The sequence below is a fragment of the Lepidochelys kempii genome, chromosome 14 (assembly GCF_965140265.1).
Source record: "Lepidochelys kempii isolate rLepKem1 chromosome 14, rLepKem1.hap2, whole genome shotgun sequence".
NCBI classification, from domain to species: Eukaryota; Metazoa; Chordata; order Testudines; family Cheloniidae; genus Lepidochelys; species Lepidochelys kempii.
Window position 1 is genome coordinate 26,868,012 of NC_133269.1, and position 576,716 is coordinate 27,444,727.

The window sequence follows — 576,716 nt, forward strand, 5'->3', positions numbered from 1 at the left end:
CATGTGTAATGAGGAGACAATGAGGAAGAAAGAGCTGTAGCGCTCTACCTGCCTTGGCCGTTCCATCACACCATCCTCTTCGCCTGTGTGACACTCTCCCCATGTTACCTGTGGCCTCTGTGCACCAGCTGTGCTGCCAGACCACCTCTATGGTGAACATCCTGGGAATGGCAGCGCCCCCGACAAGGCAATGCTGGTTTAATCAGTTCTGCACCCCTCTCCTGAGAGTCTGTGCAGGCTTGTGCAGGGTGAGCTGTGACTGGGGCACTCCTGCAACCCAGTGAATCTCTGCTCTGCAACTGCTTGAAGGGGGGTGGAAAATGGGTTGGGGCACCAATCCAGGTAGCCCTCCGGCTTCTCTAACCTGTTCGTGGGGTTGATCCATCTTCTGCCAGCCACAGCATAGGAGAGGAGAAAGGGCGGGAACTGATGAGGAGCTGACAGTTCTCAGGGTGCCCAGGACTAGGAGTCACCTTGTTCTTCTCCGAGCAGATGCAGCCATGTATTCCACTTAGGGGTTTGTGTGTGTGTGTTCCCTGTGCACCAGAGCTGCAGAATTTTGCCTAGCAATACACCCAGAGCGGTGGTGCTCGTGCCTCATGGCCATAGCCCCTCCCTTGCGTATATAAGGTGGCAACCTGCCCCCAGTTCCTTCTTACTAGATGTGGCTTGAGTTGGAGCTCTGTGTGGACTTAACCTCACATGCTCTCACTACTTTAGTGGTTTTTTTGAGTTGGCTATAGCTAGTAATGCCCTGAGTGTAAGTGTTGGTTGTATTTAGTTAGGAATTCCCTGTGGTGCCCTCACCAGGGTTCAAACACTGTCCATCATATGAGAGGGAGCGAGCCCTAACAATGATCCCCACACGCGGTGCTTGTTGTGCTTGAGTGAGGCCCACGTCAAGGAGCAGCGTTGGACCTGTAGCTTGTTTGGGATTCAAGTGGCTCAGGATCTTCACCTGTCATAAATATAAAGGGAAGGGTAACCACCTTTCTGTATACAGCGCTATAAAATCCCTCCTAGCCAGAGGCAAAGTCCTTTTACTTGTAAAGGGTTAAGAAGCTCAGGTAACCTGGCTGGCACTTGACCCAAAATGACCAATGAGGGGACAAGATACTTTCAAATCTGGAGTGGGAGAAAAAGGCTTTTGTCTGTCTGTGTGATACCTTTGCTGGGAACGGATCAAGGATGCAAGCCCTCCAACTCCTGTAAAGTTAGTAAGTAATCTAGCTAGAAAATGTGTTAGGTTTTCTTTGTTTTGCCTTGTGAAATTCGCTGTGCTGGAGGAAATGTGTATTCCTGTTTTTGTGTCTTTTTGTAACTTAAGGTTTTGCCTAGAGGGATTCTCTAAGTTTTGAAACTGAGTGCCTGTAAGATTATGTTCCATTCTGATCTTACAGAGTTGTTCCCTTATCTTTTTTGGTTCTTCTAATAAAGTTCTTTTTTTTAAGAATCTGATTGGGTTTTTTGAGTCTTAAAAATCCAAGGCTGGGTTGTGCTCATCTTGTTTATTCTCAAGCCTCCCCAGGAAACGGGGTGTAAGGGCTTGGGGGGGATATTTTGGGGAAATAAGAACTCCAAGTGGACCTTTCCCTTTTCTTTGTCTAAATTCCTTGGTGGTTGCAGCATACTGTTCAAGGACAAGGCGAAATTTGTGCCTTGGGAAAGTTTTTAACCTAAGCTGATAAAAATAAGCTTAGGGGGTCTTTCATGTGGGTCCCTACATCTGTACCCTATAGTTCAGAGTGGGGAGGGAACCCTGACATCACCTAAAACAGCACCTGCTTGAACAGGTCTTGCAGCCTGCTTTGGCACTGAGGCCCTCGTCGGATTGGAGGTTGTCATCAGGTTCCAAGAATGTTATCGCCTCACGCTCTGGAGCATATAATTTAGAATGAAGGATAAAGAATAATAAGATAATAATGTAACATGTATTCAATGTATTGATGTATGATTTGACCATATCTTGCCAGCCACCCTTTTTGAGTAGCAGAAAGGAATGGCCTAATGGGCCATTGGTAGAGATGCATCAGCCAGAATCTCTTTGTGTCTGGACTGATTTCAAGGCAGTAACAGACCTTTGAGGTCACCACTTTGTTGTAGGCTTAGCATTTTAAAATAAGTAAAAGAATGCCATGATTATTTTTCTTCTGCATTGCAATTTGATGTTCCTGTTCAAAATGTTCTGTGTAAATTAATTCTGTTTTGTGTGTGAATGAGGAATGGGTGTTAAGAGATAAGTGAGAAGGCCATCGCTGAACCAGATGTTCTAGGGAGCACCAGAGACGGACGCAAGGGTGCCAGGAGGCTGCAACACGCCCCTATTGAAATATCAGAGGAGGGCAGATTGACGACTCTAAAGATGAGACAGGCACCTATCAATGGGGACAAGATAGCTGTGATCAAAACCAGCATGGGATAACTCCCTGAGAGACTTGATGAAAGAACAAGATAAAGGATAAGAGAAAAGGAAGACTTGTGGCACCTTAGAGACTAACCAATTTATTTGAGCATAAGCTTTCATGAGCTACAGCTGACTTCATCGGATGCATACTGTGGAAAATATAGAAGATGTTTTTATATACACAAACCATGAAAAAATGGGTGTTTATCACTACAAAAGGTTTTCTCTCCCCCCACGCCACTCTCCTGCTGGTAATAGCTTATCTAAAGTGATCACTCTCCTTACAATGTGTATGATAATCAAGGTGGGCCATTTCCAGCACAAATCCAGGGTTTAACAAGAACGTCTGAGGAACGGGGGTGGGGGGAGGGGGGAAGGAAAAAACAAGGGGAAATAGGTTACCTTGCATAATGACTTAGCCACTCCCAGTCTCTATTCAAGCCTAAGTTAATTGTATCCAATTTGCAAATGAATTCCAATTCAGCAGTCTCTCGCTGGAGTCTGGTTTTGAAGTTTTTCTGGTATAATATCGCAACTTTCAAGTCTGTAATCGTGTGACCAGAGAGATTGAAGTGTTCTCTGACTGGTTTATGAATGTTATAATTCCTGACATCTGATTTCTGTCCATTTATTCTTTTACGTAGAGACTGTCCAGTTTGACCAATGTACATGGCAGAGGGGCATTGCTTGCACATGATGGCATAGATCACATTGGTAGATGTGCAGGTGAACGAGCCTCTGATAGTGTGGCTGATGTTATTAGGCCCTGTGATAGTGTCCCCTGAATAGATATGTGGCCACAGTTGGCAACGGGCTTTGGTGCAAGGATAAGTTCCTGGGTTAGTGGTTCTGTTGTGTGGTATGTGGTTGCTGGTGAGTATTCGCTTCAGGTTGGGGGGCTGTCTGTAGGCAAGGACTGGCCTGTCTCCCAAGATTTGTGAGAGTGATGGGTCGTCCTTCAGGATAGGTTGTAGATCCTTGATGATGTGTTGGAGAGGTTTTAGTTGGGGGCTGAAGGTGACGGCTAGTGGCGTTCTGTTATTTTCTTTGTTAGGCTGTCCTGTAGTAGGTGACTTCTGGGAACTCTTCTGGCTCTATCAATCTGTTTCTTCACTTCTGTAGGTGGGTACTGTAGTTCTAAGAATGCTTGATAGAGATCTTCACGAAAGCTTATGCTCAAATAAATGTTAGTCTCTAAGGTGCCATAAGTACTCCTTTTCTTTTTGCGAATACAGACTAACACGGCTGCTACTCTGAAATCTAAAATTACAGAAATTGTAAGTAAGGGCAAGGAAATGCGTTAGATTGTCTTTAGTTTTAGCTTGTGAATTTTCCCTATTGTAAGAGGGAGTTTTATTCTTGTTTTTTGTAACTTTGAAGCTGAGCCTAGAGGGGAATCCTCTGTGTTTAAATCTTTGTATTACCCTGTAAAGTTACCTTCCATCCTGATTTTGCCGGTGTGATTTTTTTACTTTTTCTTTAAATAAAATTCTTCCTTTAAGAACCTGTTTGATTATCAGTGTCCTAGAGACAAAGGGTCTGGTTGGTACTCACATTATTCACAAGCCTCCCCAGGAAAGGGGGTGAAGGGGCTTGAGGAAATATTTTGCGGGAACAGGGACTCCAAGTGACTCTTTTCCTGAATTTCTGTGTAAATCCCTTGGTGGTGGCAGCAATACCGTCCAAGGACAAGGAAAGGAATTGTATCTTGGGGAAGTTTTAACCGAAGCTGGTAGAATATAAGCTTGGGGCGGGGGGGTGTCTTTCATGCGGGTCCCCACATCTGTACCCCAGAGTTCAGAGTGGGGAGGGAACCCTGACAGCTCCTAACTGACAGCTGGCCACTAGACTGATCCAGACTCTGGACTGGTAACTGTAACATCGACTGGTGGGACAGCGTGTGTGTGTGGTGTGATTGAATGCATATACTAATTGTTGTATCTTCAATAAACGCGGCATATTGCCTTTTCCCTTGAAAAAGATCCCGTGTGCTTCTTATAAGTATAATTTTTTTTGGTGGAGAATTGCAAAAGGGGGAGGGGGGGATATGCACTGGGATTGTTGAAAATACTACTAAGTACTATACCATACATATAAAGTGATTGATCATTCAGGTGCACACACCCCTGTTCGTAGAAGTGTCAGGCATAGAATCATAGAATATCAGGGTTGGAAGGAACCTCAGGATGTCATCTAGTTCAATCCCCTGCTCAAAGCAGTACCAATCCCCAGATCCCTAAATGGCCCCCTCAAGGATTGAACTCAGAACCCTGGGTTTAGCAGGCCAATGCTGAAACCACTGACCTATCCTTCCGTCAACTGAGCTATCCATATCCTCCCCCCCCCCACACCATGCAGTCACTCTCAGCCACCCCCATCTTCTAGACCCCTCTCCTCCCTCCCCCGGAGTCATTCTCAGAACCCCTGATACATCTGATTCCCCCTCCCCCCAACACACACACCGTGGTGTCACTCTTAGCCACCCCAGATACATCCCATCACCCCCCTACAGACCACAGAGTCACTCACAGCTAACCCAAACCCCTTCCCCCCACACCTTTGAGTCACAGCTATTCCCACCCTGAGACACCCCCCCCCCACATGCCGTGGTGTCACTCCCAGCCACCCCCCCTCAGCTTGGAGTCACAGCCATCTCCACCTGAGACACTCTCCACCCCCCCCATGGAGTCACTCTCAGACACCCTCAGTACATCCCTTCACCCCCCCCCCCCACAGACCATAGTCACTCACAGCTAACCCCAACATCCCCCCACACCTTGGAGTCACTCAGCACCCTGATACATCCCATCACCGCCCCTTCCCCCCCGCCGCCACACTGTGGTGTCACTCCCCCAGCCACCCCCACCCCGACACACACACACACACACACACACCTTGGAGTCACAGCCACCCCACCCGAGACACCTCCCCCACACACCATGGAGTCACTCTCAGCGCCCCTGATACAGCCCCTCCCCCCCCGTGGTGTCACTCCCAGCCACCCCCCCCTCCGAGACACCCCCCCAGCACACACACACTCTGGACTCATTGTCAGCCCCCCCCCCCGCACACACACACACTCTGGACTCATTGTCAGCCCCCCCCCCCGCGCACACACACACTCTGGACTCATTGTCAGCCCTCCCCCCCCCCGCACACACACACACACACACACACACACACACACTCTGGACTCATTGTCAGCCCCCCCCCCCCGAGCCAACCTCCCCACAGCTACCCCCGTTACATCCCATCTGCCCCCGCGGTGTCACCCTAGTCTCACCCGCCCCGACCCCCACCCGAGTCCCTGCCGCTCCCGGAGGCCGGGCCGGGCCGGGCCCGCGGCGAGGGGCGCTGCCCGCGGGCGGCGGCCGGGCGGGCTGGGGGCGCGGCCCGGGGGCGGCTCGCGCTCGCTCGCGCTCGCTCCGCACTGGCAGCGCCGGGCGGCCGGGCAGCTCCGCGGCGCAGCATGTCGGGCTCGCGCTGCCAGACGCTGTACCCCTTCTCCGGGGAGCGGCACCGGCAGGGGCTGCGCTTCGCCGCCGGGGAGCAGCTCACGCTGCTGCAGGTGCCGGACGGCGGCTGGTGGGAAGGGCAGAAGGAGGACGGGCTGCGCGGCTGGTTCCCGGCGAGCTACGTGCAGCTGCTGGAGGTAGGAGACCGGCGGCACCGAGCGCCTGGGGCGAGAGGCTCGGGCCGCGAGGCAGGGCGGGGTGGGAAGGGAGTGTAGGATTGTGGGGAAGGGGCTCAGGAGAGGAGTTGGGGGAGTGCGGGGTTTGGGGAGCGGGGGCAAGTGCAGGGGGGCTCAGGAGAGGAGTGCGGGGCGGGGGGAAGCGGCTCGGGGGGGCCCGGGAGAGGAGTTGGGGGAGTGCGCGGTGGGGGGCTCAGGAGAGGAGTGCGGGGCGGGGGGAAGCGGCTCGGGGGGGCCCGGGAGAGGAGTTGGGGGAGTGCGCGGTGGGGGGCTCAGGAGAGGAGTGCGGGGTGGGGGGAAGCGGCTCGGGGGGGGGAAGGGGCCCGGGAGAGGAGTTGGGGGAGTGCGCGGTGGGGGGGAGTGCGGGGTGAGGGGGCAAGGGGCTGGGGGGGGGGAGTGCGGGGTGAGGGGGGAAGGAGATACATGAGCATCAGACCAGGTCCTAGGAGGGAAGGATTGCACAAGTGGGGCCCTGTGATGGAGCATACATGAAAAACGCTACCTGCTGTACGAATCTGGTGGCTTCGTGCAGGTGGCTAGCTTAGGATGGAGCTGTTGCCTTCCCCAGACCCTCTGTCTGGCCATTTGCCACTGGCTCTGTTCACGCTCCCTAACCTGTGTGCAGGGCTGAGCCCTGGCAGAGCAGTGTTGCCAGCTTGTGGCCCAGGCCTTCCCAGCACTGGAGGAGAGAGGACACCTGGGGTTAAGGCTCTTGTTAAAGTTTCTAATCACCAGTTGTATCCCAACTCTACCCACACCAGTTGTGTGTTTGTTAATATCACTTTTCACAGCAAGACCTGGATAATTAAGACCTGGATGGGGTGGGGATTGAGGCAACGCGGGGGCCAAGGAAGATGGATGCAGGGCTGGGGGAGGCAGCAGAGGCCAGGTGCAATGGATGGGGGGCCCCTGCTACCGCATGGTTGGGGGGTGAGGATCGGCGGCTGGGGGTCAGCACCTGCTGCTGTGTGATCAGGGCTGGGGACCGGCACCCACTGCCATGTGGCCGGGGGTTAGCACCAAGGATTGGTGCTTGGGGTCCAGGAGCAGGAGCCTGCTGCCATGGGACTGGGGCAAGGGGTAGGCATTGGTGTCCAGGGCCAGCACCCGCTGGATCCTGGGGTTGGCGTCCACTGTCATGTGACCAGGGACAGGGATTGGTGCCTACGGCCAGCACCCGCTGGAGCCCAGGGTCGACATCCAGGAGCAGTGTCTGGTGTCAGTGGCCAGGGCTGGGGGTCGAAGTGTGTGGCCAGGGGTTGGCATGTGGGGCCAGCAGCCGCCACCAGGGGTAGCACTTGGGGTCCACACCTGCTGCCGTGCAGCCAGGGCTAGGGGTTGGGATCCAGCACTTGCTCCTGCCGGAGTCTGAGGCCGGGGATCTGCATCCAGGGCCAGCAGCCAGGGCTGGGGATCTGCACCCAGGGCCGCCAGCCGCTGGAGCCCAGGGTCAGCGACCATGGCTGGGGGTCAGAGTGTGCTGCTGTTGGACAGCACCTGGGGACAGTGACGCCATAAGTAAGAGCCAGGGATTGGAGCCTGCGGCTACACGGCCAGGGGTTGGAGCCTGAAGACCTGTGGTTGAAGGCCAGGACTGCAAGGCCAGAGCTGGGGGTCAGAGCCCCAAACCCCGTGTCCAGAGCTGGCTGTTGGCTCCTGAAGCCCCATGGCTGGAGCCCTGGTCTGCAGCCAGGCTCCTTAAGTCCCCACCGCCCAACCACACCAGGGCTAAGGTGTGAGCCCCACTAAGTCTCCCTTCCTCCCAGGTAGAGAACTCCCTTGCTCCTTCAGCATTGTTCCCCACTTGTCTCCAGAGACGATGCAGGATGGCGCATCCAGGAGCCACAGGGAGGGATGGAAAGGAGCCGATGCTTTGCCTCCCCCCCATCACCGCCCAGGAAACCCCCTGATGGCTGCATGTGAGAAATGCTCATTCCTTTAAAACCCTTTCACCTTTAGTATGTTCCACACCTTGCTGAAGTTACTAGTTGCCGTCACCGTGCAATGCAGTGATATCTCAGCACCCCAGTAATACAGTGCTGGGAGCTCACCAAGGGCATTTATTCAACTCACATCAGTAGTAAAGCTGTATGTCACTGTGCTTTGTATGAGGCCTTTCCTCCTGGGTTAGGGAGCCTCCCAGTTGCATCTGCTGCATAAGTATGTACCCCTCAGTGGTGAGCTTGTTCGCATCCAGATCCATGCCCTCAGGTCAGATCTGATTTGCCCTGGGTTCATTATTGTATTATATAAAGTCTTGGTGTCCATGTGACCTCCTGCTTGGTTAGAAACGTGTGTATCTTTCTCTGGCTAGTGCTGCATATGCTAACAATGACAACCCGCCACTAACACAAGAACTCTTTGGCAAATGGAAACACCCCCTTCATAGCAGGTATTTCCATCTTTGTCACTAACATTGACATTTGCTTCCACCACCCCAGATCCAAGCCGTCTTCAGGGCTGTCCAGTTTTAGATTTTAGTCCTGCACTGAAAACCAGCCTCAGGCACACTTCACCACCAAGCACTCATGTTATCTGATTTGCAATAGCTGAAGAGCTGCTGAGAAATTCTGAGAGTTGTGTGTCTGAGTGTGTGGTGGTGTAAGTACAGGAGCTGAGTTGTGCAGCCACATGTGACCCTGGGAAGCTCCCTCCTTACCCATGGCCCTGGTGTAGAGGGTGAGCTTAGGGCAGAAGAAGGCTTGGCCCTCAGGACCACTCTCATTTATGCCAAGGACTGTGGTGGCCCCTTTGAAGGGTGTAGAGACGACATACAGTGCTTGGGCTGTGCTATGATATGTCCCCAAGAGCTGTCACCTGTTGTGTCGGATTGTTTTCTAGGAAATATTCCCCTCAGAGCTGAATAGCGATGTGATTGGGGTATAGATTGGCTTCCGTATGAGGAGAGATTAATAAGACTGGGACTTTTCAGCTTGGAAAAGAGGCGGCTAAGGGGGGAATATGATAGAGGTCTATAAAATCATGAGTGGTATAGAGAAAGTAAATAAGGAAGTGTTATTTACTCCTTCTCATAATACAAGAACAAGGGGCCACCAAATGAAATTAACAGGTAGCAGGTTTAAAACAAACACAAGAAAGTATTTTTTCACACAGTGCACTGTCAACCTCTGGAACTCCTTGCCAGAGGGTGTTGTGAAGGCCAATACTATAATGGGGTTGAAAAGGGAGCTAGATAGATTCATGGAAGATAGGTCCATCAGTGGCTATTAGCCAGGATGGGCAGGAATGGTGTCCCTAGCCTCTGTTTGCCAGAAGCTGGGATTGGGTGACAGGGCATGGATCACTTGATGATAACCTGTCTGTTCATTCCTTTTGGGGCACCTGCCATTGGCCACTGTCAGAGGACAGGATACTGGGCTTGATGGACCTTTGGTCTGACCCAGTATGGCCGTTCTTATGTCCTTGAGGTAGCAGAGCGTGCTACTCTGAATCCTATTTGTGTGTGTTTCATACATTGGGGGAAGACATTTACACAATAGCAGTGTCTCAAGGGGGTTGTTTAAAAGTACATTTCAGTGTCTGCTCTTCTGATTTGTGTTTAGTCAGAAATCCCTTATATAAGAAGCAGCAGCAGCATATGCTAATTCTGCATCACTGAAAATTGTCAGCACTTTTTTATATCTACTGTCATCTCCCCTAGCTGCAAATCTTTGTATGGAGCAGAACGTGTCTTCCAACAATGCTGGAGATGGCTTGGGAAGCTGCCTTGGCCAGCACCCAGCTCTGGACGAAGAACTGCCCCATTATTTTGCCTTCATTGGGTGGCACTTTCACACACTGATGTAAAAAGTAATACAAGGCACTTGTAAGGCCTCTGCAACCTCTTTGTTAGCTGTCTAGTGGGGAGTAACAGCATAGAGAATTTGTGTGTGGAGTGGAAAGTGCAGTGGCTACGTGGCTCCATTCCTGCCTTATGGCACTCCATATCCATCTCATTGCCCTCTGCAGCCTCAACATAGTGGCTGAGCTGCAGGTGGCCAAGGAATAGGACGTGGGAGACAGCTTCTGCCCATGACATGTGACTTAGTTACCAACATGTTTAAGACTTATGTAGGTGCCTAAGGAACAATGTGTGCTGTGCCCGGAGTCTCTGGTGCTTTGGGGCAGCAGTAACTCTCTCATCACAGTGTTTTCAATCCAGGGGCTGAAAACACCTTACTGTCAGGGAGGCCATCCATCACAGCGCGGCTGAGGGGTTTGTGGGGGACACAGGCCAGCTGAAATGTACGGCCCTGGGCCTTGACAAGAATTGCAGTCTGTCCGTGGGCTGGCTCCAGCAGGAAGTAGAAGGGAAGAGCGCAGGACCCCACTGGTCTTTCTCCTGACCTCTTTTACCAAAGACAGAGAGAGGGTGCAGGTCTGAGGGGAATATATTCAAAAGTGCCTCGTTGACGTGGGAGCCAGACTCCCACTGGCTTCCAGTGAGTCCCAGGCTCCTAAGTACCTAAGTCATTTCTGAAAATGGGTTTTGGGCTCCCAAGTCACTCAGGTGCCTTTGAAAATGTTCCACTAAGCAGCTGTCTGCATGTGCACTGAAGCAAAGCCAGCGGCCTGGCAAAGGCAGGGCCAGCCTGCCGAGAAAGGTAATCTCAACAGAAGCAGATGTCAGGAATTCAGTCCTGTCTGCCCTGCCCTGCCAGACACAAGGCACAGTAGATTTTTCTGCTAAACCCTCCAAACCTAGCATAATCCAGGCAAAGAACCAGGGGAGAATGAGCAGCCATGCTGTGCTCCTGGGACGTGTGTGCCCACTGCTATCAGACACTACAGTTTTCTGTGTCTTTTAGCAAGAAAAATGTCGGCTAAATGTCTTTATCAGAGGTGCTTTGATATCATGATGATGGGCTCGGTATAGGAACCTAAATAGCACTGAATTGACTGGATAGTTCATACAGCAAAACTTAACCTGTTCCTTCTAAAAATTCCACATGTTAAATTTCCAAAAAATTGTTACACAATATGTGCAAACGATCCAGCCAGTGGCCCAGCTTTGGGTTTCTTAGTATATTCAAAGGTTTATAGTAAGGTTTCAAACACTTTCACACCAAATCTCTTTCCAGGATGTCTTGTCCCTCTCCACCTGGGGCCAGCCCTCACTCAACCGTCTTCAGACTAATCATTATTCCTTTATTTGGATTTCTTTAAAACACCATCCCCATCCTAAGCTGGGGCCCCCTTGAAGGACAACAAAACGTTCAGACAAAACCTGCTTTATATTCAGCAGTAGCCAACATGACCTTCTACACAAAGGAACCAATAAAGAAAAAGAATCCACCCTCCCAAAAAATCCCTCTTGAGCCCGAAGAGCCCCATGAATAAAGGCGGTCCTTCCAGCATGCTCTGCTGGCTCCAGCACCATGGGTCGATGACAGACTATGCAGGGAGAAGGCTCCAATGCTGAGGGCCCCTCATGGAGAACACCTTGTTGGCAGCTCCCTCTTCCACACTGAAGGGAATCCAGTTGGAACATTCCATTATCTTCAGCAGTGGCAGGGTGGCACGGGCGGACGTGTATCTCAGGGAAGCGGAGTGGCACGGGGAAGTGTGTGGCACGGTGACATGGGGGAGGAGTATCTCAGGGAGGGCCACCTGGCCACAGGCAGTGGCAGGAGAGACAGTCTGTTTCCTCCCCTTGCTGGCAGGCTGGGGCTGGAGGAGTGGACTGTCCCTTCCTGAGTCTCTCCTGCAGACTGAGGTTACAGACAGGCCAGTAGCTGGGCCTGGCAGTGCTGTGCTGTGCTGGCTGGCTGACTGCAGGGAGCTCCTCGTCTCTGGTCTCTGTGCGGGGCAGGAGCTGGGCTATCCCAGCTGCCCTCCTGCTGTTCCAGCATCAGGGCTGTGCAAAGGGTCAGAGAGTGCTTACAGTCTGCCTGGCTGACTTCTGCCTCTTGGTGGCTGCTGGGGTTGCTGTTTTCTCCCCTTCTCCATTGGCTGAGGGAGGAGTCTTGCTAGGATGACTGGGGGTTGCATCCCCCTCCCCTCCCGCCTGCTGCTGGGGGAAGTCAGCAGCACGGGGCTCTGTGGTAAAGCCCATGAGGCGAGTTACAGCTGCTCAAGGAGTTATTTTGGGGAAGTTCTCTGGCCTGTGCTGTGCAGGAGGTTGGACTAGTTGATCACAGTGCTCCCTTCTGGCCTTAGAGTCTATGAATGTTATTGGGTGAAGGAAAGCTCCCTCTATTGCAGTCATGAAACAGGGCTGGAGGTGAACGGAAGTACATGTAGGCTGGACTAACTACGACTAGCCTTGGCTATGCAGTGTGACTTTGGAGAATCTGGAAGACCCAGGCTTATGTGCAGTTCTGGGCAGCTGCTTTGTGTCTTGCCCTGGGCTCTGGTATTCAGCATTTTTTTTTTTACTGATCATGTGGGAAGCTAATTATCCCCTGCCAGTTTAACCTACAGAATCATAGAGGGCAGCGCACAGAAGGGGGAGTGAGGGCAGGTATATGATTGTCATTTGAACAGAACTATTATATAGAAATAAATGCAGTGACATCACTACCCATTCCAGAAGCGTTAGTTGTAGGGTTCAAGGAAATGAAAGTACTAGAAATGGAAACTCACCAGGGACTGAAATTCAGCCTGGGAATTTATGCAACAGAGATTTTCAGAATGTTGATAAAACCAAACCAAACCAAGAAAATGCTCAGCACTGGGTGATCATAGGGGAAGAGCAGTCTCTGCCCACAAAGGTGATGCTCTATGGGCTCAGAGCCTGCTGGGCTGGTTTAGTAACCAGACGGTGGCACAAGGTCAGCAGCTCCTAGGCAGCCTCAGCATAGTGATTAGCTGCTCCTGATACTACCAGCTTAAGTGAAGTTAAGCTACTTTGCTCAGTAACTGTGTGGATCTACAATTTATGTCAGATTAGAAATACTTACATTTGGATAACCAGCTCAGTACAAGGCAAAGCGAAGCATCAGCAGAGCTGAGTTCAAATCCCTGCTATGCCACCAACTTATTTCATGAATGTGTCCAAAACACTTGAACAATCTCACTTTAATTTTTCTAAATGTAAATATGGAGGGAAATGATGCTCCGCTGCCTTTGCTTCCATTGATCTCCTACGGATTTATAAACCAAGTGCTGTATTAGTAGTAATGTTGTCGTCATGTTCTCAAAACACATGCATTCCCCTTCACTTTGATAGTACTGCAGCACTCACTTCTTGTGTTAGAAGCATAGGCAAGCCAGAGCACAATATATCAGAGTAATGTGGGGGTGGCTGGGCGTGGTGAGGGTGACTCCCAGTGCTGTCAGGAATACAGCACAGCAAACCTTTGCATGATAGCATGGGTGAGGTCTAATTAGGATTTGTAAGTGGTCGGTGACAAGTCATAGGTGTTTTTGCAATGGCATTCTTGGATTTAACTGAAGATTTTATAGTATATAAATCAGAGCTATTGAAGTGTGATAGGAATACTAGCATACAACAGCATCCCAGCCATGTAGTGGGTATGCTGCAGACCCCAGGAAAATGTGCAAGGGTTTGTTTAGAGGAAGCACAGTCCACTAGGAAGCAATGCCTGTAGTTAAGATTGCACAAGCATTTCCATTGTATGGGTCTTTCCCCAATATCTTTAACTTTAATCTTTCCGTCTGAAACTTTGCACATTGATCACAAACGATTCAGAGGCTCTCATGTTCAAAGACAGTGGGAAAATGCTGTTTTGCCATTACAAAAACAGTGTTTGCTCCGTATTTTTAAGGGTCTAAGGCCCCAGTAGGACATGACAGACATGTGACACATTTCTACAGTTATGGTTCCCATGTCATAGATGTGGCTAGCACTGACCTGGTGAAAATTGGTTTGGTTTGGCTGAGTTACATTGGTTAGTTAGGTACCATGTGCATCAACACTGGCTGTTGTTACACTACAATAGAGTACTGGGCACTGACCCATTGACTTTGCGTGCATGTGCCTATGTACTCCAGGTGAACAGATCCGTGAACAAATATGAAGGGGCTTCTACATGCTGAGTGGAGGTCTCTTTGGGAGACTGCTTATTCCTTCTGTATGAGGTGAGAGCTCTGCAGGAGCCTGGGTTCGTGTGTGCAGAGCTTGTGTAGGTGACAAACTACTGCTCTGTTGCAAATAGTTGCACACGGTGGAATTTATTTCTTTATTCACTTTTGTAAACACATTAAGAAACTCCATTCAAAAACTACATGAACATTAAGATTGCAAAGTGACACACTTGAAAGTCCGGAAATGGCAAAGATCACTTCTGCAGCCTCAATTCTGCTACTTGTGTGTATGTATTAGGATTAGGGTGCAGTCTTTAAATAACTTGATCAGAGACTATTTTTTCCGACCAGATCGACCTGTCTCACTCATGTGGAGTTTGTGTTGCAGTGAGGCTGGGATCCAGAAGAATACTCCCTCATTCAGCAAGGGTCAGTGAATGAGATAAGGTTCCATTTGGCTGCTGCCTCATTCAGTGCAGTAGGCTGGTGGTATATGGTGGCTACACATTGGACAATAAGTGTACAGATAAACCTGCCTCAGTCTCTGAGCTCTGTTTCTCTTGTTCACTGAATGAGGCAGAAGAAACTAGTATGTGGTCATGCAATTCAAGACTGTATCATCACGTACATATACAAAGTGGCAAGGGCAACTCTATTGCTGGCCTGTCCTAACTTTGAGTGTCTGAAATTGCAACTTTAACAGCATTAATTGCATTTAGCTATCTATATGTGTAGCGCCACAGTCCACCCAATTACCTCCTTTAGTGCCCATCTCCTTACTGCTTTTGATGGACAGGTCTGGGTTCATCTGGATCCCACCTCGAGTTCAGCAGGGTGTAATTTCCTTATTTTCTTCCCATGTGAACATATTTGGTGATGCCTCCACCCCCGTCGCTCCTTTCTGGCAGGGTCACCGGGGCAGGTTGGAAGAAAAATTGTAATTGCAGGTTACCCCCTGCTTTCATGCCACATAGTTAAAGACTCCCAAGAAATAACACCAACACACACAATATATTCAATAGAGTAATTATAATAAATGGGTGGTAAATATAACACAACAGGGTAAAACACAAGTCTCAGGGTCACTGGTGCCCACACTGTTAAAACCCATGAATTTCCCCAGTCATGTGATCTGAGATAGCCAGAGTAAATTTCAGTGTCCCATTGATATGCATCGTTGGAGGGATCCTTGAATGACCTGTGCCAAAGATATCTTCTGTAGTAGCAATAAGCAACTTGGGTGACTTGGTTCAGTCCTGCCCAAGGACTCGCAAGTGGGATAAGAGGGTGAGCCCCTCTGCAGGTTTAATAGGCAGCAGGTAATGAAATCCCCAAACCCTTTTCTCTGGTCTGAGGATACAGGAGCAGGGGTCTCGCAAACAATTCCCCTGACTAGCTAAGTGAAAGATGGTGCACTCAAAACTCCCTGAGTGATCCTTGGGTTCAGAGATGGCTCTGGACTCTTCAGCCACTGATGATCACAGCTGGCAGGTGTCCTCTTCATTCAGGAATCAGGCTGCTTCTGTTCCCAAGGTTTCCCCTCTCCACAAAGGGGTGCAGGGCTCAGGTAGTAATGACAATAACTCTGCTAAAACTGCTCACTCCCGACTCCTACCCCAGCACTCAGCCACATGCCCGGCAGGCAGGCAGCCCTGAGCTGGCACCAGAGCAGCACTTGTCATGTGGTGATGGGTTTATCTAGGCACTGGAGGGCCACTCCCCTGGCTGGGGGGGAGTTTTCCAAACAAAACTCTGTACACTGGGTGTTACCTTGAACAGGGAAAGGACCCAGCTAACGGGTTGCTGCCCAGCACCCAGAGGCTGGTTCTCAGGGGACCCTGATGCACCCTGGGACTCACCTGCTCACCCACAGCCAGTCCTGCCCTTTCAGTGGCTGGCTCCATACCCCACAAAATGGGTATTCCTCTCTTCCAGTGCTCCTGGGGATGGGCGTCTCTTTGAGGACCTGCCTGTTGGGCAGGATAGCTCTTCTTCCCAGGCTTTTACTTGTCAATCATTCAACTCTAACCCCCCACCCAGACACTGGCCCGCCTCTGAGCAGGCAGCTGGTGACCATCCAGGCACCCTACCACGCTCCCCTGAGGTGACAGGGCCCCTGTCACTCTGACTTGCGGCTCTCCTCTGTCCCTCTTGGTTGCCCAGTAGACTGAGTCCGCTCTTGGCCCCCTGCCACCCAGTGAGAGTGGACTACCAGCACACACAGACCCCGGGAAGCTCCTTGGGAATTTGTATTTCAGGTGGTGTGTAAATAAAGCTTTAGGGAGGACGGGAGCTGCTCGGTACTGATGAATTCTGAAAGTCTGGCCACTCCTTTTTGGTGCAGTCGGTTGGAATTTGGTGGGGTTTTGCTTTCTGGAGTCCTTTGATTTATATTTTAAATAACTGGCCAATCAGCATTAATGAGATGTAGTAGTCATAAACTATACTACTGCTTTGATCCCTCCCCCGGCTGTTTGCTTAGGTGAGCATTTATTTAGTTTGCACAGCAATGACATGTTATCAGGGCCCTACTTTCCTAAGTATGCACTTATACAGGGCTTGTTTTTATTAGAGCGTGGTGCTTTGGACTGTGCTGACTGCTCTCAACTGACACTCTCGTTGAGATTGCAGAGGTAAGCTGTTCTTTTAATAGGGCAAGCTCCCATACTTGTGGTTTTAACTCTGCATTACAGCAGCATGGCATAATAACCAGTTTTTATGGGAATCTTTGGGAATTTTGCATTTGTTTTCACTGTGGACAGAATCAGGGCTGTAACTGAGTATGGTGAGGGAGTCATAGATTGTGTGTTATGGATTTCTGTACATCTGTCTGTTTGCAGTAAGGTGTGGGGCATGGGGAACACAACTGCTGAGCATGAGCTTATTCATTCAGCACTGCTGATTTGCACCTCAGGGCCAGCGGCTGTTCAGCTGCTCACTGCACCTACTTGCTGCCATTGTGGAGTAGCATACCACAGCGACATGTGTTTATCTTGAAAAATAAATGTATGATTTAATGGAGCTGGAATTTTTATGTTTTGCCACTGTGCGGCTGAGTGTAAAACATTACCTGGTAAAGGGTCATTGTGCAAGAAGGTTTGTATGTGTGAGAGACCTGGGATGATAGCTACCAGGGCAATGCTGATGGGTGTGCTTGCAGGTCCAGCTGAGGCCAGCTCTTCACTACACACTTCTGCTGGCACAGCTCTGTCAGGCGGAGAACCCCTAGTGTAGATGCAATTATAGCAACAAAACTGCCTCTTTATAGCTTGTTTTGCTCAGGGGACTGGAATAAATTTATCAGTAAAAAGCAGAGTTTTCTAGGTGTGGTGTTCTGTCCCATCTAGTGGCACCAAGACCACTTAGAGAGCAATTAATGAGTCTGCCCTACGGCTTAGCTAAGGGCCATGTGGCTTTTAGCTCATGTGGTAGAGGCTCACGCACTAAACTCCAGAGATCCCAGGTTCAATCCCTCCTGCCGACAACCAGGGTTTGTTGGAGTTATACTGGTATAAAATACAAGCACTTTGCTGGCACAGTACAGCTGTACTGGCAAAGCTCTCCTAGTAACGATAAATATATAATTTATATAAGGAAAAAAGTCCTTTGGCCAGTATAACTTATACCAGTTCCCTGAACGAAATAAGCTATGCTGGTAAGAAGACACGTCGGGTATGTCTACACTTAAAATGCTACAACGGCTCAGCTGCAGCGCCTCAGTGTACGACCTATTCTGGCTCTCCCGTCAGCTTAGGTACTCCACCTCCCCGAGAGGCGGTAGCTAGGTCAACAGAAGATTTCTTCTGTCAACCTAGTGCTGTCTACACTAGGGGTTAGGTCAGCATTAGCTGTGTCTCTCGGGGGGTGGATTTTTCACATCTCTGAGGGACGGAGCTATACTGATGTAAGCAGTGATGAGCTGCCAAAATCTTAACAACTGGTTCCCTCCTCACCCTACGAGGGGGTCGTTGCCCACCCCTGCCCCCCGGGACTCCTGCCCCATCCAACTCCCCGCGTTCCTTGATGCCCCCCCCCCGAACCCCTGCCTCATCCACCCCGTCCCCTGACTGCCCCCAGAACTGGGCAGGAGGGTCTCGTGGGCCATGGTAGTGGGTGCCCACTCTACCCCTAAGAGCCAAAGGGACCTGCAAGGGGGCGAGGTGGGGAGTCCTGGGGATGCTTACCTGGAACAGCTCCCAGAAAGCATCTGGCAGGTCCCTCTGGCTCCTAGGGGTGGAGTAGCGTAGCTAGGGGGGAGCAGGGGGAGCAGCCGCTCCCCCCACTGATCACATCAAAAGTGGTGCCTTAGGCGCCAACTCCACGGGTGCTCTGGGGCTGGAGCACCCATTGGGAAAATTTGGTGGGTGCAGAGCACCCACCGGCAGCTCCCCGCCCTGTGCCTGGCCCCAGCTCACCTCCGCTCTGCCACCTCCCCTGAATGCACCACCCCGCTCTGCTTCTCCGCCCCTCTCCCCCGGCTTCCCGTGAATCAGTTGTTCGGCGGGAAGCCTGGGAGGGCTGAGAAACAGGCGGCGGCTTCACACTCAGGCTGAGGGTGGCAGAGGTGAGCTGGGGCGGGGAGCGGTTCCCCTGCGCCGCCACCCCCCCGGGGTTACCTGCTGCAGCGCGGGCGGCCCTCCTCGCGCCCCCCCAGCCCCAGTTCACCTCCACCTCCCTGGGCCTGAGTGCGAAGCTGCCGTCTGCTTCTCAGCCTGCCCCGGCTTCCCGTGCAAACAGCTGATTCGCGGGAAGCCTGGGGGGTGGGGGTGGAGAAGCAGAGCGGGGCGGTGCGTTCAGGGGAGAAGGCAGAGGCAGAGCAGAGGCGAGCTGGGGCCGGGGGTGGGGCGGGGAGCTGCCGGTACGTGTTCTGCACCCACCAAATTTTCCCCTTGGGTGCTCCAGCCCTGGAGCACCCATGGAGTCGGCGCCTAAGGCGCCACTTTTGGCCGGTTAAATTTAGAAGCCCTTGCGGAACAACTGGTTCTAAAAGAGCTTCTAAATTTAACAACTGGTTCTAGTGAACTGGTGGGAACCGGCTCCAGCTCACACTAGATGTAAGTTCCTAGTGTAAACCAGGCCATATGCACCAGGGCTATGTCAGCAAAACCTCACCCCGCAGTGGACATAGGTATGCCAGCAAAACTTTTCTGTGGAGACCAGGCCTAAATTATACATCTTACAAAATAAAAAGCACTTGGATAAAGCAGCCTAGAATCCAAAGGCTAGACCTGGGACTGAGCACTTCAGCTAGACGATAAAGAGACCTCTGCACCTGGTTCCTCCATTGGTTGGATCATAGCTATCTTTGGTCCTAAGAGTACAGGCTTCCATTGATGATCAGAGCAGAGAACTGAACACTGATCCTAGTGGTATCTCAGATTGTTTTGTAATTTAGCATCTTGAATGCTAGATGATAACACCTAGGGGGCATAGGAGCTAGTAATCTGTATTTTGTAGCAAGACAGAGGTACATAGTGTATAGGAACAAGGGAGTATCCTTTGGAATAGTTTGTGAGCCCTCTAGTGGCCCTTGGCAAGAACTGGTAGTAATCACTGTCCATTCCCAGAAAACCATTTTTATGGCTTGGCTGCTGTAAGAAGAAGCTTTAGTCTTGTCTGAAGGCGCCCGAAGCCAGCTCATGCAGCAGTGTGTGTGTATCAAGGCCAGGCATGCTGCACACATTTAGTAAACATGGCACTTTGGGTTGCACTGTGCCCGTGCAGTTCCGTTATATCTTGTGTTGTGTACACAAGAACTGGCAATGAGGATGGGGTCCTAATAACTGAATACTGAAACAGAGAGTGACTGCAAAGGCCTAGGGAATGTAAGAAGGAAACAGCAGCTTGGAACACTGGAACCATCAGTAAACTCCTCATTTAGGAAAAATAGAAAAAGGGTTAAAACATCTGGCTGTTTGAGGGAAATGGGCTTGTTTGATAAGTCACGTATTGAGGACTGGTTTACTTCTGTCAAGAGACTGGCACCGTGTACAATCAATAACAGTATAATTGAGGAGAAAAAGATGGTGGCTTTCACTATGTGTAACGCGGGCTAAACTTTGTAACTTGCTTGTCATGCTTTCCATTGGAAGTGGCAGATAAGAGTACTGGAGTGGAACCAGAGACTGTCTGTATGACACAAACCGAAACCTTGCTAGTGACAACTGCCATGGTCCAATGTAACTGTAAAATGACCTAGTGCTGGCTCAAGACCATGACATTATGATGAATGGATGGCCTGACGCACACAAACAACTGTTTCCATCAGACGTTGCTCCAGAAGAGCAGGTAAGTGTATCTCAAGGGTGCCTGCTGTGTGTCACTAGAGTGGTTATTCCTATGTAGCTCCAGTCCCATGTTCTCCAAAAATTATACATAGGCCAGTTGGGAGTTGTAACAATGGAAGTCCTGGCCAGAGGTTTTGTGTCCTGGCCAGGGATTGGTTCACAAACAGGAATTAGCAAACACTGTTAAGGTTGTCAGCAAGTACAACACATAACTAAACAAGCTCTGTTGGATCATTAGGAGTGGCCAGGTGCTCCAGGGCAGTGAATCCACATAGATTGTGCTGGACTGTTTATGGAACAAATGTTTTTGTTTGCAATAGTTGCCTATTTTAAATGGCCTGAAATATTCTGTTTGAATTCCACTGGTTCTTTGCTGATGGCGGAAGTATTCAGACTCTTGTTTTCATGGATGAGGGTTTCTGAACAGATTGTAAGTGACAAAGGAACTAATTCACATCCACAGAGTTTCAGCTGTTTGTCAAAGGAAATGGTATTGACCATGTCACATCAGCTCCTCAACATCCTGCCACAAATGGGTTAGTAGAGGAAAGATTTATCCAAACATTCAAGCAACTGATTTGGGCAGGGTAAGGTAACTTACAACACAAGGTTATAGGAATGCAACCCATGCTACTACAAATCAGATGCCAGCTATGTTGTTTATAGGATATAATTTAGGGGTCGCTGGGACTTGTTTAAGCCTCATCTACAGAGAGACACTGGTAAGAAGCAGGGTGATTGCACAGATTTCACGAAGGAGAAAAGGTCTCAGAAAGAGATGAGCAAAATAATTAATGGCAACGTGGACTTCTGGAGTATTCTTTTTGAGATGGGATGAACAGTCCTGCACATGGGATCCAGGCAAGGCTGCACGTTGATTTATATAATGGCAGTAGGATATTGTTTGTATTGTCTCACTCGTATTTGTTATGCTTGATAACACCTTGTTTCAGGGGTGCTGGAACAATTTGTGTAATGGGGGTGCCGAGAGCCATTGAACCAAACTGTATAGCCTGTATATGATGGAAACCACTTCAAGTTGGGGTGCGGGAGCACCCCGAGTTCCAGCACCTAGGCCTTGTTTGCTCTTTGGATTGCAGCTGCACAGGTCTTTGTTGAACCATGTACAAAGATTCCCAGGTCTTTTTTTGAATTGGTATAGTTTAGAAACCCAGTAAGGTGTCTGAGTAGTTCAAGTTTTCCCTTTCATGTCCCTTTATCACGATTGAATTTAGTTTTCCATCATGTTGCCCATTCACCTAGAAGTACAGAAAAGTGGAGTTGGAAAGAGGTCATCTAGTGACCTGCTCTGGGGCAGGATTAAGTGTTCCTGGGCCATTCCTGACAGCTGTTTCTTTAACATGTTCCTAAACCCCTCCAAGGATGGTGATTCCACATAACCTCCCTAGGTAGCATGTTCCAGTGCTTAACTATCCTTAGAAGTAGAAAGTTTTTCCTAATATCCAACCTAAATCTCCCTTGTACAATTCCTGCAGTCTCTGAGGTGAAATGACGAGGGTTTGGCCTAGAAGCAGCAGCCCCAGGATTTGGCAGGACACTGGCTGCAGCGGGAGATGGAGAGAGAGGCATGTGAGGTGGTTGGGAGGGTAACAGAGCTGTGTGGTGGAGCTCACTGCGTTGCGAAATGGCAGGAGTCTCAGTGTGTTCGGTTTGTGGCAGCAGTGGGACATGCAGGAGATGTGAGACTGAACACAGGGAGAGCCGTGACTTTAAGGATGAACAAACATGTCACTAAGGAAGGAACAGCCCAAAGCTGGGCTGATGAATTCAGTGCTGTTCACTCTCCCCGAGAAAGATGTCTGGGGCTTCCAATTTTTTTTTTTTTTAAAAGTCAGTTGAAGAAATCTTTCCAGCACATGACTGGATGATTTCAAGTTTGCCAATGCAATTGACTGCCTGAGCAGCAGATTTGCTTCCCCTGCACCAGCTGTTTTATAATAGGACTAACTCATTATCTAAAGCCAAGTAATCACTTTCAATAGCAAGATTTAGATGAGAGCCCATGATTTACCCTTCTGCAGTATGTGCCACTGGCATTCACAGCGGTAATCCCACTGTCGGATTGGGTTTCTGCTCTCAGCACTGCTCAGATATACCTTTGTGAGTCTGGATAATTGCTTTGGGAAGCCACCGCTATGGCATGCATGTGCCAGGAGGGTTAGTGATAATTCTCCAGACTCTGGATGGGGGTGTAGATAATGCGGCAGATATGGCCTCTCAGGCAGCAGGCCTGGCAGGGTTCATGCAGGCACCATGCTGTAATCAATAGGTGCATGTTTAACAGCAGGGCCACAAGGAAGTGTGCTGTTCTGAGGCGCTCTGAGGAAAAGGGTGGGCTGCACATACCTGAGCAATGCCAGCCTCCAGCAAGCAGCTGTTATTCATTTGAAGGGAGGTGAGTTAATTGAGCTGAGGGGCCTTTCCTCTGAGCAGATCAGTCAGCCTTCTCTGTGTCTCCTGATCAGACTCTGGGCTCCAAAGTCTTTGAACAATAGGGCAGGCTGCCACCTGGATCTGGGTTGTTTTCTGATCCTGCGGCTTTTGTTCCAAAGGGCTTTGAACTAGTGGAAACGACTCTGTCTTTTACTAGCTTTGCCCCTGGTGTTCATATGTGTTCTCTGTGTCCTAGTGGTGCCGTGGGTACTCAAGGCACAGGCAGTGTCAGAGAGAAGGGAACAGTGGGATAGGACAGGAGCAATGGCTGTTGTTGCCATTTCCTATGGCAGCCCAGGGCCCACACCAGACTTCTACACTCATCAGCCACCCAGCCAACAGCGGCCTGTGTTCTGAAAAGTAAGCCTGGATTAAAGAATTTTGGGGCTGTGTGCACCATGGAAATCGGGGATGTTGTATTAATTTAGATGGACTAAATGGGCCCGAAGAGTCACAAGTGTTAACATGATGCTTTCACTGTCTTAACATTAAACAGTTTTAAACAAGGTTTGGGATTTGGTCTACAGAGACCTCTGCCTGCTCAGGACTGGTGAGACACCAAGTCCAGCTGCATGGGATCGGGGTGGGGGAAGACTTTTACCATGAATGCCTGGGATTCCATTGGCAAGAAATTCTTTGCTTCTGTGATTCTGATGAACAAAAGCCATCACTCCAGACAGGAATCTGCTGCAGGTTATCAAGGGGAGGTGCTAATGTTCCCACAGGCCAGACCTGGTCTGAAGAGACAGAAGAGAGACTGGGTGATCCCTCCAGTAAGGGTTCCTGAAAATGAGAGGGGCCTGTTCCCTAAAAATCTGGTTCAGATCAAATCCAATATGGATAAAGGGACTGAGGTCTTCTCCAGCATCACAGGGCAGGAGTGCAGATACCCTCCCAGAGGCATAGTTTTCATCGAGGAAGAGATGGGCTGAGTGAGGGTTGAACAGAGAAGACACAAATACTGTGACAAGCACATCCCTTGAACCTTTTACTAAATATACAGAAAAGAGGGAAAAATAGCTAAAGCCTTTGAAATGTAAAGTAAGGCTTTTATTTTAACAATCTCCCTTATTCCCTTTCCTTTTATCTGGAGAGAGCCTTTTGAAGGGACCTCCCATGTTTGACAGTCTCTTAGATTGTAATAACTGTCCTTTTGGGAAAAAGAGAAGAAGTTAGTTGAGATGGGCTGGGGCTGCTATTGCTACTGCTGTTGAAGTCCAGTCATAGAATCATAGAATCTCAGGGTTGGAAGGGACCTCAGGAGGTCATCTAGTCCAAGCCCCTGCTCAAAGCAGGACCAATCCCCAATTTTTGGCCCAGAACCCTAAATGGCCCCCTCAAGGGCCTCACAACCCTGGGTTTAGCAGGCCAATGCTCAAACCACTGAGCTATCCCTCCCCCAGTCACGTTTCCCAAAAGACAAAACCAGACAAACACACACGAAACAGGACAGAAAAGAACAGCAAAGAGAGAAAATGCAGCTTCTGTCTCTGGTGCTGACTCCCACCTGCAGCCTCACTGCTGGAAAACCACAGGCCCAGCACATGGGCTTATCAGCCACTCCCAGACCTGGCAAACTTGTTCCAGCATCTTTTAGCTGCCTCTTTCTGGTCACAGGCTTTTACAGCAGTGTTGCAAATCACACCGATTTGGACAACTAAGCCAGGTCACATCCCAGGCAGTTGTTGGGATTTAGCTGGAGCTAGTAGATGTGGTAATGTCATCTGGGCCCCTCTCTTGGCCCAGACTGATCAGCACATTTCTCAGGATCAGGATGACGAAGGCCCAATAATGTTATGGTAGATCCCAGAGTCATAGGAGGTGGCGGGAATGGCAGCCATGATGGAGAAGCTTGCTCCTTCTCCTTCTTTCAGTCAGCAATTATTGTGCTTGCTTCTGTCCATCCATAATTTCCCTCCAAAGGGAGGGCTCCAAAAGGGAGTGACAGGTGGAACAGCTCATCCCCTTGTTGTTTTGTTCACCAGGTAGGCCTAATTTTTAACACAACAATTTTTGTCCATTAATTTCTGGACCCACACTTCTCCTGTTTACCTAGAATGATCTTAACACTGGTATTGGGTTATATCAGGAGGCCTTCCATCGGGACTAATTCAGTCTTTTTGTCTCCCTTTTACACCTTCTAGTTATAGGTCACGGTGACATTTTATGAACTTTATCCACTTTTCCTCAGTTAAGCTCACAAGTGGGCTAAATTTTTAGGCCCAATTATTACAACAGGCCCCCCTCTCACCTTTGTTAAATTAGACAGAGCATGTGATGCACAAGACAGTCTCTGCCCTAGGCAAAACTTCGGTATGCTGCCTGTTAGAGAGCTTATTCCTTCACTCTCCCACTTCCCTGGTCCTTCTCGCATGAACAGAGAGCAACAATACCCGAAGTCCGAAGGTGCAAACAATTCGATGTTTATTGGGGTGAACTTCCAGAAAGCTTAAATATAAGTTCCTTTTTCCTTATTTTCGAATCCCAACTTACTTCCTGTTTGCCCCTAATTTATATAGTAATATTCTTAGCTATACCTTAACCAATCATTCTACTGAAATTTAACTAACCAATCCTAACATATTGTAACATGATTAGCTAACCAATTATATCCCACCATCTTAATTAGTTTACACCCAGCAAAATTAATTATACAGCAGACAGAAACAATCACAGAACCAGACAGAGACCATGCCAATAAACAATAGCAAAGTGGGAACTATAATGACAAAACAATACAGAAGTGAGGATTTCACAACTACATCTATAAAGACATAAGAGTTTCCCAGCTGTGTCTATTGATAAGTGAGTTCTTACCAGACAGAAAACTATCAACGTCAATTTCCTTTTACATCTTCTAGGCACTTCCCTTTCTCTGGAGGTGATAGGCACTATCAGGACAGGATTGTATTCCTAACAGCCCAATAGCACTTTTCTTTCAATGTGACTACTTTGGATTGTGAGGATGTGACCGGTCGCTTCCCAGCTTATGGCTGCCTCTGTCGCTTAGCCAAAGAACAGGGCCTCAGACTGTCACAGTAAGAGAAGGACCTTACACTGGCAGACAGTGATTTTGATTCTTTCTTTTATACCTCTAACTAGCCAAGTGATAAGAATACACCTAAATTCTTAAAGTACAGGCCTTTACAGACCGGCCTGAATATCTATATCCTAACACTGCCCCCCTCCAATTCCGTAGAACAGAGGTTTTCAACTGGTGAATGCATTAAACTTTTGGGGAGGAGCACAGCAAGCCTTCTGATGGTTATGGTAGAAGTGGAGAAGCCAAGCACCAGGTCACAGTTCCATTCACTCAGGTTTGGCTCAGCCACCCCCAAACCCATGGTCAGGACTGGGGTGCGACTGGGCCAAATTTGAGTGAGTGGCATTGTGACCTGGTGGACCACCCCAATCAATTTGTAACAATGAACAATCAATTTGTAAGCACCTAGAAAATAATAAGGTGATAAGTGACAGTCAACATGGATTTGTCAAGAACGAATTGTGTCAGTCCAACATAATATCCTTCCTTGATAGGGTAACACAGCTTGTGGATGTGGAAGCAATAGATGTGATATAGCTCAACTTTAGTAAGGCTTTTGGTATGGTCTCACATGACCTTCTCATACACAAACTAGGGAAACAAAGCCTAGACTAACCTACTATAAGGTGCTCAACTGGTTGGCAAATAGTACTCAGAGAATAGTTATCAATGGTTCACAGTCAAGCTGGAAGGGCATATTGAGTGGGGTCCTGCAGGGATCTGTCCCGGGTCCAGTTCTGTTCAGTCTTCATAAATGATTTGGATAATGGCATAGAGAGTACACTTCTAAAGTTTGCAGATGATACCAAACTGGGAGGGGTTGCAAGCGCTTTCGGGGACAGGATTAGAATTCAAAATGATATTAACTGTAGAAATGGTCTGAAATAAACAGGATGAAATTCAGTAAGGACAAATGCAAAGTACTCCACTTAGGAAGGAACAATCAGTAGCACATATACAAAAAGGAAAATGACTGCCTAGGAAGAGAGTACTGCAGAAAAGGATCTGGGGATTACAGCGGATCACAAACTAAATGTGAGCCAACAATGTAATACTGTTGCAAAACAAGCAAACATCATTATGGGATGTGTTAGCAGGAGTGGTGTAAGCAAGACACGAGAATTCTTCAGCTCTACTCAGCACTGATAAAGCATCAGCTTGTGTACTGTGTCCAGTTCTGGGTGCCACACTTCAGGAAAGATGTAGACAAATTGGAGAAAGTCCAGAGGAGAGCAACAAAAATGCTTAGAGGTGTAGAAAACATGATCTATGAGGAGAGAGTGAAAAAATGGGTCTGTTTAGTCTAGAGAAGAGAAGACTGAGGGGGACATGATAAGTCTTCAAGTACGTAAAAGGTTGTTATAAAGAGGATGGCGATAAATGTTTCTCATTAACCACCAAGAACATGATAAAAAGCAGTGGTCTTAAATTGGACCAAGGGAGATTTAGGTTAGACATTAGGAAAAACTTCTGTCAGGGTAGTTAAGCACTGGCACAAATTGCCTAGGAAGTTGTGGAATTTCTGTCATTGGAGGTTTTTAAGAACAGGTTGGACAAACACCTGTCAGGGCTGGTCTATAGAATACTTATTCCTGCCTCAGCATAGGGGCTGGACTAGATGGCCTATGGAAGTCTCTTTCCGCCTTACACTTCTATGATTCCATAGCTCTCTGAGGTCACTTTTCTGCCCACTAAGATGTCCCTCAGAAGCAGGAATGCAGGCCCTGAACCAGGTCAGCTCTGCAGCACCTCTCCTTGGTTGCTAGAGGTGACTCCGAGGGCTCTGAGCAGGCAGCCAAGATTTTCTCCTCCCCCCTCTGCTCCACGCTGTCCCTCTGCTCCCTACCTGGTTCCTCTTTTGGTCTCTCAGTGCAGCACGGGGCAGGAAAGGGAGGAGTTCAGGGCCAGTGCTGTGCTTCCTGGCCTTGAGCAGCAAGGCATTCCCTGTTCCTCCTCCCTCCGGTGGCAGCTGAGGCATGAGGGAGATTGGGAAAGGGGTGACAGAAAGTCCAGGGTAGACAAGGAGAGGGCAGAAAGAAGCCAATAGGGAGGGGTCAGGGTGCAGCAGGACAAAAGGAAAGGCTGGTGAAGGGAAGTAGCCCAGGAGAAAGAGTGGGTTTGGGGGCAGGGGAATGGATCTGAAGGGACAAGTCAGGGACGGTCATGTGGCTAATGCACAGCACTGGGGGTGCTGGACTCCTAGGTTCCATTCCCAGCTCTGCCAGCTGACTCGCTGGTTGCCGTAGGAAAGTACCATCATTTCTCTGTCTCACCTTAAAAGTCTACTTAGAATGATAGTGCAGCCTGACCTCCCAGCTAAGAGACAGCTCCTAGAGGAGCGTGGGTGCAGGTCTGTTGTAATTAAAGGGGAAAACAAGCTGAATCCAAAAAACTGCTCTCTGCACATGCTCATCTCTGCAAAGCTGTCACTCAGTGAGCTACTTGGAACCTAGCAGCAGTGGCTTAACAAAGAGGAAGTTAAGGGGTGACTTGATCACAGTCCATAAGTACCTACATGGGGAACAGATAGTGGGGATAGTCTAGCAGAGAAAGACTAACACATTCCAGTGGCTGGAAGTTGAAGCTAGACAAATTCAGACTGGAAATAAGGTTTGTTTAGCTTGTTTAGCAGTGAGGGTAATTAACCACTGGAACAATTTACCAAGGCTCCATTACTGACAATTTTAAAATCAAGATTGGAACTTTTTCTAAAAGCTCTGCTGTAGGAATTGTTTTGGGGCAGTTCTCCGGCCTGTGTCATTCATGAAGTCAGTTTAGAGATCACAACGGTCCCTTCTGGCTTTGCAATCTATGAATCTGTGGTGGTGAAGCAGCTGTTGGCTCTTGTGTGTGGATCAAGTAGAGGCCAAGAGTGCTTTCTTCTGCCTGGTGGGCAAGCAAAGCTTACCTGTGCTTCTTGGATGTAGGCGCTGTACTCCATTACCAGTGGAGAAGTGTAGCATGCTTTGCTGGGGCCACTCTGTGTGTGCAACATTGCTACAGGGGGCCCGTGACACAGAATCGGCTTCACAGCTGCCTTGCCTTCTGAGTCTGAATGAGACGTAATTCAAGGTGGGCATTTATTTGAAGTAAAGTATTTAAGTTTAGTCCATGGACGTACGAGGAATAAGGGCAGTTTAGAAATCACACCTGCTCAGCAACATGAGTGTGCTGAAGGCAGCTCTCCTGCCCAGTCAGTCCCAACTTGTTGCAGTTTTATCCTTTTGGGCTCTAGAGATTTGTAAGAGCTGCCATCAGAGCAGAGTGGAAACACTTTGAGCAGACACCTGCCAATGCCATCAAGTGATTATCACCAAGAACAAACCAGAAGCGGTCCCAGCTGTGAAACTGAATTAGCTTCTTTTTTATCAGTCCCCTGGCTTCCCCTGGGGCCCAGATTGCAGTTGCCGCTTATGCCTTCCCTGTCTGATTGTTCGGCAGAGTGACTCAGCTCTGAGTGGGTTTCCTGTTTGAAAACTGCAGGGGCAGTGTAGTGGGAGGGTGGATCTTGGCCAGGGTGCTCAGGAAGACGAGGCTTTCAAGTTAACGCTGTCCCCAGCAATATGGAATCTTTCATACACTCTGTGCCCGATGCATGAGATGGCTCCCCAGCAAGTGCAGAACTTGGAACTTCTTGACTTTTGTGCATAGAAAATCTTAGTCACCCACTGAATTTCCGTTGTGAATGTGCATAAGTGTCAGCCAGAGGGCTTTGAGCTGCAACAATCCAGCTCTTGAACAGTACTTTACACATAAGTAGCGTTATTTATTTGGGGATCTCAAAGAGCTTTACAAAGACAATTAATTATGGCTCACAGCTGTACAATTTGCAAATTGGGGCATAGAGGGGTTAAGCAACTTGTCCGAGGTTATATAGCAAGTCACTGGTATAGTGAGAAACAGAGTCCAGAAGTCCTGATACCCACCCACCTGCTCTAACCACTAGACATGCTTCTGCTCCATTACTGCTAAGCCAAGGAGTGCTCTCTATTACAGGGGAGCAGCAGCAAGCCCAGTATTACAGCTGCGTAATGCTTTCCATTAAACAGATTCTTCAAACTGTTTTTATGAAGAGCTCTGGTGCCTCCATGGTTTGCAGCAGAACTTTGCAATTTGGCCAGGGGTGGTTGGGATTCGGGGAGGTGCTTTCTGCCGCCTCTTTGAAAATCTGTGCAGATCTGGCTGAGATGAGCAAATCCCCATTTCCCATCTGTGTTTTGCTCGCGACAGGTTGTTCTTGGTCTGCCGACCATTCTGAGCCCATGCACTGTACTTCGCAGCATCCGACACACTCTGCGCCAGGACACAGGACACAGGCTGAGGGATCTGCCTCCTGTCCTGAATCCTTGCCTCAGCAAAACGCCCTCCGGCTTAGCGCAGTGCTGGCCAGCTCTTGGCCTCAAGGCCACTTGTTGCCCGAAGGCAGTGAATTGGAGCCCTTACAGGTGACTGTTGTTCAGAAAATGTTGATTTGATGATGAATTCAGAGTGTGTCTTTGAGATCCCGCCATTTTTAAACTGATGTGTGAATCCGCCCTGGCGCTCTAGGGAGAAGGAAAGCGCACGGACTCTCCCACAACCACCCTGACTGTCCTTTCCTGCTATTGCTGACCCCATGGTGCATTGCAGGGGTGGGAGGAGAGTAGCTCTGACTGCTCCATCCCCCACTTTGCTACTAGGCTGGGAATCCAAGGGACAGCCTGACAGAAGTGTGACTGGCTCTGCCTGAGCCTAGGGGACCCCCAAGCAAAGGACAACTCCCCTCTCCCACAGCCCCCCGGGCACCCAGGAGATGGGGAAAGAGGAGAAGCTAAGACACAACAGCTCTCTGCCCCATTACCCCAGGCCTGGGGACCATGTTCCCGTACCAGATGTGGACTGACTACAGATCTTGCTTATACACAGCAGGCATGTTCATCATAAGATCCTTTAAAGCTCTGCCATTTGAGGTTTGTTTAAATAAGGTAATTTACACACAGTGCTACCTAGTGGATAAACAGTAAATACAGTTTAGCATTCCATTATATCTTCCTCTCTAAGTTCTGCTTTCCTATCATTTACAATATTTATTCTATCACTCTGTCATTGAGGTTCAGTCTGTTAAGTGGCTCTGAATCATGCTGAATTTTTAATTACACATCCCAAATGCATAACAACTTGGTCATCTGGCTGTCCATTAGTTGCGATGACTGTCTGTGGTAGGTTTGGAATCCTTGAGTAGTCTTATTCTGCATCTGCAATCTGTAGAGTTTGCTCTGTTGATTGCTCTTTCTGAGGCACAAAGTGTAGATGTCAATGGTTTCTGCTGAACTCTCCACAGTTGGTCCTGATCGCATATGTTCTGAAGTCTTTTTCTTTACAAGAGCTGGAGCTGTCCATCCATTTTCTCCATCCAGTTTGACATGAACATGATCACCAGATTCTATAGCTGGCAGTTCTCTGATTGAGCAATTTCTGTTGTAAAATAGTTCATAAGCTCTTTTATCTGCTTTGCGCCGTACTTTGCTACTCTCAATGTCTGGGCACTTGTGAAATGGATTCTTTTCCGAAGTTGGAACAGTAGTTATGACTTGTCTTCCCATCAGGAACTGTGCTGGATTATGTCCAGTAGCCACAATTGGTGTTGATCTGTAACTCAGAAGAGCAAAGAATGGATCTTCCTGCTGTTGGACTTTCGTGGCTGTCTGTACAGCTCTCTGTCTCTTCGTTCACTTGTGGTTAATGTGGGCTGCCAGTAATATCACAATCCTATTTCATTCAGAAGGACTTAAATTCTGCTGCAATCCATTGTCTGCTACTAGTTGTTCTAGAATACCAAAATGAGCAAAAGTGCATGTCAGTTTCTTGATAATACTGTGTCTTGTTATGTTTTTCAAGTACATTATTTCTATATTCCTGGAAAAATAAGCATGCCGACCAGGTAATGATGTCCTCTGAATTCGCATAAATCTGCAGCTATTCTCTTCCACAGTCTCTTTGGTCGGGGTGTTATTATTAAATGTTTTTTGTGTTGTGTTGGTCTGTCAGTTCTGCAATATTCACATGCAGGTACGTTATTCTTTATGTTCTTGCTGATGCCTGGCCGCCACACTAACTGGCCCATTCACAGCATTTAGTTAATCCTTGATATCCTTCGTGGATGAGGTTTAGGATTTCTCCTCTTATGTTGTTTGGAATTACGATGCAACTGCCTTTAATCATGGGTCCATTTGACTTGCTTAATTGCAACACACCACAAAGTACTCTTTCAGTTCCTTAGTGTCCTGTATACACTTGGGGGCCAGCCACCGCTAATGTAACTTAGAACTTCCTGAAGTTGCCTGTCTGTTAAGGTTGCTTTTAGTAGCTGGAGTAGTCTCTTTTCTGATGCTGGTCTGTATGTGTCTACAGCATTCACATACGCCTTTACATGATCTTTGAGCTCTAGGTAGTTGAATGTTGGGCTCAAAGGTAAAGTGTCTGCTATTACCAGGTAGTTCCCAGGAACATATTTAGCAATGATCTGAAATCACATTAACGTTAACAATAGACGCATCCAATGAAGTGAGCTGTAGCTCACGAAAGCTTATGCTCAAATAAATTTGTTAGTTTCTAAGGTGCCACAAATACTCCTTTTCTTTTTGCGGATACAGACTAACATGGCTGCTACTCTGAAACAGATGTTTGGCATCTCAGTAGTGCTTTATCCAGGTCTTTTCCATTGGTGAGGGTTACAAGTGATTTATGGTCTGCTAGCAGTGTAACGAATCCAGTCTACATAGATATGTATAAGAGTTCTCACATGCCCACACACTTGCCAGACATTCCTTTTCAATCTGTGCATATCATTTTTCTGCTTCTGTGAGTGTGTGAGAACAAAATGCACGTGGCTTCCACTCAGAGGCATGTTGTTGCAACTATACATCATCTAGGCCACAGCTGCTTGCACCTGGGCTGACCACTGTGGGTTTGTTCACATGTAGTACTGGAAAACTAGAGCTATTGAGGTCATGTATTTTGCCTGGCTGAAGGCAATTTATTGATTTGGCCCCCATGGCCAAGATGTGTTGGACTTTAGCAGTTCATTCAGTGGTTTTGTCATTGTAGAAAGGTCAGGTAGGTATTGGGTATAGGTATTGACCAATGTGATTTCCATCCCCAGTATATGTATCAGTTCTGTATCGGGGGTAGCCGTGTTAGTCTGTATCCACAAAAACAATGAGGAGTCCAGTGGCACCTTAAAGACTAACAGCTTTATTTGGGTATAAGCTTTCATGGGTAAAAAACCCACTTCTTCAGCCATGCATCTGAAGAAGTGGGGTTTTTACCCGTGAAAGCTGATGCCCAAATAAATCTGTTAGTCTTTAAGGTGCCACCGGACTCCTCATCGTTTTTGTCTCAGTTCTGGTACATTAGTTGGTGCATTTAATTCTCGAATTGCTTTTACTTTCTCAAGGCTAGGACTGATTCCATCTTTGTTTGTCTGTCTGTCCCAAAAACTCGATTTGGGGTAGGTGGAAAACACATTTTTCCTTGTTTAACTTCAGTCTAGACTAACTGATTAGACTTAGGTCTTTGTTGAGGGTTTTGTTGTTTTCTTTAGGAACCACATATCAGAATATCATCCGTGAAAACTGCTATGCCATTTGTGTCCATTAACAGTTCTGCCCTCTTTCTTTGGAAAATTTCAGGACACTGGTAATCCCAAAAGGTAACCTTCAAGAGCAAAATCTCCCAAAGGGTGTGATAAATGAAGTCAGTTTAGCACTTTTTTGGCTAAAGGAATTTTCCAGAATCCTCTCAAGGCATCCAGCTTGGAGAACACTGTAGCTCCTTTCACTTTGGGGAGGAAGTCATCCAGTGTTTTTCTCTCACAATTGCTTCATTAAATATTTTAAAATCCACCCAGATACATATTTTTCCATTTTTCTTTATAATGCGTACCTTTGGGGCACACCATGCTGTTGGTTCAGAGATTTTCTCAATTATGCCAATCCACTCCATTCTCTTTAACTCCGTTTCCACTCTATGAAATAATGGGATAGGAATTCCGCGAGGTGTATGTGTATGGTTCAGTGTTGTCTCTTAGGGTTATTGGTACTGGATCTCCATTCAAAAGTCCAGTATCACCACATATTCCATCAGGTTCTTCCACCTGTCTCACTAGGCCCATCATAGCTGTCACACTGCAGCTGAAAAGGCTGTTGGTCTATGATCCTTTGGTCACATACATTCTGAATGCAAAGCTTTTGTCTTTGCAAGTTGATTCTGTGGTGAACTGGCCTATGCAGCTCAGAACTCCTCCAGAGCTAGACAGAGCTGTGTCAGGTGATTTAATCTATGGGAAGGGATGCAGCTGTTTGTAAATCCCTTCTGAGATGAGTGTGATATAAGCTCCTGAGTCAATTTTGAAGTGTTGCCATGAATATTCAGTTTCACTCTTCAGGCAGGCTCTATGTCATCACATATGATAGATCCCAGAAACAGTGGCTTTTGATTGTCTATAATACGAGTTAACTCCCTGACTGCTTTGGTGCGGCAAACAGCTGCAAAATGTCCATATTTCATGCATTATTACTCCGTGTGCCTCTGGCTGGACATGCATCATCTCTTGGGATATGACTTGTTCCACTCCTTGTGCACGTAGGCTGGAATTTGTCCCTCTTAGCCTGGGGATTCTTTCTCTTTGCCTCAAGGGTTTTATGATGATGACTGTTAACACTCAAATGTCTCTTTACAGTTTCTAAGCTAGTTTCACATTTTTCAAGTTTGGCAAGTTGCTCTAGGTTTTGCTGTCTCACCAGCTCAGAATGCTTTGCTCTTTGAATAGCTGTGGCTAGGGTTAAATCTCTCTTCAGTTGTTGCTGCTGTGAAAGGTTTTTATCTGTTAATCCAATAACCAGCCTGTCTCTGATATTTTCATGTTTGTGATTCCCCAAATCACAGTTTTCCACCGCTGTATGCAGAGCTCTTATAAAACATTCACCATTTTCCCATGATTCTTGAATTCTCTGGTGAAAACATGCTCTTTCACAAATATTTCTCTGATGCATATAAAGTATGCATCAAACATAGACAGAGCTCTTTCATAGTCATCTTCAGTAAAGTCAAAGGATTTAAAGAAAAGGAGTACTTGTGGCACCTTAGAGACTAACCAATTTATTTGAGCATGAGCTTTCGTGAGCTACAGCTACACTCTTTATTTCTTCCCTATAGCATACATTAAAGAAGATATCTGTATATCATCAGTTTCCTTGTGGAGATTGATAGGAATGTGAAATCTTGCAAAATATCATTTCCAGACTGTCCATTCTGCGGGTTTGTCAACGCTGAAGTTCTCTGGGGCATTGAAGAGTGGCATGTTGATGAGAGCCTGAAACCTTTGTTGCTGTTTTCCTTCTGTTTCTGTTCTTAGTTTACTCCTGATTCCATGTCATGTTCCTGTACCAGATATGGACAGGTCACAGTGTGACATTATCTAGGGTACAGTCTGGACTGATGAACAGCTGTGTCCCCTCAATTCTCCAATCTGGGGTGCTTTTTACACTGCTTCGCTGTGAGAGCAGCCACTCCTGGTCTGCTCTCACACAGCCTCCAGCATGTAAATCACTTCCAGCTATACTGTATGAGTGCTATAGCCAGCTACTCCTGAGTTATACTACAGAGAAACACCAGCAAACTCCCAGTCCCAGACTTGTCCCCAGAAATGTGTCTTGTACTGCCCAGAACCCTCCTGGATAATACAAGCTCATATAAAGTCAGTCATTTCATTAATAGAAAATGATATACACAAATCTTGTTATCTCAAATGAAGTTTCCAAAACACTTCAATCGAAACACACTGTTTTAAATAAAACAATAAAACAAGTTTATTAACTACAGGAAGATAGATTTTAAGTACTGGACTATGCCATAGAATGCATAGAAAAGCAGCATGGCCTACTGAAGTGGTCCCAAAACTTTTTACCTCACACTCCCCATTACCCCTCTCCACACCCCCTCCACACACTCTGACTTCAATAGCTCAGACATAGGTGAGGTTTTTCGCAGGAGTGGGTAGGTGAGATACTGTGGCCTGCGTTGTGCAGGAGGTCAGACTAGATGATCATAATGGTCCCTTCTGACCTTAGTATCTATGAATCTATTAAAAAGTGATCACAAGTAATGAGGCGTAAAAGTCAGAATTGTTTGCAAAGAAATAGTGAAATGTGACTAATACCTAACTTATCAAGCTACATGAATTCAAAGCAAATGTTTCTCTCACCACATGCTTAATGGCTGGATTCCTTTTAGCTAGGACCCTTCCCCCGGTTGAGTGTTACTTCTTTTTCCTTCAGGTGTTGTTGGTGCTGTGAGCAGAGAGAAAGGCAGAAGTATTTTGAGGGCATCTGTTTCCCTTTTTTAGGGTATGTCTTCACTACCAATGTTAAAGCGCTGCTGGATTTGAGACTTGTGGGTCATCACATCACCCCCTCCCCAGGAGTGCCCTCTGGGCTACTTAGGTCCAGGTTTCTCTGCGTGGCTTCGATGGAAGATCTGAATCTGGGAGGGAGCGTGAACATTCTCAGCAGGCTCCCAAATGTGTTCATTTGGGCTGTAACCTTCCCGAACAATCAATTACCATAATTTGCCCTGCTTCATCTTACAGTTGAGGACTTTTTGCAGTCTGTTCCTCCTGACCCTGTACTTGCACTGGTGGGGATGGTGATTGGGCTGTATGGGGAAATACGTTCTCAGTGTATGATTTTAGAAGTGAGACTTGGAATACAGCGTGGACTCTAAGAGAACCAGGGAGCTAGAGCTCAAAGATGGCCAAGTTGATTTGTCATCGAATCTGGTATGGACCAAGGAACTGAAAGTCTAGTTTCCAAGAGAGTCTGTCCGTATGGAGGTCCTCTGCTGAAAGGTATACCTTTTGTCCTACAGAGTGAGTAGGGCCCAGTTGTCTACGTTTGCCCATATGACTTTTGTAATGTTCCTTTGCCTCATTCAGATGTCTCTTCACCTCCTCTTGGATGCGATGGATATGTTGTATTAGTCTGAGGCAGATGGGTTGGGGGGAGGATGTGGGTAATTGTGGGTGCAATCTGGGGTGGGACCCCTAGTTGATAAAGAAAGGGCTGTGGGGGGTGGATGCGTGGTCCCCATTATTGTATGGGAACACTGCATAGAGTGACAGTGAAGACCAGTCAAAATGGTGATGGTTGATGTAGGATCTGGTTGATGTTGTTTGACTAAGAATGATAGGCAGAGAACTAGTGTGCATGGACTCCTAATAAATGTAGGCCCTCATGACAGAAGTGGGCAATAAACCATGCCGCCCCCCCCCCCCAGTCAGGAGGCCATGAAGACAAATTGTGTTGTTTATCCAGAGCTGAGCGGTTTTCTCTGTAGAGGGTAAACTCATTCAGGGAATGAAATGAGGCATCTTAGAAAAGTGATCTCTCACCATCAGAATGCTCATGAAACTATTGAATTCTGGTAGTTCCACCACAAAGTCCAAGAAAGTGGCCTACCAGGGCCAAGATGGGGTGTCCAGAGGTAAGAGGAGATTGGGGGGTCTCTGGTATGTGATCTTGGTGCAGGCACACACCTTGCAGGAATCCACAAAGTCTGTATTGTGGGGCACATTCAGAGCCACCAGAAGAAAGAGGACATTAATCGTTGAGTTTTATATCACCCTAAGTGTCCTGCCACGGTGGAGTCATAGCACAGCTGAAGACCTGTCACACTCTCAAATCCTGGGAGAACATTGTTGCGATCCCTTATGAACATGATCCTATCCATGGTATTGTGGAGTTCCCAGTTGATAATGGCCATCTTGTTGGGCAAAATTCCAGAGACAGAGGCAGAGTGGATGAGTGACAGCAGATTCTGGCAGCAAGTTGCATAAAGGTAATTATGGGACTTGAGAATGTGGGTGGGTTCTGGACTGGGCCTTTATGGGTTGGATCCATAGCTCCAGAAAAAGGTGTCAGCCTTGCCATTTCTGATTCCAAGGCGGTAGGTCAACGTGAAGTTGAACCAGGAGAATAGGGCCCATTGGAGCTGTTGTTGGTTTAGGGCAGGGGTCTCAAACACACTGCCCGAAGGGTTCTTTCGTGCGGCCCGCCAAGCTCCCTACGCCCCCCACTCCCCGCATGTCCCTCTGCCTATCCAGTGGCGTTGAGAGCCCCGTGTCGCTCCCTGAAATGGCTGGAACCATACCCCTGCAACCCCGGAGAGGGGGGAAGAGGGCTCTGCACGTTACTGTCACTTCCAGGCAGCGCCCCCCTCAGCTCCCATTGGCTGGGAACGGGGAACCATGGCCAATGGGAGCTTCGGAGGAGGTACCTGGAGGAGCAGCAAGAGCAGCACATGGAGCCGTGTGCTCCCCCCCCGAATGTGGTTCTGGCCGCTTCCTGGAGCGGAGCAGAGCGACGTGGGGCCAGGGCAGGCAGCGAGCCTGCCCTGGCCCCAGTGTGCGCCACTGCCACCCCGGAGCCGCTCTAGGTAAGTGGTGCCAGGCCGGAGCCTGCATCCCGCACCCCAATTCCCTGCCCTGAGCTCCCTGCTGCACCCTGCACACCTCCTGCACTCCCTGCCTTGAGCCCCCTGCTGCACCCTGCACACCTCCTGCACTCCCTGCCTTGAGCCCCCTGCTGCACCCCAACCCCCTCCTGCACCCCAACTCCCTGCCCTGAGCCCCCTGCCATATCCTGCACACCTCCTGCACCCCAACCCCCTGCCCTTAGCCCCCGCCACACCCCGCACCTCTCCTGCTCCCCTTGGGGGCAGGGAGGGGGCGGGGTTGGGGTGGAGACTTTGGGGAAGAGATTGGAATGGGGGCAGGGAAAGGGTGGGAAGAGGCGGGGCAGGGGCAGGGCCTCATGGAAGGGATGGAGTGCGGGTGGGGCCAGGGGCAGCAAGGGTGGGGTGTCAGTGATGCGGCCCTCGGGCCAATGCACTAGTCCTCATGTGGAGCTCGTGGTCATTTGAGTTTGAGACCCCTGGTTTAGGGCCTTGGCCCTGTGTGGGTATTCCAGGTTCTTATGGTCAGTAAACACTTGGACCAAATTGTGGGCCCCTTTTATGTAGCATCACCAGTCTTTGAAGATGGTCTTAATTGTCAGGAATTCCTTGTCCAAGATCTCGTAGTTTCACTCAGCAGGGGTGGGCTTCCTCATGTAGTAGACAACAGGGTGCAATATTTGCCCAGGTTCATATCTTTTGGAGAGGACTTCTCTGATTGCTGTACTAAAGGCAATGGCTTCCACAGTAAAAGCTTGCATCACATCTGGGTGGGCCAGTACTGGAACTGTAGTGAAGACAAGCTTCAGCTGCTCAAATGCGTGGTGGGCTTTGAGCTACCAATAGAACTGGGTGTGTTTCCAGCGAAGGGCAGTGAGGGACTTGGCTTGTTTTGAAAAATTGAAAATGAACCTCCAGTAGAAGTTTGCAAAGCCTAAAAAATATTGTAGGACATGCACATTGAGGGGGGCTACCTAGTTGCAAACTGTCTGGACCTTACATGGATGCATCTTGATTCCTTCTGGGGACACAGGATGAAATTTAGAAACTTGGTTGAGGTCTAAGTGAATATGCACTTCTCAAACTTAACATGCAGACTGCGTTGTAGTCTCTCCAGAACTGTGTGAATGTGAGTGGTTTGTTGGTCCAGATCATCTGAGAAGATCAATATATCATCTAAGTGCGCCACCACGAACTGGTCCGGTCAGTCTGATCGCACATCGTTAATGAAGTGCTGGAACATCACTGGGGCATTAGGTCAGTCCAAATGCAGAACTAAATATTCAAAGTAGCCGTAGTGGGTCCGAAAGGCTGTCTTTCATTCGTTCCCCTCTTGGATACAGACAAAACTGTAAGCTCCCAAGAGATCCAGTTTGGTGAATATGCAGGTGGCCCACATGTGGTCCAACAACTTAGGGATCAGGGCACTGGGTAACTGTTACAGATGGTGATCTGATATTCGATTTGGTAATCAACAATTCAATACAGAGGTGGAGGCTGCCATCCTTTTTTACCAAAAGGACCGGGACGCCAGCCAGTGAGGTCAACTTGCAAATGAACCCTCAGGCCAGGTTCTCTAGGAGGTATTCTTGCAACACTGCCAGTTCAGGCTCTGACATTGCGTGTATCCATCCAACCAGTATCTTTACCCTTGGCTGAAATTCTATGGAGAGTCATAGTTCCAGCATGGGGGGAGGTTTTCCACATTCTTCTTCTCAAAGATGGTCGTTCTAGTTGTAGTACTTGCGGGGAGGTTCCGTAGCTCCCCAGTGGGTGTTTCACTGCAGGTGCCTACACCTGCTTGAGCTTTGTTGGGTCTGGTGCAATGTTTGCTGATCCCTGGCCATGCTGTTGGCAAAATTCCAATGGGAAAGTGAACTACTGTTCCTACCAGTGAATGAGGAGATGCCAAGGATTATGGGAAAATGCAGGGAATTGTATTATTTCTCTGTAATTGTACAACAGCCTCTAGGAGGACAATGGGAGCTGAAGACAGTGGGGAACCATCAGTAGTTTCAATTGTGTCAGACGTGGCCTCGCGGAGCAGGGGAATCTGTCGTGCCTGAGCTGTACCTGCATCCATTAAATTGTCTGCTGCTCCCGAATTGATGAAGACCTGTTAGAGGGTAATCCGTTGAAAGTCTCCTTGTGTGTGCAGCTGGATACACACCTGCAATTATTGTGTTCAGGGTGTGCCTCAGTGAGGACTAAGGTATGGGCAAAGTTCTCCTCACTGTACCTGGATCAGCTTCTTCCCTAAGCTCCTTGGCGTTTGTACTGGACAGGCCAAGGTGGCGTCGCCAGGATCACAACAACAGAAGCACAGGTGGCATTGATGGCCCCATTCCTTTTTTCAAGAGTGAGTCGCTGACAAGTTATATCTTCTTGCATGCGTTCAGCAGGCAATGGAGAAGCTGAGGTCAGGGTACCCAGGTAGTGGGGCTTCCGGGAACCACTTTTCTCCTCCGTTCATTCTTGCAGCTGATTTATCTATGTGCAGGGTAAGGTCCACCAGGGTGTCTAGGCCCATAGGCATCCCTACCTGGACCAATTCATCTTTCATTTCTTCCTGAAAGCTATGATGGAACTGATGCAGCTGCTGTTCTTCATTCTATTCTGTAGCCACTGTGAGGTGGTGGAAGTGTGCTGCCCCTACCGGAGTCTCCTCAGGGAGCTCTAGACGATTTGACATCAATTGGAGGAAGATATCCCAGTTTGACAGCACTGGGCTATGGCCTTCCAGCAGAGGGAAGGCCCAATTTAACACATTTATTGTCAGCAGTCTGGTTACCAGGGCCACCTTGGCTGAGTCAGAGGCACAGATTTGGGGACGCATCAGAAATGGAAGGTGGCTTTGGTTTATGAAACCCCAGAACCATCAGCGGTTCCTGTCGAACCATTTGGGCAAGGGTATTACAGGCCCCTTTTCGGGGCAAGGTACTGCAGCCTGAACTGCATTGCTTGCTCCTGCAGCCACTGGTTGTCAGAGGTCAGCTGCACAGCTTGGGTCTGCAGTGATTGATTATCTGCCTGGAGGTGGGAGGCCCATTTGGGTAAATCCAGTGCTTCTGGTGGGTCCATTCTTCTCACACTAGGCTTAGTCCTGCAGGGTTATTGTCACAGCCAGTTCCTGGGCAGCCAGAACAAGGAGTCCACAGTCACGAGACAGAGTCGGCTAGATCAGTATATCGGGCGGCCAGCAGACAAACTGGAGATGAGAACCACGTGACAGGAACCAGACTCATGCTGGGTCGTGATACCAGGGGATTGGAAGGAGGAGACAAACTAGAGGTCGGGAACCACAAGTCATATGCCCTGGGACTCTGCCAATCAGACCTCCCATTGGGGCTGGGTTTCATGGGTTTCACGTAAGCTATTGCTAGCAGGCTGCCAAGTGGCAGGTTGGGGCATGGCTGCTCCAATAGGCCTGGGTTTGAGACCCATGGGCCATGACAACCCACTGGAAATACACTGGCTCACTGACGATTCCTCGTTCATAGTTACATTTTGAGACCCATCAGTTAGCCTGTTTTTAATCTATTTAATGTGTGCCATGTTGATTTCATGTATGCAGTGTAGTCGTAGCCTTGTCGGTCACAGGATATTAGAGAGACAATGTGGGTGAGGGTAATCGCTTTTATTGGACCAACTTCTGTTGGTGAGAGAGGCAAGTGTTCTCATGATAATTTTACATCTTTTTGACTTTTAATCAAAATGCCAGAAGGTACCAAGTCAAACAGCTTACAGAAGTCTAAGTAGATTACATCAGCGCTATTAACTTTACAACCAAATTTGTAATTTCACTGAAAGAAGAGATCAAGTTAGATTCACACAATCTATTTTCTGTACGTCCATGTTGATTATATTACCCGCATTTAATGCTTTATTCCTGGAGTCCCATGTCAGTCATTTCATTGTTTTACCCAGCATAGTTGCCAGGTTTATAATTACCCAGGTTGGCTTTTTCTAAGTATTGGTTTACTTTTTCTAAGTATTGGTACAAGAGTCTTCTGGGACTGCCTCAAGGTTCCATAAACTACTGAAAATCATCATGAACAGTCCTGCAATCCCCTCCGCCAGCTTTTTTTAAAATTCTCCGATGGGAGTTATCTGGTCCTGCTGATTTTAAAATGTCTAACTTTAATAACTGCTGTTTAACATCCTCCTGAGTTACTACTGGAGTGGAAATGTTCCACCATCATCATACGATATGATTACATCATTTGTTTGTTTCCCAAATACAAACCAGAATTATTTATACAATTCTTCTGAATTTTCTGCATTATTTTTCACAGTTTATTTCCATCTAGTAATTGACCAATGTCATTGTTAGAATTTTGTTGTTGTTGATGGGGTTTTTTCACCAATGCAGCCTTCTTTCTTGATTGTGGCTCTTTGAGCATCTAGGAAAATATTTACAGATAGTTCCCAATTATCATTCACATTTTTCTGTTTACATTCTCTTTACCAACTATTTGGCTTATAATTGTTTTCACCTTTGTGAAATTGGCTCTTTTAAAGCACCGAGTATATGTATTACTGGTTTGTACTTTATTCTCTTGGCAGATTATAAATATGATCTAGTCATGATCACTTGTACCTAAGCTATCATTAAATTTTAGTCCTGTGATCATTTCCTCTTTATCTGTCAAGAGGAGGTCTCATATAGAATTCTTCCACATTGGATGCAACACTTCTTTAGTTAGAAAATTGTCATCTACTGTATTATAATTAGAAATTCCAAGGATGTTTCAGTCATAGAATCATAGAATATCAGGGTTGGAAGGGACCTCAGGAGGTCATCTAGTCCAACCCCCTGCTCAAAGCAGGACCAATCCCCAATTAAATCATCCCAGCCAGGGCTTTGTCAAGCCTGACCTTAAAAACTTCAAAGGAAGGAGATTCTACCACCTCCCTAGGTAACTCATTCCAGTGTTTCACCACCCTCCTAGTGAAAAAGTTTTTCCTAATATCCAACCTAAACCTCCCCCACTGCAACTTGAGACCATTACTCCTTGTCCTGTCCTCTTCTACCACTGAGAATAGTCTAGAACCATCTTCTCTGGAACCACCTCTCAGGTAGTTGAAAGCAGCTATCAAATCCCCCCTCATTCTTCTCTTCTGCAGACTAAACAATCCCAGTTCCCTCAGCCTCTCCTCATAGGTCATGTGTTCCAGACCCCTAATCATTTTTGTTGCCCTTCGCTGGACTCTCTCCAATTTATCCACATCCTTCTTGTAGTGTGGGGCCCAAAACTGGACCCAGTACTCTAGATGAGGCCTCACCAATGTCGAATAGAGGGGGACGATCACGTCCCTCGATCTGCTTGCTATGCCCCTACTTATACATCCCAAAATGCCATTGGCCTTCTTGGCAACAAGGGCACACTGCTGACTCATATCCAGCTTCTTGTCCACTGTCACCCCTAGGTCCTTTTCCACAGAACTGCTGCCTAGCCATTCGGTCCCTAGTCTGTAGCTGTGCATTGGGTTCTTCCGTCCTAAGTGCAGGATCCTGCACTTATCCTTACTGAGCCTCATCAGATTTCTTTTGGCTCAATCCTCCAATTTGTCTAGGTCCCTCTGTATCCTATCCCTGCCCTCCAGCGTATCTACCACTCCTCCCAGTTTAGTATCATCCGCAAATTTGCTGAGAGTGCAAGCCACACCATCCTCCAGATCATTTATGAAGATATTGAACAAAACCGACCCCAGGACCGACCCCTGGGGCATTCCACTTGACACCGGCTGCCAACTAGACATGGAGCCATTGATCACTACCCGTTGAGCCCGACAATCTAGCCAACTTTCTACCCACCTTATAGTGCATCCATCCAGCCCATACTTTTTTAACTTGCTGACAAGAATACTGTGGGAGACCGTGTCAAAAGTTTTGCTAAAGTCAAGAAACAATACATCCACTGTTTTCCCTTCATCCACAGAACCAGTAATCTCATCATAGAAGGCGATTAGATTAGTCAGGCATGACCTTCCCTTGGTGAATCCATGCTGACTGTTCCTGATCACTTTCCTCTCATGTAAGTGCTTCAGGATTGATACTTTGAGGACCTGCTCCATGATTTTTTCCGGGGACTGAGGTGAGGCTGACTGGCCTGTAGTTCCCAGGATCCTCCTTCTTCCCTTTTTTAAAGATTGGTACTACATTAGCCTTTTTCCAGTCATCTGGGACTTCCCCCGTTCGCCACGAGTTTTCAAAGATAATGGCCAATGGCTCTGCAATCACAGCCGCCAATTCCTTCAGCACTCTCGGATGCAACTCGTCCGGCCCCATGGACTTGTGCATGTCCAGCTTTTCTAAATAGTCCCTTACCACCTCTATCTCCACAGAGGGCTGGCCATCTATTCCCCATGTTGTGATGCCCAGCACAGCAGTCTGGGAGCTGACCTTGTTCGTGAAGACAGAGGCAAAAAAAGCATTGAGTACATTAGCTTTTTCCACATCCTCTGTCACTAGGTTGCCTCCCTCATTCATTAAGGGGCCCACACTTTCCTTGGCTTTCTTCTTGTTGCCAACATACCTGAAGAAACCCTTCTTGTTACTCTTGACATCTCTCGCTAGCTGCAGCTCCAGGTGTGATTTGGCCCTCCTGATTTCATTCCTACATGCCCGAGCAATATTTTTATACTCTTCCTTGGTCATATGTCCAACCTTCCACTTCTTGTAAGCTTCTTTTTTATGTTTAAGATCCGCTAGGATTTCACCGTTAAGCCAAGCTGGTCGCCTGCCATATTTACTATTCTTTCGACACATCAGGATGGTTTGTCCCTGTAACCTCAACAGGGATTCCTTGAAATACAGCTAGCTCTCCTGGACTCCTTTCCCCTTCATGTTAGTCCCCCACGAGATCCTACCCATCCGTTCCCTGAGGGAGTCGAAGTCTGCTTTCCTGAAGTCCAGGGTCCATATCCTGCTGCTTACCTTTCTTCCCTGTGTCAGGATCCTGAACTCAACCAACTCATGGTCACTGCCTCCCAGATTCCCATCCACTTTTGCGTCCCCCACTAATTCTTCCTGGTTTGTGAGCAGCAGGTCAAGAAAAGAAAAGTCCTTGCAGCATGAAACCTTCAGCATATGTCACTCAGACTGAAGTCTCCCATGATCACACAGTGGTGCTGAGACTGCAGTCTCACAGACAGCTGTATAATCCACTGGCAAAGTGCGTCTAAGGGGCCCTCTCTGGGCTACTGGGCCCCAACGCTTGGTCCTTCTGTGCTTAGAGGGGAGTTATTTTAAAGCTGAAGTTTATGACTATATGCAAGTTGAATAATGTGCATAAAATGTCACACACAGAGCAGGCAAACTACCCTAGTTGCTTTCAGACTTTGGTTGTCAAGTGGGCCTGGATGGCTGAGGCAGAAGTGAAGGTGCTATCCTCATTTAGCAGAGTGTTATTCTTGGGGAGCTCTGTTCTGCCTGACCATCTCCTTCCAAGTTTTCCACTGACCTCAGTGGGTTTTGGATCAGGCCGAAAGTCTTTACAGTCAGTGGATTTTATTAAAATCCTCTAGCTTGCTGTGAATGGGCTTGTCATTGCTCCCTAGCACTCTGTCTCAACAGCCAGCCTTTTGATGAGAGTGCGGTGTGGGGCGAGCTCTGACAGGCACTGCTGGTCTGGGCTTAGCTAGCAAAGTGGCACATGCTGCACACTGTGCAAAGCAGTAGCTTCTGGGCCCCCATTCTGATGTATCAATGGCAACCATTCTTGTAGGGAACTAGGGCTGGTTCCAGCTAACAAAGTGGTTGGTTGGTCGGTAAGATGAGGAGCTCTGACAATGAGTCTTTGAGATGGCGACATGGATGTCCTAGTGCAGCTGAGGGGATGAGTGAGTATTCTGTTTCACCAGCTGTGTATGGGAGCTGGGACTGGCTGTGTTAGATGGTAAGTGTCTGGATAGAGGCTCTGAGCCCTTCCAATCCTGAGCTGCCAGCAATGAAATCAGACAGCTCCAGTACAAGGCAATTTTCATGAGACATCTAGAAACCCTGCTGTTCTGCCCATTTTTCCCATTCTCACACAGTATTCAGTGCCACCTGTGGGGCCTGAGGGTGGGCTTTTAGCTGACTTGGCAGAGGTCCAGCTCTGCTAGGACAAACACATTGCCTCATATCTTGGGCCAGGTTCTGCCCCATGCCATATTTCTCACCCATGCTCCTAGCAGGGCATCAGCAGGTTATGTATGTGCAGGTCTGATCTGGTAACGAGAGTCCCTGGCTCACTCAGCTGCCCATGTCAGATGCCCACTCACAGTTTGCAGCTGTTCGCATACCCTGCTCTCACACCTATGTTTTTAGGCTGGGAGTCTCAGATTTAGGCTTCCTGGGAACTCGTGTGGAGCTGTACCAAGGTGACATGGAAGTTAGTTTGGTAACTAAAGAGCCAGTGCATTGGGAAACTTCTTGACCTACCTCAACAGGGGGTTTGCTGCAAGGTGTTTCTGGGGAATGTCTGTCACACCTGCTGCACCCAGGCCTTTCTCCTCCAGTGTGATGGGCTGGGACTCGCCTTGCCACAGGACCTGGAGGGACAACTTCTTTCTCTGTTTTGGAGTTCTTGACCACTGCACTGATCTGCTTGTCACCTTATCTCCAGTGGGCCTCTGAGGGCTGAGTGGGTCTGGGAAGGGCTACGTGGATCTAAGGAGCTAGTTAGGCTGTGTTCCCAGAATGGACAGCCCCTCCTGGGACTCAGAGGCCAATCTTCTCCTCAGAGAGTCCAGGAAAGCCAGGCCTGCCCAGCTAGGTGCCACTGCCTACAACTGACCCCACTCTCTTCAGCATCTTCCTGCCCCCACACTGTTCAACCAAAGTCTTATCATAGGGACCATTTAAGCTACTGGTGGAAGATTAACATTTCCTTTAATTTAGGAAACACATCTTCTCTGTTGCTCAGCAGAGATGACCACACGATTAACTGTCTGTGACGCTGTTTAGTTGCTGATTTATTGCTGACTCTCGAAGCACAGAACATGTTTGAATGGTCTAATCTCACTCTTGTACTGCAAAATACTTTAAATTGTTTAGTTCCCAGCTCCGTAGCAGGGAAGTGGGAACACAACTGCAGTGGGCAAGTCTGGGATTGTGCCTTTCCCTACAGAGGAGTGGCTGCTGCTCTCACACAGTGACATCCGGATTTGCTGCCACTCGGCAGTCTGGTGCAGGTGATCACCAGGTGGCATCCCTGGAGAGCCATCTGTGCACAGAGCTCCTGTCACAAAGCTGAGGCATCGTGTGTGAAGGGAGTGGGTAACCACATAGCAGAGGGAAGACTGACAAAGCCAGATTGGCTCTAGTGCCTCTGCTGACTCTAACACACACTAAGTGTTTGTGCTAAAGGTCCAGAGGCAGAGTTGCTGAGCAGCTGCAGCTGCCGTGAGCCATAATTAAAGACCACACCAAGATTGTAAACAGTGATCAACAATTTTGGGAGCCTCATTTTTTGAGAGCTCATATAGAGACACCTTCAGATGCCGGATTTTCAGAGACCATCTGATAATCAGGCCCGGTTAGGACATCTCCAGATCACTAGTCCTTTTTGAAAATCTTGGCCCCAGGCAATTCCTGTGTCTTGCTTTGCGTGATGGAGGCATTGAGGGTGTTTTCTAGGTGATAACTTCACACATTTCCTACTGAAAATGGAAGCCCATCTTCTCCTCACCCTGCTGCTAAGGCCAGCAGGGGAATGTGCTCATCGCCACTGTGGCAGGGAGGGTACTGATGCAGTCACTGACAATATGACCTGGATGTAATAGACACTGGTGCTGCTTTGGCTCTACGCCCTGGGGTGTGGCATGCTCAGAGTTGGGTTCGTTCTGGAATCCTCGGTGCACTGGTGCTTCTCCATCATGGAAGGAAGCCCACACGTGGAGGGACAGACTTCTTCCAGCTTCCTATAGCAGCAAACACCTGTCTCTGGTGCTCCTGAAACTTTAGCGTTCTTGTATCTGAAAGGGGAAGAGTCAGGTCTGGGTATCGGGGGACTTACGAATGGTTCATGTTGCACAGATAGCTGCTGTGTTCGGACCAGTAGTTGTCCCGATCTCCCACATCTCCCACCCCACTTGCCTTGATCAGGCAACATCTGAGCATAGAACTGATTCCCAGGACCATTTCTATACATTCTTAAGACAGAGATGTTTCCCTGTCTGCCATGGGTTTCTTCCTTTGATTTATGGCTTAATATTGTTTAATTATTTCCACGTTTTAGAGTTGGGCATTCCTGCTGAGCTTACGTCTTCATGTTCTTTGAGTGATTGCTTATGTCCATTCCAAGTAGGTGTGTGTGTGCCGCTTGCACGATCGTCAGAAAGTTTTTCCCTAGCAACCCCCGTCAGGTCGGTCGTGGAGCTCCCCGAAATGGCACCTTCATGGCGGTGTATATAGGTCCCTGCTGACCTGCTGCCTCTTCAGTTCCTTCTCACCACCAGTGATGGTTGTTGGAGCAGCTCCTCTCTTGCATTAGCAAGCGATTCCTTAGTGGTCTCTTTCTTTACTCTCTGTAAATCGTTAAAAGTATAGTTAGTGATAACGTTATAGTTAGTCTAGTTGCTAAGTTTTAGTTGGGGGTTACCTCTCCCCCACTACTTTGTTCCTGTCCTGTCTCAGTCTCAGGGCTTTAAGCCATGTGGGTCGTGCCTGAAGCCCATGCCGAAGGGAGACCTACACGACTCCTGTCTTGGAGAAGGACACCAGTCCAACAGGTGTAAAATCTGCGAGGGGTTTAAGCCCAGAACTAAGAAGGAGCAGGACTTCTGCTTAAAGCTCCTTCTGACGGAGTCAGCTCTTCAACCCCAAACGCCTTAGGTGGTGTCTGACCTGGCGCTAGGTGCTTTGGTGTGCAGCGCGCCAGCCTCGCTACGGGAAGCCTTGGTACCGAGAAAGGATTCAGCCAAAATGCCATGGCACTGCCATTCCCTGACACCAAGGACCAGCTGTAGTGCAAAGCACTGCTCGCAGTCACCGGGGCTGCACAAGAAGAGGAGTGCTGACAGAGGGCTCTCCCCTGCTAGGGCAGTGGAGCAGACGAGCACTAGTGAGGCGCGTCCCATGTCAGGATACCCAGCCTAGGGTATACCTAGGTCAGGATACCTAGCCTAGGGCCCGCCTAGACCACCACTATTGACTCCGGCCTCTTGGGGAGGTCCATTGAGTCTGGCTATGGTGGACTCCTTGGTGCGGGAAGATTTGGAGGAGGACTTGGATGCTCCCTCTACGCCAAACACATTCAAGATGGCCAGGGAGATTATCATGACGGTGCAGTTTACCACTCCACTGGCAGGTGAACTGGCACCAGTTCAGGCTCCAGGTCCGGCACCGGCAACATTGTCAGCATCGATGCCGATCCCACGTGGGGCAAGCCCACTATGATGCGGCACCAATCGCCTTCGCCGCGGCACCGATCCCCAACACCATCTCAATCTGCACGGCCCTAGTCAGATTCGGACTTCTCCTCGGAGTCAGAGGCAGACTCCTGTGGTTCCAGGCGGAGCCAGCACCACTCCCGGCACCGCCCTACACAAGATGAGGGGCAGCTGGTGCCTGTAATGTCCTGGCCTCCACAATGGCAGGGAGCGATGCAGTGGCCCTTTTTGACACCATGGACCTACCACCAAATCCAGGGCCTGGGTTCCAGGTCCCCGTTGGTGGTGTCAGAGGCATGAATCCCTCCATTGGCCACGTCTGTAGCCTGGGAGCCTCCCTGGGGTAGGGATGGCCAAGCCCAGGCTGATGAGAATGTTTGCACCAGCTCTGGCACCGAAGTGGCTGTGGCACTGGGTGCTACTGCCACTTCCTGCACCTCTCAGGTGGCGCAAGAGGATCCCTGTGAGTTGGAGGGGCGAGAGAACCCAGTGCCTCTGTGGGTGTCGTCTTCGTCCTCCCCAGATGAGGCAGTAGCAGGCACCTCCACAACTCTGCCCACTATGGACACCAGGGCCCATCAAGACCTGCTCCGGAGGGTGGCCCAGAATCTGAACTTGCAGGCAGAGGAGGTCTCTGAGGACACGGATCCCAGGGTGGATATTCTGGCCCCTGAAGGGCCCTTGAGGATGGCTCTGCCCCTCATCAAAACTATATAAAATACCACCAAGGTGCTGTGGCACACACCTGCCTCTACCCTGCCAACAGCCAAGGGCGTAGAGAACAAGTACTTTGTGGTGTATGAGCATCTCTTCATCCACCCCAGCCCAGGACCCTGTTGGTGGAGGCGGCAAACCACAAAGAGTGTCAGGGGCAACCGAGGCCTACCCCCAAATCCAAGAATGCTAAGAAGCTGGATCTCTTCGGTCGGAAAATCTACTCCAGTGGAGCGCTCCAGCTTCGCATAGCGAATCAACAAGCAGTACTGAGCCGCTATGCTTATAATTCGTGGAGTTCTCTGGCCAAATTCCAGGAATTGCTTCTAGTGGATTCCCATTCGAAGTTTGGAGCGGTTCTGGAGGAGGGAAAGATGGTGGCCAGGACCTCTCTTCAGCCTGCCCTGGACTCAGCTGACTCGTCCACTCGCGCCATGGCCATGAGACGCAGCTCTTGGCTACAGGTCTCAGGGCTCCCACACGAGGTCCAGAATACAATTCTGGACCTGCCCTTCAACTGCTCTGGCCTTTTTGCGGAACAGACAGACTCAAGGCTACATAGCCTTAAGGACTCGCGGGAGACCCTCAAGTCTTTGGGGCTTCATACACCAGCCCCGTAAAGAAAGACATTCAATCCCCAGGCCACCCAATGGTTCTACCCTGCCCCTCCAAACAGGACTACAGTAGGAAGGAGGGCAGCAGTAATAGGAGGCGCCCATCTGAGTCCTCTTCCGGCCAAGGGCAGGGCTCGGCTAAGCAGCCCTCGGGCTAGAAGCCAAACTTTTGAAGGTGTGTGCCCAAGGACAGAGCACCAGTTTAATACCCGGATCCTTCCCCTCCCTTTGTGAACCACCTATCCCATTTCTACCATGCCTGAGCTCAGATAACCTCAGACTGTTGGGTCCTGAGCACGGTAGAATTGGGATATTCTCTATAATTATGTTCCCTCCCACCCTCCCACACACCTTCCCTGTCCCTCTTCAGGGACCCTTCTCACGAGCAACTTCTAGTGCAGGAGGTGCAAACGCTTCTACAGCTGGGGGAGGTAGAGGAGGTTCCCCTGGAGTTCAGGGGCAGGGGTTTCCACTCCCATTACTTCTTAATCCCCAAGGCTAAAGGTGGGCTCAGGCCCATTTTGGACCTGCAAAACCTCAGCAAATTCATGAAGAAACTGAAGTTCCGCATGGTCTCCCTGGCCTCCATCATTCCCTCTCTGGATCTGGGGAACTGGTACACCACCCTCAACTTGAAGGACACGTACTTCCATATCTCCATAATCCCTTCCCACAGATGTTTTCTGCAATTTGTGGTCAGTGGCACGCATTCTCAATTCACGGTCCTCCCCTTCGGCCTACTGGCAGCGCCTCGGGTGTTCACCAAGTGTATGGCAGTCATGGTGGCCTTGCTTTGAAAGTGTCAGGTGCAAGTCTTCCCATACCTAGATGAATGGCTCATTAAGGGCTGGTCCCGAGCCCAGGTGGAGGTACATACGACATTCCTCAGTCTCGGTCTCATCCTCAGCATGGCAAAGTCAACTCTGGCTCCCAAAGAACAGAATTAATCAAAGCTCTCTTGGACTCCACCTAGGCCAGGGCATTTCTGCCCGAGTCTCATTTTCTAGTCATGAGTGTCATCATACAGGGTCTCCACCAGTTTCCCACCATGACAGTCAGAAACTGCCTAAAATTGCTCAACCATATGGCAGCTTCAAGCTTCATCTGCAGCATACCTGGCACAGGTCCCCGTCCAGGACATCTGCAGGGCGCCGACGTGGTCATCTATTCATACCTTTACATCATGCTACGCCATCGCTCAGTAGGCTAGAGACGATGCTGTGTTTGGTAGAGCAGTGCTCCAGTCTGCAGCTCGGTGAACTCTGACTCTTCCTCTGGGGGACTGCATGGGAGTCACCTACTTGGAATTGACACGAGCAATCACTCGAAGAAAAACAGTTACCTACCTTTTGTCACTGTTGTTATTCAAGATGTGTTGCTCATGTCCATTCCAAGACCCACCCGCCTCCCTTCTGTCGGAGTATCCGGCAAGAATATAAACTGGCCATCAGGAAGTTTAGACTTGAAATTAGATGAAAGTTTCTAACCATCAGAGGAGTGAAGTTCTGGAACAGCCTTCCAAGGGAAGCAGTGGGGGCAAAAGACCTATCTGGCTTCAAGATTAAACTTGATAAGTTTATGGAGGAGATGGTATGATGAGATAACATGATTTTGGCAATTAATTGATTTTTAACTATTCATGGTAAATAGGCCCAATGGCCTGTGATGGAATGTTAGATGGGATGGGATCTGAGTTACTACAGGGAATTCTTTCCTGGGTATCTGGCTGGTGAATCTTGCCCACATGCTCAGGGTTCAGCTGATTGCCATATTTGGGGTCGGGAAGGAATTTTCCTCTAGGGCAGATTGGAAGAGGCTCTGGGGGTTTTTCGCCTTCCTCTGCAGCATGGGGCATGGGTCACTGGCTGGAGGATTCTCTGCACCTTGAAGTCTTTAAACCATGATTTGAGGATTTCAGTAGCTCAGACATAGGTGAGAGGTTTATTGCAGGAGTGGGTGGGTGAGATTCAGTGGCCTGCATTGTGCAGGAGGTCAGACTAGGTGATCATAATGGTCACTTCTGACCTTAATATCTGTGAATCTATTGGAAGGAACTGAAGAGGCAGCAGGTTGGCAGGGACCTATATACACGGCCATGAAGGTGCCACTCCAGGGGGCTCCACAGCCAACCCGCCGGGTACTGCTAGGTAAAAACCTTCCGATGATCATGCACGTGGCATGCACACACCTACTTGGAATGGACATGAGCAACACATCTTGAAGAACATCAGTTACGAAAGGTAGATAACCGGTTTTTTTTTCTTTGTCACTCACCCTCATTTCCCTTTCCGTCTGAGGTCTGCTATTCGCCAGCTTCTTTCCAGTGGGCAAGTGACAACAGTAGCCACATGCAGGACCAGCTGTAGGCACCAGCAAAGCAAGCATGTACTTGGGACGGCACAATTCCAGAGGTGGCATTCCAGCTGCTTTCTTTTTTTTTTTTTTTTTTTGCTTGTGCAGTTGCCCTCTTGGAGCTTGGGGTGGCAAAAAACCTAGAGCCGGCCCTGGCCAGGTAGCACGAAGTAGTAATGTAAGGGAGTTAAATATATCAGCCAGATGTGTGAACTGTCATTGTAAAGTTGGCTCTGAACTTAGACCTCCTGCTTTGTGACCAAAGACTTTTCTCTTTCAAGGAAGATCATAGAATAAAATGTCACATTCTTTTCTGTTGCTCACAGAATGCAAGGATAACTGCCCTCTGTTCTAGAGCCCTTCCTGGCACCCTGGAAGAAGCTAAGCCTCTGAGGAGTGAGAGGCACAAGTCACAGTGCAAGTTGAAATGATACATGCTTTTTAAACAATATTCTTTGGAGAACAATAATATTAACTGTTGCCATGGTGTAATGTGGGTGTGGCTAATTAGACAGAGTCATTGTGTTCTGGTATCCATGGCAACTATCTGGCCAAAAATACAGTAACTCAGAATAGTTTTCTCCATATAATGTAGTTCTTGTTTTCCATCACATTGTGAAACATTGCAGCTGCACTGACACGAAGTTCTAACCCTGAATCTCTGCAAACGGAGACAATTGGAATCAGCCTAGAACTTCCCCCATTCCACCTGGTGTAACAGGCATGAGATAGAACAGAGTACGTTTGCTGTCAGGAGTGCCCTACCTGAAATAGAGGTGAAAATGGAGCCCTGGGGGTGACGCTGTGTGTGTCCATGTCTGTCCCTGTACGGGAAGTGAGCCCTGCACTGTGTGTGCTCCATAGGGGAAGTGAGCCCTTCTGTATTTGTGTGTGTGTGTGTGTGTGTGAGAGAGAGAGAGAGGGAGAGGGAGATGACTGGGGGGGTGGCACAGGGGAGAGTGTACCCAAAGGCTGAGCATTAGCCACTTCTCCTTGTTCCTTAACAAGGGCCGTTTGCAGTAAAGCAAATGGCATGATACCATCCACAGTCTGAGGCTTCAGAAGAACATACATTCACAGGTTGTCAGGAAGGAATCTCTGTTATCCAAAGTGTGGAGTCTCTTGTGGGTTCCTACTGCTGCAGGGCATCCCTGAATTTCCCATCGGGTACACCATATCTGACCTGCACTGGCCATGCCCATATTGTGTTTTTTTTTTTTGGTTCAAGCAGTGAGGACCAATCCCATAGAAGGCTTGGAAATTCAGACTGTGACCTTGACCTGGACCCTGTGTTCAACAGGGAGCCAAGCCAATGCAGAAAGCATTGTACTCTGGAACAAAGAGGCTGGCCCCTAGGGCGGCATGCTGGGCAGCAGAAGCAGCTGGCTCAGAATGATGGTATTTTCAGATAACTTCAGGTGTGCATTTATGTGTTTTAATGTGATGAATTGCTGCAGAAGAATGCACTAAATGGGTAAGTGCATGTACAAATGGCCAGATCAAGGGAAGAAATAGCTGTGGTCACTGCAGAAGTTTTTCCACCACTATATGATGCTGAATGCAGCAATAGTTGTACCTAAGATGGACTACTTCCCATCTTGATGTCTGTGCCCCCCTGCCATTGTTACCAGCAGGAGAGCTGCCAGCGACCCAGGGTAGTGTATGGCTCGCTGTTTTATATCTGACCCCCAGACCACAATTTAGAGTAGAATCTGACCCTCTCTACAGAATGAAGAAAAGGAGGACTTGTGGCACCTTAGAGACTAACCAATTTATTAGAGCATAAGCTTTCGTGAGCTACAGCTCACTTCTTCAGATGCATATCATGGAAACTGCAGCAGGCTTTCCATGATATGCATCTGAAGAAGTGAGCTGTAGCTCACGAAAGCTTATGCTCTAATAAATTGGTTAGTCTCTAAGGTGCCACAAGTCCTCCTTTTCTTTTTGCGAATACAGACTAACACGGCTGTTACTCTGAAACCTGTCATCTACAGAATGAGTTTGACATCTCAGGTCTAACACAAACCTTCTAGAGCTTTGATGTGCAGATACCAAACCCAGCAGATCTTTCTCACTGTACACACCAGTATTCCCTGTGGCGAAGAGCCCAAGGGATTTCAGGTGGAATGGTGGTAGGGTGAGATTGCTTTAGGGTGCCTTTTTGAGAGAGTGCGGTCAGGAGAGTTGTGTGAGGGGGCAGTGCTCTAATCAGAGAAAGGAGCACGCAATGGAATAGAGTGGGGATGGAGGAAGGGAGTTTCCATAAGGGATCCTGGGCTGGGAGACGAAACTGTCAGCTCTGCACTTCAGCCTTTGGCAGACACTGTCTGCGGCAGGGCCCTAAGGCTCTTGGCAGAGACCACTTGGCTCAGTAGACTCTGTCCAGGTCATAGGTTTGTGAAACCCTCTGAATAATGCAGTGCAGCCTGGCTTTGGAGCTGCACCAGTGAGTCAGACTGAGTTCTCTCCAACACTCCTGGGAAATAGGAGCTTCCCTGCTTGTTTGATGACTTTATACACTGCTCTTTTAGGGGAATGTCTACACTGCAGTTAGACACTTGTGGCTGGCCCGTGCCACCTGACTCAGCCTCGTGGAGCTCAGGTTAAGGGGGTGTTTGATTGCGGTGTAGATGTTTGGGCTCAGCCTGGAGCACGTGCTCTAGGACCCTGTAGGGTGGGAGGGCCCCAGAGCTTGGGCTGCAGCCTGAGGCCCGAAGTCTACACTGCAAGAATGAAAGGGTCTGTTAGCTTGAGCCAGCTGCGGGTGTCTAATTGCGGTGTAGACATTACTGTCATTGTCTGTGAGTCCTTGCTAATGTGAGCTAAGGAAGCGCTCCCCACTCATTCCAGAAGCCTGCCCTGCTCAGAGGGGTGTTGTGCGAGTCCACACAGTCATCTGCACAGAGGTGACATATCTGAGCTCCGCAACGAGCAGGAACCCTCTAAACCATTTGGAGAATGGCCGTCTGTCCAGTGTCAAGAGAGCAGAGGTTGCTAGCGAAAGCTTACTTGCTGATTGTGGCTCATGCGACTGGGCATTAATGAGGGGTTAACGCTCTGTCGCTGCAGGCCTTAATGTTTTACCCACTACTACTGGCACTTGGCATTGCTGCGTTCACACCTGAGTCTGTTACAGCCTAGCACAAAGAGCTAGCGTGCAAAGGGTGAAACCGCAGCACAGTAAATCAGTTTCTCAGTGATAACACTACTCATGTTGCAGGAAGAAGTGTTATGTGATGACATTGTTACAGACTTTTTCATAATGCACACACCCAGATGGTAGGGTTACGGTTGCCCAGGCAACCTGAATTCTCACGTTTCCTAACTTTGTGGTGCTTGCCTTTGAAACCTGAACAACGTTCGGTTAATGTAGATGGGGGGTTGGATGATTATTTATGTAATTAGCTAATTTCTGTTTTCATATGATATGCAAGTATACCAACCCCCTTGCCCCTCAAAGGCCATTGGCCTGGTTTGAACTCAAGAGCTTTGTAGAGAACTGTACAGGAGTAACTAATAATCTCTGTTGGAAATTCCCTAGTGTAGAGCTTGTCTCTTTATCTATGTATGTACAGCAGTGGGCACAAGAGGCCCAGTCCTGATGAGCTTTGGTGTGACCACCTAATAACAAGTTCACTAGCTGGTGGTATCAGAAGGGCATTATCTTCAGTGGACCAGCCACCGGACGGGAACATGTAACACACTGGAATGATGGTTACATAAATAAGATTTCCCTTTATTATAGACAGCACAGCCAAGCATGTAGGTATGGCAGATTCCTTCTGAGAGACAGTGTGGCCAAGTCTGTCACAGCAGTGCTGTAGGCTCTCTTCCTAGCTCTGCCAGAAGCACACCCTCACTTCCTTCTCCTGTAAATTGTGTGAGTGGATTCTTGCTTCCTCCGGAGGGTAGGAGGAGTCCTGCTTCGTGCACAGAGCTATTAACGCTAGTGCGGAGAAGTGGTGAGTCTTGAACTCCTGGCACAGTGTAGATCCTCTTGGCCAAAGGGCAGGCACATGAGCAACCATTTTGTCTGTGGCCCATCTGAAGGCTCCTGCAGAGTGACTTAAGAGGGATGGGGGGCTGGGTTCATGAGCAGGACAGACAGACTGTCAGGAAAGACAGGAGGGAGCCTCTAGGGGGCACTACTGCAAATAGCAGCTTTTGTGGTTCATAACTTGGCAATGCAGCCTGATGGTCACGTGCCAGCAAAAGGCCCCTCTCAGGGGCCAGCACTATCCCCTGCAACATTTCACTTTCCTGTTCCAGACTCCTGCATGCTAGAACTCTTTATAAGCAGTGGTTAATGCTGGCAAAGTGACTGATTTCCCACCAGCCTCATCTTGGCAATATCTGCACCATCTCTGCTAAGATATCTAAAAGATCCAAGGGGAAGCAGAGGCCCAACCTGGAAAACTTCAGCTCCAGTGGTTAAAGTGTGGCAAAGTTCTAAGCACTAAAAGCGTGGGCTAGAATGGGAAATGTTAGGCAACCCCACCACAGTGGTCGCTACCAGTGTCTCCTAAATTAATAGCGTGTCTGGAGCAAGGGAGGAAGGGGAAGGAGGAGGGTGAAGTGAGAGGAAGAGCTCTGGGGAAATACGTGCCCTACAGAAAAACATCTCTGAGTAGAAAAGGGAGGGCAAGAGCATTTGCGAGGCAGCAAGCGGGATGAAGGGAAGGAAGTGACAAGTGGTCAGAGGCAGCGTTGCTGGTTCCCAGCACATCCTGAATGCCAGTATGGGGTTGAGAGAGGTAGAATACAGGCTGGGCTTGAAGAGGTGGGGCTAGGCAGGAGGGGCACATCTTTAGCCGAGGTTGGCCCTGCCAGGCGCTTGGTCCCTTGGCTCTTCCATTGGAGCTATAGCCCAGCTGTGCCCAGGATGTCACCCGTTGTTTGTCAGCTTAAGTCTGGCTTAACATGGAAATGGTGAATGGCTTGTTAAGGGCCTGGCCTGGTGTCCACAAAAGCCATCAGGTTCATTGGGCTCGGAGTCAGGCTCTAAGTGAGGGAAGGCACAGAGCGCCGGGCAGCGTCACTTCTGCATCCACGGGTGGCCAAGAGATACTGTCACTCATTCCCGTTGCATGCATCTGTAGGAGGCTAAGTGCAGTGAGATGAGTCCAGCTCCAGCGCCATTGCAGTGGGCACCAGTCCAGTCCACCTTTGTGGAGCCCAGTCGCTGCATTCCATGGGCCGGCGCAGCAGCCATGTATGCAGGGCCCCAGGAGTGAGTGTGCCTGCCGGAGCTCGTTTGCTCGCAGCAGAGAAAGGAGAAATGGCAGCTCCCTGGAGAAAGCTAGCACAGCAGGGCTTGCGGGGAATGCTAGGGTGGGACAGAAGGGGGCTTGCAGGCCTCCTCCTCACCCAGGTGGACTGCGAGGCAGGAGTTACAGTCAGAGCTGTGTCATGGCCTGGTCATGGTGGGGTTTGTCCTGGAGGAGTCCCCCACCCTCCCAACACCAAGCCAAACTGCTGCCTGTCACTCATCTGGTGTGCCTGTCCTATTTGCAGCATGACCATCACACCTGGCCATGCTCCAGAACTAGGGCAGCCCTGCATCACCTTCCCTTGGCTCCTGGGGGTGACTCCCAGGGCTCTGAGCAGGCAGCCAAGGCTCCCTTCTCCCTCCAGTCCATGCTGCCCCTTTGCTGCCTCTGTGGTGCCCCTGGGACGCTCAGCGCAGCACCAGGGCAGGAAGGGGGAGTACCTGAGGGCCAGTGCTGTGCTTCTTGGCCCTGACCAGCAGTGCAGTGCCCTCCTCCCTGGATAGGAGGTGGCCATGGTGCCACAATGGTCTGCAGAAGCTGCTACCTGTTTCCCCAAGCCTCTCAGGGTGTGTGAGAGGGGGCTGGGGTGAGGTGCAGTGTGACGGGTCCACAGGACATAGGCCAGCACAGTCAGTGCAGTGGGGGTGTGTGTGTGGGGGTCATCTTTTTGGAGCCCAGCAGCCTCTCTACTCCTTTCTCTGCTATTCTTCTTTAGCCTCTTTCTTGCAGGTCTTCCTGCTCCTCAGCAAACCCAGGCAGCCTGGGATGGGCAGGGGCAGAGCTCCCAAGGGCTGCTCTAGCACCTCTCCTGGGCATTTCACTGCGGTGTCTGATGGTGGGCTTTGGACTTTCTGTGATTATTTATGCAGGGCCCCATGCTCCTCAGCTGCAGGGTGGGGCTGGATTATAAATGCAATGATGGCGATTTCCTCCCACTGAATAGCTGTTTTGGCTGGTTTTTTTCCACAGCTGCATTTTTCCAGCCTGAATCTCATGTTGTTTCCTGCTCATATTTCTGACCTCTCCACTTTGCTGTGTGGTATGTCTGTCCTGGCTGGAGGTCATTACCCCACACTTTAGGATCATCCCATGACTCTTTCTCCCAGCCATGAACGAAGATCATTATGGCCCTCCCAAGGCACCTTCCCCTAGTTTTGCCTTTACTCTTCCCTAAAGCCAATTTGTAGGCTGTGCTCGTGTTCCCATTGGTTTGAAGCCAGCCTGAATAAATACTGTACTAAGCTCTAGACACACTGTATTATTCCTTAGGGTAGCAACTCTGTCATTTGATTTAAAAAATAAATAAAATGTATCGAGTGTAAACTTCTGCTTTCTAAACTCATCCGCAGTGTATAGTTCATGTTCCTTTTTCTTCTCGGTTGTTTACAGACCTTTCTCTTAATAGTTGTTCTGTTGTGTTTCTTGGCTTGTTCACACAGAAAGCGAAGCCATATTAATTAAAGGTGTGACTGTAAACTGCATTAGGGCAGGTCTGTACTAAAAAGTTAAGTTGACCCAGCTATGTTGCTCAGGGGTGTGAAAAATCCACATCTCTCGGTGACATAGTTAAGCCAGGCTAACCCCCCGCTGTAGGCAGCACTAGGCTGATGTAAGAATGCTTTTGTTAATTTAGCTACTGCCTCTTGGGGAGGTGGAGTACCTACAGCAATGGGAGAATGCCTCCTATTGACATAGTGAGTGTCTACACCAGTGGTTCTCAGCCTGTGGGCGGCCTATGGGACATCCTCAGGGCCATATAGGTAGTATATATATTGTGTGGATGTGGCCCACATAACACAGAGAGAGCTGCGTATGTGGCCCACAGTGGTAAATATGTTGAGAACCACTAATCTACACTGATGCAGTTCAGCAGCACATTAAAGCCCAGCAGAGCTAGAACCTTTGCCTGCCGGGCATAGGTGCTGGAACTAGCAGCACCCCCTGGCTCAAAGTGGTTTCTATTATACACACGGTTTACAGTTTGGTTCAGTGGCTCTCAGCACCCCCACTATAAAAATTGTTCCAGCACCCCTGCCTGCCACTGTAGCTACCTTGCGCCCTACTACTCATGACTATTATGGACACAAACCATGGGAAGTCCTGCTTCAAGGGGTCTGACAGGCAGCAGCCTCATGGCTCCTGATTGGCTCCCCGCCCTATGCAAACCCAAAGGGTATTTCAGGGAGCATTCCTGCTCTTGAATGGCTGGCTTGGACCTTGGCTTGATTTGGACTTTGCTGGCTGATCCAGAATCTGAAACCTGACTTGGACTCTGACCTTTGGTATTGATCCTGGCCTGGAACCTGAGTGCCAACTCCTCTGCTACTCCTAGGTCTCTGGTGTGCCCCTTGGTCCTGGATGCCCTTGTTAGGATGTGCAGTGGGACTGGTGCTGCTGTAGTGGTTTAAATGTAGACATATCCTTCGCTATGTCTACACTAGAGACCTTAAAGCCGCAGAGGTGTACTGCTGCAGCTGCACCACTGTAAGATCTCTCGTGTAGCTGCTCTGTGCTGACAGGAGAGAGTTCTCCTGCCAACATAGTTAAACCACCCTAATGGGCGGCGGTACCTAAGTTGACGGGAGAAGCTCTCTCACCGACATAGTGCTGTGCACGCTACTACTTATGCTGCAACTTACGTCACTCAGAGAAGGTGTTTTTTTCTTTATTAAACTTCTTTGTGGACAATCTCATTCAGAAGCAAAGTGGCCTTAATTTGAGATCTAATGTGTTTTAATTAATGTACTTCACATTTACACATTTTCTTAATTGGGCTTAATTTCCTATGTAGACAAGCCCTGCAGGCTGAGATCAGATTTACAAGACAGTAAATGGTAGCACTGATTTTCTCTTTAAAAGATTAGTACCATGTGTACTTTACTCTGACCCTGAATATTATTTTACTATTAAAGTGTTAACATTCCCACACAATAAACTTTGGCCTAGTCTATGCTAGAAAAAGTATGACCATATACAGGTATAGCTATACTGGCAAACCCTTAGTGGAGATGTATCTTATACTGGCAAAAAATGCTTTTGCTGGTTTAGCTTATACTAGGTCCCCCAATGAAATAAACAATGCCAGCAAAAGAACATTTTTCCAATATAACTATGCCTGCTTTAGGGCTTTTGTCAGTAGAAAAATGTTGTTCAAAAAAATCACGCCACAGCCAACACTATTATACCAGTAAAAGCTTCTAGCATTGACCTGGCCTTTCTTAAGGTTGCAAGCACACATCAGCAGTTTGAGTGCAGATTATTTTCCAAGAACTCAAGAAGTAATGAAATCAAAACACATGTCCCACCCACCCAACTGTTTGAAACCCAGGAATTTCAGAGTTAATGTTAGACTTAGAAACCCAAATCTTTGAAAGTATGGAAATTCTGATTTTAAAAATAGTCACCATTTATATATTTCCTATATTCATGATTTGGGACTAAACTCTTTTAATGTTACAAATGTTTTCTTAATTTCACACATATTCTATGAATATTTGTAGACTGTAGACCATTATTTCTGAGCTTTGGTCCTAGGCCAATGCAAGTTTCTGGTTCCTGTAATTATTTATATTGTTCTTTCAAACTATTTGTAACCATAGCAAGTTGTAAAATATTGACCTTAAAAGTATTACCTTCCTAGTTTCTCACTACCAGCGTTGCTGATTATAATCAGTATTAGGGATACTTGCTCAGTCTTGTAGTAAAAGACCAATTCTGCAGAAAAGGACCTGGGGATTACAGTGGACAAGAAGCTGGATATGAGTCAACAGAGTGCCCTTATTGCCAAGAAGGCTAACGGCATATTGGGCTGCATTAGTAGGAGCATTGCCAGCAGATCGAGGGAAGTGATTATTCCCCTGTATTTGGCACTGGTGAGGCCACATCTGGAGTATTGCATCCAGTTTGGGGCCCCTCACTACAGAAAGGATGTGGATGAATTGGAGAGAGTCCAACGGAGGGCAACGAAAATGATCAGCGGGCTGGGGCACATGACTTATGAGGAGAAGCTGAGGAAACTAGGCTTATTAAGTCTGCAGAAGAGAAGAGTGAGGGGGGATTTGATAGCAGCCTTCAACTACGTGAAGGGGGGTTCCCAAGAGGATGGAGCTAGGCTGTTCTCAGTGGTGGCAGATGACAGAACAAGGAGCAATGGTTTCAAGTTGCAGTGGGGGTGGTCTAGGTCGGATATTAGGAAAAACTATTTCACTAGGAGGGTGGTGAAGCACTGGAATGGGTTACCTAGGGAGGTGGTGGAATCTCCATCCTTAGAAGTTTTTAAGGTCAGGCTTGACAAAACCCTGGCTGGGATGATTTAGTTGGGGTTGGTCCTGCTTTGAGCAGGTGGTTGGATTAGATGACCTCCTGAGATCTCTTCCAACCCTAATCTTTTATGATTCAAGGGTGCAGAAAGGTCTACAGCCTCAAAAGTTACTTCAAACCTGAATTGCATAAGTGAACATTCCCAGACAAATCTTTGCTATAGTTAAGATTGTAAACAGACAAATGGTCATCTTTAAAACAACATTTTTACACTGCTGTGTGGCTGTTTTCAATTTTAAAAGCTAAGCAAGGTTGCAGCAGTACCCAAACCTCTGCCTTTTTGGCTCCCTGTCACCTCCACCATGTTACTCTCAACCAAAGGCAACAGAGCCTCACGCAACTTTGATTACACAGCCTGTCTCTTGGGGAGGTGGGGGGGGGGCACAGAATGTGTATGCACAATGCCTAGCATGGTGGGGCCTAGGTCTGTGACTGGGCCCTTAAGCACTACTGTAGTACAATCATACATCATAATAATAAGTATTATTTATTTATTAATTCTGGAGATCATTTCAGGCACTAGCCCATATGCTGAGAACCCACCTACTAATTAGAGGCTGGAAACCAGATTCTCCCTCCATTTTTGTCCTTGAGAGAGAAGGGCTCCTGCCCCTTGTGGTTCTCCATAAAGACAGCTGTAGGTAGGGGGAGTCAGGGGAAGAAGGGAGCTTGTTGGACACAGCTGGGGCCCTGGGAGCCTGAGTTATAACCATGCACACCTCTGGGTGCTTCTGGATCTGAACCGAGACATCTGAGACCTCAGTAATTAAGCGTCCCATTAAAATGTTGGCTAAATCTCATCCCTGTGACTATATCAGCCCAGGACTTCACGGAGGCTGCTTATGCTGTCATAGTGACCAAGGAACTCTTTTTCTGTAGCTGCCATCTTCTGCTCCAGAATCTTATTTTTAAGAAGTCTCTCACTTTTCATAGGGTAAAGAAAAACTTTAAAATGTGACCCCAGTGTAAGCATAGCTGAGTGTGCTGAGATCTTGAAGCACTAGTTCTGAGAGGTGTGAACTGCCCAGTTCACCTTGACGAAATGTTAATTCAGATGCTCAGTGTTGCTAATTTGAATGTAAACTTGAGCTGTTCTGGTATCCATCAGAGTCTGCCAGGTTGCATACACTGTCATGATCTGCATGCTCTGCTGGGAGTGGCAGCAAAGTCTGGTGCCATAAGTGGGTGGCATTTGGAAGGGGGCCCCAGTTTTTTTCCTAATTTGACCCATGAAGCCGAAAGGCCACAGGGGAAGAGAGTGAAAACAAGGGCATCTGATAGAGGAGCCAACCCCAGAGAGCACTGCATGTCTCCCAGTTCCCTCCTGACCGGCCCCGACTTTTCCCAGAACAACCAGCGCCTGGTCTGCTGTGGAGGTGGAGGTGGGGCTGGCTGTAGTAGCTGCTGCTGCTCCCTGCACGGGGGGCTCCCTGCAGACTTGGACAGCCATTGCTGCATCGCTTACACTTGTCACTTTCAAACTCTTCTTCACAACTACAAGAGCTAGAAATGTGGTTTTTTTGTTTTTTTGTTTTTTTTTAAAAGAAATGCAGCTTAGATTCTGCCACCATCAGATACCATTCTGGGAGCCTGTCATGTGCTTATTGTGCCTGTCTTATACCAGTCCTGCTCCTGGGCTTATCCAAACCACACTGCATGGAGCTGAGCCCTAGTGGCCCAGCAGAGCACATGTAAGTAATGCCATGAGCTAGCGGAGCTTGGGAGAGGGAGGAGCAGTGCTTTGTTTCTGAAGTGCTGTCTCCACCCTCCAGCTGGGATGGCCTCAGCCTCTCAGTGTTCACTCTCCTGCCCCTCCATGCCTTTCTGGGCGTGATGCTCTCACTCAAGGCTGGCCAGACACAAGACAGAGAGAAATACCTCCACATAGAGCCCCCACCCCATCACTGCCAGCATCCTGCCCCCCTCCATCAGCCAGGGCATGGATCTGAGATCAGATTGGCAGCACTGATGCCTGATCTCCTTGTGGCTATGCTCTTGCTGCTGGGCTGCTCTCCAGTGCTGGCACCATTAAGCATAGTGTCCTCTGTCTCTCCTTAGAGGTGCCAGGGGTCAGTGGGATTGTGCTGGGGTCAGTCCTTTCCCCAGGAGTCATGAATGGCAACTGATCCTCCAGCACAGGGTCCATCTCATTCAGTGTCTGTTTAAACTGATGGGGGGCGGTGATGATATAACAGCCAACAAGGTGTAAATGACATCTTGCCTCACTCAAACAACACCATCTCCTGCATATCCAAGGGCTTGACTAACCCAGCCGAGTCTTGGTAAGACGAGATGTTAGTGGGGAGAGGGAAGCATTTCCAAACCATCGTCACTATCCACTGAGGGCATCTGCCCTGAGATTAGGAAGGCAATCTGCAGCTCTCTGCGCTCCTGGATACTTAATAGCAACTGCTGCAAACGGTGCTCTTTCCATCTACAGCTGGCAAGGAAACAGTGCTCCCCTTCGGTGGATTCAGCCTTTGGCCGCAGAGATCCACATATTGGAGATCTCTAGGCTTGGTTACTGTAATTCTCTGTACCTATAGAAGGTCTGTCCAAAATGCAATGTAAGCCCAGGGTTAGTAGAACTTGAGTTAGCAGATCTTGGGTTTGTTAACCATGGGTTTGAGCATCTACACTCATTTGTAACTCCAGGTTAGGAATTGTTGAACCCTGGGCCCTAATCTGGGGCTCCAATGTCTGAACTGCATTGTGCAGGCCTGAGTCCAGCCACTCATATCCCAGACTTGCCGCTCTCGCTCTTTGTTCATGGTGCAGTGTGGGAAAACGTGATTGTCCATCAAACTTGACTGTCCAGAGGACACAGAAAGTTGGCCAGTGCATTGTGGGATATTTTTGGTGGACTCCCAGGGAATGTCTACACTGCAATAAAACGCCCATGGCTGGCCTGTGTCAGCTGACTTAGGCTGTGGGGCTATAAAATTGCAGTGTAGATACTCGGGCTGGAGCCCAGGCCCAAACATCTACAGCACAGGTTTATTCCCCTGCAGCCCAAGCCCCATGAGCCCAAGTCAGCTGACCCATACCTGCCATGGGTGTTGTACTGCAATGTAGACATTCCTTCAGAGCACGAATCCAGGGGGGCTGCATCTTCACGGCAGAGCAGTAGAGCTTGATCCCTGGGTCTGGCCTTGACTCAGGCTTTGAGCTGAATCCCCGTGGCGTCCTGGGACCAAGCCCTGGGTTAGCATGACTGGAGTGTAGACAGAAGAGAGCTTAAGGCTTGAGCCTGAGTTTGAGCCCTGGGCTTACATGACAGTGTAGATATGCCCAGCAGGACAGCTGGTTGAGGCCCCAGGAGCCTGTGTGATGAGCAGCACAGGCCATTGAGAGCCTCACGCTTGTTATGCCAGAGCCTTCCTGTCCTCCCATAACAGCTACGGAACGATGGCACTGTCTGCCGCAAGGGCGAGGCTCATTGTGCAGGAGACGGAACTTTCCTGGTGACCAGCCTGTGAATCGGGAACTCGCTCCCACAACACAGTGAGGTGCGCACAGACCTCAGAGCAAGGTGCAGAGCCCACTTCAGCTCTTGGCCATGTTGTTTTAGGCAGGGTGTGGGGCACTGCCTAAAAGGTTGCCTGCCACGTCCCATTGTAAGATCCTGTTTTCAGTTGCTTATAGCTTTGCCAAAGTAACTATTTGGACTGAAATATCCCATGCTGGGAACCTGCCTCAAGGCTGAATTTATTAGAAAACTTCAGTCAAAATGTTTCAGCTGTTTTCAAAAACAAGGATAAAACGTTGTTTTGCCCATGTTAAATTCTGCTGACCTCTTCCTTTGGAAAGCTTTAGTGTCCCCAGGCTTTGGAGAAGGGATTTGGCAGGTGGGTGGCTATTGTGTCAGGGATGTGCTTTTTGCTGGCCCTGTCGGAAAAAATGCCCATGTTTGGCCTAGTTACAAAGCTTTGAAAATCACTGTTTGTACGTGATCAGTAGAAACTTCTTAGATTTTAGATTCTGCACTGTGCATGCTCCAGCCTGAGGCTTGGCAGGATTTTCTCTCCAATTCTTGCTCTGGGCTGCTGTGGGCCGGGCTGGGTTCAGGTGCTGTAAGTGAGGCCTTGTTGGACACCGTTTGTGGAACTACCTGTACAGCAGTCTCCTGAAGTACAAACACTTGGTGAGAGGCATGGCATCCTAATGCTCCGGTCTGAAACTGGGTGTTGTGGGTTAGCTCTAGTTACAACCTTAACTCCAGCTTCTTCAATGTCCATTTCTTCCTAATATCACTCTTAAAACACTATTTTTCTTCCAAGAGATGGGAGACCTCAGATTCTCTGTATGATCACAGGAGCAGAACTCTGTAAAGAGGGGAAAACACTCACAGCTGCACATGTGCTCTGTCAGCTCCCATTCATGTATATGGGGCCGCAGAGTGAGTGCTGGTTAGCAGCAGATGCTCTCTCCAGAGACCCCACCCCCGAGGGAGGTGAAAGTGAAATGTTTGGGGGTGTGCATAGATACATATTCCACAGGCCCAGAAAGACCCACTGGATCTGAAGTCAGAAAGACCCACTACGTCAGTGGGCTCTTCAGGACAAAGATGATCCCCCCCCCCCCCCCCCCCCGCGCGCAAGCAGCTGTGTCTGGGCCTCCTGGACCCACAAGGTCACTCTGCATCTGCAGAGTGCATAAGACATATGTGAGTCTCAGGGGCTCTTTGGACAGGGGAATGTATACATTTATTTTAACTTATAAAAGCCAAAGCTGCCTCTCTGGTGCCAGATAAAGGGACACTGATAGCGTACAGATCTGTGCATTGTATCATTTTACAGCAATAAAAATTAAAATTTAAGTATCACATTTGTCTGAAAATGCTTTACCTATGAGTGGTTCAAGCCGCAACTGATTCCTCTGGCTGAGAAACCTTTGGGGGGGGGGAAATGTCCCTCTCTTTTTCCTGTTTGCTTTGTGCATTTGACAGCACTTTGTTTCCAGTCACTTTTATTGTTTCCCTGCACAGTCGTTTTCCCTCTTTGTTTGTGTGGGTCTTTTACACAGAAACAGGGGAAAGAAAATCTCATTTTAAAGTTTAAGAAAATAGAATTGTAGTACCCTGGCAGGTGTTGAACCGGAAGTTACTTTCACTATTTTTAAAAATTGTTTAGATTTCAAGTTGATGACATCCCTTCAAGATATCACATACAGCGTTTTAAAATAAAGAAAGTCAGCCCTAAAATACTGTGGGTCCTGGTAGGAGGATGAGGAAGGATTTATAGTAATTGGCTGTTGGCATGCAGAAGTCTCTGAAAGCTGTGGGCATCATGTTTGGGAAGCTGCAAAGCAGAACATGCCTACAAATAAGGCAAGACTTAGAATGTCATATTGGAATGGGCAGTGAATTTTCCCAAGCCACTGGCAATACTTGATAAAAGCCAGATCCTCTGCAAAATGGTTAGCACATAGTACCCACTGCACTATTTACACGTGGCTGTGCTGAGTTGTGCCATTCTTTTCAGAACAGTGCTAACTTGCCATCAGTGTTCTGCAGTTACCTGTTTTTTCTGGGGTAGGGTTTGGTTTTACTCTGACTCCTCTCACTTTCCTTATCCTCCTTTTTGGACTTCTAAACGGAATATTATAGCATCTCAGCCAAAAAGGCGATTTTTGGCTTGTGTACAGAATTTGGAAAGAATGTGCATAAGCCGTGAGAGCAAATGGTGCAAAATACTAGTGATTTCAATGGCAGTCACTTAAATGATGTCAGAACTCAAGTGCAAAACTGCCGGATGGTAATCAGAATGACACACATGAGTTGGAGCACAGATATTTCCTGACCCACAACTTGCTTGGGAAAGCTCCCCAAATTACGGCACCTAACCCTGATGCTTTGGGATTTAGCTGAGTTTGAAATGGGCTCTGAGCCTGGGGATTGTGGCAATACTTTTCTGGCAGGTGTCCAGGGCTGAACATAGTAAGTCCCCATGCTCAGCTGAGCATTTGTGTTCAGAGCTTCAGTCTGCCCTCATGATCCCTTCTGGAATGAGGCATTACATTAATGTGGGCAGCAAAGAGAGAATCGTAACCAGATTGAACTTTCAGGAAGGCCACAAGCTCTGTACAAGGACACTTGGCTTAATTCCTGGCCGTTTCATTTGGTCAAGACCAGCTGCAGTTGGAGACTTCACAGAGGTTAATAATGATATGTGCCACTTACCACTTCCAAAGAGGTGTACTCACAACCCCTTGGGGGCTACCTCCCTTACTGTACTTAAGTGGTGTCTTCTATATCGTCCATCAGCCCAGTATGTAAGTGCCAGAGAAAGAATAGCTTGTTTGCTCCTGGGGAAATTCTGTACCAACAAAATAAAAAATTCTGCAACAACAAATTAAAAATTCTGCAAGCAATATTTTCAAAATCTGCAAATTCTGCATATTTTATTTGTCAAAATAACAGGATATAATCACACCTGTTTCAATTTAAACACACTGGATTAGATAAAACAAGTTGAACTACAAAGAGAGAGATTTTAAGTAATGAGGCATAAAAGTCAGAAATGGTTACAAGTAAAATAATGATAAAACATGTACTGGGCCTCTTCTTCTGTTTAATGGCTGCTTCCTTTGTCCCTTCTCATACAGTGAATCAGTGGGCAGAGAGAGGAGGGGTGCCTTGGAGTGTTTGTCCCTCCTTTTTGCAGTGGCAATTTCCTCCTCATGGAAAACACTTCCAGCTGAGACGCAGGAGACGGAGTCTATAGGAAAGGATGTTCTCTCCTGTTTTTCCTCACCTGTAGAAGCATTTTTATTTCCCTTCTTGCTTGCTTGGGGACTCTGTTTACTGGTTAAATGCAGATTAAGCAGAGCACACATTCCTTTGTCTCAGACAGACCTGTTTGCCTACCTCAATTTGGAACATGTGTTTATAACACCATACAGTGGAATCTTGTAACTTCACATACAATGTTGCCTCACATATTTAAGCAAGACAATATTGACCAGCAAATTGAGTTTTCAGGTTATACCTCACAGGGCATACTTTGTACACAGATTATTACACAGCATGCAGGGTGTGTACACAGGTACATTGTGTCACACTCTCCCTAGCAAATCCTGCCATGAAGCATTGACAGGCTAAAGAGATAAGGAAGAGTGATCCTCTCCCCCCCCCCCCCCCACTGTTTTTAGGCTACCAAGGGACAGAAAGACTGCATGAGTTACCTGGGGTCACAGGATGGGGGGAGTCAAACTCAGGTCTTCTGAGTTATGGGGCACGTGTTTTAACTACAAGGCTAACCTCTTTCTCTCTCCAAGAAACTTGCCCTACCCCAACAGTAATATTTGAATACCTGATGCGTGTGTGACATTAGGGACATGTGAGGAAGTTTGCAGGAGGACGGGGGAGGGGTGTTTGGAGATGACTCATTCACCAGAAGGGGAGGTTTGAATGTGTACAAGGAAAAATATTTTTACATGTAATTATGAAATTACTAATTCAGGTTTAAATCTACTAATTTTGCAGGCACTGTGTGTGTGTGTGTGTGTGTGTGTGTGTGAGAGAGAGAGAGCTGCCAGTTGGGTCCAGTGAACACAGCAAATAGTGCTCTGGCCACAGGGAGTTTTCTTCTCCAGCACACGTATGGTACAGCACAGGCTGTGCAATGCTGGTCTGATAGCAGGCATGCCATGGTGACTTTGAACGGGTTATGGCCCTACTGGATTCCCCGCCCAAGCCCCAGGCTGTGTGTCGTACTCTAACTGCCCAAGGCGTGTCTGCTGGACTACATTAATGCACTAGAGTGCACCAACAGGGTCCACCTGGGGAAGTTAGAGCACAACACAGAGCCTGTGGGTTGGGTGAGGAACCCAACACCCCAAACCCCACTGAGAATCACCATGGCTTGGCTCCTAGCAGACCTTTGCTATGCAGTCTCCACAGGAGGAGAAGCAGGAGGGAGTGCTGGAGGAGGATTGTCCCAGGAAGGATGTCCAGGCCCAGGGCTGGCCAGACACTTCCCAGGAGGACCCAGGGTTAAGGCACCTGTCATAAATATAAAGGGAAGGGTAACCACCTTTCTATATACAGAACTATAAAATCCCTCCTGGCCAGAGGCAAAACCCTTTCACCTGTAAAGGGTTAAGAAGCTAGGATAACCTCGCTGGCACCTGACCAAAATGAGCAATGTGGAGGCAAGTTACTTTCCAAGCTGGGGTGGGGGGGATGACAAAGGGTCTGTTGGTCTGTATGATGCTTTTGCCGGGAACAGAAAAGGAATGGAGTCTTAGAACTTAGTAAGTAATCTAGCTAGATATGTGTTAGATTTCTGTTTTGTTAAATGGCTGGTAAAATAGGTTGTGCTGAATGGAATGTATATTCCTGTTTGTGTGTCTTTTTGTAACTTAAGGTTTTGCCCAGAGGGATTCTCTATGTTTTGAATCTGATTACCCTGTAAGGTATTTACCATCCTGATTTTACAGAGGTGATTCTTTTACTTTTTCTTTAATTAAAATTCTTCTTTTCAGAACCTGATTGCTTTTTCCTTGTTCTTAAGATTCAAGGATTTGGGTCTGTGTAAATTGTGTAAACTCTATGCAAATTGGTGAGGATTTTTATCAAGCCTTCCCCAGGAAAGGGTGTGTAGGGCCTGGGGGGATATTTTTGGGGGGAAGACATCTCCACGTGGGCTCTTTCCCTGTTCTTTGTTTAACATGCTTGGTGGTGGCAGCATAGTGTTCAAGGACAAGGCAAAATTTGTACCTTGAGGAAGTTTTTAACCTAAGCTGGTAAGAATAAGCTTAGGGGGTCTTTCATGCAGGTCCCCACATCTGTACCCTAGAGTACAGAGTGGGGAAGGAACCTTGACAGCACCTCACTATCACCTGTCTTTAATATGAGGAAGTCTTGTCTGTGCCCACAATGGATCAGCTCCCTGAACCACCAGCCTCTGACAACACAAGCCCAGGCCTCACTCTCTCCATAGATGTTAGTAACTGGTGTGCACCAACCTTTCAGCATCCCTCTGGAGTGCACAGTCCCTGTTCCACCCAGCACTCACAGAACTCTGAGATCCGCTATTCCCAAAGAAGTAGGGCACAGCAGCTTGTAAGATTCAGCTGAGGATTAGCCCTTTGCTTTACACACAGCACTTAAACAGGTCTATAGTGAACACAGGCATTAATTGTATTATTAAAGAACAGATTCAAATGTTAGTGAGAATATTAGAAACAAATGGTGACATATCAAACAAAATCACAACATGCTTTCTAGAGACTAAAATTAACTAATAAGTTATCCTCTGTCTAGAAAAGTTTCTCACCCAAAGCTTTCTCCAGCTTTTTCAACCAAGCCAGTTTGAGAATCTTTCATGAAGCAAACTCGCTGTCCCTTTACTTCTTAAGTGAGGGATGCCAGAGTGTCTGCTTTGCCTCCCAAATATACCGGAACAAACCTTTGATGTGCACCTCAAGATAGTTTTCCCCACCCTCCTCTGTTACCCCCTGTTACTGTCTTTCCGAAGTCCCTGCAAGCTCTTCATTAGCATTTGACTTAGAATGTTAATGGTTGCCTATTGAGAACTGGAGTATACTGTACATGTAAACAGATAAATGGATAAACATCTCGGGCCTGGAGAGAAACCTCCTTTCACTTTTCCTGGTGGCCAACCCCTGCTGTATACCCTAAGAACATATTTTCAGTCTATATACATAGCTCCTTACACAGTATCTGTACATACATTTCTCAATAATATTGATGACCAGTGTGACACCAGCTTTCTTCTTCAAATGCTTGCTCATGTCAATTCCATTCTAGGTGTGTGTGCACCCACATGCACAGTTGCCGGAGATTTTTGACTTAGCAGTATGTGAGGGGGTCTTAAAGATTGCCGAAGGCCTCTGGCAAACCCCCTCTTCAGTCCCGGTAATCTCCAAGAGGGCTGAAAAGATGTATTTCATCCCAGCCATGGGGGTCGAATATTTATACACCCACCTGCCCCTGGGGTCAGTGGTCATCTCTGTGGCCAATGAGAAAGATAGACGGGGGCAATCCAGTACTACCCCTAGAAATAAAGAGGCCAAGAGGCTGGACCTTTTTGGAAGGACAGTGCATTCCACGGCCAGCCTTCTGTTTAGGGTCGCAAACCACCACGCTCTTCTGGGGAGGTATAACTTCAATTTATGGGACTCAAGGATTCCCTGCCCTAGGACTTGGCCTAGGAGTTTAGGGCCCTTGTTGAGGAGAGTACTACAGTGGCAAGATGCACCCTCCAAATGGTGTGGGATACAGCCGAGTTGGCGGCTAGGGTGGTTGCTTCAGCAGTGGTCATGAAGCGCAGTTCCTGGCTTCAAACCACAGGCCTGTTCCAGGAGATGCAGTCCTCCATCCAGGACCTCCTGTTTGGTGGGGTTGGACTGTGCAGAGCAGACGGATGCGAGGTTGCATGGGTTGAAGGACACCCGGGCTACCCTCCACTTGCTGGGCCTCAGTCGGTGAGGAAGTAGTTCCGTACGCCCCCGCTGCCAAGATCCTGGCAGCCTTGTCAAGGGTCTGCAAGGAGAAGAGATAGGGAAATGAGTTTTAGTCATCGTCTCCCTTCCTCCTCCTGTTCACCTGTGCAACCTGGCCCAGCAAAACCTATCATGGAGGCTAGAAGTGCTCATTTTGATGATGTGCTTGAGAGCAATGCCCCAGTCTAAATCCTGGATCTGCCTCATTTTTTCTTCAACTGTCTTCATCCCTACCATGCAGCCTGTTGCTGGTCACCTCAGACGGTTGGGTGCTAGAAATTGTATCTCTAGGCTACACCTTGCAATTCTCGGCCGCACCCTCCTCCTACCCTCCTTCCCCGTCCCTCTTCAGGGACCCTTCTCACAAGCAACTCCTCGTTCAGGAGGTTGACAACCTCCTACAGCTAGGGGCAATGGAGCAGGTCCCTCTGGAAATGAGGGGGAAAGGGTTCTACTCCCACTACTTTCTGATTCCGAAAGCAAAAGGGGGCCTATGACTTTCCTGCCCAAGGTTGTTTCACATGAACCAGGACAAGTTCTTGCCTGTTTTCTTCCCAAAGCCTCATAAATCTGAGGAGGAATGTGGATTGCACTCTCTGGACATCGGGAGACCGCTAGCATTTTACATCCAAAGGACCAAGCCATTCCGCAAGTTGACACAGATTTCATCTTGGTGGCGGACAAGATGAAAAGTCGTCCAGTGTCCACCCAGAGGATTTCATCATGGATCACCACTCATAGGAACGGACATCCCCTCTACCTGGGGGGGCTCACCCCCCTCCTGCCCAGGCCCTGCCCCCACTCCACCCCTTTCCCCAAGCCGCTGCCCCACCTTTTCCCTGTGTCTTTCCGCCCCTTCCTCTGAGTGCGCCGCATCCGTGCTCCTCCTCCTCCCTCCTGGAGCCGACCTGCACACCGCAAAGCAGTTGTTCATAGAATCATAGAATATCAGAGTTGAAAGGGACCTCTGGAGGTCATCTAGTCCAACCCCCTGCCCAGAGCAGGACCAATCCCCAAATAAATCATCCCAGCCAGGGCTTTGTCAAGCCTGACCTTAAAAACTTCTAAGGAAGAGGATTCTACCACCTCCCTAGGTAACGCATTCCAGTGTTTCACCACCCTCCTAGTGAAAAAGTTTTTTCCTAATATCCAACCTAAATCTCCCCCACTGCAACTTGAGACCATTACTCCTTGTCCTGTCATCTGCTATCACTGAGAATAGTCTAGATCCATCCTCTTTGGATCCACCTTTCAGGTAGTTAAAAGCAGCTATCAAATCCCTCCTCATTCTTCTCTTCTGTAGACTAAACAATCCCAGTTCCCTCAGCCTCTCCTCATAAGTCATGTGTTCCAGACCCCTAATCATTTTTGTTGCCTTTCGCTGGACTCTCTCCAATTTTTCCACATCCTTCTTGTAGTGTAGGGCCCAAAACTGGACACAGTACTCCAGATGAGGCCTCACCAATGTCGAATAGAGGGGAACGATCACGTCCCTCAATCTGCTAGCAATGCCCCTACTTATACACCCCAAAATGCCATTGGTCTTCTTGGCAACAAGGGCACACTCTTGACTCATATCCAGCTTCTCGTCCACTGTCACCCCTAGGTCCTTCTCTGCAGATCTGCTGCTTAGCCATTCGGTCCCTAGTCTGTAGCTGTGCATTGGATTCTTCCGTCCTAAGTGCAGGACTCTGCACTTGTCCTTGTTGAACCTCATCAGATTTCTTTTGGCCCAATCCTCTAATTTGTCTAGGGCCCTCTGTATCCTATCCCTCCCCTCCAGCGTATCTACCACTCCTCCCAGTTTAGTGTCATCCGCAAACTTGCTGAGGGTGCAATCCACACCATCCTCCAGATCATTAATGAAGATATTGAACAAAACCGGCCCCAGGACCGACCCTTGGGGCACTCTGCTAGATACCGGCTGCCAACTAGACATGGAGCCATTGATCACTACCCGTTGAGCCAAACAATCTAGCCAACTTTCTACCCACCTTGTAGTGCATCCATCCAGCCCATACTTCTTTAACTTGCTGACAAGAATACTGTGGGAGACCGTGTCAAAAGCTTTGCTAAAGTCAAGGAATAACACGTCCTTCATCCACAGAACCAGTTATCTCTTCATAGAAGGCAATTAGATTAGTCAGGCATGACTTTCCCTTGGTGAATCCATGTTGACTGTTCCTGATCACTTTCCTCTCGTCTAAGTGCTTCAGAATTGATTCCTTGAGGACATGCTCCATGATTTTTCCAGGGACTAAGGTGAGGCTCACTGTCCTGTAGTTCCCAGGATCTTCCTCCTTCCCTGTTCATGATGGGCTGGAGGCGCTGGGAGGGAGGAGGAGAGGTAATCAGTGGGGGAGAGGCTCTGGGGGATGGGGACAAGATGGGGGAGCTTGGCTGCTGCTGGGTGCTGAGCACCTGCTAATTTTTCTCCATGGGTGCTCCAGCCCTGGAGCACCCACGGAGTCAGCACCTATGTCACCACTTGCATCTGGTTTTGCTACGAATAGGCGAAAGTGTCTCCACCGACAATTGTAACTGCCCACTCAACTAGGGCGCAAGCCTCAGCAGCAGCCTTTCTGGCCCAAGTGGCAATTCAGTATATCTGCAGAGCCGCTACGTGGTCGTCTGTGCATACGTTCACAGCTCACTATGCACTTACCCAGCAAGCCCGAGACGACGCTGGCTTCTGTAGAGCAGTGTTGCAAGCTGCACGTCTATGAACTCCGAGCCCACCTCCAGGGATTCTGCTTGTGAGTCACCTAGAATGGAATCGACATGAGCAAGCACTTGAAGAAGAAAAAAACAGTTACCTACCTTTAGTAACTGTTGTTCTTCAAGATGTGTTGCTCAAGTCCATTCCATTACCTGCCCTCCTGCCCCTGAGAGGACGTAGAGGTGGAGGTGCCTAATATACCGATGCATGAGCGTGGCACTTCACAGGGCGCCAGAGCGGCCCCTACAGATACCGCTAAAGCAAAAATCTCCGATAACTGTCACATGGGCACGCACACCCTTAGAATGGAATGGACATGAGCAGCACATCTCGAAGAACAACAGTTACGAAAGGTAGGTAACCGTTTTTTCTGTAGAGACCTCACATGACACTCTTGGGTGAACTAGCCTGTAAATATCAGACCCCGGTATTCTAGTAACCTTTGTGCATCCCTTATGCCCTCAGCCAGTTGGCAGCAAGAGGTCCCTGGGTCACGGTAATGAAGGGCCCTACGTGGATAGGAGGTCAGCTTTCCTAGGGCTCACACTCATCTCTCCCTGCTTGCTCCCCAACCCCCACGCCCAGTGAAGCAGGGGCCTAGGGGGTCCAGGCCCCGCAGCCATAAACAAAGATGCAAGAGGTCTTGGTCCCGCTTGGGGACGGGAGGGGAAGAGTGCATGCCAGCCAACCTCCTTAACTTTTTTCATAAGCATTGCTAAAAGTGTCAGACCAAGGGTGGCATCTCTTCAACAGCCCCCTCCCCCCCCCGCCCACCCGCCTTTAAGGATGGAGTCCTGCCCCTCAGTTCTGGCCGGCAGAGAGTAAGCGCTGCACAGAGTCCAGCTTCTCTCCTGTAGGGGGCTGCAGTGAGCGGGCCTGAGCCCTAGGAGCCAGTCATGTGGAAGGCTGGAGATAAAGGAAGCAGGGCAGTGGGGCCTGCACAGGGTGCCTGGAGGAAGAAGAACCCTGAAGGCTGGAGGAGGGTACAAAACAGAGTACCCTGGGCCCTGGGAGGCAAGGAGAGAGAGCCCCCATTGTGTGTGTGTGGGGGGATGGATACACCTGGGGCAAGGAGGGGGCAGAGCTCGAGTCCTGTGGGGAGCAATCCTGTATAGAGCCTGGGTAGACAGGGCAGAGCAGAGCACGTGTCATTCATACGACCCCCTCCCCGCACATGCAGCCCTCCCCAGGGAGAGCAGTCACCCTGGCCAGGGCACTCCCGGGTGGTGCTCCAGTACCACGGTGACGGGGCTGGTAGGAGAACCCAGACAAAACTGGGGGGCAGCACAGATCACTGGGGGGGAAGGGGAGAAGGAAGCCTCTCGGATGGAGCACAGCCCTTGGGAGACAGGAGGGACAGAGGTGATAGGGTGTGGGTAATGGAGAATGCTGGGGAAGAGCAGGGGTTAGGCTGGGCCCACATGGGTTAACAGGAGCACAACAGCAAGGGCTGATCTTGCATTGCCCGGGTGCTAAGGTGACGGGGCTGGGGCGATTGCAAAATGTAATTGAGGGCCAGTCCCCTTTGGCCAGAGGCCTGGATCTCTGAGGCCCAGGACCATGGCATCTGCAAGGACTGGTCCCGTCTCATCGTGCTCTGGGGCAATGGCAGGACTGTACGAAAGAGGGTACTCATATGCACCCATGGGGCATGTCCTGCTGCTTGTGGTGATGGAGCCAGACCCCATTCTGGCCCTGGAGTCTGTGCTCAGGAAGCAGTTTCTCTTTTCCTTGTCTTACTTTCAGCCCTAGTTCTGGCAGCTCCCCCATGTAGAGCAGCCAGCAGCCCGCCCTAGCCACAGTGATCATCTGTCCACCCACTGTGCAGCCCAGGTGTCTCCCTTCTGGCCATGCCATTCCCCTGCTGCTGGGGTGGAGGTTTGTGTCACTGTCTGCCTGGCAGCAGATCTCTGCGCCCCACGTTCAGCACAGCTCTGCAGCTGGCCTGAGCTGGGCCGTGTGCCTGCATGCATTCGGGGGTGACTCGTGCAGCACCAGGACTGCTCAACAACAGGCCTATTCTCTGCTGCAGGAGACTACAACAAAGCCCCTTAGAGAGTTCTGGCCCAAGTGCTCTGGCTTGTACCAGGTTATGATGTCAGAGACGGGAGCTGGGACCATCCCCCTGCAGTCTAGGCTTTGCAGAGCGACATCCTGGGCCAGTTTGCACCGTGGGCCCTGAGCCCGCCCAGAGTGAACACACCTGAATGGCATCCAGCTCAGAGCTGGAGTGGTGGACTCTGCCCCTCACTGGCTCTGCCACCCTCCTTCTAGAGCCTGGGGGCCTTGGCCTTCCTAGGTGAGGCTCTGAGTTCTCCGCAGGCAGCGGTGGATTCCGGCTGAGGCCTACTCGCGAGCTGCTCCATGCCATTAGCCAGTTAGCCGTTTGCAGGTGCCAGTCTAAGGCAGAGCCTGTCGTGATTGCCTGCTGGCAGCCCCAATGGCCTGCCAGTGCCGAGGCTGCTCCGTCTGTCAGACAGTTAGCAGCAGCTTTCCACTCAGTCAAATGCGGCCATGTAGCATGGCCTCCCCTGCCCCTCACTGCTCACTGTCCTGGGGATGTTCCCCTCAGCCGCACCCTCTCTCACAGCTTTCTTCACTGTGATATTTAAAAGCAGGCAGCTTAGGCGTGCCAGACACCAAGGTGGTGGGGAAGTGCGGGGCTGGTGATGTTCAGCCCTGGCCCTCTCCTGTTTCTCTGGACAAAGGCCTCGTCACTTGGCCACGTGATAAGCCAAGTGGTGGCACAGGGGGCTGGGCAGTGAATCAAGGAGCTGTCCTACCATCAGCTCATGCTGGGATCATCTGGCCCTGATCCCCAGACCCTGCTGCTCTGGGGGGGTGTGATGGGGCACAGAACAGCCTGTCCAAATCCCCCTCATTTTCCAAGAGGTGAGGAAAATGACAGTGCAGTGCAGTGCACAGGGTGCTCTCAGGGCCTCCACTGATGCATTGTACAAAACAGGTGCTAAATGACACCCATTGAGACAGGGAGAAATCCATGTTGCACGGAAGACCAGATGTATGGGAAGAAAGCGTGTCTTCTAGTTGTGTGGGGGTAAGGGACTCTGTGGAGGGGGAGAGGTTTACAGACAATTAAGGGACATAGGAAACCTCTCAGGCACCATGGGAGGGATGGCAGAGTTCCAGGATGGAACTGGACTGCACTGAGTGGGAGGACATGCATTAAAAGCCAGCTCCTTCCTCACAGGCAGGCCCAGCACTACCAGGAGGGCAAAGGAGACATTTGTCTCCTGAACAATCTTCCAGGGGGCCCAAATTACTGTCAGAAAGGCCAAAATATGTACAAAGTTACCCAGTGTTAAGCAGTGGAACAGGAGACTATATACGTTATAAATCACAGCAAAATGTTAACCCAGTAGCCAAATGTAGGTTTTTTACACTTAAAATCCAAGATTGTCAAGGGGTCTGAGTAGCTCTGGGGCTTCTGGAAGGTTGTTTTTTAAATAGCAACATCCAGGGGCTTCAGATTACCCCCTTCCCCCACCCCCCAATTGATGGGACTCTAGCCTGGGCCCTGCTCAGGGTGATTTAATTCTGTTCAAGCAGTCTCCTCCAACCTCCATTCAGCAGAGAGAGCTGCCACCCCCTCGGGCTGCGCCTCAAACTGGACAGAGCTGCAGAGGCACTGGGAGCTGCCCCAGCCTCCCCTCTGTGCCTGGGGCCCAAGTGCTGCTGCCAGCTGATCACTGTCCTTCCTGCGTGCAGTGGGTTGAAGGCGGCCAGGGAGCAGCACTGGAGCTGAGCCCATGCACACAGTGCAGTGGGCACAATGAAAATGTCTCTGCAACTGGTGGAAACTTTCCAAACCGTTTTCAGAGTAGCAGCCGTGTTAGTCTGTATCCGCAAAAAGAAAAGGAGGACTTGTGGCATCTTAGAGACTAACACATTTATTTGAGCATAAGCTTTCGTGAGCTACAGCTCACTTCATCGGATGCATGCAGTGGAAAATACAGTCCAAACCGTGCGCGCTTGTGGGAGCCCAGGCTGCTGTGAACAGCGCCTGCTGTGCGAGCTCTGGCGGCCCAGGCTGGTGCAAATGGTGCCTGCTGTGTGAGTGCTGGGGGGCCCAGGTTGGTGCGCTCTGGGGGCCCAAACTGTATTTTTCTATCCCATTAGTTCAGCTCACCTGGATCCTTCTCTAGCTCTGTCCCCCCTCCCCCCCCAGCCCACAGAGGCTCATTGGTGTGAGACTCTGTGTGCACTAGAGCTGAGCAAATCACTGAGTTTTTGGTTTAGGGGTCAAACCAAAAAATTTGGCCGGACATTTCGACCTGATGTTGAGTCCAGTTTTCTTGCTGAAATGAAAAATCCTGAATGCCTCCGATGAAGTGAGCTTATGCTCAAATAAATTGGTTAGTCTCTAAGGTGCCACAAGTACTCCTTTTCTTTTTGCGAATACAGACTAAAACGGCTGCTACTCTGAAACCAAATAATTTTGTTTGTCCACAATTTTTTTCTGCTTTTTCATTTCATTTTGTGTTGTTTTCAGGGAATTCATTTTTTTCCCAATTAGCTAAAGTTGGAAACAGAATGCCCGTTCAAAATGATAAGTCAGAGGAATTCACTTCAAACCAGCCAAGCTGAAACTGTTTGCCAGAAACAGGCCTTTTCACTGACAGTTTTTTGCCTAGATCTAGCCTGCACAGGGTTCAGCTCACTTCGTGAGCTAACATCATCCTGATTGGCCTGTGTCAACCAAACCCCTGCTGAGTAGGGTGCATGTGGCATGTAGGCTTGTATCTCAGCTCCCCATCATTTCCCAACTAAACCTCTCAAACATTCCCTCCAATTCTACACACTGACTGCTCCCCTACAGTGCTTTTTAGTGCAAACACCAGCTCATCGCTCCCCAGGCAGCCGCTGCTGTGCAGATTGTCATCACAGGAAACAGGTTTGTCCTGGAACCCTTCCAAGAGGTTTGGGATCAGATATGAGCGTAAAGGATGTTTGATTCACAGGAAGGGAAAGCAAAAAGGGGCAAATAAGCATGCTTGTTGTTTGTTTTACTGAACAGTGATTCCAACAGTGACTCTCAACCGTTCCAGACTACTGTATCCCTTTCAGGAGCCTGATTTGTCTTATGTACCCCCAATTTTTACCTCACTTCAAAACTACTAGTTTACAAAATCAGACATAAAGATACAAAAGTGTCACAGGTTTCAGAGTGGTAGCCGTGTTAGTCTGTATCAGCAAAAAGAACGAGGAGTACTTGTGGCACCTTAAAGACCAACAAATTTATTTAAGCATAAGCTTTTGTGGGCTAAAACCCACTTCATCAGATGCATGCAGTGGAAAATACAGTAGGAAGATATATATATATATACACACACACACAGAAATTGCTGACTTTCTCCTTTGTACCACATAATTATCAAATAAATCATTTGGAATATAAATATTGTACTTACATTTCAGTGTACGATATACAGAGCAGTATAAACATGTCATTGTCTGTATGAAATTTTAGTTTGTACTGACTTTGCTAGTGCTTTTTATGTAGCCTGTTAAACTAGTGGTATGTCTTCACTGCAAAGTTGTCAGCAAAACTTTTGTCTTTCACAGGTATTTAAAAAAGCCCCCACACAAAAGACAAAAGTTTTGCCGACGCAAGTGGCGGTGTGAATGCGGTTTTGTCATCAGGAGCGCTCTCCTCAACCGAGAGCCCGTACCCTCTCCTGCACCCCAGCCCTGAGCCCCCCCAAACCTGGAGCCCCCTCCTGCACCCCAGATCCCACACCCCCACCCAGAGCCCTCACCCGCTGCTCTACTCCAACCCACAGCCTCCTCCCACACTACAAATCCCTCGGCCCTAGCCTGGAGCCCACTCCTACACCCCAAACCCCTCATCCCCTGCCCACCCCAGAGCCTGCACCCCCAGCTGGAGCCCTCACCCCTTCACACACCCTAACTCCCTGCCTCAGCCCAGAGTCTCCTCCTGCACCCTAAACCCCTCGGAGCCCACACCCCCATGTAGAGTCCTCACCCCCTCCTGCATCCCAGTCTCCTGCCCCATGCCAGTGAAAGTGAGTGAGGGTGGGGGAGCGCGAGCCATCAAGGGAAGGGGAATGTAGTGAGTGAGGGGCGGGGCCTCAGGGAAGAGGCGGAACTAGGGTGTTCAGTTTTGTGTGGTTAGAAAGTTGGCAACCCTACATCCATTGCACTGTGAGCCTGGTCTGGAGTGAGGGACCGGGGCCTCCACTGCTCTGTGACCTGGGGCGAGGGTCCAGAGCCTCCATCGCTCTGTGAGCCTGGCCTGGGGCGAGGGTCCGGAGCCTCCATCGCTCTGTGAGCCTGGCCTGGGGCGAGGGTCCGGAGCCTCCATCGCTCTGTGAGCCTGGCCTGGGGCGAGGGTCCGGAGCCTCCATCGCTCTGTGAGCCTGGCCTGGAGTGAGGGACCGGAGCCTCCATTGCTCTGTGAGCCTGGCCTGGGGCGAGGGTCCGGAGCCTCCATCGCTCTGTGAGCCTGGCCTGGGGCGAGGGTCTGGAGCCTCCATCGCTCTGTGAGCCTGGCCTGGAGTGAGGGACCAGAGCCTCCATTGCTCTGTGACCTGGGGCGAGGGTCCGGAGCCTCCATCGCTCTGTGAGCCTGGCCTGGGGTGAGGGACCGGGGCCTTCATCGCTCTGTGAGCTGGGGCGAGGGACTGGAGCCTCCACTGCTCTGTGACCTGGGGCGAGGGACCGGAGGGTCTATGAGTTTGGCCTGGAGACTGAGTGGAACAGGCTTGGGGATGACCTAATGTCTAGTGTGGGAGTAGGGGCTACAATTTCTCTTCCAGAGGCTGTTGGAGGGATGGGGAGTGGAGATCGGGCAGGGGGTTTCACAGGGTTTTGCAGCACTTGAAATGTGGGTGCAGCACCAGGTCTGTCTGTGTCTCTAGCGTCTCTGACCCTGTGGTACCATGCTGCGGCCACAGCGTACCGAGGGACACAGTACCAACCCAAGAATCAGGATCTGTTAGATTCATACTAACTAGGAGTTTTGTTGGTTGCCATAACAACTGAGAGGATGTGCTATAAAGCTCACATGACCCGCTCCACTTTCTAAATATAAACCTGCTTTCACACAGTGTATCCGAGACACGGGGCCAAATATTGTGTAAGAACAAGCAGGGGGAAAGCAGAAGTGCAGAATGGAGGATAATACTGAGATAGGCACAGCTGGGACCCTGCACCAGGCTCGGTGGGTGCCCAGGACACTAGCCATGGCTGGGACCCTGCACCAGGCTCGGTGGATGCCCCAGGTCCCCCACCTCTTGCCCCATCTATTGCTTGTTGCCACAGTGAATTGCATTTTCATGTTACTCTCTGAGTGCAGGCAACAAACGTCCCAGGGCCATGTGGCCCCTGGAGTGGGCAGCAGCGACATGGCTGTTCCTTGTGTTTTTCAACCATTGAACATGTCTCCCTTTTTGGATGAGCCCTGAGCAGAGCCCGCTCCCCTGGCCACTGGCACTATCCAATTGGCACTGGCATCAGGGCTCCTGCTGAGGGGTAGAGTGCATTTGCCAGTGTTGCTAGGGCTCCTCTTCCTCCTTCCTCCCTGACCCCTTGCTCACTGTTCTGGTGAGGTGATCCACTTTTAGCTTTGCTCTGGGTCCCCCCAGGGTATCTGAACTTTCCTCACCTGCATCTATGAGTTGGCAGGATCTTGGGCTCCTATTGCATGCCTGCTGTGGGTACCAGTGTGAGTGTCTGTTTCCCTGGGACTGGGCCAGGCACCCTGCATGGGCATTGCATAGTGAAGCACCCCACCCTTCTTGAGTGTGGGACCTGAGCCTGGGATCTCAGTGTGGCTAGGCCCTGTCTGTGTGGTTGGAGGTTCCCTGCCCTTTGCTCTGCTGATGGCTGAGCGCACTGATCCCTGGGGCTGCACTTGTTGTTCTCCTATAACTTTTGCTTTGCCTGAGGGTGGGTTTCAGCAGGCCCCCCAACGGTGAGAGAAGGCGCTGGGAGTCAGGTAGTGCTGGGGCAGGGCTTGTCTGTCTCTCTCCCGCTTCCTTTGGCTCCACTACTGGGGTCTCCTCCCTCCTGCTTTCACAGCACTGCTTCCACTGCACTGGCAGTGTGAAAATACTCAGTGCCTCCAGCTGCCGACAGCCTCTGCTGCCCCAGTCCTGGCTCTGCTGCCCCTGTGCCTGCCCTCGCCTCTGCTACTGCCACCTCCACGCCCAGCTATCCCCCCACTTTTCTCTGCTTTTCCAGGGCCCCACTCCTGGCACCACCACTCCCATCTCTGCATCACTGCTGTCCTGTGTTGGCTGCTGACATCCCCGTGCTCATCTCTGCCCCTTTGTTGTCCCCACACCCACCTCTGCACCCTGGTCGCCCTCATGCCTGCCCTAGTATTCCTGCACACCCTCTGTTGTGCTATTGGCTTATGAGAACTCCAGCCACAGCGAGCAACAAGGGGACGCTCACCCTGTCTGTTGTCTGGGGACAAGGCAGGAGTGGTCCCTGCAGGACAGGATGATGTCTGGCATGTTATCCAATTCCATTTGAGTAGCCCTAGCAACTGTGATGGGGCATCTCTCCCTTTCTTGGGGCTTTCCCTTCCATGCCTATCAGCTCCAGCATGGAAGTGACGTAGCCAAGATGTCCCCTTCCCTAACTTTGCCCTGTCACTCGGCAGATGGCACAATGAGAGCTGCAGGCGTGGCTTGTGCTGCTGGCTCAGCCACGGTCGGACTATTTTGAACCAGCCAAACAACCCCCTTGAGCCTGGGAGATCGCAGGGTCCATCTACTCTGCAGCCATAGCCCTGTGGCAGCGGGCCTTGGAGCCTGGCTCAGCTGCCTGGGGCTTATGAGGCTCATGCTACAGAGCTAAAAATATCAGTGTAGACATTCCCGCTGGGTTTCAGAGCCCAGGCTCCACTAGGTAGCTGCAGTGACCTGCTCTGGGGCACTGTGAGTGGTGAGTCAAGTCCTTACAGCTCCTCAGCTGGGAGGGGCTAGGAACGCATGCCAGAGGATGGTTCTTGTTCCTCCTAGTCCTACCCCTTGTGCCCACTACACAACCCCTCTCCTTCCTGAGTTATACCTGCAGATATTTGTCCTATGCCCTAAGTTTTACATCTCCCCTTGTTAGCACACCGGGCTCTCTGGGACAATAGGAGCCAGGGACTTGGAGCTGTTTCTCCGGGCCGCTCTGCATCTGCTGCCTTGCTTGGAACTGCTCCCAGCTGGTCACTGTTTTCCCAGTGATGAGTTGCAGGTGCATTTGCACCTCAGCCCTGTACAGAGGGACGACCCTGTCTCTCTTCCCTATATGTGTTTGCATATGGAGTTCAAATATCAGTTTATGCTGGTGCCCTATCGCATTGCAAACTCACCTCTAATTGGGTCCTCGGGATCCCTGTTGCTGCCTCCTAGCTTCCTCCCTCCCATGCAGTAGGGGCGTGGGGCGTGGGGTCTGTTACCCCCAGGAGGATCATCGGCATTTGTCCAGATGGAATCTTAGAGTGACACTGCTGCTGGGGGTCACTTTGTACTGCTTCTTGGCCCCCACTGGGGGTCAGAGATGCTCCTAATTTACTGTCCTCTGCAAATGTCACGAGTGCTCTCTCCTAGCTCAGCTGTGAATATGACTTCAGCTGGCACCTAACACATGGGAGTGGGGGTTAGATGTGCTAACTCAAATTGTGTGTCTCTGGCAAAGCTCCAGCCCTGACTCTGTCAGCATGTGCTGTGAGCTACCGTGACTCTGGTGAGTTACACAGATGTTTCCTCTCTAGGATCCCTCCTTTCAATGTGGGTTTTCCTGTCGTTTGAAAATGGGAAGCAATTTTTCTCTGTTGAGCAAGCTGAACTCATTTCACAGGGTCACCCAGCTTGGAAGGGCTCAGGGGCCACGTGCAGCATGAATTTCCGCAGTCAGCCTTTGCTGTGCGAGACACCTCCACCTTGTCATGTCTGGAGAGGGCGCAGGCTGGCAGCTGGGCTGTGAAACCCTGCTGAATGCACTGAGCAATACTGGCTTCTCTGGATACTGGCGAACAACCAGGGAAGAGTAATTGCAACAGGACCCTGCAAAGAATTCCTGAGTTGGGTGGAAGTCCGAGAGGAAGGGCAAGTTCTGCAGGGAGCCTGCTGAGCCAGCTGCCCCGCATGCACACTGGCACAGCTGCAGGGCCGCCCACATACAGCGCAGCCAAAGTGCTGGGAGTGAGGGGTGGCAGCACAGGCCTCAGTGCTGCTGCTTCTGCTCTGCAAGAGATGCTCTTGTTAAAAAGGAATGACTCCGGGCCATTTCTCTGGCCTGATACACAGGAGATCAGACTACACAGTCACAGTGGTTCCTCCAGGCCTTGGAATCTATAAGACTCCGTTAGTCGTCTTCTCTTGCTGAGGTTCAGATACCGGTTTTGGGGCGGGGGAGGGGTGATGCCACTGGCAGGCTAATTGTCAGTCTGCTCTGGGAAGTTACTTGATTTCTCGTCCTGGTATATTGGCCATAATGGAATGTTTCTGCCTGGGTCTCCCCAGCTCGGAGTGTGGTCTCTGGTCATGTGGCCGTGGGAGCTCTGGCACAATGTTTCTGTGAAAGTAGTTAGCCCCTCCCCCCACCTCCTCCAGCAACTTCCAGCTTTCCCTGTCTCTCAAAGGAGCTGTGTTCAGAAACCCTGACTTCTCTGTTTCCCGCTGGGATCCCTCCTGCAGTTGCTGCCTCTTTCTCCGTGACATGCTGTGACTTTAGCCCTTGGGGTGGCAGGGGCCTGCCTACACCTCCTGACAGACAGCGCTTGGCTTGGGGGAGAGAGCTTGTCAGGGATGGTAGATCAGGCATGGGGTGATTGTCATTAGATGTCCTGGTGCCTCCCTGATCTGGCTGTGGGCATTTAGTTCCCTGCAAACTCTCCCAGGGCAGAAGCTTAGGGGCACAGGGTTGGAAGTTTCAAAAGAACTTTTTCCAGATGATACTTTAGCCCTTTTTCAGTTCTGCAAATGAAGAGGGGAGTAGGAGGAGTCCCTGCGATTACATGTCTTTCCTGCTCCTACAACTTTAAAATCCCCCATTTCTTACAATGACACGCCTCAGACAGTTAGTTCCTCAATGGGCCAATACATTCGGGTATTCCCCTGCGGGAGACAGTTGTCACTCCCATGCATGAGAGGAAGAGGCGGAGTGTCTGTTCTTCTTGCAGCTCTGCCACACTGTCATAGCCAGAGATTTTAAGGCCAGAAGGGACTCAAAACCAGACTGATCTCCTGCAGAACACAGGCCGGAGAACCTCGCCCAGTGACTCCTGCATCCAGCTAATAACTTGTGGCTGAGTCAGAGCAGAGCTGTTAGAAAGAGACAGACAGCCTTGATTTACAGACTCCAAAAGATGGAGGATCCACCAGGGCGCTGGGTAAGTTGTTCCATGGGGTTAATTACCCTCACAATCAACAGTTTGTGCCTTTGCTCCAGTCTCAAATTTCTCTAGTCTCAGCTTCCAGCCATTGGCTCTTGTTCTGCCTTTGTTGGCTAGACCGTTTTCTCCTTGTGTAGGCACTTCTAGACAGTGATTTATAATTCTCATCAATTATCCTGTCAATAATTCTCCTGCCATAGAAGAACTGGAAACCATCATAATAAAGGGGCCTTGACAAATCATACAAATGAGAGGTGGAAAAGCCATATTAGGTCAGCTGCTGCGTCTCCTCCTCCCCAGGTGCCTCAGCCAGGGTTTCAAGGTACACAACGGATAGTTTTATTGGTGTTGCAAAGCCCAGGAACAATGCTACATACTCACGAGTGCCATCTTCTGATACCTTTTCAACTAACCTACTAGTTTACATCTATCAGCTGGCTTGCTGGGTGACTTCACCTCTCCGGTCACTTCACCTCTCTGTTCCTGTCCCTAGCTTGTCTGGCTGTCTGTTTAGACTATGAATCTTCAGGGCAGGAGCTGGCTCTTACTCTGTGTTCATACAGCTTTAGTTCAGCCCTGACCCATGTGCATATGTACCAAAGCTTTACAACAGCTAGGTTGCTGGTCATGCTAACCAGCCCCATCTCATTATGTCTTGTACTCCCCGGCCAGTCTGGCTCCATCTTGTGTCTCTTGGCAGCAATCTGGGTCAGGGACCATCTTTGTGTCCTGTTTCTATGCAGCACCTATTTCAGCACATGCTACCTGACCTGGGCTCCTAAGTGCTACAGATAAATAATAATAATGAATTATGACACAGTCTTTAATGATGCGAGTTGAGATGAAGGCAATGAATGCATGAAGTGGGTGTGAATAGGACAAATAGGCAGTGTGACTGCAAATTAATGCCTATTTATGCAAATGTATGCAATTTAGAATCTACTGTTTTATGTTGGCTCTCGACCAGACTCCCCCAGGCACAAAAGTATCTGAAAGCCATTGCTGCCTTCCCCCCGCCCTCTGGAATGCACCTGTGCATGTTGCACTTCCAGGAGGTTCAACCCAGCCCCAAATTCCCCCCTCTCCTGGGAGGTGGGCTTTGTACTGACTGTGCACTGGTGTCATAGAATCATAGAATATCAGGGTTGGAAGGGACCTCTGGAGGTCATCTAGTCCAACTCCCCTGCTCAAAGCAGGACCAATCCCCAACTAAATCATCCCAGCCAGGGCTTTGTCAAGTCTGACCTTAAAAACTTCTAAGGAAGGAGATTCCACCACCTCCCTAGGTAACACATTCCAGTGCTTCACCACCCTCCTAGTGAAAAAGTTTTTCCTAATATCCAACCTAAACCTCCCCCACTGCAACTTGAGACCATTACTCCCTGTTCTGTCATCTGCTACCACTGAGAACAGCCTAGATCCATCCTCTTTGGAACCCCCTTTCAGGTAGTTGAAAGCAGCTATCAAATCCCCCCTCATTCTTCTCTTCCACAGACTAAACAATCCCAGTTCCCTCAGACTCTCCTCATAAGTCATGTGTTCCAGACCCCTAATCATTTTTGTTGCCCTTCGCTGGACTCTCTCCAATTTTTCCACATCCTTCTTGTAGTGTGGGGCCCAAAACTGGACACACTACTCCAGATGAGGCCTCACCAATGTCGAATAGAGGGGAACGATCACGTCCCTCAATCACGTCCCCCGACATGCAGAGTCAGACAGAGCAGTCAGGGCCAGGTGCTGTCAGTTGAACTCTTGTCTTTGTCCTTTATGGTCACACCCAGAATGTATGCCCAGCAGGGGAAATAATCCCCCCCTACCCTCCCCGAGTCAATCCCAGTCATTTATATGCTTTAAGCTCAGAGCTGCTTTCTAGCTTTTTTATGAGGCTGGTAGCTGTGGCCTTGTTTATGTCATTTGGCATATTTGTTTGTCTCTCTGTATTAGCGTAACCTGATTTGTTTGACTCTCCATATTAGCTTAATCTAGATGCAGGAGAAAAATTATATGCAGGGGAAGGAGAGATTGTCATTTCAATTTGTGATTCAGAAATGATCAGCAAAAAGAAAAGGAGTACTTGTGGCACCTTAGAGACTAACCAATTTATTTGAGCATAAGCTTTCGTGAGCTACAGCTCATGCATCCGATGAAGTGAGCTGTAGCTCACGAAAGCTTATGCTCAAATAAATTGGTTAGTCTCTAAGGTGCCACAAGTACTCCTTTTCTTTTTGCGAATACAGACTAACACGGCTGTTATTCTGAAACCAGAAATGATCAGGAGAGAATAATTGATAGTACTAAAAAAATTCCTCAACAAACTCTTTGTACAGAAAGACTTAAGGCTGGGAGTACACAGCAGTAATTTAGGGCGGAATTCATTTACAGGGATGATGTCATCACCCGAACACAGGTGTTTTGAACCCAGGACATTCAAAGTAAGAAACCCAAACATGGGTAAAGTCCAGAAATGCAGGTAAGGCACCCAGACTGACATAACCCTGCCCTGCTGTGACAACATGCGGTTTGGAGGGGGCAGAGGAAACATAGTACAACATGTCTTTAAAAATCAGATTAAGCTTTTCCGGGACCAGCCCCCGACATGCAGTTTCATCATTCTGTGATTGTTGCCTGGGGTCAATGCTGGGCACCTACTGAGTGAGGCTGCTTCTGTGCCTTCTCTCCTGCCTTGTGTGTCTTTGGCCTCTGGGGCTGGCTCCTCTCTGGAATTCATTCTTCCTCAATCCTGCTTGGTTTAGGGAAGGAGGGCACTGCCTGAGTCCTACTGCCCCTCTGGTGGGCTGTTTCCTTTGAGCTGAGGATAAGAAGAACAACTCCTTCTGTGCACTGAGTGGGGCAGGGTCCCGTGGAAAACTGCTCTGGGAGGAGGGCATTCTGTGCAGACACATGCATGCACACACGCCTGCAGTAAGGTGGGGTGGGCAGCTGTAAATTGGTGTTCGTTAACTTTGCAAACGTCACGGCTTTAATACATTTGATAGTGATCTGAAGAGATGAAATCTCAACCTGAGATCGTTTTGAAAGATTCCCCTCTCAGCTCAGCTTCACTGGTGTGCGCTGACTGCCACGCGCCACCGGGGAGCCGTGTAAAGCAGCCGGTGTGCACTGGCCAGTTCAACTGGATTGACTGCTGTTTGCATGGCCAGTGCATTGCGAATTGCATGGCTGCGCACCCTACTTCCTCTTCCCTCTTGTTCTTGACGTTTCCCTGCACACCCCCTGGAAATTCCCACTGACCATGCCCCCCTCCATTCTTCTGAGCACACACGTATGCACACACACATTCCTGCTTCTGTCTGCTGCATCCCCCTGCTGACCCCCTGCCTAGTCTTCCCTACCTTCCTTCCCTCCCTGTGGGGTAGATCTAGTACAAGGGGTAGTGGCTGAAAAGAAATATTTAGGATTAATGGTGATTTTTGGCCATTATTTTTCATAACAAAGTTTCTTTGTCAGCAGAGGGTGGCACATAAAATCTCCATCAGAGAAACACATGAAGAATTCCCTCTGTCAAAAGACAAGGGGTGATACAGGGCATTACAGTTCTTTAAGTGCCTATTTCACAATGAATCTTAACTCCTAAACTAATTAACAGATTAACTTTAATCCATTCTGTGCTCAGAGTAAGTGCTGCATGTTGGGGGAGGAGACACAGAGTGCTTTATACATACCCGAGAGGATGAATCCCTGCTTTGAGTGCAAAAACCAACTCATGGTAAGGGACCCTGTGGTGGACTAAGCCTTGAAGGTCTAGACCTGTAGTTCCTGTCTTCATGTATGATTTTATTATATTGTTATGGATCATCCTTGCCTCTCCCTGGACCGTTTGCAATGTTCAGGTTGTGAGAGTCTGGAATACTCCCTTGTACACAGTGCAGCCCTTGTGCATAGTACATCCAAGGCTTTAAGTTTCTTGGCTATGGGAAGCTGCAAAGCTACGACAACTTACTTCTGCCCAGCCCTTGGCGGCACTGCACTGGGTGCGCGGGTGCGCCAGTGTTGGTGGGAGGCTTGGCAGCATGAAGCAGGACAGCACATGCTGCCTGCCTGGCCCAGCCCTGCCAGCCTCCCCCTCCCCTACCCACAGCTTGTCCGTGATATGCCGCTTCCGCCTCTGCTCTGTATTTCACAAGCAGGATGTTTTAAGCAAAGTTGGTTCCTCATGCTTCCAGGCAAGAAATAACTATTCCCCTGAAATTTCTCTGGCATGTGATGTTTCCAGCATGTGGACGCCCCCATACAAAGTGGTGATTGTCTCTGACTGAAGGGATGTGTTACAGTGGGCGCCTTCGCTCTTGTCTTCTTGCCCTGCAGAAACTGTGCTGACTGCACAAGTTGTGCAATCACAATGCCATTGATTTTGAGTTCTCTCCACCAATATCACTATAGTCCTTGTGCAGCAGCCTATTACAATATCCTCTGTGCTTTAGGCACAGCAGGAGCTGAGGGGAATGGAGGTCTCCCTTCCCTGAGGCCACTGTGTGACTGGGTGCAGCTAGCCCTGTTCCCCTCTCTCTCCCCCTAGCACTTCCTTCCTGTGCCTCTTTATCTGACTTGGGCTGATGGACTATTTATCCCACCCAGCCTGGTTAGCTAATTACCCCCAATCACGTTCCTCCAAGGCACAGATTGGCAACTAAGTGATCAGGGTGCAGGCTCCCCTATTCGTTTCCTGCACTCTGTTCCAGTGGTTTGACACAGTGTGATGGGTTTTCCCAGGGTGCAACCTGATTTGGGGTACTGCTGAGCCCTCTGTCCCACCAACCTGGGCTCCCTCTTGCACTGTGATGTTGCTAAGCCACAAACTTCTGTCAGGTCCTGCATTTACACAGGCATCCACAAGCAGGGACACACCCAACTGAGTTAAATGAATGCTTCTCCCAGCCATTCATGAACCAACAATAGAGAGAGTCCAGCCAGTTGTCCCCAGCTTCCCAGCCCTGCACCCCAAAACTGTACCATTTTGCCTTGGTCAGACACCTGAGCAGTATACATTTATAACCCAGTCTGCCCCTCTCTCACTGTGGAGAGGACATGCACCAGTTTTTGTTCCTGAGCAGATTTCCCAAGCACTTCAACCAAAACACACTGTTTTACATAAAACATAAAGCAGTTTCTTCTTTGAGTGGTGTCCCTATGGGTGCTCCGCACTAGGTGTCAGTGCATCCCTGCGCTGGAGATCAGAGATTTTTCACGGGAGTACTCAGTCGAGGGAAGGGTGTGCACAGGAGCTGTCTCGTGCAATCATTGGCACCTCCTATAGTGCGCGCACCCCCGACTGTCCCCTCAGTTCTTTCTCCACCATCCTCTGCTGCAGACGGAGCTCCATGGCTGTGCTCTCTTCGATACTTTCTGGGGAAAAAAAAGTTACAAATTACATAGGAACTTCTTATTAGTCTATACTCAGTTTCCTTAGTATTAGTATATACATAGTTACATAGTTTCATTAGTTCCTCCTAGAGGTTTTTCTTCAACAACAACAAAAAATTCTTTACTTAGGTCTCCATTTGGGAATAGCTCTACGGTTTACTACTCCCACCCTCATCTATCGAGAGGAGGGGAGAGGCTTAACTGAAGTCATGCTGGGCTCAACAGGGTTTAAAAAGTGTGATTCCTGACGTGAACCGATGCCGGTCTCTGACCATGCATCCTGCATTAGCTGTCTGGGAGAAATTCATATCTCCCAGAAATGCATACATTGCAGTAACTTGAAGTGAAGAGCAACACGTGGTAGGGATCTCCATTTGAAAATGCTTCAGATGGAGAAATCCCTCCAACCTCTGCAAGAGACGTCCTCTGGGGAGTCTCATAAACCGAGATCCCTAAGCGATGATAGGCTCCGACTTCCAAAACTATCAGGAAGCGAGCCTCGACCTCTCCAATAACAGACAACCACAGAAAGAGAGCTTTGCCGGCGAGGTCTTTACCCTCAGTGTGGCACTCATCCAGAGAGGCACCGGGCTCCTCCGGCACCGTCCCACAGCGGACCTCTGCCGAGCCCCAAAGCGCGCCACTGGAGTTGAGACGTCAAGTCTCCTCCACAGCACCAACTACCCTGGTGCGGAGCGCAGCTCAGGCAGCGGCACTGTAATGAATGCGGCCGGCACCGGCACCGACTCCAGACTGGATGCTGGCTAACAAGGCGAATCCAGGACCGGTCAGCACTCCAGTGGTCGACTGCAACCCCAAGGCGGGACCAGTGCAACTCCTACACCATGCTGACATAGCCCTTCAAAGCGCTGCCCAAACCCCGCTGCTGGAGCCCCTGGGGTAGCGGCGGCTGGGCTCTGGCAGCGCTTTAAAGGGCCTGGGGCTTCGGCCGCTGTGGGGAGCCCCGGGCCCTTTAAAGCACACCCTAAGCCCCACTGCTGAACTGCTCGGAGAAAGTAAAACAGGGAGTACTAAATAGCTGTCGCCTCACCACTAGAAATACTTACCACCACAAGTGGAGAAGATTCTCCCTTTGGTGTCAGCAAAAACAGCTGGACGCGACCAAGGCGCCTCTATCTATGATCCTAGACTACCTACTAGAACTCAAGGAAACGGGGTTAGCTATAAAGTACACCTGGCTGCCATCATGGCCCTCCACAAACAGATAGAAGGGGCTTCAATATTGGCTCACCTGATTACACTGTACTTTCTCACAGGAATATAGAACATGTACCCAGACGTAAGCCTACCTACACCACCATGGGATCTCAGTGTTTTGCTCAAATGTCTCACAAGACAACCCTTTAAACCTCTACCAACCTGCTCACTCTTACATATGTCAATGAAGGTTGCATTCCTAGTAGCAATCACGTCTGCAAAATAGGAGCATTGATGACTGAACCACTGTACACGGTATTTAGCAAAGACAAATTCATGTTACATCCTCACCCAAAATTCTTGCCCAAAGTGGGTACACATTTTCATATTAACCAAATCATACACTTACCTGCCTTCTATCCCAAGCCATATAAGGATTCTGAAGAAGCAACATTACACATATTAGATGTCAGATGGGCTGTAGCCTTCTATTTGGACAGAACTAAACCATTTAGCCAGTCACCAAGACTATTTGTCTCTACAGCAGAGTGCTCCAAGGGCTCTACAGTATCGACCCAGAGATCCTCCAAATGGGTCTCTTCCTGTATTCAAACTTGCTACCCCCTACATAACAAAGAACCCCCTGTGGGCATCAGATCCCACTCAACACAAGCCATGGCGACATCAATTGCATTCTTGAACGATGCCCCCTTAATAGACATTTGTAGAGCTGCAACCTGGACATCAGAGCACACTTTCACAAAGCATTATGCTATCACCCAAGGCCTTGTCTCAGATTCTATCGTTGGCCTCACAGTGCTCTCATCACACACTATACATAACTCCGAACCCCTGCCACCCCTGGTGGGGTACTGCTCTACAAGCACCTAGAGTGGAGCACCCACAAGGATACCAGTCGAAGAAGAAGAAGTTACTCACCTTGGGCAGTAACAATGGTTCTTCGAGATGTGTGTCCCTGTGGGTGCTCCGCTACCCACCCTCCTCCCCTCTACTTCGGAGTTCACACAGCCGAGCTCTGTGGTAGAGAAGGAACAGAGAGGATGGTCGGGGGTGCACGCGCTACAGGAGGCACCAGCGGCTGCACGAGACAGCTCCTGTGTGCGCCCTTCCCCCAACCGAGTACTGTTGTGAAAAATCGCCGATCTCCAGCGCAGGGATGCACCGACTTTTAGCGTGGAGCACCCACAGGGACACACATCTCGAAGAACCATTGTTACTGCACAAGGTGAGTAACTTCTTCTTTATTAACTACAGAAAGACAGATTGTAAGTGATAGGCATAAAGGATAGAGATGGTTACCAAAGAAAATAAAAATAAGCACACAATCTAAGTTCTGTAAACTAAACAGGAATTGAATCAAGGAGTGTCTCACCCTCCTAGATAATACAAGCAATAATTAAAGATCTTCAATACACAGGCTGGAACTCTCCTTCAGTCTGGAACCACCTCCCCAGTTCAAAATCTTTGTCCTCCAGAGGTGTTTCCAGGTGTTGAGTTGTGGAGGGAGTGAGGCCAAGTGATGATGTCACTTCCCCTCTTTTATAGTTTCTTCCAGCTTGCTGGAATGATCTATGCTCATGACTTGGGGGTCCACCCACATTGTTCAAGTCTTCTCCATTGTACACATGCTATCTCTGAGAAGTCTCCATTGTATACAGATCCTGGGATAGTCCTTGGGAGTGTGGATTCCCTTTAATGGGCCATCACTGCATCTGGCTGATCCATTGTTGCTCCTGAAAGGCTGGTTGTGGGTGTTCCCAACCTCATAACTTATTTCAGTAACACACATAGAGCAAAACTTTGTAACTTCCCATACAATGATAGCACATACAATCCAACAGAATATTAATGTTCAACGGATCAAGACTTTCAGAATGATTCCTTGCAAGGCATACTTTGTACAAAAGTAACAAAACATATAATTATATGACAGTGGAGAATATGGGGGTTCCAGGGTGCTGCTTTGAGGTACAGAGTGCCACATGCAGCTCTGCCTGTAACCAGTCTGCACGGTGGCTCCTCCATGCTGGGAATGGGCCCCACAGGCCGCTGGGTGGAGTGAACATGGAACTGAGACTATTGCAGAAACTCCCAGGCAGGCAGCATAGAGAATACGAGCATTGCTTTGAGACTGGTGGCAGCAGCAGCACAGGGACTGTTGGGTGAGGGGTTCAAGCTCCAATGCAGTGCACAGAGGAACAGCCAAGCCTTGCTTGTGTGGGCCCTGAACTGCACAGCAGGAGGCTTAAAGGTCTGTAGCAGACTGTGCGTGTATTCGTACTGTATCCAGCCTTGTGATGTCTAGGGGTGTATTACAGGGATTAAGACTCCCTGCTGCTAACATACTGCAGCAGGCCAAGCCCCTTGCAGTCCTTCCATCCCCACCAGCTGTGAAGCAGATCGCACTGCAGGTACTGGGTCAAATTAAGGAAACAACTGCATCTTGCACTACTTCCTGCAGGCTGCCAAACTGCTTTGGCAAGAGGAGCCATCTGCTTTTCAGCTCCACTCCTCGCCAGAGATGGAACACCTGAGATTACACTGGGATTCCTTATCCCCATAGAACTAGTTCTTCTTGGTGTGCTGCTCAGTTTTGTTTTGTGGCTCCCTGATGCCCACAGCCTTGTCCATCCATGGACTTGTTCTGGCTGAGGTGTGAGAGGGTGCTTTGGGATCCCACTGCACAAGGTTTGCTGGACCTGTCTGAGACACACAGGTGTTGAAATGGATCTTTTAATGGCCCACAGCTGGGCAGGTGTTAACGGTACCAGTGAGAATTCGGAAGCCAATATGCTTAATGCACTGTAATTTATTTGAGAGAGAATCACACAAGCAGTTATGGTTACATAGTACACATCTTTTTCTATAAGCCTTAACTCCCCAAGCATAAATCCTCAGTAACAGTAACAGTATCCTGATTGGCAAACAAAGCAGGTATATCTACCAGTTCTAGATGGAGACTTTTTCTCTTCTCTTCTTTCCCCTCTCAGGTACTTGGTCTGTCAAGGGTCCCTCAAATCAGAGTCTTGGTTACTCCGATGACCTCTGGTTCTAAAATCTCGCAAAGGTCCCTCAAGGCAGGGTGTCGGTTACCCCGATGACTTCTGTCTCACAACCTCAAACCTCTTCAGATGTTAATTGGGGAATTCATCTGACTCATTTACTTTTCTTAGCACTTATATACCTTTTTGTTTTCAAAGGAGTCAGGATGTTCCAGAAATATGCCTCATAGGCATTTATTACTGGTTTTCTTCATAATTTTGGAAGGGATTGCAAAGCGGACACACAGACCAAAGCTCATCCATAGTTTACCCTCTCATAAATCATTCACTTAAACTCTTAGTATGAGGTTATCCAAAAAGGGTCATTTTGACCCATGTCAGCCATGTCAGAACCAAGCACTGATTGCATCATCTTAGGTGTTCTTTACTTTGTGAGCGGGTTCTCTACAGATATATTCGAAAGTTTGGGATTAAAACACACATGCCCATTGAGCTGTTATTAACCATTCTAATGCAGTTTCAGCACCTCCAGTAGTTTTCCAGATCATTCATCTAATGCTAAGAGAATTCTGCTCCCAGAATCCTGTAGCAACTTCAGACATCCAAGCCATACCAAACTCACACTTGCCACATTTATCCATATCAATGACAGCAATTCATAATAATTTGGCACTATCTCAACAGAAGGCGGGGCAGGGTGAGGTGTCCCACTCCAAGGCCTGGCAGTGGAATGCAGCTGTCAGTGCCACGCACAGTGGAATGGCACTGGGAAGCTGCTTGCCAGCCTGCAGTCTCTGGTTGGCAGCACAGGTGGTTTTGCCTTTCGGGGGATGTTCCTGCCACCAAGGCCTCTGGGGCGGTTTTGTTCAACATCTTCATTAATAATCTGGAGGATGGTGTGGATTGCACCCTCAGCAAGTTTGTGGATGACACTAAAATGGGGTGGGGGAGAGGTAGATACGCTGGAGGGTAGGGATAGGGTCCAGAGTGTCCCAGACAAATTGGAGGATCGGGCCAAAAGAAATCTGATGAGGTTCAACAAGGACAAGTGCAGAGTCCTGCACTAAGGACTGAAGAATCCTATGTACCGCTACAGGCTGGGGACTGACTGGCTAAGCAGCAGTTCTGCAGAAAAGGACCTGTGGATTACAGTGGATGAGAAGCTGGATATGAGTCATAGAATCATAGAATATCAGGGTTGGAAGGGACCCCAGAAGGTCATCTAGTCCAACCCCCTGCTCAAAGCAGGACCAATTCCCAGTTAAATCATCCCAGCCAGGGCTTTGTCAAGCCTGACCTTAAAAACCTCTAAGGAAGGAGATTCTACCACCTCCCTAGGTAACGCATTCCAGTGTTTCACCACCCTCTTAGTGAAAAAGTTTTTCCTAATATCCAATCTAAACCTCCTCCACTGCAACTTGAGACCATTACTCCTCGTTCTGTCATCTGCTACCATTGAGAACAGTCTAGAGCCATCCTCTTTGGAACCCCCTTTCAGGTAGTTGAAAGCAGCTATCAAATCCCCCCTCATTCTTCTCTTCTGCAGGCTAAACAATCCCAGCTCCCTCAGCCTCTCCTCATAACTCATGTGTTCCAGTCCCCTAATCATTTTTGTTGCCCTTCGCTGGACTCTCTCCAATTTATCCACATCCTTCTTGAAGTGTGGGGCCCAAAACTGGACACAGTACTCCAGATGAGGCCTCACCAATGTCGAATAGAGGGGAACGATCACGTCCCTCGATCTGCTCGCTATGCCCCTACTTATACATCCCAAAATGCCATTGGCCTTCTTGCTGCTGACTCATATCCAGCTTCTCGTCCACTGTCACCCCTAGGTCCTTTTCCGCAGAACTGCTGCCTAGCCATTCGGTCCCTAGTCTGTAGCTGTGCATTGGGTTCTTGCGTCCTAAGTGCAGGACCCTGCACTTATCCTTATTGAACCTCATCAGATTTCTTTTGGCCCAATCCTCCAATTTGTCTAGGTCTTCCTGTATCCTATCCCTCCCCTCCAGCGTATCTACCACTCCTCCCAGTTTAGTATCATCCGGTGTGTCCTTGTTGCCAAGAAGGCTAACGGCATATTGGGCTGCATCAGTAGGAGCATTGCCAGCAGATTGAGGGATGTGATCATTCCCCTCTATTCGGCACTGATAAGGCCACTCCTGCAGTATTGCATCCAGTTTGCGGCCCCCCACTACAGAAAGAATGTGGACAAATTGGAGAGAGTCCAGTGGAGGGCAACGAAAATGATTAGGGAGCTGGGGCACATGACTTATGAGGAGAGGCTGAGGGAACTGGGGTTATTTAGTCTGCAGAAGAGAAGAGTGAAGGGGTATTTGATAGCATCCTTCAACTACCCGAAGGGGGGTTCCAAAGAGGATGGAGCTAGGCTGTTCTCGGTGGTGACAGCTGACAGAACAAGGAGTAATGGTCTCATGTTGCAGTGTGGGAGGTGTAGGTTGGATATTAGAAAAAAGTTTCACTAGGAGGGTGGTGAAGCATTGGAATGCGTTACCTAAGGAGGTGGTAGAATCTCCTTCCTTAGAAGTCAGGCTTGACAAAGCCCTGGCAGGGATGATGTAGTTGGGGATGGTCCTGCTTTGAGCAGGGGGTTGGACTAGATGACCTCCTGAGGTCTCTTCCAACTCTAATCTTCTGTGATTCTATGACACCCTCAGGAATGAGAGCTTGACTGAATTTTAACGGATATGCCAGTTGCTCTCAGTGAAGCAGGGGAAAGGCCAAGATGCTGTTGCCTTGTGAAGGAGCAGCCATGGGGGAGCATTTCCAGCAGCACTTTCTTAACTTCCCTTCTCATGAGATGGGAGGAAGGCTGCTCGGTCACTTACTCTCTCTCTGTGCTGGTGACAGTGATCCTTCCTCTCTGTCTCTATTCAGAGTGAGAGGGGTGTGTCTGCAAAGTGCCCAGAACAAGGAATCCCTGATCTAGTGCGGGGTCTGGAAGCAGAGCTGTCACCCCGATAGCACACAGCACTTACCCCAGCCTGGCAGCAGGGAGGGCAGAGCTGCTCCAGCGGGCTCTTTTCTTTTGCAATGTTACATTCCATCAGGCAAGGCATTGTACAAGAGCCCGGGCTGAGACAGATCCCCAGCAGGACCGGAGGGGACTCAGAAGGTCATAGCGACTGACAAAGCAGCACTTGTTCGCTTGGCCTGTGCAAGGAAAGCAACTGGTCAGTGGCACAGATGTGGCCATTGTGCTGTACCACCAGCACAGCTGCTCTCAGGCTCCCAGAAGCTTTGCATCTGGGCAGTCTCGAATGAATCCTTTGGATTCTCAGCCAAGAATAAAGCAGTGCTCAGAGCTTTTCACAGGGCCCTGGAAGCAGGCCCCAGTCTTGCTTGGGGATTCAGCCAGGCCGTGGAAGCTTTCCACATCCAGAGCAAGCAGGCAATGAGCTGACTTCATCTGACAACGAGGTCCTTTGTCCTTTCCCTGCTCGGCCCCTGAGCAGTGCAGAGCTGTGGCCAGCCCCAGCTTGGAGAAGATTCACGCTGGGGAGCCGCTAGCTCCCAAATGGTAAGTGAGGGGTGGAGGTGGGTTGGCTTTAACTAGGAGGAGAGCTACTCAGACGGCCTGGGCTGTACCTGGCAGTGCTCCTCATGGCTCAGCTGGAAGTCTAAATGTATTCAGAGCATTCCGGGGGAGGGGCTGGGCAAGGAGACTCTCTCCTAGGCCTTCCACTGATCCTAAGAATCAGTGTGGGGGGATAATTCCTTGTCAGCCGGAGCTGGGGGAGCTCTTGCTGTGGCTGCCTGAAGCCCACAGCGGATGTGATTCCAGCTACAGAAACGGTGAACCTGACAGAACAGAGCCCAGCTAGTGGAGTATCTGCCAAAACAGGAATCAGCTCATGTCAAACAAGACATGCTGACCATAGTCCGTTTGGAAGCCTGTCTCCTGCAGGCTGCTCATGAGCAGCAGTGTCCTTCCAGCCACTAGACTGTAGCAAGGCCAAGCATAGGAAGGAACAGTGACGTCTCAGCATTTGAAAACCAAGATTGATAGAAAGAGGAGATGGGAAGTGGAGATGAGGAGCCCTCTCTGAGTCATGGCTGGGAAACCATTCTAGCTAGGAATAGGCGGTTTTTGTTTGGAAGATATAACACAGAGTGGCGGCTGTGGTGATGAATGAGAGAGCTGGGGAGGATGAGCATGGCTGGCGAGGGGATCCTAGGAGGAGAGTCAGCTGAGCGTACTGCTTGTCAACTGGCTCCACAGCTAGTGGTCAGAGCAAAGCAAACAGCTAAGCTCACTATGTGGAGCGCCACCAAAAGGCAGCAGCCACCTCTGGGGGTGACAACACACTGCACCAACAGTGAGGGCAAGGAAGCTTTGCCTAGGAAGCTCGGCAAACTGGGACTTGGTGGCTGTGATGAGTTAGGTCCCCCTTCTGGGATGCCACCTGATGTACTGGGGTTTCACGAGCCTCTCCTGCTCCACTAGCCTGGATTCCCTCTCCCTGTTTTGCTGAATTTGGCTCTCCAGCCTCTTGCAGCACACACACAGGTAGGGACACACCCAGGTGCAGACACAGACTGAAGCTAGCTCTGTGTGAGAGGATGCACCCAGCACTCGTGTACACCCCCTTTGGGGAATAAACCCAACATAATACTGTCTTGCGCTGTATAGAAAGATCTGTACAGCGCAAGCTCATAAAAATTCACCCTCTCCCTCAATGTGAAAAGAAATATGCACAACTTCTTGCCGCCCATTAGAAATTGCACAAACTGGGTTTAGTAATAAACAAAACAGATTTATTAACTATAAAAGGCAGGTTTTAAGTGATTATAAGGGATAGCAAACAAAACAAAGCAGATTACTGAGCAAATAAAACAAAACACACATACTAAGCTTAAGATCTTAAAGAGACTAGTTTCAAGAAGTAATTTCTCACCCTAAATGTTATTTTAGGCAAGTTGCAGAGTCTCTGTAGCTTGGTGTTCCAGTTATTTCTTCTTACAGACTGGACTCCTGTCTCAGTCTGGACTCACCTCTGCCTTTCCCCTCAGGTTAGTTCCTTTTTTCCCTCAGGTACTTTCAGCAGTCTTTCTTCTTGGGTAGGCAATGGAGGAGAGACTAGTTAGCCCCCTTCCAAGCCTTAAAAAGGATTTACCTAAGACGGGAAACCTTTGTCTGATCCCCATCCCCCTATAGAGGAAAAGTACCAGCAATGTCCAAGGTGGTATTTTGTATCAGATGATCTTATCACCTGACCTTGCAGTGTCAAAGCAACTATGAAACCAGGTTGATTTGCAATGTCCACAGGAATGAACTCCAGGCGGATGGGAGATCCACTTCTTCAAAGACTCATTGTCTTTTTCTAATGGCCCATTAAGGCTGACTGCGTACTGTCTGGTGGCCATTTCCCCAAGTACAACACAGTTGTAATGGTTACATAGTCAATATTCCTAACTTCAGGTACAGAAATGATACATGCATACAAATTGGATAATCACATTCGGTAAATCATAATCTTAGTTATGTCATATTCATATCATAACTGTATTTCTATGAAGAATATGGGGTGTAATGTCACAGTGCCAAAGCCCCTTTAATTTTTAGTGGCCACACAGTACCTCGTATTTTAAGATCCATTCAAAAGCAACTCCTTGGCATTTTTGACGGGCTCCATGATGTGTGCAGCCAGCAGACACTAGTGGTGCATGAACATGCCACCTTCCAGCCACTGATCGGTCTGCATAGATCTAGTCATCAGCTCTCCAGCCATGTGCTGCTTATCAGAGCTGCCTGAAGTGGAGATGCTCTTATTGTGCAAACAGCTGAATGCTAGACGGCTTCAAAACCTGTGCATGCTGCAATCAGGAGAGTGTCACAGCAGAGTGCCCCTCACCCTGCCCCCTTGCACAGCTGATACAATGGTGCCTCCCTTTAGGAGAAAAATCCTGGCTTGTCAGACAAATGGTATGTCATTGATTTCCTTTGAAACATCACTATTAATTATGCCAAAGAGTTTGCTGAAACTCCCAATAGGCGAGAACCTGGTGCTGCCGGTGCCTCCTGTCCAGCAGCTGAGCTTTTCTAAGTGGAAACATCATGGGCTCATTACGTTTGTCCTGCTGCCCACCGGCACTGGGAGCTCCTTGTTTCTTTTCCAGAGCACACCCATCCCCCATTTACAGTGACACTCCAGGCCAGAGTGGAGAGGGCTTGGGGACAGCAGATGTCTTGTCACTGACTGGCCCCTAGTTAATGGGAAAGGGAGGGCCAGTGCTGTGCTAACTGCACCCCAGCCAAGCTAGTGAGCCATGGCCAGAGACCTTTATTGCCCCTCAGGCTGCTCAGCAGACCTGCGGGATAATCCCATAGTCATCAATCGTCAGCCTGCTGAGAGAGGCCCGGGAACAGTATCACCAGCTAGAAAATGGTTAGAAATCAGCTGTCAGGCCCCCTAATACTGGATTAAAATATAGGGAATTTTCAGAATAATCAGTGTTGGGGGCTTTTATTCACCTCCTGGCTTTTGAGCCTTTGGGTCCTGCTTGGATCATGTTTCCTAGCTTTTCTTCACAACCACAGGGCTTAGAAATAAATGTTTTAAAATGGAAGATTCTCTTGTGGTGACCTGACTCCAGGAGCTGGGGCTTTAAGGAAAACATCAAATATCACAAGAACTGGCCCCACTGTGGGGAGCCTCAAACCTTGGTGATGTGGCAGGACTGGGACTTCCCCAGCACATTTGTTCACAAGATGTGTCCCTAGGAGCACCCCAATGCCTGAAGGCCAGGGCTTTCCGGAGCTATCAGTCAGCCTCAGCTGGCCTGACCGGCTCAGCGAACCCAAGATCACTGGTGTCATAATCTGTGTTTAGAAGGCATTGTGGAAGGTGTCATGTGTACACTGGTGACATGCTGGTCATTATTATTATTGCACGGTGCATGCACAGGTGATATGTGAAAAATTATAAACATGCCCTGGAAATATGTTCTTAAAATTTGGTTGGCACGTAGGGTTTAAGTCACCTCACCCTGGACAAATGAATGTGGTTCCACTTGCCTGGCTGTCTCTCCGGTGTAAATTCAGCAAAGAGAGAATCTACAAGTATATTTACATAAAGGGTAAATACTGTAATCAAATTAGCAAATTGCACAGGCAGCTGCTTAACTATTTGGGTGGGGAAGGGGACTGCAAAAATTTACATGGTGTCAACTCCCTGACGCCCCCAGGAGGACTGCCTGGCTTTGAAAACAAAGATAACCTTTGAGGATAACAGGCAGACAGAAAAAGGCATTTTGGCATCCTTCACTTGAGGGGACAAAGAAAGGCAGCGCTTTGGGCTCTGTGTTGGACCCTGGCTAAGGCCTGGCCAGCCATCTGGAAGAACAACTGTGGTGGCAAAATTACTTGGCTTTGTTAAGTTAGGGTTGAGTTTTAGCAGCATATTTTTACTTTTGTTTGTTTGTAATCATTTCTATCCCAATTGCTTCTACTTGGTATCCCTGAAACATCTGCTCTTTGGTAATAAACGAAACCTTGTTTTATTACACAACCATCTCAGTGCAGTTTATCAAATGGAAGGGTAAGATCCTCAGCCAAACTACCAGGTGGGTGCTGTGTCCCATCTCTTGAAAGGAGCAGAGAACTTGGGAAGGTTTTATGAGTGCTGCAGGGAGAGGGGCTGAGCAGTGCAGAGGAGACAGTTTTGGGAAGACTTGGGACTGAAGTGCTGTTGGTGGTGTCGCCCTGCGAGGAGTAACCAGGCTGGTGGAAGCCAGGGTGAGGCTGTTGTGCTGTGAACAGGCTGCTGGCATCAGGGCACTGAGCCAAAGCTGCACAGCGTAGAAGCACCCAGGGTTACAGGGAACACAAGCCCCTACTGGTCTGAATTGATCCTGCAAAGCGTCACTCCTGGTAGTGATGGGCCAGCCCAAAGGAGACCAGAATGTCTGGAAAAAAGAGGCTGAGACCCTTGGGGCTCTCTTGAGTGCTTTGACTGTTAGGTTAATTCAGACTGAAATGGTTTATTGTCTTGGTTTTTATTTCTAGTCTGCAGTAAACGTAGCACACGCGCCTCAGAACTCCAGCGTGCACTCCAGCTCGCAAGGGAACCAGGGAGCCGCCTCCTGCCCCCGCTGCCTGTCAGTCACAGCAAGGGGTTTAGGGATACAAGTGACTCCTATTGCTCCTCTTTGCCTAGCTCTGCAGGAGGGAGCTTAAAGCTGTTCCTTCAGAACTGCTGCCTGGGCCTGTCTTCCCGTGGGAGCACACAGGGGTCGTGGAGGGTTTCCAGCTGCCCTGTCCGAATGTGTCGGGGTTGGGTCTGAGCCCTCTTGGTTTCCTAGCCTTGCTTTAGTATTTGGGCTTTTCTCCTCTTCTGTCATGGGTATAAGGCTGATCAGGGCAGACTGAGAGCGATGACGCCTGTCAGATAGTCTGAGCTGTGAATAGAGACTAGGGCTGAGGCTTTCACTGCTGCAGTGAGAGTGACTCGTGGCTGCCGTTTGAAGAGAGAACTGTGCAGTGGCATGGCAGGTGCCCTTGGAGAGGAGCCTGGCTGAGCACTCCACCTGTGCACACAGCCTCATTACTGCCCTTCTGCCTGGAGCGGTCACTTCTCTGCAATTCCACGTCATTCGAAATACCACAGCTGGAGCTGCCGAGCCCTCTGCTATATGTTCAGCTCACAGTGACCTCGACCAGCAGCTCTCTGGCCCATGGAGTTACCCTGGGGGGAGATCAGATCCAGGCTTCCTGTCTTCCAGATGAGACTTCGGTATAATGCCCCCAGATCCTGACCAGCTCCTGCACAGCCATGCCAGCTCTGCCCAGCCACCCTGGCCACCACACTGCTCCCAGTACACAGCAGTGTGGCCAACTCTCTCCATTCTATCCTGAGTCTTGTGCTATTTGGTGTTTCAGTGAAGGCCCCAGCTCCTGAAATCACAGGAGCCCCTGACAATCTCAGCTTTTGTCTGAGTGCAAAGTAAGTTTCCAGCCCTCATGGTTGTGGAGAAAACTTTAAACTGTCCAACATCCACAGGCAAATAGAAACCCCACCGCTATTATTTTCAAATCTCATGGTTTTGAGGCGTGACTGATGCTTTTCAAATGCTTCGGGCTAGCAACATTACAGTGACCATGACAATGCTGAGCACTTGGCAGCCATGGCTCTCCAAGTGCATCCCAAAAGGCAGCTGGATGTACTGGCCCCATTACAGGTGGCCCAGAGAGGGGATATGATTCCCGGCACATCAGTGGCAGAGTCACAAACAGGACCCAGATCCCCTGTCCCCCAGGCCTGGACTTAGGTCTACACTTAAAACACTACAGTGGCATAGCCACAGTGCTGGAGCTGTGCATTGTACCACTTCAGTGTAGACACTCACCATAGCGATGGGAGGTGTTTTCCTGTAGCTGTAGTTAATCCACCAGTGACTAGGTTGGTGGAAGGATTCTTCTGTCTACATCAGGGGTTAGGTCGGCATAGCTACATCTCTCGGAAGCATGGATATTTCACACTCCTAAGAGATGTAGCTGGGCCAACGTAAGTTTTCAAAGTAGACCAGCCCAGAGTACCTTTCCCAGACCTGAAGAAGAGCTCTTAGTAAGCTTGAAAGCTTGTCTCTGTCACCAGCAGGAGTTGGTCCAATAAAAGCTATGACCTCACCCACCTTGTCTGTCTTATATGCTGGCACCAACATGGGTACAACAAGACTACGAACAACAATGTGGTTTTATTTCTTTAATCTCACACTGAACTTTTCTTCCATTGGAAATGAAATTAATTCAGCTCTAAGATTGTGGGTTGTTAGTTGGCCTGGAAACAAGAAGAGAGCCCTGTCGATGCATAGAGTACCCGTTGGGGTCGATGTTGCCAGTGGCAGCTCAAAAGCCTGAAAGGAGCAACGCTGCCATAGATAGGAGACTATCAAAAGCCTCTGGAAGCCAAAGCTTTTCAGTCTCCTATCTACAGCAGGATGAGTGAGACTGCAAATTGTTTTGACTGCAAATATATTGATGGACAGAAGCAAATGAGACATAAAAAGTCATGGAGATGGCAATCCTCTGACTAGTTCTTAGTCCTGTGCAGCGCAGCACTGGGTAAGGCTGCCTCAGTGAGCCCAGTGCTTAGAGTCTTTCAGGCACCTATAGACTTGTGAAATATTCCCCTGACTGTCTGGCTTTTCCCAGGCGCTCTCTCTCTCTCTCTCTGCCTGAAGAGTAAAGGTTTAAAGTCTGAGCAAAAACAGTTCAGTTTTTGTGGATGAAGTCAGTGGAACAAATGCATTTTGGCTTATAAACATTGTTTATGCCCTTTTGGTTCAATTGGTTCAAAGCGCCCATGGGGGGGAGAGTTGGAATTTGGCCTGAAGAGTGCTTGTGTTTGAGTTTTACATCATGTGTAGTAACCTAATGGCACAGGGCATGTGTGTACGTGGGGGGGCGGTTACATCATATGTAACCAAACACTGAAACCCTGCCTGCTCCCTGAATGAGGCTCCTTAGGAAGTTTGCAGAAGCCTTGTGCTCACCTGGCTCTGTGGAACTCCTGCCTCATTGGCAGCCCATCCTGGGTGGAGAGAATTGCTCCAATTCCATTTGACACATTGTGTTTGGTCTGTTCCCTCGCACCTGCGTCTTTTCTTTTCTTTTTTCTTTTCTTTTGAAGAGATAAGTACCTAGCCAAATAAATCCAGTATCGATGTCCCAAGAATGCCCAGGAGGAAGGTGACTCCATCTCGCGCCAGGCACTGCTGAGGTTGAGCCTGTGGTGCACTCTCAGCAGGCCACTTGCGTATATGCATTCCAACAGTTATTGCCCACATACTATTTCCCCAGGACCCCTGCTAGGGTTACCAACCCTCCAGGATTGACCTGGAGTCTCCAGGAATTAAAGATTAATCTTTAATTAAAGATTATGTCATGTGATGAAACCTCCAGGAATCCATCCCACCAAAATTGACAACCCTAACTCCTGCCCAAGTTCAACAGGGAACAGTGAATGAGGCAGGGACACATACGGTATTAAACAGGAGCCCAAGGGCCTGTGCCTCATTTGGGGCCAAAGTCTCTTTGCAGTTATTCCAGAATGCACCTAGAGTAAATCCAAAGACCTCGAGGGGCATCCTATGAATGAGATCAGATGTGGGGCCCAGCAGCAGAGCTTGCATCTCTGCAGGCTGGAGGATGCAGGGTCAGTGAGGCAGGTCACTGAAGAGCAAGGATTAAATAAATATTCCTTAGGCTACCTCATTCACTGGGCACTACCCAGAGGGCTTTCCTGGAGCGTGAATCAGGCCTTGAACAGGGTGTGAGTAATGTGGAGCTCTCATCACATGTAATTGAAGACTGTCTCTGGATGCCTGGGGGCTGAACAGAGGGGGCATGGCCCCCTAGCAGCCTCAGTTTTGCCAGTTTGAGTGTTTGGCTTTGGAACCTGAACCTTGTGTGAATGCAGATTTGAGACTGAACAGGTGTAGTGGCACATAGCTCTGACGTTAGCAATCCCTGGGCAGGAACACCTAAACACCATGCACCATAGCATGGGGCTGAGTCCTCTACATGCGTTGTTATGCCTGGTGATCTAGGTTATGGTACTGGCCCTCAGTAGTGCCTTGATGTGACATGCTGGCTGGCACAACCGGGACAAGGGCAGTCAGATCTAGTGGTTGGAGCAGAGGCAGGCCGAGTCAGGTACCGGCAGGTCAGGGTCTGAGACCAGCCGGAGGGCAAATGCAGAGTCAGGCAGGATCAGGTCACCAGGAGATCGGGGTCAGGCTTGGAGGCAACAATCGAAGAGCAAAGCCAAGGACAAACTAGGGCTGGAAGCCAGAGTCTAGGGTCTATTGCGAGCAGGGGCTGGAGTAGTTACTTCCTGGTTTAAGTCCTAGTATCAGCCAATCAGTGGGCTACAAGGGGCTGCCACTCAGGGCCTGCTAGGCCAAGTAGGGCCAGCTTTGGGGGTGGGCAGGCTGGGCAATGGGCCAATTCATGCCTTCCTGAGAGGGCACGTCCAGAGCAGGGGAGTCCTGTCCCTCCTGCTCCCTGCCGCTGCTCTTCAGCTGTCTGTTGCCACTGCTGCTCCTGCCCCATGCCCCTGCTTGGAGCTGCCCCATGCCAACCTGCTCCTGGGAGCCGCCTGTGTGCTGTGCAGAGGGCAGGGGGCTGATGTTGGGGTGTCCCCATCCCCCTGCCAGTGTACCCAGTCTCCACTGAGCTGGGGTGGGGAGACGGGCCCACCACTGGTTTTTATTTGCTGTGTAGACAGACCCTAGTGACCCAGGCAGGGACTTTCCCTCTCACAGCCTGGCCCACTCACTGGCTGCTTTGCACCTTGCTGTTCAGTGGGTCACATTGCTCCTCCCCAGAAAGCCTCCACCTCCCAAAGTCATATTCTCGGCACAGCATGTTGCATCAGTATAAACAGTTGATACAAGACACACAGCAGACCTTTGCACTCTGTGCCTCTCCAGGGAGCGTCTCCAGGAGATTCGGGGCGCTTCACAATCTTGTTGGAATCCAGGGCACCTTTTCCAGGCTGGGGATGGGCAGAGCGTAGTACTGGCATTTATTAGATGTGTTTGTCTGTCTCACTCCTTCCCCGAGACCTCCAGATTGGGGGCTCACTTTCCATAGCCATCTCTGTTTACACTTCGCCTTGTCTCAAAGCCAGCTTAGCAGGACTCTCTTCTTCTTCCCAGCAGAAACCCAGGAAGGTCACTCCTCAGCCAGGAGAAGATTCTCTGAATTGCCCTCTGCCCCCCGGCTGGCAGAGCTACATGTCTCCCCAGGGCCACAGGTATTATGTGAATGCCTTCACCAACGGTAAGCCCCATTCAGGCTTGTAGCAGCTTGGCTCTGCTATAATGAAGGGTCTCACAGGGCTATTTCTGGGCACTTAGAATTCACCTCTGGGCTGTTGGTGGTAGTCCACACTGGTTTTCAGGGAAACAATGCAAAGAACAAAAGCATGTGAATGGTACAAATTAATTTCATTGACAAATTCTAGTGACATCAAGAGGAACTCCAAGGAAGCACGGTTAAGCACTCACTCCGAAGTGCCAGAGTGAGGGATGTCTGTGCCACCTTAACTCTGACCCCGCAGTGTGTACTCCAAGAGGCCGTCTTTAGTTCCATGGTATTTCTCTGGTGTACAGGATTCAGACTGGTGCATGTCTGATTTCAGAAGTGGCCATTATATTTTCAAACTGAAAACTATTTTTTCCATCAGCTAATAAAAATGTCTGTGTGATTCCAAGTGCAAAGTGTTCCATCGCATAAGGTAGTGATAATGGCTGTCCATGTGTCTTGTCTCTTACAGAGCCCATGTGCTGTGGTAATTGGTGCTTTATAGGCAGAGGGATAAATATGGATGTAGAACCACTGATCGTGTGCAGTCACTTAGAGTTTGAACGTTGCAAGTTTGTTCTGATCTCCTATAAATGAAAAATGGCTGTGGGGTAAAACTTCCAAAAGTGGTTATGTGACTTAGGAGCCAAAGTCCTCTTTTTTTCAAAGGCCCTTAGGCATTTAGGAGCCAGTCTTACTGGATGTCAATGGGATTTCAGCTCCTGTGTCACTTGAGCACTTTTGAAAATTTTACCCTAATTCTTAAACTTGCAAAAAGACCCCATTTCTAACCTCACTGAGTGTGTGTCAATGCAAGGGGTCTGTGGACAGCCTGAACCAGTGGCTCTAAGGGCTGTGAAATAGCTTGGGATAAGCACAGAATACATTGACAGGAACCCATTCATCTTTTTTGGTCTGAGCCAGATCTGTCTAGATTTGAGCCACTGGCATCAGGAAGAGAATGCATTTTTCAAACATGGGGCTTAGGCCACTCAGGCTGCCGCCCCCTCCCAAGAGGGCCTGTGCTATCGACTGCTGCTTTGAGGACTGCCCTTTTCATTTCCTTTTAAAATCCAGCTTTTCTCTTCACTCTAAAATGTTTGTGCCAAGCATTCCCCCCCCTCATCTGTTCAGACTCTGTGCATGTGTAACCCACACACCGCCTGGGTGTGGTGTTAAGTCCCCTCTAGTGGCACCAAGACCAGTTAGAGAGAGAGATTAAGGAGTCTGCTCTACAGCCTTAACTAACAGCCATATGGCTTTTAGCTCATGCAGTAGAGGCTCATGTATTTAGCTCCAGAGGTCCCAGGCTCGATCCCGCCCGCCAACGACTGGGGTCTGTCGGCGTTACACATGGCCAGAGATGCTGGGAGAGAGCGAGCAAACTTTTCTCCTGCCCCATGCAGTGCTCTGGTCCTCCTAGCTGCAGGGTCAGATAATAATAATGAGAGCTGTCCCCAGAGCTGTATTTTTGCAAGGCACCATCCCAGCATTCCTGACAAGGTCTGCACAGAGCTAGGGCAGAGCCAGTGGCCTACTTTTCCAGATGGTGAAACGGTGGAAAAGTAGCTTCCCAAAGCTGTGCAGCAAGGAAGTGTCCGATGGGGTAGTGGAACCCAGGGCAGTGCTAACCCACCCCATATGTTTCAGAGTAACAGCCGTGTTAGTCTGTATTCGCAAAAAGAAAAGGAGGACTTGTGGCACCTTAGAGACTAACCAATTTATTTGAGCATAAGCTTTCGTGAGCTACAGCTCACTTCATCGGATGCATACTGTGGAAAGTGTAGAAGATCTTTTTATACACACAAAGCGTGAAAAAATACCTCCCCCCACCCCACTCTCCTGCTGGTAATAGCTTTTCTAAAGTGATCACTCTCCTTACAATGTGTATATGATAATCAAGTTGGGCCATTTCCAGCACAAATATCCAGCTGCCTGTAGTCTCTCCGCTCTTCTATGTGAACAGTCAGGCTGACACAGACTCGTGGCCAACTCTCACACAGCACATTCTCCACTGGAGATCTCAAAATGCTGACAAAGGGGAGGCACAAGTAGCCCTATTTTCCAGGCAGCATAACTAAGCATCTCTAAAGCCACTGTTTCTGAGAGGGTCTGTCAGCTGGTGTCTGAGGCACGGATCTATCGTCACATCAGAGATATGGCTCCTCGTACCTGCTCCGCCACAAGTCCCCCTACTCTCATTCATTGTTCCTCATAACCTGCCCCATCAGTTCAGGAAGAGGCGTGACATTTACAGTCCACGCGCGGCACGTGACTGGAGGATTCCCCAAGCAGCAGAGGTGAAGTGCAGAGGATTGTTAAGGCCAGTTGTCAGCATGGGTGGGAATAGAACGTGGCTTTATTTAGCCCAGGGCTCATAGGTGCTGGAACTAGGGGTGCTGGGGGTGGTGGCAGCACCCCCTGGCTTGAAGTGGTTCCATCATATAGAGAGTTTACAGTTTGGTTCAATGGCTCTCAGGCCCCCCACTATAAAAATTGTTCCAGCATCTATGCCTGGGTTCTGAGGTGCTCAGGGTGGGATGAAGAGGGCAGGGGAGAGTGGGGACCCTGTTCCCAGGCTGTGTGACTCACAGAACAGCTGAGTGCTGATGGCTGTAGGGCATTCTAGGGGTTATTTAACTGCACTCCATGTCTGCTGCTGCCAGCGCTGGTGATAAGCCATAGAACAGAGTGGCCAAACCGTGGCTCATGAGCCGCATGCAGCTCTTTTACAGTTAAAGTGAGGCTTGTGGAGGACCACTTCTCCATTCTCCACCTACCAAACTCGTAGACTCATAGATATTAAGGTCAGAAGGGACCATTATGATCATCTAGTTTGACCTCCTGCACAACGCAGGCCACAGAATCTCACCCACCCACTCCTGCAATAAACCTCTCACCTATGTCTGAGCTATTGAAGTCCTCAAATCATGGTTTAAAGACTTCAAGGTGCGAGAATCCTCCAGCAAACTGCCGGGGAGCTCGGGGCTTCTGCCCTGTGGCGAGGTGGTAGGGCTAGGGGCCATGGGCAGCGCTTGACTCCTGACCCCCTGACTTCCCCCCCCGTGGGACCCTCATCCTCCTGCCCTCCCCTGCTGCGGGGCCCTAGTCCCGCTACCCTCCTGCACCGCAGGGCCCTTTTCCTCCTCCCCTCCCCTGCCGAGGGGCCATCATCCTCCTGCCCTCCCCTGCTGCAGGGCCCTCGTCCCCCTGCCCTCCCCCGGCACAGGACCTTAATCCTCTTGCCCTTCACTGCTGTGGGGCCCTAGTCCTCCTGTCCTCCACCTCCCTGGGGCCCACATCCTTCTGCCGTCCCTGACTTGGGGCTCTCATCCCTCTGGCCTCCCGCCACAGGGCCCTCGTCTACCTGCCCTCCCCTGCCATGGGGCCCTAATCTTCCTGCTCTCTTCTGCCGTGGGGCAGTTGTCCTCCTGCCCTTTCCTGCCCCGGGGCCCTCATCCTCCTGCCCTCCCTTGCCTTTGGGCCCTAGTCCTGCTACCCTCCCTCCCCCGCCACAGGGCCCTCGTCATGCCCTCCCCTGCCATGCCACCCTCATCCTCCTGCCCTCCCCTGCTGTGGGGCCCTCGTCCTCTTGACCTCCCGTGTCACAAGGCACTTATCCTGCCTTCCCCCCTACAGGGCCCTCACCCCGCTACAGGCCCTTGTCTTCCTGCCCTCTTCCCTGCCGCAGGGCCCTCATCCATCTGTGCTCCCCTGCATTGGGACCCTTGTCCTTCTGCCCTCCCCCACCATGAGGCCCTTGTGCTCCTGCCCTCCCCTGCCATGGTGCCCTCCTCTCCCTGCCCCCCCCACCCCCCCGCAGGGCCCTTGTCTATCTGCCCTCCCCTACCATGTGACCCTCGTCCTCCTGCTCTCCCCTGCCACAGGGCCCTCATCCCTCCATGCTCCCCTGCCTTGGGACCCTCACATAGGTGCTGACTTCTCCTCTGCTCCCCGTTTACACACTGCTGGGATAGGGGCCAGTAGCTGGGCACACCAACAGTCAGGCTCTGCCGCTCTGGCATTAGAGCATAGGCCATGGTGGGCTGCCATCTGATGGGGTTCATCCAAATACAAGTACAGGCATCTCTTCTAGTGAGTATTGAATGGAGAGGGTGAGAGGTGATCTAGGGAAAGAAAGAAAAAGAAGTTAAAAACACACAAAGCCAGTCTGAAATCCTGGAGGTCAGGGAGCTGAAATCGCTTGGTCCATTGGCTGTGCTCCTTCAATGGTGCTGGCTGCCTAGATATGTTGGTATCTCTAGGGCAGACAGGAGGAGACTGCTGTTCCACTTCAGAAAATCCTACCTTCTTCTTTTGCAACATCAGCAAAAGGCTATTATGAAGGGCTGTTGTTTTACAAACTAAGGAACATGTTTGATATGCTGCAGATAAAACACAATCTTTTATTTATTCCCTTTGCAAGATTAGGAACAGAGCATTGTTTGTTGTACAAAATATGCAACATACTTGCATGATTTGTCCTTTCATGAACATGTGGAAAATTTGGCAACAGCTTGGCTCATTTTATCCAGTGCTCTGTACATTTCAGTCTAGTATGTATGGGAAACTTCAGAGAACATTGCCTTGTTGATCACAGCAGAAAACAGGCTGTATTTTCAATTAAGAAAGTCATAGACAAATTCTACGCTCCTTTCATTCTTGTAGACAATGGATTAAAAAGGTAATAAAATAGTGCAGAATTGTGGACCCATTGTATAGTATATTATATATCACCACGATCACCAGAAATCAACCCTTTTCCCTAAAAACAACAACAAAAACCAACCGTTATTTAGGTTGCAAACTCAAGCACTTGAAAGTTAGGGGATGCCAGATTTAAGATAGCTCTCAGAGCCTTCATTTGGCCCTTTATACTATGTATTTTAAAACAGTGTTTAATTACATGATCACATATTTTTTCCTCAGTGGGTTTTCAGCGGGGTTTGAATCTAGAAGCTTCGACTTCCCAGCACAGACTTCTGCTACTTCAGCTAAATGAGCAGTAGCCTGTTATCTGTGGCCACTAGAGGACACACTACATTTGCCAGTGGGTTACACAGCTATTAGAATCAGAGGTGGAGTGTTGAGTGTCCGGATTCCTGCATAGCCAAGCACAGATTTGGTGCGTTTATTCTGAAATGCAGTGTTGTGATGTTCATGAAATGTGATTTTGTCCAGTTTGGGACCTAGGTTCTTCCACCGGCAGTTATCTTGTGCTGCCTTTCAGTTACTTTATTTGTGAATTGGATGAAGGATACTCGTCTGCCTCCCAGGGAAGGGATATGGGGTCTAGGTAAGTAATGAAAGCTGGGAACAGGAACATTAACTCTGGTAAGAGAAGTGAGGGCAGAACCCATGTGTGACTGGTTGGACCCCCCTTCTGGGATGCCACCTGATATGCTGGGGTTTAACTGAGCTTCGCCTGCTCAATAAGCCTGGGTTCCCTCTACTGCTTTGCTGGAATAGGCTTTCCGGCCTCTTGCAGCACACACACGCAGGTAGGGCCATGCCGTGAGAGGGCTCCCCCAGCACGCATGTGCCCACTCCCTTTAAGCGGTACAAACCCAAAGGTTTAATGAAATTCGCCTGCTCCCTCAATGTGGAGGAAGATATGCACAACTATATGATATGACCCCCCAGTTAGAAATTACATAAACTAGGTTTTATTATGAACAAGCAATATGTTTTTTAACTACAAAAGGTGAATTTTAAGTGAATATAAGAGATAACAGACAGAACAAAGCAGATTACTGAGCAAATAAAACAAAATACTCAAGCTAAGCTCAATATACTTAAGAAATAGGATACAAAATGTAATTTATTACCCTAAATATTATTTTAGGCAGATTGCAAAGTTTCTGTGGTCCAGAATTCCAGTTATATTTCTTTTCAGACTGGACCCTTGTCTGAGTCTGGACCCCCCCCCCCCCCCCGACCTTCCCTTTGGGTGGCTTTATCAGTCTTTCTTCTTGGGCAGACAGGCCATGGAGAGGAAGAGTCCCGTTTGCCTTCCTCCCCACCCTTAAACAGGATTTACATAAGGCGGGAATCCTTTGTTTCCCAAATTTGTCCCCCCTTCCCTTCCAGAGGAAAGTTACAAGAGGTCCCAGGTAATATTTAGCACCAGGTGACAAGACCACCTGACTGTAGTGTCAGAGTTACCCGCCTCCCAGGAGAGAGAGAGAGATTAGTATATCCTCGTTGTTGTTCCTTCAGGATGGCTCATCAAATTTGATGGCCTGTGGTCTGGTGGGTGTCTTCCCAATACACATCCAGTTGTAATTGTTACATAGTCCATATTTCTAAGTTTAGATACAGAAATGATACATGCATACGAATTGGATGATCACATTCAGTAAATCATAACCTTTCCAGTGATACCTTACAAGATTTATCTTGCATAAACTATATCTCAGTTATGTCATATTCATATCATAAGCATATTTTTGTAAAGAATATGGAGTGAAATGTCACACCAGGGATTGCAGCAAAGTGCACCATTTCCAGAGTCAGAGAGTCTGTTCCGTCACATGGCAAATTGTGTGACTGAATTACCTACATCAGAGGGTTACAGAGGCTTGGGACTGAGTCTGTCTCTGTGTGTGAGAAAGTAGGGGAGTTGGGAACCCATGCGCGAGCACTGCAGTTCTGATCTGAGAGTGCAGAGGGGCTAGTTCTGTGGTTCCCTTCCCGGTAAATCCCAGCAACAAGCGTAGCCACAAGCCAGCCAGGTGTGAGAGCGTCTGCCCTGCCCATCTCTGCTTAGTGCTGCCCTTCTCCAGACACTGGGCTCTGACACAAAGTTGGTGCTAATAAACACAATGAAAAACTTGATTTCATGCCACTTCAGATTGTATCAGGACAGCCCCTCCCTGCCACCCAGAACCTTAAAAGCATGGAAATAAAGATAAAAGTCTCCAGCATTCCTTGCTCCTGGACCATCACCCCAAATGTAGTCACAGCACGCTACAGAACCTTAGCTCTGACCTCATGGAATCATAGGACTGGAAGGGTGTGATGAAGTGGGGATTTTCCCTTGTTATGTTGTATGTGAGTCTTACTGTTGAGCCTATGTGAGTTTGACTGTTTTGCATGAATACTGTGTGTGCCTCAGTTTCCCTGTATGCTGCACCAGTCAAAATCAGGGTGTGTGACTTTGGCTGAGACCTCTGGGGCAGGTGAGGCTGCTCAAGCTGCCTGTATATATGCTATGACTGGTGCCCTTCGTAACGCGAGACCCAGGATGGGGATGCGACCAGGTAACTCTTTGCTCAGAAAGTGAGACAAAGACAAGGAGGAGGAGCAATGGGGGAGGGGGGTCTGAGGTCGGGTTGCTGGGAGCTGGCAGTCTGCTTGGGGGGACTGGAAGAGGGGGAGTCCAGAGCTTCTGGCCCAGGGCTCCCCAAGATGGACTTGGCTGAAAGTCACTGATTTCTGTGATAGCAAGCTCTGTTCTGTGCTGTGTTCCTGTCAACTAATAAACCTTCTGTTTTACCGGCTGGCTGAAAGTCACATCTGACTGCGGAGCAGGGCCCTCTGGCTTCCCCAGGAGCCCTGCTCGGGCAGAATCACTGCAGGAAACACATGGTGCGGAAGGGGATGCTGAATGTTCCGAGGTCAGACGCAGGAAGGTCGAAGCTACGTAAGCTTCTTGCCCTGGCGACAGTATGCTCAGAGAGAGGAGGCATGCTCCACCAGAATCATGACTGGCTTCATATGGAGTAGTTCCAGAGCATCACTCGGTGACTCTGTGACACAGCTTCGATCTTCCTGGGCCTGACCTCGGAGCATTCAGCATCCCCTTTCACACTGAGCTGATGAAAACCAAAGACTCCCTGCCCAGAGCTCTCCTGAAAGAGAAGAACCTAGCCTCGTTGTGCAGCACAGCAGAGAAGTCCATTTTGAAATCTGGCAATGGCCAGGGTGGGAGGGCTGGTACACACTGAAGATTGGCTTATTTCATTTCAGGCAGTGAGAAAAACAGGTTTTACACTTCTACACTTAAAGCCCATGATGATGTGGTGTATGGTGCAGTATGTTACTTCCTCTGTGTGTGTTTCACCTACCACAGGGGAGGACAAACTGCAGGCCAGATCCGACCCATCAGGGCTTTCAATCCGGCCCAAGGGATTGCCAGCCCTGGGATGTAGCAGGGCTAAGGCAGGCTTCCTTCCTGCCCAGGCCCCACCCTGCTCCCGGAAGTGGCCAGTGCCACGTCCCTGCGGCCTTTGGAGGAAGGTGGGGGCAGAGGGCTCCGTGCGCTGCCCTCGCCTGCAGGCACCGTCCCCCCACAGCTCCCATTGGCCGGGAATGGGGAACCGCAGCCAATGGAAGCTTTGGGGGTGGTACCCGCAGGTGAGGGCAGCGCGTGGTGGAGCTGCCCGCCCCACCCCACCTCCAGGAGCCACTGCCAGACATGCTGGCCACCTCCAGGAACAGCGCGGGGCCAGAGCAGGCAGAGAGCCTGCCTTAACTCCACTGCCACCCTGGAGCCGCTCGAGGTAAGTGGCACCGGACCGGAGCCAGCACCCCAAACCCCTCCTGCACCCCGCACCCCAACCTCCTGCCCTGAGCCCCTTACCCTCCTGCCTTGAGCTCCCAGCCGCACCTCTTCTGTACCCCAACCCCCTGCCCTGAGTCCCTGCCACACCCCATACCCCTTGTGCACCCCAACCCCCTGCCCTGAGGCCCCTCCTGCACCCCTCCTGCACCCAAACCCTTGCCCTGAGCCCCTTCCTGCACACCGCACCCCCTCGCACACTCCGCACTCCCTCACTCACCACAACCCCCTGCCCCAGCCCTATATTCATGGCTCTGCATACAATTTCCCCACCCAGATGTGCCCTTGGGCCAAAAAGTTTGCACACCCCTGAACTATCAGCTCAGGTGGAGATGCAAGGGTGCTATCCAGGCTGCTGAGGGTATTGAGGAGGGGGCCAGAACATCCTACCTGGGCTTCTCATTGCCTCTCAGGTGAGGGAGGAGGGTCCCTGTTTGTACCGTCCAAATGTCAATTCATGCTGCCCGTCCTCTGCTTACAGTTCATTCTCTCCCCTCTCCCTGCACACGCCTGTACACACACACACGCCCATGTGCACCGCCCCCTACACATACATGCACACACACTTCACACAGAAAGAGCCCCACAGCTCAGGGAAGGCTGGCCCCTAAAAACCCCAGTCTGCCAGGCAAGAATCTGGCATGGAGCAGCTCTCTTCACCCCCTCCCCTGCTGAGCCCTGGAAGCCCCTTTCTGAGGGGCCCCTTAGCAGACCCCAGCTCCTGAATGGCCTGGCCTGACCTTATCTTTTACATTGCTCTTCTCCCTTTCTCTCATCTGAAAAGAAAGAGCGTTCTGTGGCCAATGCTGTTTGTGTGAGTGTCTGTGCCTGGCATTGCCCAGCCTCCAGCAGCGAGTTCTGCGCCTTCCAAGCTGTTTCTCTGGCCTGGCACAATGGGCACTCCCTCCATAGCTATCACGGAGAGGTGACCTCTGTGCATCTCCCTCACACATGCCGGTGGCCAGGGCTTTCCCTGACTTTCATCTAACTCCTTTCTGTCAGCACTTAGTCTCTGAGGAAATGAGAACTTGACAAAGATGTGTTGTCACTTTTGGGGAGGGTAATTGTAGTTTCAGAGGCAAATTATGGTATAGCTCTTTTCAGCCTTCAAAACATGGCAGAACCTGCCCATGGGGAGAGCGAATATTGTCCTGTCAGCCAATTCCAGCACAAACAAGGCTCCTGTTCTCACATTCAGGCTTAGCGTCCTGGCAATGTTTGTGACTGTCTGTCAGTGTTACCCATATGTCCCAGTGGCTGTGCTCTGGCAGGGGAGCGGGGGTGTCTGTGTGCTTGAGTGCTCATTGTCTGTAGCAGGGAATGTGAGGAGTCAGGCATTTAACTGGAAAGAACGAGAACTGCTACAACACATTCATATTCAGAAAAAGCTTTATGAAAAGATCTGTAATTTGCTGTAGGGATTGGAATGGCTCCTTGGGAAGGGACAGGCCCTCGTCAGGACAGCCAAACAGTCTCATAGGCATTCTCGGCGCCACCCCTCAAAGGCTGACCTGGACTAACTCCTGGATCAGATCTGTTGGGCCTTGGAACTAGGGGGCCCCATCTCACCGCCATTCTGCAGCCAGCACTCCCCCTAGGTCCTGTCTTTGCAGTGTCTGAGGACTCGTCCGATGGGACCCTGTTATGGCTCAGTTCTCCAAAGTGGAAGGCTCATTTGCTGCTGCAGCAGGAGCTGCTGTAGAGAGGATGATTCTGTACAAAGTCCAGCTACCTCGAGCTTGGTCCGACCACTCGGCATCTCCCTTGTGTGACATTTAGAGGCACCCTGATTTGTTACACCCAGTATTTCATGTGGAAGCTCAAGTGAGGGAGGAGCTGGCTAGCCATTCTGGAGGGCTTCGACAGGGCCTTGTCCTGCAGCTTCACTGGTCCTGCTGTTGGGAGGTGGAGACCACAGTGTCTGTGCCCCAGTTTGGGGTCCCACTCCATGGCCCAGCTCTTCACTTAGAACCAGGTGGCAACTGAGTGTGACTGAGAGACTGGAAGACAAAGGTACGTCTGTGGGAATGTCTGGCTGGTGTTCCTGCCATCATGGCTGTTCATTGGGCTAGAGCACTGCTTGCTTCTCCAGGCTGGGACAGCTTCCTCCAGGCTGGGACAGCTTCCAGTGTAGGGACTGGAGGAGAAAGGGGACATTAGAAAATCCCCATATATTCTGCATTGTTCACTGGGACTGCTCCCCCTACCACGTCTTTGGACAGGATTCCACCGCCCCTCCCCCTCCCACCACCATACATCATCTCTTCTTTAGCCTCCCCTGCAGAGGATGGGATGTCCTATCTCTAAACTCTATCACTACTGCTGTTGCAACAACCACACACACAAGCACACGCTCACCTCACAAAGATATAAACTTTAAGGCCAGAAGGGACCATCATGATCATTTAGTCTGACCTCCTGCACATTGCAGGCCACAGAACCTCACCCACTCACTCCTGTAAGAGACCCATAACCCTAAGCTAAGTTACTGAAGTCCTCAAATCATGATTTAAAAATATCAAGGTTACAGAGAATCCTCCATTTACTTTAGATCAAACCAGCAAGTGACTCATGCCCCATGCTGCAGAGGAAAGCAATCTGACCTGGGGGAAAATTCCTTCCTGATCCCAAATATGGTGATCAGTTAGACTCTAAGCATCAGGGTGAGACCCACCATCCAACCAGCTGGGAAAGAGTTTTCTGTAATAACTCTGAGTCCTCCTCATCTAATGGTCCATCTCCGGCCTTTGGAGATATTTGCTATAGCTGTTGTGGATGGGCCACATGCCATTGTAGGCAATCTCATCATACCATACCCTCCATAAACTTATCAAGCTCAGTCAAAACAAATTAGCTTTCTTGCCCCCACTACTGCCCTTGGAAGGCTGTTCCAGAACTTCACTCCTCTGATGGTTAGAAACCTTCATCTAATTTCAAGCCTAAACTTGTTGATGGCCAGTTTATATCCATTTGTTCTTGTGTCAGCATTGGCCCTAAAGTTAAATAACTCCTCTTGCTCCCTGGTAATTATCCCTCTGTGTTTATAGAGAGCAATCATAGCTCCCCTCAGCCTTCTTTTAGTAAGGCTAAACAAGCCAATCTCCTTAACTTCCTTCTCGTACGGTAGGTTCTCATTTCCTCAGATCCTCCTTCTCTGCACCTGTTTGAATTAATCTCTCTTGTACCTGGGAGGCCAGAATTGCACACAATATTCCAGATGAGGCCTCATTAGTGCCTTGTATAATGGCAATAACTCTTCCCTATCTCTACTGGAAATACCTTGCCTGATGCATTTTACGGCTGCCTTAGCCTTTTTCATGGCCGCATCACCTTGACAGCTCATAGTCATCTCCTATGATAGTCATCCTGTGATCAAAGTCATCCAGGGCTTTCTCCTCCTGTCACTTCCAACCGATATATCCCCAGCTTATAACATCACCTCACTCTTTCTGTGTCATTTTCGCACATATGCTTGTGCACACACACAGACACACATCTGGATCCCCCCCCCACACACACCCATGCGCACACACAAAGAGTACTTGGTGCTGAGGCTCTACAGGAGGGAGGCCATGGAACAGCCAGGGCTAAATTGAATACCAGGAAGAGGGAGGCCAGACGTGGGCAAAAAATGAAGCATTGGGCTGGAGTCCCTGACACAGTTAGGAGTAAAGGCAATAAAATGGAAAAGCTGGGCCCAGCTGGGTCAGGGAATATCTCCTGGGTGTAAACGCCATGGAGGGAGAGAGACTGTTCAGGGTGGCACATGGAGTCAGAACTAAAAGGATTGGGATGAAGAGGTGAACATAAGGGCGATACTTGGACCCATGCAATCATTCCCCCAACCCACGCTCAGTCCCCCAAGCCCTGTGCTCAGTCCCTCCCTCCCTGTGCTCACTCCCCTCAGCCTCACACTCCCTCCCTCAGTTTCCCCAGTCCCTCCCTCCCTCAGTTTCCTCAGTCCCTCCCTCCATTCTCTGTCCCACAGCCAGTCCCCACAGCCTCCACTGGAAGAGGGGCCTATATTGGGTTGCGATCTGGGCCCTCCAGTCTGCACGTTCTAGTCCTGTCTGGCTTTAGATGTTAGGTGCTGATTCTGCCCCCTCTGACACAAAGTGAAATGAGGCTTCGGGGAGCTGCTGGTTTCTTTAAGGTGCAGCCTCTCAACAAGCACTGCTGAAACTGTGAACTGGAGAAGATGTTTGACAACACCCAGGCTCACTCCCAGCTGGGAAGAGCAGAAATCCCTGCTTTTCACACCCACTCGCTCTTGGCTGACTGGCTGGCGGTCAGCCAAGTGAGGTGTAGGCTGGGGTGGTGCCTCCAGCACTGTCTGGAAGTGGACGCTGTTCAGGACTTTAGGCAGCTGTTCTGTCTCTGCGAAGTGTTGCACATGTCTGCTTCCTCCTGAGACACAAATGTATGCAGTTTGCTGTCCAGCTCGGGTTACTGGCTGCTTTTCAGCACACCAAGCAGCCTGTATATTCTCTCCAGTGTGAAGAGTCAACTAGAAACTGAGTTGTTCTGCCGGAATATCAGGAAATAAATGTCCCCAGGCCGGTTTGGATTGCAAAAGCCATGGTGTTGTGAGGCATACATAACCTGATGGAAGGAATGTGTGTGGGAAGAACATATCTGTCTGAGGCAGAAGGTGACTTGGCTGGGTGCTGACATTTGGATTCAAACTTGAGCACGTCTCTAGATACTGTGGATCTTTTGGGGGCAAATCCAGGTAAGCTGGAACCATTTCTGGTCTCTCTTTTATTTTCCTGCTACCTTGACAGTCACAGTGAAATAAGAAATAACCTGACCAGTGGATACACCATTTGGACAATCAGTGCCAAATTCCTAGCTGGCACTATCTGAGCCCAAAGCAGGGAGCATGGTACTATGCCTACCATCTTACAGGATGGGGACTCTATCCTGGAAAAGGACATGGGGCTATGGTAGATAATCAGCTGAATTTGAGCTCCCAGTGCAAAGCTGTGGCCAAAAGGGCTAAAGCAGTGCTTGGATGTATAAACTGGAATCTCGAGTAGGAGCAAAGATGTTATTTTACCTCTATGTTTGACACTGGTGCAATCACTGCTGGAATCCTGTGTCCTGCTCTGGTGCCCACAATTCAAGAAGGATAAATTGATAAATTGATAAATTGGAGAGGGGTCAGGGAAGAGCCACAAGAATGATTAAAGGACGGGAAACCATGCCTTATGGTGATTGAGCTCCTTGAGTCTATCTATTTAGTTTAACAAAGAAAAAGTTAAGGGGTGACTTGATCACAGTCTGTAAGTACCTGCCTGGAGAACAGAAATTTGGTAATAGAGGGTTCTTCAGTCTAGCAGACAAAGCTGTAATTCGATCCAATGGCTGGAAGACATTGAACAGTGAGGGTAATTAACCACTGGAACAGTTTACCAAGGGTCTTGGAGGAGTCTCCATCACTGACAATTATAAAATCAAGATTGGATGTTTTTTTCCCTAAATGCTCTAGTTCAAAGTAGGGTGTCAGCTCAGAAAAATTCTGGAGGGTGGGAGGGGGGTCAAAACTAGATGAGTAACAAAGGCGAAGGATTAAGAGCCAAGTCAGGGGAGAGCACAAAGTGGAGGACATAATAGAGCATATTGACCTATGAAAAGGTGGGGAGTGTAAGCCAAGGTCAGGGGAACAACGACCCCCTTTCCCCATAGTAAATGGCACCCATAGTTCAAAGAGCAGTTAATTCACTGTAGCCTGTGTTATGCAGGAGGTTGGCCTAGATGGCCTTTCCAGCCCTACAATCCATGAGTCTATGGAATGGGAAGGGAGGAGGGACCAGACAAGGGGATACAGCGAGGGGGCCAGGCAAGGGGGAACAGGAGGGGAGGCGGGGCCCGGCTGAGGAGGAACAGGTGAGGAGTCAGCCAAGTGACTGATGTACTGACTCCCGTGATGTACTGTGACACTGAACTGATCCTCTTAATGCAGAGAGAAGCTCTCTTGTGCTGGGTGGGGCTGTCCCATGCCAGTGTCTGAATGCTGGATGCAGAGCACTGTGAGACTGGACAAGTGCCCAGGATGTGGAAAAGGGCTCTGCTCTGTGATTGAGGTGACTTGCTCAGTGCGAGACCCTGATTCAGGACCGCCTGTAAACACGTGCTTGTGCCTGTCCCTACTCAGGAAAGCACTGAGGCTTAACTTTAAGCATATGCTTAAGTGCTTTTACAATGAATGGTGCCTTGCTCAACTGGCTGTTATGGGTGTGAGTGTGCAGTGTGTCTGCATGGTTAGGCCATCTGGGTGAGCAGTGGTGGGAAGCTGGCAGTGTTCTCCAGTTGTGTGGGTGGTGGTTTCAGCTGGAAGATGTCTGTCAGCATGTGAAGGGCTTTCCTGCTGTTGCTCTGATGTGATACAGCTGTGATACCTCTAACATTAGTCAAGGAATAACGCTTTGGAAACCTTGCCCTCCCTGTGCTGGATGAGTCCCATGTTTCTGACAAGCTGCTGTCTCCTGTTCTGGATTGAGGTAGATCAGGGGTTCTCACAAGAAATTTTTGGTGGCCTCACAGTGCGGCTACCAACTATTGCCGGTGGTCGCTCTGACATTTTTTCCTAAAATATTCAATTAACTTTAGGAAAAACAAATAAATATGCACGTATACAAGTCCAAATCATTGTAATTTATTTATGTAGGGTTTTTTTCGCAGAGTCAATAGTAAAAATAATGTACAGTCGTCTCTGTTCTTTACTGGACCTAAACAGAATAGAAACAAATAATGTGTTGTGCATGTTCTTGTCCATTTTTGTTGTTTCTTTTGCATTTTTGGTTGCTTATTTTTTTAAGACTTGCTAGCTAATAAATCTGTTTCTCTAAAAAGTGATATTTGTATTTTGTTAATATCACTTTTCACAGCAGCAGACTTGCTAGCTATCTGGGAGACAGTGAAAAGTGATAGTAATAAACATACAAATATCATTTTTCACAACAGACTTACTCAGCCCTGGCAAGCTGGGGGACAAATTAAGCCCCGGATGGGGAGGTAGGGAGCAATGTTCCCTCTAATTTTTTCCATCCGTGTGCAGAATAAATTTTGTCATGTACACCGAGGTAATGCGTGGGTGTGTGCCACCAGTAGAAAAAAACCGTTAGATATAATATATATATTTTAAAAGTTACCATAAGGATAATTACTCCAGCCAGGACAGGTAAGGCATTTTAGAACTCACTACTCAAAGAATTAAATTTAAGTGTAAGAGAGAAATAAAAATTATGAAATGAATAGACCAGTCAAATACTAAAGTAGCACACTTTGAACGAATAAAATTACAGAGAATATATGTGCAAGAAGTAACAACAACAATAATACAAGTATGTGTTGGGAGGTGAGTGTGAAAGACTCTCTCTGTGTGTGTGTGTGTGTGTGTGACACAGAGACGGTGTGTGTGCTGGCTGCTGGGAAGTTTCTGAGAGACGCTGTGCCCTGTCTCTTTAAGGCACTCATTGAAAGCTTTCCTGCTCCTGAGTCCTGTCCCCCCACCCCTCTCCGTGGAGATGGGTACATGGGCAGGGCAGGGCAGGGAGGAGTGGGAGAGATTGTGTGTGTGTGTGTGTGTGAGAGAGAGAGACAGAGATTGTGTGAACTGTCTGCTGGGGAAGTCTCTAAGAGACTGTGTGCTGTCTCTTTAAGGCACTCACTCACCATCCAGAAGGCTCCTTCAGACCTCAGCCCACAGCAGCTCTCTCCTGCTCTGAGTCCTGAGCCCTGTCCCCTCTGCCCTGGGCCGTGGAGATGGGGTACAGGGGCAGGGGAACACCCTGGCATCAGCACCTCCCTCCTCCTCTTCCCACTCTGCACAGCCAGCAAGTGGGTCCTGGGAGCAGCTGCAGGAGCAACGTGGCTGCAAAGCAGCGAGGAGGGGGCACCTGAACACAAGCTGCCAGATGTGCGCGGCTCTGCTAGTCAAGTGCGCTGCACTTGAATCACTCCTGGGCATTAATGTGACCATGCAGCTTAGAGGAAACACAGGTGGGTAGGGAGGCAGCTGGGGGTCAGGGGTGATGAGGAGGGGAGGTGAGCTTGGGGCCGGCTGTCACTGCCACACCGCTGGGGGATCGCATGGCTCCATGGCTTGGGGGTCAGAGCCCACTGCCGAGGTTGGGGGGTGGATGAGCCTGGGACCAGGGCCGGGGTGAGAGCTCAAAGCCCGTGGTCAGGGGTTGGAGCCCACCGCCACACGGCTGGAGCCTGCCGCCTGCCACCCCAGGTCTGAAGCCCAAGCCCCACTGCCTGCCTACTCCTTCAGCGTTTGTGGCTCCAGAGGGGGACAGGGCCCTGTTGAGAGCCCTGGGGGAGGGGCCACTGCTTTGCCCCCCTCCCCAACCCGGGAGGCTGTGGCCACACAAAAAGCCCCTGGTGTGGCTGCATTTGAGAAATGCCGAGTTAGATGGTGCCTCCTACTTTCTGTAGATCTGCTTGAGTAGGAAGTTATGTTATGTCTTTACCATGTGCTAGACAGCTGTATCTCTAATAGAACCTGGGAACTCTTTTTGTATGTTGCCTTGACCCTAATTAAGGTCCACGTATGTGCATCATGGCAAAGTAGACTATTAAACTGTAGCATCGGAGGGATTCCTATGGCCTGCACCATTGGACACTGGGACACAAACCTTCAGACAACCCTGAAAGGTGTGTACACAAGCAGTCATTCTCTTTGCAGTGAACCTCCACTGTCCCTGAGAGACCAGGACTTTAGGCTGCTCCTCCTGTTCTGGCCAGGTCCTGTCCACATTTTTGTCAGACATAGAAACACCACCCCATAGCCTCCTCCTGATGCTACAGGTCCGATCTTTATTCCTCTGCAGCAGAGCACTGCTCTCCTGGGCACTGTACTCTGCCCTTCTTGTTTCTCCAGCTACTGAGACGGTCATGGGCCTTTCTTCTGTAGCACCCTAGGCTTATTCTCGGAAACAGATGAACCATTTGGGCTGGAATTTTCCAAAACATTCCAGCCCGAGGTAGGCTCCCAGCATGGAAAATTACAGCCCAAATGGTTAATGTTTGACAAAGTTATAAGCAACTGAAAACAGAGTATTATAATGGGAAGAGCTGGGCAGCCTTAATAACAGGCAGCACTAGGAATTCCACTGGCAACAGTGAAAAGCCCTGAGAAGGTTGAAAGGGGACAGTCTGGCTGGGCTCCGTGGATGTTACCACAGCTATGGGGCAGCTCAGCGCAGCAAGTCACTGGGACTGACATGACCCCAGCTGGGCAGGGAGAATACCCACTCCACTGCAGGAGTCAGTGTGTGCTACACTGGCCTTAGAACTGGCCCTGACCTCTGGAGTTCACGGCTCCTATTGGTTAACAGCAGGGACCTCCTCCTCCTACAAAAGGCAGACCTCTCTAGGGCCAGTCTGGTTAATAGCACAGGAGGAAATCATCCCACTCCCTCCGAGGGGAGGGGCTGACTATGATTTAAACCAATCTCAGTGCAGGCTTCAGGTAATTTCCCTGTAACCAACCTGCCCCCTTCTATCCATCTCTCCACAGCTGCTTTTCCCATGCTCCCCTTCTTCAATTCACTGCAACCAAGGGGCCTTTAGTGAGAAGGGGAAGGGGAAACAGGATGAGAAAAACATAAACAGCACTTTGTTTCCTGGGGTCTAAGCGAGACGTGCCCTTCCTAAAGCCAGGCAGTTTCAGAACCAGCACTTTCCCTGCCAAGAAAACACCTTTACAATGATGGGCTGTTTGAGCTGACCTGGGTGCACAGCTCTCACCAGGGGCACTTGTGGGCAGGCAGCAGCATCCCTGGCTGCAAAATTGGAGAGATACAAAGTAACATTTCAGAGTAACAGCCATGTTAGTCTGTATTCGCAAAAAGAAAAGGAGTACTTGTGGCACCTTAGAGACTAACCAATTTATTTGAGCATAAGCTTTCGTGAGCTACAGCTCACTTCATCGGATGCATACCGTGGAAACTGCAGAAGACATTATATACACAGAGTAATGTTACACAAGTAACATTGAAGGCAAAGGAAGAAATCTCCTGACAAATTAACAGCCTGTGAAGATGCATAATTCCCACACGCTGCCAGCAGCATGGTCATGGGCAGAAGTGCAGGAGAGGCCTGTGCCACCCGGATGCAATACCACGCACTGTAGGAAGAAGCTCTAGGGCTCCCTATGTGGATGGTGGGTTTCATCCCCTTCAAAGGGGTGCATTGAAGAGCCATCTATTATCAAATTTCTGTTCCCCATGTAGATACTTATAGACATGATCAAGTCACCCCTTAGCCTTCTCTTTGTTAATCTAAATACACTGAGCTCCTGGAGTTGATCACTATCATGGATGTTTTCTAATCCTTGTCATATCCTATATAATTTCCGTGGCTTTTCTCTGACCCCCCTCCAATTTATCAGCATCCTTAAACTGTGGCCACCAGAGCAGGACACAGGATTCCAGCAGTGATCACACCAGTGCCAAATACTGAGGTAAAATAACCTCTCTGCTCCTACTGGAGATCCCCCTGTTTATGCATCCCAGGCTCACATTAGCCCTTTTGGCCACAGCCTCACACTGGGAGCTGTTATTCAGCTAATTATCCCCCATGATATCCAACTCCTTTTCAGAGTCACTGTTTCTGGGATAGAGGCTCCCCTCCTCTCAGGGTGGCTTGCATTCTCTTGGGGACGGGGGCTGCGGAAGGGCTCCAAGTAGTGCAGAGATCCTGAATGGTGGCTAGCCTGCCTTTCCATTATGGCAGCATTGCAGTGGGGTTGTTCTGGTTGACTAAGTCAGACTATCCATAGAGAAAAGAGGAGCAATCAGTTGGGAAAGGAGAAACAGACCATTTGGGAAGGGGGAATTGCTTGTACCTCAACTCCACATCCCACATGTCACTCAGGGTTCAGCCAAACCAGATATGGAACTGGTTCTCTCCTCTCATCTGTGAAGGTTTGGTGATGTGGTGGTAGATCTTGGGGTCCCCAGAGAAGATGGCAGCCATGATGGTGATATTTGTTTGCCCTTCCTTTTCTGTCCACCAGCTTAAATAAGCTGCCAAGTAACCCTGAGAAAAGCAGTGCCTAAAAGGTGGCAGGGTAGCTTGTGCCCCTTAAAATTATCCTTCAAAACACTGTGGTGGTTCCAGTGATGGCCCCTTCAGTTCTTAGAGCCATTTTGCTATGTGGCTCTAGTGATCTGTGCCCTCCCCAGGAGCCTTGATGCCCCAGCATAACACACCCAGTTTGTGCCAGTCTCCTTGGCTCCTTATTTCATAAGCAGTTTTCCGTAAGCAGCCCAGCTAAGCATTTGTTACCTTTTGCCCACCTGGGTACCTTGGCACACAGTTCTCTGTACAGCATGGCTTCTCCCATTTCAGCAAAGGATGCTTTTGGAGGCAGTAGCTTGCTCTTGATCTAGAGCTGGAAGTCATGTTCTCCAGCTTCCTTTGACTGACCAGACTCTCCATGCTGTCAGGCTAGCCTTGTACCTTCAGTGGCTGGTCCACAGAGAGCATCAGAGCCTATTACTGCTGTTAGTTAATGCAGTACTCTTACAGCTCAGCTGATAGAAGCCTCTCCTTTGGTATTAAAAATCTTTCAGTCAGTCCCTACTCACCACTCGTGCAGGAGGAATTACAAAGTGACAGCTTGTGTGGGGATTTCAATTCCGCTGAACCTCAGACATCTGGCATGAGTTTTCCCAGGCACATGTGTAATATCTCCCTTTTATGGCTGGTGTGTGTAGAGAAAATATAGCCTACTGCTGCTACCGGCTAGCATGTTACATGTGCTAATTGCACAACAGCTGCTTTTGGAACTTAAGCACACTCCTAACTTCATCTGCTGTACTTTGATCAGACCTAGTCTGCACTGGGAACTTTACTGTAGCAGTGTTTTTCGGCTACTATGAAGTTCTGGAATCTCCAAGTTTGTGATGGCCTGGCAAGTCATTTGGCTTCTTACTGCGTCAGACAGATGCAGAGTGAACTTTTCTCCCCGAAATGCCACGGGTATCCTCTTTTTCAGAATCCTGTGCTTCAGAAGGAAACGGTTGGCCACCTCTGTAGCTAGCCTCTTCCGATTTGTTAGCGGTGTGTGACTTGGCTTTTCTAGTAATTTCCCTCTTGCTGCACAATTGCAGTCTGCACAGGCAACTTTCCAGTCCCTGGCTGTCATTTCCAAATGTCTGCCATGTTCCCATAGTTTCAGGAGTCATTTCTGTCTTCAGTGCTCTTCTTAATGGTTCAATGGATGTTCAGGAAGCTATTATGTGTTACTTCAGTTCACTAGATAGATTGTATAATTAGCATGTTGTGGATGGTGTTTTCAGAAGACAGATATTTGTCAACTGCAGTGGTTTTCAACCTGTGGTCTGTAGGTCCATAGACTATGTCTAAGGGGTCTGTGAAAGGTTGTCATTACCATAAAACAGTGGTTTTCAACCTGTGGTCTGCGGACCCCTGGGGTCTGTAGACTATATCTAAGATTTCCAAGGGGGTCTGCACCTCCATTCAAAAATTTTTAGGGGTCCGCAAATGAAAAAAAGATTGAAAAGCACAGTTCGGCTGTATTGTGTTATAGATTTAAAGACTTGTCCTCCATCTTCTAAATTACTGTTTGGTGACAAAAACCTGAAGGTTTCACCCTAGAGATTATATGCTGGTTGTATATCCTGGTGGGTTATCATACATCTCAGGTAATTTTGGACATTCTTAATAGCAAAGAACATTTCTCATCTTTTAAATGGGTGCTCAGATTTTCCAAACACTGGTGTCAAAACTCATCTGCATTTGGTGCATGCAAATGAATGCAGGTATTAGCTGTAATATGACATTCACTTTTGCTATCTAACAATAAGCTTGTGTGCAAATGTGAAATAAAAATCTTCTTTTTCCTAGGCAGACACTTCCAGACCCGAGGGAGTCTCCGAGACTATTTCTGCTCACTTATAATATTGTCTTGTAGTCTTTAATAGCTTCCAGTAGATGGCATTTTGACAATGTATTTTTGCTGGGAGCCAATTGCTATTTAACTAGTCTGAAGTTGCATACTTCATTTGCTCATGTGTGAACAGAGGGTTGTTCAGTTGACTTTTTTTCTCTAAGCAAGTAAGGCAAACAAGGTTTAAAAATATTTTCTTGGTCACTTCAGTAATTCCCTGAAAGGAATAGGAATTTCTTTTCTTTTCTTTTCTTTTCTTTTCTTTTCTTTTCTTTTCTTTTCTTTTCTTTTCTTTTCTTTTCTTTTGTAGGATTTTGTTTGTTTCTGCTACACACTATTTCACAACTACCTCAGTTCAACAGAAGCAGAAATCCCTTACTCAAACCAGAAGGTATTTTTCCTTGTTATTGTACTTTGCTTATTTTACTATTGTCATGCAAGGGGGAGCAGGGAGTCTTCTGAGTGACTGGTTTTGTTTGTTTAGTTTACTTGGTGCTACTTCGTGTCTTCGCTAGAGCAATACCAGGTTAAAGTTATGCAGAAGTTATAGATTTAAGGCTGGAAGAGAATGCTGTCCTCATCTAGTCTGACCTGCATAACACACGCCATAACTTCTGGTTGCCTTAGAGAACGTCTTCTAGAGAGAAAGACATCCAGTCTTTGTTCCTTGTGTTCCATTAGGCTGCATTTTACCTTCATTGCTAGTAAAATCTCCAGTAGGGGATTTAGGCACTGATTTCAACACTGATTTCTTTATCTCAGTAAGCACAAACTGATGTCTTTCTTCTCATGGGGCACTGGCTTGAATGTATTGTGGCTGAGTTGATAAGAACATTCCAGTTCTAATCCCAGTGTTTCTGTCACTCATAACCTTTGGAAACTTTCATCTTTGAACTGACATTTTCTGTGTGTAACCTGCTGGTGTGGGCGCTACGGGTCCCATTATATGCTAAGCACAGAGGATATGAGCTGCTACAGAAGCTTGGCAGTTTAACTCAAGTTGTAAGAGGTGTTGCTTTTTAACTCTGAAGATCCTGGTTCTATCCCCAGTGGATAAGTCAAGAGGGCAGCCACCATATATGCTGGGTCTCTGGCCCAAGGTGCATTTTATGTATTTATTGAAAATTTGAACACAAGTGTTTGAGCTGTTGGGGAGCGTGAGGAGAGTAGGAAAAACCAGACCATGAATATCAAAACTGATCAGAACATTTTTTAAAATAGCTCTCTGACAAAAAGAGCTTAGGGGAGAAAGGTGAAATTTGCCACAGAAATAGCCTTCAGTAAGGAAAAGTGCCTTTGCTCGTCCTTGAGAAATGAATTTGATCAAGTGATGAGCCTTTGAGAGTCTCACATTGCCCATGCCCAGTCCATGGGGCACAAGTGAGGCATTCAGCTCACATAAGGCAAAGCTGAGCAAGACTGAGCTACAGAAAGAAAGAAATCTCAATACAGTTATGGTAAGAGACTTGCAGAGACTGTACCACAGAGAATAAGTATCCCTGTCTCTGCCCAAAGCCTGATGCCCTCCTCATCAGTCGGAGAGTCAGTGGGCATGGGGTGTGTGTGTGTGTGTCCTCCAGTGGACAAGTGGAGAGGGAAGGGAAGGGAATACTATTGGCAAAGCAGGGCCTGCTGGGAAATTCATACATTTTAAGGCCAGAAGGGACCATTGTGATCATCTAGCCTGCCCGCCTGCACAGCAGAGGCCATGAGACTGCTCCAAAACCCCCTAGAGCAGCTCTTTTAGGGTATGTCTGCACTACGGAATAAGGTCGAATTTATAGAAGTCGTTTTTTTAGGAATTGGTTTTATATATTCGAGTGTGTGTGTCCCCACAGAAAATGCTCTAAGTGCATTAACTCGGCGGAGTGCTTCCACAGTATCGAGGCAAGCGTTGACTTCCGGAGTGTTGCACTGTGGGTAGCTATCCCACAGTTCCCGCAGTTTCCGCTGCCTATTGGAATTCTGGGTTGAGATGCCAATGCCTGATGAGGCTAAAATATTGTCGCGGGTGGTTCTTGGGAACATATCATCAGGCCCCCGTTCCCTCCCTCCCTCCGTGAAAGCAAAGGCAGACAATCGTTTCGCGCCTTTTTTCCTGAGTTAACTGTGCAGACACCATACCACGGCAAGCATGGAGCCCGCTCTGGTAACTGTAACCGTATGTCTCCTGGGTGCTGGCAGATGCGGTACTGCATTGCTACACAGTAGCAGCAACCTATTGCCTTCTGGCAGCAGACTGTGCAATATGACTGGTAGCCGTCATCGTCATGTCCGAGGTGCTCCTGGCCACGTCGGCCAGGAGCACCTGGACAGACATGGGCGCAGGGACTAAATTTGGAGTGACTTGACCAGGTCATTCTCTTTAGTCCTGCAGTCAGTCCTATTGAACCGTCTTATGGTGAGCAGGCAGACGATACGGATTGCTAGCAGTCATATTGCACCATCTTCTGCTGAGCAGCCATGAGATGTGGATGGCATGCAGTCCTTCTGCACCATCTGCTGCCAGCCAAAGATGTAAAAGATAGATGGAGTGGATCAAAACAAGAAATAGACCAGATTTGTTTTGTACTCATTTGCTTCCCCACCCCCCTGTCTAGGGGACTCATTCTTCTAGGTCACACTGCAGTCACTCACAGAGAAGGTGCAGCGAGGTAAATCTAGCCATGTATCAATCAGAGGCCAGACTAACCTCCTTGTTCCAATAAGAACAATAACTTAGGTGCACCATTTCTTATTGGAACCCTCCGTGAAGTCCTGCCTGAAATATTCCTTGATGTAAATCCACCCCCTTTGTTGATTTTAGCTCCCTAAAGCCAACCATGTAAGCCATGCCTTTGCTCGTCCTGGAGAAATGAATTTGATCAAGTGATGAGCCTTTGAGAGTCTCACATTGCCCATGCCCAGTCCATGGGGCACAAGTGAGGCATTCAGCTCACATAAGGCAAAGCTGAGCAAGACTGAGCTACAGAAAGAAAGAAATCTCAATACAGTTATGGTAAGAGACTTGCAGAGACTGTACCACAGAAAATAAGTATCCCTGTCTCTGCCCAAAGCCTGATGCCTTCCTCATCAGTGGGAGAGTCAGTGGGCATGGGGTGTGTGTGTGTGTGTCCTCCAGTGGACAAATGGAGAGGGAGGGGAAGGGAATACTATTGGCAAAGCAGGGCCTGCTGGGAAATTCATACATTTTAAGGCCAGAAGGGACCATTGTGATCATCTAGCCTGCCCGCGTGCACAGCAGAGGCCATGAGACTGCTCCAAAACCCCCTAGAGCAGCTCTTTTAAAAAGCATCCAGAATTGCCAGTGATGGAGACTGCAGCACAACCCTTGGCAAATGGCTCCAGTCCCTGTTAAAAATGTGTGCCTTATTTCTATATTCAACTTCCAGCCATTGGCTCATTTAGACCTTTCTCTGCTAGATTGAAAAGCCCATTAGTAACTATTTGTTCCCCATGTAGATACTTACAGACTGTAATAAAATCACCCCTTAACCTTCTCTTTGTTAAGCTAAATACATTGAACTCCTTGAATCTATGTCTCTAAGGCAGGTTTTCTAATCTTCTAATCATTCCCATCTTCTTTGAGTCCGCTCCAATTTATCAGCATCCTTCTTGAATTGTGGGCACCAGAAAGGACGGGGTAGGAGAGTGACCTTATCATCTGGTTTGTGAGATTTACTCTCCCTGAAGCCACTGGCTCAGATCTAGACAGGTTTGTCTCAGACCTAGATGGGTGAATGGCGTTCCCTGCAGGTTATTCTGGGCACTTCCCCAGCCAGACCTCCCAAGCTGAAGCTGTGCATTTATATCTGTCAGTGTGAAAGGGATTTAATTTTATGAATTTGCCAGAATTGCCAGTTAGATTTTAAAGCTGAAATCTACCAAATGAGATTTGCCAAATGGATAATGTTATAGTCCAGTGGTTTTTAACCAGGGGTCCGGGGACCCTGGGGAGCCACGAGCAGGCTTCGGGGGTCCGCCAAGCAGGGCCAGCGTTAGACTCACTGGGGTCCAGGGTGGAAAGCCGAAGCCCCACCGTATGGGTCTGAAGCCCTGGGCCCTGAACCCCGTCACTCAGGGTTGAAGCCGAAGCCTGAGCAATGTAGCTTCATGGGGGCCCCCTGTGGCATGGGGTCCCAGGAAACTGCCCTGTTTGCTACCCTCGAACACTGGCCCTGGTGTTTATTTGCAGAAAAACAGTTGTTGTGGCACAGGTGGAACGTGGAGTTTTTATAGCGTGTTGTGAGCAGGCCTCAGAAAGGAAAAGGTTGAGATAGTTATAATGGACCAGGGGTACGAAGGCACTTGATCGGGTTTATTGTCAACAGGGCATGGTCCTAGCTCCCCGAATCAATTTCTACAGTTATACTAGCAGGCTATAATGGGCCAGGGGCTGCGCTCGGGCCCCCCACACCGCAGGCAGGTGGTCAGGATCAATTCCAAATTCCTTCATATCTCGCTTGCATGTGTCTTTATAGCAGAGGGGGGCAAACTACAGCCCCCAGGCCACATCCGGCCCGCGGGACCATCCTGCCTGGCCCTTGAGCTCCTGGCCGAGGAGGCTTGCCCCTGGCCCCTCCCCTGCTGTCTCCCCTCCCCTGCAGTCACGCTGCCATGTGAGCAGCAGGGCTGTGAGCTCCTGCCGCTTTGAGCAGCATGGTAAGGGGGCGGTGGTGGCATGCACGGCAGTGGAGGGGGGGTTGGGTAGGAGGTCCTGGGGGGCAGTCAGGGGACAGGGAACGCTTGGATGGGGCAGAGGTTCTGGGGCAGTCAGGGGTCGGGGAACAGGGCGGGTTGGATAGGGCGTGGGAGTCCCGAGGGGCCTGTTGGGGGGTGTGGATAGGGGCCGGGGGGCAGTCAGGGGACAGGGAGCAGGGGGGGGTTGGATGGTCAGGGGTATGATCTGTAACCGATAGAGCTGTGCCAACAAAAGCCACAAGTGTAGATGCTGTTCGACAGACAACACTGATCCATACAGCTTATTTCACTCAGGGGGGCTGGAGTCAAGTACCCCGGTGCAGAGCACAGCTTTGCCAGCCGGGCTGTGTCCACACTAGTAGTACTTGACCAGTACAATATAGCAGTACAGTTGTACCAGAAATGCACTCCTGACCTCCGACTCTGGGTGGCAGCCGCTGCTTCTCTTGGGCCATTTCCGCACCTAAATCCATGCAGTCTGGAGAGGCTCCTGGTCTTGGGGATTCCACCCCCCACAATGGCTGCACAGCCTCACTGTATTGTTCATGTGACCCACCGTCCTAGGAGGGAGCTGCTGCTAAAAGGCCTTTGTGCCACGGCCACATCCCCTGCCTGGAGTTTTGCTGCCGTCTTCCCAGGCTCCTCCTGCACGGACCCTCAGCAGTCAGAGTTTGCTGAATCCCACAATCAAGCCACTCACCTAGCAAACACTCATGAAGACAAGGGACCATGGCTGCCGTGAAGCCACAGCCACCAGTCACAGTCCTGGCTCCTTGCAATCACTGTCAGAGAGGGGCAGGACAGAGACCCTGGCTAGGGCTCCTCTCCGTACAGTAATTCCATGTTGCCAACTCCACATAGCAGGAAGTCACCAGACAAATCCTGAAAAGTCGCTAGATGTCGCTGTTTAAGCACACAAATGGACTAAAAAATGTCACTAAATAAAATTTCCAGAGAATTTTAGATATAAATCCATTCCATGCTCTTCTTACTACATTCTGTTGCATATCAACTCAATGTCATTACGTCTCAGTTGAGCATGTCCGGGGCTTCTTGGGCTGAGATTCCTGTAATCTGCAGGTGAGGAAAAGAAGTCTGTGGAGGCTAATTGAATGCTTTGCTAAAGCTAGGCGCACTTTGGTGAGAGCAGCACATTAGCCACGGCTTGTTTTTATGCAAATGTGTTCTTTCTCGCTGCTCCGTAGTAGCTGGCACACCCTGTGATGAAGGGAAAAATGGCTAATGAAGCGGGCAGGATGGGGGAGGCAGGTTAGCCGGTGAGGAGAGCTGCACAGATGGAAGGTGGGGTGGGATCTCTGTGGGAGGGTGGGGGGAAGCATCGGGCAGTGGGTGGCACTGCACTGGCCAGGAGCTGGCAGTGTGGGGCCGAGGCAGGGCGGTGGGTGACCCATTCATTCTGTGACTGTGGCACGTGGCACTGTGCCATGCTCGTAGGGCCCCGATGCACTCACTGTGCTGTTCTCTTTGAACAGAAACCACGTGGGAACGGCCGAGCAGCGTGCCTGGGACCCCCAGGAGCCCCGGGAGCCAGAAGAGTGCTGTGCCTGCAGGTACTGTTCCCTCAGCTGGGCCTGCCCTGGAGGTTTGCCCAAGCAGCCGGGAGGGGGAGGCATTTCCGGCTGAGAAAGGAGCTCAGCGTCTCCCATGCTCTGGCCTGACAGGCCCTTCTCAGCTCAGGCATGACTGGCAGGCTCCAGGGCAGTGGCTGGTGCCCCTCTCACCATGAGCGCCTTCCCAGCCCCGAGCTACAGCTGATGTGGCTCTGCCCCCTGCAGAGAACCAGCTCAGCTGCAGCTGCTGCCCCAGGTGCAGGGCAGACCCCCACAGGGGGAAGGAGCGGATGTAATACATTGCTCATTTGTTGCAATGTAGACTTCCTGCACCCCTTGTAATACAATACAAGTCTACATTGCAACAAAGCCCGTTGCCAACTGTGCCCACATATCTATTCAGGGGACACCATCACAGGGCATAATAACATCAGCCACACTATCAGAGGCTCGTTCACCTGCACATCCACCAATGTGATATATGCCATCATTTGCCAGCAATGCCCCTCTGCCATTTACATTGGTCAAACTGGACAGTCTCTACGTAAAAGAATAAATGGACACAAATCAGATGTCAAGAATTATAACATTCATAAACCAGTCGGAGAACACGTCAATCTCTCTGGTCACGCAATCACAGACATGAAGGTCGCTATCTTAAAACAAAAAAACTTCAAATCCAGACTCCAGCGAGAAACTGCTGAATTGGAATTCATTTGCAAATTGGATACTATTAATTTAGGCTTAAATAGAGACTGGGAGTGGCTAAGTCATTATGCAAGGTAGCCTATTTCCCCTTGTTTTTTCCTACCCCCCCCCCCCGCCCCCAGACGTTCTGGTTAAACTTGGATTTAAACTTGGAGAGTGGTCACTTTGGATGAGCTATTACCAGCAGGATAGTGAGTTTGTGTGTGTGTTTTTTGGATGGGGTGAGGGGGTGAGAGAACCTGGATTTGTGCAGGAAATGGCCCACCTTGATTATCATGCACATTGTGTAGAGAGTTGTCACTTTGGATGGGCTATTACCAGCAGGAGAGTGAGTTTGTGTGTGGGGGGGTGGAGGGTGAGAAAACCTGGATTTGTGCTGGAAATGGCCCAACTTGATGATCACTTTAGATAAGCTATTACCAGCAGGACAGTGGGGTGGGAGGAGGTATTGTTTTATGATCTCTGTGTGTATATAAAGTCTGCTGCAGTTTCCACGGTATGCATCCGATGAAGTGAGCTGTAGCTCACGAAAGCTCATGCTCAAATAAATTGGTTAGTCTCTAAGGTGCCACAAGTACTCCTTTTCTTCTTGGTGCTGTGTTGTAGCTTCTTTGTTCTTGGTTGTCTTGCTGCTCTTTGTTTGCTTCTTGAGGTGTTGGCTTGGAGGTTTGATGAGAATACGTTAACAGGCTGAGTTTGTGTGAGAATGAACGTAAGAGCACAAGAAAGTGTAGTTGTGTGTAACAGCATAAAACCATAATCGGAGAGGGAGTCTCTCACTTCAGAGGAATTATACTCCTCTCTTTCCATGATCTGACTGGAGGTGGAAGGGCTTGGCTGGACTCAAGTATCAGCCACTGTCACCTTTCATTGGCTCAGCACCTTCATGGGCTGATCTTCCATTCTCAGGTATGCATGTGCAGCAGGGCCGTAACTCTTCTGATTGCATTGCTTTTGTCTTTGATGTCTCAGAACATCTTTAAAGTTAGAGTTTTAGCTTTTATTCAGTCCATTTTCTGAGATATCTCATTAGTTCCATCAGGTTTTAATAGGAGTTTAAATTCTGTTTCAAATGAATACAAACATTGCTATTTCCTATATTTGAGCCCTTAACATATTTTTTTAAAACAAATTGTTCTTAAGAAGAGTCTTTAAACGTAAATGGTGATCAAATAAAATACTGTCTTCTTAACGGTCCTTGGAGAAGTTCTTGTCTTCCTGAATTTGATAAGGAGTGCTTAAGCCCTGCCAGATAACTAATTTATTTCCCAATGAATATAAATAATTTTATACTCAAGCAGCTTCTTATATTAGTTCTCAGTTCTAGCAAGGTCATTTGATTCCCTATTTGTACAGAAAACATCTCACTATTCATATAACAGTGATATCGGGCAGTTATTGTATGGAGTGATTGAATTTAGATATAAAATATTTGTAAATGAACATCTCAAACAAAGCTTATATCATCTTAAGCGTTTGAAAGACAATTCAAAGTTTCACCTTCAAGAGAAAACATGAGTTAGAAGTAATCAGTCTTCTGTAAAACATTTCTCAACCATAAATGTTCTTAAAGTTTGAAGAATGAAGGCTTTAGAAAATGTATAAAAGAAATCAGTTTCAGTGAGGATATTTCTAGAATTCTTTGTGAGGGTTTAAAACTAAAGGTTTTTCTCTTTGCAAAGAGGAAGGGTGAATAGGGTGCTTTTATGACTTGGTTTATGACTCTGCTAGCACATCTTAAGCATCACTCGTCTTTGTAATATTCTGAATAAACCAGATCTCTTTATAATATATATCTATATCTCTATATATATATCTTACAAACTTGGTTTTTTTGAGATAAAGTACACGTGTATGCCAGCCTTGTGTTTTTCACAAGGAGAGGTGTCTTATTCTCAGAGAAGACTCTCTTTGTTAGTTGTCTGTCTTTTGACCAATTGTTCCTAGATTTGCAGCCTACCATTTATAGGTAGAGCCCTATACAAATGTGTATCCGCATTCGATCCGCCAACCGCAAAAATTATCTGCGGATATTGGCATCTGCAGATTTGCTGGGTTCTACACTGAGCGCCAGGCTGAGGCTCCAAGGCATTCCCCGGCTCCCCCGCTGGAGCCCAGTCAGGGAGAGCCGCGGTGGCAGCTGTGGAGAGCTGCGGGGGACCCTCCTCCTGTCCTGGGTGGGGGGCCCAAGCAGCCCCTCGCCAAATGTCCCAGCCCCCCATGTCCAGTGTCCCTGCCCCCCAGCCCCCTGCCAAATATCCCTGCCCAGCATCCCTGCCCCCTAGCCCTCCCAGCCAGGGCATGTGGAGAGACCCAGGCTGCCACAGCGGCTCTCCTGGACCCAGCTCTGGGCGGGGGTGAGGAGGGGGGTAGCTCGGAGGCCGAGCAGCCCCAGCCCATGTCCCTGTCCCCTGCTCCACCGCCCAGGGCAGGTGGAGGATCTGTGCTGCGGTTCCTCACAGCTGCCCGTCTGGCTCTTACTGTCAGAGCCCTGCGTGGATACAAAATTTGTATCCGCATACGCGTTACTATCTGCAGAAATGGTCTGTGGATTTCCACAGATATAAAGTGAATACCCGTGGATTTGCAGGGCTCTATTTATAGGACATTTACAATTTGCAATTAAAGATTCCTATGAAAGGCACAAATCCAATAACTATCACATAAGTACCTCTTTCAAATTATAGTCTAAAGAAAATTATATAGAATGTTAAACCAAAACAGAAGCTATAAAATTGCTTTCTAGAGTTTGTGTAAACACAGCTAGAGGTAGTAAATGTGGTTTTATGGCTAAGAAGGTGAAAGTGGAAATTTCCTAGGGGTTGTTGTAATTAGCTCAAACATTTCATTTCACTTTTATTAAATAAGCAACCAAACGCATGAGCATGTGAGGTATCCATATGCTCCAAGTGTCATGTATATGAAAATAATTGTATCTCCTAAAAACAGTAAAGGCACAGGCAAGTTTGTAATAACTAAGAATTAGAATAATTTTATTAATAATCGTTTTTGCATCAAAATACTGGGATCTGTCACCACAGCAGGGATGGGCCATGAGGATCCCACTCCCACTGGGGAGTAGGAAGCTGCTGGCAGTGGGACTTCAGGTCAGGTTGCCAGCTTTTAGTTAAAAAAACATTAGGAACTCTTAGGTATTGTGCAAAAATTGTATATAAATTATTTAATCAGCTGATTTGCATATTTGCAAATAATATGCATATAATAATCCATTACAGTTTTAGAAATGTGGTATGTAAATTTAGTGCTGGTGAAGGCATCAGGCGGCAGCCCTGGTGTATGGAGCCCTCTCTTTAGCTACAAAGCAGCAGGAGCTTCCCCTGCCCACTGCCAGCATGTCTCAGCCCAGCTCTGAGGGGCTTCATCTGGGGCCCCAGGGCAGCTCAGTTCCAAAGGTCCAGGCAATTCTTGGCCTCTCTGCTGAGTTGGCCCATTAATGCAAAGAGCACTGGGGAGTTTGTGACGTGAGAACTGGAGCTGAGACCCCCCCACCCCACAAATCTCCAAAAACCCAGTAGATTGGGACAGTGTTAAATCCCTGCTGAACTGGGTTGGATGCAGGCTGGTGCCCTACCAGTGAAAGGTATATAGTGCATTAGCAGCACCCTTCAGCAGCCAGTCCCCAGTCAGTGCTTTCTTAAGAAAACGTTGATCCCTAGGAAGATAGAATCCATAGAACTCCCTTTATGTACAATGAATGGTAAGGTTGTAAAGTCAAGTACTCACAAGTTAGGAAATGCCAATATAATGTTACCTAAATTCTGTCTCCACTGTGATACCCTTTAATTACATACAGATATTTCTGATAAGGGACTTCATCGTGGTCTGAACCCAAGAGGGCCTTCATAGCCATTCCATAGACCTTGCCCACTTGAGCTGAAGGAGAAACTCATAACGTGTCCAGGCTGTTCTTTGCATGGACCAGCTTTTAGAGGCGTGTGTGACAAACATTACCCATAGATAGATAGCAGCAGAATGCTGACTATCAGGATTCCTGGGCTCTGTGCCTAGCTCTGGGAGCAGCATGTGGCTGCTGTTTAGCATAGTTGTCCCTGACAGCACAGACTTGGGCACTTTCTGAAAGGAAGCATGGCTGAGTGCTGTGACTTGGCTCTACCATATTTGGGTTCTGCCCCCGACTTTGCCAGAAGTGACCTTATCTGGAAAATGAGTATAATACTTGCCCCAGATGGGGGGACATGAAACCTTACCAAGTGTGGAGGGGTGTGCAGAAATAGTAACAGCAGTGAGTGACAGAGGTGAGACTTAAACTCATGTGCGCATGTCTCTCAGCACAGTGCAATCTGCTCCCGGGTCACAAGCTGTTTTTTATCCCAGATTGGTGAAAAATTGAGATTTGGGGCTGCCCCACAGCTCAAGTAGGGAAGGCAATCTCCAGAATTTGGAGACTGCCCCACAAGGTCAGGGGCAGGGCCTAGCCATGTGGGTCCCCAGAAGCGCCCTCCCTCTGGGGAGAGGGTGAAGCAGCTGGGGCATGGGCCTGTAGACATCTAACCTGTTTGGCTTTTGCTCTCTTGCACTGAGCTTGGAGTCCTGGGCAAAAGCCTGGCACATGGGCTGTGCTGCATGGCGGGGGCGAGGGGTGGAGAGTGCACACAAAGGTGGGGAAACACAGCTAACCAAGGCGGAGATTCTGGAGGTGTGGTGTGTATGTTTTCTGGCTAGGATGTTGTCTCTTTCCGTTGGTCTGTCTGATCTATTCAGATTGCAATCACTTTGGGGCAGGGACAGTCTGCTTCCCCATGTGTCCTATGCCCAGCACAAGGGAGTCCTGACCTCACTCCATGTGCTCCCATAATACAAACAGTGACTCATTTCTAATAGCACAGCAACAGAGAACTGCAGGTTTCTCTCTCCCAACACCCCTCCCTCTCTCCTAGGGCATTAGGCAACCCCAGTTTAGGTGCCACTCTGAGTTCCGTGGCAGCTCATACCATCAGCCTGACAGGGTAACGGCAGAACTCAAGTAGCCTTGCAGCTGCCTGACTGGAATTCAGTCCCCCAGGAGCCCTCCAACGGGTCGCGGCCCAGGGGAACAGCCATTAGTGGTAGAAATGGCTGTTTCCACAAACACCTTCTGGAGCAATCATCCTGGAGTGTGGTGGAGCCAGGAGCAGATGCTGGGGCTATGTACATGGATTCCTCCCTCACTCGAGACAGGATCAATGTCCCCATTTCTCAGCCTCTATGCAACAGGCAGCTGCAGACATCTGTCCCTTAAGGAGACATTCGGATTTGGGCGTGGACCCAAGTCAAATGCTCTGAAAAGGAGGAACCAGGATGTATGAGCCCCTGAAAACTGAGGGTGCAGAAGTCTTTTGCACTCATTATTTGTTGTCAGGACTGGTTTCTGTTTTACGCTTAGTGTGGGCCTTTCAAGGAGTAGATGTAGTATCCAGCCCCAAGCAGCCACAAGTCAGGCCTGAGAAAATCAGGGGACGGGCTTTCAAATCATGCAGTTTTAAAATATAATCAGCATTGGATTGTTGTTCTTTGCCTCTGGTTTTTGGGGTGCTGGTTTGCGGAACAGAAGGGGGACTAGTATCTGCCACATGTGGGGACTAAATGGGCTGTTGGGAATTGATTCAAGTTCTAGGGCGTCTCCCTTAGACCCTTTCTACAGCCGTCTAATTCCGCTGACTTCAGTCTTCCCTGGAGCAGTGAGAGGAGGCCTGGGCCCAGAGGCTAGATACATTTTTGGTTTCTGGGTTGGCACTGCCCCATCCAATTCTATCAAATCAGGCCCAGGCCTGTTTAGAGGTCTGTTCAGTTCAGGCACTTCTGGGGTAAGACGGCACGTAGGGAAGGCAAGTATCTTGTTGCAGGGTTCTGTGAGTTTACTTTTATGATAAATAAAGTGACCAAGAACCATTGAAAGTCTGTATTTAAGTATTTGCTGCCTAGAGCAGCCCGTTTAACCTCCTCTGTGTGTTCCTTACAGCGAATGGATATCACACCCCTGTGACCCCTATGCATCAAATGGAGCCTAGTCATATGAGTCTTCGAAAACCCAGCGGGGACCCCCAGGTAAGTTTTGGGGAACTTTCTGAGCGGGAGTGTATAGTGTTAGGGTAGTTTGTGAGCTCGCCAGTGACACTCACAGTGAGCATGCTTTAGAAGCCGCCAGAACCCAGTCAGTGTGTATGTGGCTGGGCCAGGCGTTTTTGTGTATAGGCAGCAAACAGTGGAACCCCACTGTATCGTGTGGTTTCCTCATGGTGCTTTGTTGTGAAAAGAGTGATAGACACAAGGAGGCCTTTTGATATTGAATGATACGATAGCGATGCACTGCCAGCGATCCACTAAGTCTCTCCTTTCGGGACTGTGGTACAAAAGCGAAGCTTGAAAATGCATTCAAATGGCTTTACCACCCAGCAGCCATGTGTCGAGTGAGGGCATCATTTCTATGGTTACAGTTACACCCCCCTTTTTAAACCTCAGTGAGTTACTGATAACGCATTAACCTCCCAAAAGTTTTAGTACCATCTTCAAGTGCAGGCCCCAATCCTGCAAGTATACATATGTTTAGCTTTACTCCTTGAGTAGTCTGACTGAAGCTAATGGCACTACTCATCTGCATAAAATTAAGTATGTGAATTAATACTTGTAGCACTGGGGTCTGTATCATTGTGAGTACTATAACTAGAGCTTCATCTAAACCATTATTTAAACTAGTTTTAGAATGCTGGTCCCAGTACAGAACCCTGGAAGACTCCACTTTCCCCAACCTCCACAAAGAAGACACACCTTTAACTCCAACCTTCTGCTATCTACCTACTGACCTGTTCTAAATCTTCTGTTTAGAGCAGTTTTACAATAATCCATTATATAAAACTTTGTCAAAAACATCTGAAAATCCATTTGTACAAAATCATATGGTTCTGCTCTTAGAGTAATAATTATTTCATTCTAAGACAGTAATAAAATGTCTGAAATGATTGACTTTTCATAAGCCCACAGCAATTCACATCTCACCTATCTTACTTTCCAATATAGCCTTAAACCATCTGTGAATACTTGCACATAAAACACCTCACAAATCTACCTCTCCATTCCTGACCTCTCCCTCTTGTATGGCAGACACCTTCTCCTGGATGCCCTGTAGTCCACTCAGTCTGGCAAAAACACCACTCCTCAGTTCCCCTTAAAGTCTCCTTCTTCATGTCCCGTCAGTGTCATGCTTGACTCTTCCCACTTCCATTATCACTCACAGACAGGCTACCACATTGAACCCAGCCAACAGCCTGCTGTCATTGTTGGCTCTATCTGTGTCTTGTGTCCATACAATTTGGGAACTAGTTTTCAACAGGAGCTGTGGGTGCTTCTGAAACCAGCCATGCTGAGTACTTTGTGAAGCAGCTGACCATGTGTCAATGTGGCCCCAAGGCCTGGGCGGACACAGCAATGTGTCCTTAAGCTGGTTCAGCACACTGGCTTTCTGTAGTTTGGCTGGTCCTCCTGCCTCCAAACTCTGTGCCATAGGCAACTCCGAGTTCTTTGCCCCACGTACTTTTGATGCCGTGTATGTTCGTGGAGCATAGGGGAAGGATATTGCCCAGTGTTCCCAGAATGCACTTTGACAGACATGGTTAAACAGAGTGACTATTGCAAACTAGGGCTGTTGATTAATCACAGTTAACTCACACGATTAACTAAAAAAAAATTAACCGTGATTAAAAAATTAATCGTGATTAATCGCAGTGTTAAATAATAGAATACCAGTTGAAATGTATTAAATATTTTTGGATGTTTCTCTACATTTTCAAATATATCGATTATAATTACAACACAGAATACAAAGTGTACAGTGCTCACTTTATATTATTTTTATTAGAATTATTTGCACTGTAAAAATGATAAAATAATAGTATTTTTCAGTTCAGCTCATACAATTACTGTCATGCAATCTCTTTATCATGCAGGTGCAACTTACAAATGTGGGGGGGTGTTACATAACTGCACTCAAAAACAAAACAATGTAAAACTTTACAGCCTACAGGTCCACTCAGTCCTACTTCTTGTTCAGCCAATCGCTAAGAGAAACAAGTTTGTTTACATTTACGGGAGATAATGCTGCCCACTTCTTAATTACAATGTCATCTGAAAGGGAGAACAGGAGTTTGCATGGCACTGTTGTAGCTGGCATCACAAGATATTTACATGCCAGATGCACTAAAGATTCATATGCCTTTTCATGGTTCGTCCATCGTTCCAGAGGACATGCTTCCATGCTGATGACGCTTGTTAAAAAAATAAAGTGTTATTTAAATTTGTGACTGAACTCCTTGGGGGAGAATTTTATGTCTCCTACTCTGTTTTACCCGCATTCTGCCATATATTTCATGTTATAGCAATCTCAGAAGATGACCCACCCCATATTTTTCATTTTAAGAACACTTTCACTGCAGATTTGATAAAATGCAAAGAAGATACCAATGTGAAATTTCTAAAGATAGCTACAGCACTCGACCCAAGATTTAAAAATCTGAAATACCTTCCAAAATCTGAGAGGGACGAGATGTGGAGCATGCTTTCAGAATTCTTAAAAGAGCAACATTCTGGTGTGCAAACTACAGAACTTGAACCACCAAAAAAGAAAATCAACCTTTTGGTGTCAGCTGACTCAGATGATGAAAATGAACATTCGTCGGTCTGCACTGCTTTGGATTGTTATTGAGCAGAACCCGTCATCAGCATGGACACATGTCCCCTGGAATGGTGGTTGAAGCTTGAAGAGACATATGAATCTTTAGTGCATCTGGCATGTAAATACCTTGTGACGCTGGCTACAACAGTGCCATGCAAACACCTGTTCTCACTTTCAGGTGACATTGTAAACAAGAAACAAGGAACATTATCTTCTGCAAATGTAAACAAACTTGTTTGTCTGAGCGATTGGCTGAACAAGAAGTAGGACTGATTGGACTTGTAGGCTCTAAAGTTTTACATTGTTTTATTTTTGAAGGCAGGGTTATTTTGTACATAATTCTACATTTGTAAGTTCAACTTTCATGATAAAGCGATTGCACTACAGTACTTGTAGGAGGTGAATTGAAAAAGACTTTTTTTTTACAGTGCAAATATTTTTAATCAAAAATAAATATTAAGTGAGCATTGTACACCTTGTATTCTGTGTTGTAATTGAAATCAATATATTTGAAAATGTAGAAAACATCCAAAATATTTAAATAAATGGTATTCTATTATTGTGTAACCGCATGATTAATCGCAATTAATTTTTTTAATCGCTTGACAGCCCTAATGCAACCACACAATCCTCTCACCTGACCTAGTTACAAACTGATCACAAAGCACTGTTCACTGGACTTCTTGGATGAGCGCTGGTTACAATTTCTTCTAGGACAGCACAAAACTCCCTCTCTTTCTGCTAGTCACTACTGCCGAAAAAGGGCAGCAGCTGTTGCAAAGCTGAGATATTCTAGGCCAGCACTTAGCACAGTCTGAAACTTTAGCTCTATTTAACCCCTGGTCCTTTAATTTTTTTGACTTTTCATAGTTTCATAGTGTTTAAATCCAGAAGGGACCACTAGATCAGTGGTTTTCAATCCGGGGTACATAGAGGTCTTTCAGGGGGTACATCAATTCCTCTAGATATTTGCCTAGTTTTACAACAGGCTACGTAAAAAGCACTAGCGAAGTCAGTACAAACTAAAATTTCATAAGACAATCACTTGTTTATGCTGCTCTATATACTATATATTGAAATGTAAGTACAATATTTATATCCCAATGGATTTATTTTATAATTATATGGTAAAATTGAGAAAGGAAGCAATTTTTCAGGAATAGTGTGGCTGTGACACTTTATATTTTTATGTCTGATTTTGTAAGCAAGTAGTTTTTAAGTGAGGTGGAACCTGGGGTACTCAAGACAAATCAGACTCCTGAAGGGGGTGCCGTAGCCCGTAAAGATGGAGAGTCACTGCACTAGATCATACAGTCTGACCTCCTGCATAGCACAGGCCATAACATTTCTTGCAAATACTGCTCTATGGAGCCCAATAACTAAAGCATTTCAGTCCTCAAGAAACTAAAGTGTTGTGAGTCACAGGCAGAGAGCAGGAGAGACTGCGGTGCCCCCACCACCTGAGGCCACCGAAATGGCAGGGAATTCATTAGGTGAGATATACTTCTAGGGTCCCAGCAGGCAAATTACACCCGATGCTTCAGAGAAAGAAAAAAAAATCCAATGATCTGCCAACGTGACCAAGGGAAAATTCCTTCTTGACTCAAATCTGGTGATCCCTGTGACCCTGAGCATGCGAGAAGAGCCACTAGCCAGGCATCTCGATGAAAGATTCTCACTTGAGAGCACTGATCCACCCCACCTGCTGTCCTGTCTCTAGCTGTGGCCAATTGCTGATGCCTCAGAGGAAGGCAGAAGAAAACAAACAGAAAACCAGAATACATCTGGCCAATTGTGCGTTGAGGAAATTATTCCTTCCTGACCCCTGCAGGTGCCTTCCAGAAGCCTTGAAGCATGAGATTTGAGTATAGTTGTAATAGTGCAGAGTTGCAACGGTCCTGAGCTTGTCAAGGGCAATGCAGAGCTCCCTGTTCTCTCCCTGGCCCGTGAAGGAAGAGGATGAACACGAGGATTCATGAATTCACAGACCACCATGAACCAGAGACCACCATGACCATCCAGCCCAATCCCATCCACCCAAGTTGTAAAATTTCTCCCTTAATCTAATTTTAAAAACTACAAGTGGGGGTGAACCCATCACCTACACTGCTAAGCTGTTCCAATGTTTAATCACTGTTAGGAAATTGCATCTTATTTCAAGGCTGAATTTGTCAAACTTCCATTTCCAGCCATTGAATCTGGTTAGGCCTTTGTCAGCAAGGCTGAAAACATCCCGCTCTCAGATCTCTGTTCCATGATGTGTCAGTGCCTAGACACAGTGATCACATCATCTCTCAACCTTCTCTTCAATAAGCTGAATAAATGGAGCTCCTTGAGTCTCACATAGAAAATCTTGTTTCCCAGCTCCTGGATCATTTGGTGGCCCTCCTTTGACCTTACCCCAGAACTTCCAATCCTTCCTGCAGTGTGGACACCAGCACTGGACACAGTATCCTAGTAGTGGTCCTATCAATGGTCTGTCCCCAAGGAAGATTATTTTCCTTTGATATTCCCCTTTTCATACATTAGCCCTTTTTGCAACAGCATTGCACTGAGAGCTCATGTTGAGGTGATTGTTTTCAGTGACCTCTGAGATTCTCTCTGCGTCACTGCTTTCCAAGACAGTCTCCCATCCTGTAGATATAACCTGCGTTCTTGGTTCCCAGATACATTGCCTGCATTTGGCTGTTTTAAAATATATTTTGTTGGCTTGTGACCATTTAACCAGATGATTCAGATCACTCTGTAGCAGTATCCTGCCCTCCTCATTGTTTACTATCCCACCAATCTTTGTGTCATCTGCAAACTTTACAAGCAAACATTTTATATCATCGTTTAGATGGTTGGTACAAATAGTAAATTGTGTTGGACCAAGATCTGATCCCCGGGGAACCAAACTTTGCTTGTTAATATCTCCCCATTATCAACTACATTCTGAGCTCTGTCAGTGAGCCAGGTTTTATTCCATCAAATCTGTGCCCCGTTAGTTCAATACAATGCAAGTTTTTAATCAAAATGTCATGTGGTACTAAGACAAATGCCTTGGCAAAAGCCAAGTATACGATATCAACACAGGTTTCAGAGTAGCAGCCGTGTTAGTCTGTATCCAGAAAAAGAAAAGGAGGACTTGTGGCACCTTAGAGACTAACAAATTTATTTGCTCACTTCATTGGATGCATTCAGTGGAAAATATTTTCCACTGAATGCATCCGATGAAATGAGCTGTAGCTCACGAAAGCTTATGCTCAGATAAATCTGTTGGTCTCTAAGGTGCCACAAGTCCTCCTTTTTTTATATCACCACAGTTACCTTTATCAACCAGACTTGTTATCCTGCTTAAAAAAAGACGACAAATTAGTTTGACAAAACCTACCTTCCATGAAACCACACCAACCGGGATTAATTCTTTTGTAGCTTTGTATTCTTTGAGTCCCAAATTAACCATTCCATTATTTTACTCGGGATCGACATCAGGCTAACAGATTTAGAGTTCCCTGGGTCACCCCTTTTACCCTTCTTAAATATTGGCACTATATTGGCAGGCCTCCAGTCCTTTGGAATTGCCCCAGTTTTCCAGTATTTGTTAAAAGTGAACATTAGTGGTTCAGACAGCCCCTCCTCGGCTAGTTCTTTTAAGACTTAAAACAGTTTCATTTGTGGTCAAGTTCCAGATTCAACAGCCTGATTCCAGGCAAAGACTGGTGAGGCTGGTGTGTTCTGTATCACTTAATTAACCACAGCAGCACCAGGGCAAGTGGAACAGAGTCCCAGCATAGACTCTGCCTGCGGTGGGAGATTAGTCACTGGGCCAACAGGGCCCATGCCCAGGGCCCCTGGCCAATTGGGGGCCCCCCAGAAAAATGGGCACCCCTGCACCCCGACCTGCTCCACCAGCCCGGCGCTCTTGCTGGGGAGCAGAGTCAGGGTGCGGGGGCTTCACCGGCTCCATCCGCCCACACGGCACTCCGCCCAGGGTGCAGAGTCAACCTGACCCTGCTCCCTGGCAGGAGCTCTGGGTGGGCAGGGGAAGCCCCCACACCCCGACCCCATTTCCCCAGCAGGAGCACCGGGGCAGGGGTGGGGGAGGAGAGACTGGGGTGGGGAGGGGCCCCCATTTGCTCTGGCCCAGGACCACACAAAACCGTAATCCGCCTCTGTCTGCCTGTGCAAGGTGAAATCCCCCTCCCTAGGAGCTAGTCTGGGGAGCTGAGAGCCCTCAGTCGGCAGTGAGGGTGGAAGAGGCCAAGGGCTAAAGCAGAGCTGAGTGCAGAAGAGCAGGGTCGCTCACTGATTGGACGAGTATCTTGGCAGTGCCTCATGCAAAGATCTGCTGGAGAGGATGGGTGCATGGCTGGGACTCACCTGGAACAGTTTCTGCTGCCTCTGAGTTCACAGCTTGGTAGCTGGTGTCTGTATCAGCTGGGTGCTGCTCAAGGCAGACATCAGTTTGCAGCTGACTCAGAACAACCTCCAGGCAGCCAGCAATGCCAGAGCAGTGCTAGTGTGCTGCAGGTGGCACGGAGCTGGGGGAATGTCACCCAAGCTTAGTGAAAGAGGGACAGCCCCTGATTTCAGGAGAATTCTCTGGGCAGCCCCATAAACCAGGCCTGGGGCCTCTTGGTCCTTTACAAATGGCGTCAGAACATCTAAAAAACAGGGAGGGTGTTCTGATTGCAGATTTTAAGCTCTCAGCTGTTTGGGGGCAGGGCCCGTGTTGGTACAGCACACAGCACAAGGCCCTGCTCTGGATCAGAGCCTGTGGGCGTTACTAGAATAGAGAATTAGTTGAATTCTCCAAAGTGACACATCCCCTCAGGATCAGTTCAGTACTGCAGGAATTCAGAGCTTGGTCTTGTGGGCAGTGGGTACCATGGAGCGCAAAGGGTTCAGCGGATCTGGGGGGCTGCACAGGTTAAGTACTTCAGTGCATGAGCACAGTGCTCAGTGGCTGGACGTAGGGGGTACAGTGGCAGTGGTGGCATAGTGGAGGGGCACAGCCAGGAAGGGGCCCAGGACTCAGTGGTGGGGGGTGGGGGTGCAGTGGAGCGGTGGAGGGGCTTAGTGGAGGGGCCCAGGGGGGAAGGAGCACCAGGGCTCAGTGGAGGAGGGCAGGGGCTCAGGGGCTCCTTGGTGCCCAAGGTTGCTCCTCAGCTCCTTCCCGGCCGCCCCCTCATCCCCGCATCACTCCTCTGCCCACTGCCCTCGCCTTTCTCGGCCGGACACCGATGCCTTTCAGTGATTCACTGCGCAGCTCGGGCCAATCACACTCACACACCCTCCCGCCATGGAGCACATGCTGAAGATGCCTCTCTCCTCTCTCCACAGAGTCCGGGGTCCCCGCGCGTGCCCAGGAGGCTGGCCAGGGAGAGCTCGCGGACGGTAAGTACAGCCGGGACAGCTGGCAGCGCTGCAGGTAGGGGTTGAGGCCTGGACAGTGATCACTGCCGCTGTGCTGAGGGCCAGCAGCATGTGGGCCAGCTGCTGGGGCAGGGCAGAGCAGCCTGGGATGGCAAAGAAAGCCCCTGGCGGGTGGGGTGGTCCTGGGGCAGCCAGTCAAACCAGAGGGCACGTGTCTGGGGGCTCCCTGCTCTGTTTTTAAGGAGCACTGAATCAAAAACAACTTTAACAAAACGGCCTGGGTCAAACGTGTAGCTGGTGTCAAGCCAGTTCTTAGCAAAGTGGCCACATCACAAAAATGGAATTGACACTATTTGCAACCCTATGCGTACCGCCAGCAGAGGCCCCAAGTCTCAGTGAGCACTAGACGTGGAACTGCTCGGAGCCCTAGCAGCAGAGGTGAGGAAAGTTGGTAGCGAAGCCTGTTCCACCTGTATAGAACCTGTTCTGTGAATGAATGGAAATCTTCAGTGTTCCGGGCTACCAGGCCAGCGTCTTTCACCAGCACTGAAGGTCACACCCCGAAAAACAATACAAATCAAAGTGATACAATTTCATAAGAGATATCTGTGCCCTGAAATATCATCTACATCAGTGGTTCCCAAACTTGTTCCGCCACTTGTGCAGGGAAAGGCCCTGGCGGGCCGGGCCAGTTTGTTTACCTGCCGCGTCTGCAGGTTCGGCCGATCACGACTCCCACTGGCTGCGGTTCGCTGCTCTAGGCCAATGGGAGCTGCAGGAAGCGGCGTGGGCCAAGGGACATACTTGCACCGTTTCTGCTGCTCTGGGATTTGGAAACTGATTAGTTAATCTGCTTGTTACATGGTAGCAGAAAACTGGCTGAGATCCAAAACTCTTTTTCTAAATCTGTCTTCAATAAAAAAATATAGAAAAGAAGTTTGAGCAATTAGTAAGGAATGCTGACTCTGCAAAATAACTATTGCTGATAAACAGCTGGTAAGGAAGTACGTGGGAAATGTGAATACCCACTATACAAATCAGATGTTCTGGGTGACCTGTCTAACAAGCTTACTAAACCACTACCATTTTTTTTTTGAAAACTCAGGGACAATTCAGGAGGTAATGAAATACTGAAGAAATGGAAATTTAGCACCTTATTTTCAATGAAGAATGATTCTGGCAATTACCACCCTAGAAGTGGAACTTCTCTCTTTAGCTGAAACAGGGTAATGGAAGGGCATTAGTATCTGGCAAAGCATGCAGTTGGATGGAGGTTTCTGGTAGAAAGTGCAGGGATTGCTGGTAAGATCAGTGTTAATTAACGTCTTCATTACTGAACCACAGAGAATAGTTTGCAACTTTGCATTACAGAACAGGGTGTTATTAATCCCCCTAGATGAAACTTTGTGGCCATATCTGGGCTTTAGTGTTCAGTTCTGGGCATCTCAATGCCAGAAAGATATTTAAAAGTGGAAGGAATTCAGAGAAGAACAACACAACTGCTTGGGGCTGGATGGGATTTACTTAAGAGGAAAGATTAAAAGAACCAAGTGAGCTAAGCATTGACTAAGGGAGAGAGAAGGGAGCATGCTCATAATCTATAAATATTGGAAGGGTATAAAGCCCAAGGGAGGGAGAGGAATTATTTAAAGTCATAAATTGTAGGGGTGTAACTAGGAGTAATGGGACGATCTTGAGAGAACAGTCTATTGATCTGCCCTTCCGTCAGTGAGGAGTGCTTTTGTGCCCATGTACAGATTTGTTATAGGCCATTTTGGTTGCCATTGTTGAGTCACTGAGGCTCGATGGGAGTTAATTCAGTTGTCTGAGTGCCCATATGATGCATCTCTCTGCTGTGGTAGCCCAGTCACCTCCATCAGTCCTCCCACTGCTGTCCCAGAGTGCACCAGTCATTGCAAAAGTGGCCAGTCTGGTCACCTTTCTGCCCAGCAGTCACCTAGCAGTTTACATAGCCATGCATGCTGAGTGGAGCTCACTTGTAAGCCATTTCAGAGCACTGCTGCTTGTACCACTGCTGAAGTCCACACCTTCATCTGCTTGGGGCTGCTGGGCATGCCCATTGCCAACTGGGACCGTGGCACAGGGAGGCCAGGAGGTAGCCACTGTCCACACTGGGAGTCGAGTGCGCTGAGGGGTTGACAGAAGGGAGAGGGTGTATAAACACACCTAGGACAATTAGTGAAACACCAGGAAATTCCCCCACAGTGTGTCCATTCTACTGTGAATTACACCTGGTCCTCTGCAAGTATCCCACCAGTCAGCCCCTCCTGGTGATTAACAGCCCTCACTGTTAAAAAATTGCACTTTATTTTCTGTCTGAATTTGTCATTAAACCCATACCATAATATGCAGGTGATAATTTTGAAGCCCTTCAAATTTCTCTGGTATTTAAGCAGTACTGTGGGCTCTTCTGCCACTTTAACCAAAGGTACAACCAGTGCTAAAATCTTTCATTTACAAGCCAAATCAAGGCTTCTTCCTCTTGTTGTCTATGAACTGTCAATTCTCTTGTCAACAAAGTCTGTGTGATTTAGGCTGAACTCTTTGAAACATTCAGGGTTTCTCCCAGTAGGGAAACATCTTTTTGTCTTACAAATTGTACTACTCTTAGTATAATGAGTTTCTCCAGCCTCCACATTCTCAACTGAGTTAGTGATTAGGCATGATTTCTAGAAACCTATGAAGTAAATACAAGTACATGTCATACATTTTAGTCATTCAGAGGGTTTTAACTCAGGTACATGCTTTCTGGGAAGCATTTAGCTTAACATAACCATGTTGTCACTTGGTGAAACCACACATGTATAACTAGGCTTGGCTGACTTTGAGTTTTTATATATATTTTTGACAGATAATAATGTTTATTTTAAGTAGGGTTACCATATTTCAGGTTCCCACAAAGAGGACACCGCTAGATGGGGAACTGTGGGGGAGGGGTTACAGTTGGAGGGTGTTGGAGGTGAGTGTGTGTACTGGCAGGGGTACCTGGGGGGTGCTGGAGAGGGCATTTTGGAGGGGGTGCTGGAGAAGGAGGTGCTGGAGAGGGCACTGGAGAGGGCCTCCCTGTGGGCCTCTCCCCCACCCCAGGGCTGGGAGCTGGAGCCTGGGTGGGTGGGATCCAGCAGCTGCATGGGAGGGATCAGCTGGGACATGGAGAGAGCTCTTCCTGAGCTGTAACATCTGCTGTGTAAAAATCCCAGACGTTGTCTCTTATTTGAAAAATCTGTTCGGATAGAGGGCGGAAGATCAAAAAAGAGGCCATGTCCAGGAAAACCCAGACATATGGTAACCCTAATTTTAAGCATTTTTTTTCCAGTTTTTATCAATTTAAATTTTCACAGGTGAGGGAAATTATGGAGAGTAAGACAACAGGGAGAACTCAGTAAATAATTATTTTATGACAGTAGACACTGAGTTTCAAAAAATTAAAGGTTTCAGAGTAACAGCCGTGTTAGTCTGTATTCACAAAAAGAAAAGGAGTACTTGTGGCACCTTAGAGACTAACCAATTTATTAGAGCATAAGCTTTCGTGAGCTACAGCTCACTTCATCAGATGCATATCGTGGAAACTGCAGCAGACTTTATATATACACAGAGAATATGAACCAATACCTCCTCCCACCCCACTGTCCTGCTGGTAATAGCTTATCTAAAGTGATCATCAGGTGGGCCATTTCCAGCACAAATCCAGGTTTTCTCACACTCCACCCCCCCCCAACACAAATTCACTCTCCTGCTGGTGATAGCCCATCCAAAGTGACAACTCTTTACACAATGTGCATGACAATCAAGTTGGGCTATTTCCTGCACAAACCCAGGTTTTCTCACATCCCCCCCACCCCCATACACACACAAACGAAAGCTTATGCTCTAATAAATTGGTTAGTCTCTAAGGTGCCACAAGTACTCCTTTTCTTTTTGCAAAAAATTAAAGGTTTAACTATTAAAACACAAATTGTGAACTTCCCATGTTAAAATATATCAAGTAAATATCCTTAAATCAAACCCTAGTAAGTTCTTAAGTAATTTTTCGTACATTGCCTGTCAATAAATTTCAGTTATTATTGATGGAAATATTTTTGTCAGTTTCATATATACGGTGAAATGGACATTTACTAATAAAAATCGAATCCTTCCAAGACTGTGTATTAATCATTTTGCTATTTATCAGTTAGAACTGGCCTGAAGGTGGCTTCTCCAGCTCATCTGCACAGTTGCAATGACTGGTTTCTTGAGTTAACTAGAGAGTTAATTCATTCAGGTAATTCACTCAGGGTGTTGTGATACCAAGTTCTTGTCTCTTCCAGATTTTGCAGCAGTCTCCCTAGATGGTACTTTAACAGATAAGGTTAATAGGTGCTTGTCAGTGATAGGCTTTAGTTGTTAACAGCAGGGAGTGTGTTCACTCAGCTAGGTGATGAGTCTTTCTTGTGCAGCTGGTTCTGCTGCATGGAGCACTATGCTGAACAATACAGGGCATATTATATGTGATGCAGCAAAGCACAGTCAGATAGCGACCCAGGCTTCTGCCAATGATTTGAAAAGTCCATCCAGGTTATAAGCTGTGTCGTTTCTCATCATCATGATAATAAAATACAGATGGAATAGAACTGTAAGATACAAATACATCATCTTGCTTCTCTCCAAATACAGAACAAAAAAATTGTTGAATACTTCTGCCTTTTGTGTATCGTGGTTGATAATTTTATGTCCTTATCCTATCATAATGGCACTATACCACTGCTTGGATTTCATTTGTTTTTGACACATTTAAAGAACTGCTTCTTACTGGCCATAGATTTTTCATTGATATCTTTATCAGTAGTTTGCATTTCCTAACTGTTGATAAGTAGTCATTGCTGTCAGCTTCCTCATTTTTCAATTTTGTTTGTTTACATTTTAATTTCCCTCTGAACCGGAATGATTTTTTAACCAAAGAAGCCTTCTTATATCATTGTAGCATTGTGGAGTTTGGGGGCCATGAACAGAGCATTTCTGTGAATGTTGCTGATATAGTGTGGATTATAAAGACCTGGCATATTTGCAAGATTGGGAAAGTCATTCTCAGGGGTTGAGGACTGTGGGAGGCGCTTGTGAAGATACTAGTGGTCTAAAAGTCAGTTGCGACTCTGAAGAATTTGGAAACCGCTGCATTAGAGGATTGTTGCCTGAGGGACTGTGGAGAGAAGCTGGGTTTTGGGAGATGGCAAATGGCTTGGGATACAGGACTACAGACCATGTTCTAGGTTTAAGGGGCAGTTTGGGGGCAAGCATGGAGATACTTGTGGAAGGAGTGCACAAAGAGGGAGTCAGAACTGTCCAAGCACAAGATGTGCACAGGAGAGTTGTAGGGACCTAGCAAAGAGATGCAGCTGGGCGTAGCATGGGAAAGAGGCCATGGGAAAAGAAACCTGCTCTTTCTGTTCTTTGATCAGCTCCTGGAGGCACTGGACCAGCTGCTTACTGAGCTTGCAAATTGAGTTCCTTAGAATGTCTCTCTCCACCTGTGCAAGAGTATTTAAAGCAAATTTGTCAACCTCGGCTGCTGGTTTCCTTGGCAGTAAGGACAGGAAGAGTCAGAGCAGCCTTGGGTTTCTTGGAAAATCCACATTCACAGAAGCCCATTCACAGTATGGAAGCAAGGAAGGGAAGAGGCCCGACAGGCTGGGCCAAGGAATAGAGCAATGGTAGTGGGAGCTCTCTTAACCATAGACTCACTCCTGTTCCCATTGAAGGCAAAGGTGAAACTTTTGTTGACTGAGGTGGGAGTCAGACTGAGCCCAGTGTGCAAGAGTATGTCCAAGATGAGGGGCCTGTCGGTAAGGTAAACCAAGGCAGGGTTTGTGCTCAGTTCCCTTCATGGGATTCCAGGGATGGGTGAGGTTTGGAATAGGCTTGGTTCTCAGTCTGTGGAAGCCAGGGGTCCTCCCCCATCTCTGCCTCCATGGCTCCAGTGTATGGTAGTCTCATGCTCCTGTGGGTTTCGGAGGGCCGGCGTGCTGTGTGAGTTAATGCGAACCTGGTCATTGTGGCTTCCATTCCTATAGTGCCAGGGACGTCACACTATAGAACCAGGAGCTGTAAACACTGTGACTATAGCACAAGGATGGCCAAACTGCGGCTCATGAACCGCATGCAGCTTTTACAGTTAAAGTGTGGCTTGCGAGCCCCCCCTGCCCATTCTCCACCTACCAGACTTGGGAGAGGGGGAGAGCGGCTCGGGACCTCTGCTTTTCAGCAGAGTGGTGGGGTAGGGGCTTCTGCCCAGAGGGGAGAGTGGTCTCGAGGCTTCAGCCCCACAGGTTACATCTGCCAGGGCTTGGGGTTCCAGCAGGAGTGGGCTGAAGCCCCAAGCCCCGGCAGGCGCATCCTGCGAGGCAGAAGCCCCAAGCCCCGGCTGGTGCGCCTCAGCTCTTGAACTTCTGAATATCGTTGTATGCGGCTCGGAGGGTCAGTGAGTTTGGCCACCAATGCTATGGTGTATCGCACTGGTTATCAAATTTTTTAGGTTGCACCCCTTTCCAAATAATGGAGTCTACCACGTACCCCCATCTGAGATAGCGTCATAATATACCTATGATTAGATTGCCAAGTCTTACTAAATAAAATGCATTGTCCACCGTTACAGGATTTTTCTCACATACTTCCTGACAAGAGCATGTGTACCCCCTAAGGATAAAGGTACCCATTTGAAAACCACTGGTGTATTGCAGAAAGAAAAGGAGTACTTGTGGCACCTTAGAGACTAACAAATTTATTTCAGCATAAGATTTCGTGAGCTACAGCTCACTTCATCGGATGCATTCGGAAGTATTGTGTTATGTTAGCATGTGACCATGTCATCCAAGTTGTATTTTGATAGTACATATGCACAATGGCAGAGTAGAAGGTGTGCTCACACCCTTGACACTGGTATTTCCTGACTTGTGACAACTCCCATTGTAATCACAGGGTTGCATTCATTTTGGGATTGTCATTTAATTAAATAAACATCCTCATTTTGTCCCAGAGGACGTTTCACTTGGTCACTATGCCATGCCAACCCACTAATGTCTGTCAGGAGCTCCCCAGTTCACTGCACACAGGAAGCAACACTTTCATTTTGCCTTTTGACATTTTACTGCTTTTCCCAAGTATTTTTCAAAGGTCCTTTCAGTCTAATCCACTTTGGAGATCAAAGCAAAGAGGGAAAGAAGTGCAGTGTTTTAAATCAAGTCCAAAAGAGTGTTAAACTATTCTCTATCTGCTGTAAACAGTCCAGTGTACAGGGACTGAGAGCTGCTTGCCAAATCCTCCTTTGTTCTGGGTGTAGAGGACAAAAGATGAAAGGCTTAACTTCAAGAGACTGGCCGCATTAGAGGATTGTCCTAGGATTCTCTGAAAATCCCTCCAGCTGATGATAGGATTTGATCCAACAGCAGCTCCTTGAGGTAGAGGTAAAGAAGACAGTACTTTTGCATTTCAGAGTTATTGCTGAGTCACTTGGCAGGAATTTGTCTCTGTAGAGCCCTTTAACAATTCTAAACATGGATAGACTTTCCACATTACATAAATGTAAAGAGACTGTATAGTGCCTTCCCTTAGAACAGTCACATAGCTGTGCTTCGCATAGATCACACAGAGAAGCCTTTAGAGACGCTGGAGTACTTAGGGATGGGAAAGGGAGGAACAAAAAGCCATTGCAAGAGGTAAACAGTTGTTCTCTGCAAATAGCCAAAGGTATTTACCAGGACCGTACTGTTAGACATGTACTGTATAAAACCCCTGGAGTGTGTTTTCCATTGCAGTGCTGCTCTTTAGAGAATTGTTCCCATTTCATGATATGATGCGAGAGAGACCTTTAAAATATTATTTTAAATATAAAATTTAGCCCCCTGGAATCCCTGTGATAGAGGAAAAGTTGAGTGAGGGGAAAAAGGAGAAAAAGGACAAGTTGGAAGAGATAACTGAAGAAGGGGTTGTTGGAACAGTGTTGGCACAGAGCTGGAGCCTGCAAAAGCCTATGAGCACTGAGCAGTCCCATTGATTTTGCTGGGGCTATTGGTAGATGATATACTGAGTACATATAGAACAATGTATTGTATAAATCTCTTGGATACCACAGTGATCAGCACGTCAAGACATAGATTAGAGTTTACGGCTGCAGTCTGCTTCCTTTCTGCAGCTTTGCCCCATATTTAATCTTACACTTTGTTTTGTTATTGCTCAGTAGCGGCGTGCACAGCCAAGCACTTCATTTGTTAATGTAGGTTTGCTCAGCAGTGCTATGCGCAACCCAGCACCTCATTTATTATTGTAGGGTTGCTTAGCAGTGTGCACAGCCCAGAGATTGTGATCACTAGACTGTGCATATTGGTTTTCAATTTTGGGATAATTCATCCAAGAACAATTGAACCCAGTGAATTTGGCAATATATCTGAGTATTTTCTCACCACATCTGATCGAGTCTCTACTTTCTACTGAGAGGAAGCAGTTTTCTTGTTGATGTTTTTACTGTCAAATCTTACTGCAAGAAACAAGGAAAAAGAAAAGGAGTACTTGTGGCACCTTAGAGACTAACCAATTTATTTGAGCATAAGCTTTTGTGAGCTACAGCTCACTTCATCGGATGTGAAAGTCATTCATAAGTATTAATTACTTTTTAAAACTCAGACAGCTTTAAAAGAAACCCCAGGACTCCTCCATCCTCCACAATGGCTTTGAAAACAGCACTTATAACAACAACAAAGGACTTCTTTTTCCCAGTAGCTGAAGATCTGCTTACTGTGGTACAAACCTGTTTCTCCTCCCTTTGTTTAATGGAAACTTAAACTTGGAGAGTGGTCAGTTTGGATGAGCTATTGCCAGCAGGAGAGTGAGTTTATGTGTGTGTGTGTGTGTTCCCCGGGAGGGCGGGGGAGAAGCCTGGGTCTGTGCTGGAAATGGCCCACCTTGATTACCATGCACATTGTAGGGAGAGTGGTCACTTTGGATGAGCTATTACCAGCAGGAGAGTGAGTTTGTGTGTGTATGGGGGTGGGGGGGTGAGAAAACCTGGATTTATGCTGGAAATGGCCCACCTTGATTATCATGCACATTGTAGGGAGAGTGGTCACTTTGGATAAGCTATTACCAGCAGGAGAGTGAGTTTGTGTGTGTGGTTTTTGGAGGGGGGTGAGGGGGTGAGAGAACCTGGATTTGTGCAGGAAATGGCCCACCTTGATTATCATACACATTGTAGGGAGAGTGGTCACTTTGGATAAGCTATTACCAGCAGGAGAGTGAGTTTGTGGGGGGGTGGGTACGGAGGGTGAGAAAACCTGGATTTGTGCTGGAAATGGCCCAACTTGATGATCACTTTAGATAAGCTATTACCAGCAGGACAGTGGGGTGGGAGGAGGTATTGTTTTATGATCTCTGTATGTATATAAAGTCTGCTGCAGTTTCCACGGTATGCATCCGATGAAGTGAGCTGTAGCTCACGAAAGCTCATGCTCAAATAAATTGGTTAGTCTCTAAGGTGCCACAAGTACTCCTTTTCTTTTTGCGAATACAGACTAACACGGCTGTTATTCTGAAACCTGAAATTTGTCTGGATCCTGTCTGCCTCATCTGCACGTCCAAGTGCCCATCATTGTAGCTCTGACAGCAGTGAGGAGAATCTCCCAGCAAGTTCCCTTCCGAATGAGGCCGAATCTGCACATGCGCTACAGTGACACAACTACATCACTGCAGCTAGGCCTCTGTAGCGCCACAGGGCAGACTCTTCCAAGAGCAACAGAAGGGGTTTTTCCATCCATATAGGATGTAAAGGAGTAGAGCAGCGGTAGCTAGGTCGATGGAAGAGTTCTTCTTCAGTACCACAGTGTGAAAGGGCAGAAACCCAGCAATGCATCTGCACTCAGAGGTCAGGAGTCCTGGGCAGAGTTCCAATCCAGTGGTGAGTCTTGGGTGCTCCTGGTCATCTTCGGCACCAGTAACCTTTCCCCAGCAAACTCCTCTGGTGTCCTGTTCTACCGCTCTCTGCAAAGCCACACAGAGCGACAACCTCCCCACTTAACTAGCTAACAGCGTCTCTCCTTATTCCAAATGCAAAGTCACAAGCTCCAATACTCACGGCCCCACACAGCTTGGGGCAGCAGTGATATTGGGTACAGCTCTGGTGTGTCCTTCTCAGGACATTCCTCCCTGGCAAAGTGCTCCTCTTGGTTCCTGTCCTGGGCTGTCCCTGATGGGCCGCTCTGTCCCTCCTGGGCTTTGGGCAGGTTCTCAGCTGCTTCACTCTGTGAGGGCCTGCTTGCTGCAGCCCTTCTGTCTGGAGTCTCCCTCTCTCCCTGCTTCCCCCCCCCCCCCCCAAAAAAAAAAAATCCAGCACATCCTCTGCCTGGAACAATCAGCTCTTCCCCCCTCAGGACAAAGATTTAAAGGGTCCATGCTCTCTAAACCCCAAGGGGGTTACACAAGTAAAAGGTACTTTGTACATCATCTGAAACTAGATTGAACCAAGAAGCTTCCTACCTTGTTTTTCTGGTACCATGGTTTACCTCTTATCTCTTTGTTCTGAACACATACATTTCAGGTATCAAAGAGCATGAAGGCACCTCCTAGGTTTGTACTAGGGTAGAACAATCACATCTCTTGTCCTCTTCCTTTGGGACATTGCAATTCAGGCCAGTGAGAGTAACTTCTTTTCTGTTGCTATGATAAACCAGTCCTCTGTCCTGATTTTGTCAGCTTCCCTATTTGCTCAAGCCAAAACTTACTTCAGTGAATGCAAGGGGTTATGGGATACTTAGCATAAGTGAGCAGGTTTATGTAAAAATCATAGTCCATTTAGGCTATATAACTGCTGTAATATTTGTGCTTAATGCATACTAATAACTATATGGTGTGGATAACACACACTATTAATATATGTATCTATGCTAGCCAGCATATATTAGTCAACAGATATGTACGCCCTATCACAATTTCCATCTCTGCAATTTGTAAGGCGGCCACTTGAAGCACACTACATGTCTACACTACAAAGTTAAGTCTACTTCATGTAATTCAACATTGAGCCTCCAATTTAAGCAAGTTGATCTTGTGTGTCTACACTACGCTCATTGTGTCGGCAGAGTGCATCCTCACTAGCAGGCCTTGCATCGATGCACAGAGCACTGCACTGTGGGTAGCTATCCCACAGTGCACATCGCCAAGTGGAATTTTGGGTTGGGCTTGCAATGCCTTATGGGACCAAACATTGGCGTGGGTGGTTATGGGAACATGGTGTTAGCCTCCCATGATGCACTTACCTCCCTCTCTCCCTCCCTCCATCCCTGAAATCAACTGCAGACAAACCAAGCCTTATTTGTGCCTTTTTTTGTAAGCTTGGGTTACCCACGTGGATGCCACAGCATGCTAAGCAGGGACACTGCTCAGCTGTACACCGTTGTTGTGAGCATTACAAACACCTCGCACTTTATCCTGCAGTATTTACGCAGCTGATACAGGCACTGCCACATGGAGCAATGTGATGCCATGCAAGCGCCCTGCTGGAAGACCTAGAGCGGAGCAATTCCATTGCTGGCGACAGTCATGCATCACCTTGACACAGTTGCGCGCCGTTTCTGGGCCTGGGATACAAGCTCTGACTGGTAGGATCGCATTGTTATGCAGCTATGGGATGATGAGCAGTGGTTGCAGAACTTTCGAATGTGTAAGGCCACTTTCCAGGAACTGTGTGAAGAGCTTTCCCCAGCCCTGAAGTGCAGCAATACTAAAATGAGAGCTGCTCTGACCATTGAGATGCAAGTGGGGATTGCTTTGTGGAAGCTTGCAGCGCTAGACTGCTACCGGTCAATGGGGCATCAATTTGGAGTGGGTAAATCTACTGTGGGATCTGTTGTGATCAAAGTTTGCAGGGCCATCAACAGACTTCTGCTAAGAAGGGTAGTGACACTGAGCAAGGTGCAGGACATAATCAATGGTTTTACCGTGATGGGGTTCACAACTGCAGTGGGGCAATAGGCAGAATGCATATCCCTATCTTGGCACCAGACCACCTTGCCAAAGAGTACATAAACCAAAAGGCGTACTTCTTAATGGTGTTGCCAGCGCTGGTGGATCATAGGGGCCGTTTCACCGACATCACTGTGGGATGGTCGGGGAAAGGTGCGTGACATGTGCATCGTTAGGAACACAGGTCTGTTCAGAAAGCTGCAAGCAGGCACTTTCTTTCAAGACTGCAAAATAACCATTGGTGATGTTGAAATGCCAGTCGTGATCCTGGGAGACCCAGCCTACCCCTTGTTCCCATGGCTCATGAACCCATACACAGGCAGCCTGGACAACAGTAAGAACTGGTTCAACCATAGGCTGAGCAAGTGCAGAATGGTGATGGAATGTGCCTTTAGACCTCTAAAAAGGTTGCTGGCATTGTTTGCTTACTACGTTAGACCTCAGTGAAAGTAATATCCCCGTTGTTATTGCTGCCTTCTGTGTGCTCCATAATATCTGTGAAACAAAGGGAGAAAAGTTTCTGCTGGGGTGGGGGGTTAAGGCAGATCGCCTGGCAGTCAATTTTGAGCAGCCAGACACCAGGGCAATAAGAACAGCATATCGAGGAGCTCTGCATCTCCATGAGACTTTGAAAACCAGTTTCAGCAATGAGCTAGAGTAATGTGACACTTATCTGTGTTCCTTACCAAACTGTCCCCTCCATTGCATTTTCTCCCCTGTAAACACCACCCTACCAACCACTGGCTGTTGAATGAAAAAATAGCCTTTTCTCCTCAATCCATTAAGTTTTATTATACACACAGAGACAGCAAAGAAAAGTAAGACAACCTGGGGCAAAAGCGCTGATAATACTGTGGTGGGAGAAACAAGGACAGCTGGCTTACAGATGCACTGCAATAACTATCAAAGGTCTGGGAATGGGCACCTTCTGGTCCTTGTACCCTCCCCTAGTGTTAAGTGCAAGGGATACCGAATTCCCCCTCCCCCACCTCATAGGACATTTCGAGGAGGTGGATGTAGAACTGGGCGATGATGGCAGCAGGTTCAGCATAGGCTGCAGCATCCAGCTGCCTTTCTTGAACCTCAGCCAGAGGCCTCAACATGTCTGATTGCTCCTTCATAGCATCTCTTCCTGCATGGCACACTCTTGTTCCCTGTTCTCCTGTCTTCCCTGTCCATGTCCAGGTTCTCAGACAGTGTAATCCTCCATGCTCTGAGCTCTGTCTTGTCACTCTGGAGGCATGCATTAACTCATTGAACATGTCCTCCCGAGTCTTCTTTTTTGCGCCTTCTAATCTGGGAACGTCTCTGTCCCAGTGTGCGTCAACAGACAGGTTTTTGGCTGCAAGGAATGCAGAGCACCAGGATAGCATTGACAGTGCATAGATTGTTTCTGGTGCAAGGTTAATTTTTTTCTTAAAAAAACCACCCCTCAATACACTTCACTGCAAGCCAAAATGTAATCACAACCACCGGCTACTGCAAGAGTCAGTTTGCTGCTCCAGCCATGGTGAGTAAGGCCACGAGGCATGGGCAAGAGGTCTTGTGCTGCTGCTTTTGTGAAGACATCCTTGGGATCCCTTTCCCCTAGCAACCTGAGGAGAGGCACCAGTGTAAAGCCCCCTAAATAGTTTATTTTTTACAAAAGCAGCACCGGGTTGGGGGGGGGGAAGGGAGACAAACAGGAAGCTCCCCCCCCCTTTTTTTTTTCAATGCTGCTTGCAATACACTGTGATCTCTTCCAACCACAACCATGGCACGTTTGGGAAAGCATCTTTGTGTGACCCAAATTTTACCAACAGGGTGGATTACTTGTTGAATTGTTTGCGATTTAAGGGCTAGCATTGAAAACTTCCCCCGTTTCCCCTTGGTGACCCTACGCGATTTCACTCTCCTGAGAGTAACAGAGCAAATGCTGCAAGCATCTGGGTAGAGACCTGGTCCTTATGCTACAATGCTGTGTGCTGCAATGATGCCAGCAGAGGTAATACTGGAGTGGCATGGGAAAGTGCCCTACCATGGTGGACGAAATAAGGCAGCCCTTCCCAGAAGCATCCTGCAAAAGATTGCGGAGTACCTTCATGAAAGCTTCCTAGAGATCTCCATGGAGTATTCCCGGGCCGTCCCCGTGCACATAAAGAGTCTTTTTTCGGAGAGCGCCCTCTGCACGGCTGGAGTGGCCACTGATACCCACTACACCTACTTTTTTGTTGAGATTAAACATACAGAATAGTAGCATGTAACCCCTACAGTTTGATTAGCAATGTGCACTCATCAGGCGTGTCTTCCCCAGCATCACGCTCTGCTGCCAACTAGTCCTGTGAAGGGATGGGCTCCAGGATTAAAAACAGTTCTTGGCTGTCAGGGAGAGTGGATCCTCCACTTGCCTGCCTCACATTCTCCTCCTCCTCTTTCAGCAATGTCCTCCTCGAGGTTACCCAGGGCTCCTGGGAGGTATCAACAGAGCGTTTTGGGGTAGTGATGGGGTTGCCCCCGAGAATCGCATGCAACTCCTCATAAAAGTGATGTGTCTGTGGGGCAGAACCAGAGCGACTGTTTGCCTCCCTTGTCTTCTGGTACGCTTGCCGAAGCTCCTTTATTTTCACACGGCACTGCTGCGTGTCCCTAGTGTAGCCCTTCTCCCCCATGCCCTGCACAATCTTGGCAGAGCTGTCAGCGTTTCTTCTGCTGGATCAGAGCGGTGTCTGCACAGACTCTTCTCCCCATACAGCAATAAGATCCGCCACCTCCTGTGTACTCCATGTGATTATTCCCCTCTATTAGGCACTGGTGAGGCCACATCTGGAGTATTGTGTCCAGTTTTGGGCCTCCCACTACAGAAAAGATGTGGACAAATTGGACAGAGTCCAACAGAGGGTAACAAAAATGAATAGGGGGCTGGGGCACATGACTTATGAGGAGAGGCTGAGGGAACTGGGCTTATTTAGTTGGGGATTGGTCCTGCTTTGAGCAGGGGGTTGGACTAGATGACCTCCTGAGGTCCCTTCCAACCCTGATATTCTATGATTTAGTCTGCAGAAAAGAAGCGTGAAGGGGGATTTGATAGCAGTCTTCCACTGCCTGAAGGGGGGTTCCAAAGAGGATGAACCTCGGCTGTTCTCAGTGGTGACAGATGACAGAAAAGGAGCAATGGTCTCAAATTGCAGTGGGGGAGGTCTAGGTTGGATATTAGGAAAACCTATTTCAGTAGGAGCGTGGTGAAGCACTGGAATGGGTTACCTAGGGTGGTGGTGGAATCTCCATCCTTAGAGGTTTTTAAGGCCCGGCTTGACAAAGCCCTGGCTGGGATGATTTAGTTGGGGATTGGTTCTGCTTTGAGAAGAGGATTGGACTAGATGACCTCCTGAGGTCTCTTCCAACCCTAATTTTCGATGATTCTAGATTAGGTATTCCTGAATAACTCCATGTATAGACGTTCTTAATCCGGAATAAGAGCACCTTGTTCCTGTTACACTTAATCTGCTTTCAAAGTGGATTAAACTAAAGAGGAACAAGGTGCTCTTAATAAGAGTATTTACACATGGGAATAAGAATATTCACACATGGGATTTTCCATTATAGTTATTGCATTTTGCATTTACACCCCACCTCAATCGAAATTAATTTTCAAGTGTAGACAAGTCATAAAAGACAAGCCTGCTACGTTTTATTGCTCTAACCCTTGGCCTTCCTTGCACTTTCTTAGTTGCTGTTAATTGCTGTGCAATAGCCGCTTGGAAACTGCTCTGGGTGGGCACCTACATGAAGCCTCGTTGACTTCAGAGTGGCCTGTAGAGCATTTGGCAGGACTGGGGCTTTCATTTGAATGCTCTTTGGGCACATGTAAAGCATCCTGTGCAGTAGGAATAACAAAAAAATGTGATTCTGTCAAACACCAAAGGAACCACGTGTGTCTGAGGTGATGTGCAATTTGTAAAACCCTCAGTGCTGTTGCCTGTTGCTTGTGGTTCTGTTTATTCTTTAGAAGTTTGCAGATTTCTTTGCATCTTTGTTCCATTGTTTCATTATGTCGAGGATGGCATAACTGCTTCATGTTTACTTATTCTCACCTAACAATTAGAGATACAGGTTCATTGCACTGGATGGCAGTTGCCAGAATCTGGCTGCTTTCATTTTTTTGAAAATGGGTACCATATTTGCTTTCATCCAAGCTGTCACTACCTCTTTGTCTTTCCAAATATTATTGTCTATAATTCAGCAAATTCAACAGCTACTTCTCTTGCAGTCAGATGCATGTCATCTAGACTTGCTGCTTTGGATGCGCACAAATTTCACTCACTTGCTTCTTATCAATTCACAAGCATTTAATTGTTTTTTACCTGCCCGGTCTGACAGGCCTTTTGCTTGGTTTTTGCAGATAAACTGCGTGACTTTTCCACACCCAGACACAATGCAAGAACAGCAGTTGCTGAAACCCACTGAATGGAGCTACTGTGATTATTTCTGGGTAAGTAGGCAGCCAGCCACGTGCCACACGCTGCAGCGTCTGAGTTTCAGGAAGAGCGGAACAAGTTGCTAGGTTTGTGTTAGAGAGCAAATCAGGATTCAGTGTGGCAAGGCGGTGAAAAAGACACACTGCAGCAAGGAGCAGCACCAACTCTGCTGCATTACTTCTGCAGGGCCTTTAATAAAGCACACAGCACAGCATGGTGCTCGAGGTGCTCTCCAGAACAAAGAGAAAACAAGGGAAAGGCTCAAGGGAGGGACCACAGCTCCTGCTGGGAGAGTAGAGTGTTTGTTAGCCTCAGCCCCAACAACCAGAGCAGGGTGCACTGAGGAGAGAGGGAGCAGCTAAGTGCTGATGTAACTCCGACAGACTCTGGTCATCAGCAGGCGGAATTGAACCTGGGACCTCTGGAGCTTAGTGCATGAGACTCTACCTCATGAGCTAAAAGCTGTATGGCTGTTAGCTGAGGCTGTAGAGCAGACTCATTAATCACTCTCTAAGTGGCCGCAGTGCCACTAGATGGGACAGAGCACCGCACCCAGGAGGTGTCTGGGTTACAGAGACAGTCTGAGAGGGCAGGAAAAGCTCCAGCTGGATGGGCATGTAGGGTGGGCAGAGAAAAGTCCAAACTCCGGTGAGAGGAGTCAGAGGAGTCTCAGTCAATCAGAAAACTGGATGCACGGCAGCAACAGCAAGGAGCCCCAGAAAGGAGGGAGCAAGACACACACTGCAGGCAGAGAAAATAGCTACTTTAATGGTAAAGAAACAGCAGGAAACCCCTAAAAGAATGCTTCTGTAGACGCACAGTAATTCTTGTGGCGGGAGATGGGTCAGCATCTCCTGTAACCCTTCTAATGAACTGAAACTTTGCTGATACATCAGCCTGGCCAAAGGGGATAAGCCATTTTGAGTAGTTTCATGTTGTATCAGGACTTGCTAATAATTATGATGAGCACCAGGATAGGGACTGATCCTGCAGCTGTTTCCATGCTGGCAGACTGCACCTTTGCCAAACCAGTTGCAGAACTGGGGCCATCATCTCCTCGTCTGTACTATGGGAGATGAGGCGGATCACACTCTGCTGATGTCAAGCCCAAGGCCAGAAAAGAAGAACGTGTGGAAAATACTGAAGACACTGACATCTGTTGCACAGGGGATGCTGAGCAGCCCCCCCCCCGCCCCCGAACATTACCTGGGAATCATCTGGATGTAAATCTTAGTGTACTGCAGACCTGTAGAGAACAAAGCCAGAGTCACTCCAGCTGAAGACTTGGGGACAAGAACCAAAGAATGGAAAACATGTCTAGCTTGCCATACCCTCCCTGTCTCTGTCTTCCCCCATCCCCAACAATCTTGGGAAATGGTGCCAGCCTGAGGATATGAATGCCAGAATGCAGGAGATGTACAGCTGGTCAGATAGCTTCTGTCAGAAAATGCTGGCTTAACCAAATCCAAATGTTTTCCGGTTGCGAATCAATTTCATCCTAATTTTCAGTTGGAAATTATCAAAATGTTTGATTTGATTTTATCGTTTTACTTTTATGATGGAACAGAATAGCTGAAATGATAAATGATATGTTTCAGAATATTTCATTTAATGAAAAATTCAGAGACTTCGACTTTGGGTCCCCACTTGGGGCAAAACTAAATTTCAAAGATCTCAGCATTTCCTGTGGGATGGAAATTCCATTATTTGACGTGCTCCGACAAAGAGTGTCCTTATTCACCATTATTCAGAGCTTCAAAGTGGCATATGGCATAACAGAGCTCGAGGTGATGCCCACCTGAGAGCAGCCATTGCCTGAGGACACCCATGCTCAGAACCATGTACAGAACCACAGAAAGAGATTGCCCAGCAGATTTAGTAACAGGGCTGCCAATGGCTGACAGTGGTGTAGCTCAAATGGCAAGGAGCCAGAGAAAGATACCCCTAACATGACGAATGACAGAGAGGTCTCTCCTGGTCAGTGAGAGAAGCTATCACTGGTGTCCAAATAACAGACACTGAAAGCTCTAAATAACTGAGAACTTCTTCACTTACCTTCCAGATTTGTTTCCCGGAAGTGCTAGATGCAAGTCATGTAGCTTATAGGTTAGTGTCTGACATTTGTGCACTTTACTGCACATTGCTATCACAGCAAGGCAATTTCAGCAACACACATTCAGAGCACCCTAGACACATGCCCTGCTTGAGAGGAACCTCTTCCCAAGTATTATGCGCCTGGCTGCGAAGGGAGTATAAGTATGGAAAGGGTCTGACATGGCAATACATTCTTTTATGAGCCTATGAATAAGACACAAAATGTGGTTCCTTGCTCTTCTCTTGGTGATCTCATCCACAAACACCACTTTGATGATCATCTTTACCTATCTATGGTATTTATCTGGCCTACATCACCACAGTATTTGAGTGCCTCACAATTTTTAATGTATTGATTCTCACATACTCCTGTTAGGTAGGGCAGTGCTGTTATCCCCATTATATATAGAGAGACTGAGGCCCAGAGACATTGAGGCCTGGTTTACACCTAAAATTTAGGTCAACCTAGATACATCCCTCAGGTGTGTGAAAAGTTCACACCCTGAGAAACGTAGTTTAACTTTGACATTGCTAGGTCAACACAAGAATTCTTCCATCGACCTAGCTACTGCCTTTCAATGGTATGGATTTACTACAGCGATGGAAAAACCCTTTCTGTCGCTGTAGCAAGTGTCTACATTATGGCGTACAGTGGCATAGCTGCAGTGCCATAGCTGTGCCACTGTAGCATCTGTAGTGTAGACATACCCTAAGGTTGGACATTTTAAAGGGGCCTAAGGGAGGTAGGTCCAGATTTCTAAAGCTTTCTCCAAAGATGTTTACATCGATAGGAGTTAGACACCTGGTGCTTTTGACAATTCCACAAGGTACCACTACACATCTTTAGACACCTGAACACCTTTAAGAATATGGCCGTAGGGGTCTTGCCTAAAGTCATGCGCGGAGTCTGTGGCAGAGCAGATGGGAACTCACATCTCCAGCATCCAAGGCTAGCATTCAGCGCACGTCCTCTCTTCATGCTGATGACTCACAGAGCTACTTCTCTGCTCTGGACCTAGCCAAAATGGAACTCCTGATTATCCCCCCGACAACACACACACAAGTCCTTCTGTCTTCCCCTTTTCTCTGTCATGATGGACAGCACCACTACCTTCTCTGTCATTCAAACTAGCAACCTTGCCTCTATCTTTGCTTCAGCCCTCTCTGTCGACCTACACGTCAGCCACGTCACTTGCCACTTCTTCCTGCACAGCTTCTCCAGGATCCGGCCTGTCGTCATGGCCAAAACTCTCATCCAAGTCCTGCTCATCTTGCTTTTTGATTACTGCAGTCTTTACTATATATGTGAGTACAGCATGCAGCACAGTGAGGCAAAAAGCACAGCAATTCTGAAAATATCCCCTATGCCTATGTGTCAGAGAGATGGGGGGGGGGAGTTATCACACTGGGTACATTCTGTCAGGCACTGATGGATTAGATGGTGAGCAGAGGGGAAGAAGTCATTTAATGGTCTTCCGAGATGCATTTCAAAGTGTTTTTAATGTTCTGATCAGATGCTTAGATCCCAGGAGGAGGCTCCTGCGAAGAAAAGCAGCTGTTCCCACCCCTGGAATGTCCTCTTTTGGCAGCATTGCTGTAGTTAGGATTCTAGGAGCCTTGGCATGTCTTGTGTTGTTCACGTCCTAGCTGCCATTTCTCTTCCAGGCTGATAAGAAGGATCCACAAGGGAACAACACAGTATCAGGGTTTGAAATTCTGCTCCAAAAGCAACTCAAGGGGAAACAAATGCAAAAAGAAATGGCAGAGTTTGTTCGAGAAAGGTAATTGGAAGCTTTCTGTTGAGTTTAATATTTCTTGTAATCACTTTATTTGCATGAATTGAACACATAGTCTGAACTCTGGAAGTTGTGCATATTTTATGAAACACATACAGATATTTAATTTCATCACTATCCATCCAAACTCTCCAGTCTTCAACAAAAAATGTTCTCCTTCAGTGCACCTATTAACTTTAGACTTCCCATGTCTCTTTAAGGTTTGTGAGTCACTTAACTTGGTGGAATGAGGATAATCAATGGGATGCAATAATACCAGGGTACGGAACATATAAGAATGGCAGAATGGGTTGTACTGGTGGGGGAGTGGCACTATATGTGAAAGAAAGCATAGAGTCAAATAAAGTGAAAATCTTGAATGAATCAAACTGTATCATAGAATCTCTGTGGATAGAAATTCCATGCTTGAAATATAAGACAATTAAGTGCTAAAGGAGCATTCAAGGAAGATAAGGCCATTGCAAGAAGCTAAATTAATTCTTTGCAGCAGTCTTCACTTTAGAGGATGTGGGGGAGATTCCCACACCTGGGCCATTCTTTTTAGGTGACAAATCTGAGACACTGTCCCAGATTGAGGTGTCAATCAAGTGGATTTTGGAACAAATTGATAAATTAAACAGTAATGGGTCATCAGTACCAGATAGTATTCATCGAAGAGTTGTGAAGGAACTCAAATGTGAAGTTGCAGAACTACTAACTGTGATATATAAACTATTGCTTAAATCAGCCTCTATACCATATGTCTGTAGGATAGATAATGGTAATGTCAATTTTTAAAAAGGTTGTCAGAGGCGATCCTGGCAATTATAGGTCAGTAAGCCTAACTTCTGTACCAGGCAAATTGGTTGAAACAGAACTATCAGACACACAGATAAACAGGATATGTTGGTGAAGAATAAACATGGTTATTGCAAAGGGAAATCATGCTTCACCAATCTATTCAAATTCTTTGAGGGGGTCAACAAGTACATGGACAATGGTGCTCCAGTTGATATAGTGTACTTGGACTTTTAGAAAACCTTTGACAAAGGCTCTTAAACAAAGGCTCTTAAGCAAAGTAAGTAGTCATGGGATAAGAGGGAAGGTCCTCTCATGGATCAGTAACTGGTTAAAAGATAGGAATCAACAGGTAGAAATAAATGGTCAGTTTTCACAATGGAGAGAGGTAAATAGCAGGGTCCACTAAGGACCTGTAATGGGATGAATGCTTTTGAACATATTCATAAATGATCTGGAAAAGGGGGTGAACAGCTAGGTGGCAAAATTTACAGACAATACAAAATTACTCAAGAAATTTAAGTCCAAGCTGAATGCGAAGAGATACAAAGTGCTCTTATTAAACTGGGTGGCTGGGCCACAAAATGGCAGATGAAATTAAATGCTGGTGAGTGCAAAGTAATGCACACTGGGAAAAAATATGTTACCACTCAAGAAAGAATTGGAGTCATTGTGGATAGTTCTCTGAAAACATCCACTTAATGTGCAACTGCAGTCAAAAAAAGCAAACAGAATGTTAGGAACCATTTGAAAAGTGATAGATGATAAAACAGAAGATTTTATAATGCTCCCATGCTCTGGGTGTCCCTAAACCTCTGACTGACAGAAGCTGGGACTGGACAACAGGGAATGGGATCACACAGTAATTGCCCTGTTCTGTTCATTTCCTCTGAAGCATCTGGCATTGGCCACTGTCAGAAGACAGGCTACTGGGCTAGATGGACCATTGGTCTGACCCAGTATGGCAATTCATATGTTCTTCTAATACCACTATGTAAATCCACAGTACCACACACCTTGAATACGGCACATAGTTCTGGTTGCCCTACCTCAAAAAAGATATATTAGAATTGGAAAAAGTATGGCGAAAGGCAACAAAAATTATTAGGGGTATGGAAAAACTTCCATACGAGGAGAGATTAAAAAGACTGGGACTATTCATTTTAGACTAAGGGGGGGTATGTTAGAGGTCTATAAAATCATGAATGATATGGAGAATATGAATAGAGAAGTGTTATTTAGCCCTTCCCTAATACAAGAACCTTATGAAATTAAGAGGCAACAGGTTTGAAACAAAGTACTTCTTTACACAATACACAGTCAACCTTTGGAACTCTCTGCCAGGGGATGTTTTTAATGCCAAAAGTATAATTGGGTTCAGAAAAGAATTAGATAAGTTCATGGAGCATACCTCCATCAATGGCTATGAGCCAGGATGGTCAGGGATGCAATCCCATGCTCTAGGTGTCCCTAGACCTCCAACTGTGAGAAGATGGGACTGGACAACAGGGGATGGATCACTCAGAATTGCCTCAGAAGCATGTGGCACTGTCCACTGTCAGAACATAGGATACTGGGCTAGCTGAATCATTGGTTTGCCCCAGTATGGCCATTCTTATGGGTCAACAATATCTTTCATCAGTGAGTTCCACAGGTTGATTATAATAGGAGATAAAAAGAAACATTCATGAGTAAGGCCCCACTGGAAAATCTGATGATTTACTTTGCCGTGTAGTGATTCCTTCCATATTTAATATATTTTCACTGCTGTCTGTTTTCTGTAGGATAAAGATTGAGGAAGAATATGCCAAGAACTTGTCCAAACTGTCTCAGAACTCATTGGCTGCTCAAGAAGAAGGGTAAGGAGCCTTTGCACAAAAGGCATTTCCCCTAACTTAGGCACATGCTCTTCTCTTGAGGAGAGCAATGGGTAATTCAGCCTATTATCCTGGCTCTATTGGGGCGGGGGGTAGAACCTTCTGGAGCAGTAGTCCATTGATTGACAGGATCAGTATGTTTTTAAGAGCAATTGTGCAAAATGTTAAAAATTCTAATCATTTGTGTTTAATATTATAGCTGTTCTAAACTACAGCAATACTTGGGATTCAGTACATGGCAGCGCTGCATTGCTGGAATCACAGAGGGATCTGTGCATTAAATGAAGTTGCTGATTACTGACCCTCCAGGGGCCCAGTAGCGTCAGGAGAGAGGGAGATGCAACAGTATCTTCTAATCCTGAGTTCTTTCCTCCAGTGGAGCAAAAGGAGAGACCCTCTCTCCTTTGCACTGCGTCTGCCCTGGGGAGGAGGTAGGAGGCCCAGGAGTGATATGCCGAAGAAGGCAGGGGAGGGCTCGTGTACACTGCTTTAGTTTTCCTGCACTAGCACATTTCTGTGCCATTAACAGAAATCACCGATGTGGAGGCCCCGTCACTAGACGTGTTCAAGAGAAGACTGGGAGAATCTTTTGGGAGCTAGAATATAGGGGTGCTAGGAGTTGGTTTCACGATTAATGGTCTATATTAAAAATCCTTATACTATAATTCATTTAATAAACAAAAACCATTTAAAAGGGTTTAAAGTAGGGCTGTTGATTAATCGCAGTTAACTCACATAATTAACTCAAAAAATTAATCGTAATTAAAAAATGAATCGCGATTAATCGCACTGTTAAAAAGTAGAATACCAATTGAAATTTATTAAATTTTTTGGATGTTTTTCTACATTTTCAAATATATTGATTTCAATTATAACACAGTATACAAAGTAGACAGTTCTCACTTTACGTTGTTATATTTTATTACAAATATTTGCACTGTAAAAATGGCAAGCAAAAGAAATAGTATTTTTCAATTCACCTCACACAAGTACTGTAGTGCAATCTCTTTATCATGAAAGTGCAACTTACAAATGTAGATTTTTTGTTACATAACTGCACTCAAAAACAAAACAATGTAAAACTTTAGAGCCTAAAAGTCCACTCAGTCCTACTTCTTGTTCAGCCAATCGCTAAGACAAACAAGTTTGTTTACATTTACGAGTGATGATGCTGTCTGCTTCTTATTTACAATGTCACCTGAAAGTGAGAACAGGCATTCACATGGCACTTTTGTAGCTGGCATTGCAAAGTATTTATGTGCCAGACATGCTAAACATTCGTATGGCCCTTCATGCTTCGGCCACCATTCCAGAGGACATGCTTCCATGCTGCTGATGGTCATTAAAAAACTAATGTGTTAATTAAATTTGTGACTGAACTCCTTGGTGGGGAGAATTGTGTGTCTCCTACTCTGTTTTACCTGCATTCTGCCATATATTTCATGTTGTAGCAGTCTTGGATGATGACCCAGCACATGCTCATTTTAAGAACACTTTCACAGCAGATTTGACAAAAAGCAAAGAATGTACCAATGTGAGATTTCTAAAGATAGTTACAGCACTTGATCCAAGGTTTAAGAATCTGAAGTGCCTTCCAAAACCTGAGAGGTGTGGAGCATGCTTTCAGAAGTCTTAAAAGAGCGAGTCAGATGTGGAAACTACAGAACCCGAACCACCAAAAATGAAAATCAACCTTCTGCTGGTGGCATCTGACTCAGCTGATGAGAATGAACACATGTTCATCTGCACTGCTTTGATGGTTATCGAGCAAAACTCGTTATCCAGATGGACGCATGTCCCCTGGAATGGTGGTTGAAGCATGAAGGAACATATGAATCTTTAGCACATCTGGCACATAAATATCTTGCAATGCCAGCTACAACAGCTCCATGAGAACACCTGTTCTCACTTTCAGGTAATATTGTAAACGAGAAGCGGGCAGCGTTATCTCCTGCAAATGTAAACAAACTGGTTTGTCTGAGCGATTGGCTGAACAAGAAGTAGGACTTGTAGGCTCTAAAGTTTTACATTGTTTTATTTTTGAATGCAGTTATTGTTTTGTACATAATTCTATATATGTAAGTTCAACTTTTATGATAAAAAGTTTCCACTACAGTACTTGTATTAGGTGAATTGAAAAATACTATTAGAGTACTTTTCTTTTTTTACAGTGCAAATATTTGTAATCAAAAATAAATATAAAGTGAGCACTGTACACTTTGTACTCTGTGTTGTAAGTGAAATCAGTATATTTGAAAATGTAGAAAATATCCAAAACTGTTTAAATAAATGGTATTCTATTATTGTTTAACAGTGCAATAAATCGTGCGATTAATCACGATTATTTTTTTTAATTGTGTGACTAATTGTGATTAATTTTTTTAATCGCTTGACAGCCCTTCTTTAAAGTTAGGTAAGCGTGACAGCCCCCCAGGCAAACACTTCAAAGAAAAGAAAGCCAAGTTGTGGGACATCTCTTATCTGTGTCTTAACATCACCCAGCACCTTTCTACTGTCAGTGAGAGATTCCACAGCTTCACAGAGAGCTTCCTTCTACATCCAGTGAAAGAAACACCTTTACACACCACACAGCAATCCCCTTCACTATATAAACACCACACCTTGACTACAAGCTGAGCAGGAGCTGCTCCTATTCAGCACTGCCATCTGTGTGCAGACTCAGTGTGTGGTGTGTGTTTCTGGGGGAAGTCTAAGGTTCTGTGCAGGTGGAGTTGGATTCTGTGGAGAACATTGATGAGTTCATCTACCTAGGCTGCACACAGAGTTCAAATGGCTGCAGCAAACTGGATGTTCTTTGGTGAATAGGACTTGCCACCTCCAGTATGAAGTCCATGTCTCAATTATGGATGCAAAAATGCCTTTGTACTGAGGCAGAATTCATGATCTATCAAACTTCTGTACAACTTGTATTGCTAGAAATCTGGATCCTTCTTACAGGCAGACTTGGAGCAGATAGAGGCATTCCTTAAAGGAAACATTTTTAGTTTATTTTTACTCATCTTCTGAATACTAGATTTACTTGAAATCCTCCAGAAATTCAGCCTTCACTCACAGATTAGGTGTTGTAAATTTGGGGAGGGTACACTTATCTTCATACAGAAACAAAAACAAATCCATAGATTGAATTCCTGCTTAAAATAAAAGATCAAATTCAGTGTTAAGTAAAGAGGAACTGCTGTGTCTCTCTATAGCACATTTAAGCACTGTTCATCTGTCAATCTTAAAACACTTTACAAAGGAGGGTGAGGATCTTTATCCCCATTTTACAGTTAGGGAGACTGAAACCTCTTGGCCTCTCTGTAGTTAAGGTTGTCACTGCATTTCTAATAAGGGGCTTTCAGCACTTCAGTCTCAACAAAATTCTCAGGAAATGTCCATTCAGAGCGCAGCTTGCCACATGTCAGCTGGGAGACAGGGCGTAGTTTATTCCAAACCCTGGATGAATTGACCTATTCTATTCCAAGATACAGAAAGTTGAAAAATTAGATATTTGTCCCATTTGGCAACGTCTTGTCACTACTTGTTTTTTGTTCCCATGATGTCTGAGAAATGTGAGGCCTAGAAATAATGAGGGATCATCTACAAAGGGCACTAGAGGGGTGTAAATTCTAGTGCGCACTAGCATATCTCCCACTAACTGACCTGTGTCGACCCTGCTGGCACAGACAAAAAGTTCCCTAGTGCATGTTAAAAAGTCCCATTTCAAACAGGGAACTTTTAGTGTGCACCAGCAGGGTCCACACAGGCCAGTTAGTGCACGACACACTAGTGCACTCTAGAATTTACACCCCTCATTACAGACTAATGGATCATGTAGCAAGCCCTGATTGGTGGGGAAATTACTCCGGGGGAATTAATACTATCAGAAGTATGCTTGGTCCATACATTGTGGACTGCTGAGGTCTGGCCGAGGTTTGATAAGAGTATGAATGACTCAGCAAGTTCCTCAGATCCATGATTGGCTTCCAGATTCTGGTGGAGCTTCCCAGCACAGTGTGGGGCATACTGGATATTAGGAGTAATAAATAAAGTTCTCAAACCCTCACAAGTCTGCAGAGGGATCCAGCATAGCTCATTAATCCTGTGGCACTCCTAAACCTCCCAGAGACAGAACCAGTCATATGAAAGAACTTTAAGAAATCCATAGATGAAATATGGTAGAAAACTGGTTGCAATTCTAGCAAGCAGGAGACCAAGTGCAGTGAGGCGAAGTGGCCTCCCACTGACCCAGAGGGGGAGGGACCACTCACAGAGCCCTGGTGGTAGGTGGAGTCAGGCCCTGCTCACCCCTCCCACCGGCAGTCAGGGGGCAGGACAGGAAGTATAAAAGGCAGGTCTGGGAGCTCAGTTGGGCTGCAGCTGCTGAAGGGGCCAGACACCTCCTGCCCGCTTCCGAGCTGGGAGACTGCTGCGGACCCTGTGGTGCTGAGGACTGGTCGACGTTGCCGGGACTGCCGCTGGCCTTCTACCCGATGATCCAGAGGAACTCTTATGGACCCAGGTTCACTCCTGGGGGAGATAGGAAGTAGCCCAGGAGAACTAGACAACTGTCTGGTTAAGAGCTGGCCTGCGACAAGGTCAGTGTGTTGCAGGCAGATCCCTGCTGACCCAGTGGCGGACCCGCTCTGCCACTGTTAGGGCGCTGGGCTGGGATGCAGTGGAGATGGGTGTTTTCACTGCCACCCCACCCTGGGGTGGCAGTACTCCCCCTTCTGTAAGCCAGAGGGCCTGCATCCGCCTACAGTCCGCCGAGTGAGGACACTAGGCGCTGCTCCTGCCCGAGCTCCCCTAGTCTGTGTTTGGGGTGCTCTAACTCCTTCCCAAGACCCCTAGCTTGCGGTTGGGTGCTCTACCCCATCCTGAGCCCGGAGGACTTGTTGCCCCACCCTGACTAAGGGTCTGGGCTCTGAACTATTTGTTTGCTACTCAGTCCTGAGTGTAGGCACAAGAACCAGACTCTGGAACTCCCCACCCTAAGGGCTCGGCTTACTGACTGTTTGTTTGCTGCTCGGCCCAGAGTACAGGTCCGAGCCACAGAACCCTCACTGCCCTGATTGCGGGCTAGAGACCCTAACTGCCTATCACTCTGCCCAAGCTGTCGACCAGAGCTATAGGCTGAGTGTGATTCAGCTAATTCCCCAACTGTGAGCAACGCCTGCAATGTAATGAGGCTGAGTGGCCTTCCACTGACCCAGAGGGGGAGGGGTCACTGCTAACTCACTATACCAAGATATAGTGAATAACACAGCTGTCCTCTTGAGCCCACTAGCCAGGGCCAAGAGTTCATTTTTTACAAAAGCAAAGAGAAAAACAAACAGAAAAGTTAGAAAAATACAAGTGTTTATTCACAATGAGAGATGCTGGATTCAGGTTAAGCTGAACAAGGAAAACTTTATTTAACCCTGTGTACTGCTCCGTCCAGGTGGCTTCCAGCCTAAGTCCTCCACATTGCCTGTTTCTCTGATGTCCCCTTAATAACAGCCCCCCGCAGGGAACAATGGCCCTCTGAGTCCAGTTCATGATACATCTTTTTTATTTTACAAACATTTTATATAAACATTACAAACCAACAATTGACTCCCACTCTGTGTCCCTTTGGCTGGAGGTTGCTAACCCATAACTGAGTTTGGGTATCGTCCAGACCCAGCTGGTTACACAATCTTTGATCTAGTTTGATCTCCTCAACAGGTGACCACTCCAGGAGTGATCTATTTCTGTTTCCTGGGTCCACTCACCAAGTCTAGCAAACTGTTTCTTTGTGGAGTCTCCTTGGCGGGTGGTTTTCTGACTCTCCATTCTGTGATGATCTCAGTATCTCTGCAGGCTCTCTGGGTGTTGTCTGCTGGCTCATAAGTGCCTCCTGTTCCTTCTGCCACTTGTCCCTCTTGCACAGACATCTCATATAACTTGGGTGCCATTGCATCCCTCACAAGGCCTTTAGTCCAGTTCTTCTAGTGTCTGTCTAATGGCTGATTTCTCACGGTAGATCCTTGGTGACCTGTCATACTCTAATGCCTGCTTTCTCTTATTGTTGGCCATCTCTTCTCAGCCATATCTCCATCCGTCTGGCTTCAGCATGTCTCCCCTCATTGGTAGCAAGGTTTCGGTCCTTTGTCCCATCAGTGCCTGTGATGCACTGTTTGGCACCCCTGTGATGGGGTATTCCTGTGTGCCAAAAATGCTAATGAGGAATGCTAACCAGAAGAAACCACCTTGGGTAAAAGTCTTAGCTATTTGCACAGCTGATTCCACATTACCAGTTCTCTGTGGTTATGCTGGGGAGGAGGTGTGGTTGTCAAACTCCCATTTGCCTGCAAATTCCCTGAAATTTTCTGAGGCAAATTGCGGTCTGTTAGTGAATGCAGCATCCAGAATGCCAAAGTGCCAGTCACTGACTTGCTTCTTGTATCAGGCAGGGCACTGACATCCCAAAAGTTTAAGTAGTATCCCTTGTAATCAAGTACTGCTTTTCATTGAATATGTAGTTCACTCTCACCTTTCCCATGGTGGGGCGGGCAGTTCATGTGGTAACAGTCTCTTTCGGCTGGTGGTTATGACACCCTTCTTTCAAGGAGCAGAGTTGTGTATTCATTCCTGGCTGGTAAACACACTCTTGAGTCCATCTCAGAGAGCTGTCAATGCCCGGGTGTGAGGCATGAATTTCTTGCACAGTATCCTATGTAATGAGGCAGCGACAACAGCTCTCTGGCCTCAAAATATGATTCCATCTTGCATACTCAGTTCATCGTTAATTTGAAAATATTAATCTGCTCCTACCATTACTTGGCTTTTTGCCTTCTGGGCACTCTGCTACTGTTGCTCTCTTGACTGCCTGTAATTGGAGGTCCCTTTCCATAGCCTCTTTCAATTCCATCATTTTCACTGTGGAAAGGGGATACTGTGCACTTCAGTGGTTTGCCTGGAGATGTGACAATATTTTCAGCAGCAGGTGTCTTTAAGACAGAACTGAGGGCTATGAAGCAGACACGTAGCTAAACCACTTTTGTACACAGGGTTTCAGAGGTCTGCAGGCTCAGGGATTCTAAACATTGTGGATGGTAGAAGGTTTTAATGACTATACTTTTTCCATTAGCTAATGTGAGAGAATTCTATTGGGAGGGGGCTGTCCAGGTCTTTGTGTCTGAGATGTGAGAAGTGTGAAGTGGTACTACTGTCTTCATGCTGAGGGGACAGCAGTCTTATTGATTAAGCTGTAGTAGCTGGATGGTGCATACATCAGTATGTTGAGTATGATACAATGAAGGGCTGATAACAATATACACTGCACAAACGAAAGGTTGTCTCATGAATCCTGGTGGGGGCTATGCATGGGTACAACACTCGGATCAGGGCACTGACCAGTGATGCTTTGTGTTTTTCAGCACCCTAGGAGAGGCCTGGGCCCAGCTGAAGAAAAGTCTGGCGGATGAGGCAGAGGTTCATCTCAAATTTTCCTCTAAGGTAATCTGCAAGCTCCTCTGTTCACACAGAGCATTCTCCAGGAGTTTGGTAGTGGTCTAGCCTTTGGGGGATATTAATAAGGAAAATATGAACATACATAGGTAGTCCAAATGGCAAAATCTGAGAACACTAAGGAAATCTGTGTGTTTGCCTTTGCTCTCTGCAAACACTGTTCTAACCCGTTAGACCCCACTCTGTTGCCAAAGCTGGGAACAGAACATAAGAGTCAGATGGGGGAATATTATTATTATCACCCTGTCCTACAGAGAGGGACGCTGACACCAAAAGGCAAAGGGGACCGATAGCCTCGGGGGTAGCAGCAGGATTCAAACTCACAGGCCAGTGCGTGGCCAGCTCATGTGCAGGGTTATTGGGGTGGGGGGGGGGCAAGACACCTCCTGCCTCTTGCACACCTGGTGAGAGGGCTAGAAAACACTGCAGGCCATTTGCTAAGTGGAGCACACAGCCACCTCTGTCCAAGTATGTTGACAGTATGCGATTTCCCAAAGCAAAGGGAAGGAGGCAGAGCCATAGTCCCACGCCGTCCCTCCCTCCCACTCACTGTCGTCCGAGGCCACCTGCAGTGCGGGATGCACTGACCGCCTGTGTGGTCCCCAGCTCAGTGGAGAACTCAGGGTGTGAGTGAGATGCCTGTGCTGCGCCTGGGAGAGGCAGCTTCCTGCCACCTTCGAGCTGGGGTGGGGACCGGGACAGTCTTGTGGTAAGGCACAGGAGGTTTGGGTTTAATTCCTGGTCCTGCCTGGGTCACTTGGTGTAAGTCACTCACTCATTCTGGGCCTCCGTTCCCATCAGAAAATGGGGATAACAGCACTGACCCCCCAGGGCATGGGCTGGGGAAATTCATTAACTGTGTATGAGGCACTGTGACGGTGGCTGTTACAAGTATCTCTGTAGGAGATTAAAGGTTTCAGGCTTTCTGATGAGAGAGGATAGCAAGAGCCTAAGAATCTTGTGACCTTTGAGAAATTCCTCCTACGTTCCCTTAACTGACGGGCTGGGGTGGAGGCAGCTTTGCTCCAGGCTTTCTTTGGGAAGGGAAAGATCCCTAGCCCGTTCTGCCATCATGCTGCTCAAATTGCATCTCTGGCTAAGTATGAGCACTGCATTCTCGTCCATTGTGAACAAGCCTTCCAGGAGAAACAGCTAACTGCATCCAGCCATGTTATGCTCCCGATCAGTGCTTGGCTGTTATCACTTCCCAATGCCCCTTTCTATTGTCATTCCCAGCTCCAGAGTGAGGTGGAGAAACCACTGCTCAACTTCAGAGAGAACTTTAAGAAAGACATGAAGAAATATGACCATCACATTGCAGATTTACGGAAGCAGCTGGCTAGTCGCTACACAGCAGTAGAAAAGGTAAGAACAGAGAATGAAGCAGAGTGAGCTTTGGTGGGATAATCTCCTCTGGGACACAAGAAAAAACTCATGGAATGCTTCTCTTCAGCTTCTAACTACACAGGAGAGGACTCTGCCAGAGGCGGAGTGTGATCTGCTGTGCTAAACTCCTAAAGTCTTGTTCTGTTCTGGTGATTCATAGGAAACCAGGGAAGCAGTGTCATGTCTGGAGATATTTGTGTTACATTGAATTATGTCTCTAACCCAACCCTTCTCACTCTCTAAGTTAATACATTGCTATGGCATTAGGTGAAAATATCCATCTTGATGCATCCTTTGCAGTCACATTAGCCAGACAGGGCCTGGCAGGGATGTCAATCTAACATGGGTTACCTAAGGTCACCAGCAAAGCCTCTGCCAGTTGTACACACACCTTCAGCAGACAGCTGAGGTCATGACCCGTCCCCTGTTCTGCATTCCACCCCTTCTCCTGACTGACTCTCTGACTGGAGAAAGGGCAGGAAAAGCCAGGTGCCAGCACTGTTTGTGTCCTGTATGAAGCCAAAACACAATACTGCTGAATGATCCAGGTGTTGGTTGTTAAGTCCCCACAGAGCATTCTCAGGAACCAAACTATATGCTGGAGTGCACATCACATGGCCTTCCCAGACGGCCAGGGACACAGCACATGGAAAACTGTCAGTCTGCACGGCTTACATGGAAAGCACTTTCCCCAGCTGTGCTAAGTTCTTTAGACTCCTATCTGAAGCAAACATTATCCAACCATTTATCCAGAGGGATAATTAAATCAATGGATTAGAAAACAAATGCAGAACCCCTGGGTGGCATCTGCTCAGCATGACACAGACAAAGCAGGTAGCCCTCTGCCAGGCTCCATTTCTATCAGCTTCAATGCCCTCTTATGGCCTGGCCAGCTAAGCCCAACACCAAATATTCCTCCCTCAAAATCTTTCAAAGCTGCAAAATTAACCCACCAGTAATTGCCTGTGAAGTCGATGTAGAGAGCCATTATTCCAGGGCTGGGATGTCTGTGTGTAACTCAACACATACACAAAAAGCAGCCTCCAAATTAGGTCAAAATCTCCAATATGTTACCGGAGGCAAGGGAGTGTTGGCCTGATTTTTAACTAAACAGGCAACAGCTTGTGCAAAACACGTCTACCTTGTGTGTTTAGGTAACCTCAACAACTGTGCGTACAGATAGGGTAAATGTATTCACAGGTGGCTAACATGATAATGTGTGCGTACAGTTTCCTCACCTGCATGTACAGCAGAAGTAATTACTGGTATACTCTCAAATTAGATCTGTTAACATGATGGAACCATTTAAATCAAGGTGATTGATTTAAATCATTATTTAAAGCACTTGATTATTTTTAAAAAATTGTTAATTTAAATCAGATTAAGGCTTCGGAAAAACTAATTTAAAATTTTGTTACTGCAATTTCAGATTAAAATGTTTTAAAAAAGAAAACAGAAAAAAACGCTGAAATTCTATAACAATCAGAAAACTAAAGAAAAGTTCAAGACATCCACATTCACAATTGAAGCCTATAAAATAAGAACACAGTAGAGAACAAGCACCATGCAAATAAAAAAATCTGACCAACATATTAAAAATAAGGATTTGGATTTAAAAATCAGTTTTTAATCATGATTTTTAACCACCCTGGTCTTAAATGCTTAGTCTCTGAAAATCCCTTTTCTAGAGTAGGTGAACTGAGCTCTTTTTTGCTTGCTGTCCAAGGTATACTTTTTCTTCCCTGGCTGTCTATCTTTATATTTTACCTCTACTACACAGAAACAGGCTGATATAAAGCACTCTGTAGATTAAACTAATTCTGAATTGCACTGTGAAAGCCTTTTTGTATATGAAGTCATTTGGCACATTGAATGAGCCCCATTCTCCAACAATTTTTTTTATTCCCAATGGACAGTATTGCAAGGGCCGAGTGTCTGGCTTGCTCCGTTGGTGACTGGAGATGATTCATATTTTTGGACTATCTGCACTGCTTTCATCATTGTAGTGTCAGTGCCTCACAATCATTCATGAATTTTATCCTCACAACACTGCTGTGGTGCAGGAAAATGCTATCCCTGCTTTTACAGAAGGGAACTGAAGCACAGAATAGATTGAGGAACTTGCCTAAGCTCACCCAGGAAGCCTGTGGCTGAGCCAGGAATTGAAAGCAGATTCCCTGCATCTCCGTGCAGTACCCTAGCCACTGGACCTCCCTTCCTGTAATTACTCTCACCCATTGCAAGAGGCGAGGGCATGGGCAAGAAGCTGTGGCACACACCCCAAGCCTTATACTTACATGTCACAGGAATGTAGGCATTGCCAGGCTGCATGAGACCTGAGGACCATCTAGTCCAGGATCCTGTCTCTGATAGTGGCCAGCAGCTGCCACTGCCTAGGAAAGTGCCAGAACCCTGCAGTAGCAGATGTGGGGCAATGACTCCCCATGAAAGTCTCCTCTTAGCCCCTCATACGCAGCGCCTGGTAGCAGGAGGGTTTGTATTCCTTTCAACATTCTCCATTTTTAGTATTTACTATGATAATTCTGGATATTTTTGTATTACAAAAAATGTCCAATCCCCCTTTGAATCTTGGTAAGTTCTGGGCCTTGGTGACATCCAGTGGCAGTGAGTTCCACAGGCTGATGACACATTTTGTGAAAAAGTATTTTCTTTTATCAGTTTTGAATTTCCACCTTTTAATTTCACCTGTTCTTGTGCCCCAAGACAGGAAGAACAGACCCATGGCTTCTTCCTCCCTCCTGGAGTTCCCCGTTTCCCTTCATCACAGGGAAACCCCTTGCACCCTGGGCCACCTGATTTCAGTTTGCCAGTGTGTCTGCACTATGTGGGGAGGGCAGCAGTCCTTCCTCTGATGACACTAGTGCACATCTGTCAAATTGGGGGTGGCAGTGTCCCCCCCCTTAGCAGCTGCTGGAGGTGGGGATCCCAACCAGCCACCCCCAGTAGGTAACAGGAACAAAGTGGAGAAGACTTTGTGTCCCTAACATAAGACCCCTGGGTAAGGGCGCAGCAATTAGGACTGTCAAATGAATCTGGTGTTTAATATCGCTAACCCTTATAACATGAGGCCTCACTACTTCGGACTAAAACTGAGCAATAATCAATTCTTCCGTTTGTTGGTCAAACCAAAAACCCAATCCCAGTACATTTCAGATCAACCCAAAATGAAAATTCTTTGGTTTTCTCAGTGAAACAAACATTTTGGGTCATATGAATGTATTGCTTAGATTTTAGGCATTTTAAACCACTTTTTCTATTAAAAGCAAATGAAATTTGAAATTCCATTCACAAAGCCTCTAAAGGAAGAGGTACCCCCCACTCCAGATCCTATAGCCCGGTGATTAGGGCTCTTGCTTTTAAACTGCAAGGCTTAAGGTCATAGTCCTGCTCTACATCAGCCACAGGGGACTTGAACTTGGGTTTCTAGTATTACAGCCAAGGGCCCCATCCACTGAGCTGTCCGATATTCTGAGGCTGTGGGGGTGGGCTCTCCTGCTGAAGCTGTAGCACTTTGTATAAATATTAAATATTTATTGAGCCAGAGAAAAAGCAGACGAGTGGCTCTGTAAGCCTGGTGATCTGGGGGCTATGTGGACTCCCGGTCCCTGCTGCAATAAATATTTGATTAGTTATGTAGAATGGAACAGCTTCAAGAGGAAATTGAGACACCCACCCCCCAAGGACTCAAGAGTCCAGTGCTTAGGGCACTCACCTGCAATATGTGAAACCCAATTGTTGTACTCACTAGTGTTAGGGGGCTTATTCCTTCACCCACTTACTTCCCTGGTCCTTCTCGCAAGAACAGAGAGCAACAATACCCAAAGTCCAAAGGTGCAAACAATTAGATGTTTATTGGGGTGAACTTCCAGCAAGCATGATTCTAGTTTCCTTCCTTAGTGTCCCCCTTCCCAGCTCTGACACCACAGAGCCTTACACCTGTGTCCTTGTTCCCATTCCTGCCCTTAGCCAAACATGATTCTAGTTTCCTTACCCCCATTCCCTGTTCCCATTTCCCCCTTTAGCCAAAAATGATTCCAATTTCCTTACCCCCATTCCCTGTTCCCATTTTCCCCATACACACCCACCCACTCACTTCCTGATTGACTGCAGACTATATAGTAAAACTTGAGTTCTGCTTAGCTATACCTTAACCAATCATTTTCCTGAAATTTAACTAACCAATCCTAACATATTGTAACATGATTATGTAACCAATTATATCCCACCACTTTAATTAGTTTACACCCAGCAAAATTAATTATACAGCAGACAGGAACAATCACAGAACCAGACAGAGATTATACAGACAAACAACAGCAAAGTGGGAACTATAATGACAAAATGATACAGAAGTGAGGATTTCACATCCCAGCTATTGATAAGTGAGTTCTTGCCAGACAGGATGCTATCAAACTAAGTTTCCTTTTACATTTTCTAGGCACTTCCCTTTCTCTGGAGGCGATAGGCATTATCAGGACAGAATTGTATTCCTAACAGCCCAATAGCACCTTCTTTCAATGTGACTAGTTTGGAATGTGAGGATGTGACCGGTCGCTTCCCAGCTTATGGCTGCCTCTGTTGCTTAGCCAAAGGCCTTAACTTAAGAACAGGGCCTCGGACTGTCACAGTAAGAGAAGGACCTTACACTGGCAGACAGTGATTTTGATTCTTTCTTTTATACCTCTAACTAGCCAAGTGATAAGAATACACCTAAATTCTTAGAGTAGAGGCCTTTACCGACAGGCCTGCATATCTATATCCTAACAACTAGTAGCTGCAGCTGATTTAAAACTACATTTTTGGCAAGTAAATGATTCATCCAGGAAATTTCACCCAGCGCTAATGGGTCATTAACTACAGGGTAACACCTGGGTTCTTGTAAGTTGTCATTTCTTCACATGAAATTGCCTGGCCAGGTCCCCAGTGTGGCTTGTTAAGCAGACCACAGAGCCATCAAGAGCAGACCTAAGAAGAGCTCTGTGCCGCTTGGTGCATGATCACCTGTGCAGGTTGCATTGTCATTGCCATAGAGTGTTTTCAATCTAAGTCAGGAGGGACGATTCCCTCAGCTTTTCACTTGGCTTCTTGGTTTGCAAAAGAGAGTTGTCTGTACTCAAACCTAATTACTGCTGAGACAGGCTGGCTGAAGCTGATGAGACACTTTAAAGGACACTTTGGGTGACATAAAATGTCCCCAGCATGCACATCACTACAGGGTACCTACTTGCTGTACTGGGATGATTTCATTTGGGAAGAGATGGACTCTATAGACATAATGAGGCAGCTGGAAGTTCTTCTGTAAGACATGTCTGGTGTGCTTTGTTTATTCAAGGCCCGGAAAGCCCTGACAGAGAGGCAGAAGGATCTGGAAATGAAAACCCAGCAGTTGGAGATAAAGCTCAGCAACAAGACAGAAGAGGAGATCAAGAAAGCGAGGCGGAAATCCACTCAGGCTGGTGAGTGGGTGAGGCTTGAGGTTCATATCTGGTAAACTGAATTAGGGAAGCCAGAGAGGAGTATGTTGCAGTAGATAGGGTGCAAAGGGGGCCAGAATGAGAGATGAGGCTGTCAGGATGGGAAGAAAAAGATGTTCCTGGTGAGGTGTTGAGGAAGCAGCAGCAGAATTTGCAGTATGGGGGAAGGAAAAGGGAGGAGGGCAAAGGAACCACCAGATTGTGGGTCTGAGTGGTGTGGAGGATGGGGATGTTGTCAACAATGATAGAGAAGGGGGGATCTGGTGAAGGTTTGGGAAGGAAGAGAAGGAGCTTGATTTTGGCTGTGTTAAGCTTAACGGATGACAAGACATCCAAGAGGCAATATCAACGAGACAGGCCAAACTAGGAAATTGGATGGAAGGAGAAACGTCAGTGGTGGAAAGAGAGATTTGTGAGTCAGCAGCATAGAACTGATACCTGAACCCAGTAAGCTGATGAGAGACAGGGAGTCAAGTGAGACAAGCAGGGAGCAAAGGGCACAGCATTGGGATACCCCACTGACAGGGCGGAGGAGGACCCACAGGAAGGGAAATGGAAGAAACTATCAGGGAGGCAGGAGGGAAACCAGGAGAGGATGTTATTTTGAAAAGCTGGGAGGAAAAGATCTCGGCAAGGAGAGGATGGCTGACAGAGTGAAAAGCAGCAGAGGTGGGCAAAAATGGAGTAAAGACCCTTAGGTGTGGCCAGAAAGAGGTCACTGGGGACCTCAGTGAGAGTGGTGTGGGTAGAAAGAAGAGGGCCCAACATGTCTTAGATTGGATTTACAAATCTATTGAAAGGCAATTTGGCCTATGATTTCTATCCCACTCCTTCCAATTAGTCAGTGATGGAGCTGGCAGCAAAACTCCTAGTTAAAGTTGGCCAATACTTTCTACTATAAGACCCTTATAACTTCAACAAACTTTAACTGTTCTGGGTAAAATTCCCCATGCGTGGTGTCTGCCTTATGCTGAAGTTTTTTGGAAAGTTCCAACAAAACTGGTCCAGCCATTTCCAAGAACAGGGTGTTGGGAAAATATATTGTTTTGCCAACGGTTGCCAAATGTGGTTTTTCCAACATTCCCTACTACCTTGTCACTGAGAAGCTCTAATGCCTGTGTGCTTTGCTCCCAACCTTACTGATGACCCATCTGCAGATTGATGTGTGTGAGGCTTGTGGGTTGCTGGCAGGCTGAGGTCAGAGCTCTGGACTTAAGTTGCACAGGCACAAGACACCCAGGGTCACAAGGCTGATAGTGACCGAACAACCTCCTCCAAGCAGATTTTGAATGGGACCCAATCATGCGTACCAGATCAAGCCCCACCGGTACCTTCCGGCAGGTATCTTCACCCAGTTCATGGATTGCAGTAGAACTTAGGCAGGAGACAGGCAGAAGTGGACATACCCCAGTGCAGAAATGTAGGCAGCTAGGGAACTGTTACAGCGAAAAGTTAGGTGCCAAGTGAATTTAACACCTGCAGCATTCAGTGGCAGCCAAGCAGGGGTTTAGTGGACTCAGTGGTGCCTAACACTATGACTTAGGCACCTAAATCTGAGTCTTAGGCACCTAAGTACCTTTGAGTATGTGGGCCTTGTTCTTCATAGCTTTCACAATTACTGGCCTTTACAAAACTATGAATATGTTGGTTGATTCTGTCCACTAGGTGGCAGGAGAGAGCCTTGGGATTGTCCACTTGAGACAACACATGATCTGAGAACATCATCAAAACAATGTTTTTTTTTTTATATAATAGTTTATTTTTGCCTGTCTGTAAATCAAGCAGCTCCTCTGGCTCCTGGTGGAGTTGATAAGGAGCACAGAGGCAGCAGCAGAAGCTGTCCACAGACAGCCTTGCAAGGGATGTGGCTGCATCTTCTAAAACTTCCATAAATCGCTGACTTTTGTGCTCAAAATAGCTGGCAGTGATGCAGGTACTATATGCTCCACTCTCTGCAGATTGGCCATATGTTCTGAGGGAAACACTGGGGGACTGCTATGGTGTGTAACTGGGAACTGTTTAGCTAGGGAGGTCTGTGAGAATCGGGCCCCCCCTCACACCCTTTCAACTTGTCAGAGTGACAAACAGGGGAACTGTACAGAAAAGGACAGGGTGGAGGCAAGCTGTATTCATCCCTCTGTGACCTCTCGTTGCTCTATCCTCATCCCAGTCTAGTCCTACCCACTCCCCTAAAATCTAGACCTTCCCTGTTCCCTGCCCACATCCCCTGCCTGCCAGTCCACCCTCCCCCTCATTTACAAGTGCAGATATGCCAACTCTCCTGAATTAAGTCTGAGGGACACGATTTCTAAGTAAAATTAAGCCCGACTCCTGTTCTCATGAGAGAACTCGAGGATTTTTTTTTCAGCTGCTGTCAGTTCGCCCTGGGTGGCCGAGGGCTCCCGCTGGCAGTCAGCCTGGGGGACGACAGTGGGAGCCACAGCCACCCAGGGCTGGCCTCTTCGCAGGGCCGGCTGACTGTAGCAGCCCCGCCATGCCGCAAGGAGAGCCTCCAACTGTCAGCCAGCCCTGGTCGGCTGGTGCTCCTGATGTCAGCCCCAGTCCCGTGGGGGCCAGGGCTGCCACTCTCAGCCTGGGAAGTGGGAGAGGGGATCCCACTGCAGCCCTCCTAGGCTTGGGGTGGGTGAAGAACCCTAAGGGAAGCAGAGGTGAGTCTGGAAGGGCTAAACTATGACCTGGGGGCTGAAGGGTGTGTGTGAAGTGACGAGGGTGGTGGCTGATGGGGTGGGGCCAGGGATGAGGGGCTTGGGGTGCAAGAGCGGGCTCCGGGTTGGGGTGGGGGGGTGGGGGCGGGGATGAAGGGTTTGGGGTTCAGGAGGGGGCTCAGGGCTGGGACAGGGAGTTGTGGTGGGGGGAGTGCAGGCTGTGGGAGGGAATTTTGGTGCAGAAGGGGACTCCAGGCTGCGGCAGGGAGTTGGGGTGCGGGAGGAGGTTCGGGTTGCGGGGCCCCTGCGGCGCCACCCCTACAGCTCCTATTGGTCGTGGTTCCCAGCCAATGGGAGCTGCAGAGCTGGCACTTGGGGCAGGGGCAGCATGCAGAGCCTCCCTGGTGGCCCTTATGCCTAGGGGCCGCCAGGATCTGGCAGCCACTTCTAGTAGCCACGCAGAGCCAGGGCAGGCAGGGAGCCTGCCTTAGCCCCTGGCCCCCGCTACCGACTGGACTTTTAGGGGATGCCTGGCACACCTATCTCCCCCATGCTGAGAACCCCCCACCCAACCACACCTCAGCTCTGAACCCCCCACCCAAACTCTGAATGCAGCCACACACTCACACGCTATTGCCTGCTTACACACATGCACCCACCAGGCTCGGGGCTCTTCCCCTGTTCCCTGGCACCCACCACCAGACTCCGAAGCCCCCTGCTCCTGCTGGATCTGGCAGAGTGGGAGAACAGGCCGCAAGGGACGTGTGCACATGATCTGGAGTTGCCCCACAGAAGCCTGAGGTCCCTACTCTGTGCTGTCTCTTCCTGGGATCTATGCTGCAGGGCCAGGAGCCCCGCTGGCAGCCAGCTGTGCTGCAGTGTGGCAGCCACTCCACAAGGCATGCATTGCAGCTGGCAGGGAGGGGCTAGTGAGCAGGGGCGGCTCTACCAATTTTGCTGCCCCAAGCAGTCGCCACTGAATTGCCGCCGTGCCTGGAAGAGCGGCGGAGCTGCTGCCGAATTGCCGCCGCGGGTCACGGACTGCCGTCCCATTCTCAATGCCACCCCAGGCACCTGCTTAGAAAGCTGGTGCCTGGAGCCGGCCCTGCTAGTGAGGGGGCTTCATCACAGTGACCCCCCACCCCTAATGAATAGCTTAATCCTGGAAGCAGATTTACTCTTTCAAAGAAATCCCTGGGCCTCAGCCCGTCTAACCTAACCCAGGGTTTTCCTGGTGCTCAGCCCCAAGGTGTCTGAGAGAGCCAAATCCCGAGAGGTGCTAAGTGCCTCCAGCACAGGCGGGGCTCTGCTGCCTTCGCAGAAACCGCAGTTAGTGCAAGTAAAATCCATAGTCTGGAGGTAGCTAGCTAATGGGCCCTGGAATGCTGCTCCGTTGCCAAGGCTCTAGACATTGTCTGAGACACAGCACAAGGAAAATGGAGCCTGGAATACATAGAATGCAGCTTATTCATTGCTGTGTATAATAATAACACAGTGCTCGCCCCAGGCTCTGTGTCCTTTGATGTGTCACAGCAAGAAATGAGATGGAAACTCATTTAATAACTTGTTTACGAGCTGCCCATCTTACCCTGAAAATTACAGCTACAGCTGCCTGCCAACAAGCAAAATAGCATTGCCTTTCATCAGTCTTCTCTCCAAATGCGAGGGGAAAATACATCTCTTACAGTACATGCAGAAGGCCAAAAATCCAGGCTCTTGTGGAGCAGGGGGAAGGGAATTCCAGAGGCTAGCGTATTCATAAAGAACATGCTGCCCCTGCCCTGGGAGCTCCACTGCTTACAGCCAGCAGTTTGGCACAGGGAGAGGTGGTCTTCCAGTCTCCAAACCTGAGAGTGCTTTGAAGGTCCAAATGGACACTTTGATCTGCACTTGGAACCTGCTAGGCAGACAGTGCAGCTTCCAAAGCACATTGGTAAAGGCACTGCCTAACAAGCAGGCCGCTGTATTTCTGCACAAGCCTCATCTTCCAGGCAGTCACACATGTGATGGTCCCCATGCAGAGTGTATTAGAGTAGTCTAGTCTTGCAATCTTAAAGGGGCAGGATGGTCTGGTGGTTAGGACACTAGCTGTGGGCTGGGGAGACCAGGTTCAGTTCCCTGCTGTGTCACACACTCCCTGTGTGACTTTGGGCTAGTCACCTAGCCTCTCGGGCTGCAGTTCCTGCTCTCTGAAATGGTGGGAATTGCAGTGCCCTCCCTCAGGAGAGTTGTGCAGCTACCTTCATCACAGACTGTGAGGTGCTTAGGTGCCATGCTGATAAGTGACAAAGAGGTGGATAAGTGTTGCAAGGTCTGCATGTGAAAGGAAAGAGTTGACTCACTTTAACAGGCACAGGTGGGGGGGGAGGGGGGAGCACAGTTACTGCTGTGCAAATCTTAAAACAGCAATGGCAAATCTGTCCCATAAGTACTCTGAATTGTGAACCTGTATCACACGGAACAGCTCGGCTCCCTCAGTCACTGGTCCTGATACAATTCTTACCAGTTCTTTCAGGGTGTTCCCTTAACATTGCCACAACTTGGTTCTCATGCAAACACTGGGTCACTGTACTACTGTTGGGATTGCGTCTGCTACAGACCTGGGGCTGGGTGCCAGCAAAACACTATCATCTGTATTTCTTCACTAAAACACTTAGGAAACTCCTTTCTGTATTTAAGTGGGAGTAGAGGGAGATTGCTGCAGTAGCCCGTCGTGCTTCCTATAAGGAATAGTGCAAATACTGTGGCAGTGTTACCAACTAGAAAAGGCAGCTGGGTGGTTGTATTCTAAAATGCCATCAAGGGCTTCGGTGTTTACCTGGTCTCAGTAATTTCCATGTCAAGTGTGCTCAGATCACTAGGAAAATTATCTTGAACTTCCAGGCCTGCCAACTCAATGTGTGGTGACCTTCTCACAAGTGAGCACACTCTGTGGACCAGGTTAGACCCTAAGTTCTTCTTCAAGTAGGTGCAGACGTGTATTCCACTTAGGTGTGTGTGCACCTAGCACGCCACAGCTGGAGGTTTTGCCTAGCAGTACCTGTAGAGGGGCTGTGTTTGCACCTCGTGGCTGTGGCCCCTCCCATGGCATATGGAGTGCCACCACCCCGACCCTCCTCAGTTCCTTCTTACTGCCCATGGCTGGACTCAGAGCTCTGTGTGGTTGTAGTCTCATAACCTCACAATTAGTCCTAGCCTAGTTTTATTGTAAAAAGTGAGTGAGTGTTGGTTGTTAAAGTCTGGCTCCATGGTGAGTTCAAACATTGTCCATTGTGTGGAGGAGCAATCCCTAACATCGATCTCCATTCATGGCGCTTGCTTTGTCTCAGTGAGACCCACCTTAAAGAGCGTTGTTCAATCTGCAGATATTTCAAGAAAAGGCTCGGGACCTTCACCTCAAGCGGCACCTGCTCAAACAGGCCATGTGGCCTGATCCAGTACCGAGGCCCTCATCGGGCTGAAGATTGCCCTCTGGCTCTGAGAGCACTGCCACCCATTCAGGGGCAGGCACCTCCCCGAATAGGTGGAGGAGCTGCTCCCCATTGATAGCATCAAGGAAGAGGTCTTGTAAGACCAATTGAGACTTCTCCAGGTCTCGGGCGACCCTTCTGCCTCCCCCAGGAAGATCACGGACCAGCCAGTGGCCGACGTAGGATGGCGCAGGTACCTCTGACCCTTCTCTGGTACCGAGTAGGGAGGTCAGAAACCCTGTACCCCCAACTCCAGTTCCAGCCTCCAGGCATCCATCTAGTCAGGTACTGATGCTAACAATGCCAGTACCAATTGTATCCACAGCATAAGGCGTACCAGTCAGCTGCAGACCTCCTCTGATTTTTGGTCCTGACTTCATCATTGGTCCAAGACTTTCCTAGGACTGCACCTTCGATAGCCCTTCCAACTGAGTATGCTGCTGAATCCTTCTATCTCTCAGCACTGCACCCCTCCTGGTAGTTGGGAAAAAGCCAGTACCAGAATCATGCAACCATAGAATATCAGGGTTGGAAGAGACCTCAGGAGGTCATCTAGTCCAACCCCCTGCTCAAAACAGGACCAACCCCAATTAAATCATCCCAGCCAGGGCTTTGTCAAGCCGGGCCTTGAAAACCTCTAAGGATGGAGATTCCACCACCTCCCTAGGTGACCCATTCCAGTGCTTCACCACCCTCCTGGTGAAATAGTTTTTCCTAATATCCAACCTAGACCTCCCCCACTGCAACTTGAGACCATTGCTCCTTAATCCAGGATTGACAAAGCTCTGGCTGGGATGGGGATTGGTCCTGCTTTGAGCAGGGGGTTGGACTAGATCATAGAATCATAGAATCATAGAATATCAGGGTTGGAAGGGACCCCAGAAGGTCATCTAGACCAACCCCCTGCTTGAAGCAGGACCAATTCCCAGTTAAATCATCCCAGCCAGGGCTTTGTCAAGCCTGACCTTAAAAACCTCGAAGGAAGGAGATTCTACCACCTCCCTAGGTAACGCATTCCAGTGTTTCACCACCCTCTTAGTGAAAAAGTTTTTCCTAATATCCAATCTAAACCTCCCCCACTGCAACTTGAGACCATTACTCCTCGTTCTGTCATCTGCTACCATTGAGAACAGTCTAGAGCCATCCTCTTTGGAACCCCCTTTCAGGTAGTTGAAAGCAGCTATCAAATCCCCCCTCATTCTTCTCTTCTGCAGGCTAAACAATCCCAGCTCCCTCAGCCTCTCCTCATAAGTCATGTGTTCTAGACCCCTAATCATTTTTGTTGCCCTTCGCTGGACTCTCTCCAATTTATCCACATCCTTCTTGTAGTGTGGGGCCCAAAACTGGACACAGTACTCCAGATGAGGCCTCACCAATGTCGAATAGAGGGGAACGATCACGTCCCTCGATCTGCTCGCTATGCCCCTACTTATACATCCCAAAATGCCATTGGCCTTCTTGGCAACAAGGGCACACTGCTGACTCATATCCAGCTTCTCGTCCACTGTCACCCCTAGGTCCTTTTCTGCAGAACTGCTGCCTAGCCATTCGGTCCCTAGTCTGTAGCTGTGCATTGGGTTCTTCCGTCCTAAGTGCAGGACCCTGCACTTATCCTTATTGAACCTCATCAGATTTCTTTTGGCCCATTCCTCCAATTTGTCTAGGTCCTTCTGTATCCTATCCCTCCCCTCCAGCGTATCTACCACTCCTCCCAGTTTAGTATCATCCGCAAATTTGCTGAGAGTGCAATCCACACCATCCTCCAGATCATTTATGAAGATAAGATCATTTATGAAGATGACCTCCTGAGGTCCCTTCCAACCCTGATATTCTATGATTCTATGATTCTTCTTGTTCTGTCATATGCTACCACTGAGAACAGCCTAGCTCCATCCTCTTTGGAACCCCCCTTCAGGTAGTTGAAGGCTGCTATCAAATTTCCCACCCCCCACTCTTCTCTTCTGCAGACTAAATATGCCCAGTTCCCTCAGCCTCTCCTCAGAAGTCATGAGCCCTACTCCCTCTGGTATTGTTCCACCCCTGTCAGCGAGATCCCGGGACTCTTCCACATCCATTCCACATAACTCAATGAGCACAGAGGGCTGCTAATGGACGGTTATGGCTCTCAGGATTGCCATGTGCCCCATGAGCTCCTGGCCTGGTGCCTGGTGGCTACTGATGCCATACCCATATCAGTGGCCACCTTGGACCCAGTGGGACACCGCTTGCTCGTGGAGATCTCAGTTGTTGTTCCATTCAAAGGTGAGATCACCTGCCAGATCAACAGTGATGGTTACAGATAAGCCATGAGCCCAGGCATCAGCAGATTTCCTCCCCATAGAGCCTCCGGAGTCTTTCCACCAGGATATGTCATCCCAGGAGCAAGATCCATCTTTGGCTCAATCAAGAGCCTTGTCCTCATCTCCAGATAATGCTGTGTTGCCTGGTTCATCCTCCCCTTCCATACCAGAAGACTTTATGCCACATAGCTCAGCATTCAGGCAGGGTTCCTACATAGAACACTCACAAATTGGTGGACAGTCTACAGCCATCTGTCCCTGGGAGAGTTGCCTTCCTGATCAATGACACACTCCTCGAACTGGTAAAAGCCCTCTGGAGCACACTGGCATCTGTACTGCCAGTGGGTAGGTGCATGGAGAAGCACTATTTCATTCCAGTGCAGGGATTTGAAGGGTTCTATTCCCATCTGACCCTGAATTCTCTCATTGGAATGGTGGTGAATGACAGGGCCTGACAGGTCAGATTCAAATCCACCCCCAAAGACGGAGACTCCAAGCACTTGGACCTTCTGGGAAGGAAAATCTACTCATCCTTGTCCCTACATCTGCGGATCACCAATCAACAAGCCTTGCTATCCAAATACGATTTCCTTAATTGGACAGCTCTGTGCAAATTCGTGGACCAGCTACCTGAGGCCTCAAGTGAGGTTTGGGCATTTGTCACAGAAGGCTGCTTGGTGGCCAAGACATCCCTGCTGTCTGCCCTTGATGTTGCGAACACTTCAGTCAGGATGATGGCCTCTGCAGTCACTATGAGAGAGAGAGAGAGTTTTCCTGGCTGGAAAACTCTGGAATCACTCCTGATGTCTAGCAAGCCATTGAGGACTTGCCTTTTGGCAGCCGGACCTTGTTCTGCAACCAGATCAATGACCGATTGCACTCCTTTAAGGACTCCAGAGTGACCTGGAGGTCCTTGGGGGTGTACACACCATCAACACAGAGGTGCCACTGTGGTACTCAGCAGCAGCAGTATCGCCCACAGGACTGCTTTGTGCATCCCTTCCCCCGAAACACTGGGACTACCCCAGAAAGAGGGATCTCACAAGAGGAAGCAGTTACATTTGGGGTTTGGCGAGGCCCTGCACCCTCCTGTGGTGCCCTTTACATGCCCATTTTGACTCCTTGGTCCAGAGCACTGGTCCAGTTGTTGCTCTTCCCTCTTCTTTCTCCTGCCCCTTTGGGGACAGGGTGGCTTTTACAATGCTTGGGGATCGATTATTTCTGGCAACAGGGTCCTAGACACTATCATATTATGCCATCCAGTTCCTCTCCATCCCTCCTCCCCACTCTCGCTCCCTGTGCCTCTTCAGGGACCACTTTCATGAGACACTGCTCATTGATTAGGTCAACTCTCTGCTGGCAATGGGAGCAGTGGAGGAAGTTCCACTTCACAGCTTCTACTCCCAGCACTTCCTGATGCAAAGGTGACCAAATGCAAGGGTGGGATGAGACCCATCCTCAACCTTTGCAGCCTCAATAAATTTATCAAATACGTGAGGTTCCAAATGGTCACTCTGTTGACTATCCTTCCCACATTGTCTCAGATTGGCTGGTTCACTGCTCTGAAACTTCAGGACATGTACTTGTATGTGGTGATTCTGCAGAGCCACAGGAAGCTTCTTCATTTCATTATAGGAGAATGCCACTTTCAGTATATGATTTGCCCATTCAGCCACTCTTCCGATCCCCAAATATTCACCAAATGCCTGACTGTGATTATGGGATATGTTAGGAGGAAAGGAATCCACATCTTCCCATAACTTGATGACTGGCTACTAAGGGGTGTCTCCAGAGAGGAAGTTCTTGCCCACATCAACACCACATTGCATTTGCTCAACCATCTGCGTCTTGGTTTAAACACTGGAAAGTCAACCTGGGCTCCCCCACTAGTCCTGGACTCCTTACAGTGGTGAACGTGCCCATGCAATGTTTGCGAGACTGTTGCCTTTGCTCGGCCTTCTCCAACCAAGTCAGTGGTTATTGATACTCCCCTTCTGGGTTGGGGGGGTGCAACTGGATTCGTTGAGGGTGCAGGGCCTGTGGTCGGAATAGGAACCATTGGGCTGTATCAGTGTGCTGGAGCTTTAGGCCATTCCCAAGGCATGCCATGTCTTCTGGGACCCTATCAAACACTCAGTGGCTCACATACTCACCAACAATACCACCATGATGTGCTATGTAAACAAACAAGGGGAGCACAGTCCATATTATTCCGCCTAGAGGCAATACCCTGTGGCAATTCTGCATCAACAGTTGGATAGCTGTCCACTTGCCCAGGGAGCAGAATCATTTCGTGGAGCATGTCAGTGGGATTTTCTCCATGAGTCATGAGCGGTCCCTGAAGGAGAGCATCCTCTGGGTCGTCTTCTCAGTGTGGAGCATTCCTACGATCGACCTGTTTGCAACTAGGGAAAAAAGGAAGTGTCGCCTATTCTGCTCTCAGGGGGGTCTCAGCCCGGGCTCCCTCTCCAATGTCTTCCACTGTAGCTGGCAGTCAACTCTTCCATATGCCTTCCCCTGTTAGGGGGCTTATTCCTTCACCCACTTACTTCCCTGGTCCTTCTTGCATGAACAGAGAGCAACAATACCCGAAGTCCAAAGGTGCAAACAATTCTATGTTTATTGGGGTGAACTTCCAGGAAGCATGATTCCAGTTTCCTTCCTTAGTTCCCCCTTCCTAGCTCTGACACCACAGAGGCTTACCGGTGTCCCTGTCCCCATTTCCCCCTTTAGCTAAATATGATTCCAATTTCCCCCTCCCCATTCCCTGTTCCCATTTCCCCCTTTAGCAAAACTTGATTCCAATTTCCCCACCTACACACCCACCCACTTCCTGATTGACTGCAGACTATATAGTAAAACTTGAGTTCTGCTTAGCTATACCTTAACCAATCATTTTCCTGAAATTTAAGTAACCAATCCTAATATATTGTAACATAATTATGTAACCAATTATATCCCACCACCTTAATTAGTTTACACCCAGCAAAATTAATTATAGAGCAGACAGGAACACTCACAGAACCAGACAGAGATTATAAAGACAAACAATAGCAAAGTGGTAACTATAATGACAAAATAATACAGAAGTGAGGATTTCACATTGCAGCTATTGATAAGTGAGTTCTTGCCAGACAGGATGCTATCAAACTAAGTTTCCTTTTACATCTTCTAGGCACTTCCCTTTCTCTGGAGGCGATAGGCACTATCAGGACAGGATTGTATTCCTAACAGCCCAATAGCACCTTCTTTCAATGTGACTAGGTTGGAATGTGAGGATGTGACCGTTCGCTTCCCAGCTTATGGCTGCCTCTGTTGCTTAGCCAAAGGCCTTAGCCTAAGAACAGGGCCTCAGACTGTCACAGTAAGAGAAGGACTTTACACTGGCAGACAGTGACTTTGATTCTTTCTTTTATACCTCTAACTAGCCAAGTGATAAGAATACACCTAAATTCATAGAGTATAGGCTTTTACTGACAGGCCTGAATATCTATATCCTAACATCCCCCCGTACCGATCATTCCTCAGGTCATCCTCAAGTTCAAGGCGGATTGGACCAAGCTCATCCTCATTGCTCCAGCATGGCTGAAACAGTGCTGTTTCTTGGACCTTCTTGCGCTGTTGGTTCAGCCTCCTGTACCTCTTCCTCCCTATCCCAACTTGCCCACTCAGAACCAGAGCCCCACCCTCCATCTTGTGCTCAGCTCCCTGCACTTTACGGCATGGCTGCTGCATGACTGGATGAAGAGGAAGAGCAGTGCTTGTCAGCAGTTCAGCAAGTCCTACTCAATAGTAGGAAGCCCTTTACTAGGATGGCCTATGTAACGAAGTAGAAGAGGTTTTCGGTGTGGTCCTTGGCCTGCGGGATGTAACTGATGCAATCTTCTATCCAGGACAACTTGGAGTACCTGCTATATCTTCAGAAACTGGGTCTTGTGCTCAGTTCACTGAGAGAGCCTCTGGCAGCGATATCAGAGTTTCACTCCCCTATTCAGGGAAAATCAATTTTTTATAATGCCATGGCAACAAGATTTCTAAAAGGACTTCTCCGTTTACGTTCTCCAGTCTTAGAGCCTGTTCCCTTGTGGAATCTAAACATGGTTCTGGCAGCTCTTACTAAGCCCTCCATTCAAGCCCCTGATGTCCTGTCCACTGCCCTTTTTGTCTCAGAAAACCACATTCCTGATAGCCATTATGTCTGCAAGGAGGGTGTATACGGAATTCTCACACATCTCCACCGACACAGTAACTTTATGACCACACCCAAAGTTTTTACCAGTGTGATCTCTGTTTCATTTGAACAAGGTGGTATGTTTGCCTGGGGTTTTTTTTCTAAGCCGCATTCATTCCTGGAGGAGCAGTCCTCACACATTAGATGTCAGACAATGTCTGACCTTCTACCTGGACAGGACTAAACTCTTCCATGCTTCACCTCATCTGTTTGTGTCGGATGCAGACTGTATGAAAGGACAGGCAATCTCCTCTCAGACAAATTCTTTAAGTGGAGAACTCCCTGCATCAAGACTGCATATGAAACACCTTCAGCTGTGTCCCCTCAGCAGGTCCAAGCCCATTCTGCGAGAGCACAGGCTACATCACTAGCGTTCTTAAGTGATGTCTCAATATTGGATATTTACAGGGCTGCTGCATGGTTGTTGATACAGACGTACATTTACGAACCATTATGCCATTACTGTGGCATCCAGAGTAGATGCAAACTTTGAGAAAGTGGTCCTGCAATCTGTTTAAATAGACTCTGAGCCCCACCCCTGGGGGTACTGCTTGTGAATCACCTAAATAAAATACACAGCTGCACCTACTCAAAGAAGGAGAAACCGTTACTTACTGTAATTGTATTTCTTCGAAATGTGATGCAGACATGTATTCCACGACCCACCCTCCACTACCTCTGCATCAGAGTTTTGTCTCTGGGCGTTCGGTGTGAAGGAACTGAGGGGGGTCATATCGGTGCTGCCTCATATGCCCAGGGGACAGGCTATGGCCATGAGGTACGAATGCCGCCCTTCTACAGGTATTGCTAGGTACAGTTTTCTGGCTCCAGATGCTCTGGGCGTGCACACACCTGAGTGGAATACACGGCCGTATCACATCTCGAAGAACCACAGTTACAGTAAGTAACCATTTCTTCCTGATATATTTTTAAAATTCCATGGCCATCTAGTTTCAGCACAAAACAGGGTTTATACCCCATGTTAAACCCATTTTCAAATGCAGTCTTAACTGTGGAGTTGCTACCAGGCAGGTCCAGAATTCATCGTTTTCAAGTTCTCCTAGTTTGTCATAAATTGCTGTTTTTAAACTTTTTATTGCTGCTTTCACTTTTCATCTTAACCAGGATGTATTTTTAACTGAAGTTGCCTTCTTTCATGATGGCAGAATTGTGGCTTTTTGGGCTTCTAGTAAAATGTTTTTAAAGGAGTCCCAATTATTGTTCACATTTTTATGTGTAAATCCCCTCCCCCCCATTAGTTTTTTCTAATAAATGTTTTCAGCTTTGGAAAACTGGCCAACTGGCCCTTTTCTAGCACAGAGTATATGGTGGGATTGTTTTCTGTTTGCACATAACAAATGTAATACAGATGTGCTCTAGTTCAACCAGAAATTATGGCTGTTCTATGTAGGGGGTCAAACTAGGTGACCTAATGGCCTTCAAATATATGACTATAAAAGAAAAGTAACCTGTCACTTCCTACTCCGCTCCTTTACAAGGACTAGGAGGATGACTTACTGCTATCTTGATCTTTCCAGGAGATGACCTGATGCGTTGTGTGGATCTTTATAATCAAGCCCAATCCAAGTGGTTTGAAGAAATGGTGACCAGCACTCTGGTATGTATCAGTGTGTAGCACTTTGTGTTTCTAATACTGCTCTTTTATTTATTTCTCATTGTGATGAAAGCCCTTCAAGATAATCTATTCGTGTTGATCACCCTAGTATCTCTCCATTTGCAGCCACAATACAGAAGAGATAACAGACTTTAACCTGCCACTATGTTGCTCATCCAGGAAATTAAGCATAATGTCATTTGGGGAGAAAAAAGAAAACATTTTCCTCACAGTATGAGTGTAAAGGGGCAGTAGTTTGAAGCTGCTCAGGTGTTAGGAATGGTGGAAGCAGGTCATGAAAATTGGGGTAGTGGGAAGAGGGCAGAGCAGTAAAAGATTCGTGCTAAATTGTGAATACATTTATAAATTAATAAGGTTTGCAATCATTTTTTATCCCATGGTTTTGCAATTTAGCACATAGAGTGAGATAATTGCTGGTAATTCTGCTTCTCTGAAGGCATCATATCACAGAACTGTCGTTCTTGGGGCTCATACTTCCGGGGTTACTCATGTGGGAAATGTCCTGGCATTTATGTATTTAATACTGCTGGGGGCATTCTGTGCCAAAAAAATAAAAATTCAGTACACAATATTTTAAAATTCTGCAGAACTCTGCAAATTTTATTTGTCAAAATAACACTACATAATGAGGCCAGTTTCAATTAGTTTGGTAATTTATTTCAAAATTCCTGTCAGCAAGTATGTCTGTAACAATACAGACACACAAAAATTCCCCCAGGAGTAGAGAGTTAAAGAAACCCCTATGACAACCCAGTTCCTGTTTCTCTGCCCCCTTCTCCCCTCCCGCCCGAGCCCAGCCAGGGGGGCAAACACTCACAACTCCCCTTCCCCACCCCAGAGCTGAGCCCCGGGGCCCCCCTGGCCCAGATACCCACAACCTCCCTCCAGAGCGCAGGGATCCAGAGGGAGTAACATTCTGATGCTCCATCCCAGGCTTGCACGGAGTTTCCTGTGCACCGCCCTCTCCTTCCCTCAGGGCATGCTGGGAACTGCAGCGGCCAGGAACTCTCTAGCTCCTCAGTAGTGTCTTCTGTCTGCGATCTGGGCTCTGCTGGGTCCAGCGGCCCCTAGTGGTGGCTAGCAGCACTGCAGCCCATTTCTGTGGGGGAAAGGAAAGTCTGTGCGCACAATGTTAATTTCTGTAAAATTCTGCATTGCGCAGTGGTGCATGATTCCCGAAGGAGTAATTTAAGACCTTCTGAAGCACCTGTAAGTGGGCTGCAGGGCTCTTCTCCAGTCAACCTCACAAGCTCCCTGTGGGCATGCTCCAAACAGCGGTACCTCAGGGGCTTTAAAGATTGCAGCCTGTTCCTTTTAAGAATGGGAAGTTGGAGCTCTCCTGACAGGCAATTAAAAAGTAACCCATTTTTTTCTTCAAACAAATACAAAGGAATGAGCCATTCTAGATCAGCCCTGGGCAGTTCAGAACTGCATGCCCATTGGGCAGACCCAGCATTCAACACTCAAAGTCCATTAACTCCCAGGGGAGGCAGGTGGATGAGTGAAAATCCTGAGAGGTGATCTCTTCAGAGAAGCAGAATGACTGACGGTAAGTAATTATCTGTCTCTCCTACTGTGGGGCTGGATTGATTCTTCTCTCATTTACACTGGGGCAAATCCATTGACATCCATGGCGCAATGACTCTTGCTGTGTACTGGTGTAAAGGAGCAGGATTCTCATTCCTGGGGAGTTGATAGAGCTCACAAGTCCTGCAGCAGCAGACAGAGGCCACTGCCCAACAAGCAACATGAAAGATTTGTTTTAAATCAAAGTAGGTTGAGAAATGTCCCCATAAGGCTGTATCTTCATACACATAAAGACTCTTGACCGAAATGCAGTTCAGTTCCAAATGAAACCCATACTCAGATTTTGATTTTTTTTTAAATTTTCTTTATTTAACTTCCTCAGGGAAGTTTCTGTCTAAGGGTATGCCTACATGGCAGCTGGAGATGTAATTTCCAGCTCAGATAGATGTACATGCACTATTTTTGATTGACCTAGCATACTAAAAATAGATGTGTAGTCACCACAGCTCAAGCAGCAAGATGGGCTAGCTGCACCTAGGCTCTGGGCAGAAATGTACTGGGGTGGCTAGCGAGTCCCACTGCCCGTGCTACACTGCTATTTATAGCGCACTAGCTCAATCAAAGCCAGTTTGGGTATTTCTGTCCAAGCTGGAATTTATACCTTCAGCTCCAGCTTAGAGGTTTCCTTAACTACATGCAAATCAGTCACATGATCCTCCCCACAAAGAATTGTTTGGTTCGTTTTCGAGTGATGGTCCCTATTGTTTTCCACTGAGGGTTTACACATGCACATGTGTCCGGAGCCAAAGAATTTGAAAGTAGTGTCTGTAGGTCCACACATGTGCCCTTGCTCTGCCTCATGGTTTTGTCCGAGGCGATAAAGGGCGGGGTGGACTGACCACACCCTCAGTTCCTTCTCCCCATGGACAAAGTCAGAGTTGTTAGTGTCCCCTCATCTCTCACTGACGCATTTAAAAAAGAGTTTTAGAATTGTGCATAATTTTTCTTCTTTTTACTTGTAGTTTTAGTGTTTTTAGTGTTAATTTGGGGAATTAAGAGACTTTGGGGATCCGTTTTTTTCACCAGTCTCCCCCTCCCCACCCAGCACCCACGAATGGGTACTGAATTATTCCAGAGATGCTAGAGTTCAAGATCTGTGCATCCTGCCTGCATTTGTTCTTGGTCAACAACAAGTGCCAACTCTGTCTCTAGTGTTTGGGAGAAGCCTACATTTCATCCAGGTGCAGTATCTGCCTGTCCTTCCCAAGCCGTACCCAAGAGGGCTGTGCGCTCCGTCTCAAAAAGAATTTTGTGGAGGTCTCCATGAGGCCTCAGTCAGATCCAGCCTGGGGAACCCCCCTGTATATTGGCCTGAGAAACCCAGGAGCACACCTCCACCAGGAAGATCGAGTCTCGTTCTGCCAGTACCAGTACTATGGACCCCATACCGGTGCCTAGTTGGGAGGCAAGGAAGCATGCTTATAAGCATGGCAGTAAGTCTTCTTCCAGGCCCAAGAAGAGCAATGCCCATGAGTTCCAACCTGGAGAAGTGGTATGTTCCAAGGCACAAAAGCATGATAAAAATCGCACAGGTTGGCAGATCCATCAGTACCAACCATCAAGCCACGCATGCCTTCCAAGTTGGCACCCCCTAAATCAAGGCAGCCGTTGGTTCCAAAACAGCCCTCCATTCTGGCTCCAGTTCCAGCTATGGAGCATGTCAACTACTTTAAGGGGGTTCCAAAGAGGATGGAACTAGGCTGTTCTCAGTGGTGGCAGATGACAGAACAAGGAGCAATGGTCTCAAGTTGCAGTAGGGGAGGTCTAGGTTGGATATTAGGAAACACTATTTCACTAGGAGAGTGGTGAAGCTCTGGAATGGGTTACCCAGGGAGGAGGTGATGTGAAGGCAGACACTGTTTCTTATGATGGAAGGCAGAAGTTTGCTCCTTTGCATGTCATTGTAAGAGACAGAGCTTTCTTCCTGACAGAACAGCTTTCTGGCCTGACAAGTCTTACAGGCCAAACTCTCTCAGCAGTGTCAAAAAGCAGACACGTTCAGGGGGCTTGGATACATCATCAGAATCCAAGAGACACAAGTATCAGGGGGGAGCTGTGTTAGTCTATATCCACAAAAACAACAAGGAGTCCGGTGGCACCTTAAAGACTAACAGATCTATTTGGGCATAAGCTTTGGTGGGTAAAAAACCACTTCTTCAGATGCACAGTGGCCTGAGGCTCAGCTGACCTCAGTGGGGGCAGAAAAGGATAGGCAGGGACAAAACCTTGATTGTGTCCACTGCTGGCTGAGTTATGGGAAGCTAATTTACACATAGCCATTCCCCCAGTGAATGAGCCCTCTGGGCATAAACCCATGTCGCCAGGACTCCAGAGCAGTGCTTCCAGGGTAACTTCTGGAGCTAGCAGCACAATAAGCTGGGCTGCAGCCAGGAAACAGGGCCTCGTTGTCCCTGTCCTGCCCCTGCCTCCAGAGGCAACAGCCCTCCACAGATCCTGTAGTTTCTGCCTTTCCCCATCTCTAAGGACTCTCACCTTGGGCAAGGTTCAGAATTGTTGAGGAACTGCACAAGTCTCCTTCCCTGCTGCACTGTCTCCTTACTGGTTCCCCCACCAGTGGCACTGGGCACAGGCCAGACCTGCTGTTGCTGCTCCTGCACGAAGTATACTTACTGAGACACGGTGCACACAGCCCGGCTCTGAAGCCCAGACCTGGGGTAGCTGCCCCAGCTGTCGCCAGTGGTGGGAACCTTGACCATTAGAAAACCCTATGCTGGGCCTGCATGCAGCACTCTGGGCATAGCCACTGATCAAGATAGGGGCCTATTTTTCTCTCACAGGAGCTGGAGAGGCTGGAGGTGGAGCGGGTGGAAATGATTCGGCAGCACCTTTGCCAGTACACACAGCTGCGGCACGAGACAGACATGTTCAACCAAAGCGTGAGTCTACTCTTCCTTTAGGTCCCTTTGGTCCAAGAGCTGTAGTGAGGCTCTGCTGGACTCAAGCCTGGTCTTGTACACAGTGTGCTAAATTCCACTGTCTAGTGGAGACTAAGATGTAAGTGGCGCCAGTTTGGGAGTCTGTGGTTGTGCACCTACCATGAATCTCCAGAGACATCCAGAGTCTGGGGGTGAGACAGATGGAAGAGCAGAGAAGCTGGTCAGAAGGGGCACGCCCACTGGAATGGAAAGCCCTGCGGTGAAAGCCCTGTGGTGCAGGATGTGGCTGAGAAGTGCTTGACAGGAAGGCATAAGGCAAAGCAGCCCCTTACTTTAATTTACACCTCTCCTGGATAGGTGCTTATCACTCTCCCAGCAGCACACACAGTCCTTCATTGTTGCAGGAAAGATGGTAATCACAGCAACCATTATTTCAAAATGAAAATGTAAAATCTTGTAAAACTGGCACCTGTTCAAATACTTGCATATGTGGTATGTATTCTGGTGCACGTGGTATTCAGTATATTGTGATATATTTGGAGGTATATATTCACATTACAGAAATCATATAATCATAGCCGTATACATCAGAACATATAGAGATAATTGTCATAGCGCAGGTTGCCCCAGTGCTCCGCACTGCACGCAGGCCTGGTGCCGTGGGTGAGCCCTGCCTTGGTTTCCCCTCACCCAGGCAATAAACAGTTCCAAAGCAGGCCTTTGGGAATCACAGAGCACCTTCTTCTGTGGGTCTCTTTTATGAAATAGAAAAGAACAACACAAAACATAAGCAAAATCTTCAGTCAGCTCTCCACCGGAAACCCTCTGCTTCTGGGTGTAACTAGTCTTACATCTTGGTCCTTTAGCCATGGAGCACTCGCACACTGAATTCCTTGTCTGGGGTGTGGGCCTCTGCGGGGCGTTCTGCTGGCTGCCACTCTTCCCAGACCATGCTGCTCTTTGCTGAGTAAGTCCCTAATGGCTCCCAGTTCATTCTCCTGGGCTGCTCCTGTCCTTTCCCTGGGAGAACCTTTTCTCTGGGATTGCTCCTCTCTCCATGAGCCCCTCTTTCTGAGAGCAGCTTCCCTAACCAAACTCAGGTAGCCTTTTTTATTAGCTCCAGGTGCTTGTTTACTAATTAACCACTAAGCAGCCACCTAGGACAGTGAATTACTCCTAGATAGACCAGTCTCCCCAGGATAATAATATTCAAAAGAAAATATGTTAAAAGAATGGTTGAAAAGTCAAGCATCTAAAAGTCAGGAAATACCAGAGTTACAGCTGCCGGTGCAATCTTAATTTGGATCCTTGAGCATGTGCATTACGGTACTCTCTAAGTACGTGATCACATATTTTATTCACTGGATGATCATGTAGTTTATCCTCGGCATTCAACATGTGCCTCCATTACTACAAACCATCTAAACATTACACTCAGTTTTTATTTCTTCATCGGTGTTTCTGTGGTGCTCATCACCATAGTGTCTGAGTCTCACAAACATTCATGAATTTACCTTTACAACACCTCGAAGGCAGGGAAGTATTAGTATCCCCATTTTACGAATGGGGACAGGAGGTACAGAGAAATTAAACTCAAATTGCAAAAGTCCCCAGTAATTTTGGGTGCCACAGTGATTGGGTGATCAGTTTTTCTGAGTTGTTGAGCTAGTGCAAATCAGGCCTCAGATGTCTCGGGCTGGTCACCCACAAAATAGGAACACATAATTAGTGGCCACCTCTGAAAATTTTCATTTTAAGTAGTATGCCTAATATCACATAGGAACTCTGTTGCAGAGCCGAGGAAAGAACCCAGATTTCACAAGTCCCAGGAAGACTGCTTTAAACACAAGCTCCTGTTTTCCCTTTCTGCAATTCACTACCACAGTTACTGCATACTTTCTATCTTCTGCTATGGACAGCCTCATTCACTACACAGCCCTGCCTCTTTTAACATCCATCCTGTGCACCATATGAGGCAGGTGTCCTGTGAAAATAATAGTACATGATCGTGCAATTAAAGACTTTTCCATAATGCAAACACACAAGGGGCCAAATTAAGGTTGCAAATGCAGCCTTAGTTCTGGGATTGGAGTCCTTCATTTTACAAATGTTTGACCATTCTTTTCATATAATTTTTGTTGGGAATTCCCTGGAAGGGGAAAGAGGAGGGGACTGGTCACATGTTTTAAGAAAAATGGATCAACACATGTGCAACTATTTGTTAAGCAGCAGAATGCTACAAATCGGGTTTTGTTCCTAGCTCTTGGAGGGAAGTGTGATCTACTAGTTAGATCAGCCAATTGGGAATTAGGATTTCTGTGTGCTGTTGTATAAAATGATGTGTACATTTATCAGTGAGTTTGTAGTGGTAAGCAAAGAACAGAATTTTACAGAAAGCAAGATGAAACACCTAGATGTGGAACTTCCTTTGTGAGAAGCATAGGTCAGGAATTGGGGTTCTATTCCAAGCTGTCCCAGAAGCAACTGTTCTAGTCTTCAGTGATCCTATCTGTAAAATATGGGAAATAATTCTTAACTCCCCATTCAGTACAGAGAGGAGGTGCTCCTGCCATAGACCAAAGAGTATTTTGATGTGCAGGTGCAGGGATTTTGCCTGAAACCCATATGGAAACACAGTTCCATGCAAAAGCGGCAAAGAGTCCTGTGGCACCTTATAGACTAACAGACATACTGGAGCATAAGCTTTCGTGGGTGAATACCCACTTTTTCAGATGCATGTAGTAGAAATTTCCAGAGGCAGGTATAAATATGCAAGCAAGAATCAGGATAGGGATAATGAGGTTAGTTCAATCAGGGATTCTTGCTTTCATATTTATACCTGCCTCTGGAAATTTCCACTACATGCATTTGAAGAAGTGGGTATTCACCCATGAAAGCATATGCTTCAATACGTCTGTAAGTCTATAAGGTGCCACAGGACTCTTTGCCGCTTTTACAGATCCAGACTAACATGGCTACCCCTTTGATACTTGAGTTCCATGCAATCACTCCAAAACAATACAATGTGGCAAGATTGAGCAATCATTGAAGAAGTTCAGCTGCAAATGGTGATTTTCCACATTTTAGAACTTGGCTAAATTGAGACAGATTTTTGAGGGGACAGTGTAAGACATTTTTCTGACCCTATGACTATCCCCCTGGAAATTCCAAGTTCCTGCCCCAAGCCCATGAAGATCTAGAGGTCTTCAAGCAATGGTTTGATTTTTTTTTAATTGGCAGATTTTCCCCCACTAACTTTGTTCTCACAAAACCTGAACCATTTTTGCTCAGACATTTCCAAAAACTCAACCTGTGCAAGACATTTGTCATAATAACAAGCCAGTGAAAACAGAGAGTGGAAGGATAGTCTTGTGGTTCAGGCAGTGGCCTACAACTCAGGAATTCTGGGCTAGTTCTGCCACAGATTCTCTGAGTGACCTTGGGTAAGTCACTTACTCTCCCTCTGCCTACAGTTCCCATCTGTAAAATAGGGACACTTGTGCTCCCTTTGTTCCACCCTTTGGTTGTCTTGGCTGTTCATAGTTTGTAAGCTTTTCAGGGCAGGGACTGTCTGTACAGTGCCTAGCACAGGGGCCCCTTCCAGGGTGCAGCATGGAGACAGGACAGGTAGGAATTAGCCTGCCTTAGCCCCCCCACACACTGCGCTGCTGACTGGGAGCCGACGGAGGTAAGCCTGTGCCCCAACCCTGAGGCCCAACCCCCTGCCCCAGCCTGAGCCTCCCCCAAACCCAGAATCCCCTCTTGCACCCCAAACCGCTCTGCCTCACCCCCCCAGCCTGGACCCCTCTCCAGCACCCCGGACCCCTCATACCCAGCCCCACCCCCGAGCCCGCACCCCCAGATGGAGCCCTCACCCTCTTCTGCACCCCAACCTCCAGCCCGAGCCTTCCCCGCACCCTGAACCCCTCATTTCTGGCCCCACTCTGGAGCCCACACCCCCAGTTATGGCCCTCACCCCCTCCCGCACCCCAGCCCTTTGAAAGTGAGTGAGGGTGGGGAAAAGTGAGCCACCGAGGGAGGGGAAATGTAGTGAGCGGAGGGCAGAGCCTCAGGGAAGGGGGCGTGGCCTCAGGGAAGGTGCAGGGCTAGGATGTTCAGTTTTGTGCGATTAGAAAGTTGGCAACCCTACTGTCACACCAGGAATTGGATGCAGCATACACTGGACTTGCCTCACCAATGGTATGATTCCTACTGCAAAGCCTGTATTTTGTCTGACCTCCCATTTATGGATCCAGCTAATTGAGAGGAGGCTGTTACTCCTGTGACAGTGACACAGCTGATTCAGTTGCAAGGAATTGCTGTTCTGATATGTGCTTTTGACAATTTGCTTCTCATTCTGATCTTTTTAGACAATAGAGCCTGTCGATCAGTTACTTCAAAAAGTGGAGCCTGCCAAAGACAGGGAACTGTGGGTACAAGAACACAAAACTGGAGATATCAGACCTGTGGACATGGAAATATAGACTGATCTGATTAGTGATATGTGATGGTTTCACTGGTTTAACCAGGTCAATGGGTTCTGTAAAGGGTCAGAAGAGGTACAGGACGGCAAAAGGGTTGCTCTGCTACCAGATACCTTGTATTTATTGTCTGTAGGGAGTGTCTCTGTCACATTTGATCATCACATCAGTTCCCATTGTGCTATGCCTTAAGCTCCCAACATTCCAGGGTTAAGAAGCCAGATGTCTGTTCTTCCTGTCAGAAGTTTCCAGCTGCCAGGGATGTACTGCTGCTGGGAGAAACTGAGGACCTTGCTTCCTGGTACAGAGCAAGCTCTGTTCTTCAGTGACTGTGCACTACACCCATTGCATGACTCTTTGTGTAGAATGTAAGAACAGCCATGGAAGCAGACTAGTGATTTGACCATGATGCTGGAAGCAAGGAGCTCCAGAACATGGATCCCAGCACTGCCACTGCTCAGCTGGATGGCCTTGGGCATATTACATAACTTTTCTGGTTCCTCCATTTATAATAATGGGCTCATAATACTTACCTACCTCACAGGGGTGTTGTGAGGGTACATTGATTTTGTATAATACTTTTTAGCACAACTGCCTTGCTACGGTAGTATGTCTGAGTGCAGGGAGGTATGGGCTTTTCCCTAAAGCAGTAAACAAGGCAAAAGGCTAGGAGAAACCCCCACAGAGGAAAGACACCTGTTCAAGCCCTTCCTGTTTTATAATCCCACTCAGAGACATATAGACCCTCTATCATCTCCATTTCTCTTTGAGGCTGATAGAAAGTAAGATTGAAAGGGACCTCTTGCACCATCTGTTTACCAGGAAGGACTCGGTTGTGCTGTAGCTACCTCATTTATTGTCTGGTTGACTTCGGTGGCAAAAAGACCATGGAAGAAATTAGACCTTTAAGTCCATTTCTGCCTATGCAGTGTGATGTCCTACAGCAGAGGCGGGCAAACTACGGCCCGTAGGCCACATCTGGCCCATGGGACTATCCTGCCCAGCCTCTGAGCTCCCAGCCAGGGAGGCTATTCCCCGACCCCTCCCCTGCTGTCGCCCCTCCCCTGCAGCCTCACCTCACCGCCCCACCAGCGCTCTGGCCCGCTGTTCCTGTCAGGCAGTGCGGCGGCATGGCTGGCTCCAGCATGCTAAGGGGGCGGGAAGCGGGGGGGTTGGATGAGGGACAGTCAGGGGACAGGGAGCAGGGGGCAGTTGGATGGGGCAAAGGTTCAGGGCAGGCAGGCAGGGGACGGGGAGCAGGGGAAGTTGGATGGGGGTGAGATCCCAGGGGGTGGTTAGGGGCAGGGGGTCAAGAGGCAGGGGGGGTTGGATGGGGCAGGAGTTCTGAGGGGGGCGGGAAGTGGGAATGGGTGGATGGGAGTGGGGGCCAGACTGTTTGGGGAGGCACAGCCTTCCCTACCTGCCCTTCCATACAGTTGCGCAACCCCGATGTGGCCCTCGGGCCAAAAAGTTTGCCCACCCCTGTCCTACAGTTTCTGCTTTCTGCAGGATCTTCTAACACTCCATTTGGGAGGTCCTTTCCCAGCCAAATAGATCCAAGTTTAAATTGGCCTTTGTCTAATTTCCTCGAAATAACTCCTAGATTGTGGTCTTTTGGATGCCCATGCACTCTGTCTCTCCATCTCTTTCTCGCTTTCCTTGATGTTTACACCCATCAGATGTCTGCAGATAGTTAGCAGGTCTATTCTATTCTGTATAGGTCTTCATACTGCACTCATCACTAGTATCTGATGATGCACTTTCCAGCAGTGCATTAAGCAGTGCAACTACACATCTGTCACATGTTGTTTGTTCTCTCATCCTCCCCCAGAAGGAGAAACATGAAGTGAAGTGTTTTGTTTTTAAAAAATTCTTATTTATTAAATATCCCTGTCTCTACATGTTTATATTAGAGAAAGCAAGGTCAAAGTAATGTGCCTTGCACTTGGAGCTTGAATGTGGTGAGGTTATAATGGTCATTACTTCCTGGGGGAGTTCATTCCACGGTCTTGGACTGGCCCCAGAGAAAATTCTGTCTTCTGCACAAATAAGCTTGATTCTTATTGTTGAGTGTTCCTCTGTGCCAAAAGAACATAGCTGACTATTGGGCTTCGTCATGGAGCTTTAGATGGTCTTTTAGGGCCCTGACCATGCAGTGCTTTGAAGATAAGGACCAAGACCATGAACTTGATTTGAAATTCTATGGGAAGGTCACAGTGTAGAGCAGGAGGACAGGCTCGCGATAGCCTGTGTTGCTAAGGAGACACACTGCAATGTTTTGCACTAGTTGGAGTTTCCAAACAGCTGAAGGTTTCATGCCCAGGTATATCACATTGTTGTAGTCCAGCATCGATGGAGGCACAAATAACTGAGGCCAGGTTTTCATCTGCCAGGATGGGACAGAGATTACTCACAGCTGTTGTGATGTGAGAGGTCAACATTTGCGAGGAATCCAAGAGTACTTCTAGACTACCAACTGAATTGACCCGTTGTGGATATGAACCTTCAGCTGAAGAAGACTTCATCGGGGCCGCAAACTCTTCAAAATATTTTCCTCTGCCGACCAGGTTTTCTAAGGCATCAACCACGTGCATATCCAGCTGACTGACTTTCAGTGGAGTTGAGGGTGCCCAGTACTTTTGAACATCAGGAACCTGTCCTTATAATTGTAGCCCCTTTTCCAATGTTGTTGCTATTCTCTGAATTTGTTCCTGTTTCTCACTGTCAGAACTAGGGACAGATGCCATTTGATATTCATAGCTCTTTGATGTTATACAGCTATGTAAGTTTGACATTATCTTTGAATTACAGTTTTTTCTTGTCTCCAATATTATTCCTGTTGTTAAACTTTGCAGTTAACCCTTTCTTGACATTGCACAGGACTGCAAGATCCTTTTTTAAGATTCAGCAGAAATCTTGGTTCTGGCTCTTTTGGTCCTGCCACTTGATTATCACATTGTTAACTGGAAGAGGTTTGGAGAAGGGCTATTAGGATGATCAGTGGAATGGAAAGATGATTTTAGAGGAAATTAAAAGAGCTTGGCTTGTTTAGCCCAGCAAATACCTTCACACTTTCTCCCACACCACCCCATATGCACAGGGGCTCTCTGTAAAATCCTGCAATGCTTTTACACTGTCCTCCTTCAAATGCCACCTTACAGCACTCCTCTGCCATCATGCCTACAAAGCTGGTGCACCAGCGTGCTGGGACTGCAGCTTAGTACTCTAATCAGAATCATCTCCCTGTTACCCTGAGTTGCTGGGCTTTCTGCTCCTTCCTCTCCACTCCTGAGGGGTGGGGGAGAGAGCTGCCTGCTTCCTGCAGCAGCCATGATTGGCTGCTCTTCCCCAGGAGGCAGACAAATGGGGCCAGGCAGCCAATCAGAGAGAAGTTTTCCCTAGATGGTATTAAAAATGTGTGCCCCTTAGCCACCTGTCTCACTATTTAGACACTGGCTAGACTAGAACCCAGTTCACCTGACTTGCCTTGCTGCTCTAATGAGTACATCCCATTGTGCTATCCTGACTTTCCTGCTGTTCCTCTGATCACTCCCAATCCTCATCACTTGTTTGGTTTGATTATTATTACATTGGTTTTCTGCTTTAGTGATGTGTCCTTCTGTTATCTTTACTGAGCACTTTGGGTGACAGGCACTGGAAAAGTCAATAAAATGTAAGGTAATGTTTTCAAAAGTACAATTTCCAAAAGTGACTCTGGCATTTAAGAGCCTACGTCTTACTGTAGGTCAATTTGAAAATTTTGTCTGTTAGCACAACAGTGGCTTTCTTCCAGTCCTTTGGTACTATCCCTGATTTAGTATATATCCAAGATTTAGTACAAATTAAAATCAATAATTTGGAGAGCTCTTCAGCCAACTCTTTTAAAACTTTTGTGTGCAAATTATCAGTTTTGCAGATTTTGTGTAACATCTTTCTTAGTTACTGTTGAAACAGAAAGTGTTTCAGCATAATTATATAAATAAATAACTACATAGTTCAACTTCATTCCAAATGCAGGACATAAATATTTATTGAACACTTCTGCCTTTTCTGCATCATTACTGACTATTTTAGCACTCCATCTAATAATGGAACCTACATCACTGGACATAAATAAATTACAATAATTATTTTAACCATATTGACCATAGAGTTTTTGGTAATACCTTTAGCTTCTCTTATCAATTACCTGCATTTCTTAACTTTAATTTATATTTATTATTAACAATTTCCCCTTTTTTATTCATCAGTTTCGTTTTGCCTGTTTCACATTCCTTCTTAAGCTAGTGGAGGGTTTTATGGGTATTTGGGTTTTTTGTTTGCTTTTTAACTAAACAGCCTTTTCTCATGACTGAAGAATTGTGGACTTTGGGACATATAGTAAAGCATTCTTAAATGAGTAATTATTTTAATGCATACATTTCTATTCAAGTTTTTTGTCCCCAATAAGTTTTGCTCATAATTAATTTACCTTTTGGAAACTGGCCCATTTAAAATGCTAAGTATATATACATATTACTAGTTGGGATTGTATTCTTTTTGCTAATAAATATTTCAGTCAGATCATAATAACTAGCACCTATTCGACAGTCAATCTTTTATGTCAGTAATAAATTAATCTTTGAGTGAGAATGAGGACTGCAATACTTTTTTGTGTTAGACAATTGTCATGTATAATTTAAAGAGACTCCAAAGAAGTTTTACTGTTGGCCCTAGAAGATATCCAGTTTATGATTTGTTTCCACACAAAGGACAATTAGTGAGAATTTCCCAACATTTCTCAGGATGCTGTTTGTCCCATGCCTTGTTTTTCACCCCAGAGGTGATATACTGTTCTTTTCTCTAAATCTGAAAAAAATGCAGGTATTTTGAACCACATCCTTCAGCAGTGGGTCCCCAGCCTCTTGTGTCCAGCTGACTGTCAGTCTTGGGTTTTCAGTAGCCACTTTTCTCAGCTTGATTGTCTTCGCTCCCCAAGGGTGGAATATTTATTACCATTGTCTAGGCTGAATGGCTTTGTATGCTCCCCTTCATTTCTGCCACATTGTTCAATCTCATTCACATCTACTCCTTCCATGGCCTCAAACACTTCCTTTCCCCTCACAACTGCAGTGTAATCTATCCATTTTAACTTCTTTATGTTGCCAGCAGCCTGAGCTTGTCTGAGTCCTTCACATTCTACCACAGAATGTAAAACAGTTTGCATGTCACACACAGGTAGCCTTTTCTGTCTTCATACACCAGCCTGCCATGCATTTTTGGGCAGACATTTATTGATGCACCTTAATTAAAGCAAACCATCTTTTTAAAGCTTATCTTTCTCACTCTTTGAATTCCTTCTGGAACCAACACATTTGCCATTTCCAGTTCATTGCTAGCTGGATGTGCTAAACCCTGGCTTTAACATAGGAGTCATATCTGCCTCTTCAATGACTGACAAGCCACCAGCTGTTCTCACAGACGAAGAGCTGCCAAATGAGGCTGCTGAAAGATTCCGAACCTGCTCTAAAAGCTCTCAGATCCATAACCAGCATTTTTGTGCAGCCACTCAGCACTCAGGTTGCTGTAAGCCTGTGAGACACTCACCCTTAGGAACACTGGGTCAATGACTGTGACAGCCTGGGAGCTCTGGAGGCTGCATTTTACAAGATGAGTGAGTTATTCTAAAAAAGTCATGAAGTCATGGAACAAAATCCTATAGAAATAGCTTTTTTTCTCCTACCAGAGTAATTTTCTCATATACAACTCTGCCTAAGTGCACATCTGGAGCCGCTTCCCTGGAACAGCTGTGACTTTGTTTGCAATGAGCACTAGAAGCAAACCTTCTCCACTGCAGTGTATAAAAGAGGAAAATGTTTGCTTGCTCACAGCGTTATTGTTTCATTGTGTTTCTCTTTTCTGTGCAGTTTCACACTGCTTTGTTGCTGCTTTCCATTTGCATGTTTCCTACACAACAGTGTTACCAGTGTGCTTAACCATTCTCTGGCAGAAGGTTACATTCCCAGCACACTATTTTAACAACATATCAGATATTTTCAATGGGAATTATAACTAAAGCTTTTGGAGATGGTTGGGTCAGTGGATTCAAACCAGCTCTAGTAATAACTGCTCAGACTGTCTGAGAAGGGTACTACCCAACCTCTGCATTTCAGCAAAGTTTTAAAAAATGGGAAAGTTGGACTCCTTGGTCCACATATAGAAATACATGACCTGCTCTCCAGAAGTGCTGAGCATTCACAAGTCTCTTGGAAGTAAATGGCACCTAAAAGGTGAAGAGAATCTTTGGAAATAAAACTACTGATCTAGGTGGCTAAATAAGGTCTTGGACGTAATTAAGGCTTCCATTTAAATAACAAATTGTGACCTTTCAAGTATAAATAGTGACTGAGCACTCAAAAATAAGAGCCTCAGATACCTGAGTGTGAAAGGCTCCAGCTTATTCAAAGAAAATTAACTTCACCATCTGCTGAAAGACAAGGCATTATGCTACCACACTGGGCTGGAGGGGACCCAGTTACTTGTTGGGTTTAGAAAAGTCTGTGGGCTCCTTCTAACATGGCACCTGATCTTCTCCATCAATGAAGACATACTGAGACCCAAACACCCTTTGATATTCCCGGCTGCTCCTTCTCTATACAATAGTCACAAAGCTCAACTTCCATATCCATAGTGTCCTGCAGCACTCTGAACCCAGGCTCTGCCAGACCACGATGGGGAGCCAGGAAAGTGGGAGGGGCCCACCACTCACCATGCTTTGCTGCCAGCAAGTGAAGAAAGCACAAACCGCACGGCAAACAGCAAGAGTGAACTGTTAGATCTCTGCTCCCACAGTCAGACACGGGGAGACAGACTGCTGCTCACACAGCTGGCTCCCTGACTATCGAGAACCTTACAAATCATAACCACCCCTTGAAGGTTCCCAGAGTGGGTACCTGGCTCGTGGAGCAATGTGATCACAGTGGGTCTCTCCTTTCAAGGCACCAGCTGCTGTGTTCTGCACTAGCTGAATCTACTCAGTCCTTTTCCAGGAGCTCGAGAACCCAGTGGGTCCATCAGCCTCGTAAAGCTGATCCCAGATGCAGCTAACCACCTGCACCACAAGAGCAACATCTGCCAAAAGTTTTGTTAAGAAAATACAATTCTCTGTTCAGGGGATCCAGCCATGGGACAAACTTCTAGCGATCAGGTCAATCCAGAGTCTGACCAGCTTTGGGAGTTAGAGGTAGCAGTAGCTACTAAAGCCAGGGGAGAGTATCAGCACATCACGAGCAAATGTCTTCCCACCCCAATACAAAAACACCAGTTCTGCTACTAATTTGAATTAAATTATGGCCAAAACAATGCTGGGAAGAATTCAAACGGTACAAGATCCATAATGTACCCACAGAGAAATGCCCTACTGTTGTTCCAGATCCTTTTCACCATGGCATGTGAGCTGGCTTGCCTGATACTCAGTAATACAGTGACTCCCTGGTCACTTGTCAAGGGTTCATCAGGATACTGATGTATGGCAACACCCACGTCATGTCCAAAGATTTCCCAGGTTCCTGAGAGTGTGGTCATGTCCAGAACCACACTAGGCCACTGCACGACTCAGGGTCCCACATACACAAACCCCGCCTCAGGCATCCTCCAAGACTTGGGAGCACATGCTTCTGTGACATAATGCTTTTTCATTAGCATGTCTTTTCTTTGGGGATTTCTTCTCCCCAACTGCTATCTGTGCAATGGTGAATACGTCATATTTTAAAGTAGATCTTATCCATAAAGGTACATGATTTCTGTTTCTGAATGCTCAGCTCCTAATGTTATTTTAGACACATTTCCACCAGCGCTATATCTGTTTCCAAGCATTTTGTTCTTCAGTTTAGATTTTCAGGTGTCACTGGCATGTTTATATTGCACTGATGTTCAGAACACGATGTCATGCTTCTTGGATAATTTCTGAAAGTGACTGGTACTCAAACTATGCTTCAAGCTGCTGTGGTTGGAAGTGCAATTACTCCTTTTGGGGCTATACACCATATACTCCACTAATTCTTCCTAGTCTGTTCACCAATGGGACCAATACTTGGCATAATTTGATTTCTAATTTTTAATTCCATGCACTCCACAAGGCAGAATCTTTTTGGGCCTATCTAAAGATGATTCTAACATGCGTACATTACTAAAGTCTTGTAAAGACCTTTTAAATAACATTTCAGGTCAATAGCATAAGAAACAGAGAAAATATTTAATCAAATTTGAAACAGATGTGCAAATTTAATTTCCCTCAACTTATACTAAGTTGGACTATTTTTTAGTTATGGTGTGAAAGATAAACTCAGTAGGAATGCAGAAATAGCCTACCAGTTACTGTGTTCAGATTCCCTGAACTTCCAGGAATACAATTTGAGCAAATTGGTTTCATTGCTGCAGATTTCTTAAGTAACTGAACAATGGTGTGAACCTTAACTGCGATTCCACAAAAATACAATTAGTAACTCCCCCAAATTCTAAGTGCTTATTTAAATTGTACCTGCTACAGCTACACAAGTATAAAAATGCATAGACCCACCTTATGAACTTCCACAGGAACAGCCAGTGTACAGACCTCAGAAGCTTTCTGAGTTCCCCTTTGTTGCTCCCACACGATCACTCAGTGCAGACCCAAACCCACTTGATGTTACCGCACGGATTATTAATGTCAAGTATGGACATCAGCAATGCTTGCCACTGAAATTGAGGGTATAGCGAACTTTAGCCGTGTTAAAGAGAAGGCCCACCCATTGCCCCTTCGTCTTGAACTAGCCTCTGCTTCCTTCTCCTCCGCTCTTTGTTGGGCCTATTACTTGTTTTGGGAGAGATCCTTTGAGCTTTCTAGTGCACATTCATTTCAGTGGAAGTTGAGGTCATTCAGCACTTCATAGATTCATAGATACTAAGGTCAGAAGGGACCATTATGATCATCTTAGTCTGACCTCCTGCATAACACAGGCCACAGAATCTCACCCACCCATATCTTCATAAATGATCTGGAGGATGGTGTGGATTGCACTCTCAGCAAATTTGCGGATGATACTAAACTGGGAGGAGTGGTAGATACGCTGGAGGGGAGGGATAGGATACAGAAGGACCTAGACAAATTGGAGGATTGAGCCAAAAGAAATCTGATGAGGTTCAATAAGGATAAGTGCAGGGTCCTGCACTTAGGATGGAAGAATCCAATGCACCGCTACAGACTAGGGACCAAATGGCTAGGCAGCAGTTCTGCGGAAAAGGACCTAGGGGTGACAGTGGATGAGAAGCTGGATATGAGCCAGCAGTGTGCCCTTGTTGCCAAGAAGGCCAATGGCATTTTGGGATGTATAAGTAGGGGCATAGCGAGCAGATCGAGGGACGTGATCGTTCCCCTCTATTCGACATTGGTGAGGCCTCATCTGGAGTACTGTGTCCAGTTTTGGGCCCCACACTACAAGAAGGATGTGGATAAATTGGAGAGAGTCCAGCGAAGGGCAACAAAAATGATTAGGGGTCTAGAACACATGACTTATGAGGAGAGGCTGAGGGAGCTGGGATTGTTTAGCCTGCAGAAGAGAAGAATGAGGGGGGATTTGATAGCTGCTTTCAACTACCTGAAAAGGGGTTCCAAAGAGGATGGCTCTAGACTGTTCTCAATGGTAGCAGATGACAGAACGAGGAGTAATGGTCTCAAGTTGCAGTGGGGGAGGTTTAGATTGGATATTAGGAAAAACTTTTTCACTAAGAGGGTGGTGAAACACTGGAATGCGTTACCTAGGGAGGTGGTAGAATCTCCTTCCTTAGAGGTTTTTAAGGTCAGGCTTGACAAAGCCCTGGCTGGGATGATTTAACTGGGAATTGGTCCTGCTTCAAGCAGGGGGTTGGACTAGATGACCTTCTGGGGTCCCTTCCAACCCTGATATTCTATGATTCTATGATTCCTGCGGAAAACCTCTCACCTATGTCTGAGCTATTGAAGTCCTCAAATCGTGGTTTAAAGACTTCAAGGAGTAGAGAATCCTCCAGCAAGTGATCCGTGCCCCATGCTACAGAGGAAGGCGAAAAACCTCCAGGGCCTCTTCCAATCTGCCCTGGAGGAAAATTCCTTCCCCACCCCAAATATGACGATCAACTAAACCTTGAGCATATGGGCAAGATTCACCAGCCAGTTACTGCAGAAAATTCTTTACTTCACATGACCAGGGGCTATGTCACACTTGCCTTGGAAGGGTAGAGTCATTCATGCCACACAAAGAGAAATGACCCTGTCCTAAAGGGCGTTCAGAACAACCTCCTAAGCTAATCTTACAACAAAAGGTCCTTCCATACAGGGGTGCCGTTAAAACTAGCAACAAACGTCACATAATGGGTCTGAATAAAGGCCACACTGGACCCAAGCAAATGCTGTTTTCTAATGAGGTCCCTGTAAATGAGGACTCTTCCCTCTGAGGCTGTCACTGTGGCAAAGTGACTCAGCATGTGGGTGGGGTTACCATGTGTATTGGCTGAGGATTGGGACTGGAGTTCGAAGAGTATTTCTTGGGGTGCTCAGGTTTGCAAGACGTCACTGTCTAGTCATTTAGATTTAGGAACGTTTGTCCTGAGATGTGCTACTCCTTCAGAGTAATGGGTACCGAGGCTGTGATTTTTAAAGCTGCCTTGGGGGTTTGCCCCATTTCCATTCGCTTGGTGATACACAGAGAGAACACCATCTATAAGAGCAACAGTATCGGTCTGTTCTGGACAGAGCAGGTGGTAATATCGGACAAATGGAATCTCCTCTTTTTAAACTTGTTTTCTTTGTTTTAACAGTCCAAAAGCAGGTGGGCAATCCAGTGAGGAGTTTGGTAAACGGTCTAACTGCAGTTGTTCAAAAGCAGATCAGATCAGGGGTGAGCCATGCTCTCAAGCAGGTTTCTAATAAAATGTAGTTGCCTATATGGTCCTTTTGCTAAATACTGTCTAACTATTTAAAGTGACAGTTGTCTTTTGCCAGTACTAACAACCTCTTTTTAAAATGTGTTTAATCAAAATTTTATATCTTGCCACAAATATTGTCTGAATAGACCCTTAAATAACTGATGTAACATAAGATCTGTATCTGAATAACAACAGTAAATCTTTGATCAGTGTGTAAATTGTAATGTTGTCATTGTCCCATAAAAACATACCATGGAATCATTTTGGCTGAAGAATTGAATGCTCAAAAGGTGTAAGGGCCAGCTCCTTAACTGGGTTAATTGGCATAGCTCCATTTAAGTTAATAGGGCAGTGCTGATTTACACCAGCTGTTGATCTGGTCTTTAAGTGTTGAAAGCATTTGCTATACATAATTTTTCTGTCTTATTGCAAAAAGTAAACTGTATTTTCCTGCATTATTCATGAGTGTATATGCACCTCAGTGCTTCATCTCATCCTTTGTAAAATAAACTGTACAGAGATACATCGGCCGACCCTGGTGTTATATTTACAGAATTGTTGTTTTAAATCAAAAGCACATTGTCATAACAATTACACGTGTGGCTGTATCTCCCCCACCTGCTGTTTCAATTAATTTCTGCGATAAGATCGGGCTGATCAATTGAAAGTGACAAAGGAGGAGAAAGACCTGGTTGTATTAGTTGATTATAGGATGACTATATGTGATGCAGCTGTAAAAAAGGCAAATGCAATCCTAGGATGCATCAGGCAAGGTATATCCAGTAAAAATAGACTCGCCTTGGTAAGACCTCTTCTGGATACTCTGTATAATGTTGGTCACCCATGTTCAAGAAAGATTAGTTCAAAGTGGAACAGGTGCAGAGAAGAGCTACCAGGATGATCAGGGATGGCGAATCTATCCTATGAGAAAAGGCTGGAGGCACATAAGTTGTTTAGCCTAGCAAAATGAAGGCTGAGAGGGGATCTGATTGCTGTCTATGAATACATCTGGGGAGGGGGTAAACACCACGGAGGGTAAAGGGCTATTTAAGGTAATGGACAGAGTTGGCACAAGAACAAAAGGGGATAATCTGCTTGTGAATACATTTGGGTTGAAAATTAGAAGAAGGTTTCTAATAGAGCTGGGCAAAAAAAATCGATGAGTAGTTTATTTGCTGAAATATGCAGTTCTGGTTGACCGAAAACTATTTGTGAATTTGTGTCAAGTTCACCAAATAGTTTCATGTGAATGGAAAACGTTAAATGTTTCAGTAATAGCAAAATGAATAATTTTTGTTTTGACATTACTAAAGCATTTTGATTTTTCAGACTAGAGTCAAAAAGCAGCTGGAGGAGGCAGTAGTGTTCTTATAACTTCTAGCCCAGTGGTTAGGGCACTCGTGTAGGATGTGGGGGATCCAGGTTCAGTCCCCCAAGTCAGAACTTCAGAAGAGATTTCAACATGGGTTTCCTACAGTGGAGGAGAATGCCCTAGCTATAACCTAGCTTCACAGGGGGTCTGTTTCAATCACACCTGTTGAGGCTGTTCCACTTAAAAATAATTAATGAGTCACGGAAGCAGATACTTGAACCTGGGTCTTATGGTTCGTAAGTGAATTCCCTTAACACCAGGCTAGATTCATTCTTTTTTTTTTCATCTTTGGCTGAGTGAGTATTCATCATCACTCATATTGTGCAATTCATAATGATTCATAATGAAGTTCTGTATTAGATAATCCTATACCCCAGTGGCTAGGACACTTTCCTGCAATGTGGGATACTTAAGTTCAAGTTCCTTCCCCATATCATCGAAATAGGAGTTGGCTTCAGGTCTCCCTCCTAAGAGGTAAGTGCTCCAACCAATGGGCTAAAAGCTATCAAGAAGAAACCTCCAGGCCCACCTCCTTTTCTGGCCATTCAGGGAATGTAGGCCTTCTTTTCTGTTGTTAAAAAGGCCAAAACAAAGCAATAAAAAAAAAATCGAGTCACATCCAGCTTGTCATTCAACCCATCTCAACATTTTTCTTTTTTCAAATATATTTCTGACTTTTCAATTTCCAAAAGTTTTGAAAGTTTTCATTTTAGGTTGATCCAGAATGAAACCTTTTTGAACTTGCCATCTGTGACATTCCGTGGGGTGCAACATGGCCCACTGAACTGCTGTATCCCCTTAACTCTCCAGCCTGGGATGCCTTTCAGACTCCTTTGCTGGTAAACAGCAATCTCCTGTCCTCTCACACAGCCACTAGCATGTAAAAATCACTCCCAGGTGAATATATGACTGCTCTCCCAGCCAGACATGAATTACATACAGGACAACATCTGCATATTCTTAGTTCCAGCCTTGCACCCCAGAAAGGTAAATCTTAAACTGCTCAGTAGACCCCGTGGGCAGTATAAACTCATAAATAGTCGGACATTCCAAAGGGTAATGCTTATGCAGCAGCCTTTGTTATCTCAAGTAGTGTTTTCCCAAACACTTCAATCAAACACACTGGTTTAGATAAAGTGATAGAAAGATAGATTTTAAGTGATTATAAGTGGTAAGGCATAAAAGTCAGAATTGGTGATAAAAGAAACAGAGATAAAACTAAAATCTAATTCCTAAACTTTACCAAAGTTAATAGTTAATAGTAAATGGTAAATGGTAAATAGTTAATAGTTAATAGTTCTAGAAACAAAATAAGTGTCTCACCATTAGCTGCAATACATTTCACAGGCTGCGTCGGCTTCCGTGTTCTTCAGGTGATGTCATGGAGATAGAGAGGAAAAGAGAAGTGGCCACAGGCCTTTTTTCCTCTTCTTATACTCTAACCCGTTGTACTAGAAAAGTCTTTGCTGGGTCATGGGGTCAGGCAGTTCTATTGCGTACGTGAGCTGCCAACTGTCCGTCACTTAAATTGTAAATACTTTGTTCATACCTTCCCCACCCCCTTGCTGGGGAACGTCGGATTAAGTAGATAATGGATCTTTAGCACCTGGCTGGTGTGCAAGTGTGTCTTTGTCTCTGGGAAACTGGCTTGTGTGTGTTACCCAGAATGACAACACATTTCAGTAACACTCATATTGAAAAATCTCATAATTTTTTATGCATTGTTGTTTCAACAGATTTCAACAGGATGATAATATGCAGTAGATTATGAGTTTTCAGATGATACCTCACAAGGCATACGTTGTACAAAATATATCATAACCATATGGGGTACTGGGTGTCACACCAGCAAACTGACAGATCCACTGTCCTATTGCTAGTTTCTAATAATCAGATGACTAAGGTTCTGGAGCAGCCATGCAATAGGAGTGGGGGCTGCCTGCAATAGCAGGGACTGGATTTGGTGGCTCCGGGGGTCCCTTCCAGTCCTAAGTTCCTAATGGCCAATTTGAGCACCCAAAAATGGGAAGGGGCATCTTGAGTGTCAGTCATGCTCGTCTGCTCGGTTGAGATTTTCCTGTCAGAAGCTCCATGGAAATTATGACTTAAAACACAGAAACACTAATGTCACCTTCTGGTTTTCTAAATTGCAGTCTCAGATGTTCTACAAATAAAAATAAGTTTTATAAACTGGTCCTACAGAAATATTTACACCAAAGACAAACATTGCTGCTGAACCAGCCAACATCCATGCACTCCTGTTTGCAATCAATCTATTTTCACAAGTTGCTATGGAGGGAGGCCATGAACTTTCAACTTCAGTATTATTTTCATTTCCTGATGTCTCATATAGAAAGCCAAACACTCAGCCCTTTTGAAGATACTGCATAAATTATACCCTTTTATATACAGAGCTATGACTTGTTTTAGACCCAACAAACGTATTAACACTACATCAGTTTAAACAACTTGTTTCTTTAAGACTAAACTGTCCTTTACTTGTCAGTTGTTTACATGTATCCTAGCTGACCTCTCCAGTGTGAGCTGTCTCCTCAGGTGACATGAACATTTGACACGTTCTGCTCAGAGATTCAGGCCTCAGTATCTTTTTCCTACTATGAGCTGACTTTTTGGAACATCTCTTTCATGGGGGCAAAGGGCAGGAAAGGATGTTGTTGTGGCAGAGGCACAGGTATGGGGAAAGCGCGCTCACTCCTTGTGTAAACCACTTTGGGTCACAGTCTCAAGGCCAGAAGTACAGACTTTTGCGTATCTGTAATTACAGGCATAAGAGGGACTTTGCAGGTGCAAATACAGCTGAACACCTAATTGTATTCATAAACGACCAGTTTGCACATGCTGTTGTAGTAAAAGCAGATACCAAAGAAATGTGTATAGACCATGGCCTCTCATTCAGAATGTTGTCCCATTATCTCCCTGTGCCTCATTTTATACATCTATATTACAGAAGAGCTCTGTGCACCCTGCAAGTTTGTCTCTTTCCCCAGTAGAAGTTGGTCCAACAAAGATATTACCTCACCCACCTCAGTACCCACCTGACAGGTGTATGGAGAGTCAGAATTCCCCAGTGATCCAAGCCCTGAAGTGAATGGGAATTTTAACTGAGGGCTTGTCCACAGGAACACAGCTTGCAGCAAACTGAGGTGTAACTCTACCACGCCACGCCCTAACGCTCCACTAGTGCTGCTGACTCTGCTGCTGTGCACTGTAAGTTCTCCAGTGCACGTTGAAACTGGAATAATTAAAATGCACTAGGGACCAGTTACTGTGCAGCAGCAGGGTCCACATGGCCATTTAGTGTGCAGCAGGTAGATTTACACCCCTTCTTGCTGCAAACTATATGTCTGTGTAGACAAGCTCTGAATAACAACTAACTAACATCCATCCAGCAGCGGCGCCTAGATGGAGGGGCCAGGGTGTCTCCGCGCAATGCTGCCCGCAGGCACCGCCCCTGCAGCTCCCATTTGGCACAGTTCCCAGCCAATGGGAGCTGCAGAGTCAGCGCTCTGGATGGGGACAGCGCGTGGAGACCCCCTAGCCCCCCTCCCTCCCACCCAGGGGCTGCAAGAACGGTGCTGGCTGCTTCTGGGAGTGGCGGAGAGCCAGGGCAGGCAGGGAGCCTGCCTTAGCCTCACTGCGCTGCCGGACTTTTAGCACCCAAAATCTCCCAGTTTGTCTGAAGTAGCCTCCAGGAGATAGAGCATGATTCCAGGAGACTCCCGGCAAAAGCAGGAGGGTTGGCAACGCTATACCATGCACCCTCCTGCCCTCGGGGTTGGGGGGCGCAGGGCAGGGACATGGGCTGGGGGCTGCTCTTGACCCCTGTACTCCAGGCAGGTGGATGGTCCACGGTGTGGCTCCCCACAGCTACCTGAGCTCCCTGGCTGGGCTCCAGCTGCTGCCTCATGATGGGAGGGTGGGGCCTTTGGGGGGAAGAGGAGGAACAGAGACAGGGCGGGGCTCCAGCCAAAAAGTGGACGGTGTAGGCCCGTCCACTTTCAAACGTGGGAGGGCCCTGCCCCCCCATCCCCTCCTATTCTGGCACCTCTACAACCCACTGCTAAGATCGTCTCCTTGCCTGTCACTCTGTCCGCACCATCCCCTTTCAATCACTGCACAGTCCTGTCGTGCAGCTCAGGAAACACACACACACACACACACTTTAGGGCTGTCACGCATTCCCACACCACCAGCAACACATCATGCCTTTTTTTTCAAACCCAAGACCTTCCCCACACAAACCTGGGGAGAGGTGCATCAAGCTACAAACGAAGCACCCAGGAGCTCTAATTTCAGCTGTTCTCCTGACTTTTCTTAATATTTCTGTGTGCTGCACGACCCTTACTAACCAATCCCTCTAGACCGACCTTAATGGAGGCAATCACCATTCACCCATTTCACAGATAAGGTAACAGCTGTCGGACAAGGCCACCGTAGGCAAACTGGGTACAGAACCCTGGTCTCTAATATGTCAGAGCTGAGTCACAACCACATTCCCAGAATGCCTTTGGAGAGACAGGGCCAAACTACCTCCTGCCGTAAAATCACACTAACACAGTGTGGAGCTTGAGCGTCTGGGCTCCATGTGGAGGATTATGAGCCTGCTGCTATCTCCACACTCCTAGGCTGGTGGTAGTAGTTCCTACATTCACACTGAGCAAGCCTAGGGTCAGTCTCTGTAAGTGACCCAAACAGCGTCATTGCTGCTCTTGACTACAGTGTCTTTACCCACTAAAACATTCCCTGGTCAAAGAGGCAGGAACAGGACCCAGGACTCCTGACCAGAGCTGGTCAAACCATTTGCAATGGAACAAATGTTGTCGGAAAAATGCAGTTTTGTCAAAATCGAACCATTTCGCAGGAACATATTGGTTCTGACATTTTTGATGGCAACTGTCAAATGGTTTGTTTCGCCTTTATTGTTTTGTTTTGCTAAAATTGAAGTGTTTTATTATGACTATTAGCTCCATTTTGTTTGCCCATTTATATATTAAATTAATATAATATAATGAAATATATTGATATAATATTAAACATAATAAAATATATTTAATATTTGGTATTATACTGTTTTGATATTATGGAAACATATTTTACATTGTAAAAACAATATGACATTATCAAAATAATATGTTGAGATATTTCCAAATAGATTTTTTCCTAATTTTAGTTCTGCTCAAATTTTCAAATTTCATTCTGATTCAGCATGAAAACAATTTTTGAAATGTCAGAATTTCACACTGAGTAGAATTCTATTTTCTATCCCATCTCATCCTGACACACGACATTTCTTGGGTTCACAAAGAGATGTCTAACCCCAGGAGCGTGTAGTGTGGCCTCAGCTAGGGACTGAGCCTCCCAGATCATAGAACATAGACTATGTTCATAGTCATAGACATAGGTCACCTGTTTGAACTTTCTTTGTCTTTTTTTCCTGCTTGATGACTCTGTTTACTGCTTAAATGCAAACTAAGCTGAGCACATGTCCTTTGTTTAGGACAAACCTGTTTGCCAACTTCTCTTTGGCTAGGGCTGTGGGGTTTGGAACGTGTTAATAACACCATATAGGGGAATGTTTTAACTTCACATATAATGTTGCCACACATTTTACCAGGACAATATTTCTCAGCAAATTATCAGTTTTCCAATGATCCCTTACAAGGCATACTTTGTACAAAGATTATAACAGTGGCGTGTAGGGTGTGACTACAGGGGTGTATTCTGTCACACTGCTGTGGGGTGTTGCTAATGCACTACAGAACTTTCCACCTAGAGGGCACCAGCCTGAGTCCAGCCCAGCTCAGCTGGAATTAAACATTGTCCCCATCTGATGGCTGTTTGGTGAGCTCCGAGTGAGACACGTTTGGTAGGTCTCACATCAGCTCCCATGTCACAGACTCCCCACCATGCTTTGCACTAATAGGCCAACTCAGCAGTGAGGCCAAAAATGGCCATGGGACACCCAAAGGAAACTCCCCAGATCAGGACTGATGCCAAGCCATGATCCATGATGGTGGTACAGTGTATGGAGCAAGCATACCCTGTAGGGGATGGGCACTAAAGCCCTACAATATTTGTAAAGCCAGACTTTACTGTTATATGCAAATTAATTGTATATATGCAAATGAGATCATTAGATATTTACATAAGCCATCATACACATTTTATGATGTGCATAAAATTTGGCACATCAAGCTCAGATTTCTTGTTTTTACTTTTAAGGCTCTTTTCACCTGTCTCCTATTTATCCAGTCTATGACCACACAACACGCCCATGGATTCCAGCAAGGGTTAGCATCCCTCACCCTCAGGCTGCTGGAGAAGGAAGCACACTCTTGCTGCTCTCCTGGCTGGCTGGAGAGCCAGTGCTGGCAGCCTCTCTCTCCCCAGCACCTGTGAGTTCCTGAATGAGTATAGGGTGCATTTTGTAAATTGGGACTACACAGTTTACAGCCCCCTCCCCCAAACACAGGTTAGAGATTTCAAACGATGCTTGAACTAAGACCTCATTTGCAAGAAGGTCACTGTTTTCAAGACAGCGTGGTGGTTTATTTAGAACTGGGGAGCTTGTAATGCTTCTTTAAAAACAAAGCATGTGGGTGGTCATCTGGATTTGACATGCACTGTCTTCCTTTGATAGGATAAATAATATGATTATATTCCAATGATTAAATTTGTTGATTAATATAGTTACCAACTTGCCTTTTAACAGAATCCATGTAATATTGAAATAATGCAAGAGATTGTTTTTACCAGGCCTCCTGGGTCTGATTATATAAGATCAGTTGATTTCTATAAACAGAAACAGGCAGAAAGATTATACATGCATGAGAGAGAAGAAATGCCAGTCACTATAAACTGTGGCCAGCAACATCATAGGCTGCCTTCTTCCTCAGGGGAAATATCTGATCCAAAGAAATAGTTGAAACTACAATTTTTGATGAGAAATAATAATATGATCATAAGCTTTTTATTTCTCAAGCACTTCTACTGGGGTACACAGATAAAATACATTCATAACCAGAGGAAATATAACATTTTTCAAAGTCTAAAACCACACATTTAGGAGAAATAAGGCTTTTTTTTAAAAGTGGGGCAGAAGTACTGAAATTAATGGTAGATTTGCACAACCTAGGGCACACCACAGCAAAAACACTGCTCTAAAGGCTGATGTGGTGTCCCTTAAGGGACGATGGCATTTGAGCACAGACACCCATTTAGGTGAAGCTCCAGGAGTATGTCTCAAAACTAACCAGGGCCTACATTAATCTGGGCTTTAAAACAAGTAGAATTATCTTAAAATCACTCAATCATTAATTTTAATCTAATTAAAAATACAAGATCAGTGCCATGTATATTACTTGAATTAAAGGCTGACAGATTTCTAAAAGTAATCAATAATGGGGAGACATCATCCAGAGGGCATGTTCCAAGTGAGGTGGTACCACAGAGATCTGCCCTTGGCCCAGTGCTATTCTGTAACTTCATCAATGATGTGGAAGAAAATACAGAATCACTGCTGGTAAAGTTTGCAGAGGGCACACAAAAATTGTTGCAGTGGAAAATAGTGATGAGGACAGGTCTGTTATACAGAGATGTCTTGATTGCTTGGTAAGCTGGATACATTAAAACAACATGTTTTAAAACAGCCAATGCACGATCTACAACAAGAGAGGGAATGTAGGTCATACTTATAGAATGGGAGACTTCATCCTGGAAAGCAGTGACTTTGTGAGTGATGCTGTGGTGAAGAGGGCTAATGCAAGTCTTGGAGGTATGCACAGGTAAAATTGAGTAGGAGTAGGGAAATGTCTGTCCCAAAAACTTTATTTGGGATAGGTGGAAAATGCAGTTTTCCTTGTTTAGCTTCAGTCTGAACTGGCTGATTAGGCTTAGAATGTTGTGGTCTTTTTTCCGGTCGAAGACTCATATACCAAAATATTGCCCATGAAAACTATGTCCATTTGTGTCCTGCCGTCTTTCTCTGGAAAATTTCAGTGCACTGCTAATCCCAAAAGGGAACCTTCAAGAGCAAAATCTCCCAAAGGGTATGTGATAAATGAAGTCAGTTTAGCACTTTTTTGGCTAAAGGAATTTGACAGAATCCACGCAAGGTATCCAGCTTGGAGATTACTGTAGCTCCTTTCATTTTGGGGAAGAAGATATCCAGTGTTGGGAGGATGTATTTTTCTCTCACAACTGCTTCTTTAAGTCGTTTAGAATCCACACCGTTTTGTATTTTTTCATTTTGCTTTGTAACTGGTACCACTGGGGCACACCATGCTGTTGGCTCAAAGATTTTTCTCAATAATGCCAATCTGCTCCATTTTTTTTAACTCAGTTTCCACTTTATGAAGTAATGGGATAGGAATCCGGTGAGGTGTATGTACACTATATGATCCAGCATTTTTATTTGTAAATATTTATTTATTTATTTGTACCGGAGCTCCTTTCAAAAGTCCAATATCACCAAATATTCCATTGAATTTTCCCACTTTTCTCACTAGGCCCATCATGGCTGCCATGCATGGCACAGAAAGCTGTTGGTCTGTGATCCTTTGATTCTATGATCCTTTGAATGCAAAGCTTTTGTCTTTGCAAGTTCTTTCTATGGAGAACTGGCTCATGTAGTTCAGAATATCTCCAGGGCAATTTATGACTGTGTCAGGTGATTTTTGCTTTGGGAAGGGTTCAAAGTGATTGTAAATCCTTTCTGAGATGTCTGCTTCTGAGTCAACTTTAAAGTCAATAGTCTTTCCATGAATATTCAGTTTCATTCTCTAGGCAGGCTTTGTGCCATCATACGTGATAAGATTCAAGGGATATTGAGTGTCTGTAATATTAGTCAACTCCTTGACTGCTTTGGTACAAACAGATCCAAAATCTGCATATTTTGTGCACTTATTACTTTGTGCCTTTGGTGCAACATACATCTGTTGGACTAGGAATTTTTCCACGTCTTGTGCATTTGGGCTGTAAGGCTTTGGTGTTTGTCTTGAATTTGTCCGCTTATCCTGAGAACGCTCTCTCCTTGCCTCAGTGTTCTTATGGCAATGACTTGTAGCACTCATGCTGCATCTGTTAACAGCTTCTAAAGCTAGCTACTTGTTTTTCAAGTTTGGGAAGTTGCTCTTGGTTTTGCTGTCTCACCATCTCAGACGGCTATTCAAGTAGCAAAGCAGTACACAGGGTATGTCTATTCTTATTTTTAGCTGCTGAGAAATGTTTTTTTCTGTTAACCTGTTAGCAGCACAATTTCCCCCCCTCCCCCCGCCCGCACTGTGGGTGCAATGGCCCTCTACAGGTTAATGGAACCTTTTCCCAGTAAAAGAGCCTTTATCACACAGTGAATATTCTTAAACATGTGTATGTATTTATTAGCAATCAACAACTAAACAGCACAATACACACACTAAGTGTCCAGTGCTCACCTCTCCCAACAGAACAGATTACATCTCCCAGTGGTCAGTCAGGATCCGATCTCATCCAGGGCTCCGGCTTCTGCACAGTCTAGTTGTGCAGGGGTTAAAAATCCTAGCAGCTTTGGTCTTGAGCTGTATCCCAGAGTTAAGTTCCAATGAGCTTGTTTTCTGACCCTCATTGTATAGTTAAAATGAGAGTTCTTCTTATCAATACCTTCACGAGTTATTTTACTCAAAGCATGTTCTATGCAAAAACATATTAGCCAATCATTTTCTCTATACAGGGGTTCAGATGCCTAAGGCTGCCTACTCATTAACTTTTGTATTTTTCAAAGTTAGTAAAAACTTTTCAAGGCCACTTCTCTTTATGCTTCATTAGTGGGATACATTTGCAACAGCAAAACCTCACACTTTTTTATTATCGGGAAGAAGCTGCAGAAACTCAAGGTCAGGTTGTCCATTCTCTCTCCAGTCTCATGACTTTGAATATCTATCTGTCCCTGCTCATGATGCAGCAGCTGACACTCTTCTATCGGTCTGCCCACATCACGTCTGAATTCTCCTGACTCTCTCATTTTCTTTCCAACTTATGGGGACTGACAACCAGCCTGTCTCTGATATTTTCAAGGTTTGCAGTTCCAAAAGCAGTTTGGGGCCAATGCATGCAGAGCTCTTATAAAACTTTCAACATTTTCCCCTAGTCCTTGAAATCTCTGTTGAAAACATGCTCTTTCATAAACAACATTTCTCTGAGATATAAAGTATTCATCAAACATAGCCCAAACTCTTTCATAATCATCTCTGTGACTGTCTTCAGTGAAGCCAAAGGATTTAAGGATATGCTCTGTTTGCTTCCCTTTAGCATGAATTAATGATGATACCTGAATATCCTCAATTTCCTTATAGAGTTTCACAGCAATTCAAAATCTTGCAAAATGCTGCTTCCACTATGTCCATTTTGAAGGGCTGTCAAAGCCGAAGTTCTCTGGGGCACTGAGGAGCAGCACGGTGATGAGATCCTGCAACCTTCATTGCTTTATTTCTTCTATTTGCTTTCGTGCTGTTTTCCTTCTGTTCTCTTCTGGCTCTAGTTTACTCCTGACACCATATCATGTGTGCTGTGTGCGAGGCAGGTTGCAGGGCTGCTGCTACCAGGTTAGGCTTTTGTACATGGTTACGGAGCTCCCTTTTGAGTGAGATGCATACCAGATGTATTGACTATAAGAGCCTTCAATGCTCTGCCAGGTATGGCTATTGTGAACTTAAGTAATGTATGTTTGCAGTGTTCTTGTAGCCATGTTGCTCTATTTCAATGACATAAGTTAGCCCACCTTTCTGTCCACATAAGGGATGTTACACACATTGCCACCTAGTGCCTGAACAATATAATACAGTTTAGCAGTCCATTACAGGCACCATGCTTTAAGCTGTTGTTTAAGACTAGGGCTGTGAAGCGATTAAAAAAATTAATCACAATTAATTGCACGATTAAAAAACCACGATTAATCGCACTGTTAAACAATAATAGAATACCATTAATTTAAATATAGTTGTCTACGTTTTCAAATATACTGATTTCAATTACAACACAGACTACAGATTCTTGTCTAAAACTCTGATTTGTAAAACCATTTGCAGGCAAACTCAGCATACTGAAAATTTTCTAATCAGAATTGTGTTGTTCCAGGTTCAAGGCATGACTCCAAATGTATTCTTTATTGATGTATTCTTCCAGTGGATGATTTCTGAACACTTTGAAAATTCCGTGAGATAATCTGAGTGTATGGACCATGGTTGGAGAGCTAACCCTTATGGTCGTTTGATTAGTTTGAAATGTGATCAGGAGATAGCTCATCTCCAAGAGCAATAGCGCTGTACAGGCAAACCCATTTCTGCCTGCAAACAATGCCTGTCAAGTTCTCAAAGTCACTGCTGTTCTTTAAAAAGTAGATTAGGAGGAAGTTTGCAGCACGGAGCTGTCCATACACATTCCTTTCCCTGCAGAAGCCGTCTAGAGGTGCCTTCCAATGTCATATGGCTTTATGTGACCATGTGACTACCTTCTGGCCAGATCGTGGCATGCTGTACAGTGCATGCAGGTGTGGCCAACTCAAGTGTGACCATATACAATTGGTCAGGTGAGGACAGGGTGAGGTAGCCTCCATAGGAGCTCTGGTGTCAGTCATAGAATCATAGAAGATTAGGGTTGGAAGAGACCTCAGGAGGTCATCTAGTCCAACCCCCTGCTCAAAGCAGGACCAACACCAACTAAATCATCCCAGGCAGGGCTTTGTCAAGCCGGGCCTTAAAAGCCTCTAAGGAAGGAGATTCCACCACCTCCCTAGGCAACCCATTCCCGTGCTTCACCACCCTCCTAGTGAAATAGTGTTTCCTAATATCTAATATAGACCTCCCCCACTGCAACTTGAGACCATTGCTTCTTGTTCTGTCATCTGCCACCACTGAGAACAGCCAAGCTCCATCCTCTTTGGAACCCCCTTTCAGGTAGTTGAAAGTAGCTATCAAATCCCCCCTCACTCTCCTCTTCTGCAGACTAAATAACCCCAGTTCCCTCAGCCTCTTCTCGTAAATCATGTGCCCCAGCCCCCTAATCATTTTCATTTCACAGTCACTGAACTCTTCACAGGCCTGCTGGTGGCATCTACTCAAAGAGTCACAGATTATGGAACTTTTATTTTTCCTTGATTTTTTTAATGTTTCAAAAATGTCTGAGATGCCTGACTCCAAAAGGGGGTTCACAACTAAGAATCCCAGGCAGAGATGGGCAACCTCTGTCTGTCATGGACTTAGGTTCCTAACTCCCTGAGACGGGTGGGCCTTAAATGTATCTTAGCTGTACAGCACTGCACATGATAATGGACCTGTCAGTGTAAAACTGGAATAACTTCACTGAAATCAATGGGGATACACTGGTGTAAAATCAGCATCAGTCAGGCCCTAGTCTTAACTCTGAGGCTCTCTGTGGGCTAGGAGTAGGTTTTAGGGCCAGCACAGTCACCGAGAGTAACCACTCAGCAAGCATCAGTTCCTGACATACAAACTCTCCAGCATTTTCTAGTGATTACTTAGTTACCAAGAAGTTCTTATTTTTTAAACTACATTACATAGTAATTACTAACACCATGTAAAACAAGCACCACATTGTTACTAGCTATTACGCAGAATTACTTAAAACGAATAAAGAAAAGGAGTACTTGTGGCACCTTAGAGACTAACCAATTTATTAGAGCATAGTTAGTCTCTAAGGTGCCACAAGTACTCCTTTTCTTTTTGCGAATACAGACTAACACGGCTGTTACTTTAAAACGAATAGCTTGTCTTGAAAACTTTGAAATTACTTACAAGTAGCTGGCATGTGGACTGTTCACACGCATTGGTGCATTTATATCCCATCACTCTGACTCCATGCGGTGGGACAGGGCTAGTAGCCCCAAAGCCCAGAGGCCTAGGGGTACATCTACACTGCATTTTAAAAACTCACAGCAATGAGTCTCAGAGCCCAGGTCTACAGCCCCCTCCCCAAGGTGTCAGAGCCTGAGCTCCAGCCCAAGTATCTACACAACACAGCAACGTGTTGGACTTGCAGGCTATTGTTTTAAGAGTGTGAGTGTTTGTTTGTGTGTGACTTGCGGGAGGTGGTTCCCTGGTTCTGCTTGCAGTCTAGAGTGGTCTGGACTAAAGCAGGTGATCGGCATCAGTTTTCAGCTAGCCTCGCGTAAGGTGCAGTGAGTTGTGCCTCTGTTTTAGGGAGCGGCCTGCTTTTTTATCTCGGTTGTGGGGTTCTTGAGTGCTATTGTTCTTAATTCTAAGAAAGGAAGTTGTGTTGCATTGCAACCTTCCAGCAAGCACAATGATGTTTTTTTCTCATTTCTCTGTGTGTGGGGGCTGTGAATATAACACTGGCCTCTGCCAAAACTTCTTGGAGATAGAGGACAATTTCCTGGACAATTGGTAGTGGTCCCAGAGAGTCCGAGCCTTACTGCCTCCTCCATGCCCATGGATTGGCATGAGAGAACCCCTATCTGGCACTCCTACAGAAATTCAGACACAGAGTAGAAGTTTTCCTTCCAAAGCTCCCTCACCCCCAAACACAGACCCAACACTTAGGTGCTAGAGCTGCCCTTTGGGTGCATTTCCCACCCTCTGGGCCCTTCCCAGGTGCACTGCAGGCCCAACCCATTTTGATAAATAACTTCCCAATAGGGGAACACTAGGATAACATTCTTATATATAGGGCAATGTCTACAAATTTAGTGAACTCTACTTTCAGGAGACTCTGTCAGGATCAAACTGTTTCCTTGGGAAAAATCAACTGGAAATAGACCCCCACATTGGAACTTGCATGCTCATCACAAAGAAAAATTCCAGTGGCACTAAATAATCCAGTATGTAAAGAGTGGTAAATTCTGCAGAGCTGACATATCATAGCACCTGTAGAGGACAGTACAGCCTGGGTAAGCAGCATGGTAGTGGTAAAGAAGCCATCAGCAAAATTATGCATTTGCATAGACCCAAAGGAACTGACCTGGGCATTAAAAGATGCTACTAACCACAATTAATGACATCTTGCCAGAACTTTCCAAAGCTAGAATCTTTAAGATCTGTGATGTAAGGAATGTTTTTGGCACATAAACCTGGATAAATAGTCCAGCATGCTGGCAACCTGTGCAACACAATTTGGTTGCTACAGATGGCTGAGCATGCCAATGACCATAAGCCCAGCACCAGATGTGTTCCAGAAAAGACTGCCCCTACCACTATAAAGACTTTCTGGGTGAAAATAATTGCAGATAATATCTTCATTGTAGGCAAAGGGAGCAATGATACCATGACAGAAAACTACAGTGAGACATGGACAAGAACATAAAACTGAACCAAGAAAAAAGGAACGGAAACAGTCTGAGGTGACATACATTGGACATCTACACACAGCGGGGGACTGAAAGCAGATTACAAGAAGATCCAGGCAGTCAGGGACACTCCAGATCCAGTGGACGTGAAAGGAGACCAGCACTTCATAGGCATGATACATTTTCTGTCCAAGTTCTGTCCTGACCTGGCTGCTGGAGTGGAACCTATGCATCCGCACACAAGGCAGGATATTGCATGGGACTGGGCAGGTCCCCAGTGGCAAGCATTTGACATGCTGAAACAAATACTAATGCATGCCCCTGTCCTGCAGTACTGCCATCCAGGAGAGCCACAGATACTCCAGTGTGATGTATCAGCTAAAGGATTGCAGTATAATACCAAGCCTGCTTGTTTGTTTATAGATCTTTTCTTATGGGTTTCTTATTTTCGTATGGGTTTGATTATTTGTTTTATTATAACAGGTTTATATTAGAGTATTTTTGGCTGTAACGCAAGGGACCTACAAGCCACATCCTGTATGTTGAGCTAAGGCAAAGTTAGTGTACATATGTTTGGGACCTTTCACCTAGATAGGTGGTGATGAGCTAAAGCGTAAGGTCCATGTATGGTTACGACCTTTAACATAGATAGATAAAGGATGCGTGGAAGCAGGTTGGTATAGGGGGCTACCTAAGTTCATACCTCCTTTTTAAACTTAACAGGTACACCACATGGATTCACCAAGGGAAGGTCATGCCTGACTAATCTCTTTCTATGAAGAGATTACTGGTTCTGTGGAAGAAGGGAAAGCAGTGGATGTATTGTTTCTTGACTTTAGCAAAGCTTTTGACACGGTCTCCCACAGTATTCTTGTCAGCAAGTTAAAGAAGTATGGGCTGGATGAATGCACTATAAGGTGGGTAGAAAGTTGGCTAGATTGTTGGGCTCAACGGGTAGTGATCTATGGCTCCATGTTTAGTTGGCAGCCGGTGTCAAGTGGAGTGCCCCAGGGGTCGGTCCTGGGGCCAGTTTTGTTCAATATCTTCATAAATGATCTGGAGGATGGTGTGGATTGCACTCTCAGCAAATTTGTGGATGATACTAAACTGGGAGGAGTGGTAGATACGCTGGAGGGCAGGGATAGGATACAGAGGGACCTAGACAAATTGGAGGATTGGGCCAAAAGAAATCTGATGAGGTTCAATAAGGATAAGTGCAGGGTCCTGCACTTAGGACGGAAGAACCCAATGCACAGCTACAGACTAGGGACCGAATGGCTAGGCAGCAGTTCTGCGGAAAAGGACCTAGGGGTGACAGTGGACGAGAAGCTGGATATGAGTCAGCAGTGTGCCCTTGTTGCCAAGAAGCCCAATGGCATTTTGGGATGTATAAGTAGGGGCATAGCGAGCAGATCGAGGGACGTGATCATCCCCCTCTATTCGACATTGGTGAGGCCTCATCTGGAGTACTGTGTCCAGTTTTGGGCCCCACACTACAAGAAGGATGTGGATAAATTGGAGAGAGTCCAGCGAAGGGCAACAACAATGATTAGGGGTCTGGAACACATGACTTATGAGGAGAGACTGAGGGAACTGGGATTGTTTAGTCTGCAGAAGAGAAGAATGAGGGGGGATTTGATACTACTTGTTTTCAACTACCTGAGAGGTGGTTCCAGAGAGGATGGTTCTAGACTATTCTCAGTGGTAGAAGAGGACAGGACAAGGAGTAATGGTCTCAAGTTGCAGTGGGGGAGGTTTAGGTTGGATATTAGGAAAAAACTTTTTCACTAGGAGGGTGGTGAAACACTGGAATGCGTTACCTAGGGAGGTGGTAGAATCTCTTTCCTTAGAAGTTTTTAAGGTCAGGCTTGACAAAGCCCTGGCTGGGATGATTTAATTGGGGATTGGTCCTTCTTTGAGCAGGGGGTTGAACTAGATGACCTCCTGAGGTCCCTTCCAACCCTGATATTCTATGATTCTATGAAAGAACTTGGAAAGAACCGAAATAAATGGATAGGACACAAATAACAAATGTGAGAATGAGCTAATGTCATTAATATGTGTGTATATATCATTATGTACAAACATACCAGCCTATAGTGTAAGTGTATTCAGACATTTCTGTGGGTGGGGAAACTAAATTTGGACATAGGAGGGCTCAGGTGTTCAAGCTCTATAAGAGGGGTGACCCACCATGCCAAGGAAGCTTCTTCATTCTTAGTTCTTAGTTTATTATCCTTTTGTTTCTTAGTCTGTGTGTTAGTTCTTAATTGTAAGTTTTAAGTCAGTTAGCTTTTTAAATCTTCTATAGCTCTTACACTTCTCCTAAGCACTCTACCTCCCACTCAAGAATTGAGGAACCTGGATCTGAACTCTCTTGGCATGCCAGGAGTGAGGCTGGTCCTTTGTCTCTTACCACCAGGTTATCAAGAAAGGGTGTGAGTATATTAATCAAAAGCTTTATAGTGCATAATATCACATGTATCTCTAGAACAATATTATTGCCTTGGTAACTCTGATTATTTCACTTGATTTGATTTGATTACTATTCCACTGATCTCAGTAAAAGTCTTTAAGGCTACATTTGTCTCAGTGTGAGTGTCCTTGTCATACATCCTGAGGGCCCTTGCAAAGTCTGTGTAGCCTGATTCTGGGACAAGAACCTTGCTATCTTCTGATCAGATCAATTGGCGAGCCTCTAACCCATATTATCCAAGCAAGAATATTAACCTCCTAAAATCAGGCAACAGGCTCTGTTGACTAAATGCAGACAAAGTTTGTGGATTTCCCATTTAATGGGCAATTTAGAGATAATGCATTTAGTTACAAAAAGAAAAGGAGTACTTGTGGCACCTTAGAGACTAACCAATTTATTTGAGCATAAGCTTTCGTGAGCTACAGCTCACTTCATCGGATGCATACCGTGGAAACTGCAGCAGACTTTATATATACACAGAGAATATGAACCAATACCTCCTCCCACCCCACTGTCCTGCTGGTAATAGCTTATCTAAAGTGATCATCAGGTGGGCCATTTCCAGCACAAATCCAGGTTTTCTCACCCTCCACCCCCCCACACAAATTCACTCTCCTGCTGGTGTGTGAGGGGGGGTGGAGGGTGAGAAAACCTGGATTTGTGCTGGAAATGGCCCACCTGATGATCACTTTAGATAAGCTATTACCAGCAGGACAGTGGGGTGGGAGGAGGTATTGTTTCATATTCTCTGTGTATATATAAAGTCTGCTGCAGTTTCCACGGTATGCATCCGATGAAGTGAGCTGTAGCTCACGAAAGCTCATGCTCAAATAAATTGGTTAGTCTCTAAGGTGCCACAAGTACTCCTTTTCTTTTTGCGAATACAGACTAACACGGCTGTTACTCTGAAACCTGCATTTAGTTACAGCCACCCAGACAAGCTTTCATTAGTTTACAGGAATAAAGAGATAGCCAGAAACAATCTTTCATTTGTTTTTTTCATGCAGTTTTACATATTGAATAAATTCTTATCCTAATGCTAACATGCTTTTTGATCTAGGGCTAAATAAGTACAATGTGAGTCAACAAGTTTCAGGTGAGTGAAGACAATAACATTGGCATTTCAATAGTTTTTAAGTCTCTAGGGCAAATGCACTGATCAGGCATCGGCCATGTACATGTAGTATGATAACATTCCCCTTTGTTCTATTCTAACAAGTGAATTGGCTTGAACACACTATGACCTTTTAGCATATCTTTGGTTTCTATTGGCATGCAGGTGAATTAGCCTGCTACCTTGGTTTGAGCTGGCAGCCTGCTGGGCAGCATCACGCCCTGTTCAGCTGCTATCTACCCCAGTAGGTGCCTATGTTTCCACTGGCAAAGTCCCCTAAGTGCCTACATTTCAGCAGCTAGGCATATGATTAGCTGCCAAAAACATGATACCGTCCAGCAGCTCAGGTTCCCTAACTTACCCTTTAGGTCCAGCAGGGTTCCTGAACTAGGCTTCCCTACGCCTCTCTTGTCTTTGGGGTCTGTTGTGACAACTGGGCGTATACATTTCCCTGAACTGTGAGTTCAGCTGTAAAAAGTAGATAAAAGTTCATAAGATAACCCATAATAACAAATGCTGATGGAAAAAGGTATGAAAGGGAGACAGAAGAACTGTACTAGTCTGAACAAAAAGACCAAGTCGATATGATTCAAGGACTGTGTTGAAATTATGCTTGTTAAGAACAGGAGATGTGGAACCAGATATTAATGAGTCAATTAATTCTCCCTTCCTTCCTCCCTTTCCCCAGCCTTAGGTGGGCTAGGGATTTGAATTTGGGTCTTCCACCTACCAGGGGATTGCTGAACAGCTGGATTATGGAGTATTGTAAAACTGGTCTCTCTCAAACTGTCCTATTGGAGTTCTTCCACTGTATATACAGTAGTTCTCAAACTTTTGTACTGGTGACCCCTTTCACACAGCAAGCCTCTGAGTGTGACTCCCCCCCCTTATAAATTAAAAACACTTTTTTATATTTAACACTATTATAAATGCTGGAGGTGAAGCGGGGTTTGGGGTTGACAGCTTGCAACCCCCCCCCACCATGTAATAACCTCACAATCCCCTGAGGGGTCCCGACCCCCAGTTTGAGAACCCCTGGTGTATAACTACTTAAATATTCATTGGCTATTTGCACTAGAGAAAGAGGTAGACTGAGAATGACTCTATAGCCCAGTGGCTAGGGCACTCACCTGAGAGGTGTGAGACCCAGGATCCAGTTCCTCAACTCTAATGAATACTTAATTATGTCTTCACACTTGAACAGCTTCAACAGTAGAGACTGAGAAAGCCCTGCCCCAGCACACTCCATAACCCAGTGTTAGGGCACTTTCCTAAGAGGCAGAAGTCCCAATTTAAAAATCCCTTCTTCACATCAGATGGGGAGAAAAATTGAACGTGGGTCTCCCATCTCCTAGGTGAGTGCTCTAACCACTGTTTTATAGGTTGAAGAGGGGGGAAAGGGGACTCCTGGTCCTCCTCCACCTGTCTTGGAAAAGATCTGATCTGGTTTAGGCATCTACCTTCAGAAGAGGGTTCATGGCTGTGAATCCCAAGTGGAGGGAGGCATCTCCCTCCAGCCCAGATTTAGGTGCCTTAATTCTGACATTTTCCATTGTCTGGTCCTTGCCTTTGCAACCTTAACAGCATTCTATGCATGTAGGGGCCATAAGTGTTGTATCTATTTCATTGCATCTGTAAGCCCCAGAAGCTTTTCAGCAATACAACCACTTACTGTGAGGGCCGAGCTGTGGGTGGTCAGTGTGCCTCAGTCAGCTGCTAATTTGTAATCTGGAGACAAGCAGCAGGGTGAGGAGCAAGCTGGGTCAGAACACTATTGTAGGCCATCAAGTTGTAGGCAGATAGCAGGGCTGGAGTTGGGCACCAGGTTATAGACAGCAAATGAATAGCAAAGTCAAGGACAAACCAGGTCAGAAATTAGAGTCTAGGGTCTATCACAAGTAAGGCCTGAAGCAGGCAGGCAGTCTGTATTGTTGCTCAGATACTGCCTCATGATGGTTTCCTGGTTTAAATACTGGTATTTGCCAATCAGTGGCTGTGAGGGGCTGCCACTCAGGCCCTGTGGGGTGGTACTTCGTGCCAAGCCTAGCGTCTCAGGGTCCTCCAGTAGAGGGCTAGCCTATATCTCCAGTGGCAATGTGGTGGTGTCAGCAGCCTCAACCCCCTGTGGTCTAAACTCTAGGCCTGTGGGCTCTTACATGTAGTCAGTTATTCCCCATTTTGTAGTTGCATCACATCTATTGCTTTCCCTTGTCACATTCTGGGGTGCCATCCAGATCAGTGAGAGGCTGTTTCACCGCCTGCCCTATAACTCTGGGTGCCTTAAAATGCTCTGCTGCCTTTTCTGGATGCTCCCAGATGCATATAGGTACTAACTGATTGATAAGCAACCCTGGTCCAGTAACTCTGACTCCAGCAGCCTACATGCTGCACCACAGCCTTACTCTGGTCTCCGTCAGCCTTGGTTACTAATCGCCAGGTGACCCCAACACACACCCAGTCCCGAATTTCCCCAAAACTGTCTGCCCTGAAATGTCCAGCCCTCTGCTGGGCCATTCAGAGGAATAATAAGGGTTTGTTTGCTCTTTTAAAGATACAATACTCATCAGCTTGCCACATTAACTGGAGCTAACAATTACTTGAATTAAAAGCACAGCACTGAAGTGGTTTAGATTAAAATAAAACAATGTTATTAACAACTGGACATAGGTTAAGTGTTGCCAAGTAAATGAAATAAAGGCAGAGATGGTTACAAGCACATAAGAGTGAAAACATGGCTCTAAAGTCTAAAACTTAATCTAGCAAGGGACAGGCTTTGTTTAAGATGGATTTGCTCTACAGAAGTACGAGGTGCTGGTTTCCCTTGTCTTCTTAGGTGAAAGATCACTTAGGGATTCACTGCCCCTCTCTTTAGAATCCAGCAAACCTTTGAAAAGCATGTCTCTTGAAGTTCATTGACCCTGCTTCCAAAAGCAAGAAGGCTTCCTGGGGTGCAGTCTCTTTTTCCCGTTGATAGTTGAGTTGTTACCTCCTCCAGGTGGGGTAAGCAGGGCCACAGGTCTCCCCAGTCAGCAGGGTCTCAGAAATCCTCTGGGACCATTGGTGAGGAGAGCAAACTCCTCTGGTCCTGGGGCTGTGGAGGAAGGGAGGGAGAGCCAGATCCACTGGTGCCAGGGCCTCAGTGGGAGAGGCAGCAACTCTGGCCACCAGGGGAGAAACAGCTCCACCCGCCGTAGTGGGGAGAGACATCTCCTTGGCCCTGGCTGGGAAGGGAGATGACAGCTCCTCTGGCCAAGGGGTTGTGGGGGGAGGGAAGGACAGCCAGATCCATTGGTGCCAGGGCTGCAGCAGGGAGAGGAAACTCCTCCGGCCACGGGGTGGTGGTGGGGAGAGAAGTAGCTTCTTGGAGCAGCTAGTCCTGGAACCCACAAGAGGAGAGGCAATTCTTGATTTATTCCTAAGTGGAGAACTGGATCAGGTCCAAGAGGTAAATATAGCAGGACAGCTTGGTAATAGTGACCATAATATAATTAAATTTAACATCCCTGTGGCGGGGAAAACACCACAATGGCCCAACACTTTAATTTCATTTAATTTCAGAAAGGGGAACTACACAAAAATGAGGAGGTTAGTTAAACAGAAATTAAAAGGTACAGCACCAAAAGTAAAATCCCTGCAAGCTGCATGGAAACTTTTTAAAGACACCATAATAGAGGCTCAACTTAAATGTATACCCCAAATTAAAAAACATAGAAAGAGAATCAAAAAAGTGCCACCATGGCTAAACAACAAAGTAAGAGAAGCAGTGAGAGGCAAAAAGGCATCCTTTAAAAAGTGCAAGTTAAAGTCTAGTGAGGAAAATAGAAAGGAGCATAAACTCTGGCAAATGAAGTGTAAAAATATAATCAGGAAGGCCAAAAAACAATTTGAAGAACAGCTAGCCAAAGACTCAAAAAGTAATAGCAATTTTTTTAAGTACATCAGAAGCAGGAAGCCTGATAAACAACCAGTGGGGCCACTGGACGATTGAGATGCTAAAGGAGCACTCACGGACGATAAGGCCATTGCGGAGAAACTAAATGAATTCTTTGCATCGGTCTTCACAGTTGAGGATGTGAGAGAGATTCCCAAACCTGAGCCATTCTTTTTAGTTGACAGATCTGAGGAACTGTCCCAGATTGAGGTGTCACTGGAGGAGGTTTTGGAACAAACTGATGAACTAAACAGTAATAAGTCACCAGGACCAGATTGCCTTCACCCAATTGTCTTAAAACCTTCAGATTCAGCCCTGTTGGTCAGCATCCAGTCAAAATGTCTGTTCCCCTGGTTACTTTCTCCACATTCTGAAACAAAACATTGTCCCCAAAACATTCCAAAAACTTATTGGCAATTTTGTGTTTTGCTGTGTTATGTTTCCAACACATTTGGGTAGTTGAAGTCCCCCATTACTATCAGGTCTGTGTTTTGCATATTTCTGTTATTTGTTCAAGAAATGCCTCATCCACCTCTTCTTCCTGAACATTACCTGGAATAAAAGATTGATTACCAGACTGGTCACAGGGTAATGGGTGTGGAACCAGGGACACATGACTAATTTATGGAGACTATACTATAATATTTTTAAATAAAATTTTTTTACTTTTCTTGAAATCAGCAGAACCATCCAAAAGAAGAAAGTAATGGCCTATTCCCTGGATTCTTGTTATAGGGCTTCCCAGCTTTGTGTTCTGGGTGAAACTGAAGCTTATTTAAAAAATTTAAAATAACATTTTGTTTTTCCCCTCATGAGAGATGCAGGGCTGTTAGTTTAACACAGAGCCACGTTGCCTCACTCCATTGCAGCATTGACAGGGGAGAGCTCAGAGAGGCTTAAAATATTTGGTTGTGCGGGGAGGCTTGGCAACCCCCCTGCCCCTGAATGAGCCTTGAGCTAGGCCTCTGTATCTGGATCTCAGGGGAAGGTCCTGCCCCACACTTGAGTCAAAAGAAAGCTCATTTCTATGCTTATGCTGGTGGAGGGCCTTCTGGAGATATCTCGGCTTCCTGACTAGGAATTGAGGTTTTCCTTGTTTTCTTTTGTTTGGCACACTCTGTGAGCCCGTGGTTTATATTCTGTGACCCAACAGGCCCACTCTGCCTCATGTTGATTAGCACTTATTGAGTAGCAGATGATTATCCCCATTGGCATCAATGAGATTACCCCAGTGAGTAAGTGCTACTCAGCATGGGTAATGGCTGCAGAATCAGTTGCAAACTAAGCATCTCTTGATCTTAACTTTGCCATGTGCCCCACCCTCATCCCCTGGTCCTCATGGAGACTGTCTTTCTTCTGGATTGTTTTGAGCTTTTTTGCAATATAGTTTCTTTTCTATAATTTCTTTTCATTCATTATAATTACAGTCAGGGGTGCTGGGAGCCATAGAATCAAACTGTAGAACCCTGTAGATGATGGAAACCTCTTCAAGCCAGGATGTGCAGCAGCACCCTGACTTACAGCACCTATGATTACATTGTCATCATTTTATATCACAAATGAATAAAAATACAATTAAAATACACACATTTAGAAGCAATAGTAAAATTCAGTATTGCCAGACTTCTCAAAAGCTGGGAATTCTATATATAAACTATTTAGAAATAGTTGAGTAAACAAGGTTCCTTTAATGAACTTAACATTAACATGATTTTCAATACCATTATATTGGCTCCTTGGGTATTGCTGAAACCTGCAATGGTGGGTCTGCAGAGCCAGCAGCATCTGCTTTCCTCAGGGCCTCTTGCTCTGCAAGGTCCATGGAGTTATGGGGCTGGAATTGTTTGAATAGAGAATGAAGTGCCTGGATTATGGTAGGTTATTTCATGGGAAACTGACAAAAAGTGAAACAGAATCTGATACTGAAGGGGCAGCTGAGCAGGGGCTTTGCAATTTGTTGACTTAGTAAGAAGTGACTCGAAAGGACAGAAATGTGTGAAGGAGGGGCTGTAATATGGCATTTGTGCTAGAAAGTGATTTAAGATGAAACTCTGTATTTAAAATCAGAGGAAGCTGGAAGTTTCAGCTATTCTTTCCCATTTAGTATTGGATCGGTTTGTGAAATACTGTGCCCCAAAGAACAAAATATGCAGGAGTTTGTAATTCTTTGCAAGCTCATTTCCAGCTCAAAGTGAAAGTGTATCTAGAATTATTATTACACTGTAAGTCCTCTGAGCTCCCAGCCTGAGCACCTGTCATATAATCATCTTGGGCCTCTTTGTGTACAAGGAATTAGGTCGTAATTAAATGCTGGCAATGACCTGGAATGGCCGTAGGATTAACTATCCATCTGTGTGCTTCAGCTGCAGACAGCACTAACTGTTGAGGCTGCACCTGTCACTCTAGTCTTTGGTGTTTTCATGCATCTTGACAGGCAGAGAATGTATGAAGCACCTGGGGCACCTCCCGCTTCTCCTGCATGGCTGTCTGGGCAGTGAATGTACCTGATGGAAGGGGGAAAGGAGGGAGGTTCAGAAGAGAGGCGGCCACCTGCTCCACATGGACTGTGAGGCTGCTCGTCAGTGAGGAAGGTAGGAAGAGATGGTGAACAGTGCAATGAGGGGTGTGCCGGATGCTTGCTAAAAGGCAGGAAACTCTGGCTGGTGACGGGGAGAGAGGATGCGCAGGAGATTCCCACTTGGAACCACCACTCAACTTGTGCAGTCTCCTTACATGTAGCTACCCTGGGAGCTCTGGATAGTGCCCTCCTTTCTCCCCTGCTGCCAGTGCTGTGCCAGATGTTCCCCGCAGTAAGGAGATATATTCAAAGGTGTCCAGTCTCCTGGCACCCAACGTGGTCCCTCTCAGAATGTCCTTCTGTGAGGCCATATCCCTGGAACCTTGTGTGCTCTGCGTGGCTGAATGTTAGGATGCTAGGAGCTGTGCAGAGCCGGTTTGGGCCCAGTTTCAGAGATCCCTCTATTGCTGTACATCCTTGTGCCAGCAGCCAGCAGCCCAGATCATTGCCCTGGGCCAGCAGAGTGTTCCAGACTTGGGCCCTGAGGGTACACTGTGCTCTGCTCTGGATAGAATGTGGAATTTCAGAGTTGGCGCCATGATGGGAAGGCATGAGGGGATTAGTTTGGCATGCCCCATGCTGCTCTGAGCCTTTGGCATTGTGTTTCAAAGGAAGGAGTCTTCTCCTTCCCCAGCCTTATCCATTGCTAGGTCCTTCCCTGGGCTAGACCCTGCACCCACAGCAGCTCCAGGTCCCTAACCAGAGTCCCTTGTTCTAGCAGAGTTAGAAGCCATTGAGGTTTAAGCCTGCCATTGAGTGGAGAACCAGCCCTTTGCAGCTGTGTGTCTAACCATGGATTGCCAATTAGCGTGTTTAAATGTCCTGTTTCTGTATTACAGTGAGGCAGGACAGGGCAGATCACACAGGTCTGCACCTTGGAGGAATTAGCATAGTTTAGGAAATCCAGAGTAGGCCATGTTACTGAGTGCCGTACTGACCCCCACTCTGCAAGATCAGAACAATGGGCGGAGCACAGTCCTGCGAAGCAGCACGTGGCTCTGCCAGTGATGTCGTATGCTCCCTGTGAGTTCCACGCTCTCGTGCAGTTGTGCTGCTTCCTTCAAAGTTGGAGGCCAGTCTTTGTGGACTGGTGCTGCTCCTGAGACTAAGGAAGCTCTCTGTCCTAAATGGATGTTGGCAGTGTTATTGTACCTGAGGAAGAGCTCTGTGTGGCTCGAAAGCTTGTCTCTTTCATCAACAGAAGTTGGTCCAGCAAAAGATATCTCACCCACCTTGTCCCTCTACTGGCCTAAATGGAAACGGATAAGTTTACTCATACAGCTCAGCAGTGTGCCATCCACAATGACTCTCCTCTTACTGTTCTGTCACAGCATGACACATGTTCAACTTCTGCTTCATGGGGGGCGAGGAAGAGCATTTGTCCCTCCTTGTGTGGATTTGTTCAGCTTGAGTACATGCCTACCCCATTAGCAAATCTGGATCACTGTGAAGAACTGTGTGGGAACACGTGCACACAACACACACACAAACATGCACACACACGTATGAGCACACACACACAGAGCCAGTGACCACACCAAAGAAACTCATATGAAACACCTCAAAATAAATCCAAAAAATGTTTCTTCACTAGATGTAATTATTCATCTGAACTCCATAAAATTGAAAACTAGATTAGCATATGCCCAAAATACCCGTCATGCCAAACAATAAACAAACCTGAAGGAAACATGCCAATATTCATATCTGTCAGCAAAACTGCAGGACAGAGAAGCAAACAAAATACAGATGATGTATCATGATTTACATAAAGGGACAAAACAGTTCTCTTCTCTATTGTATTAAAAGCATGGCAGAAATGAGCAGATAAAGACACAGGGATGATCTGTGAAATCTGCTATGTGCACCCACAGGGTCCCATTCATGACCAGAATGCAACTTGCTTTCCTTGGTTGCCAGATTCACCGAAAACAATATCCCCCCTCTCTTTTAAACACCATCAAGACCGAAAGGAAACGCACCACCAGATCTGCAGGAACCGTCAGATTTTGCTTTAATTTCCTTTGTGTGATTAAGAGATAACTTGGGATGGGGAGGGGAATGTTAACCCATGGCAAGAGAGTCAAGGTGGGTGAGGTAATCTTCAGCTCTGGGTAAGCTTTGAAACTTGTAACAAGAACAGGAGTACTTGTGGCACCTTAGAGACTAACCAATTTATTAGAGCATAAACTTTCGTGAGCTTCAGCTCACTTCATCGGATGCATAGAATGGAACATATAGTAAGATATATATATATATACACATACCGATAAGTTGGAAGTTACCATACAAACTGTGAGAGGCTAATTAGCTAAGATGAGCTATTATCAGCAGGAGAAAAAAACTTTTATATTGATAATCAAGATGGCCCATTTAGACAGTTGACAAGGAAGTGTGAGGATACTTAACTTAAGGAAATAGATTCAATATGTGTAATGACCCAGCCACTCCCAGTCTCTATTCAGACCCAAGTGAATGGTATCTAGTTTGCATATTAATTCAAGCTCAGCAGTTTCTACTTGGAGTCTGTTTTTGAAGCTTTTCTGTTGCAAAATTGCTACCCTTAGATCTTTTCCTGAGTGGCCACAGAGGTTGAAGTGTTCTCCTACTGGTTTTTTGACTGTTATGATTTCTGATGTCAGATTTGTTTCCATTAATTCTTTTGTGTAGAGACTGTCCGGTTTGGCCAATGTACATGGCAGAGGGGCATTGCTGGCACATGATGGCATATATCACATTGGTAGATGTGCAGGTGAATGAGACCTGATGGCGTGGCTAATGTGATTAGGTCCTATGACGGTGTCACTTGAATAAAGTGGTTCTGTTGTGCGGTTGCTGGTGAGTATTTGCTTCAGGTTGGGGGGCTGTCTGTAAGTGAGGACTGGCCTGTCTCCCAAGATCTGTGAGAGTGATGGGTCGTCCTTCAGGATAGGTTGTAGATCCTTGATGCGCTGGAGAGGTTTTAGTTGGGGACTGAAGGTGACAGCTAGTGGCTAGATGGACTACAAGCCGTCAGGAACAGTATCCCTGATAATGTCACCGCAAACCTGGTGGCTGACCTTTGTGACTTTGTTCTCACCCATAACTCTTTCACATTTGGGGACGATGTATACCTTCAAGTCAGCGGCACTGCTATGGGTACCCGCATGGCCCCACAGCATGCCAACATTTTTATGGCTGACTTAGAACAACGCTTCCTCAGCTCTCGTCCCCTAATGCCCCTACTCTACTTGTGCTACACTGATGACATCTTCATCATCTGGACCCATGGAAAAGAAGCCCTTGAGGAATTCCACCATGATTTCAACAATTTCCATCCCACCATCAACCTCAGCCTGGACCAGTCCACACAAGCGGTCTATTTCCTGGACACTACGGTGCTAATAAGCTATGGTCACATAAACACCACCCTATACCGGAAACCTACTGACAGCTATACTTACCTACATGCCTCCAGCTTTCACCCAGACCACACCACACGATCCATTGTCTACAGCCAAGCTCTACGATACAACCGCATTTGCTCCAACCCCTCAGACAGAGACAAACACCTACAAGATCTGTACAAGCATTCTTAAAACTACAATACCCACCTGCTGAAGTGAAAAAACAGATTGACAGAGCCAGAAGAGTACCCAGAAGTCACCTACTACAGGACAGGCCCAACAAAGAAAATAACAGAATGCCACTAGCCATCACCTTCTGCCCCCAACTGAAACCTCTCCAGCGCATTATCAAAGATTTACAACCTATCCTGAAAAATGATCCCTCACTCTCACAGATCTTGGGAGACAGACCAGTCCTCGCTTACAGACAGCCCCCCAAACTGAAGCAAATACTCACCAGCAACCGCACACCACACAACAAAAACACTAACCCAGGAACCTATCCTTGCAACAAAGCCCAATGTCAACTCTGTCCACATATTTATTTAAGTGACACCATCATAGGGCCTAATCACATTAACCACGCTATCAGGGGCTCATTCACCTGCACATCTACCAATGTGATATATGCCATCAAGTGCCAGCAATGCCCCTCTGCCATGTACATTGGCCAAACCGGACAGTCTCTACACAAAAGAGTAAATGGACACAAATCTGACATCAGGAATCATAACAGTCAAAACATTTCAACCTCTGTGGCCACTCAGGAAAAGATCTAAGGGTGACAATTTTGCAACAGAAAAGCTTCAAAAACAGACTCCAAGTAGAAACTGCTGAGCTTGAATTAATATGCAAACTAGATACCATTCACCTGGGTTTGAATAGAGACTGGGAATGGCTGGGTCATTACACATATTGAATCTATTTCCTTAAGTTAAGTATCCTCACACCTTCTTGTCAACTGTCTAAATGGGCCATCTTGATTATCACTATAAAAGTTTTTTTCTCCTGCTGATAATAGTGCATCTTAGCTAATTAGCCTCTCTCAGTTTGTGTGGTAACTTCCAACTTATCGGTATGTATATATATATCTTCTTACTATATGTTCCATTCTATGCATCCGATGAAGTGAGCTGTAGCTCACGAAAGCTTACGCTCTAATAAATTGGTTACTCTCTAAGGTGCCACAAGTACTCCTGTTCTTTTTGCGGATACAGACTAACACGGCTGTTACTCTGAAACCTGTCATTTTGAAACTTGTCTCTGTCACCAGCAGAAGTTGGTACAATAAAAGCTATGACCTCACCCACCTTCTCTGTCTAATATGCTGGTACCAAGATGGCTACAACAACACTGCATAGCCCATGGGAAGAAACTTCCCATTCTTTTTCTCCTGTTGCAGGAACACAGCTTGTGAGGGAGGAAGAGGTCCTTTTGACCGTGCCTTTATTATGCTGTCCTTTATAAGAGCCTTCTAAATCTCACTTTCTTCAAAGACTTCCTCCGTTGTCTCTCCAGTTGTGACTTCTCCTTCGCTGCTATCGGACACACTAGCCCTGGGGTAGGGCTCTCCAGTAGGGCCTGGCTCTGAGCTAAGGACTGCTCTTCTATTCAACAGCGCCTGCTGGAGCTGCACAGCCCAGGGCTCGCTCACTTCCATACACAACCTGTTATTGGCAAAGTGGTGATGTTTTTGCTTCTTTGAGCATTTCCCCAGATATTTGATGTTTTCCCCAAGGAAGCACTGCATGCAGCCAAATGGATCAGCCAGCAGGAAGCGGGACCATTGCTTTTGGAGTTCTGCTTTCACCTGTTGGAAAAAGAAAACAACCTGACACAAGGTATTTCTGGTGTGTGGTGACTCTCATGCAGGCAAAAGATGCTGGGCTGACAGCCCTGCAGTCTGTCCTTTCAACTACTCACAGAGCAGTGTAAGAACAAGCAAGTTGCCGTGTCTCAGCCCTGACTTGATGTGAGCGCTCTAGGGGACAAAGCGGAGGTCAGACCACAGGGCCAACTCAGACCTGGACTTTCTGATACACCTGCCAACAAGAGGGTTGTCTGTGAAGTAGCTGTTGGGATGTGGCTGCCTGTCTAACAGTAAGTGTGTGGAGACCAGCAAATTATGTCAAATAGCCCACTTAGCAGCTGGCTACAGTGACGGAGAGGCGAAAGACTGCATTCCTATGTCAGTCTCCTGAGCTAGCCAGTTCCTGCTCCGTTCACCACACTACACTCTAGAGGGAGTGACAGTGACTCCTATGTTTATATCCCCAAACACTTTCCTTTAGGGGACTTTTTGTTTTGAAATGCTTAGAACCACTGGGGATTGGTACAGGACTTTGAAATTGGGCAGGAGATAGTCCTGGGGCCTGGGCGATTTGCATAAGTTGTATGCTCTGGTCTGTGGTTTGTACAATACAGCTGCCCCAAACCCTGAATACTGTATAGCCCTCCACATGCATCGTCCCCGTGGCAGCACTGCACATGGAGCTGTAGCTCCAGACAGCACATAGACAAAATGGATCTACAGCCCTACCACAAACAGCATCAGTGTACCCCTTGGCCTAGGGAAAGTCCCCTTTAGAAGGAGCCACGAATTCAAGTCTTACTTTTGCTGAGTGCTGTTAATAATTCTGTGCACTTTGGAACCCTTGTCATTGAGCTAGGCCTCCTCTTGTGCAGGCAAGTATCAGCCTGTCTTACAGGAGTAGCTGAGCAGTTGCTGTATGTCACTTCTGAGAAAGCTAGGAAGAGAATTCCAGCCTCTCATAAAGAAGCTCCAAGCCTTACCCTCTCACCATGATGCTTCTCAGGAAGAGGTGATCAAATGTACATGCTGTCAGTACAATAGGTCTACTGCTGCATAGGTAAGCCAATGTTTGATGTCCCTCACAAGTAGCGAGGCCAAGGAGATAACAGCCTACTATCACTGAGTGCTAGTAGAGGTATCTTTTATCTTCAGTGGAAGAGATTAGGTGCTGTGGAACTGATGGGGCTGGTTTGCTGCTCATGGTCTAGGCAGGAGTTGTTACTGTTGCACATTATAGAATTTCTGTTTTCCATTTTTTTTTTTAAAGAAACCATAGGAAAGCTGTGCTAAGCAAACATTTTGATGGTTTCCGAGTCAAGAATAAAAGTTGCCTATGCATCCACACAGAAGGGGACAAATTAAGGTTTCCCTTGTCCCATCCTAACTTGAGTGTTTGACTTTTCAACTTGAATAGTGTTCTTTTCATGTAGATTTTGGGTTTGTAATTATAGGTGGCACAGATAGTGATGGCTAAAGTTAAGGTTGCCTAACACTTCCTGTTTTCAGTTGCCTATGCTAAACTGTAACTTTTCGGGCAGAAGTTTTTCTTGCAAGATGTTTGCTTCAGGCTTAATCATTTTGGAAAGTTTCACCAACAATGGTTCAAGAGTGTCTGATGAGATTAGGAAAAAATACATTATTTTGCTGATGTTAATGAAATACTAGTAAGAATTTTATGAGATTCCCCTAGTGCCTCCATGCTTTGAAGTAGGGACTTGAAATTGGCAGGTGTCAGAGATCTGCCTTTTGCTGTTCCTGTGAAAAAATGCCCAGTTTTTGCCAAGGTACAAACCTTTGAAAAATCTCAGTTCGCACATGCTCAGTAGCCTTTTTTGGAGTTTGGCAGTTGAATTATGTGAAGATTCTATCAGTATTGAGCATCCTCCAATCCTGCACAGCTCCTATGTTCCAACTGGATTACATCTTCCCTCTGGTTGAACCATCTTGGTGCATCATGAGAACCCCATGACTACAGTGCACCGCAGCGGATGTAGTCCAACCAGGGAGCCCAGCCCACAGAGCAGAGTGGGAGAATGCGACACTCACGGTAGCTCAGGCAGGCACAATTCAATATTGAAATGAGCCACCATGAAATGTTTCAATCTAGGGGTGTCAAAATGTTTAGTTTAGATCAAAAATGTCAAAATAAAATGTTCCAGCATTTCTGAATCAAACATTTTTGGAACTCTCTGTTCTGCGAAAAATTTGACGTTTTGACTTGTCATCCCTATGGGACTAAACAATTTCAGAATATTGGCATTTCCTGCAGGATGGACATTCTGATTTTTGCTTCTTAAAATTCAGACTTGACTTCTGCCTGAGGTAGAATTTGTTTGAGAGTTTGAGCAAAAGTGGTTCAGTTATTTCCAAGAATAATTTTAGTGAAAACTACTTAGTCTTGACAACATCAAACATTTTTTTCAACTGGTTTTATAAACTGCTACACACCTCCATGCTGAATAGGAAACTGAAATGCCTCGTAGTGGAATAATCCTATACTCAGAATGTTTTCTTTCACTGTCCCCATAAAAATCTTTCCAGATTTGGCCAAGTTAATACTGGAGGAAAATTGCCATTTTCATGTGCACTGTAGAATTTGTTCAGAATCTGTCCCTTAATTTTCTGAATATCACACATGCTTCTAGGCCTCAGTGAACCTCCTGTATTGTAAGCTTGTCTTATGTAGATAACTAGAACGCCGCACAGGAGATAGACAAAAAAGGTCCTCCTGGTCTTCCAGTTGGTCTTGCTATTTGCAAGAGCACTTATCCAGTTATGTGTAAAAAGAAAAGGAGGACTTGTGGCGCCTTAGAGACTAACAAATTATGTGGAACTGCATGCATCCGATGAAGTGAGCTGTAGTTCACGAAAGCTTATGCGCTAATAAATTTGTTAGTCTCTAAGGTGCTACAAGTCCTCCTTTTCTTTTTACGGATACAGACTAACACGGCTGCTACTCTGAAACCAGTTATGTGTGCAAATGCAGTCATATTTTTGATGTATGTCTGTTTTCCATTTTTGCACCTTCAGTTCATAAGGACTAAAAAAAAAGTATGGCTAAATGCAGCTTTAGGGAGAGATTTCTGTACATGTTTGAGTTGGGGCACCTAGAAGTTTGTTCAGCTCACATATTTCAGTTTAATTCTGATTAAGCTCAGCTGCCATTTTTCTAGCTCTCCTCCAGAAGTTTAATGACTGTTAAACCAAACACAATATTTATTTCCAGACAAAAACTATATGAAGGAGTTCAAACTAAAAGTACATATCAGTTATTTAGGATAAGGGATACTGTAATTACAGGAATATTGTAATTATCTCTAGAACACAAACATTATATACCCAGGAAATTCAGAATTAAGGTTATATTTAAAAGAAATCCAAATGATAAAATCAGGAAATACTATATACAGTTAGGGCACCCAAAGAACCTTAGCTATGTCCTGTAGGGTCATTATGCACTGCTGTTATTTATAAGATATTTTAGTGTTATTGGTCCCACACTAGATTAAACTGATTTTTAAAGACACATAGGAGTTTTTTCTGTTTTTTTTCCCCTCACTACAGGACAGAGTTAACAACAATATGCCACAGGCACTCAGTTGCAGATCTAATGTCCACATCCCTGTAAATTTACTTCTCCTAAATAGATGCCCTACACTACCGATAAGGAATTGCAACTTTAACTCCATCTTAATGTAATTTTATCTAGGAATTTCCTTTTTTTAATTATTAAAAATTTCAGACATGAACAATAAGCCAGAAACCCAAAAACAATGTCACCTGAAGATTATTCTTAAGAAGTTAAGAAGGATAAAGACTGTTAATCTTAAAAAAACCCCAAACAAACAAACAAACAAAAAAAACCTCCAAAGCTTATGCACAAGATTTACTCAGAATAAGTGATATAATCTGGGGAGGATTTTTCATATATAACAAAGATGTTAAGTCCCTGCTTTAAATGAGAAACAAAACACAACCTTAACTATGAAGCAGGAAGTGGCGCCTCCATAAAAATGTCTTGTTTAGAGCAGGGTGAGAAATGATTTTTCCATACCATGAAAATTTTTGAGATACTGAAAAATGTTCTTATTCCAAATTGGGATGAAATGTCAACACAGTTTTGCAAGCCAAGAAAACAAAATATTTTTTGTTTGGGTCAATCAAAGCACTTAATTTTGATAATTTTGAAGAGTTGTTTTGATTTAGACATTTTACTAAACCTTTGAAACAAAAGGTCATTTTGACAGGAAAAAACAATTTTTTCTGGTTAAAAAAATGTTAAAAAGGGATATTTTGACAATTTCAGAATTTTTTTCAAAAATGTTTTGAATCAGGAGGTTTGTGAAAATTGACCCTGTTTCACACACACACAAAACACCCCAAAATTCCTGCCCGCCACTAGTCGTGTATTCCTCATTTAAACAAAAACAATAATGATGACATCTGGCTCTTATATGGCATTTTCATCTGCAGATCTCAAAGTGCTTTACAGAGGAGGTCAGTATCCTTATCATTTTACAGATGGAGAAATTGAGGCATAGAGCAGTGACTGACTTGTCCAAGATTGCACAGCAGGCCAGTGACAGAACTGGAGGTATAACCCAGGTCTCTGGGGTCCCAGGTAGAATCACGGAACCACAGAATATCAGGGTTGGAAGAGACCTCAGGAGGTCATCTAGTCCAATCCCCTGCTCAACGCAGGACCAACACTAACTAAATCATCCTAGCCATGGCTTTGTCAAGCTGGGCCTTAAAAACCTCTAAGGATGGAGATTCCACCATCTCCCTAGGTAACCCATTCCAGTGCTTCACCCCCTCCTAGTGAAATAGTGTTTCCTAATACTCAACCTAGACCTCCCCAACTGAAACTTGAGACCATTGCTTCTTGTTCTGACAGCTGCCACCAGTGAGAACAGCCTAGCTCAATCGTCTTTGGAACCCTCCTTCAGGTAGTTGAAGGCTACTATCAAATCCCCCCTCACTCTTCTCTTCTGCAGACTAAATAACCCCAGTTCCCTCAGCCTCTCCTCATAAGTCATGTGCCCCAGCCCTCTAATCATTTTAGTTGCCCTCCGCTGGACTCTCTTTAATTTGTCCACATCCCTTCAGTAGTGGGGGGACCAAAACTGGATGCAATACTCCAGGTGTGGCCCCACCAATGCTGAATAGAGGGGAATAATTACTTCCCTCAATCTGCTGGCAGTGCTCATAGTAATACAGCCCAATATGCCGCCGGCCTTCTTGGCAACAAGAGCACACTGCTGACTCATATCCAGCTTCTCGTCCACTGTAATCCCCAGGTCCTTTTCCGCAGAACTGCTGCTTAGCCAGTTGGTCCCCAGCCTGTGCATGGGATTCTTCCTTCCTAAATGCAGGACTCTGCACTTGTTGTCCTTGAATCTCATCAGATTTCTTTTGGCCCAATCCTCCAATTTGTCTAGGTCACTCTGGACCCTATCCCTACCTGTAGTGCAGTGTCTCTCAACCTTTCCAGACTACTGTACCCCTTTCAGAAGTCTGATTTGTCTTGTATACCCCAAGTTTCACATCACTTAAAAACTACTTGCTTAAAAAATCAGACATAAAAATACAAAAGTGTCACAGCCACGCTATTACTGAAAAATTGCTTACTTCATCATTTTTACCATAACATTATAAAATAAATCAATTAGAAAATAAATATTACATTACATTTCAGTGTATGATATAAAGAGCAGTAGAAACATGTCATTGTCTGTATGAAATTTTATTTTTTACTGACTTCACTAGTGCTTTTTATGCTAGAACAACTCCACTAGTTTCAGTGGAGTTACTCTGCATTTTTATTTACCTTAGCGAGGGCTGAATCTGGCTACTGTCTCTCCTGATAAAAAGAGGGTATTGCCTATTTAGGAGAATGCACTCATGGAAATCGCAGTGGTTAGTACTGTATTATTTTATTGTCATTCTATTCATTGCCTTGAAAATTCTACAGAAATCAACTAGTAATACACGTTGTGGTGCCTTACCTCTCCGTTAACAAAGCAGTATAAAATTGCTACAAGGAAACCCTATAAGAGAAAGAAAATGAGAAGAAAATTAGATTATGGAGGAGAGACTGATTCCTATAGTCTTAATTTAAGGGTGAAATTACTATTAAAATCTTCATAATACTAATCCCAGGACCATAAATCTTGGTTCCTTAAATAATTTTCTCATATACAATAAGTTTCTTTTAAGGGATTGCTAATATGACCAACAAAATTGGTTAAGTGGTAAACCTTCTAATAAGTGTGAAACAGATTTGTACTTGATATACTTGAGGCTATTTTGTTGCCAACACTCAAGAATGGAGATAATCAACAGTTTAGCCTCTTGTACAAATGTCGATGTAGTATCTTCTGTACGCTACTTCTAGCACAGTGGATGCCATCCTGAGGAGTCCATAGTACCTTATTAGTTCAAAAGGCCTTGGACAATGCCATGATCTCCAGGAACTTGATGGAAAGAAGTCTTCCTCAGAAACTGGACATGGAAGGAAGCTCTGGCTTGCTTTGTTATTACACCTATAGCCTTGAAACGTCCTCTTTAGTCCCAAGGGATTTCACCAACTTTAAAATGTCTAGCAGCGATGTGACCTCTAATGTTTATTACAAGGCTGGATGAGCTGTCCTTGGTGGATGCTCAACAGGCTGCTGTGTTTGGATCCATCCACTGGATCCCATGTGCACTTGACTTGGTGGGTCTGAGCGGAGGCTTGGCATTGGCTCTGGGAGTGCAGGCACTCTCAAGGTACAGAGCCTCTGTCTAGCACCCCAAGGGCAGGCTCCACAGCTCCCATTGGCCGGGAAGCTGTGGAAAGAGCCAGCGGGATCCCGCACCTCGAACCCTCTCCTGTATCCCAGCCTGGAGTCCCCTCCTGCACCCAAACTCCATCCTGGAGCCCGCACCCCCCCAAACACCCCAACCCCATTTCTCAGCCCCCTCCTGCACGCAAAACCCCTCATCCCTGGCCCCACCCCAGAGCCCACACCCCCAGACAGGGCCCTCACCCCCCTGCACCCCAAACCCCTGCCTCAGCCCGGAGCCCCCTTCTGCACCCCAAACTCCGCATCCCTGGGCCCACCCCAGAGCCTGCACTCCCAGCTGGATTCTTCACCCCCCACACTCCTATTCCCAGCCCGGAGTCCTCTCCCACACTCTGAATCCATCATTTCTGTCCCCATGTGGTGCCCACACCCCCAGCCCAGAGCCCATACTCCCCTGCACCCCATCTCTCTGCCCCAGCCTGGAATCCTCTCCTGCACCCCAAACCCCAACCCAGAGCTCACACCCACAGCTCGAGCTCTCAGCCCCCTCCCACACCCTAACCCCCTGCCCCAGCCTGGTTAAAGTGAATGAGGATGGGAGAGAGTGAGTGATGAAGGGAGGAGGGATGGAGTGAGCAGGGGTGGGGCCTTGGAGAAGGGGTGGGGCAGGGGTGTTCAGTTTTGTGCAATTAGAAAGTTGGCAACCCTGCCCCAGTCTTGCCTAAGTCCTGTCCCAGTCTTGTCTTTGTCCAGTCTACTCTAGCCTCGCTCCAGCCCTGTCACTGACCTGCTCCAACCTTGCCTCCACCTTCTCATCCTCCCCAGACCCTTGGACTCTGATTACCTGGCTTTGACCTCTGGCCTGTATCTGGACACTGGCTTCAGTATTCACTTGGCTTGTTCCTGGAACTTGACCCTATGGCCTCAGTCTCTGGCCTGCACCTGGACTGTGCTGACAGTTCCAATTCTGGTTTATCTATGGATTCTGATCTTGATTTTTACCCCGGCTTGTCCCCAGATCTTGATTCTAGCACCACCCTCGGCCTAGGCTCAACCCTCTGACTAGCTGTGACCTACACTCACTAGGCCTGATTGTTGGAGGTAGTGCCTGACAACCATGGCTGCTCTACTATCTCTAACTCTTGATTAGAGCTAGCATGAGTATGTCTGTGCAAGCTGGGGATCACACCACTAGCTCATAGTGTAGACAGCCTAAAATGGCCAGTGAGAGAGCCTTCTTTTTATAGGTTCCAGTTCCTATTGTCAGGGGACTCTCCTCAGTAGCTTCAAGTCCCTTGTCAAATTCATAGTTTCATATATCCCAATGCCAAAAGGGATCACTTTGATCATCTAGTCCGACCTTCTGTAAAATACAAACCAGAGAACTTCCCAAAAATAATTCCTAGAACAGAGCTTTTAGAAAGACAGCCAATGGTGATCTGTTGTTTGGTTACAGCCGACCTAGAAGAACTGATTTTCCTGGGTGGCAGCTATCTCTCTGTCCTAGGATGCTTCCACTTGAACAGGTTAACAACTCTTTATGGCTCTGCCTTGTTCTGCAAGGGAAAGGCTATTTCAGCTGTTATTCATTGTTAATGACTGTTCCAATCAGGTTTGCACCCTTGCTGTAGCCATGCTGGTCCCAGGATATTAGAGAAACAAGGTAAGAATGTAAGAACATAAGAACAGCCAAACTGGGTAAGACGAAATGTCCATCTATTCCAGTATTCTGTCTTCTGATAGTGGCCAATGCCAGGTGCTTCAGAGGGAATGAACAGAACAGGCAATCGTCAAGTGATCCATTACCTGTAGCCCATTCCCAGCTTCTGGATAACAGAGGCTAAGGACACCACCCCCCACCCATCCTGGCTGATAGCCATGGATGGACCTATCCTCCATTAATTTATCTAATTCTTTTTTGAACCCTGTTATATTCTTCACCTTCACAACATCCTTTGGAAAAGAGTTCCACAGGTTGACTATGCATTGTGTCAAGAAATACCTCCTTCTGTTTGTTTTAAACCTGCTGCCTATTAATATAATTTGGTGACCCCTAGTTCTTGTGTGATGAGAAGGAGTAAATAACACTTCCTTATTTATTTTATCCACACCAGTCATGATTTTATAGACCTCTATTATATCCCCTGTTAGTTGTCTCTTTTCCAAGATGAAAAATCCCAGTCTTATTAATCTCTCCTCATGTGGAAGCTGTTCTATACCCCTAATCATTTTTGGTGTCCTTTTCTGTACCTTTTCCAATTCCGATATATATTTTTTGAGTTGGGATGAACAGATCTGCATGCAGTATTCAAGATGTGAGTGGGCATACCATGGATTTATACAGAGGTAATATGATATTTTCTGACTTATTTATATTTTATATATATTTATATAGGGTAGGTGAGGAAATATCTTTACTGGACCTAGTTCTGTTGGTGAAAGAGAAACTTTCAAGCTACACAAAGCTCTTCTTCAAGTCTGACCAGAAGCTGGTCCTCACCCACCTCATCTCTCTGTTCCATTCAGAGACAGACATCCAGTGCCAGACCCTTCTCCTTAACACAGAAAGTATGACGCAAGGGGTCAGGGAAAGATGTCAGTAAGTGTATAAACATACACATAAAAAAAGTTCATAAAAATCAAACTGGAATTCATAAGTTCCCATAGACAGATCCCCAAACTATTCCTGTGATATCCCTCCTTATCTTCAAACATATCCCAGAAACACTTATTCTCAGTTGGGCACATAAACAATCATGTTTGCTCCTGTGGATATTATCTGACATTCAGATTCTTCATTTAAGCTACACAGACTTTAGATATAGCCTGTGCAATTTAACTTCCTATGGTTCTTTCATCCAAACACCTCAAATAAATAACTAAATGCTTCCCCTTACCTTATTACACTCCAACTCTCCTCTTTCTCCACAACCTCACAACATTCTATCTTCCCTTCTGCCATTATCAATGCCACAATCTTCTTTACCCCATGTTACATCAGGGCACAAGTGTACAACCAATCTCCCATATAAATCTAATTACACGAGTCCTTCTTAAAGAATTTATCTCCCCTAATAAGAATGCCCCAGACACTGGGGAGGGAGGGAGGACTCTGTGGTGGCCACAACAGAACTTTTCTGGCAACTCTTCTTAAAAGGCTCTTCTCTTGCTGGAGAAGTCACTGCTACTAAGGGAGTGAGGCATATTGTGTCAGCTGATGGCCCCAGGAGCCCTACAAAGCCCATTTTAAAGGGCCATTGCTAAGCTGAAAAAGCATCTGCTGCTGGCATAGAGTACCACAGTTTCCCTGTCAGTCCTTCCGAATGGCTGGGAGCCCTCTTTAAAAGGCTCATCTCCTGCTGGAAAAGCTGTTGCAGTTCGGGGAGCTGTGTGTGCAGTCACACATGGCAGCACTGCAAATCCTCCATATGTATTGATATAAAGAAAGAGGCAGTGGACTTGATCCTCAGCTAGTATCAATCACTGTAGCTCCCTGAAGTCAACAGAGCTATGCTAATGTACACCAGTTGAAGATCTGGCACAATATATTTGCATATATATATATATATATTGCATCCGACGAAGTGAGCTGTAGCTCACGAAAGCTTATGCTCTAATAAATTGGTTAGTCTCTAAGGTGCCACAAGTACTCCTTTTCTTTTACCATTAATTGACTGTCATGTTTACTGTTCACTCCACATTTGATGATTTTTTATGCTTAGTTTCTCACTTTTAGTGTTGCAATATCAGTTATTTTTCTCAGTGAATAATATTAACATTTGGGAGTTAGACTAGATGACCTTGGGGTCCCTTCTAACCCTATGATTCTATATAGCTAGAAATCTCTCTACTATGACCATGAGTGTATGAGCAGTAGTCTCTTTAAAAGTAACATTATAGGGGGGAGATGAAGTTAGAAGTTCAGAAGAAATGCTTATTGGTTTCTGATGAGCCTATTGGGAAGAAGAGATTTGCATTTGTGGTCTTAGTATTGTTCACTTTTGATGTAAATAACAGACTGTGTCTATTTTTAAACCATCATGAAGTGGTAGTTTTTTTCTGTGGGTAACAATTCATGTTAGACAACACTAAGCTGAGATGATTGGATCTCCCCACTCTCTAAAGCAGAGAGGTTGCTAGTACTGTCATAGCTACAGCAGAGCTGACTTTTAATATTTAATTTTGTGCTCTTTCCAATTGTTTGAGTTAAAACTTCCATCTCACATCCCAGAGGTAATTGTTTTTCCTTAACAAAACAGTTTAAAACTACTTAGGATTTTTAGAGACTAAACAAATGGAATTGGTTCTAGTTTGTATGCTATTCGTTAATCCTTTTACAAAGTAATGTTTTCATTAGAAATAAAAACAAGAGAGAGAGCAACTGCAGGAAATACAGATTAAGTCCTTTTGCTATTTTGAAAAACTGTTTTATTTTTTAAAAGTGAAATGTCTGCTAAGTTGCAGAAGCCTAGCAAGTCCCCCTAGATGAAAAGATGTTCTTTTTACGATTCACTTTTTTTCAATCTTGTCATTTAAAATCATTTAAGGTTGCCTAAACATAACATCCAACAAATGCAACCCTTAAAAGAAAGGAAATGCTAAATTATGGGACAACTCTTAACTGTTGTGACATTATCTGATTAAACTATGACCATGTCAATCATTGTTGCTACCACTATTATATAATTGCAACAAATCTCATACAAAATGTGGCATCTAAGAGGTCTATGGAAAGGTTATGATTCACTGAATATGATTATGCTATTTGTATGCATGTACCATTTGTGTATCTGAAGTTATGAGTATTGGATCTATACCTGTATTTTTAATGTGTTTGCTTCTGGGAAACACTGACAAAGTGTTTAGCCAGCACATTTGGAAGGAACTATTCAAGTTAAGTGGCTCATCAAAAGGACACTTAACTCACAATGGAAGACGCCCATCTACACTGAATGGACTGTCCTGTGAATGTTCTGTCTGGGGTATAAGTAATGGCTTCCTGCTATGACTAGGCAAAGTCATGCATGGACATGTGACTTGCCCATGTGACTCCAAACAGCATCTTGCTACCTATAATTTTCCACTAGCTGTGCTGAGGGCTTTGTCTGAAACAATGGGTTTCCCTCCACATGGCAGAGCTATAAAAGGCACTGGAAACACCTACATTTTTCCTCTTTCCTGCTCAAACCTCTGGACTATGGATTTATACTAATGGGAACATTCTAACCAAGGGACTGAGGACATTCCAATGGACCTCCACCCCCAGCTGGAGCCCTCTCGCCCTGTACCCCAACCTCCTGCCCCAGCCCAGAGCCCCCTCCCATGCCTTGAACCCCTCATTTTTGTCCCCACCCATGAACCTGCACCCACAGCCCAGAACCCATACCCTCTTCCATACTCTGAACCCCTCAGCTCCACCCCCCAGCCTGGAGCCCCATCCTGAACCCCCAAACCCTCATCTCTGGCCCTACCCCAGAGCCCGCACCCCCAGCCGGAGCTCTCACCCCCTCTTGCATCCCAACCCACTGACTCGGGCTGGAGGGATCGAACGTTCCGAAAGATGCAGCCTATACAAGCTGGCTCTGTTCAAGTGTGTTGAATGAACCCGAATGTTCCAGAATTTGGGAATTCTGGCAAATTCAGCAGCTCTGGCATTAGGATGAGTTTGTACTGTACACTGCCAGCCAAAAGAGCTCACTCTAGATATGTAGTGCGCTCATGAGCTCTGGCTCCTAGACCATGTTAACTGGAGATGGTGGGATAAGTGGGGCCTCTCCTTCCTTTGTGCTGTAGGGATAGGTCCTGGAATGCAGGGCTCTGAGGGCTGTCATTTCTACATGATTACATCACAATCCATTTGCTGACAGTTGCAGCTATATGACTGAAATAAAGGCTGCGCTGTTTGGAGGAAGACAGGTGTGTTTCTCATTAGGGGCGGTAGGTTCTTGAATTTTGGGATGCTGAGTAACAAGATCCAATGGCTGGAAGCTGAAAAAGAGGGGAAGTGAAAATTTCTAAAACCTTAGAAAGAAGGAAAGAAAGAGGAATTTTATACAGCAAGAAGGGTGAGGGCAGACTTGCTGTTCTCTAAACCTTTCTACCATTTTAAAAGTTTTCTCTCTTCCCTTCCTATTCTTCTGCACTTGCTTCAAGCTCCAGCTCATTGCAATAGAATCCCAGATGTGCTGTCTCTGGAGCAATGGAAATTGGTCCCCTTACCGGTAAAATGCCCTGCTTGGCAAAAGCATGGCTGGGAGTTCTGCCCTCCCCCTTGGTTTTGAGGCTGGTTTTGGCAGAATTAATTGAAGCTGGGAAGGGATAGCTCAGTGGTTTGAGCATTGGCCTGCTAAATCCAGGGTTGTGAGTTCAATCCTTAAGGGAGCCTTTTGGGGATCTAGGGCAAAAATTGGAGGTTGGTCCTGCTTTGAGCAGGGGGTTGGACTAGATGACCTCCTGAGGTCCCTTCCAACCTTGATATTCTAAGTTATAGATATTGTTCTCTATTTGGAAATTGTATCTAATGGCCTAACTTTTCAAAAAGGGCTAGTGAGTTTAAGCATATCAATTCCAGGGTGAATCTGAGACAACTTGAAGGGGTCTGATTTTCAGAAGGCAGATGCTCAACACTAATGAAAAGCAGGTGTTGTTAAGGTATTCCAGGTTGGGCATCAAAAATTGAGGCCTCCCCAAATGACTGCTTGTTATTGAAAATGTTGTCTAGAGAATATTTATTAGGATGTTCCTGCTTTGTAATTTAACAGGCTTCCAACACATGCACCCTGTTGGAATATCCCTGCCACAGGATAAGAGGGAAGGTGCTCTCATGGATTGGTAACTGGTTAAAAGATAGGAAACAAAGAGTAGGTCTAAATTATCAGTTTTCAGAATGGAGAGAGGCAAATAGTGGTGTCCCCCAGGGGTCTGTTCTGGGACCAGTCCTATTTAACATATTCATACATGATCTGGAAAAAGGGGTAAACAGTGAGGTGGCAAAATTTGTAGATGATACAAAATTACTAAAGATAGTTAAGACCCAGGCAGACTGCAAAGAGCTACAAAAGGATCTCTCAAAACTGAGTGACTGGGCAACAAAATAGCAGATGAAATTCAATGTTGATAAATGCAAAGTAATGCACATTGGAAAACATAATCCCAACTATACATATAAAATGATGGGGTGAAAATTAGCAGTTATCACTCAAGAAAGATCTTGGAGTCATTATAGGTAGTTCTCTGAAACATCCATTCAATGTGCAGCAGCAGTCAAAAAAGTGACCAGAATGTTGGGAATCATTAAGAAAGGGATAGATAATAAGGCAGAAAATATCATATTGCCTCTATATAAATCCATGGTATGCCCACATCTTGAATGTTGCATGCAGATATGGTTGCCTCATTTCAAAGAAGATATACTGGAAATGGAAAAGGTTCAGAAAAGGTCAACAAAAATATTAGGGGTATGGAGTGTCTGCCATATGAGGAGAAATTAATAAGACTGGGACTTTTCAGCTTGGAAAGGAGATGGCTAAGGGGAAATATGATTGAGGTCTATAAAATCATGACTGATATAGAGAAAATAGAAAAGGAAGTGTTGTTTACTACTTCTCATAACACAGGAACTAGGGGTCACCAAATGAAATTAATAGGCAGCAGGTTTAAAACAAATAAAAGGAAGTATTTCTTCACACAACACACAACCTGTGGAACTCCTTGCCAGAGGATGTTGTGAAGGCCAAGACCATAACAGCGTTCAAAAAAGAACTCATGGAGGATAGGTCCATCAATGGCTATTAGCCAGGATGGGCAGGAATGGTGTCCCTAGCCTCTGTTTGTCAGAAGCTGGGAATGAGTGATGGGATGGATCACTTGATGATTACCAAAAAGAAAAGGAGTACTTGTGGCACCTTAGAGACTAACCAATTTATTTGAGCATGAGCTTTCGTGAGCTACAGCTCACTTCATCGGATGCATACCGTGGAAACTGCATCCGATGAAGTGAGCTGTAGCTCATGAAAGCTCATGCTCAAATAAATTGGTTAGTCTCTAAGGTGCCACAAGTACTCCTTTTCTTTTTGCGAATACAGACTAACACGGCTGTTACTCTGAAACCTGTCATTGATGATTACCTGTTCTGTTCATTCCCTCTGGGGCACCTGGCACTGGCCACTGTCGGAAGACAGGATACTGGGCTAGATGGACCCTTCTTCTGACCTAGTAGGGCCATTCTTATGTTGTTATATTCATAAGGGGATTCACGTCAGAATCACCTCTGAAGACTGCACTGATTGTGAGGGGATGCGGGACTCACTGGCTGAGAAGGGACATATGCAGGCGAGAGGGTCAAATTTCCCATTTTAGTCTGTTCAGGAAACTGCCAATTTGAAATTGTTTTTGTGAATTCATTGATCGATCCAGTGTAACACTATCATGTTAAGCCAATATATGTTGAAGGATAATAATAAATAAAACCAGGATATCTAGTCTATATGGGAACATCCTGTCTCTAAGGAAAGATACTGTAATGGAGTACTTACTTGAAAGGAGCTCATTGGTAATTGAATGAAGAGTCTTATATGTCTTGACAATCCTTTAACTTGTTCATCAGTGATGAAGGTAAAGACAAACTCATGGATCCCCAGTAAAGGTATTAACACCAGAGTAGATCTTGCCAATCTTAAAAATAAAGTGTTTGAATATTATATTTCTTAACCTCCTTGATGTGAAGCTGAACATCCAACTATGGAGAAATAACTACAGGAGTAGGTCCCTCAGGGCTCCAGTTTGGGGCTGATTCAAGAGCTTCACTAATGATCTGGAGGAGAAAACAGCATCTGAGGGACTGCATCTACAATGAAAGATATATCAGGAAAAAGAAACCAAAGGCAAATGAGACAGAGGTGAGATTAGATTAGGGAACTGGCAAATACCTATTAGAACAGTGGTTCTCAAACTTTTGTACTGGGGACCCCTTTCACAGAGAAAGCCTCTCAGTGCGACCCCCTTTATAAATTAAAAACACTTTTTAATATATTTAACACCATTGTAAATGCTGGAGGCAAAGTGAGGTTTGGGGTGGAGGCTGACAGCTGACACCCCACATGTAATAACCTTGCGACCCCCTGAAGGGTGACCCCCAGTTTGTGAACCCCTGTATTAGAAGAATGTTATCTGAAAAGTGATGTGAAAGGAAGGGTTTGGGGGTGGGTTGCAGTGAGGAACTAGGGATAGCAAACTGGCCACAGAGGCCAACATTAGCAAACTGTTACAGTTAGGCAGTTAACTACAGTACACCTAAATATAAACACACCTAAATATTGGCCTCTTTCTAGAGGTGCTAAGCAATGTCCCCTTTAATTTTTTTCATCTATGTGCTGAATTAATTTTGCTATGTGCACCAAATTATTGAGGTAATGTGCGGATGTGTGCCACCAATAGAAAAAAACCCCTAGAAATCATATATATTTTTATAAAGTTACCATAGAGATAATTACTTCAGCCAGGACACGTTAGACATTTTAGAACTCACTACTAAGCCTTGGTCTACACTAGGACTTTAGGTCGAATTTAGCAGCATTAAATCGATGTAAACCTGCACCCGTCCACACGATGAAGCCCTTTATTTCGACTCAAAGGGCTCTTAAAATCGAATTCCGTACTCCACCCCTGACAAGTGGATTAGCGCTTAAATCGGCCTTGCTGGGGCGAATTTGGGGTACTGTGGACACAATTCAATGGTATTGGCCTCCGGGAGCTATCCCAGAGTGCTCCATTGTGACCTCTCTGGACAGCACTCTCAACTCAGATGCACTGGCCAGGTAGACAGGAAAAGAACTGCGAACTTTTGAATCTCATTTCCTGTTTGGGCAGCGTGGCAAGCTGCAGGTGACCATGCAGAGCTCATCAGCAGAGATGACCATGATGGAGTCCCAGAATCGCAAAAGAGCTCCAGCATGGACTGAACGGGAGGTATGGGATCTGATCGCTGTCCGGGGAGAGGAATCCGTGCTATCAGAACTCCGTTCCAGTTTTCGAAATGCCAAAACCTTTGTCAAAATCTCCCAGGGCATGAAGGACAGAGGCCATAACAGAGACCAGAAGCAGTGCCGTGTGAAACTTAAGGAGCTGAGGCAAGCCTACCAGAAAACCAGAGGGGCGAACGGCCGCTCCGGGTCAGAGCCCCAAACATGCTGCTTCTATGATGAGCTGCATGCCATTTTAGGGGGTTCAGCCACCACTACCCCAGCCGTGTTGTTTGACTCCTTCAATGGAGATGGAGGCAACACGGAAGCAGGTTTTGGGAACGAAGAAGATGAAGATGATGATGATGAGGTTGTAGATAGCTCACAGCAAGCAAGCGGAGAAACCGGTTTTCCCAACAGCCAGGAACTGTTTCTCACCCTGGACCTGGAGGCAGTACCCCCCGAACCCACCCAAGGCTGCCTCCTGGACCCGGCAGGCGGAGAAGGGACCTCTGGTGAGTGTACCTTTTAAAATACTATACATGGTTTAAAAGCAAGCATGTGAAAGGATTACTTTGCCCTGGCATTCGCGGCTCTCCTGGATGTACTCCCAAAGCCTTTGCAAAAGGTTTCTGGGGAGGGCAGCCTTATTGTGTCCTTCATGATAGGACACTTTACCACTCCAGGCCAGTAACATGTACTCAGGAATCATTGTACAACAAAGCATTGCAGTGTATGTTTGCTGGCGTTCAAACAACATCCGTTCTTTATCTCTCTGTGTTATCCTCAGGAGAGTGAGATATCATTCATGGTCTCCTGGTTGAAATAGGGTGCTTTTCTTCAGGGGACATTCAGAGGAGCCCATTCCTGCTGAGATGTTTGCCTGCTGCTGAACAGAAATGTTCCCCGCTGTTAGCCACGGGGAGGGGGGAGGGTTGAGGGGGTAGCCACGCGGTGGGGGGAGGCAAAATGCGACCTTGTAACAAAAGCACATGTGCTATGTATGTAATGTTAACAGCAAGGTTTACCCTGAAAGAGTGTAGCCACTGTTTTATAAAATGTGTCTTTTTAAATACCGCTGTCCCTTTTTTTTTTCTCCACCAGCTGCATGTGTTTCAATGATCACAGGATCTTCTCCTTCCCAGAGGCTAGTGAAGCTTAGAAAGAAAAAAAAACGCACTCATGATGAAATGTTCTCTGAGCTCATGCTGTCCTCCCACACTGACAGAGCACAGACGAATGCGTGGAGGCAAATAATGTCAGAGTGCAGGAAAGCACAAAGTGACTGGGAGGAGAAGTGGCAGGCTGAAGAGAGGGCTGAAGCTCAAATGTGGCAGCAGCGTGATGAGAGGAGGCAGGATTCAATGCTGAGGCTGCTGGAGGACGAAATATACCACAGTATGCTCCAGTGTATGGTTGAGCTGCAGCAAAGGCAGCTGGAGCACAGACTGCCACTACAGCCTGAGCACAGACTGCCACTACAGCCCCTGTGTAACCAACCGCCCTCCTCCCCAAGTTCCATAGCCTCCACACCCAGACCCCCAAGAACGCGGTGGGGGGGCCACCAGCTAACCAGCCACTCCTCCACAGAGGCTTGCCCCAAAAAAAGAAGGCTGGCATTCAATAAATTTTAAAGTTGTAAACTTTTAAAGTGCTGTGTGGCATTTTCCTTCCCTCCTCCACAACCCCTCCTGGGCTACCTTGGTAGTCATCCCCCTATTTGTGTGATGAATGAATAAAGAATGCATGAATGTGAAGCAACAACGACTTTATTGCCTCTGCAAGCAATGATTAAAGGGCGGAGGGGAGGGTGGTTAGCTTGCAGGGAAGTAGAGTGAACCAAGGGGTGGGGGGTTTCATCAAGGAGAAACAAAGAGAACTTTCATACCATAGCCTGGCCAGTCATGAAACTGGTTTTCAAAGCTTGTCTGATACATAGCGCGCCCTCCTGTGCTCTTCTAACCGCCTTGGTGTCCGGCTGTGTGTAACCAGAAGCCAGGCGATTTGCCTCAGCCTCCCACCCCGCCATAAACGTCTCCCGCTTACTCTCACAGATATTGTGGAGCACACAGCAAGCAGTAATAACAGTGGGAATATTGGTTTCGCTGAGGTCTAAGCAAGTCAGTAAACTGCACCAGCGCGCCTTTAAACGTCCAAATGCACATTCTACCACCATTCTGCACTTGCTCAGCCTGTAGTTGAACAGCTCCTGACTACTGTCCAGGCTGCCTGTGTACGGCTTCATGAGCCATGGCATTAAGGGGTAGGCTGGGTCCCCAAGGATACATATAGGCATTTCAACGTCCCCAACAGTTATTTTCTGGTCTGGGAATAAAGTCCCTTCCTGCACCTTTTGAAACAGACCAGAGTTCCTGAAGATGCGAGCATCATGTACCTTTCCCGGCCATCCCACGTTGATGTTGGTGAAACGTCCCTTGTGATCCACCAGAGCTTGCAGCACTATTGAAAAGTACCCCTTGTGGTTTATGTACTCGGCGGCTTGGTGCTCCGGTGCCAAGATAGGGATATGGGTTCCGTCTATAGCCCCACCACAGTTAGGGAATCCCATTGCAGCAAAGCCATCCACTATGACCTGCACATTTCCCAGGGTCACTGCCCTTGATATCAGCAGATCTTTGATTGCGTGGGCTACTTGCATCACAGCAGCCACAACAGTAGATTTGCCCACTCCAAATTGATTCCCAACTGACCGGTAGCTGTCTGGCGTTGCAAGCTTCCACAGGGCTATCACCACTCACTTCTGAACTATGAGGGCTGCTCTCATCTTGATATTCATGTGCTTCAGGGCAGGGAAAAGCAAGTCACAAAGTTCCATGAAAGTGCCCTTACACATGCGAAAGTTTCGCAGCCACTGGGAATCGTCCCAGACTTGCAACACTATGCGGTCCCACCAGTCTGTGCTTGTTTCCCGAGCCCAGAATCGGCGTTCCACAGCATGAACCTGCCGCATTAGCACCATGATGCATGCATTGGCAGGGCCCATGCTTTCAGAGAAATCTGTGTCCATGTCCTGATCACTCACATGACCGCGCTGATGTCGCCTCCTCGCCCGGTATCGCTCTGCCAGGTTCTGGTGCTGCATATACTGCTAGATAATGCGTGTGGTGTTTAATGTGCTCCTAATTGCCAAAGTGAGCTGAGCGGCCTTCATGCTTGCCTTGGTATGGCGTCCGCACAGAAAAAAGGCGCAGAACGATTGTCTGCTGTTGCTCTGATGGAGGGAGGGGCGACTGACGACATGGCTTACAGGGTTGGCTTCAGGGAGCTAAAATCAACAAAGGGTGTGGCTTTACATCAAGGAGTATTTCAGGCAGGACTTCACGGAGGGTTCCAATAAGAAATGGTGCACCTAAGTTATTGTTCTTATTGGAACAAGGAGATTAGTCTGGCCTCTGGTTGATACATGGCTAGATTTACCTCGCTGCACCTTCTCTGTGAGTGACTGCAGTGTGTCCTAGAGGAATGAGTCCCCTAGATGGGTGGGGGGGAAGCAAATGGGTACAAAACAAATCTGGTCTATTTCTTGTTTTGATCCACTCCATCTATCTTTTACATCTTTGGCTGGCAGCAGATGGTGCAGAAGGACTGCATGCCATCCACATCTCATGGCTGCCCGGCAGAAGATAATGCAATAGGACTGCTAGCAATCCGTATCGCCTGCCTGCTTGCCATAAGATGGTTCAATAGGACTGACTGCAGGACTAAAGAGAATGACCTGGTCAAGTCACTCCAAATTTAGTCCCTGCGCACATGTCTGCCCAGGCGCTCCCGGCCGACGTGGCCAGGAGCACCTCGGACACGACGATGACGGCTACCAGTCGTACTGTACCGTCTGCTGCCACAAGGCAAGGGGTTGATGCTGCTGTGTAGCAATGCAGTACCACGTCTGCCAGCACCCAGGAGACATAGGGTGACGGTTACCTGAGCGGGCTCCATGCTTGCCGTGGTATGGCGTCTGCACAGGTAACTCAGGAAAAAAGGTGCGAAACGATTGTCTGCCCTTGCTTTCACAGAGGGAGGGAGGGAACGGGGGCCTGAGGATATGTACCCAGAACCACCCGCGATAATGTTTTAGCCCCATCCGGCATTGGGATCTCAACCGAGAATTACAATGGGCAGTGGAGACTGCGGGAACTGTGGGATAGCTACCCATAGTGCAACACTCCGGAAGTCGACGCTTGCCTCGGTACTGTGGAAGCACTCCACCGAGTTAATGCACTTAATGCACTTAGAGCATTTTCTGTGGGGACGCACACACTCGAATATATAAAACCGATTTCTAAAAAAACGACTTCTATAAATTCAACCTAATTCCGTAGTGTAGACATACCCTAAAAGAATTAAATTTAAGCGTAAGAGAGAAATAAAAATTATGAAATGCATAGACCAGTAAAAATCCTCAAATAACAGCACTTTGAAAGAATAAAATTACAGAGAATAGATGTGCATTGCATGAAGTATCAAGAAGTAACAACAACACCACCACAAGTATGTGTTGGGAGGTGAGTGTGAAAGACAGAGTATTTGTGTCTGTGTCACACACTGTGTGTGTGTCAGAAAGACACAGTGTGTGTGTGTGTGTGTGTGACAGAGATAGGGTACAGGGGCAGGAGAAGAGAGACACCCTGACATCAGCAACCCTACTGCTCTCCCCCTCTCTGCACAGCAAGCAGGAGGCTCCCGGGAGCAGCTCCAAGGCAGAAGGCAGGAGCAGCACATGGCAGTGTGGGGGAGGGGCACCTGATGTGCGCAGCACTTGGTAGCCTGCTGGGTGTCTGTGCGGCCGCGGAGCTTAGGGGGAACTTAGGTGCTGAGCACCCACAGCTCCCATTCACTTTATTTAGCAGCTCTGAAAATCAGACAACTTTTATTTAGGTGCATAAAGAGATATGCAGGTGCCTCATCTTAGGTACCTATGTTTGAAAATGTGACCAGAGTTATTTGGCTTAGTAGGGGGGGCCCTGTACTGAGTCAGAGTCTCCACACTTGCATGAGCTCGCCACACAATGCTCTTTGGGACATCTGTACAGAGGGGTCTGACAGGGGAGCCATAAACTCCTCCTTTTTAGATTGTTAGCTCTGTATGGTGAGGACTGTCATTTTCTATATATTTGTACAGCGCCCAGTATAATGGAGTCCTGATCATGGTTGGCCTCTAGGTACTAATGCAAAATAAATGTTAAATTATATAGGTGGGAAATATTAAAAGAACATTATTAAGGCTGCAAAGTCAAGCACTCAGAAAGTAGGAAATGTCAGAATTAAGGCTGCCTGTGCAACAATAATTTGCCCCCCTTTTGAATATGCATTATGACACAGTCTTTACATGATCACAGACTATGATTTTCACAGGGCCCCTGTGCACTGAATGGGAGAGAGCCTCTTGAAAAAAATGTGAACATGTAATTAAAGATGATATTATAAATGCACAAGGAGCCAAACTTAAGATTGCACAGGTTTCAGAGTAGCAGCCGTGTTAGTCTGTATCCGCAAAAAGAAAAGGAGGACTAGTGGCACCTCAGAGTTTATTTATTTATTAAAATTTATTTGAGCATAAGCTTTCGTGAGCTACAGCTCACTTCATCGGATGCATGCAGTGGAAAATACAGTGGGGAGATTTATATACACAGAGAACATGAAACAATGGGTGTTACCATACACACTGTAAGGAGAGTGAGCAGGTAAGGTGAGCTACTACCAGCTATTTTTTTCTCCCCCCCCCCCCGACTCTCCTGATGGGGGAGGGATAGCTCAGTGGTTTGAGCATTGGCCTGCTAAACCCAGGGTTCTGAGTTCAATCCTTGAGGGGGCCATTAGGGATCTGGGGCAAAAATTGGGGATTGGTCCTGCTTTGAGCAGGGGATTGGACTAGATGACCTCCTGAGGTCCCTTCCCTGATATTCTATGATCCCTCTATGTGACACACACACTGTTGGTGGGTTTCACAGAGGAATGCTGGACTCTGGTTTCAGTTCCAGGTTTAGCAAGAGAACATGCTGTATTGGTTACAGATGTTTCTGCCCCCTGTCCAATCTGCCCTGACCTTCCTTACTATTAACCTCTCAGCCTCCAACTGCCTCCTTTCCCCTTGACTCTTCACAATTATGCATTTGAGTCAGGCTTATTCTTCCCTCTCCAGTGACAGCCTAGGAGAGACCATCTCGCAGCTTTCACTTCCATTGCCTGGTGCCACAACAGCCCTTGGCAGCTGGTAGGAGCAATTTCAGGAATAGTACTGCTCAGCCATTGAAACCCTGAGCTGGAGAATGCTCATTCGCACTGTGGAAACGGCATATGCTCAGTCAGGTTGCACATATGTGTTGTGAAGGGCTGGAGTATGCCCAGTGCAGATGGAATCTTCAGAGAATAATGCTGCAAATTTCTCACAACTTCTACTGAGCATGTGCAAACAGAAGCTTTTCAGAGACTCATAATTTTGTCAAAATAGGGCAGATTTTTTTCGGGGACAGCAAAAGTCACCTTTGTGACCTTGACTTCCATAACAAATGCTGTGACTTGTATGAATTTTCAAAAAAGTCATGGTCTTTGTCAGCTGACCAGACTTCTGATGAACAAGATTCCACATGAATTTTGACAAGTTTGGTTCTACGTATGTCCAGTGCAGGACTATGGCTTTTAAAATTATTTAAAAATTTGATCTGAATATTAAATGGATTTAAACAACATTTAGTGTAAAATACAGGCTATTTTGCAGTTTTCCTAAGGTCAAGCATGACAGTCGTCTGAAATCCCCACCACAAATTTGTATCTTATGGGCCACAACTTTTCCTGTTTTCTACCAAAACTGTTTCATTTGCATTTTTTTCAAGACAGCACCATGATTTTTCCCCCTGACAACCAGACCAACTCATATCACCACACCCAAACTATCACCTATCTCTTCCCTTAATTTTATCAGGAGCAACACATTTGTTCCTGCTTGTTATATTTCTGGAGCTAGCAGAGGAGGCAGAGACAGGGGGAGCTGATGGACAAGCAGCTGTCTGTTTTGCTTGCTTTATTGCTCTGGATGCAAAACTGAAACTGACATGAAAGTGAGGCTTTGCAGGGGGGAGTGGGGAGTACTCAAACATTTAAAGAGACAGGACTTCATATTCCTCCATCCTACTTTATAAAACTTTCCAAACACATATACATTATCATATACATGGCTAACAAGAAACACTATATCACCTAAGAATCATGTTGACAACCTGCAATAGCAACTCACTAACTAAATGACTTATACGTGTAGGTGCACAACTGGTTTTTGCACTCTCTTGGGATACCATGGTGATGGTGGCGTGGCAGTCTTGAACAACAAGAATAGTCAATGGTAAGAAATCAACAAAAAACACTAAGTCATCAAAATTAGGAGTTGTGATGGAAGGACGTTTGATTGGAGGAACAGAAAGTCCTACTGGAACATCCACAGACTCTGGTACTAGCTGAGGCTGCAACTGGTCCATATGTTTTTTTTTTCCATAAAATACCACTGGATAGTTTTACCACAAATGAAAAAGGTCCTGTGCATTTTCAAATTCACCAGATACCCATTTCACTCCACAACTGCAGTTGCAAGTCCACACTAAGTCTCCAACTTGAAAAGAATGATGACAAGTCTTACATTGTCGATCAACTCGCATAGCTTGGAATTTGGCTACACATGAGTAAGGCTGCGAGTGTCACGGAAGTCATCGATTCTGTGACTTTCCGTAACCTCTGTGACTTCTGCACTGGCCAGTGTGCATGGCCCAGGGGCCACCTGAGCAACTCAGGCAGCCCTAGGGCCAGCTGCACCAGCCGCTGGGGGGCAGTCTCAGGCCACACCCCCCCCGCAGCAGGAGTTTGGATGTGGGAGGAGGCTCAGGGCTGGGGGTTGGGATGTGGGAGAGGGTGAAGGCTCGGGGTGGCGCTTACCTCAGGGCTGCTCCCTGGAAGCAGCGACATCCCTCGGCTCCTAGGCGGAGGCGTGGTCAGGGGGCTGTGTGTGCTGCCTCTGCCTGCAGGCACCGCCCCCGCAGGTCCCATTGGCCATGGTTCCTGGCAAACAGGAGCTGCGGAGCCGGTGCTCGGGGCAGAGGCAGGGTGCAGAACTGCCTGGCCTCGCCTCCACCTAGGAGCTGAGGGAGGGGGATGTCAACACTTCTGGGGAGGCGTGGAGCCAGGTAGGGAGCCTGCCAGCCCTGCCAACCCCTCCTCCCAGCACCAGCAGGGGACCCAGGCCACATGCAACTGCCTGCCCCCCCTGCAGCAGCAGGGGTTCTGGGCTGTGCAGTGCCTTCTGCCCCTGCAAGCGCAAGCAGGGGTCCCAGGCTGCTGCCCCAGAGCCCATGGCACCCCCAGGCCACCCCCTCAGCACCCGCAGTGCCCCCCCGGCCACGCCCTCAGCACCCGCAGTGCCCCCTAGGCCACCCCCCAAGCACCCGCAGCACCTCCGGGCTGCCCCTACCCCCAAGATTTAATTAGGGGTATATAGTACAAGTCATGGGCAGATCACAGGCCATGAATTTTTGTTTACTGCCTGTGACCTGTCCATGACTTTTACTAAAAATACCCACGACTAAAACATAGCCTTATATGAGGCAATTTTGAAAACATAGCAGGTTCCAACAGGTTCACAAAGATGGTTTCAAGAAAAGAGTTGCAGGTGATTACTGTGTAGTATCAACTGGTGTGTTCCTGTAGACAAGCCAGAAATTTTCCAGTTTCTGCTGATGACTCAGAATAGACTTGTTAGCTTTTAAAGCATGCTTAAGTGTTTGTACAAAGCATTCCACTAGTCCCTTTGTAGCAGGATGGTAAAGAGCTGAGGGTATGTGCTGAATTCCATTTAAAGCTAGGAACTGCTGAAATTCTTCAGGACAGAATCAAGGTCCATTGTCACTCATTAACTGTAATGGTAATTCAAAATGGCTAAACAAGGTACGAAGATGTCCAATGGTCTTAGCAGCTGTATAGAAGTCATTCTGAAAACTTTGGGCCATTCTGAATCGACATTTACTATGACTAAAAACATATAACCATCTAAAGGTCCAGCAAAGTCCACATGAATACATGTCCAAGGAGTCTGAGGTCATGACTAAGGATGTAGATGAGCTGGGCCAGCAGCATGCTGAATTTGTTGACATGTAGTACCACACTGCACCTTCCTCTCAATGTCTTCGTTAGTCCCTGGCCACCAGACATGACTCTGGGCTATGGCCTTCATCCATACAATGCCAAAATGACCTTTGAGAAGAGCTTCCAAAACCTGATATTGAAGTTATTCTGGAATGATCACTCACATTCCCCATAATATGCAACTGTGATTCACAGGTAATTCATGTTGATATGACATGACTTGTGTAAACTGGGGATTCTTATGATCCAACACTGTACCCTTTAGTACCATCCCCTTCATTTGAGAAAGAATGTCACCCACAATGATGAACTCCCTTCAGTCCCTTCAGAATCTCATCCATGGATTTCTGGAACAGGGCAGGTGCCAATGTGATTCCAAAAGGCAACCTGTTGTAATAAAATAAGCCTTTTTGTGTGTTGATTGTGAGATATTTGTGAGATGCCAGATCAATCTCCATTTGTAGGTATGCATTGAGAAAATCCAATTTACTGAAACACTGTCCACCACTAAGAGTAGCAAACAAATTATCAATATGAGGTAATGGATATGGGTCTACACATAAAACTGGATTCAGTGTCACTTTGAAATCTCCACAAATTTGGACTGAGCCATCCTTCTTGATCACTGGTATGATGGGTATAACCCACTCACTTTGTGAAACGGGTGATAAGATTCCAATATTCACTAATTGATCCAAATCAGCTTTCACCAGAGGCTTCAGAGCATAAAGCACAACTCTGGGCTTACAATATTTCAGCTCACTGTCAGACTTAACAGTGAACTTCACTGGTATGTTGCTCTTCTGTCTAAGCTCTTTCTCAAAACCTTTGAAATATCTGTCCAATATTTCTTGAAGATTTTGAGGCGCTTTCACGATCACCTTGTCATGGGCCAATTCATCTTGTGCTACACAAGCCAAGATCTGCCAGATAATGGTGAATACTTCCCTTCAATCACACACAAAGGTAAAATGACTGATTGCCCATTGACTTGAATTTTCACCTGGATTATTACATCTTCAAAACCATGGAGGTTTCTCCCAAGGGAGCTTGTGACAAAGTCTGGTGATAGCAGCAGCTCCAATATCAAGCTCCATTCTTGTAGGACCTCCTTTGATCAATGGTGTAACCCAGATGCCATCTCTGACTCCAGCATCTGATAAAAAGTGTAATGCATGCTCTTGTCTTTTCAACATTATGAATTCCTCACTTCCAGTCTTTCCTGGGGTCCATCTTCATAGGGGTCTTCTTGGGTATACAGTTACTCTGTGTTGCTGGTCACTGAACTGTGCGACAGGCTGCTGCAATGTGTCCTTTCTTCTGGCACTTTCTGAAAATAACTTATTGTGGCCTGTAATCCTTCTCAGAGTGTGCAGTTTGTGCACAATGGCCCCACAGAAATTCCTTATGTTCCCATGGTTTTCTGTCCCATCGACGCAGGAATTGAACTTCGTTCACACTAAATTACAAATAATCCTTCTCTGTGGTCTCCATTGCAGCCGCGACTTCAACAGCCTTCTTGAGTGTAAGTGCTGATACAGTCAATAACTTCTTCCAGACCTGGTCACTGCATAGTCTATATACCAATTGATCACGTAGGTCATCACTTAATGTTTGTCCGAATTGACAGTGTTCTGACCATTTCATTCAAGCAGCAGCAAACTGTGCTACTAACTCTCCATTTCCCTGACGTCATTGATGAAACTGATACCATCCTGCTATCATCAGGGGTGTCGGAGAAAAATGTTCCTGCATTGCTGCAGTAATTGTGTGGCAGTTCTAGACCGAGTGGGAGACAACAGGTCATGCCACAGTCTGTCTGCCTTTGGACCCATAACTCTCAGCACGGTTTAAACATTTTATCCATCAGGAATAGTGTAGCAAGTTACAAGTTGCTCAGAATGTTCAAGTTACACCACCAATGAGTTGCAGTTGTCATCAAACTCACCAATTTTGCCCACAAAAGGTGCCATTTCTCTGTTCTCCTCTTGGACTTCATGCCTCCTGGATGCCTTTTCCACAGGGAAATTCTTTTTTGTTATTGCACTACCTGCACTCGATCACCCTTTTCTGGCTGTGTGCTTACACATTCCTTTGGCTATGCTTGTGCTCCTGCTGGCTATAGACCCTCAGTGCCTGCCTGATAGCACATGTTCAGTAAGTATGGCTGCTTGCTTCCATGTCACTGCTTTTCATTTGCACAAGCCCCGGGCAGCAGCCTATTCCTTTGTTCTATCCTTATTTCTCTACTTCCTCTTCTCTAGCTGGCTGATTCATGCTGTTTCAGGAGCAAAAAACAGCAGTCTGTCACCCTGTGCCACTAAGTGAACTTTGCCCCCTTTTTTCAATAGTATTATTTTCTTATTTTCCTTCTTTGTGATCAGCTAATGGGAGCACTGGACACTTGTGGGATATAACTTTCTCATCACCAAATGTTATATTTCTGGAGCCAGCAGACAGACGCCGGGGGAACTGTTGGACCACAGCCTTTTTGAGTGTAAGTTTTGCAGCCAGAACAATAAAACCACCATAGATGTGTGCTGTGGTGGCTTTATTGTTCTGGCTGCAAAACTGAAACTCACACAAAAGTGAGGCTTTGCACCAGGGAGAGAGGAGTGCTTGAACAGGAGTGCTTGAACTGCTCTGTGCATGATCTTACTTTCACCCACCATTCATGGTTGTAGCTGGAAACACACTCCCTCCATGTCAACCCTCAGAACATTATCCAAGATGAAAGCCTGGCCCCAATAAAGTTAATGGAAGTTTTGCCATTGACCCCACTGGAGTCAGGATTTCACCCCTAATCTCTCCACCTTCTTAAGCAGATGGATCTTAGTAGGCTCTCCAGCCGGATATATTCTCTCGATCCCCTTTGCTGACACATCACCCTTTTGCTGATTCTTGTCCATTTGTTTGTAATCATCAAAACTTCTCAAGTTCTGCTTCATATACAGACCTGCTACAGTGCCTCGGACATATCAGTGCCTCACGAAACCACCACACGTTGCTCCTCACCATTGAACTCCCAAAATAAACACTGTTGTCTAGAAAAACCAGCATGTGGCCACTATGAAATGCTTTACAGGGCTGTGCTCCACACTGCCAAGACTAACTTCTACTTCTACCACATTCCAAGATTTTTGATAACCATCTTCCATGCAATTATTATTTATTTTAATTTATACAGAAGCATAGATAGGTATGGTGCTTCACAGACAATGAAAAGACATTCTCCCTGCCCTAAGTAATTTGCAATTTAAGGGACACATTGTCCCTGGCCCGTGTGTGTGTGTGCACGCACAGATGATTGGAGAGCAAAAGGAACCTGTCCCCACTTATAGGCCTTCATCAGAAGGGTCAGGCACAACAGCAGTCCCTGCAGGCAGGAGAGCACAGGGATTGCTCCTGTCTGTCACCCCTAAGCATGCAAATTGCCTCACTGGGGGCAGGAAGAAGATAGGCAACAGCCCCACCCCTGGTGCATTGGTTGGGTGTGTTTGGCCAGGGAATAGTTTTCAGTCTAAAGGGATGGTGCCATATGCATATTCCATGCATGTGTGCTATGGAATACCAGGAGTCCTTGTGCCCCTCTTACAACTTCCCCTGGGGCTGTGCAGCTCCGCACCACCTCCTATGTTAACTGTAGGCTAAATGCCACAATCTTCCTCTAAATTATGGAATGACATGAAAAGGGAGGGAAAACAACATTGAAGGAGTGTGGGGGTTAGGATGAGAAGAAAAGTGGCAATAAGATCCTGGGATTGCTTGTGTTAATAAAGCCCCTGACTGCTTTTAAAGATTTCTATTATTTCACTTTGGGACTGGATTTTATAGGCCTCATGGGGAAAATATATTTAAAAGAAAGTCTTAAACATGGGATCTGTTTTATAATAAAAATAAAAACAACCGATGAATATTTTTGCAAATATTATTGTTGAGTTTGTCTCCTTCTGCAGAGAGTTTTATTAGTCATTACACATGGAAATTCACAACAGTGGGGGTGTGCTGTCAAATTAAGCACTATGAAAGAGCTGATCACTGAATAAATAATTAAATTATTATAGTAAATAAAACTTCCAAATATTTTTGGAAATGTTGGTGAATCCTGAAATGTCACAAATTTGAACACAAATGGTTATTCATGTGGAAATCTGTACTGGAAGTACTCTATGCACTTGCCATTGTTTGCCATTCATTATTCGTTATTTTGTGGCTTTAAATGTTTGTGATCCAATCAGGGAGCAGAAGTAATCTCCTGGACTTTAGGGTGACTAGCCACACAGCACACATAACTAACAGTGAATAGCTGAAGAGAACAGCTTGTGAACAACCTGTGGTCTGAAAACTATTAATCCAAAATATTTGGGGCTAGATTCTGTCATCCTTATTACTGAAGAGTGGTGGCATCTCACTCCAGAATGAGCTCCTTTGGTTTCACTGAGGCTATTTGTAAAGTACTACTTAAATGAGTAAGGGATGCAAGATCTGCCCTATGAATACTGACCATATAATAACAAATGGACTTAAAGAACAACAGGATTGTTTCATGAACAATGCACTAACCAGAGGAAGGGTCTGAACTCATTACAAATACTACATGTAGTGAATAGTTTGATCTGTTCTATTAAATAAGACTGATTATCTTCTTTGGCTTATTGAGTTCTTCCTTCCTTCCCAGGCTTTTCTGGACTGGTTGTGTGGAATTAGCTTTATTATTTATCATAAGAACATAAGAACGGCCATACTGGGTCAAACCAAAGGTCTATCTAGCCTAGTAACCCAACAGTGGCCAATGCCAGGTGCTCCAGAGGGAATGAACAGAACAGGCAATCATCAAGTGATCCATCCCATGTTGCCCATTCCCAGCTTCTGGCAAACAGAGGCTAGGGACACCATCCGTGCCCATCCTGGCTAATAGCCATTGATGGACCTATTCTTCATGAACTTATCTAGTTCCTTTTTGAACCCAGTTATAGTTTTCGCCTTCACAACATCCTCTGGCAAAGAGCTCCACAGTGACTCCAAGATCTCTTTCTTGAGTGGTAACAGCTAATTTAGACCCTATCATTTTATATGTGTAGTTCGGATTATGTTTTCCAATGTACATTACTGCTAATAAAAGTTCATTGTTCAAGACTAAAGCTTGACAAGAGAATGGCAGAGATATGGCTCCTTGAGGATAAGTATGTGGTAAGTATTTATAGCCTGTGGTGTGGAATACACAAATACTAGTATACACTAGTGCCCACAACAGATTCATGGTGGCTAATAACCTTTCCATGCCTTGCAGCAGGGAATAACTAACTTTATAGGGGTTCTTCAGCTCCTTCTCTGGATCTGCAGGGAAATCCCCATTTGTTTGACTGTCCTTCCCTATTACCCCACCTCTTGGAAAAGACAACCAGTCAGAAATGCTTCATGTGCTGAAGGACCATCTGGAGTTCCCTTCCCTCTGCAAACAGGCTGGAGTGCTTGAGAAACCCTCCTGTATCATGTTCTCAGGGGAAAATTGACAACAGCTTCCTGTCATTCTGCAACTCTGGCTGGAGCTGCCTGCCCCCCAACCTGGGTAGGGGAGTTGAGTGCTATCACTCGATCTTGGAAAAGGTGATGAAGAGGTCCCAGGCATACAATGGGACAGGGCAGCAGAATTAGCTGTGGGGCTCTGCAAAATGGTAGGGGGAATGAATTAATGGTGTGTGTGGAGGAAGCGAGAGAGAGCAAAATAATTGCTGTTTGGTGTGTGGGGAGAACTATTAGTTGGTCCATGAAAGGGAAGGGCAAACTGAATTGTGTGTGAGAGGGAAGAGGGTGTGCGTGGGAGGGAAGAGAGTGTGTGTGGAGACAAGAGGGATGTTTAGGAGGGAGCCAGAATTTGAAGATCTCTTGATTCTTCTAAAAATTTAGGTTCTAGTTTTTTGGGGGTTTTGTTGTTATTTTTTTAAATCTTTTAAATTCTTTTTTTTTTTACAAAAATTAAGAGTTGCTTCTGTGCTGTGGTCTCTGTTATGGAACAAGGCAACACTCACAACAGACTCAGGTCCAGCTGAAGCAGCATCAGGCTTTATTCTGAGAATACCTAGTGAATAAAAGCCAGGCAGCCATTGCATTGAGCTAACACTGGCATTTGATGAGTTCTTACATAGTAGGTGAGGAAGGCCTCTGGTGAGCAAAGACCAGTAGGGGGTAAGTTATAGTAATTCAGTTATAACCTCTTCACAGGCTGCATTTACACTTCCCTTAAGGATGCCTACCAGGAATCTTGGGTCTGGACTTGGTAGGGTAGGTTTGATGAAATTTTCTAATCTTATCAGGGGCATGGATGTGACTGGTGGGTTCCTGTGACTGGTTAACCAGCCCATAATCCTCCCAATCCACAAGGTACCTCATTTCCCCCAGACTATCTAGAGTCAAGGATCCTTTGTACACGATATTTTTCATGGCCTTGGATGATAAGTGGTGAAGGTGGAGGGTTGAATCATCCAGCAAAGGGATTGTCAGTTTATTACTTTAACAGCAAAATGCAGAAGACCGGATGTACTCTCAAGGAGCTAGGCAGAAACAGTTTGACTATGACAGGGTTGATTTGCTGGATGATTTCCTGGACCCAGGTGTTCATGATCTTGTTTATGTGAGGGATGAATGGAGGTGAAGTTTCGTGATGATAACCATACCCAGTCAGCAATGATGAAATGAAATGACACAACAGTGTCAGTCTATGCAATATTTGTAGGAACTTTTGGCTGAGTTGAGATGTTTTCTCAGTTCCTCTTGAAGATGGTACAAATGCTGGACTACGTCAATGGGTTCAGGGACATAAGACACCCCTGGTAAGGATGGATGGAAATGTAGATGGAAGCCATAGTTAGTGTAGAAGGGGCTGCAAAGGGTTGAGACATAGAGTTGTTATAGGCAAATTTGGCAAAAAGAAGGAGTGAGACCCAGTAGTCCTCGTGATAACTGATGAAACAATGAAGATATTGTTCAATTATTTGGTTAACCTGTTTGATCTGCTCAGAGGTCTTAGGATAGTAGGCAGAGGAATTATATAGCTTAACATTCAGCAACTTAAAAAGTTCTTGACACAAATGGGAAACAAATTGTGGGGCCTGGTCAGAGATGATGATAGATAGTAACCCATGGAGTTTGAAGACACAAGTAAAAATGACCCAGGCTGTCCCTAAGCAGGGGAAACTATGGGATAAAGTGGTATATTTTAAGAAGGTTGTGGGTGATAACTAAGATGGTTCTATTGCTCTTTAAGCCGGGTAGGTCAATGCTAAAATCTATGGCGATAGATAACCAGGGCTGGCATGAAGTCCTCAAGATGTTTCACATGGGGGTGAGTGGTGGGGCGGTCTTTGTTGGAGAGCAAATATTGCAGGATTTAATATATAACTTGATGAAAGGTTGCATCTTTGGCCACAGAAAATGTGTGTTTTAAAGTGGCCAAAATTGGCAGCTAAAGGAGAATCATGTCAAAGTTTAAATGCTTCAAGCCACAGGTCGCCTTGTGGGACATATATATGGCCCTTGAAATAAAGGATCCCATCTTCAATGAGGAAGCTGGGGTTAGGAAGTTGGTCACTGGCAGCATTCTGAGTCAACATGACTTTTGTCGTAAATGGGTCATTAGATAACAAGGATCAGATGAAGGGCAGCAAATTCCTTTGTACTATTGCATTGGCAAAATTACAATATATAAGGATTATAGAATATTCTTGAGTTCTTTCTCCTAGTGCATTCCCTCCTAAGACATTGTGTGTTGAGCTTTCTGGGTGCCTGAATGGTACATCAAAATGAAGTAAAATCTGGAAAAAAATAAAGACCACTGGTTTTGATGTTGATTCAGGGTTTTCACAGTATGTAGATATTCCAAAATTTTGTGATCTGTATATACCTGGGCAAGAAATTGGGTGCACATGGAGTTGATTCCGGTGTCCATGTTGTTATGATAGTACAGCTTTGATTGCCACTTTGAACATGTTTGCCTCAGCTTAAAGGGTTTCACCGGATCTGAGCACCAGAATAGGTGTTGACAAAAATGCTTCCATTAAGTGGTCTAAAAAAGACTGAGCTATCCATGTCCAGGCAAATTGGGTATTGTTCTGGAGCAGTGCAATCATAGAGGACACCTGTCTTACAAAATCCTTGATAAAAATTGGTAAAGATTTGCAAATCCAAGGAAATGTTGACGTTCACACACATTTCTTGGGGTTTCCCAATTCCTGATCACAGATACTTTTCTATTGTCCATGCTGATGCCACTTGAGAAAAATATATAATCTACAAATTCCATGGAGGACTGGCCAAATTCACATTTTTCTAGTTTTGCGTAGAGCCTATGCTCATGAAGACATTCTAGTACTATGTGAATGTGTTGGTCATGGAGGAGTTGGGTTTCTGAGAAGATAAGAATATGATCCAGGTAGATCATCACAAATGGATTTAAAATGCTTCTAAAAATGTCATTAATGAAATGCTGAAAAGTGGCCAGGGTCTTTGAAAGACAGAAAAAGGCATCACCAGATACTCAAAATGGCTATACTAAATTGTAAGTGCCTCAAAGGCTTGGTAAATAGCATTGTGGAGCACAATCTGTCAAATAACTCAGTGATATAAACCAAGGGGTATCTATTTCTAATAGTGATTCTACTCAAGGCATGATAATTGATACAAACACAAAGTCAGACATGTTTCTTCTTCACAAATAACAGAGGAATACTGGCCAGAGAGGTCAACAGCTGGATGAAATTTTTTTGCAAGATTTTCTTGAAGGTGTTTCTGAAGAGCCTTGAGCTCTTGTTCCAGCAGAGTGTACATTCACTCAGTGGGATTTTGGCTCCTGGCTTTAGATTAATAGGACAATTGTAAGGAATGTCCACATTCCTTTTATCAAATATGTTTGCTAGATTTTGGTATTTTGCTGGGATCACAGGGACTGGGTTGAGATCTTTGGTCCTAACTATTCCAACAACATAGTCTGGACGGGCATTGGTTGGTAGTACCTTAATTGTTACCACAATTATGGACATCAAAGGTGTTTGAAGGACTAGGTTGAAGTTGGCTAATGTGTTGGGAACAATGCACAATAGACCTAGTTGTGTTGCCTTCTGGGGTTTTGGTGCTTGGTCCCACAAGGCACAACTGTCAGCAGTAACTTGACTTCAGTTGCGCTTCTTGTGCCCTCCATGAAATATGTGGATCATTCAGTGTAAATCAAGTAATACTGAGGACAACTGGAAAATGCAGCAATTTGACTAAGTTGACTTCATGGTGATCCTGAACCACGACTTCACGAGGGGTGGTCTCTTGGTTAACCAGGCCTGAAGAAAGCAGGGTACCATCAATGGACTCAACATAATCAGGAGCAGGTTTACATTAAATTGGGACTTTATGTCCATGAAATTACTGGATGCATCAGAGTTTGCATTGTATAGGGCTGGAAACTGGAGATTCCTAAGTGTATGCTAGGTTTACATTTCAAGGGACAGATAGCCACAAAGTGGCCAGATCCACCACAGTATGACAAAGACCATTTTGGTGACAATGCTTCTTCTCTTGACCAGTGAGATGAGTTCAAGTTGTGTCAATGCACATAGTTTCAATCACACGATTAAAGTTTGTGATGCCTGCAGAAATGTCATCACATAGAAACAAGTTTGCTGGAATGAACTCTTTCTCTCCTGATGTCATTCAAACAAGCAGACATCAATCCAGATGTATAAATTGACAAAGGAGAATAGGGTCATTGATGGTTTCAACCAGGCCAATGCATCCTTATCAGGTGTCAAAAGTGAGCAGTGTAGTCCGAAATGGACCAGCAACCCTGTTTTAGGGAGTGAAGGGAGGCTTTGGTCACATGAGTGTAGTTTGGGTCATCAAATATAGTTGAGATAGCACCGATGAAATCAAAGTTATTCAGCATGGGACTGTACTGCTGCAGCAGTAGTGATTCCTAATTCAGAGCTTTTCTGGTCAGTAGGCTATTTATAAGCCCTACCTTGGTCTAGTCTGTAGGGTACATAAGCAGCCAGAGCAGATAAAGTAGATGGCCATGATTCAGGAAATCACAAAATTTCTATCTGTCACAAACAAATGTACCCACCAGTGGGACTGAGGGCCCCTATCAGATGGTATTGGGGTTGAGAAGCCTGGAGAGCAGTATTCTATACCTGTAGTTGCACCATTTGGTTCTGGAGTCTTTGGAGGTTATATCAGCCACAGGTATGTTAGTGTTTTGCATTTCCTAGTAGAAATCACGAAGGGAGGAGATGGGTTAGTCAGTGGTCTGCTCAAACTGTCATGGAACAAGATAACACTCACAATAGACATGTTAGGCTGAATCAGCATCAGGCTTTATTCCAAGAACACAGCACAGCACCTAATGGATAAGAAGCCAGGCAGCTGTTGCGTTGAGTAGTCAGACTTGCACTCGCTGAGTTCTTATATAGCCAATGTGGGTGGCTGCTGGAGGGCAGCAACCACTCGTGGGTAAGCTATACTAATACACTTACAAGACCTGCATGGACTGCATGAATTTCTTATGGTCTCATATGCCAAGTTGTGCACAGCTTAGGTCTGGTACCTGGATTGGAACTGCCCCCAGGAAAACTCAGCTGGCTGTAGAAAGTGATGGCGGTGATTCAGTAGGTGGCACTCTGAGTCCTTACTGATCCCCAATACCACAGCATGGCACTAGGGCATGCTAAGGGATACAGGTGACTCTGAAGGGGTAGCCCTGCCCACCCCCCACCCCTCCAGGACCCGGGCTTAAGTCTTCAGCACCCCAGATGTGGGAAGCATCAGGGATGATGTATGTTTTGAAAGAGGCATAAAATTGGGGTCCTAACAACTTATCACTAAAGATCCCTTATCACTTACTGCAAAACAAAGTGTTGTGGTTACAGCTAGTACTGGTACCTACATTCAACCGCGCTACATTTCCTCTAGCGTTTCAGTTGGCAAGTCATTATTCTTCTCTTCCTCTCCTAAGACACTTGTGTTACTTGATCAAAATGGCTGCCATGTCTTACCACTTTGGTGGCTGTGTATACTTATATATATTGCATAGCACTTTTGGAACTTTCTAAAGGAAAGACACCATGGTAATACAAATGACTAGTAGCACTTTGATATTTATCACATACCTGTATTTGTAATCATGAAAGCTCATTTGTTGGGCTTTGAGTTTGGAAATTAACAACTTTAGAATTTTTAGGAAGATGCAGAAATTAACCTTAAAAGAAAATATATATGGATTAATTACAGTAAATGTCACTATACAGTAATATCAGTTATACATGAGTATATAATATACATCTGAAAAACTAAAAGAACATGAAAGTTGTAACTTCAAGCAGTCAAAAGTTAGGAAATGTCAATTATGTTTGCCTGTGCAACCTTCATTCTGCTCCCTTGTGTGTATGCATTATGAGACAGTCTTTAAATATACTATCACATTTTAGTTTTTCCACATGACCCCTGCCTCATTTAGTGAATGGGCAATTATTCAATGTTTCCTTTTATCATCCTCTTGCAATGTGTGCCCCCCAGGCCTCATTTAATACACACCACCAAAACCACTGATTTCAAGTGCAGGTGAGAGTACTCAGCACTTGGGAAAATCTGGCCCTAAGGTCTCGAGTTAGGCACCCAGAAAAAGATACAAACAATTAGTGGCCAGTTGTGAAAATGTTGGTTTTAACAACTTGCTAGCATCACACAGGAACTCTGTGGCAGAGGCAGGGATAGAATCCAATTTTCCAGGGTTGCGTTCAACTTCCTTAACCAGCAAACCATTCTTTCTCTTCCTGCGACCCCCTGCCTCATTCACCACACAACTTCCAAATTCTGAAACAAATGAGACAGGTCCTATGGACAACAGCCTCTTTCACTACACTACTCTGATTCATCCCCCGGGCAGATCCATCCTGTGCACTGAATGAGGCAGGAAAAAATATGTGATCATGTAATTAAAGATGGCATGGACAATCTTAATTCTGGAATTTCCTTGATGACTCCCCATTTACAACTACATTTGGAGACCTATCAGTTAGCCAGTGTTTAATGCACTGAATTTGTGCCATGTTAATTTTATATCATTCTCGTTTTTAATCAAAATGTTGTGCAATAGCAAGTCAAACACCTTACAGAAGTCTAACTATGTTACATCAACTCTATTACCTTTACTAACCAATTTTTAGTTTTATCCAAAAAAAGTTAATGTTAATTTGACAGGATCTATTTTCCATAAACCCATGTTGATTTGCATTACTTACGTTTGTGACATTCTATACCTTGGGGGAGTGTCCTGGAACCCCCATATTCCTCATTTTTATATAATTGTGATCTTACATATAAAGCATACCTTGTAAGGTATCAGGGGAAAGGTTATGATGTGCTGAAAGTCGTTTCTCTATCCATATGTGTATATCATTAATGCATATGAAGTTATGATAATTGTGTTGTATGGTGGCCACTAAAACATGCTGTAAGTTGGGGAATCAGCCAGACATTAGCTCCCCAGAGGCAACAGCAAGGAAAGTAGCCAACACCCAGTGGCGTGTCAATCAACCCATCAACAACCATTGTCCAGCAAGGGAGCTACGATGCGACTCACCTGCATGAGGCCACACCAGGGGAATTGCTCAACCTTGCCTGGAGACTCAGCAATGCACCCAGACATGCCTGGACTTGCGTTTTCCAAGCACATGGACTGAGGGTATAAATAGACACACTGGCCACATGCCTGGCTTTTTTTCCTTCACCCACCTATGCAAGCATCAAGGACACTCTGAAGACTCCAACTGAGGGGACTGGCCCAGATTTCAAGGGTGAAATCTGTGGACTATGAACTGCAATATCCAGTGGGGAGAGAAAAACTACTTAGTCTAGTTGTTGATCTAATCTAATAGGGTTGAGAGTTTAGACTGTGTGCTTATATTTTATTTCTTTCTATCACTTAATATAATTTAAAATCTATCTTTTATAGTCAATACATTTAACTGTTTATCTTTACCAGTGACTTTGTATGAAGTGTGTAGCAAATCTGCTCAGGTTTTGCAAAGGCTGATGTATATCCACTTTCCACTGATGAAGTGGTGACCCAATTAATAAATATGTACTGCCCATCTTGAGCAGTGCAAGACAGTATATTCCTGAGGTACAGTGCTGGGAGCTGGAAGGATCTAGATCTGGTGCCTTTCTCTGTGAAATTCATGAGTGACTCTGGGAGCATTCATGCAACCTAACTGGGTGTGGGGTCTCCACATGAGGTTGGTCTGAGAGATAACAGCACCTGGAGGGGTTTGCTGCTGATCACTTCCAAGGCATTATGAGAGACAGCCCAGGCTGGAGAGAGTTCAGGGGGGCACAGCAGTCCCACAGTCCCAGGCTACGCCCTGGGGAACCCATCACAATATTATTTTCCTTTAATTCTTGATTAATAAAGTCCAATATCTGCTGCTCCATTATCTTGCCTGAGATTGATGTCAGGTTGACAGGCCTATAATTACCTGGACATCTCATTTACCCTTTTTAAAAATTGGCACTACACTAGCTAACTTCCAGTCTTCTGGAAGTTCCCCAGTGCTTCAAGACTTACTAAAAATCAGCATTAATGATCTTGGAAGCAAGTTCTCTTGCTCTGCTGATTTAAAAATGTCTAACTTAGTAGCTTCTGTTTAACATCTTCCTGATAGTCACCCTGCTCTCAGTTTTGATGCCCAGTGCTAAAGTGGCAACCAGCAGCCAGGAGGAGCAATCACAGGGAATCACATGCTCCAGCCAAGGCAGCCCTTGGCTGGAGCATGCTCAGTCAATCTGAGGGGATGGCACCTGCACAGCGTGGTCACATGTAGCAGCCAGTAGGGATAGAAGCACGGTCCGTGCAGATTGAATCTTCAAAAAATGTAGCTGCTAACCTCTAGCAAACCACTATTGAGCAAATGAAAACTGAGATTTTTCAGAGTCTTATAACTTGGAAAATGTGGAATTTTTTTCAGAGGGACTGTAAAGGGCACATCCATGACACTAGGGACTCCCTCTGCCAAATGTCAAGTCCCTGCTCTAAAGTATGGAGGCATTAAGGCTTCTCAGTGAAGAAGCTGTCAGGATTTTTTTAACATGGACAAACAACAGATTTCCCCCAATCTCATTTTCAGAAAAGGCTGACCTGTTTTTGCTGAAACTTTCAACATGCAAAAAACCTAACAACTAAACCTTCAGCCTGATACAGACACCCAACGTGGGAAATTTCAATTCAAACTGTTAAAATCTGGCAAAGTTACAGGCAATTGAAAACAGGTTCTTCTAAGGGGAAGTTTTTGGCAACATTAGCTGTTGGTAGTGTGACCAGCTCCACATATTATTGTGAAGATGTTGGTCATGACTCCATAGTTCAGTCTGAGGTGAGTTTTGTACTCAAAGCAGCAATTCAACCTTTTATTGTGCATGAAGAACACAGTGTAGTCCTCTGAAATTTGTAGCATTTACTCTGTGAATACAGATTGATTTGTCTGAGCATTTACAAATACACTGTTAACTAGTCTATAAATTAGAATTAATTTGAAAACAGGACGTTTAATTTTTTTTGAATAGTTTTTGCTAGCTTCCATGCTTATTCAAATAGGGCCTGGCTGGAATTGGAATCTTGCTGAGGAAGGAGAATATCTCCACAGCAGGGGAGGCATCCATTGGAGCACATGCATTGGGAATTATGGACATCTCCTATGACCCAATTGTCCTCACTTATTCCCCCTACCCATCCATATTCCCAATTTTTGCCCCTTCACTCCCTCGTTGCTGTTCACCTTTCTATTCCCCCACATATTCCTGTTTACTCACATAATCTTCCCACTGCTGGATGTTTCCCCCTCCCCTTTCTCTGGTATCTGGTGATAAAGGGCATGAGTGTGGGGGAGCAGAGGAACAGTGAGGATGTGGAGGGGAAGAGATTGGGGAAGGGGGCAGAGTGAAAGCTGGGTGTGTATGGCGGAAGGGGTTGTTTTAGGGAAACCGGTACCATGCAAAGTGGGAGCCTGGGTGTGCAGCTGCACTCTAAGGACTTTCACCTCGGGTACAGTAACGTGAGCATTAAGGACGCATAGGGTAAGAGGTCAGAGCTAAGGTTTTATGTTGTTGTGTGAGTTGGATGAAAGGGCACTATTAATGGGATCAGTGATAGCTCTATCCCGACCTGCCCTTATGCCACCAGCACAGCAACCTCATTGGTGGATTCCAGCACAGAGCCAGTGACACTGGGTAGCAGAGATTCATTGGAATGAATAAGTCTCTATCCAAGCCCCAGAGCTTCACAGTGGTATGGGAGCTCTGAGGCTCCCTACTTATCTCCATATTCTGGAAGGTTTGCTATGCTTCCCCTTCTCCAAACTCTAGCTGGTTGAGAAGAGGGCAGAGAGATGGGGCCCCAGTCATGGGAGGTATGTCAAGAACAGAACTAGAAAGGAGGCATCTCCAGCAGTGTCGCAGCCGTGTGTGTTGGGGTGAGCGTGTTCTAACCCACCAGCCTGGTATCTGTGGTGGAAAAGGTGACCTTTTGCCTGCCCCAGAACTGCAGTGAATGTGGGGGTGGAAAAACTAGTATGTAATCTTGTAGTTAATGACTGTAGATAATGCCTGGACTGGGCAAGGCCTCTGTGCAGCCAACCAGCACCACTGGGGTAAAATCCAAGTTGCAGCTGTGGTGCAGATCAAACAATGATACATAAGGAGTGCTCACTAACCAAATTCAGTGGTGAGCTCTGAGAGCTCCACTTCGCCATTAAGAATGCTATTCCTTGGCTCAGCGAAAATGCAAACGCTAAATCAATAAATGTAGTTAAAGACTGTGGACATAATGCATACACAAAAAGTGGCTGAGTTAAGGCTGCACAGGAGTTCCAGGTTAGAATCCCCACTCAGGAACAAGGACTTGAACTCTGGCCTATTCAATCCCAGGTGAGCTGCTCTCAGTCTCTCATGCTGAAGTTGCTCCATTTTGTATAACATATTGTGTGTAAAATAATGAATAATCATTGGGTCAGAGAGAGTAAAAATTACCCTATGGCTTCATCTCATTGGTCCTCCTGTCTTCAGGCTTCAACCCTCTCTCCTCCAGCTGTGGCTACTTCTCCCCCTGCCAGCAAGAGGCTGTGTCTCTGTGAGTGACTGAGTACCAGAATGCCAATAAGTAATTAAATAGAAATGCTGGAATGACATTCCAGAGCATTCCAGCATGACTTGAGCTCTGGTTTCTGCCCAGATCTCAGGCCTTCTAGTTCAAGCTCTCAGGCTGTCTACTATCCAACCAATTGATCTCACCCACATGTTTTCTCTGACCTGCTGCTTCTGCTCCCATGCAGCCTCTGGTCCTTCCCATTCCTGTGCTCTGATGGCTATGGAGTCCCTGCTAGCCTGACATTGCACTCAGTGGGAAGAGAGATAATACACAGGATGCAGCAATGAGCAAGCAGGCTCTATATAGCAGTTTCAGATGATATTATGATGATACATAACTAGGGAAATGCGGACTAGATGAATTTACTATAAGGTGGGTGCAGATCTGGTTGCAAAACTGTACTCGAAGAGTAATTATCTGTAGTTTTCTGTCAGATTGGAAGGATGCATCTAGTGGGGTGTGATGCTGTATGGAATCTGGGGGAAACTTGAGAATATTATGAATATTGATATTTTAAAACTGCAATGAGTCGTGGCAGATATGCCATGTAAGGTATCTGCAAAAATGTTATAATTTGCCAAATATGATAATTTCATTTATGTATTGTATCACCTTTGTAGTTTGGGTTATAGATATGTATGTATGTATGTATGTCTGTATTACAAAACTTGTGGTATACTTTTGGGTGACACCCGCAGACAGTTTGGCATCAGCACTGCCTAGCCTGCTTGATGGCCCATTAAGGACCATCAGCTCTACAATTGACCATTGAGAGAAGGCAAGGGATACACTGTTTGACTTAGCAAGGAATGCAGGGGCATGCATATAGACAGAACTCTAAGGCTTTCAAGCCATGTTCTGGGCAGCTTGTGTGTGGGACAAAAGAAGCACAAGCTGCAAGGCAAAAGACTAGAAAAGGCAGGTTCATCTTCTCCGTTTTGTCTTCAATCCTGCTTCTTACCTCTGGAGGAACTTTTCTACAAACGAAGCTCTGAACAAAGGACTGACTGACCCATCCAAGCTGTGGATGTGTTCCAGAGGGACTTTCAAGCCAGCAAACTCACCAATAATGCTAGGAACCTGATATATGGACTTTGAAGTCTTTGAATGTAGGTGACTGTGTCATAACCACACAGCTAAGGGTAGCCTAGAATTCCTCCTTACCTGTAAGGGGTTAAGAAGCTCAAATAACCTGGTTGGCACCTGACCAAAAGGACCAATGGGGAAAGAAGATACTTTCAAATCTTGGGGAGAAGGCTTTGTTTGTGTGTGTTCTCTTGGGAAGCAGAGAAGCATCAGGTCAGAAAACTCCTTCTCCTATGAACCATCCTAAAAATCTCTCATATTACAAATTGTAAGTAAAAGCCAGGCAAGGCATGTTAGATTATCTTTTGTTTTGCTTGTGAATTTTTCCTTTGCTGGAGGGAGGTTTATTCTTGTTTTTTGTAACTTTAAAACTAAGCCTAGAGGAAGTTCTGCTGTGTTTTTGAATCTTTTGTTACCCTGTAAAGTTATTTTCCATCCTGATTTTACAGAGGTGACTTTTACCTTTTTTTAAAATAAAATCCTTCTTTTAAGAACCTGACTGATTTCTCTCTTGTCCTAAGACCCAGGGGTTTGGGTCTGTGATCACTTTGTAACCAATTGGTTAGGATATTATTCTCAAGCCTCCCCAGGAAAGGGAGTGCAAGGGCTTGGCAGGATATTTTGGGGGAATAGGAACTCCAAGTGGTCCTTTCCCTGATTCTTTCTTAAATCACTTGGTGGTGGCAGCGTACCCTCCAAGGGCAAAGAATTTGTGCCTTGGGGAAGTTTTAACCTAAGCTGGTAGAAATAAGCTTGGGGGGGGGTCTTTCATGCGGGTCCCCACATCTGTACCCTAGAGTTCAGAGTGGGGAGGGAACCTTGATAGATTGTTTTACCATTTAACATCTCTCGTCTTGTTCTTTTTTCTTTATAATAAACCTTTAGTTTTAGACACTAAAGGATTGGCTGGCAATGTGGTATTTTGGGTAAGATCCAAACCTATACTGACCTGATAATGTGGCTGGCCCTTTGGGGTCAGAAGAATATTTTGGACAGTGAGTGGAGTTTTTAAATAACTTCTCACTGTACTGCACCTAAGTGCTGATTGGGGAGCCAGAGAACTGGAATGCAATAAAGGGGTGTGATTTCTTGTTTTGCTTCTTGATAACCAGTGTGAGGGATCAGAAGCAGAGTTTGTGACTGGTTGGGGAGTTTAACTTCAGTGTTACCCATCAGTCTTGGAAGTATCTGCTTTCCCTTTTGCAGCCTGCCCTGACCTTGGCATTTCCAGTGAGGGCTGCCCCAGGCATCATGGGTGACATGAGGTCCCACAGGGGTTTATTCTGCGTCTGGTACTATTCAATACTTTCATGAATGACTTGGATGATGAGGTGGAGAGTATGCTTATTAAATTTGTGGATGACACTACGCTGGGAGGGATTGCTAGCACTTTGGAGAACAGGATTGGAATTCAAAGGGACATTGATAAATTGGAGAATTAGTTTGAAATCAATAAGATGGAATGCAATAAAGACAAATACAAAGTATTACACAGGAGGAAACATAAAATGTACAAATGCAAAAAGGGAAATAACTGGCTAGTTGGCAGTACTGCTGAAAAGGATCTGGGGTTATAGTGGATCACAAATTGAATATGAGCTACCAATGGGATGCAGTTGCAAACAAGGCAAACAATTGTTCACTCTTCTCCACATTGGTGAGGCCTCAGATGGAGTATTGTGTCCAGTTCTGGGCACCACACTTTAAGGAAGATCTGGACAAATTGAAGAGAGTCCAGAGAAGACAACAAAAATGACCTATGAGAACAGGTTAAAAAATTGGCATGTCCTCAGAAAACAAGACTGAGCAGGGACCTGCTAACTGTTGTTGACCTATGCCCCTTCCTTTCCTAATTCACTAGTATAACCAGGTGTGCTTTGGCAGATATAATATTGATAAAGGTTCCTATAGCTCAACCTGAGATGATAGATGTTCTCAACCTGCAGCCCTCGGGCTGCTTTCAGACCAATCAGCACAGAACTGCTGCCCATGTGACATCCTCAGAGCCATACAGGTAGTATTTGATGTGGTCTACATAACACATTGTGGGCCTTTTATGCGGCCTACAATGGTAAATGAGTTGAGAAGCACTGCTATAGCTTATTAACTTGGGACATGCATGGACACACACATAAAGGGGTTTAGGCTTTGCTGTATTAAGAGAGGATAGTATTAGTTATGTGATGCCTACAGGCAGTTGTTTGTGGTCAGCATAACTGACAAAATAGAGTGTAGGTGGGGATCCTGGGTCACATTTGCTTACCTGCCCATCATGAGAGAACAAACAACAGACCCCAAGTGAATAGGTACACCTCATGTTTCTAACATTTTGATATAAAGAGTTCTGGGACTGTTTGCAAATGTTGTTGCTAGGCAGTTAGATTGTATTGACATTAATTGTGTAGGTATTGGAAGCATAAATATAGCTTGCCAAATTATCCATATGGAAAAAGATGGGCTGATGTTGCCTATGTCCATGTGAGCCAAACAGCCTTGGGGTATAAAAGTTTTAGAACTTTCCTTGATTCCTTGGGTGTGTCCAGTTCTAGAACAGCACATTCCCTGATCTGGGACCAGTCTCCTGATGTGCTCCAGACTGTTTTCTTCTCTTTGTTTTCCATGGCTTCAGAGGGGGTGTAAGTAGTATGATACCTTTTTGTTTAACAACAATTATTTTGTGCAATTACTTATGCTGTTTAATTATATTAATGAGTGCAAATGACTAAAGCATTTGTTTGGATCTGTTGTGAATCATACCAAAACCTGAAACCTGTGTAGCCCATTCTTGGAAAAAACCTGTGATAATCAACAAACTACATACAGTCAATAACAGTGAATTACAGCTTTTTAATTGACCAGTATTCAAATATGTTAAGGGCTGTTCTAAAGTGGATGGTGAGCAAATATTCTCCACATCTGCTGAAGGTAGGACAAGAAGTAATCGGCTTAATTTGAAGCAAGGGAGATGTTGGTTAGATTTCAGGAAAAACTTTCTAACTATAAGGATAGCTATGTACTGGAATAGGCTTCCAAGGGAGGGTGTGGAATCTCGGTTTGTGACCCAAAAACCTCTTGATGCCAACTGGCAGGGGTACAGAGGTTCATGGGGTTACAGGGATCCCCTTGGTTCACCAAAAGGATGTAAAGTAAGGTCTCTACTGAAAGCCTGTTTCACACTGGTCAACATAACTATTGTGAGATATATGTATGGAAGACATGTGTGGAGTTATGTATATATACTGAAAATTATGTTCTCTAGGCCTTGTAGTTAAAGGTAGGTCATTCAAAGGTATTGTCTCCTGAGAAACATTTCTCCAGACAGGAGGTAGGAGACACTTATCTCCCTGGTGGACAATTGTGTACTGTGTGCCTAATAACAGAAGATGGTTAGCATACTGCTAATGAAGCTTGCGGAGACTTCAGAAGGAAATTAATAGGAAGAGGTAACCAGTGGGATGGGGGGAACCCTGTTTAAATGTGAAGACCAAAGGTCTGGGCTAGTATGTCTGGAGATTCAGAGAGATACCCTGGCATCATTCAATCTAGGAAGACAAGCTGCCAGCAGGATAGATCTTATGAACAGGGGATCTCAACCATCTCAGCTAAACGCTCTAGGAAAAGGACTGTGGGTAAGCTATCCTATAGAAGACAGGGGAATGTCCTGTGAGTTAAGTTTAGGCTCTGGAAAGGACGTTATGATTTTGTTTTATGTGTAACCATTTGTTTTGTGAGGTATCATTCTTACATTCAATAACTTGAATCTGTTCTTTGACAAAAAAATTATTCTTGTTTTCACTATAATATAGTGAAGTTCTGTGTGTGTTTAGTAGTGATCCTGAGTTAAAACTAATATGCTCATGTGTACTTCTCCTTTGGGAGTAGTGAATCTGAGTGCTCTGTGAGTATTCCATGGAACGGGGGCTGGGTATTCCAGAGGGACACCTGGAGATTAGTATATGACAGTTGCTAATGTGTACAGAGTGAGCAAGGCCTGGGGAGGTGGGGGCAGTGCTTGTGTTGCTAGATGCTGGTAGAGTTAGGAAACTCACCCACAGCAGGTGCAGACAAAGCTACCTCATAGAATATCAGGGTTGGAAGGGACCTCAGGAGGTCATCTAGTCCAACCCCCTGCTCAAAGCAGGACCCATCCCCAATTTTTGGCCCAGATCCCTAAATGGGCCCCTCAAGGATTGAACTCACAACCCTGGGTTTAGCAGGCCAATGCTCAAACCACTGAGCTATCCCTCCATCCCTCCCACCTCACACTAAGGGCAGATGATGGTGAGGTGCCTCACAACCCTGGGTATATTAGGGAACCATCATGGTGGCACAGTCAGCAGGATTTACACCCAGTTAGCTGGTTAGCTAATGATCACACTCTAGGCACTTATATACCAATAATAAAGATATGGAAAGATTCTCAAGTGAGAAGGTTGGGAACAGGTAAAAAAGGATACAATTTGTTGTTTTCTGTTTATTTTGAGTAAGGAAATATAGCAGCAGGAAAGGCAAGATGAGCACAGAGGCATATCCTAGGTACACCAAGAATAAATTAGAAGAGCTGGGTTCAGAGCACTACTTATTTGCTGCCAGAAAAAATGTGGAAGGGTTAAAAGCCCCACTTGTTGACTATGACAAGCAACAAGAAGGGCAGCTGAATTCCCCTAAAGACTAAGAAAAGTCCTAAAGACTAAGAAAACCAGCATGGCACCATTCTCAGTGAGACAGCTATTAAGTTAGAGCTGGCCAGGTTGGAGATAGCAAAGGTGCAGAAGGAACAAAAATTCCAGATGTGAGCATCCAAAGAGGAGTGGGAGGCAGAAAAGCAAAAGCAGGAGACAGAAGAAACACCTCTAGAAGCAGCCCACCAAAGAGCACCAGAGCTAGAAGACAAAAAGCATGAATCCTAAGAAGCAGAAGGTCAAGAAAAAGAAAGATTCAGCATGCCCTGAGCATGCTGGACTTACAAAAACTGATCCTTCAACCCAGGGGTAATCCCCCACAGGGATCACACAGCTGGGAGAAGCTGTGTCTGAGTTACAGGGAGACAGAGTGCAGTGAAGAATATTTAACCTCTGTTGAAAGAATATGCATGGTACATAAAATCCCAGATGAGTAAAGAATGACTGCCCTATTGTGAGGAATCAAGGCCTGCAGCAAAGCCAGCCTCCGGGCAACCTAATGAGTGCAGCTGGTCTGTAGTAGGCTGCCAAACTGGTTATATCACATGATTGGTTGGAACAGTCAGCAGACTGTCTCTTCAGCCCAGCAGCAGTTCAGTGGCTGCTCAAAGCATTTGCCAATGGCTGAAAGAGCTCCTAAACCTTCTTGTTCCTAGTCCTGCTTCATCCTTGTTCTAGCATTGGACCCAGCCATGCTCCTGTCTTGGATCCAGCCCTCACTCCAGGTAGCCCAGTTCTGATCCTTGTCTCTGATTCCTGATTTGGACTTGAACTCTGACCCTTGGCCCTGGCCTCTGACTCTGATTCTAGCCCTGGGCTTTGATTCTAGCTCCTGACTCTGGCTGTGACCCTTGGCTTGGCATTTGGTCTCTGACTCCAGTTCTGACCCTGGGATCTGATTCCTGGGTACTAACTGCTGTTCTAATGACTAGGCCTGGCACTTGCTCTGACCACTAGACATGACTGCCCACATCCCGGTCATTGACAGTTTGAACAGCCCAACTGTGACAGAATGTACCCTGTGTCCCCATCCTATACACTATTGTAATAATCTTTGTACAAAGTATGTTTTCATAGAATCATAGAATATCAGGGTTGGAAGGGACCCCTGAAGGTCATCTAGTCCAACCCCCTGCTCGAAGCAGGACCAATTCCCAGTTAAATCATCCCAGCCAGGGCTTTGTCAAGCCTGACCTTAAAAACCTCTAAGGAAGGAGATTCTACCACCTCCCTAGGTAACGCATTCCAGTGTTTCACCACCCTCTTAGTGAAAAAGTTTTTCCTAATATCCAATCTAAACCTCCCCCACTGCAACTTGAGACCATTACTCCTCGTTCTGTCATCTGCTACCATTGAGAACAGTCTAGAGCCATCCTCTTTGGAACCCCCTTTCAGGTAGTTGAAAGCAGCTATCAAATCCCCCCTCATTCTTCTCTTCTGCAGGCTAAACAATCCCAGCTCCCTCAGCCTCTCCTCATAAGTCATGTGTTCCAGACCCCTAATCATTTTTGTTGCCCTTCGCTGGACTCTCTCCAATTTATCCACATCCTTCTTGTAGTGTGGGGCCCAAAACTGGACACAGTAGTCCAGATGAGGCCTCACCAATGTTGAATAGAGGGGAACGATCACGTCCCTCGATCTGTGAGGTATCATTTTGTGAGGTATCATTTGAAAACTCATAATTTTCTGGTCATTATTGTCCTGATAAAGTGTGCGTGGCAACATTGTAAGTTAAGTTACAAGATTCCGCTGTATGATGTTTTTAACTTGTGTTCCAAACTGAGGTAGGCAAACAGGTCTGTTTGAGACAAAGGAATGTGTGCTCTGCTTAATCTGCACTGAAGCAGCAAACAGAGCCATCAAGCAGGAAGGGAAACAAAAGAAGCTCCAACAGGAGAGGAAAAGTAGCAGGGAACATTGTTCCCAATAGACTTTGTCTTCTGAATCTCAGTTGGAAATGTTTTTCCAAGGAGGGGGACTGACACTATAAAAAGGAGGGGAAAACACCCCATGACATCACCCTTCTCTCCCTACCCATCACTTTTACAGCACCAGAAGGGAAAAAGAAAGCATTCATTGAACTGGAGAAGGGGGTCTTGACCTCAGAAGTTTGTAGTCAATGAGACTGATAAAAGCATATGATGAGAAACTTTGCTTCAATCTGATATATTTTGTTAGAAAGGCACCAGTAGCATTTTAACTTTATTTTCTCATAATCTTTTCTGACTTTTTTGCCTCATTACTTGTACCCACTTAAAATCTTATTTCTTTATAGTTAATAAAAACTCATTTTATTGTTTTATCTAATCCAATGTGTTTAAATTGAAGTGTCTGGGAAATTCCATTTGGGGTGGCAAGGTATTATTTCTATTAAAGCAAGGACAGGCTATATATATAAAATTGCATTGTCCAGGGGAGGGCTGGGCAGTACAGGACATATATTTCTCGGGGGAAATCTAAGACTGGGAGTGTTTTGGGGTCACTTTTTAATATAATCCAGGCTGGTAAGATCCAAGGTGTGGCTGGCTTGCAGCAGCACACACAGAGATAGGTGGGTGTGACTTTTATCCTGGAAGCTGTTTGTGAGCAGTCCTGACTGGAAACTACACAGGAAAGCATTCTAAAGGGCACCCCACATTAGAGGCCAAGGGTGACACAGTGACTCATTAGTCTGGATTGTTCCCTGATATGTAACATTAACATAAGATAGTAGGAACCCTAGAGACCTTAGAGGCCCAAGTTGCCAACCTGCAGGCACCGAAGGTAGTCCTACAAGATCAAGTCGTACTGCCTTCAGGTCCAACCCCCACTTCCACCGAGTTCCACTTCCACTGAGTTGCATGACAAGCTTAATAGTAATTGTGACAAATTTTTTGGTTCCTAAATTAGTATTGGCTCCTGTTTTTGCTGTTCCAACATAATCATTCCTACTGAAGTCAATAGGGTATCAACCTGCTTAATGGGGAGGCCCTGGCTTGTGGGGGTCTCTGCTCCTTAAAAAAATCAAGCCCACTTCTAGGACAATTTGAAAATGTTGTTCAAGCTATCATGGTGATCTTCGATGACCCAAGTCACAAACATATAGTTGAAGCTGCACTTTGTGTGATACCGCAGAGATGCTGGCCAGTTGCTAAATACGCAGAGGAGTTCTGATGCTTGATAGTGGACATTGAATGGAACAAGACAATCCAGTGTTATAAATTTTCAGCTTGATCTAAATTAGGATATTAAAGACAGACTGGTATGGGTGGAATCCCCACGCTGCCTGGATGCTTTAGTCAAACTATGGGTCAAGATTGACAATTGCTTTACCAAACACCAAGAAAAAGATGGTCCTCCCAGCTCCTGCCAGCCCTGGTCCTTCCACCACCAGTCCCTTCTCTATCACCCAAACCCATGCAAGTCAATCAGGTATGGCCGCACCTCTCTGACAAGGAGAAGACTCAAAGCCAGAATCAGGCCTCTGCCTATCCTACGGGGAACCAGGACATTTTGCATCAATTTGCCCTGCCACAGTCTGATATGCACCTGGGTCAGGAAATGCCAAGCCCCAGCCCCAGCAGGGGGATCTGGGTTGGGCTGGCACTCTCCCCAGCAGTCCACAGCAACACTTGTCCACTAGTATCCTGGTGATGGCCAATCAGTACCCAACACCTCACCAACTCCCTCTTCAACTCCCAAACCCAGTGATGCCTAAAACCAACCTAGAGGTTCTGGTGAACACAGGTGCCTCAGGCAATTTCATGGATTTGCCCAAACACAAAATATCCCCACCCAGCACAATGACTCTCATGAGTTAGGAGAGTCCATAGATGGGTCACTCCTTTTATTGGGACCAGTCACCCCCAGATGGCTCCCTTAGAGGTAAATACCATTCAAGGCCACAGAAAAGTCTTCCACTTCAGACTAATTTGTGCACAAATTAGTTGTCCTCAACATCTCCTGGCTCATCACCCACAACCCATGTAATCACTGCTTTCTGAAAGCTGACCCAGGACCAGCAACCCTTTGAGACTTACTAAAGAATTCAGAGATGAGAAGCAAAGATCCAAAGGCAACCTCCAGATGTCTCCAATATTCCTGTTAACATTATGGCTGAGGGTTTAGGGTGGATCAGGAAGCGGTAGCAAGGATGGACCAGGCTAGTGACAAGGCTGGAGTCAGGCTAGGACAAGACAAGGGCATGGCTCAGGCAAGGCTGAGGAGCAGGCTGGAAGTCACTGGAGACTGGTGCACGGTGAGGCAGCAGGAGGATTCCTAGCCAAGTAACACTGTTACTTAGACTAATCTGTAGCTCTGCTGGGGCTGTGGAAATACTCGAGCCTGGGGTCATCTGACACAGCTCCACTCAGTGATAGGCTGCTGCCGCATACCTAGGGACTGACTCACCACAGGCCCAGCTGAGTGCTGACTCATTGCAGCAGTTGAGCGAGTAGCCCTAGTTTGATTGGGGGTATGCCTCACATCCACAATCAACACGTGCACACTGTCTTGGAAATACTCCACCAAAACCACCTGCATGCAAAGCTCAACGAGTTCAACAAGGACACTGGTATTCCTGGGGTATATTGTCTCACATGAGGACCTCAACATGGATGCTTGTAAGTGGTGGTAATATCCTACTGGGCTGCACCCAAAGATGTATGTGGGATGCAATGATTACTGGGCTTTGCCAGTTTCTACAGGTAATTTATTAAACAATTCTCTAGTCTGGTTGCACCCACAATGGCACTCCTGCAAAAGGGGTCTGGTTTGACTGGGTACTATTTTGACTGACAGAAGATGGCTTTCACCAACCAGAGTGGGGAGGTCTAAGGGGTACTTTTAAAGTGGGACTATTTAAGAATTTACCAGCTGATGTGTTGGTTGGAATAATATCGTTGCCTAAAGCTGTTAACATTGTGACCTGTAGTTAAAGAGAACATGTCCCTGAGTTCACAGAGGTAATCTCTGACAAGGGAAAGACAGGTGATGGGGGAGGAGAAGCTTCTGCCCCCTTATTAGCAGAAAATAGCAATGTGTCTTAAGGGAAGTGGGAGGAGGAATCTTCCCCCAGCCTGTAACAGCTCTCCATGCAAGCCAGAGCTGAACAGTTTGCTGCAGAGAAAAATGAAGCCCCCCTCTCTAGAGACAATAAGGGAAGTTGTTCACAGTAAGGCCCCAGATACAGCTAACAGGGGAAGGCTCTTTATAGGAGAGGGTAGGCTGTGCCAGAAGGAAATCCTGGGGACCCTGCAAACAATTTTGATTGTGCCCTAAAACATAGTGTGGCGTTAATCATAGGCTAATGAAATTGTATTTTTGCAGATCATTTGGGAACAGAGGACATATGAAATGTTAAAGAATAAATTGTATTGGTCCAATATTAAAATCAGATAAAGGATTACTGCTGGACTTGTGACTCATGTCAGAAGCAGAAAAAAGCCTGTAGGGCACTGGAAGGCTCCCTTGCACCTATTGACAACAATCCAAGAAGAATTCTGGGGATGGCCACGGATATTATAGGACTGTTAACCTATCCAACCCAAAGGGTAAAGAAATATCTATTAGTCATAGTGGATTTTCCCACCAGGTACGCAGAGGCAGCGCCCTGTGTAATTAGAGGCCAAAGCAATGGCTAAGTCACTGTTCTCTCCATTTAGCAGAGTAGGTTTCCCAAAAGAGATTTTGTCATATCATGGTTCAAATTTCATATCTCATCTATTTAGTGAGTTATGGGGTGGATTTTAATTGCTTCCATATCATCCAGGGATAAACAGTTTAGTTGAGAGGTTCAATGGGACACTAAAATCTGTTAAAAATATATGTCAACAGAAAGGAGAGGGACTGAGATGTAACGTTACCCCTACTTGTTATTACCTATTTGCTTACTGGGCGGAGCCTCAAGATGCCACAGGGTTTGCCCCATTTGACCTCGTGTATGGTAGGAAAAATCAGAGGGCCACTAGATCCCATCAGAGACTCCTGGGAAGGTGGCACTGAGGCAGAGGGGGAACCACTGGCTGCAAATATTAGGGAAGATTTAAAGACTATGATGGGAATGCTCACAAAAATTAAGTAGCTCTGAAAGAATGGTGTGGCCACAGTGCTTGGGACTGATCATTTGATGTGGGGGATTTGGGGCTGTCGTTACTCCTTGTAAAAATGTACAAAATGCAGAACTCATGGGAGGCTCCTTTCGAGGTCATGGAAAGGGTTAATGATGCTACCTACAATATACAAAGGGCCTACAGCAAGGTTATTCCACAGACTGTGCATGTAAACAGATTTTAACTAGAAATGTATCTAAGTGCTGTGTGTTAAGAGGAGTGGCTATCCTGAGTTAAAACTAATAAGCTGGTGTGTACTATTTCTTTGGGGATAGCAAAGCTGAGATTTCTGAGTCTTCAGTGAATTGGGGGTGGGCAGTCCAGAAGGAGACTTGGTTGACGTGTGCCTATCGCTAATCTATACAGAGAAAGCAAGGCCTGTGGAGGCCTGGAAGGTAATGCTTGTGTATGGTTGCCATCCCTGGAGGCTTTTAGGAACAAGTTAGACAAACACCTGTTAGGGATGGTCTAAATTTACTTGGTCCTTCCTCAGCACAGGAAGACGGAGTAGATGATCTCTCTAGGTGCCTTCCAGCCCTACATTTCTATGATTCTATGAGCCCAGGGCTAGGGGACAGGCCCACGGAGCAGATGGAGTGTTGTGTTGCCTGTGAGCCTGCACTGCATTTAAGGATTGGTTACAGCCCAAAGAGAAGGAGGTGACTTTTGTGACTAAGGTGCAGAGGCTGGAGAAGCTACGGAGATGGTACCTGATGGGGGTAGAGCTCCATTTAGGTATCTGGGATTTATGTCCTACTCCCACTGACTGCTTTTTGATCACAATATGATACTGCACATGGTAATGAAGAGGTTGGAATAGATCTCTGCATTGTAGTGATTTCTGGGTGAATTGCAACCTTCCCAAAGGCTCTAAGTTTGGAATAACCCAGCAGACAGGGGTGTCTGCACCACAATGGGATGCTCTACTGAAACCAATTTGCCAGCACTGCCCTACAATCTTGCTTCTGCAAAGTTAGTGATGAATTCATAGAAAGAAAAACCCTCACACCAAATAAACAATGAAACAAAAACCATCTGATTTCCCTGACTCTTCAAGTACACATGTCCTATTGGACATTAGTATTTGTAGTACTTGTCCCTTCCTCCATTTCTGTGTTTATTACTCTCACTCCAAGTTGTAGATTCTTTGGGACTGTGTTTTTACACCAAGTGACCACTGCACTTTGGCTGTCATTATCATCTGAGCCAGAATATAATTTCTTGGAAAGATAAAAATAGACAATCACACCTATATAATATATAAACAAAAGATAAAATAATCCTTACTGCAATGGAAAATAACATTGGCCCTCGGATGATCCACCAGATTCCCATATGGTCATTTGTTCCCCAGCACCTAAGGATTAATTTAAAATATAATTATATTACATTCCTAGAAACAAGTTTGGTAATTTTAAATTTTTAAAAATAACATTGAAATGTTAAAGGGTATTTGACAAGATTTTATTTTATTTTATTTGCTATTCCTTAGAAACAATAGAATGAAATTGAGAGACGATAAGAACATAAGAACGGCCATACTGGATCAGACCAAAGGTCCATCTACCCCAGTATCCTGACTTCTGACAGTGGCCAATGCCAGGTGCCCCAGAGGGAAAGAACAGAACAGGTGATCCATCCCCTGTCGCTCATTCCCAGCTTCTCGCAAACAGAGGCTAGGGACACCATTCCCGCCCATCCTGGCTATTAGCCATTGATGGACCTATCCTTCATTAATATATCTAATTCTTTTTTGAACCCTGTTATAGTCTTGACCTTCACAACATCCTCTGGCAAAGAGTTCCACAGGTTGATTGTGCGTTGTGTGGAGAAAAATACTTCCTTTTTGTTTGTTTTAAACCTGCTGTCTATTAATTTCATTTGGAGACCCCTAGTTCTTGTGTTATGAGAAGGAGTAAATAAGACTTCCTTATTTACTTTCTTCACACCAGTCATGATTTTATAGACCTCTATCATATCCCCCCTTAGTAGTCCTTTTTCCAAGCTGAAAAGTCCCAGTCTTATTAATCTCTACTCATATGGCAGATGCTCCATGCCCTCAATCATTTTTATTGCCCTTTTCTGAACCTTTTCCAATTCCAATCTATCTTTTTATATCTAAGATGCGGCAACCACATCTGCACGCAGTATTCAAGATGTGGGCATACCATGGATTTATAAAGAGGCAATATGATATTTTATGTCTTATTATCTATCCCTTTCTTAATGATTCCCAATGTTCCGGTTGCTTTTTTGACTGCTGCTGCACATTGAGTGAATATTTTCAGAGAACTAGCCACAATGACTCCAAGATCTTTCTTGAGTGGTAGCAGCTAATTTAGACCCCATCATTTTATATGTATAGTTGGGATTATGTTTTCCAATGTGCATTACTTTGCATTTATCAACACTGAATTTCATCTGCCATTTGGTTGCCCAGTTACCCAGTTTTGAGAGATCCTTCTGTAGCTCTTCGCAGTCTGCCTAGGACTTAACTATCTTGAGTAGTATCATCGGCATATTTTGGCACCTCACTGTTTACCCCTTTTTCCAGATCATTTATGAATATGTTGAATAGTACTGGGCCCAGTACAGACCCCTGGGGGACACCACTATTTACCTCTCTCCAATCTGAAAGCTCACTATTTATTCCTGCCCTTTGTTTCCTATCTTTTAACCAGTTACTGATTGATGGAGAGGACCTTTCCTTTTATCCCATGACAGCTTCCTTTACTTAAGAGCCTTTGGTGAGGAACCTTGTTGAAGGCTTTCTGAAAATCTAAATATACTATATCCACTGGATCCCCCTTGTCCACATGCTTGTTGACCCCCTCAAGGAATTGTAGTAGATTGGTGATGCATGATTTCCCTTTACAAAAAACATGTTGACTATTCCCTAACAAATTATATTCATTTATGTGTCTGACAATTTTGTTCTTTACTATAATTTCAACCAGTTTGCCCAGTGCTGAAGGTAAGTTTACTGGCCTGTAATTGCCGGGGTCACCTCTGGAGCCTTTTTTAAAAATTGGTGTCACATTTGCTATCCTCCACTCATTTGGTACAGAAGCTGATTTAAATGGTAGGTTACAGAGTACAGTTAGTAGTCCTGCAATTTCACATTTAAGTTCCTTCAGGATACTTGGGTGAATACCATCTGGTCCTGGTGACTTACTACCATTTAGTTTATCAATTTGTTCCAAAACCTCCTCTGACACCTCAATCTGGGACAGTTCCTGAGATTTGTCACCTAAAAAGAATCCCAAACCTGAGCCAATCTCTCTCACATCCTCAACCATGAAGACTGATGCAAAGTATTCATTTAGTTTCTCTGCAATGGCCTTATTGTCCTTGAGTGCTCCTTTCGCATCTCGATCGTCCAGTGGCCCCACTGGTTGTTTAGCAGGCTTCCTGCTTCTGATGTACTTAAAAAAATGGAGTACTTGTGGCACCTTAGAGACTAACAAATTTATTTTTAAAAAGTATTCCTTTTCTTTTTGCAAATATAGACTACCACGGCTGCTACTCTGAAACCTTAAAAAAAATGTTTGCTATTACTTTTTGAGTCTTTTGCTAACTGTTTTTCAAATTCTTTTTGGCCTTCCTAATTATATTGTTACACTTCATTTGCCACAGTTTATACTATGTGATACAGCATGGCCAGAGGGCAGCAGGAGAGTGCTAGAAGGGAGCCTTATTCCATGTAGAGGGAAGAAAGTTTGCTATAAATTAATTAAAGCACCTGAAGCCTGTCACATGATAAAACCCCCCTGCTTCAATCAGACAAGTGGAGGCAGAGTAGATTGGTGTTGGAGCAGAGAGCAGTTTGGAGGGAAGCAGAAGAGAGTTTGGAGAAGTGCTGCGGTGGGCTAAGAAGACCAAGACCCAAGGTAAAGGGACACCTGGTTTGTGCAGAGGGAGGGCAGGAAGCCCCACAAGCTGAAGGGCAGGAAAGGGAAGTAGCCCAGGAGAAGGAACCGCTAGTTCTAGTGGTTTACTGCTATCCCTAGGGCCCCTGGGCTGAGATCTGGAGTAGAGGGTGGGCCTGGGTCCCTCCCTCTCCACTCTCCTCCTCTAGGACACTAGTGGGGCAGTTAATACCCCAGTTCAGGGGCAAGAAATGGTGCCCTGAACCCCCACCCAAGAAGAGAAAGCGTGAGACCCATCACAGTAGTGCCGGCAATTTGCCACAACTCCTTACCAGTAATTGCAGTTCTGGGGGGGCGGGTATTGCCTCTGTATATTCACACTTTTGTGATTAAAATACCATATGCTGCAAACAGGAAGCACCTAGCCAAAACATACTCTTTGGGAGCCACACAAGCACCTCTTAAACCACTGAATGTTAGGTGGCTGAGCTTATACAAAGACTGTCAGTCATATCCCTAACATTTAGAAATGTCATCCTCTGCAAACAGAGAGGGCTTTATGGATTGCAAAAGGCTGTCCTGTTACTCCACACAATGAGAAAAGTCAGAGACAACTGAAGTCCCAAGGCCGAAGCTGTTCCCTCTGGTGGGGTACAGGCCCAGTTCTTCTGGCACTGATTCCTATGGCAAATAATTCCACTGTCAGGTAGCCTCCGTTCCTGTACACATAATTCATTACTCAGCTTCAGGCACCATGCTGGACACACCCAGTTGAACTGGTCTACTGAGATGTCCAGTCATTAAGGTAGGGAAAATCATGGATTTCTGATATATCAAATAAGTTTCTGGTAAAGCAAGACTTTGTAAACACCTTTGCAGCAGTGGAGAAAGTGAAGGGTAGAACTTTGTAGTGGAAATGCCTGTCCTCTACACAAAAAATGCAGACATTTGTGACTGGATGGCCTGATTGCTATGTGGAAGTTGGCATTTTTCAGACTGAGAGCCCCAAACCAGTCTTGCATTGCTAGGCTCGGGGTGATGGCCATCAGAATTAGTATATGGATATCTGGATATGGAACTTGGATATCCTGATGTATTTGCTCAAATTCATCAGGCCCTTGTTGGATTGAATTTTTATCAGCCTTCAGTGTGAGGAAAGATCTGGAATAAAAGCCTTTTCCTCCCTACTGGAACTTCCTTGATGGCCCTCTTTCTCAGAAGAGAGCCCACTTCCTCCGTGAGCGGTGTCACAGGAGAGGGGATCCCTGAAGGATTATGGGAAGGAGGTTTGTAGGCAACACAGACTAGACCTAAATAGTGCAACCATTTTCAATAACATCAGCTTCCTTCCCCAGTCAGTGGTTATTCCACAACATGTCACCAGGAAACAGGCCAATCAGATGGTCTCCAAAGCACAGGGAATTAGAAGGGGAAGAGAGGGAAGGAAAATGAATGACTGGTGCTGTCAGGTCACTCATCAAACCTGAGGTCTACCTCTGATGACAATGGCTGACTTCCTGAGAAATTACATCTCTGATGACCACCCTTGTTGTTTTATTCCTTCTTACACTCTAGATGAGACTGAGATTGAGGCTTCTAGTAATAACAATAATCCAGGGCAGCTAAGGAACAAGGGATACTGGCACTGGTACCTGAAGGATGGAGGAAAGTTGGATCTCTCCTTTTGGGCACAGGAACGTGGCAAGAGTCATAAGGACTGAATGGATCTTTTTCCCTCAGTCTTTTCAGGACTTTTTGGTTTTGGCAGTGAATATCATATCCCCAGGGTTAAAACAGAGACCTGCTCTTTTCCCCATTTCCATTTTGTCTTTTTTAAAGCAGTTTTTAGAATGGGTGAGTTATTTTAGCATATTTATAAATGTGTGGTTTAAGAAAATTGAATTCTCTTAGCAGTACTTTTAAAGAGTGAGCATCGTTAGGGGCTGGCATTTCTACCAGTGCCCTTACCTTCCTCTGATCTACCTCTCTCTCTTCTTGTCCAGTGACTATGCCCAGGCATGTAACCTGAGGTAGCACCAACTGAGCCTTGTCTAAAGCTACTTTGAACCCCGTTTCCTGAATGAATGCAAAAACTTTTTTCATTAGTGTTTGAGTTTGTGCCTTAGTTTCCCCAAATATAAAAATGTTATTTATATATGAAAACACAAAAGGCCTTTTTTGTGAACTCAACTTGTCTACCATATCCACATGCCATGTTAGTGGTATTATTTAAAAACAAAACAAAAACCAATTTATTTTAAACCACATATTTACACAATATATTTACACAGCTGCACATAGATAACATTTGTATACATTTGGAGGCAGTTAAGTTCCAACAGAAACCCCTTATGTTTTTTTAGCAAATTTGACTAAATTGTTTATAGTCAAATTATTTAAATTAGATTTTTATTTGCCTGGTTTATTTATAGACATTCCTTTGGAAAAGGCCCCCCCCCCCTTTTTTTTCCAGAATGGCTGCAAAGAAACCAAGAATTTTCTTTTTATAACTTTTTTTCACTTTAACTGCTTAATTCCCCTCAGCCTCTGCAGAGTTCACTTTTTCCTTTTTTTAAAAAAATTACTTGCTTATTTTTCAAAATGACACCATCGTTAACTTAGATTTTACCATTTTAAGTATTGTTTCAGGGATTTGAATTTCCATGCCTGTACTTACTGCTTTCCTTACTCCTGCCACTATGCCCCTCAGGGCTCTCAACCTGTTTTCCAGTTCTTTTATTTGTTGCTTGCCTGCTTGTCTGGTCCTGGTCCTGCTTTCCTTGCTGAACTGCCCCTTTTCATGGACACAGGCTTTGTTCCACTATCAATTTAGCAAGGAGGGTGGGCTCCTTAACTAGCTCCCACTCCTCCTGTTCCCTTTCCTTAAACATTCCTTTTAAAATTGTGAAATTACCACAATATCACTCACAAAAAATACTACATTGCCCAAACTCCTATATCCTTCAGAGTGTTGTTTAACAGAGCAAGATCTGTTTAAAAGGAATAATCTCTTGAACAAAGTATAATCTTTGGATTGCTTCCTTTTAAACATTTCTTACACAGGTGCTACCACTATTTGCCCACACTCCTATATTTTTCAGAGTTGGGCCTCACATAGAAAATACCGCCTGAACATATTTCTGATTTTTTTAATTTGTTTTTACCTTTATAACTTTTTCGTGACCCCGCTCATGCAGGGATTTACAAAACACAAAAGTCTATACCCACTAAAAAGAACTTTGTCTAACAGAGCAGGAGGGGGAAATGCTAAGCCCCCTACCTTTCGGGCTAAATCCTGCTATGACCGAGGGTTTTTTTACCTATGCAATTTTTCCCCGACAGACTGGTAGGAGCGAGGACTCTAACCCTCTCCCTTGTGCTCTGGCACTTCTACGACCAGGGGTGTGCACACCTGAATGATCGATTGCTTTATACATATGGTATACCTTTTAGCAATATTTAGCAATATTTTCAACTGTTACAGGGCATGTTTCCCCATTTCTCAATTCTCCACCATCAGACAAGTGGAGGAGTTGAAGCAGAGTGGATTGGTGTTGGAGCAGAGAGCAGTTTGGAGGGAAGCAGAAGAGAGTTTGGAGAAGTGCTGCGGTGGGCTAAGAAGACCAAGACCCAAGGTAAAGGGACACCTGGTTTGTGCAGAGGGAGGGCAGGAAGCCCCACAAGCTGAAGGGCAGGAAAGGGAAGTAGCCCAGGAGAAGGAACCGCTAGTTCTAGTGGTTTACTGCTATCCCTAGGGCCCCTGGGCTGAGATCTGGAGTAGAGGGTGGGCCTGGGTCCCTCCCTCTCCACTCTCCTCCTCTAGGACACTAGTGGGGCAGTTAATACCCCAGTTCAGGGGCAAGAAATGGTGCCCTGAACCCCCACCCAAGAAGAGAAAGCGTGAGACCCATCACAGTAGTGCCGGCAATTTGCCACAACTCCTTACCAGTAATTGCAGTTCTGGGGGGGTGGGTATTGCCTCTGTATATTCACACAAAAATGTTATGCTTATAAGAAGCACACAGGATCTTTTTCAGGGGGAAAGGCAATACGCCGTGTTTATTGAAGATACAACAATTAGCATATGCATTTAATTGCACACACACACACACACGCTGTCCCGCCAGTTGATGTTATAGTTACAACACCAACTAAATCATCCCAGACAAGGCTTTGTCAAGCTGGGCCTTAAAAACCTCTAAGGATGAAGATTCCACCACCTCCCTAGGTAACCCATTCCAGTGCTTCACCACCCTCCTAGTGAAATAGTCTTTCCTAATAACCAACCTAGACCTCCTGCACTGCAACTTGAGACCATTGCTTCTTGTTCCATCATCTGCCACCACTGAGAACAGCCTAGCTCCATCCTCTTTGGAACCCCCCTTCAGGTAGTTGAGGGCTGCTACCAAATCCCCCCTCACTCTTGTCTTCTGCAAACTAAATACACCCAGTTCTCTCCTCGTAAGACATGTGCCCCAGCCCCCTAATCATTTTTGTTGCTTGCCACTGTACTCCACATCCCTTCTGTAGTGGGGAGGACCAAAACTGGACACAATACTCCAGGTGTGGCTTCACCAATGCCGAATAGAGGGGAATAATCAGTTCCCTCGATCTGCTGGCAAAGCTCCTACTAATACAGCCCAATATGCCACTGGCCTTCTTGGCAACAAGGGCACACTGCTGGCTCATATCCAGCTTCTCATCCACTGTAATCCACAGGTCGTTTTCTGCAGAACTGCAGTTTAGCCAGTCAGTCCCCAGTCTGTAGCAGTGTATGGGATTCTTCCTTCCTAAGTGCAAAACTCTGCACTTGTCCTTGCCAAATCTCATCAGATTTCTTTTGGCCCAATCCTCCAATTTGTCTAGGTCACTCTGGACCCTATCCCTACCCTCCATCGTTATCTACCTCTCCTCCCAGCTTAGTGTCATCTGTGAACTTGCTGAGGGTGCAATTAATCCCATCATACAGATCATTAATAAAGATGTTGAATAAAACCAGCCCGAGAACCGACCCCTTGCTGTGTATCTTGCTGTATTATTTCCTGATTGTTCTAAATTTACATATAAACTTTAAACGTGGCTTTAACTGGAGTTCGTATATATTTTTTCTTTATTTTTATAACAATTAGAGTGCTCCTGTCAACTAATCCCTAAGTTGTTGGCAAAAAAACCTAGACTTTTCAGGTGCCTAAGTAGTCCCTGGAATCATGGTTAAAGTTTTCTCCCATCCCCCAAAATCTGAAATGGTACCCCAGTGAGCCAGGAGTGGCCAGAGGGCTGCAGGAGGGCCCTGGGCTCTGGCAAGATGCAGCTCCCATGTGACCGTGCAAAGCCACAGGCCAGGCACCACAAGCCACAACAGCAGTGCAGAAGTAAGGGGACAATACACCATATACCATGCCACCCTTCTGCACTGCTGGGGGCGGTGGTGTTGCCTTCAGAGCTAGGCGCCTGGCTGGCTGCCCTGCCAGTGCTTAATTTGTGCCAAGGCTGAGCTCTTCAATCTCTTTCAATATGAAGTAAACACTGGGGGAGGCAGCAGGCCCAGAGGTGATGGGGGTGGGAGGGGGAAGCACAGGGAACCCATTGGGGCCAGGAGTGATGGGGGGGGCACCAAAATACATGTTCACCCAGGGTGCCATTTTTGCTAACGCCAGCCCTGCCATCCGAGATGGCTTTGAAGATAAAGTGGGCAGCTCCCAGATCTGATACTCTCCTCATAGAGTATCTCCCCTCTACTACAAGAAGGGTTCCCTCTTAGGATCCCTCTGAGGGAAGAAAATCCTACTATTCAGCCCAGGCAGGGCAAGGCTGACCAAAGTACAGGCAACTCCCATGGCCACTGCGTAGTACCCAGGACACAAACTCTGGGAGTGCTGGTTCTGGCACTGACCCCATGATTCCCTCTTTTTGTTTTTGGTAGGCTCAGGATCTGAGGCCTGTGATTGGCCCATTTTCTTTCCCCTGCCTTTGAGGAACAAGGAGAGTGGGGCTGAAATATCCCCGCAGCGAATCTGCCGCACTGTGTTAGAACAGCCAGTACCAATATCTGAGGGTAGAGAATCTCTCTGGAGTACTGGCATTACGGGGGGTCCTGCGTCTCCAGTGCCTCTGGTAGTGAAGGCAATGTTGACACTGCAGAGGTGGTACTGAAAGTTCCTGGTTGTCCTGAAACCCCAGATGACCCCAACAATGGCCCCCACATTGGTTGCACTCTTGTGTCAGCAGATCCAAGTGCTGACTTTCACTGTTCCAAACCTGAAACTCTCCTAGGATCACTTGCAGCTATGCTGATTCTTCCAACTGGAACTACAGGCTTCATGCAGAAGAGAGCTTAGCAGCCACAGCTGGTCTCTTGAGTTCCCACATGGAATTGCGGCCACTGTCACCCAGTTCTGAGGCTCACACATTGAGGCCTTTCCTTCAGTAAGAAGGCCTGTAGCCCTACTTGCTGGTGCTCATGGATCTGTGAGCTGAAAGCTCAAAAAACTGAGCAAAGATCTGGGAATTGATCCTTCTCTGGACACATCATGCATCTGGTATGGGCATCATTTGACCTTCTGAGGTGCCCTCCAACCCTGATATTCTATGATCATATCCTGGAAAATAGAGGGCACACAGTACACCTCTGGAACCCTGACTTCTTAAAGTCAAGATTGGCCATATCCCATCAAGCTAGACCAGCTTGACTCCAGCATGCAGAGCAATATGCCAAATCCTACCTCAACTCTAAAGGTGCAGAAAAACTAAAAACTACTAAAAACAATTGGGGATGTCAAGCAATTAAAACATTAATTAACAATGATTAAAATAATTAATCGCGATTAATCATGTGATTAATTGCACTGTTAAACAATAATAGAATACCATTTATTTAAATACTTTTGATGTTTTCTACATTTTCAAATACACTGATTTCAATTACAACACAGAATACAAAATGTACAGTGCTCACTGTGTATATATATTTTTATTACAAATATTTGTACTGTAAAAAAACAAAATAAATTGTATTTTTCCATTCCTCCATTACAAGTACTGTAGTGCAATCTCTTTATCATGAAAGTTGAATTTACAAATGTAGAATTATGTTTGTTTTATTTTTGAATGCAGTTTTTTTAAAAATGTAAAATTTTTGAGCATAGAAGTCCACTCAGTCCTACTTCTTGTTCAGCCAATCGCTCAGACAAACAAGTTAGTTTACATTTGCAGGAAATAATGCTGCCCACTTCTTGTTTATAATGTCGCCTGAAAGTGCGAACAGGTGTTCGCATGGCATGGTCGTAGCCAGTGTTGCAAGATATTTACATGCCAGATGTGATAAAGATTTCATATGTCACTTCATGCTTCAACCACCATTCCAGAGGACATGTGTCCATGCTGATGATGGGTTCTGCTTGATAACTATCCAAAACAGTGCAGACCAATGCATGTTCATTTTCATCATCTGAGTCAGATGCCACCAGAATAAGACTTCTGGAAGCATGCTCCACACCTTGTCGCTGTCAGATTTTGGAAGGCACGTCTGATTCAGAAACCTTGGGTCAAGTGCTGTAGCAATCTTTAGAAATCTCACACTGGTACCTTCTTTGCATTTTGTCAAATCCACAGTGAAAGTGTTCTTAAATGAACAACATGTGCTGGGTTATCATCCAAGACTGATATAACATGAAATATATGGCAGAATGCCAGTAAAACAGAGCAGGATGCATACAATTTTCCCCCAAGAGTTCAGTCACAAATTTAACCCATTTTTTTTTTAAATGAATACCATCTGGAATGGTGGCCGAAGCATGAAGGGACATGCAAATGTTTAGCATATCTGGCACGTAAATACCTTGCAATGCTGGCTACAAAAGTGCCACAATAAAGAGATTGCACTACAGTACTTGTATGAGGTGAATTGAAAAATAGTATTTATCATTTTTTACAGTGCAAATATTTGTAATCATAAATAATGTAAAGTAAGCAGTGTGCACTTTGTATTTTGTGTTGTAATTGAAGTCAATATATTTAAAAATGTAGAAAACATCCAAAAATATTTTTAAAATTTCAATTGGGATTAATTCTATTGTTTAACGTGTAATTAAAACTGTGATTAATTGTGATTAATTTTTTTGAGTTAATCGCGTGAGTTAACTGTCATTAATCAGCCCTAAAAACAATTAAACTAGAAATATAAGTAACTATTTTAAAGACAAGCTAATGTCTGGCTGAAATCAGACCCTGGGCCCAGGTAGAAAGTTTCCTCCAACTGCTGCTAACCACTGACACAAAGGAACTTCTGAGAGCCCCACCTCTTTTACAAAATGCCCGTGGACACTGAACATCTGCTACTGGAAGGCAGCACTTGAGCAGCCTTGAGCCCAAAGGACACAAATGTGCTAGATGCTTTCCAGGTTCATGGCTCTGTGGACACTTTATTCCAGGAATGAGAACATTCATAGTCCACCTCGAAGATGAACACTGGAAGGAGGGGAGTCTTGTAGGTGATAAAAATTTTACTTCAGCACCTGCAGATTTGCCCTTGTCAGTGTTAAACTGGAGGAATTCCTCCTCTAAGTCTCTGAAATTGTGCTTGGTGAATAGTGCAATAGGGGAAATAAACTCAGTAACTTTTTGACCTGTTCTGCACTCCACATCCAAGTATCACATTCAAAACTGGGAAATGGTTGACTAAAGTATGATCCTCAGAATAGGTACTTAGTCTTCCTGCTGGCTGGTGAAATAAAGGAGTTTGCCAGCAGAGGGAGGCAGGAAGGTAGGGTTTTCCCTTTTAATCCTTAATTGCAGGTACTCACAAGGTAGAACCCACAATGGGAGGAAAATAGCGTGTTGCCAACACCACTACTCACTCTTCCTCTGCCTGCACCTGTGAGGACTTCTTCCAGACAGGCACCCTGGCCCTGGAAGCTTTCATCCAGGCAAGTCTTGATTTGCTAGGAATGCTGCCTTCAAAACATCATTTTAAATAAATGTTTTTGTTTGAAAAATGTTGACAAGTTCTACATTTTTTTTAAAAAAGGAAACTGTCAGCCAAAAAGCTTTGTATATCTGGAGGTAAGGCAAATCCAGAAAGAAATAATAGGTCATATGCCAAAATAGACAAAAACTAAACAAAACTAGAAAATGACTTAAATATTGATAGAAAGAAGAAGATTTTATAAGCAATTATACAGAAAAGCACACTGCCCAGAATGGAGACCACAATCTATGATAATTCTTTCAAAAAGTTTTAAAAAATACTCACTTTAAAGGAAAAATCCAAGAACTTATGTTTTACACTGTCATAACATTTAATATTATGTAAGAATTATTTCTGGGAATCTCAAAATAGCCTAATGGAGTTAGGTTACTAACTTGTAACTGATTTTAATGAGTTCCTAAGTTACTTACAAATTTTGAAAATTTTACTCATACTCCACAAATTCATGAACAGAAGGATAACATGCTGAAATCCATCACCCAGCAGAGTTCAGGTACAAACCTTGCAACTCGTATATCTCAGTAATCTTATCCACAAACGTTACTTAAACTATAATCATGATGCTGATAACATACAAATAAATGTACCTTTCCAACTAGAACCAGTGTCCCTCCGACCAAACAAACCATCTCCTGGGGTGCCCACTTGCTATCTGAAACTCAACATGGCCAAAATGGAACTGCAGATCTTTGCCCTCAAACCCACTCCTTTCCCTACTTTCTCTATCATGATGGACAATGCCACCATCCTTCCTTTCACTTAAGCCCATAATTTTGGCCCTCTCTTTTACTCTTTTGACCCAATCAACCAACCATGTCTAAATCTTGATGCCCTTCCCATAAAACATCTCCTGGATCCAGTCTTCCTTCTATGCCCACATGGACAAAACTCTTGATCTTCTCTCACCTTGACTACTGCAAGCTCCATCTCCCTGTCCTTGATGTTGTGAAGTTGAGAAACGATCACAGCCAGACTTTCAATAGGGACAAAGGAGCACCCATCGCCAGCCAGGTGGGCATTGAGGGCCTATCAAGAAAGAATCCACTATCCCAGAGGTGCCTCAAAGAAGGCACATATGCAATGGAGACTATTTATTTGATCAATGGGGACTGCCTGACCCCCATGTCACAGCAAGAATCTTTCTAGCAGCTGGAAGAAGCTATAAAAAGAGAAATGATAACATCATCTCTTGGCTTCTTGCCTCCCCCGCCATCTCAACACCTAGAAGAACATCTGGAAGGAAAAGACTTTGAATGAGGGACTTTGGTCCCAGGCTGGAAAGGGGTCTCATCAGTAGTGTAGCTAGGGAAGGAGCGGGGCAGTGGCCGCTTTCCCATTGAGCAGAAGTGGTGCCTTTTAAATTTTTTGGCTCCCTGTTAATTTTTACTCACCCGGCGGTGGGTCAGGTGGCGCTCTGGGTCTTCAGCAGCACTTCAGCGTCAGGTCCTTCACTCACTCCAGCTCTTCAGAGGCATTTCGGTGGCGCAGGGAGGTGTCCTTCAGTGACGCTGAAGACCCGGGGCGAGTGAAGGACCCGACGCCAAAGTGCCACTGAAGACCTGGGGCGCCGCCGGGTGAGTACAAGCAGGTGGTGCCTTTTTTAATCTCTGCTCCCCCTGTTTTCTCCATCTGGAGAAAGAAATGTTTAAAAGGAAGCAATCCAAAGATTATACTTTGTTCAAGAGATTATTCCTTTTAAACAGATCTTGCTCTGTTAAACAACACTCTGAAGGATATAGGAGTTTGGGCAATGTAGTATTTTTTGTGAGTGATATTGTGGTAATTTCACAATTTTAAAAGGAATGTTTAAGGAAAGGGAACAGGAGGATTGGGAGCTAGTTAAGGAGCCCACCCTCCTTGCTAAATTGATAGTGGAACAAAGCCTGTGTCCATGTAAAGGGGCAGTTCACCTTTGCTGTGGTGCGTACAGGAAAGTACAACTGGATAATGGTTAGGCAAGTGAGAAGCTGCGATCACTGCTCCTGACTGGCTAAGAACATCCCATTGTACATGTTAGTGTCTCTGTTACCCCCACCCATGGACAGTCATTTGCCATCTGTTTGGACAGCTCCCAGCGCAATAGCACTATAACCATGGGTGGCTCTTATTGCTGCTGCAATATAAGATAAATCGTAGCAATAATAATACTCCAGACAAAGTTGTCCATGTACCATAAATACTCTGCTATTGTGTATAGAAGCCTCATAAACACTTGAAGTGATATGATAGAAATTGAAGGAAAAGAGCAAAGGCTAGTATGGCAAGTGCCTTCTTTCACTTTAATATTACAGCTGCTATTGTCTACAATATAATTAAAAGCCTGATGAGGGGAAGACTGGAGTTTGGCAATAATATGTTCACTATACAAGCACATTGATTTTTTAAAAAACAGAGATGATGTTAGCCACAGCCTGTAAATTTCTTATTCTCTCAGAAAAATTACTGCATTTAAAGGTAACAAATCTTTAAAAGCAGAGAAAGGATAATGAAAGCCCTTATTTGTATGAATAATCAATAGCTTAAAAACTGGCTTTGGGGAAATAAATAAGGATTGAAGAAATGAAGATTATAGGATGGTGTCACTACAAGGACAGATTTCAGAGGAACAGCCGTGTTAGTCTGTATTCGCAAAAAGAAAAGGACAGAGTTAAGGTTGTTTTGGTGAAGCATTTGCTTATGAAAGTGATAGATTGTGACATGTGTAGAAATGGTCTGGGTGAAGATTGTGCTTTCTATAAACTGTTGAATCATTGCTGTCTCTGACATTCTTGCAGATTTGCTCATTTTAAAATGCTTGGTTTGTAGTCGTTATGCATAAACTTAACCATTGCAAAATGTGGTGTTTTTGTCTTTTACCATGAAAGCTCTGGTTGTGATTATATAGTTAAGGTTTAGTTCAGTATTGCCATTAAAACAGACATGCAGCCATTTTGAAATGTATGAAGTACATGTCATATTCTTCCCAAAATTATAGCACTTATTCTTTGAGTCCAGAATAAAGTTTCTGAGAATTTACAAGTCAGTCCATGAATTAGTTTTTGAGTTAAAATTAATTTTAAAAATGGATCTTTTAATAAATGTAACACCTCCTTTCAGAGCATTTTTCTCCTGAATGATTTTAATAAGGGGATAATGCAGACCCTTCAAACTTCCCATATAATTAAAACTCATTGACATCTCATGATTTGACTACTTTTGAAGAATTTTCTTGAGGGCTAGTGATCATATATGACATTCTTTAAAATGGAACCTTTTCAAAATGGCTGCCCTCTCCCATTGTTTTCAATAGGACTCAAACCAAATGCTGTTTTCAGGGAAGATAGTGTCCCCATCCTTCAAGATGGTCTGCACCTTTCACTGTTCCCAAAGGAATAAAGTCAAACTACCCTAAGAGATGATATTGGTGTCCTATGCTGTCAAAGGTCTCCAGGAAAAGTAGCATGTCTGTGCATACTAACTTATAAACAATCAGAAAACCCATTAAAACAAACAAATCAATCTTATATGATTATCTTTATATAGTAACTTACCCTGTGTTTTCTAGTTTTGATCTGGCTATTCCCCAGGGGGCCACAAACAGAACTGGAATAACTGTTGGAAAGAAAAACAGCAAATTAGAACCAGGTTTTCAAAATGTTTAATGCAAAATACAGTCATGTTACAGCTGTGCCTGATGATCCTACATATAATGATTTTCATTCTTTTCAGGATCATTGTGACCCTTAGAAATTCCCAGTGCCAACTGACAAAGAGTTCATTACTCTGTGTCAGCAATGCCTATTATATCTGAGAAGCTTACTATACCTAACACATTCTTTTAATAATATTTATCCATACAAAGTGTCTTGTAAGGTATCAAATGAATGATGGTGACACACTAGTCATTAACATCATTGTGAAATATATGTAACGACACTATATAAGTAGTTATGTATACCTACTGAAAATATGTTTTAAAATCTGAAACAAGGCAGAGTTGACAAACAAGAATTCTGACAGATAAAGCGTGTCTTTGATGTAAATTAAGGATTAAAAATCAGTACAAAGTAAATCTTCATCAGCATACAGAATGAGTGGGAGATGCAAAATCAACAGGGAACAATACACAAAAGAATAAACAACTGGGGTTCACTTCAAAGGGCTATAGCTGGGGGACAAGTAAGACATTTTGTGATCCATTCATGGAAGAAACTCATTGAAAGGTATGGGATGTTCATGAAAGCTTGGATCCTAGTTTTGACTGAAAACCAGCAGCTCTGTCAGACTAAATCTTTGGGAGAAAATCTACTTTATTAAATAGGAAAGGTAACCATTAAGAAGTGTAGACCAAGAATCGTGTTTTATGTTTTGTTTATATGTGTAAACATTTCAGTTTCAATTTATAATCCTTATTCACTATCTCTTAAAACTTAACCTTTGATAATAAATTTATGACTGTTTCACTAGAAATATATATCAGTGCAGTATTGTTATAGAGGACCTGATTGTGAGTTGTACCAGTTGAGCTGTGTGCACACTGTCTCATCAGGCACAGCTTACCTGGTAATTTTTGTGAGTATCCAGTGACAAAGGCTGGAAACTGCAGGGAGTGCTCTGAGGACTAGGGAGTTGGTGTGGGTCTGTCACAAGCTTGCACAGAGAGGGAGAGGTCTGCAGAGACCTGGAAGTCAGTGCTCGAGTGTGGCCAGAAGCTGTTAGTTTCAGGGAGCTGAGCTACCGCAAGCAAGACAAGACTGCTTCACAACAAGGGCAGGTAGTGGCAAAATACTTCACAACCCTGGGTTCGCCCAGGGAGTGTTACAATCATCTCAGGAAATTACACAGAGATTCCCTCTATTCAGCACTGGTGAGGCCACATCTGGAGTATTGCATCCAGTTTTGGGCCCCCCACTACAGAAAGAATGTGGACAAATTGGAGAGAGTCCAGCAGAGGGCAACGAAAATTATTAGGGGGCTGGAGCACATGACTTATGAGGAAAGGCTGAGGGAACTGGGCTTGTTTAGTCTGCAGAAGAGAAGAGTGAGGGGGGATTTGATAGCAGCCTTCAACTACCTGAAGGGGGGTTCCAAAGAGGGTGGAACTAGGCTGTTCTCAGTGGTGGCAGATGACAGAACAATTAGCAATGGTCTCAAGTTGCAGTGTGGGAGGTTTAGGTTGTTATATTAGGAAAAACTATTTCACTAGGAGGGTGGTGAAGCACTGGAATGCGTTACCTAGGGAAGTGGTGGAATCTCCATCCTTAGAGGTTTTGAAGGCCTGGCTTGACAAAGCCCTGGCTGGGATGATTTAGGTGGTGTTGGTCCTGCTTTGAGCCGGGGGTTGGACTAGATGACCTCCTGAGGTCTCTTCCCACCCTAATCTTCTATGATTCACCGTTCTTGTGTCTTTTCTTGATTACATAAAGACAATATGAAGAAACCTCACAGACACAGCTGAGTCTCTAAATATACACAAATATACCAGGCCTAACTAAATACACACTGCTGCTCTGAGTGGGTTCTAGAAGCTTCAGACATAGAGCACAGTGAGTGGCACTAGTAGCCTCACAATTTATTTAAAGGAAAACTACCTTGTTCCTGGGTAGGTAATTATAACACCTCTGTAGTTTTGACCTAGTCTTCAATGGAGCTATTCTGGAATCCTTTTCTTGTAGCTATCTCTTAGCAATCTGTGTTGCACTCTCTGATAGTCCGCTCCCTTTTGGGTGGTGGGGGCTGAAAGGAATATGCTTGAAATATACCCCAAAAGCACACAATTCTGAACTGTCAAACTGTAGCCCCATTATCAGTGACTGTTTCTTCCCATTGTCCAAATGAAGACACCCTTTACATTTTCTATGTCCTGATCACTTGTGAATCTAGTGAAAAGTAGATTTTTTTACTAATATAAAAAAATAATTGATGGGTCCCAGGCTGGTATGATCCTCTGCTTCAGACAGCACTAGTGCTATTAATATCCAAGGCCTTCTGGAAGATACTACAGATTTGAGATGTTCTTTGAGTTGCGTCTTTGTCATCATTTTGCATGGCTTGCATGGTTCCAAACTGCTTTTTTGGGCCTGCCCAATGCCAGGCATAGTAATCAGTATCAAGAAAACAATTGTCATGTCACAAGGTACCAACAATCCACCTAAAATCTATGTCAAAAATGAAGCTCTGGACAATGTGGATCACTTCTGCTATCTCAGCTCAATTCTTACCAGCTCACTTAACCTTGATAGGGGACTTGATAATGGAATCGAGAAAGCTTCTGTTATCTTTGGCAAGCTTACCTCGTGTGTTTGGAACAACAAACAGACAACTTTGTGTTCAGGGTTAGCAATTTATCAGGCCTGTGTCCTTAGTACCCTCCTTTACGTTTGTGAAAGCTGGGTTACGTACTACAAGCAGGAGTGGAGATTGAAAAGTTTCCACCTCTACTCTCTTGGAAAAGTCCTTGGAGTTACTTGGGACCAAAGGATCATCAATAACAAGATCCTTGAGAGAATGGGGAGGATCCTTGAGAGACAGCCTACTGTCTATGCAGACTATGCTGGACATTCACAGGCTTTGCTGGCTGGGATGTGTGGAGCACATGCCTCAAGATTGTCTGCCAAAGGCTGTACTCTATGGTCAACTTAAGAACTGCCCGTGATGCAGAGGAATGCCAAAGCTCCAATACAGCGACAAGGTCAAGCGAGGCCTCAAATTCAGCATTCCCACTGACAACTGGAAGAATCCTGCCCACAAATGCTCAGTCTGGAGAAGCCGGGTTATGTCTAGTGCAGTCATCACAGAGAGCCCACGTAGAGGCCCACAGGCAAGCCAGGAGGCAGAGTGCTCCAACCTCCATTTGGTGAGTGGACCTGTAGCCACTCTGGGAAAGTCTGCTGCTCGCGCATCAGGCTCTTTTCTCATACCATGGCTAAGCACCAGTGACGGACTGACTTTGTTGCATCTCCTTTTATCTCTCAAGATATTGGATGGCCATCCTAGGCCAGGTCACCACCCTGATGTTAGGGCTGGCTCCTGGAATTCTGTGCGGTCCTGGTGTCCCTTATGTATCCGTTCCAACATGTTGTTCTGCCACGACTGTGGGACCATAATACAGTTGCCACAGGAAAGCAGTAGTTGATTACTATGCTCTTACAAATTTGTGCCTTATTTTTAATTCAAACTTTTCAGACTTCAGTTTATGGCCATTGGATGCCTTATGCCTCTGCCTTCTAGATTAAAGAACCCTCTAGTATGAGCATTCTTCTCTCTGCATAAGTACAGTAAAACCGTGTTTATCCAACCCTCCATTAGCCAGCTTTCTGTATTAACCGAACAACTAGTGCACACAGGTCCAGAAGCAGGCAAACTCTCCTGTGGCTGCTTGATGGTGCTTCAGTCTCACACTTTCCCATTCTCCAGATTATGCAAATTTTTGGTTTTCTGATCTGGCCCCGATCTCAATTACATCAGATAAACGAGATTCTGCTGTACTTACAGATTGTGATCAAGTCACCTCTTTAACTTCTCCTTCATAAACAACAGAAATTGAGTTCCTTTAGACTCTTACTTGAAGTCTGGTTTTCCAGATTTTGTATCACTGTGATGAAGCAGAGAAACTGCCCACCAGCACAGTAAGGGTTAAAGAGAGCCTTTGGGCCCAGCTAGCCCTGCCCCATTATACCTGCAGTCAATGCCAGACCTGGAGGGGGAGAAAAGGAGGGACCCTAGCTCAGTTTGGGACTGACTGGTGAAGGGGCAGGATCTAGCTGTCTCCCTGCCTGAGATGCAGGGGTACTAGTCTGTCAGCCAAGGCAGCCACCTGGGAGTAAGCACTGTCTCCCCAGCCAAGGGAGACTGCAAAGTAGATGTAGGAGTCTCTGGCACTGGAGATAACTGAGTGAGCAAAGCCCAGAGACATTGTGGGGTTTGGCTTTATCAACTTGTGCCTGCCCCACCCAAAGGAGACTGGAACCACGGCAGGGCACTGCCCAAGATCCACCAGAGGGTGCTATGGGAGGCAAGCCAGGCATTTAACTGGACTAGAGGAGCCATGCTTCAAACTTAGCAGACATTGGTAGGAAGTAGCTCAGGGCAGCGGATTTAGACTTCCTGCTGGGAGGGCTCCCACTGTTCAGGGGTTGGAACCCAGTGGAGAGGGAGGCTCCAGGTCCCCCTATTCCCTCCCACCTTAAAGACTGAGGCTCCTCAACCAAGCCAGGGGCTGAGAGCCCAGTGCTCCTACCACTATCCCGCTGAAATGCTCCAAATTCCCTGTTACAATCTTCTTAGTAACTTTCCTGCACCCTCTCCAATTTTTCAACATTCTTTCTAAAATGTGGATACCTCAACTGGAGACATTCAGTAACTGTCTCAGTTGCAAGCTCTTTGAAGGACAGGATTAGAATTCAAAATTATCTTGACCAGCTGGAGTAATGTTCTGAAATCAATAGGATGAAATCCAATGAGGACAAATGCAAAGTACTACACTTGGGAAGGAATAATCAGTTGCACAAATACAATATGGGCAATGACTGCCTAGGAAGGAGTACTGCAGAAAAGTATCGGGTTTATAGTCAATCACAAATGAAATATGAGTCAACAATGTAATACTTTTGCAAAAAACCTTCTTGGATGTATTAGCAGCAGTGCTGTAAGCAAGACGCAAAAAGTAATTCTTCCACTCTGCTCAGCACTGATAAGACCTCGCTGGAATATTGTGTCCAGTTCTGGGCATCACACTTCAGAAAAGATGTGGAGAAATTGGAGAAAGTCCAAAGGAGAGCAATAAAAATGATTAAAGATCTAGAAAACATGACCTCCAAGGAATGATTGAAAAAATTGGATTTGTTAAGTCTGGAGAAGAGAAGAGTGAGGCAGGACAGGATAACAGTCTTCAAGTACGTAAAAGGTTGCTTTAAAGAGAAGGGTGATAAATTGTTCTCCTTAGCCACTGAGGACAGGACAAGAAGTAATGGGCTTAAATTGCAGCAAGGGAGATTTAGGTTAGACTTTAAGAAGAACTTCCAGTACTGTAAGAGCGGTTATGCACTGAAAGAAGTTACCTAAAGAGATTGTGGGATCTCCATCATTGGAGGTTTTTAAGAGCAGGCTAGACAAACACCTGTCAGGGATAGTCTGAATAATACTTCAGTGCAGGGGCTTCAACTAGATGACCTACCAAAGTCCCGTGCAGGCCTACTTTTCTATGATTCTATGTCTGTGACCTCTGGATCTAAAAGAATGAGTTGCTATTCATTCAGGTAAAGGACCAGAGTAAGTTCAGAGTTAGTAGCAGGCTCATAAGTGGCGTAGCCACAGCAGTGGTCATAGTGCCACCCTGTGAGCATGGACTAAAATTGTATCTTCTGAAATCAATAAAAGTCATACAGAAAGAGAAGTGTAACATTCTGTCATTATAATTTGTCATCACTAATTCCGGCCCAGCATTGTGTTGCTGAGTGTTATGGTTCCTAACATTTAGGTGGCTAGAAAATCACAGGAACACACAGCCATCCACAAAGCCTGAGTTGGGTGCTAGACTCCCAATACAATGACAAGGGAGAGATGGGTGCCTAAGAATGTGATCCACCAAACTAAGCAGTCTAAAAGGGGAGCCACCTAAACTAGCCAATGAGAGATGCCAACAAGACGGGTGTGAGAAGGGTGGGGTTTCGGAGACACAGTTGGGAACCCCTCTCCTGGAGTTATGCGGCTCAGGCACCTAAGTCATTTATTTTGAGAATGAGGTAGGCACCCACCTCAGTCCACATGAAACCACTCAAGGAGGTGGTGGTACTGATCTTATAACTCTCTGGTGAAGATGCTCTCTGCTGACAGGAGAAAACTCTCCCCTCAGCATAATAAAACCACCTCCATGACTGGCAGAACCTACATCAGCAGGAAAAGCTCTCCCACCGACATAGCACTGTCCACATCGGCACTTATGTCGTTGTAATTTATGTCACTCAGGGGGGTGGTTTATTCATACCCCTGAATGACCTAAATTATGCCAAAATAAACTGTAGTGTAGACATAGCCTTAATCCAGTGGTTAGACCACTATAGAACATAAGAATGGCCATAGTGGGTCAGACCAGTTGTGCATATGGACCAGTATCCTGTCTTCAACAGTGGCCAGCACCAGAGCTTCAGGGGGAATGTATGCAACAGGGCAATGCTAGAAAGATCCACCCATCTTCCCCTTCCAGTTCTGGCAGTCAGAGGTTTAGGGTTGCCCTGAGCATAGGGTTGCATCCCTGACTACCTGGACTAACAGCCAGTGATAGACTGATCCTATTGAACTTAATCTAGTTCTTTTTTGAATGCAGTTACACTTTTGGCCATCACAACATTCTATGGAAGTGAATGATGCAGGTTAATTATGCTTTGTGTGAAAAAGTATTTCCTCTTGTTCGTACTAAACCTGTGTCTATTAATTTCACAAGGTGACCTCTTTTTTGTATTGAGGGAAAGGGTAAATAATACATCTCTATTCACTTATTCCATACAATTCATTATTTTATAGATTTCTATCATATCACCCTTAGTCGTCTGTTTTCTAAGATGAACAGCCTTAATCTTTTTATAATCTTTTTAAGGCTGTCAAGCAATTAAAAATATTGTGATTAATCGCACTGTTAATAATAGAATATCATTTATTTAAATATTTTTGATGTTTTCTACATTTTCAAATATATTGATTTCGATTACAACACAGAATACAAAGTGTACAGCGCTCATTTTATATTTATTTTTGATAAGTATTTGCACTGTAAAAAATAAAAGAAATAGTATTTTTCAATGCACCTAATACAAGTACTGTAGTGCTATTTCCTTATCATGAAAGTTGAACTTAAAAATGTAGAATTATGTACAAAAAATGCATTCAAAAATGAAACAATGTAAAATTTTAGCACCTACATGTCCACTCAGTTCTACTTCTTGTTCAGCCAATTGCTCAGACAAACAAGTTTGTTTACATTTGCAAGAGATAATGCTGCCCACATCTTGTTTATAGACAGGTTTCAGAGTAACAACCATGTTAGTCTGTTCGCAAAAAGAAAAGGAGTACTTGTGGCAACTTAGAGACTAACCAATTTATTTGAGCATGAGCTTTTGTGAGCTACAGCTCACTTCATCGGATGCATACTGTGGAAACTGCAGAAGGCATTATATACACAGAGACCATGAAACAATACCTCCTCCCACCCTACTCTCCTGCTGGTAATAGCTTATCTAAAGTGATCATCAAGTTGGGCCATTTCCAGCACAAATCCAGGTTTTCTCACCCTCCGCGCCCCCCCCCCCCCCCCACAAACTCACTCTCCTGCTGGTAATAGCCCATCCAAAGTGACCACTCTCTTTAAAATGTGTATGATAATCAAGGTGGGCCATTTCCAGCACAAATCCAGGTATTCTCACCCCCCCACCCCTTTTTTTTCAAAAAAACACACACACAAAAACTCAGCTGGTTTTTGTGTGTGTGTTTTTTTGAAAAAAAGGGGGTGGGGGGTGAGAGAACCTGTATTTGTGCTGGAAATGGCCCACCTTGATTTTCATACACATTGTGAGGAGAGTGGTCACTTTGGATAAGCTATTACCAGCAGGAGAGTGAGTTTGTGTGTGTGGTTTTTGGAGGGGGGTGGGGGGGTGAGAATACCTGGATTTGTGCTGGAAATGGCCCACCTTGATTATCATACACATTTTAAAGAGAGTGGTCACTTTGGATGGGCTATTACCAGCAGGAGAGTGAGTTTGTGTGTGGGGGGGCGGAGGGTGAGAAAACCTGGATTTGTGCTGGAAATGGCCCAACTTGATGATCACTTTAGATAAGCTATTACCAGCAGGAGAGTGGGGTGGGAGGAGGTATTGTTTCATGGTCTCTGTGTATATAATGTCTTCTGCAGTTTCCACAGTATGCATCCGATGAAGTGAGCTGTAGCTCACGAAAGCTCATGCTCAAATAAATTGGTTAGTCTCTAAGGTGCCACAAGTACTCCTTTTCATCTTGTTTATAGTGTCACCTGAATGTGAAAACAGGCGTTCTCATGGCACTGTTGTAGCCAGCATCACAAGATATTTATGTGCCAGATGCACTAAAGATTCCTATGTCCCTTCATGCTTCAACCTTTCCAGGGGACATGTGTCCATGATGACAGGTTCTGCTCAATAACAATCCAAAGCAGTGTGGACCGACACATGTTCATTTTCATCATCTGAGTCAGATGCCACCAGCAGAAGATGGATTTTCTGTTTTGATGGTTCGGGTTCTGTAGTTTCCGCATCAGGAGTGTTGCTCTTTTAAGACTTCTGAAAGCATGCTCCACACCTTGTCCCTCTCAGATTTTGGAAGGCACTTCAGATTCTTAAACCTTGGGTTGGCTGCTGTAGCTGTCTTTAGAAATCTCACATTGGTACCTTCTTTGTGTTTTGTGAAATCTGCAGTGAAAATGTTCTTAAAATGAACATGTGCTGGGTCATCATCTGAGACTGCTATAGCATGAAATATATGGCAGAATGCAGGTAAAACAGAGCCAGGGACATACAATTTCCCCCCAAGGAGTTCAGTCACAAATGTAATTAACACATTATTTTTTTTAATGAGCATCATCAGCATGGAAGCATGTCTTCTGGAATGGTGGCTGAAGCATGAAGGGGCATATGAACATTTAGCATATCTGGCACGTGTAGAGGAAAAATTCAGTGGACCCAAGTATGCCTAAACTTTCCAAGTAGGCCTAAAACTTTTGGTCAAGCTAACTGTGTATATGAAGCATAAGAAAAGAGTGTGGAAAATTCCATTGTAAGGCAATTGCAGCAGCACAGCTTAAGAATCGTTAACCACAAAAGAACACCTGTCAATAACAGGAAAAGCTTGTTTTGCTATATTCCAAATAAGGTAATTAAGACGAATGTGTAATTTGTCTGTGGTTTTAAGCTTTAAAAAGCTCTGTGTGCTTTTCATCGGGGGGGGGGGGGGGCAGCTACTTAGAGCTGTTACCCCCCTGCGCTTGTAATCAATAAAGGAGCCTTAGGCTTGGTTCTGATCCAAACACAACACGTGGTTAATTTTTCCACCACACACGCAAATACCTTGCAATGCCGGCTACAAAAGTGCCATGCAAATGCCTGTTCTCACTTTCTGGTGACATTGTAAATAAGAAGATGGCAGCATTATCTCCTGTAAATGTAAACAAACTTGTTTGTCTTAACAATTGGCTGAACAAGAAGTAGGATTGAGTGGACTTGTAGGCTCTAAAGTTTTACATTGTTTTGTTTTTGAGTGCAGTTGTGTAACTAAAAAAAATCTACATTTGTAAGTTGCACTTTCACTGTAGAGATTACACTACAGTACTTGTATGAGGTGAATTGAAAACTACTATTTCTTTTATCATTTTTACAGTGCAAATATTTGTAATAAAAATAACATACACTTTGATTTAAATTACAACACAGAATACAATATATATGAAAATGCAGAATAACATCAAAATAATTAATACATTTCAATTGGTATTCTGTTTAACAGTGCAATTAAAACTACGATTAATTTTTTTAATCGTGATTAATTTTTTTTAGTTTAGTTGCATGAGTTAACTGCAATTAATCAACAGCTCTAAATCTTTTTATAAAAAAACCATACTCTTTTAGTTTCTTCTCCTATGTAAGCTGTTCCATATTCTTGATAATCTTTGTTGAGCTTCTCTGAATCTTTTCCAGTTCCACTCTATCCTTTTTGAGATGAGGCAACCAGAGCTGCACATAATATTCAAAGTGTGGGTGCACCATGGATTTAAATAGTAGCTGTGTAGTTTCTATCTTATTTTTCTATCCCTTTCCTAACAGATCCTAACATTGTTAACCTTTTTGACTGCTGCTGTGCATTGAGCTGAAGTTTTCAGAGATCTAGTCACAATGACTATAAGATCTCTTTCTTGAGTGGTAACGTCTAATTTAAAGCCCAGCATTATATATGTGTAGTTGGGATTATTTTTTCTAGCATACATTACTTTGCATTTATCAAAATTGAATTTAATCTGCCATTTTGTTATCCAGTTACAAAGATCTCACAAAACTGGGTAACTCTTCATAGTCAGCTTTGGACTTAGCTTTGGAATAATTTTGTAACATCTGAAAACTTTGCCACTTCACTGTTCACTGTCTTTTCCATATAATTAATAAGTACATTGAATAGCACACATCTCAGTACAGATCTTTGGGTGATCCTGCTGTTCATCTCTTTCCATTGTGAAAACTGACCATTTATTCCTACCCTTTTTTTCTTATCTTTAACTAGTTACTGATCCATGAGAGGACCTTCCTTGGTATCCCATCACTACTTGCTTTGCTTAAATGTTTTTGGTGATGCACTTTGTCTGAAAATCTAAGTACGCTACATTGACGGGATCACTCTTGTCCACATGCCTGTGGACAACCACAAAGAATTCTAGTAGATTGATGAGGCATTATTTCCCCTTTACAAAAACCATGTTGACTCTTCCCCAACAAATCATGCTTATCTATGTGTCTGGTAATTCTGTTTTTTACTATATATTCTACCAGTTTGCCCAGTACTGAAACCTGTAATTGCCAGGATCTCCACTGGAACTCTTTAAAAATTGGTGTTACTTTGGGTACTTTTCAGTCATGTGGTGCAGAGGCTTGTTCAGTTCCCTCAACTACCTAATGAGAGAGAGGCTTTGAACAGGGATCCCCAAACCTCTCAGGAGGTGCTGTAGCCACTGGGTGATATGATACTCTGATATGGTACTCCATCTGTCTCTCCTGTTCCACTTTGGATAAAAAACTGAATAGGTAATGAAGCAGGGGGACTGTACCTTGGGTCTCCCACCTCACAGGTGGGTGCCCTTAGCAGGCTATAAAGTCATTCTCATTCTCTGGCCCAGTGCCCTTTTAAGTATTTATACACCATGGAAGAGCTTCAACTGGAGAGACTGTGGGAACACCCCATCAGCACATCCCATAGCTCTGTGGTTTCAGCATCCTCCTGAGAGCGACCCTGAGCCAATCCTTTCTCCTCATCAAGTAGAAGGGGGAACTGAACCTGTGTGTCCTGTATCCCAGGCTAGTGTTCTAGCCACTAGGCTAAAAGCCCCCACCACCTCTTCTCTTGGGTCAAGATTTTGAATGGGACCCAATCCAGTAGGTGGCCACTGAGCACATCTACTGGATCAGGCCCTACATGTGAGAAAGGCACTTGTCTTCCTGTCTTCCCCATGTTTGTGGACCACACTAGGGATTAAGTGGGAGACAGGCATCCAGGCACTGAGAGGGAGACAGCAGCGTGCATGCCCGAAGACAGAACCATAGTTACCTAGAGAACTTTTACTCTAAACATTCAGGTGCCGAGTGAGTTTAGGCCCCTATAGGTTTAGGGGGCAGCTGAGCGGGAGCTTTGTGGACTGCAGTGGAGCCTAAGACTAAGATTTAGGCACCTAGGTACCTTTGTTGATCTGGGCCTTACTCAACCTTGAAACCTGCCAATGCATGATATGAGCGCTCAACATGTGGAACAAATGACTGAAATGCAGAACATCTGTAATTTGTTGTATGTCACAGAACAATTAATTGATTTTGCATTTTTAAGTATAAAACTTGTGTTAAAGGATGTTTTCTCACAATGTGAATTAAATACATCAATTTTTTAGAAAGGAAAATTGGAAAACCAAATCCTGCTGTATGCAACCATAAGGTCTCCCCTGCCCCCAATGGTAAACAACAGGGCTTGAGCCCTTGACCTTCAGAGAGGGAGGCCAGGCTTCTAATGCTTAAACTGATATAAAGCCATTGATTTTGAGGCCAGAAGGAACTACTAAAACCATCTAGTCCAGGGCTGGGGAAAGTTTTTGGCCCGAGGGCCACGTCTACGTGGGGAAATTGTATGCAGGGTCATGAATGTAGGGCTGGGGCAGGGGGTTGGGGTGCCTGAGGGAGTGTGGGGTCTGGGACGGGGTGCAGTCTGCAGGAAGGGACTCAGGACAAGGGGTTGGGGTGCAGGAGGGGTGTGGCAGGAGGCTCAAGGCAGGGGGTTGGGGTACAGGAGGGGTTCAGGGTACGGACTCTGGCCCAGCACTGCTTACCTTGAGCGGCTCCGGGGTGACAGTGGTGCGCAGCAGGGCTAAGGCAGGCTTCCTGCCTGCCCTGGCTCCACGATGCTCCTGGAAGTGGCCAACATGTCTGGCAGTGGCTCCTGGGGGTGGAGTGGGGCAGGCGGCTCCACAGCGCACTGCCCTCACCTGTGGGTACCATGCCCAAAGCTCTCATTGGCCACAATTCTCCATTCCCGGCCAATGGCAGCTGTGGGGGGCGGTGCCTGCAGGTGAGGGCACCGCACGGAGCCCTCTGTCCCTGCCCCGCGGCCGCAGGGATGTGGTGCCGGCTACTTCCAGGAGTGGCGCGGGGCCAGGGCAGGCAGGGAGCCTGCCTTAGCCCAGCTGTGCCACAGAGCTGGCAATCCCACGGGCCGCATTGAAAGCCTTGATGGGCCGGGGCCGGCCTGCGGGCCATAGTTTGCCCTCCCCTGATCTAGTCTGACCTCCAGTATAACACAGTCTGACCTCCAGTATAACTCCAGTATAACTGCATTAAGCCTGTGACTTATTAAACCTTAGTAACTAGTAACACAAAAGATGATTTATCAAGCATTCATGAACCTATACATACGGAAGAACTATACACAGTGATTTCATAATTCATGTTTCAGAGTAACAGCCGTGTTAGTCTGTATTCGCAAAAAGAAAAGGAGGACTTGTGGCACCTTAGAGACTAACCAATTTATTAGAGCATAAGCTTTCGTGAGCTACAGCTCACTTCCTCAGATGCATATCGTGGAAACTGCAGCAGGCTTTATATATACACAGAGAATATGAAACAATACCTCCTCCCACCCCACTGTCCTGCTGGTAATAGCTTATCTAAAGTGATTTCCAGCACAAATCCAGGTTTTCTCACCCTCCACCCCCCCACACAAATTCACTCTCCTGCTGGTGATAGCCCATCCAAAGTGACAACTCCTTTTCTCTTTACACAATGTGCATGACAATCAAGCTGGGCTATTTCCTGCATAAATCCAGGTTCTCACATCCCCCCCACCCCCATACACACACAAACTCACTCTCCTGCTTTATTACATTTTAAAAAGAGGTCCAAATTTAAGAAACAAGGAGACAGTGAAAATATTTTGGTAACATGATGTTTCTTGAAGAAATTATAACTTAGGTCAGATTGTCTGTTTTCCCTGGCACTACCAATTCACAACAAGCAGTTCAGATTTAACCTCTAACTCAAAACACACTGAGAATTTCATCATTCCCATTAAAATACGAATGCGGTGCCACCTCCACTATGCTAGCCCTACGTTCCATTATAATGTGTAGACACAGAGTGACTATATTAAATGGAGACATTTTTGGATAAATGTCATAATATGATGATGTGTTAAATGGAAAATTTGGTATTGCTTTAATAGTTGATTGACATACAGAACGTGTGAGAATGGGTTTTCTGGTTCTTTTATGTACTGGAACATTCTTGTTATGAAAAAGGGGATGATACCAGGGCGGTGTAATCGTGGGGAGTGCGGGGGGGAAGGAATAGTGGGACGCACCCAATATCTTGTGGAGGCCTATGTTCCTCCTGTGCACATAAGCGGGGGGAGAAAATGAGAGTGCAATCCAGAGGAGGGGCTGGAGCGAATGCCAGAGAGCATGAAATCAGGCTGACCAGGGAGAAGCCAGCAGATCTGGGCTCAGAAACCTGGCCCAGAAGAGGGGCAGGAGCACGTGTACCAGCTTCAGGTGCGGGCAAGCCCACCAATTGGGGGAGGGAGGGAGGAAAGGAGGCAATTGTCCAGAGTCCCAGGAGATTTAAAAGGGCCCGGGGGCCCCTGATGCCGCTACTGTTGCAGTAAGGGCGGTGGAAGCTGGGAGCCCCAGGCCCTTTTAAATCACCCTGGATGGCCGCAGGGCTCCTACGGGTGTGCACGACTGCTCCGCGCTCTGGAGGGCCCCGCAGGCCAGCGCAGTCAGTCCCGGAAGTAACAGCGTCGTACCCTGGGCCCTGCCCCCGCCCCCCCGATGGCCCTGGACCAGTGGCCCGGAATTGCTCTCGGCGGGCCTGAGTGCGGGGGATGGGACAGTGCACTGGCACCTGGGCAGGAGCAAGAGGACATTGGTGCAGAGGGTGCCAGCTGCCAGGGGCGGGGACAAACTGGGCACCAGGTGCCAAGGAAGTTCCATCGGAACAGCAGTAAGAAATACTGAGATGCCCCTTCCCAGCCTGAAGCCAGCCCCTCTGTCCAGTCTCAGTAATTTCCCTGGCTATCCCTCCACGCCCCACATTCACAGGATGCTTTCCTCCAATCCCCAGATGTTATCAGGGAATTTACTAATTGCCAGTGTGTTCAGACACCTGCTGGACATTACATATTATGTTGTTACAAAGTTCATTATGATCACATGATCAGTTCTGGACACCTCATTAGCATAGAGAAGTTGACAAATTTCAGGGAGTTCAAATAATCAGCTTTTCTCTTTCTTTCACAAAGTATCAAAACTTTGTTTACCTATCACTTATTTTCTGATATAAAATAAGACAAATAACTTATTTGAAACTCACCCCATCCTATCACAATATATCTTTTCAGCAGTAGCCTTTCAGAGAGCACAGCAGTCACCAATAACGTGTGGAGATATAGTCCTTCAACTAAAAGCCAAAAATAATTTGCACCGACAAAGTAATGCAAGAAAAACTGGGAAGTCCTGCAAATGGTTAAAATCTGCAGAAATAAGACATCAGGAAGTATTTAATAATAGTAATTAATTACACATTGTAGTACTGTAAAATCTCTGAAAAGAACTGTTGCTCTTATGTCATATTTTATATCCTTTAAAAATTAACAGTTGTAATAAATATTTGGTTCAGTCAGACACCCTTCTGCAGCTTTAACTGGGTTGCTGCACTTCCAGCTGTGTGCCATTGGGAATAGATCAAACCTCTGATGTCATCTACAGCCAAAACCAGCTAATCAGAATATACATTTGTCTCCAACATGCTAAAAACGGTGTGTGTGTGCGTGTGTGTGGTGTGTGATTCCAAAAAAACAACCAAGTGCCTCATGTGGGCCAGGCATGCTGTGGGGATTCACACACACACACACCATGATTTCTTAGAAGAAGACACCGCACAACTAACAGGAAGCTTGGGGAGGGACTGGAGCTCTCTGTCCTTGTCTATGAAGAAATGTAGGGAAATCTCTTTCCACTGCTCTAGCATTAGTGCAGCTCAGCCATTTCTAGTGCAACCTTTGAAAGGGTTTATTCTTTTAGGATGATTCCTAAGTACGTTCTTTGAAACTTATTGATGGACCCTAATACCAAGGTAAGGGGAACACCAGGAGAAGTCCATACAAGGAACAGCCATATTATCTGATTAAGGAGCTCATGCATGAGCTGAGTAGATTGTAGGGAGGGGACCTATTCGTTTTCAGGCTCTTTGCACAGGTACTATGGAGGAAAACAGTTTGGAAGAGTCATCTGAGGGAAGGGCTCGGAAGGAGACCCCATTGACCGGAAGGCATGGGATGCATTGTCCTAGGGATAGGAGTTCAACAACCATCACTCCCAAGAGGAGGAGATGGGTGGTGGTGGTCAGGAACTCTCACCTAAAGGTCCTCCATCTGCCATTCAGACTGGGAAACTCGAGAAGTGTGCTGCTTTCCTGGAGCTAGAACTCAGGATGTGACGGACAGTCTGCCGAGACTGATCAAGCCCTTGGACCACTACCCCTTCCTGCTTCTCCATGTGGGCACCAATGACCTTGAGCGGGTCACTGAAGACTCTGGGAAGAAGGATAAAGGAGTTGAGGCACATGTCAAGTTCTCGTCCATCTTCCCTGTTGAAGGAAAAGGCCCAGGTAGAGACCATCAAATTTTGGAGGTAAATGCATGGTTACGCAGGTGGTGTCGGAGAGAGGGCTCTGGATTCTTTGACCATGAGCTGTTGTTCCAGGAAGAAGGATTGCCAGGAAGAGATGGGATCCACCTAATGAAGAGAGGGAAAAGCATCTTCGCAGGCAGACTTGCTAACTAGTGAGGAGGGCTTTAAACTAGGTTCACCAGGAGATGGAGACCTAAGCTCTGACGTAAATGGGAAAGTGAGATACTGGGAGGAAACACAAGGAGACCTCCTGATTCAAGGCAATCAGCTAGCAGGGCAATGGGCTAGTTATCTTAGGTGCCTGTACAAGAACTCAAGAAGCCTGGGAAAGAAGCAGGAAGAATTGGAAGTCCTGGCACAGTCAAGGAACTATGATGTGATTGGAATAACAGAGACTTGATGAGGTAACTCACAAGACTGGAGCACTGTCATGGATGGGTATAAACTGTTCAGGAAGGACAGGTGGGGGAGAAAAGATGGAGGAGTTGCACTGTCTGTAAGAGAGCAGTACGATTGCTCAGAGCTCCAGTATGAAACTGGAGAAAAGCCTGTTGAGAGTCTTTGGGTTAAATTTAGAGGTGAGAGCAACAAGGGTGATGTCATGGTGGGCATCTGCTATAGACCACCAGACCAAGAGGATGAGGTGGACAAGGCTTTTTTCAGACAACTAATAGAAGTTTCCAGATCACAGGTCATGGTTCTCATGGGGCACTTCAATCACCCTCACATCTGCTGGGAGAGCAATACAGCAGTGCACAGAAACTGCAGGAAGTTTTTGGAGAGTGTTGGGGACAACTTCTTGGTGCAAGTGCTGGAGGAACCAACTAGGGGCTGTGCTCCTCTTGACCTGCTGCTCACAAACAGGAAAGAACTGGTACCAGAAGTAGAGGTGGGTGGCAACCTGGGCAGCAGTGACCATGAGATGGTTGAGTTCAGGATCCTGACAAAAGGAAGAAAGGAGAGCAGCAAAATACAGATCCTGGACTTGAGAAAAGCAGACTTTGACTCCCTCAGGGAACTGATGGGCAGGATCCCCTGAAAGGCTAATATGGGGGGTGGGGGAAAGGAGTCCAGGAGAGCTGGCTGTATTTTAAAGAAGCCTTATTGAGGGTGCAGGAACAAACCATACCTATGTGCAGAAGAATAGTAAATATGGCAGGCAACCAACTTGGCTTAACAGAGAAGTCTTCAGTGAGCTTAAACACAAAAAGGAACCTTACAAGAAGTGGAAACTTGGACAGATGACTAGGGAGGAGTATAAAAATATTGCTCAAGCATGCAGGGGTATAATCAGGAAGGCCAAAGCACAACTGGAGTTGCAGCTAGCAAGGGATGTGAAGGGTAACATGAAAGGTTTCTGCAGCTATATAAGCAACAAGAAGAAGGTCAGGGAAAATGTAAGACCCATACTGAATGGGGGAGGCAACCTAGTGACAGATGATGCGGAAAAAGCTTAAGTACTCAATGCTTTTTTGGCCTCAGTCTTCACAGACAAGGTCAGCTCTCAGACTACTGCACTGGGCAGCACAGTATGGGGAGGAGGTGAGCAGCCCCCGGTGGTGAAAGAACAGGTTAAGGACTATTTAGAAAAGCTGGACATGCACAACTCCATGGGGCTAGATGCAATGCATCCAAGGGTACTGAGGGAGTTGGCTGATGTGATTGCAGAGCTGCTGGCGATTATCTCTGAAAACTCATGGCAATCGGGGGAGGTCCCAGACGACTGGAAAAAGGCAAATATAGTGCCAATCTTTAAAAAGGGAAAGAAGGAGAATCCAGGGAACTACAGACCGATCAGCCTCACCTCAGTCCCCAGGAAAATCATGGAGCACGTCCTCAAGAAATCCATTTTGAACCACTTGGAGGAGAGGAAGGTGATCAGGAACAGTCAACATGGATTCACCAAGGGCAAGTCATGCCTGATCAACCTGATTGCCTTCTATGATGAGATAACTGGCTCTGTGGATATGGGGAAAGTGGTGGATGTCATATACTTTGACTTTAGCAAAGCTTTTGATATTGTCTCCCACAGTATTCTTGCCAGCAAGTTAAAGAAGTATGGATTGTATGAATGGACTGTGGTGGATAGAAAGCTGTCTAGATCGTCAGGCTCAACAGGTAGTGATCAAAGACTTAATGTCTAGTTGGCAGCCGATATCAAGTGGAGTGCCCCAGGGGTCAGTCCTAGGGCCAGTTTTGTTCAACATCTTCATTAATGATCCGATGATGGGATGGATTGAACCCTCAGCAAGTTTGCAGATGACACTAATCTAGGGGGAGAGGTAGATATGTGGAGGGTAGGGATAGGGTCCAGAGGGACCTAGACAAATTGGATGATTGGGCCAAAAGAAATCTGATGAGGTTTAACAAGAACAAGTGTAGAGTCCTGCACTTAGGAAGGAAGAATCCCATGCACTGGTACAGGCTTGGGACCAACTGGCTAAGCAGCAGTTCTGCAAAAAAGGACCTGTGGATTACAGTGGACGAGAAGCTGGATATGAGTCAACTGTGTGCCCTCGTTGCCAGGAAGGCTAATGGCATATTGGGCTGCATTAGTAGGAGCATTGCCAGCAGATCAAAGGAAGTGATTATTCCCCTCTATTCAGCACTGGTGAGGCCACATCTGGAATATTGCAACCAGTTTTGGGCCCCCCACTATAGAAAGGATGTGGACAAATTGGAGAGAGTCCAGCCGAGGGCAACAAAAATGGTTAGAGAGCTGGCGCACATGACTTACGAAGAGAGGTTGAGAGAACTAGGCTTATTTAATCTGCAGAAAAGAAGTGAGTGTGTGTGTGTGTGTGGGGGGGAATTTGATAGCAGCCCTCAATTACCCGAAGGGGGGTTCCAAAGAGGATGGAGCTAGGCTGTTCTCAGTGGTGGACAGATGACAGAACAAGGAGCAATGATCTCAAGTTGCAGTGGGGAGGTCTAGTTTGGATATTAGGAAAAACTATTTCACTAGGAGGGAGATGAAGCACTGGAATGGTTGCCTAAAGAGGTGGTGGAATCTCCATCCTTCGAAGTTTTTAAGGCCTGGCTTGAGAAAGCCCTGGCTGGGATGATTTAGTTGGGGTTGGTCCTGCTTTGAGTCGGGAGTTGGACTAGATGACCTCCTGAGGTCTCTTCCAACCCTAATCTTCTATGATCACCACAAAAAGAAATACGCACTACTAGAGGTATCCAATTGCTATCAGGTACTCAGCATGGCAGCTGTAGGAAATATCTCTGAAGATTCAGCTGAGAAATGACAACTATGAACACTATTAACCAGCACAGTGTGCTTGCTATTCATTTTTCTTATGATCATATCTAAATCAAATAAATATAAATTCTGAACCAGAATTTTACCCTATTCTCCATGAACACTATTTCCTATTTTCATAATTCACCTCTTAGGATCTAAAACCTGCTTTCCTAAGGGAAACTGTTTTGCAACTTTAACTTTTGCAGCACAAATTATACTATTAACAATGAACTAAAATAGAATTACCTCAGAACTGAAGTAGGAAATCCATCCAGTTTCATTATTTGGTCTTTTTGAATAAGTATTATGGTATATGGTATCTTTTATAAGAACTGCTGTGGCTCGCAGTATAAACGAAGCAAATAAATTTATATGGATGTAGTTTCTAGTGCAGTGAAGTTTTCTGTGGAAGTACAAAAAGAAATGTCCCTTTTTATGAATTCTTTAGAATAAATTTCATTATGAACAATATAATTGTATTCATATTATAGCCATCAACAGATATTGCTCAAGAATTATATTTGCATAGTAAATGTATATAGTTACATCTTACATGGAATTATAAGCTGTTACTTGAAAAAAGAATCCATAAATTGATAAATTCCAGAATACAAGACATGTTCTAGTAATGTTGGTTGACACTAACCTGAGGAGCAGAAGTATAAGTAGAGCTAATACAAGGGAAGTGAGAGACAAGCAGTATCCAACCGTGTATAGTAGCTGTAGTGTGGAAAGTAACATGTGTTCTTCTTCCTAATCATAAGAATAACAGAGAAAAATAAATAAGTAGCACAAGTGTGGGAGTCAGCCTGGCCCAGCAGATAGGGCACTAGCCTAGGAGTTAAGACATTAGGGTTCTATTATTTGTCCCTTGGGCAAGTCACTTACTGCTCCAAACTTCAGTTTCCCCATCTGTAAATGACCCTCCTCCGTAACCCCTGTGAGATCAATAGGTGGGAAGCACTATGGAAAGCCAGGTATAATTAGCAGGTTTTAAAATTTGAAATAATTTAATATTTGGAATAGGCACATTGGGTCTAATTTTGAAAATTGTGTATGCACTGCTGTGAGCCTAATTTCTGCCAACAGCCACCATGATTACGTATGCAAATTGGGCTCTAGGGTATGAAGATAGCCAAATAAATTCATAACTTCTAATGCTGGGAAGAAATTTTTCATCACAACAGTTTTCTATCAGAAAATGCCATTCTGTTTAAACTAAAATTGTTCATGAAATCACAAGAATTTTAATGACAATTCCTGTGTAAATTTTTAAATGGCAAATTTCATTTGAGAAAATTTTGAAATTTTATTTCCAAACAAAATTTTCTTTTAAAAATGTATTTTCATTTTTACATTATTTTATGCCATGTCAGTAGTAGTAGTGCATAATATGACACGTTACGGCATAATAGTCAAAATATTATTTCCTTTCCTTTTAGTTCTACTTTAGTTTTAAAATGATTAAGGATAGATGTTGTTTAGGACTAATTGAAACATCTTATTTTCTAGCCCATGATGTCTCCTGTTTGTGTTGTGAGGCAACAGTTTCACGTTTGGAACAAGAAAAGAAGATAAGCACTCAGTGTACTAATTACAGCAGCAAGCTTCTTTCAATATCTTAGAAATATGATTGCAGGGTAACACAAATATAATAAAAGTAATTAAAAATGGGAAAAAATTCATTTTGAATCTAAATTTTGAAATTTTCCAAATTTTTTTCCAGAATTTCCATTTTGTAGAACAATTCTAAATATTTGTTTTGCTCTGATTCAGAATGAAACACATTTTGAAGTGCTGAAATTTCTGGTGAAACAGAAATTCTGAGTTTCAACCAGCTCTAATTACTCATTTGAAATGACCTAATTCTGCATGAAGCACAATAATCATTTGTGCAAAATGGGTGAACAGTTGAACATGCATTTTTGGGTGGGCAGTTTTGAAAATCAGGTCTATCATGTGCAATCATTTTCAGCACCACTTACATAGGTTTTGTTTCTAAACTCAAGATGAAAATAAGGATGAATAAAAAGGAGAAATTAATGTGTGAGCACGTCGAGTGATATGGAACAGGACATCTGAGCTGGAATGAGTGTGCATCAATTTTTCTTTTATCTTTTCATTTAACATTTTATTTATTTTGTTCCTGTTTCTGATGCATTTTGTAATTATTGGAGATACTCAATAATTAATTATACCAAACTCCTAAGGTGTCAGTAGTGTTACAGGTCTACTGCAACTCAGAGGCAAGTGGTTCAGTGCTTTGGCAGCCAGGTGTTGTGGGTGTTAGCCCTGGTGGATCCCAGTAGCCACTCAGATACATGGTAAGTGAAAGGCTATTTTATTAGGGTTGGCAGGAAAGGGGAAATACCTCAGGTACAGAGGCTTAAATGGTTACACTCCAAAGTGAGCAATAGTGGTAAATGTTTGGGTCCCTGGGACAGTCCAATTGAGAGTCAGGATTCTTCAAGCCTAGTGGTTAGGGTGCCTTTTCCAGTCCAGTCTTTATTCAAGTAAATAGAAGCTTGAAGTTTTCCAAGACAGGCTGTTATTGTCTCCGATTGGGGCTACTCTGCACCCAGCCCTTGCTGTTCTGCCATAAGTCCCACACAGACCTACACACATCTGTCACATCCAGCAGCAACAGCCTGTTCCACACAGGAACTCTGCACATAGTTCCTGGGAGGTTTCTCTTTGCATTCAGCTTCTCTGCAGCTCCTGGCTAGCCATGCGGCCACCACTTCCAAACAGAGCTCATCCACTTCGTTTGAGGACGTCTCCCCTTACCTGGCCACAGGAAGGGGAAGTGGGAGGGAGCTAATGCTGCTTAGCTGATCCAGCACAATGTATTTACTTTTCTAGCTCAAGTAAAGCTTCTCTTCGGGAAACAAACTGAAAAATTCTATAGACAGAGGACAACTCCACAGTACGGACTACTCACTAAACCCCTCTGGATTGCAATGATTTATTGTCCAGCCTGGTAATCATATCTTCTTCTGAACAATGTCACTGTTTCCACTGATGGTTCAAGTGCATTGGCTTGGATGTTATCACCTTCATCATTGTCATATAGCTGTTTCTAACTAACTCGAATTGGTGGCTATACCCTTGAGAGGGCATAGTGGTGGAGTCTGCCATAATATGCTTTCTGGTATTTTTCTATGATGCAGAAGAAAATACATCTGCCACTTTGTGAGAGGAAAATAGGATAGAGATAATGGAACAATAGAGCCAGCAGGGAGCAATGTGGGTGCTGGAGATTCCCAGCATGCTGTCTTTAGAAGTCCATCTCCATGTTGACACACAGCAGCAGCAGTACAAAATCCAGCACCAAGGAACAGAATGAGCTGACAATATGGGCATAGGAGTTATCCACCTCTGAATTAGACGAAATAAATGGTTGATTTATCCGCTGTTGGTAGATACTAGCCATGAATCTGACCCAAACAATTGATATAGCACCCAGGTAAAAGCAGGTCCAGCACAAACAGAAGGAGCAGGTACAGATGAACCAAGGTGAACAGGAGCAGAAACAGGGCTCAGGGGACAGATATATCAGAGCAAGTGCATCTTCCTGTGATACAGAGAACCAGTGCAAGCAATTCAGACAGGTACCCATGGGAGATCCAGCAAACACTTGCCAAGAACAGAGCAAGGGTACAGCATAGAATCATAGAATCACAGAAGATTAGGGTTGGAAGAGATCTCAGGAGGTCATCTAGTCCAACCCCCTGCTCAAAGCCCAATTAAATCATCCCAACCAGGGCTTTTTCAAGCTGGGACGTAATAACCTCTAAGGATGGAGATTCCACCACTTCCCTAGGTAACCCATTCCAGTGCTTCACCTCCCTCCTAGTGAAATAGTTTTTCCTAATATCCAACCTAGACCTCCCGCACTGCAACTTTGAGACCATTGCTCCTTGTTCTATCCTCTGCCACCACTGAGAACAGCCTAGCTCCTCTTGGAACCCCCCTTCACGTAATTGAAGACTGCTATCAAATCCCCCCTCACTCTTCTCTTCTGCAGATTAAATAAGCCCAGTTCCCTCAGCCTCTCCTCCTCCTCATTTGCCCCAGCCACCTGATCATTTTCTTTGCCTTCCACTGGACTCTCTCCAATTTGTCCACATTCTTTCTGTAGTGGGGGGCCCAAAACTGGACGCAATACTCCAGATGTGGCCTCACCAGTGCTGAATAGAGGGGAATAATCACTTCCCTCGATCTGCTGGCAATGCTCCTACTAATGCAGCCCAATATGCCATTAGCCTTCTTGGCAACAAGGGCACACTGTTGACCATATCCAGCTTCTCATCCACTGTAATCCCCAGGTCCTTTTCTGAAGAACTGCAGTTTAGCCAGTCATCTGCAAACTTGCTGAGGGTTCAATCCATCCCATCATCCAGATCATTAATGAAGATGTTGAATGAAACCGGCCCCAGGACTGACCCCTGGGGCAGTCTGCTTATATCAGCTGCCAACTAGACATCAAGCCATCGATCACTACCCATTGAGCCCAATGATCTAGCCAGCTTTCTATCCACCTGATAGTCCATTCATCCAATCCATACATCTTTAACTTGCTGGCAAGAATACTGTGGGAGACCATAGTACACACTGTGGCAGCCTTAGCAGGTTCAGGAGTAGCAAGTTGATTTGCTGAGGTCTCGCACAGCTTTTGGGAAGCAAAAATCTACCAAGGCCATACTGGAAAATCTGTGGTGTTGGACTAGTAGGTTTGACACCCTCCTCGCTTACCCACATTTGAGACCTTGGAAAATCAGTGCACAACTGATATCTCTCAGACACTGTCTAGCTTCAGGTATAACTAAAAATGAATCTGGTTCTGTCAGATTAGAGTACCATCTACAATCAGAAATCATGAACCAAGCATGGAAGTGGAAACAGAGGCACAGAAAGATGAAGTGACTTCTTCACCATCACACAGCAAGGCAGCAATTGTGCTGGAATTAGAACCTTGGTTTCTTGACCCTTAGCCCTATCACCTGTTCTCTGAACCACACTGTGCTTAGTATGAGGAGAGAATTCCTGAGTGGAGATTGTGATATTATCTGATTAAAATATGACCATATAGATCATTGTTGCAACCACTGTTGTATATTTGCAACAAAGCTTGTACAAAATGTGGCATGTAAGATGTTTATGTTAAGGTTATGATTTGCAGGTTATGATTATGCTATCTGTATGTATTTATCATTTTTGTATTTAAAGTTATGAATATTGGCTTTATACGTGGATTTCAAATGTTTGCACCTGGGATAATGCCCACAAGATAGTTAGCCAGCACATCTTGGAGGAACTATTCAAATTAAGTGGCACATCAAGAAACACTTGACTGACAGTGGACCATGGGAGACGCCCATCTACACTGAATGGACTGTCCTGCAAACATGCTGTTTGAGATATAGGTAGTGGCTTCTACTGTGTCCAAACCTTCATGAATGGCCATGTGACTTGCACATGTGACTCCAAACGCTATCTTGTCACCTGTAATTTTCCACTAGCTGTGCTGAGGCCTTTGTTTGAAACAATGTGTTTTCCTCCACATGGCAGAAGATATAAAAGGCCTTGGAAACTCCTCCATTTTGCCTCTTTCCTGCTCAAACCTCTGGAATAAGAACTATACGAATGGGAGCATTCTAACCAATGGCCTGAGGACCTTCCAATGATAATTTGGAAGCAGCCAGAGACTTAAACCAGCAGTTTATTCCATCACTGCTACAAGCCTGAACCAAGAACCTTGCATTTATTGTATGTATTTGATTCCTTTAACCAATTCTTTCTTTCTTTCTTTCTTTCTTTCTTTCTTTCTTTCTTTCTTTCTTTCTTTCTTTCTTTCTTTCTTTCTTTCTTTCTTTCTTTCTTTCTTTCTTTCTTTCTTTCAATAAACCTTAAGATTTTAGATTGGCATCAGCATGATTTTTGGGTAAGTCCTAAGTTATATATTGACCTGGGAGTGTGGCTGGTCCTTTGGGATCAGAAGAACCTTTGATTTGAAGAGACTGGTTTTAAAGAACCACCCATCTCTAAGTCTAGTGTTTTTGGTGATAATACAAGGACTGGAATGCCTGAGGAAACTGCCTTTATGACTTCTTGTTAGCCAGTGTGGTGAAACAGAAGTTTACTTTTGTTGCTGGTTTGGTATATCCGATGGGGGATTAGCCACTAGTCTCGGGGGGTATCTTCCCTATTTCTCAGCAATTCGTCCTGAGTTTGGCATTCTCAGTTGTGGCCCAAGAAGGCACGGTTACAGAGGTATGCAACTGTACGCTGTCCTCAGCATGGGCCACAAGATCTGCACTCAGCTGTATATTAAATGGGGACGAAGGGCACAAACGACATGTGGCTGATTAGTAAATGTTTTCAGGACATCTTGATGAGTGTTACTGGCTTGCACAATAAAATATCACTGTACAGGCAGCTTTCGGTACAGTCATGAGTAAGGGCCAGTAACAGCACTGCGTTTGGCTCGCCTGGGGATCATACTGCACAAGCCATGATGCTCACTGTACAGCAGCCCTCTGCACTGTGATAATACTGCTCTCCACTATTAACAGGATTTGTAGTAACCCTGGCCCAGGCACTAGCCCTGCAGCTGTGATGCAGCAGCATATAACGCTCTTCTGGAGAGAGAAACAGCCAGTGAGAAGGCAGCTTGAGCTGGGGACGGGGCTCAGAATCTACCCAAAGGGGGCAGTTGGAAAAAGCTATTAGAGAAAGTGAAGAATCAAGATGCTGAGCTAGGAATGAACTGGTGCTGAGGGTGGAGGTCAGGTGATAAAGTACGAGAAGAGAAGAATAAAAGCAGGGGACTGGGAAGTGAGAAGGGGGGAAGAAGGAAAATAGGAAAGGTTTCAGGTCAGGAGAAGCAGAAAAAAACAGACCTGGGTATGTGAGCAGACACGATTAGAGAAAGGAAATAGAGGGAAATAAAATCTACAGACATACTGGACAAAGAGTACCAAGGAAATATAATTGGTTGAAAAGGGAAGTGATCAAAAGCTGTGTCAGATGAAAACAGACCCTGAAAACAGTAAATGAGAAGCCCACCTGCAAAGGACCTAAAGTACATGAACAGAGAGAATGACTTTGAACATCAGTGAAGGAATAAAGGTGCAAAATGCACAAATGAGGGCCCACTGGTGAAGAAACCCGCTTATGGATAAACCCAGTGAAAAGAGGCACAACCACAGGAATGTCGAATCTAAGAGGCACTTCAAGCCGAAGAGGACCAAAGAACAGGACAGCAAGAGTGGAGCTGGACTTACAGCCAAGCAGAGGAAAAGTTGATTCTTCTCTGAAGTGACACAGTCTATTGTTCAATAATCTTTGTTCTTGATAATGACAATGTATGTGGTATTAACTGCACAGAGTAAAGAAGAGTATCATGTACAAACTTGCAAAGGTTAATGTGTTGGTAACATATAGTTTATTATTATTATAAGTAGTAAGTACTTTGCAATGTTATATATTATTTATACTCCTGAAATTTTTTGGGGGTTTTCCCTTATAAAGTTCTAAAAATTTAAAATTATCCCTTTTGTCTTGGTTTTCCCCTGCCTCTCCTCACAGTTAGCATAGCCTAACCCTAACCGGGTGTTTGCAAGGGTCTTATCAAAAGTCCAGTGCCAACAAGGACTGGGTTTGTTTGTGATTTTGCCTCCATTTTTTCTTTGCATGCAGCTGCCCACTAATGACTGTGAGGTTCAGGGATGAAGAGAATTAATTGAAGTGGGAAATTTGTTCCATGTTCACTCCAATTAGTTCCACAGCAATTTTGCCCAATACAGTATGTTTCCTTTTAGCATGTGGGATTCTCTGAGTCTGAGTAATTTACTCTATGAGTTTCATTTTTTCTCATTATATTAGAATTTAGTAAATGTGGTGATCCCAAAACTGACCTAGGGATAATTTGCTGAAGCCAAAGCACTCAGGATTTTTCCAGCCCTAATCCCTGTTCAGAATACAAGGAAAGGTTTCCATATCATAACCTAAATAAGTCTGGCTCTCTTCTGCAGCTATTCAATGGAAACATCTGATCAATTATTCAAGAAGGGATTAAGAAGATTAAAGTATTAAAGCATAAAAGAAAACATCATACTTACTTGTGGAGTGAAGTGATTCTTCTCAGAGCACTCTGAATTATCGCGCCAAATATCTGTTGAATTCTCTTCTGTTTGCCAGATTCCCTGGTCCAAGCAGACTCTGTATACATTTCCTGCACTTCCTGAAAGTAAACAGAGCTTCAGTCTGAAAGGTCAAGACATATATTTAATTTTTCATGTGCTTTACAAATTTCACCCTTTCAGCAAAGCTAGGGAAACCCCATTAGAGAAATCTTTGCTTTGGACTTTGATGATTCTTTGTAATGTCTATGTGGGAGAAAATCATAGAAACTTAGTTTATGAATATATTCTCAAAAGAAATTCCCATAATTTCCCCAGTAGTTTCAAAAAGCAAATATAGTGAGTACATCAAAAAGATAAAATTACATTTCAGATAATTCTTTCTTCATCCTTTAGATTCTTAATCTGAACACTTCCTTTTACATACAGACAATAAATTTCATACCACCACCAGAACTCTGGGCAAAGAAGATGATTTAGTAATTAAATAACCATCCTGTCATGCTCTGGCACATCAGCTTACGGTGCCCTATCACAGAATGTAGGGGCTAGATCCTCAGCTGGTGTGAAATGGTGTAGCTCCATTGGCACAGGGGAGTATGGGGAGCAGAAGGCCCGGCTGAGGAAGGTGCAAGGGGATGTGATGTAGCAGAGAAGGAGAATCTGATAGGAAAGGGAGGGAAAAATGTGGGGAAGTTAATTTAGGGGACAGGTAGGGGCAAAAAACTGTTTGGGAGCATGGCTAGGGAATGGGAGTGGGACATCTGCCTAGTCTGGGTAGCAAGTGGGGGTGACAAGGGGCTATGGAGTGGCTGCTACACACACCACAGGAATAAGGAAGGGTTTGTGGAGTCCCTTCGAGCTGTGAATAGAAGCTGCAGCTTTGTGTGTGTGCTGAAGGTTGAATTTTGATTGTGAGCTGATCCCATACAAACCAGGGGCAGGCAGCTTCCCCCAATGAGGAAAGAAATCAGAAGGCAGTCAAAAATGTGATTTTTCAAAAATCATTTAGGGGGAAAGGAGTTAGGAGGGTTCTTAAAGTGTTTCTTAAAAGTCAATACCCCAAAGTGACTTTTTGGCCTTAAAGTGACTGAAACATAACAAAGAGGGGTGGGGAAGGGTGCAGGCAAGGTCACTGCTCATCCTCACAGGGCTTGAAGCACGTTGCAGTGGGATGACTTTGGTGGCTAGCCAGGAAGGAGGTGATGTAGAATAGCCCCAAGCAACCCCCCAGGCAATTCCAGGACAGTAGAGCCTGAGCTGACAACTCCCTCCTGCAATGAAGATTCCTGATATGAATCTTGTAAAAAAAGAGAAATCACATTACCATTTTCCATCCAGGGTAAATATGAAGGACAAGGAACAGACACATTTCCTGGAAGTGAATAAGGCCAGCAAACAAATTGATCAAATGTCCCATTGCAATATATTCCTGTAGAGAGAGAAAGAACTAATGTTTAGTTTTGAATAAAGATTATTCAGGCAGCTGGTAACCATGGAGACTGTGGTACGTGCCTGACTCCAGGCAGCCTGTAAGCACAGGGATCCATTATATATAGAATGGAGGCCATGGTTATAGCATGGGGGTTGTATCCTGGAAAGCAGTGACTCTGAGAAAGTCTTATGGGTCATAGTGGACAAACAATTCAACAAGAGCTCCCAGTGTGATACTGTGGCAGAGGGCTAATGCAATGCTTGGATGTATAAACAGCCAGGGAGTAGTGAGTAGGAGTAGTAGGGAGTTGTTTTTATCTTTGTACATGGCTTTGATGAGACCAATGCTGCTATATTGCACTCAGTTCTGGTGTCCACATTTTTAAAAGGATGTTGAAAAATTAGAGAGGAAGGAGATTTCCAGAGAAATAATTCAAGAATTGGAAAAAATGTTATAGTGAGACTTAAGGAGCTTGGCGTGTTTAGCTTGTAAAAAAATCAAGAGGGAACTTGATCCTGGTGTGTAAGTACCCTCATAGGAAGAAAAATTCCTGGTTAATAAATAGCTCTTCGATCTAGTGGAGGAAGGCAGAACGAGAATCAGTGGCTGGGAGCTAAAGCCAGATAAACTGAAATTAGAAACAAGGCACAACATTATGTCAACAGTGAGGATTATTAACCACTGGAAGAAACTACAAGTGATATGGTAGATTCTTAATCTGTTGGTGTGTTTAGATCATAGAATCGTAGAACCATAAGGTTAGACGCATGGATGGAGCGTGAAGCTTCCCCTTGGGCAGGCTAGCCCCCTGCTCACTGCTCTCAACCCCTGCACCCATGACCTCAGCCAGGGCAAGAGGGGGCTGAGAGCTTGGTGGGGGACACGGAGAGGGGCTGAGAGCTCAGGCCCGGCTGGGGTCGAGCTCTCAGCCCTGGCTGGGACTGAGGCACAGCTCTTGGCCCTGGCCGGAGCTCCGAGGCTGGAGCCCCTCCCACATTTGGCCCCTTCCATCTGCGGCCCCACCCATGGCCCCACCTCATTCTGCCCCTTCCCTTGCGGCCCTGCCCCCATTCCACCCATACCCCCGGTCCTGTTGCACCCCTTCCTCCCGTGGCTCTGCCCCCCTTCTTCCCCCTCTCTGCCCCTTCCCCTGAGGCCCCGCACCTCACTCACTCCTTTATGCCTCCCACATCCCCATGCTGCAGCCCAGAGACTGGAAAAGCTCTGTGGCTACAGCAGGGAGCAAGAGCTACTCTAGCCCCTGACCATGGCAGGCAGGTGGACAGGAAGATTTTTCCAAGGGTCCCAAATCAGCCAGGGCCTCTGGATATGGGCCCCATGGGCCCATGTGGTAATCCACCACTTGCCCCTCCCCCCCATCAGTGCGAAGTTTGGGGAGGCTTAGCCTCCCCCAGCTTCCATTATGCGCTGACCATGATTAGAAGGGACTACCAGGGTCATCTATTTTAACCCCCTGCCAAGATGCAGGATTTCTTGTATCGAAGCCATCCAAAGCATAGGGCTCTCCAGCCTCCTTTTGAAAACCTCCCGTGAAGGTGCTTCCACGACCTCCCTAGGCGTCTGTTCCATTGTCCTGATCAAAACTGGATGCCTTTTAGGAAGATCTGCTTTAGCCAAACACAAGCTATTGGGCTCAATATTATGAAATTCCCTGACCTCTGCTCAACAGAAGGTCAGACTAAATCAGTGGTTTTCAGACTGTGGGTCGTGACCCAGCACTGCGTCATTGAATGTAAGGTAGTGGGTCACGGCGGCGGTGGCCAGCACCACCGACCGGGCCATTAAAAGTCCCATCAGTGGTGCTGCCCGGCTAAGGCAGGCTAGTCCCTACCTGTTCTGACACCACGCTGCGCCCCGGAAGAGCCAGCAGCAGGTCTGGCTCCTAGGTAGAGGGGCCACGGGGCTCCGTGAGCTGCCCCTGCCCTGAGCACCAGCTAATGGGAGCTGAGGGGAGGGGGAGGTGCCTCTGGGCAAGAGCCACACGGAGCTGCTGGTGTGCCTCTTCCTAGGAGCCGGACCTGCTGCTGGGCGCAGCGCGGTCCACGGTGCCATGACACGCAGGAAGCCTGCCTAAGCACCCACACTGCACCACTGACTGGGAGTCACCGGAGGCAAGCCCGCACCCCAACCCTGCACCCCAATCCCCTGCCCCAGTCCTGAGCCGCTCGGCAAACCTGGAGTCTCTTCCTGTACCCCAAACTCCTCATCCCTGGCCCCACCCCAGAGCCTGCACCCCCAGTCCAGAGCCCTGACCCTCTCCTGCACCCCAACCCTGTGCCCCAGCCCTGAGCCCCTCCCACACCCCAAACCCCTCATCCCCAGCTCATGGGCATCAACAATTTTCTTCAACTGGGTCACCAGAAGAAAAGTTTAAAAAGCACTGGACTAAATGATCCAATGCTCTCTCCTGGCCTTAAAATCTATTAATCTACCTTTGGAAACCTGGTAACTATAAGTACCGTTACATGTCTCTGAGCACTGTGTAACCATGGAGATCTTTTATGTCTATTACTGGTCATGTGGTATCTATGGAGCCGAGCATTTTTGTCTGGACAACTGGCAGCAATTACTGTGCACCTAGTAATCGTGGACCTGTTCTCTCTGTCTGTGACCATCCAATAAGCACAGCACTGCTATGTCTGTTGGGTAACTGGTACTGGATGGGTCTTGTTACATATCTCTTTGGTATGATGGGTGCTGCTGGAGATTCCATCCAATGCTTGGTAGGAAAAGTGTGGCCGGAAACACTGAACCACCAAAAGTCTCCTGCTGCAGGAAAAGTGGTGTCTGGACATCTGCGCTGGGGTATACATAGGGGCTAAAGTTCATAAAATGATTTTCAAGGAGTAGTTGTCAAATTATAATGGGGTTCTGGCAGCCATTGGGTCCATAGCCCTTAAAGGGGGACGGGACCATCCTAACAGAGTTTACTGATCATAGCACTTTACAAACACAAATTAAATAACTTTGACAATTTTTGGCCCAGTGAGGTAGGCATTGTTATCCCCTGGGGAAACTGATTGTGATAGGCACTAGCCTTCCTTGGGAATGGTGCCCACAGTTCTTCCCTGTTGTCTCTAGCATGCATGGGGAATATGAATGATGCGTCGTTTCTGGACAGAGATCTGCTCCCCTCTGCCAGTCAGCTCTATGGGCCAATAGAGAGGGTGTGCAAGATCTTGGGCACATATGAAAGGCCCAGGATAATACAGCCCCAAAAGGGCAAGTGACTTGCTGTGATGGGGTGTCCACCCCACACAGGACTGAAAGGGGTTAAGGTGGCCAGATAGGTCTATTAACTCCAAAGGAGGAGGAGCCAGGGAGCAGGGAACTAGTTGATTGCAAGCAGGCTCAGTTGTGCAGGAACAGGTGGGACCTGTATAAAGTCAGATAGCTGGCAACAGACAGAGGATGCTGGGAAAGGGCAGTCACTCCCTGGGAAGAGGGAGTTGGTTTAGAGCTGGTATTCTCAGAGAAGGGGGGGACCAGGAAGAGTAGGAGGCAGTCCAGAGAAGGAGCAGTGAGGGCTGAGAGGGTAGAGCCCAGAACTGCTGAGCTGAGGGTCCCTGAACTGGAACCTAGAGTAGGGGGAGGGCCCAGGTCATCTTACTGGCCACTGGAGAAATGGCACAAGCAGGGCAGCACTGGAGAAGACTGCCTGGGACCATTTGCATGCCATAGAAGGACCTTGGGTCACCCTGGAAGGGGGAAACACAGATGGTAACCCGGCTGGAGGGCTGAGTTATGAAGAGGATGCTGTGGTTCCTGGAGTGAGGTGGGTCCACAGGGTGAGATGAAGACAGGAGAGGCACCACTTGAAGAGCTCCTGACAAGGAGCTTCATGTACAGATGGTACTGTTATCCACATTACAGATTGCTCTAGGATTGCCCCCAGATGCAGAGAGGCTGGCTTCTCAGGGCAGTCCCACCTCATGAAATAAAAAAGTGATAAGTTTTCAAGTTCAATGATTGGTTTGCTTTGGTTTCCATTTTTTAAGGCCATCTCTACAATGGAAAGTGGTGAAGATTCACATTTTTTTCTTAATGAAAATTGTTTAGTTCCCCAACTTGGAGGTATCAAGGACTATGGGTTTCTGGTTCCCAAAGGCTGGCTGTGCTGTGATCTAGCCTAGTTCTGCCTCATTAAAGTTCCAGGGACATAATCCACCAAGACATTTTAGAAGTCACGTTGTTAATGTGTTTCTCTGTGAACTACTTCAGTGATACGTTACTGCGTAGGGGATCTCTGTGTTCCAGGAAAAAACACAGATCTATCTATCTATAGCTACCTCTGCTCCCATCTCACAAAGATCTACTAGCATTAGCTCTCATTGAGCTAGCACACTAACAATAGCAGTATAGCCATGGTAGCATGGGCAGCGGTGGCATGGGCTAACAGCCACGTTCATACCCATGGGGTTCAGGAGGGTTTGCACTCAGGGTGGCTGGCCCAGGCTGCTGCTGGCTGTGCTACCATTGCTACACTACTATTTTTAGTATGCTAGCTCAATGTGACCTTGCACAAGTATATCCATGTGAGCGGGGAATCCCACCCCTAGCCTGTAGGGTAGATGTACCCTCTCCATATGCATCAAAACCCAAACACTATGTTTCAAAGTCCAACTAAGTTTAGTAGATGACAATGTCCCATTGTTTACAAAGCATAATCACTTAGGGCATGTCTACGCTGGGGAGTTTAATTTAAAGCTTTTTGATGTGCATCAGATAATTTGCATTATGTAAGTCATATCAATAACATGTACACACAATGCCTGTTCTATTTTCAGTTCACATACAGTGAACAGATGGTAGAAGATTGCTGCAAATTGAGGGTGTAGCATTCTTGGGGGTATCCCAGGGTCCTTTGCTTTACCACTGAGCAGCATGCATGTGGGGATTGTTTTTGCTGTGAACTGTGGGAAGACAGGCTCCTGCTCCCTGCTTTTGTGGTGGGAAGAGCAAATATACAGAGCTTCCTCGGGCTATATTACAGCGCTCAAAGCTGGATGAATTCAGCATTGGATTTTGCCCATTGCACCAACAATCTGATGATGCAGGAGCAGAAGACTATTCTATGGTAGCAGCAACTCTGGCAGCAGGAGTACAATCTGCAGTGATGGCAGCAGGTTGACGCAGAATAACGGGAAAATCTGAGCTGTTGGAATGAGGAGACCAGGTCCTGGATCACCTACACAGGGGTCAGCACCATTTCTGGGCCGAAGAAACCACCGTGGATTGGTGGGAGAGGCTCATTCTGTAGACCTGGGATGACAAGCTCTTCAGTGACAAGAGAACTTCAGGACAGGGAGGGCTATCTTTTTTTTATATCTGTGCAGAATTGGCACTGGAACTGCAGCAGCAGTGTACCGATGTGTGGTGCCCCATATCCATGGAGAAACAGGGTTGCCATTGCCATATGGAGGCTAGTCACCCCCAGAATGTTACTGGTATGTGGCCAACCAATTTGGTGTGGGGAGATTAACTGCTGAAGCCATTCTCATGCAGGTCTGCTATGCCACTGATAAGGTGCTTTCTAACCAGTTCATGCAGATGGGTAATGCTCAGGAGATTATTGATGGGTTTGCATACATTGGGTACCCAACCTGTTTTGGGGGTAATTAATGAACCCATGTGCCTAACATTTGCCTGCCCTCACCCCGTTGAGCACAGGATTTGTAAACAGAAAGAGATATTTGTCCATAGTGCTCCAAGGACCGGTGGACCACCATGGCAGGTTTACAGACATAAATGCAGCAGCATTTGGTATGGTCCACAATGCTAGAACCTTTCAGAACTCACTACTGTTCACATAAAATGGAGAAAGACTGTTTACCACCTGAAGCATTGGGGCATTATTGGCGTGGAAGTTGGTCTGGTTATTCTGGGAGATCCAATGTATGGCCTGGTGCCCTAGCTAATGAAGCTATACACGAGCTGCTGGGACAGAAGCAACATTTTAATTATTGCTTTATAGTTGCACAATGAAAGGCCGATGGCACTGTTTGTGGAATAGGTTGGAAGCTGCAGAAAAAAATTGTTCAGTATTAGAGGTGGATGTTGTGTTTTGCCCAATATTTGTGAAAGCAAGGGGGAAAGCCGGGCCGATGGGTGGGAGTCTGAGGTGTGGGGACTTGCTTGGGGGTTCAAACAGCCAGCAAGGAGCACAAACAGCTGTGGGAATGCTGTCAGGGAGGCTACTGTTTGCATTTTGAGTGCCTACCATACCAGAAAAAGTAAGCCTCTGTGTGGGGTGCATTGGGATGGAGACATTGTGAGCACTGAGGGATTGCATGTGGGTGGTTGAAATTTACTGTTCCCTACGTGCTCTTGTAAAACCCTATGAATTATTTTTTGCTGTATTTAAAGGATTCTCTGTGCTAACTTTTGCAATGATGACCCATAATGGATGTATTGTAAATGGTTTTAATATGAAACAATAAAAAAATACAAAAATGTTAATCAAAGCAATGGAAAAATAATGTCTGTTTGGAAATACATTTAGAAAACCAGTCTTTTAAAAAGAAAAGGGGTACATGTCTATACACAAACCTTTAATGACTGCAACAGTGCACATAAAACTTAGAATGCAGCAATAAGAACATTCCAAGTGCAACAGAATGAGGAGAGGGGGAGCAGTTACAGGTGAGTATAGGCCTTGCCTCTGACTCTTCTTATCTGCACGGGTTCTGGGGCTGCGTGCCTCAGCTCAAAATTCTCAGGGGCTCTGCGGGGCTCAAAAGAGCTGGACTCCCAGGCAGAGGCACTGACTTCCCGAGGTCCCAGGGGTGCTTGACCCCCACTCCACCCCAGGCTCTGCCCTCACTTCACCCCCTCCACCAAGCTCCCACCCCACCTCGCCTCTTCCTGTCCCTACCCCACCTCCTCCCTGCCTCTTCCTGCTCCCACTCCTCCCCCTCCTCCCCAGCGCCTCCTGCACACCACTGAACAGCTGAGGGGAGAGGGGAAGGAGCTGATCCGCGGGGCTGCCGGTGGGTGCTGAGCACCCACTATCGGCGCCTATGCCAGGTGCAAATGTTCTCGGTGCCCAGAGATAGGACCTGAGAGGTGAATGGGACCTGCAGGGAGCACTGATTTTGGGATGCAGAGATTAGGAGATGCTGCTGGTGCCAGTAGCCATCATTGTCCACAGGCTGAAGAACATGTCTGGATCCCAAATTACGGGACTGCAGGGCTTTCTGGCCTAGAAGTACCAAGATTCACAGGAGGGCATTCTGGTTCAGGATAGTATCCACAAGTTGCCTCTATATCTCCGTCCTTTTCCATGCTCTCCTTCACCTTGGTAATGCTATCCTGGCCACAGCCACACTTTCCCTTGGCCATTGACATGATCTCCTGGGAAAGCATCATCTCCCTCCCTCTGGATCCTCATGTGCAGGCTTCACCTCTCAGACAGCCTGGTTCGACTCTGTGACTCAGCCATGTAAACATCTCATCCCAACTCTTCCTTTTTCTTCCCCTCAGGTTGGCTATCCTGTCAGCAATTCAGAGAGGCCCTGTCCTTGACTGTTCTGCTGTTGCAGGGTGCTGTGGGAGCAAACAAAACATCAAAACCATCATTTATTGTTCATAATCAGACAAGGCATGATAGCTTTTTTCAGTCTATATGTGTGACCGTTCCTCCCTGAGACTCTTCCCATTCTTGTGGGAACCTCAGAGATGGTAGGTAGGTATGGACTGTGGTGGGTGCCTTTGGATTTCAGTCTACTGTATCTGCTTTCATGCTCTTAGGGTGGGGGGTTGGTTGGAGCTATGTCCTGACTTTCAATGACATTACACTGAGGTGGGGGACTAGTCTTATTCAAAAAAGACAAAGGATAGACTGATGAGATATGCTGTGAAGTTGTTCCCCATGATGGTCCCCCCAGAAGCATGGCTGTAGTGGAAGGGACTTGCAAGCACTATGAGAGGACATGGGCATGGGGTTATTCCCTATAATTTGCAAAACAAACAAACAAACAAAAACCAAGTAATTTCTCAGTCTTAGTTTCTGCTATATCTCCCCTGGAGAAAGTGAAGAGAAAAACAGATAGGGCCCTGCAATGATGGTCAGCTACATGCATGTTACAAGGCATTTGCACTTCAGTGGGGAGCAAGTATTGTTTGTGCCTTGCCTGTGCCTGCAATGTGCATTTATACCTCATGTAAATTACAAAAACTAACCAGATTTCTTTTCCTATAAGCACTATCTCAATAAATTATTGATTGTTGTACAAATACATGCTTTGGCTATTTGAATCTGGTGTGAGAGGAGGAATGGGGTACAGACTGTGACTGCCCCATGCTGGCAGATGCCATTTTGAAGCAGTACAAGGTGAAGGGTGAGTGAAAGACGGGCTCCTAACTTACATCCACCAATAAGTAATACATTGTAAAGATAGGTACTTACATGCTGACATTCCCTCCAGAGGATCTGACTCTTTGGTCTCTGCTTGGTTTAGGGCTGGGAATCCAGGTCAGCTGTTGTAGGGCGGGAATGAGGGTCTTTTGTAGCAGGACTGGGGCTGGCTTTCCAGCTGGCTGTCCTGACCCACAAAGAGATCCTAGCTGTCAGGGGGCAGCTCCTATCCAGCATCCTTCTGCTCATCCTCCCATGAGTCGAGCTGGTCATGCTTGGTAGGGGGAGGTACAGGCAGAAAGTTCAGAGTAATGCCTGGGACAGGTTGTACTGTAATTGTGTAGAACGCTATCCAGTTCTTCAAAAATGGGCAGGTCACATGTCCCCTGCCAGATTATCTCCTTTCATCCCTCATTTCAGTATGCTTTCTCCTGAGATGATTGTTGTTTATTTGGCATTGGCTGGTGTCCTGGTTGCGACCCTTTGTGGACATCTGTTTTACAATGTCCATAAAAAGGTCCTATTCCTGTGCTTTCCCACAAGAGGTTCCTGAGCCAATGCATCTCCCCAGATGGCAGTGAGATATAGTGCCTCAGCACAGCTCCAAGGAGCTGTGCGAGGCACGTTATGCGGCTTCTGGAGTGTTATTGTGGTTGCATCACCAGAATAATGATACACTGGGATTGAGGAGCAAACAGGCAATATCTGGCTCTGTGCCAATTTTTACAGGGCGACGCATTATCCAGAAAACAGGACCCCCGTGGAGGGAGGGCACACAATGGACAGGTCAGTAACAGTCAAACTGCAAAGCACTGTGGGATAGCCATTGAAAGCATGAAAAAAGTGGAGCACAGCAATCACATACACACAAACAAAAAACCAAACTATTTCAATTTGAAGCAAACCTAGTCCACTTTGCAAGAGGACTCCAGCATTCCAGACAAATGCAGAGTTAGTGTGCGGTGATAAGTTTCATTGTATGTATGCAATGTAAGCAGAGTCTGAATGAGCTCAAGTCATAAGTCACTTTGTTACTGGGGCAGGGGTACTAAAGGGTTGTTATCCTCGTTGTGTGAATCAAGGGCAGAAGAACAGTGCTAGGCATACTCTGATCGAGGGACTCAGGCTCAACTAAATTGCACTTGCTAAGCAGGTGATGTGTGTGCCAAAACCCAGTGGAGTCACGAGAGGGTGGGGACAGGTACTTGTACCTGGTGGTGTGGGTCCTGCCAAAGGCTCCGAACCACTATTTAACCCTGCATCTCTCCACAGTGTAATAACAGAGCTGATTAAGATTCAACTGAGAGTCTTGTTACACACCACAGAACTGAAATCACTGATAACCAGGTCTAAGCGTTCAGCCTGCTTTGGGACGGTGTCTCTGATGCACAAGACGGCCCAGTCCACACTGGTAGTGAGGCTACACCACTAACAGCTGAAATCACTGAGAACTGTGTTAAGTGGTGGGATCTCGAGACATCCCAAAGGGTGCGGAGCGAAGTGGCTGGCAGGCAGAACGGAGCAGTGAGCAGGGTGGCCAGTGGAACAACTGGTGGAGTGGTGAGTGGACGGCAGGGCGGAGTGGCAAGCGGCTGACAGGGTGGCTGATGCCAAAGCAAGCTCCTGGACAGCAGAACAAGCAAGGTGCCCCCATTCCCCACTAGGGTGGGAAGTGAGCTCACCTCTGAACTTTGGGTCTTCACTGATCAAGGACAACAGTCGTAAGCGGGTTGTGGCGGACAGAAGAAAGGAAGGGTGCATTAAAGGAACTTTTGGTTGCTGGACTTAAGAACCCGAGCCAAAAGAACCCTGCCCAACATACTCTCGGGTGGGTCTTTTGCTCATGGTTTTATGTTTATGAATCCGGCTTGCGACGTTTTCCCAAAGTAACGCCGGGTTACTTCTCTTCTCTTATTATCTCTCCTGTGCGCTTGTGAGAGGGGAAGTATTGACTCTTGGAGATGACCAGTGGATGGTATGTAATTGTCCCAGGTTACTGGGTGGGGGCCGTTTTTGTGTTGTATTGTTGAAAAGGAACCCCTAGATATTGAACTCAGCTGTTGCTGCTGTCAACTCCAACTGACAGAAGGGTTACATATGCAAATTGTTTTCAAACTAGATTAATGTCATTTCATCCAGTTTGAAACCCCGTGTGTAGACAATCTCTTAAAACAAAGCAAGATAATTGAACCAGGTATGTCATAAATCTTACACGGCTACATAAACATAAACATACTGGGTGAAATCCTGGCCCCGCTGAAGTAAATAGAAGTTTTGTCATTCACTTCAGTGGGCCAGGGTTCCATCAGTTAATCCTTTCAAGTACAAATAAATGCATGTTTCATTATGACACCTCCATTTTAATTCTCAACAAAAACAACACATATCAAAAAATCCATGATATCTTGATTTCAGTGTCCAAACATTTTCTTAAGTGTTACTGCTGAGGGAAATACGTCACATAAATGTGTACTTTCAATAGTTCTTTTCCCCCAGTAAACTGCCTATAAACACTTTTTAGTTTCACCGGGAAAACATATAACATTGACTATCTATATATATGTTTGTGCGTCTGTTTGGAAGCTGATCACTATGTGTTTTTGTATATATATTTAATGTTTTTGTTTATGTTTTGAAATTATTGATGGAAATAGTTACTTTGAGTGAGAGCTAAGGTTGTGTTACAACGAACTGTGCACTCCTTTATATTGCATAAGAATCAATGTGTTTGTCTTATGTGGACACTGTAAGATTAATACTTAGTTTTAGGGTGATCAGACATCCTGCTTTGGCCAGGACAGTCCCTTTTTTAAGCCCTGTCCCGGCTGTCCTGACTTTTTTCAAGTTGATCAGGTGGCAAGAGCAAATGGGACAAATGCCCACTTTTGTCAAGAAGTGGGGTGCAGAGGAACATATGTGGGGGGGGGCGAGTGGTGATGCCAGCTATGCATGGGGGGGAGGGGCAGGCAGGGCTCAAGCGAGCAGCGACACCAACCTCACATGCTGGTGGGGGAAGAGGAGTGCTCGGGCCAGGGGCTCAGGCCAGCCCCACATGTCGGGGGGCCCTCAGGCGAATGACTCGGGCCAGCCCCATGTGCGGGGGCGGTCAGGGGAGGGCACAGGTTAGCTCCACACAATGTCCCATTTTCCCTTTGGGAAATATGGTCACCCTCCTTAGTTTATTATTAATAGTCGTCGTAGTAGTAGCGTGCAGAGACCCCACTGTGCTAGGACTCTGTACAAAGAGACATTCCCAGCTCCAGAGAGCTGAATCTGTACACACTGTAATCAGTGGAAAATCTCCTGCTGACTTAAGTGGGATCAGGCTCAGGACTTGCATAGACAAGAAACAGAAGGATGGAGATGAAGGGATACAACACAGAGTGATCATTGACGGGTGGCAAACCTCGTTAGTTCAGTGGGTTCTAACTGCTTTGCTTAATTAGGGTCATTTATAAATCCCAACATCTGGAAATTCATCTCGCTCCAAAGTTATCCAGCATTTGTCTGGGGCTGTGAACAATTTGCTGAGTTTCAAGCTGATTTCACTTCTTTTTTTGGCTAAGCAACACTAAGGTCTTAAACATAACTCGATGGCATTCCTCTGTTTGTCTATTTATAGTAGGCCTTTCTGGCCTTAAATCTTGAAATATACGAATAAAAACATACCTCTGCAATATGGTTCAATAAATTTCTATTTACCCCTTTAGTATGGTTATTTTGAAATGTTACCCCATTTTTAGTCAGGTTTCTTACCAGTTTCTACTGCAGATTCTTGTAACTTTTTCAAACAATCTTTTTTATACTTAAGCCACTTCGTCGTCGTTTTCTGCAGCAGAGAACCTAAGACCTGCACATACAGAAAATATTGTAAATGAAGAAACTGAGTTTGAACTTTGTATTTTTCTAGGTGGGATAGTTTTCTGCTACTTTAACAGTTGAAATAAGTAATATAAAAAATTCAAGAGTTGTCACTTTTTCTCTGGCCAAGCGATATGTTTTACACTCCTATGTTCTCCCCCATGCCACACATTTTTGTCAAACTTCCAACTGGACACTGAATATATCACCTCGACAGAGCCATGCTGTCCAAGTTGTGTGCTATGACTCATAAATCCTGAAACATTTTCAAGCCGTTAACAATTGGATTATACGCAGAGGTTGATTAATCGTTGTTGAATATTTATGTTTTCACTGGATTATTTGATTGATATGACTGGAAATAATTCATGGGACTGTTTGTTTATTAGTATATTTTACAGATTGTCAAGGATGCCCGGAGCATTGGCTGAGAGCTCTTTCATTGCAGTTTAATATAATTGTGAAGAAATAAATAAGTAATACCATTTTGTTAACGTCACCTTTGAAGAGGTAAATCCCTTCCCAGCATATCCCTCCGAGACTCCAGACACTAATCCTTGTTTCAGCAGACCTCCCCGGCAACCCCTCAGTATCCCTGTTTCAAGTAAGGCAATTGAAAAACTAGCAAAGACTCATCTCCATTTTCATAGATTCCAAGGCCAGAAGGGAGCATTGTGATAATCTAGTCTGACTCCCTGTATAACACAGGACATAACATAACATAAGAATGGTCATACTGGGTCAGAACAATAGCCCATTGAGCCCAATATCCTGTCTTCTGACATTGGCAGATTCCAGATGTTTCAGAGGGAATGAACCGAACAGGGCAATTATCAAGTGATCCACCCCCTGTCATCGATTCCCAGTTTCTGGCAGGTGGAGGTTTAGGAACACCCAGATGATAGGTTGCATCCCTGACCATCTTGGCTAAGAGACATTGATGGACCTATCCTCCATTAACTTATCTCATTCTTTTTTGAACCCAGTTAGTTATACTTTTGGCCTTCACAACTTCCCCTGGAGATGGTTTCCATAGGTCAGCTGTGCATTGTGTGGAGAAATACTTCTTTTTATTTGTTGAAAACTTATTGCCCATTAATTTAATTGGTGACTCCTGGTTCTTGTGTTATATGAAGGCATACTCCTTATTCACTGTCTCCACACCATTCCTGATTTTATAGACCTCTACCATATCTCCCCTGAATTATCTCTCTTCTAAGATGAACAGTCTCAGTCTTTTTAATATTTCCTTATATGAAAGATGTTCCACACCCCTAATATTTTTGTTGCTCTTTTCTCCACCTTTTCTAACTCTGATATCTTTTTTCAGATGGGGAGACCAGAACTGTATGCATTATTCAATGTGTGGGGGTACAATGGATTTATATAGCGGCATTATATTTATTGTCTTATTACCTCTCTCCATTGTGAAAATGGACCATTTATTCCTACCCTTTGTTTCCTATCTTCCAGCCACTCACTGATTCATTAGAGGGCCTTTCCTCTTATCCCAGGACTATTTACTTTGCTTAAGAGCCTTTGGTGTGGGACCTTGTCAAAGGCTTTATATATTCACTGGATCACCCTTGTCCACATGATTGGATTTTGGAACAGCTGCCCCTGGCGTGGAAAGGACTTTCCCTGCTGTGTTCCTTTCCTGTGCACACCTTTTCTTGGCCAGAGCTGCCTGCAGAGCAGACTCCATCTTGGCCACAAGGGCACTAAAGTTACATATACAAAAACAAGTGGAGAGTTTAAGATGACGAGTTGATCCAACAAATGGGTGGAGCAAAAGTAACAAGGCTACAACTGCTTTTCCAATGCCCCTATTCCTGGAAGGAACTCCCTGTAAACATCCACAAAACCATCCTCCTTCAAACCCACCTCTGCAGAGATGCCTGCAAGATACCTGATAACAGTTAGACATTTTGTGAATGTTCTGGATGGGGGCCTGAAGGCCTTGGGTCCAGGTACGTGGCTGCAGTACATGCTCACAGTGCAGGGTTCTCATCTGGCAGCCAGGCAGCCTGCTCTCATAGCTCGTGGTTATCTGTGGTGTGCTGTGCCAGTTAGGCCCACGGTGCCATGTTTTCATCATAGAGCCGTGCTCTTGCTTGTGCCGAGCTTGGGTCTCTGTTGCAAGCTGCAATACTTGGACTCGAAGCTGGGGAGCTCCTCCTGGGAGCAGTCAACCTGTACAGGTATTTCCAGTACCCTCCAGGGCATGCTGGGCAAGGAGTGGCCTTCACTGTGAGCTAGGCTGGCCAAGGCAAACTGTCAGCATCCTGTGAAGTGCAGTTGGGACCAAGGGTTGGAGTCAGGTTATACCTGAGGCTGAGTAGTGGAGGAGCTTATCATCAAGTTCTAGGCTGGGGTTAATATCAAGGATCAGAGTTCGATAAAGGTTTCAAGGTCTGAGTCAAGAAACAAGGTCCAAGTCAAGCTGAGGTCTAAACCAGGAGTTCAAGAGCAGGAATGGCCATGACAGCTACAGAAAATCCACACTGTTGCCTGGACAGTTCCCAGAATGACCCTTGTGTTTATATAGGGCAGGGAGCCAATCAGGAGCCATAGGGCTGCTGCCTGTCAGACCCCTTGAGGCAGAACTTTCTGTGGTCTGTGTCAGCAGTGGGGCAAGGGGAGAGGAGTGTGAGCTGGTTACAGCTGCTGGTGGGTGGCAGCATGGAGGTGTTTGTTGCCTAGCTGCTCTGCAGGCCTGGGTTTAAGGACACTCTGTGCCTTACACCACTAAAACACAAACTATCAAAATATACAAAGTCAATATCCTTAAGTCAAACTCTCTAAGTTCTCAAGCAGCATTTTGCTTACTTAGCCTATCTGTAAATTTAGATTATTACTGATGGAAATATTTTTTCATTGGTTTGTGTGCGTACAGTAAAATCAACTTTTACTGACATTTACTGATAAAAATCTAATTCTTCCAAACCTACTCCTAATCCATGGGTCAAGGCTGCTGATAAATCTAATATCAGCATGGATGCTCGATCTTTATTTATCCACTGCCAGGAGAAGATCATCAGTCATTGTAATGAGACCAGTCTCTATGCCAAGCCCTGGTAGATATCCTGCCAGAGGCCAAGAAACCAGAGGCATCCAGAAACTCCAAGGACACTTGCCATGACCTTTCTTACAATCATAACCAAGAACAAACAATTTGATGCTGGTCAGTTATTGTCCAGCTCGTCATCATCAAGAGATGGTTTCTGGAAGGGAGGCTGAACATAAGCTTCCTTTAAAGCAGCAGTCCTTACAGTGAAGAGGCACCTTTCAGTTTTCCAAGGAAAATCCATTTCCATTTGGCTGAGTTGAATGCTTCTGAAAAATTGCCATTTGCACATATACAATGTACGTTGTCTGGGTTGCGAACAGTTTTGGTGAAATGCCAAAAGCTGATAGGCTGCACTGCACACATGTCTGGTCTTCAGTGTGCTGTAGACTCCACTCCTGACTGACGGCTAAGTGCTCCTCAGGGAAACCCAGGATTTATAATCCTGATCAGAAGGTCCCATCCGCACAGCAACGCCTAAATACCTTTAAAAATCTGGGCCAAAGTAACTGAGATCCAGAAGATTGTGTGAGTCCACACAAGTAGCCTCCTGGGGACATATCTGTATCTTATCCATTAGATTCAGAGCATGTTAGAACAACATAGCAGATCTATTGACTGTCTGTAATGTTTGTAAAACAGGAATAATAGTTGTTAAAACCTATCTCTTAAATGGGGCTTCTCATTCATACCCACCTTTGCAAAGTTTCTGTGTGATTTTCAGTTCTTCAGTGTGTGCTGAGGGATAATAGCGTTGTTGAATGGAAAGGAGTGTGTCAGAAAGGGTTGGTGTTGTCATAATGGCAGTGAGTTAATGCTTAGAAAATGGTTTTGTTCTGGGTGTGAATATTGCCTTAAGATATCCTTGCTTTTTAGTGTTTCTTTCTCAGGAAATACCCATCAGCAACCATAACTCTCAATTAAGGAAGTTTTTTTAATGTGAATTTCCAAATCCCCCAGAATTATTGTATGCAAATAAGATTTTTAATGAGCCAGGACTGGAGACTGGTTGAAGGTTTTGAGAGAGGGTCTAAAAGAAAAGTGGAGGTGCAGTGCTGAGCGCTCCAGCTTCCTCTGTCTTGTGCTAAAAGCCTGCCAGCATGAAAGCTTTCAGTGCTAGACAGAGGGGATTTGAGCTTTCTTTTCTGGGAGCATGAAGTTTGAAATAGCTCAGAGAGGACTGTTTCCCCAGCTCCTTGTTTTCCCCAGCACTGCTCCCAGGCCAGCTTCAGGCTCATGACTGTGAGCCGCCCATACTTTAAATCCCCTGGAGTGGAAAGACTAATTATTCTTCACATGATGGACTTGTAAGATAAGGAGAGAATATTTATAAGAGCCATGAGAAAGGAATGTTTGTTTCCAGGACAAAAAACATCTTGGCTTTTCCCTGATGTGGGCCCCAAAATGCAGGCGACCAGGAGAGATTCTTGGGACAACCACTGGTCAGTGAACTTCATCTTAAGAGGCAAGTAAATGGAGATGACGCATTCGTAGAAAAAGCGGCTCCATTTAATTGACACAAGTTTGGTTTACAATAAACAAACAGGGGTAAATGACCAAGGAAATACAGGGAAAGCTCTCAGAACTGCTACCTGGATCCTCTCTAGTCCCAGCTGTCACTGCACATGCTGAGAAAGAGGTTCTGGACAGCACCCACCACAGAAGGGGCAGGACGTTTAAAGGTACAAGGACACAGATTCATCACATTTTCTGATTCGGTTGCAAGCTTTCATATATAGAGAAATTGAAACAGCAGTAGCTGGTAACTATTGACAGCATAAACTTCTGTGAGACACATGACTTAGTGCTGAATGACATTCTGATTAAAAGAGTAGCACTATACAAAATCAGTGCAGCATATACTAAATATATTAAACAGCCTCCTAAGCTATAGATCTCAAAAGGTAATTGTAAATCTGGAGTCATCATCCAATGAGGGTTTTTTTAGTTGAGTTCCCTCGGGATCTGCGCTTGACCTAATGCTAGCCAATATCTTTATCAATGATTTGGAAGAAAACATAAAATCATTAGTGGTGAAGTTTGCAGGGGACACAACTTGTGGTGGAGTGGTCCATAATGATAAGCACAAGTCAGCTACAAAGAGCAATGTGAAAGCTGGGTTCATTTGAACAATAGTCATTTTAATACTCCCAGGAGCCAGGAATGCAGGTTACACCTCTGGGACAGCAATGACTCAGAAAAGAATTTAGGTATCATGGGGTAAACCAACTGAATACAAGTTCCCAATGCCATGCTCTGGTTAAGGGGGCTAATGAAATTCATGGATGTATTAGCAGGGGAATATCAAGTAGGGAGGTGGTATTGTTGCTGTATATGGCATTAGTGATACTATTACTGGACAATTATTTTGAGTAAATAATACTGACAAATTGGAAAGGATTGAGAAAAGCACTACAAGAAAGATTTGAGGTCTGGAAAACCCACCTAAAAGTGAGGGACTGAGAAAGCTTATCCAAGAAAGGGTTGTCACAGTTCAGAGCAACTGCACCTATATTCCCCCTCTGTGGTCCAGCAAGGGCACCAGCTTAAGACTCCCGGCTCCTCAGCCATCATCTCTTTTGGGCGGAGATCCCCATCTCGCTCCCTCCTGATCAGGGTACTTCCAGACTGCACAGCTCACTGTCTATACTGTGACCTCCCCAGCAATGCCGGCCTGCTTTATTTTTCTCTTCAGAGATGGTACACAGTGTAATTGTCACAGTTAAACTACCACGCAGCTCTTTCTAAGCAAGCACATTTATTCTTAATGAGAACAAGATCTTTCATTAGTAACTCAGTTACTCCATTATACAGTTTGTCTTTGAACTGTCCTCATGTAATAGGGGATGAGCAGATAAAAGGTCCCCTCCTCTAGGTGCAACTTCCAAAACTGAGTCTGTAGGTCCGAGTTTACAATCTCCTTCTCCCAAGTACTTCCTAAGAATTCCACTTCACACATATTGTCCCAAAAGATCAGTCGTGTCTGCTACATTATTCAACATCGTCTTTTGAAGCTCAAAATACATCTCAGAGATTAATTGTGTCTTCCTCCAAAAGAAGTTCCAGACAATTCCACAATAATGCATAAACATTTGCATTTTTCAAACAAACTCCTAAAATACTTAAACCTAATTCAGTACGGTTTAACTTAATTCAATAAGGTTTGTTCAGGATATTTCAGGAGGTTGCCATATCTGTTACAAAAGTGAGAGTGACTTGATCACAGTCCGTAAGTACCAACATGGGGAGAACATTTCTGCTAGTAGTGGGCTCTTTAATCTAATAGACAAAATCAGAACAAGATCCTGTGTCTGGAAGCTGAAGCTAGATAAATTCAGGCTAGAGATAGGGCACAAATTTTTAACAGTGAGCATAATTAACCTTTTGAACAACTTAATTGGGACCTCTTCATCACTTGGAATCTTTACATCAAGACTGGATGTCTCTTTTTAAAAGATATGGTCTAGCTCAACTAGAAATTATAGCATTGATGTGGGAATCACTGGGTAGATTTTCCATCCCATGTTACGCAGAAGGTCAGATCATAATGATCTCTTCTGACATTAAAATCTATGGGTGAAAGCCTGGCCCCATTGAAGTCAATGGGAGTTTTGCCACTGACCTCAGAGGGGTCAAAATTTCGCCCTGTGAATCTTGTTAAAATGAAGGTGAAATAAAGTAATACAAATTTATTTGGAATATGCTACTTAATGCTGGAATATTCTTTATTTGGAATATGCTGAGAAATTGTTGGCCAGTCAGACTGAATGATCACAGGCTGTAAACAACAAAAAAGTACTACATAGGCTCCGAAAAAGCTCTAAAAGTTTAAATAGTTACTAATATTTGTAACCATTCCCTTAATCTACCTGTCTATCAGGGGGACATGGATGTGAAAAATTACAATTGCTTCTTCCTCACCAAGACATGCTTCAAGTTTATTACAGTATTATAAATGAATCAAAGCTGATGTTATTACTGAGAATATGGATGGAAAATATAACAGGGATGAAATCCTGGCCTCATTGAAGTTAATGAGTTTTACTTTTGACTTCCCCGGGCCCAGGATTTCACCCCATGTGTCCTCATGATTTGATATGTCTTAGAAAGTACAGTGATGATTCAGTTTTAAGTGAATCTCTGTGAAATCATTTGCGTGGTTAGAATTGTCTGAGTGCAATATGATTTTGTTCATTCAAAAATTCAAAGCCTTGGTGATATTCATTGACTTTGTATTATTTATTCATACAAATTTTAAAAGCAAAAGTAAAACAAAACTCCATGAAATGTATTCAACAAGATACGCTTCCCTCAGTAAATCTGTCAGTTATATTCAGATAGGAGAAAATTTAACTTTCTTTTTACTCACAGGAATCTTAAATCTGTGTTTTAATCTCAGTCAGAACAGAATGAAATTTACCATTATACTTTATGAAACTGTTAAAAAAAAATCTGCCTAGCTCACTACAGATATAGCCTTTTTTAAAAAAAATAAAAATTTCCTTGAAGTGAATTTTATGGCAACCCATTGAGAAGAAATGTTTCAAACTCTTCTATATTCTACATATGTCAATAATCTATGGTAAAAATTAAAATGTGATCTTATTAAAATCTTTCACTGTATTTAAAGAAAATGTAGTGTTTTGCAAAAGAAGCTAATGTAAATACTGTATGTATTTTTGCTGCCTTTTGTAAACAGACTACAGTTTTAAAATTGATACTCAGATTTGGTAGTTAACACAATGTCTGTTAATATTAAAACAGCCTTTATAAAGGAAATTCAAAAACAATATATTCAATATAAAAACCAGCATTAAAATAGGAAAACATTAATATATGACCTGGATAAGAGCAGTAAATTGGGAAATAACATGCTAGGGCTTATAAATCAATAGCACTCTTTTTGCATTTTGAAATGCTTAACAAATTGCTAAACAAGTACCATTTATGCATATTAAAATGCTAGGTGAAAGGACTGTCTAGGTTTTAAAATCAATCATTGATCATTAAACTTTCTTACCTGTTTTACCACAAACAGTGTCATAACAATAGAAACAGCTCCAGGAGATGCTCTGGAAGAGAACCACATGTTGGAGCAGAGACCAGACTGTGTGAAGATACCCATAACGGCAGACTTGGTTCAAGAGTTATGTGCTGTGCTCTTGCTGTACGATAGAGCCAATTCCCCACCTTGTTCCGTGAAAAGTTTACTGCCTGCACTTCTAAAATTACAGACAATTTCACAACTGTGACTATTTCCTGGGTCTGAATTTAATCAAGCCAACAAATCTGTTGAACCAGTTTTGAGACTCTGACTTCCTTTTGTTTCTCTGTGTAAAGGCAAAGGGAATTTACTCTAAACTGCACAAGCTTGTCTGCTTTCTGTTGTTTGTCAGCCAATGAGAATTAGCGAAAGTATTACACATTAAGCGGCTGATCCTGTTCCCATAGAACTTAATGGGAATTCTGCCATTTGACTTTAGTGGGAGCAGAATCCAGACCCTTGTATATTCAAAAACCTCCTCTGCCGTTCAAATACAAACCCTAGGTAAATACAAAGAAAAATCTTTGCACAGAATCTCTGGCGAACCAGGACACAGATTAAATGGTGCGCTGGAGGCAGCCACGCCAGGTTTATTTTGATCCGCATGGAGCACACATCACCCAGTCTGCACACAGAGGGCAGGATGGTAACATGGAACATGTATTGCCACCTCTTACAGTTTTATTATTAATCTTGGGATGTCTTTCTTACAGCCCCACTGAGCAGGTGGGCATGGAGGGTGGAAGAGAGCAGGAAATAAATGGCGCTTTGCCTCCCCTCTGCACTTACTGGTCAGTGTAGCTGAGTCAGAGCAATGAGCTGGGCAAGTAATTTCCTCCTGGGACAGGCTGGCAATAAATTACTACCCCGAGGGCGTCATTGTGACCCTGACAGCTGCCTCTGAGGCCCAAGTCTGTTGGTGCCAGGGATGCTGGAACAATTTTTATAGTGGGGGGCTGAGAACCACTGAACCAAACTGTGAACCCTGTTTATAATGGAAATCACTTCAAGCCGGGGTGAGGCAGTACCCCCCACATTCCTAGTTCCAGCAACTAGCTGGGTGCTCCTCCTGGTTAGCATGTGTCCCCATCTCCTGCTCAGGGCTGTGCCTAGAGTCAGGGCCTAGCCCTGAACGATGCAGAGATCATTCAGCACCTATTGGGGGAACTCAAACAGCTAAACCAAGTTAAGAGCTGTGTCTTCACTGCTATTCCAACCTGAGTTGCTGAGATCACACCTTTCTTTGCAGTGTAGATGTACCATGTGACTTCTCGTACACAAAGAGAAAGTCTCCAGTGCCCATCATTGCCATCCTGCCCCTGGGGCTAGGTGACTGGCCCAGAGTCATCCTGATGATCCCCAGCCAATCTCCTCTCTTAGTTCTGGAGTGACAACCTTTCCCTCCAGTAACTCCAGTCACCAGTATCCCTGCTGTCTCCATTCAGGAGTGACATCCTTTTCTCCCAAAGAGAGTCTGTTGGCCTGTTAGCCGATCAATTCTCTCCATCCCAGCCCAGTAAAGAGAGGGGTGGCATTGGTGGGAATTTAGGAGGGAAATTCCGCCCTCCTGTTCCTAGCCAATCATAGCTGTTGGGGGTGGGCCTTACAGACCTTAAGTGCAAACTGTCAGGTGACTGTTAGAGTGGGTTGCTCCTTCTTTCACCAGCTGAGCAGGTGCTGTTACCCTGTCAGACCCAGAGGCGAAATCCCCACCCCAGAGTACGATACAGGCACACCGTGCTAATGACAGATCCAGATATACTGTTATCACTAATTAAAGAGAACCCTTCATATCTGCCAAGTTACCCTCTGCCCTTTACACCATAATGTACAGGGATGCTCGCAGCACAGATGGGAAGTTCTCACATGGACTCGCTTGCCCCAGAACTTGTGGGTCTGAAGCTGGGACCTGATCCTCCTAGGGACTGAGGTGGGCAGTGATCCCTCATTCCCTGGTATATCAGCCGTCAGGGCTGTCCACTGGGGTTTCCCTCCTGCTGGGGTGGTGATCAAGCACCTCCTTGATAGCCTGGGTGGTCAAGACAGGACTGGCCCCCTGCAGAGTGAGTCTTACTCAAGCAGTTATTCCTGGGCCATGGTTACCCATTCTTTCCCACCCTCCAGACTCCTGAGTCCTGGCAATATTTGTCTGGGTGTCTGTCCCCTCTCCTACACCATGTGCATACAACAAAACCATTTCCCTCCTTGGGGACAATCTCCTACCCCACAGATGATTTCCTGTCTTTGTCCCACCTCTTAGTGAGTTGAAAGTTGGGGTCCACTGAAGTGACACCCCAGGTTCTACTGGAGGAGGGGAAGTGGACTTGCCTCCCTGACCATTGTATCTGTATCTGTAGTAGGATGTTGTCCTCTATGTGGAGCCACCACTAGACGGGGGATGAGCCACACACTTTCCCTGGGAGTTTCACAGCTCTTTGCTGACAACAGAGGAGTGGTGAGACTCGGGATGCCTCTGGTCCATTTTAGGTTCTCTAGGGGAGTGTGCTGTAGTAGCCACAGGCTTTTTTTCCCCCATGCTTCCATCCCTCTCTGATCTTGTCCACCCCATCTCAGCTCCTGTCTTTCTCCCCCACTCATCCTATCTTCAGTCTCTCCTAGCTCTTGACCCCTTCATCCATGGCTATGTTTCAGGGGCACCATTTCAGATTTGGGGGGATTTGGGTGGCAACTTTAAGTGTGATTCCGGAGGCTACTTGGGTACCTGAAAACTGTTTTTTTCCAGATAATAACTTAGAGTGCTCCTCTCAGATAATAATTTCTAATTCCTATATAAAAAAATAAAATTTAATACATATTAGACCCACTCAGCTCTAATACTAACATGGTCTGACATCTCTTGTCAATCCACATAAGGGACACTGGTTAGGTTTAAAATTTTAATGTGTATTCATATTTTGTTACTAATTCTTGAATACAGCAATTGAAACAATTGTAGAAAAATCTAGATTACTTTCTATTACTTTTTTGCAGTTCATCAAGCTTGGAATAGATCATTTTACTTTTGGAAACATCCTACTAGGGCAAGGCCCTGTGAGTTTATACTGCACCTGCCTGGGACTCTAGGGGTGTTACCCCACTACTAATAATAGAGTAGAAACTGACTTTAAACAAGTGTGAAACTGACACTGTCATGTCACTTTCATAGTATTGCCAACCCCAAATGTTCAAACATCATGAATCAGGCTCACCAAAAATCATGAGATTGGCTTTACAGATAATGAGATTATGTAAAAATAATAGATTTGATGTTCTTTTTATTTAAATTCTGCTTTTTGAGCCTTTACAGTGAACTGGGGCCACATTTTGAAGCTTTGTCCACAGGCACAAGGGCTAGAAACTTCATTTCTCTTTACGAATAAAGGATGAAATAATCACATATACACTTGACTCCAGAAGCTGGAGCTTTAAGGAAAACAATAATTATCATGAGCTACTTTCCAGAAGCATGTTAAACACAACACTACAGTGCTTGAGTTGCAGTTTTCGCAGGTGAATATTTAAAACCAAACACCAAGACAATTCCACATTTTGAAGTTGAGAAAAAAAATTGAGATTTCTGAGATATCTCAGGGCCACTGCAGGCAGGAAAGGAAAATAAACAGCACAGAAGCTTGGGCAGCTCTTCCACTTGAAAGAAAGTTGGAGGGTCAAATCTTCTAGATGTTAATCAAGTAAAACTATTGCCATTAGTGTCTCCACTCATAGATATTAACATCACAGTGAACATGTGATAACTTCTGTGGTCAATAACTGTACACTTCATACTTAAATATCGGAGCCATCTTATCCAGAGTTACACATCATATATGCATTGGCTCAGGGACAACATTTTCCCACTAGGTGCCTTTGAAAATCTGGCCTTTAGTCTGTTTGTCCTAGGGTGACCAGAGAGCAAGTATGAAAAACTGGGACAGGGGGTGGAGGGTAATTGGTGCCTACATAAGACAAAGCCACAAATATTGGGACTGTCCCTACAAAATCGGGACATCTGGTCACCCTAGCATGTCCCTCAGTTCTCCATCTGTACAATAGGGATAACAGCACTGCTCCACCCCACTGAGGGGCTGTGATGGGAGGCACTCAGATACCATGGTGATGGGCCACATAAGTACCACAGGTAGAATGGGAACTTCTCTATATCACTGCTATCCCTTCCCTGGGATTTGGCCCCTTCTTTTCACATACCCCCCTCACATCTCCCTCTTTTCTGAATGTAAACTTGGATCAGAGGGCTTGGCTGTATTTCTTCTGAGTCCCCTGTTTCTCTCTTCAAACCGCCCCCCTCCCCACCATAGAGGGATTCCTGTTTTCCAGGTTCATCTAAGGATGTCCAGATCCTTAATTTAATCACCAGCCCTTTCTTTTCTTAATCACCCTGCCTCTGTTTGTAAACAAAACACTGACTCCCTCCCCCAAGGGCACAAGCTGCAAGAAGCACCTCTCCTCTGCAGAACTCACATTCCACACTAATTCTGTGCAGTTAAGAGGTCCATCTGGGAACCCGCCTCCTGTATGAAACTCAGGGTGGGGCGGGAGCCCCCCATGCCCTCCCTAATTGCCACCCTTCCTATGTTTGCGCTGTAGCTAGGAGCGTGCTTCCCAGTGCAAGTAAAAAGATACGTGACAGTTCTGCTTGAGCTACTGTGCTCAAAATAGCAGTGTAGGCGGTAGCAGGGGTGGCAGCTCAAGTTGACTGCCTGAGTACAAACCTTCACAGACCCTCTGGGTACATATCCAATGGCCAGCCCAAGCCACTGCCTGGGCCACCCCTAGCTGCACTTCTACTTTTAGCCTGCTAGCTCACGCAGAGCTACTGGCTGGGCACTTCCAGTGAGAAGCACGCTCTGAGCTGCAGTGTAGATGTATCCTATGATTCTATACACCCCCTACTCCCTCACCCCTGGTTCCTATATGCTCCCATCCTTAACTCTCTCCCTCCCTCTGCTCCAATCCACTCCCCTCCCCCTCCCCCATTGGCTCCTGTACCTTTGATCTTCCTGACCTCTCTCTCTTGCACCCTCTGGTTCCTGCAAACCCCTGCCCCCCATTCCTCACCCCTCTCCATTTCAGTCAGGCTGCTTTTTTCTCTCCCTCACTGCAGGGGCACAACATATTTCCCTCAAGTCTGGGTGTGATGGGGTGTCTACCCCACACATGGACTGAGTAGGAAAGTGCCAACTGGCCCAGTGTCAGGCTGCACCCGAAGGAGAGTCAGGGCTGAGAAGCACTAACTGATGGTGAAGCCCAGCCTGGCAGGGGCAGGCTGGGCTGGTATCTAACCAGAAAGTGAGAGAAAGAAGGGGGCTGCTGGAAGAAACCCTGCAGTCACTCCCTAGAGAGGAGGTGAGTGGGTAAGAGACCAGTAGAAGTCATACGGGGGGAGAAAACTCTGGGATCCTGCCTGGGAATACAGACTCTGGCAAGAACCTGCGAGAGGGGTGTGTGGTGACCTGGCTCAGCAAGGGTAGGGGTAACTGGGAGGAGAGGCAAAGGCAAACCAAAACAAAAGGGATCATTTTAAATTTTTAGAACTTTATCAGGGAAAACCCCAAAATTGTATCAGGAGCAGAAATAATATAGACCATTACCAAAGACTTACCATTACTACTAATAAACTATTGCTACCCACTCATTAACCTTTGTGAGCTTGTACACACTGTGCAGTTAGTACCAAGTGCATTGTTATTGTCAAGAATTAAAAAATTACTTAATAATAGACTGTGTCATGTCCAGCTCCACTCTTGCTGTCCTGTTCTTTGCTTCTCTTCAGCTTGAAGTGCTCCGTAGATTCGATGTTCCTGTGGCTGTGCCTCTTTTCACCGGGTTTATCCACAGTGGGTTTTCTTCACCTAGTGGACCCTCACTTGTCCATTAGGTACCTTTGAACTGTATTCCATCAATAGATGTTCCAATAGTCATTCTCTCTGTTCAGGTACTTTAGCTCCTTTGTGGGTGGGTTTCTTGTTTACTGTTTTCAGGGTCTGTTTTCACCTCACACCACACAGCTTTTTGATCACTTTCATTTTTCACCATTTATATTTCCTTTCAGGTTTTTTTTCCCCTTGGTACTCTCTCTCTGGTAAGCCTGTAGATTTTATTTCCCTCTACGTCCCTTCTCTAATAGCACCTGCTCACATACCCAGGTCTGGTTTTTTCTGCTTCTCCTGATCTGAAACCTTTCCTATTTTCCTTCTTCCCTCCTTCTCACTTCCCAGCCCCCTGCTTTTATTCTTTTGTTCTTCTTTTATTTTATCACCTCACCTCCACCCCCAGCGCCAGTTCATCCCTAGCTCAGCATCTCAATTCTTCTTCAACAGCAACTTCCAACTGTGTGCTTCAGGCAGATTCCAAGCCCCCAGCCCAGCTCGAGCTGCCCTTTCATTGGCCGTCTGTCTCCCCAGGACAACATTCAGTGCTGCAGCATTGCCGCTGCAGCAGGTGTTAGTACCAGGGTGCAGGTTACTACAGATGGTAGCCACAGGGAGCAGAGAAGGTGGTCTAGACCAGTGGTTCTCAAAGCTGGTCCACCGCTTGTTCAGGGAAAGCCCCAGCGCACCAGACGAGTTTGTTTACCTGCTGTGTCAGCAGGTTCGGCCAATCGCGGCTCCCACTGGCCGTGGTTCGCTGCTCTAGGCCAATGGGGGCTGCGGGAAGGGCGGCTGGCACGTCCCTTGGCCTGGGCTTTCCCTGAACAAGCGGCGGACCGGCTTTGAGAACCACTGGTCTAGAAGATGAGGAAAAGTAGGAAGGAGGCCATGGAAACCATGACAAGGTCTGGGATTGAGTTGTTAGTCATAGGGTCCTAGGGCTGGAACCTAGAGAACGGCCCCGGCCCCGGGTTCCCCTATCAGCCAATGGGGAAGTGGCACAGATTGGGCAGTGGAGCAAGTGAGAGACATTTTGTTGAGTAGAACTTTGATACCTCCACAATGGAAAAACTACAGTGACCTGGCTGGAGGACTGTCATGAAGAGGGAACACCCAAAATCGTGAAGAGAGAGAGTGACCTGACTCCAGAGAGCGATGAACCACAAGGAGGTGCCTCAGCAGTGAATAGCAAACCCCATTACACTCAGTCTCAGAAACAGCTTAACCATTTTTGCTGAAATTTTCCAAAAATATTCTGCCTGAGTCAGACACCCAGCACTGGCAACTTCAGCCCAAACAGCTAAAGTTTGGCAAAGCTATAAGCAACGGAAATTAGGGCTTATAATGGAAAGTGTCTGACAAACTTAACTACAGGCATCACTACCAGCTCAGCCTGTGAAAAACAGTCAGAACTAACCGTTGATGTTTTGTGGATCTACCCTTAACCCTTCTGTATCAATCACATGCACTGAGAATAAAAGGACACATTTGTCTCTTTTTAACTTCTGTTCAGTATTCTCACTTGCATGTTTTACCTTTCCCCTTACGGTCTGCCTCAGACTTCTCAAATTCAGCTGTCATCCAGTGACACTTCTGCTTCCTACAGTTTCATGCGGAGACTTGTATTGAACAACACAAATATTGTTATTTAAAAATTACATAACCCTATCACAACATAACCCAGAGCCAGCTGGTCACTGCAGCCTGCAGCTCATTTACTGTCCCTTATGATGGGAGACCACCGCTCAATATGAAGGTGACTGCTTTACTCTGTGCAGCCACACCTCACAGGTTTACACAGCAACAGCTGCTCCAAACAAGACTTTGCAGAACCCTTTGGAAGACTCCTGCAGCACTTGCAATGTCAAACAGAAGGAGATGAGAGCAGTGTCTGTAAAAGTTGTCAAGGTAGACTGACACTTTGGGGAGAGGAGAGATTGCTGCTGCATCTTCCATGGTGGAGAGTGCAGATGTTTCCAGGCTTGCTGCTTCCTGAAACTTTGTAAGTCTACTCAGATACACCAGAGGGACAGTCACTGTATGACAGCCAAAAGGCAGAGGGCAAGAGGCACCCATATATCTGGTAATGAATTGCAGCTGGTTTAACCAGTTCAAGTGTACCCCAGTTCTTTAATGTATGAAATGTATCTGGTAAGTGTCATGCAAGGTCTCAGTGAAGCTCATGACTCACTGGTTATTAATATAATCACATAATGTAGGTGCAAGCAACTGATCAAAGTTATGGATATAAACTGAAATTATCATTTTTAAGATGTGTTTTGTCAGCCAAGCAGGAATTGCCCCACCTCAGAAAAAGAATGTGGCTTCTCCACCTGGTAATTACTTCTATAGTACTTTGAATCACACTCAGAATGTATTTACATTTTGCATAAAAAGACCCATCAAACTCGCAAGGGGTGGAGGTAAACCTCACATTATAATGGCGGGGAGGAAATAGACAATCATATGTCTAATGTCCATTGCACCCGAGGGGGCAGGAACTAAAAAACTTGCATTTTAGCAGACACAATTCTAGCTGGTAAGAGGCAACAGGAAACTTCCTTCAAGACAGACTCCATGTTGCCTACCTCACAGCTGGAAATAGATTTTTAATCTGGAGGCATCCTTCATCAGTAGCTCAGTCAGACATTTTGATGGAAACATGTGGTGAGTTACCTTGAACCCAGACTAGCTTGTTAAGTTTTAGTTACTAGAAAGTATTTTATCTTTACTTCTCTTGTAGCCATTTCTGACTTTAATCCTTATATTTGCATTCACTTAAAATCTCTCTGTGCAATTAAATACACTTGTTTTATTTTTAATCTAAACTAATCCAGTGCTGTGTTTGAACTCAACTGTTTGGTAATTCCAGTTAAAATAACAAACTGTTGGATTCTTACGTTTTAAAGGAACAACAAATCTTAAAATTCCCCTGACTGTTCCAGAACAGGACTGGACATTTCAGAAAACAAATGGATATTCGGGGCTAGGAAGAATGTGGAGTCACCTTACCGGGCATTAACCAAGACTGGTGGAGAACAGTGGAAGTCTATGATGTTGCACGCAGGCTCCAGGACCCAAAGCGTTGGACCAGGGCTGCCCAGTACATAGACATAGAGTGCTTGCTTGTTGCTGACTTGTTGAAGACAGCTTCAGTAGCAAGGCCTTGTGAGGCAATCAGGGTCACAGAGAAAGAGGTGACGCATCTCTTCACTTGTTTGGATTGTACCCCAGCCAGCTCTTCCTTTTCCTGAGGAAGGGTCAGGATTGGCACCAGTGCAGAGGGAATGGCACCTCGGGCAATTCAGCCCTCTGCACTGCTTCACCAAACTGCATTCCATGGAGACACTTTGCAGTACTGGGGGCAGACTGCAGTGGCTCCATTAATGACAAAGGCAAATACATACTTCTTGCCTTTGTAATTGGTATGGTTCCAGGCAGATTTCCTGTCCCCCTGGGCTATGGAGGATTCCCCATGCTCCATCTCAGGGATAGGGCTCATCTCCTTAAGAATCTCCCTACAAATAACATTCACTCCTTCCATAATTAGTATTAAATTTAACAAGATGTTCTGAAGCCTGAGCTGCCCTCCCTAGTCAGGAATGTTGTCTGTATCACACACCTGTGCCTGGGATAACCCATGAAAACTTATACCCAAATAAATATGTTAGTCTCTAAGGTGCCACAAGGACTCCTCTTTTTTATTTTATTTTATTTTTTTCTGATACAGACTAATCCCTGAGTCTTCTGATTCAACAGACACACTCCCAGTATCCTTTCCCCCCTTTACATTTCCTGCACAGGTTTCACTGGCTGGACAGATCTGCTGTGTCCTGTTTTCTTTCTTGCCGAACAATGAACCTACAATTTCTGCTTATCATCTTAACTACCAAACTGGTACAATTCACTGGTGGAAATCCAGAACTGAAGAGTGAATTTCAGTGGATGCTTCCCCATACAACCAGATGAAAAGCATTATCCCTGGCTTTTTCAGCACACTTTAACACTGATGCTGGCCCTGCAAGTAGGCAGATTTCAGACATGGGCATGGACAGACGGCAAAGAGCCTCAGCAGCACTCTCCCTCAATTTCCTCTCGTTAATCTTCTCTATCACAGCATTTAGCAGCAGTTACTGGTGTGAAGGGACAAGAAAAGTTGCAAAACCTTTCTGTACAGATCAGGGGAAAGGGACTCACTGCATCCGCTTCAATAGCTCTGGTCTGAACAATAGCAACGCCGTTCAGTATATCTGGGAGACAGGCGATGACAAGTTCATTGACCGAAAGTTTCACGCTGGCATCTGGTATTCATGTGAGGAGATTATTAATGGGGAAGGTGAGTGACAGCCAGACACATTTACTTCAAAAAATGTTTAGCCAAAATGCTTCCTGATTATCTCCTGTTCCCTGTTCTTCTGCTGCTTTAGTGTTGTTTGTTTATTGAGGGGGAAAGGTATCAGCACAAGGGTGCCACTTCTCCAGAGGGAGAAGATCCAAAGCTTCAGGAAGGATTGGACAGAAACATGTTCAAATAAACCCTTAGAAATAACTGTTATGAAGTTTAGAACAGCAGACTGCAGTGCAGATTCTCGATTTCAGTGATTAGCATTAGATGGTTAGATGAGCATTAACTGATTAGGGCTACCAGCATTAGAAATTAACAATATTTGCTCTTATGGTAAGAGCAGCAAGTTAAAAGGCTTTTAATGAGAAAGAAGGTTTGAAATTGTTTTTTACTTTTCTGATATCTGTGAACTGGATTAAAACAAACATGTCTGATGGGAATAATCTCTTTAGATCCCTGATTGCAGAATAGGCAGGGCAATGTTATTTCTTATTTTAAAATGTCGTGTTAATGTACATATTGTGTTAATTTACAGCAGATCTTGTGTAAATACTACAGAAACGTGAGGAGAGTTTCCTAGGTAAAGAATTTCAAGAGAAGCCCTGGTTTTGTGCTAAGAATGACATTTTATTGTAAAAGAAATGGATTTTCTTTTTGGGGTTCCTCATTCTCTGTGCCTCCCGCTAAGAAGATGAAATTTGATCATTTTCTTTTCATCATGATGCTGTCACTCCTAAAAAAAGGCAGAAGAAGCATTTTTTCCCTGCTGAAGAATAACTTGGCCATTTATTCATCATAAATGCTTGTACATAAGCTAGCCCCAATCTGAGTAACACTAAACACCAAGATGGCATAGAATGAAATTAGTTTGCCATAAAATGACACTGTTGATTGATCTTGGATCTTTGTAAGATAAGGCTGTTTATTTAGTACAAGTATGGTGCGCATTATAAATCCAGATTTCCAAGTTACTACCCATACTGCCCCTGTAGTCCCAAAGAGAGAGAGAAACAGACAAAAGACAACAGAAGAGTCAGATCACTCCAGACCTATAAACATCAAACCCTCAGCAACTAGCAGCCATAAATCTGGGGATCCCAGTTCTGCTGTGCACTGGGCTTGACATCTTAAATTGTAAACAACAGGGATCAGCAGAGGCGCCCCTCTGTTGAGACAGAACAAAGCCTAGGAGATGGGAAACAGAGACATTCTGGAGGGAGTGATCCCTGTAGACTGCAGAGGCGAGAGAGCTTTTGTATCTTGTGCTGTGAGTGGCTGAAAGGACAAGCTGATTGGAATCAATTTAATGAGCTTTGGTCAGAGGATCTGGATGGGGGCTGGGAGGGAGGTTTGAGACTCATTTGTGAGAGCAAGAGGCTGGAGCCAAGTTTCCACAAATCTGTTGAACTTGAAGCAGGGGTATTCTTTTGATCACCTGGAGGGGAAGCAAATTGACTGAGTTTGGAGGAGCCCCCACCTGTCAAGGGAACTCTGTTTTCGTAACGAACCTTTTGAAAACAAATTTGAGTCTTCACCTAAGTTTCCCCCAGCTTCATCTCTGGCCCCTGATTCAAAGGGGGAGGGATTCTCTCACCCACCTCCTAACAGTGAGGCCACCCTCCCTTTATCCTTTTCCATGGCATGCCCTTGGGGCCCAACTCCTCTGCCACTGCATGGCCCCAGCACCCAACTCCTCTGCTGCTGCTGTTGCTTTACCCAGGCTGGAATGACTGCCATATTAGCCCAAGCAAATGCTTCAACACACAGCTAGGCGGCACTACAGAGCAAATCTATTCCCTGAATTCACCACTGGGGGAGAACTCTGCTCCACTCTAGGCCCAGCCCCAGTCCTCCCTGTTCTGCTTAGGGTGACCAGATGTCCCGATTTTATTTGGACCATTCTGGTTATTAGGGGCTTTGTGTTCTATCAGATCCTATTACCCCCCCCCATGACCTCCCATCCCGATTTTTCAAACTTGCTATCTAGTCACCTTAGTTCTGCTCCGCAATCCCCTGTGCATTCTTTTCTTCCTTGTTAGAGGATTGGCCCTTTTCCGTAGAGTACCCTGGGGGTGGCGATTGCCCTACCAGCCCAATCATGCACACACACCATTCAGCCAGGGAGGGGCTCTAGAGGAGCAGAAGGTGGGTGTGAGTGTGTGGTGTCAGAGGGGAAAGGTGCTGTATGAAGACATCTGGATTTCCTAGTTTTTGTTGGAGTTGCTGCTTGGGGGGCCAAGGCAGAAGGCCAGGCCAAGACACCCTGGGCCACAGGAACTGTCCTTTCACGAATTCTTTCTGTGCACTAACATGACAGTGCCAGCCCATTCCTCAAACTCTGTGCCTCGCTTGTCACCGTTAGCTGCATCCACTGTCTACTCTCAACTCCTCTCTATTGCAAAAAAGTGTGCACACATGTTATATGATCATACACATTTCCTTTTTTTTTGTTAAAAATACTATTCATTTTTTGGACAAAAACTTTTTGGTTCAGGGTTTTTCAGTTTTCCAGTAAAAATCAAACATTTTCAGGGAAAACAGGCATATTTCATGAAAAATTTCATTTAGTTTAAAACCCAATTCTGAGTCAAAAACAAGTTAACACAAAATTTTCAAGTAGCCCTAGTAAAGACATACCTAGGTTTAGGGTTAGGCTGGTGAACCACAGTCAGGAAGGGAAGGGAAGCTGGGGAAGAGGGGTCCCTTTTTTTCTCCACACCTGGGACATCACAAACTACACCACAAGAGACGGGGTCCTGGCTTCTGCCATGCCCTCTACAGTGGTTTCTTATAGATAAATACTTAAAGGATAAATAAAGAATTAAAGGAGGGCAATAACATTAATGCTAATCAGCATACCAATCTATTTTATGGAAGGTAGATCTTGCCAAAATAACTTGATATCTTTTTTTTTAATGAGGTTACAAGTTTGGTTGACAAAGTTAATTGTGTTGATGTAATATACTTACACTGCTGTAAGGCTTTTGGCTTGGTACTGCATGAGATCTTGATTGAGAAACTAGAATACTAAACAATTAACATGGCACACATTAAATGGATTAAAAACTTGCTAACCGACAGGTCTCAAAATGTAATTGTAAAGGAGGAATCAACATCAAACTGGTGTGTTTCTGGTGGGGTCCCAAAGGGACTGGTTCTTAGCCCTGTGCTATTTAATATTTTTATCAGTGACTTGGAAGAAAACAAAATCATCACTGATAAAGTTTGCAGATGACAAAAAGATTGGGGTAGGGTAAATAATGAAGAAGACAGGTCAGTGATATAAAGTGATCAGGATCACTTGGCAAAGTGGTTACAAGCAAACAATATGAGTTTTAAGATGACCAACTGCAAATGTTTATGCAAGAAGTACTAAAGAATGTAGGCCATACTTACAGAATGGGGGACTTTATCCTAGGGAACAGTGACTCTGAAAAAGACTTGGGGATCATGCTGGATAGTCCGCTGAATTTGAACTCCCAGTGTGATGCAGTGGCCAAAAGGGTTAATGCATGAACAGAGGAATCTTGAGTAGAAGTAGAGAGATTATTTTATCTCTGTATCTGATGGTGTGACCACTTCTGGAATACTGTGTCCAGCTCCGATGCCCATCATTCAAGAAGGATGTTGATGACTTGAGACGGTTCAGAGAAGAGCCACAAGAATTATTAGAGGATTAGAAAACCTGCCTTATGGTGATAGACTCAAGGAGCTCGATTTATTTAGTTTAACAAAGAGAAGGCTGAGCGGTGACTTGATTAGTCTATACGTATTTCATGGGGAGTAAATATTTGATAGTGGGCTCTTCAATCTAACAGACAAGATATAACACAATCCAATGGCTGACATTTGAGGACTGACAAACTCAGACTGAAAATAAGACATAACATTTTATCAGTGAGGGTAATTAATCATTGGAACATGATGAATTCTTCATCACTGGCAATTTTTAAATCAAGATTGCATGTTTTCTAAAAGATCTGTTCTAGTTCAAAGAGGAATTAATTCAGCGACATTCTGTGGCCTGAGCTATGCAGGAGGTCAGACTAGAAGATCACAGTGACCCCTTCTGGCCATAGAATCTCTGACCCTCCCCCAGTCCCCTTTCTCTACCTCCACATTGTACTATGTTCTGAAGTGCAGGGATGTTTGAGAGTGGTTCTGCTTCGTATTCATTTGTGGTGTGGGTGTACTAACCTGCTTGCAGCTGCTGAACCACTGAACAGCTTTCATAGAATCATAGAATCATAGAATATCAGGGTTGGAAGGGACCCCAGAAGGTCATCTAGTCCAACCCCCTGCTCAAAGCAGGACCAATTCCCAGTTAAATCATCCCAGCCAGGGCTTTGTCAAGCCTGACCTTAAAAACCTCTAAGGAAGGAGATTCTACCACCTCCCTAGGTAACTCATTCCAGTGTTTCACCACCCTCTTAGTGAAAAAGTTTTTCCTAATATTCAATCTAAACCTCCCCCACTGCAACTTGAGACCATTACTCCTCGTTCTGTCATCTGCTACCATTGAGAACAGTCTAGAGCCATCCTCTTTGGAACCCCCTTTCAGGTAGTTGAAAGCAGCTATCAAATCCCCCCTCATTCTTCTCTTCTGCAGGCTAAACAATCCCAGCTCCCTCAGCCTCTCCTCATAACTCATGTGTTCCAGTCCCCTAATCATTTTTGTTGCCCTTCGCTGGACTCTCTCCAATTTATCCACATCCTTCTTGAAGTGTGGGGCCCAAAACTGGACACAGTACTCCAGATGAGGCCTCACCAATGTCGAATAGAGGGGAACGATCACGTCCCTTGATCTGCTCGCTATGCCCCTACTTATACATCCCAAAATGCCATTGGCCTTCTTGGCAACAAGGGCACACTGCTGACTCATATCCAGCTTCTCGTCCACTGTCACCCCTAGGTCCTTTTCCGCAGAACTGCTGCCAAGCCATTCGGTCCCTAGTCTGTAGCTGTGCATTGGGTTCTTCCGTCCTAAGTGCAGGACCCTGCACTTACCCTTATTGAACCTCATCAGATTCCTTTTGGCCCAATCTTCCAATTGGTCTAGGTCCTTCTGTATCCTATCCCTACCCTCCAGCGTATCTACCACTCCTCCCAGTTTAGTATCATCCGCAAATTTGCTGAGAGTGCAATCCACACCATCCTCCAGATCATTTATGAAGATATTGAATAAAACCGGCCCCAGGACCGACCCTTGGGGCACTCCACTTGATACCGGCTGCCAACTAGACATGGAGCCATTGATCACTACCCGTTGAGCCCGACAATCTAGCCAGCTTTCTGCCCACCTTATAGTGCATTCATCCAGCCCATACTTCCTTAACTTGGTGACAAGAATACTATGGTAGACCGTGTCAAAAGCTTTGCTAAAGTCAAGAAACAATACATCCACTGCTTTCCCTTCATCCACAGAACCAGTAATCTCATCATAAAAGGCGATTAGATTAGTCAGGCATGACCTTCCCTTGGTGAATCCATGCTGGCTGTTCCTGATCACTTTCCTCTCATGCAAGTGCTTCAGGATTGATTCTTTGAGGACCTGCTCCATGATTTTTCCAGGGACTGAGGTGAGGCTGACTGGCCTGTAGTTCCCAGGATCTTCCTTCTTCCCTTTTTTAAAGATTGGCACTACATTAGCCTTTTTTCAGTCATCCGGGACTTCCCCGGTTCGCCACGAGTTTTCAAAGATAATGGCCAGTGGCTCTGCAATCACAGCTGCCAATTCCTTCAGCACTCTCGGATGCAACTCGTCCGGCCCCATGGACTTGTGCACGTCCAGCTTTTCTAAATAGTCCCTAACCACCTCTATCTCCACAGAGGGCTGGCCATCTCTTCTGCATTTTGTGATGCCCAGCACAGCAGTCTGGGAGCTGACCTTGTTAGTGAAAACAGAGGCAAAAAAAGCATTGAGTACATTAGCTTTTTCCACATCCTCTGTCACTAGGTTGCCTCCCTCATTCAGTAAGGGGCCCACACATTCCTTGGCTTTCTTCTTGTTGCCAACATACCTGAAGAAACCCTTCTTGTTACTCTTGACATCTCTGGCTAGCTGCAGCTCCAGGTGCGATTTGGCCCTCCTGATAACATTCCTACATGCCCGAGCAATATTTTTATTGATAAAACAGATAAAGGAGCTAGTGAACAGGAGTAGCAAACAGGGGAGTTTTGCGAGGGAGTTCTCCAGGTAAAGGAGGAGCAACTATGTGACGCTTGGAGTGAGTTTGTTGTCTGTTTGTTGTTGTTTGTTTGCTGCTTGCCATGCGCTGCTTGATGGAAGTTTATTGTGTGGTCTGTCTGAGGAGCCGTTTGCTGAGCCTAGCACCCTACTAGGCAAGGCTGAGAGCTTCCTAACAAAGCTTTAGCCTGCCACCCTTTGATCCCTAATTCCTGTAGGATCCCTTGATAAGGGGGCATGGCTACTGAGGAACAGGGGTTTAAAAAGTCAGCTCCTGAGTGACCAGAAGAGCTAGTAAACAAGGGAGTGTTGCAAGGGCATTGAGCAAGGAAGCGTGAGAGCCAGACACACCCAGCAGTCTCTAAATTTAAGCAATAGCGTCCCCATGACTGTAAGAGGGCTCTAACCTGCTGCTTCTGGCTAAGCCAGTAGTTAGCCCTCCTGCAGCTCTGCAAGAGAGTGTGACCAAAAGCACCCCTGTACTCACACCCTACACATCACTACAACAAGCTTTGTGCAAAATATGCCTTGTTCGATATCACTGGAAAACTAATAACTCGCTGGTCAATATATGGTGAACTGTGTGTAGCAAAGTTATATGTCAAGTTATGAATCCCCTGTATGATGTTGTTATCACATGTTCAAATGCACACAACCCTGCCTAGGCAAAATTTGTTAACAAGGTTTATCCTAAATTTTACCTTAATTTATACATAAGTAATAACCAGGGTCCTCATGACAGAGGGGGAAGAGATGGCAGGAGACAAAGCAATGTTGCATTTCAGCAAACACAGATGAGGAGAAAGAGCATGGAGCCTCCCTTACCTATGTTGCCTTCTTTACTGCTTGAATAAACTTTACATTACAAGGTAAGACTCAGAAGAATCCACTTCAAAGGTTCACTGGACTATAAGAAAGGGGGACAGAGAACGCCAAGTTATGTCTCTGCCTTTCACCTAAGAAGACAAAGGCACCAACATCTTTGGGCCATTGGGAGAGATTCTGACAATCTTGCCGGAAGAGTGTGGGCAAAAAAAGCCATCTTAACAAAGCCTGGAACCAAAACTTGGAAAATTAAGTTTCAGACCTTTAAATGCATGTTTTCACTTTTAGTTGCTTGTAAACATTTCACTCTTAGAATCATAGAAACATAGAATTGTGGGATAGGAAGGGACCTCAAGAGGTCATCTAGTCCAGTCCCCTGCACTCATAGCAGGACTAAGTATTTTCTAAACTGACAGGTGATTGTCTAACCTGCTCTTAAAAATCTCCAGTGATGGAGATTCCACAACCTTCCTAGGCAATTTATTCCAGTGCTTGACCACCTTGACAGTTAGGAAGTTATTTCTAATATCCAACCTAAACAGCCATTGCTGCAATTTAAGCGGATTGCTTCTTGCCCTATCCTCAGAGATTAAGGAGAACAATTTTTCTCTCTCTCCTCCCTTTTCTCCCTCTTAAAGCAAGCTTTTATGTGCTTGAAAACTGTTATGATGTCCCCTTTCAGTCTTTTCTTCTCCAGACTAAACAAACCCATTTTTTATGTCTTCCCTCATACATCACGTTTTACAGATCTTCAATAGTTTTTGCAAAAAGAAAAGGAGTACTTGTGGCACCTTAGAGACTAACCAATTTATTTGAGCATGAGCTTTCGTGAGCTACAGCTCACTTCATCAGATGTTTACCGTGGAAACTGCAGCAGACTTTATATACACACAGAAATCATGAAACAATACCTCCTCCCACCCCACTGTCCTGCTGGTAATAGCTTATCTAAAGTGATCAACAGGTGGGCCATTTCCAGCACAAATCCAGGTTTTCTCACGAGTTTTTGTTGCTCTCCTCTTGAATTTCTCCAATTTGTCCACATCTTTCCTGAAATGTGGTGCCCAGAACTGGACACAATATTCCAGCTGAGGCCTAACCAGTGTGGAGTAGAGCGTAAGAATTACTTCTCGTGTCTTGCTTACAACACTCCTGCTAATACGTCCCAGAATGATTTTTGCTTTTTTTTTGCAAGTGTTACAGTGTTGATTCACATTTAGCTTGTGGTCAACTATGACCCCCAGATCTCTTTCCGCAGTACTCCTTCCTAGGCAGTCATTTCCCATTTCGTATGTGTGCAATTGATTGTTCCTTCCTAAGTGGAGTACTTTGCATTTTCCCTTATTGAATTTCACCCTATTTACTTCAGACTATTTCTCCGGTTTGTCCAGATCATTTTGAATTATAATTGTGTCATCCAAAGCATTTGAAACCTCTCACAGCTTAGTATCATCCACAAACTTTATAAGTTTGTGTCATTATCTAAATCATTGATGACAATATTGAACTGACCCAGACCCAGAACTGATCCCTGCAGGACCACACTTGTTATGCCCTCCCAGCTGTGAACCACTGATAACTATGCTCTGGGAATGGTTTTCCAACCACTTACTAACCCACCTTAGAGTAGCTGCACCTAGACTGTACTTTCCTACTTCCCCCCCCCCCCCCCCCCCCGAGTGCCTCCTGCCTGCCACTGGACTGCTGATCAGCAGTGGGTGGGAGGTGCTGGGGGAGAGAGGTGGAGCTGATCGGCAGGGCCCACCAGGGGGTGAGAGCACCCATTCTTTTTTTCCCTATGGGTGCTCCAGCCCCAGAGCACCCACAGAGTTGATGTCTATGCATATGTTCCTCACAAGAATCAATCGCAGGACATTTCAATCAGCTGTTCAATTTTAGCAGCTGGAATCAGGCTTGCACTGAAAGGGATTTCACACCCAATCATACTTAGTCACTGCCAAGTCAGGGAAAAAGGATGCAAACTGTTCCTTTGAGATGCACCACCATCACCTACGTGGGAGGCTGAATAATTCCATTGTTAGCCAGGAACTTACAAAGCTGCGGGAAGGTTTCATAGTTTGTCTTCAGTAAATCAGTCTTCCAGAAAACAATTTATTTTCTTTATGAATCCTGTGATTCAATCACTCAGCTAAAGGACATGGGTGTTCCTTCCTTGCAGACCTATGTTCAATTTATTCAGTTTCCCAAATATGTCTGTGACACAAGTAAGATGGCAAAATCTCCTTTGGTCACAGAGAAAATCAACAAATTCACTCTTTTGCAGTCCTTTGAATAAGCATGAAGCTTGTCTCTCAGCTCAGAAAATTGTCCCAGTATTTTCCTCTTGAGAGCCAATGAGCTTCAGTGTGGAATAACAATACGTCATGACAACAATAACAATAGGTCAGGCTTGACAAAGCCCTGGCTGGGATGATTTAGTTGGAGATTGGTCCTGCTTTGAGCAGGGGGCTGGACTAGATGCCCTCCTGAGGTCCCTTCCAACCCTGATATTCTATGATTCTATGATTGGACCCCATTTCTTCACACCATTTTGCAAACAGGCATGCACAAAGAAGCTGAGTCTGGAGTCTGGATCATTCACAATAGATGAGATCTGCTGCAAAACATCCTAGCTCTGGACTCAGAAGTATAGGTGCCAGTTGTTATCTGTGAATCATGCAGTTATTTCACACAGCAGATGGAGCACTTTCTTTACCAAGGCATGCAGACCTGGTTTGTGGCCTGCCATAGATGGAGCTCTATCTGTACAAAAGCCCACTATGTGATCACATGGTAGATTTTTGTTTTGCATGTAGCCATGTAGCACATTGAAAATTCCTTGTCTGGGAAGAGGGACACAGAACACAATGTCTTTGGGAATTGCACCCTTCCTGTGTATTTCACAAAACCCAAGAATTGTGCAACATGACCTTCAGTGCTTGCATCAACTTGAAGAGCAAAAGCATCCATGTTTTTCAGAGGCTCCACCAGTGTTTTCCTAAGCTGCTGCTCTCGCTTCAATCCTTTGCTTCACTGTGTTGTTGGAGAGCGGTATGGCCTTGAGCTTGTTTGCCTCAGCTTCCCCACACATTATGTTCACCATATTGATTGCAGGTGGCAAAATCAAAGTCTATCCATTTGTGTGAGGCTTCTGGTGTGTGGAGGGGATTACACAGGGGATGGGGAGGGGGTGTCACGCTGCCTGAATGGGACACAGCTAAGAGCGCCAGTCTCAGGTTAGACTGCCAGAATATAGGGCATATACCACACACTGATGGTGTACTCTATCACAAGACTTCACGAAGCCTTTAACAAATGTGTGCTTCCAAAATAGACACTAAGCTGGGAGGGAGAGGTAGATATGCTGGAGAGTAGGGATAGGATACAGAGTGACCTAGACAAATTGGAGGATTGGGCACAAAAAAAAAAAACTGATGAGGTTCAACAAGGACAAGTGCAGAGTCCTGCACTTTGGACAGAGGAATCCCATACACTGCTACAGGCTGGGGACTGATTGGCTAAGCGGCAGTTCTGCAGAAAAGGGCCTGGGGATTATAGTGGATGAGAAGCTGGATATGAGTCAGCAGTGTGCCCTGGTTGCCAAGAAGGCTAATGGCATATTGGGCTGCATTAGTAGGAGCATTGCCAGCAGATCAAGGGAAGTGATTATTCCCCTGTATTTGGCACTGGTGAGGCCACATCTAGAGTATTGCATCCAGTTTTGGGCTCCCCACTACAGAAAGGATGTGGACAAATTGGAGAGAGTGCAGCGTGGGGCAACAAAAATGATTAGAGGGCAGGGGCACATGACTTATGAGGGGAGGCTGAGGGAACTGGGCTTATTTAGTCTGCAGAAGAGAAGAGTGAGGGGGGATTTGGTAGCAGCCTTCAACTATCTGAAGGGGGTTCCCAAGAGGATGGAGCTCAGCTCTTCTCAGTGGGGGCAGATGACTGAACAAGGAGCAATGGTCTTAAGTTGCAGTGTGGGAGGTCTAGGTTGGATATTAGGAAAAACTATTTCACTGGGAGGGTGATGAAGCACTGGAATGGGTTACCGGGAGAGGTGGTGGAATCTCCATCCTTAGAGGTTTTTAAGGCCCAGCTTGACAAAGCTCTGGCTGGGAATATTTAGTTGGGGTTGGTCCTGTTTTAAGCAGGGGGTTGGGCTAGATGACCTCCTGAGGTCTCTTCCAGCCCTAATCTTCTATGATTCTATGATTTTAATACTATATTAGGTATTACGAAGCCACAGACAGTCCCCTTCAGGCCCTCTAGCCCCCCTTGAACTACCCGTACAAGCCAGACTTCTCTGATAAATGGTTATTACAACCAGAAATCACATATATTCGGTCCTTCCAGTTCCAAAGAACCAGACATTCACCCAGGTCAATACATACTTCAGGATCTCACCAAATACCACACTGCAGTCAATCTTTAGTAAACTAACTAAAGATTTATTAACAAAAAAAGAAAAGAAGAGAGTTATTAAAAGGTGAAAATGAATCATGTACATTACAGTTGATTTCAGCGTCTCTAGGTCAGGACAGTAGCAGTGATGTTAAGTCGGCTAGCTTGCAATACGTCTCTCCGAATCAATTCATCTCATGGGTGTTATCCAGGAACACAACATGTCTGAGATGCCAATAAACAGCAAAGATTCACAGCTTCATATGCAATGACAATACAGGCATATAAACAGGATAACAAAAAGAAAAGGAGTACTTGTGGCACCTTAGAGACTAACCAATTTATTTGAGCATAAGCTTTCGTGAGCTACAGCTCACTTCATTGGTTGCATACTTTTTATACACACAAACCATGAAAAAATGGGTGATAATCACTACAAAAGGTTTTCTCTCCCCCCACCCCACTCTCCTGCTGGTAATATCTTATGTAAAGTGATCACTCTCCTTACAATGTGTATGATAATCAAGTTGGGCCATTTCCAGCACAAATCCAGGTTTTCTCCCCACCCCCTCCCAACACACACACAAACCCACTCTCCTGTTGGTAATAGCTTATCTAAAGTGATGACTCTCCTTACAATGTGTATGATAATCAAGGTGGGCCATTGGGATAACGTTGTTCAACGGATCACAGCTTTTCCCTTTTCCAATGATACCTTACAATGCACACTTTGTATAAGATTTATCACAATTGTGCAAGAGTGTCGATACATCAGTGATCATACCTTAGTGTAAGCATGTGTGGCACTATGTACCTCAAAGCAGCACCCTGGAACCTGCATCTTTCTTTTTCTACAGCATCACAAGGTGCATGGGGGATGGAGTAGTGGGTGCATGGGGGTGCATGAGGGTGAGGTTGGGGTACAAAGGGGATTGAGGGATGGGAATGGGGCTGAATTTAGGGTATATGGGGGTGAGGTTGGGAGAGACAGAGTCCAGCACCAGCTTGGACACCTCTTCCCTCCCTCTCCCACCAGAGACCATAAATCTCCCTGAATTTATTTGAAAATGTTTGTCATTATGCCCTAACCAACAAGATCTGTTATTGCTCACTTTGAATCATAACAATTTCAGTACCTAGGGTATTTGCAACCTTTCCCTTTCCTGCCAGCCCTAGTCAAATACCCTTTCCCTTAGCCACATGTCAGAGTGGTTACTGGGCTGCACAAGGACTGGTGACTGCAGGGCCTAGCTGCTTAAGTACCTACAATGTTTGCTTCCATTGTATTAATTTAGATGGACTAAATGGGCCCAAAGAGTCAAAGCTGTTAACACAACCCTGGCAATGTCCAGCATTAAACAGTTTTAAATAAGATTCAGGGTTTTGTCTGCAGAGAACTCAGCCTGCTCAGTACCATGGCAAACAAACCATTAGCATTCTTTTTGTTAAAGATACAGAAAAAGGAGAAACCGTTAAAGCATTTGAAATGTAAAGGATTAAGTAAGGTTTTCATTTTAACAACAAACTTTATTCCCTTTCCCTTTAGGTAGAAAGAGTCTTTAGAAGAACCTCCTCCCCTTGTCTGACAGTCATTTAGATGATATTAAAAATGGTAATAACTGTTCTTTTGGGGGAAAAGAGAAGTTAGTTGAGGAGCTGTTGTTGCTATGGTTGTTAAAGTCTAATCCCACTTCCTAGAAGACAAAACAAGACAAACACAGGAGTGAAAAAGAAAAGAACAGCAAAGCGAGAAAATGCAGCTTCCACTTCTGGTGTTGACTCTCACTTGTAACCGCACTCATGGAGAAATATAGGCCCAGTAACATAAGCATGGCACATGGTGTGATCAGCCACACCGAGACTTGGGAAACTTGTACCAGCATGAGGCTGTTTAGGGAATTGATTTTATTTGCCTTTCTGGTCACAGTGTTGCAAAGCATACAATCCTAGCTAAAGGACACTGTGTGCGTAAGTGGGCATGCGTATGTGACAAAGTCTCACATCCCAGGTAGTGTTCGGGATATAACTGGAGCCAGTGAAGGTGATGATGTCATCTGGGTCCCTCTGTCTGGCCTGGCCTGGTCAGGACATCTCTCAGGATCAGGATGACAAAGACATAATGGTGTCATGCTGGATTCTGGGGTCCCAGGGGACAGGGAGTGTGGCAGCCATGATGGTGAAGATTGCTCCTTCCCCTTTTTTCAGTCGGCAATTGTCCCCAAAATCCTTTTTTGAGGACCCCAGAAGGGAGTGATGGGTGAAATACCCCATCCCTTCATTATTATTTAGTTCACCAATTTGGCCTAAATTCTGACACACCAATTTTGGTTCATTAATTTCCAGTCCCACACTTCTCTTGTTTACCCGAATTGATCATAACACAGTCCTTGAGTTGTATCATTTGGCCTTTTTGTTTGTACTAATTCAGTCTTTGTCTTCCTTTTGCACCTTTTCCCATTAACATTTATTGTTATAAGTTGCTGTGACACATTATAAACTTTCTCATGGTTTTTCCAGTTGAGCTCACAATTCAGAAAAAATTATCGGCCCAATTATTACACCACCTCTGGGTTGTGGTACACCTACCACTCTACAGGCACCCTAGGTTTAATGAGCAACCCCAATGATTACAATGGTCTTGCTAGTGCCATATGCAGAAATTGTAACACCTCCCTATTGGTACTCAATATTCCCCTATTTATTCACCCAGGTATTGCATTAGGCATCTTAGCCACAGCCTCACACTGAGAACTCCTCTGTATTTGTTTGCCACTATGCCATCTAAATCCTTTTCTGAGTCATTTCTGTCCTATCTTCTGGTTCATGGGTGTATGACCTTGCAGTAGGCTATATCCTATGCAGTCTGAACTGCTCTTTATAACTGATCTGTCCTTATTATCATGTTCCACTCCACCATTTTTGAGTCACCTACAAACTTTTTCAGAAGTGGTCTTATATTTTCTCCTAGATTATTGATTAGATCCCAGGAGGACCCCACTAGAAACACCCTTCATGGATGACAGTTGCCCATCTACAATTACTTTTTGAGATCTATTGGTTAGCATCACAGTTATGTAGCTAATCTGCACGGTGGTTCCCTTTTTGATCTCTCTGAGTGCACCCTCGAAGGTGTTCGACATCTTGCCTTTACCTATATTGGGATGGAATCTCACAATTTTTCCACTTTTAGACCAGGTCCTGAATGCACTACCCCATGTACCACTGCTTTTCACCCTGGAGATCTGGCTGGGGTCAGGCACCCACATTTCCTACCTTCAGGAACCTGTGACAAGTGAGAGTGACTATTTTATTTAGTAGTTGGAACAAAGCATTAGAGAAAGGGGATTTGAAAACAACAAAAAGCCCACACGTATACTTAGTTTTAACCTTATGCTTAGTTTCTAACCTTATGCTTCCCTACAAGCTAAATTAGAAAGACTTTCCTCTTCAGTTACAGGAACAGAAGAGAAGCAACTCACATTCCCCTGGACAGCCCAGATCGTCCTGTGTGTCTTATTCTCAATCTGGTTCTCTTAATCTCACCCACCCTGTTCAGACTGGTAGCAACGCTCCCTCAGGAGTGTGGGCTAAAGCAGTTAAGGTACTCCCTCTGGGATTATCACTTAGAGACTCTTAAGTGTAAGATGTTAGGTGACTATTAGGGTCTGTCTTCATTGCAGATCCAACTCAGACTCCTCCTTGGGTGATGCTGCTAACCCCCCTCCCCTCCATATGCAACCCTCTCCCCTGAGTTTGATGGTGCTTGACACCCAGGCTAGCTGGTCCAGAGGGGGGCTATAGGCCAGAGCCTGGCTACTGCTTTCACTTTTCAGTGTGGATACAGGCTAAACAACCCTATGGTACCTTCCTACAATTCACCGCATGTGCCCAGAAGGACAGACAAGTTCTCTGACAATTCACTGAGAATGAATCCTAGAGTGGCTCAGCTTAGTGCCACACAAAGAACAACAGGATCTGCCCCAGAAGTCTAAGAGACACACACATGGGGGCGGGGTGAGGGTGGGGGAGCGCAGCGCCAGTGAGGACACAGTAATTGAGGTAGGCAGACCCTTAGACCACCAGAAAGGGCCTCCTCTATCTTTCTCTAGATTGAAAGGCTCTGCTACCCAGTCAGCCCCTTAGGGTGAAATACGCATTCCCATGTATGGTATGGACACATCACACTAGTGGCAGATCCAGATTCAGTATTAATAATTATTAAAAAGCACCTCCACATTTGACACAGTCAGCCAGTTTTTAATTAATTTATTAGATACTGCATTGATTTTGTATAGAGCTCAGTTTCTAATCAGAATGTCATACAGTTCTAAGTCAAATGCCTTACAAAGTCTAAGTGTATTATGTCAACACATTTATGTTGGCCAACCAAATTTATAATCTCGTTTAAAAAAAATCAAGCTCCCCAAAACAGAACAAATAAACTAGGCATTCCTCCCCACTCTTTACTTCCCTGTTCACATCACTCTATCCTGAAAACCAAGCACGGCAGTTACAACTGCATCCCACATCAGCTTTTCCAGTATTTTCCTGGGGTCCATGTCAGGCTAATTGGCTGCTAATAACCAGGGTCAACCTTTTTGATCCTGTTTGAATATTAGCACAACAGAAACTTTTCCCCAACCCTTTGGGACTTAACTAGCATTCAAAAATTAGTTAAAAATCAACATCTGTGTCTCAGAGGGCTCCTTATGTGGGGCCTTATGTGATCATGCATGGAAGACCATACTGTAAAGAAGGGAAGATTTATAATGGTTTGGGAACCTGGATTCTGAATGTCCTGAGTTTTATGCAGTTATTATCATAACTGTAGTGCTTCGTTCACTTAGTTTGGGCTGGAAAATATAGTGTATGGTATACTAAAACAAGTGCTCCCCTTAGGGGCAGTTCTAAACTAAAACCAGCACGTATGTTTATACATGCATTCATGCTAATTTGAATACAGGAGGACATTTTGCCTTTCTTTGCATTTTATTCATCTAGTTCTGCATTTTATTTTTAAACTTTAAATTTGTATATGTCTTTTAGGTGAGCAATGTAGAAGTTTTATCAGTCTGACTCCACCTGCAGATCGAGGTAAATATATATTTCCAGTACTTCAGGGCTCTGTAACCTTCCTGCTTTATGTTTAGCATTCTAAACATTAGATAAGCTATTACCAGCAGGACAGTGGGGTGGGAGGAGGTATTGTTTCATATTCTCTGTGTATATATAAAGTCTGCTGCAGTTTCCACGGTATGCATCCGATGAAGTGAGCTGTAGCTCATGAAAGCTTATGCTCAAATAAATTGGTTAGTCTCTAAGGTGCCACAAGTACTCCTTTTCATTTTCCCCTTTGTGCCTTTGGAAATCTCCCCTTTACTCTCTTAGGAAGGCTTTGGAGGCTTTATTTGGGTTTTCCAAACTCCACGATGAAGCCCAAATCTGATAAAATTTCAGGGTGGGAGTTTCCCAAGTATTGGGCCTGATTTGAAAGGCATTTAGACGTCCAGTGGGGTGAAAAAGGCTGTTTCATTCAACTCCTGTTTAGTCTAAAAGTTTAGGATTTAGACTGGGTGTTTGCTTCTCATTTTCGTAAGGAACTATCTCTGCTCTTCAGGCCTATCACAATGCTTAAAATCTATATTTCTGTGGTTCATAAACTTTTAAAAATGTTTTATCCTTACCCGTGAATTTGTCTCCTAACACGTCTACTCCCTTCTCACCTCAGTGGTGGATAGGGAGTGCATTAGCTGAGCAGGATGAACAGGATGCTCTGAACTCCGCTTCGTGAGGCTCATAGGCGGCTCTCTGCTAACGTATCGCCTCCCCGCCCTGGAGTAACCTCAGGGGTGCTCTAATTTACTCTGGCTGGACCAACTCCCAAAGGGCTCTTCTATCTGCTCAAGCTCCCCACAGTGTAGTGAGCTCTGGCCATGCCTACTGAGTCCTGGAGGAGAGAAGTGGGTAGTGTATACCTAGCTATGCCAACCTCCCTCTACACAAGGGGAATCCCAGCTATCCTGTTAGAGCAGGAGTCCTTCCCTTTTGAGCCATGGGACACAGTGGCAGAGTTCATTTTCTAACAAGCAATGGGTTATCTTACACTTGTCCATGTATGTCGCACTTGTAAGAAATGAGACTACACAAATATCTCTTCACCTTCCATTAACTGTAGATTTCTGCATTCTGGTGTCTAACTGCCACTTTAGGCAGCAAAATCCCAGGATCAGGCCCCACTGGGATTCACAAAACCCCCACTCAGCTGCTCCCGAATGTTGTAGGTACCTAAACTCACTCCGTGCCTCCATTCTTGCAGTAAAAGCTACCTAGGTTTCTGTTCCTAGGTTCTGCACAGCACAGTCCCATGCCAAGCATCCACACATCTAAGTTCCAGAGCAATTCACAAATTGGGGGAAAAGAGGTGTTCCTTCACCTACCTTGCCTGTGGAGCCCTGTCCAGTAAGTGCTTAGAGCTTTGCCTATCGGATCAGACCCCTACAGATGAGCTTACATGGAAGAGCTGGGGGTGGGGGAGGAGGAGGAATTCCCTCATAACTTTTAGCCCAGGGGTTAGAGCACTCACCTGGGATGGGTAGACCCCCCCACTTCAAGTCTCCTGTCACCTGAAAGGAGAGAAGGGATTTGAAAAGTGATCTATCATCTGTCTGGCAAGCATCCTAGCCACAGGGCCATGGACTACTTTGCTATGGCGGCTCCCGCATCTCTCCTGTTGAATTGTGGATAATAACTTTTAAAAAAGGCCTGGGAGTAGGGGGATTGGATCCTGAGTTACACCTCAAAAGGGAGCACTCGAACCAGCAAGCTACAGAGTCATTCTTGCTCTCTGTCACTGGCAACAGCTTCACAGGAGAGACTGAGGGAGCCCCTACATCAGAATATCCCTCAGACCAGGGATTAGGGCAAGCATCCGATAGATGGCAGATCCCTGTTCAAATTCCTTCTCCCCCACAGGTGGGTCTCCCACATCCCAGATGAGTACCCTAACACTGGGCTAAACGTTAGCAGGGATGTCTTTCTTGCTAAGATGGCATAGGCACCTACTGACAACAAAGGGTTTGTAGCTGAGAATCCCAAGCAGAGCTAGGCACCTCCCTGAAGCCCAGATTTAGGCACCTATCTCTGCCGCACCCCTTGCTTTGGCATCTCCCATTGGCTAGCTCACGTAAGGAGCTCCCTCGCGTGCTGGTTTTTGTAAATTGCAGTCTAAAGCGCCTCTCACCCCATTCACTCTATGGGAAGCCTAGGTTCCTAACTCAGGCTTTGTGAATCAAAGGGATTTTTTAGAGACCTAAAAGTTAGGTGTGGTGATGCACAGTATCACTGTGTCTAAGTTCCTAGGTCAATCTAGCCCCAGGTGTCTGAAGTTGGGCACCAAAATTAGTGAACACTTGCCACTTTTTTTTTTACCTTAATCTTCTTGTGCCTCAGTTTCACATAGATAAAATGGGAGTATGTATGGGGGTCTACAAACCCCATATTGAGCCTAAACAGAGGGAGAGGAGAACCTCTCCTGTTTACAAGCAAGCAGCTTGATCACACCACCATACAGCTGCCAGAGCTGCCAGTCATGGAGACAGGCACCCACAGCTGCAACCAATAGAGGACACAAGACCTGATATCAGGGAGAGAGTTCAGAGATGGAAGGGAAGGTAGAAAGGCCTGGGACAGTAAAGGGGAGACAGCCCTGCACCAGGCTGTCTCCAAGAAAGAACCAAGAGACTGAAGCAGACTGCAAGCCCTATAATTGAAGGCCTGCTAGCCTTAATTAGAGGTGAAAGTCCAAGTATTGACCTGATTGAAGAGATACTCAGGGTGGTCAGCTAGGAGAAGCTGGTTCCCCTTGAAAGACCACACCAAGAGACCCCCACAGGGTAATATCATCTCCTCTCTCATGGGTGTTGTGAAAATACATCCATTAATGTTTGTAAAATGAGACCCTATGGGGATGACTACCATAGAATGCCCATGAAGAAATTACCAATTATGCATTCAGTGCAGGGCTTGAATGATGTACAGTAAATAAGGCCTGAGGCAATAGACTAAATGAGGAGGACAAAAAGAAATATTCAGTCATTGAGTATCATCTCTGCCATGCATTGAAGGAGATAAATTGAGTGGATAAATTAATATGATTTTTAATGTAATACTAGTTAATGCTTAAAAAACTCTAGAAGAAAATACAGCCTACTGCTTCAGGGCTTAAGCCTATCTTTAACTATTAGGGATCAGGATGAAATCTTCCTAGGGAGGCAGATTATCCTACACCTGCCCATTGCAAGGTTTCTTGCACCTTCCTTTTCAGCAGCTGTACTAGCCATTGTCCAAGACAGAAGACTAGGCTAGAGGAGTCTAGGGTCTGATCCAGTCTGGCAGTTCCTGGGTTGGAGAATGAACTAAAGCTGGTGGGATGTGGAAAGAAAAATGCATAATAATAATAATAAAAAGGATTTCTTCTTCCCTCGCCTATGCTTTGAGGCAAACCCACAGCCAGACCAGGGCTGCTCACTCACCTGACATGGCTCCCTACTCCAACAGAGCCTGCAGTGACTCAGCTCTCAGGCATACTGCAGCATCCTATCCCTGAGTAGGCCCTGGGCCAGATGACCCCAGGCACAGGTATTTCACTCACCCCACCAGAGCTGCAGGTTAGTCTGTGCAACAGCACTACCTGGCCAGAAACCCTCCTGCTGCCTTACAGTGTCACAGACTCCCAAGGCTTCCAGCCTGTTTTTGAACCAGTTCCTGTTCCATCCTGCCCCTAGCCTCATCTGACTCTTGTTCCCGCCTGCTTCAGCCCTGTCTATGGCCTGCCCTGACCCACTCCTGACCCCGCCATCCCTACACCTGCCTCCTGACCCCCAGACCATTGCACTGATTCCAACCCAGCTTTGACTTTTGGCCTGCATCGAGTTCTGACTATGATGTTGATTTGGCTTGTCTATGGATGCTGACCACAGTCTGTCCCTGGGCCCCAGTTTCAGAGCTGCCCTCAGCCTGGTCCCATCCCTACGTTCAGCTTCAACCCTTGGTATCAGTTCTTGCTCACTGATCCAACCACCAGATCTGACTGCCTACAAACCAGAGCCTGACAGTTTGCACAGACTCCACTGTACTAGATCCCAGGCCTACATGGAGCACCTGGATGCTGCAGCCCCAGAGATGTCATCGCTACTCCAGAACCTCTAGAGCCAACTGCCCAGCTAAAGTTAGAGAACGCTTCCCTCCAAGTGCTGGTTCAGACCCCTCTAGGATCTTTTGGCCCACCCATGGTAGAAGCCCTGGAGCGTAGTTCAAAAATTCCCTTGCCGGAGTGGTTTGGCGGTGACTGCCACATGTTTTGAGGGTTTATTTACCAGTGCCACCCACACAATCAGATGAAGGTGGGACTTGTTATCAATGTACTGTCTAGAGAAGCCCTAGAGTGGGCCTCACCAAGCCTGGAACAGGTCAACGTGATGCTTGATTTTGAGTACTTCATCCACTCCTTCTTGTTAATATTCCAGGCCCCAACCACGTCTGCAACATCAAAGCAGCCCTATAGTTCCTCGCCAGTGTTAGTGACCTATCTCCACCTACACAGTCCACTTCCGGAGTCTGAATGCCGATAACGCTTGGAATGAAGCAGCCCAAATCTATAATTTTCACTGGGGATTGAATGATGTTGTAAAGGAGGATCTGGCTCTGGTCAACCCTACCCACCCCCACCCCTGCACTGAGTTGGTACCCTACATCAAGCTTTGCATAAGAATCAAGAACCAGCTGCTTGAGAATTGCCTGGAAAAGAAACAGGATGTTGACCATTCCGAGCCTAGGGTCAAAGGTCCCCATGCATGTCCTTTACCCAGTTCTGGATCTGATCACATGCAAACAAACAGCACCAGGGGGTTCATCACAGACCAGCAGAAGGATTACTGGTGCCAAAATGGCCTTGCCTGTGCTGCAGAGAAAGTGGTCACTTCAGCACAAGGTGCTCCCGCAATCCCAGACCCGCTACAGTGCCAGAAAACCACTCGATCCAGCCCCAGTAGAGGAGTCATGGCTGGACCTAATGCAGAGAGCAAATTCCCCAATTGGATCCACTCTGCTGCCTACATTTTCCCATGCACCTTAGGAGCACCACCAACCACACCAGCAGATCCCCCTCCAGCTCTGGGTCCCAGTCACACTTGAAGTAAGCTGTACCTGCTTGCATTGATCAACTCTGAGTTGTCCAGAAACTTTATGGACTTCACCTTTGCTGGAGCCAACCATTTGCCCAGGCAGAGGAAGCGTGTCCCAGAGCAGGTGGAGACTATTGATGGTAGTATGCTGACTTCTGGCCAGTTTCCTAAAACACAGCACCTCTCCAGGTCAAGATAGGAGACCACTGGGAAATTATGCAGTTTGACCTTCTCCTGCTGATCAATGAGCTTCTAGAATGGGTCAGTACAGCAAAGATCTTCATCAAGCTTGACCTGCATGGTGTATACAACTTGGTCTGCATCCGGGAGGGTGACGAGTGGAAGAAAGCTTTCTGCCTCAGGTATGGCCACTATGAGAACCTGGCTATGCCCTCTGGCCTCTCCAAAACCATGGCCACATTCCAGTATTTCACGAATAATACCCTCAAAGATATATTATACCAGTTCATTCTGATCTCTACTTAGATGACATCCTATTCTTCTTAGAAAACTAGACTCTGCACGACCAGCATGTCCAACAAGTGCTGGAATGCCTCAGGAAAAATAGCTTATATGCCAAATCAGAAAAATGTGAGTTTGACTGCACCACCATTGATTTCCTGGATTATGTTATCTTGCCTAATGAGATCACTATGTATCCACACCACCATTGTGGACTGGGCCCTGCCAAAGAGCACCTGTGACATCCAGTGCTTCCTGAGATTCACAAACTTCTATTGGAGGTTCATCTCCCAAGTAGTGTCCCCCATTACGTAACTTCCATAAGAATTCCACATTCATCTGGCTCTCAGAGGCCCAATGGGCTCTTGAGCAACTAAAGAAGGCCTTCATCTCTGCACCTATATTGAAACACCTGAACCATCCCAGCCTTTTGTTGTCAAGACAGACACTTCCAATTATTCCATGGGGGCAGCCCTGTCGCAACTTCAGAGTGTCACCAAGCATTCTCCATCCACGAACATTCTACTCCAGAAAGCTAAGTCCCACCGAACAGCACTACAAAATCTCTGACAAGAGCTGCTAGTTATCAGGACCACCTTGAAGAGTGGCATCACCTCTCAGAGGGTGCACATTTCCCCATCCAGGTATTCACCAATCTTAAAAACCCAGAACACTTGTGATCCGCGAAGGCCAAATCCAATGGTCCCTGTCTGTTTGTTTTTTCTTGTCTGGAGTTTATGCTGCATTATTGGTCTGGAGGCCAATGGCAAACCTGATGCATTCTCCCACAAGGGGGGGTACCTTGATGGCAATGAAGGACCATCTGAACCCTCCACCATCCTAAAGCCCCACCATTTCACCAATGTATTAGTGAACATGGACTTCTTATCCCTTGTAAAATCCTCTCTACAGAGCTACCATTTTGCACAATGGATGTTGCACAATGCCAAGTCCATCCCAGGCTTCTCTGTTAGAAATGGTCTACTTCTGTTCAAATATTGTGTTTATGCCCCCAGAGGCCTGTCCCATCTTCCAACTCTCTGACTATGTTACAACTCCCCTCTGGACAGCCATTTTGTACATGGAAGACCACAAAACTGATTGTGTGACCTTTTTGGTAGTCTAGACTGTACACCTCTGTGAGATCATACATTGACTTATGCAAAGTTTCCCATGCTGTATTAAGGTCCCCCATACTGAGCTGCTGGGATACTTGATCTCCCTACCTATTTCTTCCCAACCCTGGGAATCAATAGCAATGGATTTTCTTTTGGAGCTCCCTAACTCCAGAACCGTAGTCATAGCTGTAGACCTCTTATCCAAGATGTCTCACTTCGTGCTCTCCTGTAAGATTCCCACTGCAGAAATGACAGCCCATGTTGTCTTTGACCATGTTTGCAAGTTGAATCTGTTATCTTCCAAAATCACATCAGACCACAGACCAGAGTTTGTCACCCACCTTTGGCAAGAGCTCTTCCGCCTCTTAGATGTTGACCTACATCTCTCTACTACTTGTGATGCCCAAATGGATGGGCAATCAGAACAGATAAATGATATTTTAGAACAAGACATTGGGGATTTCCACCTGGACAACTGGGTACAACTCCTACCCTTTGCAGAGTTTGTCTATAACAATTCTGAACATAAGTCTACCCAGCAAAGGCCCTTTTTCTCCAGCTACAGTTTCCATCCCTGGTTCTACCCATCATGAACCTCAACTTCCCATATCCCTGCAGCCTCTGATCTGGTCAAATGCCTCCTTCGTATCCAGGAGGAAGTAAGCTTGACACTACCAAGGCAGACTATAAGTGGTTTGCTGACCACCACTAATAGACCAAACCTCCCATCACTGTTGGCTTTACACAAAACACTTGGACACCTCATGTCCTTCACACAAACTTGACTACTGGTACCTTGGTCCCTTCCTTGTCATTTAGCAAATTAAGTTAGTCACTTTCTGCCTCCAGTTGCCCCCCACCATGAGATTACATCCCATGTTCCATGTCTCCCTACTGAAATAGCACACCCACAACTCCCTGTCAGGATGAATGAAAGCTCTTTCTCCTCCAGTCGTGGTGCAAGGTCAGGAATAATAACTGGTGAATCAGGTCCTCAGAGAAGCTCCTATACCTAATAGATTGGGAAGGTTATGGCCCAGAGGAGCACTCACGGGAGCCAGTGAGAAACATCCATGGCCCCAACCTGATCTGTGACTTCCACCAGTCCCATCCCAACAAACCAATCCTAGGAATGCCTGGGAGGCACCTTCAGAGGAGGGTAAGGTGAGGCAACCCCACAACCAGACCAATGCAACTCACTCAGGTGTTATGACTCACCCCTCCAAGAGAGCCTGCAGTAACTCATCCATGCTGCAGCCCTGAGCAGAGGCTGGATCAGATGACCCCCAGGAACAGGTGTTTCCCTGACCCCACCAGAGCTGCAAGTTAGTCTGTGCAACAGCACTACTCAGCCAGGAACCCTCCTGATGCTTCACGTGTGACAGACTCCCTCAGCTTCCAGCCTGCCCTCAATTCTGTTCCTGCCCCCAACCTTGCCTGAAGCTTCCTTCAGCCTTGTCTGTGCCCTACCCTGACCCTGCTTCAGCCCTGTTCCTGACCCTGCTTCAGCTGTGCACCCACCTCCTGACCCCAAAACTATTACACGTACTCCAGCCCAGCTTTGACACTTGGCCTGCATCCAGATTCTGACTACAAACTTGAATTAGCTTGTCTACAGACATTGATCACAGTTCTGACCCACAGCCTCCCCTGGTTTCCATGCTGCCCTCAGCCCAGTCCTGACCCTATGTCTGGCTTGGATTTCCACACCAATCACCAGACCTGACTGCCTAGAACCCAGAGCCTGACACATGCTCCCTCTTCCAGAATGCCAACTGGGACCCCCCCACAGTGAATGGTAGTGTCCGCTCCAAGTTTCCACCCATAAATCCCAATGCTGTACCTTGTGCTCTCACAACTTACACCTAATGATGCCAGTGGCAACTGAAAGAATCCAGCATCTCTGAAGATGCATACTTCCCCTGCCCCAATGCTGTTTCAGTTTTCTTGTCCCACAGAGAGTGCTCTCAGGAAGGCAAAGGGATTAATTTAATCAGGTAACCCCTAGATCTTGTATTTATGTGAAGGGGTAAATAACACTTCCTTATTCACTTTCTCCACACCATTCATGATTTTATAGTCCTCTATCATATCTGCCCTTAGTCACCTCTTTTCTAAGATGAATGGACCCAGTCTCTTTAATCTCTCCTCGTATGGAAGCTGTTCCATACCCGTAGTCATTTTTGTTGCCATTCTCTGCACCTTTTCCTGTTCTGATATATCTTGTAGTTTATACTAGTTGCAGTTAGACAGCTTTTAATCCATTTAATGCATGTTATGTTTACGTTATATCTTTTGAAGTTTTTAATCAGAATGTCATGTAGTAACAATTCAAATGCCTTTCAGAAGTCTATGCATATCTCATCAACACTATTACCTTTATCAGCCAAACTTGTAAACTCAGCAAAAAAGGATTATCAAGTTAATTTGACAGGATTGATTTTCCATAAACCCATGTTGATTGGCAATAATTATATTACCCTTCTTTAATTCTTTATTCATCAAATTCTGTATCAGCTGCACCATTATCTTGCCTGGGATAGTTGTGAAACTGACAGGATAATTACCTGGATCTTTCATTATTAAATACCAGCACCATATCAGCTTTCTTTCAGTCTTCTGGAACTTCCCCAGTACTCCAAGACTTATCGAAAGTCAATATTAATGGTCCAGTGAGCTACTCAGCCAGCTTTTTAAAAAATTCTTAGCTGCAAGTTATCTGGACCTGTCCAACTTTAGTAGCTGCTGTTTAACATCCTCTTGAGACATTAGTGGACTGGAAATAGTGTTATCATATGATATGACTACATCATCTGTTTTTTTCTCAAATGCAGAACAGGAATATTTATTTAACACATCTGTGTTTTATGCTGTATTATTAATAATTCTACATTTTACATCTGTTAACCGACCAATACCATTGTTAGGATTCTTTTCGTTCCTACTATGTTGTAAAAATTCCTTCTTAACTTTGCTGGCCATAGATTTCAACTTGTCGCCTTTTGCTGCCATTATCAATTTTCTACAATTCTTAGCTTCTGATTTGTTTTTATTACTATCAACTTCTCCTTTCTTCCATTTGTTATATATTATTTTTAACTTTATGATAGCTGCCTTCACTTCCCCTCCAAACCAGATCAGTTATTTTTAACAATACTATCTTCTTGTTCCATCGTAGGATTACTGCTTTCTGGGGATCTAGTAAAGTGGTCTTAAGCAATTTCCAATTATCATTCACATTTTTCTGATTAAATTCCTCCTCCCAGCTGATTTGGTTCTAAATGTATTTTTGCTTTGTGAAATTGGCCCCTTTAAAGCACCAAGTATATGTATCACTGGTCTGGCCTCTATTCTGCTTGCATGTTATAAATGTGATCACTGGTATCTTACTTACCATTAATTTTTAGTTCTGCAATCAGTTCTTCTTTATTTGTTAAGATGAAGCCTAATATAGAATGTCTCTTTGGTATCTAAGTACCTTTAAAGTCAGAAGTTGCATGGGCACCCTCACAGATTTTGACCCTTGATTTAAAGCTTTATAAACAATAAAAATGAAGAAAGAAATGTACTAAATGTCTGTAATGGCTGCTTATAATATCGATGCTATTGATTTGTCTTTCCAGGTGTACTGTGGCTGTCTATTGTAGCGGAGCTACTCTATATCATTTTGCTTCTAACTGGAGCCACTTTGATGTCCATAGAAGTGTGCTACTACACTACAGTCATTGATGGGTTAAAGCTCAACGCCTTTGCTGCAATATTCACTGTACTAGCAGGTACAGTTTAGGATTTATATATTGTAACTTTGTAACTTTGAGTTGCAATGCTAAATGTTTTTGCAGTAAAATTCTTTAATTTATGGACCAGATCTTTAAATCAAAGAGTTTTGCCTGAGTGAGGACGGCAGGACGGGGTCCTCTATTTTCTAATACTATTGTAAATGGCATAATTCATTAATCTAGAAAATGCAACATAGAGAGAGAAATTAGACTTGATTTCAATAAATATGCCCTTCCATACTGAGATCCAGACAGCAGAGCCGGGCTCAGCATGGCTTTGTGGAAAATAGGTCTTGTCAAACAATATTGATATAATTTTTCAAAGAGATTACAAGTTGGGTTGACAAAGATGTTGACATAATAGATTTCTGTAAGACATTTGACTTAGTGCTGCACAACACTGATTACAAATTCAGCCCTCTTCAAAATTAATATAACACTTGTTACATGGATTAAAAACTAGGTAACTGATATATCTCCAAAGTAAATGTAAATGGGGAATCATCCTCCTAAAGGAATGTTTCTAGGGTTTTCCCAGGGATCAGTTCTTGGCCCAATACGATCCAATCTCTTTATCAATGATTTAGAAGAAACCATAAACGCATTCCTGATAAAGTTTGCAAATGAAACCGTAGCTGGAGGACTGGTACATAATGATTCATAAATTTAAAAACCACAAATGACCATTCGATCATCTAGTCTGACCCCGTGCATAACACAGGGCACAGGATTTAATCCAGTTACTCCTGTACTGAGCCTATTAATTTGTATTTGACTAAAGTATGTTTTCCAAAAAAGCATCCAGCTATGAGTTGAAGACATCAAGAGCTGGAGAACCCACCACTTCCCTTGGTATTTTGTTCCAGTGGTTAATCACTCTCATTATTAAAGATTTGTGCTTTATTTCTAATTTGAATTTGCCTGCATTGGTTCTTGTTATGCCTTTCACTGCTGAATTAAAGAGCCCTTTAGTATCTGTTATTTTCTTCTCTTGAACATGCATATACATCCTAATCAAATCACCTTTCGTTCTTCTTTTTGATAAGCTAAACAGATTGAGTGCTATCACTGGAAGGCATTTTTCCCAGTCCTTAAATTATTTTTGTGGCTCTTTTCTGCATCCTCTCCAAATTTCCAACATTCTTTTAAAAATGTGGACACTTGAACTGGACACAGTTTTCTAGTATCTGCCCCCCAATGCATATACAGAGGTAAAATCACCTCTCTACTTCTCACTACTACCCTGTACATACATCCAAGGATCAGATTAGTCCTTTTTGCCACAGCATCCCACTGTGTGCTTATGTTGAGTTGTTTGTCCACAATAATCTTTTCAGTCACTGCTTTCCAGGATACAATCCCCATTCTGTAGGTTTGGCCTGCATTCTTTACTCTTAGAAGAATGACCTCACATTTAGCTGTATTAAAACACATTTTGTTTGATTGGACCCAGTTTACTAATGAGGCCAGATTGCTCCTCATGACTGCCCTGTTATCATCATCATTTACCACTTCGCTAATCTTTGTGCCAGCGATATTTTATCAGCTTTGATTTTTAAATTGATCATTGATACAAATATTGAATAGCATTGGGTCTCAAACTGATCCCTGTGGAACTTGCTAGAAACACCGCCATTCAGTGATGATTCCATATTGACGACTGCTTTTTGAGATCGGTCAGTTAGCCAGTTCTTAATCCATATAATGCATGCTTTATTATGATTGTATAATGCTAACTGTTTAACCAGAATGTTGCACAGTACTAAGTCTTATACTTAGACTTTTGTAAGGTGCTTAACATCTACACAATTACCTTTATCAACCAAATTTGCAGTCTCACAAACAATGAAATCAGGTGGCATCAATTATATCTTGTCCTTTACTTTCAGCTTTCCCATGATTTTGCTGAGGATTGAGGTCAGGGTAACTGGCTTAGACTTACGCAGGACATTACGCTTTTCCTTTTTGAATACAGGCACAACATTAGTACTCTTCTAGTCTTCTAGAATTTCCTCATATTCAAAGATAGATTAAAAACTAACATCAGAGGGCCAGACATCTCAGCCAACTCTGTTAGGACTTATGGGTGCAAGTTATCTGGGCTTGCTGATTTAAAAATATACATCCCTAGTTGTTGATGATCAACATCCTCCTTGGTTAAACTGGAAAATATTTCATCACTTCACATGATATCAGGACACTGTCCTGCTTCTTTCTAAATACAGAACAGAAATATTTACTGAACACATCTGACTTTTTCCTGCTTCATTGTTAACAATTTTACAGTCTTGATCTAGTAGTGGACTTTGTTTAGTACCTGTTAGTAAATAATAATACCTTTAGTTCTTTCTTTCTGTATATATTGATTAATTTACATATTAACTATTCTTTAGAATCTTTATCTTAAACAAAGAGTATGTCTGAATTCTAAGGCCTAGAATACTGGTCTTGACCAATAAGTAACACTATTTAGGAATTTATTTATGATGCTGTATTTAAGAACTCTAGGGTACCTTCTTGTCTATAAAACACCAGATATTCTTGGAAACCATCTCCTTAACATATATATAAAATGCTTACATAAGCATATATAGATTAGGGAAATTAATAAGAGATTATTGTTATAGCAGATGTTTTCTATTGGGGAAATCAACATGGAAGAATGATTGTGGGGTAAGAAAGACTCACAGAGATATTAAATTGAAGAATTGTTAGTGCTCTCAGCTGTGAATAATCATGCCTTCACACATGAATCAGGTAAACTGAGACTGTATAGAAATGACATCACAACATATGTTTCTAGGAGAATATTCTTGGCAACTAGGTTTCCTTTGTCCGAAACCCTATACAGTAACAGCTGTTTTATCAGGCACTTTACCAACCAGAAAGCTCTATAAACCGGCATTTGACAAAAAAACTTCAAAAACAGACTCCAACGAGAAACTGCAGAACTGGAATTAATTTCAAACTGGACACCATCAAATTAGGCCTGAATAAAGACTGGGAATGGATGGGTCATTACAAAAACTAATTTCCCCATACTAATTTTTCCCTACTGTTACTCACACCTTCTTGTCAACTGTTTGAAATGGGCCACCCTCATTACCACTACAAAAGTGATTTTTCTGCTGTTAATTGAATTGTCTTGTTAGCACTGACCCTCCACTTGGTAAGGAAACTCCCATCTTTTCATGTACTATGTATATATATCTGCTTCTGTATTTTCCACTCCATGCATCTGATGAAGTGGGTTTTATCCCATGAAAGCTTATGCCCAAATAAATTTTAGTCTCTAAGGTGCCACTAGGACTCCTTGTTGTTTTTGTTTCAACAGGGTTTGTAGTTCACTGACAGGTCCCTGTGTACTCTGCAGAACAATGTCACCAAATTCTGTGGTGGTAACCCCCAAATTCCACAATTTTGCTAATTTATTCTATCACGATGAAATACTCTTTGTTGCTATCACTATCCCCACCCGCATCCCCCATAGCAACAGCTCTGAAAAGGCTCATTAGAAGAACATTTTTGTCCCTGAATATTTTTGACAATGATTGTTTACAATTATGTCTTTTTCACTCTATTCTCCAGACAGCCAGGCTGCCCAGGCCATGGCTGTTGTGCAGTTGTCTAGGTGACCCCACTCAGAACCGCCTTGTTCCAGAGTATGCTAGGAAGGGGGAGCTTGTAGCCAGGTTTAACAGTAAATTTCCCTGCTCCCTAGGCCTCCCCTCCTGCATTACTCTCTCAAGAGCTAGGCTGTGGAGTCCTGACTGAGATGAATGTGGCAGATCAGAACTCTGGCAAGGGGTGAATTTTGTGCAAACTACTGGGCTGCATAATATGTGATGTGTATTTTTTTAAGAGATTTGGACTGAATTTATATCTCTGTTTGACTCTCCTTTCTGGCTTGAAGGCCTCTCTTTGCATGGTGTTTATATGTTATCTTGCATTTGTTATATGGAATGTGGATTTGATGAGGTTCTATGTTTTAACACCAGTTTTATTGTGCCTTGATGCTACACAGAGTCAAAGGGTAACATTTTCAAAAGCACCTAAATGACTTAGGGTCAGATTTTAAAGGCACCTAGAGTTACAGATAGGCACCTAGTCAGATTTTCAAAAGATCCTAGGCACCTAACTTCTACTGGTACTGGAATCAAGTCCTGCTGGGTGCCTGTCTGCATCTTTAAGCACCTAAATACATTTTAAAATCTGACCCAAAGGTCTAGATCCACAAAGGGACTTAGGCATTGCAATGCTGAGTGTTGCAGCACCTAACTCTTCGGTGTCCTTCCACCAACTGGAATCCAAGAGCCAAAGTTAGGCATCCGGCTCCCATACAATGCATGGGGAGAGTTGGGCACCTAAGAATGGGATCCACGAAAGCCATCTTGCTAAACTGGAGTCACCTAAGCTAGCTTGTTACCCATGGTTTTCAGAATCCAAAACAGTGGTAACTTAACTGTTGCACTCCAAGCGGTGTCAGGAATAAATCAGTAGGAACACAGTGCTCTGGCTGATGAAAGATTAATACAAGTAAGTATTCTGTTAACTACAATTTATTCGATTTAAGCATACACAGACACAACCAATAGGTTTAGAACATCCCAAATATTTACTGAAAATGTGGGATGGTATTGAGTAAATTGCAGCAGTTCAACACTGGCCGGTTGCTTCCCCGTCAGAGAGTGAGTTGTCAGGAAAAATGCCTCTCAGGATAGCTTCAGAGGACTGCTCCAAAGTACACTCTATTATGTAGTCCTTTTTATAACTAACTTTTACAAAACACATAGATCATAGTGACCCCTACTGGGTCATCACGTCTCCTAATGTCAAATTACTTATCAACAAACATTCCTTACACTCTTAGTCATAATAAGCTTCTATGTCAAAGGAGCCCCAAACCCAAGGTTCCCATCCACTTATTTTCTTTCAGTCTTAAATTGTTGATTCTTTTACTCCCCTCCTCCCATTCTGATTAGCAGAGACTGCAAGTCTGGAAATGTATTTGAACATGCCTCCAGAAGCTCTGCTTGTTCAAATTAACCCTTAACTAGGTGGTGGTCTATTTTATTAATTCATGGTGTCTGAATGCTGGATGCAATTAGCTTAATCAAAATCTGGGGCACACACACACCCTCAAATTTGGGGAAACAAGCTAATAGAAAATAACAAGACGAGGCATGTGGTTTAAGTCCCACCCCTCAAAGGGACTTAATCACCTATCCCTGGGATGGCAAAAGGTTTCTGTCTCTGGTTGGGGTTTGGAGCTGTGAACCCTCTCCTGGAGTCAGGCACACCTAAAATGTTTCTAGAAACACTAGGAGAAAGAGGCAGCAGTAACCTCTGGGCTACCAGGTATTTTTGCATGGGGCTTTCTTTGTCTTTTTTGTTGAAGCTGTTCCACTATATATTAAATACCCCTTGGCCCAGAGAGAGTGTAAGAATTACTCTACAGCTAGAGAGTAAGAGAGAGAGAGAGAGAAGAGAATTCAGTTTTTATTATTTAAAATAACATTGATATTATCAAAATTACCATAAATAAATAAAGTATTTTTTCAGTTTTTTTATCAATATAGATTTTCACAGTTGCACAAAATTATAGGGGGTCAGACAATTGGGGGTAGGGTTAGGGTAATTATTTAATGACAGTAGATGCTAAGATTCAAAAGTTAAAGCTTTATAACTCTTAACACACACACTGTCAGCATCACGTGCCAAAATATACAGAGTAAATCACCTTAACTGAAATTCTAATTTCTCAAGCAGCAGTTTTCTTACTTTGCTTACCTGTACATTTTGATTATTATAGATAGAATTTTTTTTTTCTGGTTTAGGTGTGTATGATGAAATCAACATTTATCCATAAAAGTCGAATCCTTCCAAGCCTATCTAAAGTCCAGTGGTTAGGGAACTCACCAGAGAGTTACAAAACCCATTCTGAAATCCTTTCTCCCAGGGTTGATTGATTCAAATCTAAGTAACTTAAATCAGCAAGCAAAAATCCTTGATTTAAATAATTGATGTCCATCTTGTTTTGCATTTGTATTTTTTAGGTTATATAATTATAAAGAGAGGTTGATTCTCATTTGTGGGTAACAAAACAAGTTGATTTGCAACTAAATATAGCCTTTACTCTACATTTGGAACTTTTTTTGCTAACCAGGAGGAAAGATGTTAATTAAGCAATTATATAGCTTAGTTTTTAATATTGTTATTATGTTAGAATATGGTAAATGATGCATTTCTTATTTACTATATGATTTTTTTACTTGTGATTTGTGTCAAGTTCTAACTGGATGGAAATTGGAATTCAATATAAAAATGCACCAAAAAAAGCTTTTTTGCTGGTGTTGTTGTTTAGTTAAATAAAACTACCTTAAATGTGCTGGATATATAGGGGGAAATAATTTTATCAAAGCATGTTTTGCATTTAAAACCAAAGGATGTATTACACACAAAAAGTAATATCTGCAATTAGTGAATTGAACTGATTGTTTCTGGTCATCATGTGCTTCAAAGAATTTACAATTAGTAGATCTCACCCTGTCATACCTCCATTTTTATTTATAGATTTGGAAGAGGATAACAAACTTGCCTGCCTTTTCAACTACCAATTGGTTTCTTAACTTTGATTAAACTAGTCATTGAAATTAGCTGGTGGAATAAACTGCAGAAGAGACTAGTACTGTCAAAAGCTAATTCCCCACTTCTAAAAAATCTGGTTCCAGGTACTCAGACAGTGGCTTCCACCGGTTCAGTGGTTTGACTTTAAAACTTTGGTAGCAACCAATGTTAAACTGCTGAATACTTTTAAAAATTTAAATTATTTTAATAGGTTATGGTAAGCTTAAGCTTTCATGTGGGTTATTAAACTTTCAAATATCATTTAAAATTTATTTTTAAAGAAAATTATGTAAATAAAAATATCAGATTTAAATAAAACCACTGATTTACATAAAAATCATTTTTGTAAAGAAACCATTTGTTTTTATTCACCCTGCCTTTTACACATCAGGCAGAGGGGGGACTTGAGCGTGGGTGTCCCATATACCAAGTGAGCGCTGGAGCCCACGGGTTCTCACAACAATTTTTTTAGTGGCCTCAGAGTGTGGCCACCAACTCGCACTGGTGGCCTCCTTGACGCCTTTTTCCTAAAATACTTAATGAACTTTAGGAAAAACAATTAAATATAGACAGATTCACATCCAAATCATTGTAATGTATATTTGTAGGGTTTTTTGGCAGACTCAATAACAAAAATAATGATGCCTCCCTCTTCAGTCCCCCCACCCAGGGCTTAGGCTGGGGCTTGCTGTGAAAAATATTGTCTGTCTGTGGATACTTGTATATCACAGCACACTTAGTAGCTACCTGGGAGGCTGCGAAAAGTGATAAGTGATATTAACAAACATACAAATATCACTTTTCACAGATAGCTGGTAAGTCTGCTGTAAAAAGTGATACTTGCATGTTTGTTAAGATCACTTTTCTTAGCAAGTCCCAGGACCCATTAAGCTCTGGATGGGGGGAGGGGGGAAAAGTGCGAGACAACAGGAGCCAGAGGCGATGGTGGGATGGATGCGAGGCCAGGGGAGGCAGCGGGGGCGATGGGGGTGAGTGATGAGCCCCACTGTTTCATGGCCAGAGCCAGGGCCTGATGTCTGCTGCCATGCAGCCAGACCTGGAGCTCAGTACCCATGGCCAGAACCCAGAACTGGGGACAGGAACTTCTTCGCTGGAGCCAGGCATTGGAGCCCACTGCCACGCAGCTGGAGCTGTGGGTCAGCGCCCAGGACTAGTGCCTGCAGCCGCAGGCCCAGAGCCTGGAGCTGGATGCTGGAGCCCAGGAGTGTGTGGCTGGAGCCAGGAGTCAGCACCCACTGCTGCGAGGCTGTAGCCAGCACTCACTGCTGCATGACCAGGGCCAGGGGTTGGCACCTGGGGCCAGTTCCTGCCACCATGTGGCCGGAGCCCGGGAACAGAGCTGTGGGTTGGTGCCTGCTGCCATGCAGCTGCGGCAGGGGATCAGTGCCAGGGGCTTGGTTCGCACAGCTGGAGCCTGGGGCCAGTACCCACCACTGCATGGCCAGAACTGGGGGCCAGAGGCCGACTGAAGCTCTGAGGCCAGAGCTGGGAGTCTGCATCTGCTGCCCTGTGGCCAGAGCAAGGGGCTGGCGCCCAAAGCCCCTGCTTGGAGCCTGCTGCCATCCAGCTGGGGTTGGGGTTCGGTGCCTGTGGCCAGTGCCTGTCACTGCATGGCTGGAACCCGGGACTGGAGCCAGGAGCCAGCGCCGGTTGCCACATAGCTGGAACCAGGGACTGGAGGCTGAAGCCCTGCAACTGGAGACCAGGGCCGCGTGGCCAGAGCCAGGGGGGTCAATACCCACTGCCCTGAGATTGGAACCCGGGGTGTCACATTATTGACTTGAACTGGGACCATATAGAATATGGTTGCAACCAAGGTCCCGTAGTGGCACCAAATCTTGTATAAAGGGGGTCAAATAAGGTGTCTAAGACAAGGTTATGGTTTGCTGATTATGAGTATGCGAACTGTATGCATGTATTATTTTTGTGTTTAACGTTATAAGTATTGGCTCTATACAATCTGTATTTCAAACTTGTGCTGTGCTTCTGGGTGACACCCCAGACAAGTTGGTGTCAGGTCTACCTAGCCTGCTTGATGGCCCGTTAAGGACCATCAGCTATACAATTGACCCATTGAGAGAAGGCAGACATACCTTCTGGCTCAGCAAGTTGTGCTGGGACATGCCTATGGACAGAACTTTGCGGTTTTCCATGCCGTGTGATGGACAGCTTGTCTTTGGAACAGAGAAAGAAAGATCACACGGCAAGAAAATATAAAAAGCTGCTGCAGCTCTTCCATCTTGTCTTCAATCCTGCTTCTTACCTCTGGAGGGACTTGGCTACACTGAAGCTTTGAACCAAGGACTGAAAGACCCGTCCCAGCTGTGGATGTTCTCCAGAGACTTGATGTGAACCTGCAGTTTATTCTATCACTGCTGCAAGCCTGAACCAAGAACTTTGCCATTACTGTATGTAATTGATTCCATTTAACCAGTTCTAGCTCTCATCTGTATCTTTTCCCTTTTATGAATAATCCTTTAGAATCTAAAATCTAAAGGTTTGGCAATATCATGATTTGTGGGTAAGATCTGATTTGTATGTTGACCTGGGTCTGGGGCTTGGTCCTTTGGGATCGAGAGAACCTTTTTTCTTTTACAGGGGTATTGGTTTTCATAACCATCTGTCCCCATAACGAGTGGCACTGGTGGTGATACTGGGAAACTGGAGTGTCTAAGAGAATTGCTTATGTGACTTGTGGTTAGCCAGTGGGGTAAAACCAAAGTCTTCTCTGTCTGGCTGGTTTGGTTTGCCTTGGTGTGCATAGAAATCCCAGCCTTGGGCTGTAACTGCCCTGCTTTAAGCAATTTGTCCTGAATTGGCACTCTCAGTTGGGTCCCGCAGAACCAGCATCGTTACACGGGGTCATATGGCCAGGTTCCTGAAGTCCTGCTTCTGGAGCCTGCCACCCAACCCTCCTCCCCGCCAACCTGTGTCAAGAACTCACTTTGCTCTGCAGTGTTGTTCCCCATCTCTCTCCAGAGGTGGTGCAGGGCGGCACAACAAGGAGGGCTGGGGAGAGACTGATGCTTTGCCCCCCCATCACTGCCCACTGCCCCCACTGTAGCCTCACGAAAAGCCCCTGGTTGCCCTGTGTGGCCATGGTGGCCACATTTGAGAAACATTGCTCTAGCCACTGGGATAAAGGTTACAAGAAATGTCTCTTACTCTTCCTTTCTCCGGAGCTCCCAGAGAGCAGCACAAGAAGGAGTGAGAGGATCCTGAATGCAGTTGTATGAGGATGTCTGCTATCAAGAAACCACCTATAGAAAGTTAAAAATCTAGAGTTCCACTGTGGTCTCCATTCTGTACACTGTCCCCTTGCAGATCCTTTGTTTAACACTCAGGGCTTGTCTTCATGTACAGTGCTACAGTTGCACTGGTGAAGCTGTACTGCTGTACCATGTTAGTGAAGATGCTACTTTGCTGACCGGAGAGGCAGTAGCTATGTCAATGAGAGAAACTCTTCCGTCAACATAGCACTATCTACATGGGAGGTTAGGTCAGTTGCTCAGGGCTGTAGATTTTTCACAACATAGTTCTATAGGTCTGTAGTGTAGAGCTGGCCTCAGCCTCCCTGTCCCTCCTGCCACACTCTTTGCTTATTGCCAACCCTTGTTGTGTTGTGTCTAATTTGGATTGTGGCAGTTTGGGGTAGGGATCTCTTACAGTATACTCACATTTATCTGAGTGGCCTGGAGCCTTCCAAAATGTTCAGATAACCGAGCAGTTGGATAAACAGAAGTGCTATTTTGAGTTTCAGTTTCACTGATATACAAATATGGGGAACAAAGGCAGTAATGCTGAAGTTTGTGTAATATTTTGCAGTTTATTAAAGAGTAAAAAAAAAAACCACTGAGTTTATTAAAACACCAAAATTGCATTAAAACCACAGTGGACATAATTTAATTCTGAATGATGTAGCTCTTACTGTACAATTTCTGCTTTAGATTCAATACAGATCTTTTTCTTTTCAATAGTGTCCTGCCAAGTTGCCGTTGCTGCTGAAATGGGCTTAGGTATTGGTATCAGCAGGTAACCACTCAGAACTGCTACACAAATACAAAGCCATTGATTAGCACTAACAGGCACTAAGAGGTAATTGAGAAGTTATTGGTGTGTGATTAACATAAGGCCTACATGAAAGACAGCCTGTGGAATCAGATAACAAGGAATTTGGATAAGTGGAATTATGCTGTATATTTTGTCAGGAAAAACCTGTCTGAATAAATGAATAAGTCATTAGGCAGGTTCCTGGCAGTGACTACATAGTGTGGGTTGCACCACTGTAAAATGTGGTCTGAGCTCCCTGGTTTTTCTCTAAAATTAGGTGGTCATTTGGTGGCAAGTTTCACGCAGGGTTCACTTTTATGCCCTTTTGTGTGTAATCCTTCTGCCCATCAGAGTTGGCAACAACAAGGGCTGGGTTCAGTACATACCACCCCCCTGGGTACTTCTAAGAGGCAATACTGCCCCTCTCGCAAGCACAGAGTCTGAGTGTAGCAAAAGCCTTTTAATAATGGAGAGAAACAATGCAGCATTATGTTGGGGAAACACCACAAACAGGATTCATAACACCAACCATGAGCAAAAGACCCACCCCCACGTAAGTTTGGCAGTGTCCTTTTCCCCTCAGGGTCTTAAGTCCAGCAACCCAATAGTCACACACACACACTGTCTCTCCTTGGTCAGTGAAGCCCCGCAGAGTTCAGAAGTTCATCTGCAGAGTTTACCTCCCAGCCTGGGTGGAAGTGGAGAGAGGTATGGGGGTGGGGTGTGTGTGCGTATCTCACATGCTCCACTGCTCGGATCCACAGCCGAGTGCCACACACCTCTGTGGGGTTCTGCTGCAGTCTTCACCACCAGCTACACCTCTCCACCAGCCATCCACTCACCAACTTGTCTTCAGGTACGTACCCCTCCCCTACTTAACACAGCTCTCAGTGATTTTTAGCTGGTAGTAGGGGAGCCTCAGTACCAGTGCACCATTAGACCAAGGTATCAGTGATTTCATCTCTGCAGCAAGTAACAAGACTCCTAAATAGAGCCAAAATTAGCTCTGCTAGTAGAAAGAGAGAGGGGGAGTCAAAGTAGTATTTAAGGCCCTCAGAAGGGACCCACACTACTAGATACACATACCTGTCCCCAACCTCTCTCAATTCAGTATGTTTTTTGGAACTCATGTCCCTTGCCTACTGAGTGCTACTTAGTTGAGGGCAAGTCCCTCCATCATAAAATGCCAAGTACAGTTCTAATATCCTTGATTCACATAACCAGGGTAACAACACTTTATTACTCCTGCCCCAATAACAAAGAGACTGGGGATCCCACAGCAGCCAAAGTGACCATTTGGGCAAGCAGTCCATCATGCTGGGCAGGGTGGGTGTGCCCATGCAAAGGAGATCAGCCCCTGAAGTCCTTTTCCACAGCTCACCACCGGATGTCAGGGTAGAGCTCATTCTGACTCTGCTTACATGTGTGTAGTTTTTCTTTGATTTTCTCCTCATGAGTTTTAATGGGAGGTCCTTCCATTTGAACTCTAGCTGAAATGTGTCAACAACAGCTATCTATCACAACAAATTGCTCTTGGCACAAAAGGTGGCCCAGAGGTGATCCTGAGTACAGCAAGTGCAGTGGGGGAGGGTTATTTAAAAAAAGTTGACTGTAGGGTCATTTTTGCCATTAGTTAACTGACAGTTTAGGCTTTATACCACAAACCCGGTTGAGAGCTGCGTGAACATAACATCTCTGGCAGGAGCTGCACTCTTATGCCAGATTTTATTTTACAGAGAAAGGCTTAACTTCAGCTGATGGCATGTGGAGGGTCACACAGAGCTGCTGACAGAGAATATTTATCCCTCTTGAGCTGCACTTTGACTCCCAGCAGACCTGCCTTTCTGATATCATAAACCTTCCAGTTCTCCAGAATGCTGCAGGAAAAGCAGGGAGATAATACAAATAAACAAAAACTTCAGCATAAAGAAGCAAAGGATTTTAAAAATAGTTGAATGCTTGAATTTAATAATGAGTTGAGATTGATAATCTTTGATTAAATAATTGCATTTGGGCCTCTTATTTGACAAAGATTAATACAACACTATACAGAAAGAATAGATACATTACTCTCCCCATCCTTGGTGTAAGACAAAGAGCTGGCCTGTGTGTGTGTCTCTCCTCTGTAACTGGTGGGGTGCTAGCAGTCTGCATTCCCCAACCCATTTCCACACCCTCTGTCTTTTTATCAGGGATTAGACAAACAAATTCCGTTTTGGAGGGGAAATTGCTTTTCAGTGAGTAATTTCACTTTGTGTTCTGTTTTGGATGTTTTCATTTCACCTAATTACTTATGGAATTTCGTTTATAGTAGCTGTAGGTTACATGACGGATAAGATAAAGGGAATTCTAATCCAGTCTTTATTACTGAAAGCTGTGACTATTGGCAGTTCTTAATCAGTTAAAAATCATCTTTCAATGGATCCTTATTTCATCCATTACAGATAACGTCTGCACTAACAAGTACCTCTTATCACAGAACATAATTACATCATAGGCACCCCTTTTCAATCACCAAGTCCTGTTACACCATACCTCTGCAGACATTTTTTATTAGTTTGAGGGGTCTTTTCCCTCAACATCTATATTCCCACAGACTTGGAGGGATGAGCATTAATGAGGTAAAACACAATACTCAGTCACATGAATTTCCTGAATACAGGTTGCTCAAAGGTTGAGAGCCAACAGTCTGTGCCTTGGAATTGCTAATATCATAAAGATTCTGGAAGAATAGTTAATATGCAGAAGAATTCAGTATACAGCAAAAAGAGGACTAAAAAAGGCTAATCTTTACTAACAGGTACTAACACATGTATTCCCTCTGAAGGTAAAATTCTAAATCCGGTGGTGTGTAAGAAGACTGCAGAACGCTAAAGGGTATTCTGGTGAAGCAGTAGCTATACCATGGTTAAGAGTAGAGAGCTTATTTTACCTCTGTATTTGGAACTGGTGCAAATGCTGCTGGAATATTATGTCCAGTTCTATTGCCTACATTCCAAGAAGTATGTTGATAATTTGGAGAGGGCTCAGAGAAGAGCCATAAGAATGATTAAGGGTATAGATAGATGCCTTTATAGTGACAGACAAACAGAAAGTTAAGAGGTGACTTGATTCCAGTTTGTAAGTACCTACATGGGGAAAAAATATTTAACAAGGGGCTATTTAATCTGTCAGAGACACATAAAACATTATCCAATGGCTGGAAGCAGAAGCTAGACAAATTGAGATTGGAATAAGGCATACATTTTTAATGATGAAAATAATTAATTCATGGAACAATTTACCAGTGGTCATAGTTGATTCTCCATCACTGTCACTGTTTAAATCAATATTGGATGTTTTCCTAAAAGATATGCTTCAGGAATTGTTTTTGGGAAATTCTCTGGCCTGTGCTGTAAAGGAAGTGAGACTAGATGGTCACAATGACCCCTTCTGGTCTTAGAACGTACAAATATATGGTTAAGGGTTTTCTGGTGGAGCAGTAGCTGCACCATAGTCAAGTGTATACTGGTGGAGTAGCAGCTTTCCCATAGTTAAGGATATTCTGGTAGACCAGTAGTTGTATGCTAGTTACAGACACCATTGTGGAGCAGTACTCACACCATGCTTAAGGATAGTTTGGTGCCTCAGTAGCTGCGCCATTGTAAAGGGTGTTTCTTGTGGAGCAATATCTGTACCACAGTTAAGACTATTCTAGTGGAGCTGTACCTTTGCCATAGTTACGTGTATTGTAGCGGAGATTACCTTCAATACTCTAAAGAGTATTCTGGTGGTAGCTTTGCCATAGTTAAGGATATTTGTGTGGAGCAGTAGCTGTGCTACGGTTAGGGGTATTCACAGAGAGTGGTACTTTCACCATAGTTAAGGGTATTCTGGTATAGCAGTAGCTGCAACCTAGGTAAGCATATTGTGGTGGAGTGGCAGCTTACCACAGTTAAGGTTGTTCTGGTGGAGCGGCACCTGAGCCGTAACTAAGGGTGTTCTGGTGGAGTGATAGCTGTACCACTGGTAAAGGTATTCTTGTGGAGTGGTAGCTATGCCACAGTTAAGGGTAGATACTTACATACATTTACAGTGAAAACAAGTAAACGTTTATTTAACAAAGTACAGAAATTCAAATGATAGTAAGTACAAGAGTATTGGAAACAAATGGTTACATAATATTGCTCGGGCATGTAGGAATGATATCAGGAGGGCCAAATCGCACCTGGAGCTGCAGCTAGCGAGAGATGTTAAGAGTAACAAGAAGGGTTTCTTCAGGTATGTGGGCAACAAGAAGAAAGCCAAGGAAAGTGTGGGCCCCTTACTGAATGAGGGAGGCAACCTAGTGACAGAGGATGTGGAAAAAGCTAATGTACTCAATGCTTTTTTTGCCTCTGTTTTCACTAACAAGGTCAGCTCCCAGACTGCTGCGCTGGGCATCACAAAATGGGGAAGAGATGGCCAGCCCTCTGTGGAGATAGAGGTGGTTAGGGACTATTTAGAAAAGCTGGACGTGCACAAGTCCATGGGGCTGGATGAGTTGCATCCGAGAGTGCTGAAGGAATTGGCAGCTGTGATTGCAGAGCCATTGGCCATTATCTTTGAAAACTCATGGCGAACCGGGGAAGTCCCGGATGACTGGAAAAAGGCTAATGTAGTGCCAATCTTTAAAAAAGGGAAGAAGGAGGATCCTGGGAACTACAGGCCAGTCAGCCTCACCTCAGTCCCTGGAAAAATCATGGAGCAGGTCCTCAAAGAATCAATCCTGAAGCACTTGCATGAGAGGAAAGTGATCAGGAACAGCCAGCATGGATTCACCAAGGGAAGGTCATGTCTGACTAATCTAATCGCCTTTTATGACGAGATTACTGGTTCTGTGGATGAAGGGAAAGCAGTGGATGTATTGTTTCTTGACTTTAGCAAAGCTTTTGACATGGTCTCCCACAGTATTCTTGTCAGCAAGTTAAGGAAGTATGGGCTGGATGAATGCACTATAAGGAGGGTAGAAAGCTGGCTAGATTGTCGGGCTCAACGGGTAGTGATCAATGTCTCCATGTCTAGTTGGCAGCCGGTATCAAGTGGAGTGCCCCAAGGGTCGGTCCTGGGGCCGGTTTTGTTCAATATCTTCATAAATGATCTGGAGGATGGTGTGGATTGCACTCTCAGCAAATTTGCGGATGATACTAAACTGGGAGGAGTGGTAGATACGCTGGAGGGGAGGGATAGGATACAGAAGGACCTAGACAAATTGGAGGATTTTGCCAAAAGAAATCTGATGAGGTTCAATAAGGATAAGTGCAGGGTCCTGCACTTAGGACGGAAGAACCCAATGCACAGCTACAGACTAGGGACCGAATGGCTAGGCAGCAGTTCTGCGGAAAAGGACCTAGGGGTGACAGTGGATGAGAAGCTGGATATGAGTCAGCAGTGTGCCCTTGTTGCCAAGAAGGCCAATGGCATTTTGGGATGTATAAGTAGGGGCATAGCGAGCAGATCGAGGGACGTGATCGTTCCCCTCTATTCGACATTGGTGAGGCCTCATCTGGAGTACTGTGTCCAGTTTTGGGCCCCACACTACAAGAAGGATGTGGATAAATTGGAGAGAGTCCAGCGAAGGGCAACAAAAATGATTAGGGGTCTGGAACACATGACTTATGAGGAGAGGCTGAGGGAACTGGGATTGTTTAGCCTGCAGAAGAGAAGAATGAGGGGGGATTTGATAGCTGCTTTCAACTACCTGAAAGGGGGTTCCAAAGAGGATGGCTCTAGACTGTTCTCAATGGTAGCAGATGACAGAACGAGGAGTAATGGTCTCAAGTTGCAGTGGGGGAGGTTTAGATTGGATATTAGGAAAAACTTTTTCACTAAGAGGGTGGTGAAACACTGGAATGCGTTACCTAGGGAGGTGGTAGAATCTCCTTCCTTCGAGGTTTTTAAGGTCAGGCTTGACAAAGCCCTGGCTGGGATGAGTTAACTGGGAATTGGTCCTGCTTCGGGCAGGGGGTTGGACTAGATGACCTTCTGGGGTCCCTTCCAATCCTGATATTCTATGATTCTATGATTCTATATCAAATAAAATCATAACATTCATTCTATGGCACAGTCTTATTTAACTAGATACTTTTCTGTCTCATAGAGCCTAGTCTCATAGCTGTGATCTTTTGTTCATGAGACAAACTTGCTGTCAGCTTGCCTCCTAGACGAAAGATTCAGGGTGTCTGTTTGCATGCCCAGGTATATCAGAAGAATCCATTGTCCTATTAAGAAACAGGATACCCCCTTCTGGTTGTTTCTTCCTGTGGCTTTCCTCTGTTGTCAACATTGCAATCTCCTGATTAGCCTCAGGCCTGCTCAGGATGCCAATGGATGTGTATGATGAATGGACAGTGCCCATTACACAATGACCAGGCAGGGTCTGTTACCACCTGCCTGAAAGGAACATTCCTGAAATACGTCATCTCCTGGTTACCTGCCTTAAAAACATAAATTTCAATATGGACCCATAACTCCTTAAATAAGAACATAAGAACAGCCATACTGGGTCAGACCTAGGGTGACCAGATGTCCCAATTTTATAGGGACAGTCCTGATTTTGGGGTCTTTTTCTTATGTAGGCTTCTATTACCCCCCACCCGTCTCAATTTTTCACATTTGCTGCCTTATCACCCTAGTCAGACCAAAGGTCCATCTAGCCCAGTATCCTGTCTTCCAACTGTGGCCAATGCCAGGTGCCCCAGAGGGAATGAACAGAACAGGTAATCATTAAGTGATCCATTCCCTGTCGCTCATTCAGAGCTTCTGGTAAATACAGGCTAGGGACCCCATCCCTGCCCATCCTGGCTAATAGCCATTGATGGACCTATTCTCCATGACTTTATCTAGTTCTTTTTTGAACTCTGTTATAGTCTTGGCCTTCACAACATCCTCTGGCAAAGAGTTCCACAACTGACTGAGCGTTGTGTGAAGAAATACTTCCTTTTGTTTGTTTTAAACCTGCTGCCTATTAATTTCATTCGGTGACCCATAATCCTTGTGTTATGAGGAGTAAACACCACTTCCTTATTTACTTTCTCCACACCTGTCATGATTTTATAGATCTCTGTCATATCTCACTTAGCCATCTCTTTTCCAAGCTGAAAAGTCCCAGTCCTATTTTCTCCTCATATGAAAGCTGTTTCATACCCCTACTAATTTTTTTGCTCTTTTCTGAACCTTTTCCAATATGTCTTTTTTGAGATGAGGTGACCAAATCTACATGCAGTATTCAAAATGTGGGCATACCCTTGTGTGACAGGGTTGGGACTCACCACCGCAGTGCCTCCTGCTGTTCACTTAGCTCAGTTCATGCAGAGCACCCTCTGCTGGTGGTGTCCCGTCTGTCTCCCACCCTCGATTGGTGTCTCAACCCGCGTTGCTCCCAGCTTGCGGCGTCCTTTTCAGGACGCTGCCCTCCAGCAGTGCCCACTGCTCCGGTCCCACCCCCTTCCAAAGGTTTGGTGTTATCAGCAGTCCTTCTCTTCACCCCAGTCACAATGGCCAACCACACCCCAAAGTCTAACCTCTTTTGGCAGGAGTCTGGTGCAGACCGTGATGGCCACTCCTAACAGCCAGGTGGAAGTGCAAGGGGCAGGGGACCCAGACAATATGATATTTTCTGTTTTATCTGTCCCGTTTTTAATTATTCCCAACATTTTGTTTGCTTTTTTTACTGCCGCTGCACACTGAGTGGATGTTTTCAGAGGGGGAAAGGAGTCCAGGAGAGCTGGCTGGATTTTAAAGAAGCCTTATTGAGGATGCAGGAACAAACCATCCCCACGTGCAGAAAGAATAGCAAATATGGCAGGCGACCAGCTTGGCTTAACAGAGAAACCTTTGGTGAGCTTAAACACAAAAAGGAAGCTTACAAGAAGTGGAAACTTGGACAGATGACTAGGGAGGAGTATAAAAATATTGCTTGAGCATGCAGGGATGTAATCAGGAAGGCCAAAGCACAATTGGAGTTGCAGCAAGTAACGGATGTGAAGGGTAACAAGAAGGGTTTCAACAGATATGTTAGCAAGAAGAAGATAATGGAAAGTGTGGGACCCTTACTGAATGCGGGGGGCAACCTAGTGGCAGATGATGTGGAAAAAGCTTAAGTACTCAATGCTTTTTTTGCCTCTGTCTTCACAGACAAGGTCAGCTCCCAGAGTGCTGCACTGGGCAGCACAGTATGGGGAGGAGGTGAGCAGCCTTCAGTGGTGAAAGAACAGGTTAAGGACTATTTAGAAAAGCTGGACATGCATAAGTCCATGGGGCCAGATGCAATCCATCCGAGGGTGCTGAGGGAGTTGGCTGATGTGATTGCAAAGCCATTGGCCATTATCTTTGAAAACTTGTGATGATCGGGGAGGTCCCAGACAATTGGAAAAAGGCAAATATAGTGCCCATCTTTAAACAAGGGAAGAAGAAGAATCCAGGGAACTACAGACCAGTCAGCCTCATCTCTGTCCCTGGAAAAATCATGGAGCAGGTCTTCAAGGAATCCATTTTGAAGCACTTGGAGGAGAGGAAGGTGATGAAGACCAGTCAACATGGATTCACCAAGGGCAAGTCATGCCTGACCAACCTGATTGCCTTCTATGATGAGATAACTGGCTCTGTGGATATGGAAAAAGTGGTGGACATGATATATCTTGACTCTAGCAAAGCTTTTGGTACAGTCTCCCACAGTATTCTTGCCAGCAAGTTAAAAAAGTATGGATTAGATGAATGGACTATAAGGTGGATAGAAAGCTGGCTAGATCATCGGACTCAATGGGCAGAGATCAACGGCTCGATGTCTAGTTGGCAGCCAGTATCAAGAGGAGTGCCCCTCTGTTCATGCTTCGGGGAGAGAGAGGAGGTGGGTCATAAAAGGGGTAAGCCACTGAATTTACAAGTATGGCTTTTGGGGAGTGGCTAAGGCAGTACATAATTTTAAGCATCCCATGAATATGATTAATAATACAATTAATATGAATAACACTCCTATAACATGCGTAATATGACCAAGAAGCGAATGAGTGTCCATTAGGCCTGTCTGAAGGGCTCAGGCTACATCAGTCCAAGTACAAATAGCAGGCAGTTCAGTAGCTAGTTGGAAGGCATTCATTCTTTGAAGGGCCCGGGCTACCCAGACCTGCATTCAGCGTAGCTTGGCCTGGAGCTGCCTGAGCAACTGTGTCAAATGTCAAACTGTGTCAGACTAGGGACCGAATGGTTAGGCAGCAGTTCTGCAGAAAAGGACCAAGGGGTTACAGTGGACGAGAAGCTGGATATGAGTCAACAGTGTGCCCTTGTTGACAAGAAGGCTAACGGGCATTTTGGGCTGTATAAGTACGGGCATTATCAGCAGATAGAGGGACGTGATCATTCCCCTCTATTCGACACTGGTGAAGCCTCATCTGGAGTACTGTGTCCAGTTTTGGGCCCCACACTACAAGAAGGATGTGGATAAATTGGAGAGAGTCCAGCGGAGGGCAACAAAAATGATTAGGGGACTGGAACACATGACTTATGAGGAGAGGCTGAGGGAACTGGGATTGTTTAGTCTGCGGAAGAGAAGAATGAGAGGGGATTTGATAGCTGCTTTCAACTACCTGAAAGGGGGTTCCAAAGGGGATGGATCTAGACTGTTCTCAGTTGTATCAGAGGACAGAACAAGGAGTAATGGTGTCAAGTTGCAGTGGGGAAGGTTTAGGTTGGATATTAGGAAAAACTTTTTCACTAGGAGGGTGGTGAAGCACTGGCATGTGTTACCTAGGGAGGTGGTGGAATCTCCTTCCTTAGAGGTTTTTAAGGTCAGGCTTGACAAAGTCCTGGCTGGGATGATTTAGCTGGCGATTGGTCCTGCTTTGAGCAGGGGGTTGGACTAGATGACCTCCTGAGGTTCCTTCCAACCCTGATATTCCATGATTCTATGATTCTATTAAATGATCCCAGTTTATCCAGGTGGGTTCCGGTACCACTATTGTTCAATTAATGGGTGTTGATGGGTGTCCGATCACATAAAGCTCTATACATTTCAGGATTAGTATACTTAATAATAGGAAAATAGCCATAATTTACAGTAACATTGTCAGCCCTGACCACTGTAATATAGTTCAAAATCCGGGCCACCACCGGAAGCACTGCTTCTTCTCCTTTGACAGGTTTAAAATCCTGTAACACCATTCTGGCAGTTGCAGCGAGCTGCCCCTACAGTGTTCATGTGCTTTGTCCATATCATGAGGCCATTGAATATTCACAGAGAAACAGGGTATTGTCCAAACCAGCTTGACCACTTGGTATGGAATTGGGTAATGCACTGGTTCGATTGGGGATTGGTCCTGCTTTGAGCAGGGGGTTGGACTAGATGACCTCCTGAGGTCCCTTCCAACGCTGATATTCTATGATTCTATGATTGTCCACCGCAATGAGTTCCACAGTTCCATTCATGCACCAAAGTCCCAATGGCAGCACGTAGATGTGTGCAATTGTGCCAGATGCTGGTGCACATGTACTCCCAAGTGTTATATTACAGAATTGTGTACACTTCCAGCAGAACACTTCATACCCCATATACATTACACTCAATCGTCCACCCCTGCACAGGCCATTGGGTCTGCTCCTTCACAGCCATCGGGAAGGGGCACATTTAAACATTTTCTTTGGACAAACAATTACTTAACTGAATTATTGTTCATTTTACACCATTCCATTCTTCCTATTTATTCCCCAGTGGTTCCCAGTGAGCTCCTCCCTTTCTTATTATTCCCATAGGGCTCATGGGGACCACCTTAGTCGCCACCTTATTTCAAGGTACCACTGCAACTATTACTTAGGTGCTAGCCCCCCTAGTTGGGCATTTTGCATTTTTATACACACCTTCTTTCCCCCTTCCCAAGTTAGATTTTAAAGCCATACGTCCACCCATGTTACAAGGTTCCCTGTTCATTGAGTTAACTGCAGGTTCACCTTTTCCATCCTTTTTCATTCCATTGCAATTGCAGATAGTTGCTGTGCTAGTAATTCATTGATTTGTTGTTGAAGTTTTACATTTTGGCTTATTAATTACTTAGTTATCCAACGGTCCCCCAGATTTCATACACCCACCCCGTGGTTCCTACTTCCCATAGATCCCTTCTGCAGTGACAATATCATGTGTATCCCCTCATCCACCAATGAAATTGTTGCTTCAACCCTTCTATGTATGTGCTGCAGTTGGGGTGTACCTGGTCCACCCACCATTCTCTGGGGTGTACCACCCATTCATGTAATGGACTGAAAGGACACATTGATGAGCTCTGGTTGCAGCTGCTCCCACAGTGGCTCCCACACGTTTGCCCATAAAGAAGTATTTCCAGCTCCAGGCTGTGGCCAGCTTAAATCAGGATCCTTCCATTTTGGCATCCATATTACCTGTAGGGTTACATTCTGCAAAGCAGTTAAATTGTCGTATTCTCAATGTCCCAGGGGAGACTTCATACCCAGTCTGGTATATACATAACTTCATGCCTAAGAATTGTCCTCTAGGGAGATACCATTATGATTACCCAGGGTAACACCACACCCCAGTTGTGGAACCCCATAATCCAAACACCCCAGGAGGTCAGAGAGTTATATATTGGGGGGCCCTCCGTGACAAACCACATGTCCAGATGACTGTGTTTCCCACTGTCATTCATCATGACACATCCTAAGGAATACCATGCAATATTTTCTGATAAATTTGATATTATCCACCAGGTTAGGATCCCCCCCGCCACCTCCAAATCATACAGCACATACCGACATTGCCAAATTCCCATGGGGGATTAGTAGTACAGTTTTCCACAGGTAAATCCTTAAAGTTCTTATCTGCTTCATTACCACCACTTGAGGGGGGGTGGGGTGGTATAACAATTCACGTGTTTCCTCCCTTTGCCACTTCACATTGCTGGATTTTGGTATATAATAGCAAGAATAGCAGCAATAATTGTTCTATTTCAGGTCAGGGTGTCCTTATTTTTCCTTTGTGGGTCCACCTGTAAGATGCATGCAACAGAATTTATTTATCCCCATTTTTAACCTCCATTTTGTGCCTTTTTATTTGCACTTGATTTTTTAGTTTGAGTAGACCGTGCTTCCCAGGCAGGTCATACCATGCGTTGACCTTTGCTTTTATATGCGTTAACCCTTCTTGTACAATATCCACCAAAATAACGGTAATAACAAGAGAAACACACAACACAATCTTCATCACAGCAGGAGACCCACAGTGCTCTGGGTTACTTTTCCGCTGGTGCCAGCTTGCTTGTAGAGTGTCTGAAAAACAAAAGAAACATTTCCCAGCCCCCTGGGTGGGGACAGATTATTGCCTAAAAATACCTTTTCCTTTTACAAATTTTGCTGACTGCAAGAAAAACAGAAGAATTACTTTTATACTTTTTTTGTTTTGTTCTATAGGCAGGCTAGTGAATTATTCCACTGTTTATTTATGAAATTTATGAGGTTGTGTACCTCAGTTTCCCCTCTTATTTACAGGCTTGACTTGTTTTCCCACCTCCCTTTCCTGGAGGGCCATAATCTGAGTATTCTCGCTTACAAGTAGCTTGTTTGCTGACTAGGTATATTTATTACTTTCAGCTCCTTTGTGCTGCCATTTATGGGCAGTTCTTTCCTTCCCCCATCAGCTAGGTAATTTGCATCCCCACAGATGCTTTCTGTCTTGCTTTTGGACCAAAAGCTATTAGCAGCTCAAAGACTCTGTTTTAAAAGGGAAGCAATTAACTTTTACCAGAGTTCTGATTACTTTTCACTTTTAACTTCTGCTTCTAAAACACACAGCCACCTGAAAAAGAAAACACAACCTATTGTGGCTCCTTTTGGAGCCCCAATAGGATTTAATTACATATAGCATGTTTTGTTTGCATTTTTTTTTACGCCTTCTACAATATACACTGCACATGTTGTGGGAAAATGCACACTCCCTTCACATTTCAACTCTACAACATTATATTAGCCACATCAACTTTCACACAAGGTGTAACTGCCTCCCCCCTGCCCACAGAGTTCTCATGCACTTGCATTGGGTTCAGTTCACTCTATTGAGTCCTAGTTTCAGGGTTTGCTGGTATTCAGTGAATGGCATGGATACATTTATTTAATCCTTTATTTTCAGAGGCTTTTTAAGTTTGATCAGTTTCAAGAGTTGTATTTCATTATTTGTCTCCACTGTGAATTGGGATCCCCCATTTTAAGCAATTTCTCTTCATAGCCCAAAGTTATACTCTGGTTTATATCTTTTAACATTTCTCCTTCCTCGTGCCAGAGAATTCCTATTAGTTCTAGAGTGCAATAATTATTTACAATGAAAACCAACAAAATTTGGAGGACGTGCACCATACATCCTTTGATTATACATAAAAATTTCACATTCTTTAGGACTTGCAATAGAAGAAGAGATATCTTCCACATATAGAAGGATATTAATATGTCTCAAGGTAAATAAACCTGCAGATTCTAATTTAGGATGAAAACATGTAGCTTGGAGTTCTTTTGGAGTTCTTTTTAGCTAGGCTGGATGGGAGAAAGGTTTATACAGATGCAGATTATGACTGAGTCTTGCCTAGGTGATTAACAATACCCTCATTTAAGTTTCAATAGTTGGGGTTGCTTGGCTGATCTGTGGGACCTTAGACACAGTGTCTGACATGATGTGAAACATGTTCTTATTGTCTGCATAGGTGGATCCTATTTTGGGATAAACAGAGATGGGATATGTTTTCTAATTTTTGAGGACCAGAAGGAATCATTACTTATTAATCATCCAAATCATATCTGTCCCATATATCCCTTACAAGTGGTGTATCCGTAGTTTAGGGTATTCTGGCGGAGCAGTAGCTGTGCCATGGTTCAGGGTATTTTTGGAAATCAGCCAGGAGTAAGGCAGTAAGTGAAAAGTTGCCAATATTCAACATTTTAATGAATGCATCATTTATATAAAATACATTGATATACACAAATTTAAAAATATGACTTGACAAGTGATTGCTCAAAGATCTGAGAATAAAGTGAATATTTGAAATGGAAAGGGGACAGAGTTGATAACCAAGCAAGAGCGTATTCCATATATACAACTAACTTTATAAGAACTTTAAGGTAGCAAAGCAGAAGCCAGTGAGGGCCATTTTTTAAAAAGGTATGAGGTACTGACAGGCCCATACCACCTTGTAGCCAGCAGCCCTGCTGTTAAGGCACTCACCTGCAATGTGGGGGACCAGGCTTCAAGTCACTGCTCTTACTGGTTTGGAGCAGAGACTTGTATCTACATCACTAGACTGTCAGGGGAGCAATCTGACTGCTAGGCTGTAGACATTCTGGGATTGGGCTTTCTAAATCTTTCCTGTTGGAGCTGTTCCTCTGTGAACAAACAATTATTCAGTAGATCAGGGACTTGCACTTAGATCTCCCACATCCCACTACTGGGCTATAAAATCAGTCTGCTGCTCACTCCATGACTATTGAAGTGTTTACACAATGTGGAATATCTCCTACAGGTGAGGACAGAAATTCACCCCATAATAGCCCATACATAGGTGGATGGAGATCTGGGTTCAAATCTGGAAGAACAGGAACCTGAACTTAGATTTTCTACATGCCAGCTGAGTGCCCTAACCACAAGGCCAGGACACACACTTGTCTTTTGTGACAGCTATCAGGTCCTAGGTGTACTCTGAGACCATCTATGGGCTCATGCTCTACAGGTGAGATAATTGAAAACCTAGTTTGAGAATCCCACTTCAGGGCCTGTGGGGCTTCACCTTAAGTGAGGGCTCCCAGAAGCTCATTACCCACGGGCCTAATCACCTACTGTTATTATTGCCCTGGTCAGGGTGAAATTTGCCCTGTGCAGTGGGCCTGACCATGTCCCTTTGATGGTTGTTTACCAGATACAGACTGGAACTCCTTTCAAAAGTCCAATGTCATCAATCCTCCATTGAGTTCTTCCATTTTTCTCACAAGGCCTATCAAGTGGCAAGTTGCTCTAAGTTTTGCTGTCTCTCCAGCTCAGAATGCTTTGCTCTCTATAGCTGTGGCTAGAGTTAAAGCTCTCTTCAATTGTACCTGCTGGGCAAGGTTTTTACCTGTTAATACAATAACAAGCCTGTTTCTGATATTTTAAGTTTTGCATTCCCAAAATTACAATTTTCAGTCAAGATATGCAGAGCTTTTATAAAGCATTCAACATTTTCTCCTGGATCTTGAATTCTCTGGTGGAAGCAGAGAATAAATCACATTTCTCTAAGGTATAAAATATGCATCAACCACAGCCAGAACACTTTCATAGTCATCTTTGTGATTGTCTTCAGTAAAATCAAAGGATTTAAAGATACACTCTTCTTGTTTCCCCATAGCATAAATTAAAGAAGATACCTGTATATCTCCAGTTTCTTTGTGGAGCTTGTTTCCAGTTCAAAATCTTACAAAAGACTGCCCTCAGTCCATCCATTGTGACGGTTTGTCAAAGCTCAAATTCTCTGGGGCATTGAAGCATGGCATGTTGATAAGATCCTGCAACCTTTGTTGCTTTGTTTCTTCTGTCTGCAACCTTTGTAGGTGGTGTTCTTGCTTCTGTTCTCCTCCGACTCTAGTTTACTTCTGACACTATGTCATGCTCCTGTACGAGATATGGAATGGCTACAGTTCTTGTTTCTGAGCAAGACACATACCACACATGTTCATCCTAAGAGCCTTCAATGAACTGCCTGGTACAGCTGAGATTAGCTTAAATAAGATATTTTACACCGAGTGCCATGTAGTGGCTGAACAGTACACTACAGTTTAGCATTCCATTACAATCATGCACATTCTAGGGAGAGTGGTCGCTTTGGATGAGCTATTACCAGCAGGAGAGTGAGTTTGTGTGTGTGGTTTTTGGAGGGGGGTGGGGGGTGAGAAAACCTGGATTTGTGCTGGAAATGGCCCACCTTGATTATCATACACATTTTAAAGAGAGTGGTCACTTTGGATGGGCTATTACCAGCAGGAGAGTGAGTTTGTGTGTGTGTGGGGGGGGGGGGGGGGGGGGGTGAGAAAACCTGGATTTGTGCTGGAAATGGCCCAACTTGATGATCACTTTAGATAAGCTATTACCAGCAGGAGAGTGGGGTGGGAGGAGGTATTGTTTCATGGTCTCTGTGTATATAATGTCTTCTGCAGTTTCCACAGTATGCATCCGATGAAGTGAGCTGTAGCTCACGAAAGCTCATGCTCAAATAAATTGGTTAGTCTCTAAGGTGCCACAAGTACTCCTTTTCTTTTTACCTTTAAAATAAGAGTTAAGTGGGGCTGAGGTGGGACATTGACTTTGTGCTCACACCATCCCTTGCAGAATGACCTGGAAATGTTAACCATCATCTTATTTGTCACCATCACCTTCCCCCTCATCATTGGTGGTCATCATTCTGACACCTCTCAGAGGCTCTCTCTCTCTCTCTCTTTACTGTCCATAGGCTGGGATGCAACTTTTATAAAATGTTATGCTGATGCCACTATGTTTGATGCATATTCAGTAGGTTTTCCCCCCTTTTCCTTATTTGTATTTCCTCCCCTTACTAACATTGGAGTATCCTTCTCCTATAGGTTAGTACATCAATTATCTCAACTTATTATCATATACGTTATTTCAGTGCCATGGCCCTCTTGTGGTTAGGTATCTGCAGATGTAGCTCATGTACCTGTTATTGTTATGTACACCAATTCATTGCCTTGACACTCTTGTGGTTGGACTTATGTTCCTGTGGTCTGAAATTCCCCTTAAACATTCTAATTTCAGCTCCCCAATACTTGGGGTTTTCCATTGGGCCATTTGTCTGTGCCAAATTTCATAGGCCTCAAGCTTTATGCTAAAACTGCTGAAGCTAATGTCTTACAGGATACAGGCCTATAGGTTCCTTGCATTACAGCTGAATATAATGAAGGCAAGCTAGCCCTATGAGCTACACTACTCTCGATGAATTTCATATAAGGTTTTCAAAGCAGCTTAAAGGAGTAAGGCACTCCACTGCCACTGAAATTCAGTATGGTTTGTACACTTTAACTTCCTTAAATACCTTTTAAATATCCCATCCTCATTCCCCAGTGTACAGCGAAGTTTGCATGGTGCTGTAGAGGTGACCGTAACAACTCAGTCCCTAATAGAAGGGGCTTCCCATGTATGAGTTGCTAGTTTGTGGAGCAGCACAAGCAGGGTGGTGGGTGTTCCATTCCCTTTACAAAGTAAAGTATTTTTTCAGCTATTTTTAGACCTTTAAATACTTCACAAAACATTCTCCATATTCAGGAATAATCTCTTATAAAGTGCCAGAAACAGTTTTTGCATGTGTTTATTTTTTAATATATCTTACAAAGTTATATTTTTCTAGGTCTCTTTGGCATGGTCGCACACATGATGTACACAACTGTATTTCAAATGACCGTCAACCTTGGTCCAGAAGACTGGAGACCACAGATGTGGGATTATGGCTGGTCCTATTGGTAATTTTTGCACTAAAATATCTAACTGTTTCATTAACATTTAAATTGCTCTCTCTGCCATCCTTGTCCTCCAGTAACAACTAATGGCTCTGATTTGAGCTTTCCATTGAGGGTGTAATACAACAACCAACTTCTTTATTTGAAATTTCTGTAGTCTTGTCTAATGGTATAAGGTCCCATAGTTCCAGGACAGCTAGTATCAGCACTACCCAGGGCATGCAGGTGCCATGGCTCCCACTCCATCACCCACCCCCTAGCCAATCCCCCCTGTTCCCTGTCCCCTGACTGCCCCCTGGGACTCCCTGACCCTTACTCAACACCCCCCACCACCCGCCCCCTTACCATCAGGAGCTCGCAGCCCCAGATGGAGCCAGCCACAGTGCTGCGCTGCCAGGCAGGAGTGGTGGGCCAGAGCGCTGGCGGCATGGCGAGCTGAGGCTGCAGGGGAGGGGGGACAGGAGGGGACGGGTCTGGGGCTAGCCTCCCCGTCTGGGAGCTCAAGGGCCGGGCAGGACGGTTCTGCGGGCCAGATGTGGCCTGCGGGGCATAGTTTGCCCACCTCTGCTATAGAGTCATTTTCATTCTCTGTAGACCAATGGATATTCATTAAAATGGGAACAGCTGCCATAGGAGAGACTGAGACCTACCTCAGAATAGTATGTTGCCCACTAGTTAAGATGCTCTGTTGGGATGAGGGATGTGAGTTCAACTCCCTGGTTCGGAATGGGGATTCGAACCTAGTTCACTCACATTCTAGGCAAGTGCAGTAATCACTGGACTGCAGGTTATAAAGACATATCTGCATTTCTGGCCTGGAAAAACTTTTCCTCGGCTGTCACTAATTAAGTCAAATTTGTGAATAGTTTTGGGTCAATTGAAACTGCTGTGGTAAACCCAGGACAAACAGCTACAAAAGGGCGGTAGTAATTAGTCCCAGGGGATTAAAAGGCCCCTCCCTATCCACTGAGGAGAGAGAACCACTGGGCAATAAGGTTCAGCTGGAAAAGGGGTTGCTAGGGAACCAATTAGGTTCAGCTGACTCCAACTACTTGGGACCTTTTCAAACCCTCCCCTGGGTGGTAGGAGGGGGAGAGTGAGGGCGTAGGGAAGCTGCTAGTAGGCTGTTTGTAGCAAGACACCAAACCTTCCCAGTAGGAAGGCTGCACTCGCTCCCCAGAAGGGAAGGAAAACAAGCACAAGGGACTGACTGAGGAGAGGAGTAACAGGACCGTGTGCCACCTATAAGGATTTGCCTTGCCCCAAATCACAGTCTCCAAGGCTGAAAAGGACTGAGCCTACTGAGGTGAACGAGGTATTTTGCCACACTGCATTTTGGGTGAATCAACTATTTAATAATATTCATAGATTCCAAAGCCAGAAGGGACCATTGTGGTCATCTAGTCTGTCCTTTTGCATAACTCAGGCCAGAGAACTGCCCCCAAATAATTCCTAAAGCAGATCTTTTAGAAAAACATGATTCTTGATTTTAAAATTGTTAGTGATGGAGAGTCCACCAGGACCCTTGATAAATTGTTCCTGTGATTAGCTACCCTCACTGTTAAAAAATGTATGCCTTATTTCCAGTCAGAATTTGTCTCACTTCAGCTTCTATCCCTTGGAAAATGTTATACATTTCTCTGCTACACTGAAGAGCCCATTATTAAATATTTGTTCCCCATGTAGGAACTTATTGACTGTCATCAAGCACCCCTTAACCTCCTTTTTTTAAAATTTAAATAGACTCAAAGAGCTCAATCTATCACTGTAAGGCATGTTTTCTAGTCCAGTAACCATTCTCTTCTTTGAACCCTGTACAATTTATCAACATCCTTCTTGAATTGTGGGCATCAGAATTGGACACAGTATGCCAGCAGTGCCAAATACGGAGGTGAATTTGCTCCTCCTTGAGATTCCATAGTTATGCATCCCAAAATTGTATCAGCTGTTTTCGTCATAGCATCGCACTGGGAGCTCATGTTCAGCTGATTATCCACCATGACCCCCAAATCTTTTTTTGAGTCACAGCTTCCCAGGGCAGACTCCCCCATCCTGTACGTATGGCCTAAATTCTTTGTTCTCAGACCTATACATTTACATTTTGCCATATTAAAATTGTTTGCTTGTGACCAGTTTATCAAGCGATCCAGATTGCTGTGTATCAGTGACCTGTCTTCTTCATTATTTACCACTCCTCCAATTTTTGTGTCATCTGTAAACTTTATCAATGATGATTTGTTTTCTTCCAGACCCTTGATAAAAATGTTAGAGTGTAGGGCCAAGTACCAATCCAGCAGGACTCCACTGGAAACAGACCTGCTCACTGATGACTCCTCATTACAATTACATCTTGTGATCCATCAGTGAGCTCGGTTTTAATCCATTTAATGTGTGTCATGTTAATTTTATGTCATTCTAGTTTTTTCGTCAAGATGTTGTTTGGTACCAAGTCAAATGCCTTACAACCGTCTAAGTATATTACCTTTATCAACCAAACTTGTAATCTCATCAAAAAAAGATATTCCATTGGTTTGACAGGATCTATCTTCCATAAACCCAAGTTGATTGGCATTAATTACATTACCCACATTTAGTTCTTTATTAATTGAGTCCTGTGTGAGCCACTCCATTATTTTACCAGGGATTGATGACAGGCTGATAGGCTATAATTTTCCCATTTACCCTTTTTAAATATTGCCACAACATTCACTTTCTTCCAATCTTCTGTTAAGTTAAGTCCCAAGCAGACTGCAAAGAGCTACAAAAGGATCTCACAAAACTGGGTGATTGGACAACAAAATGGCAGATGAAATTAAATGTTGATAAATGCAAAGTGTGGCAAATGGCTGATGCTACTGGGATGGGTCCTGTGCTTTTTCTTGGTGTGGTGGGTCAGGGCGCCACCCCTTATCCCTATTCTTGGGCATTGTGGGCTCCACTAGTGCCCCGGTGGGAGAGAGAGGGGAACGGAGAAGGGACCCAGGTCCACTCTCCTACTCTGAGTCCCAGCCCCTTCAGCTTTGCGGGCTGCTTACCCTCTCTCCCCTTGGGTAGGGTTTCCCTCAGTCCTCTGTGCCTGGGGAGTCCCTCTGCTCTGCTTGGGCAGGGTTTCCCTTCCCCTGGCAATCTGGTTCTCTGGCTAACAGCAGTACTCCTCCAAACTCTGGTCAGCTCTCCTTCCTTCTCTCTGTCTGATGGAAGAAGACAGAGTCTTCACGCTGAGTTTGTCAGCAACGAGTCAGAGACAATTTATTCATGCAATTGCAGGGAAGACAGCAATTGGACAGAGTGTCTGTCCTTAGGCAAATCTTCAAAGTACAAACAATATAAAACATTATTTATTCCCTTTCATTACATATAGCTATGTCCTGTTTATACATTTTTTCTTCCCATTATCTTAGTCAACATTGCATTCCATTCTTATCTTAAAGCAAGGTCCCTTGTAGTTTTCCTATTCGCCTCGCACAAACCTCGCTTCTACAAATCTTGTGTTATTAGGGTTAAGGTTGGCCTGTTTCTTGCTCTGTCTCTTAACCAAACTAAAATAACTGCACACAAATCCTCTTTTCCCTTTCACACTTCCACAATCTATTTAACCTGTAGTAATGTTTCCCTCGTCCACAGGGAACAAGATCATCCTAGGGCTTCTGCCCACCTACTTCCCAGCTAACTTCCCAGCACCCAATAAGTCAATTCTCCTGCTGCTCTCTGGCCCTGCTGTATCACAAAAGTAATGCACATTGGAAAACATAATGCCAACTATATGTATAAAATTATGGGGTCTCAATTAGCTGTTACCACTCAAGAAAGAGATCTTAGAGTCACTATGGATAGTTCTCTGAAAACATCCACTAAATGTGCAGTGGCAGTCAAAAAAGCTAACAGAATGTTGGGCATCATTAAGAAAGGGACAGATAATAAGGCAGAAACTATCATATTGCCTCTACATAAATACATGGTATGCACACATCTTGAATACTGCGTGCAGATTTGGTTGCCCCATGAAGAAGAAAGAAGAAAGCCAAGGAATGTGTGGGCCCCTTACTGAATGAGGGAGGCAACCTAGTGACAGAGGATGTGGAAAAAGCTAATGTACTCAATGCTTTTTTTGCCTCTGTTTTCACTAACAAGGTCAGCTCCCAGACTGCTGCGCTGGGCATCACAAAATGGGGAAGAGATGGCCAGCCCTCTGTGGAGATAGAGGTGGTTAGGGACTATTTAGAAAAGCTGGACGTGCACAATTCCATGGGGCTGGATGAGTTGCATCCGAGAGTGCTGAAGGAATTGGCGGCTGTGATTGCAGAGCCATTGGCCATTATCTTTGAAAACTCGTGGCGAACGGGGGAAGTCCCGGATGACTGGAAAAAGGCTAATGTAGTGCCAATCTTTAAAAAAGGGAAGAAGGAGGATCCTGGGAACTACAGGCCAGTCAGCCTCACCTCAGTCCCTGGAAAAATCATGGAGCAGGTCCTCAAAGAATCAATCCTGAAGCACTTGCATGAGAGGAAAGTGATCAGGAACAGCCAGCATGGATTCACCAAGGGAAGGTCATGCCTGACTAATCTAATCGCCTTTTATGATGAGATTACTGGTTCTGTGGATGAAGGGAAAGCAGTGGATGTATTGTTTCTTGACTTTAGCAAAGCCTTTGACACGGTCTCCCACAGTATTCTTGTCAGCAAGTTAAGGAAGTATGGGCTGGATGAATGCACTATAAGGTGGGTAGAAAGCTGGCTAGATTGTCGGGCTCAACGGGTAGTGATCAATGGCTCCATGTCTAGTTGGCAGCCGGTATCAAGTGGAGTGCCCCAAGGGTTGGTCCTGGGGCCGGTTTTGTTCAATATCTTCATAAATGATCTGGAGGATGGTGTGGATTGCATTCTCAGCAAATTTGCGGATGATACTAAACTGGGAGGAGTGGTAGATACGCTGGAGGGGAGGGATAGGATACAGAAGGACCTAGACAAATTGGAGGATTGGGCCAAAAGAAATCTGATGAGGTTCAATAAGGATAAGTGCAGGGTCCTGCACTTAGGACGGAAGAACCCAATGCACAGCTACAGACTAGGGACCGAAGGGCTAGGCAGCAGTTCTGCGGAAAAGGACCTAGGGGTGACAGTGGACGAGAAGCTGGATATGAGTCAGCAGTGTGCCCTTGTTGCCAAGAAGGCCAATGGCATTTTGGGATGTATAAGTAGGGGCATAGCGAGCAGATCGAGGGACGTGATCGTTCCCCTCTATTCGACATTGGTGAGGCCTCATCTGGAGTACTGTGTCCAGTTTTGGGCCCCACACTTCAAGAAGGATGTGGATAAATTGGAGAGAGTCCAGCGAAGGGCAACAAAAATGATTAGGGGACTGGAACACATGAGTTATGAGGAGAGGCTGAGGGAGCTGGGATTGTTTAGCCTGCAGAAGAGAAGAATGAGGGGGGATTTGATAGCTGCTTTCAACTACCTGAAAGGGGGTTCCAAAGAGGATGGCTCTAGACTGTTCTCAATGGTAGCAGATGACAGAACGAGGAGTAATGGTCTCAAGTTGCAGTAGGGGAGGTTTAGATTGGACATTAGGAAAAACTTTTTCACTAAGAGGGTGGTGAAACACTGGAATGCGTTACCTAGGAAGGTGGTAGAATCTCCTTCCTTCGAGGTTTTTAAGGTCTGGCTTGACAAAGCCCTGGCTGGGATGATTTAACTGGGAATTGGTCCTGCTTTGAGCAGGGGGTTGGACTAGATGACCTTCTGGGGTCCCTTCCAACCCTGATATTCTATGATTCTATGATCTCAAAAAAGATATATTGGAATTGAAAAAGGTTCAGAAAAGGGCAACAAAAATTGTTAGGGGTATGGCATGGCTTCCATATGAGGAGTGATTAGTAAGACTAGAACTTTTCATCTTGGAAAAGAGCTGACTAAGGGGGGATATGATAGAGGTCTATAAATTCTTGAGAATTTGTTCACTCATTTTGAACTCTGGGTGTTTCTGTACCATCCTCTTAGGCCAGGAATGTGCTTACGATGTAAGCAGTGTCAGGATGAGCTCCACCCTGACATCTGGTGGTGAGGTGTGGCAAGTTGTGGAAAAGAACTTCAGGGGCCGATCTCATTTGCATAGGCACACCCACCACGCCTAGAATGAGACCATAGCTGCCCAAATGGTTACTTTGGCTGCTGTGGGATCCCCAGTGTCTCTGTTATTGGGGCAGGAAGAATAAATTGCTATTACCCTGATTATGGGAACTGTGCTTGGAACTGTACGTGGCCTTTTGTTACGATGGAGGGATTCACCATCATCTAAGTAGCACTCGCTAGGCAAGGGTCATGGGTTCCAAAACTGTGTGAATGGAGAGAGGCTGGGGACAAGTATTAATACTTGGTGGCATGGGCCCCTTGGTGAGGGCCTTACATGCTAATTGCACTTCCTCCTCTCTCCACTGTGGAATATCAGAGCTAATTTTGATTTCATTAGAAGTCTAGTTATAGGCTGCTGAGCTCACTTTGGGCTGACAGTGCACCAGCACTGGGGCTCCCCTATTATAAGCTGAATTCACCTAAGCGCTGAAATCACTGAGTGTTGTGTTAAGTAGTGGGGGAGCCTGAAGATATATTGTGGAGCAGTTTGCGGGGCGGCTGGCGAAGCAGTTCGACACGGAGCAGTGTGTGGATGGCAGGAGCTGCTTGTGGGCCGTGGAGCTGAGCGAAGGAGTTCGTGGGGCGGCTGGCGGAGCGGAGCGCAGCTGAGCGAAGGAGTTCGTGGGGCGGCTGGTGGAGCGGAGTGCAGCTGCGCGAAGGAGTTTTGTGGGGCGGCTGGTGGAGCGGAGCGCCGCTATGGAGCTATGGGGCGGTCAGCTTCAGATCACGTAAGGTGCCTCTTACCCCCGTCCCATTTCCACCCAGGTTGGGAGGTAAAGCTCCGCCGATAAACTTTCGAACTCTGGGGCTGCCCTGACCAGGGACAGAGACTTTTGGGGCATTGGACTTTTGGGGTTGCTGGACTCAAGAACCAAAGGGAAAAGGGCATGCCCCAATTTGCCTGGGGTGGGGTTGTTTTTGCTCATGGGTTGTGTTATGAATCCGGTTGGTGGTGTTTCCCCAACATAATGCCACATTGTTTCTCTCTGTTATTAAAAGACTTTTGCTACACTCAGACTAGGTGCTTGCGAGAGGGGAAGTATTGCCTCTTGGAGGCGCCCAGCGGGGGTGGTATATATTTGTCCCAGGTCACTGGGTGGGGGCTCGAGCCGGTTTGCATTGTGTTATTGGAATGGAACCCCTAGATATTGAACCCGGCCCTTGTTGCTGCCAACTCTGACGGGCAGAAGGGTTACACGTGGTATTAGCTAACACCTGGTGCATTGCTATTCTGCCAAGGCCAGGCCTACTCTGGTTCACAGCGTTTGGTTCACACTGTTAGTTATGCCTAAGGCTCTAGCAAGGCCTACATACGACGTATTGAAAATCAGTATTAAAAGTCCGATAAGCTCCTCAGCTAGCTCTTTTAACAGTTTCAATGAAAGTTATATGCACCTGCTGATTTTAAAATGTCTGCCTCTTGTAGCTTCTGCTTAACATCCTCCAGAGACACTAGTGGAATGGAAAGAGTGTTATCATGTGATATAGCTACATCATCTGTTTTTTCCCCCAAATACAGAACAGAAATATTAATTGAATACCTCTGCCATTTCTGCATTATTATTGATAATTCTACCATTTCCATCTAGTAATGAACCAATATCATTGTCAGGATTCTTTTTGTTCCTAATATATTGAACAAATGCCTTCTTATTGTCCTTAACTCTGCTGGCAATACATTTCTTTCTTTTTTTTTTTTGTCTCTTTGCATCCCTTATCAATTTTCTACAATTCCTAGCTCCTGATTTATATTTTATATTCATTGCTATCAACTTCCCCTGTCTTCCATTTGTTTTATATATTTATAATACACACACTTTTTTTTTATTGCTGCCTTCACTTCCCCTCCAAACCAGGTTTGTTTTTTAATCAGCATGGCATTTTTCCTCAGTTGTGGGTTTGTGGCTTTTTTGATATCTAGTCAGGAGTTCTTAATGATTCCCAATTAACATTCACATTTTTCTGATTTAAATTAGTCTTCCCAGCTGTTTTGGCTCATAATAGTTTTTAGCTTTATGAAATTGGTTCTATTAAAGCATCAAGTGTGCATATATATTACTGGGCTGGACTTCATTCTGCTTGTACATTATAAATCTGATCAAGTCATGATCACTTGTACCTAGACTACCATTAATTTTAAGTGATCAATTTTTCTTTATCTGTTAAAACAAGATCTAATAAAAAATTCCTCCATGCTGGCTGCAATGCTCTTTGAGTCAGGAAATTGTCATTTACATTGTGTGAAAATCTGCTTTCAACTCTTCTCACAGCTGCAACTGAAGTCAATGGGAGCTGTGCTTTGAAAGCATAAAGTGCTATATACTTTGAAACTTCAGGTCTCGGGTGTCTCAGATTTGGGGACCCAAAATTAATGGATACCTTTGACCTTAATTTCTCTGTGCCTGAGCTCTCCATGTGTAAAACAGGGATAACAATGCCATTTCACCTCTCAGGGGTGTTGGGAAAATAATTTCATTAATATAGTTGAAGTTCTCAGATACTGTAGTGATGAGCACCATTGAAAAGCCCATGAAGAAATTAGAATTGTGTATTCAGAGTGGGGTATGGTTAGTGTGCAGTAAATAAACCTGGGGGCCACAAGTTGAACAATGAGGATGAAACAAAATATTGAGTAGCTGCAGTCTATCCTGTGCACTGAATTCATAGATTTTTAAAGCCAGGAAGACCATTAGATCATTTTGCCTGACCTCCTGTATATCACAGACTGTTCAATTCCACACAATTACCCATCTACGGAGCCCAGTCATGTGTGTTTCACTACAGCATATCTTCCAGAAAGGCATCCAGTCTTGACTTGAAGACATCAAGAGATGGAAAATCTACCACTTCCCTTGATAGTGTGATCCATTTGGTAATCACACTAACTTTTAAAACTCTGACTTATTTCCAATTTGAATTTGTCTGCCTTTAGCTTCCTGCCATTGGTTCTTGTTTGTCTTTCTCTGCTAAATTAAAAAGCCCTCTAGTACCTGGTATTTTCTCCCCATGAAGATACTTAGAGCTAGATCTGCATAGGGACTTAGGTGCCTAACAATCACTTTAGGCACTTAAGTCCAACATTTTGGTGCCATTGAATCCTTCAAAACTCCCACTTAGCTGCCACCTAACTTATAAGTGACTAAGTTCCATCAGCAGGCATGAGCAAAACCAAATCCTGATGCCCCAAAGCTGCTTAGCACCTTTGCTTACACCTAAACCCGAGTTAGTGGGATGCTCAAGCTATACAGTCCCCTGCCTATCTCATGTTCAGGGCCTATCCAGCAGGCATTTTAAGAGCACTCTTACCAAACTGGGCCTCACACAAAGAACAGCTAGATGATGATGTTTGGGGATTGTGTGTGTGTACCCAATAAGCCAGTGGATAGGGAACTCCATTGGGGGGCATGTTCTGAACTTGGGTCTCTCACATCCCAGGCGACTACCCTAATCTCTGGGCTGTTGGCTATAATGGGTCGGAATCTCTTGTTCACTCATTCTCTCCTCTTTCCCCCTTCACAGCCCCAACAGACAGTTCACAGCTTTGAATCCCAAGCAGAGAGTGATACCTCTCTCCAGCCCACAATTAGGTGCCTAGCTACCTTTGAAGGGTGGGGCTTAGGACACACCCCTCACAGTGGAATTTCCTATTGGCTAGAATAGGTGGCTCCCTGCTCAGTGTGCTAGCTTTTGTGGCTCCCATTTTTAGGCACCTAACTCTCCCCATGTGTAGGAAGCCTGGCGGCAGGTATAAGGGGCTTGGGGAGATGAAATCTCTCCAAACAGGGCAAGAAATGCCAGTTGTGGTGCACCTCCCTTTGGAGGCGTGCCAGCCTGCCACCTTTCTATTGTCGCTGCTGGAAGCTCCTCAGAAGTGGGGGGGGCACTGGTGCCCGGAGAGCGACCCCGCCCCCACTCTGCCCCAGAGCTCCGCTCCCGCTAGGTCTCCTTCCCCGAGTCCCAGCTCGCTCCTCTCCACCCGCTGCTCGCCCTTAAGGCAGGAGGGGGCAGAAAGGAGTGAGTGGTGGGGGGCTTGGGGGATGGGGCGGAGAGGCACGAACGGTGGGTGGGAGGGCCCTGGGAGAGGGGGTGGATAGGAGAAGGCAAGGGGACCTCTGTGGAGGGGGCAGAAAGGAGCAGATGGGGGGCTTGGGGAAGGGGGCAGAGAGGAGAGAGCGGAAGGTGGGGGTCCTTGGGGAGGAGGCAGAGAGGAGCAAGCAGTGGGCAGGGGGAGGGGGCAGAGAGGATTGAGCAGCAGGCAGAGTCCTCGGGGAGAAGTGGTGGAGTGGGGTCATAGCTTCAGGGGAAGAGGCCAAGTGGTGGCAAGGCTTCGGGGCAGAGTGAGGGTGAAGCATGGTATAGGTCTTGGGTGGGAGGAGGTTGAGAAATGGATGAGCCTCAGGGTGGAGCAAGGGGTGGGTTCACAGTCCAGGCACCAGTGGCCCCTCCCACTTCTAGGGAGCTTCTGGTGCTTGCAAATGCAAGCCTCCCCAAATGCAAGAGTCATGCGTCTCTTAAGTTGGGCACCAAACGTGGGCTGAGGTTGCACTGGGTGGAAGGATGCCTACATGGTAGATGGTGCAACACTCAGCATTGCAGTTCCTAAGTTCCTTTGTGGATTTAGCCCTTATACACTGTAATTAAGTCACCTCTCGATCTTCTTTTTGATAAAGAGCTTGGTCTGTTCAGCTTAAGTCTTTCACTGTAAAGTATTTTCCCCATCCCTGGAATATTTTTTGTGGTACGCTTCTGCACCCTTGTGGATTTCCTTGGTCAGTTTTATGAGGCAGGAGTGGAGAAGGCAAGTAAATGGCAGAAACATGCCACTGAGCCCCATTCCCTATCAGTGCAGCTGAGCTGCTTTATAGCCCTCAACTACTCATTGTAAGCAGGGTCTGAATGAGCTCTCTCCTGCCATCTATGGCAGGAGGAAAAGATGGGGGGAAAGGATGTCAGGAGCAGACTGTGTTTGCATAGACATCCCTTCTCTGCTGATTCCCTAGGCAGAACACCGAGCCTGAACATCTACACTGTGATCAGTGTTGGCTGTTTTGGTAAAGATATGAATCCTGAGATAATGAAATATTTTTATTTTTATTGTATGAGTAAAGGGCAGCCAAACTGGGCTTAGTATGCCCCATTGAGGGGGTCACCCTAAATTTGACCTCACTTGTTAATCAGGGACTACTGATGCCAAATCCTGGTGAAAGTTAGAGAAGAGGGGTATAGGTATCTTTGCCTTGTGGTCCAGTCCTGTTTAGGGAGTCTCTAGAGCTATTTGATCCTTTTCTGTCCAGTGTTTAAAAGTAAAGCTGACTAGACTCAACTGAGAATCTGGGTGGTGTTAGTGATTACTTGAGCTGCATGTACTGATAAGCTGCTCTAAAGGAGCTGAACCTTAGGTCAGCTGTGGATATAGTGTTGCAGTGAAAAGACAATGTAGAAGAGTTAGCAGCAGAGAAGTTCCCTGCTACCCAATGAAATCAGCAGAAAGTTGAAATCAGTGAGAATTGGGCTAAGTAGTGGAGCAGCAGGATACAGCATTGCAGAAAGAGGTAGCGTGGAGGGTAGAATGACAGTGGCAGAAACGGCAACAACGTTGATGAGCAAAGGGGCCGAGAGGCAAACCCACCCAAACACACTCCTGGCCTCTGAGGATATTGCTGACCTTGGACAACAAACCATGAATGGCATGCAGTGGAAGAAAAAGGGGAATGGCATGTTAGAGACACATCCATCTGTTGGACTTTCGCATCACACGGTGGAAAACAGAGCCAATACTGGGGCAGGGGTTTTATTTATTGGTTGTATACTTTCAAGTGATTGTTGCAGTGTTTTCTCAAATTAATGCTTTGTTTAGTTCTTTAATTTTGTTTATTTTGTTATACGCAGACTCAGGATATGGCTACGCTGCAATTAAAAACTCGTGGCTGGACGGGCCAGCTGACTAGGGCTCAGGCTAAAGGGCTGTTTAATTGTGGTGTAGACATTTGGATTTGGAATGGTGTCCAGGCGCCAAGATCCTGTGAGGTGGGAGGATCCCAGAACTTGGGTTGCAGCCCGAGCCTGAACATCTACACTGCAATTAAACGACCCCTTAGCGTGAGTCCAAGTCAGGTGGCCCATCCAGCCACAGGTTTCTAACTGCAGTGTAGCCATACCCTCAGCAAGTGGCGAAGTGTTGCCTCTAAGGGGTGCCCAAGGGCGGTGGTCAGTTTTTCTAGAGTACTGGGTGAGGACTGAAGACAGTTTTGTTTTCTTTTGTTAATAGGAACCCCTATATTTTAAACCAGGCCCTTGTTGCTGTCGACTCCACTTGGCAGAAGGGTTACAGTTTTGTGGGCTTGTCTAGGGTCCTGGGTCAGTGCCCCTTGCAAGCACATTTTGAGTAAACCATTAATTTGGGGAAACAATTTTGTTATATTTTTGAGAAACGACACTTTCTATAATGGCTGTATACATGTTAGAGGAGTGGAGCAAGGGGATGAATATTGACCCTAAGACCTGCTTTCTAGTAGAGGAGGAGGAGGAGTAAAAAATGGGTGGCAAAAAGAAGCTGGACCAAAACCACTGTCCAATAAAGGCAATGGGCCCCATGGGGCTAACCCACCCTGTTCAGCATGGCTCCGACTGAGACTGAAGACACTACCATGGTGTATCCTAGAATGGAGAACAGATTCTGGTCTCTATCTACTGAACTTCTTTTGGCTTTGAACCCCACAGCAGAAGCATTTAGGCCTGTTGCTAGCACACCCATTTCATCAGTGCGACCAGCCTATGGCAATGAGTCTGCCCCACCAGCATTCCCGTATCTCTTGAAAGAAAGACAGGACTCTGATGACACAGTTCAGTTGTTGGGCAAAGGGACATACAGGTGGAAGGTGTCCCTGATGCTTTAGACCCTCCACTATTGGAGCAAGAGATGCAGAGGCCTATGTCAGTGTCTGAGGAACCATCAATGGAACTGTTACCGTCCCTTGCCACGGAGAAGTCTTCACTGACCCTGCAATCCCTATTCTCAATAGTAGTGATAGGGTTATCAGGCCAGTAAACAGGTTAACTTATGAGCACCTGGGGAGGTTAGAGAAGAACTGATACATGTAGCTCACAGGTTTGAATCAGCAATAGTAGGCTTCTTAAGACTCTATGGGGAGAATTCGTAGACCCGGTATAATATGGAGTGTGATTTGCCAGGACGAAAAATTATTGGCTGGGAGGAGAATGTAATCAGGATCTGAATGAACTCTCCCCTGCTGTCTAGTGAAGAACTGAGGGGAAAAAACCTTAGGAGCAGATTATACTTGCATAGACCCTGCCTAGGCGATAACCAAATAAATCTGCTTGCCTAAGTGGTCAATTTTGGTTATTTCATGTAAAGATTCACATTAGTATGAAATGTCATTGTAATTAAATGTTGTTATCCTTATTGTATGAGTAAAGGGCAGCAGAACTGTACTTAGTATCCTTTGATTGAAATTGGACCTCACTCGCTAAGCAGGGGGTAGTGTTGCCAAATCCAAGTGAAAGTCAGGAGTGGAGGTAATGTTTTTTACCTGATAGTGTGGTACTGTTTAAAGTGTCTTAAAAGTTATTTGATCATCTTCCTATGATGTTTTGGGGGTTTATCCACCCTAGTAAGTTTATCCACCCTATTCTACCATCCTCATAGAATCATAGAATATCAGGGTTGGAAGGAACTGCAGGAGGTCGTCTAGTTCAACCCCCTGCTCAAAGCAGGACCAATCCCCAACTAAATCATCCCAGCTAGGGCTTTGTCAAGCCTGACCTTAAAAACTTCTAAGGAAGGAGATTCCACCACCTTCCTAGGTAACACATTCCAGTGTTTCACCAACCTCCTAGTGAAAAAGTTTTTCCTAATATCCAACCTAAACCTCCCCCACTGCAACTTGAGACCATTACTCCTTGTTCTGTCCTCTGCTACCACTGAGAACAGTCTAGATCCATCCTCTTTGGAACCACCTTTCAGGTAGTTGAAAGCAGTTATCAAATTCCCCCTCATTCTTCTCTTCTGCAGACTAAACAATCCCAGTTCCCTCAGCCTCTCCTCATAAGTCATGTGTTCTAGTCCCCTAATCATTTGCCCTCTGCTGGACGTTTTCCAATTTCACTCCTTGCCCTCTAACTTTGGGTGCTTCTGTGCTGTATAGCTTTGATTGAGACCTCTGACACCAGGAGTCAGCTCACAGCATAATGGTCTCACCCTGGCTTCCACCAGCCCAGTTACTCCTTACAGAGTGTCCATAACAACACTTCTGGTCTCAATTCTCCCCAAAACCATCTCCCCTGCAGTGTCCAGATCCTCTTACTGGACACTCACAGAGGTAACCACAAGTTCACTGAATCCAAAGAGCCACTATAGATAATAGCTTGGTAGCTCAGCTGGGGTTATATACTCTACCCTACTACACAGCACCAAAATGATTTGTAGTAATAAACTTATTCTTAGTTTTTAACAAAGAACGTTGTGACAGGGTGCACCTGGACCTTTGTGACCCCCTACTGGAGGCCCTGCAATCCCACTGCACTCTGCCCCAGGAAGGACTAGTAAAGGTGAGTCCTCCAGGCCTACCTAGAAAGGCTACACAGAAGCAGCCAATCAGAGCCCACTATGCTCAAATAAAAGGAGCTGCAAGATTGAGCAGCTCAGTCTCTGGCTAGGATTAGAGGGGTGCTCTGCTCTGGCCCAGGGTGTTTGGTGTGCTGCATTTACTGGACCTGAGAGAGAGAGAGGACCTAAGAACTGTAACCCTGAGGTGGTGGTAAAGAGACAAGGTGAAAAGAATCCCAGAGAAAAAACAGCAGCAACTTTTTAAAGGAGGCAGCATGTGGCTGCTGTGTGTAGGATCCCTGATTTCGGACCTGGAGAGGTGGGCAGGCTTGGGTTTCCCCACTGGCCACTGGGAAAGTGGCCCAAGCAATGAGAAGGCTTGTTTAGAAGCCTGATCTAAGGGTGGGATTTAAAGGGCCCAGAGATAGAGCTGAATACCCTGGTGAGGGCTAACAGTTCGTAGAACTTTTATAACTCCTGGAAGTGATTTACTTTTTGACCGTGTGACTTGGCTGGAGGGCTGAGCCACTGAAGACCTACCTAGGGAGGTCACAAACCTACTGGGAGCACCAGGAGCAGGAAAAGGCCTGCAGTACCAAATGGAGCAGCAGGCGGTGCTCAGGAGGGGGTGCCCCCCATTACAAACACAGATTTCCATGATTTCAAGCAAGAGTGAGAGAGCTATGAAAGGGTTGCAAACAAAATGAAAATAACGTGGTTTCTAGGGTCTAAAACTTAATTCTAGCAAAATATAGCTTTGCGTAACATAGTTTCTTACTCACACTGAGTTATCAGCATGCTCCAGCTTGTTTCAGCAGGAGGGACCCTTCTTTCATAGATACTCACTTATGCCAATAATCATTTTGTTCTAAAACACAAAAATATGCTGTTTAGTGTTCATACAGTTGAAGGCAAACATTAAACTTAAGTACTCAGTTAACTCTGCTTCATCTTGAGCTGTTTAACTCTACAGTAGCTGTTAAAACCTTCCACTAGGAATCTGTTCCCCCATTTAATCCATAATTTATAGCAATAAATGGATAGCTTGACCACTTTTGCTACAATATATTTAGGAGATACAGTAGTATGATGTGGATGCAAAACTGCTGTCACTTTCTAACAAGCCTTTTTGTTGACAGCCTTGCATGGGGTTCCTTCGCTTGCTGTATGGCTGCCTCTGTCACCACTATTAACCGATATACAAAAACTATTTTGGAATTCAAGCACAAACGAAAAAAGCTGGAGAGAAGTTTAAAGAATAAATGCAAGTTTCCAGATCCTGGAGTTCCAGAGAAAGCTTGGAATATGTATGTTAGCTCTTTTCATAACACTACAGAGGACTTGGAGCATCAATTAAAGGACATACATAATCCAGCCAGCATTTCAATGTTTGTAGATTTAAACAATATCCCTGAGCCACACCGTGAAGAGTATTGCTAAATATGTTCTACAATATTTGTTAATTAAAAATTTATCTGTCTAGCATTATTTATTTTTCATAAAGAGAAATGCTTTTATCAATGCTTCAAGCAAGACATAGTGTTTGTGGAACTGATCCAGCTAGAGTGGTTCACAAAAGGCAGTAAGTCATATTCTCCATCGTCCTGCATCTTGTACAGTCATATACACATGTGCAAAGTGGGTGTGAACACTACTACATCAGAATAGCACTGGCTTACACCCCTTTACTAGTGGAAATGACAACACCAGTACCATGGCAACAAAGAATCTGGTCCACAACTTGGTCCATAGCTGGAATAGGCTATTTTTCATTAAAGATGCAACCTCCCAGCCCAATTCAGCACATTTCAGGCTACACTGATTAGTTTCACCATGTGACAGAGGTCCCAGGGAGCCACACTGAGGTAACTCGATTAGGATAAACTGTAAGGAATGGGGCAGATAATCCCCAAAGCTAGTGGATATTCCAATACTTAGATTTATCAAGGCAGCACAAAACAGCTTGTATAATACCTAACTTGTTACCCAGAAGCCAACAACACAGTTCCCTTAAAGTAACCCAGCCTTCGGCCTCCAACCAGACATCCAAGTCAAATATGATGAGGATTACTAAAAATCTTATTCATCATATAAGAAAGTTCTACCAACTCCAAAGGAACAGACACATTACATCCCAGGTTAATTAATATTCCAGATCTTACCCAAATACACACTTACAGACAATTCTTATTAACTAAACTAAAATTTATTAAAAAATAAAAGAGAGAGTATTGGTTAAAAGATCAGTATACATACAGACATGAGTACAGTTCTGAGATCAGATTCATAGTAGAGATGGTAAGCTTTGTAGTTGCAAAGTGTTCTTTCAGAATTGGTCCATAGGTTATAGTCCAATGTTCATATTCAGGGTGATCCAGATAGGACTGGAGATCTCAGTCTTACGACTTAAGCTTCCCCTGCATGAAGCATCAAGCAGAACTGAGATAAAAAGGATCAGGTCCCAAGAGTTTTTTATACAGTTTTCTAGCAGCCCCTTGACCACACAATGCTTAGGCGAACAACAGGCAATCAGCCAGACTCTGAAGTAGACCTGTTTCCTAAGCATCACTGGTAATTAGCTATATGGATTAACATAAGGCAATTTATCCATTAGGCAGCTTATCACAAACTTTAAAGAGACATATAGACAATGACATTATTTTACCCAAGATTCATCTAAATGTTAATATTCCCTTTTGATCTCTGAATCAATAGCTATAGTAATAGACAGGAACTGTCTGTTTACATGGCTGACATCTAACAAGATATAAGTAAACAAATACAATTAGTATCACCTCTAATTCTCTAAAAATACAGGTTTGCATTTCAAAGTTCTAGCCTATCTAACATGGAAAGGCCCTAATTACCATTTACATACTTTTTAAACATGTCTCTAAAGATTGAATTTGGGTCATTTATCGTGCAGGATGTTTAACCCTTTCTGGCCGTGTTTCACCCACCATAAGGATGGTGGTGGAATTTGATGCCTGTAGACAAACTGGAAGTGATAAGGTGTTATTGTGCAAGCTGAATGAGAAACCCATGCTGTGAGTGCTGGTGTTTTTGTGCCAAATGACCCCGCTATTACTATGCTGATGTGCATCTTTATTGGGAGTCATAGTTCACTGAAGACTACATAATACAGTGTCTCTGATGGTATTCGAGGCACAGAGGTCTGTGCAAAGTTCTGGTTCCCCCTTCATCTTGAAGAATTGGAAGGAGCAGTGGAAAGGATTAAAGTCTTGGAAAGATTTTCTTATGAGGAGAGACTGTTTAGTATATAGAAGAGACTAACAAGAGGGGATGTGTCAGAAATACACAGAGTAGCGAATAGTCTAAAGATGGTAAATCAGGTGCCTTTATTTGCTTACTTGCAGGAGGGGGTATCCAATGATTTTGACAGGCAAAACATTGAAAACTGGTCAAAATAAATATGCTTTTACTTAACACATAATTAACGTGTGGATATTTCTGTCACAAGATATCACTTAGGTGAAGATCTTAGTAAGAGTTTTAAAAAATTAGATGTCCCTATGTAAAATGATTACACCCACAATAACATTTGGTAGGGAAAAGTAAGAGTGAGATGAACTCTCATATTTCAGTAAATAAGCCAGCTGCTAACCTCTTGCCTCATTTTAAGGGCCTCCAAAATGGTGATGAGTGGAATGGTTCATGCTTTCATTATTTTGCCCACCAATTAGGCCTAATTTCCAAAGCACCACTTTTGGTCCATTGATTTCTGGTCCCCTACTCCTCTTGTTCATCAGTCATAATCTTAACACTGTCCTTGAATGTTATCATAGACCCTCTCTGTTTAAATTCAGTCATTCTGTCTCCTTCTTGCATCTTTTCTTAAACAATCATATAACAGGTCATTGTGACAATTCACGAACCTTTACCCATTTTCCACCAATTACATTCACAGTTAAAGTTAGCTTGGGGAAGATAAAGGAGTGGTTCATTCAGAACTCAATTAATAAATAATTAAAGGAGGGCTTGATTTTTTTTTGATGAGATTACAAATTTGGCTGATAAAGGTAATAGTGTTGATGTCATAAACTTAGACTTCTCTAAGGCCTTTGACTTGGTATTACACAACAGTTTGATTAAAAAACTAGCACAATTTAAGGTTACCATGGCACACACTGAATGGATTAAAAACTGTCTAACTGATAGGTCTCAGTATATAATTGTAAATGGGGAATCATCATCAAGCAGGCATGCTTCTAGTGGGGTACCACAAGGATCAGTTCTTTGCCCTATGTTATTTAAGGATTTTATCAATAACCTGAAGAAAACACAAAATTATCAAGATAAATTTTGCAGATGACACAAAAATAGGGGAAATGGTGAATTATGAAGAGAACAGGTCACTGACAGTGTGATCTGGATTGCTTGGTAAAATGGACACAAGCAAACAATATGTGTTTTTAAACAGTTAATGTAAGTATATGCATCTGGGAACAAAGAATGTGGGCCATACTTACAGGATGGGGGACTCTATCCTGGGAAGAAGCGACTGAAAAAGATTTGGGGGTCATGGTGGACAATCAGCTGAACATGAGCTCCCAGTGCAAAGCTGTGGCCAAAAGGGCTAATGTGATCCTGGGATGCATAAACCGATGCTCAAATAGGAACAGAGAAATTATTTTACCTCTGTAGTTGGCACTGGTGCAATCACTGCTGGAATACTGTGTCCAGTTCAAGAAAGATGTTGATAAATTGGAGAGGGTTGCCTTTTAGTAATAGACTCAAAGAGCTCAATTGATTTTGCTTAACAAAGAGAAGGTTAAGGGGTAAGTTAATTACAGAGTAGAAGTATTTACAGGAAGAACAACAATTAATAATGGACTCTTCAGTATAACACAATCCAGTGGCTGGAAGGTGAAGCTAGATAAATTCAGACAGGAGCTAAAGCATAACTTTTTAATGGTTAGAATAATTAATCACTGGAACAATTTACCAAGGGTCATGGTGGATTCTCTGTTACCGACAATTTTAAAATCAATATTGGATGTTTTTCTAAAAGATCTGCTCTAGGGGTTATTTTGGGGAAGTTCTCTTGCCCATGTTATATAGGGGGTCAGACTGGATCATCAGAATGGTCCTGTCTGGCCTTGGAATCTATGAATCACTTATTACAACAGGGCCTCAACCTGGCCTGCACTTTTTACAGTGCATGTTTGCATGTGTGCTCCCCCGTAGGCACATTCTTTGGGTGCTAACACTTGTGGTGATGATACAAATAAACTGCTATGAATGGATACATTTATCTCAGAGCTTCTTTTTTTCCTCAGGAAAGCACTACAAGGGACAAAGTGAAGGTGGCTAGTGCTTTAGATGTTGATTTTCATCGACTCAGACATGTCAGTTAACCCTGACTTTGAATTTCCCTGTTTTAATGTTTGTTTTTTATAGCTACAAAAGTTATTGTAACAGTTATTTTCTCTTATTTTACTAATAGGTACTTTGGGCTAGATCCACAAAGAGACCGCTACGTTAGCCACCTAACTCCCCTGAGATCCTCAACCCCCTGTTCAGATGCTGCCTGTTCGTGCAGATACATAAATTTCTGCCAGCAAAGTGCCCAAGGTGCCTACATTTTTTCCAGTGGGTATGCACGTGTAGCTCAGTGCCTTAGCTCAGACCTAAGCCCCAGTAGGATTCGCCAACTAAGTGTGCCTCTGCCTATCTCACCTGCAGAGCCCAATCTAATAGGTATGCTCAGAATATGTCCACTTGATCGGGTCTGACCCTAAACACAGAGAGGGTGCGGTGTGTTTCAGAATACCCAAGAGCCCAGGGACTAGGGCACTTAGCTGGCATGTGGGACACCCCACTTCAAGTCCCTGCTCCATATTAGAGCAGGGATTTGAAAACAATATCCACATCTCAGGTCAGTGCCCTGACCACTAGGTTACAGGTCTCTGACTACAGTGGCATGTATGTGGGGATCTTTCTTTCTGGGCTGATGTGACCTAGCTTAGATGCCTAACTCCAGGAGAGGATTCATGACTGTACATCTGAAGCAGTTAGATGCCTAAATCCTTTCTGAGGTGGAGCTTAGGCCATGTCCCTTTCCTCAACATTTCCCACTGGCTGGCTTAGGTGTTTCCCTGCTCAGCATGCTGGCTTCTGCGAAGCTCATTCATAGGCACCTAACTCTTCCCATACATTGTATAGGGAGCCTGGGTGCCTAATTTAGGTCCAAGGATTCCACTGGTTTGCAGGGTACCTACGAGTTAGCTGTTGCAATGGTCAGTGTTGTGAGGCCTGTCCCTTTGTAGCTCTAGTTCTTTACTCTCAACCTTAATTTCACTTCACCGACAGTTTTGCCTCAGATTTACTTAGGCTTGAATTTCTTTGCATTTGTTAGATGTTCATTATATACATGGGGTAGGGTTCCAACTGTCTAATCACACAAACCCAAACACCCTTGCCCTACCCCTACCCCTACCCTCCCCGAGGTCCTGCCCCTGCCCTGCCCTTTCTCCGTGTGGTCTGTTTGTTTGGGGGACCATGTGCTCACCATCTGGGTGCTGAGCCTAGCGGCCTGCTAGGCAAGGCTGAGAGCTTCTTGATGAGGCTTTGATCTCTAAGCCCTTTAGTACCCATCAACCCCTAACCAAGGGACAGAGCTAATCAGGAAGACCAGGGCTTTAAAAAGCCCACTCGTAAGCGACCAGAGGAGCTAGCGACCAGGGGGAGTTTTGTGTGGGAGTTTACAGGGAAAGTGGGGGGCTAGATATATGTAACATTCCTTAAACTTCTTTAAACTTAAAGCCCCAAATAACCCCTGAGAAAAACAAAACCTCAGCAAAGGAACTAACTTCAGGAGGTAAAAAGTGAATGCAGGCAGAAATCCAGCAACAGAGTGGGGGATATCCAGTTTATTGCACCCAGTGCAGCATGTATGATTACCGGCCCTATGGGCAGGTGGCGTATGTATGCATTTGGTGCAAGGAGCTCCTGGCCCTCAGAGACCATGTACGGTCTTTGGAGACCAGGGTGGCTGAACCGGAGGAGCTAAGAGAGACAGAGAGGTACATAGATGAGACTTTCTGGGACAAAGTAGAATGATCCCACCCTCTGTCTGACAGCCTCTGTGCTGTTGAGGAGGATGAAAGTGTCAGGGAAGGAGAACATCCAGCTGGAGCAGAGGGAAATGATCACATAGTTGGGCTCTCCTTCCAGATAATGTTGTGGTATCCTCTTGCACTGAGGATACCTCTCCGGGGGAGGGAACTCCAGTTACTAGGAAGAGACTGGTATTAGTAATGGGCGACTCAATCATTAGAAACATAGATAGCTGGGCTTGTGATGATCGGGAGAACTGCATGGTGACTTGCCTGCCTGGTGCGAAGGTTGCGAATCTCTTGAGACATCTAGATAGACTTATGTATAGTGCTGTGGAGAAGCCAGGTGGTCATGGTACATGTAGGTATCAATGACATAGAGAGGGATAGGAGAGAGGTCCTGGAGGCCAAATTTAGACAGCGAGGTAAGAGACTGAAGTCCAGGACCTCCATGGTAGCATTCTCTGAAATGCTTCCAGTTCCACACGCAGGGCCAGTTAGACAGGTAGAACTGCAAGGTCTCAATGCGTGGATGAGATTATGGTGTGGGGAGGAGGGGTTTAGATTTATAAGGAACTGGGGAAACTTTTGGGAAAGGGGGAGACTATACAGAAAGGATGGGCTCCACCTCAACCAAAATGGAACCAGATTGCTGGCACTTAACATTGAAAAAGTTGTTGAGCAGTTTGTAAACTAAGGGCTGGGGGAAAGCCAACAGGTGCGGAGGAGCACGTCGTTCAGAGAGAGACATCCCTTAGGGGAGGATCTACGAATGGAGATTGTCTATGTCCTAGTAAGAAGGAGAGGATGGAAGATGATAAAATACAAGTAGGATATGATGAGAAATAGTTAAATGAAAAAAAGTCTCATTCAATTACATCATATCATGGGAGACAGCTAAAAAGTGACAAGTTTTTAAAGTGCTTATATACCAATGCTAGAAGTCTAAATATTAAGATGGGTGAGCTAGAGTGCCTCCTATTAAATGAGAATATTGATGTAATAGGCATCACAGAAACTTGGTGGAATGAGGATAATCAATGGGACACAGTAATACCAGGGTACAAAATATATCGGAAGGACAGAACAGGTCATGCTGCTGAGGAAGTGGTACTATATGTGAAAGAAAGCATAGAATCAAATGAAGTAAAAATCTTAAATGAACCAAACTGTATCATAGAATCTCTATGGATAGTAATTCCATGCTCAAATAATAAGAATATAGCAGTAGGGATATATTACTGACCACCTGACCAGGATGGTGATAGTGACTATAAAATGCTCAGGGAGATTAGAGAGGCTATACAAATTAAAAACTCAGTAATAATGGGGGATTTCAACTATCCCCATATTGACTGGGTACATGTCACCTCAAGGAGGGATGCAGAGATAAAGATCCTTGACACCTTAAATGACTGCTTCTTGGAGCAGCTAGTCCTGTAACCCACAAGAGGAGAGGCAATTCTTGATGTGGTTCTAAGTAAAGCAGAGGATCAGGTCCAAGAGGTGAATATAGCTGGACCACTTGGTAATAGTGACCACAATATAATTAAATTTAACATCCTTGTGACTGGGAAAACACCACAGTGGCCCAACACTGCAGCATTTAATTTAGAAAGGGGAACTACATAAAAATGAGGAGGTTAGTGAAACAGAAATTAAAAGGGACAGCCCCAAAAGTAAAATCCCTGCAAGCTGCATGGAAACTTTTTAAAGACACCATAATAGAGGCTCAACTTAAATATATACCCCAAATTAAAAAACATAGTAAGAGAACCAAAAAAGAGCCACTGTGGCTAAACAACAAAGTAAAAGAAGCAGTGAGAGGCAAAAAGGCATCCTTTTAAAAATGGAAGTTAAATCCTAGCGAGAAAAATAGAAAGGAGCATAAACTCTGGCAAGAGAAGTATAAAAATATAATTAGGAAGGCCAAAAAAGAATCTGAAGAACTACTAGCCAAAGATTCAAAAAGTAATAGCAAAAAAAAAAAAATTAAGTACATCAGAAGCAGGAACACTGCTAACTAACCAGTGAAGCCACTGGACAATCAAGATGCTAAAGGAGCACTTGAGGATGATAAGGCCATTGCGGAGAAACTAAATGAATTCTTTGCATTGATCTTCACCATTGAGGATGTGAGGGAGATTCCCTGACCTGAACCATTCCTTGTAGGTGAAAAATCTGAGGAACTGTCCCAGACTGAGCTGTCATTAGAGGAGGTTTTGGAACAAATTGATAAATTAAACAGTAATAAGTCACCAGCACCAGATGGTATTGACCCAAGAGTTCTGAAGGAACTCAAATGTGAAATTGAAGGACTATTAACTGTAGTCTGTAACCTATAATTTAAATCAGCTTCTGTACCAGATGACTGGAGGATAGCTAATGTGACGCAAATTTTTAAAAAGGGCTCCAGAGGTGACCCCGGCAATTACAGGCCAGTAAGCCTGACTTCAGTACCGGGCAAACTGGTTGAAACTATAGTAAAGATCAAAATTGTCAGACACAAAGATGAACATAATTTGTTGGGGAACAGTCAAGGTGGTTTTAGTAAAGGAAAATCATGCCTCACCAATCTACTAGAATTCTTTGAGAGGGTCAACAAGCATATGGACAAAGGGGATTCAGTAGATATAGTGTGCTTAGATTTTCAGAAAGCCTTTGACAAGGTCCCTCACCAAAGGCTCTTAAGCAAAGAAAGCAGTCATGAGATAAAAGGGAAGGTCCTCTCATGGATTGATAACTGGCTAAAAAGCTTGGAAAAAAGTCAACTAAGGGGGGATATGATAGCGGTCTATAAAATCATGACTGGTGTGGAGAAAGTAAATAAGGAAGTGTTATTTACTAGTTCTCATAACACAAGAACTAGGGGGTCACCAAATGAAATTAATAGGTAGCAGGTTTAAAACAAAAGGAAGTATTTTTTTACACAACACACAGTCAACCTGTGGAACTCCTTGCCAGAGGATGTTGTGATGGCCAAGACTACAACAGCATTCAAAAAAGAACTAGATAAATTCATGGAGGATAGGTCCACCAATGGCTATTAACCAGGGTGGGCAGGGATGGTGTCCCTAGCCGCTGTTGCCAGAAGCTTGGAATGGGTGATGGGATGGATCACTTGATGATTACCTGTTCTGTTCATTCCCTCTGGGGCACCTGGCACTGGCCACTGTCAGAAGACAGGATACTGGGCCAGATGGACCTTTGGTCTGACCCTGTATGGCCGTTCTTATATTCTTATGTTCAAGCACTGACTGATGCCTCCTACTGTTCAGTTCCCACCTTTCCTAGGAACCATGTGCAGTGAGTCAGCCCCTCTCATTGAAAATTAATACCAATCTTCTTCTTTGCCCAGCAGAGAGTACTGAGCAATGAACTGGGGTTCCCCGCTACCATCTTGTTGTTGGGCTGGAGCAGTGAGGAGGAGGAGAGAAACATTACATAGCAATCCTCATTGCTGTCTCTCTTGTGTTCTGAAGGAAGGATATTGCTTTTGATGGCAGAGATGGGATGCCATGAGAGCTCCCAGACTATGAGGCAGGTATCCATGGGTATCCTTCTCACTTGAGACTGTCAAAGTTTCTTTTGTGTTAGGTTTCTCAGTCCATACCACCAGCTCAATGACCACAGGACAGAGTGAGTGATTATGATATCATTTTTCAGCTACTCCTGGCATGGTCCCAAACCAATAAGAGAGTTGGTAGAGACCTCACATGGGAGAGTGCCCTCCACACCACCTCCAAGCAGGACACCATCAGTCCCAGAATGAGCAGGTGCCAGATGGTAGCCTCTGGCATCTGTGGGAAGGAGTTCATGAGGTCCTTGCCCATTCCAATATAGGAAGGAGAATTTTGTTTCAGTGTGTGAAGATCTGGCTCCAAGGTCTTTGTGGGTTGGACTAGATGACCTGCTTAGGTCTATTCCAACCCTAATCTTCTGTGATTCTGTGATTGTAAGATGAGCTAAGTCCTGAGAAGCTATCCAGGTCGATGACAAAACCATGTAATTGAAGTATCTGGAACATTCTCTGGATGACTCTAATGGCTTTCTCACTGTGCCGTATGCAGGACACAATTGTTCCCATTTCTGGCTTTTTGGAGAGGTGGGAATCAGTGCTGTGGGGGAGTTCTGGTTCTGCTTTTCCAGCAAGTCCAGTGGATGTTCCTGATCTCTCTCTCTCTCTCCTCAACTTCTTGTTGTTTCAGTTCCACAGCCCTCTGCTATGCTAATTCCATAGCTTGCTTTTGGGCCCCTATTTCCAGTTCTTTTAGCTCCAAGATTTGCCTATATTTTTTCTTTTTTTTGGCTGCCTGCAGTCTGAACAGCTCTAGCTTTGCAATCATTTCATTGTTTGAGTGTCACAATTACAATTTACATTATTATTGTATATTTACATAATTATTTCATAGTTATACCTGCCTCTGGAAATTTCCACTACATGCAACTGATGAAGAGGGTATTCACCCATGAAAGCTTATGCTCCAATACGTCTGTTAGTCCATAAGGTGCTACAGAACTCTTTGCTGCTTTTACACATCCAGACTAACATGGCTACCCCTCTGATAATTTACATTATATATGTATACCCTCTAATTAGATAACCCCCAATCGAAAATGTTTATTAGTATTAGGATGAGAATCTACTTAATGTGTAAAACTGCATGAAAACTAATGAAGGATTGTTTCTGGTTATCACAATGTTCATGAAAACTAGTGAATGATTGGTTGGACTGCTGTAACTAAACGCATTATGCATATATCTGTAACTTAATTGCCCATCAAATGGGATTGAAGCCTTAGAGCCGTAATAAAGAAGGATGGTAATTTCAAAGCATGGGTCATTGTGTTCAACAACGGGAAATCTACATACCCATGCTGTGATGGAAACACTTGCCAGATTGCTTTCTGGGAAGACAGCTATAAGAATGAACCCTGGGAGTGATCCTGTATCTCTGGACTGATGAATTCTGATAGGGTGGAATTCTGAGCCATTGGACTGAGATCCCCAAAGCCATTTTGAGTAACCCTTAGAGACTTAGGGAAAACTAGGAGATTATTACACATCTGCTGTCATTTGGACTTACAAACTCTGACTCACCTGTTAATGTTTTTACCTGCTATAACCTCTCAATAACTCTCATTTCTTTTTCTTAGCTAATAAATCTTTAGTAAGTCTTCTAGCAAAAATTACTACAGTGTTGTCTTTAGTGTGAGATCACGAGTATCCATTGACCTGGAGTAAGTGACTGGCCCTTTGGGGTTGGGAGTGACCTAATGTGTGATGATTTTTGGTTTTAATAATATTTCATCATAAAGTCCAGTGTGTCTGAGTGGCAAGATGCATTGGAAAGCCTAAGAGGACTGCCTGAGACTCTATGGTCAAACAAATATAGTAATTTAGGTGTCCATGCTTGTTACTGGTTTGGTAGAATTTAGTTATAGAATATACTACCAGTTTGGGGTGTCTGCCCTGTTTTATGACAGTCTGATCTGAGATTGGCAGTCTTAGTTGTGTGCTACTCCAGACACTGTGACCAAGGTATCATTTGAAAACTCATAATTTGCTGTTCAGTATTGTCCTGGTAAAATATGTGTGGCAACATTGTATGTGAAGTTATAACATTCCCCTGTGTGGTGCTATTAACACATATTTCAAACTCCACTGCCTTGCCCTAAGAGAAGCTGGCCAACACGTATGTCCTAAACACAGGACTGTGTGCTCTACTTAATTTGCATTTAAGCAGTAGACAGCGTCACCAAGCAGGGAGTGAAACAAAGAAAGCTCCAACAGGTGAGAAAAAGCCAGCAGGAAACATTCTTCCACATAAACTCTTTGTGTCCTAGTGCCCAGCTGGAAATGTTTTTCAAGGGTGGGGGGGACCTGAAACTAAAGCAAGGAGAGACAAACACACCAAGGAACCCCCCGCCCCCCTCCCATCACAGTCATTGCACCTGAAGAGAAAATGGAAGCAGATATTGGACACTGAGGGAGGGGTTCTGACTTCAGAGTTTGGTCAGTAATCTTTTAAATCATGTGCTGAGAAACTTTGCTTGAATCTAATATAATTTGTTTTGTTAGGCATTAGTAAATGTTTTATCTTTATTTTTCTTGTAACCATTCCTGAATTTATGCCTCATTACTTGTACTGTACTCATTTAAAATCTATCTCTTTGTAATTAATAAACTTGTTTTACTGTTTTATCTAGTCCAACGTGTTTAACGTGAAAGCATCTGAATAACTATTTGAGATAATAAAATGGCATAATATTCCCTTAAAGGAATAGCGAACTTAAAATATTTGTACTGTCTAGGAGAGGGCTGGGCAGTACAGAACATACATTTCTGGGATAAATCTGGGACTGGGGGTATGTTGGGGTCACCCTGCAGTATAACCAAAGCTGGTGAGAGTCAGAGTGTAACCCAAGTGTGACTGGCAGGCTCCAGTTGCATGCAGACACTCAGGGTGTGACTTGCATTCTGGAAGGCTGCTTGTGAGCGGCCCAGGTGGAACCTACTTTAGCAAGGCATTGCAAGGCACCCATCATAGCAGTGGAGATATGTTTGTAGATTTTGCGTCTGTTGTTTTGGCAGGGTCTGGTGCTGCTTTGAGTTGGTGGGTCCCAGTCTGTAGGAAGCTTGTTTCTGAGGATGAGATTCAAAAGACTGGGTGGTGGTGGCGAGGGGGTGGGGTGGGGAGTTGTTTGAAGGCCAAAAGACGGGGTTTAGGAAAGATTTATTTCAGAATGTGGTCCCCATCAAAGATGGATTGTAATTTTTAATGATACCCCTATATGGGTTCGAGTGCGGGGTAGCAGGTAAGAACTAGGGGTGTCCTATGACTGCAGAGGTGTTAACAGGCCATTTCACCTTGAATGGTCCCTTAGAATATGGGTGAACTACTTATATAAACAATCTGTTCCACTTTGTATTTAGCTGTGACACTCTGAGTACATTTCCCAAACCCAGAGGAGAGCTCAGTGTAGCTTGAAAACTTTTCTTCTTTGCCAACAGAAGTTGGTCCATTAAAAGAGATTACCTCATGCCCCTTGTCTCTCCAGGATAACAGGACAGTTGAATACACATTCATCTGATTATCACATCAGTCTCCCTCCCTCCTACCAGTTTAGAAAGCAAATGTCTCCTGAGAGAAGTCCAGAGATTGAGCCACAAGGCAGCTGCAGCAGGTACAGCTACACTCAGCTGTGGGGTGGGGGTGGGGGGGAAATAGGAGGAGGGAGGAAGTGGAGTACAGACACAGGTACCTGTAGCAGGGACTGACGGACACTGATGAGGTAATCAAGCTGCTTTCTGCAGTGTTCCCTTGGGCCAGTCTCTGCCCTGTATTGATTGGCCGTTTGGCTCCAACCTCCACCCCCTCAAACAAAACCATTAAACCAGTCACCCCTTGTGACAGTACCATGCTGCTTGGAGTCTGTCTTTCTGATCTGTCGGCTTGGAGGTTGCAAGTAGGTTATAGTGGAAATAAAATTAGCAGTGGATTTGGCTAACATAATGCTTCGGGGGAATGAGGAAGGATGTGTCATGCCCATGGCTGCGGTTGTGGAATCAATTAAAAATGCACAGAAAATACCTGTACAAAATGGACAGGATATGTCTGCATGGGTACCCCAATTACTCGAGACCTTTTTGGAGGCATGGGCCAAGTCCAGCCTGGAATATTGTCAAGTGCACACCTACATTTTACTTGTAGGAGAGGACTCACTGCCTCAGAACCAGTCACTGGACCATAAGGAATCCCATACATCCAGTTCAGATAGTGGAGGCATTGTTAGAGATGACTGTCATAACTACAGCAAAGCAATTGATGTGCTATCTGTTCTGCAGATAGGGGGTGCTTAAGGTTATTGACTCCAACAATGGGAGTGGATTTGTGGGGTCAGTTGTCAAAGAAGTATGCAACCTGCTGGTCAGTGATCAGAAGTTTCACATTCCTTATCATCCAGCAGCAGGATATGAATAGAACCATCAAATCCAAACTAAGAAAAAGAGGTGAATACAACAGGCAGCAATTGGAATGAAGTATTACCATGGATAAATGGCACATCAAACCTAAGTAACACACATCCACAGGATTTTCCCCTTGCTAGGCCTTAATGGGAAGGACAGTGAGATTGTGGGAAGATATAACTGACATGGTTCCAGTCCATCTGGTTACAATGGCCCTGTCAGAAGCCTGGGTTCAGATGCAGATTTTACAAGTTCAAAAGATCATGGTAGCAACTGACAAGGCAAAATTACAGAAGAACAAGGCATGGTTCAATGCCAGAGGTCCCCACCACCATCCCCAAGAGCTCTGTGGATACTTTGGGGGAGCATGAGTGAACAGCAAGGAGAAGGTGGAACAAGAGGAAGAGTATGGGGAACAGGTGACCAGGAGAATCCAGTGCTGCAGTGAGCCAGGACCCGTTTTTGACTCCTGGGCAGTCCAGCCGTATCTACGGTCCAGCATGGGTGAGCCTGATGCAGGGAAAGGAACCTCTGATAAGTATGCAGTTTGCTTTGAAATTGTAGATATGGAACTCTCAGAGTAGCAGGACACATATGTTGATTACTCTGAAGCTAGAAGAGGTAGTGAAACAACCAATAGAGGTAGAGTTGCTATCTGCTTCTCATTCCCCTATTGAGTTACGCATAGGGGGCCATGCGGAACAGTTTGTTTATGTGCATCAGGATGTCCCATGAATCATCCATTAAGATCTCAATGAAACTTTCCTGGAGGAGGTCAGAAATCCTTTGCCAAATGTTTCTGGGGAGGGCTGCTTTATTTCTCCCACCACGGTAGGACACATTTCCACATCACTGAGTGATTACTTTAGCATTGCAGCACACAGGCTAGCAGCATACAGCCCTGGTCTGTAGCCGGACACCTGCAGGAGCTGTTCCGTTTCAGTCTCTGTTACCCTCAGGAGCGCGATATCAACTAAAATCACTACCGCCTATGGAAAATGGTGCCAGTATTCAGTTCACTTGCCCTATTCACATATATTCATGCCCATGAGCTATGCCCCCTTTATTTCCCCAACTCGCCCCCTGGCCCTCAGGCTCGACTCACTATGGCTGGGAACAGAACATGCTGCACAGGGGTTAGTTCCTGCAAAGTAACCAAGCCAATCCAAAACCATGTAATGCAATGTATAGTAAATGCAATGAGATGTATAATGAATATAAAGTGAAAGGGTTTCTGTGTAACTTTGGAACTGTGATGTACCCTGCATCCATCCCTCTGGGTCTGAGTCTGATCAACTCAGCCTAGCATTGCTGGATGCCAAATAAAAATACCTAAGTGACAATGTCTGGAGTTGAACTGAGTACTTGGGAAAATGAGTGGAAGAGGTCTCGGGGGAGCCCCAACAGGGGGCTCTTCCCTCCACCCTCTGTCTGTCTTCTCTAGTTATAGACTGTCCACTATCTGGAGCAGGGGCTGTCTCTCACTCTGTGTCTGTGCATATCCCAGCACAAAGGGGCCTTAGGTGCTACTTTAATACAAATAACAGAATACTTTATCTTAGTCACTGGCTTTGGGAGAGGTGCAATCTTTAAAGTCTTTGCAGTCTGGCAGCAACCTGGCTTTACTGGCAGCTTTACTGTTCACTGAAAGGGAAGCTGAAAATGCTCACTCTTGAAACACAGACTTTATTCAGGCCACAAACAGAAAAAAGAGCTGAACAAAATCATTTCTCTTCTACCTTCTGCTTTTCCTTAACACCAGAGGCAATTATGGCAAAAAACAATTCCGGAAAGAAAGTGCGAATGTAAAGAGCTGCCTTGGGGATGGCGTTGGCCATAAACACCTCCTGTTTCTTTCTGCTCACTGTGCGCAGAACTTCCTCAGCAACCTCCATCGGATGCACGCCATATGTCAGCTTTCTGAAAAAGACTGTAAATCAGACCAGAGAGGAGTGAGCAGCAGCCAGATGGTGTGGAGCAGGACAAAAGTATAGCCTCACTGAGGCAGACCTGGGGAGTGATGGAGCAACAGACAGACCAGCTGTGAATTAGTGCTAAGAAGATCCCAACCTGCTTCTTGAACCCCCAGTTCCGCCCACTCCCACCCTCCATCTGACCCATCCCCTCCTCTCTCCCTCCATCCCCAGCTCATTTAATCATTTTACAAAAATCTCCTTCTGTTCCCTCTTTCTCCTGGCTTCCCTTTTCCCATACACACAATCCTTGTGTGAGTTGGAAAGTCTACAGGCCCTTCCAACATTGAGCACATCTTTAATGTTATTAAAACCCTGAAGAAATTTCCAGACAAGAAGCTTTGTATAAGCAGAAGGTTAAAAGCATATTTCAATGGAGTTCAGGTAACATTACCAACAGCACCACCACCTAAAAATATTACACTTACAGCTATAGAATTTCTGTAAATTAAGGAAAAGCCCTTTAGAAACTGTTAGAAAGTCTGGAAATGAAATTAAGGTATCCAGAAAACTCCTCACTGCCACATAATAATCACTGAGCATTCACTCTTCTCTCAGGAAATATGCACAACCTACACAACCCTACATGTTTGTCTTGGTTTCTTTGCTAGGAATAAAAGCCTGGTTCTGAATGTCCTTGCACCTGTTGTATAGAGCTCTGTGATGTCAATGGAATTACTTCTAATTCCAAGAGAGAGAGATCAGAGTCAGGCCTTTGGTGTTTTATGCAAAGTTCGGAATATACGTTTTATGTGATATATTGTCAATATCAAAAGAAGCTGGCAATCGGGGGATACTATTGCGGAGGGATGTTTGGGGGAGGAGAATATGTGTATGAATTAGGGCTGTTAAACAATTAAAAAAATAATCACAATTAATCGCAGTTTTTATCACACTGTTAATAATAGAATACCATTTATTTGAATATTTTGGATGTTTTTTACATGTTCAAATATATTGATTTAAATTATAACACAGAATACAAAGTGTTCAGTGCTTACTTTATATTATTTTCTTACAAATATTTGCACTGTAAAAAGATAAACAAAAGAAATAGTATTTTTCAATACACCTTATACAAGTACTGTAGTGCAATCTCTCTATCGTGAAAGTGCAACTTACAAATGTTGATTTTTTTTTACATAACTGCACTCAAAAATAAAACAATGTAAAATTTTAGAGCCTACAAGTCCACTCAGTCCTACTTCTTGTTCACCCAATTGCCCAGACAAACAAGTTTATTTACATTTATGGGAGATAATGCTGCCAGCTTCTTATTTACAATGTCACCTGAAAGTGAGAACAAGCATTTGCATGGCACTTTTGTAGCTAGTGTTGCAAGGTATTTACATGTCAGATATGCTAAACATTCGTATGCCCCTTCATGCTTCGACCACCATTCCAAAAGACATGCTTCCATGCTGATTGGGGGTTCTGCTCAATAATGATCCAAAGCAGTGCAGACAAATACACATTCATTTTCATCATCCGAATGAGATGCCACCAATGGGAGGTTGATTTTACTTTTTGTGGATTGGGTTCTGTAGACATATATGGCAGAATGAGGGTAAAACACAGAGCAGGAGACATACAATTCTCCCCCAAGGAGTTCAGTCACAAATGTAATTAACACATTTTTTTTAGTGAGCATCATCGGCATGGAAGTGTGTCCTCTGGAATGGGGGCCAAAGTATGAAGGAGCATATGAATGCTTAGCATATCTGACATGTAAGTACCTTGCAATGCTGGCTACAAAAGTTATCTCCTGTAAATGTAAACAAACTTGTTTGTCTTAGTGATTGGGTGAACAAGAAGTAGGACAGAGTGGACTTGTAGGTGCTAAAGTTTTACATTGTTTTGTTTTTTAATTCAGTTATGTAAAAGAAAATAATTCAACATTTGTAAGTTGCACTTTCACGATAAAGAGATTGCACGACAGTACTTGTATGAGGTGAATTGAAAAATACTATTTCTTTTGTTTATCTTTTTTACAGTGCAAATATTTGCAATAAAATAATATAAAGTAAGCACTGTACACTTTGTATTGTGTTGTAATTGAAATCAATATATTTGAACACATAGAAAAACATCCAAAATATTTATAATACATTTCAGTTGGTACTCTATTATTATTAAACAGTGGAATTAAAACAGTGATTACTTTTTAAAATCAGGTTAATTTGTTTTCAGTATTTGCTTGAGTTAACTGGGATTAATTGACAGCCCTAGTATGAACTGAAATAGAATGAATCCGATTGGCTAGATCCTCACATAGGATGATCAGACAAGCAGGAGCATACAGTGGTGTACAACATAGGTGCCAACTCCGTGGGTGCTCTGGGGCTGCAGCAGCCACTGGCAGCCAAGCTCCCCCAGCCCCACCTCCTTCACCCTGAGTGCGCCGCATCCATACTCCTCTGCCTACCTCCCAGCACTTCCTGCCCAGATGCCACCAAACAGCTGTTTGGCGGCGTTAGCACGCTCCGGGGGAGGGGGGAGGGAGGAGCGGGAATGTGACGCGTTCAGGGGAAGAGGCAGGGCCGGGGTGGAGATTTGGGATTTGGGAAAAGAGTTAGAATATTGGCAGGGAGGGGGTGGAGTTGGGGTGGGGACTTTGGGGAAGGGGTTGGAGGGGACGGGGCTGGCGGCAGAGGAGGGGGTTGAGCACCCATGGGGAGCAGGGGAAGTCGGCACCTATGGTGTACAATCCGCTCTCCCTACATATATCCCAACCCCCCTGCAGGCACCCTGACATTGAACTGAGGTGTGCAAGCAGCTGCAGTGTGTTCACTGCTTACCTCTCTGCCCTGGAGCAGGTAGGTGAAGAATGGGCAGAGCCTTGCATTGTCCAGCTCAGCTAAACTGTTGTGGAGGGTGTTCTCATTCAATTGGTGTAGGACAGCAGAAATTATTACACCCCTGGGAACAATGGGGAAGCAGGAAAGGAAATTGTTCCCTTTGGAGGCAGAGCTCCTTTCCTGCACTGCTCCTGCTGCAGCACAGGTACCAGCCACCCCAGGCACAGGGCTTGTGGCAAAACCACCATCCAGTTCTTTTCTTTTTCTGTTTTAGATTAATAAATTTAAGGCCAGATGGGGGCATTCTGATCATGCTACAGAACACAGGGCAGAGAACATCACCCTGAGGTTCCTGCATCAAGCCTATAACACAGGGTGGGCAAACTTTTTGGCCCGAGGGCCACATCGGCGTTGTGAAACTCTATGGAGGGCCGGGTAGGGAAGGATGTGCCTCCCCAAATGGCCTGGCCCTCACCCCCATCTGCCCCCTCCCACTTCCCACCTCCTGACTGCCCCCCTCCGAACCCCTGACCCATCCAAACCCCCTGCTCTTTGTCCCCTTTCCGTCCCCTCCTGAGACCCCCCAACCCTGACCGCCTCCCCGGGATCCCACTCCCCATCCAAAATCCACTGTTCCCCGTTCCATGACTGCACCCCAGACCGCTGCCCACCCCCTTACCATGCTGCTCAGAGCGGCAGGAGCTCGCAGCCCCACCACCTGGCCGGAGCCAGCCATGCCATCCATGCTGCCCGGCAGGAGCGGTGGGCCAGAGTGTTGGTGGTGCACTGAGGCTGCCGAGGGGGACAGCAGGGGAGGAGCCGGGGGCTAGCCTCCCGGCCGGGAGCTCAGGGGCAAGGCAAGACGGTCCTGCGGGCTGGATGTAGCCCGCGGGCTGTAGTTTGCCCACCTCTGCTATAACATCCGGGTTGAGCTAGAGTGGATCTCTTACAAGAAGATATCCAGTCTCAGTTTAAAGACCCTGGGTGATGGAGAACATGCCACATTCCCAAGCATGTCTTTTTTCTTTCTATTCTCTCTTAAAAGTGGTTGAGCCATTTTTGCTCAAACGTTCAACCAGAAATTGTTATGGGCTGGATGCAAGAACCACCAGGTGGAGTTCCCTGGCCTGTGCTAGGCAGGAGGTCAGACTAGATTATCAGAATGGTCCCTTCTGGCCTTGATCTAGTGGTGGTTTAGAAGCCAGCCAAAGAAGCAGTGTGTCTGTAACTAGACTTTACATGATGTTGTGTATATTTAGTACATTTGGGTCCCACTGTCCCTGTATGGTTTCTTCTACTGTTACTATTGTGTAAAGGGCAAAAGATAGCACCACAGAGGAGGTCCTAATAGAAGAAATAGCATGTTTAATTTGGAGCTAGCAACAAAGCCCAAGCTCTGCTCTGTCCTATCTTTTGGATGACCATTTGAAATAAAGCTACTAGGGAGGGGCCTGTCTCAAGCAGCAACAAATGGATTTTGTGAATTTTAGACCCTTTTAATTATCATGAATTATCTATAGCCAGAGATCACCTTTTATGAATTTCTTTGCTATATGTAAACTGTTCAATGCATATTCTGTTTGACCAAATTCAAATTCATTGCACATGAACTCCTCCCTATACTTGCTCATTCAGGTATTCACCGTCTGAACTGTGACTGATCACTTGAGGCCCCCAGACATCGCAGTAGGGGAAACCATCTACGCACCTAGAGAGACCTATCATATGGCTTTTTTCTTGTTCCTGCCTGGATGATCCATGTTTTATGGACAGGAGGCAAGACTGAGCACATTGTTGGAACTTCAACTCTCAGGAGAGAATGGTGGAGGACTAGAGGGACAAACCTAGGAGGAGAGAAGCAGGCTTAGAACAGTTAATTCTGATGCAGGCCTTGCAGCATGATAGCTAAGGTTGAGCAGAGCCATCTGTTCAGAGCTTTGATTTTTCAAAGTGCTCTAAAATCCACATGAATAGTCTGACTGGCCTGAAGACTGCTGTCAGTTGAAAGCCTGGTGTAGAATTATTTGCAAATTTGGGGTTATTTAGTCAGGGATACAGAAATATAGCCCCTCCCTCAGAAAACCTGTTTTTAAAATATTGGCTGATTGCCTGCTACTAACACACAATGCTGAGACCAGGCTGACAAGCTGAGAATGGGCAGGTTCAGTGCATGGCATAGGCACACTGTGCTGTTACAGGTACATTTGAGGAGCCAAACTTGTTGCACACCATAGGCACTCAGCGCTGACACCACTGTTGAAGGAGAACACCCTGTAGAGTTGAAGGGGTGGTTCACACTGCTGTAAGCTTGCAGAGGTGCACAGCTGCTGCTGTGAACCTCCTGGAATTTCTGACAGGTGTTTAGGTGCTTTTGAAAATCCCTCTAGGCACCTATTTGCATTTTTAGACATCTAAATTCCATTGACAATCCAGCCCAGAGTCACCACACCAGCATGGTTTCAATCCAGCCCCCACATCTCCCCTACAGTGGCAGCTGGGGAGTGGGAGCTGCTCTTCCCCAGAGGCGGGAGCCATGCCTGGGAACGGCTGCACCAATGCAACTCCCTGTGGCTTTGATGCCTGCTAGCAGCCACAACAGTTTCTGCCAGGGAAGATCTTCCTAGAGCACCAGGAAGTCTAGTGCCAGCCCTGCTTTCTGGGATACAGACAGAACACTGACACAAAGGGTGGGTTCGGACAGAGGAAGGCTGCCTTTGGATTTCATGCGTTCACAGAATCACAACACTTTGGGGAAGGACCCCGTGCATCAGCCATGCCCAGATGGCATGTCAGAGAATCAGGGCAGCCAAATGCTGTGCATCACACCAGATACTCACATATCTGACTGCCCCATCATTCTCCAGCACCCAGCCGAGCTCATGCAGCCAGCTGGGCCATGGGGATCAAGCAGGCATTTGCTTTCTGCCACATGGAGACGCTGTGGCACCAGCTGAGAGGGTTTCTGTTCCTATAGCCCTGCCCTTTGTTTATCTATAGGGCAGCATGAGGGAAAACTTCCCCACACACTGCCCTGGCAGCATGGCTCAGCCCTGAGTTAGGGGAGAACTTCCTCTAGGGCAGTGGTTCTCAACATTTGCAGACTACTGTACTCCTTTGAGGAGTCTGATTTGTCTTGCGTACACCCAAGTTTCACTTCACTTAAAAACTACTTGCTTACAAAATCAGATATAAAAATACAAAAGTGGTGAAAAAATTACTTACTTTTTCATTTTTACCATGTAATTATAAGATAAACGGCAGCCCCCCGGCTTGAGAAACACTGGTATAGAATATAGAGCAGTATACACAAGTCATTGTCTGTATGACATTTTAGTTCGTACTGACTTCGTTAGTGCTTTTCGTGTACTCTATTGTAAAATAGACAATTAGTTTACCTAATCCCTGGAAGACCTCTGCGTACCCCCAGTGGTGCACATATCCCATTTGAGAACAACTGTTCTAGGGGCCTGTGGCAGTGTCTGTACCCTCCATCCCCCTTTGGGGTGGATCATAGGTTGGTGGCACCACACTTACAGTCTACCAGACTGTCCTGGGCCTCACAGTAGCGCGGCCCAGCGGCCAGCGTCAATACAGTGGCTGCCCTTGAGTTCTGGGCTGCATGGCCTAATGACCAGAGACAATACAGCAGCTCCCGAGTACAGGGCAGTGTGGCCTAGTGGCTAGATCTGGGGGGCCACCACCAAAGGGCAGTGGCAGCTAGGGTAGGGGGACCTGGGCCCACCCAACTCCACCAGGTCCCAGCCCAGGGCCCTAACAGTGGCGGAGTTGTCCGCCACTAGGTCAGCAGGGAATCCAACCTGCTGACCTCACACGGGTGGGAGATACCACTCACTGCACCTCCCTGGGATACTTCCTACCATGATTTCTGAAGCTGTAATCCACATGGTGTTGGGGTCTCTGGGCTCCTTGGCACAGGTATCTCCCTGGGACTCCGACTCCTGCTGGTCAGCAGTAAGTAACAGGTCTCCAATCTGGGTATCAGGGTATCTGGCTCCCGCAGGCAAGGGTTATAACAGTTCCTGGGCTGGAGCCTCCCAAAGTATCCTTCTTCCTTGGCTGTCAGCCCAGACTTAGCTGGGCTACTCTCCTTTATACTAGCACAGCAGTTGGAGCATGCCCAGCAGGATCTGAAGGGCATGATTTCTTCCACCCATAGTGTGGGATTAACCTTTTCCTGCCTAATGCAGGGTATGCACCCCCCATCACAGGTCCCCAGGGATAGCTCAGTCCCCACGGCCCAGACAGTTCTTGGCATCTCTGCTGAGTTGACCCATTAGTGCATTGGTTCCAAAACTGTGGGATGGTAGCAAATCACAACTTATTTAGGGGTAACCGCAGTTTCATGAGTCTTTAGTTGATGCCTATTGGGAAGTCTTCAAGACACTGCAAGAGTTTGGTCTTGATGGTAATTCCCACTCCATAGATTCTATCTTTATGTGGTTCTTTTCCCTTCCAAAAGAAGGTGTAACCCCCAGCTGGTTGTTGTAATAATGCCCTCTTCTGCCAAACTAGTTTCACTGAGGGCTACAATGTCAATGTCATACTGGGCTAGCTCTTTTGAAAGGAGAGCTGTTCTTCTTTCAGATCGAGAGGTATTGTCTTTATCTATCATAGTCCTGAAGTTCCAAGCAGCAATCTTTAGTGCTTTTTAGTTATCTTTGGTTTTCAACAGCACTGAGGCTGATCCACCAGCTGTGGTAAGCTGGCCAGATATGATTTGGGCAGGCAAAGTTTGAGGCACCTTTTCTAGCCCCTTCCCGTACAAAGGAAGAGCAGTGCAATCCTAAAAAGGATCGCTCCATTGCCTGGGGAGTTGCTGAGCTTCTCTGCTGCCCTTGGGTCAGGGATGGGTGACCAAAGTCCCAGGCTGCCTCCATGCAGGCTTGTGGCTACCCTGCCAGTAATCATCTTCACCTGTTGCTTTGCCACTCCATCGCCATGGGACTTGTGAAGAGAGATGTGCATGAATGACGCGTGTGTGAGGCTGATTAAAATGGGAGTCGTTGCACTGGGACAATCCCATTCTCTCAGCTGCTGAAGCTTGGCCCAGTGGCACAAAGGCTGTTACAACTGTAGGCTTCTTTAGCTGAAGTGGATAGCCATGACTTCTTTAGTGCCCCATCATGCCTGTCACCTTCCACAATGCGTTGCTGCACTGCTTTTCAAGCCATTGGAACACTATATGGTCTCTTTCGCCTTGGCTACCAGAACAGTCTTCATATGCTTGGGAGGGCAATCCCTAAATCACCATCAGTTTCCACACTTCCGGTTATCCTCACCTGGTTCAGCCCACCTGCCGAGGCAGTTTACCAGGGTGTGGCAGCCATAGGTGAGAGCTGGGTGTACACTGAAGACCAGAGAGGAAAAGAACCAGGCAAAGAGTGCGGCAGTTGGAATCACTTAAAGGTATTACCTCTCCCTTACACCCCATACATCCTCAATTGAAACAAGTGCTTCAAAAGCCTATTCAACACCACCTTGACTCACCACTCTCACTTGAAGAAACAGAAAAGGCAACCAGTATGATGAACTCAGGAAAGTCCAGAAGCAGAGACGGAATACTGGCAGAAATATATAAATCTGCTGGTCCAAAGATGGCAACAGCACTCCAAAAGATCCTTGCTGACATCTGGGAGAACGAAGAAATACCACAAGATTTCAAAGATGCCATAATTATTCCTTCATTTAAAAATAAAGGTAGCAAAATGATCTGTGATAACTACTGTGGCATATCTCTCCTGTCTGTCTCTGAAAAAATCTTTGCTCATATCCTCCTGCACTGACAGATCTCGTCTGTCTCAGAAGCCAATCTACCTGAGGCTCAGTGCAGATTCAGGCCTGGTTGTAGCACCTTCAACATGATTTTTAGTATCAGGCAAATATAAGAAAAATGTGTCAAACAAAACATGGATCTGTTCTGCATCTTCATTGATTTGACAAAGGCATTTGATACAGTCAACAGAGGAAGATTATGGATGATTCTCAGAAAATTTGGTCGCCCACCAAAACTGGTAAAGATCATTCATTTATTCCATAAGGGGATGCAAAGTCAGGTACTTTTTAATGGAGATCTCTCAGATTCCTTTCCCATTTCAAATGGAGTCAAACAAGGCTGTGTCCTTGCCCCTGTATTGTTCAATCTTTTCTTCACCCAAGTTCTCAACCATGCTACAAACAGGCTCAACAGACGCATAAACATCAGATACAGACAGGATGGTTCAGTCTTCAATCTTATAAGGCTTAGAGCAAAAATAAAAGTAACAGAACTACTAATAAGAGAAGCACTCTTTGCGGATGATTGTGCCCTCCTAGCACAAACAGAGGGAGATCTCCAGTGCATCGTAGATCGCTTCGTTGAAGCATCAAAATTGTTTGGCCTCACAATCGATCTGGAGAAAACTGTGGTGTTGCATCAGTCATCTTCACCCCTCCAGGCCATATCCCCGAGCACCTCCATTAGTGGAACCCAACTAAATCAAATCAACAATTTTACCTATATCAGCAGCAATGTCTCCAATGATGGATCTCTTGATAAAGAGATCATGAACAGGATACAGAAAGTTTCTCAGTCATTAGGAAAGCTATGTAACGAAGTCCTGAAGTCCCACAACATAACCCTCTCAACAAAAATAAAACTTTACAATACTTTTGTGATCACATCTCTCCTCTACGGCTGTGAGACCTGGACACCATACAAATGGCATATCAAACAGCTAGAGGTCTTCCATATGCAATCTCTGCATGCCATTATGGGGATCTGCTGGCAAGACAAAATTACCAACCTGGAGGTTCTCCAAAAGTCAAATGCCACAAGCATTTAGGCCATGCTGATAAAAGCCCAGCTACGCTGGGTTGGACACATCATTAGGATGCCTGAACATTGACTCCCCAGAAAAAATTTCTATGGATAATTGGCACAAGGACTTTGGAATCAAGGCCACCCCAGAAAGCACTACAAGGACAGTATCAAGAACAGCACACACTTTGGTGCAATAAAACCGGATGATCTCGAGAAGGCTGATCAAATAGATCAGCATAGTGACACACAACACTGAGAGCTTTCCAAACCTTTGAAGAGGACAGAAATAATTGACTGTCAGCTGCAAGGGAAAAAGCTTCATACCACTGCTATAGCTACCAAGACACTCACCAATGACTTTGCTCAATCCGCTCACAGGCATGCGTGTCACACTTTGGACTTCAGAGTCACTCCAGAATCCACAAAAAGAGATAGCATGAAAACATCATTGTCGAACCAATGGACTACATGAAACAGTACATGTGAAGACACACTGTGTGGAGAATGCCATTTTGCTGTTCAAAATGGCATCTTCCTTGCTGTCTGTGGTCCCAGGAGGATAAATCGCTAAAATGGGGTCATACTGGCAAAAAGTTTGGGAGCCCCCGCATTAATGCAAAGTACAGTGGGGAGCTTTTGTCATCAGAGTTGAGACCCACCAAATTCATCTCACACATGGACCACCAAACTCCCAGTTTTTAGCCCACCTGACATGAGGAAAAGCCTGAAAAGGTGAACTGAGTGAAAACTAAAGACTAAGACCAGGTGAGAAAGAAACAGACCCAAGTACTTTTAAAAAAATCTTATGATTTTTAAGTCATTCTCATGATTTCTGGGGGTCTGACTCGGTGCTTTGGGTTGGCAATACAGAAACAGATCAACTGGCTGCAAAAGCTTTCCCAGTTGAATACTCGTCTGGCAGAATGGTGAGTAAAGTTGCATGGTCTTTTCTCTCACCCAAGTGAACTCATTCACTGATTCTTCTCAATACCTCAGTCATACTCCTCCTCCACTGTCCTTCCCTTCCTCACCTGCCCTTCTTGCTGGCCTTCTCTTCCATGCTCCCATCACACCTTTCCCCATCTCCACTTCCTTTACCCATCACAGCTCCCTCGCTTTCACTCCCCTGCCTGGTGCCTTTCTTTTCACACACTCTGTTACACTCTCCCATGTCTTCCTCCTCTCCCTACACTGCTCACATGTCTTATGCAATCTCTCTTTTATTCTGCCCCCATCATCTGTTCTCTCTGGGGGCCTGTCTCAATGAACACTTACCGTATGTCTAAGGATGGGAGTGGGCTTCAGAGCCCAGGCTCCAGCCCAAACTGCAACTTCAAAGAGCTGTCAATACATCTAGTTTTAGAGCTGTTCACCTGGGCTGAGAAGCTCACTTCCACAGGCTGGGTAGATGTACCCTTAGCTCACAGCAAGGTGGGATGTAAATCTACCTTGCACTAAAATGTGGACTCTGCTGTCATGCACTAACATTTCTCTAGAACATTTTGATCAGCTTTGATCCACTTTGAAACACACTCCTCTTGTCTCCCTTCTATTCACCCACCCCCTACCTCCCTATCTTCTACTTCTATTGCTCCTTTGGTTCTCATTTGCTCTTTGAATCTTACATTTCCAAATGGAGGCCTCCCAGTTGCCAGGCTCTGGTTGAACATGGTATGAACGGATGAATGTTGGACTCACAGTGCTGATACAAACATCAAATTCTTCCACTTCAGCTCTAAGACAATCAAAAAATCCTTGTGCAGCGTGCTTAGAAGCAGCATCTAAGAGAAAAGCAACAGGAGAAACAGCCTTATAAAATGCAGAAACACTGACTAATGCATACCTGGAAATTTCTGCCTCGTAACTCTGCCTGCACATGATAACAGTTTTCCAGAGAGAGGAGAGGAAACCAAAGTCAACTATCGAAGAGATTCACTCTGCAGCTGAGGGCAGGTGAAATGGACAGTAGTACATCATTCAGACACAGTTATGAAAGCACTGATCATCACTCCATAGCTAAGGTTGAGCTGAATTTAACATTTAAACCAAGGATTTAACCACTTTGGTTAAATAGTTGTATCCCCCCCAAACCTACAGCACTTACTCTTTGCATAGAGAATAATTTTTATGAGAATTTACAAGGAAATCTGTTAATGGGTGTCTGAGTTCAAAATAATTGCCAGCTCTGGCCATTTTATCTAATAACCCAATTCTGACCCCTGCTGGAGCCAGGCTAGCATTATTGAGAAACACCCGCTATCGCACATTTCCAGTCCAGCCTGTGCTTCCGATTGGCTTCTCTGCTCAGGAAGTAGGGGCAGGCAGAACTCTCCCCGCTGCCATGGGAGCCAGAGAATACTTTTGGGTAGTAGAACAGGGAGAAGGAGCAGAAAGAGCCCAGCAGTTCAGGGCAGCTCCCCATGTAATGGGTCACTCTGCTCCCTCCTCTTCTGTCCCCGAATCCTGCAGTACCAGGCCTGGGAAAAGGAGGAGGGGGAGTGAAGAGTGGTCAGCTGCAGTTGACCCTCCAAAGCCTGTGAGCAGGCTGTGACGATCCCCCAAGAACTGCAGGAGAAGCAGAGGTGGAGGCTAGAGGGGGCACAGGGCTGATGCTGGGCCTGGGTGACTGTCAGATGTGGGGGCAGAATTGATTTGAAGTCTGGGGAGCAGAATTAATTGCTGAGCGGGGTGGGGGTGTGGATATTGGGCAAGCATTGACATGCAGTGGGGGCATATAATTAGTGGCAGGGCTGGGGATTAGGTAGGTGTCAGGTGGGAGAGACAGAATTAATTCCTGGGATTCGGGAGTCTGAAGAAAAGCTGAAAGTTCTGCACCATCAGACAGCAGTGAGAGCTCCGGCTGCTGGGAACAGAATCACCTCCCTCAATAAATCTGGAAGAGTTGGTGTGACTGAATACACCCCTGTATTTACGTCCTACACACTATTCTAATAATCTTACACAAAGCATGCCTTTTGTTGAGATTCCCTCTGAGACCTTTTCCACTTGGCTTATCCAGAACACCTTTTCCAGTTCTGGGAGAACATTTCATCCAGTTCTCTGGGATCCAAAACTTTCAGTTCTATTCTGGATTTCATCATTCAGGTTCCTTTATTTGACCTACAGCAAAGCTACTGTGTTGCTCAGACTCAAAGGTAGGGGTGGGTATAGGGCATACCACAGATCCAGAGTTACACAGAAAAACTCTTCCTTTATATACATTAACACATTACATTGTATTTTCTCTACATTAAATCACACATTTTGTTATTGGATTGGTTACTTTGCAGGAACCAGTCCCTATACAGCATGCTCTATCCACGTGCTGGTCACAGGGGACCTGATCTTTACATTCCAGCTTTATCTTGTCCATTGTCTCTAGCTCTGAGTTTTGCTGCTTATCTTAGTTAGCACTATCCTGACTCAAGCATACAGTTTGTCAAGCCCCTACTTATAACTTAACCTTCTATTCACCTTCCGAGTCATGCCTACTAAGAAATGAGGCAAGTCACATATGTTAAGCCAGGCTTACACCTTGTAAGGTATCATTTGAAAAATCATAATTTGCTGGTCAGTATTGTCCTGGTAAAATATGTATGGCAACATTGTATGTGAAATTATAAGATTCCCCTCTCTGGTATTATTAACACACATTCCAAACCCCATAGCCCTGCCCAGGCAGAAGTCAGGTCTGTCCTAAATAAAGGAAGGAATATGTGCTAGCCTTAATTTGCATCCAAGCAGGAAACAGAGTCTTCAAGCAGGAAGGGAAAACAAAGGAAGTTCAAACAGGTTAAAAAACCAATAGAGACTATCCTTCCACATAGGCTCCTGGTTCTCAGCTGGAAATGTTTTTCAAGAGGGGGACTGAAACTATAAAAAGGAAATGCAAATACCCCAAGGCACCCCTTTCTCTCTCTCACACTGCCCATCACATTCACTGCACCTGAATAGACAAAGGAAGTGGCAGCTGGACTCTGGGGGTGGTAGGGAGTCCTGACCGTACGAGTTTGGTCAGTAAGACTGCTGAAAGCGTGTAGTGAGAAAACTTTGCTTTGAATCTAACATAGTTCATTAAGTTAGGCACCAGTATGTGTTTTATCTTTATTTTTCTTGTAACCACTTCCTACTTTAAAGCCTTATTACTTGTACTTACTTAAAATCTCGCTCTTTGTAGTTAATGAACTTGTTTTACTATTTTATCTAATCCTGTGTGTTCAAGTTGAAGTGTCTGGGTAACTTCATTTGGGGTAACAAATTGTGTGTGTATTGTTCTGTTAAATGAATAAGGGACTTAACATATTTGTACTGTCCAGGAGAGAGCTGGGCAGTACAGAACATACGTTTCTGGAGGAAAACCTAAGACTGGAATTGTGTTGGGGTCACCATGCAGCATAACCTAGGCTGGGAAGAGCCAAGGTGTGACTGGCTGGCTGGCTGCAGCAGACACAGATGTAGCTGGGAGTGATTTACATGCTGGAGGCTGTTTGTGAGCAGTCCAGGTTGGAGGCTACAGCAGCACCCCATATTGCAGGGTGGGATGACACAGCTACTCATTGATCTGGATTGCACCCTGGTATTCACAGCTGGCAACTCTAATTATCACACACACGTACTGGGGGTGAGACGGGGGGAGGAATCAACAAAGAAAAGACAGATCCAGAAATATGATATAATCCTTTTTTTAAAGCTTCATGATTTTTGGGCTCTAACCTATAATTTTTTAACCTTTGGAGCTCATGATACTTCAGCAGTGTATGTTAGTAGGACAGTCGAAGAAAGACAGAAACCGGGCCAAAGAGAGCTGTCCAAAGGGGGGGTGTCTTCACTGAAGAATTAGCTCAGTTGATCAGCACTTGGGCCTGAGCTCCCCAGTTAGCCTTGTCAGGATGGGAGCAGCCACACTGCAAACCATACCCAAATTACTGTGTCCTCACTGATGCTGCACTTCTCTGTGTGTTTCTGGGGACAGATCCCATGGTCTTTAATGCTGCAGTCAGCCGAATCACTTTAAAGTGAATTATGGGGAAACTTGCCTGTTCTGAGCAAACAGGGACTTGTGAGAAGACATTGGAAGATTATCAACACTGGAGTATTAGCCTGCATCCTCACTGCAAGGTGAAAGCAGCACCCAGGCTCTAGCCTATAGCCTGCTCTAAACCAGGCTGGCCCGGATTGAAAGCACTACCATACTCATGAGAGAGTGTTTGTATGTGAATGGGAGGAAACACCCATATAAATTAACTTTGTGTAAACTTAATGTGTTAATATGTTAACTTGAAAATAGGTACCTCTCCACTCTGGCCAACTGATTGCACATCCTGCTTCTTTGTAGATTGCTATAAATGAATGTGTTGGTGAGGCTGGTACCAAGGAAGGGAAATTGTCTCTTCCAAGCCTAGAAAGAGGACCATAACCCTTTGTTGAAGAGAGCAAGGTTCCACGAAGAACACTGCTCCTGTATCCCACCCTGCCTGTAACCCCATCCACTTGCAATGTAATCCCAAACGGCATGTAGGAATTTACTGAGTTCAGAGTGAACAAGCCAGACTCCAGTGAGGGCTTTCTTCCCCACTGGTCCACAGGATCTCCTTCCTACAACGTATCTGGTGCCAAATGGTGGCTTCTTCCTTTGCCATTGCACTGATCCCTACTTGTGGAGGATGTCCCTTGGTGAAGCATATTGGGGTATGATGCCTCCATCTTCTACAGACCCATCACACAGCTTCCTCCAAATGGCAAGGATCTGACTCCAGTAGTTGGTTACTCCAGAAGCAAATGTCCTCATGTTTTGGTCTCCCGCATGATGTCACTCCTTTAGCCATCACTACTCCCTTTACAGGGCCTAAGCTCCTTCTTGTCCCCAGCTCTGGGTGAATACAAAAGACCCTGACATCTGTGTCTTATGAAGATGCGTGTTGGGATGCTCATCACCATAGATTAATGAAATTTAAGGCCAGAAGGGGCCATTTTGATCAGCTAGTCTGACCTCCTGCATAGCACAGGCCATGCAATCCAGTGACTCCTACACTGAGCTCAATAACTTCTGGTTGGACTATAGTGTATCTTTTAGAAACAAATCCAGTCTTGATGTAAAGACGGCAAGTGAATGAGAATCTGCCACATCTCTTGGGAAGCTGTTTCAATGTTCCAGTTACTCTCACTGTTAACTATTTGTACCTTATTCCCAGTGTGAATTTGTCTAGCTTCAACTCCCAGCTGTTGCCTCTGGTTCTGGCTTTGTTGGGTAAATTAAAGAATCAGAGACTTTAAGGCCAGAAAGGACCACCAGGTAATCTAGTATGACCTCCTGTATATCACAGGCCACCAACCCTGTGCACACTAAACCCAACAAATGAAATTAATCCAAAGTATTATAGCCAATACCTTTTAGGTGTAGACCAGGCCTCAGAGAGGAGATGACTGTGTCTACTTCTTGGCAGCTGAAAGGAAGAGCTCATAGAGTGAGGAGGCAGGCACACATGAAGGTCATAGCGAGATCAGACTCCTCAAACAGTATAGCACCTGATACTCCTCCTTAACTACTCAGTTACTATGTAGTAACTTCTCAGCTCCTCTCCCACACAATATCACCATGATCTGGTCTTCCCACATCATCAAAAACATCCCTTCAACACCACCAACACCAACACGCACCTCTCTATCTGCTGCCCCCTCACCAGTTCAGCCTTCACTTCCAGACTCTTTGAATGTGTCTCTTGGAGTCCCTCTCCTCTAACTCCAGCCAGGATAACACCAGTCTGGCTTCAGCCCTCTCCACTCCCCTGAAACTTCTCTTGCCAAAGTTTCTGAGAACAGTTGCCTGGGGAACTTTCAGGGCATCTGTGACGAAGTGGGACTGTTCTTAATGTTTCCTCTGAATATTGTGGGGGTGCCTCAGTTTCCCTTAGTCAGTTCTTAAGTATCTAAGTGGTGGGGTAAGGGTGTATAATCACTGCAGAGCCCTAGAGGGCATGTGTGTGCAGGAGTCTGGACACAGAGGATGGCCGACACCCTGTTTCCTGGCAACTGATGGCCTGGGCCTTTCCCCCCTGCAAGGTGAGAGCTAAAGAGTTGGAGAACAAAGGAATCCGGTGACCTCCTGGCCCGGGGAAAGGAACAAAGCCCAGAGGAGGAGAGGCTAGAGGGAGTTTCAGTTTGAGGCTGGCTGGGACATGGAGTGAAGGGCAGACGTGGTTGTCTGGCTCACTGCCCCCCAAAATGGACCCAGCTGAGGGGTCCCGTTCTCTGCACCTACAAGCTCTGTTTTAGACCATGTTCCTGTCGTCTAATAAACCTCTGTTTTACTGGCTGGCTGAGAGTCACGTCTGACTGCGAATTTGGGGGGCAGGACCCTCTGGCTTCCCCAGGAGACCCCCTGAGCGGACTCGCTGTGGGAAGCGCACGGAGGTGTAGAGGATGCTGAATGCTCCAAGGTCAGGCCCAGGAAGGTGGAAGCTGTGTGAGCTTTGTGTCCTGAAGACAGGCTGCTCACAGAAAGAAGACTGCCCCAGAGTCCTGCCTGGCTTCATGGGGAGCAGTTCCAGAGCATCTCCCGGGGACTCCGTGACAACTGGTGGTAGCGGTGGGATCTACTGCACCCCGTAGACGGCACTAACTGCAGTAAGTGACTGGGGAGCAGTAAAACGAAGGGGGATTGACGGGGACCAGGCCTCTTTAGTCTTCATCCTCCCTGACCTCTCAGCTGCATTCCACACTGCTGATCACACTCTCTTTCTCTTTTTTCTTTCTTCTTGTTTGCTCTTGGCTTTTTGATCCTTTCCTCTTCTAGTTCCTGTCCTTATCTTTCCCAGGCACAAGTACTTAGGGTCCAACCCTGTGTATTCAGATTACTAAAGAGTTAACATTATTTTAACCTGATACTTGTCCAGGCTTCCTACCTGCCACACCACACTAGGGCAGACAATAAAGCAGTCACCAAAGGTTTGAGTATCTTAATCTGCCAGTCATACCTGAGCTATAAACATTGCACCCTGCAGGATATGCTTGGATCCACTAGGTTCTGAAGAAACATATGGCTAATATAATGCAACTGATTTTGTAAAATATATCTGAATAGCAAATGTGGAGGATAATTATTTATCGGAAGGAAAGAGGAGAATTAGGAAAAACCAGATTAGAAGATTTATAACTATCTTTTTGCAACCCCCCCCCCAAACAAAACAAAACAAAACAAAAACAGTGGGCCAGATCTTCAGGAGACATAAATCAGTGTAGCTCTATTGGCTTCTGTGGACCTTTGCCAATTTATACCAGCGAGGGATCTAGCCCATTACCTCTGTCTCCTCACTGCCTCGTAAGAATTAATCTTGATACAATAAGTCTGTAACTAAAATGTAGTGCTGGTAAATGTATTATTATCTCAGAGCTATACATTGATGTTATTTCCAGAAGCATATAGATTCTGGGGTATTTTTGTGTAACCTATCAGTAACACTTGTGGGGCCATCAGCCCCTATCCTGCAATCTGATGCAGGCGTGTGCACTCCTGGGAAGTGTCATTAATTCCACTGCAGGGTCTGGGCCTGATTTGATATTTCCCAGTTGGCCAAGGCCATGGTTGTTGTGAATTAAAAAACTATATTAACAACTGCATAGAACATAATGACAGATTAAAATAATAAATAAAGCCCAATACCACACTAGCCAGTCCTTTGCAATTTATTCATCCCAGAAGTCATAGAGATGATTTGCTGAACCCTACTCCAAATTAGCATATTTAATGAGCTAATATCAAAATCATCATGTCATAGCTATAGTTCACACTTTAAAATGTAAATTTTGTCTTGTAATGACTTACAAGCAGCACGAAATGGGACTCCTAATTTTCCTTGGATATTATTTACTAGGACAACTTGGCCAGTTCTTCTTGAGATCATGTTGGGAAGAAGGGCTGAAAAAACAACAAAAAGGAAAAAGTGAAAAAATATGAATGTGAACTAAGCTGAGACACAGAAACTCTGTTGTATCCATGTTGGTCCCAGGATATTAGAGAGACAGGATGGATGAGGTAATATCTTTTATTAGACCAACTTCAGTTGGTGAAGGAGACAAGCTTTCAAGCTTTACACAGAGCTCTTCAGGTCTGGGAAATGTACTCAGTGTGTCACAGCTAAACACAAGGTCAAAGAGATTGTTTAGCCCAAATAGTTAACACATATTTCAAGGTACCATTCAAGGGAACATGGTCAGTTAACATCCCTCCAGTCATGGAGTGGGGGAATTTAAAAAGGCTGGGGAGGGGGATTAGTGGGTTAGCTTGTTGTAATAAAAATAAGCCATAAATGTAGTGTCTCTATTCAGTCCATGATTTTTAGTGTCTAGCAAAGTTATGAATTTAAGCTCCCAGGCTCATCTTTTGAAGGTGTTGTGAAGGTTTCCTTTGAGGATGAGGACTGAGAGGTCAGATACTGAGTTTTCGTTTTGTGAAAAGTGTTTGCCCGTGGGTGGTAGGGTGTTTTAATCTTTTATTATTTTTTCTGTGTGAATTCATTTGAAAACATAGTGATTGACTGATTTCCCCCACCTAGTTATTAATTATTTATTAATTATTATTATTATTTATTGGGGCATCTGGTGCACTGCATGAGGTACACCACACGTTGTGATAGGCATGTGTAGGACCCAAAAATCTTGAAAGGTGTGTTGTGGGGGGTGTTAATCATTGTAGCAATGGAGATATGTCTACAAATTTTGCATCTGTTGTTCTTGCAGAGTCTGGTGCCGCTTTGAGTTGATGTTTCCTGGTCTGTGGGGAGCTGGCTTCTGATGATGAGCTTGGAGAGGTTGGCCGGCTGTTTGAAGGCCAGAAAAGGGGGCTCAGAAAGGATTTCTTTCAGGGTGTGGTCCCCATCAAGTATGGGTTGCAATTAGGGCTCTCAATCAATTGCAGTTAATGCCTGCAATTAACTTAAACCCAAATTAACCTGTCAATTCTTAACAGGTTAATCACATACCTCTGGGCGGGGAGGGAGGTGTGGAGGCGGGGCGAGGGGGCTGAAGCTGCATTGTATGGGAAGAGTTAGGTGCCTAAGAAAGGGATCCTTAGAACCCATCAAGCTGAGCAGGCTGCTAGTTAAGCTAGCCCTGAGTGAAATGCAGAAGAAAGGGGTGGGGTTTAGGGCCCAGATCCATATCTCTCCTGTTTAAGCTGTTCCACTTTGTATAAAATAACTCAATATTCATTGGGTCAGACAGAGACCAAGGAAGTGTGAGGACTCTATAGTCCAGTGGTTGGACCACTCCCTTGGGAGGGTCATGTTCAAGTCCCTGCTCCAATGGCTCTTTGCCATGGCCGGATCGCACGCGAGTCTGCCCCTGGCACTGATTTCTGTGGTTGTGCTGGGATCTTCTTGACCATCTGTATATTTAGTGTAATTTTGAGACCCACTATTTTCCTCCCATCTCTTTCTCATGAAGAGATCTGGCAACTGAGAGATCCTTCTTCAGCCTCTGTCAGAGCTTGACTCCAGTTCTCAGCCTTCCCAGGGGTGTATACAACAGCTTAGTGTTTTGGACACACACACACACACACACACACACACACACACACACACACACACACACACACACACACACACACACACCAGACTGGTTTTTCCTTAAGAGTGAAAAATGTTAAAAAGTTATAAATGAATGTGAGTGATTGGCAGTTCTAGAGGTGTACTCCCTGCAACAGAGCTGATAGCAGTCTTGAGATACTTTCCCTGGGATGATAAGAAAGAGCAACAGGGTAGAACCAAGGGCATCTGAATGAAACTTTGGTTGCTCTTGGGACAGCAGACAAAGAATGAGGGAGGGAAGAAGGAGAAAGGTGGTAGAAACAGAAGGCAGCAAAATATCTGGCTCTCTGAAGTACCTTTACAAAATCCCTCTGCTCTAAGGGCTCGATCCTGTATGGTGCTCTCACCCGAATTCTTTAAAACACTTAAACATGTGCTTAACTTTAACCACGTGGGTAGCCCCAGGAAAGTCAATGGGACAACTCACATACTAAAAGTTAAGGATGTGCATAAGTACTTTGCTGCATCAGGACCAGAGTGCTCAGCATCTTGCATGATTGAGCCTAAGTGCACCCCAAATTTGTACACAATTATGTGCTGGATACAGTCTTGTCATGGCTAAGTTTTAGCCTGGCTGCATGCACTCCTTATTGATTTGTGACAGTAGAAGCACATGCCTACAGGGGTCACTTGCAAACATACAACTGGGTGTTTTGAAAATTGGGCCATGATGTCACTTATTGTTGATAAACACTCTTCTCTTCAAACTCAGGAGGCCTGATTCTATTCTCATTTGCTCCAATTTCAAACCACTGATTTTCAGTAGAGATTCTTCTGATTTACACTGATGGAGATGAAAACAAAATTTGACCCAAGCCATGCCACAACACAACACAATGACTTGGCACCCAATCTTTAAATAGCACTTTCAAAAGAAGAAAAAAATCAAAATACCTTTGGTTAGTGTTATAGGTCCAAAATAGTTGGCATCCATAATCTTTTTATCGAGTTCCAAGGAGATACTCTGCACTGGTCCTTTCACCTTCATGCTAGCATTGTTGATCAGTATATCCACACATCCATAGCAATCCAATATTTCTTTAGCTACATCTTGAATGCAGTTTATGTCTGAGAGATCCAGAAGTACGAGCTTTGGTGTAAATGTCTTTTTTAAAAAAAAGGAAATAGTATTTTGTTATTTCAGGCATACAAGGTTATATGAAAGGAGACTGTGTCAACTCTCTGTTTTAAAGTGTATTTACTGTCATATGCGAAGAAAGTGCTCTCAGCATCATTTTGAGAATATTGTTTTCCCTTTTTACCCACTCTCAGAGGAATCTGACTCAGTGTTGCCATCTCACATGATTTTATCATGACTCTTGCAATACTTGATGTAGTTCTTAAAATCCCAGTTCCTGAAGCCCAGAAATTATGGGAGAATCTCAGCTTTCATTTTTAAAACTAGTCAATTTCTAGCCATTGTGCGTATGAAGAAAAGCTGGGAACCTGACCTGACGCACTATAAAGGCTCAGAAGCCAGAACACTGTGACACTCTAAGTACCTTTCCAAGACCTGAGGCAAAGCTCTGCATAGCTTGAAAAAGCTTGTCTCTCTCACCAACAGAAGTTGGTCCAATCAAGGATATTACCTCACTCACCTTCTCTCTAAAAAGAACCCAAGTCATTATTCTTTAAAATCTCATGGTTTTTAAATTATCCCATGGTAGCTGATGGCCAAACTCATGACCTTTGAAAATGTGGCTTTTGCTGAAAGAGACCCCTCTGTTAGGCAACTTGGGAGGTCCACAACTGGGGTAAATCCCACCTCCCTTCTCTTCACTAGTGGCTAGTATTGTGTCTAAAGTAAATGCTGGGGTGCATGTAGCAAACTGACCCCACTCCCACACAGATGAATCTCCTGCTATCCCCTGCATGTTGATGATATTTTCAGGGGTCGTTACATGGAGACATTTTGTGAGGAGAAGTGGTTGGAGAAGTGTGAACAGAAAGGGCCGTCCCCTAACCCTCCCCTCTTCAGAATGAAAACAGGGACAGGAAAGGACAGGGTGGCAGAAAAATGTGTGACCTACTAGAACTTATGCCCTCTGTAGTCTGTTCCCTAGGCCCAGGGAGCATTAGGTGGGAACAGAGAAGGTGGAGGTGCATCATCACATTCCTTTTGCCAATTATCTTGCCTTTCCCAAACTTTAGACTCCTGGGTTTGCCTGGATGCCAGCTTGACTTGTCTATCCCCTTCCCAGCCACTCGGTACTGGGGGCAAGTGACCCTGTGGGCAGTGGAGAAGTTAGAGCTGCTTGTGGCATCTTAGAGACTAACCAATTTATTTGAGCATAAACTTTTGTGAAGTGAGCTGTAGCTCACGAAAGCTTATGCTCAAATAAATTGGTTAGTCTCTAAGGTACCACAAGTCCTCCTTTTCTTTTTGCGAATACAGACTAACACAGCTGCTACTCTGAAACCTGTTAGAGCTGCTGTGGCTAACCTATGCTTTGGCCAGTGCCAGGAAACCTCTAAGGTAGCATAAAGTTTAGCATGAGCAGAAAACCTGGGCTAGTCCCTGTAATTGATGTGCATGTTGATTTTTGTTAAATTGGGGCAGAACTGGGAGTTGAAGCACTGGGGCCAAGCATTTCAAAACCAGGTGTCTAAAACTAGGGTCCACATGCTATTTTTAGAGACCTAAATAAAAGTAGCCCTGTTTTCAAAATAGACTGAGTGCCCACAACTCCCTTTGGTCTCAGCAGACCTTGTGGACTTTTGGCACTTCTGGAAATCAGGCTGTATATATCTGAGTATCTAAATATGACTTAAGCAGCCTGCATGTGGCACTAGGACTGAAAATGGACTTTATACAAGCCGTAAACATTCTAACAGCCACTGTCCGAAATTCATTTGTATGTAAAAACTGTGCCAAGCACCAGATCATTAATATTTTCCCTCCAGATCTGTATACTTTGACAAGGCACAAAGCAAGGAGAGGACATACTTACCACGCTGGGGTCTCCCACACTGATTAAAGCATTATACAAGGCTTCTAACTTCTCCCATGTCTTGCCACACAGCACTAACCTAGCTCCTCCGGAGTGAAAGACTCGAGAGCATTCTGGAAAATAAATATATTAATAAGGAATAGTAAAAAGTCAGTTGGAGTAATTTCACTTTGAAATGATTGTTCTGCTGTTGATGAATTCAGTGTTTTTTTCAAACTTCATTAATTTTGGAAAAAGCAACAATAAAAAATAATGAAGAAACATAAACCCCTTCACGGGACAGGAAATGTATACATGAACAGTAAGTACAAAACAGATTAACATCTTTTACAATATTAAAAGCATGCAGAATGGTGCACTCTAGCCCCATGATCTAATCAAACTCTAAATAGCCAAGGAGCTTGCAGGTCACGGCTCTGAGGCTACATTTACACAGCAAGGAGGCTGTAATTTGCAGTTCATGGAGCTCTACCAGCACTATCTTTAATCTAACTAGCTCAGTGTGACACAGAGGCCCATTGGTGGTTCTCTACTCAGTGTCAGCAACTCTTGTCAGGCCTGACTGACTGTACCTGACACAATGTTGTCAGAATATGTACCTAAAAGGTGTCATGTAAGGTATCATATGCAAACTGGTAACACACTGGTCTCAAAACTCATTGTGTGGTGCATGTACAGGATGCGTACAAAGAGTTATGGATATGTATTGGAATTATGTCCCTAAAAAGTGTTTGGGCTCAGGGCAGGGGTCTCGGTGCAAGGTGGGACAGGGGGGTCAGTGTGCAAGGTGCGGCGGGGGCTCAGGGCAGGGGGTTGGGGTGCAGGAGGGGTGTGGGGTGCGGCAGGGGGATCACGGCAGGGGTTTTAGCTGCAGGAAGGGTTCGGGGGGTGGGTCCGGCCCAGCGTGCACTGGGGGCAGGGCAGGCTCCCTGTCTGCCTTCCCTGCCCCCATGCCACTCTGGGAAGCAGCTGGGACGTCGGGGATGGGGGGGGGGCTGCACAGGGGTCTGTGTGTTGCCCTGGCCGCACCTCCAGGTACCTCCCCCAAGGCTCCCATTGGCTGCAGTTCTATGTTCCCGGCCAATGGGAGCTTTGGGGGAGGTACCCGGAGGCATGGCCAGGGCAACACACAGACCTCTGTGCCCCCCCTCCTCCCCCAGGTCCTGGCCGCTTCCTGGAGTGGCGCTGGGGCAGGGCAGGCAGGCAGGCAGGGAGCCTGCCCTGCCGCCAGTGTGTGCCGGGCTGGAGCCACTGTAGGTAAATGCTCGGGGGGCGGGGGGCCCGTGGGGAGCTGGTGGGCCGCAGAAAATAACCCCGTGGGCCACATGCGGCCCATGGGCTGCATGTTTGAGACCCCTGCCCTAGGTTATCATTCACCTGAAGAGTCAAAAACCAAGTGTTTTGAGTTCCATATGTTGGGTCCTGGCTAAAGCTATATAAGCCAACCATGGTGAGAAAAACATCTTTGAAGAAAAGACTCTAGTTTGCTGGGGGGGCGGGGGGATTCTTAGAAGAATATTTTTACTTTCATTTGTTTGTAACCATTACTTATTCCTTATATTTGGTATCACGTAAACCTACATCCTTTTGTGAATAAATTAAGTTAATAAGCGGTTGTGAACTGTCTCTTTGAAGGCAAAACAAATTTGATAAGATTTGTGGATGCTAAAGTAAGAAGAGCTGAACACTGCAGAGAAAGGCATCTGTGAGGAACTTGGGAATTGAGGTTTACTGACGATTACATGCTAGGCAAGGTTATGACTGGCAGAGCCCTGAAGAGTTTGCTGACAAGACAGACAGGCTAGAGAGTCAGGAAGCTGACAATATGCAGAGCTTAGCAGCAGCAAAGTTCTCACCTGCTGAAGCAGAGGGGGTAATACGGTTGTGGGAACCCTGACGGATCATCGCACTCACTAAATTGCAGTGAGACTGCAGTGCCCACAGCCTTCAGCTTGGGCTGCACAAGCCCACTGGCACCTCTGTCTACGTACTCACATACTAGTAGTCGAAATTATTCCTTCCAGTGTGGTAATATCTTGCATTTGTTGATATAGAATGTCATCTGCCCTCAAGCAGCCCATTCACTTGTCTTGGTTATGTTCCTTTGAAATTCCTTGCAGTCTTCCTTAACCTTGACTAACTAAATAATTTTGTATGCAGTATTTCTGTAGCTGATCCTACACTCCTTGTTGTCACCTAATACCCCACACTGGAACCCATATGGGCTATCTCAAACAACTACAACCCATAGTCAATGGGGACCCTATCCCGAAAGAAATCTTTCCTGAACCCTCTCTTCTGACCTTCAAACAATCCCCCAATCTCTCCAAGCTCATCATCAAAAGCAAGTTCCCCACAGATCAGGACACACTAACTCAAAGCGGACTCTGCCAGAACAACAGATGCAAAACCTGCAGACATATCTCCACTGCTACAATGATCAAAACTCCCCTACAACACACCTTTCAAGATCCATGGGTCCTACAAATGATTATCACACATGGTGAACCTCCTCCAGTGCACTAAATGATCCAATATCAACTAGCAGATAATCACTATGTTCTCAAATGAACACACATAGGAAAATGATATAAGACAAAAACACCATATCACCCACAGGTGAACACTTTTCACAAAGCAATCACTCTCCTCATCTTATCAGTCCCCATCCTCAAAGGAAACCTGCACACCACTTTTAAAAGACAAGCCCAGGAACTTAAATTTACAACTTTGCTAGACACTAAAAATCATGGTCTTAATAAAGACATTGGATCTACGGCTTATTACAACAATCTGTAGTGTATGTAGAAGCATGTAGAAGGTCCTTTGGTGAGTTTGTGGGGGAGGAGTTTGTAGAGTTTTCCTTGGAGTTGTTTAGGGAAGGATTTGATGCTATTCAAATAAACATGCAAAAACTAACGGCTAGATTTCTGGAATAGTCCAAGGGAACCCAGAGTTGCTATAGCCTTTCATAAGAATGTACCATTTGTTCAGCTAACAAGATTTCATAGTTAAAATCTATATTTAATTTTGTGATTAAAATGTGTATAAAAGGAAGTCAGCTATAAATGATACAGCTTTGGGTAAAATACTGTAATTTTTAGTGACAGGGCTTACCTCATGGGCAATCCTGCTGGGAAAGACAGGGTTTGTACTCATAATGCTTTCTTTTAGTTTAAGTGATAAAGTGAAGAAATAAGGCTAATGCTTGCAATCAAGCATACTTATCACACTAGTGAAATACATCTGTGCTGAAAGAAGCAGTTAATAAAAGGAACTCTGAAACCAAATACTGTGTTTATAAGGACACCTAATCACAAAGTGCAATAATCAGAAATTCAGAGTAACAGCCGTGTTAGTCTGTATTCGCAAAAAGAAAAGGAGTACTTGTGGCACCTTAGAGACTAACCAATTTATTTGAGCATGAGCTTTCGTGAGCTACAGCTCACTTCATCGGATGCATACCGTGGAAACTGCAGCAGACTTTATATATACACAGAGAATATGAAACAATACCTCCTCCCACCCCACTGTCCTGCTGGTAATAGCTTATCTAAAGTGATCATCAGGTTGGGCCATTTCCAACACAAATCCAGGTTTTCTCACCCTCCACCCCCCACACAAATTCACTCTCCTGCTGGTGATAGCCCATCCAAAGTGACAACTCTTTACACAATGTGCATGATAATCAAGTTGGGCTATTTCCTGCACAAATCCAGGTTTTCTCACATCCCCCCCACCCCCATACACACACAAACTCACTCTCCTGCTGGTAATAGCTCATCCAAACTGACCACTCTCCAAGTTTAAATCCAAGTTAAACCAGAACATCTGGGGGGGGGTAGGAAAAAACAAGAGGAAATAGGCTACCTTGCATAATGATTTAGCCACTCCCAGTCTCTATTTAAGCCTAAATTAATAGTATCCAATTTGCAAATGAATTCCAATTCAGCAGTTTCTCGCTGGAGTCTGGATTTGAAGTTTTTTTGTTTTAAGATAGCGACCTTCATGTCTGTGATTGCGTGACCAGAGAGATTGAAGTGTTCTCCGACTGGTTTATGAATGTTATAATTCTTGACATCTGATTTGTGTCCATTTATTCTTTTACGTAGAGACTGTCCAGTTTGACCAATGTACATGGCAGAGGGGCATTGCTGGCACATGATGGCATATATCACATTGGTGGATGTGCAGGTGAACGAGCCTCTGATAGTGTGGCTGATGTTATTAGGCCCTGTGATGGTTTCCCCTGAATAGATATGTGGGCATGATTTCAACAATTTCCATCCCACCATCAACCTTAGCCTGGTCCAGTCCACACAAGAGATCCACTTCCTGGACACTACAGTGCTAATAAACAATGGTCACATAAACACCACCCTATACCGGAAACCTACTGACCGCTATTCCTACCTTCATGCCTCCAGCTTTCACCCTGACCACACCACATGATCCATCGTCTACAGCCAAGCTCTGCGATACAACCACATTTGCTCCAACCCCTCAGACAGAGACAAACACCTACAAGATCTCTGTCAAGCTTTCTTACAATTACAATACCCACCTGCAGAAGTAAAGAAACAGATTGATAGAGCCAGAAGAGTTCCCAGAAGTTACCTACTACAGGACAGGCCTAACAAAGAAAATAACAGAACGCCACTAGCCGTCACCTTCAGCCCCCAACTAAAACCCCTCCAACGCATTATTAAGGATCTACAACCTATCCTAAAGGATGACCCAACACTCTCACAAATCTTGGGAGACAGGCCAGTCCTTGCCTACAGACAGCCCCGCAACCTGAAGCAAATACTCACCAACAACCACATACCACACAACAGAACCACTAACCCAGGAACTTATCCTTGCAACAAAACCCGTTGCCAATTGTGCCCACATATCTATTCTAATAGGTAGCCTATTTCCTCTTGTTTTTTCCTACCCCCCTCCCCCAGATGTTCTGGTCTAGTGTCTCATTCAGCTTTCTGCCTCAGACTTGGCTCTGTAAAATGGACTTGTCCCTCACCTCATGTACAGTAACAATTTCATATACTGTATAGGATAGCTCACTGCTGGAAGGACCTGGTATCATTACCCATGTAAAGATTCAAGCCACATCAGTAATGCAGAAAGATGGATTTGATATTTGAAACAGGATTCTCTAAGGAAGAGCTCACCACACCTAGTTATGAAGCATTGTATTGTTTCTCTCTGGCTTTGCAGGTAAGCCATATTGAATTACAGTCGTGCCTACTAGATTCTGTTTCATAGAGCTGTGTGTTTGCAGAGGATGCAGACCTGCTTTCTGTGTTACTGCCTTATGTTAAGAAACCAACTGTATAAATACCATTAATGTTGAGTCTTCCAGTTTACATACCATGCAGTGTGAGAAGTAGCTTTGGGATATGGAGACTGCTGAGGGAGCAAGGGTGGGAGTGGAGATGTGGATCTTCCAGCAGACTGGACACACAGAAGAAGGATATTTCCAGCTATTTATCTGAGGGAGTCGGTTGTTCTGAGTATGTACTTGCTTGGCTGGTTTTGCATGGGATGCTGGCCTAAGTTTCTGAAGGGGGTTCTCTGAATGCTTTTTCAATGCATGTTCTTATATTCTGTGTGGCACGACTGTAGGGTAGTGCAGACACCTATCTAAGATGCTAGATATCAGAGCGTTCAGGAGGGAGGTAATGTTGCTCCCAACTCCATGCCCTTTCTCATGGCAACTATATTCCCTGTTTAGTGACACATAACATAGCCTGGTTTCCTTTTCTACCATGCAGCTAATTCCCTGAAGAAAACATCTCTGAAAATAGAAATCCATTCCAAACATCTCCCATTTAATGTAGAAAAACTGGAAAGAAAAAACAAAGTGTAAAGGCTGTTTCAGAGTAACAGCCGTGTTAGTCTGTATTCGCAAAAAGAAAAGGAGGACTTGTGGCACCTTAGAGACTAACCAATTTATTAGAGCATAAGCTTTCGTGAGCTACAGCTCACTTCCTCAGATGCATATATCGTGGAAACTGCAGCAGGCTTTATATATACACAGAGAATATGAAACAATACCTATTCCCACCCCACTGTCCTGCTGGTAATAGCTTATCTAAAGTGATTTCCAGCACAAATCCAGGTTTTCTCACCCTCCACCCCCCCACACAAATTCACTCTCCTGCTGGTGATAGCCCATCCAAAGTGACAACTCTTTACACAATGTGCATGACAATCAAGCTGGGCTATTTCCTGCATAAATCCAGGTTCTCACATCCCCCCCACCCCCATACACACACAAACTTAATTTGTGGGGGGGGGTGGAGGGTGAGAAAACCTGGATTTGTGCTGGAAATCACTTTAGATAAGCTATTACCAGCAGGACAGTGGGGTGGGAATAGCTATTTAGATAAGCTATTTAGATAATAGCTATTTAGATAAGCTATTACCAGCAGGACAGTGGGGTGGGAATAGGTATTGTTTCATATTCTCTGTGTATATATAAAGCCTGCTGCAGTTTCCACGATATGCATCTGAGGAAGTGAGCTGTAGCTCACGAAAGCTTATGCTCTAATAAATTGGTTAGTCTCTAAGGTGCCACAAGTCCTCCTTTTCTTTTTGTAAAGGCTGTGGTTCTTGTAAACCAAACCAAATCCAAAATGAAATCACAAAGGCACAATTTTAAATATTAAAAAATTCCTTTAGAAGGCATGTTCTGCATGTAATATTAGACTGTATGAGCAAAGAGCAGCAGCTGTCCTGTCCCCAGAGAGGATGGAAATGGCTCAGCCCTTCTACGCTGGAGGGAGTGGTGAGGCCCCAGAAAACACAAACAGGTGAAGTAGTTTTTTAAAAATGAAATGAAATAAAGGCCTAATATACTACTAATAATCAACAAACCATTAAAAAGGAATGCAAATGAATATAATGCTCGATTTTTCAATCAATAGAGATTCAAATATAAATAAAATAATGTGTAAGTGCAACGTGATGTGTCTAGAGCAACTACCCAAGACCGACATGCATCTAAATGAACCGCTGTGCTAGCTTCCTGTGACTATATAGCATGAACTGAGACAGCAGTGCCGCTTGGCCACTGTGATACTTACTGCCTGCTGCCGCACATACAGATGTGCCGATGCCATTGCAAAGCCACTCAGTTAGGCCTAGATCTTGCAAACCTTACTACTGAAGTCCATTGAACTCCTCATGCTTAAAGTTATGCATGCATATAAATGTTTGCATAATCAGAGCCTGGTGGAGCTGGAGTGGTACAGACCTTATGGGTCATATTGGTTATATGAATCATCTATTTATAATGAAATGCTGCCACCTGATAGTAACTGTACACGTAATTAGATCTCACAGTGACAGCATGCTAAAAATAACTCCATCTTCATTTCCCTCTCAAACTTCTTATTCAACTGAGATCAATCTAATGTAGTCCATCTAAATCAGCAGCAGTGCCTCTAAAGGGGAATAAAGAGTGCACATTCCAAAATTGTAGCACGTGTTTCTATTTATATTTGCTTTCTCTCCATTTTGCAGGTGAACATATCCTATATAAGGTAACAAACATATAAGGTCATCTGAGAATGCCCATGCTAGAGACAATAATTCTTTCACTCTATGAAACAGTGAAAACACCCCCAAACCCAGACAACTTACCCTTGCCCAATCCAGAGATGGCATCAGTAATCACTACCACTTTGTTTTGCACAGCTGATTTTGACATTAGCCGACCAACTGCTCGGTAAATATATATAATTCCACTGATTCCAAAAAGGAGCAAAGGAAGAATAAGCACAGCAAGGACACCCATTTTTACCTGAAAGAAAATAGACCAGGTTAGAGTCACAATGGAATTGAGGCATTCTTCATATTTTTCAAGATATCTTTTAAAATGAATCCTTGTCTCCATTCATGGAAAAGATAAGCAGAATGTATGGATTATGTTAGACAGCAGCAGTCACAGCATGTCACCAGTTTTTAACAGTTTCAATAGAAAACTTAGCTTGAAAATCAATGGTATAATGTGGCCCTATTTTTATCAGATAGGCTTCATTTTCCTCCTCACTATTACACATTATAGTCAAAGCCTTTTGTCGTTGTATTCATGACAGTTCTCTTCTAGAAAAAGAATTGCACAGTTGCAAGAGTGAATTCAGTTTAACCAAAGGGGTGCAAAATTATGTTACATTAATCTCTGATACATTTTCCTATCCTTTTAGAACTACATAGATAAAAGCTGATTATTGTTATCACCAGATAAAGAGTAAGAGAATATATACGTTTCACATGTTACAGAAGTACTGAGAAGAGAATAACTTACTATGAATATGAAGCAGTCAAGAAGCAGATAAGTAATTAATTTATTCTAGGATTTTAATCAAATTCTTTCAGCATTTCTGGAAAGCAGTCGATGTACTGAGGCCACTTGTCTTGCGGGAGAACAGCTATGTATAGTTCTCAGCTGCATAAGAGATTTTTAAAAAGTAAATATAGTATCTACAGCAGATCCACATGCCTGATGTATTTAGTTTCATGGGGCTGGAAAGTTTTCTAGAGCTCTTTGCACTGTCCTAATTCAACTGCACAAAGAAGCTTCTGTTTTTGTGTCATGTCTTTATGATAAAATGGAAATATGTTCCTTGGGTCACCTTGTTGTTTGGTTTAGGCCTTCAACTGATATTATGCATGAAAACAATTTGTACAAACCCAATAACGTTAGAAAGGTTCTGGTGTCTTTTTCTTTTTCAAAAGTTGCAGTGGAAGTAGTTTGTTCAATCTGAATATTCAGTCGTCCGTCTACTATCTAATCACCCAGCTAGCTGTCCGGAGAGAGAGTTCATTCAGAGCCACGCCCTTGGCTTCGAACAAATATTCTTAACCAACACAACATCCGTCTCGCCAGCAAATTGAAGATCTACAGTGCAGTGGTTTTAACATCTCTCCTGTATGGATCTGAGACGTAGACTCTTTATAGGTGCCATAAAACAATCCTGAGAAGGGAAAAGCTCAGGGGGCACCGATAGGAGAGGGGATAAATTCAGCAGAGAGAACTGGGCACCTGAGTTGGAATGAGCTGTGACATGGTGTCATAAATATAAAGGGAAGGGTAAACACCTTTAAAATCCCTCCTGGCCAGAGGAAAAACCCTTTCACCTGTAAAGGGTTAAGAAGCTAGGATAACCTTGCTGGCACCTGACCAAAATGACCAATGAGGAGACAAGATACTTTCAAAAGCTGGGGGGAGGGAGAAAGAAAGCCTCTCTCTTTCTCGGTCTGTGTGATGCTTTTGCCGGGGACAGAGCAGGAATGGAGTCTTAGAACTTAGTAAGTAATCTAGCTAGGTATGTGTTAGATTATGATTTCTTTAAATGGCTGAGAAAAATAAGCTGTGTTGAATGGAATGTAGATTCCTGTTTTTATGTCTTTTTTGTAACTTAAGGTTTTGCCTAGAGGGATTCTCTATGTTTTGAATCTAATTACCCTGTAAGGTATTTACCATCCTGATTTTACAGAGGTGATTCTTTTTACTTTTTCTTCTATTAAAATTCTTCTTTTAAGAAACTGATTGCTTTTTCATTGTTCTTAAGATCCAAGGGTTTGGGTCTGTGGTCACCTATGCAAATTGGTGAGGATTTTTATCAAACCTTCCCCAGTAAAGGGGGGTAACATTTGGGAGGATTTTTTTGGGGGGAAAGACATTTCCAAACGGACTCTTTCCTAATAATAATACTGGTTAGACATTTGGTGTTGGCAGCGAAAGTCCAAGGGCAAAAGGTAAAATAGTTTGTACCTTGGGGAAGTTTGAACTTAAGCTGGTAAAATTAAGCTTAGGAGGTTTTCATGCAGGTCCCCACATCTGTACCCTAGAGTTTAGAGTGGGGAAGGAACCTTGACAGGTGGTCTATAGCAGACTCCCACCACGACATCACCCTTGTTGCTCACAGGTCTAAACTTAATCCAGAGACTCTCAGGTTTTTCTGCAGTTTCATACATGAGCTCTGAGCAGTCATACTGCTCCCTTACATACAATGCAACTCCCCCCACCTTTTCTGCCATGCCTGTCATAGAATCATAGAATCATAGAATATCAGGGTTGGAAGGGACCTCAGGTGGTCATCTAGTCCAACCCCCTGCTCAAAGCAGGACCAATCCCGAATTAAATCATCCCAGCCAGGGCTTTGTCAAGCCTGACCTTAAAAACTTCTAAGGAAGGAGATTCTACCACCTCCCTATGTAACGCATTCCAGTGTTTCACCACCCTCCTAGTGAAAACGTTTTTCCTAATATCCAACCTAAACCTCCCCCACTGCAACTTGAGACCATTACTCCTTGTCCTGTCCTCTTCCACCACTGAGAATAGTCTAGAACCATCCTCTTTGGAACCACCTCTCAGCTAGTTGAAAGCAGCTATGAAATCCCCCCTCATTCTTCTCTTCCACAGACTAAACAATCCCAGTTCCCTCAGCCTCTCCTCATAAGTCATGTGTTCCAGTCCCCTAATCATTTTTGTTGCCCTCCGCTGGACGTTTTCCAATTTTTCCAAATCCTTCTTGTAGTGTGGGGCCCAAAACTGGACACAGTACTCTAGATGAGGCCTCACCAACGTCGAATAGAGGGGAATGATCACGTCCCTCGATCTGCTGGCAATGCCCCTACTTATACATCCCAAAATGCCATTGGCCTTCTTGGCAACAACTGCACACTGTTGACTCATATCCAGCTTCTCATCCACTGTAACCCCAGGTCCTTTTCTGCAGAACTGCTGCCGAGCCATTCGGTCCCTAGTCTATAGCGGTGCATGGGATTCTTCCACCCTAAGTGCAGGATTCTGCACTTGTCCTTGTTGAACCTCATCCTTCCTGAACAGTTTATATCCATCCATGACAGTACTCCAATCATGTGAGTTATCCCACTACGTCTCTGTTATTCCAATCACATCATAATTCCTTGACTGTGCCAGTTCTCCCTGCTTGTTTCCCAGGCTTCTTGCATTTGTGTATAGGCACTTAAGATAACTCGCTGATCGTCCCTCTTTCTCAGTATGAGGCAGGAGCCCTCCCCTCTCACGTGCTCCTGCTCGTGCTTCCTTCCGGTATCCCACTTCCGCACTTACCTCAGAGCTTTGGTCTCTTTCCCCCGGTGAACCTAGTTTAAAGCCCTCCTCACTAGGTTAGCCAGCCTGCTTGCAAAGATGCTCTTCCCTCTCTTCATTAGGTGGAGTCCGTCTCTGCCTAGCACTCCTCCTTTAGGTGGTCTGGACACTAACCTGGAACCTGAGAGACCCAGCTCAGCTACCTGTTTTGCCATGGGTTTCCTGTGTGATCTTGGGCACCTCATTCTGTCTGGACAACAGTTCCCATCTATAACATGGATATAATAGTACTGCCCTGCCTTGTAGGGTTGGGTTGAGGATAAATATATTAAAGAGCTAGTGGTTTAAACAGAGGTGGTTGGAAACTTTGTTTCCTCATGAAAATTTTGTGGGTCTTTTTGTCAAAGAAAATCCCCAACATTTCTCAAAACTGAACTTTTTTCTCTGAAAACGGTCAAAAACATGAAATTAAATTAAATTAAATTAAAAATACATTTTTTCAGCCAAAATTATTTGTTTTCCCAGTTTTCATTTCTTTAAATGAAAAAGAGAAAATGTAAAAGGAAAGTGAAGACTTTCTGTGAAAGTTTTGTTTGGTGAACCCTGCACTTTATACATTGGAAAACATGGTGATGGAATGCGGTCATGGCAGCCATATGGACACTTTAGATAGAGCAGTAAATAATGTGACTTTTCCCCCTGATCATCTACAAAGTTGAGTTATGACAGTTCCTTCCATTCGAGGCTATCATGAGGCTGATGTCATTCTCAGATTAAATTCATCCATGGGCACCATTTAGTTTGGTGCCTGAGTGTGATCTGAGTTCTTCTGAGCTGGCCTCCGGGCATAAGGAGTAAGTTACATTCCATGTTCAGCACTGGATGAGTTGATTTTTCACCTTCTGTGAAGCACCAAGTATTGGCTATTGCCCAGAGCCACCAAGTATGTCAGTGGCAAAACCAAAAACCAAGTCCCATGAGAGCTGGGTGCATGCTACTTTGGAGGAGCTGGGCCTGAAACAAGTTCTGAATTCCTATCGACTGCATGAACTTCCTTAGACTCCCTTGAAAATAAAAGCCCAAATATGGAATTTTTTGCACCATTCTGGAGTCCTTTCAGGATGCAGAATAAAAGCACATTTGAAAATGTGGCTCAAAACAAGGATTGCAAATTTTGTTTTAAAATTAACAAGACAGCAAATACAAACGTTGAAGGACTCCTGAAATGAGCTGCACTTGGCATGTGAGGAAATGATGCATTGTAGGCATCACCTCTGAATGGACTAAAATCTCACTGTCTGAGGAGATGCAGGAAGACAGCAGCTTTTGATGTTTATCGCAGGCTCAGCGGTAAGTCCTTACTAATGTTCACTTCCAAACATAACACATGCACAAAATAGTATTTGCCCATAAAAACACAAGTATGTACATGTAGAAACACACACACAATAATCCACATTCACAACACACATGTAGTCACAATATTTTTCAATCATAAACACACGGTGTGTGTTCACAAACACAACAATAACACACACTTGAACGCCAGAAGAAGCACTGACGACACACACAAAAAGGCACAAAAAGGTACACAACATTTTTCAGAAATAAAGACATGATATTGTACATTCACATCATGTTTGTTCTCAAGGACACACACAGGAATAGAAAACTCACATGCACATTGATTTCAACTCAGGTATACGCTCACAATAATGTACCCTGACAACAACACACATGTGAGCAGTACACTTGACTAGCAAAGACACACTGAAAGCAGTGTCTCAGTACATTGCACTTAGAATGTAATCTCACAAAAAGAAACACAGAAGCCAGATCGACACTAGAAACTTTCACCATCATAGCAATGGTCAAGCATCAAGCACATCAGCTTGGAAGTGTGATTTTTGGGCAACATTTCTATACCGGTCAAACCCCTCGTGTAAACGTGGTTAAACCAGCTTACAAATGCTCCTGCGGTGTGGCTTGTTTCTCTCAGAGAACCCGTGTCAGCAATACCAGCAAAACTACTCATCCATTTACAGGAGGAGAGCTTGTTACTATGTTAACCCCTTAACCTCCTTAACCCCTTCTTGCCCAGTGTGGGATTTGTATTCCCCATCACAAGTCCAAACAGAGGGGGGGAAACCTTGAAGGTACAGCTTTCCATACTGTTAATGGCTAACAAGCCTAGCAGGCCTGAGGGGTTATTTTTGCAAGTAGAGCTTTTTGTTCTATTGGTACTTTTATCTAATTCTTCAGATGTATTCTTTGGGTAGCAAATTATTACCCCACCTAGCTGTAACAATAGGAATTTTGAATCCTTGATTTTATCTTGGTTTCTCTTGAACTCCTTGGAAGGTGACTTTAGATGATGCTTCATTCAGCAGACATTCTTTTGCCCTGTGTCATCCTGGCATCTCTGTTGCCAGGCTTGGGAGGAGGGTTAGAGAGAATCCACTCTGCGGCCTGCAGAAGACTGGATTCTAATTCAAAAGTTTGTTACTTTTTCTCCTGATTTGCTTCTGCTCCTGGAAGGTGATATTCGGAATTTTTTTTTGAAGCATGAATTCTAGATGAGTTTTTCAAATGTTTGGGTAGAGAGAGTTTTTGTAGGTCACCTTCCCCTTGTCCCCGGTATCTTATAAAACCATTGCACTCACTGATGTGCTGTTCACACACCACTGCCCTCAACAGCTTCTCTGTGTACTTTGATGCGATCCAATCACTTGCCTGGAAAATTACTCAGTTTTCTGATATTTCTAAAATATTAAGGGATTCCCCAAAGTCAGAGCCAGGATTGGTAAAGGTCCCCAAAACACAACTGCAGCCTACCCTGCGTCAGCCAGATCCAGCGTCTTAATTATTTGTAATTGATTTAAAGTGAAACAAGAGGTTGATGCTCAGTCAACCCATGAAACTCTTTGCCAGGGGATGTTGTGAATGCCAAGATTATAACAGGGTTCAAAAAATAACTAGAGAAATTGATGAAGGAAAGGTCCATCAATGGCTATTAACCAGTATGGGCAGGAATGGTGTCCTTAGCCTCTGTTTGCCAGAAGCTGGAAATGGTCAACAGGAGATGGATCACTTGACGAATACCTGTTTTGTTCATTCCCTCTGGAGAACCTGGCATTGGCCATTGTCGGAAGACAGGTTGCTTGTGCCTCTGTGAATCTTCCAGGGACGGAAGTGAGATGGAGTGTACACGAGAATTTATGAAAAAGTGATCTAGAAGCATTCCACAGTGTTGCAAATCATGGCCTTGCGGACAGACAGAAAGCAAAGTGGGGGATTCTTCACCCCACCCCAGGCAGTACAATGAATATAGCCTCTGTTTCCTTCCACTGGAAGACACTTGCACACCTGCTGGGCCAAGACTGCTGCCTGGGACTGCGGGTGCTACAAGTGGCCAGCAGTGGGCCAGAAGGATGAGGACCATGCAGGAGGTTTGCCAATAGAGGCAAAGAGAAGCCAAAAGCACCTTGCTTCCAAAAGAGCCAAGAAGGAGAAGGACACAGTCCATCAAGAGAGACTGCTCTAGAGGTTCCTGGATGAAGAGAGGTGGCTCAGACAGCGGGACGGATTGCTCAGGGAGAGAACGCTGGGTATGTGGGCCAGCAGGGTGATTCATCCAGCTCCGTGACAGAGCCTGCACCAATGCATGTGCCAGCTGCAATGTCTGCAGGTGCACAGGTACCTGTAGACAGGAGAGGGGAATGGTGTCCCTGGTCCTGGTTCACAATGGTTGGAGGGTGGAGTTTCTAGCAGGGCCAGTGAACAACATTATAAGTTGCAGTGGGGGAGGTTTAGATTGGATATTAGGAAAAACTTTTTCACTAAGAGGGTGGTGAAACACTGGAATGCGTTACCTAGGGAGGTGGTAGAATCTCCTTCCTTTGAGGTTTTTAAGGTCAGGCTTGACAAAGCCCTGGCTGGGATGATTTAACTGGGAATTGGTCCTGCTTCGAGCAGGGGGTTGGACTAGATGACCTTCTGGGGTCCCTTCCAACCCTGATATTCTATGATTCTATGATTCTAAGTAGGGTTTGTTTTCCAAACTATCCACAGTTGTATGTCTGAGAGAAAGATTCTCTAAGCCCTGTCCAAGGGATGTACCCCTGTCTCTGAGACCAGGGAGGTGGCAGAACACAGACTGGTTTATGACATATACGACATCTTTGCTGGTCAGCCCCGAACTCTGAATTCCATGATTAATCTTCTTCTGACACTTAATAGCTTTTCTATTTTGGCTGTAGCGATTCTTCAGACGCTTGGCCAAATGGCAATCCTGCTCCCATGTGGCACCTCAATTTCCCACTCTCTAAACTGGGGATAATCCTGACCCACATTCAGAAAGTGGTTGATCTTCTCTCTTTCTTCCCAAGTCCCTGCCCTCCTTGCCCAGCCCTGGCCTCTGTCCTGTTCCCCAAACTTCCGTGCCCATCTGAATGCCTGTCTCACCCCAGCTCAACCTGCAAGGTCTCCTGTGTTAGCCGATGGCCAAGGATGTTTGGTGAGGTGCCAGCTATGCCCGTTTTATACCATCCGTGACTTTAACCGCTAGGACACACTGTCCCTTCGCGGCGGGCAGCCCGGGCTAGGCTGAAGGATGCCCCAAGGTCCTAAACACCCGTGACTTTAACTGCTAGAGCTCAGAGCTCCTTCGCAGTGGGCAGTCAGGATTGACTGACAGGCACCCCAAGAGTTTGCCCCGTGGAGGCGGCACAACTCAACGCTAGGCTCTTAGTACTGTCACCTAATGGCCAGGCTTTATAGCCAAAACGGCTGAGGTTCTTTAATTGTGTTGGCTGCTTTACAGTAAACCAGAGAAACAAGTCAGGCTTATGCACAAATGGTTACCAAAATTTATTAAACTAGATTCTAATCATGTGGTTACAAAATTGCTAGTGCCTACTTATTTAAATGTAGAGATGTTACACATACAAACAAGTTACAAAACTGACGCCACAATCCCAAAGAAAGAAAACAAAGTATAGAGCTCTATTTCAAAATATGTGTACACTAAAGATAGGAGATCAGGTGTGGGTGCTTCTTACCCTCCTTGCATCTCTCGATTCCAGCGGTGCCAAGCCAGGATCGGTCACTCAATTCCGCGGAAAGACGAATAAGGGACAAGGCGTAGGGACCCTCTTAGCTGCAGAAGCCTTGGGAGGCTGTCACTTATCTGACCAGCAGATAGATAGTGAAAAGCACTCAAAAATCATGGTGCTGTAGGTCCCATACTTATACCTCTGTACTCCTTTATTCTCTTTCTCCTTTCTTATGCCAAATTGAGGTTGGTCTGTCGGGGTGACGCCAGCTTTCGCAAGAGTAGTTTACACTTGCAAGGGAGAGAAACAATAAGTTTTGACTACTGGACATTCCTTTTATTAGGGTAAATATTTTCCCACCTAGGATATTGGGGTGTGTGCATCACGCTATTTAGTGGGGGCTAAGAGCCATGTCTGTCACAGCTTCTCTGTTTGCTGTGAGCCTAATCGTTGTATATGTTCCCAGAGGCACATTGTAGCAGCACACCTGTGCTTCTCACAGCTTCAAAGGCTGTGCTGGAATTGATGTTAAGTGCCCTGTTGTTTTGGCTCCCTTGTGTTCCCAGCAATGCTGGTCTGAGGGGAGGGGCGTGCGGGGGGGCTGGCTGTCTGGCTACAGGTTCTCACAAATTTTTGGCAGCCTCAGAATGAGGCTCTGACAATACTTAACTAACTGTAGGAAAAACAAATAAATAAATTACATGTGCATATTTACATTGGGATTTTTTGCAGACTCAATAATAAATATAAGGTACAGTTAGTTGTGTCTTATCTTTACTGGACCTAAACACAGAACAAACCAGTGCTTTGCAGACTCTTGTCTTTTTTGTTGTTCTTTTGCTTTTTTGGTCAAAGGTGGACGGCTGTACAACAATTCTGAACTAAATTTAAAAATGCTTTACATAATAGAAAGGATAATGACTAATAACGAAAGAATGTATCTGCCAATATGTCCAAAGTTTCTTTCACAGACAAAAAAACCCAATCAACGTAGCCCAGTAATAATAATGATAACAGTAACAACAAAATCTGAGCCGTTGCTGTTGTCTTTTCAGCTTGGTTTTTGCATCATTTAACAGCTTGCGCCTCTGAAGCTCACCGTAGTAATTTGGTTCAACTTCCCTTGCACAAGTGCTGTAGGGACGTTGCACGACATACATTTCAATTTGATGAATTTCTCTCTCACACTGCAACTTGTTCAGAAATGGAATCAGATGGCTTCGGAAACACAGGAAACTGCCTTTCCCCCTGGTGCTGAAGTGTTTTTTTTTCTTTCTATGTTTTGCTTTTCTTAGCAGAAGGTCCCAGAGGAGCCACCTGCTGTCACATTCAAGGTCATTTTCTGGCACTAGATTATCTGAAATACTTTCTGATACCCAGTCACATTTTAACTTTTTCACCTCCCTCCCCACCCCCATGAACAATCGCAACCTACCCAAACACCACGCAGTGAGATGGCCCATAGCCACTTACAGACCTACAATAACATGAGATGTAAACACAGTGGTTAGAGGTCTATAAAATCATGAGTGGTGCAGAGAAAGTGACTAAGGAAAAGCTATTTACTTGTTCCCATAACACAAGAATTAGGGGCCACCAAATGAAATTAATGGGCATCAGGTTTAAAACAAATAAAAGGAAGTTCTTCCTCACACAGCGCACAGTCAACCTGTGGAACTCCTTGCCTGAGGAGGTTGTGAAGGCTAGGACTATAACAGGGTTTAAAAGAGAACTGGATAAATTCATGGAAGTTAAGTCCATGAATGGCTATTAGCTAGGATGGGTAAGGAATGGTGTCCCTAGCCTCTGTTTGTCAGAGGGTGGAGATGGATGGCGGGAGACAGATCACTTGATCATTGCCTGTTAGGTTCACTCCCTCTGAGGCACCTGGCGTTGGCCGCTGTCGGCAGACAGGATACTGGGCTGGATGGACCTTTGCTCTGACCCAGTATGGCCGTTCTTATGTTCTTAGCCAAAGAATACACTTTGTGACTTGAAAGTAAACCACACCTATGTAGCTCAGCTCTGCCGGCATGGTACTATTTAAAAGGGAGCACGCATTAGGATTTATGGCATTTAGAAGACACCTTTAATACTTAACATCTGAGCGATTGTTGGGGCACTTTGGAGGCTCTTGTGGCTGCAAACAATCAGCTGGTGGCTGCATTTGAGGAATGCTGTTCTGGAGTCTAAATGAACAAGGCCTTCCCTTAGCCACATGCTGGGGAAATGAGGTAAGACTCCTTCTCATGAGATCACTCCCTCTCAGCTGCAGAGAAAAGCTTGACAACGTGACCCTGAGTTTAAAAGGTTCAAAAGCAGAAGGCACATACGGAGTTTAAACGAGACACACTTATTGCTTGAGGGCCCCACTGCCTGATTTTGAGATCTTGGCTCGTTCAAGTAGGTGTGAGTTGTATAAGTGTCACTTCTAGGAGTCTCATTTTGAGCCCCTTTCGATTGCAGTCTCTTTTCCCATCTGTCAAGGTTCCTTCCCCACTTTGAACTCTAGGGTACAAATGTGGGGACCTGCATGAAAACCTCCTAAGCTTACTTTACCAGCTGAGGTTAAAACTTCCCCAAAGTACAAAGTATTTGATCCTTGGACTTCCACTGCCACCACCAAACGTTTAACCGGGTTTCTGGGAAAGTGTTGTTTGGAAACGTCTTTCCCCCAAAAATCCTCCCCAAAACCTTGCACCCTACTTCCTGGGGTACGTTTGGTAAAAATCCTCACCAATTTGCATAGGTGACCACAGACCCAAGCCCTTGGATCTTAGGGCAATGACAAAAGCATTCAGTTCTTGAAAAGAAACATTTTAATAGAAGAAACAGTAAAAAGAAAAGGATCACCTCTGTAAGATCAGGACGGTAAATACCTTACAGGGTAATTAGATTCAAAACATAGAGAATCCCTCTAGGCAAAACCTTAGGTTACAAAAAGACACACAGACAGGAATATTCATTCTATTCAGCACAACTTATTTTATCAGCCATTTAAAGAAATCATAAGCTAACGCATATCTAGCTAGATTACTTACTAAGTTCTAAGACTCCATTCCTGTTCTGACCCTGGCAAAAGCCTCACCCAGACAGACACAGACCCCTTTGATGTTCTCCCTCTTTCCAGCTTTTGAAAGTATCTTGTCTCCTCATTGGTCATTTTGGTCAGGTGCCAGCGAGGTTATCCTAGCTTCTTAACCCTTTACAGGTGAAAGGATTTTTCCTCTGGCCAGGAGGGATTTTAAAGGTGTGTACCCTTCCCTTTATATTTATGACACCATCACATACACCTCAGGTTTGCTACAGATCCACCGTCTTCCCATGTAGTACCGTGAGCTGCTGACTCCTTTCTCATCATTCAGATACGCGCAGTCACCTCCTCCTCTTAAGTGAAACCTGCAACACAGAAGCCAGGGAGCTGCAGTCAGGCAGAGGCCAGGCATTTCACACCAGTCCCAGCCAGGGGAGCCGTTCTCCACAGTGCAGGCCTGAGTGCGGAGCAGCTACTCTCCCAGCCTCTCAGGAGCAGAGCTCAGAACAGCGGGGGCTTTGCAGAACCGCTGACTGTTCCTGACCCTCTATGCTGAGCAGCCCACAGGGGTACTGGAGAATGGACAGTCCCCAGCAGGACAGAGAGAATTTGTTAGACTGATTGTCAAAAGGGACCGGCCCTCTAACAAGAGGGGCAGACCATCACCAGAACCAGACGACTGAGCAGGAAAAGCGGGGGACAGGAGGGATCTCGCCTCCTTGAAACACATGGAGCAGAACCAAGATGACACTGAAAGAAGAAATTGCATTCAGGGGTTTCCTTTTCCGTTGATCTATAACTCTTGAGCTTTCCATTGGGGATGGGGGAAAAAGAGAGTGTTGAAGAAGTTCCTTTGTGAAAGCATGTGTTCCTTGTTTGTAACCCTCACGTGACTCTCCCAGAGTTCATCTGGTGTGGAGGGTGGAGCTCTAGGGACAACATGCCTCTCGGGAGATTTGGGAGGGTTCAGCACTGGTTTTGGGTCCTACAGCAGCTGATCTGCAGGGTCCCACATCCTAAGGAGCATACCAGACAGGGAGTCTGTACCCCAGGAGAGTGCCACAGAGGCCCGAACTCAGGACAGTGTCTGGTAGCTCTTCAGACCCAGTGAGGCTGGAAGCAGGTGGGATCCAAAGGTTGGGTCCAATACAGCAGAATGGGGACTGTCCATTGGGGAGCCCTGACCCAGCGCCAAAAGAGCCTGATTTTTCAAAGTACTGAAGTAACCCAGACCAGAGAAGTGGGGGGGTCTCCATCCCCCTCTAATGGCTGGCCTGCAAAAGAGCTTTATCAATCGGGGGGGAGTTTCAGTTAAAGAAGTGGATTCTTTCGCTCCTATGGCAGAGGCTCATGCTTCTAGTCCTGAAGTCCCAGGGTTCAAGTAGCACTGGTTTTGTGATAACACTTGGAGCCCACTGAAACCCATCGCGGGGTGGTGGCTGGGCAGCCATCGCTACTGTACCCCGTTCCCGTGGGAGCCCCAGGCGTCCAGCACCTGTGAACCGCAGGCTCCTTTAACATCGGTGCCTTGTTGTGGATTCAGAGGCCTCACCAGCCAAGTCACTCAAACCTGCCGGCTGCAATCCCCAGCAGGACCTGCACCTGCCATGCAGCGCTCCGCATGCTGCCCTCTCTAGCAGCCACTGTTAACCTGAGCTCCCTGCTGCCTCCTTTCCCCGGGGGCGGTCAGACACCCCAGGGACCTTGCTGAAGAGGGCTGGGGGAGAACAGCGAGTGTCCCAGCTGAAATCCCAGCGCGCTGCGAGGGCACCTCTGGCTATGGCGGGCTGTCTCCGGCCCAGCACCGTGCTGCGGGGAGGAGCCGAGAGTTCAGGGACACGCCGGCTCCCATCGGTCTCCGATACACGCAGGACGCGAACGGACCAGGGTCGTGTCTGGTGGTTTCACTAGCACTGAATGGTGGATCTACCTGAGCTCAAACCGCTCAGACACCAGAATCCCCAAGCCCAGGGAATTAGTCCAGAGGGGTGAGAGAGACTCACAGGTGGTTGAATTTGGTGCCGTTGGTCCATTTCCAGGGCTGACCCTGTTCCCTCCGGAGGCCGATCCAGTGGTCCTGGACACCCTTATGTCGCAGCAGGAACGCCTTCAAGAAAGCCGAGGGACAGCAGGTATCAGCCCCAGCACCGGTGCTTCCCCACCCCCACCCCTCCAGGGCTCTGTGCCGCAGAGAATCCCAGTCTCATATTCATAGAGTATCAGGGTTGGAAGGGACCTCAGGAGATCTTCTAGTCCCACCCCCATCCCCAATTAAATCATCCAACAGATTTTTGTCCCATATCCCTAAATGGCCCCCTCAAGAATTGAACTCACAACCCTGGGTTTAGCAGGCCATTGCTCAAACCACTGAGCTATCCCTCCCCCCATATTGAAGAGTGCTCAGTTTATTTTTGGGGGGGGGTGTTCCCCTGCCTTTTGCAAAGTACAAGATCACCCAGGCAGTATTAACCCTCCCCCTGCACAGAGCAGCCCCACCCCTGTGCTCCCAGTCACCCACACCCCAAGTCCCCCTGGGCTAGGGGCAGCTGCTGGGTCTGAGCTCTCTGCAGAGACCTCTCTTCTCACAGATCAGCCCACGCTTACCACAGCAAGGCAGGAGGAGGGAGCGAGTCAAGCTGAAGTGGGAGCGAGTCAAGCTGAAGTCAATGTGAGAGGATCCCCTCCTCCCCCGCCTCCTCGGCTGGTTGCTCCTTTCCCATCCCCACAACAGGAGCACTAGCTGGGTTCTCAGTCCCACTCCAGCAGCCAGCAGGCCAGGAGATGCCTGAGCCAGCCCTGCCCTAGAAAGAAACTGTCTCCCTATTTGGGGAGGGGGGCAGCTGAGAATGGGCAATCCCTGTGATCACACACAGACAGTAGGGCCCTGGGCCCAGCCAGGGCTGGCGTTCAGCAGCTGGAAGTTCATTCACTCTGGCCTCCCAGCACGGGAGGGCTCAGAGCTGCTCCTCACCCCACGGGGCAGAGCCCAGGGCCTACTGCAGCAGCCACCACTGTGCCAAGATCAGTGTATGGCAATTCGAGAGTCTCTCACCATTTCCTGCTCACTGTTGATCCCAGCCAGGGAGGCACCCGGTGCACAGCAGCCTCCTACCCCCAGGGCTCTCACTGGAGTATTTGACTGTGGCCAAACAGGCAGTCAGTTGACCGGCTTGCCAAGCCCATTGGGACCCCCAGCTGCGGCTGGACCATGGCAATCAGACGCAGGGGGACGGAGACGTTTGTCACTGTAAATTTGCCTGGCAAGAAGGATTCCAGGGACACTCCCAGCCTGCAAGGGACTGACACAGCTCAGAGCATTTCACCTCCTACCTGCAGACTTTTCTCTCTCCAAACACAGCAGCAAGAAAGGCACTTTCTGGAAGTCCTCACGGCAGTTTTCAGAGTAACAGCCGTGTTAGTCTGTATTCGCAAAAAGAAAAGGAGTACTTGTGGCACCTTAGAGACTAACCAATTTATTAGAGCATAAGCTTTCGTGAGCTACAGCTCACTTCACAGTGTAACCCTTTCAGAGCCATGAAAGAGCAGCAGTGGGGTCACCCATAAGTGACACCAAAGAGGATTTGAAAGACCTGTCTAGTTGAGAGGGGTCGGACTCAAACCCCTCCAGATGTTTTCGAGCACGTCACTTTTGTTTGCACCACAGTAACTCGGTAGCTGGTTTTCAAGCCTTCTCATGTGGCTGGCGCTCAGCGAGGAACAGACACTCGAAGTCTGGAAGAGTTAGGAAACGTGGCAGCGGTGATCAGAAAACGAGCATGTGTTCACCTCACGCACAAGGCATGTCTGACCCTGTAGATTTAACTGTCCAGTGCATGGTAGCCCACACCCCTGCCCTACTGAACTGAGCAGAGAAGTCAGTGACTAACAGTTGATGGCACAGGCTGTCTCCACCATCCATCTCCAGGTCAGATGCCACATGTTCTGCAGAGCTCCCTGCACCTGCAGGTGTGTAACCAACCCTAAGCTCACAGATTCCCACCTTACACAGTGAGAGCCAATGCTGCCCATTGCAACAGCCTGGCATTACAGCAGGGAGCTGGGATTCAGGGCCCATCTGTATCAGAGGAAGCTGCACCAGTATAATCACAGTGACGCAGTGACATCCGGGCAAACACCTCCTGGAGATGCACTGGAGCAGTGCGGCTCGCTCTGGTAACTTCCTGCAGCGAACTGCACCAAGGCAAGCTCCTTTGTGCACCAGTGCAGTGCGTCTGCTTTAGCGGTTTGCACCAATTCAACTGCACGGACGTCATGACATCGGCACAGAGGATTCCTAATGCAGACAGACCTGGATTCAATCCCCTCTGCCAGCTGCTAAACCCTCCTGGGGCCCAGTGATCAGATCCCAGGGCAATAGAGAAATCCCATCCCTGACAGTCTCCAGCATGCCCTGCCCCAGACGACGGGGGGATACAGCAGGGTTCATGTTCACGGCAAACAGATGCCCTCTGCACGAGCACATGCTGTCTGGGCAGCCCGGGGGTGTGAATGGTGCTAAGGGACCCTTCATGGCCAAGCTCAGCGATTGGTGGGTTTCCACACTGGAGGGGTCTCGACTGAGTTCTATGGCTCATTTCAATAACACTGCAGCACCTCCCACTCGGCCACAGGCATGACCTGAAGATCCAGGAAGGCCAGGCTGGTAACCTCAGAGCAACACAGGGAAGGCAAAGGGCTCAGGGATGCACTGCACCCTGTCCCATTGGACACCCTGGACAGGGACTGCTTCATGGCACGTGGCAAAGGCAACTTGGGTCCAAACTGCTCAGAGATGGGCTGAGGGGCTAATGTCACTCAGATCGTCCTGACACAGAATGCCCAGGTGCAGGGGTCTGGGAGGGAGCAGGAGGAGGGTCGGGGAGGAACATCCCCCAGGAATTCTCTGTCTAAGGGGCAGAAGCCGGACAGGCCGGGAGGAGAGAGTGAGCGTGGTAGGTCACGGGGGAATGGGATGCACGGAGATCGTAGATGGAGGGGAAGGGAGGGGGCGGAAGCTGGGAACTCACCTGCCAGAGCAATGATGGCAGCGATCAAAGCAGACGATACAACTGTCAGTGCAACCACAACTCTAGGGGTTGGACTTTTCTTGCAGTTACAAGGAGGGTCTGAAACAGAAATGTTGGGAACACTGGGGCATGGCCACTAGGTAACTCGAGGGGATGGAAGACCACGAGTATCGATGAAGCCCCCTCGCACTAGGCCCCTGTGTCCTTGGCCCCCCCTCCTGCCTGGAGGCACTCGCAGCAGCTCTGCGTGCTAGGCCCAAGTGTCCTTGGCCCCCCCGCCTGGAGGCACTCACAGCAGTTATGCTGAGAATCTGCAACAGTATGTTGCAGAGTCAGACTGCCTGAAACTAAGCAAGGCCAAACAGGGGAGATATGGAAGAACAATGCTGAATAAAGCAGCTTTATGTATAGTTTAACAAATGATACAGAGAATCAGGGAACTAGCTGGGAACTGGATTGGCTGGCTATATGGATACTTGGAGCAGCTTGCTATTGGATAAGTATGCTGGGAAAAAGGATGTATAAAAGCCTGTGTAATTTCCTGCTCTGTTGTACAGGATTTGAGATTCAAATCTCCCTGTACCTTTTTGAAGCTTCAAATAAAATTTTCTGCTTCTCCACCCTGTTGTGATTATTGGGTGTAGCACACCGGGCAACGAACCAACTCAAGCTGTTGTTCAGCCTCTCGGCACTAGGTGCCGGCAACAGAAAGACCCGTCAGGCAGGGCTGGGAGGACACGTCTCACTGACAGCACCGGGGCTGGAGCTGCCCTGGAACATGCACCGTTCTGTCGATTGCTCCTTCCGTCAGACGCTCTGGGAGGGGAGCCCAGAGGGTCAGGCAGACTCCCTCACCAAGGGCATATGGAGGGTCCATGGCTCCCTAGAGCTACCCTGGGGCTGTTACCAAGATCCGGCTCTGGCTGGGTAGCAGGGCCTCAGAGCAGCAGCCAGGCCATGGTAAGACGCAGCTGTGGGGAACTACAGACCCTCCCCCTGCTCTGGGCAGGGAGCCTGGGGGGAGGGATACGGACCTGGGGCTGCTCTCAGCCCCCCACCCCAGGCAAGTGGAGGGTCATCCACGGCTCCCTGCAACTGCCTGGACTCCAGCTCCCAGCCAGAGATGGGGTGGGGGGACCTCAGGGGGAAGAGGAGGGGGAGGGGCGGGGCCAATGACAAAAAGTGGGAGGGCCACGCCCCCTTCCAGCACCCCAGGCAGTCTCAGTGTCTCTCTCCAGCCTGCCCCCAGGCAGAGATGCCCCATTACCTGGGTTCCCTCCAGTCTCCAGGTGTCCATTGCCATTAACACACAACTCCTACAGCGGCTCTTCGCTCTCAGCAACCCAGCTGCTGGCCCCATTGTCCCTCTCAGCGGCACTCAGGCCACAGACGCTGCTGCAGGTGCTGGGCTGGGGTCGGCTCCTCTCGGTCTGAGTGGGTCCGATTTGGCAGCAGCAAAGCCGAGGCAGAGGTCCTGGCCCTGGCTCCCCGTCCCTGCTCCAGACTCTCCAGCCGATCTGAACCCGAGACGGACCAAGCAGGACAGGTCAGCGGTGGGGGAGGCCATTTGTGGTTTCTTGTTCCCTGCCCAGCAGCCCAACCTCCTGCCAAAGGCGGTGCCATGATGATTAAAACCCCTTAACTCCTATCGGCCCCTCCGCCCCCAGGGCCTCAGAGACCTGATCTACTACAGGCCCCTCCCACCCGTGACAGGCACCCAGCTGGGGGGTGGGGGAGAATCATAGAATCATAGAATCATAGAATATCAGGGTTGGAAGGGACCCCAGAAGGTCATCTAGTCCAACCCCCTGCTCAAAGCAGGACCAATTCCCAGTTAAATCATCCCAGCCAGGGCTTTGTCAAGCCTGACCTTAAAAACCTCTAAGGAAGGAGATTCTACCACCTCCCTAGGTAACGCATTCCAGTGTTTCACCACCCTCTTAGTGAAAAAGTTTTTCCTAATATCCAATCTAAACCTCCCCCACTGCAACTTGAGACCATTACTCCTCGTTCTGTCATCTGCTACCATTGAGAACAGTCTAGAGCCATCCTCTTTGGAACCCCCTTTCAGGTAGTTGAAAGCAGCTATCAAATCCCCCCTCATTCTTCTCTTCTGCAGGCTAAACAATCCCAGCTCCCTCAGCCTCTCCTCATAACTCATGTGTTCCAGTCCCCTAATCATTTTTGTTGCCCTTCGCTGGACTCTCTCCAATTTATCCACATCCTTCTTGAAGTGTGGGGCCCAAAACTGGACACAGTACTCCAGATGAGGCCTCACCAATGTCGAATAGAGGGGAACGATCACGTCCCTCGATCTGCTCGCTATGCCCCTACTTATACATCCCAAAATGCCATTGGCCTTCTTGGCAACAAGGGCACACTGCTGACTCATATCCAGCTTCTCGTCCACTGTCACCCCTAGGTCCTTTTCTGCAGAACTGCTGCCTAGCCATTCGGTCCCTAGTCTGTAGCTGTGCATTGGGTTCTTCCGTCCTAAGTGCAGGACCCTGCACTTATCCTTATTGAACCTCATCAGATTCCTTTTGGCCCAATCTTCCAATTGGTCTAGGTCCTTCTGTATCCTATCCCTCCCCTCCAGCGTATCTACCACTCCTCCCAGTTTAGTATCATCCGCAAATTTGCTGAGAGTGCAATCCACACCATCCTCCAGATCATTTATGAAGATATTGAATAAAACCGGCCCCAGGACCGACCCTTGGGGCACTCCACTTGATACCGGCTGCCAACTAGACATGGAGCCATTGATCACTACCCGTTGAGCCCGACAATTTAGCCAGCTTTCTACCCACCTTATAGTGCATTCATCCAGCCCATACTTCCTTAACTTGCTGACAAGAATACTATGGGAGACCGTGTCAAAAGCTTTGCTAAAGTCAAGAAACAATACATCCACTGCTTTCCCTTCATCCACAGAACCAGTAATCTCATCATAAAAGGCGATTAGATTAGTCAGGCATGACCTTCCCTTGGTGAATCCATGCTGGCTGTTCCTGATCACTTTCCTCTCATGCAAGTGCTTCAGGATTGATTCTTTGAGGACCTGCTCCATGATTTTTCCAGGGACTGAGGTGAGGCTGACTGGCCTGTAGTTCCCAGGATCTTCCTTCTTCCCTTTTTTAAAGATTGGCACTACATTAGCCTTTTTCCAGTCATCCGGAACTTCCCCGGTTCGCCACGAGTTTTCAAAGATAATGGCCAGTGGCTCTGCAATCACAGCCGCCAATTCCTTCAGCACTCTCGGATGCAACTCGTCCGGCCCCATGGACTTGTGCACGTCCAGCTTTTCTAAATAGTCCCTAACCGCCTCTATCTCCACAGAGGGCTGGCCATCTCTTCCGCATTTTGTGATGCCCAGCGCAGCAGTCTGGGAGCTGACCTTGTTAGTGAAAACAGAGGCAAAAAAAGCATTGAGTACATTAGCTTTTTCCACATCCTCTGTCACTAGGTTGCCTCCCTCATTCAGTAAGGGGCCCACACATTCCTTGGCTTTCTTCTTGTTGCCAACATACCTGAAGAAACCCTTCTTGTTACTCTTGACATCTCTGGCTAGCTGCAGCTCCAGGTGCGATTTGGCCCTCCTGATAACATTCCTACATGCCCGAGCAATACTTTTATACTCTTCCCTGGTCATATGTCCAACCTTCCACTTCTTGTAAGCTTCTTTTTTATGTTTAAGATCCGCTAGGATTTCACCATTAAGCCAAATTGGTCGCCTGCCATATTTACTATTCTTTCGACTCATCGGGATGGTTTGTCCCTGTAACCTCAACAGGGATTCCTTGAAATACAGCCAGCTCTCCTGGACTCCTTTCCCCTTCAAGTTAGTCCCCCAGGGGATCCTGGCCATCCGTTCCCTGAGGGAGTCGAAGTCTGCTTTCCTGAAGTCCAGGGTCCGTATCCTGCTGCTTACCTTTGTTCCCTGCGTCAGGATCCTGAACTCAACCAACTCATGGTCACTGCCTCCCAGATTCCCATCCACTTTTGCTTCCCCCACTAATTCTACCCGGTTTGTGAGCAGCAGGTCAAGAAAAGCACCCCCCCTAGTTGGCTCCTCTAGCACTTGCGCCAGGAAATTGTCCCCTACGCTTTCCAAAAACTTCCTGGATTGTCTATGCACCGCTGTATTGCTCTCCCAGCAGATATCAGGAAAATTAAAGTCACCCATGAGAATCAGGGCATGCGATCTAGTAGCTTCCGTGAGCTGCCGGAAGAAAGCCTCATCCACCTCATCCCCCTGGTCCGGTGGTCTATAGCAGACTCCCACCACTACATCACTCTTGTTGCACACACTTCTAAACTTAATCCAGAGACACTCAGGTTTTTCTGCAGTTTTGTACCGGAGCTCTGAGCAGTCATACTGCTCCCTTACATACAGTGCTACTCCCCCACCTTTTCTGCCCTGCCTGTCCTTCCTGAACAGTTTATAACCATCCATGACAGTACTCCAGTCATATGAGTTATCCCACCAAGTCTCTGTTATTCCGATCACGTCATAGTTCCTTGACATCACCAGGACCTCCAGTTCTCCCTGCTTGTTTCCAAGGCTTTGTGCATTTGTATATAAGCACTTGAGATAACCTGTTGATCGCCCCTCATTGCCAGTATGAGGCAGGAGCCCTCCCCTCACAGACATTCCTGCCTGTGCTTCCTCCCGGTATCCCGCTTTCCCACTTACCTCAGGGCTTTGGTCTCCTTCCCCCGGTGAACCTAGTTTAAAGCCCTCCTCACTAGGTTAGACCCTCCTCACACACACAATCCTCCTAGAAGTAAGTGTGAGTCGGATATCAGAAGGGGAGGGGCTGGGGCTCGAAACAGCCTTGTCCCTGGTCCAGCCCCCTCCTTGAAGGGCGGGACTTGAATCAGTGTCCAGCGCTCCTCTGCCCAGCCCCTCCTTTCCCTTCCGGGGGGGCTCTCCCAAACCCCCCCCCCTGCTCTTCGGCCCAGAGCCTGCCCCCGGAATCACCACCCTTTGGCCCAGAGCCCCGCCCCCCCTTCGGAGCCCCGCCCCCCATGCGGTCCCCAGCTCCGAGCCCGAGCCCCGCCACCCATTTGGGCTCCGGTCCCTCCCCCTCCCCATTTGGTCCCTGAGCCCGAGCCCCACCCCCCATTCGGGCCCAAGCCCCGGCCCCTCCCCCTCCCCATTCGGGCCCGCGGTCCCCCCTTGCCCCAGTCCGGCGGTGGCTGGAACCGGCCCGCAAACCCCGCCGCGCAGCGAGCGAGCCAGCCACCGCCGAGCAGCCAGCAGCACCCACCCTCTATCCACCTCCTCCAACTTCCCGCCCCCTGACTGACCCCCATCCCTAACCGCCCCCTCTGGGACCCCATCCCCTAACCAACCTCTGTCCCTGAGTGCCCCAACCCCTGTCCACACCCCTGCTAATCCCTGACAGCCCCCCCCCGGGATTCCCACACCTATCCAACCCCCCCTGTTCCCCATCCCCTGACCGCCCCCCCCAGAACCTCCACCCCATCCAACTGCCCCCTGTCCCCTGACTGCCCCTTATCCAACCCACCCCCTTACCACGCTGCTCAGAGCAGCAGGAGCTCACAGCCACGCTGCCTGGTAGGAGCAGCAGGCCAGAGCACCAGCGGCACAGTGAGGTGAGGCCGCAGGGGCGAGGGGACAGCGGGGAGGGACCTGGGGATAGCCTCCCCTGCTGGGAGCTCAGGGGCCGGGCAGGACAGTCCCGCAGGCTGGATGTGGCCCGCGGACCATACTTTGCCCACCTCTGCTCTAGGTCCTCACATCCAGAGCTGTGCCTAAGTCTTGTGGTGTTTTCCTGCACAACATTTCTAAGATACAGCCTTTCCTCTCCATCCACACAGCTAAAATTCCCATCCAGGCTTTGATCACATCACATCTCAGTTACCGCCACATGCTTCTCTTTTCCCTCTTCCCCAGCTCATATCCATTCAGAATATTGCTGCAAGCTGCAAAGATCATTCTCTGAGCCCACTGCTTTCACCATGTCACTCCTCTTTGCATCCCTCCACTGGCTCCCCCTTCTCTATTGCATCAAACAGAAGCTGCTTGTCTTCTCTTTCAAGGCCCTTCACATACTGTCCTCTCCCAACCGGACATCTCTCATTCACTGTACCAAGGTGTTGACTCCCACCTCCAATCGATCCATGCTGCCAGCAACACCCACTTGTTAAATTTTCAGACAACCACCTTCATTCTTTCTGGCACATGCCCTTCATGCTCGGAAGGAGAGCCCGTTAAACATTTGCAAACCTACCTCATTATCCATCTCCAATTCCCAAATCAAAGCTCTTCTTTGCCCTGGTGTCTACCAAAAATTCAACAGCCTGTCTCCTGGGGCGCTCAGACCACTGCCTATCATACCGACCGATACAGTCTCATTATTTCCTTGCACTCCCCTGTCTGTCTGTCTCCATCTGTCTCTTGTCTTATACTTAGATTGTCAACTCTTTGGGGCAGGGACTGTCTTTTGTACTATTTTGTGCAGCACCTAGCACAATCGGGTCCTGATCCATGACTGGGGCTCCTATGTGCTACAGTAATACAAATAACACAGGCTAGAGAATGTCACTATTATGGCTTCAGTGCCCTCCCCCCCCCACCAAAAAGCAGCAAAACAAAACAAAAAAAAATCAACCTCCCAGCTCAAAACGTATGTGTTTACACTCAGCTGGCGAACTCAATGTAAAGTACTAGTAAAGGTGAGGGAGAGGTGTCTTTTACCTTGATGTAGCTAGTCCAGGAATGCTATACGCTCAGCCTGGTATTTACCTGGACAAGTGAAACAGAGGTTAAAGCCACCTGTGCGTTGTCTCCACTCGGATTTTACATCAAGTTAGCTATCTCCTTGTAAATACACTTTTGCAGTGAAGACAATGCCTGGGAGACTCCTACCTCAAGCCCCGAACTTCTGGTTGAGCTAGAAATTATTTGCAACATTTAAGAGCCCACTGATTGAAAGAGGTTAAACACACACAACATTTCTCCATTTTATCTTTGTGCAACTAACAGCACTCTGTGTAGTCAGTTTCACTGCTTCCCCCAGAGAAGCATTCATCAAATCTTTGGAAGCTGTGCTCTGCTTCAGGACAATACAATCAGTCATGTCTCTCTCCCCCCACACCCTCCACATGTGTATTCATCAAGACCTAATCATCTTTATTTATACCTCTTCTGTACCCCTCTAACTAGTGCTTCATACACATCCCCAGGGGAAGGAGAGGGCAAATGAGTGCACCCCACGCTCAGAGAGACACTGACCTGGGAGCGATTTCTAGACACGGTTGAAAATCTTTTCCAAAGGAAGGATTGTCTGTAGAAAAGTGACTATTTTTGGAATGCAAGGGTTTTCAGGAAAGATTGTCAAGACTATAGGACTTTCCTGTTTTCACAATATTGTTCTGACACTTTTAAAATCAATCTTTTGTTCACTATATACTCTCTTTCATGCCTCCACCCCCTTTGACCCAAAACCTGAGTTTGTTCTAAGTGGAAAAAATGCAACTAAATTTTTTTGCAAAAAATGTTGATATACATTTAAACATTTGATGAGTCCCACCCCAGAGATGGCTGCATTTCAGCACTGGATGAACGATCGCTGTGCATTGTTACCATATGGCTGTCAACCAGCTGCTGCACCCAACCCCAGAGGCAGTTATATTTCAGTACTTGGCAAGCAATTGTTGTACGAATAAAATAAAAACCAGCAGGATCTTATAAAAGGGACAAAGTGAAATGCCACATGTATTGTAAATATAATAAAAAGAAATATAAAACTCACACTGTTGTATTGTTACTTATTCCTTACATATATATATATATATATATATATATATATATATATATATATATATATATATATATATATATATATATATATATTCATTCATTCATTCATTCATTCATTCATACCAGTTCTGCATAGGGGTTATAGTTACCAGCCTAGAAGTTGCTCGTGACAGAGTACTGGCCAGGTAACCTGTACACGAGAGTGGAGCCGAGTCCGTGTCAGATGCGCATCCGATGCTCCTGAAGGGTAGTGGCAGAAGTGGAGACTCAAAGTTCTCAGTCCTTAGTGTCCATTTTTGTAGGAATTTCTTCCTATGCCAGTCCGTGGAATTTGCTTTGTCATATTGTTAGACATGACTGCTCCAGGACGGCTGTCAGGTGCTCATCAGCTTTCTTCATCCTTTGAATTGGTCGGGTGGATCCTAATTTGCCCTCCGGTGGGGTTCTCTGGTTGTCTCCACCTGGCGTCTTCTTCGGCCAATTGATGTTAAATTCCTAGGCTGGCACTTCCCTGATTATTCAAAACCCACCATTCATTCACATACATTCCTTACTTTAATAAAAACACATTTCTCATTTCACCGACTATTGTTATTTTATTTGAGACTCCCTGTCTCTTAACATTCCTTCGGTATTGACTTTCTTTTATCATACAAAGGTGTTATTTATTTGAGACTCCCCGTTTTTTAACATTCCTGATCCAAACTATAGAGGGTGGGAGTCTCTATGTGGCATTTCTATGAGCGCCGCTCCAAATCGCGGCTCTTCACCGTGTTACATAAATCATGTCAATCTCCATCACAAAGTATCCCTTTGCAAAGTAGAGCCAATTGAACATAACCATTTAAGAAAGTCACGTTAATTGATTGGTTTACATTTATAAGCGTCAATCTCAATTACAATCAATGGAAAGCCTCAATACAGAGAAAGCAGAATCAATTGAGCGGTTTAGTTTTACAAGCGTCAGTCTTACTAACAAATGAGAGAAAGTATCACTTCAGAGAAAGCAGAGCCAGTTGAGCAGTTTGCAAGGTACGGTTTGCAAGCTTGAATACAGAATTGTAAATCAATATTGCAGATTTACAATTATGTCAAATGGAAGAATTATAAATGTTATAAATGCAGATTTACAAATACTATTAATCAATATTGCAGGTTTACAATTTATTATGAACAGAATCACAAATATTAAGAATATGCCTACACAATCCCTGGGCAACCTTGCTGCATGGCTATTGCCAGCTGCCCCAACCCAGAGGTGGCTGCATTTCATGCACTGGGGCTGTGATATACCATAGGGATTAGGCAAGCTGAAGACTCAGAACAGAGTACTGGCCAGTACTGGTCTAAAAAACCTGTATCTATAGAAACTGAGTCAGTAACACACCTATCCTCCTTTCAGGTATTTTGTTCATCCCTTTCCTGGTGACACATGTGAAACTGGATCATACCAGCTTCAGGGTAGAGACCATGCAGTTCTAACTAAGTGTCTCTACAGCACCTAGCACAGCTCTTCAGGGCAGAGACAGTCTCTTACTACATACAGATACAGCACCGAGCACAATGGGATTCTGTTCTGCTGGGAGCCATAAATCACTGAACATTAAATCCCACCAAATGAGGGTAAATCCAGCCTCATCATGGTATCCACTCATTATACTCCACATCTGAACATACTCATTATATGAACAACATGACCCCATATCTCAATGTCTGTATTTTGACCCATTAAACTTTTACCCCCAATCGGGGAGATTGCAGATTATGTATTCCTTACGCCATCTGTTCCTAAACCAAATTTCGCACCCCTTGGTAATCTGTACCTTATTCCCTGATAACCAGAAACTTCTATGCTTAAACTCTGTACCATTTTCTTTTTTCTTCAACATCATCTTAATAAAATTATTAAATCTGCAAATAATAGTACATCATTCATGTGTCCTGGGAGGCCCTTTAGCCCACCTTTGGGGGCTGTAAAAACAACAATAGGGCTGCTGCAATATCAGGGTCTCCCAAAGAACCTCTGATCTCCACCCAAGCCCATGTCCCTCTTTGCAGAGCAGAGGGTTGGGAGTCAGTGTCACAAGCCACTGCTACGTAGGAAGATCACAGCTTCCCTCGTCCAGGGACTTCATGGCTGCAGCACTCCTTGCAGCTCAGGTCCCTGCTCCATCTCCCCCGCTCTGTGCATTCGCTGAGGGGGGAGCCCGAACTCCCCCCTTCACACACATCATGTCTTCCCCCATTGCTAGGGCAAGGAAAAACCCGCGAAAAAAGCCAGCCGCAAGGGGACTGCAATACACACATGGGCGTGGCCATATACTCTATTAGCATCCTGATCCTGGATTGGACAAGGCACCAAGAGCCTTAACTACATCCGCTGTTGAAATGAATGAAACTTGACCAGCGTGGCGGGACATTTGTAATGACACTGATCAGATTAGCACAAAGCGCGCCAAATCCCTTCAGGGGGACAGAGCCCTTTGGTTCAGCCCTCCTACGTGTGCAGCAGGGAACAGACAGCATGGGCCATTGCAGTGTCTAACAACCTGCCACGGCAGTACAGGACCCAGGGGGTCAAGCACGTGATTTAGAGCCATGATAGGAGCCTCGCGGCTCATGGCCACTTCTTGCTTGCTGGTTGCCAGGAGCCAAAGAGGCCCAGAGCATGCAGATCATACGCAGCAGTCAGGCAATGACCAAATCCTGCTGGATTATGCAGGGCCCATGGCTGGCTGGCGGCAGGGCTGGGACAAAGACCCAGGATGGGCTAACAGCCGCGTTGCAGCCACTTGACCTAAGGGGCCGTGTGCGGGGAATGGGGGAGCGAGAGAGGCTGCTGGGGCTTGCAGGCTGAGGCCCTGAGGCGAGGGCAAAGAGGATGCTGGGGCCATGAGAAAATGGCCAGACAATACGCTGCAGTAGCCACTAAGGGAAGTGGCTGACCAGCGGCCTGCAGGTCCCCCGGAAGGGGGGAGCACAGAGCGTGACACAGGCACGAGGCTGTGTGGTCGAAGAGGAGGCCCGGCCCGTCACATGTGCAGACTTTTGTTTCTCCTGGTGGGTGCTCCACCCCGAGGCCCAGCCCTCGCTCCGCCTCTTCCTGCCCCCTTCCCCCGAGGTCCAGCCCCACATGGCCGCCACTCACTCCTCTCCATCCCCTCCCCCAAGGCCCCTCCCCTGCCTGCCACTTGCTCCTCTCCGCCCCTCCCCCGAGCGCCTCCTGCTAGCCGATCCAGCCCCGGGGCTGCTGGAACAACTGCTTGGTGGCCAGCCAGGGAGCCCTGGAGCCACGGCTCACATATCCCACCTGGGCGTCTCTGGCTAGCAGCAAACACCTCCCTGATTCCAGGCAGATGTGGGGAGCTGGTTTAGGTTACATGGTGCATGGAGGGGGGCCATGCTGAAGGGTGCAATCTGATCCCCCAACCCCCCTCAGTGGTTCACCTCTCAGAGGTGCACTTTGATTCCAGGGGCCGTGACTGTAGGTTTCATTCCCACCTCTGGGTTTTCTTTGTCGCAGTCGCTGGGAGCTGCTCCCACCTTCCCTCCCTGATTCTTTCAGGTTTTTCTTCTTCTCCCTCCTCTCTTCTCTCTCTTTCCTTCTCCAGTACCTGCTTCTACCCTAGTGCTTTCTCTCCCCCGTCCCCTTCCTGCGTTTCTCCTGTTCCCCCTTTTCTTAATCCTCCCTCCTTCCTTTCCTCACCTCAATTTCAATCTCTCCCCTCCCGCCCCGCGTGTTCTCCCCACCCCCTCTCCTGAGTCTGCTCTGCATGCAGCCCGTTCTCTGGGTGTGGGGATAGGAGCTTTCAAGGGGAGCCCTGCTCTCTGTGATGAACAATGTGCTGTCCTTTGGTTTCCAGTGGACATTTTGTGTTATGGCTGTTACAGCCAGAAACCTTCCCTAATACTCTGTTTACATGGCTATCAACGCCACGCCACCCTCCCCTCCTCCTCCTCCTGTGCCCCCTGGCCCTGAGGTGGGCGGGACCCCAGATCCCACCCAGAAATGGCGGTTACAGGGTTTGAGTTTTCTCACACTGTTTTCAAAGATCAGTCTGACTCCTTTTCATGAATTGTTCATTTCCCTCCCCCACCCACCGGAGGAGGGCCGGGTAGGGAAGGCTGTGACTCCCCAGATAGCCTGGCCCCCACCCCCTATCCACCCCCTCCCACTTCCTGCCCCCTGACTGACCCCCATCCCTAACCGCCCCCTCTGGGACCCCATCCCGTATCCAACCCCTGTCCCCTAAGTGCCCTGACCCCTATCCACACCCCTGCTCCCTTACAGCCCCCCCGGGAATCCCACACCTATCCAACCCCCCTGTTCCTCATCTCCTGACCGCCCCCCAGAACCTCCACCCCATCCAACTGCCCCCGTCCCCTGACTGCCCCTTATCTAACACCCCCCAACCCCTTACCATGCTGCTCAGAGCAGCAGGAGCTCGCAGCCCCGCCACCTCACTGCCCGGTAGGAGCAGCGGGCCAGAGCGCCGATGGCGCAGTGAGGTGAGGCTGCAGGGGCGAGGGGACAGCAGGGGGAGGGACCGCGGGCTAGCCTCCCCTGCCAGGAGCTCAGGGGCCAGGCAGGACAGTCCCACAGGCCAGATGTGGCCCGCGGGCCATAGTTTGCCAATCTCTGCTCTAGGTCCTCACATCCAGGGCTGTGCCTAAGTCTTGTGGAGTTTTCCTGTGTGGATGGAGAGGACACAGCCTTTCCTCTCCATCCACACAGCTAAAATTCCCATCCAGGCTCTGATCACATCACATCTCAGTTACCGCAACATGCTTCTCTTCTCCCTCTTGCCAGCTCAGATCCATTCAGAATATTGCAGCAAGCTGCAAAGATCATTCTCCTAGCCCATTGCTTTCACCATGTCACCCCTCTTTGCATCCCTCTACTGGCTCCCCCTTCTCTATTGCATCAAACAGAAGCTGCTTGTCTTCTCTTTCAAGGCCCTTCACGTACTGTCCTCTCCCAACTGGACATCTTTCATTCACCGTACCAAGGTGTTGACTCCCACCTCCAATCGGTCCATGCTGCCAGCAACATCCACTTGTTAAATTTTCAGACAACCACCTTCATGCTTTCTGCCACATGCCCTACATGCTCGGGAGGAAAGCCCCTTAAACATTCGCAAACCTACCTCATTATCCATCTCCAATTCCCAAATCAATGCTCTTCTTTGCCCTGGTGTCTACCAAAAATTCAACAGCCTGTCTCCTGGGGCGCTCAGACCACTGCCTATCATACCGACCGATACAGTCTCATTATTTCCTTGCACTCCCCTGTCTGTCTGTCTCCATCTGTCTCTTGTCTTATACTTAGATTGTCAACTCTTTGGGGCAGGGACTGTCTTTTGTACTTTTTTGTACAGCACCTAGCACAATTGGTTCCTGATCCATGACTGGGGCTCCTATGTGCTACAGTAATACAAATAACACAGGCTAGAGAATGTCACTATTATGGCTTCAGTGCCCTCCCCCCGCACCACCAAAAAGCAGCAAAACAAAACAAAAAAAAATCAACCTCCCAGCTCAAAACGTATGTGTTTACACTCAGCTGGCGAACTCAATGTAAAGTACTAGTAGAGGTGAGGGAGAGGTGTCTTTTACCTTGATGTAGCTAGTCCAGGAATGCTATACGCTCAGCCTGGTATTTACCTGGACAAGTGACACAGAGGTTAAAGCCACCTGTGCCTTGTCTGAAGCACTTATCCTGAAGCACTTACATGAGAGGAAAGTGATCAGGAACAGTCAGCATGGATTCACCAAGGGAAGGTCATGCCTGACTAATCTAATCGCCTTCTATGATGAAATTACTGGTTCTGTGGATGAAGGGAAAGCAGTGGATGTATTGTTTCTTGACTTTAGCAAAGCTTTTGACACTGTCTCCCGCAGTATTCTTGTCAGCAATTAAAGAAGTATGGGCTGGATGAATGCACTATAAGGTGGGTAGAAAGTTGGCTAGATTGTCGGGCTCAACAGGTAGTGATCAATGGCTCCATGTCTAGTTGGCAGTCGGTGTCAAGTGGAGTGCCCCAGGGGTCGGTCCGGGGGCCGGTTTTGTTCAATATCTTCATAAATGATCTGGAGGATGGTGTGGATTGCATTCTCAGCAAATTTGCGGATGATACTAAACTGGTAGGAGTGGTAGATACACTGGAGGGCAGGGATAGGATACAGAGGGACCTAGACAAATTGGAGGATTGGGCCAAAAGAAATCTGATGAGGTTCAATAAGGATAAGTGCAGGGTCCTGCACTTAGGACGGAAGAACCCAATGCACAGCTACAGACTAGGGACCGAATGGCTAGGCAGCAGTTTTGCGGAAAAGGACTAGGGGTGACAGTGGACGAGAAGCTGGATATGAGTCAGCAGTGTGCCCTTGTTGCCAAGAAGGTCAATGGCATTTTGGGATGTATAAGTAGGGGCATAGCGAGCAGATCGAGGGACGTGATCGTTCCCCTCTATTCGACATTGGTGAGGCCTCATCTGGACTACTGTGTCCAGTTTTGGGCCCCACACTACAAGAAGGATGTGGATAAATTGGAGAGAGTCCAGTGAAGGGCAACAAAAATGATTAGGGGTCTGGAACACATGACTTATGAGGAGAGGTGAGGGAACTGGGATTGTTTAGCCTGCAGAAGAGAAGAATGAGGGGGGATTTGATACTACCTGCTTTCAACTACCTGAGAGGTGGTTCCAGAGAGGATGGTTCTAGACTATTCTCAGTGGTAGAAGAGGACAGGACAAGGAGTAATGGTCTCAAGTTGCAGTGGGGGAGGTTTAGGTTGGATATTAGGAAAAACATTTTCACTCGGAGGGTGGTGAAACACTGGAATGCGTTACCTAGGGAGGTGGTAGAATCACCTTCCTTAGAAGTTTTTAAGGTCAGGCTTGACAAAGCCCTGGCTGGGATGATTTAATTCGGGATTGGTCCTGCTTTGAGCAGGGGGTTGGACTAGATGACCACCTGAGGTCCCTTCCAACCCTGATATTCTATGTTTCTATTCTATGTCTCCACTCGGATTTTACATCAAGTTAGCTATCTCCATGTAAACACACTTTTGCAGTGAAGACCATGCCTGGGAGACTCCTACCTCAAGCCCCTAACTTCTGGTTGAGCTAGAAATTATTTGCAACATTTAAGAGCCCACTGTTTGAAAGAGGTTAAACACACACAACATTCCTCCATTTTATCTTTGTGCAAATGACAGCACTCTGTGTAGTCAGGTTTCAGAGTAGCAGCCGTGTTCGTCTGTATTCGCAAAAAGAAAAGGAGGACTTGTGGCACCTTAGAGACTAACCAATTTATTTGAGCTCATAAGCTTTCGTGAGCTACAGCTCACTTCATCAGATGCATAAAGTGGAAAATACAGTGAGGATGTTTTTATACACACAGACCATGAAAAAATGGGTGTTTATCACTTCAAAAGATTTTCTCTCCCCCACCCCACTCTCCTGCTGGTAATAGCTTACCTAAAGTGATCACTCTCCTTACAAAGTGTATGATAATCAAGGTGGGTCATTTCCAGCACAAATCTAGGGTTTAACAAGAATGTCTGAGGAACAGTGGGTGGGAGGGGGAAGGAATAAACAAGGAGAAATAGGTTACCTTGCATAATGACTCAACCACTCCCAGTCTCTATTCAAGCCTAAGTTAATTGTATCCAATTTGCAAATGAATTCCAATTCAGCAGTCTCTGGTTGGAGTCTGTTTCTGAAGTTTTTCTGTTGTAATATCGCAACTTTCATGTCTGTAATTGCGTGACCAGAGAGTGAAGAAGAGTGAAGCCTGTTGATGGTTCTTTAGCCACTTGGATGTGCAGCAGTGCAGCTGCTCACAATGCACATAGAGGCAGGGGTAGGAAAATGGTAGTCCAGCATCAGAGTTACTCATGCCAAGCCACTGGCCAAGTGGCCTGGACATGAGGAGGGAGCAGGGCCTTGTCAGATGCACATCTGATGCTCCTGGAAGTTGGTTTGCAGAATCAGACCCCCAGAGAAGCATTCACCAAATCTTTGGAAGCTGTGCACTGCTTCAGGACAATACAATCAGTCATGTCTCTCTCCCCCCACACCCTCCACATGTGTATTCATCAAGACCTAATCATCTTTATTTATACCTCCTCTGTACCCCTCTAACTAGTGCTTCATACACATCCCCAGGGGAAGGGGAGGGCAAATGAGTGCACCCCACGCTCAGAGAGACACTGACCTGGGAGCAATTTCTAGACACGGTTGAAAATCTTTTCCAAAGGAAGGATTGTCTGTAGAAAAGTGACTATTTTTGGAATGCAAGGGTTTTTTCGTGAAAGATTGTCAAGACTAGGAATTTCCTGTTTTCACAATATTTTTCTGACACTTTTAAAATCAGTCTTTTGTTCACTATATACTCTCTTCCATGCCTCTACCCCCTTTGACCCCAAACCTGAGTTTGTTTTGGGTTAAAGTGGGTGGAGGCATGGCAGAGTAACAGCCGTGTTAGTCTGCATCTGCAAGACTAACACTGTTTCAGAGTAGCAGCCATGTTAGTCTGTATCCACAAAAAGAAAAGGAGGACTTGTGGCACCTTAGAGACTAACAAAGACATTTGAGCGTAAGCTTTCATGAGCTACAGCTCACTTCATCGGATGCATGCAATGGAAAATACAGTGTGGAGATTTTATATACAAAAAGAACATGAAAGAATTGGTGTTACCATACAGACTGTAACAAGAGTGATCAGGAAAGGTGAGCTATTACCAGCAGGAGAGCAGGGGTGGGCGGGGGAGGGGGCGGAGGGTGAAGAAAACCTTTTGTAGTGATAATCAAGGTGGGCCATTTCCAGCAGTTGACAAGAACAGTAGGGGGGGGAAATAAACAAGGGGAAATAGTTTTACTTTGTGTAATGACACATCCACTCCCAGTCATTATTCAAGCCTAAATTAATTGTATCCAGTTTGCAAATTAATTCCAATTCAGCAGTCTCTCCTTGGAGTCTGTTTTTGAAGTTTTTTGTTGTTGAAGAATTGCCCCTTTTAGGTCTGAGTTCGAATGACCAGAGAGATTGAAGTGTTCTCCGACTGGTTTTGAATGTTATAATACTTGACGTCTGATTTGTGTCCATATATTCTTTTATGTAGAGACTGTCCAGTTTGGCCAATGTACATGGCAGAGGGGCACTGCTGGCACATGATGGCATATATCACATTGGTAGATGTGCAGGTGAACGAGCCTCTGATAGTGTGGCTGATGTGATTAGGCCCTATGATGGTGTCCCCTGAATAGATATGTGGACAGAGTTGGCAACGGGCTTTGTTGCAAGGATAGGATCCTGGGTTCTGTTGTGTGGTGTGTGGTGGCTGGTGAGTATTTGCTTCAGGTTGTGGGGCTGTCTGTACACAAGGACTGGCCTGTCTCCAAAGATCTGTGAGAGTGATGGGGCGTCCTTCAGGATAGGTTGTAGATCCTTGATGATGCATTGGAGAGGTTTTAGTTGGGGGCTGAAGGTGATGGCTAGTGGCGTTCTGTTATTTTCTTTGTTGGGCCTGTCCTGTAGTAGGTAACTTCTGGGTACTCTTCTGGCTCTGTCAATCTGTTTCTTCACTTCAGCAGGTGTGTATTGTAGTTGTAAGAATGCTTGATAGAGATCTTGTAGATATTTGTCTCTGCCTGAGGGGTTGGAGCAAATGCGGTTGTATCCTAGAGTTTGCCTGTAGACAATGGATCGTGTGGTGTGTCCTGGTTGGAAGCTGGAGGCATGTAGGTAAGTATAGCGGTCAATAGGTTTCCAGTATAGGGTGGTGTTTATGTGACCATCGCTTATTAGCACCGTAGTGTCCAGGAAGTGGATCTCTTGTGTGGACTGGTCCAGGCTGAGGATGATGGTGGGACGCAAATTGTTGAAATCATGGTGGAATTCCTCAAGGGCTTCTTTTCCATGGGTCCAGATGATGAAGGTGTCATCAATGTAGCCCAAGTAGAGTAGGGGCATTAGGGGACGAGAGCTGAGGAAGCGTTATTCTAAGTCAGTCATAAAAATGCGGGCATACTGTGGGGCCATGCGGGTACCCGTAGCAATCCGGCCGACTTGAAGGTATACATTATCCCCAAATGTGAAATAGTTATGGGTGAGGACAAAGTCACAAAGTTCAGCCACCAGGTTTGCCGTGACATTATCGGGGATACTGTTCTTGACGGCTTGTAGTCCATCTTTGTGTGGAATGTTGGTGTAGAGGGCTTCTACATCCATAGTGGCCAGGATGGTGTTTTCAGGAAGATCACCGATGGATTGTAGTTTCCTCAGGAAGTCAGTGGTGTCTGGAAGATAGCTGGGAGTGCTGGTAGCATAGGGCCTGAGGAGAGAGTCTACATAGCTAGACAATCCTGCTGTCAGGGTGCCAATGCCTGAGATGATGGGGCATCCAGGATTTCCAGGTTTATGGATCTTGGGTAGCAGATAGAATATCCCAGGTCGGGGTTCTAGGGGTGTGTCTGTGCGGATTTGTTCTTGTGCTTTTTCAGGGAGTTTCTTGAGCAGATGGTGTAGTTTCTTTTGGTAACCCGCAGTGGGATCAGAGGGTAATGGCTTGTAGACAGTGGTGTTGGAGACCTGCCTAGCAGCCTCTTGTTTATATTCTGACCTATTCATGATGACGACAGCACCACCTTTGTCAGCCTTTTTGATTATGATGTCTGAGCTGTTTCTGAGGCTGTGGATGGTGTTGTGTTCTGCACGGCTGAGGTTATGGGGCAAGTGATGTTGCTTTCCACAATTTCAGCCCGTGCACGTCGGCAGAAGCACTCTCTGTAGAAGTCCAGTCTGTTGTTTCGACCTCCAGGAGGAGTCCACCCAGAATCCTTCTTTTTGTTGTCTTGGTAGGAAGCTCTCTGTGGGTTAGTATGTTGTTCAGAGGTGTGAGAAATATTCCTTGAGTCGGAGACATCGAAAATAGGATTCTAGGTCACCACAGAACGGTATCATATTCGTGGGGGTGGAGGGGCAGAAGGAGAGGCCCCGAGATAGGACAGATTCTTCTGCTGGGCTAAGAGTATAGTTGGATACATTAACAATATTGCTGGGTGGGTTAAGGGAACCACTGCTGTGGCCCCTTGTGGCATGTAGTAGTTTTGATAGTTTAGTGTCCTTTTTCTTTTGTAGAGAAACAAAGTGTGTGTTGTAAATGGCTTGCCTAGTTTTTGTAAAGCTCTCCAACACCACTTTCTACAAACCATTACCCTCTGATCCCACTGAGGGTTACCAAAAGTTAGTGCCTGTCTCACCTCCCGCAACCTGCAAGGTCTCGTGCCAGCAAAGGGAAGGTGCATTCTGCAGATCTGGAGCTGCATTTGCATGTCCTGAGGGCTGTCCTGCACCATGGTCACCACGGGCAGGTAGGTCATCAACCTGCATCTCTGTCCCAGCTGCAGGATGGCCTCTGGTGCCTGCTTCCTCAGGCACCTGGAGATGCTGAAATAGGGGTGGGGTTGGCAGAGCAGGAGAACACCCCATGAGGTTAAGAAATGGCAGTGAGAGCCTTTTCTCTCCCTGGGAGATTACGGTGTCCCTCTGTGGGGACTCCCTTCCTGGCAGGTGCTGTGCTTTCGTTCCTGGGCTCTGCCAGGAGGCCCAGCTCCCAACCCTAGCAGCTTGGCTGTTCCATCCCCTACTGTGTACTGAAACTGACTTGAAAGGACTATCCAAGCCCCTCCCAGGCCTGCTCCCATTGCGGGTCTCTCTCCTGGCTGAGCACAGGCTGTTCTTATATTGCCCAACAGGCCTGGATCCTAGTTACGTGCTGCTCCTTCCCATGTGACCCCTGCACTTATTCCCTTCACCTGGGGATAGGTTCAGTTGAGCTACTACCCCTTTCATGGCCATCTCCCCCTGGGACAGCCTGAAACTGGAAACCTGTGCTCGAACAGGAACTGTTTGCTTGGAAAGGTACTGAAGACACAATGGAAAAGGAAATCCTTTGGACTGGATTGAAATTATTCCAAAGGAAAGTGAATGAGAGAAAACGTCCAGCGTTATCCTCCTAGCGAAAGAAAAAAATGAAGGTTTTTAAGCATTAGAGCCAGCTGGTCAGAAGCAATCTTTCTTCTCCAGTGACGTGAAGTTAAAGGATACGGAGAGGAAGAAAACCTCCACTCGGGTTGTTACTGGAGCTGAAGCAGAGAGGCCAAGACAAACACGGCTAGGGCCCAGGACTGACTATCAGCAGATTGGCCATTTTCTATTCCTGACTTTTTGACCATGAGCGAATCTCTTTGCTTCTGTGTGCCTCAGTTTCCACGACTATAAAATAAAGCTACTCAAGGTTATGGTTTTTTTGTCTTCTGTTTTTCAAGGCGGGACACTTAGATACATTTGGGGCCTGTCTATGCTACCGGTCTAGAGTGTCTTTGTAAGCTGATGACCCCCACATGTTGTTCAGAAGCTATGGATGACACAAGCTCCTACATTTGTTCTGTGCTTAGCCCCTAGGGCACAGCTGGGCTGGGCGGCCTTTTCTCACTGTGCTGTGTGGAGCAGGTTATGGGCACGAGGGATATGAAGAGGCTCTCAAGGAGTAATTCTTGAAAATAAATATCAATGAACTGCAACCCAAATAAAATATCACTGCTGCTAACGTTGGTGGGTGATAAAATAGTAGCAGAGTGGTAATTAATGATGAGGAGAGGGCAGTGACACAGAGCAATGGGATCCCTTGATAAAGTGGAGCCATTCAAAGAAAACAAGTTGGAAAAGAACCAAAGGAAGGGTCCTATAGCTAGCAACAAAGCATGCAGGCCACACCTGCAGAGTGGGGAAGTGTATCCAGGAAAGCACTGACTGTGAAGAGGATTTCGGGGCCATGCTAGGCAAGCCATTCAACATGAGCACCCAGGGTGATGCTGTGGTGAACAGGGCTAAAGCCATCATTAGATGGATGAAAAGAGCAGTGAGGAGCATAGGGAGGTGACACACCATGAGGAAGAAAAGGAGTACTTGTGGCACCTTAGAGACGAACCAATTTATTTGAGCATAAGCTTTTGTGAGCTACAGCTCATTTCATCGGATGCATACTGTGGAAAGTGTAGAAGATCTTTTTATATACACACAAAGCATGAAAAAATTTGGATTTGTGCTGGAAATGGCCCACCTTGATAATCATACACATTGTAAGGAGAGTGGTCACTTTAGATAAGCTATTCCCAGCAGGAGAGTGGGTTTGTGTGTGTGCGGTGGGGGGTGTGTGTGTGAGAAAACCTGGATTTGTGCTGGAAATGGCCCAACTTGATTATCATACACATTGTAAGGAGAGTGATCACTTTAGATAAGCTATTAGTAGCAGGAGAGTGGGGTGGGAGGAGGTATTTTTTCATGCTTTGTATGTATATAAAAAGATCTTCTACACTTTCCACAGTATGCATCTGATGAAGTGAGCTGTAGCTCACGAAAGCTTATGCTCAAATAAATTGGTTAGTCTCTAAGGTGCCACAAGTCCTCCTTTTCTTTTTGCGAATACAGACTAACATTGCTCTTACTCTGAAACCATGAGGGAGACTGGTCGTGGAATCCTGCATGCAGTTTTGGCATCCACCTTTGAAAAAAGATTTGGAAATATTGGAGATAGGGCAGCAAAAAGCAATGAAACGTTTTGAGGGCTTGAGAAAAATGCCTGTGAATAAGCTATTGAAAGAGCTCAGCCTGTTTAGATGATAAAAAAGATTGGGAGGTGACGTCATTGAAGTGTTGAAGTGACTTCATGGAGAGAAAATATCGGGTATGAAAGGGCTCATTAATCTAGCAGAGAAAAGAATAACAAGACCCAGTGGCTGGAAACTCAAAAGAGACCAATTCATATTAGAAAGAGGGCACACATATTCAACCGTGAGGATGAATCACCAAAGGAACAAACCAGAAGGGGAAGTGGTGGGAATTCCCCACCTCCTGATGTCTTCTAATGAAGACTAGATGCCTTTCTGGAACGTGTGTAGTCAAAAACTAGCTCCTATGCTCTACAGAAAGCATGTGATATGCAGGGGGTCGGATGACATGCTCTAATTGTGTCTTCTGTCCATAAAGTCTGCTAATTTATGAAAAACTGAGCATAGCATGGGGAGAAGCCTCTGATGTTTTACTGTGTTCGGCTTGAGCCCACAATGAACGCTCATTGCGTGGGGTGATCCAGGGGAAGCAGCTGAAACATCCAATGTAGCTGGACAGGGGCAGGACATCAGCACTGCAGGGGAGGGGTGGGTGTGACAGTGACATCACAAGGGCCTTTGGCAGGACCTCAGCCTATTGGACAAAGGTGGCGGGGAGGCGATGATCTCACAGAGAGAACTTGACATCAGCCAGGCAGGACAGGGGTGCAGGACAGGGGCAAGCTCGGAGATCCCTGTGGCTTTGCTTCAGCACGTCTCCTTCTCGAGGTCTCTCCTGGAGGACTGAGAGAGCATTCACTTTCACATTTGTGAGCGCAAGGAGGACCCTCTTCGGAGTTTTCTCCTTTTCCTGTAGTGGTTTTGCTCAAAAACAGACGTTCCTGTATAGAAGGTAAGAGCCTCGGAGAGGTTTGGAACCTGACCAGTCTGATCAATCAGGTGCCAGCTGATTTTTAGGAAAGGAAAACACTAGATTGTGGGGGCAGCATTTTAACTCAGACCTAGGACTTTGTCCCTTAGAATTACTGGGGACACTGGGGTTTCTCCTTTTTGTTTTCCCTTTTCCTGTCTCTCCCTCCTTTCTCGTCTTCTCTTGCATCTTTGTCCTTTTCCCCTGGTTTCCTTTTACCACCAGGACCTGTCTGTGCATGTGGAGTTGGGGATGGGGGGTTGCTCCCAAAGACATGTGGCTGGAATGGTGCTCTAAGAGTGACTCCCTCCGGTGGTGACCCGGGACATCTGGTGAGGACTCTTAGCTTTCTGCTTCTCAGAGTCTCAATGCTGATTGGGGGAGCTTGGGCTATTGTGAGGGAGGAGACTCAGGTCCTCCTTACTCTCTTTTAAGACCAAGGAAATAGGCCATAACCAAACATGTATTTGATTGCTCTTGCCGCTTTTCTCCATTCATTGTCTTGGAGTAAGTCACGATTCTCTCTCTAATGGGCTAGTTCTTCTAAAATACTTACGAAATAATTAGGTTTAATTAAAGCCAAATGCAACCCCATAGCTTCAGTAACAAAGGAGTCAGGTGGCACCCTACAGAATGGGGGACAATCCGCTGGAAAGCAGCGACCCTGAAAAGGATTTCGGGGCCATAGAGGACGAGCTGCTCAGCACGGTCCGTCAATGTGAAACTGTGTTAAAAAAGGTTAAAGCCATTCTTGGCTGGATAGAGTAGTGAGAATGGAAAGGGAAGTGAAAGAGCATTGGTGAGACCGATGCTGGAATGTTGAATCCAGTTCTTGTGTCCACATTTTGAAGATTATGTTAAAACAATTGGAGAGGGTACAGAAAAGATTCGTAATTAAGTGATGGGGATGATGCCTTTTAATGAGACATTGAAAAAGCTCAATCTGTTTAGTATCCACAAAAGACAAATGAGAGGTGAGTTGCTTGACTTCATGGAGAGAAAATGTTGAGTATAAAAGGGCTCTTTTATGTAGCAGAGAAAGGCATGACAAGACCCCATGGATGGAAGCAGAAATCAGAAAAAGTATAAAGACAATAAGACCCAGATTTGTAAGAGGGTGATTCGTCATTGGCACAAACTACCAAGAGAAATGATGGATTCTCCATCTCTTGATCTCTTCGAATAAAGACTAGATGCCTTTCTGGAAAACATTTGAGTAAAAGAAAAGCCCAGCTCTTCTGATATACAGGAGGCCTTAGGATATGCAGGGGATGAGATTAAATGCTCTAACGGTTGCTTCTGGCCATAATGTCAACTAACTTGTGAAAACCTAATTGCGGCCTGGGGAAGAAGCTCTGTGTTATACTGTGTAGTGGGTGTCATCCCCACAAGGAAGAGTCATTGAGTGGGGTGATCCAGGGGAAGCGGCTGAAACATCCAATGTGGCTGGACATGGGCAGGACATCAGCACTGCAAGGGAGGGGTGGGTGTGGCAGTGACATCACAAGGGCCTTTGGCAGGACCTCAGCCTATTGGACAAAGGTGGCGGGGAGGCGATGATCTCACAGAGAGATCTTGACATCAGCCAGGCAGGACAGGGGTGCAGGACAGGGGCAAGCTCGGAGATCCCTGTGGCTTTGCTTCAGCACGTCTCCTTCTCGAGGTCTCTCCTGGAGGACTGAGAGAGCATTCACTTTCACATTCGTGTGAACAAGGAGGACCCTCTTCGGAGTTTTCTCCTTTTCTTGCAGTGGTTTTGATCGAAAACAGACATCCCTGTATAGAAGGTAAGAGCCTCGGAGAGGTTTGGAACCTCTTCAGTCTGATCCATCAGGTGCCGGTTGATTTTTAGGAAAGGAAAACATTAGATTGTGGCGAAGTATTTTATTTCCGACCTAGGACTTTGTCCCTTAGAATCACTGGGGATGTTGGTTTTTCTCCTTTTTGTTTTCCCTTTTCCTCTGTCCCTCCTACCTTTCTCTTCTTGCTTCCTTTGTCATTTTCTTCTGCTCTCCTCCCACCACCAGGAGCTCTGTGTGTGGAGCGGGGGCCGGGGGGGTTGTGGGAGGCCCTCACAGAGAGGTGAGACTGGAATAGGGCTCCGAGAATGATCGCCTCGGTGGTGACCAGGGCCATTCTTTGGGCTATTTGATGAGAACCCTTCGCCTCCCCCCCTCAAAGTCTCAACGTTGATTGGCTGAGGAGGGAGCTATTGACAGGGAGGAAACTCTGGTCTTTGTTGTTCTCTTTTATGACCAAGCAAATAAGTCACAACCAGTTATATCTCTGACCAATGTGGATGCTGCTCTCCATTCATTGTCTCGGAGCAGTTCAATATCCTCTTGAACAATCTAATTCTTCTCAAATACTTGCTGCATAATTACTATGAACAATTGCTGGTCTGTAGCTCATTTGAGAGCAATTCTGCTACTGACTGGCAGCATCAGCTAAGACAAGTCCCTGCTCGTTTCTCAGCCTTTGTTTCTCCTTCTGTCAAGTAGGAATAACAATGCTCTCCCACCTACCTCGCCATGGGTGGATGCTGGGGATCCACTGAAGAGTGTCACTTGGAGCAGTACAGACTAGGAGGTGTCCGATCACACTGAGCCATATCAGATTATAACCTAATATTCAATTTGATTTGTATTTTATTGTTTTGAAATTGTGAAGAGCAGCAACTACTTCGCTCAGACTGAAGCATCTCATCTAATTTTCTAGATCATAGTTGGTTTCAGATTAGCAGTCGTGTTAGTCTGTATTTGCAAAAAAGAACAGGAGGACTTGTGGCACCTTAGAGACTAACCAATTTATTTGAGCACATGCTTTCGTGAGCTACAGCTGTCGTGAGCTACAGATGCATCTGATGAAGTGAGCTGGAGCTCACGAAAGCTTATGCTCAAATAAATTCGTTAGTCTCTAAGGTGCCACAAGTACTCCTTTTTCTTTTTGCTAGATCATAGTGTCTCCCCTTTGTGTACGACGAGACAGTTGAATGCACTGTGACAAACAGGAGATGCTCTTGTTTTGCAAACAAATATTTTTGCAAAGAATTTTCATCCTACTTCTTATGATTTCAAGAAACAAAGTGGTTTTATCTGAATGGATTTTCAGACAGAAAACGGTTTCCATGAAAATGTTCACACCTTATTTCCCGGGCTTTATCCCTGCCTCCGGGGGGGTTGTTGTCTGTTAGTTAGAACAGGAGTCAGGATTGTTGTCTTCTCTTTCTGGCTCCGTCACGCTTTGCTGTGTGACACCTTGGGTAGGTCCAGTGGGAATAGGGTCAATTCTCTAATTCCAGGCAGCAGGGAGCCTGGGTGAGATAAGGGATGTTAAGGCCGTCTGCAAAGGAGAAAGGGATGTTTCCAGGTGTTGAATGTCAAGAATTCTAAACTTTGCTGAAATGGCTAGTCTCGAGAAACAAGAACTAGTTGGGGCCAAACTTTAACCATTGTTTTTTTTTAAAGCCCATTCAGGGATGTGAGTCCCAGAGAGCCATGGAGAGGGGGAGCAACTTGCCCAAAGTCCCACAGATCAAGAGGCAGCAATGGAAGCAGGAGTGACCCTCCCTCTCAAAGGCAGGGGGACCATCCATTAGGGCCTGGTTGCAATTGCCAGCTGTGGAGGGAGTGTGCGGCAGTGGTTAGTGAAGGGGTCCATCCATGGCTCTGACACTCAGTGTGACCCTGTGCTCCTAGCTGAGGCCCGTTTCCATCAGTAGGGTTGGGATCCCATGGCTAGAGCTCAGTGGGTTTGGGAGGCTCCAGGAAGGTGTGTCAAGTGCTGGGATGTCAGGATCCTGGAGGCGCTGTCACCTCCGCCCTAGGGCAGTGTTCTGCACCCCCCTGCTGCTGGCTGAGTTTCTCCGTCCCTTGGCAATAAGACAGACTCTTGTTTTCACAGCTAGTCGATCGCCCCAGTGTCATCACCCTGCCTGCTGGCTGGGCAGGGTAACTCCTGAGGTCACCACCCTCTCCAGCCTGCCTTGGGCTTGGAGAGTGAGGAGGAGGGCGTGGGACGTCTGCTGACCCTGTACATCCGCCATCCATCATCCCATCACTGAGAGCAAGTGAGTGGCATTCGGGTTCCTCGGTGGCTTCCCCTGTCTGTCTAGGGAGAGGCAGAAATGGGGAGAGACTATCTCCAAAGGGGGATTTCCTTTGCAAACAGCCCCCAAGAGCCCCTCACACTTAGGCCAGGCAGGGGCTTCTCCAGAGCCGTCTCCAGTGTGTTTGGAAAGGTTCAAGAAATGGGGCTCCCAGCCCTTCCCTTGTGGGACACCGTTCCCAGGCTGAGAGTCTCGGAGCTGGGCCAGACCCTGTGAGCTGCTGAGTCTGGAAATCAAGGGGGAACAAGGAGGGCCCTGGTCTTCCTGTGCCTAGGCTCTTCGTGACTTTGACGTGGGGAATGGTTTCCCAGGAGAAGTCCGGACTCCTGGCTTCTGTTCCTTCTCTAGCCTGGGTGGGAGAATGGCCTGGGACGACAGGAGGGGACTGCTTGTCCAGAGGAACCGATGGTCTTTGGGACTGACCCCATTGCTGGAAAAGGATGAGACTTCCTGGCTATTGCAGCAGCAGGGATTACGAGGGGGAACGTTGGGAGCAGATCATGCAATGAACTCCTGCCCGTGTGTGTAGATGGCACTCCCTGCACTCCTGTGGGGGCAGAAGGGGCTGCTGTGGTTGGAGGAGGGAAGAGGAGGGACAGAAAAGGCCCAGGAGTGAAAGGCTGCCTTGAGCCCAGTCTCACCCCTGCTCCCCGCTCAGTTCCAGGATGGCCAGGCTCCTGCGGATGTTGCGGAGGAAGGCTCTGCAGGTGGCCCCAGAGCCTGAGGGAAGCAGCTGCCACCTTCCCAAGGGGCAGAGCAAGCCCTGCATCCCCGCTGGCGGGGAAGCAGCTCCCGTCCAGGCCAGACGGCGGAAGTGCCCGGCCTTCTGGAAAAGGACCCCGGCTCCCGGCGCAGGCGCCGAGCTGGGAGAGGCCCCGACCAGGCCCCAATGTAGCTGGCCCAGGCTGCGGCGGTTTTGCAGACAGGACCCAGCCCAGGAGGGGCGCCGGGCAGGGTGGCTCTGGGGCTTGTTGTGTGGGCAGCAGCGGCCCCAGGAGCCCAGACCTCGTTCCCATCAGGAGGCATCGCCCTGCCCAGTCTCTGAGGCCCTTCCAGCCCCCGCCGGCCAGGAGGGGGAAGGTCCCTGTCCCAGCACCGGCAGCTCAGCATGGGACAGTGGCAGCACCTGGGCCTCTGGCAGCAGCCAGGCTGATGGAGGCCACTGCTTTGTTCCAGGTGAGGAGCCAGGCTGGGCTGTGGGAGGGGTGAGGACGGGGATGTGAACACCCTGGGCCCAGACACTCTCCCAGGGATACGGGTGGGGGGGGAAGGTCCCCATCCCAGGTGTCTGGCCTGAGCCACGGGAACCCCACGGACAGCAGCAGCCGTCACACAGCTGCCCCTTCCGCACGGGGACCTGGGGGTGGGGGTGTGAAGAGCTGCTGCCACGTAGGTCCTTGCTACTCCGGGGCTGGGAGAACAGGCACCTGCCCTGGACTCCTGGGCAGGGGAGGGGGGCTCTGCTCTGGGCTTCTGAAGCTGTTGGGGCCTGAAGGCATCCCTGAGAGGGAGGTTTGGGGCCCGATCTGCCCTGGGTGCCTGAGGTGGGAAGGGGGGTCTTGAATCCTGCTCTGCCCACCACGCCCCTCTCCTTCCCTCCCTGGTGCAGGGACCCCCCGGGATTCGGAGCAGGAGGAAGGGGTGGACGTGGCCAAAGATGTAGCTGCTCTCAAGGTCATCCGAGAGCAGCTCCAGTGCAGAGATAAGGTACAAATGTTCCCCACCTGGGCTTGAACCAAGATTGCCCTGTCCCTTCCCAGCATCCCCACCCCCTGCCAAGGGTCTTGTCCCTCATGATCCACCACCCCTAATGGGGCCCTTTTACACCCATGATGTGGGACCCCCAAGAAGGGGGTGTTTGTCCCACAACAGCCGAGGTCGTTTCCTCCCACAGGCACTGTCCCACTTCCTGATCCTGCTTGTGTAGGAGTGGTGGGGGATTTGGACAATAGGCGGGTCCCCACAATCGCCCATTGAGGCCTGAGCACTGGAGCTGGTTTGGGTGGGGTAGGAAGGTCCCTAGCTAACAGGTTCTCTCTTGCTATACCCCACTCCCGGTGGGTACAGGATGAGGGGCAGCAGCTCCTGTTCCTTCAGGCCATCTACCCCGCATGTCTGGCTGCACGGGAGAGAGGGGAGGACACGCTGGAGCCGCGCTGCTGCAAGGCGGCTGTGGTGAAGAGGATCGTGGTGAGTGAGACACGCCATACAGCAGCTGGAGGGAGGAGAGAGACATGGGTTTGGCAGGGGTATGGCTGGGCTCATGGGTGGGGACTGGGTGGTGTTGGAGGGGGCAGCAGAGGACAAGGATTCCTCGGGCTGAAGACTTGGGAGAAGAGAAGGGAGAAATTGTGAGATTGGTCAGTAGTGGGCAGGGGGGGAATTGTGGGGCTGGAGGGCAGCTGAGAGTGGGGGTCAAGGAATCACATGGTCCCAGCTCGGTCATCAGGATGGGGCTGAATGGGGGCAGTTTTGACAGGGAGGAGGAGAGAAGGGGATTGGGAGTGAGCTTTGCAGGAATCTGGGAAGGAGGACAAGTTTGATGGGCAGGAAGGAATTGGAGGAGCGGGAGGTGGTGGGGGATCCTGCTGGCCATGTGGGGCACTGGCTGTGTCATCTCGTCATTGGGAGGTGTCAGTCGGGCCTGAATCTCATACGCTCCTTTGTCTCCTTCACGTCTCACAGGAGCTCATCGAGGAGCTTCCCGATGACTCGTCACCCAGCGCCGTCCTCGCCCACTCCCTGGCTGCAGTGGGCTACCTCTGGTACTGAGACAGCCCCACCCCCCCACCCTGCTGGCTCCCCTCACCCCAGTGCTGCTCAGGCCCAAGGCTGGGAGTCACCGTCACTGTCCCTCCCAGGTCACCTCCCAAGAGTGGTGCCTCTGGCAGAGATGGTGGGGTGGGAAGGGTCACTCTCTCCTGGCGGGGCTCTTCTTTTCACTCCCATAACATGACAGGGGCCTTGGGGAGGGGCTCACTCCGGGGATCAGATACAGGAGGGGCAGCAGGCTCCAGGGAACAGCAGCTATTCCTGTCCTGCCACTGTCTGTCTGGGACGCCTTGGCCTTGTCATTCCCTAGCTAAGTGCCTCAGTTTCCATTCTCGCCAGACTGTGCCTCTATCCCTGTGGCTTGGTGTCTGTGTTGGCGACAGTCCCACCCCCATACTGCACAGTCTAATAGCAGCTCCTCTCTCTTGCCAGCACCATGAAACCTGCCCTGGAGCCAGCCCTAGAGACCCACCTCTTGCGAGCTGCCCTTCACTCCGTCTTCACCCTGGGCATGGAGAAGGACACCACCGGCATCCAGGTACCTCCTCCTCCATCCTCCTCCTCTTCCAGAGTGGTCCTTGGTCCCTGCTCTCTTGATTCACTGGAGCTCCATCTTTAGGGGTGGGGTAGTGGAGATGGAACAAGCTGCAGGCTTGGATCCTTCCCTCCAGCAGGGAAGAGATTACGCCACCCTGGGGGATTGCTTTCTTTCTTTCTTTCTTTCTTTCTTTCTTTCTTTCTTTCTTTCTTTCTTTCTTTCTTTCTTTCTTTCTTTCTTTCTTTCTTTCATAAGCCGTGTTTTGCCCAGAAGCCCAGCTTCCATCCATATCAACTTGGCTGTTTCCTACTCTTCTGCCTACAAGGCCCTCTGCAGAGACCTGCTAAGCTCATGGATCAAAGGTCCAGGGGTCATCAATTCTTGCAAATTGCCTGCAGTGGGATGTGAAGGAGAGAGGCTGGGAGATGTGTTTGGGAGTCTCCCCAGTGCTTTCCAGAGACCCCTCTTCCCATCCTGTGGCAGGTGTAGGCTCAGGTTCCCTAAGTCTGACCCATGCTTTGCAGACTCTGCACAAAGTCATCCCAGAGGTCCTGGATGCCATGCTGGGGAACCTGCTGGCAGAGTCCCCAGACACAGACAGGCTCCACTTCATCTTGGAGGTGAGCCCCATTTCACCGTAACTCTTTGGGGGACTGGTAAGGAGAGACTGGAAGATCCATTTTCTACTCTGTCCTCCTAGCTGGGTCCCCAGTGGGCCGTCCTTGGTTGGTGGGTGAGTGCAATGTAGTGTCAGGTCCTTCCTTTTTGAGGAACAGAGTAAGGAGCTGGGACTCCAAGCCAGAGCTCTGCCTGGTTCTGCTGAGCACTAAGCACAGGGCTCCTGGCTGTCTTGGGGAGTGAGAGTCAGAAAATCCACCCTTCCCCCTCCCCTCCAACACACAGAGCCCATGAGATTAGGGAGATAGTTCTCAGAGAAGAGGCACATGCTCCTTCCTAGAGAAACAGGAGGGCCCCAGGGAATCAGCCCTTCCCTCTGATCTGCTCTGAAATTCCTGGGGGGATTGTACTCTCAGTCACTCCCTACATCCCCCCAAGGATTTGCGTAGCAGGGAAGGGCCGAGGGTTCAGTCTTCTTTCTGGTGAACTGTTCAGGAATCAGGAATTCTGGGAGGATGGGACCAGCCCCGACCCCGAACATTGTCCCAATCTAGAGAGACGCAGAGAAGTTGTGACCTGAAGAGTACAAGCTGCATCCTGGGGGAAAGAATCCCCTTCTAAAGCTCTGCCATCAAGGACTCAGATATTCCCCCCTGCGCAGAATGTCTCAGGCCCCTGGGGCTGGGGGCGTGGGGGGCTCATTTGCAAAGCAGGAGCAGCTGGCCACTGAGTCTGACCTGCCTCCTTTCCCCACAGCATGTCAACCTCTGGGTCGTGTCCAGGGTGTCGCAGGAGCGAGCCAGGGCCATCAGGAGCAGCACAGCCCTGCTGAGATACACAGTCACCCTCCCTGAGTTTGACGTAAGTGAGCTCCAAGCCCAGCTTGCTGGCTCCAGGAGGAGGTGGGCTGGCTCCAGCGGGCTGCAGGATCTGCTGCTGCTGCCGGGGCTGTGGCTTAGGAGGGTTCTTCATGGGGAGGCAGTGTCAGAGCAGGATTGAGCTAGGCTTGAGTCAAGTTCTTCTTGTCCTGGTTCAGTGTTGTCCCTGAGCCTTTAAGGGGCCCACGCTCCAGCCCCTGCTTGGCATCCCAAAGCAGCTCCGGGCTCCCTTGGCAGCAGAGCAAATGAAGGCTCGATCTCAAGCTCCTCTCCCCCAGCATCTCCTGCAGAGGGGCTAAGGGGAAGGAGCCCTCTGGCCCAGGGCAGACAGGGAGCTGAGAGGAAAATGCTGATGGAGACCCCTCTGCTCTCCCTTCCATTAGATCTCAGCCGAGTTCCCTCGGATGGGGCACCATGTGGCCCAGCTGGCTCTATTTGTCAGCGATCCAGACAAGGACATCAGCCGGCAGGCCAGGGAGGGGACTTACCGGCTCTACCAACTGCTGCTCCAACAGAGGGGTAAGGAACCCAGCTGGGACACGGAACTCAATAGCGGACTGAGAGTGACCACAGGTTGATAATGGGACCCCAGACCATTTCTCTCAGACTGACCCCAGCTGGAGGACAAGTCTCTCTCTGCCTCTGTTCTTCTCCACTCCACTGTGCAGCCACCAATGGGATTGGAAGGACACAGAAACTGCAACCAGAATGAGGAGAAAAGTCTCTCTCTCTCTCTTTCTTCAGGCCTGACCATACATGAGGCGGAAGATCTCTGGTGCTACGACTGGCACCAGGACAGCAGGCTGTTGGGCTACAAGAATACAGCCAGAGTGGGGGAGGTAAGGGCACTGTGCCAGGGCATGACACAGCTCAGGGAGTGTAGCTGGCTGGGTTCCCTGCAGTGGAGGCCTCCTGGAGACAGGAAAAGAGCCCGCTCCTTATTTCCAGTTCAGAGTTCCTCATCCAGCAACCAGTGGGACACGCTGGTGCTAAAGGTCCCACACTGGGACTGGGCCATGAGTCTCCTTGTTCTTGTCAGGCTGCAGGTTGGATTCCCCTTGAAGAAACCAAGGAGTTGCAGAGGCCATAGCCAGCAACTAGAGAAATCACTTAGCTCGGGGAAGAGACCATTGGTCTGTCAGCTCCAACCCCCTCCCCACGTAAGAACACATGCACTCTCCTCTAGTTGCTGAAGTGCAGGAGATCTCTCTGCTGGAAGCAAGACAGGGTCCCCTGTCATCTCTGTGCCCTGCACAGCAGATTGGGCCTGCTCACACACATTAGAGATCCATTTCCAGCCCATCCTGGCCCCTGCCATAAATTGCCTTCCCGAAAGAGCCACTGGAGGCTTTGGTCCCTCAGCATCTGTGACCTTTTAATAAAGGGGCTTCCCTGAGCCCTGGGAGCCTGAAAGCCTCCTGGGGAATGAACTGCCTTGGCCACAGCAGCTCTCTTCCCCGCCCTTTGGGGCATGAGACGCCATTGTACCGCCAGGACTTGGAGGCTGGCTCTGGGCAATCTGCTCGAGCCTCATGTCCTCTTGGTTTTAGGTCTTTGGAAAATTCTTCTCCGTCGGGCAGAGAAGATCCTTCGTGCAGACAGCATTGCTGGCCATCCACGACCCCCTGCTGCGTGTCAGCCAGGCTGGGCTGGTGCTCGTCTACTCCCTCCTGGGGGAAGCCCAGCAACTGATGCGGGACACGGTAAGCAGCTGCAATCGACTCAGAAGCTTGGGGTGGGGCCCAGGGCCTCATTCCCATCCTCTCGCCATGCGCTGGCCTGGTCGCAAGGAGCCTAGTGGGGACTTCTCGCCTTCATGGACTTCTGTTCTTAGGATGTGGTGCTCTGCTATCACTCCTGGGAAGGACAGGAGAGTCTCCTAAGTGCCCTCTGGGAACCTTTCCTGCCCCACAGAGCTGCACCCATTTCCCCATGGCCTAGTGTCCATGTCACCCCAGCCACCATCGAGAGTTGCTCCCATCCCTGGCAGCCTGGGAGGCTAAGGACTGAGTGGTGATGGTGACTGACTGAGGCACATGGGCGTGGGAAGCTGGTCTTGCTGCTGGTAGGGCTGGACCCGCTCTCGAGAGATTGGGAGGATTCAGTTGGCAGGGGCTGCTGACCTGCCCCGTTCAACAGGGCTGCCATCCTGTGGTTTCAGCTTTTGTCACTGGGGGGGTGTGTTGGGGAAAGGTCTCAAGCTCTCCTCACCCCACTTCACTGCTGCCAGAATCCCTCCCGCCACCCTTCTAGAGCCCCCTCCATGCCCTACCTGGGTGGGGATGGAGGTAGGGGTGGAAGAGAGGGTTCTCCGAACTTGAGCGGTGTCCCCAGGTGGGTTGGAGGTGGAACAGCTGTCACGGGCACTGATGGGGAGGTGGCAGGAGCTCACCCGACAAGGAGGGGGGTTGGCACTGGAGGTCACTAGAGAGGACAGCAAGCCTCCATCCTGGGGGTCAGGAGGGTGAATCTACCACTCGGACATGAGCAGCTGCTGGTTGGAAATGATGGTGCTGGTTCCAGGTGCCCTTCATCCTCCCTGATTCCTGGGGAGTGTCTCAGTCTCTGCCATGTTCTCGTTCCCCTGCAGCACGAGGATGTCACAGCCAAGGTCATGTGCCAGCTTCACATCATCCGGCACTTGCACCAGATGCCCGAGGTGCTGCAAGGGCTGTGGCTCATCTGACGCTCTTCAAGGTTCCCCTCCCTGTTCAGCAAGTCCCGCTCCCTGCTGCAGGTACTGCTGTGTCTCACTATAAATGGGGGACTAGTGGAAGCAGAAATGGAGGCACCTGGCACTCACAGAAATTCTCTCCCATCTCTGTGGAGCTGTGTCCTTCCCACGGCCCCCCAGATACCTTCATCTGGGGCAGGAGCTCTTTCCCTCATACCCATATCCCTCCCCTCTTTCCTTGATCTCACCCCCATCCCATTCCCCGTGCTCCCAGGCAGAGATCTTCCTGCCCCATATGGCGCAGAAGGACCTTTGGGTCAGGGCTACAGACTGTCTGCCCAACTGAAGCTCAGGAAGCTCCACATTTGAAGAGGTGAGGATGGGACAGAGGCTCAGGGCTAGCTTCATCTCCTGCCCTTTATTCCTCCTTTGGCCCTTCTCTGGGCTCTCCGAGTCTGAGATGAAGAGGAGCCTCCTCCCCCCGTGTCTTCTAGGTCCTGGGGTGTGTGACAGCCTCCCAGATGGGTGCAGTCAGAAGCTGAACCACCTTAGGGAGCAGTGGGGACAGGTCCCTTGTCCTAGGAAGCCAAGCAGTGGTAGTTCTCAAAGAGGCTGAGAAGGAAGACCCCGCTCCCTCTTGGAGGTAAGAGCCATTGACTTCTTTGGGCATCTGGGTTTCTTGGGGGAGAAATGGGATCCCTGCTGCATAGCCTGGCTGGGAGCTTCCCCCATCCCTGGGACAGAGACATCTCCATCAATGTGCCACCCTTGTTTTTTTCCAAGCAAGAGGCTCCCCAGAGAACTCCTCCTCAAACCTCTTCTCCTGGCAGGGTTTCTGGGAGGAGGCTCCCATCCCTCAGTCTCCAACTCCATCATGCAGTCTCTTTCACCTAACATCTCTGCCCTCCAGCTCCACTTCCCGCAGCAGGACAAACGGACCTTCAGCTCCTAGAGAACAGACTCTGACCTCCTTCTGATCAGAGGGGTTTCCCCCTCCCCTCAGCAAACCTGTCAGCCAGGCTGGACCGGATTTGAAGGAGGAGGTGTCTAACAGGGTGGCCTGGCCTATGGCTGCCTAGCCTGGGGCTAGGCCAAATTGATGATCAAGTGAGCCCCACCTGAGAGGAAACAAGGGAAAACAGCAGCAAAAGTCCAGAAGTAGAGTGAGCTGTTCAGTACATGGCCTTGGGCCAAACTCTGGAGTCCAGGGTCGGACTGGCTTCTCTCACCGTCCCTAAGAAAGGGGACATAGAAGACCAGAGAAACCCAAGAAGGGCAACCGGAACCGAAATCAGGCTGAGGCAGAACTCCCCATGAGGGTGGAAGGCCTTGTTTCTGTTCAAGACATTTTGGGACTTTGTTTGCAAGGAGCACAACCCAGGAAGGAGTGGAGTAAAGGACAGTCACCTGGTTGGAGGGCTGAGTTCCCAGCCAACAAACAGCAAGAGTGAGTATCAGCGGGGTTGCTAGCCCAGAGAGAAAGCGGTGACACGAGGCCTGGCCAGCATCTAGCAGTGAGTGAACTCTGGTACACACCCAAAGTTGCCGTGTCTAGAGCCCTGTGTAGGCTCTTCTGTGGGAAGTTCCCATGGGTCAGTGGGGCCGGATTCTCTCCTGCTCCTTTGGTCTCTGGGCTTCCCACGAGATGTCTGGTGAACTGCCCTTGGACTCTGGGCCCAGCACCGCTCAGAAATTATTTGCTACCTTCAGAGAGACAGGGCACAGCTCAGCCTGTTGGGTAGGCTGGAGAATCACACTTCACTCGAACACACAACACTGAGGTGGTTTGGGAAGCATAGTAACAAAGAAGAGATTTAAGTGATACTAAGCAAGAGAAAGAGACACATTTCAAAGAGAGAAACAAAACACAACACACTTTGTAGTGACTAAAACTGAATCTTAACAAGTCACAATCTTTGCCTAAGCAGTTTCCAGACTAACATCTCAACTTTCCTAACAGACCTTCTTTGATGTCCCTGTAGGGTAGAAAACTTCTCTGTCGAATCCGCTGATTTGATTGCTTCGTCTTCTGGTTTCAGACCCTCTGTTCTCCTTCTGGGCTGCCTGGACCCTGATTGTAACATCTCTCTGGCCCAGCCTCTTACACAGATGTGTGCTGCAGCCAGCCCAGTGCAGGGAGCAGTGGGGACAGATGATCTCCTCCTGTCAGACCAAGCAACAGGGGTCCCATTGAGGCTTAGATGGAAGATCCCAGGCATCTCCTGGAGGTAAGAACCATCCACTCTTCTGGGCACTTGGGGCTGTTGCAACAAAGAGGGGGCTCCTGTTCCATAGCCTATTTGTCCTCATGACTGTGTTTCTTTCTTCTCAGAGGATGCGCCCGGGACCCTGGAGACTGTTTTGTGCAGGAGGTTTGAGCGGGGAGAGATCACTCACTGTCCTGACCCCTGGGTCATTAACCCGGGTCTGCAGGGTTCCTGGGAGCAGCCACCCTCCAGCACGCCACCTGGAAGCCTACGAAAAACTGCTTACGTAGGACTGACGAAATCCAGACCCAGTTTGAGGCTCTTATTGGCAGAGTCCCAGAGCAGCTAATTGGACCCCAGGACCTCCTTAAACCAGCAGCAGGAAAAAGAAGCTGTCTGAACAGCCGAGCTCCTCTCCGGCTCTGGACCGTGTGTTGGCTGTTCCTGCTCCCACTCCCCAGGCTTGATTTCCTGGCATCCTGACTCGGGGTGACTCATCTGACTTGAGGTGCTGAACACAATTTGGTCTTTTGCTTTTGCCCTTCCAGTGTCCTGACCCAGCTGACTCTCGACTCCTGTCTTGTGAGTGTGGACTCTGCCTCTGACCACTAGGTCTGGCTGCCCATGACCCAGCCATGACACTGACTTTTCTACAATTCCTCCAATGCCCTTTTCTGCTCTCCAGCTCTGTTCTCCCAGCAAGACACACCGATGCCTTGGCTCCCAGAGTCCTGCTTACCTGCTAGTCAAGGGCTCATGGGGAGTGTTTGTCTTGCCCCCTCCCCCACCACAGCTGCTTGTCCTCGGGGACTCTCCCAAGCGCAGAGGAGAATCCGTCCTGGCAGCAATTCAGGAAGTCAGAGAGGGATGGTCTGCTCAGCTCCCTTTGCAATGCCACTGCCCGAGAGCATTACGAGTGGGTGCCCAGTGACTGCGCCGGCAGCTCCTTGAGACACTTCTGGGGGCAGGGTAGTCGTGTTTCACGATCACCGCGGGAAGCCATGCGAAGAGTGCGGCATTGAGGAGACTCTCCTGCTGTCCCAAAGGGTTTCTGTTCTCCTGCACGGTCAGATCATGGGGCCAGGTTGCAGAATGGGGAAGAGCTGGTTGGTGATGAGTCGGAGGATTCACCATACTGGTGGTAGCAGCTGCAGATCTTGGAGTCCCTGTGGTCGGGTTACCATGCGTCCGGAGTTTCCCGGACATGTCCGGCTTTTTGGGTTTTAAATTGCCCGCAGGGAGGAATTTGTAAAACTCTCCAAAGGGCCGGGATTTCCCTCCCAAGGCAGCACTCTGGGGGCAGAGGGGGAGCTGCGCGCTCTGTGGGGGAGCACAGCACTGTGTCTGGCTCCGCACCCCAGACACACTGCTCTGAGCAGCAGGGTACGGGTGCCGGGGGGGCTGGAGAAGGGGCATGGGGTCCCAAGGGACAGTCAGGAGACAGGGATCAGGAGGGGTTGGATGGATGAGGGGTTCTGGGGGGAGCCTGTCAGGGGGTGGGCATTTGAAGAGGGGTCGGGGGAGTCAAGGGACAGGGAGCGGGAGGGGTTGGACGGGGCGGAGGTTCGGGGGGGAGTCAGGGGCAGGGAGCAGGGGGGATTAGATGGGTTGGGGATTCTGCGGGGGCAGTCAGGGGACAGGGATTAGTTGGATGGGTGTGGGAGAGCCAGGGGTCTGTCAGGGGGCGGGGGTGCGGATAGGGGGCGGGGCAGTCAGGGGACAGGTAGGGGGTGTAGTTCAAGGGGGGCAGTTAGGGTGGAGGGGTCTAAGGAGGGGGCAGTTGGAGACAGGGAGAAGGAAGACTTAAATAGAGGGCAGGGTCCTGGGAGGGGGTGATCAGGGGACAAGGAGCAGGGGGGGTTGGATGGGATGGCGGTTCTGTGGGGGGCAGTCAGGGGGCAGGAAGTGGGAGGGAGTAGATAGGTGGCAGGGCTACCACTCCCCCCCCACCCTCAGAGTGTCCTCTTTTTTGAAAGTTCAAATATGGTAACCCTAACCTATGGGCCAAGCCTCCACTCCTGAGAGTTCAGGCGAACCTCCCCCTGTTCTCAGGGAGGCTTTGGCTTTCGCGGCTGGGCCTGCCTGCCGAGACAGAGGACTCAGTGCTTCCATCAGGCTGCTCACTTGCAAATGCAGCCACCCAAAGAGGTAAAGAATGGAAGCGAAAGAGCAAAGCTGGACCCTCCACTGAGCTCCTGCAATCAAGTGAGCACAGCCTGGGAGAGACGAGAGAAAGCTTCAAGGTGGCTGGTGGCTGCATGGAGCCAGGGGAGGAGAAATAAATAGTTCATGATGAATCCTAGGGGCTTTGTCTTGTGTGGTGAAGGGTTTAAAATGGGTCTAGTTACTATCACATTCAACTTTACAATCGCGGTGTCTGATTGAAGGGCAGGTCTAGAAAGGTCAGAGGTCGCTCGAGGAGCTTCAAGTCTCAGATTCTGGCCCTATTGCCTGCTTTGACCAGCTGATTTCAACCCAACACCGCCCTCAGGTGGTCGCAGTGATGAGCTTTTCCTCTTTTTCTGGATTCACCGCCGGCATGGGGACAGGATACATGTGGCCAAGGAAATGGAGAGGCATGGGGGTCACTTGCAGAGGCATGCAGAGAACTTGCAGAGTTGCCTGTTCATGCAGTTCCTATGGGGGAAGCACGGTAGGGTACCGTGCACTCCGGGGCACCATTTCCAATTTTGGTGGTGGCGGGGAGGATAATTTCACCATGATTCCAGGGGCTACTTAGGCACCTGAAAACTCTAGTCTTTTGACAGATAACTTAGCAATGAGCTGACAGGAACACTTGCCAGACTGCTTTCTGGGGAAGACAGCTAGAAGAATGGATCCAGGGAATGGTTCTGTAGCTCTGAGCTGTTTGGACACTTTCAGGGAACATTCCCGATGCAAGACAGAGATCCCCAAAGTTATCCTGGGTAACCCTGAGAGACTTATGGAAAACTAGCAGATCCCACATCTCTGCTGTCACTTTGCACGGACAAACTCGGACTGTCCGAACCTGTTCATGTATTTTACCTGCTTTAACCTCTCAAGAACTTTCACATATAAAAGAAAGAAAATTAAATAAATGACATAGGTACACCGATACAGGGCCGTAGTGTAAAGCCGATCTCAGAGTTGTCCCATTGAAATGGAATTATTCACAGCAGTAATTAAAGTTAAACATGCACGTAAGTGTTTCCAGGCCCAAGATTAAGGCCACAGCTTATGAGAGGTGCAGATGCAAGAAGAGAAGAGCTGTGCAAAAACTGAAATGCCACTTGGAACCTGGCCCAAACAATGCATCATGAAAAATAAACTCATCTTGTTATACAGTAACAGAGCTGGTTCAAAAGGGTTTTACACTGACAATGCAACCTTTGAACTAAAAATGCCACTTTGGATTACATTGATCATTTGAAAAAAGTTACCTCTTTAAAAAAAACTTTTGGGATTTCTCTGCCCACTTGAGAGAGAACATGGAGTTTTTCCCACCAAAACGAAACAAAAATTTGATCATTAAAAACATTTCCAAATAAGTTGGAAGAATATGGGGGGGGAGGGTTTCTTCTTCAATTTTCATGACCCTCTCCACCCTCCCTATTTTTGACCAGTTCTAATTGTGAATAAATGTCTGTCTGTACATGAATGATAAATATGTCTGCTACTGAAACATTTACAAACAATGGCTCTCATCAGGAGCACTGAGGTCACATTACGCAGAGAAACACCCAGGCCTGCAGGGTTCACATTCTCCAAGACATAAACCGCCCCAGGACGGCAATGTCACACACAACACAGCGTGACTGGCCCGGGTTGGTTAGGTGCATGTTTTGCTGTTGCTGGCAAATTGTGCTTTTCTGAGGGTGGGGGGAGTTATATTTGAAAGGAGTTCTTCATCCTCTCCCACTCTCATCCAGGGGTGCCAGAACAGGGGAGACCAGGGCCCACCACTTTTTACTGGCCATAAGTGTGAGCGACTGGATGATGGGGGAGAGAAGGGAGTGGGGAGGGCAGTGTTTTGTGGGCAAGGGGTGGCATGAAGTGGGAGCTCAGGGAGAAAGGCGGTGGGAGGGGGGGGCTCAGGGAAAAGGGCAGCTTGAGGGGGCAGGACCTCGAGGAGAAGGGGTGGCACAGGGGGTGGGCCACAGTTTTTGTGCCAGCAGCCCCCCCCCACCACCACTTTTAGGAAGCTTTTGCCCATCCTGCCCTCATCCCAAATTAATTTGTTGCAGTAAGAAAACTTTGAGCAACAAGGGGACTTAGAGACCCACAATATAACCGCCAAAATCCTCACCCGCACCTCGAGCTGGGCAAACAGAATTTTTTAGTCACTGGCAATTCCAAAAAAGAGACGGAAAAAAACCAGTTTCAGGTTGAACAAAACTAACATTTTTCCAAATTTTTGATGAACCAAAAAGCTTTAAAAAAAAAAGAAAAGACCCAGGAACATTTCAAGGGTTATAACTTTTTGAATTTTTAAAATAAAAGTGAAGGACATTTTTAAATAAAAATAGTTTCAAACTGAAAAATCAAAATGGTTTGTTTGGAAAGTGTCTAAATGAAATGCTTCGACTTTTTAAGAACTGGGGGGAGGGTCTGGACGTGAACAATTCAGCAGACTGGATACGAATTCGCAAACAGGTCTCCTTCCCCATTCTCCAGGGCTGGGTCTCGATTCCTGTTTCTGGTTCCCTGGGCCTGGTCCCCGTCCCTGTCACACACTGCGGGGAGCTCAGATTCCTGGGAATCCTGCGGACTTCCAGGCTACTGGGAGGGATGAGTCAGCAGCTTCCTGAAGACGAGTTGCGAGTAGGCAAACACTTTCCCTCTACCTTTCCAAAACCCACATAGGTATAGTAAGACTAGCACACCCACCACTGCCACCACTCCACGCACCATGAGACGATTCCAGGACGCTGGCTCTGAAACAAAAGAGAGAGAAAGGCCCCATGACTAAGGGACTCCGTTAAATCATCCCACTGCTGCCATGAGGATCCCAGAAGATGAAGACATTCCTGGGGTACAGTAAGAGCTGAGTTGGGTCGAGTGCACATGGGCAGCACTCAGAGCAGCGGGAATGAGATCTCCAGGCTCATTATCCCCATCGGCCAACCTGACGGAGGGAGAAAGGTGAGCCTGGCAAAGCAGCCCCTGTTCCAGACTCTGGGAACTGGGATTTTTAAGATGCTCCAAGATGGGGTCCCTCAGGTTCTTAAGGTTAGAGGGGACGGTTAGGATCATCTCCTCCAGCGTCTCCTGAAGCGTGGGGAAGGGCTAGCCATGGTGGGAAGGGTGGGGTTTGAAGATGTACAGAGGAAAATGGGGGGTGGGGTCACTAACACATTGCTGATGGGTGAGGGGCACGATTGGTTTCTTTGCCTTGAGGAGGGGGCTCAGCTTTTAAAAGTTTTGGGAAGAATAATTTAGTCTGAGCCCTGGCATAACCCAGGCCAGAGAACGTCCCCTACTGATTCCTGCACCCAGTCCAGTGATTTATGGCACTGACTTGGCATTGAGAAGGATTTTATCATAGGCTTACATCCAGCTGCAGAAGAGAAAGGGCATTAGAAGCTGAAAGACCCCAGAAGTGGCTCTGGTTTTCTACTCAAAATAACCACCCGGGGCTGATTTTCCCCAGCCCAGCGCCTTGCAGTCATACACCCAGCGCCTACTGAGTTCGGTGTGCAGGCAGGCTCCCAAATCCAGACAGTGGCACGTCACATCCGCTTTGCCCTCGTGTCAGGGACTGCCCTGAGCGCCCACCCTGCAAACACTTACGCACCTGAGCCCTCCCACTGCGATCCAAGGCTACTCCTACAGATGGAGTTAAACATGTGGTTAAAGCGTTTGCAGAGGTTCCAGAGAGCTGAGGCTCCATGTAAAAGGAACATTACTTCAGTTATTCCAATCTTGGGTTTATGAGATGCTCCTGCTCGCCCCCTCCCTTCACAGCTGAGTCTCCCACCCAGTGGAATTCTCCAAGGAACTTCCCACTCCGAGACCCTAGACACTGTGTCCAGCGCTAGCTGTCCCTCTGGCCCAATCCCATGCTTCAGGACATAGTCTGAACGCCACCGAGGTCAGTAATTAATTCCCCACCTGCATTTACAGCATGGTAAAACTAGCCATGTATGTTTCAGCGGGTTCTTGCTTTTCCTGGAAGCATCAGATATTGTCCCCTGGGCTGGACCAGACAGGACAGCAGCCTGAAATGCCCTGCGGCATTGACTTGAACTCAGACTGACCCTGTGGAAAACGGGCTCAGCCACCTGGACAATTAGGTAATCTTGGCGAGCTGTGAGATTTCAAACAAGTTGTATTTGAGTTTGGCTTGGCAATCCTGGGTCAGGGACTGACGTGAGGGGTTGGGAGACAATAAAGGGAAAGGGTCTGAGAAAGGGCGTCCCTTACAATAAATCGTTCAACCAGTCACTGTTGAAGTGAGATGCTTTACAGATGCTCACAGACAGGCTCTCCCACCAACTAAGAATTTGGACGCTCTGGCTCCCTGCTGGGACCAGCTTTGCTATTCACTTGCAACCAGGGTGGATAAAAATCAATGATTTAAAAAAAAATCAAAAAAATTGGATTTTTTTGATAAAATGGTTTTTGCCCCTCAAAAAGCTATCTAAAGATAGTTTTAATTAAGATACATTCTAGCTCCAAGATCTCTCATCATGGAATAGGGATGATAAATTCTAATTCTATAGTATGAGACAATATATTCATGTAATGTTTAAGAAAAGTTTTGTAAATGAGTTCCAATACTTCATGGATGAAGGACCCAATCTTATGGGGTTCCACAGGCTTCTGTATAGATTGTGTAGGTTAATCTTTCTATCTACCCAATGGGATTCAGTGCTCAGTCTAGAAGATACCATCAGAGATGCTTAGTTTTGCAGTTCTCAAACTGTGGATTTGTGTCTCCAGAGGTAACATGCTTGTTAACAGCAAACATGTTTTCAAATAAATAAATAAATAAATATGGAGAGGTGATATACAGCCTGGCAAGAAAATCCTCCAAATATTAACGATTAACCTGTTGAATTGGAGATATTTATGAAGTCATTGGGAGGGGAACTATCTGCTTCAATAACCTTGGGTAAATGAAATAACCAAACAATCATTCATTTTCTGAGATAGCTGTAAAACTCATCTGAAAAGTTTTCAGAATAAATCACCCTTTAAAAATGTATAGTGTGTACCTTCTAAAAATGAAACCTACATCTATCTCTGAGTTGTGAAGAACATGTATTAAGGTTATAACAACCAACAAGAATACACTTTTATGTAGAAATCCATGATTAAATCGAGTCGTCCTGACTAGTGATTTAAATCAATTTGATTTAAAATCAAATCCACCCTGTTTTTGCTGACCAACAGGCAGTTCTGCTCCCCAGGCCCTTCCGGGATGTCACTGCCCCAAACTCAGCTGTTAGAAAACCAGGAAATGCTCAGCTGAGATCTTCCCCATGTAACACTAGGAAAGAATCTTAGCACTACAGCAGAAAACGAACCACAGAGCTCTGCTAACCAGGAGGAGCTCAGTTATAGGTGCCGGTTCCCCCTTCAGGTGGTCTTGTTCCTGAAGGTACCTCTCCCCTTGACAACCCTTCACTCCCCACCCATTGCACTTCATGCAATTCTGCTGCAGGGCAGCACAACGGGAAGCGTGCAATGCAATTATTCTCATGTCCTTCCGTCCATTCTTGGTCCTGTAAGGACACTGAAGTGCCAGGCCTTCAGCAGCTGCAGTGAGAGCGAGAGGGTCTCACACTCTTGTGCATCAGGCCACGTTTATAGAGCCCTGTGCGAGTACAACATTTGTTTCTGCACACGATCCACGGCTACGAAGCGGATCTCTGCAGATTTGCAGGGCGCTGCCCATTTATACCTGGATTTAGGAGCCGAACTCTGAGCATTATTTTGCAAAACCTGCTCAAGACTTTTAGAGCTTTTTCGTAGCAAACCATGGCGTTTTTTAAACCCCCGACATTCCATGACTGAGCAAAACATCTCCAGGAACATCAACAATGCTGGCTCGAAGAGAGGTAGGACTCTTCTTAAACAAAAAGATTTTAAACGAACAACTTGCTACCAAAAAGTTTGAGATATTTGCTGTGGCAGAACAAAGGGGGTTTTGATCTAAAAGAATGTGACCCCAAGCTTCTTACAATTCGTTCTACAGGCATGGGGCTTGTGCATTTTCTGCTGGGGCTTGTCCGGACAAAGAGCCAGAGCTCAGCCCTAACAATCAACCGGGAGAGCGGAGTCAGAGGTGAGGAAGGCCTGGGAAGATCCTGAGACAGGGAATGAAGGGGTGTCACATCCACCTGCTCCTTCCTGTAGGTAGATCACAGAAGGATCTAGAGGTGAGTGCTGGGGTTTCCCTGCCATGAGTGGGCAGCGTGCAATTAACAAGGGCTGCTTCTCATACTCACACACACACCCCCCATCATGCCATGCACACCTCTCACGCCGGCACCAGATCTGATTTCATCTCATGCATTTACACAGCACATCTCTGCAAGCAGATTATAACCCCCAGGGTCCATAACTCCAGTTAACTCTGCAGTGAGGACATGCTCCCCGCAGCCCCAAGACCTTAAAACCCAAGGTCGACTCCCCCTGCTCGAGAAGACACACGCTTCAACCCTGCCCCACCCCGCAGCCCCAGTTCCCTAACCTGGGGCTTGCCAGGGGATTCTCTGCTTGTGATCAAGTGGGGCTGGCTGGATGCAAGGCGCTGGCCAATCCTCTCTGTCTCCAGCTGCTAAACTGCATTCAAAGAAAGTTTACAAAATAATCCCTCCCCCCTCCTCTGTGTGTTCTTTCCACGCGCTCTTCCCTCCGTCCCTATTCTCTGCGCCTCTCAGTCTCGCCTGCTCAGCCAGCAGCTGGGGATTTGCAAATCAATAAATAAAAATAAAAAAACTGGACAAAAAAGCCCCAAATATTTTCTGTAAAATCGACATGGGCAGGACCACCAGTGCTGGACCTAGCGGGGCCGCCGCCCCCTCCCCCCCGGCTTGAAGCGGTTTCCATCTTATCCAGGGTTTACAGTTTGGCTCAGTGGCTCTCTGCCCCCTCACTGTACAAATGGTTCCAGCGCCCCTGGGCGGGACAGGGCCTGAAGAAAGGGGCATGCGGAGGTGTTGGGAACACATGGGCCCTGCAGCTGCCCCCCGCCATGCCCCCCCCGCCCCAGCTCTACCTTCTCTAACCCCCAGACAACACACCTCCCCCTCCCCTTTTCTGCTTAGGACTCCAGTCCCACTGAACGGTCCAGACGGGAGATGGAATCTCTTCCCTGAAGTGCCATCCAAAAACCCAGAGGGGCGGGCTGGAAGGAAGAGCCCCAGAAACACCCCGACCCACGGCATGGCAGAGGCGCAAAAGGAACGGGCGAGATCGGCGGCAACTTCACCAAAAGCTAAGGCCAGCCCCCCGTCACCTGACTCTACGAAAGCGCAGTAAGCTGGTGGTGTAAACGGGGCATGGGCAGTTCCACCAGACGATCAACAGAGCCGGTTAGAGATTCATTTAACAACTCTGGAATGGCTTTGCAATGGGAGGAGAGTTTTCCGAGCCATGCTTTGCTTCCTGAGGCGGTCAAGATTTGAGCTTTACCAGAGGATTGTACAGGATTCAGGCACTCTCTAGTTCCTCCTTTGTCAGCCCCTTGCCCTAACACCCTGCCTGCCCTGGGTGCTCAGCTGAGCTCTCCCTCCCTGCACGGTGCAAAACCAGAACTATCCCATTACTCTCCCCTGCTGTGTCTCTCTCCCTCTCTCCCCTCAGGCCAGGCTGCTGCTGCCCCAGGGGAGCTCACTGGGGTCGGGGGTGTCTCTGTGCTGGGTCCCCGGGGCTGTTGAAGACGCTTCCTCCTGCTGGGGCTGGAGGCCCTGTTCAAGCTCCCCTTGGAGAGAAGCGCGCTGTGTTCACAGGAGCAGGACCAGCCCCGCAAACCGACCGCCCGGCTGTCCCAGAGGTTCCCGAGCCCAGCGCTCACCCCCAGCCCAGCCGCATCCAGCAGCTTCTCCCTGCGCCAAGGCACCGCAGCCCGTGGGGCATCTTCAGGGCAGCGGAGCTCCAGGTACTGCCGCTTCTCTGCCCAGGAAAGGGATGGGGAGAGGCTGATGCTGACCCTGTGGGGCTGAGCTGAGCAGCAGCAAGTGCAGCCAGTCCCTGTGGGGATCCCCGATGGCTCCCTGGCTCCAGCTGCTGTTTGGGAGGCAGGGAAGGGGCCCTACAGCCAGGCAGGCTGCACAGCTGCACGCCCCATAGGTGCTGGGGCTGGTGCTGGTAGGGAGGTATGGGGAGGTGGGGATTTCACAGCAACTTTAACTAATACACTGAAATGTTTCCATCAACATTTTGTGCTAGGGAAAATTGGGTGTTCGATTAAAGACAATTTTTTTGTGGAAAGTGTCATTTTAACAGGAAAAAATCAATTTTTTGTTGGAAAATTCAAAAACCAAAAATGGTTTGGATGATGTGGGGTTTTTTGTTTTGTTTCTTCCCCAATTTGGGACTAACTGTTTTCCGGTGCTGGTAGAAGGTTTTGGCGGGGTTGGCCATTCTTGGCAGAAGTTTTTCATGATCTTGCTCTCCTGGATGGGGAGAAAAGCTTGAAAAGGTGACCCCCCCCCAAAAGGCTCCAACACCAGGAGCTGGAGAACAGAACCCAAACTTGTTGGCTTAAAACCAACGAGACTTTAAAAACAATCGTTTTTCAGGGGGGCTCTGACTTGTGATTTTTTTTTTTTTGGTCACTTGCAATTGGCCACGTGGGATAGAACCAGCTTGGGCAGGATCCAGATGTTAGCCCATCTAGAGAGGCCTGGCAGTGGCTCATACACAGCGGCTGTGGGAGTTAGGGACAGGAGAGTGATTTTCTGAAATTACACCTAGCAAGGGAAGGAGCCGGGGAAATGCAGTGTACCCTGAGGAATCAGGGACACGCAGGGGGAGGCCACAATGACGCTGCTCAGGAGTTTTGCTCTGACATGCTCAGCCCTCGTGGAACAGAGCCCCCGGCCTTCCCCTCCACGGGCACTGACTTATTTTTCCCCGTAGATGCTCCACCCCTGTTCGGCCCTTAGCCCCTACTCTTGTTCCACCTCTTTCCCAGGGCACCAACTCCTCACCGCGCTCTTCACCCTTGTATCTCTCCAAAGCCAGCCAGCCAGAGCGGGGTGGCACCTCCTCCCACCCCACAAGGACCCCTTGCTGCAACTGTCATGAGTAAGTATCGGGGAATGAACCCCTCTGCTAGGGCTCCCCCAGGCCGGGATCTCGGTGTCTGAGGGCGGGGGGGATTTGCTGGGGGGTGTCTCTGTTTTGTGCTCTCCCAGCTCCGCTCTTCTTTCTCTGTTAATCCTCCTGGGGTGGAAGCCACCTTCCAGCTCTCCGCTGACCTGCCTGTGCCCCTCTCCTCTCTCTGCCAGGCCTCTGCCTTCACTGGGAGCTCTCGCTGGGGTGGGGCTGCTGCGGACTCTGCTCTGAGCTCTGCCTGCGTATGGGGGAGCTGCACTGGAGCCCCTGGAGGGGTCAGGGACCGCAGGGAGAGCCAGCATCTTGCAGGGTTTCCTATTTCACACCGATCTCTGCACCATTGCTGCACCCAGGGCCCACTGCGCTGGGAGAACCATTGAGGGCCTGACTCTGGGGGGTGGCTTTGCCAGGAGCTCTGTCCTCCAAGAATCGGCCCAGAGATGTCTGGAAACTAGGCCACGGTCTGAGATTGACCTGCTTATTCTGATACCTGTTGCTCCCAGGCTTCCCCCAGCTGCTCTTGGCCAGCGGATGCAGCTCTTTGTCCCCATCTAGTGGCCACATCCCAGCTTTTCGCTCCCTCTTGCTTTTCTGTCAGTGAGCTCAGCAGTAGGCAAGGCGCTGTAGAAGACACTGTGAGGGGAGGAGAATTACATTCATGGAGGTGTTGCCGGCACCCAGTGCCAGAGGCGAACAACAGCAGGGGGGGGTTGTTACCCGGTATGCGTCACTTAATAATCACAACGGGGTGGAGAAGCAGAAAAGTTTATTTGCAGCTGCAAACAAGGTACAGGGGGAATAGAATTTTAAATTTTGCACATTAGAGCAGGTCATTACACACACTTTTATATTCCTTAATGCGACTGCACTACACATTAGGTAATTAAAACTTTGCACAAATATTTTGCTTTTTTTATATGGTTTACAACAATGTTTATTTTTTGCAACTTTTAACAAGCATTTTTAGCAACTTAAACGACCAGCACATCTTGTTTGGCCTTGTAGCTGTTTTTTTTATTATTTTTAACTTGGCGTTAGCAAACTTTACACGATGAGGCATTATATGCGGCTGCTACATTGTTTTAAGAGCAAAAGAGCTTACTCAAACCAGCCAGGCCTGAATTTTATTAAGGGGGATTGAGAAGAAGCTCTTAGGGCTTTAGCAGGGAGACTTTTTTGACCTTTATGGCCTTTTATTTTTTTACTTTAACTAGTGGCCATGTCCTGGGGTTTTTAACATTTTTTTTTTGAGACTATTTATTTTTATTGCTTGAGTTTTTTTATTTTTATTTACTTACTAGCGGGCTATGCATAAAATTAAGATTTTTAAAACTATGCAAAATAAGCATTTTTACCAGGACTATATATAACATAGTAAATATAACATGATTCATACAGGAAAAAAAACTTAAATAATAGGCTAAATAACTTATTTAGCTACGGGGAAAGGCTTCAACTAGAAAATAGAGAGCTTAGCTAATTTTCTCTGGTTTGCTGATGAATGCTCTTTGCTAGCTGCTTTAGGCGTTGGAAATCAGCTTTTACGGACGGCTCTGCATCTGTTATATTAAAGCAACACATGCTTGCAAACTCCTGGCATAGGTGACCATGGCGTAGAAGTAAATAGTCTACAGCCAGCCTGTTCTGTAGCATGCCCTGACGTACTTCCCCTAACTCATGTGAGAGTTGGGCCAGGACGACTGAGGTTAAATTAATGGCCTTTGCCACTGTGCAGGCAAGGTGCTCTACTGCGTGGTAATTATGCACCACAAGCCCAGGGATACTAACGAAAGAAAAGGCCAGAGCTGCTGCCTTAGTCTCTGAGAATAAGGTTCTCTGAGAACGACGTTGCGTTCACTGCACTCTGGGCCAGTGCCAGCCAGGTATCTACGGGTACAATGCTTGAAACAGCAGTTCCGGTTAGGCACATGGCTAAGAGGGGGAATAAAATATACTTATTTATTTATTTTTTTGCTATTTTGGTGGGCTGCTGTTTAAATAGTAATTTTAGTCTAAGATCTTCACTGGAGGGGGCTGAATGCACGGTCTACCTTTCAGCCGGGGGGCGGGAGGGGGGGGGCGGTTTGACACGTCTTTCAGCTGGGTATAATGAATCTAATTCTTGTGTCCCTCGGCATTTGCTGCCGTGTGGGAGACCAACAGGACCCTTCCACTCTTTCTGGAGAGGCTCGTCTTTCCAGGTACGTACAAGCACTGAATCACCAGGCTGCAGGGAGTGGATGGGTGAGTCCAAGGGTAGAGGCTGGGAATCCTTAGCATACCTGTGAAGAGACAAAGAACAGCAGACAGGGAACACATATACTGAGAGAGAAACTTGTTTTTTAATTTTTACTTTTTTTTTTGACATAAGCGGTGTACTATTTATAGGCCGTGTTTTTTTAAACATAATTTTAAAGGGACTGAGCTTTAATTTACCCTTTGGGAGAGCACGGCTGCGGAGCAGAACTAGGGGCAGGGCATCAGGCCACAGTAGGGAGGCCTCCTGGCATACTTTCGAGAGATGTTGCTTAAGGGTCTGATTGATCCACTTCACTACCCCACTGGCTTGAGGTCTCCAGGGTGTATGGAGTTTTCAGGGAATCTGTACGGTGTCTGAGATGCTTTGGACGATTTTTGACGTGAAGTGTGTTTTATTGTCAGATTTTATTCACTGGGGAAGTCCAAAGGGAGGAATAATCTTTTTAACAAACTTGAGAGCCACTGTCCTGGCAGTGCAATTGAGACATGGAAAGGTTTCTGACCATCTGCTGAATCCATTTACTATGACAAGGAGATACTTGAACTTTTGGGTCCGGGGAAACTTAGCAAAGTCTATTTGCCACACCCGTCCGGGGCCTGGAGTGGGTTCCAGGGCCGCTGGTGGTACTGGGTGTCCTGATTGGGGGTTATTCTTTTGACAGACTAGGCATTTTGTTTGTACTTGGGCAGCTAGGGCTCCGAGTCTGGAGGTTATGAAGTACTTTTTTATTACTTGGATAAGTGCCTCCCTGCCAGCATGAGTGGTTTGATGTAATTTTTGTAATACTGGCAGAATTAGGCCCTTTGGTAAGAGGACTTTCCCTTCTGGGGAATGAAGCCATCCCTCCTTTTCCTGGAGACCAAGTTTGTCAGCTAGCTGTTTCTCCTCCCCAGAATACTGAGGGGTCGGGAGCTTCCCCACTGATGGGATAAGGGCATGCATATAGGTGTTTTTAGTCTGAGGGAACAGCAGGGTGGCAGCATGCTTTGCCTCTTTATCTGCCCTGGCATTACCCCTGGTCACATCTTGATCCTCCCTCTGATGGGCCTTATAGTGTCCCACTGCCACTTCCAAAGGGAGTTGCACTGCCTCTAGAAGCCGGAGGATTTGGGGCCCGTACTTGACTGGGGAGCCTTGGGCTGTCAGCATTCCCCTCTGCTTCCACAGGCCAGCAGGAGCATGCAGCACCCCAAAAGCATATTTGGAATCAGTGAAAATATTGACCTGGTTTTTTTTGGACAGTTCGAGTGCACGGGTCAGGGCCACTAGCTCAGCCAACTGGGCAGAGGTCCCAGCGGGCAAACTTTCAGCTTCCACGGTGTCACTGAGGGTTACAGTAGCATAACCCGCCGTTTTTTGCTCATTTATTACCATGCTGCTACTATCAGTGTACCACTCATAATCTGCATTTGGGAGGGGCACATCCTTCAAGTCCGGGCGGCTAGAATATTGGGCATCTATGATTTTTAAACAGTCATGTTTCTGTTTCTCAGTTTTTGGTAAGAGGGTGGCAGGGTTAAGGGATGGACAAGGCTGCAGCGTGACCTCAGGGTTCTCTAAGAGCTTTGCTTGGTATCTTGCCATACGCGCTTGTGTGAGCCAGAGGCCGCCCTTAACATCCAGTAAAGCGCGTACCATGTGTGGTGTAAAAACCTGTATTGTTCCCCCTAGTGTCAGTTTCTCTGCTTCTGCCAGGGTCAGGGCGGTGGCTGCCACTGCCCGCAGGCACGCTGGCCAGCCCTTGGCTACTTGGTCCAGTTATTTCGAAAAATATGCCACCGGACGTTTTCATGCTCCTAGCAGCTGTGTGAGTACTTCCAGGGCCACCTCCTTTCGTTCATGTACATACAACTGAAATGGCTTGGAGAGATCTGGCAGACCTAGAGCCGGGGCTTCCATTAGCTTTTTTTTTAGGATTTTAAATGCCCTGTCAGCCTCTGGGGTCCAATGAAAGGGGTCATGGTCTGCTCCTTTTACACAGTCGTACAGGGGTCTAGCCTATAGTTCAAACTCTGGGATTTATATTCTACAGAAGCCTGCCATCCCCAGAAATGCTCTGAGCCGCTTGCGATTACTCGGGATAGGAACTTGGCATATGGCTTTTATTTTTTTATTTGAAAGCTGGCGTTCCCCCTGCTGTATGTAGAACCCGAGGTACTGTACCTGCGGGAGAGCAATCTGAGCCTTACTTCGTGCTACCCGATATCCTTGGAGTCCCACAAAATTCAGGAGACTAAAAAATCTATTTCTTCATTTCCCACCCGCATTTTTACTCGGGGTTCCGGGGGTAGGATGATCTGTTTCCCCTGACACCCTTATTTTTGTTTTTTTATCGCCATCATAGAGGTACTTCCCCTTTTCTTTTTGTTGGGCACTTATTTTTTTAGTGTCCCTCTTGCCGACACAGGGCACACTGATTGCGCCCCAGTCGTCTTTTTCGCGGGCCTGGACGTCCGTGGCCACGGCCCCCTTTTTTTTGTTTACTTTTCTTCGTGCCTGCCTGCACTGCCGCTACCATTAATTTTACTTGCTTTTTTTTTTTTTACTTCTTTTAAACTATGCACTTGATTTGCTGCTTCTAAAATCTGTGCCATGGTCATACTTATCAAATCCTCCTTTTTCTGTAGCTTTCTCTTAATGTCGGGGGCTGCCCTGCTTGTAAATAGTTTTTTAATAATTGCCTCAGTTTGTGGATTATTAGGATCTGCATTGGTATACTGTTGGATCGTGTTTCGAATGTGCTGCAAAAAAGCTCCAGGGCTTTCCTTTGGATCCTGCACTACCTTCTATGGTTTAGTTTAATTATTCTGTCTGACAGCTGCATGACGGAGTCTATACAGTAGCAGCTCCTTATAGAAGGTGTGGTGGGTCATAGCCTGATTGTCATTTGGGTCCCACCTAGGATTTTTTATAGGAACTTGATTATCTGGGATCGGGACATTGTTACGGTCTTGGTCATATCGCCTTTTCGCTTTTTTCCTTGCTTTAGCTATGACCTGTTCTTGTTTAACCTCAGTCAATAATGTTTGCTGAAGGACATTACAATCATCCCAGCCTGGCTTGTAGCTGCTAAGACATCCCTCAAAGACCGATACCAACTTGCTTGGGTTGATAGAAAATTCTCCATCCTGTGCTTTGAAAGCGGCCAGGTCCATAGGATTAAAAGATGCATGAGTATAGACCTGCATGGTAAGAGCTTGTCCTTTCTATTGCATTAGGGGCGATTTTAGTCTTGGTAAGTAACGGGTATAATCCAGCAGATGGAGCCTGAACCCCACTATGAGCTTCACTAAGAATCTTACTTTGAGCCTCGCTCTGTGTGGGTGTAGGGGCCGAAGGAGACACCGGATCTGCCATTACATTTGGGGTGGGGATCCGGGGACTGACATTAATTGCTACAGGGCCAATCGGGGTTAAATTACAGCATTGTAAAATATCAGTATGAGACTATAAGGTTATAAACAAGTAAGCATACGAATGCTTATTCTACTTCCCCGTTCGCTGACAGAACAGGAGTAACTGGAGGATTGTATTATGATTTAGTGATCCTCCGGGAGGCCACTGTTCTTGGTCCTCTAATTGGTACTGAGGCCAGTCAACTGTACAAAATCGCTTTAATTTACCCTTAGTCATTGGATCTGATCCAAATATCTTCCAATTTACTAAAATACACTCTAGGGGCGTGCATCGTACCGTACCTCCCGTGCTCTGTTCCTGTCCGATACCTACAGGGTAACTGTGGGCGTCCCCAGGTTCCAACAGAGCATATAATCCGGATTTCAAAAGGTTCCTACCTTATCCAAGGGACCGGTTCCCCAACATCGCCCGCAGCTGCTCCTCCCCTATATCCAAGGAACAGGTTCCTCACCGTCTCCCACAGCTGCTTCTCCACTATGTGAGTGTCTTGCACCGTCGTTCCCTCCGGGGTTGATCAAACTCCTTCTCCTCTGAGGCCCCCAATGAACTCACCGGTGTGTGCTGGGCGTCGGTTGTCGCTGCAATCCTCGACTTCCAGAAGGGATCTGGGCAAGGCTAAATTGCATCCTCGTCACCCCACGTTGGGACTCCAAAAGCTGTTGCCGGCACCCAGTGCCAGAGGCGAACAACAGCGGGGGGGGGGGTTCGTTACCCGGTGTGCGTCACTCAATAATCACAACGGGGTGGGGAAGCAGAAAAGTTTATTTGCAGCTGCAAACAAGGTACAGGGAGAATAGAATCTCAAATCCTGCACATCAGAGCAGGTCATTACACACATTTATATTCCTCAATGCTACTGCACTACACATCAGCCAATCAAAACTTTGCACAAATACTCTGCCTTTCTTATATGGGTTAGGACAATGTTTATTTCCTGCAACCTCTAACAAGCATTCCTAGCAACTTAAAGAACCAGCACATCCTGTCTGGCCTTGTAGCTCTCTCTCCTATTATCTTTAACTTGGCGTCAGCAAACCTTACACTATGGGGCATTGTCTGCATCTGCAACATTGTTTTAAGAGCAAAAGAGCTTACTCAAACCAGCCAGGCCTGAATTCTATTAAGGGGGGTTGAGAAGAAGCCCTTAGGCCTTTAGCAGGGAGACCTCTTCGACCCTTATGGCCTTCCATCTCCTCAACTTAACTAGTGGCCATGCCCTGGGGTCTCCAACAGAGGTAAATGGAAAAGGGGATGTAACCAAAGGTAGATGGGGCCAGACTAACCTGAGCTCTTTCTTTGAGCTGAGAACTGGTTGTTTAGAGAAGGGAAATGCAGCAGATCTAATATACTTGGACTTCAGTAAAGCATTTGATACGGTATCACGTGGGAAATTCTTAGCTAAATTAGAGAAGACGGGGATCAGTACAAGAATTGTAAGGCGGGTAAGGAACCAATTAAAGGGGAGAAGTCTGGAAACTCAACTGTGGGATCGGAGGGAGGTTCCTAATGGAGTTCTTCAAGGATCTGTTTTGGGATCCATCTTCATTAATCTCTTTATTAATGGTGTTAACCCAAAAAGTAGGAGAGTGATAACAAAACTTACTGATGATTAAAAAGCTGGGAAACATGGTCTGTCCAGAGGGGGTAGAATATTATACAGGAAGATCTGGATGACCTTGAAGACTGGAGTACCAGAAGAAGGATGACATTTAAAGGTACCAGGTGCAAAATCCTCCACTTAGGGTCTAATAAGAAGAATTTCTTCTTGATGCTGGGGCTCATCAGTTGGAGGCGACAGAGGAGGGGCGAGACCTTGATGTGTTGGTCGATTATACGGTGACTGAGCCACCCATGTGATGTGGCCATGAAAAAGGCAAATGTGATGCTAGGATACATCAGCTGAGGCACTTCCAGTCGAGACAGAGAAGTACGAAAGTACATGGCCCTGGAGAGCCCTCCTCTAGAATCCTGTGTATGATTCTGATCATTCGAGAAAGATGAATTCAGAGTGAAACAGGTACAGAGAAGAGTTCTCAGGATGATCAGGGAATGGAGGGCCTGTCTCACGAGAGAAGGCTGGGAGAGCTGGGCTGGTTTAGTCTAGCAAAACAAAGGCTGAGAGGGGATCTGATGGCTCTCCATAAATACATCGGGGTAAAGACCAGGGAGGGTGGAGAGCTGTTCTAGCTAAAGGACAATGTAGGCCCAAGAACAAAGGCGAATCAACTGGCCAAGAACAAGTTCAGGCTGGGAGATTAGAAAGTTTCTAACCATTTGAGGAGGGAGGTTCTGGAACAGCCTCCCAATAGGGGCAAACTTTATTAGTTGTAAGAGAGCATTGGACACATTTGAGTGTGACTGTATGAGAGGGTTGCTTGTGGGATGGGGGTGGACTGGGCAACCCTGAGGGTCTTGTCTGGTATATGTCTTATGGTCCCAAGTCTCTTGCTTCAGCTGGTCACATGCAGGGGTCAGGAAGAGATGTTCCTCGCCAGTGTATTCTGGGTTCGGCGGAGTGTGTGTAAGGTGGGTAAGGAACAGAAAGGAAGCCCTGCTGGAGCTGCGAATGGGTTTGGCTGGTGTGGGGTTGCAATTGACGTGTTACTAATGAACGGTGAAGCCTTGAGTTATGGAGCTCACTCGAAGTGAGTGCCAAGGAAACCCGCACACCGCCCCGCTATGTATCCTGTATCTGCCACAGAAGGAGCGAAGAGAATCAAGAGAGCTGTCTGGGGTGACCTAAGGCCAGAACCGCAGGGGGCTCTGGGGTGGCAAAGGAATATTGACAAAACTGGGCTAGCAGGGAGCTGCTGGTCGGGATGAGGGGCATGAGATCTTTGTCTACAGTGAAATGGTTGTCCAATTCGGTTCCTAGTTTGATGTTTTTGCCTTCATCCCTCCACCTGCATGAGCAGCACAAACCTCTGTGCACTTGGCCTCTAACCCAGCCGCAGGGCTCTGTGCTTGTAGATTTCAACCATGCTTCGTACTTTGCTGTGAATATCACATTGCAGCTGCCAATGGGAGATGCTGCCAGGGATTTCTATGGAGCAGCAGATAGCCCAAAAGCCAGGGCTCCGACGGAGCCCCAACACGACCCTGACAGCAGCGACATGGAGGAGATGGAGGTGGAGGAGATGGGAGAATGGGAGGGCGAGGAGATGGATGTGGATTAGAACATCTCGGATTTGAGAAGTGCTGGGTGTGCATATGGCACCATAGGATGCACCCACACGAGAGGGGCTTCCTCACCTCTCACTGTTTACAGAGCTAGGCATCTCAGGGGTTCTCTTATATATATTTTATTATTCCTTTCTTCTTTGCACTTCCACACTTTGAGCAGATTTAGGAATGAATAAATGTTCCGTTTCCAGTGGTGCCAACAGCTCTGGGATTCGGACACGATACGAGAATAGTAGGGTAATGTGCATCAAATCTCTTCAATCCAGACAGCGTGATCAGCATGGGCAGCAGGTGTCATGGGGCTGTGGGCACGGAGGTTGCAGTGCCCCGGGGCTGGGGTCTCGCCCCCCGACCTCTGCCATCCAGTGCTGGGGCTGTGGGCTGTGGTGAGGGTGCTTTGGGCTCCTGCGGGGGAGAGGTAGGTAGAAGGGGAGGGAGGGGGGCAGAAGGGGAGTGGCGGGACCTCAGGCACAAGGGGAAGGGCCAAGGGCTAGGCTTCCTGGGTGGCCAACTCACTGGCAGCCAGTGCTGATCGCAGAGTAGACAAATGATCGTCAGGCTTTGTGCTGACCAGGTCTAAGTCAGAGCAGCCTTGGGGCTGCTCTAATGTACATTCTGCTCCACATAGGCCCGGGTAAGCTGAGAATAGCTGTACTACAATGCCTTCTGGCCATGGGAAGCAGGGCAGTTGAGGCCTTTCCACCAGCCAGGGAAGCCTCTATCTGCAGGTATCCTCTGAGGGTATTGACCCTGTGACATTGCACTTCATAAGCTTTATAAAAATGTTTAAGTGTGAATACGATGTAACTGGAATATGCTTTATGCAAAAGGTCTCTATAAGTTTTGTAATGAGACCTTACAAATCTACTGAGTGTGTTCATCCTATTTGGATGAATGTGTCATTCTTGTATCTGAAATTAGGAATATGAGATATCACTCTGAGGTCCTACTGTAGTTATGCAAAGTGTGGGCCATTAATGGTGGCTTAGAATCTTGATGGCTCCCATTAGCTAGGACAACTGACTGTAGATGGCTCTGTTCACCTGCAAGCCTTCACCGCATACGTG

At 46.3% G+C, this 576,716-nt stretch overlaps 4 protein-coding genes across 13 annotated transcripts; 2 read left to right on the plus strand and 2 right to left on the minus strand.

Moving 5' to 3' along the window:
• The first annotated feature begins 5,842 nt into the window (after positions 1-5,842).
• Positions 5,843-374,972, plus strand: GAS7 (growth arrest specific 7). Of its 10 annotated transcripts, none has more exons than XM_073310806.1 (15): positions 5,843-6,056; positions 109,823-109,946; positions 137,656-137,733; positions 144,422-144,507; positions 152,453-152,506; positions 168,867-168,956; positions 172,702-172,817; positions 175,394-175,468; positions 182,890-182,968; positions 184,217-184,345; positions 189,720-189,843; positions 204,067-204,146; positions 208,550-208,648; positions 316,315-316,465; positions 374,916-374,972. In XM_073310806.1, the coding sequence occupies exons 1-15, from the start codon at positions 5,874-5,876 to the stop codon at positions 374,921-374,923; spliced, it is 1,476 nt and encodes a 491-aa protein (XP_073166907.1). In that variant the 5' UTR covers positions 5,843-5,873; the 3' UTR covers positions 374,924-374,972. The 10 variants fall into 10 exon arrangements, with proteins under 10 accessions (XP_073166907.1, XP_073166909.1, XP_073166908.1 ...); XM_073310808.1 differs by having other exon boundaries at positions 109,826-109,946; XM_073310807.1 differs by lacking the exon at positions 374,916-374,972 and adding an exon at positions 349,844-349,880.
• On the minus strand, positions 254,695-374,956 carry GLP2R (glucagon like peptide 2 receptor). Its single transcript, XM_073310817.1, has 13 exons — positions 374,898-374,956; positions 366,706-366,799; positions 354,465-354,569; positions 353,117-353,238; positions 345,640-345,746; positions 345,240-345,396; positions 340,428-340,587; positions 325,347-325,407; positions 310,249-310,318; positions 292,075-292,163; positions 270,356-270,494; positions 261,042-261,083; positions 254,695-255,030 (listed from the first exon to the last, which is right to left on the minus strand). Exons 1-13 carry the CDS (start codon positions 374,919-374,921, stop codon positions 254,695-254,697), a joined length of 1,506 nt encoding a protein of 501 aa, XP_073166918.1. The 5' UTR covers positions 374,922-374,956.
• Positions 374,973-384,850: 9,878 nt separating the features above from the next.
• GSG1L2 (GSG1 like 2) lies at positions 384,851-456,447 on the plus strand. Its single transcript, XM_073311544.1, has 5 exons — positions 384,851-385,145; positions 401,620-401,667; positions 411,958-412,110; positions 440,202-440,313; positions 456,147-456,447. The coding sequence occupies exons 1-5, from the start codon at positions 384,851-384,853 to the stop codon at positions 456,445-456,447; spliced, it is 909 nt and encodes a 302-aa protein (XP_073167645.1).
• A 15,335-nt stretch (positions 456,448-471,782) lies between these two features.
• On the minus strand, positions 471,783-502,987 carry DHRS7C (dehydrogenase/reductase 7C). The gene is made up of 6 exons (XM_073310718.1): positions 502,834-502,987; positions 495,184-495,296; positions 493,127-493,337; positions 490,471-490,563; positions 483,275-483,430; positions 471,783-471,988 (listed from the first exon to the last, which is right to left on the minus strand). The coding sequence occupies exons 1-6, from the start codon at positions 502,985-502,987 to the stop codon at positions 471,783-471,785; spliced, it is 933 nt and encodes a 310-aa protein (XP_073166819.1).
• Positions 502,988-576,716: the final 73,729 nt, after the last annotated feature.

Excerpts from the sequence above, each read along its gene's own strand:
- GAS7 (XM_073310806.1), top strand. The coding sequence starts at position 5,874 with ATGTCGGGCTCGCGCTGCCAGACGCTGTACCCCTTCTCCGGGGAGCGG. Across the intron at positions 168,957-172,701 it reads GCTACTGTGATTATTTCTGG|GCTGATAAGAAGGATCCACA; the intron begins GTAAGTAGGCAG and ends TTTCTCTTCCAG. Across the intron at positions 189,844-204,066 it reads GCGGAAATCCACTCAGGCTG|GAGATGACCTGATGCGTTGT; the intron begins GTGAGTGGGTGA and ends TGATCTTTCCAG.
- GLP2R (XM_073310817.1), bottom strand. The coding sequence starts at position 374,921 with ATGACACTGTTTGTGGTAAAACAG. Across the intron at positions 345,747-353,116 it reads AGAATCACTTCACTCCACAA|GAAGAAGAACACATGTTACT; the intron begins GTAAGTATGATG and ends TCTTATGATTAG. Across the intron at positions 255,031-261,041 it reads ACTGCTTTGTTAACGGAGAG|GTGAAAGCAGAACTCCAAAA; the intron begins GTAAGGCACCAC and ends TTTTTCCAACAG.
- GSG1L2 (XM_073311544.1), top strand. The coding sequence starts at position 384,851 with ATGGGCATGGACAGACGGCAAAGAGCCTCAGCAGCACTCTCCCTCAAT. Across the intron at positions 385,146-401,619 it reads GGAGATTATTAATGGGGAAG|GTGAGCAATGTAGAAGTTTT; the intron begins GTGAGTGACAGC and ends TATGTCTTTTAG. Across the intron at positions 440,314-456,146 it reads GATTATGGCTGGTCCTATTG|CCTTGCATGGGGTTCCTTCG; the intron begins GTAATTTTTGCA and ends TTTTGTTGACAG.
- DHRS7C (XM_073310718.1), bottom strand. The coding sequence starts at position 502,987 with ATGGGTGTCCTTGCTGTGCTTATTCTTCCTTTGCTCCTTTTTGGAATC. Across the intron at positions 495,297-502,833 it reads CATCTCTGGATTGGGCAAGG|AATGCTCTCGAGTCTTTCAC; the intron begins GTAAGTTGTCTG and ends TTTATTTTCCAG. Across the intron at positions 483,431-490,470 it reads AGTCCCATTTCGTGCTGCTT|ATGCTGCTTCTAAGCACGCT; the intron begins GTAAGTCATTAC and ends CTTTTCTCTTAG.